General features: G+C 44.9%; 28 protein-coding genes, 5 long non-coding RNA genes and 1 pseudogene across 45 annotated transcripts in view; 30 read left to right on the plus strand and 4 right to left on the minus strand.

The window, feature by feature from the left end:
- LOC311350077 (NACHT, LRR and PYD domains-containing protein 3-like) overlaps window positions 1–21,472 on the plus strand; it is a gene marked incomplete at its 5' end in the record, with an annotated part of 23,409 nt that extends 1,937 nt beyond the window's left edge. The window contains 11 exon segments of the mRNA XM_084470114.1: window positions 2,768–2,884; window positions 3,135–3,237; window positions 5,516–5,552; window positions 6,184–7,969; window positions 7,971–7,978; window positions 8,395–8,555; window positions 9,889–10,040; window positions 11,334–11,507; window positions 12,075–12,314; window positions 18,992–19,163; window positions 20,795–21,472. Coding sequence (XP_084326240.1) covers window positions 2,768–2,884; window positions 3,135–3,237; window positions 5,516–5,552; window positions 6,184–7,969; window positions 7,971–7,978; window positions 8,395–8,555; window positions 9,889–10,040; window positions 11,334–11,507; window positions 12,075–12,314; window positions 18,992–19,163; window positions 20,795–21,370 — 3,526 coding nt within the window. The 3' untranslated portion in view covers window positions 21,371–21,472.
- LOC311350726 (uncharacterized protein) overlaps window positions 1–57,210 on the plus strand; it is a 78,583-nt gene extending 21,373 nt beyond the window's left edge. Inside the window, exons 3-4 of the mRNA XM_084470796.1 lie at window positions 56,462–56,566; window positions 56,789–57,210. Of these exons, the coding sequence (XP_084326922.1) occupies window positions 56,462–56,566; window positions 56,789–56,909 (226 nt within the window). The 3' untranslated portion in view covers window positions 56,910–57,210. The remainder of the gene's footprint in view (window positions 1–56,461; window positions 56,567–56,788) is intronic.
- On the plus strand, window positions 26,489–43,062 carry LOC311350078 (NLR family CARD domain-containing protein 3-like; the record flags this gene model as incomplete). The annotated part of the gene is made up of 9 exons (XM_084470115.1): window positions 26,489–26,565; window positions 27,140–27,264; window positions 34,610–36,401; window positions 36,621–36,794; window positions 37,861–38,034; window positions 39,321–39,494; window positions 40,812–40,985; window positions 42,263–42,436; window positions 42,813–43,062. 9 exons carry the CDS (start codon window positions 26,489–26,491, stop codon window positions 43,060–43,062), a joined length of 3,114 nt encoding a protein of 1,037 aa, XP_084326241.1.
- Window positions 57,211–57,231: 21 nt separating the features above from the next.
- On the plus strand, window positions 57,232–61,568 carry LOC311350720 (uncharacterized protein). Its single transcript, XM_084470789.1, has 5 exons — window positions 57,232–57,396; window positions 58,326–58,442; window positions 59,353–59,469; window positions 60,379–60,495; window positions 61,388–61,568. Exons 1-5 carry the CDS (start codon window positions 57,329–57,331, stop codon window positions 61,506–61,508), a joined length of 540 nt encoding a protein of 179 aa, XP_084326915.1. The 5' UTR covers window positions 57,232–57,328; the 3' UTR covers window positions 61,509–61,568.
- An 875-nt stretch (window positions 61,569–62,443) lies between these two features.
- LOC311350695 (NLR family CARD domain-containing protein 3-like) lies at window positions 62,444–64,990 on the plus strand (the record flags this gene model as incomplete). Its single annotated transcript, XM_084470762.1, has 3 exons — window positions 62,444–62,501; window positions 62,681–62,909; window positions 63,189–64,990. The coding sequence occupies exons 2-3, from the start codon at window positions 62,864–62,866 to the stop codon at window positions 64,988–64,990; spliced, it is 1,848 nt and encodes a 615-aa protein (XP_084326888.1). The 5' UTR covers window positions 62,444–62,501; window positions 62,681–62,863.
- Window positions 64,991–66,181: 1,191 nt separating this feature from the next.
- On the plus strand, window positions 66,182–82,819 carry LOC311350079 (uncharacterized protein; the record flags this gene model as incomplete). Its single annotated transcript, XM_084470116.1, has 7 exons — window positions 66,182–66,186; window positions 67,346–67,519; window positions 68,824–69,012; window positions 76,308–76,481; window positions 76,873–77,046; window positions 77,425–77,471; window positions 81,968–82,819. 7 exons carry the CDS (start codon window positions 66,182–66,184, stop codon window positions 82,522–82,524), a joined length of 1,320 nt encoding a protein of 439 aa, XP_084326242.1. The 3' UTR covers window positions 82,525–82,819.
- A 10,990-nt stretch (window positions 82,820–93,809) lies between these two features.
- On the plus strand, window positions 93,810–96,114 carry LOC311350729 (uncharacterized protein). Its single transcript, XM_084470800.1, has 4 exons — window positions 93,810–93,880; window positions 94,062–94,159; window positions 94,450–94,514; window positions 95,799–96,114. The coding sequence occupies exons 2-4, from the start codon at window positions 94,064–94,066 to the stop codon at window positions 95,977–95,979; spliced, it is 342 nt and encodes a 113-aa protein (XP_084326926.1). The 5' UTR covers window positions 93,810–93,880; window positions 94,062–94,063; the 3' UTR covers window positions 95,980–96,114.
- A 10,938-nt stretch (window positions 96,115–107,052) lies between these two features.
- On the plus strand, window positions 107,053–347,868 carry LOC311350681 (NLR family CARD domain-containing protein 3-like). Of its 3 annotated transcripts, none has more exons than XR_014636668.1 (9): window positions 107,053–107,328; window positions 107,598–109,389; window positions 109,730–109,903; window positions 110,117–110,290; window positions 111,314–111,360; window positions 118,010–118,080; window positions 219,779–219,827; window positions 221,324–221,385; window positions 347,702–347,868. XR_014636668.1 is itself a non-coding variant. In XM_084470745.1 (6 exons), the coding sequence occupies exons 1-6, from the start codon at window positions 107,085–107,087 to the stop codon at window positions 215,824–215,826; spliced, it is 2,988 nt and encodes a 995-aa protein (XP_084326871.1). In that variant the 5' UTR covers window positions 107,053–107,084; the 3' UTR covers window positions 215,827–216,587. The 3 variants fall into 3 exon arrangements, 1 of the variants encoding a protein (XP_084326871.1); XR_014636669.1 differs by lacking the exon at window positions 347,702–347,868 and adding an exon at window positions 221,759–221,794; XM_084470745.1 differs by lacking the exons at window positions 111,314–111,360; window positions 118,010–118,080; window positions 219,779–219,827; window positions 221,324–221,385; window positions 347,702–347,868 and adding exons at window positions 210,012–210,058; window positions 215,270–216,587.
- On the minus strand, window positions 123,060–124,663 carry LOC311350080 (sprouty-related, EVH1 domain-containing protein 2-like; annotated as a pseudogene). The gene is made up of 2 exons: window positions 124,617–124,663; window positions 123,060–124,032 (listed from the first exon to the last, which is right to left on the minus strand). The product of its transcript is annotated as a sprouty-related, EVH1 domain-containing protein 2-like (transcript).
- On the plus strand, window positions 124,909–127,504 carry LOC311350081 (uncharacterized protein; the record flags this gene model as incomplete). The annotated part of the gene is made up of 5 exons (XM_084470117.1): window positions 124,909–125,043; window positions 125,665–125,769; window positions 125,972–126,088; window positions 126,334–126,465; window positions 127,417–127,504. Exons 1-5 carry the CDS (start codon window positions 124,997–124,999, stop codon window positions 127,502–127,504), a joined length of 489 nt encoding a protein of 162 aa, XP_084326243.1. The 5' UTR covers window positions 124,909–124,996.
- On the plus strand, window positions 130,623–147,293 carry LOC311350082 (NACHT, LRR and PYD domains-containing protein 3-like; the record flags this gene model as incomplete). Its single annotated transcript, XM_084470118.1, has 9 exons — window positions 130,623–130,869; window positions 130,998–132,801; window positions 135,162–135,335; window positions 135,630–135,803; window positions 137,073–137,246; window positions 138,393–138,566; window positions 139,178–139,351; window positions 140,718–140,764; window positions 146,682–147,293. The coding sequence occupies 9 exons, from the start codon at window positions 130,623–130,625 to the stop codon at window positions 147,236–147,238; spliced, it is 3,525 nt and encodes a 1,174-aa protein (XP_084326244.1). The 3' UTR covers window positions 147,239–147,293.
- LOC311350703 (protein NLRC3-like) lies at window positions 160,258–161,793 on the plus strand (the record flags this gene model as incomplete). The annotated part of the gene is made up of 1 exon (XM_084470770.1): window positions 160,258–161,793. Exon 1 carries the CDS (start codon window positions 160,273–160,275, stop codon window positions 161,791–161,793), a length of 1,521 nt encoding a protein of 506 aa, XP_084326896.1. The 5' UTR covers window positions 160,258–160,272.
- On the plus strand, window positions 175,147–193,659 carry LOC311350084 (NACHT, LRR and PYD domains-containing protein 6-like; the record flags this gene model as incomplete). The annotated part of the gene is made up of 13 exons (XM_084470119.1): window positions 175,147–175,171; window positions 175,542–175,653; window positions 177,441–177,557; window positions 179,362–179,478; window positions 181,074–181,190; window positions 181,474–181,540; window positions 181,763–181,994; window positions 182,130–183,930; window positions 184,335–184,508; window positions 185,702–185,875; window positions 186,512–186,685; window positions 187,887–187,933; window positions 192,829–193,659. 13 exons carry the CDS (start codon window positions 175,147–175,149, stop codon window positions 193,380–193,382), a joined length of 3,711 nt encoding a protein of 1,236 aa, XP_084326245.1. The 3' UTR covers window positions 193,383–193,659.
- LOC311350699 (NLR family CARD domain-containing protein 3-like) lies at window positions 204,670–206,771 on the plus strand (the record flags this gene model as incomplete). Its single annotated transcript, XM_084470766.1, has 2 exons — window positions 204,670–204,794; window positions 204,994–206,771. Exons 1-2 carry the CDS (start codon window positions 204,749–204,751, stop codon window positions 206,769–206,771), a joined length of 1,824 nt encoding a protein of 607 aa, XP_084326892.1. The 5' UTR covers window positions 204,670–204,748.
- LOC311350085 (uncharacterized protein) lies at window positions 225,788–232,437 on the plus strand (the record flags this gene model as incomplete). Its single annotated transcript, XM_084470120.1, has 5 exons — window positions 225,788–225,913; window positions 225,999–226,098; window positions 226,768–226,865; window positions 227,116–227,169; window positions 232,420–232,437. The coding sequence occupies exons 1-5, from the start codon at window positions 225,803–225,805 to the stop codon at window positions 232,435–232,437; spliced, it is 381 nt and encodes a 126-aa protein (XP_084326246.1). The 5' UTR covers window positions 225,788–225,802.
- LOC311350679 (NACHT, LRR and PYD domains-containing protein 3-like) lies at window positions 235,143–321,442 on the plus strand. The gene is made up of 12 exons (XM_084470743.1): window positions 235,143–235,239; window positions 298,610–298,714; window positions 298,865–298,981; window positions 299,249–299,365; window positions 299,835–299,951; window positions 301,996–302,059; window positions 302,267–302,495; window positions 302,658–304,458; window positions 304,870–305,043; window positions 307,179–307,352; window positions 309,634–309,680; window positions 320,705–321,442. Exons 1-12 carry the CDS (start codon window positions 235,172–235,174, stop codon window positions 321,259–321,261), a joined length of 3,570 nt encoding a protein of 1,189 aa, XP_084326869.1. The 5' UTR covers window positions 235,143–235,171; the 3' UTR covers window positions 321,262–321,442.
- LOC311350086 (NACHT, LRR and PYD domains-containing protein 3-like) lies at window positions 255,391–280,333 on the plus strand (the record flags this gene model as incomplete). The annotated part of the gene is made up of 15 exons (XM_084470121.1): window positions 255,391–255,440; window positions 255,745–255,845; window positions 256,194–256,335; window positions 257,147–257,330; window positions 257,536–257,630; window positions 267,283–267,399; window positions 269,040–269,156; window positions 270,840–270,953; window positions 271,608–271,671; window positions 272,075–272,303; window positions 272,798–274,595; window positions 275,035–275,208; window positions 275,964–276,137; window positions 277,200–277,246; window positions 279,688–280,333. The coding sequence occupies 15 exons, from the start codon at window positions 255,391–255,393 to the stop codon at window positions 280,242–280,244; spliced, it is 3,963 nt and encodes a 1,320-aa protein (XP_084326247.1). The 3' UTR covers window positions 280,245–280,333.
- On the plus strand, window positions 328,267–332,511 carry LOC311350690 (NLR family CARD domain-containing protein 3-like). 3 transcript variants are annotated; one of them, XM_084470756.1, is made up of 4 exons: window positions 328,267–329,346; window positions 329,481–331,278; window positions 331,962–332,055; window positions 332,417–332,511. In XM_084470756.1, exons 1-3 carry the CDS (start codon window positions 329,100–329,102, stop codon window positions 332,047–332,049), a joined length of 2,133 nt encoding a protein of 710 aa, XP_084326882.1. In that variant the 5' UTR covers window positions 328,267–329,099; the 3' UTR covers window positions 332,050–332,055; window positions 332,417–332,511. The 3 variants fall into 3 exon arrangements, with proteins under 3 accessions (XP_084326882.1, XP_084326881.1, XP_084326883.1); XM_084470755.1 differs by lacking the exon at window positions 332,417–332,511 and having other exon boundaries at window positions 331,962–332,199; XM_084470757.1 differs by lacking the exons at window positions 331,962–332,055; window positions 332,417–332,511 and having other exon boundaries at window positions 329,481–331,297.
- Window positions 347,869–370,087: 22,219 nt separating the features above from the next.
- Window positions 370,088–382,229, plus strand: LOC311350087 (NLR family CARD domain-containing protein 3-like; the record flags this gene model as incomplete). Its single annotated transcript, XM_084470122.1, has 10 exons — window positions 370,088–370,155; window positions 371,836–371,952; window positions 374,602–374,659; window positions 375,063–375,288; window positions 375,433–377,224; window positions 377,553–377,726; window positions 378,052–378,225; window positions 378,433–378,606; window positions 381,354–381,400; window positions 381,679–382,229. The coding sequence occupies 10 exons, from the start codon at window positions 370,088–370,090 to the stop codon at window positions 382,227–382,229; spliced, it is 3,381 nt and encodes a 1,126-aa protein (XP_084326248.1).
- A 10,028-nt stretch (window positions 382,230–392,257) lies between these two features.
- LOC311350727 (uncharacterized protein) lies at window positions 392,258–396,851 on the plus strand. Of its 3 annotated transcripts, XM_084470798.1 has the most exons (5): window positions 392,258–392,770; window positions 392,941–393,047; window positions 393,583–393,680; window positions 393,955–394,019; window positions 396,536–396,851. In XM_084470798.1, the coding sequence occupies exons 1-4, from the start codon at window positions 392,737–392,739 to the stop codon at window positions 393,956–393,958; spliced, it is 243 nt and encodes an 80-aa protein (XP_084326924.1). In that variant the 5' UTR covers window positions 392,258–392,736; the 3' UTR covers window positions 393,959–394,019; window positions 396,536–396,851. The 3 variants fall into 3 exon arrangements, 2 of the variants coding, with proteins under 2 accessions (XP_084326924.1, XP_084326923.1); XM_084470797.1 differs by lacking the exon at window positions 392,941–393,047 and having other exon boundaries at window positions 392,261–392,770; XR_014636681.1 differs by lacking the exon at window positions 392,941–393,047 and having other exon boundaries at window positions 392,639–392,770; window positions 393,583–393,711.
- A 23,685-nt stretch (window positions 396,852–420,536) lies between these two features.
- LOC311350734 lies at window positions 420,537–469,262 on the plus strand. Its single transcript, XR_014636686.1, has 4 exons — window positions 420,537–420,845; window positions 468,003–468,051; window positions 468,638–468,699; window positions 469,099–469,262. It is a non-coding gene; the product is annotated as an uncharacterized lncRNA (long non-coding RNA).
- On the plus strand, window positions 427,079–431,339 carry LOC311350691 (NLR family CARD domain-containing protein 3-like; the record flags this gene model as incomplete). Of its 2 annotated transcripts, XM_084470758.1 has the most annotated exons (4): window positions 427,079–427,183; window positions 427,509–427,737; window positions 427,873–429,670; window positions 430,740–431,339. In XM_084470758.1, exons 2-4 carry the CDS (start codon window positions 427,692–427,694, stop codon window positions 430,966–430,968), a joined length of 2,073 nt encoding a protein of 690 aa, XP_084326884.1. In that variant the 5' UTR covers window positions 427,079–427,183; window positions 427,509–427,691. The 2 variants fall into 2 exon arrangements, with proteins under 2 accessions (XP_084326884.1, XP_084326885.1); XM_084470759.1 differs by lacking the exon at window positions 430,740–431,339 and having other exon boundaries at window positions 427,873–429,674.
- LOC311350088 (stonustoxin subunit beta-like) lies at window positions 438,561–444,070 on the plus strand (the record flags this gene model as incomplete). Its single annotated transcript, XM_084470123.1, has 2 exons — window positions 438,561–438,633; window positions 443,329–444,070. The coding sequence occupies 2 exons, from the start codon at window positions 438,561–438,563 to the stop codon at window positions 443,883–443,885; spliced, it is 630 nt and encodes a 209-aa protein (XP_084326249.1). The 3' UTR covers window positions 443,886–444,070.
- On the minus strand, window positions 458,900–461,855 carry LOC311350089 (uncharacterized protein; the record flags this gene model as incomplete). Its single annotated transcript, XM_084470124.1, has 13 exons — window positions 461,844–461,855; window positions 461,646–461,765; window positions 461,501–461,533; window positions 461,316–461,402; window positions 461,157–461,222; window positions 460,475–460,538; window positions 460,337–460,387; window positions 460,156–460,200; window positions 459,994–460,055; window positions 459,811–459,868; window positions 459,662–459,725; window positions 459,391–459,437; window positions 458,900–459,178 (listed from the first exon to the last, which is right to left on the minus strand). Exons 5-13 carry the CDS (start codon window positions 461,216–461,218, stop codon window positions 458,900–458,902), a joined length of 732 nt encoding a protein of 243 aa, XP_084326250.1. The 5' UTR covers window positions 461,219–461,222; window positions 461,316–461,402; window positions 461,501–461,533; window positions 461,646–461,765; window positions 461,844–461,855.
- On the minus strand, window positions 461,835–465,417 carry LOC311350091 (HMG domain-containing protein 3-like; the record flags this gene model as incomplete). The annotated part of the gene is made up of 9 exons (XM_084470125.1): window positions 465,051–465,417; window positions 464,766–464,905; window positions 463,882–464,086; window positions 463,575–463,679; window positions 463,252–463,448; window positions 463,006–463,147; window positions 462,199–462,837; window positions 462,038–462,109; window positions 461,835–461,944 (listed from the first exon to the last, which is right to left on the minus strand). Exons 1-9 carry the CDS (start codon window positions 465,259–465,261, stop codon window positions 461,835–461,837), a joined length of 1,821 nt encoding a protein of 606 aa, XP_084326251.1. The 5' UTR covers window positions 465,262–465,417.
- Window positions 466,342–467,575, minus strand: LOC311350737. The gene is made up of 3 exons (XR_014636691.1): window positions 467,467–467,575; window positions 466,737–466,884; window positions 466,342–466,604 (listed from the first exon to the last, which is right to left on the minus strand). It is a non-coding gene; the product is annotated as an uncharacterized lncRNA (long non-coding RNA).
- Window positions 469,263–475,070: 5,808 nt separating the features above from the next.
- LOC311350733 lies at window positions 475,071–477,267 on the plus strand. Its single transcript, XR_014636685.1, has 4 exons — window positions 475,071–475,147; window positions 475,329–475,426; window positions 475,717–475,781; window positions 477,017–477,267. It is a non-coding gene; the product is annotated as an uncharacterized lncRNA (long non-coding RNA).
- A 10,616-nt stretch (window positions 477,268–487,883) lies between these two features.
- LOC311350092 (NLR family CARD domain-containing protein 3-like) lies at window positions 487,884–497,628 on the plus strand (the record flags this gene model as incomplete). Its single annotated transcript, XM_084470126.1, has 6 exons — window positions 487,884–488,130; window positions 488,253–490,050; window positions 490,662–490,835; window positions 491,321–491,494; window positions 492,091–492,137; window positions 496,943–497,628. The coding sequence occupies 6 exons, from the start codon at window positions 487,884–487,886 to the stop codon at window positions 497,497–497,499; spliced, it is 2,997 nt and encodes a 998-aa protein (XP_084326252.1). The 3' UTR covers window positions 497,500–497,628.
- Window positions 497,629–500,453: 2,825 nt separating this feature from the next.
- On the plus strand, window positions 500,454–533,833 carry LOC311350735. Of its 3 annotated transcripts, none has more exons than XR_014636687.1 (3): window positions 500,454–500,899; window positions 501,504–501,608; window positions 533,717–533,833. It is a non-coding gene; the product is annotated as an uncharacterized lncRNA (long non-coding RNA). The 3 variants fall into 3 exon arrangements; XR_014636688.1 differs by lacking the exon at window positions 533,717–533,833 and adding an exon at window positions 533,319–533,429; XR_014636689.1 differs by lacking the exon at window positions 533,717–533,833 and adding an exon at window positions 501,721–502,364.
- LOC311350694 (NLR family CARD domain-containing protein 3-like) lies at window positions 502,450–504,754 on the plus strand (the record flags this gene model as incomplete). Its single annotated transcript, XM_084470761.1, has 2 exons — window positions 502,450–502,673; window positions 502,953–504,754. Exons 1-2 carry the CDS (start codon window positions 502,628–502,630, stop codon window positions 504,752–504,754), a joined length of 1,848 nt encoding a protein of 615 aa, XP_084326887.1. The 5' UTR covers window positions 502,450–502,627.
- On the plus strand, window positions 505,950–508,906 carry LOC311350093 (ribonuclease inhibitor-like; the record flags this gene model as incomplete). Its single annotated transcript, XM_084470127.1, has 3 exons — window positions 505,950–505,957; window positions 506,937–507,110; window positions 508,397–508,906. 3 exons carry the CDS (start codon window positions 505,950–505,952, stop codon window positions 508,605–508,607), a joined length of 393 nt encoding a protein of 130 aa, XP_084326253.1. The 3' UTR covers window positions 508,608–508,906.
- On the plus strand, window positions 524,983–528,733 carry LOC311350730. 3 transcript variants are annotated; one of them, XR_014636683.1, is made up of 5 exons: window positions 525,687–526,092; window positions 526,280–526,386; window positions 526,634–526,762; window positions 527,022–527,086; window positions 528,329–528,720. It is a non-coding gene; the product is annotated as an uncharacterized lncRNA (long non-coding RNA). The 3 variants fall into 3 exon arrangements; XR_014636684.1 differs by having other exon boundaries at window positions 525,694–526,092; window positions 526,634–526,731; window positions 528,329–528,715; XR_014636682.1 differs by lacking the exon at window positions 526,280–526,386 and having other exon boundaries at window positions 524,983–526,092; window positions 526,634–526,731; window positions 528,329–528,733.
- A 648-nt stretch (window positions 533,834–534,481) lies between the features above and the next one.
- LOC311350628 (NLR family CARD domain-containing protein 3-like) lies at window positions 534,482–549,134 on the plus strand (the record flags this gene model as incomplete). Its single annotated transcript, XM_084470693.1, has 9 exons — window positions 534,482–534,569; window positions 535,819–537,619; window positions 537,958–538,131; window positions 539,305–539,478; window positions 539,771–539,944; window positions 541,129–541,302; window positions 541,668–541,841; window positions 542,688–542,734; window positions 548,528–549,134. 9 exons carry the CDS (start codon window positions 534,482–534,484, stop codon window positions 549,079–549,081), a joined length of 3,360 nt encoding a protein of 1,119 aa, XP_084326819.1. The 3' UTR covers window positions 549,082–549,134.
- A 10,314-nt stretch (window positions 549,135–559,448) lies between these two features.
- Window positions 559,449–560,027, plus strand: LOC311350713 (C1q-related factor-like; the record flags this gene model as incomplete). Its single annotated transcript, XM_084470780.1, has 1 exon — window positions 559,449–560,027. The coding sequence occupies one exon, from the start codon at window positions 559,449–559,451 to the stop codon at window positions 560,025–560,027; it is 579 nt and encodes a 192-aa protein (XP_084326906.1).
- Window positions 560,028–576,716: the final 16,689 nt, after the last annotated feature.

Below are 576,716 nucleotides of genomic sequence, written 5' to 3' on the forward strand. Positions count from 1 at the left end.
TTATTCACCTTAATGTAGGCCTATTACTTTACCAAAACAGAATGTACACCAGTAGCCTACTTCATATATATTACTTTACCAAAACAGAACGTACACCAGTAGCCTACTTAATATATATTACTTTAATACAACATAACGTACAGCAGTAGGCTACTTCATATATATTACTTTACCACAACATAACGTACAGCAGTAGCCTACTTCATATATATTACTTTACTACAACATAACGTACACCAGTACTTCATATATATTACTTTACTACAACATAACGTACAGCAGTAGGCTACTTTATGTGCTTCATATAAAACTGTTCTATAAAAACACATCAGTCCAGGAATAAAGGGCAGAAGTCTAAGATATAGATTACAATAATATCAAGAGAGACATTTCATTAATCTGATGTTTTGTATAAAACTGTGTTCCCGTTGGTATGTAATCATTAATGTATTCCTACAGTTGAGGATATTTGTTGTGGAGATCCCGTATCTTTAATCATCTTCATTAATATGGACCAGCGATATCAGTGGAACCATTAAAGCTTTATTGTCCTTCATCCTTCACAGTCCAGACTCACACTGCCTGTTCACCGCTCAAAAACCACCGTCAAGAACTCCTGAGCCCGCCTCCACTGCTGCTGCTTGTTGCTAGGCTACGGTGCCCAGACGTCCCCGCTCCTGGGGGCCCGTCCCCGCTCCTGGGGGCCCGTCCTGGGGGCCCGTCCCCGCTCCTGGGGGCCCGTCCTGGGGCCCTGTCCCCGTTCCTGGGGGCCCTATCCCTGCTGGATGTCCTGCAAATGTGCCAATCAAAAGTTAACAGCTACTGTATGTATATATATATATATATATATATATATATATATGTAACTATATGTACACATTTGTCTGACAGCCTTGAGTTATTTACACCCTTAACATTCACTAGAATGCAGGAAACGAGGCAGTAATGACAGCAACAGGAGCACCTACAGAAGAATGAGGGAAATATTGTACAAGGAAGACGTTCATCTCATCCTCATCTTCAAAACCGCTTATCCGGGGTCGGGTCGCGGGGGCAGCAGCTCTAGCAGAAAGAAGATTTTAATTTTAACGTAAATATGAAAAACTTTCAGCAATTTCTCTGTACGGCCCGCTGTCAGTTTGTCCATGAAGCTTTTCAGTTTTCAGCTCTGGCCTCAACTTTACTGTTTTATGAGGCAGTTATCTTATCATATACTAAAATGCTAAAAGGTTGGTTCTGTCTCTATGTATTATTTTATATTGTTAGTCAATCATTGATGTGTGTTTTAGTGTATTTCTGTGTACTTTGGTACAACACGTCATGTGTACAGTTATCAGCTGAACCCGATCCTCTAAGGAGCCCGACCTGCTATGAAGCCTTTGACCTTTGAAGCGGCTGGCCTTCAGCCAGCATCACGAAGGAGTTCAGCTCAGAGGTTTGAAGTCTCCTCAGTTGACCTGCAGCCTCCCACAGGAGGACAGGACACCTGGACGCTTTCATCTTTTCATACCACAACACCAACAACCGAAAACATAAGGTAAAGTATTTTAAACTTCATATAAATATGTGTGTGTGTGTTTGTGTGTGTGTGTGTGTGTGTCTAGTTAACAAACCAAATGTAATACTTCATAGGATATAAACCTATGATGTTGAAGTTTATAAAATGGGTTTTGAAACGTTTTCTATTCGACCTACCATTTGGTCATTTTTGTGGCCGATTGCAAATATGTTGTAAACCATTTGGTATAATTAATAAGAGCCATTCTCCATAATATTTTGCTAGCTAACTAGTTCTTGTTACTAAACACACCAGAAGTGTAAATAGTGTCAGAAATAGATCGAAATCTCAACATTTTAAAGATAGCTCTGACGACCACCAGTCAACTTGTTCAGTTTTTATGGTAGAGGCGTGACGCATGAGGTGGGCGGGACTGAGCCACTCTATGTTTGGCTCCCAAGCGCCCCCTGGTGGCCACTCTGGTGTACAGCAGCATGAGGCCAAGTTAGAAACCTCCTCTCAGTGTGTGTCTGCTGCTGGCTCACCTTCCGTCCACAGGTCCTGATAGAACCGTCTTACTCACCTTAGTGAACGCTGAGTGACCGTAGGAAAACAACATGTTGTGTTTGTGTAGGACTACAGGTCTCTGGTCTACTATGGATGTGGAGAGAGAGGAGGGGGGTCCTACCTCTAAGACCACTCGGTCTGGGGAACATGGCCGCCAGAGCAAAGCTAAGAGGTAAGAAGAGGATCTCTCACTGTCTGTGACTGTTGTCCATCTCAGAGCTCAGCAGTGATACATCACGACTCCATCTTTAGTCAAAGTAAGTAAAAGTAAAAGTACTTCAAGTAAAAGCTGTGTGTGTGTGTGTGTTGTGTTGTGTTGAAGCCCAGGGCAGCAGGAGAGAGCAGACTCCCCTGGACCCAGCTGTGTCTCCATGAAGAGTGTCCGCTCTATGGATATACCTGTTGGGTTTAAAGATGGACGCCCCTCCAGAGAGGAGAGGTAGGAGTTTCAAACAGACGATGAAAACAGACCACTTGGTTGTTTTCAGACTCTACTGATCAGACGCAACAAGGCAGGAGAAAATAAATAGTTGTGGACCTTCAAAATCTGTTGATTCAGTGTTGTCTCTCTAGAGTTCACATCCAATAATCAGAGCAGTGTTTATAGTGATGTTCACCTGCTATTTGTGTGTGTGTGTGTGTGTGTGTGTGTGTGTGTGTGTGTGTGTGTGTGTGTGTGTGTGTGTGTGTGTTGTGTTGAAGCCCAGAGCAGCAGCAGAGAGCAGACTCCCCTGGACCCAGCTGTGTCTCCATGAAGAGTTACCGCTCTATGGATATACCTGTTGGGTTTAAAGATGGACGCCCCTCCAGAGAGGAGAGGTAGGAGTTTCAAACAGACGATGAAACAGACCACTTGCAGTGTGTGTGCTCGTGCGCACACAATAGTGCCTGAAAGCAGGACCGATTCCTTCCAGAATAGTCTTGTTGTAAATACTGGACATTTGGTGATAGTTCACATTCTTAGATCGCTGAGCCTCACAAATTATTTTGATGATATTACAAATAGACGGCTTTGAATGTCGAGCTGTGAAGCGCTTTTCCTGCAAGTGTTTATGTTGTGTTTGTGTAGGACTACAGGTCTCCGGTCTACTATGGATGAGGAGAGAGAGGAGGGGGGTCCTACCTCTAAGACCACTCTGTCTGAGGAACATGGCCGCCAGAGCAAAGCTAAGAGGTAAGAAGAGGATCTCTCTGTCTGTGACTGTTGTCCATCTCAGAGCTCAGCAGTGATACATCACGACACCATCATTAGTCTGAGTAAAAGCTGTGTGTGTGTGTTGTGTTGAAGCCCAGAGCAGCAGGAGAGAGCAGACTCCCCTGGACCCAGCTGTGTCTCCTTGAAGAGTGACCACTCTATGGGTCATCCTCCTGACCTTAAAGATGGACGCCCCTCCAGAGAGGAGAGGTAGGAGTTTCAAACAGACAATGAAACAGACCACTTGCAGGCATGCAAACTAGTCACCTTTCGGTGAAATTCGCCGTTTTGTAAACAAAATCGGCCACTAGTGTGATTCGTGGAGATCTGTTGAGAAAACATTTGGGGGGGGGGGTGTAGTGCTGCCGCGATTAGTCGACCATGAAGATTAGTCGACTGCAATTTTTTTAGCCGACGAGTCGTTTTACTATCGACCGCCATTTGTTTGTTCTCCTGTCTCAAACGGCTCACTGTAATTCACCTCCACACCACAAATCTTTGCGCTGTGCGCGCCCCGCTGGTTAATCTGCTATCCTCTTTCTTCCCCCTCCCCCCGCCTTCACTGCTTTGATATGAGAAATGGCCGAGGCAGGTGAGTCCTCCGAATCAAGTCCAAGAATTAGACCAAAAGCGTCCAAAGTATGAGAGTATTTCAGGCCAACTGATGAAGCCTGTGGACGCCTCAGGATGGACTTGTCAACGTGCTGCGGCATCACTTACTTGATGTTGTTTATATTGAAGATCGGCAGGTTGTAGAGGGTGCGTGTGTGAATGAATGAACGTGAGTTTGTGAGAACGTGTGTGTTTATGCGATTTCAAAGTAACAAACAAACAAACTCAAAGCCGATGCATGCACCCAAAACTATTCGTTCACAACCAAATAAACAAATCAAAAACGGCGTTGCTTATTCGCTTCAAATTCTTTCTTTTCTTTTCAAAACTTTGGATTGAATACGCCGCGGTACCGAGCGGTGAAAACAATGTTGGCTCCTGTGTGTGCCTTGTGCACCTGCGTTATATCACTTAATATGACTTTGGCAGGAATGTTTTAAACCCTGCCATGCACGCAAGTGTAAACGCAAGCAGCATAGCTGCGTGCCTGCCTGCTTTCAGTGCATAATTATTTATTTGGTTATATTTAAGTTATTTATATTGTTTACATTTGTTTTTGATTTGGTAACATTTAAGTTATTTGTATTGTTTATGGCACAGGAGACATTTTATGTTTTGGCCCTTCAGTTGAGTTCAAAATAAAATGGACACAATGAAATAACAAAAGTGCAAGGCTGAGGCATGCTGCCAAACAGCAAAAGCGGGCCCTGGAGACACTGGTCCAGGCCAAGAAGAAAAATAAATAATGGAAGACTCCTATTGCCCTGTCCTCCCACCTCTTTATTCTTCTTTATTCTTCCCACCTTTTTATTCTTCTCGAGCAGTATTCGTCTTGGAGAGTATCAAGTTTGTAATAAGTTATGTACCTATTGGGGCTGCCCTTTGTAAGACATTAAAAAAGTAATAAAAAATGAGCATTTAGTAGCTTATTTTTTAAAAGAAAACTCCCCGGAGTATAACCCTGGAACCCCCTAGTGGGTCTGTGTTTTTCTCGGCTCACGCATCATTCTCACCTTTTGACCCCAAGCCAGTTTGCATGCCTGCACTTGATATCTGACCCATATCTGAGTTCATCAGAACTGTTTCTCCCCCGGCTTGTCATCAGAATATGGATCAGTTGTTCTTCAGCCTGAGCACTACTGGAGTTGACGTCTTTCAGCAAGAGGACCCTGCTCCTCGTACCTCCAGCTCACTCACTTTCTGTCTCTTTGGATAAAAGACAAAATACGACCCCCACTTTTTAAAGGGTTGTTTCTGGAAAAATATATTTTTTAAGATGAAATCTGTTTTTATGAAGAAAATCATTTCATTTGAAAATCATAATAATTAAAACCGTTTGTTTTCCCAAAACCTTGCTTGCGCACCACAACAAAGAAAAGAGCAAACAAAAAGTACGGTAACTGTTAGGGCCCAGCTCCTACGGGGAAAGAGAAGCAGTATGGAACCACAAGGAGTCGGTCAAATGAAAGGCATTCATCACCAGGAAGACGGGAATGTCGTCTAGACCCTGAATACAAGACAACCCAACTTTTTCAGACACAATTCCGGGAAAGAAAATTCTCATATTCAGGTCAATACGGTAGTTCTAAATTAACATTCCTACGTTTATTTTGAATGAAATTCTATGTGTGTTCTCTCCACAGACACCAGGGGAGGTCGAAGGTTCCCAGTGGACCGTCTGTACAGCAGCAGCACACAGAGTTGGAGGTGTGTAAATGTACAACACTGAGTTCAGTCATGAATGACATGTGAACAACATCTCTCCTGGAGCTAACAGTCTGGAGCTAACAGTCTGGAGCTAACAGTCTCCAGGCTTCCCTCTTCAGACCAGCAGGACGTGAATCCAGGACAGACGGTTCTGATGTGCTCAGTTAGTTCACAGTAAAGTTCTCATCGATGTTTGTTCTGTTCCAGAGGATCAAGGAGAACGCACACGCTTTTCTAGACAAGGAGGTGGAGAAGCTCTGGAGGGTTCTCTACCCAGATTACCCACAATGCTCAGAGAGCCAGAGGGAGGAGGAGGAGGAGGTAGATGGTGAGAAAGAGGAGCAGAGGAGGCGCGCCATAGAGGGAGTGGAAGACATCACACTGCTCTGCATGAAGCAGTTGAAGCTGGAGGAGCTGGCCGACTTACTGAGGAGCAGTAAGATACTCTTTTTTTGAAACAGAACTGTAAGATACTCTTATTTGGAAAACAGATTAGGAATATACTCTTTTTTGGGAACGTAACAGAAAGACACTTTTAAAAAAAGTGAAAAAAAAGTGATCTTTAATGTTTATATTATTTTGTTGTTTTTCCATTTAGAATCAGTTGCTAAGGAGTGTCAACATAAAATCAAGTCTCATCTGAAGGAGAAGACCCAGTGTGTGTTTGAGGGAATTGCTAAAGCAGGAGAGTCAAGACCTCTGAATGAGATCTACACAGAGCTCTACATCACAGAGGGAGGCAGTGGAGAGGTCAACAAGGAACATGAGGTCAGACTGATTGAAACAGCTTCCAGGAAACCAGCCAGAGAGGAAACACCAATCAGATGTGAAGACATCTTTAAACCCTTACCTGGAAAGGATCAACCAATCAGAACAACAATGACAACTGGAGTGGCCGGCATTGGTAAAACCATCTTAACACACAAGTTCACTCTGGACTGGGCTGAAGGCAAAACCAACCATGACATACACTTCACATTTCCAATCACTTTCAGAGAGCTGAATTTACTGAAAGATAAAAAGTTTAGCTTGGTGGAACTTCTTCATCACTTCTTTATTGAAACCAAAGAAGCAGGAATCTGCAGATACGACCGGTTCCAAGTTGTCTTCATCTTGGATGGTCTGGATGAGTGTCGACTTCCTTTGGATTTCCAGAACAACCCGATCTGTACTGATGTCACAGAGTCCACCTCGGTGGACGTGCTGCTGACAAACCTCATCAGGGGGAACCTGCTTCCCTCCGCTCGCATCTGGATAACAGCACGCCCTGCAGCAGCCAATCAGATCCCTGCTGAGTGTGTTGACATGGTGACAGAGGTGAGAGGGTTCACCGACCCACAGAAGGAGGAGTACTTCAGGAAGAGATTCAGAGAAGAGAAGCTGGCCAGCAGAATCATCTCCCACGTTAAGACATCACGAAGCCTCTACATAATGTGTCATATCCCAGTCTTCTGTTGGATCACGGCTACAGTTCTGGAGGACTTCTTCAAAACAACCCATGGAGAGGAAGAGATGCCCAAGACCATGACTCAGATGTACAGCCACTTCCTGAGGGTTCAGTCCATACAGGGGGACAGGAAGTATCATGGTCGAGCTGAAACAGATCCACACTGGAGTTCAGAGAGCAGGGAGATCATTGGTTCTCTGGGAAAACTGGCTTTTAACCAGTTGGAGAAAGGAAACCTGATCTTCTACGAGGCAGACCTGGCAGAGTGTGGCATCGATATCAGAGCAGCCTCAGAGTACTCAGGAGTGTTCACCCAGATCTTTAAAGAGGAGTGTGGGCTGTACCAGGACAAGGTGTTCTGCTTTGTCCATCTGAGCATCCAGGAGTTTCTGGCTGCCCTTTATGTCTTTAAGACCTTCATCGACAGTGGTGTCAATCTGATCTCAGAAAAACAACCAACCTCCAGGTGTTCTTCTCTTATTAGAAATAAATATGATCTCTTCTATGAGAAGACTGTGGACAAGGCCTTACAGAGTGAGAACGGACACCTGGACTTGTTCCTTCGCTTCCTCCTGGGCCTCTCTCTGGAGACCAATCAGAATCTCCTACGAGGCCTGCTGGGACAGACAGGAAGTAGCTCACAGACCAATCTGAATACAGGGTCTTACATCAAGAAGAGGATAGGTAGAGATCTCTCTCCAGAGAGAAGCATCAATCTGTTCTACTGTCTGAATGAGCTGAACGACCGTTCTCTAGTGGAGGAGATCCAACGGTACCTGACATCAGGAAGTCTCTCCAGAGAGTCTCTCTTCCCTGCTCAATGGTCAGCTCTGGTCTTCATCTTACTATCATCAGAAGAGGAGCTGGACGTGTTTGACCTGAAGAAATACTCTGCTTCAGAGGAGGGTCTTCTGAGGCTGCTGCCAGTGGCCAAAGCCTCCAAAACATATCTGTAGGTTCACTAACATGTATTACAATACACAACACAGTATACATAATACTAGTATATAAGTTGTAATAATATACAAACCATCTATGTAGGTTCATTAATAACATGCACACATGTACAATACACAACACAATGCACATAATACTAGAAGTTAAAGGTTATAATAATATACAAAACATTTCTGTATGTGTTCTAAGACCTTGTATTACAACACATGCAACACAATAATACTAGAATAATATAAACATCTACAATACATGTATGTTGGTCCAGGCATAACAAATATAATCACACAAATGTAAGTATACAGAGACATAGTTCTATGGTACAAAGATTGTTTTTATTTTTATAAATGTTAAAAGTGATATCAGTTCTGAAGAGTAACATGATCCTGTCTCTTTATTTTGTGTGAAGGCTGAATGGCTGCCATCTGTCAGAGAGCTGCTGTGAAGATCTGGCCTCAGTTCTCAGCTCTAACTCCTCTAGTCTGAGAGAGCTGGACCTGAGTAACAATGATCTGCAGGATTCAGGAGTGAAGCTGCTCTCTGCTGGACTGGGGAGTCCACACTGTACACTGGAAACTCTCAGGTCAGTTTACTTATTGTGCATAATAACATTTTACTATCAGCAGACATTCAGCTGATTCTTAAATAGTGTAGTAGTTGTCACAAGCCTAGACGTAATCATTGTATGCATACCACCTAAAATACTTGGAAATTCACTTGAGAAAATGAATTCTGCTCTTGTTTTTCTGAATTAATGACATAATTAACTCTGAATTCTGAGTTTTTATGGAATAATAATCCGCTCTTTTTTTCTGAATTACTGTGTTAATTTTCTCAGAATTCTTTTCATGGCAAAAATAAATGTACTGTTTTTGTGATTTAACAAGTTTTAATATGTTTCATATGATCTCATAGTAATCCATGCCATTGTATCACTGTTACTGAAATAAGACGTCAGACCTTTACAGAGGAAGTCTGACGTCACGACTGAGGGGCACCCCCCTCCTCTGTGAAGCTCCGTCTGAGCAGCTGTTAAGGGGAAGTAGAGCGAGTGGACCCAAATGCTCACACAGAGTGAGGCTGACAGACAGTAAATCAAAGGGTCTTTACTGAGGGACACAAATATGTAAAGGAGGGACTTGGGGCTTGAAGGCTGGAGGGTAGTCAGACAGGGGAGGGGTCGGTGACAGGAGGGTAGTCAGACAGGGGAGGGGTCGGTGACAGGAGGGTAGTCAGACAGGGGAGGGGTCAGTGACAGGAGGGTAGTCAGACAGGGGAGGGGTCAGTGACAGGAGGGTAGTCAGACAGGGGAGGGGTCAGTGACAGGAGGGTAGTCAGACAGGGGAGGGGTCAGTGACAGGAGGGTAGTCAGACAGGGGAGGGGTCGGTGACAGGAGGGTAGTCAGACAGGGGAGGGGTCGGTGACAGGAGGGTAGTCAGACAGGGGAGGGGTCGGTGACAGGAGGGTAGTCAGACAGGGGAGGGGTCGGTGACACTGTACAGGGAGGAGATTGTTAGGGCGAGCGACGGAGCCCGAGGACTCAACAATGTAGACACTAGGAGGGGCCAGGGACGAGGTACTGACTGTTAGTGTGAAACAACGATCTAGCGATGATTGTATACATTTAAAATGTCTTAAATTACATATTCAACTAGGGTTAGTTGTGTGAATATTTTTAACAGACAGTAGTTTAACTGTCTGTTAAAAATGTTCTGAAGAGTAACATGTTCCTGTCTGTTTGTGTGAGTGTAGAGCCCTAAAGTAGAATAACAGACTCTTCTTTAAAAGATTCTTTGAAGACACGTTTTCCAGTTGTTTCATCATTCATAAAACATTATAGATGTATAATTTATGTATAATTAAAACAACTGCATATTGTTTAAAGGCTGACTGGCTGCCATCTGTCAGAGAGATGCTGTGAAGCTCTGGCCTCAGTTCTCAGCTCCACCTCCTCTAGTCTGAGAGAGCTGGACCTGAGTAACAATGATCTGCAGGATTCAGGAGTGAAGCTGCTCTCTGCTGGACTGGGGAGTCCACACTGTACACTGGAAACTCTCAGGTCAGTTTACTTAATGTGCATAATAACATTTTACTATCAGCAGACATTCAGCTGATTCTTAAATAGTGTAGTAGTTGTCACAAGCCTAGACGTAATCATTGTATGCATGCCACCTAACATACTTGGAAATTCACTTGAGAAAATGAATTCTGTTCTTGTTTTTCTGAATTAATGACATAATTAACTCTGAATTCTGAGTTTTTATGGAATAATAAGCCTGTCTTTTTTTCAGAATTAGTGTTAATTATCACAGAATTCTGAGATAAGATTTCATGGCAAAAATAAATGTGCTGTTTTTGTTATTTAACGAGTCTTAATATGTTTTATATGATCTTCAATATAGTAATCCATGCCATTGTATCTGTTACTGGAATAAGTCCCCAATTTAGAGAGAAAAGGGGTCAAATCCTATGTTTTTGCCATTCTCCCCAAAACACACCGTGAACGTTCCACTCTGCTGAACGCAGGTGGCGTTCTTTACTTGACGTCAGACCTTTACCGAGGAAGTCTGACGTCACGACCGAGGGGCACCCCCCTCCTCTGTGAAGCTCCGTCTGAGCAGCTGTTAAGGGGAAGTAGAGCGAGTGGACCCAAATGCTCACACAGAGTGAGGCTGACAGACAGTAAATCAAAGGGTCTTTACTGAGGGACACAAATATGTAGAGGAGGGACTTGGGGCTTGAAGGTAGAGGGTAGTCAGACAGGGGAGGGGTCGGTGACAGGAGGGTAGTCAGACAGGGGAGGGGTCGGTGACAGGAGGGTAGTCAGACAGGGGAGGGGTCGGTGACAGGAGGGTAGTCAGACAGGGGAGGGGTCGGTGACAGGAGGGTAGTCAGACAGGGGAGGGGTCGGTGACAGGAGAGTAGTCAGACAGGGGAGGGCTCGGTGACAGGAGGGTAGTCAGACAGGGGAGGGGTCGGTGACACTGTACAGGGAGGAGATTGTTAGGGCGAGTGACGGAGCCCAAGGACTCAACAATGTAGACACTAGGAGGGACCAGGGACGAGGTACTGACTATTAGTGTGAAACAACGATCTAGCGATGATTGTATGAATTAAAAATGTCTTAAATTACATATTCAACTAGGGTCAGTTGTGTGAATATGTTTAATAGACAGTAGTTTAACTGTCTGTTAAAAATGCTCTGAAGAGTAACATGTTCCTGTCTGTTTGTGTGAGTGTAGAGCCCTAAAGTAGAATAACAGACTCTTCTTAAAAAGTTTCTTTGAAGACATTATAGATGTATCATTTATGTATAATTAACAACTAATTAACAACTGCATATTGTTTAAAGGCTGACTGGCTGCCATCTGTCAGAGAGATGCTGTGAAGCTCTGGCCTCAGTTCTCAGCTCCAACTCCTCTAGTCTGAGAGAGCTGGACCTGAGTACCAATGATCTGCAGGATTCAGGAGTGAAGCTGCTCTCTGCTGGACTGGGGAGTCCACACTGTACACTGGAAACTCTAAGGTCAGTTTTAGTCAAGGTGCAAAAACAATTAAACTAATTGTTGTATGAAATGTATTAATAATTAAAATGACAGTTTTACATAATGTGCAAACAGTCACGCCACAATGTTCCATATCAGAAGACATTTGACCGATTTCAAGTTCTTTGTTATATTTTTGGATTGTTGAGGAATTACTTTGGACGTTCTGACCATAGACTGAATAGCTGTTGACTCTCACCAAAACATTTACACTGGTCTGTTCCTTGTTATCAAGACATTTTTACACAATGGTTCAACATTCATGGTTCAGCAGCTCATTTGCATGAACGCTACAAACACCAGAAACAGCACATTGTGAAGGGACTGAAACAGAGGGGAATAGCGGTAGGAGAGATTTTGTTTCCCAGAAGCTATTTCCAGCAAACAGCTTCAAAAACATGTTTTCCTGAACTCATATGCTATGTTTACTTGTTGAGAAAACACCATAATATGTCCTCTTTAAGACCTCGTTCCTATGAGTTGCTTGGATGTGTGGGACTGTGTGTGTGTGTGTGTGTGTGTGTGTGTGTGTGTGTGTGTGTGTGTAGGTTGTCTGGCTGCCTGGTCACACAGGAAGGCTGTGCTTCTCTGGCCTCAGCTGTGAGCTCCAACCCCTCCCATCTGAGAGAGCTGGACCTGAGCTACAATCACCCAGGAGACTCAGGAGCTGCGCTGCTCTCTGCTGGACTGGAGGATCCACGCTGGAGACTGGACACTCTCAGGTATGGAGAGGACAGCTCACCACTCAGGGACAATGTCTCCTACAAGGATCAGTGGACCATGTTACCGTTCCACTGATCGCTCATTATACCACAGTAAAGGGGACAACGCCCCTTTACTGTGGTATAATGAGAACACACAGCCTGTCATGATCTATTGCTTTTATAAAACGGTGAATGAATGAAAGTCATAGACACCCTCAATTTTGAAAAAGCGAGAAAGTCGGAAAAGCATTTTTTTTAACGAATACAAAAAAGTAATCCCTCCTGGCTGCCGGCAATTTAGCCTACTATCGAGTTCACTCACCGTGTGCCTATTGCTTTACAACATTTCCACCCTCTCCAGCAATCAACATATTTTTAGGCTTCAGTGAACTATGCTATTGCTTTTATATATAAATAAACAACAGTTCGAGTTAGGCGCAGAGTGATACTGAACTCTGTAAACTGAACGGGCGTCATAGCTGTGTGTATACGCTCAATATACAACCGTTGGGAACCAATCAGATCGCTTGATTTAAGCCACCCGTTTTATAAATATAAATAAACAACAGTTCAAGTTAGGCGCGGAGTGATACTGAACTCTGTAAACTGAACGGGCGTCATAGCTGTGTGTATACGCTCAATATACAACAGTTGGGAACCAATCAGGTCGCTTGATTTAAGCCACCCGTTTTATATTACTAGATAATGTGCTCTCATTTAGAAACAACAGTTATGTTAATGTTTCAGTTTTTGGAGACAAAGTGCTGCTCTCTCTCTGTTAACATGTGAATAATGTTTCCCTGTCTAAAGACAACATGCTGCTCTCTCTTTGTTAACATGTGAATAATGTTTCCCTGTCTAAAGACAACATGCTGCTCTCTCTTTGTTAACATGTGAATAATGTTTCCCTGTCTAAAGACAACATGCTGCTCTCTCTTTGTCTCCCCAGTGTGGAGCACGGTGGAGAGTGGAGGATGAAACCAGCTCCACAGAGATGTAAGTGTCTGTTTAGTTTGATTCATCTCAACACACACTAACTATAGAGATGGAAAGTCCATCCACACAGCAGGAGGTGACGTCGGTTCAGTCAAATCATCCTGGGAATGAAGATGATGGTGGACATCACCTTCATCAAACTGTTGATGTATAATAATTATATTCTACAATAATCTATATTTCGTTCTCGTTTGATATTTGCTTCCTAGTGAATGTTACGCAGCATTAAGAAATATTAACCGTGAGCGGCCAGCCGTACGAGGGCTGAAACGTGTGCGAGTTTGACCCCCGTGTGCAGGGTTCTAAATTAACTTTTTTGATTACCAGCCAATTGGGCTGGTAACTTTCTAAAGTTACCAGCCAATCAGAATTTCCACTAGCCAAATTTTTTGTTGATATTTGTTGTTGATATTCTCAATCTCATCCCCTGCCTCCTTCCCCTTCTCGCCCCCAGACGTCTGTCCAACCAACCACCGCCGCGTTTAGTTTAACGCGGTGGTTCTCAAACTTTTTCGGTCACCCCCCACTTTGGACAAGGGGGGATTTTCAAGCCCCACCTGCCCCCATCGCCCCAACACAATGCTAATGAAATACGCCAAGCTTAACATTTTCCAATTTATTGAAGTAACATCAAGTTACATCAAATAACAGCAAGTTCAACAATAGAGAAAATAAAAGTGCAGCTGTGTTATAACTTGCATCAATTTTCTAAAATAGAAAAAAATAAAAGTGCAGCTGAAAGAAAAAAGAGCGAGACTTCTCCGGTGCTGGATCTGATGCCTATTCAGGAGCGGAGGACTCAACTAAAACCGTCCACAGTGGATGATGTGCTTTTTTGCACGGCAATCTAAAGCACCACGCCAAACACCACTAGTGTAATTCCCCGGCGTTCCATCTTATGTGTCTGATTTTCCTTCGGGTGTGGGTTGGGCGTTGGTATCAATTTATAGCGGGTCTGGTCGGGTGCGGAATGTAATTCGTGCTACTGTCGGAACACGGGTCGGATGTGGTTTTAAGTTTTGCGGGTAAGGACGGGTGCGGGTTTGCAAATAAGAGGCGTGCAGGACTCTGCTCTGCTCATCTCTCTCCACTCCGCTCTGCCTCTGGCTCACACACACTCTGCCCCGGCCCCGCTCTTCCACCACTCGCCTCACTTTTTTAAATCCACTTCAGCGCAAAACATGCATTTGCAACATCTTGCTCCGACTGTTTTTGACGGACTCATTTTAAAATGTTTAGCTACCCTGGCCTACACCCAAATTTAGGATTGAGTTGCAATCGGCAAGGCAGGTTAACGAGCACAGTGACGCGGCGCCCCCGATATAGAATGACGAGTTGGAGCGACGGCACCTATTTTATTGCATGAACAAATATTGATATATATCTTATATCGACATTCTGCTTGAAAATAGGAGATATGACTTTTGGCCCATATCGCCCAGCCCTACTGTCAAGCTTTCGCTCCTACCATAAGAAACATGGAGTTTTCAGTGACACTTCCTCCCGTTTGTCGCGCCCCACCTGCACGTCTCTATTCCCCACCAGTGGGGCGCGCCCCACACAACATCACGTAGCATCACGACAGTGCTCATGGGAAATGTAGTCAGTACCGCCCAGGGAGCGAGAACAGTACGACAATTCACCATGACGTCACAATTCGTTCTTCCGGGTGGCAAAAGCCGAAGCGTTCTCCGATGGCACCACTAGTAAACAAACCCTTCCATGTCATTTGACCAGGGCAGAGCGATCCAGAAAACAGAGCAATGGCTTGAATGAATGATTTTCTTCTTGCGGGGTGCTACAGGACGTCTCATTAATATATATAAATATAACTTATATTATATTATATTAATATTGTTTACGTCATCGTTTCAACTCCAGATCAACAATGGTTTTATCTATGTAACTATGTTCACAGTAGCCGGCTGGATGGCTTCAGGTCAGTGGCAGCCGCTCGCGTTCTGCCACCCGGAAGTGTCCTTACGGCTATTGTTTACTAACATTCTGAAGCGTCCTTACGGCTATTGTTTACTAACATTCTGAAGTGTCCTTACGGCTATTGTTTACTAACATTCTGAAGTGTCCTTACGGCTATTGTTTACTAACATTCTGAAGTGTCCTTACGGCTATTGTTTACTAACATTCTGAAGTGTCCTTACGGCTATTGTTTACTAACATTCTGAAGTGTCCTTACGGCTATTGTTTACTAACATTCTGAAGTGTCCTTACGGCTATTGTTTACTAACATTCTGAAGTGTCCTTACGGCTATTGTTTACTAACATTCTGAAGTGTCCTTACGGCTATTGTTTACTAACATTCTGAAGTGTCCTTATGGCTATTGTTTACTAACATTCTGAAGTGTCCTTACGGCTATTGTTTACTAACATTCTGAAGTGTCCTTACGGCTATTGTTTACTAACATTCTGAAGTGTCCTTACGGCTATTGTTTACTAACATTCTGAAGTGTCCTTACGGCTATTGTTTACTAACATTCTGAAGTGTCCTTACGGCTATTGTTTACTAACATTCTGAAGTGTCCTTACGGCTATTGTTTACTAACATTCTGAAGTGTCCTTACGGCTATTGTTTACTAACATTCTGAAATGCCGTGTAGAGTGGCTCTGAGATTGCCTCATGCATCACCGGCCAAACTGGCGTAAAGTAAGTTTTTATGAACACCTGCCAAAATGATTTTTAACCCGATATGATTTGTAGCTCCGATGCTACGTGTGAGGGCCGCCCAGCGAGGACCCCCCCCCCATCCCATTTAGTAGATCTAAGGCCCAGACAGGACCAGTGCTTTAGTAGATCTAAGGCCCAGACAGGACCAGTGCTTTAGTAGATCTAAGGCCCAGACAGGACCAGTGCTTTAGTAGATCTAAGGCCCAGACAGGACCAGTGCTTTAGTAGATCTAAGGCCCAGACAGGACCAGTGCTTTAGTAGATCTAAGGCCCAGACAGGACCAGTGCTTTAGTAGATCTAAGACCCAGACAGGACCAGTGCTTTAGTAGATCTAAGGCCCAGACAGGACCAGTGCTTTAGTAGATCTAAGGCCCAGACAGGACCAGTGCTTTAGTAGATCTAAGGCCCAGACAGGACCAGAGGGGTGTTCCACAAAGCCGGTTTTATCACTTACCCAGCTAAGTTAACCCAGGGTTAGCGGCAACCCTAGGTTTTCCGTTCCAAAATGACCACGGCATGTAAGTTGCTATGGAAACATATGCTCTCAATCAAACCTGGTCGGAGCAGGTTTTGCGCAGGTTAAGTTTGGAAGATAACCCGGTTTTGCTCAGAGTAGGCTATTTAAACCCACGTTTATCGCAGCTTTTACGTGTTCGCCTATTGATATCGGAGCGCAAATAATTTGTGCAATTCACAGAGAGATTAATTAGACCACGGCTCGACATATTGTCCTTTCCGGATGACTTTTTGCTGGAGAGATATAGTTTTTCACGTGATTCTTTGATATATTTAAATAGCCTTCTCCAACCCTACATTGCAAATGTTACCAATCGTGGATCTGCCCTCAGTTCACTACAAACAATTTGCATAGCTTTCCGTTTTTTTGCGACGGGTAGCTTTTTGTACAGTGTAGGAGATGCTGAGCACATAGGCAAAGCTACCGTCTGCCGCTCAGTGCGTCTATCTTGCGCTGAAGCGGTTGTTGCGTAACTTCATGGAGTTTCACCAACTTGCAGGTCAGCATTATCTACTTTAAGTGTTCCCAAATGGCTCCGAAATTATCCTTGTTGACTTTTCATCTGGGTGTTATATTTCAGGATTTCCTAATGTAATTGGGTGCATTGATGGCACACATCCAATGTGAGCAATACATTTCAACAGGGTGCGTTGCATTATGAACATATCATAGACCTCATATAATTGTTGTGCTTGTGCAAGATAGCTCAAAGTTTGTATTTGATCGCAGGGCAATTCGATGGGGATCTCCTAGGAGATCGAGGGTATCAATGCCTCCCGACGCTCATCACCCCGTACCCTAATCCGCTCCTGGACCACAGACAACATTTAACCTGGCACACAGCAGAACCCGCGTTAAGATTGAAAATACATTCTGGATATTGAAGTCCAGATTCCAATGCCTACGTGGACTAAGAGTTTGTCCGGAACGGGCATGCGATGTAATTGTTGCATGCGCCGTCCTCCACAATATAGCCACTCTGCGCAAAGAGATGCCTCCCCACTTTACCCGTTCCTCGAGGAGGAACACATTCGCAAATGTTTGTAAGGGCTGACAAAGGATGCGAGACCACATTTGCAGAAATAATTTAAATAAATAAAAATAAATAAAACACTTTTCTTCCATCATTTTTATTCTTTAGTTGCTGAGGGAGGAAAAAGAATAATTAGTACCTTGATCGGTAAAATATGCGGCCCGTTTCGCCATTTTGATCAGGATTTCCATGATCCATACATCACGTCTTTATAGGTTTGCCGTGAACGCGCACAACCCTGTGTTAACCAACCCCGTGTTGATTGAACTAATTCATAACCGGTGCTGTGGAACCGACAGCTCTGGGTTAGTCGGCACAGGATCGGACAACCTAGAGTTCAGCGTTAACTCTGTGTTTGTTAAACCTCCGTTCTTGGAACACCCCTCAGTGCTTTAGTAGATCTAAGGCCCAGACAGGACCAGTGCTTTAGTAGATCTAAGGCCCAGACAGGACCAGTGCTTTAGTAGATCTAAGGCCCAGACAGGACCAGTGCTTTAGTAGATCTAAGGCCCAGACAGGACCAGTGCTTTAGTAGATCTAAGGCCCAGACAGGACCAGTGCTTTAGTAGATCTAAGGCCCAGACAGGACCAGTGCTTTAGTAGATCTAAGGCCCAGACAGGACGCCCCGAGTGCTTTTCATTCAGGGAAACACAAGGCAGGTCTTACATTGTTTAGGAGATAAGGTAGGATATAATAATAACGACAATATCCGATGCCCCGCCCGCAATCAGGACGGCGGCGGGAACAAGCAGCCTGTAGGGAACAGAGAGCGGAGGACTGTTAAGGGCTGGTTATGGTCCCACGTTCACGCAACGCAAGGGGGTGACGGACCCCTTACGTCCTTGCGGACCCTCCTTGCGTCCACCGCGAGGGCCTGACGTGCGCCTCCCAAAAATTGTAACCTTCCGTCGAGGCGACGCAGCCGCAAGGGCTGTGATTGGTCCGCTCACTAAAACCCGACGCAGGACCAGAAAGGTTCAGGACTGCGTGGAAGCGTCTGCGGGGTCGTTGCGTCGACGTGGAACCATAAAGAGCCCTTTAGTCTGCCCTATAATAACGGAACAGCCCCTCATAGTGTCGCAGTACGGTATACCGATACTGAAACCGTGTCACAATAGCCGCCATTTAAACGCTACCATATCGCATGTTATTAGTAGTGCTACTCTAACACTGAGTGTGTTAAAGGGGACATATCAACCGCCTCCGCCTGTCACTCACTCCCAACAGCGCTGCTATTCTGGTCCACTCTTTAGTCACCTCACACCTGGATTACTGTAACTCCCTTCTGTTTGGTCTCCCCCACAAACTCCTCCATGAACTCCAACTGGTCCAAAACGCTGCTGCCCGTATTATCACCAAAACCCCTGCCATCTGTCACATCACCCCCGTCCTACACCAACTTCACTGGCTCCCTATCAAACACCGCATAGAGTACAAGATCCTCCTCAATGCATTCAATGCCATTCATAACCTTGCCCCCCCATATCTGTCTGACCTCATTCAAATCAATACTCCCACCCGGTCACTCAGATCTGCCTCCTCCATCAACCTACACGTCCCCCCAGCTCGTCTGTCCACCATGGGGGCACGAGCCTTCAGCCGCTCCGCCCCATGCCTCTGGAACAGCCTTCCCCCGGACATTAGAAACATGGACTCACCTATCACCTTCAAATCCCACCTCAAAACACACTTATTTAGGCAGGCATACTCACACATGGACTAGAAATCTGCTGCAAGCTCTGTGTCTTTTTTAAATTTGTTTTAATTTGTGTCTTGATCTCTTTCTATGCTTGTTAGGTGACCTTGAGTGTCCTGAAAGGCGCCATATAAATAAAATGTATTATTATTATTATTATATTATGAAAACAACACTTTTCCTGGGATTTGGGCTGTTGTTTTGGGTCTCTGGTAAATAAGTCTGTACATGCTTTTTTGAGTGAGATATGCATTTCTGAAAGTACCCCGCCTACAGTTACCAAACGAGCGAGTCAGTTTCGGCGCCCCCTCCTACTCAGGAGGGGGGGGGTACATTTGCATATTACCACCCACTTCCCCACCCCCCTCCAATCAGAGCATAGATACGATTTTGTGGACCTGGACCAGCGGACGAGCGCTGGGCGGAGATGTCCGCGCATTTCAGAAGCAGGGAGATTCCATACAGAAATAGATGTGACCGCCTGGCAGGGAGAAGCTCCCCCGCCGGAGCTCCCGGACTGCCGCCAGAACTCCGGCGGCAGTCCGGCAGCCCCGCTCCGGGAGTACGGCGGGGGAGCTTCGGCGGCAGTCCGGCAGCTCAGCTCCGGGAGCACAATCCCTTTCTCCTCCATGTCGCGGTTCAATCCGGACTTCAGAGAGTCAAAGCCAAAGTCCCTTTCCCCCATTTCTTCTGAACCATGGCCGAGATAACCCCCACTACGAGTCTTTACTTGTTGTGGAAGTACCAGAGACGTCAGACGCAGTCTTTATGATTCATAATATCATCAGAGGCGCACATAGCTTTTGGCCATGATATTAGATATTATATTATATAGATACCTATATATTATATAATGTATTATTATTATTATTATTATTATTATTATTATTATTATATAGATATAGAGCTCAGGGAGTCCGCAAACGGCAACAATCACTTCTCCTCCATGCTGTGGTTCACTCTGACAGCTGATTGGTCAATGGGCAGCAGCTCATTTGCATGAAGGCTACAGACACCAGAAACAGCACATTGTGAAGGGACTGAAACAGAGGGGAATAGCGCTAGGAGAGATTTTGTTTCCCAGAAGCTATTTCCAGCAAACAGCTTCAAAAACATGTTTTCCTGAACTCATATGCTATGTTTACTTGTTGAGAAAACACCATAATATGTCCTCTATAAGACCTCGTTCCTATGAGTTGCTTGGATGTGCGACCGCGGGACTGTGTGTGTGTGTGTGTGTGTGTGTGTGTGTGTGTGTGTGTGTGTGTGTGTGTGTGTGTGTGTGTGTGTGTGTGTGTGTGTGTGTGTGTGTGTGCAGTGCTTTGTGGTCATCAGTTATTATTTTCTCTCATATGGACGCTAGCTTTCCTTTGAGAAGCAAAAGGCAAAATGTGTTGGGGGCGCCCAAATGAAACAATCCCGATCCCCCCCCCGTCAACAATCCCAATCGCCCCCCCCCCCCCCCCCCCGTCAACAATTCCGATCGCCCCCCCCCCCCCGGTCAACAACCCTGTGATCGCCCCCCACCGTCCCCCCCATCCCGATCGTGCATGGGGGGTGGGGGGCGGGTGGCGGGGGGGCGCTCGGCGGAGTCTCGCCTAGGGCACAATTCAGTGTAGAACCGGCCCTGGTAACGGTGTCTTGTTCTCCCCTCAGATGCCTGTGAACTCACACTGGACCCAAACACAGTCTGCAGAGAACTCTCTCTGTCTGAGGACAACAGAAAGGGGACGAAGGTTAAAGAGCAGCAGTCGTATCCTGATCACCCAGAGAGGTTTGACCGCTGGCACCAGGTGTTGGGAAGAGAGGTTCTGACTGGTCGCTGTTACTGGGAGGTAGAGTGGGAAGGAGGTGTTAAAGTAGGAGTGACATACAGAGGAATCACAAGGAGAGGAGTGGGTGATGACAGCAAGATTGGAGGGAACAACAAGTCCTGGGGTCTTTATTGTGATGATGACCGTTACACTGCCCAGCACAACAATATAGAAACAGCCATCCGTCTCCCCCCCCCTGGCTCTAACAGAGTAGGAGTGTATCTGGACCGGCCTGCTGGCACTCTGTCCTTCTACAGAGTGTCCCCAGGTGGAGGAGGGTCCTCAGACACACTGACACACATCCACACCTTCAGGACCTCCTTCACCCAGGAGGACCTCCTCCCTGGGTTTGGGTTTACGAAGTCTGGTACCTCATTCTCTCTGAGTCAGTTGTATTGACACACACACACACACACACACACACACACACACACACACACACACACACACACACACACACTTTTTTTTTAACTCAATAACTTTTTTTTATGCAATAGGGAATTCAATATCCTCAATATTATATCTTTGGCTTCCTCTACAGTTAGAAAGATGAATGGTTCAGATGAGGAGAGTTTGATGATGAAAGCTATTTTAGAAAGGTGTGTTTTCAGTGATGCTCAATAAATCGCTCAGTTATCAGTAATTATTACATTTCTATCTTTAGTGATCGCTCTATTGGTAAATTCTGTATATTTGTATCAAACACTTTATTATTCTCGTACAAACACAGTCAAGTTGCTTTATATTATGTTGATTTGATTCATGATGATTATTTAAACAGTCCTTAACTTGACTGAAACAAGCAGGGTCATGGATCGGATAGATAGTGTATTAAATGTACTGAGGTTATGAATCTGGATAGATAGTGTATTAAATGTACTGAGGTTATGAATCTGGATAGATAGTGTATTAAATGTGTTTTTTTGAAGAGTAATTTATTGTTCAAGCTACAAAAACAAATAATCATGTTTAAATGAATGATGTTTGTATGTAGTTTTTTAAACAGAAATAAAATAAAGTTGGTGCTATAACCGAGTATGGCCACTAGATGGTAGTGTTTCTAATTTATTCTAATTGTATGAATTCTGGATTGTGAACACTTTTGAAATGGAAACTAACGATTGTTAACCTATTAGGTATTGATCAAGACCGGAAGAAAATAAATGAAACAATTAAAATTCTAAAATAAATAATGTATAAATACAGAAATAAGAGATGTGTATTCTGTCGTCTCCTGGTCCTTCTTTAGTGGTCAGTTTATAAATCCTCTGCATGGAGGGTCACTTTACAGGTGTCTCTGTGACTGAACACAGCGCTGTGTGAGTATGAATCCAACATGGAGACATTTACCAACATTTACCAACGCCTGTCTCCTTATAAATAACCTTATAATATAATAATCTTATAAATAAAAAAAATCACAATCCACGACAGAAACATCACATACGCCATTACATGCTCCGAATGCCACATCACATATGTCGGCGAAACAAAGCACACAATACTCACTCGACTCACAACATTTCTATAACATACACAGAGGTACATCCAACACTAGACTGGTGGAACATTTCCAAACACACCCCATTACCTCATCATTCATCACTGGGCTGGAGATGAAGGCGTGCTGGTCGGACAGACAGAGGACGGCGGCGGAGCGTAGATGGATAGCCAAACTAAAAACACTTACCCCCTTGGGCCTGAACGTCAGGGAGTAGGGACCGCGCCGGGCCGCTGCTGGGGGCGCTGGGAGAACCCGGGACTCCTCCTTGGGGCTCCCTGCATGGCACCGGGTCCACAGTGTGCGTTTTAAAATGTTGCATGTTTTTATTACTGTGTGTTCTTTTTTACCATGATTTTATTTAGGCCTCCAGTTTTACAAGTTCCAAATTCTGTTGGAGGCCTCTCGTCCTTATTTTTATTCCTTCCATTTTACTTACCTATTTATTTATTTATTTATTTATGTATTTATTTATTTATTTTCTTACCTTGGCACTTATTTTAGCACTTTTTATCTTTTATCCACGTGTTTTTAGTGTTTCTATCAATTGATATATTATTATTTTTACATATATATATATATATATATATATATATGTGTGTGTGCATGGTTTAATTAAAAGGACTTCCTGCATATCTTAACATGAATTTTAGATTGCAGTGTGCTTCCTTTTTTATCCAAAACTTTTTATCCTATATTCTTTATTTATTCATATGCATGCGTTTTAATTATTATTTTTGATGATTTATTATTTATGAGAGGATGTGTATGGATGGGTCTGAGTGTGTGTGTGTGTGTGTGTGTGTGTGTGTGTGTGTGTGTGTGTGTGTGTGTGTGTGTGTGTGTGTGTGTGTGTGTGTGTGTGTGTGTGTGTGTGTGTGTGTGTGTGTGTGTGTGGATCTCTCCCCCTTCTTTTTATTCATTTTACCTGCTCTTTTTAATAGATGTGTTTTTAATCGATCCCGGTTGCTGTGCTGGCTGCTGCCCCACTAAGGGAGGCCTCTCGGGACCCCGGCCCCTTGGACGTTGTCCGCAAGTCTGAACGACCTTGGTTAGGGTCAGGGTCAGCGTTAACCGGCCAGCACCCCATCATCAGTTTAATGTTTGGCCTGTATGTCAATTATGGCTCCCGCTGCACTGCTGACCATCCTTGGAAGGAGGGATCCCCCACTCGGCGTTTCTTCCCTAGATTTCCTCGGTGCTCATTAAGGGAGTTTCTTGTTGGCCGTGTGGGGGCTTGGGTCAGGTCATTAATGTTTGGCCTGTTGAGCCCTTTGAGGCTGTAATGGTGATTCAGGGCTACAGATACAATTGAATTGTTCTGGCTTTGTCTCGTCGGTGAGCCCTGTAGCTCTTCAAGAAATCAAGAAATCAAATCATCTCTGATTTCGTAATTTGCTGTCTCTTTTGTTTTAATATGAAAAATGTTTTATGTACTGGAATTATAAAATATCAATACTATAACTATATATATATATATATATATATATATATATATATATATATATATATATATATATATATAGTTATATACTATATATATATATATACTATATATATACTATTTATGAGCTACAATCTGCAATCAATCGAATATCTCAACAATACCAAAAAAAAAAAGTTAAGCTGTGGAGAAAAGAGGCTGAACCTCTCAGCCAGTGATTAAGTTTTATTTGTGAGAAGAAAGAGAAACAACAATATATGGTACAGTAAGGATGTTTATAGTAACAATCTCAACTTTTATTCATCAACGCATATCAGTGTTGTAGTCAAGTCACTGTGCCTTGACTCCAAGTCTGGTTCCAGTCTCCAGTGTTCAAGTCGAGTCCACTGCTCACACGAGTCGAGTCCGAGTTGAGTCCCTGTTGATCAAGTTGAGTCCGAGTTGAGTCCCTGTTGATCAAGTTGAGTCCGAGTTGAGTCCCTAGGTAGACCACTAGGTACTAGGTTGTACACACACTCATGTCACGGGAATTAACTCCTTAACTTAATGATCCCCACATGTCGTAAGATTGTATGTTTCTATATGTGTTTGAACACCAAAAAGAGTCACATTGAAGATAAACGATTATCTTATTCACTGCTCTGAAGCTAGTTTTAAAACCCCGGTTAGACCCTGAACACGGCCTGGAACAGGACCTGGAACACAGCCTGGAACACAGCCTGGAACACAGCCTGGAACACAGCCTGGAACACAGCCTGGAACAGGACCCTGAACACAGCCTGGAACACAGCCTGGAACAGGACCTGGAACAGGACCTGGAACACAGCCTGGAACAGGACCTGGAACAGGACCTGGAACACAGCCTGGAACAGGACCTGGAACAGGACCTGGAACACAGCCTGGAACACAGCCTGGAACAGGACCTGAACACAGCCTGGAACAGGACCTGGAACAGGACCTGGATGGGTCTGTAGGGGGCGTGTCCTGTCAGTGTTGGAGGCGTGTCCTGTCAGTGTTGGAGGCGTGTCCTGTCAGTGTTGGAGGCGTGTCCTGTCAGTGTCGGAGGCGTGTCCTGTCAGTGTTGGAGGCGTGTCCTGTCAGTGTTGGAGGCGTGTCCTGTCAGTGTTGGAGGCGTGTCCTGTCAGTGTCGGAGGCGTGTCCTGTCAGTGTTGGAGGCGTGTCCTGTCAGTGTTGGAGGCGTGTCCTGTCAGTGTCGGAGGCGTGTCCTGTCAGTGTTGGAGGCGTGTCCTGTCAGTGTTGGAGGCGTGTCCTGTCAGTGTTGGAGGCGTGTCCTGTCAGTGTTGGAGGCGTGTCCTGTCAGTGTTGGAGGCGTGTCCTGTCACAGTTGAAGACGTGTCCTTCCACAGCCGGAGGCGTGTCTGTTCATCGTTGGGGGGGCGTGTCTTCTCTTCTGAGAGGTGGCTGACTTGTGGGCGTGTCCTAATGTTTCACCCAAACCAATGGTTGGCCATGCAGTCTCTGTTCCAGGGCACCGAGCAGACCCAGCACCACTCACTGGAACACTGCGCCCTGGGACACACCATGTGCACACAACCTCCTGGAACACACACACACTTTATGAGTCGAGTTGAGTTGAGTTGCGTCGCGTTGAGTTGCGTTGCGTCGCGTTGCGTTGCGTTGCGTTGAGTTGAGTTGTGTTGCGTTGCGTTGCGTCGCGTTGAATTGCGTTGCGTTGCGTCGCGTCGCGTCGCGTCGCGTTGCGTTGCGTTGAGTTGCGTTGCGTCGCGTTGCGTTGCGTTACCGTTCTTCTCCACCGGGACCCTGCACCGAGGACAGGGTCGGGTGGTCTCTCTGATGGTGTCGCGAGACGCCAGTTCCCACCGGCTCCTCTGGAGGGCGCCCTCGTCCACCACCACACACTGAGAGAGAGAGAGAGAGAGAGAGAGAGAGAGAGAGAGAGAGAGAGAGAGAGAGAGAGAGAGAGAGAGAGAGAGAGAGAGAGAGAGAGAGAGAGAGAGGGCCTTTACCCTAGCTCACTCCCTCTCACTCTACTCATATTTGTATCTTCTGTATATTTCTCAGTTCCATTCTGATGTAAAACATTTGTTTCATTTGATTTAATTATATAACTGTCCACACACACACACACACACACACACACACACACACACACACACACACACACCGTCCTCTGGTTGGACGGGGGGGAGGAGTCAGCGTTCTGATGTCTGACCCGGCGCTAGCTTATCTGTAAAACACAACGACAACAGAAACAGCTTTTCCTTTTGTCTTGTTGTGGCGTCCGCGTGTCCGTCCGCTTCCCCGCTGGAGGCCAGACTGTAAACCAGGGGGGGGGGGGGGGGGGGGGTCAGCTGGCCGCCTTGTGGCGCCCCCCACAGCAGCCCCACGCCAGGGCGGCGCGGTGGCAGGCATGGAGGGGGGGGTAGAGACACAGGCAGGGCGCCACCAGGGACAGGGCCCCCAGGGCCCCCAGGGCCAGCCAGCGCGGCCCCCGCCGGGCCCCGCCCCCGCCCCCGCCCTCGCAGGAGCAGGGGTCCGAGAAGTCCCCCTCGGGGTCCGACATGCGGTGGTGCAGCATGCTGTCGGCCACATGCAGCTGACCCGCCGCACGCCGCCGCCCACCGCGTCCGGCGCGTCCTGGCACCGGCCCCTCCGATTGGCCGAGGGGTAGAACGTCTCGCCGCAGTGTTCGCACTGAGCGCGCCCGGAGCGGCCCGCCTTCCCGCCCTTCATCCCCCCCCCCCCCCCCCCGCCCCCCGCCGCCGCCGCCGCCGCCGTCCTCGTCAGAGGGGGAGGAGCCGGGGAGGAAGGGGCGTGGCTGGGCGGAGACCACGCCCGAGAAGCCCCTGTGGCGGGGGCCTCGGCCCCGGGGGGGGCCCACGGGGCCGTCGGGGGGGTATAATATCTCACCCTTAAATAAAAGCTGAACACACACACGCACGCACACACACACACACACACACACACACACACACACACACACACACACACACACACACACACACACAGTGGGAAGTTTGGGTGGTCCCAGAGGGGAGTGGCCGGTCTGGTCTGGTCCTCCTCCTGGTCTGGTCCTCCTCCTGGTCTGGTCCTCCTGGTCTGGTCCTCCTCCTGGTCTGGTCCTGGTCTGGTCCTAGTCCTGGTCTGGAGGCGGGCTCCCCCTCAACAGGGGGTCTGTGCGCGGCCAGGGGGCTGGACCCTTGTGTCCCCGTCCCTCATGGGGTCCCATCCCAGACTCCAGCTCGGTGTTCAGACGTCAGCCCTCTGTCAGCGCTCAGCAGCCTCTGTGCAGAGCGCTGGACCCACAGCGGGAACCCTGCTCTGAGTCGGCCTCGCTGTCTTCAGCCTCACTCCTGCATCTGAAACGTAGAAATGATTCCCGCAAAGAAAACAGACACGCTGTGTGTGTCATCGTTGTGTACCAGGTAGGCCTCGTTAAACATGTTGGAAATGACCTGTAATTCACCACTATACCATCACATGTTTGATGGAGAATGTACGTATGAATGTATTTTTCTATCAGTCAAAAATAGAGAAGAAGATAAATCTATCTAAGCTGGGGGTCTGAACACATGATTTCAGTCGCACACTGTTGACACAACGTGTGCGTCGTCATGTTGTACCAGAATAAAGAGGACCAGAGTGAGAGCAGGTCCTGTGTCTCTGGGTCGTTCTTCCCTCGTCGCAGACAACCACACAAGTCTGCGGACAAACACAACCGGTGACACATGACATATTACTATGAGACAACGGGGTGGATAACACGGGACAACGGGAGAAACCAGGAGACAAATGCACGCATTCACTGTTTTAGAGACGGATGTGTTTTTTGGGGGCTGCGTTCCAACAGTGACCGCTAGGGGGAGACAAACACACAACGGTCAACATACGGCCTTTCTCCTTGTAAAGCCTGATAATGGAATGATAAAATGCGAGATATAGACATCAAACCTCTAGTTCTTTAGATTGGGAAATCATCAACGCGTTATATTAATCCTAATGGGGGGCAGTTGATGTCACTACATCACGCACAGATTCACAAATTAATTTATTGTGGGGCCAAGAACAAAGCCCCAAAACACCGTCTCTAAAACAGTTAATGCGTCCGTGGCCTACTGGTTAAAGAGTTGGACCAGTAGCAGAGTCTCACTCCGGCCAAAAACCAAAAGTTGGCAACCCTGTGGATGTGATGTTTATATATTTGTGTGTCACTGTTCCTTGTTGAATTGTGTCTCTTCTTTATACCAACACATCCTGGATGTTGTAGTTTCACTCTTAAAAACACAACGCCGTCATTCCGGATCCTTCTTGTGCGGCAGCCATCTTAGGTTGTAGTTTTTAAGTAGCCACCTAATAACGATTGAATAATATAATTCTTTATTGTCATTGCACAGGACACAATGAAATTGGATGGCAGTCCTCTTGGTGCTTTATGAAATAAATAGTTGTAAAAAGAATATACAACATGAAACATGAGCTATACACAGAAACCCCCTCTACCCTCCCACACCCCCACACACACATTGGCATACATTCTGCAGTGCATTAAAGTGACAGTGAGGTAGCGTTGAAAAGAGGATGTACGTCCTCCAATGACACGCCCTCTGGTGATGTCACCGTCTCTCAACACCTACAAAACGTCTAGTAGGAGGGAGGAGACTGTGACATCACAAGAGGGCGTGTTACTGGCACCTCTTGATGCCAACCAAACCGTTCCTAACGAGAGGAGGTATGTGTTATGTAAATGAGTTTGGCTGCCAGTCAGGAGAAGGCCTCACCAGGAAATAGCTGCTGCTGGAACCGCCCTAACGACCGCCTGACACCATGAGACACATCTTCATCAGGGAGAAACCGACTCCAGCCTTAAGATACAGACCAGCACATAGGAATCAGACAACATGGACCTGCCACCCTTATGGACCCTTTATCACATTATTGAATACATTCAGTTAATAATCAGTGGAACTTCACCCCTACCAGAGCAGACCGGATATGAACATTCGACATTATCACTTATTTATTACATTTATCTTTTATGTCTAGTCTTTTCCTTTCTTACTCTTAATAATGAGCAGAAACAGTGAAGAAGATAACTAAACCGGTATAAACCTGTACTGTTTTAACCTTCTGTGTTTAAAATGCTTTTCCAATGAAAACCCATTGAGGTGAAGGTCAGCCACCGTCTCGCTGTGTTTGAGATCAACAGAGTGATGGTATGAATGGAGGCGCGGCCGCCACAGGTTTGGTATGAGGAAGAAGACGTGTGGTGAGGATTAGATCTTTGTGAGATTGTACTGATCACCTGGAACACAGGAGAGGCCTTCTCTAGGTCACGTGTTTCTATTCTCTACATTATCTACATTTATCTCTTCATGGAATTCATGGGAACACTTTACAATAAGGGTGCATTAATTAACCATTAATTAACTTTAGTTAATGCAGTCATGAGCATTAACAGTTAATGAATAGTAATAATTTAATTATGGTGTTCATGTTTACTAACAATGTCCATATGAACTAAATACACATGTGAGCAATGTGTATTTAGTTCCCCATGCTATAATAATGGTTATTACTGCATTTACTACTGTGAATTAATAGTTACTATACCATTAGTTAAATGTTAGTTAATTCACTAATGTTAATGAATGTTTCATTAATGTATGGTAAAGTGTTCATGAAGTCCTGGTATTTATTTTCTGTAACTGAGGAGGACGTGTGAGGCGATGCATCAGAGTGTCTCTACCTGCTGTTTGAACCATCAAGTGTCTCTTTGTATTTCTCTGAGCTTCTAGACATCACAGCTCTGTCCATCGTTCCTATTTTAATAAAGTGGTTATTCTTCATCACTGAGTGAAGTTATGGAACAGCAGCCAATAAGAGGTTAGTCTGACAGGAGTTTAAACTGGGAGGGGAACTGGTCCAACTGGTTGGTTCACATCCTCCTTTCCTTGTTGTTGTGTTGGACGGTTTGGTGCTGAGCTCTTCATCACAGCAGGGAGAAGACGAGGTACTGTAGTCACCACGCTCCGTCATATCATAATTCATAGGTTATATTTATGAAAACGTAATGTAATGTAATGTTACTGCTTTGTAAACTTTGGTCTACTTGACACTTCTCACATTGTTAATTAATTGGTTCGTATGTCGACATTTTCTTGCATGAAAAATGTATTCATCTTTATTCAAACTATTTATCAAATAAGGATTTGAATATTATGTTTAATATCATTAATACTATTACGACTTACGAATAATTATAATACATTTATAAGTATTTTGTTTCAATTGTATTGTTATTATGATATCTGTTACAATTATTATTATTATTATTGAGTCATTATTATATATGTTTATATTATTATTATTATTATTAATAATATTATAATGATCATTTCAATTGTATTATTAATCTCATTGTCAGTATTGTCATTGTGCGTGAGGAAGAGGGCCAGATCTGGGGATGGGGGTGTGGTCTAAACGTCAAGAGGAAGTCAGTAAAGCCATTTTTACCTACAAGCTCCACAAGAGGCCTAAGTCATTTGAATGAGAGGCGAAATGTATCCTATTTTTATGAAATGCCAGTGTTTCTCAACCAAATGACTTGGGGTTCAAATGAGTTTATTACAGTATAGATGCAGACAAAAGACAATTTGGATGGATGTGTAGGCCATCTATCTTTTGAAAATTGCACAAGTTCAAGTTTATTTTGTAGGTTATACTGCAGCATACAGTACAATGTGCATTGACATTCAGTAAGTCAGTAAAACAATATAACAAAAAAAAACAGAGAGAGAGAGAGAGAGAGAGAGAGAGAGAGAGAGAGAGAGAGAGAGAGAGAGAGGGAGACAGGGGGGGAGGGAGAGAGAGAGAGAGAGAGAGAGAGAGAGAGAGAACATGTAGTCCATTGTAGTTCTGTACTCCCAGTTGACACCTGAGTTTTTGCCATTTAGGCTGACAGGCTGTGCTTCCAGGACAAGCCAGACAAGACAAGACAAGACAAGACATGCCAGTGTTTCTCAACCAAATGACTTGGGTTTCAAATGAGTTTATTACAGTATAGATGCAGACAAAAGACTATTTGGATGGATGTGTAGGCCATCTATCATCTATCTGTCTGTGTGTCTGTGTGTCTGTCTGTCTGTCTAGCTGTCTGTGTGTCTGTCTAGCTGTCTATCTGTCTGTGTGTCTATATATCTATCTATATCTACCTATAGATATCAATCTTATTCACTTCAGAATGTCCCCTTGCGACCTCTGCTGACAGAAAAAGAGAATTGCATCCTTGGACAAAAAACAATTACACAGGAATACATCAAAAATGCTCTATAATAGCTTATTTGCGCGCTGGTAGGGCCCCATGTTGTGCAGAATGCGCCCTTTTTTATTTTTTCGAGTCCACCACTGATAAGCAGGTTCTATAAAAGCAGAGAATAACCAAACGCTGAATGACCAGAGGAACAATATGTAGTTGTGTTTGTGTCCAGGTCTCCAGTCTACTATGGATGAGGAGAGAGAGGAGAGAGAGGAGGGGGGTCCTACCTCTAAGACCACTCTGTCTGGGGAACATGGCCGCCAGAGCAAAGCTAAGAGGTAAGAAGAGGATCTCTCACTGTCTGTGACTGTTGTCCATCTCAGAGCTCAGCAGTGATACATCATGACACCACCACCTGACTCTACTCTGGACATCTAATAATCAGAGTGTTCTTAATAGTGATGTTCCCCTGATCTTTGTGTGTGTGTGTGTGTGTGTGTGTGTGTGTGTGTGTGTGTGTGTGTGTGTGTGTGTGTGTGTGTGTTGTGTTGAAGCCCAGAGCAGCAGCAGAGCGCAGACTCCCCTGGACCCAGCTGTGTCTCCATGAGGAGTGACCGCTCTATGGATCTACCTGTTGGGTTTAAAGATGGACGCCCCTCCAGAGAGGAGAGGTAGGAGTTTCAAACATACGATGAAACCAGACCAGTTGGTTGTTATCAGACTCTACTGATCAGATAGCCTGGAAATCCAGACCCACCTCTAGAAAGCTGTAGGGTCTGGCAACGCGTAATGAAAATGGCCCAACTCGAGGGGCGGCCCCAAGCATGTATTTGAAAATATCCTCGTCGTCCGCTTATCCGGGGTCGGGTCGCGGGGGCAGCAGCTCAAGCAGGGGGCCCCAGACTTCCCTTTCCCGGGCCACATTGACCAGCTCTGACGGGGGGATCCCGAGGCGTTCCCAGGCCAGTGTTGACATATAATCTCTCCACCTAGTCCTGGGTCTTCCCCGGGGTCTCCTCCCCACTGGTCGTGCCTGGAACACCTCCCAAGGGAGGCGTCCAGTGGGCATCCTTACCAGATGCCCGAACCACCTCAACTGACTCCTTTCTAAGCAAAGGAGCAGCGGCTCTAATCCGAGTTCCTCCCGGATGACTGAAAACTCATCTCGGCCGCTTGTATCCGCGATCTCGTCCTTTCGGTCATCACCCACCCCTCATGACCATAGGTGAGGGTAGGAACAAAGATCGACCGGTAGATCGAGAGCTTTGCCTTGCGGCTCAGCTCTCTTTTCGTCACAACAGTGCGGTAAAGCGAACGCAATACCGCCCCCGCTGCTCCGATTCTCCGGCCAATCTCACGCTCCATCGTACCCTCACTCGCGAACAAGACCCCGAGGTACTTAAACTCCTTCACTTGGGCTAAGGACTCATTTCCTACCCGGAGAGGGCAATCCACCGGTTTCCTGCTAATTTGAAAATATCACTGAACGCAATTGGATAACACTACGACCAATCAGAAGAATACAAGGGGTGACGTATCCAGACCAGCGGAGCTAACCAATAGATAAGACTCTCGCCGTATCCGATCGGTAAAACAGCAGCGCTTTTGGCCCGTCTATATCAGATACACCGATGTGATGGGTTAATGTGCTGGGAGAGGGGAATCGGAGAGGGATTATATTGCTCGTTCCCAGAGTGACTTGCTGAGCAAATTCAAAGTGTGCTCTCGCGAGAACTCTGGATTTCCAGGGTACTGATCAGATGCAACAAGGCAGGAGAAAATAAATAGTTGTGGACCTTCAAACTCTGTTGATTCAGAATTGTCTCTCTAGAGTTCACATCCAATAATCAGAGCAGTGTTTATAGTGATGTTCACCTGCTCTGTGTGTGTGTGTGTGTGTGTGTGTGTGTGTGTGTGTGTGTGTGTGTGTGTGTGTGTGTGTGTGTGTGTGTGTGTTGAAGCCCAGAGCAGCAGGAGAGAGCAGACTCCTCTGGACCCAGCTGTGTCTCCTTGAAGAGTGACCGCTCTATGGTTCTACCTGTTGTGTTTAAAGATGGACGCCCCTCCAGAGAGGAGAGGTAGGAGTTTCAAACAGACGATGAAACAGACCACTTGATATCTGACCCATATCTGAGTTCATCAGAACTGTTTCTCCCCCGGCTTGTCATCAGAATATGGATCAGTTGTTCTTCAGCCTGAGTACTACTGGAGTTGACGTCTTTCAGCAAGAGGACCCTGCTCCTCGTACCTCCAGCTCACTCACTTTCTGTCACAAGTCTCTTTGGATAAAAGACAAAATACGACCCCCACTTTTTAAAGAGACGTTTCTGGAAAAATATTTTTTTAAGATGTAGAGATGTAAAGTACGGTAACTGTTAGGGCCCAGCTCCTACGGGGAAAGGGAAGCAGCATGGAACCACAAGGAGTCGGTCAAATGAAAGGCATTCATCACCAGGAAGACGGAATGTTGTCTAGACCCCGAATACAAAACAACCCAACTCTTTTAGGCGCAATTCCAGGAAAGAAACCTGGATTGTCTTATATTCAGGTCAACACGGTAGTTCTAAATTAGCATTCCTAAGTTTATTTTGAATGAAATTCCATGTAAGAGAAGAATAAAAGGTATAGATAAATTGATTCATGTATAAATAAAGGAACAAGTTCAGGATAAACAAAATGTTTTGGAGCCTGTACATCAACAGTCAGTAATCTCATCTCATCTCAACCAATATGACATAGTTATTCTGCAATAAAAAACAGGACTGTGTGTGTGTGTGTGTGTGTGTGTGTGTGTGTGTGTGGGTGTGTGTGTGTGTGTGTGTGTGTGTTTGTGTGTGTGTGTTCTCCACAGACACCAGAGGAGGTCAAAGGTTCCCAGTGGTCCGTCTGTACAGCAGCAACACACAGAGTTGAAGGTGTGTAAATGTACAACACTGAGTTCAGTCATGAATGACATGTGAACAACATCTCTCCTGGAGCTAACAGTCTCCAGGCTTCCCTCTTCAGACCAGCAGGACGTGAATCCAGGACAGACGCTTCTGATGTCCTCAGTTAGTTACATTAAAGCATTAAAACACAGTAAAGTTCTCATTGATGTTTGTTCTGTTCCAGCGGATCAAGGAGAACGCACACGCTTTTTTAGACAAGGAGGTGGAGAAGCTCTGGAGGGTTCTCTACCCAGATTACCCACAATGCTCAGAGAGCCAGAGGGAGGAGGAGGAGGTGGATGGTGAGGAAGAGGAGCAGAGGAGGCGTGCCAGAGAGGGAGTGGAAGACATCACACTGCTCTGCATGAAGCAGTTGAAGCTGGAGGAGCTGGCTGACACACTGAGGAGTAAGATACTCTTATTTTGAAAACAGATTTAGATTTATGATCATTATTTTTAAACAGGGCACTAAGAGTAAAAAAGCAGGAGTACTAATTTGATACATCAATTATTTTGTTTTCTAATGTAGAAAGTGTTGCTGCTGAGTGCCAACATAAGATCAAGTCTCATCTGAAGGAGAAGACCCAGTGTGTGTTTGAGGGAATCGCTAAAGCAGGAGAGTCAAGACCTCTGAATGAGATCTACACAGAGCTCTACATCACAGAGGGAGGCAGTGGAGAGGTCAACAAGGAACATGAGGTCAGACTGATTGAAACAGCTTCCAGGAAGCCAGCCAGGGAGGAAACACCAATCAGATGTGAAGACATCTTTAAACCCTTACCAGGAAAGGATCAACCAATCAGGACAATAATGACAACTGGAGTGGCCGGCATTGGTAAAACCATCTTAACACACAAGTTCACTCTGGACTGGGCTGAAGGCAAAACCAACCACGACATACACTTCATATTTCCCCTCACTTTCAGAGAGCTGAATTTACTGAGAGAAAAAAAGTTTAGCGTGGTGGAACTTCTTCATCACTTCTTTATTGAGACCAAAAAAACAGGAATCTGCAGATACGACCGGTTCCAAGTTGTCTTCATCTTGGATGGTCTGGATGAGTGTCGACTTCCTCTGGACTTCCAGAACAACCCGATCTGTACTGATGTCACAGAGTCCACCTCGGTGGACATGCTGCTGACAAACCTCATCAGGGGCAACCTGCTTCGTTCTGCTCGCATCTGGATAACCACACGCCCTGCGGCAGCCAATCAAATCCCTGCTGAGTGTGTTGACATGGTGACAGAGGTGAGAGGGTTCACCGACCAACAGAAGGAGGTGTACTTCAGGAAGAGATTCAGAGACGAGAAGCTGGCCAGCAAAATCATCTTCCACGTCAAGAACTCACGAAGCCTCTACATCATGTGTCACATCCCAGTCTTCTGTTGGATCACGGCTACAGTTCTGGAGGACATCTTCAAATTAACCCAGGGAAAGGAAGTTATGCCCAAGACTGTGACTCAAATGTACATCCACTTCCTGAGGGTTCAGTCCATACAGGGGGACATGAAGTATCATGGGAGAGCTGATACACACTGTAGTTCAGAGTGCAGGAAGATCATTGTTTCTCTGGGAAAACTGGCTTTTAACCAGCTGGAGAAAGGAAACCTGATCTTCTATGAGGCAGACCTGGCAGAGTGTGGCATCGATATCAGAGCAGCCTCAGAGTACACAGGAGTGTTCACCCAGATCTTTAAAGAGGAGTGTGGGCTGTACCAGGACAGGGTGTTTTGCTTTGTCCATCTGAGCATCCAGGAGTTTCTGGCTGCCCTTTATGTCTTTCTGTCCTTCATCGACACTGGTGTCAATCTGCTCTCAGAAGATCAACCATCCAGGTGGTCTACTCTTATTAGAAATAAATCTGATCTCCTCTACCAGAGTGCTGTGGACAAGGCCTTACAGAGTGAGAACGGACACCTGGACTTATTCCTCCGCTTCCTCCTGGGCCTCTCTCTGAAGACCAATCAGAGTCTCCTACGAGGTCTGCTGCGACAGACAAGAGGTAGCTCACAGACCAATCAGAATTCAGTGTCTTACATCAAGAAGAGGATAAAGGGAGATCTCTCTCCAGAGCGAAGCATCAATCTGTTCCACTGTCTGAATGAGCTGAACGACCGTTCTCTAGTAGTGGAGATCCAACGGTACCTGACATCAGGAAGTCTCTCCAGAAAATCTCTCTCGAATGCTCAATGGTCAGCTCTGGTCTTCATCTTACTGACATCAGAAGAGGAGCTGGACGTGTTTGACCTGAAGAAATACTCTGCTTCAGAGGAGGGTCTTCTGAGGCTGCTGCCAGTGGTCAAAGCCTCCAAAACAGCTTTGTAGGTTCACTTATAACATGTTTTACAACACAATATACATAATATTACAATATACAAGTTATTATAATATACAAAACATCTTTGTAGGTGCTCTAAGGACTTGTATTACAATACACTAAAATTTAATCAAAGTATAGTGTTGCTGAGTATTTAGAGACAGTTACTTTGTTCATGTATAAATTAAAATGGTTTAACATGTTTCTGTCTGTTTGTGTGAAGGCTGAGTGGCTGTCTTCTGTCAGAGAGATGCTGTGAAGATCTGGCCTCAGTTCTCAGCTCTAACTCCTCTAGTCTGAGAGAGCTGGACCTGAGTAACAATGATCTGCAGGATTCAGGAGTGAAGCTGCTCTCTGCTGGACTGGGGAGTCCACACTGTACACTGGAAACTCTCAGGTCAGTTTACTTATTGTGCATAATAACATTTTACTATCAGCAGACATTCAGCTGATTCTTAAATAGTGTAGTAGTTGTCACAAGCCTAGACGTAATCATTGTATGCATACCACCTAAAATACTTGGAAATTCACTTGAGAAAATGAATTCTGCTCTTGTTTTTCTGAATTAATGACATAATTAACTCTGAATTCTGAGTTTTTATGGAATAATAATCCGCTCTTTTTTTCTTAATTACTGTGTTAATTTTCTCAGAATTCTTTTCATGGCAAAAATAAATGTGCTGTTTTTGTGATTTAACAAGTTTTAATATGTTTCATATGATCTTATAGTAATCCATGCCATTGTATCACTGTTACTGAAATAAGACGTCAGACCTTTACCGAGGAAGTCTGACGTCACGACCGAGGGGCACCCCCCTCCTCTGTGAAGCTCCGTCTGAGCAGCTGTTAAGGGGAAGTTGAGCGAGTGGACCCAAATGCTCACACAGAGTGAGGCTGACAGACAGTAAATCAAAGGGTCTTTACTGAGGGACACAAATATGTAAAGGAGGGACTTGGGGCTTGAAGGCTGGAGGGTAGTCAGACAGGGGAGGGGTCGGTGACAGGAGGGTAGTCAGACAGGGGAGGGGTCGGTGACAGGAGGGTAGTCAGACAGGGGAGGGGTCGGTGACACTGTACAGGGAGGAGATTGTTAGGGCGAGTGACGGAGCCCAAGGACTCAACAATGTAGACACTAGGAGGGACCAGGGACCAGGTACTGACTGTTAAGTGTGAAACAACGATCTAGAGATGATTGTATGAATTAAAAATGTCTTAAATTACGTATTCAACTGGGGTTAGTTGTGTGAATATTTTTAATAGACAGTAGTTTAACTGTCTGTTAGAAATGTTCTGAAGAGTACCATGTTCCTGTCTGTTTGTGTGAGTGTAGAGCCCTAAAGTAGAATAACAGACTCTTCTTAAAAAGTTTCTTTGAAGACACGTTTTCCAGTTGTTTCATCATTCATAAAACATTATAGATGTATAATTGATGTATAATTAAAACAACTGCATATTGTTTAAAGGCTGACTGGCTGTGATCTGTCAAAGAGATGCTGTGAAGCTCTGGTCTCAGTTCTCAGCTCCAACTCCTCTAGTCTGAGAGAGCTGGACCTGAGTACCAATGATCTGCAGGATTCAGGAGTGAAGCTGCTCTCTGCTGGACTGGGGAGTCCACACTGTACACTGGAAACTCTCAGGTCAGTTTTAGTCAATGTGCATAATAACATTTTACTATCAGCAGACATTCAGCTGATTCTTAAATAGTGTAGTAGTTGTCACAAGCCTAGACGTAATCATTGTATGCATGCCACCTGACATACTTGGAAATTCACTTGAGAAAATGAATTATGTTCTTGATTTTCTGAATGAATGACATAATTAACTCAGAATTCTGAGTTTTTATGGAATAATAAGGCTGTCTTTTTTTCTGAATTACTGTGTTAATTATCACAGAATTCTGAGATAAGATTTCATGGCAAAAATAAATGTGCTGTTTTTGTTATTTAACGAGTCTTAATATGTTTTATATGATCTTCAATATAGTAATCCATGCCATTGTATCTCTGTTACTGGAATAAGTCCCCAATTTAGAGAGAAAAGTGGTAAAATCCTATGTTTTTACTATCCTCCCCAAAACACACCGTGAACGTTCCACTCTGCTGAATGCAGGTGGCGTTCTTTACGTGACGTCAGACCTTTACCGAGGAAGTCTGACGTCACGACTGAGGGGCACCCCCCTCCTCTGTGAAGCTCCGTCTGAGCAGCTGTTAAGGGGAAGTAGAGCGAGTGGACCCAAATGCTCACACAGAGTGAGGCTGACAGACAGTAAATCAAAGGGTCTTTACTGAGGGACACAAATATGTAAAGGAGGGACTTGGGGCTTGAAGGCTGGAGGGTAGTCAGACAGGGGAGGGGTCGGTGACAGGAGGGTAGTCAGACAGGGGAGGGGTCGGTGACAGGAGGGTAGTCAGACAGGGGAGGGGTCGGTGACAGGAGGGTAGTCAGACAGGGGAGGGGTCGGTGACAGGAGGGTAGTCAGACAGGGGAGGGGTCGGTGACAGGAGGGTAGTCAGACAGGGGAGGGGTCGGTGACACTGTACAGGGAGGAGATTGTTAGGACGAGCGACGGAGCACAAGGACTCAACAATGTAGACACTAGGAGGGACCAGGGACGAGGTACTGACTGTTAGTGTGAAACAACGATCTAGCAATGATTGTATACATTAAAAATGTCTTAAATTACATATTCAACTAGGGTTAGTTGTGTGAATATTTTTAATAGACAGTAGTTTAACTGTCTGTTAAAAATGTTCTGAAGAGTAACATGTTCCTGTCTGTTTGTGTGAGTGTAGAGCCCTAAAGTAGAATAACAGACTCTTCTTAAAAAGTTTCTTTGAAGATGTTTTCCAGTTGTTTCATCATCCATAAAACATTATAAATGTATAATTGATGTATAATTAAAACAACTGCATATTGTTTAAAGGCTGACTGGCTGCCATCTGTTAGAGAGATGCTGTAAAGCTCTGGCCTCAGTTCTCAGCTCCAACTCCTCTAGTCTGAGAGAGCTGGACCTGAGTACCAATGATCTGCAGGATTCAGGAGTGAAGCTGCTCTCTGCTGGACTGGGGAGTCCACACTGTACACTAGAAACTCTCAGGTCAGTTTATGTGCATAATAACATTTTACTATCAGCAGACATTCAGCTGATTCTTAAATAGTGTAGTAGTTGTCACAAGCCTAGACGTAATCATTGTATGCATGCCACCTAACATACTTGGAAATTCACTTGAGAAAATGAATTCTGTTCTTCTTTTTCTGAATGAATGACATAATTAACTCAGAATTCTGAGTTTTTATGGAATAATAAGCCTGTCTTTTTTTCTGAATTACTGTGTTAATTATCTCAGAATTCTGAGATAAGATTTCATGGCAAAAATAAATGTGCTGTTTTTGTTATTTAACGAGTCTTAATATGTTTCATATGATCTTCAATATAGTAATCCATGCCATTGTATCTCTGTTACTGAAATAAGTCCCCAATTTAGAGAGAAAAGGGCTAAAATCCTATGTTTTTGCCATTCTCCCCAAAACACGCCGTGAACGTTCCACTCTGCTGAACGCAGGTGGCGTTCTTTACGTGACGTCAGACCTTTACCGAGGAAGTCTGACGTCACGACTGAGGGGCACCCCCCTCCTCTGTGAAGCTCCGTCTGAGCAGCTGTTAAGGGGAAGTTGAGCGAGTGGACCCAAATGCTCACACAGAGTGAGGCTGACAGACAGTAAATCAAAGGGTCTTTACTGAGGGACACAAATATGTAAAGGAGGGACTTGGGGCTTGAAGGCTGGAGGGTAGTCAGACAGGGGAGGGGTCGGTGACAGGAGGGTAGTCAGACAGGGGAGGGGTCGGTGACAGGAGGGTAGTCAGACAGGGGAGGGGTCGGTGACAGGAGGGTAGTCAGACAGGGGAGGGGTCGGTGACAGGAGGGTAGTCAGACAGGGGAGGGGTCGGTGACAGGAGGGTAGTCAGACAGGGGAGGGGTCGGTGACAGGAGGGGAGTCAGACAGGGGAGGGGTCGGTGACACTGTACAGGGAGGGGATTGTTAGGGCGAGTGACGGAGCCCAAGGACTCAACAATGTAGACACTAGGAGGGACCAGGGACGAGGTACTGACTGTTAAGTGTGAAACAACGATCTAGAGATGATTGTATGACTTAAAAATGTCTTAAATTACGTATTCAACTGGGGTTAGTTGTGTGAATATTTTTAATAGACAGTAGTTTAACTGTCTGTTAAAAATGTTCTGAAGAGTAACATGTTCCTGTCTGTTTGTGTGAGTGTAGAGCCCTAAAGTAGAATAACAGACTCTTCTTAAAAAGTTTCTTTGAAGACACATTTTCCAGTTGTTTCATCATTCATAAAACATTATAGATGTATAATTGATGTATAATTAAAACAACTGCATATTGTTTAAAGGCTGACTGGCTGCCATCTGTCAGAGAGATGCTGTGAAGCTCTGGTCTCAGTTCTCAGCTCCAACTCCTCTAGTCTGAGAGAGCTGGACCTGAGTACCAATGATCTGCAGGATTCAGGAGTGAAGCTGCTCTCTGCTGGACTGGGGAGTCCACACTGTACACTGGAAACTCTCAGGTCAGTTTTAGTCAATGTGCATAATAACATTTTACTATCAGCAGACATTCAGCTGATTCTTAAATAGTGTAGTAGTTGTCACAAGCCTAGACGTAATCATTGTATGCATGCCACCTGACATACTTGGAAATTCACTTGAGAAAATGAATTATGTTCTTGATTTTCTGAATGAATGACATAATTAACTCAGAATTCTGAGTTTTTATGGAATAATAAGCCTGTCTTTTTTTCTGAATTACTGTGTTAATTATCACAGAATTCTGAGATAAGATTTCATGGCAAAAATAAATGTGCTGTTTTTGTTATTTAACGAGTCTTAATATGTTTTATATGATCTTCAATATAGTAATCCATGCCATTGTATCTCTGTTACTGGAATAAGTCCCCAATTTAGAGAGAAAAGGGGTAAAATCCTATGTTTTTACTATCCTCCCCAAAACACGCCGTGAACGTTCCACTCTGCTGAACGCAGGTGGCGTTCTTTACGTGACGTCAGACCTTTACCGAGGAAGTCTGACGTCACGACCGAGGGGCACCCCCCTCCTCTGTGAAGCTCCGTCCGAGCAGCTGTTAAGGGGAAGTAGAGCGAGTGGACCCAAATGCTCACACAGAGTGAGGCTGACAGACAGTAAATCAAAGGGTCTTTACTGAGGGACACAAATATGTAAAGGAGGGACTTGGGGCTTGAAGGCTGGAGGGTAGTCAGACAGGGGAGGGGTCGGTGACAGGAGGGAAGTCAGACAGGGGAGGGGTCAGTGACAGGAGGGTAGTCAGACAGGGGAGGGGTCGGTGACAGGAGGGTAGTCAGACAGGGGAGGGGTCGGTGACAGGAGGGTAGTCAGACAGGGGAGGGGTCGGTGACACTGTACAGGGAGGAGATTGTTAGGGCGAGTGACGGAGCCCAAGGACTCAACAATGTAGACACTAGGAGGGACCAGGGACGAGGTACTGACTGTTAGTGTGAAACAACGATCTAGCGATGATGTCTTAAATTAAAAAAATTAAAAATGTCTTAGATTACATATTCAACTAGGGGTAGTTGAATATGTGAATATTTTTTAACAGACAGTAGTTTAACTGTCTGTTAGAAATGTTCTGAAGAGTAACATGTTCCTGTCTGTTTGTGTGAGTGTAGAGCCCTAAAGTAGAATAACAGACTCTTCTTAAAAAGTTTCTTTGAAGACACATTTTCCAGTTGTTTCATCATTCATAAAACATTATAGATGTATAATTTATGGATAATTAACAACTAATTAACAACTGCATATTGTTTAAAGGCTGACTGGCTGCCATCTGTCAGAGAGATGCTGTAAAGCTCTGGCCTCAGTTCTCAGCTCCAACTCCTCTAGTCTGAGAGAGCTGGACCTGAGTACCAATGATCTGCAGGATTCAGGAGTGAAGCTGCTCTCTGCTGGACTGGGGAGTCCACACTGTACACTGGACACTCTCAGGTCAGTTTTACATAATGTGCAAACAGTTACAAAACAAGGTTCCAAATCAGAAGACATTTGACTGATATCAAGTCTCCATTTTTGTTGATATAAGATTTATGTTATATTATTCAGTTATTCAGTGTGTAAATTATTGTTTAAATTTAAGTTCTTTGTTACATTTTTTTGTTGAGGAAATATTTTGGATGTTCTGACCATAGACTGAATAGCTGTTGACTCTCCCCATACATTTACACTGGTCTGTTCCCTGTTATCAAGACATTTTTACACAATGGTTCAACATGTGTTGAGTGTGTGTGTGTGTGTGTGTGTGTGTGTGTGTGTGTGTGTGTGTGTGTGTGTGTGTGTGTGTGTGTGTGTGTGTTTGTGTGTGTAGGTTGTCTTACTGCCTGGTCACACAGGAAGGCTGTGCTTCTGTGGCCTCAGCTCTGAGCTCCAACCCCTCCCATCTGAGAGAGCTGGACCTGAGCTACAATCACCCAGGAGACTCTGGAGCTGCGCTGCTCTCTGCTGGACTGAAGGATCCACGCTGGAGACTGGACACTCTCAGGTATGGAGAGGACAGCTCACCACTCAGGGACAATGTCTCCTACAAGGATCAGTGGAACATGTTACCGTTCCACTGATCGCTCATTATACCACAGCAAAGGGGACAACGCCCCTTTACTGTGGTATAATGAGAACACACAGCCTGTCATGGTCTATTGCTTTTATAAAACTGTTGGCAACTGATGGCAAAATGAAAGTCATAGACACCCTCAATTTTGAAAAAGCGAGAAAGTCGGAAAAGCATTTTTTTAAACGAATACAAAAAAGTAGTCCCTCCTGGCTGCCTGCAAAGTGTGCGGCTGAAGGACACTGTAGCATCCTTCAGAGAGAAGGCTAGAGACGGTAGCTTGGTTCGCCGGTAATTTAGCCTACTATCGAGTTCACTCACCGTGTGCCTATTGCTTTACAACTTTTCCACCCTCTCCAGCAATCAACATATTTTTAGGCTTCAGTGAACTATGCTATTGCTTTTATACATAAATAAACAACAGTTCAATTTAGGAGTGATACTGAACTCTGTAAACTGAATGGGCGTCATAGCTGTGTGTATATGCTCAATATACAGTTGGGAACAGTTGGGAACCAATCAGATCGCTTGATTTAAGCCACCCATTTTATATTACTAGATAATGTGCTCTCATTTAGAAACAACAGTTATATTAAGGTTTCCGTTTTGGGAGACAAAATTCTGCTCTCTCATTGTTAACATGTGAATAATGTTTCCCTGTCTAAAGACAACATGCTGCTCTCTCTTTGTTAACATGTGAATAATGTTTCCCTGTCTAAAGACAACATGCTGCTCTCTCTCTGTTAACATGTGAATAATGTTTCCCTGTCTAAAGACAACATGCTGCTCTCTCTTTGTTAACATGTGAATAATGTTTCCCAGTCTAAAGACAACATGCTGCTCTCTCTTTGTTAACATGTGAATAATGTTTTCCTGTCTAAAGACAACATGCTGCTCTCTCTTTGTTAACATGTGAATAATGTTTCCCTGTCTAAAGACAACATGCTGCTCTCTCTCTGTTAACATGTGAATAATGTTTCCCTGTCTAAAGACAACATGCTGCTCTCTCTTTGTTAACATGTGAATAATGTTTCCCTGTCTAAAGACAACATGCTGCTCTCTCTCTGTTAACATGTGAATAATGTTTCCCTGTCTAAAGACAACATGCTGCTCTCTCTTTGTCTCCCCAGTGTGGAGCACGGTGGAGAGTGGAGGATGAAACCAGCTCCACAGAGATGTAAGTGTCTGTTTAGTTTGATTCATCTCAACACACACTAACTATAGAGATGGAAAGTCCATCCACACAGCAGGAGGTGACGTCGGTTCAGTCAAATCATCCTGGGAATGAAGATGATGGTGGACATCACCTTCATCAAACTGTTGATGTATAATAATTATATTCTACAATAATCTATATTTAGTTCTTGTTTGATATTTGCTTCCTAGTGAATGTTACGCAGCATTAAGAAATATTAACCGTGAGCGGCCAGCCGTACGAGGGCTGAAACGTGTGCGAGTTTGACCCCCGTGTGCAGGGTTCTAAATTAACTTTTTTGATTGCCAGCCGATTGGGCTGGTAACTTTCTAAAGTTACCAGTAACTTTCTAAAGTTACCAGCCAATCAGAATTTCCACTAGCCAAATTTTTTGTTGATATTTGTTGTTGATATTCTCAATGTCATCCCCTGCATCCTTCCCCTTCTCGCCCCCAGACGTCTGTCCAACCAACCACCGCCGCGTTTAGTTTAACGCGGTGGTTCTCAAACTTTTTCGGTTATCCCCCACTTTGGACAAGGGGGGATTTTCAAGCCCCACCTGCCCCCATCGCCCCAACACAATGCTAATGAAATACGCCACGCTTAACATTTCCAAATTTATTGAAGTAACATCATGTTGTATCTAAATTCTAACTAAATAGCATCAAATAACAGCAAGTTCAACAATAGAGAAAATATAAGTGCAGCTGAAAGAAAAAAGAGCGAGACTTCTCCGGTGCTGGATCTGATGCCTATTCAGGAGCGGAGGAGTCAACTAAAACCGTCCACAGTGGATGATGTGCTTTTTTGCACGGCAATCTAAAGCACCACGCCAAACACCACTAGTGTAATTCCCCGGCGTTCCATCTTATGTGTCTGATTTTCCTTCGGGTGCGGGTCGGGCGTTGGTATCATTTTATAGCGGGTCTGGTCGGGTGCGGAATGTAATTTGCACTACTATCGGAACACGGGTCGGATGTGGTTTTAAGTTTTGCGGGTAAGGACGGGTGCGGGTTTGCAAATAAGAGGTGTGCAGGACTCTGCTCTGCTCATCTCTCTCCACTCCGCTCTGCCTCTGGCTCACACACACTCTGCCCCGGCCCCGCTCTTCCACCACTCGCCTCACTTTTTAAAATCCCCTACAGCGTGAAACATGCATTGGTAACCCTTCATTTTACAGTACGGTAATAACCAGCTAATTACCTGGTAATAAGATGTATTTACTAGGTAATAACCAGGTAATTAAATGCAATTACCAAGTACTTACCAGGTAATTACTAAGTACTTACCAGGTTATTACCAGGTAATTACGCAGTATTTACAGATATTTTCCCTGACTACTACCAGGCATTTACCCAATAATTACCTGGTAGATACGCAGTAATTGTATATTGTAGATTTTAAACCCAGTAGTTAAAAATATTTACCTGATATTTATCTGGTAAATACCAACAAGTTACCTGGTATTTACCCAATAATTACCAGGTAGATATCCTGCAATTGCATATTGTAGACTATAAACCCACTGAATGTGTCTATATGTGACTTTGTTAGGGTGATAATAACTTAGATATTTACCTGGTAATTACCAGGTATTTACTAAAAATGATCACATATTTACCTGGTAACTACCACTTATTTACGTGGTAGTTAACCTGATATTTACCTGGTAAATATCAACTAGTTACCTAGTATTTACTAGAAATATACTGAAAACTACCAGGTATTTATCCAGGAATTATAGATGATGTATTACCAGTCAACCTGTGTAGAGACAGTGAGGGTATAACTTGCAACTATTTACCAAGTAATTACTTTCTAATTACCCAGTAGTTACAATTCACATTATCAGGTAAAACCTTGTGAATTACCCTGTAAGGAAGGTGGAACTGTACTGTAAAAGGAAGCGTGGTTTGTTTCAATGATATTACCATGTACTTTCCTGGTAACTGTAGGTTATAATCCTCTGCCCCCCATCAGGCTGTGTAGTTTTGAACATGGTACCTGGCAAAAACTCCCATATCTACCTGATAATTATCAGGTAAATATCAGGGTGATATCAGAGTTTTACAGAGTAGTTACCCTGTAAGAAAGGTGGAACTGTACTGTAAAAGGAAGCGTGGTTTGTTTCAATGATATTACCATGTACTTTCCTGGTAATTGTAATCCTACTACCCATCAGGGTGTGTAGTTTTGAACCTGGTATCTGGCAGTAACTCCCATATCTCCCTGATAATTATCAGGTAAATATCAGAGTTTTACAGAGTAGTTACCCTGTAAGGAAGGTGGAATTGTACTGTAAAAGGAAGCGTGGTTTGTTTCAATGATATTACCATGTACTTTCCTGGTAACTGTAGATTATAATCCTGTGTAGTTTTGAACATGGCTCCTTTGCTTTCAGAGCTCCATATCTGTGGAATAGTCTTCCGTCACATGTTAGGGGAGCCAGTTCCACAAATATTTTTAAAAGCAAACTAAAAACCTTCCTCTTCTCAAAACATTATGGCCTACCCTATAACCCATGAATTTGTTATTTTATAATGGTTTTTCATTTGTTTTACATTTGTTTTACATTTGTTTTATATTTGTTTTATATTTGTTTTATTGAAATCATTTCTTCATTTTAATTTATTACTCTAAACGTAAGGACTCTAAACCTAAATTGTTTACAAACATTCTGAAATGCCGTGTAGAGTGGCTTTGAGATTGCCTGATGCATCACTGGCATGAAGTAAGTTTTTATGAACACCCGCCAAAATGATTTTTAACCCGATATGATTTGTAGTCTCGATGCTACGTATGAGGGCCGCCCAGCAAGGACCCCCCCCCCCCCCACCCATCCCATTTAGTAGATCTAAGGCCCAGACAGGACCAGTGCTTTAGTAGATCTAAGGCCCAGACAGGACCAGTGCTTTAGTAGATCTAAGGCCCAGACAGGACCAGTGCTTTAGTAGATCTAAGGCCCAGACAGGACCAGTGCTTTAGTAGATCTAAGGCCCAGACAGGACCAGTGCTTTAGTAGATCTAAGGCCCAGACAGGACGCCCCGAGTGCTTTTCATTCAGGGAAACACAAGGAAGGTCTTACATTGTTTAGGAGATAAGGTAGGATATAATAATAACGACAATATCCGATGCCCCGCCCACAATCAGGATGGCGGCGGGAACAAGCAGCCTGTAGGGAACAGAGAGCGGAGGACTGTTAAGGGCTGGTTATGGTCCCACGTTCACGCAACGCAAGGGGGTGACGGACCCCTTACGTCCTTGCGGACCCTCCTTGCGTCCACCGCGAGGGCCTGACGTGGGCCTCCCAGAAATTGTAACCTTCCGTCGAGGCGACGCAGCCGCAAGGGCTGTGATTGGTCCGCTCACTAAAACCCGACGCAGGACCAGAAAGGTTCAGGACTGCGTGGAAGCGTCTGCGGGGTCGTTGCGTCGACGTGGAACCATAAAGAGCCCTTTAGTCTGCCCTATAATAACGGAACAGCCCCTCATAGTGTCGCAGTACGGTATACCGATACTGAAACCGTGTCACAATAGCCGCCATTTAAACGCTACCATACCGCATGTTATTAGTAGTGCTACTCTAACAGTGAGTGTGTTAAAGGGGACATATTATGAAAACAACACTTTTCCTGGGATTTGAGCTGTTGTTTTGGGTCTCTGGTGCTGCCACACACATACACTTTGAAATAAGTCCGTACATGTTTTTTTGAGTGAGATATGCATTTCTGAAAGTACCCCGCCTACAGTTACCAAACGAGCGAGACAGTTTCGGCGCCCCCTCCTACACAGGAGGGGGGGGGGTACATTTGCATATTACCACCCACTTCCCCACCCCCCTCCAATCAGAGCATAGATACGATTTTGTGGACCTGGACCAGCGGACGAGCGCTGGGCGGAGATGTTCGCGCATTTCAGAAGCAGGGAGATTCCATACAGAAATAGATGTGACCGCCTGGCAGGGAGAAGCTCCCCCGCCGGAGCTCCCGGACTGCCGCCAGAACTCCGGCGGCAGTCCGGCAGCCCCGCTCCGGGAGTACGGCGGGGGAGCTTCGGCGGCAGTCCGGCAGCTCAGCTCCGGGAGCACAATCCCTTTCTCCTCCATGTCGCGGTTCAATCCGGACTTCAGAGAGTCAAAGCCAAAGTCCCTTTCCCCCAATTCTTCTGAACCATGGCCGAGATAACCCCCACTACGAGTCTTTACTTGTTGTGGAAGGACCAGAGACGTCAGACGCAGTCTTTATGATTCATAATATCATCAGAGGCGCACATAGCTTTTGGCCCTGATATTAGATATATTATATAGATACCTATATATTATATAATGTATTATTATTATTATTATATTATATAGATATAGAGCTCAGGGAGTCCGCAAACGGCAACAATCACTTCTCCTCCATGCTGTGGTTCACTCTGACAGCTGATTGGTCAATGGGCAGCAGCTCATTTGCATGAAGGCTACAGACACCAGAAACAGCACATTGTGAAGGGACTGAAACAGAGGGGAATAGCGCTAGGAGAGATTTTGTTTCCCAGAAGCTATTTCCAGCAAACAGCTTCAAAAACATGTTTTCCTGAACTCATATGCTATGTTTACTTGTTGAGAAATCACCATAATATGTCCTCTTTAAGACCTCGTTCCCCCCCCCTCGTACCCCCCCCCCCCCGTCAACAACCCTGTGATCGCCCCCCACCGTCCCCCCCATCCTGATCGCGCGCGCGGGGGGGGGGGGGGAGGGCGGAGTCTCTCCTAGGGCGTAATTCAGTGTAGAACCGGCCCTGGTAACGGTGTCTTGTTCTCCCCTCAGATGCCTGTGAACTCACACTGGACCCAAACACAGTCTGCAGTCGACTCTCTCTGTCTGAGGACAACAGAAAGGTGACGGAGGCTAAAGAGCGGCTGCCGTATCCTGATCACCTAGAGAGATTTCACCGCTGGCACCAGGTGTTGGGAAGAGAGGTTCTGACTGGCCGCTGTTACTGGGAGGTAGAGAGGGAAGGAGGTGTTATAGTAGGAGTGACATACAGAGGAATCACAAGGAGAGGAGATGGTGTTGACAGCCTGTTTGGAGGGAACAACAAGTCCTGGTTTCTTTATTGTTTTGATGACCGTTACTCTGCCAAGTACAACAATATAGACACATCCATCCGTCTCCCCCCCGCTGGCTCTAACAGAGTAGGAGTGTATCTGGACCGGCCTGCTGGCACTCTGTCCTTCTACAGAGTGTCCCCAGGGGGAGGAGGGTCCTCAGACACACTGACACACATCCACACCTTCAGGACCTCCTTCACCCAGGAGGACCTCCTCCCTGGGTTTGGGTTAACGGCTTCTGGTACCTCATTCTCTCTGAGTCAGTTGTATTGACACACACACACACACACACACACACACACACACACACACACACACACACACACACACACACACACACACACACTCCATATGTTCTGTTGTTTCTTTTAACTCCAAAACTTTTTTTTATGGGGAATTCATTATCCCGGGGGGCCGGGGCCGGGGCCCTTGACCCCCTCCTGCTAAGCCGTTTGGGCCGCTTGATAACGTTAACCTGATAACGGCCACCATACGTTACTTGTCTGTCTGTCAACGTCCAGATGAGCTTGAGCCGGTCCACTGTGACCCGCTCTGGTTCACCCCCCAGGTCCACCACAAAGCTCTTAGCTCCGCCTCCAGGACGCGGAAGGGTCCACCGTATGGGGGCTGTGAGGGAGTCCCATGGCTGTGGCGGCGGATGAAGACGTGTCTGGCCCACAGCAGGTCCTTGGGCACGTAGGACCGGGGAGCGCAGTGGCGAGATGTCGGAATGGGGACCAAGGCCCCAGCGACGCCCCGGGACCCCGCCTGATGAGAGTCGGCCGACCAGGGGGACGCGGCCTCTGGGAGGAACTCCCCCGGAGCTGGCAGTGGCTGGCCCTACACCAGCTCGGCGGAGGAGGTCTGGAGGTCCTCCTTGGGAGCAGAGCGAAGACCAAGCGTGACCCACGGGAGGCGGTCGGCCCAGCTGCTGTCCGTAAGGCTGCAGGGGGGAGGCCCACGGGCCGTTGGAGCGGCGCACGATGCCGAGGCGTTCCGTGGTGGTGAACTCCCCCCTGGCCCCTCGCCAGCTTTGCGGAGTCGAGGCGCCGAGCGTAGACTGGAGGGAGTCCGCGCAGAGGATCGGTGTAGACACAGCGGCCATAACGAAGTCCCAGCCGAAGCGCCGCCCGCCGAAACACACCTCCACATACCTGGTGCCGTAGGTACGTATAGGCGTGCCATTGGCGGCGTCCATCCGCGGGCCGTGTCCGCCAGCCATGGTGTCCACAGGCTGAGCTGGCAGGATGCTGCGCTGGGCGCCCGAGTCGACCAACAGACGCCGGCCGGAGATTGAGTCGGTGACAAACAGCCTGCAGTCACGGCCAGCACCCCTAGCTGCTAATGAGTGCTGGCCCTGGCGTTTCCCTGCCCCGCGAAATTGCATGGCTGGCGACACTGCTTAGCCTTGGCTCCAAACCTGGCATGGTAATAACACAACCCGTCGTCGCGCTGGCGGCGGGCCGTCACCGCGGCTGCGGTGCCGAAGGTGTCCTCCGAAGGGGTCGGCGGGGTCGAAACGCTAGGACGGTAGGGAGCAGTGCGTGCACAAACTGCTGCCGATTGGCAAGGAAAATCCTGTGTGCTTCCGCAGCCAGCTGGCGGTGGTCCTTTGAGGCGGAGAAGGGGGAGCAGGCTGGCGCAGTGCGCACAGGCGCTGGAAGCTGCCGCAGGAAAATGTGAGTAAACAGGAATGCGGGATCAGCCGAACCCAGCACAGCCAGCATCCTCTCCATCAACTCGGACGGCCTGCTGTCCCCTAGGCCGTTAAGGGACAGCAGGCCGTCTGCTTTCTCCAGCTCCGACAGTTCGAAAAGTTTCATCAGGAATGCTTTGAGCGCGTCGTACAGCCGGTGGAGCCTCTAGCAGTGCCATCGCTCTGGCCGTCGTCGAGGCATCCAACGCCGCCACCACATGGAAGTACCTCGTAACGTCCTGCGTTATTCCTCTTAGCTGGAACTGGGCTTCCATGTGCTGAAACCACGGCCGCGGGTTGCGCTGCCAAGATTCGGGCAACTTGATGGTCGCGGTGCAGACGCTTACAGCTCCTCCAGCCCCGCTCGGTCCAGGCATTGCAGAGCAGCCGTTGCTTCCTTCGGGCTTCGACATAGTTCTTTATCACGTCGGGGTCACCAATGTGGAAGTGAGGAAAACAACGACACAGGAGACGAAGGCAGGTTGGGTTTGTTTACTACCAAACAATTCACATACAGCCAGGGACCAGGTGTGCCGGCCAAGGACCTCCCCTTCCTCCACCCGCCCTCTCTCTTAAAGGACCTCCCCTTCCTCCACCCGCCCTCTCTCTTAAAGGACCTCCTCTTCCTCCACCCGCCCTCTCTCTTAAAGGACCTCCCCTTCCTCCACCCGCCCTCTCTCTTAAAGGACCTCCCCTTCCTCCACCCGCCCTCTCTCTTAAAGGACCTCCCCTTCCTCCACCCGCCCTCTCTCTTAAAGGACCTCCCCTTCCTCCACCCGCCCTCTCTCTTAAAGGACCTCCCCTTCCTCCACCCGCCCTCTCTCTTAAAGGACCTCCCCTTCCTCCACCCGCCCTCTCTCTTAAAGGTTAGGGTGAACGTCTCCCTCTAATGCCCTGTAGGTCACTACACAGGATTATATATAATATAATAATATAATAATAATAAATAATAATAATATATTAATACACAGCCTCCCCAGAATTCATCATAACCAAAAGTGCATAACTGAGAAGTCCTTCAATAAATAATAATGACAGACAATGAACGTGGCGGTGGCCAATCAGGCGGCCCGAAGGCTGCGTTTAGCAGGAGGGGGTCAAGGGCGGCTTGACAGCCGGAGCCGGGGGGCCGGAGCCGGGCCGGAGCCGGAGCCGGGCCGGAGCCGGAGCCGGGCCGGAGCCGGAGCCGGGGGCCGGAGCCGGAGCCGGAGCGGGGCCGGAGCCGGGCCGGAGCCGGAGCCGGGCCGGAGCCGGGGGGCCGGAGCCGGGCCGGAGCCGGAGCCGGGCCGGAGCCGGGGGGCCGGAGCCGGGCCGGAGCCGGAGCCGGGCCGGAGCCGGAGCCGGGGGCCGGAGCCGGAGCCGGAGCCGGGGGCCGGAGCCGGAGCCGAACAAAAAAAAAAAAAAAGGAACAAAGGGAGAAGTCTTCCCCTGGCCAAAGGGCAGACCGCCTTCCCGCCCTTCATCCCCCCCCGCCGCCGCCGCCTCCGTCCTCGTCCGAGGGGGAGGAGCCGGGGAGGAAAACGTCCTTCTCGGGCGTGGCTGGGCGGAGACCACGCCCGAGAAGCATCCGTGGCGGGCGTGGCCGGGGGCCCACGGGGCCGTCGGGGGGCGGGGCCAGGGGGTAGGAGTACTCGTGCTTGGGGCCGTCCGTCTTGGAGAAGTGCACGTAGGAGGAGGACGGGTCGCTGTGCAGGAAGTGGTCGCGCACGGCGGCGTGGCGGTAGTCCTCGTAGCCGGTCCGCCACGCCCGCTCTGGACCGGACTCCCAGCTCCGCTCTGGACCGGACTCCCAGCTCCGCTCTGGACCGGACTCCCAGCCCCGCTCTGGACCGGACTCCCAGCTCCGCTCTGGACCGGACTCCCAGCTGCATCACGTTTTGAACTACACACTTTTCCCATCTAGCTTCGACTGGGTTTTTGGATTTTCGGTGCTGTTAAAGTAGCATTAATAATCGACAATCCAAAAAGCCAGTCGAAACTAGATGGAAAAAGTGTGTAGTTCAAAACGTGACGCAGCTTTTACTTCTCCACCACCTACAGAGTCTGTTATGTACGATCATTCATAAACCCCGTGTTATTTCCCGTAGACATTTGACCGAGGGAACCGGAGCCTCGGAGGCGGGACTTATTCTTCAGAGGTCCATACACAATGAGACACAAATACACAACATATAAAAAGACAAGAGACAAAACAACGTGACCAAATACAACCGATAAAATAAAACACCTAATAGACCAACACATAATAAAAGTCTACTCCGTTTAACCTCTTTAAAAAAATAAAGCGCGTTAGTGCTGTTTGAACGTGCCGGCGAGGTTTAACCCTTGTTAAGTGCATTAACTGCACTAGGACCATAGGAACACGTCTACCTACTGCACCTGACCCCGGGCAGCCTGGACCTCCGAGCCGATGGTAGGAGAGCAGGTCCCTCCCAGAGGGGCCGGTCAGAGCTGCTCAACGCCCCGGGCCTTCCTCACCACCTGCCCTGATGTGTGAGGGGGGGGAGCTGCTGGGGGTCCACCATTCTGCTGCCAGTTTTCACCACTCTGGGTGGACGGGTTTTGTTGTGCACTGAAACATGACCAAAGCAAGAGATAAAACCAAAGGTCACAATGGACTCGATGAAAGACCTGTGAAATAAAACCATCGGCTTCTTGTCAGCGTTAAACGTATTCAATCAAAGTAGAGTCTCTGCACGCCCTTCTTGCATACTGCGGATGTGTTTGACTCCAAGGTGAAGCACTCATCAACCACTGCTCCCGGGTGTCTGTAGGACAGTCTCCACAGGCGGGCCCTTAATCGTACACGGTGAGGATGAGCGGGGAGCTCTACGGCGGTCCGTTGCCATTTCTTTAGTTTTGTTTGTGTTTAACTTGAGGAAGTGGTTGTCGCAGCGTTCCACAGAGTCGTCCACCACCGGCCCGGGATTAGCCTCTCTGTCCTGGAGCCCACTGATCACAACAGTGTCATCAGCGACCTTCAGGAGAAGTCTGTTGTCATGGTGAGACCCCCCCCCCCCCCCCCAACGGCCATCGGCCAATCAACAAGGAGAGAGAGCCCTGAGCTCTCCAGAACCACGTGCATCGATGCCGCCCCCGAAATATGACTGGTTAAGAGTCAGAACTAATTAGTATACGGAGGAGAATTAGCATATCTGTTGTATGGATTTAGATGTAACATTTAACATTGAGATATAAAGATTTAGATTTATATACACGATTTATCCTCCGATTCAGCATTAAGCAGCTAAATCTGGAACAAGTGAAGAATGTTTTTCACCAGCAAAGGTTTACAAACGGCCCCCAATAGGTGTTATGCACCTGAATGTAGGCCTATGCCTGGTCTAAATGTTATTCACCTTAATGTAGGCCTATTACTTTACCAAAACAGAACGTACACCAGTAGCCTACTTCATATATATTACTTTACCACAACATAACGTACAGCAGTAGCCTACTTCATATATATTACTTTAATACAACATAACGTACACCAGTAGCCTACTTCATATATATTACTTTACTACAACATAACGTACAGCAGTAGGCTACTTCATATATATTACTTTACTACAACATAACGTACAGCAGTAGGCTACTTTATGTGCTTCATATAAAACTGTTCTATAAAAACACATCAGTCCAGGAATAAAGGGCAGAAGTCTAAGATATAGATTACAATAATATCAAGAGAGACATTTTAATATCATTAATCTGATGTTTTATATCAAGCTGTGTTCCTGTTGGTATGTAATCATTAATGTATTCCTACAGTTGAGGATATTTGTTGTGGAGATCCCTTATCTTTAATCATCTTCATTAATATGGACCAGCGATATCAGTGGAACCATTAAAGCTTTATTGTCCTTCATCCTTCACAGTCCAGACTCACACTGCCTGTTCACCGCTCAAAAACCACCGTCAAGAACTCCTGAGCCCGCCTCCACTGCTGCTGCTTGTTGCTAGGCTACGGTGCCCAGACGTCCCCGCTCCTGGGGGCCCGTCCCCGTTCCTGGGGGCCCGTCCTGGGGCCCTGTCCCCGTTCCTGGGGGCCCTATCCCTGCTGGATGTCCTGCAAATGTGCCAATCAAAAGTTAAAAGCTACTGTATGTATATATATATATATATATATATATATATATATTTATGTAACTATATGTACACATTTGTCTGACAGCCTTGAGTTATTTACACCCTTAACATTCACTAGAATGCAGGAAACGAGGCAGTAATGACAGCAACAGGAGCACCTACAGAAGAATGGGGGAAATATTGTACAAGGAAGACGTTCATCTCATCCTCATCTTCAAAACCGCTTATCCGGGGTCGGGTCGCGGGGGCAGCAGCTCTAGCAGAAAGAAGATTTTAATTTTAACGTAAATATGAAAAACTTTCAGCAATTTCTCTGTACGGCCCGCTGTCAGTTTGTCCATGAAGCTTTTCAGTTTTCAGCTCTGGCCTCAACTTTACTGTTTTATGAGGCAGTTATCTTATCATATACTAAAATGCTAAAAGGTTGGTTCTGTCTCTATGTATTATTTTATATTGTTAGTCAATCATTGATGTGTGTTTTAGTGTATTTCTGTGTACTTTGGTACAACACGTCATGTGTACAGTTATCAGCTGAACCCGATCCTCTAAGGAGCCCGACCTGCTATGAAGCCTTTGACCTTTGAAGCGGCTGGCCTTCAGCCAGCATCATGAAGGAGTTCAGCTCAGAGGTTTGAAGTCTCCTCAGTTGACCTGCAGCCTCCCACAGGAGGACAGGACACCTGGACGCTTTCATCTTTTCATACCACAACACCAACAACCGAAAACATAAGGTAAAGTATTTTAAACTTCATATAAATATGTGTGTGTGTGTTTGTGTGTGTGTGTGTGTGTGTGTGTCTAGTTAACAAACCAAATGTAATACTTCATAGGATATAAACCTATGATGTTGAAGTTTATAAAATGGGTTTTGAAACGTTTTCTATTCGACCTACCATTTGGTCATTTTTGTGGCCGATTGCAAATATGTTGTAAACCATTTGGTATAATTAATAAGAGCCATTCTCCATAATATTTTGCTAGCTAACTAGTTCTTGTTACTAAACACACCAGAAGTGTAAATAGTGTCAGAAATAGATCGAAATCTCAACATTTTAAAGATAGCTCTGACGACCACCAGTCAACTTGTTCAGTTTTTATGGTAGAGGCGTGACGCATGAGGTGGGCGGGACTGAGCCACTCTATGTTTGGCTCCCAAGCGCCCCCTGGTGGCCACTCTGGTGTACAGCAGCATGAGGCCAAGTTAGAAACCTCCTCTCAGTGTGTGTCTGCTGCTGGCTCACCTTCCCTCCACAGGTCCTGATAGAACCGTCTTACTCACCTTAATGAACGCTGAGTGACCGTAGGAAAACAACATGTTGTGTTTGTGTAGGACTACAGGTCTCCAGTCTACTATGGATGAGGAGAGAGAGGAGGGGGGTCCTACCTCTAAGACCACTCGGTCTGGGGAACATGGCCGCCAGAGCAAAGCTGAGAGGTAAGAAGAGGATCTCACTGTCTGTGACTGTTGTCAATCTCAGAGCTCAGCAGTGATACATCATGACACCATCTTTAGTCTGAGTAAAAGCTGTATGTGTGTGTGTGTGTGTGTGTGTGTGTGTGTGTGTGTGTGTGTGTGTGTGTGTGTGTGTGTGTGTGTGTGTGTGTGTGTGTGTGTGTGTGTGTGTGTGTGTGTGTGTGTGTGTGTGTTGTGTTGAAGCCCAGAGCAGCAGCAGAGAGCAGACTCCCCTGGACCCAGCTGTGTCTCCATGAAGAGTGACCGCTCTATGAATATACCTGTTGACTTTAAAGATGGACGCCCCTCCAGAGAGGAGAGGTAGGAGTTTCAAACAGACGATGAAAACAGACCAGTTGGTTGTTATCAGACTCTACTGATAAGATAGCCTGGAAATCCAGACCCACCTCTAGAAAGCTGTAGGGTCTGGCAACGCGTAATGAAAATGGCCCAACTCGAGGGGCGGCCCCAAGCATGCATTTGAAAATATCACTGCACGCAATTGGATAACACTACGACCAATCAGAAGAATACAAGGTGCAACAAGAGTTCACATCAGAGCAGTGTTTATAGTGATGTTCACCTGCTCTTTGTGTGTGTGTGTGTGTGTGTGTGTGTGTGTGTGTGTGTGTGTGTGTGTGTGTGTGTGTGTGTGTGTGTGTGTGTGTGTGTGTGTGTGTGTGTGTGTGTTGAAGCCCAGAGCAGCAGCAGAGGGCAGCCTCCTCTGGACCCAGCTGTGTCTCCATGAAGAGTGACCGCTCTATGGGCTATCCTCCTAACTTTAAAGATGGACGCCCCTCCAGAGAGGAGAGGTAGGGGTTTCAAACAGACGATGAAACAGACCACTTGATATCTGACCCATATCTGAGTTCATCAGAACTGTTTCTCCCCCGGCTTGTCATCAGAATATGGATCAGTTGTTCTTCAGCCTGAGCACTACTGGAGTTGACGTCTTTCAGCAAGAGGACCCTGCTCCTCGTACCTCCAGCTCACTCACTTTCTGTCACAAGTCTCTTTGGATAAAAGACAAAATACGACCCCCACTTTTTAAAGAGTCGTTTCTGGAAAAAACATTTTTTTAAGATTAAATCAATTTTTATAAAGAAAATCATTTTATTTGAAAATCATAATAATTAAAACAGTTTGTTTTCCCCAAACCTTGCTTGCACACCGCAACAAAGAAAAGAGCAAACAAAAAGACTTTCTCTCAAAGTACGGTAACTGTTAGGGCCCAGCTCCTACGGGGAAAGGGAAGCAGCATGGAACCACAAGGAGTCGGTCAAATGAAAGGCATTCATCACCAGGAAGACAGAATGTAGATCGACTTTTAAAAGTCTAGACCCCAAACACAAGACAACCACACTTTGTCAGACGCAATTCCAGGAAAGAAACCTTGTCTTATATTCAGGTCAACACGGTAGTTCTAAATTAGCATTCCAAGTTTAATTTCAATGCAATTCTATGTAAGAGAAGAATAAAAGGTATAGATGAATTGATTCATATATAAATAAAGGAACAAGGTCAGGATAAACAAATTATTTTGGAGCCCGTACATCAACATTCAGTAATCTCATCTCAACCAATTTGACATATTGTTATTCTGCAATAAAAAACAGGACTTTGTGTGTGTGTGTGTATGTGTGTGTGTGTGTGTGTGTGTGTGTGTGTGTGTGTGTGTGTGTGTGTGTGTGTGTGTGTGTGTGTGTGTGTGTGTGTGTGTGTGTGTGTGTGTGTGTTGAAGCCCAGAGCAGCAGCAGAGAGCAGACTCCCCTGGACCCAGCTGTGTCTCCATGAAGAGTGACCGCTCTATGGGCTATCCTCCTAACTTTAAAGATGGACGCCCCTCCAGAGAGGAGAGGTAGGAGTTTCAAACAGACGATGAAACAGACCACTTGATATCTGACCCATATCTGAGTTCATCAGAACTGTTTCTCCCCCGGCTTGTCATCAGAATATGGATCAGTTGTTCTTCAGCCTGAGCACTACTGGAGTTGACGTCTTTCAGCAAGAGGACCCTGCTCCTCGTACCTCCAGCTCACTCACTTTCTGTCACAAGTCTCTTTGGATAAAAGACAAAATACGACCCCCACTTTTTAAAGAGTCGTTTCTGGAAAAATATTTTTTCAAGATTAAATCAATTTTTATAAAGAAAATCATTTTATTTGAAAATCATAATAATTAAAACAGTTTGTTTTCCCCAAACCTTGCTTGCACACCGCAACAAAGAAAAGAGCAAACAAAAAGACTTTCTCTCAAAGTACGGTAACTGTTAGGGCCCAGCTCCTACGGGGAAAGGGAAGCAGCATGGAACCACAAGGAGTCGGTCAAATGAAAGGCATTCATCACCAGGAAGACAGAATGTAGATCGACTTTTAAAAGTCTAGACCCCAAACACAAGACAACCACACTTTGTCAGACGCAATTCCAGGAAAGAAACCTTGTCTTATATTCAGGTCAACACGGTAGTTCTAAATTAGCATTCCAAGTTTAATTTCAATGCAATTCTATGTAAGAGAAGAATAAAAGGTATAGATGAATTGATTCATATATAAATAAAGGAACAAGGTCAGGATAAACAAATTATTTTGGAGCCCGTACATCAACATTCAGTAATCTCATCTCAACCAATTTGACATATTGTTATTCTGCAATAAAAAACAGGACTTTGTGTGTGTGTGTGTGTGTGTGTGTGTGTGTGTGTGTGTGTGTGTGTGTGTGTGTGTGTGTGTGTGTGTGTGTGTGTGTGTGTGTGTGTGTGTGTGTTGAAGCCCAGAGCAGCAGCAGAGAGCAGACTCCCCTGGACCCAGCTGTGTCTCCATGAAGAGTGACCGCTCTATGGGCTATCCTCCTAACTTTAAAGATGGACGCCCCTCCAGAGAGGAGAGGTAGGGGTTTCAAACAGACGATGAAACAGACCACTTGATATCTGACCCATATCTGAGTTCATCAGAACTGTTTCTCCCCCGGCTTGTCATCAGAATATGGATCAGTTGTTCTTCAGCCTGAGCACTACTGGAGTTGACGTCTTTCAGCAAGAGGACCCTGCTCCTCGTACCTCCAGCTCACTCACTTTCTGTCACAAGTCTCTTTGGATAAAAGACAAAATACGACCCCCACTTTTTAAAGAGTCGTTTCTGGAAAAATATTTTTTCAAGATGAAATCAGTTTTTATAAAGAAAATCATTTTATTTGAAAATCATAATAATTAAAACAGTTTGTTTTCCCCAAACCTTGCTCGCACACCGCAACAAAGAAAAGAGCAAACAAAAAGACTTTCTCTCAAAGTACGGTAACTGTTAGGGCCCAGCTCCTACGGGGAAAGGGAAGCAGCATGGAACCACAAGGAGTCGGTCAAATGAAAGGCATTCATCACCAGGAAGACAGAATGTAGATCGACTTTTAAAAGTTTAGACCCCAAACACAAGACAACCACACTTTGTCAGACGCAATTCCAGGAAAGAAACCTTGTCTTATATTCCGGTCAATACGGTAGTTCTAAATTAGCATTCCAAGTTTAATTTCAATGCAATTCTATGTAAAAGAAGAAAAGATTCATATATAAATAAAGGGACAAGGTCAGGATAAACAAATTATTTTGGAGCCCGTACATCAACATTCAGTAATCTCATCTCAACCAATTTGACATATTGTTATTCTGCAATAAAAAACAGGACTTTGTGTGTGTGTGTGTGTGTGTGTGTGTGTGTGTGTGTGTGTGTGTGTGTGTGTGTGTGTGTGTGTGTGTGTGTGTGTGTGTGTGTGTGTGTGTGTGTGTGTGTGTGTGTGTGTTGAAGCCCAGAGCAGCAGGAGAGAGCAGACTCCCCTGGACCCAGCTGTGTCTCCATGAAGAGTGACCGCTCTATGGGCTATCCTCCTAACTTTAAAGATGGACGCCCCTCCAGAGAGGAGAGGTAGGAGTTTCAAACAGACGATGAAACAGACCACTTAATATCTGACCCATATCTGAGTTCATCAGAACTGTTTCTCCCCCGGCTTGTCATCAGAATATGGATCAGTTGTTCTTCAGCCTGAGTACTACTGGAGTTGACGTCTTTCAGCAAGAGGACCCTGCTCCTCGTACCTCCAGCTCACTCACTTTCTGTCACAAGTCTCTTTGGATAGAAGACAAAATACGACCCCCACTTTTTAAAGAGTCGTTTCTGGAAAAATATTTTTTTAAGATGAAATCAGTTTTTATAAAGAAAATCATTTTATTTGAAAATCATAATAATTGAAACAGTTTGTTTTCCTCAAACCTTGCTCGCACACCGCAACAAAGAAAAGAGCAAACAAAAAGACTTTCTCTCAAAGTACGGTAACTGTTAGGGCCCAGCTCCTACGGGGAAAGGGAAGCAGCATGGAACCACAAGGAGTCAAATGAAAGGCATTCATCACCAGGAAGACAGAATGTAGATCGACTTTTAAAAGTCTAGACCCCGAACACAAGACAACCACACTTTGTCAGACGCAATTCCAGGAAAGAAACCTTGTCTTATATTCAGGTCAATACGGTAATTCTAAATTAGCATTCCAAGTTTAATTTCAATGCAATTCTATGTAAGAGAAGAATAAAAGGTATAGATGAATTGATTCATATATAAATAAAGGAACAAGGTCAGGATAAACAAATTATTTTGGAGCCTGTACATCAACATTCAGTAATCTCATCTCAACCAATTTGACATATTGTTATTCTGCAATAAAAAACAGGACTTTGTGTGTGTGTGTGTGTGTGTGTGTGTGTGTGTGTGTGTGTGTGTGTGTGTGTGTGTGTGTGTGTGTGTGTGTGTGTGTGTGTTGAAGCCCAGAGCAGCAGCAGAGAGCAGACTCCCCTGGACCCAGCTGTGTCTCCATGAAGAGTGACCGCTCTATGGGCTATCCTCCTAACTTTAAAGATGGACGCCCCTCCAGAGAGGAGAGGTAGGAGTTTCAAACAGACGATGAAACAGACCACTTGATATCTGACCCATATCTGAGTTCATCAGAACTGTTTCTCCCCCGGCTTGTCATCAGAATATGGATCAGTTCTTTCTTCAGCCTGAGCACTACTGGAGTTGACGTCTTTCAGCAAGAGGACCCTGCTCCTCGTACCTCCAGCTCACTCACTTTCTGTCACAAGTCTCTTTGGATAAAAGACAAAATACGACCCCCACTTTTTAAAGAGTCGTTTCTGTAAAAATATTTTTTTAAGATGAATTCAATTTTTATAAAGAAAATCATTTTATTTGAAAATCATAACAATTAAAACAGTTTGTTTTCCCCAAACCTTGCTCGCACACCGCAACAAAGAAAAGAGCAAACAAAAAGACTTTCTCTCAAAGTACGGTAACTGTTAGGGCCCAGCTCCTACGGGGAAAGGGAAGCAGCATGGAACAACAAGGAGTCGGTCAAATGAAAGGCATTCATCACCAGGAAGACGGAAAGTAGATCGACTTTTAAAAGTCTAGACCCCAAACACAAGACAACCACACTTTGTCAGACGCAATTCCAGGAAAGAAACCTTGTCTTATATTCAGGTCAACACGGTAGTTCTAAATTAGCATTCCAAGTTTAATTTCAATGCAATTCTATGTAAAAGAAGAATAAAAGGTATAGATGAATTGATTCATATATAAATAAAGGAACAAGGTCAGGATAAACTAATTATTTTGGAGCCTGTACATCAACAGTCAGTAATCTCATCTCAACCGATTTGACATATTGTTATTCTGCAATAAAAAACAGGACTGTGTGTGTGTGTGTGTGTGTGTGTGTGTGTGTGTGTGTGTGTGTGTGTGTGTGTGTGTGTGTGTGTGTGTGTGTGTGTGTGTGTGTGTGTGTGTGTGTGTGTGTGTGTGTGTGTGTGCTCCACAGACACCAGAGGAGGTCAAAGGTTCCCAGTGGTCCGTCTGTACAGCAGCAGCACACAGAGTTGAAGGTGTTTAAATGTACAACACTGAGTTCAGTCATGAATGACATGTGAACAACATCTCTCCTGGAGCTAACAGTCTCCAGGTTTCCCTCTTCAGACCAGCAGGACGTGAATCCAGGACAGACGCTTCTGATGTCCTCAGTTAGTTCACAGTAAAGTTCTCATTGACGTTTGTTCTGTTCCAGCGGATCAAGGAGAACGCACACGCTTTTCTAGACAAGGAGGTGGAGAAGCTCTGGAGGGTTCTCTACCCAGATTACCCACAATGCTCAGAGAGCCAGAGGGAGGAGGAGGAGGAGGTGGATGGTGAGGAAGAGGAGCAGAGGAGGCGCGCCATAGAGGGAGTGGAAGACATCACACTGCTCTGCATGAAGCAGTTGAAGCTGGAGGAGATGGCAGACTTACTGAGGAGCAGTAAGATACTCTTATTTTTAGAAGAGATTACGAAGATACTTTTTTGGATCAGTAAGATACAGTAAGATACTCTTACTTTGAAAACAGATCAGGAATATACTCTCATTTTGAAAACTGATTAGGGAGATATCCTTATTTTGAAAACTTATTTTGAATATGCTCTTTTTTTAAACAGCAGTAAATGACTGTTGGTTAAAATAAGGGCAGTCATATTTTGATAATTTGAAGTCAACAATTTTTGATAGTTTGTATACTTTCTTCTTTTGTCATGTAATTTAGAAAAAGTTGCTGCTGAGTGCCAACATAAGATCAAGGCTTATCTGAAGGAGAAGACCCAGTGTGTGTTTGAGGGAATCGCTAAAGCAGGAGAGTCAAGACCTCTGAATGAGATCTACACAGAGCTCTACATCACAGAGAGAGGCAGTGGAGAGGTCAACAAGGAACATGAGGTCAGACTGATTGAAACAGCTTTCAGGAAGCCAGCCAGGGAGGAAACACCAATCAGATGTGAAGACATCTTTAAACCCGTACCTGGAAAAGATCAACCAATCAGGACAATAATGACAACTGGAGTGGCTGGCATTGGTAAAACCATCTTAACACACAAGTTCACTCTGGACTGGGCTGAAGGCAAAACCAACCACGACATAGACTTCATATTTCCTTTCACTTTCAGAGAGCTAAATTTACTGAGAGATAAAAGGTTTAGCTTGCTGGAACTTCTTCATCACTTCTTTATCAAAACAAAAGAAGCAGGAATCTGCAGATACGACCGGTTCCAAGTTGTCTTTATCTTGGATGGTCTGGATGAGTGTCGACTTCCTCTGGACTTCCAGAACAACCCGATCTGTACTGATGTCACAGAGTCCACCTCGATGGACGTGCTGCTGACAAACCTCATCAGGGGCAACCTGCTTCCCTCTGCTCGCATCTGGATAACCACACGCCCTGCGGCAGCCAATCAGATCCCTGCTGATTGTGTTGACATGGTGACAGAGGTGAGAGGGTTCACTGACCCACAGAAGGAGGAGTACTTCAGGAAGAGATTCAGAGACAAGAAGCTGGCCAGCAGGATCATCTCCCATGTCAAGACATCACGAAGCCTCTACATCATGTGTCACATTCCAGTCTTCTGTTGGATCACTGCTACAGTTCTTGAGGACATCTTCAAAACATCCCAGGGTGAAGAAGAGATTCCCAAGACCATGACTCAGATGTACAGCCACTTCCTGAGGGTTCAGGCCATACAGGGGGAGAGGAAGTATCATGGGAGAGCTGGAACAGATCATCACTGGAGTTCAGAGAGCAGGGAGATCATTGTTACTCTGGGAAAACTGGCTTTTAACCAGCTGGAGAAAGGCAACCTGATCTTCTATGAGGCAGACCTGGCAGAGTGTGGCATCAATATCAGAGCAGCCTCAGAGTACACAGGAGTGTTCACCCAGATCTTTAAAGAGGAATGTGGGCTGTACCAGGACAAGGTGTTCTGCTTTGTCCATCTGAGCATCCAAGAGTTTCTGGCTGCCCTTTATGTCTTTAAGACCTTCATCGACAGTGGTGTCAATCTGATCTCAGGAGAACAACCATCCAGGTGGTCTACTCTTAAAATAAAGAAATCAGATCGCTTCTATGAGAAGGCTGTGGACAAGGCCTTACAGAGTGAGAACGGACACCTGGACTTGTTCCTCCGCTTCCTCCTGGGCCTCTCTCTGAAGACCAATCAGAGTCTCCTACAAGGTCTGCTGAGACAGACAAGTAGTAGCTCACAGACCAATCAGAAATCAGTGTCTTACATCAAGGAGAAGATAAGTGGAGATCTCTCTCCAGAGAGAAGCATCAATCTGTTCCACTGCCTAAATGAGCTGAACGACCGTTCTCTAGTGGAGGAGATCCAACAGTACCTGACATCAGGAAGTCTCTCTGGAGAATCTCTCTCTCCTGCTCAGTGGTCAGCTCTGGTCTTCATCTTACTGTCATCAGAAGAGGAGCTGGATGTGTTTGACCTGAAGAAATACTCTGCTTCAGAGGAGGGTCTTCTGAGGCTGCTGCCAGTGGTCAAAGCCTCCAAAACATCTCTGTAGGTTCACTAATAACATGTATTACAATACACAACACAGTATACATAATACTAGAATATAAGTTGTATTAATATACAAACCATCTCTGTAGGTTCACTAATAACATGTATTACAATAGACAACACAATACACACAGTACTACAATATAAAAGTTATATCAACATACAAAACATCTCTGTAGTTTAACTTATAACATGTATTACAAAATACATAATACTAGAATATAAGTTGTAATAATATACAATCCATCGCTGTAGGTTCATTAATAACATGTATTACAATACAGAACACAATATACATAATACTAGAAGTTAAAGGATATAATAATATACAAAAACATTTCTGTATATGTTCTAAGACCTTGTATTTCAACACATGCAACACAATAATACTAGAATAATATAAACATCTACAATACATGTCTGTTGGTCCAGGCATAACAAATATACTCACTTATAACAAATATAAGTATACAGAGACATAGTTATATGATACAAAGATATTTACTTTGTTTAAAGGTGACATATTATACCACCAGGAGGCTAATCACACTCACACCTGGTGGTATAACCTTTAAATAAAAGCTGAACTGACATATATTCAACCAACTTCATGTTAATAGGGATATAATTTCTGAAGAGTTACGTGTTCCTGTCTGTTTTTGTTTTGTTTAAAGGCTGACTGGCTGCCATCTGTCAGAGAGATGCTGTGAAGCTCTGGCCTCAGTTCTCAGCTCCAACTCCTCTAGTCTGAGAGAGCTGGACCTGAGTACCAATGATCTGCAGGATTCAGGAGTGAAGCTGCTCTCTGCTGGACTGGGGAGTCCACACTGTACACTGGAAACTCTCAGGTCAGTTTACTTAATGTGCATAATGAAGTTTTACTATCAGCAGACATTCAGCTGATTCTTAGATAGTGAAGTAGTTGTCACAAGTCTAGACATTATCATTGTATGCATGCCAACTAAAATACTTGGAAATACACTTGAGAAAATAAATTCTGCTCCTGTTTTTCTGAATTAACGACATAATTATGTTAAATTCTGAGTTTTTATGGAATAATAAGATGCTCTTTTTTTCTGAATTAGTGTTAATCATCGCATTATTCTGAGATAAGATTTCATGGCAAAAATAAATGTGCTGTTTTTGTGATTTAACGAGATACCTCCAAATCCCAAGAGAAGCTCTCCCCTCTATGGAGTACGGTAGCTGCTGCTCATCAGCCTTAAAGAACCAGTGAACCCAAAACTACATTTTTTGGTTTTAAACGTGGTCATTTGTTTTATTTGATCATCAATATAGTAATGTATTAATAATATATATAATATGATAAAAATGTATGCCATTTTATCACTGTTACTGAAATGAGCCCCAATTTAGAGAGAAAAGGGGTCAAATCCTATGTTTTTGCCATTCTCCCCAAAACACGCCGTGAACGTTCCACCCTGCTGAACGCAGGTGGCGTTCTTTACGTGACGTCAGACCTTTACCGAGGAAGTCTGACGTCACGACCGAGGGGCACCCCCCTCCTCTGTGAAGCTCCGTCTGAGCAGCTGTTAAGAGGAAGCAGAGCGAGTGGACCCAAATGCTCACACAGAGTGAGGCTGACAGACAGTAAATCAAAGGGTCTTTACTGAGGGACACAAATATGTAAAGGAGGGACTTGGGGCTTGAAGGCTGGAGGGTAGTCAGAGAGGGGAGGGGTCGGTGACAGGAGGTAGTCAGACAGGGGAGGGGTCGGTGACAGGAGGGTAGTCAGACAGGGGAGGGGTCGGTGACAGGAGGGTAGTCAGACAGGGGAGGGGTCGGTGACAGGAGGGTAGTCAGACAGGGGAGGGGTCGGTGACAGGAGGGTAGTCAGACAGGGGAGGGGTCGGTGACAGGAGGGTAGTCAGACAGGGGAGGGGTCGGTGACAGGAGGGTAGTCAGACAGGGGAGGGGTCGGTGACACTGTACAGGGAGGAGATTGTTAGGGCGAGCGACGGAGCACAAGGACTCAACAATGTAGACACTAGGAGGGACCAGGGACGAGGTACTGACTGTTAGTGTGAAACAACGATCTAGCGATGATGTCTTAAATTAAAAAAATTAAAAATGTCTTAGATTACATATTCAACTAGGGCTAGTTGAATACGTGAATATTTTTTAACAGACAGTAGTTTAACTGTCTGTTAGAAATGTTCTGAAGAGTAATGTTACTCTTCCTGTCTGTTTGTGTGAGTGTAGAGCCCTAAAGTAGAATAACAGACTCATCTTAAAAAGTTTATTTGAAGACACGTTTTCCAGTTGTTTCATCATTTCTAAAACATTATAGATGTATAATTGATCTATAATTAAAACAACTGCATATTGTTTAAAGGCTGACTGGCTGCCATCTGTCAGAGAGATGCTGTGAAGCTCTGGCCTCAGTTCTCAGCTCCAACTCCTCTAGTCTGAGAGAGCTGGACCTGAGTACCAATGATCTGCAGGATTCAGGAGTGAAGCTGCTCTCTGCTGGACTGGGGAGTCCACACTGTACACTGCAAACTCTCAGGTCAGTTTACTTAATGTGCATAATAACATTTTACTATCAGCAGACATTCAGCTGATTCTTAAATAGTGTAGTAGTTGTCACAAGCCTAGACGTAATCATTGTAAGCATGCCACCTAAAATACTTGTAAATTCACTTGAGAAAATTTATTCTGCTCTTGTTTTTCTAAATTAATGACATCATTAACTCTGAATTCTGAGTTTTTATGGGATAATAATCCACTCTTTTTTCAGAATTACTGTGTTAATTATCTCAGAATTCTAAGATAAGATTGTATGGCAAAAATAAATGTGCTGATTTTGTGATTTAACAAGTTTAAATATGTTTTATATGATCTTCAATATAGTAATCCATGCCATTGTATCTCTGCTACTGAAATACGTCCCCAATTTAGAGAGAAAAGCGGTAAAATCCTATGTTTTTTCCATTCTCCCCAAAACACACCGTGAACGCTCCACCCTGCTGAACGCAGGTGGCGTTCTTTACGTGACGTCAGACCTTTACTGAGGAAGTCTGACGTCACGACCGAGGTGCACCCCCCTCCTCTGTGAAGCTCCGTCCGAGCAGCTGTTAAGGGGAAGCAGAGCGAGTGGACCCAAATGCTCACACAGAGTGAGGCTGACAGACAGTAAATCAAAGGGTCTTTACTGAGGGACACAAATATGTAAAGGAGGGACTTGGGGCTTGAAGGCTGGAGGGTAGTCAGACAGGGGAGGGGTCGGTGACAGGAGGGTAGTCAGACAGGGGAGGGGTCGGTGACAGGAGGGTAGTCAGACAGGGGAGGGGTCGGTGACAGGAGGGTAGTCAGACAGGGGAGGGGTCGGTGACAGGAGGGTAGTCAGACAGGGGAGGGGTCGGTGACAGGAGGGTAGTCAGACAGGGGAGGGGTCGGTGACACTGTACAGGGAGGAGATTGTTAGGGCGAGCGACGGAGCCCAAGGACTCAACAATGTAGACACTAGGAGGGACCAGGGACGAGGTACTGACTGTTAGTGTGAAACAACGATCTAGCGATGATGTCTTAAATTAAAAAAATTAAAAATGTCTTAGATTACATATTCAACTAGGGCTAGTTGAATACGTGAATATTTTTTAACAGACAGTAGTTTAACTGTCTGTTAGAAATGTTCTGAAGAGTAATGTTACTCTTCCTGTCTGTTTGTGTGAGTGTAGAGCCCTAAAGTAGAATAACAGACTCATCTTAAAAAGTTTATTTGAAGACACGTTTTCCAGTTGTTTCATCATTTCTAAAACATTATAGATGTATAATTTATCTATAATTAAAACAACTGCATATTGTTTAAAGGCTGACTGGCTGCCATCTGTCAGAGAGATGCTGTGAAGCTCTGGCCTCAGTTCTCAGCTCCAACTCCTCTAGTCTGAGAGAGCTGGACCTGAGCACCAATGATCTGCAGGATTCAGGAGTGAAGCTGCTCTCTGCTGGACTGGGGAGTCCACACTGTACACTGGAAACTCTCAGGTCAGTTTACTTAATGTGCATAATAACATTTTACTATCAGCAGACATTCAGCTGATTCTTAAATAGTGTAGTAGTTGTCACAAGCCTAGACGTAATCATTGTAAGCATGCCACCTAAAATACTTGTAAATTCACTTGAGAAAATTTATTCTGCTCTTGTTTTTCTAAATTAATGACATCATTAACTCTGAATTCTGAGTTTTTATGGGATAATAATCCACTCTTTTTTCAGAATTACTGTGTTAATTATCTCAGAATTCTAAGATAAGATTGTAAGGCAAAAATAAATGTGCTGATTTTGTGATTTAACAAGTTTAAATATGTTTTATATGATCTTCAATATAGTAATCCATGCCATTTTATCACTGCTACTGAAATACGTCCCCAATTTAGAGAGAAAAGGGGTAAAATCCTATGTTTTTGCCATTCTCCCCAAAACACACCGTGAACGCTCCACCCTGCTGAACGCAGGTGGCGTTCTTTACGTGACGTCAGACCTTTACTGAGGAAGTCTGACGTCACGACCGAGGGGCACCCCCCTCCTCTGTGAAGCTCCGTCTGAGCAGCTGTTAAGGGGAAGTAGAGCGAGTGGACCCAAATGCTCACACAGAGTGAGGCTGACAGACAGTAAATCAAAGGGTCTTTACTGAGGGACACAAATATGTAAAGGAGGGACTTGGGGCTTGAAGGCTGGAGGGTAGTCAGACAGGGGAGGGGTCGGTGACAGGAGGGTAGTCAGACAGGGAAGGGGTCGGTGACAGGAGGGTAGTCAGACAGGGGAGGGGTCGGTGACAGGAGGGTAGTCAGACAGGGGAGGGGTCGGTGACAGGAGGGTAGTCAGACAGGGGAGGGGTCGGTGACAGGAGGGTAGTCAGACAGGGGAGGGGTCGGTGACAGGAGGGTAGTCAGACAGGGGAGGGGTCGGTGACAGGAGGGTAGTCAGACAGGGGAGGGGTCGGTGACACTGTACAGGGAGGAGATTGTTAGGGCGAGCGACGGAGCACAAGGACTCAACAATGTAGACACTAAGAGGGACCAGGGACGAGGTACTGACTGTTAGTGTGAAACAACAATCTAGCGATGATTGTATGAATTAAAAATGTCTTAAATTACATATTAAACTAGGATTAGTTATGTGAATATTTTTAATAGACAGTAGTTTAACTGTCTGTTAAAAATGTTCTGAAGAGTAACATGTTCCTGTCTGTTTGTGTGAGTGTAGAGCCCTAAAGTAGAATAACAGACTCTTCTTAAAAAGTTTCTTTGAAGACACGTTTTCCAGTTGTTTCATCATTCATAAAACATTATAGATGTATAATTAATGTATAATTAAAACAACTGCATATTGTTTAAAGGCTGACTGGCTGCCATCTGTCAGAGAGATGCTGTGAAGCTCTGGCCTCAGTTCTCAGCTCCAACTCCTCTAGTCTGAGAGAGCTGGACCTGAGTACCAATGATCTGCAGGATTCAGGAGTGAAGCTGCTCTCTGCTGGACTGGGGAGTCCACACTGTACACTGGAAACTCTCAGGTCAGTTTACTTAATGTGCATAATAACATTTTACTATCAGCAGACATTCATCTGATTCTTAAATAGTGTAGTAGTTGTCACAAGCCTAGACGTAATCATTGTATGCATGCCACCTAAAATACTTGGAAATTCACTTGAGAAAATGAATTCTACTCTTGTTTTTCTGAATTAATGACATAATTAACTCTGAATTCTGAGTTTTTATGGAATAATAATGCACTCTTTTTTCTGAATTACTGTGTTCATTATCTCAGAATTCTGAGATAAGATTTCATGGCAAAAATAAATGTGCTGTTTTTGTGATTTAACAAGTTTTAATATGTTTTATATAATCTTATAGTAACCCATGCCATTTTATCACTGTTACTGAAATAAGTCCCCAATTTAGAGGGAAAAGCGGTAAAATCCTATGTTTTTTCCATTCTCCCCAAAACACGCCGTGAACGTTCCACCCTGCTGAACGCAGGTGGCGTTCTTTACGTGACGTCAGACCTTTACTGAGGAAGTCTGACGTCACAACCGAGGGGCACCCCCCTCCTCTGTGAAGCTCCGTCTGAGCAGCTGTTAAGGGGAAGTAGAGCGAGTGGACCCAAATGCTCACACAGAGTGAGGCTGACAGACAGTAAATCAAAGGGTCTTTACTGAGGGACACAAATATGTAAAGGAGGGACTTGGGGCTTGAAGGTAGAGGGTAGTCAGACAGGGGAGGGGTCGGTGACAGGAGGGTAGTCAGACAGGGGAGGGGTCGGTGACAGGAGGGTAGTCAGACAGGGGAGGGGTCGGTGACAGGAGGGTAGTCAGACAGGGGAGGGGTCGGTGACAGGAGGGTAGTCAGACAGGGGAGGGGTCGGTGACAGGAGGGTAGTCAGACAGGGGAGGGGTCGGTGACACTGTACAGGGAGGAGATTGTTAGGGCGAGCGACGGAGCCCAAGGACTCAACAATGTAGACACTAGGAGGGACCAGGGACGAGGTACTGACTTAAGTGTGAAACAACGATCTAGCGATGATTGTATACATTTAAAATGTCTTCAATTACATATTAAACTAGGGTCAGTTGTGTGAATATTTTTAATAGACAGTAGTTTAACTGTCTGTTAAAAATGTTCTGAAGAGTAACATGTTCCTGTCTGTTTGTGTGAGTGTAGAGCCCTAAAGTAGAATAACAGACTCTTCTTTAAAAGTTTCTTTGAAGACACGTTTTCCAGTCGTTTCATCATTCATAAAACATTATAGATGTCTAATTTATGTATAATTAAAACAACTGCATATTGTTTAAAGGCTGACTGGCTGCCATCTGTCAGAGAGATGCTGTGAAGCTCTGGCCTCAGTTCTCAGCTCCAACTCCTCTAGTCTGAGAGAGCTGGACCTGAGTACCAATGATCTGCAGGATTCAGGAGTGAAGCTGCTCTCTGCTGGACTGGGGAGTCCACACTGTACACTGGAAACTCTCAGGTCAGTTTACTTAATGTGCATAATAACATTTTACTATCAGCAGACATTCAGCTGATTCTTAAATAGTGTAGTAGTTGTCACAAGCCTAGACGTAATCATTGTAAGCATGCCACCTAAAATACTTGTAAATTCACTTGAGAAAATTTATTCTGCTCTTGTTTTTCTAAATTAATGACATCATTAACTCAGAATTCTGAGTTTTTATGGGATAATAATCCACTCTTTTTTCAGAATTACTGTGTTAATTATCTCAGAATTCTAAGATAAGATTGTAAGGCAAAAATAAATGTGCTGATTTTGTGATTTAACAAGTTTAAATATGTTTTATATGATCTTCAATATAGTAATCCATGCCATTTTATCACTGCTACTGAAATACGTCCCCAATTTAGAGAGAAAAGGGGTAAAATCCTATGTTTTTGCCATTCTCCCCAAAACACACCGTGAACGCTCCACCCTGCTGAACGCAGGTGGCGTTCTTTACGTGACGTCAGACCTTTACCGAGGAAGTCTGACGTCACGACCGAGGGGCACCCCCTCCTCTGTGAAGCTCCGTCTGAGCAGCTGTTAAGGGGAAGTAGAGCGAGTGGACCCAAATGCTCACACAGAGTGAGGCTGACAGACAGTAAATCAAAGGGTCTTTACTGAGGGACACAAATATGTAAAGGAGGGACTTGGGGCTTGAAGGCTGGAGGGTAGTCAGACAGGGGAGGGGTCGGTGACAGGAGGGTAGTCAGACAGGGGAGGGGTCGGTGACAGGAGGGTAGTCAGACAGGGGAGGGGTCGGTGACAGGAGGGTAGTCAGACAGGGGAGGGGTCGGTGACAGGAGGGTAGTCAGACAGGGGAGGGGTCGGTGACACTGTACAGGGAGGAGATTGTTAGGGCGAGCGACGGAGCACAAGGACTCAACAATGTAGACACTAAGAGGGACCAGGGACGAGGTACTGACTGTTAGTGTGAAACAACAATCTAGCGATGATTGTATACATTTAAAATGTCTTCAATTACATATTAAACTAGGATTAGTTATGTGAATATTTTTAATAGACAGTAGTTTAACTGTCTGTTAAAAATGTTCTGAAGAGTAACATGTTCCTGTCTGTTTGTGTGAGTGTAGAGCCCTAAAGTAGAATAACAGACTCTTCTTAAAAAGTTTCTTTGAAGACACGTTTTCCAGTTGTTTCATCATTCATAAAACATTATAGATGTATAATTAATGTATAATTAAAACAACTGCATATTGTTTAAAGGCTGACTGGCTGCCATCTGTCAGAGAGATGCTGTGAAGCTCTGGCCTCAGTTCTCAGCTCCAACTCCTCTAGTCTGAGAGAGCTGGACCTGAGTACCAATGATCTGCAGGATTCAGGAGTGAAGCTGCTCTCTGCTGGACTGGGGAGTCCACACTGTACACTGGAAACTCTCAGGTCAGTTTACTTAATGTGCATAATAACATTTTACTATCAGCAGACATTCATCTGATTCTTAAATAGTGTAGTAGTTGTCACAAGCCTAGACGTAATCATTGTATGCATGCCACCTAAAATACTTGGAAATTCACTTGAGAAAATGAATTCTGCTCTTGTTTTTCTGAATTAATGACATAATTAACTCTGAATTCTGAGTTTTTATGGAATAATAATGCACTCTTTTTTCTGAATTACTGTGTTCATTATCTCAGAATTCTGAGATAAGATTTCATGGCAAAAATAAATGTGCTGTTTTTGTGATTTAACAAGTTTTAATATGTTTTATATAATCTTATAGTAATCCATGCCATTTTATCACTGTTACTGAAATAAGTCCCCAATTTAGAGGGAAAAGCGGTAAAATCCTATGTTTTTTCCATTCTCCCCAAAACACGCCGTGAACGTTCCACCCTGCTGAACGCAGGTGGCGTTCTTTACGTGACGTCAGACCTTTACTGAGGAAGTCTGACATCACGACCGAGGGGCACCCCCTCCTCTGTGAAGCTCCGTCTGAGCAGCTGTTAAGGGGAAGTAGAGCGAGTGGACCCAAATGCTCACACAGAGTGAGGCTGACAGACAGTAAATCAAAGGGTCTTTACTGAGGGACAAAAATATGTAAAGGAGGGACTTGGGGCTTGAAGGTAGAGGGTAGTCAGACAGGGGAGGGGTCGGTGACAGGAGGGTAGTCAGACAGGGGAGGGGTCGGTGACAGGAGGGTAGTCAGACAGGGGAGGGGTCGGTGACAGGAGGGTAGTCAGACAGGGGAGGGGTCGGTGACAGGAGGGTAGTCAGACAGGGGAGGGGTCGGTGACAGGAGGGAAGTCAGACAGGGGAGGGGTCGGTGACAGGAGGGTAGTCAGACAGGGGAGGGGTCGGTGACAGGAGGGTAGTCAGACAGGGGAGGGGTCGGTGACAGGAGGGTAGTCAGACAGGGGAGGGGTCGGTGACAGGAGGGTAGTCAGACAGGGGAGGGGTCGGTGACACTGTACAGGGAGGAGATTGTTAGGGCGAGCGACGGAGCCCAAGGACTCAACAATGTAGACACTAGGAGGGACCAGGGACGAGGTACTGACTGTTAGTGTGAAACAACGATCTAGCGATGATTGTATACATTTAAAATGTCTTCAATTACATATTAAACTAGGGTCAGTTGTGTGAATATTTTTAATAGACAGTAGTTTAACTGTCTGTTAAAAATGTTCTGAAGAGTAACATGTTCCTGCCTGTTTGTGTGAGTGTAGAGCCCTAAAGTAGAATAACAGACTCTTCTTTAAAAGTTTCTTTGAAGACACGTTTTCCAGTCGTTTCATCATTCATAAAACATTATAGATGTCTAATTTATGTATAATTAAAACAACTGCATATTGTTTAAAGGCTGACTGACTGCCATCTGTCAGAGAGATGCTGTGAAGCTCTGGCCTCAGTTCTCAGCTCCAACTCCTCTAGTCTGAGAGAGCTGGACCTGAGTACCAATGATCTGCAGGATTCAGGAGTGAAGCTGCTCTCTGCTGGACTGGGGAGTCCACACTGTACACTGGAAACTCTCAGGTCAGTTTACTTAAAGTGCATAATAACATTTTACTATCAGCAGACATTCAGCTGATTCTTAAATAGTGTAGTAGTTGTCACAAGCCTAGACGTAATCATTGTATGCATGCCACCTAAAATACTAGGAAATTCACTTGAGAAAATGAATTCTGTTCTTGTTTTTCTGAATTAATGACATAATTAACTCAGATTTCTGAGTTTTTATGGAATAATAAGCCTGTATTTTTTTCTTAATTACTGTGTTAACGATCTCAGAATTCTGAGATAAGATTTCATGGCAAAAATAAATGTGCTGTTTTTGTTATTTAACGAGTCTTAATATGTTTTATATAATCTTCAATATAGTAATCCATGCCATTGTATCACTGCTACTGAAATACATCCCCAATTTAGAGAGAAAAGGGCTAAAATCCTATGTTTTTGCCATTCTCCCCAAAACACACCGTGAACGTTCCACTCTGCTGAACGCAGGTGGCGTTCTTTACGTGACGTCAGACCTTTACCGAGGAAGTCTGACGTCACGACCGAGGGGCACCCCCCTCCTCTGTGAAGATCCGTCTGAGCAGCTGTTAAGGGGAAGTAGAGCGAGTGGACCCAAATGCTCACACAGAGTGAGGCTGACAGACAGTAAATCAAAGGGTCTTTACTGAGGGACACAAATATGTAAAGGAGGGACTTGGGGCTTGAAGGTAGAGGGTAGTCAGACAGGGGAGGGGTCTGTGACAAGAGGGTAGTCAGAGAGGGGAGGGGTCGGTGACAGGAGGGTAGTCAGACAGGGGAGGGGTCGGTGACAGGAGGGTAGTCAGACAGGGGAGGGGTCGGTGACAGGAGGGTAGTCAGACAGGGGAGGGGTCGGTGACAGGAGGGTAGTCAGACAGGGGAGGGGTCGGTGACAGGAGGGTAGTCAGACAGGGGAGGGGTCGGTGACACTGTACAGGGAGGAGATTGTTAGGGCGAGTGACAGAGCACAAGGACTCAACAATGTAGACACTAGGAGGGACCAGGGACGAGGTACTGACTGTTAGTGTGAAACAACGATCTAGCGATGATTGTATACATTAAAATGTCTTAAATTACATATTCAACTAGGATTAGTTGTGTGAATATTTTTAACAGACAGTAGTTTAACTGTCTGTTAAAAATGTTCTGAAGAGTAACATGTTCCTGTCTGTGTGAGTGTAGAGCCCTAAAGTAGAATAACAGACTTCTTAAAAAGTTTCTTTGAAGACACGTTTTCCAGTTGTTTCATCATTCATAAAACATTATAGATGTATAATTGATGTATAATTAAAACAACTGCATATTGTTTAAAGGCTGACTGGCTGCCATCTGTCAGAGAGATGCTGTGAAGCTCTGGCCTCAGTTCTCAGCTCCAACTCCTCTAGTCTGAGAGAGCTGGACCTGAGTAACAATGATCTGCAGGATTCAGGAGTGAAGCTGCTCTCTGCTGGACTGGGGAGTCCACACTGTACACTGGAAACTCTCAGGTCAGTTTTACATAATGTGCAAACAGTTACAAAACAAGGTTCCAAATCAGAAGATATTTGACCGATTTCAAGTCTCCATTTTTGTTGATATAAGATTTATGTTATATTATTCAGTTATTCAGTGTGTAAATTATTGTTTAAGTTTAAGTTCTTTGTTACATTTTTGCATTGTTGAGGAAATATTTTGGATGTTCTGACCATAGACTGAATAGCTGTTGACTCTCCCCATACATTTACACTGGTCTGTTCCCTGTTATCAAGACATTTTTACACAATGGTTCAACATGTGTTGAGTGTGTGTGTGTGTGTGTGTGTGTGTGTGTGTGTGTGTGTGTGTGTGTGTGTGTGTGTGTGTGTGTGTGTGTGTGTGTGTGTGTGTGTGTGTGTGTAGGTTGTCTTACTGCCTGGTCACACAGGAAGGCTGTGCTTCTCTGGCCTTAGCTCTGAGCTCCAACCCCTCCCATCTGAGAGAGCTGGACCTGAGCTACAATCACCCAGGAGACTCAGGAGCTGCGCTGCTCTCTGCTGGACTGGAGGATCCACACTGGAGACTGGACACTCTCAGGTATGGAGAGGACAGCTCACCAATCAGGGACAATGTCTCCTACAAGGATCAGTGGAACATGTTACTGTTATATAACTAGATAATGTGCTCTCATTTAGAAACAACAGTTATGTTAATATTTCAGTTTTTGAAGACGGCATGCTGATCTCTTTGTTAACAAGTGAATAATGTTTCCCTGTCTAAAGACAAAATGCTGCTCTCTCTTTGTTAACATGTGAATAATGTTTCCCTGTCTAAAGACAACATGCTGCTCTCTCTTTGTTAACATGTGAATAATGTTTCCCTGTCTAAAGACAACATGCTGCTCTCTCTTTGTTAACATGTGAATAATGTTTCCCTGTCTAAAGACAACATGCTGCTCTCTCTTTGTCTCCCCAGTGTGGAGCACGGTGGAGAGCGGTGGATGAAACCAGCTCCACAGAGATGTAAGTGTCTGTTTAGTTTGATTCATCTCAACACACACTAACTATAGAGATGGAAAGTCCATCCACACAGCAGGAGGTGACGTTGGTTCAGTCAAATCATCCTAGGAATGAAGATGATGGTGGACATCACCTTCATCAAACTGTTGATGTATAATAATTATATTCTACAATAATCTATATTTCGTTCTCGTTTGATATTTGCTTCCTAGTGAATGTTACGCAGCATTAAGAAATATTAACCGTGAGCGGCCAGCCGTACGAGGGCTGAAACGTGTGCGAGTTTGACCCCCGTGTGTAGGGTTCTAAATTAACTTTTTTGATTACCAGCCAATTGGGCTGGTAACTTTCTAAAGTTACCAGCCAATCAGAATTTCCACTAGCCAAATTTTTTGTTGATATTTGTTGTTGATATTCTCAATGTCATCCCCTGCCTCCTTCCCCTTCTCACCCCCAGACGTCTGTCCAACCAACCACCGCCGCGTTTAGTTTAACGCGGTGGTTCTCTAACTTTTTCGGTCACCCCCCACTTTGGACAAGGGGGGATTTTCAAGCCCCACCTGCCCCCATCGCCCCAACACAATGCTAATGAAATACGCCAAGCTTAACATTTCCAAATTTATTGAAGTAACATCAAGTTACATCATGTTGTATCTAAATTCTAACTAAATAACATCAAATAACAGCAAGTTCAACAATAGAGAAAATAAAAGTGCAGCTGAAAGAAAAAAGAGCGAGACTTCTCCGGTGCTGGATCTGATGCCTATTCAGGAGCGGAGGACTCAACTAAAACCGTCCACAGTGGATGATGTGCTTTTTTGCACGGCAATCTAAAGCACCACGCCAAACACCACTGGTGTAATTCCCCGGCGTTCCATCTTATGTGTCTGATTTTCCTTCGGGTGCGGGTCGGGCGTTGGTATCAATTTATAGCGGGTCTGGTCGGGTGCGGAATGTAATTTGCGCTACTGTCGGAACACGGGTCGGATGTGGTTTTAAGTTTTGCGGGTAAGGACGGGTGCGGGTTTGCAAATAAGAGGTGTGCAGGACTCTGCTCTGCTCATCTCTCTCCACTCCGCTCTGCCTCTGGCTCACACACACTCTGCCCCGGCCCCGCTCTTCCACCACTCGCCTCACTTTTTTAAATCCCCTTCAGCGCGAAACATGCATTTGCAACATCTTGCTCCGACTGTTTTTGACTGACTCATTTTAAAATGTTTAGCTACCCTGGCCTACACCCAAATTTAGGATTGAGTTGCAATCGGCAAGGCAGGTTAACGAGCACAGCGACGCGGCGCCCCCGATATAGAACGACCAGTTGGAGTGCGGCGACGGCACCTATTTTATTGCATGAACAAATATTGATATATATCTTATATCGACATTCTGCTTGAAAATAGGAGATATGACTTTTGGCCCATATCGCCCAGCCCTACTGTCAAGCTTTCGCTCCTACCATAAGAAACATGGAGTTTTCAGTGACACTTCCTCCCGTTTGTCGCGCCCCACCTGCACGTCTCTATTCCCCACCAGTGGGGCGCGCCCCACACAACATCACGTAGCATCACCACAGTGCTCATGGGAAATGTAGTCAGTACTGCCCAGGGAGCGAGAACAGTACGACAATTCACCATGACGTCACAATTCGTTCTTCCGGGTGGCAAAAGCCGAAGCGTTCTCCGATGGCACCACTAGTAAACAAACCCTTCCATGTCATTTGACCAGGGCAGAGCGATCCAGAAAACAGAGTCAATGGCTTGAATGAATGATTTTCTTCTTGCGGGGTGCTACAGGACGTCTCATTAATATATATAAATATAACTTATATTATATTATATTAATATTGTTTACGTCATCGTTTCAACTCCAGATCAACAATGGTTTTATCTATGTAACTATGTTCACAGTAGCCGGCTGGATGGCTTCAGGTCAGTGGCAGCCGCTCGCGTTCTGCCACCCGGAAGTGTCCTTACGGCTATTGTTTACTAACATTCTGAAGTGTCCTTACGGCTATTGTTTACTAACATTCTGAAGTGTCCTTACGGCTATTGTTTACTAACATTCTGAAGTGTCCTTACGGCTATTGTTTACTAACATTCTGAAGTGTCCTTACGGCTATTGTTTACTAACATTCTGAAGTGTCCTTACGGCTATTGTTTACTAACATTCTGAAGTGTCCTTACGGCTATTGTTTACTAACATTCTGAAGTGTCCTTACGGCTATTGTTTACTAACATTCTGAAGTGTCCTTACGGCTATTGTTTACTAACATTCTGAAGTGTCCTTACGGCTATTGTTTACTAACATTCTGAAGTGTCCTTACGGCTATTGTTTACTAACATTCTGAAGTGTCCTTACGGCTATTGTTTACTAACATTCTGAAGTGTCCTTACGGCTATTGTTTACTAACATTCTGAAGTGTCCTTACGGCTATTGTTTACTAACATTCTGAAGTGTCCTTACGGCTATTGTTTACTAACATTCTGAAGTGTCCTTACGGCTATTGTTTACAAACATTCTGAAGTGTCCTTACGGCTATTGTTTACTAACATTCTGAAATGCCGTGTAGAGTGGCTCTGAGATTGCCTCATGCATCACCGGCCAAACTGGCGTAAAGTAAGTTTTTATGAACACCCACCAAAATGATTTTTAACCCGATATGATTTGTAGCTCCGATGCTACGTGTGAGGGCCGCCCAGCGAGGACCCCCCCCCCCTCCATCCCATTTAGTAGATCTAAGGCCCAGACAGGACCGGTGCTTTAGTAGATCTAAGGCCCAGACAGGACCAGTGCTTTAGTAGATCTAAGGCCCAGACAGGACCAGTGCTTTAGTAGATCTAAGGCCCAGACAGGACCAGTGCTTTAGTAGATCTAAGGCCCAGACAGGACCAGTGCTTTAGTAGATCTAAGGCCCAGACAGGACCAGTGCTTTAGTAGATCTAAGGCCCAGACAGGACCAGTGCTTTAGTAGATCTAAGGCCCAGACAGGACGCCCCGAGTGCTTTTCATTCAGGGAAACACAAGGCAGGTCTTACATTGTTTGGGAGATAAGGTAGGATATAATAATAACGACAATATCCGATGCCCCGCCCACAGGACGGCGGCGGGAACAAGCAGCCTGTAGGGAACAGAGAGCGGAGGACTGTTAACGGCTGGCTATGGTCCCACGTTCACGCAACGCAAGGGGGTGACGGACCCCTTACGTCCTTGCGGACCCTCCTTGCGTCCACCGCGAGGGCCTGACGTGCGCCTCCCAAAAATTGTAACCTTCCGTCGAGGCGACGCAGCCGCAAGGGCTGTGATTGGTCCGCTCACTAAAACCCGACGCAGGACCAGAAAGGTTCAGGACTGCGTGGAAGCGTCTGCGGGGTCGTTGCGTCGACGTGGAACCATAAAGAGCCCTTTAGTCTGCCCTATAATAACGGAACAGCCCCTCATAGTGTCGCAGTACGGTATACCGATACTGAAACCGTGTCACAATAGCCGCCATTTAAACGCTACCAGACCGCATGTTATTAGTAGTGCTACTCTAACAGTGAGTGTGTTAAAGGGGACATATTATGAAAACAACACTTTTCCTGGGATTTGGGCTGTTGTTTTGGGTCTCTGGTGCTGCCACACGCATACAAACTTTGAAATAAGTCTGTACATGCTTTTTTGAGTGAGATATGCATTTCTGAAAGTACCCCGCCTACAGTTACCAAACGAGCGAGTCAGTTTCGGCGCCCCCTCCTACACAGGAGGGGGGGGGGGGGGTACATTTGCATATTACCACCCACTTCCCCACCCCCCTCCAATCAGAGTATAGATACGATTTTGTGGACCTGGACCAGCGGGCGAGCGCTGGGCGGAGATGTCCGCGCATTTCAGAAGCAGGGAGATTCCATACAGAAATAGATGTGACCGCCTGGCAGGGAGAAGCTCCCCCGCCGGAGCTCCCGGACTGCCGCCAGAACTCCGGCGGCAGTCCGGCAGCCCCGCTCCGGGAGTACGGCGGGGGAGCTTCGGCGGCAGTCCGGCAGCTCAGCTCCGGGAGCACAATCCCTTTCTCCTCCATGTCGCGGTTCAATCCGGACTTCAGAGAGTCAAAGCCAAAGTCCCTTTCCCCCAATTCTCCTGAACCATGACCGAGATAACCCCCACTACGAGTCTTTACTTGTTGTGGAAGTACCAGAGACGTCAGACGCAGTCTTTATGATTCATAATATCATCAGAGGCGCACATAGCTTTTGGCCCTGATATTAGATATATTATATAGATACCTATATATTATATAATGTATTATTATTATTATTATTATTATATAGATATAGAGCTCAGGGAGTCCGCAAACGGCAACAATCACTTCTCCTCCATGCTGTGGTTCACTCTGACAGCTGATTGGTCAATGGGCAGCAGCTCATTTGCATGAATGAGCCCGGGCGCTCGGGCGGAGTCTCTCCTAGGGCACAATTCAGTGTAGAACCGGCCCTGGTAACGGTGTCTTGTTCTCCCCTCAGATGCCTGTGAACTCACACTGGACCCAAACACAGCCCACAGACGACTCTCTCTGTCTGAGGACAACAGAAAGGTGACGCGGGCTAAAGAGCAGCAGCCGTATCCTGATCACCCAGAGAGATTTGACTGCTGGTACCAGGTGTTGGGAAGAGAGGGTCTGACTGGTCGCTGTTACTGGGAGGTAGAGAGGGAAGGAGGTGTTGCTGTAGGAGTGACATACAGAGGAATCACAAGGAGAGGAAATGGTGATGACAGCGAGCTTGGATCGAACAACAAGTCCTGGAGTCTTATTTGTTATGATGGTGGTTACTCCGCCCAGCACAACAATATAGCAACCTCCATCCGTCTCCCCCCCGCTGGCTCTACCAGAGTAGGAGTGTATCTGGACCGGCCTGCTGGCACTCTGTCCTTCTACAGAGTGTCCCCAGGTGGAGGAGGGTCCTCAGACACACTGACACACATCCACACCTTCAGGACCTCCTTCACCCAGGAGGACCTCCTCCCTGCGTTTGGGTTAACGACTTCTGGTATCTCAGTCTCTCTGAGTCAGTTGTATTGACACACACACACACACACACACACACACACACACGTTCTTTTTTTATGCAACAGGGAATTCATTATCCTCCATATCATATCTTTGGCTTCCTCCACAGTTAGAAAGATGAATTGTTCAGATGAGGAGAGTTTGATGATGAAAGCTATTTTAAAAAGGTGTGTTTTCAGTGATGCTCAATAAATCCCTCAGTTATCAGTAATTATTACATTTCTATCTTTAGTGATCGCTCTATTGGTAAATTCTGTATGATGTAATATGTCGTTTTTTAAACAAATAAAATAAAGTTGGTGCTACTAGATGGTTTCTACTTTATTCTAATTGTTATGTATTAATTGTATGTAATGTATACGTCTAATCGGAGCGGAGCGGAGGGGGGCCGGGGGCCGGGGGGGCCGGGGCCGGGGGGGCCGGGGGGCCGGGGCCAACCGGGGGGCCGGGGGGCCGGGGGCGGAGCCGGGGCCGGGGTCACCCCCCAGGTCCACCACAAAGCTCTTAGCTCCGCCTCCAGGACGCGGGAGGGTCCACCGTATGGGGGCTGTGAGGGAGTCCCATGGCTGTGGCGGCGGATGAAGACGTGTCTGGCCCACAGCAGGTCCTTGGGCACGTAGGACCGGGGAGCGCAGTGGCGAGATGTCGGAATGGGGACCAAGGCCCCAGCGACGCCCCGGGACCCCGCCTGATGAGAGTCGGCCGACCAGGGGGACGCGGCCTCTGGGAGGAACTCCCCCGGAGCTGGCAGTGGCTGGCCCTACACCAGCTCGGCGGAGGAGGTCTGGAGGTCCTCCTTGGGAGCAGAGCGAAGACCAAGCGTGACCCACGGGAGGCGGTCGGCCCAGCTGCTGTCCGTAAGGCTGGCCCGCAGAGCGGCCTTCATGGAGCGGTGGAACCTCTCACAAAGGCCGTTGCCCTGCGGGTTGTACGCCGTTGCGGTGGAGCTTCACCCCCAGGCCCTCAGCCACCGCAGTCCAAAGCTCTGACGTGAACCGTGGGCCCCTGTCAGAGGTGAGGTCAGCCCGGGCCACCCAGCACGCGATGAACGCCCGGGCCACCTCTGCTGATGTGGTAGATGACAGGGGCGCGGCTTCCGGCCACCGGGTGGTTCTATCCACCATGGTGAGGAGGTGAGTGAACCCGAGGGAGGGGGGCAGGGGGCCCACCAGGTCCACGTCGACATGGTCGAAGCGCCTCTCCGGCACCACAAACGGTGCCAAAGGGGTCCTGATATGGATATGGATAACATTCATAACATTAGTGAATGCAGTAATAACCAGTATTATACACTATCAGCATGGGAAACCTAATACGGTTAACATGTGTATTTAGTTCACAGGGACACTATTAGTAAACATGAACACCATTATGAAATGATTACTATTCATTAACTGTTAGTGCTTATGACTGCATTAACTAATGTAAATTCATGGTTAATGTTTTATTATTAAGGTATTTAATGTATTAATGTACCTTATTGTAAAGTGTTCCCATGATTTCCATGAAGAGATAAATGTAGATAATGTAGAGAATAGAAACACGTGACCTAGAGAAGGCCTCTCCTGTGTTCCAGGTGATCAGTACAATCTCAGAAAGATCAAATCCTCACCACACGTCTTCTTCCTCATACCAAACCTGTGGCGGCCGCGCCTCCATTCATACCATCACTCTGTTGATCTCAAACACAGCGAGACGGTGGCTGACCTTCACTTTAATGGGTTTTCATTGGAAAAGCATTTTAAACACAGTGTCACGGTTCTGGGTTGGTGTCACATAATTCACTTCCTGTTCCTTGTCGTCCCTGGTTTGTCTTGTGATTATGTGTCTCCGCCCCTCACCTGTGTCTAGTTTGTGTTTTGTCCAATGTCCGCCTGCCTTTCGTTCGTACCTCGTTCCCTGCCCACCTGTGTCTTGTTTAGTCTTGTGTATTTAAGTCTCCTCCTTTGTTCCCTTCACTGCTCGGTCATTGTAAATACTGCCTACACTATTGCGGGTGTATTTGTCACGGTGCTTTCTTGCCTTGTCTGAGTAAGTAAAGCCTTTTTTTTTGTGAAACAACCTTGTCGTGTGTTTGGGTCCTACCAATCCCTGTAGCCAGTCGTGACACACAGAAGGTTAAAACAGTACAGGTTTATACAGGTTTAGATCTCAGCTTCTTCACTGTTTCTGCTCATTAAGAGTAAGAAAGGAAAAGACTGGACATAAAAAAGATAAATGTAATAAATAAGTGATAATGTTGAATGTTCATATCCGGTCTGCTCTGGTAGGGGTGAAGTTCCACTGATTAACTGAATGTATTCAATAATGTGATAAAGGGTCCATAAGGGTGGCAGGTCCATGTTGTCTGATTCATATGTGCTGGTCTGTATCTTAAGGCTGGAGTCGGCTGGAGTCAGTCTCCTCACTCCTACAAGATGTTTTGTAGCTGTTGAGAGACGGTGACATCACAAGAGGGCGTGTCATTGGAGGATGTACATCCTCTAGGTGGCTACGGAAAACTACAACCTAAGATGGCTGCCGCACAAGAAGGATCCAGAAGGACGGCGTTGTGTTTTTATTAGTGAAACTACGACATCCAGGATGTGGGAGTGGAGAGACAATTCAACAAGGAACAGTGAAACACAAATATATAAACATCACATTCACAAGAGACGTTAGAGAGAACTACTGTTAGCTAATCTAGCTAGCAAACTAAAGTTGGCTCAACCATGAGCTAGCATCTGGGCTCTTCCCCGTGATGACGTATATCAATGACACACCTAGACGGGCCTTATTATTTTCTTTATTAGATGTCCCACAATTAACATGAAGCTATTTCATGTAAATTTAGTCCAAGTGACAGATGACCTGAAAACCAGTAACGTTACGACAGATCCTTCTGAATACGAAGAGGAAGTGACAGTTTGAAGAGTGAGCGTCTCTCCTTCTCAAGCGATGGTTCCACTGGTTGAGGTGGTGAGCCACTGGTGAGACTGGGATCCTCTCCTAGAGCACTGGTTGAGGTGGTGAGTCACTGGTGAGACTGGGATCCTCTCCTAGACTACTGGTTTGGTGGCGGTCAATTATAGTTCAGACCCGCCTAGTGGCCGAACAATTTAAACAAACAATTTATTATTTTTTATTTATGTTTTCAGCCGTTGATAAGAGTCGCAACGTGAATGCTGCTGCTCATGAAGAAGAAAAAACTTCCCCTTTAAACCCTGGGGGGGTTGTACGTCCGGGGAAATTGTAATATATTAATTATCAACCTTAATTTTGGGCCCCCCACCCAGGCACTTGGTGCCCTACGCGCAGTGCGTGTTCTGCGTGTGCGGAGCGCCGGCACTGCCCTGCCTACACTTCTTTACTCCAAAATGAAGATGGAAAACAGAACACACAAAGTGTAGCACTACACAAACTAATAGTCACGATGGAACCCAACAGAGAATAAGGTTTCAGATAACACCTGTCTTTGCCAAAATGCCAGCACTGTTTATTAGGCCTACTTAGCAAAACATCACAAACAGCCATATACTCAGCAAATATTGCCTAGAGGAATAATTGACTTTGTATGTGTGAGGTTGCAATTGGCATTGCACTTGAGATTGAACATTTCAAACAAACCTATATATATATATAAAAGAAAAAGAGAGAGAGAGAGAGAAAAAAAGATAGATTGTTCTCCACATCACACGCTTCTGACACAGAGTCCTACTTATTGATGTCTTCACCTAGCACCACTTCACAGCTAGCTGCTGCTGCTGTAGCGGCATGTTCAACGCTTTGGACGTTGTTGTTCCTGTCTGTATCCCCAACAATAGCCGTTAAAAAGTGTGTCATCTTTGGCAGCGTTGCCAAATACTTATCTGCGTCTTCTATCTATCTCGCTTTTTTCTTTTATTTGAGCCACTTGGGTTACTTTATTTCCTAACCCTCTAACCGTCTCTGTTTGTGTACTTAAAAAAAATAAAAAAATAAATTGAGGTTGGTTGGGGGCCCCCCTACTGGTTGGGGGCCTAAGGCATTCACCTACTCCGCCTTAATGGTAGGTCCGCTACTGCACACACACACACACACACACACACACACACACACACACACACACACACACACACACACACACACACACACACACACACACACACACACACACACACACACCTTCCTCCCACTCCTCCCCTTGAAACGCGTCGTTTGGATAAAAAAAAAAGGAGAATAAATTCAAACGTTTCATATTAACACATGTAGGCCTAACCGTCATTGAATACAATATTTTAATTTCAATTCACAAAATTAAATTACTTTTAAAATAAATTTAAAACATGACGCATGTAGTTCCTCCGGTTATTCCGCGGGTTTCTCCGCGTCTCGCGCTCCCTCAGCCGTTAGTCCACCAGATCAAACCGGTCAGTTTGAATAAAACGTTGAACCGCCGAACGGCTCCAGACTCACACACGGTAAACTTTGACCCGATTCTACCAACTGAACTTGAAAATAGTTGGAAATGTCTGTTTTAAAGTCATAACTGTGACTCGTTATGTCTCCGGTTTTAATGAGGAGTTATTAATGATGAATGTGGTCCTTTTGTTGACCAGGTTGACTGACGCTTCTTGAAGTTAACGGCCCACTGCCTCCGGACCTGCTGTAAGTACAACAGTTATGGATTTATTTATTCTAATTATTCTTTTTTTTGCCAGGCCTACTTCATAAGTTTAATTATTATTATATTATTTTAATTCATTCGTATTCTTCGCATCGTCACGGGCCTATCAATGACTCCATGATGGAGGCGCGCTTTGACGGACACACACACACACACACACACGCACACACACGCACACACACACGCACAGGGCACACACACGCATTGAATTACAAATAATAAAGAACAAATTCAGATGTTTCAAACTATCACATGTAAACGTAATGGATGAAATGTTTTAATCTCCATTCACAAAAATGGAATTACGTTTTTAATGAATAACATGGCGGCGCACACCTGCGTGTAGTTCCGCTGATTATCCGCTGATTATTTCGCGGGTCTCGGTGCGGCTCGCGCTGCGTCTCCATTGAGCCTCACTGTGCTGCTGCTGCTCGCGCTCAGTCAGCTGTTGACTCAAACCGGTTAGATTGAAGAAGACGTTGAGCCGTCTCCATTACACGGTTAATATTTACGTTATTTTAGAACCGAAGCATGGTTAGAAACGTCCGGTTGAAGTTATGAATGTAACTAATGAGTCTGGTCCTTTGTTCTCCAGGTTGACCGTCGGGTTAACGAACACTTTTTGAAGTGAAACGGCCCGCTACATCCGGACCTGCTGTGAGTAGGACATTTATTTACAATTGATCTTAATAGTTTGATATGTTTAATAATGGTAGTTCTGGATGTAATTCGTCGTAAGCTGTTTTTAATTTAGTTAATTGATTCTCGCCGGGTGACGGGGCTGCTGATATTTATCAATGACTCGATGATGGAGTTGGTGGAAGACGTAGGGGGCGGGGACATGACGTCACACAATGACACCGCATTCGGTTACCGTCGTAGTTAAATGGGAAAAATAACTTATTCTAATAACTTATTTTGATAGGATTAATCACTAATCAAACACACACACACACACACACACACACACACACACACACACACACACACACACACACACACACAACTAGCTGTAAAACTAATGTCGTTGCTCTCCTTCACAGCTCAAGAAGAAGAAACTGATTCTGTGAGTATAACGATCGAACCATGAAGAAGAAGAAACTGCGAACTGTAAGTCACCACATTTTCTTTTAATGTTGTGGGCTGACAGTGTTTAGTTTTAACCGGTTCCCTTGTAGGACCTGCCCCCCCCCCCCCCCCATAGGCCCTGTCCCGCCCCTCATAGGCCCTGTCCCGCCCCTCATAGGCCCTACCCCTCATAGGCCCTGCCCTGCGTAGGCCCTGCCCCGCCCCTCGTAGGCCCTGCCCCGCCCCTTGTAGGCTCTCTCTCTCTCTCTCTCTCTCTCTCTCTCTCTCTCTCTCTCTCTCTCTCTCTCTCTCTCTCTCTCTCTTCCCCCCCCCCCCCCCACCCCCCCCGTTCTCATGCCTCTCATTCGTCCCTAGAAAATACTTTTCATTCGTCCCTAGAAAATACTTTTTCCGTCCACTTTCCTACTAAATTCCTCAACATTGCATCACATCCCATGTGTGTTGTCCTACTGATAAGGGTGTGGTCTGACTGACCAGAGATGCATGCTAGGGTTCTGCGCTGTTTGAGGCCTTCAGTTGTGTAGACGTTCCCCCTCAGGGGAACCCAAGTGTTTAAGAGGCCGTCGTCATGTCAGTTACATGAACTGGCACGTCCTTCAGGATGGCGACAGGGACTCCTCAAGGAGACACACCAGGGGGTGAGATGTGAGGGCTGTCCCTCTCAGCAACTAGAACCCAACCTGGTTCCTGCACCTGAGAACCACGGAGCACGTTCCAACGTTTCCCTCCGTACACCTTCAAGCCCCAGCCCCCCCACCACTGGTCTGACCCACCAGCGCCCCCACCACTGGTCTGACCCACCAGCCCCCCCACCACTGGTCTGACCCACCAGCCCCACCACCACTGGTCTGACCCACCAGCCCCCCCACCAGTGGTCTGACCCACCAGCCCCCCACTACTCGTCTGACCCACCAGCCCCCCACTACTCGTCTGACCTACCAGCACCCCCACCACTGGTCTGACCCACCAGCACCCCCACTACTGGTCTGACCCACCAGCACCCCCACTACTGGTCTGACCCACCAGCCCCCCACCACTGGTCTGACCCTGACTCTCAAAGACCTACAAACCCACTGCTGGTCTCTCCTCTCAAAGACCTACAAACCCTCCACTGGTCTCTCCGTTAAACCGCTGGTCTCTCCTCTCTCAAAGACCTACAAACCCACGGCTGGTCTCCGTCAAACCCACCACTGGTCTCTCAGTCAAACCCTCCACTGGTCTCTCAGTCAAACCCTCCACTGGTCTCTCAGTCAAACCCTCCACTGGTCTCTCAGTCAAACCCTCCACTGGTCTCTCAGTCAAACCCTCCACTGGTCTCTCAGTCAAACCCTCCACTGGTCTCTCAGTCAAACCCTCCACTGGTCTCTCAGTCAAACCCTCCACTGGTCTCTCAGTCAAACCCTCCACTGGTCTCTCCGTCTAATCCTCAACTGGTCTCTCCTCTCTCAAGGACCTACAAACCCACCGCTGGTCTCCGTCAAACCCACCACTGGTCTCTCAGTCAAACCAACCACTGGTCTCTCCTCTCTCAAAGACCTACAAACCCAGCGCTGGTCTCTCCTCTCTCAAAGACCTACAATGCCACAACTGGTCTCTTCGTCTAAACCTTCACTGGTCTGACCCACCAGCCCCCCCACCACTGGTCTGACCCACCAGCCCCCCCACCACTGGTCTGACCCACCAGCCCCCCCACCACTGGTCTGACCCACCAGCCCCCCCACTACTCGTCTGACCCACCAGCCCCCCACTACTCGTCTGACCCACCAGCCCCCCACTACTCGTCTGACCTACCAGCACCCCCACCACTGGTCTGACCCACCAGCACCCCCACTACTGGTCTGACCCACCAGCCCCCCACCACTGGTCTGACCCTGACTCTGAAAGACCTACAAACCCTCCACTGGTCTCTCAGTCAAACCCTCCACTGGTCTCTCAGTCAAACCCTCCACTGGTCTCTCAGTCAAACCCTCCACTGGTCTCTCAGTCAAACCCTCCACTGGTCTCTCAGTCAAACCCTCCACTGGTCTCTCCGTCTAATCCTCAACTGGTCTCTCCTCTCTCAAGGACCTACAAACCCACCGCTGGTCTCCGTCAAACCCACCACTGGTCTCTCAGTCAAACCAACCACTGGTCTCTCCTCTCTCAAAGACCTACAAACCCAGCGCTGGTCTCTCCTCTCTCAAAGACCTACAATGCCACAACTGGTCTCTTCGTCTAAACCTTCACTGGTCTCTCCGTCAAAACCTCCACTGGTCAATCCGTCAAACCCACCACTGGTCTCTCTGTCAAACCCACTACTGGTCTCTCCTCTCTCAAGGACCTATAAACCCACCACTGTTCAATCCGTCAAACCCACCAACCCACCACACACCACACGCAGGTCTGTCAAAACCTCCACTGGTCTCTCCTCTCTCTGAAAGACCTACAAACCCTCCACTGGTCTCTCCTCTCTCAAAGACCTACAAACCCAGTGCTGGTCTCCGGCAAATCCACCACTGGTCTCTACTCTCTCAAAGACCTACAAACCCACTGCTGGTCTATCCGTCAAACCCACCACTGGTCTCTCTGTCAAACCCACTACTGGTCTCTCCTCTCTCAAGGACCTACAAACCCACTGCTGGTCTATCCGTCAAACCCACCACTGGTCTCTACTCTCTCAAAGACCTACAAACCCACTGCTGGTCTCTCCGTCAAAACCTCCACTGGTCTCTCCTCTCTCAAAGACCTACAAACCCAACACTAGGCGGTCCTTCTCACTACTCCTATCCAACCCTGGGCCTGTCCTCTGCCTCATCAGTTTGCATCTGAAGGATACTCACTCAGGAAACCACTCTTCTGTCAGACGTCCATTCAGGGACGGGAGTCAACCTTGTTTATGTTTTGGAGACACCTTGCGCTCCATCAATCACCAACGTCGGACGATACCGGAAAGAGTTCTGAGAATTTTGGACACAATTTGAATCTGACACCTCAGGTAGGTATTATGGCTTATTTTACAGTAGCTTGTTTGGCTTTGTATTCCTTTCAGTATTGTAATCCTTTGTGTATAATGCACAATCTAATAACTGAAAATAAAGGGGGGTTATCTTTAACCTAGTACGGGGCAATCTTTAACCTGGCATGGGGCACTAAGTGTGAGGGGCGATCTTTAACCTGGCCTGGGTCACTACATATGAGGGGCAATCTTTGCATGTCATGGGGTACTAAGTGTGTGAGGGGCAATCTTTGCATGGCATGGGTCACTACTTCATGTGAGGGGCAATATTTAACCTGGCATGCGGCACTAAGTGTGAGAGGGGCAATCGTTGCCTATGCACGGGGCACTACAGTGTGAGAGTGGTGATCTTTAACCTTGCATGTGGTACTAAGTGTGAGGGGGCAATCATTGCCCTGGCATTGGGTACTAAGTATGAGAGGGGCAATCGTTGCCCTGGCATGGGGCATTAAGTGTGAGACGGGTAATCTTTGCATTGCATGGGGCACTACTTCATGTGAGGGGCAATCGTTGCCCTGGCATGGGGCACTATGTGTGAGAGGGGCAATCGTTGCCCTGGCATGGGGCACTATGTGTGAGAGGGGCAATCGTTGCCCTGGCATGGGGCACTATGTGTGAGGGGCAATCGTTGCCCTGGCATGGGGCACTATGTGTGAGAGGGGCAATCGTTGCCCTGACATGGGGAACTATGTGTGAGAGGGGCAATCGTTGCCCTGGCATGGGGCACTATGTGTGAGAGGGGCAATTGTTGCCCTGACACGGGGCACTATGTGTGAGAGGGGCAATCGTTGCCCTGGCATGGGGCACTATGTGTGAGAGGGGCAATCGTTGCCCTGGCAAGGGGTACTCTGTGTGAGAGGGGCATTCTTTAACCTGGTACTGGGCACTACATGTGTGAGGGGCAATCTTTCTACTTCTACTTGGCTTGTATTACATTAACATTTAAATTTTCAGCTATAGCAGGACGCTACTCTTCCTGAAACACCCTTAAGTGTCTTTTGGTTGGACGTTTCTGGATGACTCAAGTCTGTGGCCTAAATCAAAGAAATAACAAAGTGGGTGTTCAATACAGCAAGAGCCTGGAGCGATCTAGCATAGGATCTCAATTTGACCCTTCTACACACTGGACAGGATGACTTGATTGTCATGTAGCTTGGACTCCAGTGTGACTGAATCATGCAAACAATGGGAAGCGACAATGGCTACTTGGTACAATGGATGATGGACTAACGGCATTCCGAATGGACAGAATCGGATGAGAAACCAACCAACCAACTGACTGAAGATGAAAGATGAACCAGTCTGCGACATGGCTTCCCTACCTAACTTCAACATGATGGACTGCTGGCAAGCCCTCTGGTTCTCCTGTACTCCTGCCCTGAGATCCAAGTCTTTTCTTTCTCTGGCTGAATTGTAACGACGAGGCTAGTTGGACCTGGGAGATGGGTCCCCCTTGAATCGGAAACCATCTTGGAAATATCCCAACTAGCGTCCCTGTCGAGCTGCAGTTGTGCTCTTCTTCAGTGGAGGTGGAGGTGGAAGTGGAGGTGAAGAAAGCCTCACTGGGGCTTCAAGGTCTATGAAGAGGAACGTTGAAATGTGCTCCATGATTCTCTCATGTAAGAGCTGGGTTGTATTCTAGTCGCCGAGAGGGGGAGCCTCACAGCCTACCCGTTGGCGTTTCTCCTTGGGGAGTCCCTGTCACTGTCTTGACGGACGTTCCAGGTCATGTAACTGATGTCACGACAGCCTTTTGAAAACTTGGTTTCTCCTGAGGGGGAACGTCTACAGAACTGTAGGCGTCAGATGGCACAGTATCCCAGCATACATCTCTGGTCACTCAGATCACACCCTGATCAGTAAGGCAACACTCATGCGATGTGCATGCAATGTTTCAGAGAGTAGTAAGGAAGTAGACAAAAGGCATGAGAACAGTTTGTTATTTTGTACTGTTGTCAGCCTTGTTTATGGGTGGGAATTATTTGCTAAATGGGGGGGATATGAAATGTATAGTTAATTATTTGTACATGAACCAACAGCAACAAACTACTAGATCTGCTCAAGGTAAGTCTGTTGGCTGTATTTTGCAACGAGACGACCAAAGCACCCCAAGATCTCCATCGTCATTCCAGCTCAAGGTAAGCGGCTTCTGCGGGGGGGTTGGTAGTTAGATTGAAGACCGCTATGTCCACGGGTCTATAAAGATGCTGTCTGACTTCACAGGATCTCCAGGACCAGGGTGGACCAGAGGCTGAGGACCAGCAGGTGACCAGATCCCCTAGACCAGGCATGGGAGACCAGATCCCGCTGGACCAGGTATGGGGCACTAATAATAATAATAATAATAATAATAATAATAATAATAATAATAATAATAATAATAATAATAATAATACAACATTGGATTTGTATAGAGCTTTTCTCGCACTTAATTAGACTGTAGGGTAACTAGATCCCCTAGACCAGGCCTGGGGCACCAGGGTAGACTACTAGAGGCTGGGGACCAGCAGCTAACTTGATCTCCCTGGACCAGGCATGGGGTACCAGGCTAGACCGGAGGCTGGGACCAGTGGGTATCCAGATCCCCCTGGACCAGGAATGGGAGACCGGAGGATATAGACCTGATCCAGCTGGACCAGGTATGGGGCACCAGGGTGGACTGTAAGGTAACTAGATCCCCTAGAGCAGGCCTGGGGCACCAGGGTGGACTGTAGGGTAACTAGATCCCCTAGAGCAGGCCTGGGGCCCCAGGGTGGACTGTAGGAGCTGGGGACCAGCAGCTAACCAGATCCCCCCCTGGACCATATCCCTCTCGTTCAGGCATGGGGTACCAGGCTGGACCGGAGGCTGGGGAGCAGAGGGTATCCAGATCCCCCTGGACCAGGAATGGGGCACCAGGCTGGACCGGAGAACGGAGGGTAACCATCACCAAGCACTTGACACCTGGAGGTTCTTTTTAATTATTTGATCCTTTTAATTAACGATCGTAGAGGGTGTTAATTAATTTTTCCTTCAGATTTTTCATTCTGTGAATTTTAGCCAAAGCTGTGATTTGAGGTAATTAAGGTCACATCAGCTGCTACTATTACTGTAGTTTATCCAGCATACATCTAGGTGGACACTAAAACACAACTAAAACATAACAGCTGGTCACACTCACACCTGGTGACGTAACATCACCCTTTTAATGTGTTTGTATTGTGAACAGATGAAGCTGACGACCCACCAGGAGCGAGACGAGGACTACGATGGGACTGCTCAAGTCTTTGGAAGGTTAACAGCTTTTTTACATCGTTTCACCACCAGAGCTATGCTGTTAAATTCACAGAATGTTTTACTATAGTCCTGAATTACAAATTCCCAGGTGTGCATGTTTCATGTTGAAGTTTAAAATATGAAATTAATCTTCTAGTCTATCTTCTACTTTCAAGACAGCGCTTTGATTCAGAATTATTTAAACGAGGTGTCCAAAGAATAAAAAACTACTAACAGTTTAGAATTCTCAAAAGTATTTTCTTTAAGTATAATTATTTACAATTTCAACACACATTGTATTAACTAAAAAAATCGTGGACAAAATGATCAGGAACCCTGGGCTGAGGAGAGCTGATGGAGGAGCCACCTATCTGGAGGGAGACCCAGAATGTGGTTAGCCTCCTAGCTGGACATCATTAGCCTCATAGCTGGACATCGTTAGCCTCCTAGCTGGACATTGTTAGCCTCATAGCTGGACATCATTAGCCTCCTAGCATAATTTATATTGTTAGCGTCATAGCATAATGGATATCGTTTACCTCATAGCGTTATCTATATTGTTAGCCTCATAGTATAATTGAGATTGTAGCATAATAGCATAATTGATTTCATTAACCTCATAGCATAATCAATATCAGTAGCCTCAAAGCATCAACATTGTTAGCCTAATGGCATCATTTATATCGTTAGCCTCAAAGCATAATGGATATCGTTAGCCTTTTAGCATAATGGATATAAGCCTCATAGGCCTCATAGGGTAATCGACAACGGTAGCCCCACAGCATAATCTACATCGGTAGTCCCATAGCGTTATCAACATTGTTGGCCTCCTGGCATAATTTATATTGTTAGCTTCATAGCATAATGGATATCGTTTACCTCATAGCGTTATCTGTATAGTTAGCCTCATAGTATAATTGATATTGTAGCATAATAGCACAATTGATTTCATTAGCCTCATAGCATAATTGATTTCATTAGCCTCATAGCATAATTGATTTCATTAGCCTCATAGCATAATCATATCGTTAGCCTCATAGCATAATTGATTTCATTAGCCTCATAGCATAATCATATCGTTAGCCTCAAATCATAATCAATATCGTTAACCTCAGTGTTATCTAGATCGTTAGCCTCATAGTGTAATTGATATTGTAGCATAATAGCATAATTGATATCATTAGCCTCATAGCGTAATCGTCATCGGTAGCTTTATAGCGTAATGGACATCGTTGGCCTATGGCTAACAACATAGATTATGCTACAAGGCTAACGATTTGTGTTTTTCCTCCAACATTTCAGTGACCCACCGACGGCGCCTCATCAGAGCTGGACGATGGAGACTTCGGATTCAACGTCTACCTCGCAGGACGTGACTAATGTCACAGGTTGTCAAGGGTTCCTTGTTTCTCAAGGGTTCCTTGTTCCTTCGAGGGTTCCTGGTTCCTTCAAGGGTTCCTGGTTCCTTATGGTTCAGTGTTAGGGACAGAGTTAGGGTCAGATGGTCTCACGATGAACTGATGGTTTTTGAATCACATCCCAGAATTGTTTCACTGTGCGCACAGATGTTGAAATGTATACTGATGTTGTTTTATGATATAAAATAATTTAAAACATGTTTGTGTGGCCTCCCCTATCCTATCCCCTCACCTCCCCTCTATCCTAACCTCCCTCCCCTATACCCTCCCCCATACCCTATAACCTCACCTCCCCTCTACCCTAATCTCCCCCCTCCCCTAACCTCCCCCTTCCCTATACCCTCACCTCCCCTCTATCCTAACCTCCCTCCCCTATCCTCCCCCCTCCCCTATACCCTGACCTCCCTGCTCCCAATTAACCTAACCTCCCCTATTCCCTATCCTTCCCCTCACCTCCCTCCCCTATCCTCCTTCCTACCCTAACCTCCCTTTCCCCTATACCCTAACCTCCCTTTCCCCTATACCCTATCCTCCCCCTCTCCTATCCTCCCCCTCTCCTAACCTCCCCCCTCAACTATACCCTTACCGTCCCTATACCCTAACCTCTCCCATACCCTTACCTCCCCCTCCCCTATAACCTCACCACTATCCTCCCCCCCCTCCCCTCTACCCTAACCTCTTCCCTTCCCTCTACCCTAACCTCCCCCCTCCCCTATCCTCCACCCTTCCCTATACCCTAACCTCCCCCCTCCCCTATCCTCCCCGCTCCCTATACCCTAACCTCCCCCCTCCCCTCACCTCCCCTCTACCCTAACCTCCCCCTACCCTATACCCTCACCTCCCCTATCCTCCACCCTTCCCTATACCCTAACCTCCCCTCTTCCCTATACCCTCACTTCCCCTCTATAAGTATTTGGCAACGCTGCCAAAGATGACACTTTTTTTAAGGCTACTGTTGGGGATACAGACAGGAACAACAACGTCCAAAGCGTTGAACATGCAGCAGCCAGCTGTGAAGTGGCGCTAGGTGAAGACCTGTGAGAAGACGTCAATAAGTAGGACTGTCAGAAGCGTGTGATGTGGAGAAAAATCTATCCTCTCTTTCTTCTTTCTTTTTTTCGTAAATATATATATAGCTTTGTTTGAAATGTTCAATCTCAAGTGCAATGTCAATTGCAACCTCACTCATACAAAGTCAATTATTCCTCTTGGCAATATTTACTAAGTATATGACTATTTGTGGGGGGTTACCATAACTACTTCTCTTGCTGTTATATTGATTTGATTAAAGGTGTTATCTGTAACCTTATTCTCTGTTGGGTTCCATTGTGACTATTAGTTTGTGTACTGCTACACTTTGTGTGTTCTCTGCTTTCCATCTTCATTTTGGAGTAAAGAAGTGTATGCAGGGTTTAAAGGGAAGATTTTTTTTGTCATCTCCAACCTTTACTTCTGTGTAGATTAGCTTTACCTGCCTATCCACCATTCAGTCGGTACATTTTTTTTTCCCCCCTTCTATTTTAAAGATCGGATGAGGTGGGCCCCATACATATCTTCGCCTTGGGCCCCCAATTTTCTAAATCCACCACTGACTCCACTTCACTGTTCATTGGAAGGGGTCATTTACTGAAAATTATGTAATTACTACTAGGGTTTCATCGTTCTTACGGAACACTTACGTAATTCTTACAGCCCTGGAGTAACTTAAATGTTACTAAACTTATGTAATTCTTATAATTCGACTCAATTGAGACACCTGGTGGACGTTTTTGTCATTAAATCACCACTTACGTATTTCTTGAGGAACTGTCTGAACTAACCCTAACCATAACCGTAACCCTAACCATAACCCTATCAGAGAAATGCGTTTTACTAACGTTAGTTTAATATACATTACAATTTAAGTTACCTTCCCTGCGGTCACGTGACGGATTTTAGCCTTTTTGGATTGGATCAGGGATTTAAACCAACGTCATTGGATAATCTCCGGCTGTTCCCTCATCAATATTCATCTTAGGTTGTAGTTTTCCGTAGCCACCTAGAGGAGGTACATCCTTCAATGACACGCCCTCTTGTGATGTCACCGTCTCTCAACAGCTACCAAACATCTTGTAGGAGTGAGGAGACTGTGACATCACAAGAGGGTGTGTTACTGGCACCTCTTGATGCCAACCAAACCGTTCCTAACGAGAGGAGGTATGTGTTATGTAAATGAGTTTGGCTGCCAGTCAGGAGAAGGCCTCACCAGGAAATAGCTGCTGCTGGAACCGCCCTAACGACCGACTGACACCATGAGACACATCTTCATCAGGGAGAAACCGACTCCAGCCTTAAGATACAGACCAGCACATAGGAATCAGACAACATGGACCTGCCACCCTTATGGACCCTTTATCACATTATTGAATACATTCAGTTAATAATCAGTGGAACTTCACCCCTACCAGAGCAGACCGGATATGAACATTTAACATCAGTTATTTATTACATTTATCTTCTTTTATGTCCAGTCTTTTCCTTTCTTACTCTTAATAATGAGCAGAAACAGTGAAGAAGCTGAGATCTAAACCGGTATAAACCTGTACTGTTTTAACCTTCTGTGTTTAAAATGCTTTTCCAATGAAAACCCATTAAAGTGAAGGTCAGCCACCGTCTCGCTGTGTTTGAGATCAACAGAGTGATGGTATGAATGGAGGCGCGGCCGCCACAGGTTTGGTATGAGGAAGAAGACGTGTGGTGAGGATTAGATCTTTGTGAGATTGTACTGATCACCTGGAACACAGGAGAGGCCTTCTCTAGGTCACGTGTTTCTATTCTCTACATTATCTACATTTCTCTCTTCATGGAATTCCTGGGAACACTTTACAATAAGGGTGCATTAATTAACCACTAATTAACTTTAGTTAATGCAGTCATGAGCATTAACAGTTAATGAATAGTAATAATTTAATTATGGTGTTCATGTTTACTAACAATGTCCATATGAACTAAATACACAATGAGCAATGTGTATTTAGTTCCCCATGCTATAATAATGGTTATTACTGCATTTACTAATGTGAATTAATAGTTACTATACCATTAGTTAAATGTTAGTTAATTCACTAATGTTAATGAATGTTTCATTAATGTATGGTAAAGTGTTCATGAATTCCTGGTATTTATTTTCTGTAACTGAGGAGGACGTGTGAGGCGATGCATCAGAGTGTCTCTACCTGCTGTTTGAACCATCAAGTGTCTCTTTGTATTTCTCTGAGCTTCTAGACATCACAGCTCTGTCCATCGTTCATATTTTAATAAAGTGGTTATTCTTCATCACTGAGTGAAGTTATGGAACAGCAGCCTATAAGAGGTTAGTGTGACAGGAGTTTAAACTGGGAGGGGAACTGGTCCAACTGGTTGGTTCACAACATCCTCCTTTCCTTGTTGTTGTGTTGGACGGTTTGGTGCTGAGCTCTTCATCACAGCAGGGAGAAGACGAGGTACTGTAGTCACCACGCTCCGTCATATCATAATTCATAGGTTATATTCATGAAAACATAATGTAATGTAATGTTACTGCTTTGTACACTTTGGTCTACTTGACACGTCACATTGTTAATTAATTGGTTTGTATGTCGACATTTTCTTGCAGGAAAACTGTATTCATCTTTATTCAAACTATTTATCAAATAAGGATTTGAATATTATGTTTAATATCATTAATACTATTACGACTTACGAATAATTATTATAATACATTTATAAGTATTTTGTTTCAATTGTATTGTTATTATGATATCTGTTACAATTATTATTATTATTGAGTCATTATATACTGTATGTTAATATTATTATTATTATTATTAATATTATAATGATAATTTCAATTGTATTATTAATCTCATTGTCAGTATTGTCATTGTGCGTGAGGAAGAGGGCCAGATCTGGGGATGGGGGTGTGGTCTAAACATCAAGAGGAAGTCAGTAAAGCCATTTTTACCTACAAGCTCCACAAGAGGACTAAGTCATTTGAATGAGAGGCGAAATGTATCCTATTTTTATGAAATGCCAGTGTTTCTCAACCAAATGACTTGGGGTTCAAATGAGTTTATTACAGTATAGATGCAGACAAAAGACAATTTGGATGGATGTGTAGGCCATCTATCTTTTGAAAATTGCTTTAAAAAAAAAAAAGTTTAAGTTTATTTTGTAGGTTATACTGCAGCATACAGTACAATGTGCATTGACATTCAGTAAGTCAGTAAAAAAATATAACAAAAAAAACAGAGAGAGAGAGAGAGAGAGAGAGAGAGAATGAATATGTAGTCCATTGTAGTTCTGTACTCCCAGTTGACACCTGAGTTTTTGCCATTTAGGCCGACAGGCTGTGCTTCCAGGACAAGCCAGACAAGACAAGACATGCCAGTGTTTCTCAACCAAATGACTTGGGTTTCAAATGAGTTTATTACAGTATAGATGCAGACAAAAGACAATTTGGATGGATGTGTAGGCCATCTATCATCTATCTGTCTGTGTGTCTGTGTGTCTGTCTGTCTGTCTAGCTGTCTAGCTGTCTGTGTGTCTGTGTGTCTGTCTAGCTGTCTGTGTGTCTGTCTAGCTGTCTATCTGTCTGTGTGTCTATATATCTATCTATATCTACCTATAGATATCAATCTTATTCACTTCAGAATGTCCCCTTGCGACCTCTGCTGACAGAAAAAGAGAATTGCATCCTTGGACAAAAAACAATTACACAGGAATACATCAAAAATGCTCTATAATAGCTTATCCCCGTCTGATTTAGAAAATGTATGAACACAGGGTGGTACAACAGACATATTTTGGGAAAGTCAAGAAAGTAGGGATTTGGACCGACCACCCCCCCTCGTGCCTCAATGGTTGAAAAAGCGTGCTAAAGTGCCCTCAATAGTGACGAAAACAAGAGGAAGGGCCTTATTGGCTGCCCTTTACACGTGCAAAAAAATGATTGGGTGCCCTCTAGGGTACCCCTTCATACAATAAGTGATGATGTGCCCTCTAGAGCAACGTGCCTTAATGAGGGCCCTGCTAGTGCCCTTCTGCCCGTCCGGTGCCTCCATGGTTGAAGTGTTGCTAAAGTGCCCTCTACAGGGGTGACAACGAGAGGAAGGGCCTTATTGGCTGCCCTTTACACGTGGAAAAACATATTGAGTGCCCTTGTTGGGAAAAACAGTGTCTAGTTACTTGACCAGATAAAATGAGATGGAGAGGTAATAAAGTCTGTCAGCACGAGGGCCTCGGATTTATTGAGTAAAGTGGCAAAGGTAATACTGATTCATAAAGCGTGAGAGATTGAATATTCTACGTCCCCTAACAGCGCTGAGGTCGTCCGGAGCTTCGCCTCCGTGGAAGTTCTGCTTCAGAAGAGCCCCCGTGATCCGGTGCATGTGAAACTTATAGTATCTTTCCTAGCCAGGTGTGTGTGTGTTAGACTTTGTGTGGGTTATCGAGGGTTCTCTTGTCCCTGAGCCTCCGGGTTGTGTTGTCTTTCTGTGTGATATGTGTCCTCGCCATCTAGCTGTGGCAGAGTGTTCTCCGCAGACTGATAGGAGGGCTCGAGGGTCATCTTGACCCTCTTGAATGTGTGGTGTGTTGTGTTTGTTAAGTTTGGACCCAGAGTTGACTATATTCGTAATGTAATGTGTCCGTTAGGTTATTTTTGCCCATCACCCTCTAGTGGCGCGTTTCCACTACTAAGCTCCGACTGCTAAGCTCCCAAATCATAGCTTTGTCATGGACATTATCACGCCTGGGTGTGTGGTTGTGGAACAAATGTTAGTAGTTCCCTCTGTGTTTTACTTAATGAAGGTGTGTGTGGAATAAACATTGTAAAGGTTTTATAGTTCCCTGTGTGGTTTTATCATAGAGGTGTGGTTATCATTTTAATTGTCAGTACCATGTCATTAATTACTTTGATCTGGATCTCCTCATAATAACGTAGTGCTAATCTTAATGAGGGCGAGGACTATTTCATCATACATGATGCCTCATAGCTTTTTGCGCGCTGGTGGGGCCCCATGTTGTGCAGAATGCGCCCTTTTTATTTTTTCGCCCCTGCCCTTCAAACAGTCTGCGTCCGCCACTGATAAGCAGGTTCTATAAAAGCAGAGAATAACCAAACGCTGAATGACCAGAGGAACAATATGTAGTTGTGTTTGTGTCCAGGTCTCCAGTCTACTATGGATGAGGAGAGAGAGGAGGGGGGTCCTACCTCTAAGACCTTCCTGGAGAACATTCATTCCGCCAGAGCAAAGCTAAGAGGTAAGAAGAGGATCTCTCCCTGTCTGTGTCCCTGTCCATCTCAGAGCTCAGCAGTGATACATCATAAAACCATCATTAGTCAGAGTAAAAGCTGTCTGTGGGTTTTGTGTTGAAGCCCAGAGCAGCAGGAGAGAGCAGACTCCTGGACCCAGCTGTGTCTCCATGAAGAGTGACCGCTCTATGGGTATACCTGTTGTGTTTAAAGATGGACGCCCCTCCAGAGAGGAGAGGTAGGAGTTTCAAACAGACGATGAAACAGACCACTTGATATCAGACTCTACTCTGGACATCTAATAAGCAGAGTGTTCTTAATAGTGATGTTCCCCTGATCTTTGTGTGTGTGTGTGTGTGTGTGTGTGTGTGTGTGTGTGTGTGTGTGTGTGTGTGTGTGTGTGTGTGTGTGTGTTGTGTTGAAGCCCAGAGCAGCAGGAGAGAGCAGACTCCCCTGGACCCAGCTGTGTCTCCATGAAGAGTAACCACTCTATGGGTATACCTGTTGTGTTTAAAGATGGACGCCCCTCCAGAGAGGAGAGGTAGGAGTTTCAAACAGACGATGAAACAGACCACTTGATATCAGACTCTACTCTGGACATCTAATAAGCAGAGTGTTCTTAATAGTGATGTTCCCCTTATCCAGTGTTGGGAAAGTTCACTTTCTACATTAACTAGTTCAAAATTCAGTTCACACATTTTTAAATGAACTAGTTCAGTTCATAGTTCATAATTCAAAAATTTTAACTAAGTTCACAGTTCCAAAAAATGAACTAGTTCAGTTCTTTTTTCAATATGTTACTGCAAGCTATTATTTTTTCAAAATTATTGCCACAGCCAATATAGAAGTACAGACAGCAATTATTTGATCAGTTTTAACCAATTTTGAATCCTTATGCAACCAGTGTTCACATTAGCATTGAGGGGACAGCCTTTCCCCATTGTCGCTTTAACGCTTTGTTGCTGTTCAGTCCACACTAGTAGCAGCTGCAGCTTTCACCCCTACAGTATATTCTCAGAAACATGAGGAAAAACTTGCTGCTTGAATGGTATTTTTTAATAAGGAATTATTATAAGAAAAACAGGACAGTAGTCCTTAAGGTGCAATACCAATTTTCCATTTCAAATTCCATTCAGTACATACTAAAAAGGAATACTGGAATCCTGGTCAAATATACCAGGCAGGTTCAACAAACAAGTTACATGAATAGTAAAACTCTCAAGACCATTCTACTAACACAAACTGAGGTAGGAACCAGGCTGAGGTAGCCGTGTGCTTCGGTTCAATGTGCCGTTTCAGGTTTGCCGTGGATGTGACTGAAGTGCGGATTTTCTTTTTGAAAGCCGGCAGGCAAAGTTTGCACAGAAATGCCAGATAGTTCCCATCCTCACCGACCTTGTCATAAAACTGTTTCAAGTGCTCATACGGAGCCTCCTTGCTGCTACACGCTGCTGTCGCTTCCATTTTTGTTTTGATGACGCATGCGGATGCGGTGCTGCGGCAGCGTCACTGCCTGGTGGCATGGTGTTGCCAGATTGGGTGTTTTTTCCCGCGACATATAGAAAGGCCTATTTATGGTGTGTTTCAGCCGGGTTTTCGCCTGGAAGTCTCTATTGAAATCTGGCACCCTACTAAACGAAGTTAAACTAAGAGAACGTTCCGTTCACAGACACCAGAACGAACAAGTTCACAGTAACGTTTATCCGGCAGTAATACAGAACGTTCAGTTCACGTTCACCCAAAATATGAATTAGTTCATGAACTTTCGTTCATTGAACGCGTTCAGGCACAACACTGCCCTTATCTGTGTGTGTGTGTGTGTGTGTGTGTGTGTGTGTGTGTGTGTGTGTGTGTGTGTGTGTGTGTGTGTGTGTGTGTGTGTGTGTGTGTGTGTGTTGTGTTGAAGCCCAGGGAAGCAGGAGAGCGCAAACTCCCCTGGACCCAGCTGTGTCTCAATGAAGAGTGACCGCTCTATGGGTATACCTGTTGTGTTTAAAGATGGACGCCCCTCCAGAGAGGAGAGGTAGGAGTTTCAAACAGACGATGAAACAGACCACTTGATATCAGACTCTACTCTGGACATCTAATAAGCAGAGTGTTCTTAATAGTGATGTTCCCCTGATGTGTGTGTGTGTGTGTGTGTGTGTGTGTGTGTGTGTGTGTGTGTGTGTGTGTGTGTGTGTGTGTGTGTGTGTGTGTGTTTTGTGTTGAAGCCCAGAGCAGCAGGAGAGAGCAGACTCCCCTGGACCCAGCTGTGTCTCCATGAAGAGTGACCGCTCTATGGGTATACCTGTTGTGTTTAAAGATGGACGCCCCTCCAGAGAGGAGAGGTAGGAGTTTCAAACAGACGATGAAACAGACCACTTGATATCTGACCCATATCTGAGTTCATCAGAACTGTTTCTCCCCCGGCTTGTCATCAGAATATGGATTAGTTGTTCTTCAGCCTGAGTACTACTGGAGTTGACGTCTTTCAGCAAGAGGACCCTGCTCCTTGTACCTCCAGCTCACTCACTTTCCTCATTCTCATCCTCGTCGTCAATCCGCTTATCCGGAGTCGGGTCGCGGGGGCAGCAGCTCCAGCAGGGGGCCCCAGACTTCCCTTTCCCGGGGGCCACATTGACCAGTCCTGACGGGGGATCCCGAGGCGTTCCCAGGCCAGTGTTGAGATATAATCCCTACACCTAGTCCTGGGTCCTCCCCGAGGTCTCCTCCCCACTGGTGGTGCCTGGAACCCCTCCCTAGGGAGGCGCCCAGTGGGCATCCTTACCAGATGAACCCCCTCAACTGACTCCTTTCTAGGCAGAGGAGCAGCGGCTCTAATCCAAGTTCCTCACGGATAAAAGCCTAAAGTACCGTACAGACCTGAGTATTAGACCACCTTGATTACAAGACAACCCCCACTTTTTAAAGACTTATTTTTGGTGAAATCGTTTTTTTATAAATAAAAAAAAAGAATCATTTGATTTGAAAAATCATGATAATTAAAACACAACCTTGTTCAGATCAGAACATCCAGGATGCTCTTCTGTCCGTCCACTCCCAGAGAGGAGAGATGTGGAGGGGTGCGCCCAGACAGACACTGTGAGAAAAGAACCTCCACTAAGACCACCCAACCCAAGAGTTCACAGGACAGGAAGTAGGGCTGAACCATTTGGGGAAATCATCGAATTGTGATTATTTTGACCAATATTGTGATTGCGATTTAATATGCGATTTTTTTAAAATTCATTAAGTTCCTTATGTTCTGTGTTATTCACTAAAAAAGCAATAAATCATTCTGTAGTATGACCCAACACAACATTGGAAGCAGTCAACATATAAACTGCTCTTTCCTTTAGGCCAGGCCGATGTGTTGAGATGAGTTGATTATATAACATCTTTATTTAACTATTGAATGCTAAAAGAAAAATAAATATGAATCTGACTGATCTCCAGTCAGTAACGGTAACAAATCACCCACCAAAAAAAAGTTTTGTGTTTTTTTTAATCACAGCCTTTGCGATTTGCATATCACGTTCTATTACATCGCGATTTCAATTTGAATTAGATTAATCGTTCAGCCTTAACAGGAAGTGTGTGGAACTTAAGCCATCTGCAGTGACGGCAGGAAGCCGTCTGCTACTGTGTGCTACTGGTGCGGTGTGAGGTTTAAAAATATATAATTATGCAACCATTGACAAGCTTAGTGACACGTTTCCATCCAAAGTGAAAAAAAACACCTTTTGAGTGGAAACAAGTTTCATTGTGACAAGTTGTGTCGTTCTCCCCAAACCTTGCTCACACACCAGGCCACTAAGATCCTCTGAGACCAATAGGTTAATTATCCCCAGAGTCAACACGAAACATGGGGAAGCAGGATTTAGTTACTATGCAACAAATAGCTGGAATAAACTCCCTGAGGATTTAAGACTTGCCCCAACTCTGACAGCTTTTAAAACAAGACTGAAGACTTTTATGTTTGCTTTAGCTTTCTGCTAAATCTTAAATCTACAATGCTTCTATTTTTTATTTTATTAGTAACTTTGCCTTTATTTTCTCACTTTCTAAAATGCAATTTTTAAAACTCTGCCTTTCTAAAATGTTTTTTATGTTTTGCCATTATTTTTTATCTATTTTACTTTTTACTTATCTATTATTTTATTTTATTGTATGACAATGTTTATATGTGAAGCACTTTGAGTCTGCCTTGTGTATGAAAAGTGCTATATAAATAAAGTTGCCTTGCCTTGCCTTATCACCAGGAAGACAGAATGTAGATCGACTTTTAAAAGTCTAGACCTCGGACACAAGACAACCACACTTTGTCAGACGCAATTCCAGGGAAAAAAACTCATCCTATAATCAGGTCAATACGGTCATTCTAAATTAGTATTCCACGTGTATCGCCTATGAAATTCTATGTAAGAAAATTATTAGTTATTGAATGATACTATTTCATATATATAAATAAAGGAACGAGTTAGGAGAAATGTTTTTTAACAAATTATTTTATAGCCTGTGCATTTGTGTATTTGATCCAAACATCTCCACAATAATCAGTAATCTCATCTCAACCAAGATAACTGTTATTTGTGTGTGTGTGTGTGTGTGTGTGTGTGTGTGTGTGTGTGTGTGTGTGTGTGTGTGTGTGTTCTCCACAGACACCAGAGGAGGTCAAAGGTTCCCAGTGGTCCGTCTGTACAGCAGCAGCACACAGAGTTGAAGGTGTGTAAATGTACAACACTGAGTTCAGTCATGAATGACATGTGAACAACATCTCTCCTGGAGCTAACAGTCTGGAGCTAACGGTCTGGAGCTAACAGTCTCCAGGCTTCCCTCTTCAGACCAGCAGGACGTGAATCCAGGACAGACGCTTCTGATGTCCTCAGTTAGTTCACAGTAAAGTTCTCATTGATGTTTGTTCTGTTCCAGCGGATCAAGGAGAACGCACACGCTTTTCTAGACAAGGAGGTGGAGAAGCTCTGGAGGGTTCTCTTCCCAGATTACCCACAATGCTCAGAGAGCCAGAGGGAGGAGGAAGAGGTGGATGGTGAGGAAGAGGAGCAGAGGAGGCGCGCCAGAGAGGGAGTGCTAGACATCACACTGCTCTGCATGAAGCAGTTGAAGCTGGAGGAGATGGCCGACTTACTGAGGAGCAGTAAGATACTCTTATTTTTAGAAGAGATTACGAAGATACTTTTTTGGATCAGTAAGATACTCTTACTTTGAAAACAGATCAGGAATATACTCTTATTTTGAAAAATGATTAGGGAGATATCCTTATTTTGAAAACTTATTTTGAATATGCTCTTTTTTTAAACAGCAGTAAATGACTGTTGGTTAAAAAAAGGGCAGTCATATTTTGATAATTTGACATCAACAATTTTTGATAGTGTGTATACTTTCTTCTTTTATCATCTAATTTAGAAAAAGTTGCTGCTGAGTGCCAACATAAGATCAAGGCTTATCTGAAGGAGAAGACCCAGTGTGTGTTTGAGGGAATCGCTAAAGCAGGAGAGTCAAGACCTCTGAATGAGATCTACACAGAGCTCTACATCACAGAGGGAGGCAGTGGAGAGGTCAACAAGGAACATGAGGTCAGACTGATTGAAACAGCTTCCAGGAAGCCAGCCAGGGAGGAAACACCAATCAGATGTGAAGACATCTTTAAACCCTTACCTGGAAAAGATCAACCAATCAGGACAATGATGACAACTGGAGTGGCTGGCATTGGTAAAACCATCTTAACACACAAGTTCACTCTGGACTGGGCTGAAGGCAAAACCAACCACGACATACACTTCATATTTCCTTTCACTTTCAGAGAGCTAAATTTACTGAGAGATAAAAGGTTTAGCTTGCTGGAACTTCTTCATCACTTCTTTATCAAAACAAAAGAAGCAGGAATCTGCAGATACGACCGGTTCCAAGTTGTCTTTATCTTGGATGGTCTGGATGAGTGTCGACTTCCTCTGGACTTCCAGAACAACCCGATCTGGACTGATGTCACAGAGTCCACCTCGGTGGACGTGCTGCTGACAAACCTCATCAGGGGCAACCTGCTTCCCTCTGCTCGCATCTGGATAACCACACGCCCTGCGGCAGCCAATCAGATCCCTGCTGATTGTGTTGACATGGTGACAGAGGTGAGAGGGTTCACCGACCCACAGAAGGAGGAGTACTTCAGGAAGAGATTCAGAGACAAGAAGCTGGCCAGCAGGATCATCTCCCATGTCAAGACATCAGGAAGCCTCTACATCATGTGTCACATCCCAGTCTTCTGTTGGATCACTGCTACAGTTCTTGAGGACATCTTCAAAACATCCCAGGGTGAAGAGATGCCCAAGACCATGACTCAGATGTACAGCCACTTCCTGAGGGTTCAGTCCATACAGGGGGACATGAAGTATCATGGGAGAGCTGATACAGATTCACACTGTAGTTCAGAGTGCAGGAAGATCATTGTTTCTCTGGGAAAACTGGCTTTTAACCAGCTGGAGAAAGGAAACCTGATCTTCTACGAGGCAGACCTGTCAGAGTGTGGCATCGATATCAGAGCAGCCTCAGAGTACACAGGAATGTTCACCCAGATCTTTAAAGAGGAGTGTGGGCTGTACCAGGACAAGGTGTTCTGCTTTGTCCATCTGAGCATCCAGGAGTTTCTGGCTGCCCTTTATGTCTTTAAGACCTTCATCGACAGTGGTGTCAATCTGATCTCAGATCAACCATCCAGGTGGTCTACTCTTAAAATAAACAAATCAGATCGCTTCTATGAGAAGGCTGTGGACAAGGCTTTACAGAGTGAGAACGGACACCTGGACTTGTTCCTCCGCTTCCTCCTGGGCCTTTCTCTGAAGACCAATCAGAGTCTCCTACGAGGTCTGCTGAGACAGACAAGTAGTAGCTCACAGACCAATCAGAAATCAGTGTCTTACATCAAGGAGAAGATAAGTGGAGATCTCTCTCCAGAGAGAAGCATCAATCTGTTACACTGTCTGAACGAGCTGAACGACCGTTCTCTAGTGGAGGAGATCCAACAGTACCTGGCATCAGGAACTCTCTCCAGAGAGTCTCTATTACCTGCTCAGTGGTCAGCTCTGGTCTTCATCTTACTATCATCAGAAGAGGAGCTGGATGTGTTTGACCTGAAGAAATACTCTGCTTCAGAGGAGGGTCTTCTGAGGCTGCTGCCAGTGGTCAAAGCCTCCAAAACATCCCTGTAAGTTCACTAATAAAAATGTAATAATAAAATATTAAAGTTATAATAATGTACAAAACATCTCTGTATGTGCTCTAAGAACTTATATTACGATCCATGCAACACAATAATACTAGAATATAAACTAATAATAACATAAAATATATGTCTGTAGGTGCACACTTAACAAATATACTCACTTGAAACATATATAAGTATACAGATACATAGTTATATGCTGCAAATATATATATATTAAAAAAATAATGACAGGTGAACTGACATCTTTCAACAAACTTCATGTAAAAAGTGAAATTGGTTCTGAAGAGTAATATGTTACTGTCTGTTTAATTGTGTGAAGGCTGAATGGCTGTAATCTGTCAGAGAGATGCTGTGAAGCTCTGGCCTCAGTTCTCAGCTCCAACTCCTCTAGTCTGAGAGAGCTGGACCTGAGTAACAATGATCTGCAGGATTCAGGAGTGAAGCTGCTCTCTGCTGGACTGGGGAGTCCACACTGTACACTGGAAACTCTCAGGTCAGTTTTACTCAATGTGCAAACAATGAAACTACAATTTTTAATATCAGAAGACTACTTGATATCAGAAGTGTTAATTGTGTTATGAAATGCATTCATTAAAATGTTCATTTACCTTTTTATTATTGTTATTTATCAATTGTTTGGGACAGTTGCTGAGCATAGACTGTGTAGCTGTTGACTCATTTCAGTTGTCCCCTGTTGTGTGTGTAGGTTGTCTGGCTGCCTGGTCACACAGGAAGGCTGTGCTTCTCTGGCCTTAGCTCTGAGCTCCAACTCCTCCCATCTGAGAGAGCTGGACCTGAGCTACAATCACCCAGGAGACTCAGGAGCTATGCTGCTCTCTGCTATGCTGAAGGATCCATGCTGGAGACTGGACACTCTCAGGTATGGAGAGGACAGCTCACCACTCAGGGACAAAGTCTCCTACAAGCATTCAACCAGCTGCTGGATGAAGTGGTTTCAAAACATAGCCCTAGCTCATGTTGTGGGGAAAGTAATGATGGAGGAGCCGGGCATTGGCATGGAGCTAGGCGTTAGTGTGGAGCTGGGCATTAGCATGGAGCCAGGCGTTAGCATGGAGCTAGGTGTTAGCATGGAGCCGGGCGTTAGCATGCTGCTCGGCGTTAGCGTGAAGCTGGCCGTTAGCGGTTGTGGGTTTCCCACCAAAAAGACAACGATTGTATTGGCGCTGAGCGTGTGATCCCTTAACAACGTTACTAACCACCGAGACATCAGCGAGTTCTGGTTGATTATGGGCTTAATCACAAGTGAATAATAATACTCAGCCTCATTAATACAGCCAAGCCGTCTGCACATTTAGGTTGAGTGTGCAGCTTAGTCATTATTGTAATATGATCTTGATTATAAATCGGCTTGTTAACTCACCGTAGTGGTCCCATGAACCAATGTGAAGCTCAACATGTGAATAATGTTTCCCTGTCTAAAGACAACATGCTGCTCTCTCTTTGTCAACATGTGAATAATGTTTCCCTGTCTAAAGACAACATGCTGCTCTCTCTTTGTCAACATGTGAATAATGTTTCCCTGTCTAAAGACAACATGCTGCTCTCTTTGTTAACATGTGAATAATGTTTCCCTGTCTAAAGACAACATGCTGCTCTCTCTTTGTCAACATATGAATAATGTTTCCCTGTCTAAAGACAACATGCTGCTCTCTCTTTGTTAACATGTGAATAATGTTTCCCTGTCTAAAGACAACATGCTGCCCTCTCTTTGTTAACATGTGAATAATGTTTCCCTGTCTAAAGACAACATGCTGCTCTCTCTCTGTTAACATGTGAATAATGTTTCCCTGTCTAAAGACAACATGCTGCTCTCTCTTTGTTAACATGTGAATAATGTTTCCCTGTCTAAAGACAACATGCTGCTCTCTCTTTGTCTCCCCAGTGTGGAGCACGGTGGAGAGTGGAGGATGAAACCAGCTCCACAGAGATGTAAGTGCCTGTTTAGTTTGATTAATCTCAACACACACTAACTATAGAGATGGAAAGTCCATCCACACAGCAGGAGGTGACGTCCGCTCAGTCAAATCATCCTGGGAATGAAGATGATGGTGGACATCACCTTCATCAAACTGTTGATGTATAATAATTATATTCTACAATAATCTATATTTCGTTCTCGTTTGATATTTGCTTCCTAGTGAATGTTACGCAGCATTAAGAAATATTAACCGTGAGCGGCCAGCCGTACGAGGGCTGAAACGTGTGCGAGTTTGACCCCCGTGTGCAGGGTTCTAAATTAACTTTTTTGATTACCAGCCAATTGGGCTGGTAACTTTCTAAAGTTACCAGCCAATCAGAATTTCCACTAGCCAAATATTTTGTTGATATTTGTTGTTGATATTCTCAATCTCATCCCCTGCCTCCTTCCCCTTCTCGCCCCCAGACGTCTGTCCAACCAACCACCGCCGCGTTTAGTTTAAAGCGGTGGTTCTCAAACTTTTTCGGTCATCCCCCACTTTGGAGAAGGGGGGATTTTCAAGCCCCACCTGCCCCCATCGCCCCAACACAATGCTAATGAAATACGCCAAGCTTAACATTTCCAAACTTATTGAAGTAACATCAAGTTACATCATGTTGTATCTAAATTCTAACTAAATAACATCAAATAACAGCAAGTTCAACAATAGAGAAAATAAAAGTGCAGCTGTGTTATAACTTGCATCAAGTTCAAAAATAGAGAAAATAAAAGTGCAGCTGAAAGAAAAAAGAGCGAGACTTCTCCGGTGCTGGATCTGATGCCTATTCAGGAGCGGAGGAGTCAACTAAAACCGTCCACAGTGGATGATGTGCTTTTTTGCACGGCAATCTAAAGCACCACGCCAAACACCACTAGTGTAATTCCCCGGCGTTCCATCTTATGTGTCTGATTTTCCTTCGGGTGCGGGTCGGGCGTTGGTATCAATTTATAGCGGGTCTGGTCGGGTGCGGAATGTAATTTGCGCTACTGTCGGAACACGGGTCGGATGTGGTTTTAAGTTTTGCGGGTAAGGACGGGTGCGGGTTTGCAAATAAGAGGCGTGCAGGACTCTGCTCTGCTCATCTCTCTCCACTCCGCTCTGCCTCTGGCTCACACACACTCTGCCCCGGCCCCGCTCTTCCACCACTCGCCTCACTTTTTTAAATCCCCTTCAGTGCGAAACATGCATTTGCAACATCTTGCTCCGACTGTTTTTGACAGACTAATTTTTAAATGTTTAGCTACCCTGGCCTACACCCAAATTTAGGATTGAGTTGCAATCGGCAAGGCAGGTTAACGAGCACAGCGACGCGGCGCCCCCGATATAGAACGACCAGTTGGAGCGCGGCGACGGCACCTATTTTATTGCATGAACAAATATTGATATATATCTTATATCGACATTCTGCTTGAAAATAGGAGATATGACTTTTGGCCCATATCGCCCAGCCCTACTGTCAAGCTTTCGCTCCTACCATAAGAAACATGGAGTTTTCAGTGACACTTCCTCCCGTTTGTCGCGCCCCACCTGCACGTCTCTATTCCCCACCAGTGGGGCGCGCCCCACACAACATCACGTAGCATCACGACAGTGCTCATGGGAAATGTAGTCAGTACTGCCCAGGGAGCGAGAACAGTACGACAATTCACCATGACGTCACAATTCGTTCTTCCGGGTGGCAAAAGCCGAAGCGTTCTCCGATGGCACCACTAGTAAACAAACCCTTCCATGTCATTTGACCAGGGCAGAGCGATCCAGAAAACAGAGTCAATGGCTTGAATGAATGGTTTTCTTCTTGCGGGGTGCTACAGGACGTCTCATTAATATATATAAATATAACTTATATTATATTATATTAATATTGTTTACGTCATCGTTTCAACTTCAGATCAACAATGGTTTTATCTATGTAACTATGTTCACAGTAGCCGGCTGGATGGCTTCAGGTCAGTGGCAGCCGCTCGCGTTCTGCCACCCGGAAGTGTCCTTACGGCTATTGTTTACTAACATTCTGAAGTGTCCTTACGGCTATTGTTTACTAACATTCTGAAGTGTCCTTACGGCTATTGTTTACTAACATTCTGAAGTGTCCTTACGGCTATTGTTTACTAACATTCTGAAGTGTCCTTACGGCTATTGTTTACTAACATTCTGAAGTGTCCTTACGGCTATTGTTTACTAACATTCTGAAGTGTCCTTACGGCTATTGTTTACTAACATTCTGAAGTGTCCTTACGGCTATTGTTTACTAACATTCTGAAGTGTCCTTACGGCTATTGTTTACTAACATTCTGAAGTGTCCTTACGGCTATTGTTTACTAACATTCTGAAGTGTCCTTACGGTTATTGTTTACTAACATTCTGAAGTGTCCTTACGGCTATTGTTTACTAACATTCTGAAGTGTCCTTACGGCTATTGTTTACTAACATTCTGAAGTGTCCTTACGGCTATTGTTTACTAACATTCTGAAGTGTCCTTACGGCTATTTTTTACTAACATTCTGAAGTGTCCTTACGGCTATTGTTTACTAACATTCTGAAGTGTCCTTACGGCTATTGTTTACTAACATTCTGAAGTGTCCTTACGGCTATTGTTTACTAACATTCTGAAGTGTCCTTACGGCTATTTTTTACTAACATTCTGAAGTGTCCTTACGGCTATTGTTTACTAACATTCTGAAGTGTCCTTACGGTTATTGTTTACTAACATTCTGAAGTGTCCTTACGGCTATTGTTTACTAACATTCTGAAGTGTCCTTACGGCTATTGTTTACTAACATTCTGAAGTGTCCTTACGGCTATTGTTTACTAACATTCTGAAGTGTCCTTACGGCTATTTTTTACTAACATTCTGAAGTGTCCTTACGGCTATTGTTTACTAACATTCTGAAGTGTCCTTACGGCTATTGTTTACTAACATTCTGAAGTGTCCTTACGGCTATTGTTTACTAACATTCTGAAGTGTCCTTACGGCTATTGTTTACTAACATTCTGAAGTGTCCTTACGGCTATTGTTTACTAACATTCTGAAGTGTCCTTACGGCTATTGTTTACTAACATTCTGAAGTGTCCTTACGGCTATTGTTTACTAACATTCTGAAGTGTCCTTACGGCTATTGTTTACTAACGTTCTGAAATGCCGTGTAGAGTGGCTCTGAGATTGCCTCATGCATCACCGGCCAAACTGGCGTAAAGTAAGTTTTTATGAACACCCGCCAAAATGATTTTTAACCCGATATGATTTGTAGCTCCGATGCTACGTGTGAGGGCCGCCCAGCGAGGACCCCCCCCCCCCCCCCCCCCCCCATCCCATTTAGTAGATCTAAGGCCCAGACAGGACCAGTGCTTTAGTAGATCTAAGGCCCAGACAGGACCAGTGCTTTAGTAGATCTAAGGCCCAGACAGGACCAGTGCTTTAGTAGATCTAAGGCCCAGACAGGACCAGTGCTTTAGTAGATCTAAGGCCCAGACAGGACCAGTGCTTTAGTAGATCTAAGGCCCAGACAGGACCAGTGCTTTAGTAGATCTAAGGCCCAGACAGGACCAGTGCTTTAGTAGATCTAAGGCCCAGACAGGACCAGTGCTTTAGTAGATCTAAGGCCCAGACAGGACGCCCCGAGTGCTTTTCATTCAGGGAAACACAAGGAAGGTCTTACATTGTTTAGGAGATAAGGTAGGATATAATAATAACAACGATGATATTAACCTTTCTAATTACATAATTAGATGAAAGAACTAATAGAGCAGTTGAGTACGGCGATGTGTGTCCACACACAACTAGTTGTGCGATGATTAATAAATGACATTCAATAATCAATTTGAGAGACATTAGTTTGAGACTGTAGCAGAGACGATGCTACAGTCCAGCTAGGGGACTTCTAGACTCCTCTAGAAGACTCCTCTAGACAAGGACGCAGGGCAGTGGTGTTGAAGCCGGGTTAGAGTACGTTCTGTAGATAGTGATACCTGGCCTGGTGCTCCATGCTGCCATGCAGGAGACCTCTCCCTGAGTGTGTGTGTGTGACGGCTGCTTTAACCTGTGCACACTGATGACTCAACGTACAACAGGTGTGCAGCCTCACCCAGCCCCATAGTCCAGACTGACAGGTCCAGGTGAGGCTGCTTCAACAGCCCTCATTCACACACTCCACAGACACGTTTCATATATTAGGTGCCTCTTTAAAATACTGTTGGCTATATAGTGTAAACAGAACTGCTCTTTACACTTTACATTATTCTTCAGTGATTCATTGATTCATTTATATTTTATTCCCCTGTTACGGCCCCATCAAATGATCGAGACCAAATAACATGTAGGCTGTAGACAAAGGGTGCTGTTGAAGACAATGAATTTATTTAATCATTGCTTTTGTAAACATATGACGTGATGGCATTAAATCAACGAAAGGAAATAGAACAAAATAGAAAGAAAACCCGAACTAAACCGAACTCCGGGGGAACGACCAACTCTCTCACTCCGACCAGAAATAAAAGGTTAGGTGAGTCTTCTGTCCTCTAACCACGGCTCTGACTAACCTTAACTAGATAACCTGTAAACCCATCACCAACCATCAACGCTACACAAGTGACAAGGGCTGGTTATGGTCCGACGTTCATGCAACGCAAGTGGGTGACGGACCCCTCACGTCCTTGCGGACCCTCCTTGCGTCCACCGCGAGGGCCTGACGTGCGCCTCCCAAAAATTGTAACCTTCCGTCGAGGCGACGCAGCCGCAAGGGCTGTGATTGGTCCGCTCACTAAAACCCGACGCAGGACCAGAAAGGTTCAGGACTGCGTGGAAGCGTCTGCGGGGTCGTTGCGTCGACGTGGAACCATAAAGAGCCCTTTAGTCTGCCCTATAATAACGGAACAGCCCCTCATAGTGTCGCAGTACGGTATACCGATACTGAAACCGTGTCACAATAGCCGCCATTTAAACGCTACCAGACCGCATGTTATTAGTAGTGCTACTCTAACAGTGAGTGTGTTAAAGGGGACATATCAACCGCCTCCGCCTGTCACTCACTCCCAACAGCGCTGCTATTCTGGTCCACTCTTTAGTCACCTCACACCTGGATTACTGTAACTCCCTTCTGTTTGGTCTCCCCCACAAACTCCTCCATAAACTCCAACTGGTCCAAAACGCTGCTGCCCGTATTATCATCAAAACCCCTGCCATCTGTCACATCACCCCCGTCCTACATCAACTTCACTGGCTCCCTATCAAACACCGCATAGAGTACAAGATCCTCCTCAATGCATTCAATGCCATTCATAACCTTGCCCCCCCATATCTGTCTGACCTCATTCAAATCAATACTCCCACCCGGTCACTCAGATCCGCCTCCTCCATCAACCTCCACGTCCCCCCAGCTCGTCTGTCCACCATGGGGGCACGAGCCTTCAGCCGCTCCGCCCCATGCCTCTGGAACAGCCTTCCCCCGGACATTAGAAACATGGACTCACCTATCACCTTCAAATCCCACCTCAAAACACACTTATTTAGGCAGGCATACTCACACATGGACTAGAAATCTGCTGCAAGTTCTGTGTCTATTTTAAATTTGTTTTAATCTTGATCTCTTTCTATGCTTGTTAGGTGACCTTGAGTGTCCTGAAAGGCGCCATATAAATAAAATGTATTATTATTATTATTATTATTATATTATGAAAACAACACTTTTCCTGGGATTTGGGCTGTTGTTTTGGGTCTCTGGTGCTGCCACACGCATACAAACTTTGAAATAAGTCTGTACATGCTTTTTTGAGTGAGATATGCATTTCTGAAAGTACCCCGCCTACAGTTACCAAACGAGCGAGTCAGTTTCGGCGCCCCCTCCTACACATCATCAATATCATCAGAGGCACACATAGCTTTTGGCCATGATATTAGATATTATATTATATAGATACCTATATATTATATAATGTATTATTATTATATTATATAGATATAGAGCTCAGGGAGTCCGCAAACGACAACAATCACTTCTCCTCCATGCTGTGGTTCATTCTCTATTTCCAGCAAACAGCTTCAAAAACATGTTTTCCTGAACTCATATGCTATGTTTACTTGTTGAGAAAACACCATAATATGTCCTCTTTAAGACCTCCTTCCTATGAGTTGCTTGGATGTGCGACCGCGGGACTGTGTGTGTGTGTGTGTGTGTGTGTGTGTGTGTGTGTGTGTGTGTGTGTGTGTGTGTGTGTGTGTGTGTGTGTGTGTGTGTGTGTGTGTGTGTGTGTGTGTGTGTGTGTGTGTGTGTGTGTGTGTGTGTGTGTGTGTGTGCAGTGCTTTGCAGTCATCAGTTATTATTTTCTCTCATATGGACGCTAGCTTTCCTTTGAGAAGCAAAAGGCAAAATGTGTTGGGGGCGCCCAAATGAAACAATCCCGATCTCCCCCCCCCCCCCATCAACAATCCCAATCGCCCCCCCCCCCGTCAACAATTCCGATCGACCCCCCGTCAACAACCCTGTGATCGCCCCCCACCGTCCCCCCCATCCCGATCGCGCGCGCGGGGGGGGGGGGGGGGGGGGCGGGCGCTCGGGCGGAGTCTCTCCTAGGGCACAATTCAGTGTAGAACCGGCCCTGGTAACGGTGTCTTGTTCTCCCCTCAGATGCCTGTGAACTCACACTGGACCCAAACACAGCCTGCAGAGAACTCTCTCTGTCTGAGGACAACAGAAAGGTGATGTGGGCTAAAGAGCTGCAGCCGTATCCTGATCACCCAGAGAGGTTTGACCACTGGCACCAGGTGTTGGGAAGAGAGGGTCTGACTGGTCGCTGTTACTGGGAGGTAGAGAGGGAAGGAGGTGTTGCTGTAGGAGTGACATACAGAGGAATCACAAGGAGAGGAAATGGTGATGACTGCATGTTTGGACGGAACAACAAGTCCTGGTTTCTTTATTGTTATGATGGTGGTTACTCTGCCAAGCACAACAATATAGACACAGCCATCCGTCTCCCCCCCGCTGGCTCTACCAGAGTAGGAGTGTATCTGGACCGGCCTGCTGGCACTCTGTCCTTCTACAGAGTGTCCCCAGGTGGAGGAGGGTCCTCAGACACACTGACACACATCCACACCTTCAGGACCTCCTTCACCCAGGAGGACCTCCTCCCTGGGTTTGGGTTTATGACTTCTGGTACCTCATTCTCTCTGAGTTAGTTGTATTAACACACACACACACACACACACACACACACACACACACACACACACACACACACACACACACACACACACACACACACAGGTTATGAATCTGGATAGATAGTGTATTAAATGTACTGAGGATATGAATCGGGATAGATAGTGCATTAAATGTGTTTTTTTAAAGAGTAATTTATTCTTCAACCTACAAAAACAAATAATCATGTTTAGATGAATAATTTTTGTATGTAGTTTTAAAAAAAAATTAAATAAAGTTGGTGCTATAACCGAGTATGGCCACTAGATGGTAGTGTTTCTAAGTTATTCTAATTTTATGAATTCTGAATTGTGAACACTTTTGAAATGGAAACTAACGATTGTTAACCTATTAGGTATTGATCAAGACCGGAAGAAAATAAATGAAACAATTAAATTAATCAAATCTATAACATTAATAATGTAAAAAAAAAATAATGTATAAATACAGAAATAAGAGATGTGTATTCTGTCGTCTCCTGGTCCTTCTTTAGTGGTCAGTTTATAAATCCTCTGCATGGAGGGTCACTTTACAGGTGTCTCTGTGACTGAACACAGCGCTGTGTGAGTATGAATCCAACATGGAGACAGTTACCAACATTTACCAACGCCTGTCTCCTTATAAATAATCTTATAATATAATAATCTTATAAATAAAAAAAATCACAATCCACGACAAAAACATCGCATACGCCATTACATGCTCCGAATGCCACATCACATATGTCGGCGAAACAAAGCACACAATACTCACTCGACTCAAACAACATTTCTATAACATACACAGAGGTACATCCAACACTAGACTGGTGGAACATTTCCAAACACACCCCATTACCTCATCATTCATCACTGGGCTGGAGATGAAGGCGTGCTGGTCGGACAGACAGAGGAAGGCGGCGGAGCGTAGATGGATAGCCAAACTAAAAACACTTACCCCCTTGGGCCTGAACGTCAGGGAGTAGGGACCGCGCCGGGCCGCTGCTGGGGGCGCTGGGAGAACCCGGGACTCCTCCTTGGGGCTCCCTGCATGGCACCGGGTCCACAGTGTGCGTTTTAAAATGTTGCATGTTTTTATTACTGTGTGTTCTTTTTTACCATGATTTTATTTAGGCCTCCAGTTTTACAAGTTCCAAATTCTGTTGGAGGCCTCTCGACCCTATTTTTATTCCTTCCATTTTACTTACCTATTTATTTATTTATTTATTTATTTATTTATGTATTTATTTATTTATTTTCTTACCTTGGCACTTATTTTAGCACTTTTTATCTTTTATCCACATGTTTTTAGTGTTTCTGCATTTTATATCTATTTATATATTGTGTGTGTGTGTGTGTGTGTGTGGATCTCTCCCCCTTCTTTTTATTCATTTTACCTGCTCTTTTTAATAGATGTGTTTGTAATCGATCCCGGTTGCTGTGCTGGCTGCTGCCCCACTAAGGGAGGCCTCTCGGGACCCCAGCCCCTTGGGCGTTGTCCGCAAGTCTGAACGACCTTGGTTAGGGTCAGGGTCAGGGTTAACCGGCCAGCACCCCATCATCGGTTTAATGTTTGGCCTGTATGTCAATTATGGCTCCCACTGCACTGCTGACCATCCTTGGAAGGAGGGATCCCCCACTCGGCGTTTCTTCCCTAGATTTCCTCCGTGCTCATTAAGGGAGTTTCTTGTTGGCCATGTGGGGGCTTGGGTCAGGTCATTAATACTTGGCCTGTTGAGCCCTTTGAGGCAGTAATGGTGATTCAGGGCTACAGATACAATTGAATTGTTCTGGCTTTGTCTCGTCGGTGATCCGTGTCGCTCTTCAAGAATTTCAGAATCAAATCATCTCTGATTTCGTAATTTGCTGTCATGGACTCTTTTGTTTTAATATGAAAAATGTTTTAATATGTTATGGGTTATGTACTGGAATTATAAAATATCAATACTATTACTATATTTATACTATATATATATATATATATATATATACATACTATATTACTATTTATGAGCTACAATCTGCAATCAATCGAATATCTCAACAATACCAAAAAAAAAAAAGTTAAGGAGAAAAGAGGCTGAATCTCTCAGCCAGTGATTAAGTTTTATTTGTGAGAAGAAAGAGAAACAACGATATATGGTACAGTAAGGATGTTTATAGTAACAATCTCAACTTTTATTCATCAACGCATATCAGTGTTGTAGTCAAGTCACTGTGCCTTGACTCCAAGTCTGGTTCCAGTCTCCAGTGTTCAAGTCGAGTCCACTGCTCACACGAGTCGAGTCCGAGTTGAGTCCCTGTTGATCAAGTCGAGTCCGAGTTGAGTCCCTGTTGATCAAGTCGAGTCCGAGTTGAGTCCCTAGGTAGACCACTAGGCACTAGGTTGTACACACACTCATGTCACGGGAATTAACTCCTTAACTTAATGATCCCCACGTCGTAAGATTGTATGTTTCTATATATGTTTGAACACCAAAAAGAGTCACATTGAAGATAAACGATTATCTTATTCACTGCTCTGAAGCTAGTTTTAAAACCCCGGTTAGACCCTGAACACGGCCTGGAACAGGGCCTGGAACACAGCCTGGAACAGGACCTGGAACAGGACCTGGAACACAGCCTGGAACAGGACCTGGAACACAGCCTGGAACAGGACCTGGAACACAGCCTGGAACACAGCCTGGAACAGGACCTGGAACACAGCCTGGAACACGGCCTGGAACAGGGCCTGGAACAGGACCTGGAACACAGCCTGGAACAGGACCTGGAACAGGACCTGGAACACAGCCTGGAACAGGACCTGGAACAGGACCCTGAACACAGCCTGGAACAGGACCTGGAACACAGCCTGGAACACGGCCTGGAACAGGACCTGGAACAGGACCCTGAACACAGCCTGGAACAGGACCTGGAACAGGACCTGGAACACAGCCTGGAACAGGACCTGGAACAGGACCCTGAACACAGCCTGGAACAGGACCTGGAACACAGCCTGGAACACGGCCTGGAACAGGGCCTGGAACAGGACCTGGAACACAGCCTGGAACAGGACCTGGAACAGGACCCTGAACACAGCCTGGAACAGGACCTGGAACACAGCCTGGAACACAGCCTGGAACAGGACCTGGAACAGGACCTGGAACCCAGCCTGGAACAGGACCCTGAACACGGCCTGGAACAGGACCTGGAACACAGCCTGGAACACGGCCTGGAACAGGACCTGGAACACAGCCTGGAACACGGCCTGGAACAGGGCCTGGAACAGGACCTGGAACACAGCCTGGACCAGGACCTGGAACACAGCCTGGAACAGGACCTGGAACACAGCCTGGAACAGGACCTGGAACAGGACCCTGAACACAGCCTGGAACAGGACCTGGAACAGGACCTGGAACCCAGCCTGGAACAGGACCCTGAACACGGCCTGGAACAGGACCTGGAACACAGCCTGGAACAGGGCCTGGAACAGGACCTGGAACACAGCCTGGACCAGGACCTGGAACACAGCCTGGAACAGGACCCTGAACAAAGCCTGGAACACGGCCTGGAACACAGGACCCTGGATGGGTCTGTAGGGGGCGTGTCCTGTCAGTGTTGGAGGCGTGTCCTGTCAGTGTCGGAGGCGTGTCCTGTCAGTGTTGGAGGCGTGTCCTGTCAGTGTCGGAGGCGTGTCCTGTCAGTGTCGGAGGCGTGTCCTGTCAGTGTTGGAGGCGTGTCCTGTCAGTGTCGGAGGCGTGTCCTGTCAGTGTCGGAGGCGTGTCCTGTCAGTGTCGGAGGCGTGTCCTGTCAGTGTCGGAGGCGTGTCCTGTCACAGTTGAAGACGTGTCCTTCCACAGCCGGAGGCGTGTCTGATCATCGTTGGGGGGGCGTGTCTTCTCTTCTGAGAGGTGGTTGACTTGTGGGCGTGTCCTAATGTTTCACCCAAACCAATGGTTGGCCATGCAGTCTCTGTTCCAGGGCACCGAGCAGACCCAGCACCACTCACTGGAACACTGCGCCCTGGGACACACCATGTGCACACAACCTCCTGGAACACACACACACTTTATGAGTCGAGTCGCGTCGCGTTGCGTCGCGTTGCGTCGCGTTGCGTCGCGTCGCGTCGCGTCGCGTCGCGTTGCGTCGCGTCGCGTTGCGTTACCGTTCTTCTCCACCGGGACCCTGCACCGAGGACAGGGTCGGGTGGTCTCTCTGATGGTGTCGCGAGACGCCAGTTCCCACCGGCTCCTCTGGAGGGCGCCCTCGTCCACCACCACACACCACCACACACCACTCTCTCTCTGAGAGAGAGAGAGAGAGAGAGAGAGAGAGAGAGAGAGAGAGAGAGAGAGAGAGAGAGAGAGAGAGAGAGAGAGAGAGAGGGCCTTTACCCTAGCTCACTCCCTCTCACTCTACTCATATTTGTATCTTCTGTATATTTCTCAGTTCCATTCTGATGTAAAACATTTGTTTCATTTGATTTAATTATATAACTGTCCACACACACACACACACACACACACACACACACACACACCGTCCTCTGGTTGGACGGGGGGGAGGAGTCAGCGTTCTGATGTCTGACCCGGCGCTAGCTTATCTGTAAAACACAACGACAACAGAAACAGCTTTTCCTTTTGTCTTGTTGTGGCGTCCGCGTGTCCGTCCGCTTCCCCGCTGGAGGCCAGACTGTAAACCAGGGGGGGGGGGGGGGGGGGGGGTCAGCTGGCCGCCTTGTGGCGCCCCCCACAGCAGCCCCACGCCAGGGCGGCGCGGTGGCAGGCATGGAGGGGGGGGTAGAGACACAGGCAGGGCGCCACCAGGGACAGGGCCCCCAGGGCCAGCCAGCGCGGCCCCCGCCGGGCCCCACCCCCGCCCCCGCAGGAGCAGGGGTCCGAGAAGTCCCCCTCGGGGTCCGTCATGCGGTGGTGCAGCATGCTGTCGGCCACATGCAGCTGACCCGCCGCACGCCGCCACCCACCGCGTCCGGCGCGTCCTGGCACCGGCCCCTCCGATTGGCCGAGGGGTAGAACGTCTCGCCGCAGTGTTCGCACTGAGCGCGCCCGGAGCGGCCCGCCTTCCTGCCCTTCATCCCGCCGCCGCCGCCGTCCTCGTCAGAGGGGGAGGAGCTGGGGAGGAAGGGGCGTGGCTGGGCGGAGACCACGAGAAGGTTCTGGGCGTGGCCCGAGAAGCCCCCGTGACGGGCGTGGCCGGGGGCCCACGGGGCCGTCGGGGGGCGGGGCCAGGGGGTAGGAGTACTCGTGCTTGGGGCCGTCCGTCTTGGAGAAGTGCACGTAGGAGGAGGACGGGTCGCTGTGCAGGAAGTGGTCGCGCACGGCGGCGTGGCGGTAGTCCTCGTAGCCGGTCCGCCACGCCCGCTCTGGACCGGACTCCCAGCCCCGCTCTGGACCGGACTCCCAGCTCCGCTCTGGACCGGACTCCCAGCCCCGCTCTGGACCGGACTCCCAGCTCCGCTCTGGACCGGACTCCCAGCTGCATCATGTTTTGAACTACACACTTTTCCCATCTAGCTTCGACTGGGTTTTTGGATTTTCGGTGCTGTTAAAGTAGCATTAATAATCGACAATCCAAAAAGCCAGTCGAAACTAGATGGACAAAGTGTGTAGTTCAAAACGTGACGCAGCTTTTACTTCTCCACCACCTACAGAGTCTGTTATGTACGATCATTCATAAACCCCGTGTTATTTCCCGTAGGCGGAGGCGGGACTTATTCTTCAGAGGTCCATACACAATGAGACACAAATACACAACATATAAAAAGACAAGAGACAAAACAACGTGACCAAATACAACCGATAAAATAAAACACCACCGTTCGTTAATAAAAGTCTACTCCGATTAACTCCTTAAAAAAAAGATAAAGCGCGTTAGTGCTGTTTGAACGTGCCGGCGAGGTTTAACCCTTGTTAAGTGCATTAACTGCACTAGGACCATAGGAACACGTCTACCTACTGCACCTGACCCCGGGCAGCCTGGACCTCCGAGCCGATGGTAGGAGAGCAGGTCCCTCCCAGAGGGGCCGGTCAGAGCTGCTCAACGCCCCGGGCCTTCCTCACCACCTGCCCTGATGTGTGAGGGGGGGGAGCTGCTGGGGGTCCACCATTCTGCTGCCAGTTTTCTTTTACTTTACTGTTTTATGAGTCAGTTATCTTATCATATACTAAAATGCTAAAAGGTTGGTTCTGTCTCCATGTATTATTTCATATCGTTAGTCAATCATTGATGTGTGTTTTAGTGTATTTCTGTGTACTTTGGTACAACACGTCATGTGTACAGGTATCAGCTGAACCCGATCCTCTAAGGAGCCCGACCTGCTATGAAGCCTTTGACCTTTGAAGCGGCTGGCCTTCAGCCAGCATCATGAAGGAGTTCAGCTCAGAGGTTTGAAGTCTCCTCAGTTGACCTGCAGCCTCCCACAGGAGGACAGGACACCTGGATGCTTTCATCTTTTCATACCACAACACCAACAACCGAAAACATAAGGTAAAGTATTTTAAACTTCATATGAATATGTGTGTGTTTGTGTGTGTGTGTGTGTGTGTGTGTGTGTGTGTGTGTGTGTGTGTGTCTGTCTAGTTTACAAACCAAACATAATACTTCATAGGATATAAACCTATGATGTTGAAGTTTATAAAATGGGTTTTGAAACGTTTTCTATTCGACCTACCATTTGGTCATTCTTGTGGCCGATTGCAAATATGTTGAAAACCATTTGGTATAATTAATAAGAGCCATTCTCCATAACATATTGCTAGCTAACTAGTTCTTGTTACTAAACGCACCAGAAGTGTAAATAGCGTCAGAAATAGATCGAAATCTCAACATTTTAAAGATAGCTCTGATGACCACCAGTCAACTTGTTCAGTTTTTATGGTAGAGGCATGACGCATGAGGTGGGCGGGACTGAGCCACTCTATGTTTGGCTCCCGAGCGCCCCCTGGTGGCCACTCTGGTGTACAGCAGTGTGAGGTCAAGTTAGAAACCTCCTCTCAGTGTGTGTCTGCTGCTGGCTCACCTTCCCTCCACAGGTCCTGATAGAACCGTCTTACTCACCTTAATGAACGCTGAGTGACCGTAGAAAAACAACATGTTGTGTTTGTGTAGGACTACAGGTCTCCGGTCTACTATGGATGAGGAGAGAGAGGAGGGGGGTCCTACCTCTAAGACCACTCGGTCTGGGAAACATGGCCGCCAGAGCAAAGCTAAGAGGTAAGAAGAGGATCTCTCACTGTCTGTGACTGTTGTCCATCTCAGAGCTCAGCAGTGAAACATCATGATATCATCATTAGTCTGAGTAAAAGCTGTGTGTGTGTGTGTGTGTGTGTGTGTGTGTGTATGTGTGTGTGTGTGTGTGTGTGTGTGTGTGTGTGTGTGTGTGTGTGTGTGTGTGTGTGTGTGTGTTGTGTTGAAGCCCAGGGCAGCAGCAGAGAGCAGACTCCCCTGGACCCAGCTGTGTCTCCATGAAGAGTGACCACTCTATGGGTCTACCTGTTAACTTTAAAGATGGACGCCCCTCCAGAGAGGAGAGGTAGGAGTTTCAAACAGACGATGAAACAGACCACTTGCAGTGTGTGTGCTCGTGCAATAGCGCCTGAAAGCAGGACCGATTCCTTCCAGAATAGTCTTGTTGTAAATACTGGACATTTGGTGATAGCATCACACTCTTCGTTCACTGAGCATCACAAACTATTTCGATGATATTACAAATAGACGGCTTTGAATGTCGAGCTGTGAAGCACTTTTCCTGCCGGTGTTTATGTTGTGTTTGTGTAGGACTACTGGTCTCCGGTCTACTATGGATGAGGAGAGAGAGGAGGGGGGTCCTACCTCCAAAACCACTCTCCCACTGTCCCAGAAAGTTCGCAGCTGGATTGAAGCTAAGAGGAAAGAAGAGGATCTCTCACTGTCTGTGACTGTTGTCCATCTCAGATGTCAGACTAATAAAGGTGTCACGATATATCACTGCTGAGTGGCTAAGAATTCTCAGTAATGGGAATAACATGTGAAGAGAAGTCTGATCAGGATGATTCAGGTTAAAACCCTAAATCATGTGTACTGGACCGGTCCAAGCTAGATGGAGCAGGTTGTTAGACCCCTTGATTGTTGGAGGGGCCACCAGATGCTAAATGGTAAATGGACTGCGTTAATACAGCGCTTTGCTAACCAGTGGCCACTCAGAGCGCTTTACAATTATTGCCAACATTCACCCGTTCATACATTCATTCATACGTCAACGACATGCAAGGCCACAACCAGCTCGTGGAGAGCAGTTAGGGTGGGCCGTCTTGCCCAGGGACACCGCGACACTCTAGGAGGAGCCAGGGTCTCTCTACCTCCTGAGCTACTGCACCAGAACGTTGCTACACTAGGTCAGTGAAGGCACTCCAGGGGAGAGATTTTAAAATATACATATATTTAAAAAGTAGCATCCATGCAGAAATCCTTTAAAAATAATTATTGAATAGATATTTCAGGAAAATCTAAGTATAAGTTCATAAAATGAATTTTATATTCTGTAGGCTATTCGATTTCATTATCCTTAAAACCCAGAGTCTCCCCCATACCAGGATGGTTCGACCCAACCTGTCATATGCCACCTGGCATCACCTGTCAATCACTTGGATCAACGATGGAGTCGTGGTTGAAGCGTAGCAGCAATTCTTTTGAAAACACGGAGGGACAAGTGGCAAAGAAGGCCAAACCAAAAATGCTTTGCGCTGGTTAGGGGGTACTTGGCTGACTAATATTTCACAGGGGGTACATCACTGAAAAAAGGTTGAGAACCACTGCATTAGGTCATATCTTCTGGGAGAGAACAATGTTCCAATGTTCTGGAAGGCTGTTTCTACCCTCCAGAACCATCCTGGGTCAGGAGAGTCCCTCCTCCACTGGACTGTATACATCAGAGGACCCCTCCACACTTTACCATCTAGCAGCAGGTTGATGAGCCACTGGTCATGTTGGGATGTAAACTAAAGTCAGGGGGTGGAGGGCTGGGTCTGCAGCCCAGACTCTACATGGAACTCTTCCTTAGGCCAGCTGGCCTCCTGAGAACCTTCCTCTACTAGAACGCTCCATGGAGGGGAGAGGAGAACCTATTTACACATGAACACACAGCCAGAAGGACGGTTCCAGCTCATGAACGTTTTATTTTCAGGATGGAACCCCTCGAGACGTACCATCTCGTTTTCGAGGGGGTCCTGACAAAAAACACAACATGAGATACAATATGCAACAAAGAGCAGACATGGTTACAATTAGACTAATTATGAAGGGACCAAAACAAACACACACACCCGTGGTATAACAACAGTGAATAGTTAGACCGTTAAGAGCAGGAGTTAGGAGCAGTGTGAGTGATAAGAGAACTTTTAAATATAACTCCTATGATATTCAAATGTTATAAAGGAGTTGGTAGGTTGTTCCAGTCTCCAAGAGCCTTATCATTAAAAGCTTTTATTCATAATTCAAGTGAAATCCTTTGAACATGAAATGCGAGATGATTATTATGTCTAAGAAAATCATTTGAATATGAATTTTGCGGGATGAGTACTTCCTGTCCATAGATGAAATGAATACATTTGAAAATAATCAGGTATCAGTGCATCTATCGTCTATTTCTGAGATAAAGACGTTGCAGTTGATGTACGTTATACCGTGGTGAAGTCAAAAGTGACAATGTGAGAATATGTGAGAATGAGAATAAGTCTGCATAAATAATTGAATATGACTTCTCATGAATCCATTACATCCAGCGTTTGAGTTTAAGTATGACGACTATATGCTATACATCAATCATATTGTAAACAAATAATGTAATAATTTACTCAGGCCACCAGACTTTCTTTCTTTCTTTCTTTTAATTTTTCGTATTTCCATTGTTGTTGCAAGATCCAATGTCGTAATATCTTTTATGCTTTATGCATTGACTTTTGTTTATGCCATGTGGTGTGTGCGTACATATAAGGCATGTGTGTCTTTAATTTTGGTTGAAGCTGTCAATCACACTTAATGTCCTCTGATTATTTACGTCTGTTGAAAAACAATAAAACATTTAAATCTCAGCAAAAAAAGATCCAAAAAAGTCCAGCAGCAGACAGCAGACCCCCCTGGACCCTGCGAGCAGACCCCCCCGAAGAGTGACCGCTCTATGGGTGAACCTCCTGACCTTAAAGACGGACGCCCCTCCAGAGAGGACAGGTAGGAGTTTCAAACAGACGATGAAAACAGACCAGTTGGTTGTAACCAGACTCTACTGATCAGATACAACAAGTCTAACTCAATAGTTGAGGACCTTCAAACTCTGTTGATGCAGTGTCGTTTCTCCAGAATTCAGATCTATGAATCAGAGCAGTTCTCTAGCTGTCTGTGGCTGTCCATCTCAGAGTTTAGCCGTGATTCTTCATGACACCATCATTAGTCTGAGTAAAAGCTGTGCGTGTGTGTGTGTGTGTGTGTGTGTGTGTGTGTTGTGTTGAAGCCCAGAGCAGCAGGAGAGAGCAGACTCCCCTGGACCCAGCTGTGTCTCCATGAAGAGTGACCGCTCTATGAAGCGTCCTCCTGAACTTAAAGACGGACGCCCCTCCAGAGAGGAGAGGTAGGAGTTTTAAACGGAAGATGAAAACATTTGGGTGTAATCAGACTCTATTTATCAGACACAACAAGGCAGGAGAAAATAAATACTTTTAAACCTTCAAATTCTGTTGATTCAGGGTCATCTCTCTAGACTTCACATCCAATAATCAGAGCAGTGTTTATAGTGATGTGCATTCTCTTTGTGTGTGTGTGTGTGTGTGTGTGTGTGTGTTGTGAAGCCCAGAGCAGCAGCAGAGAGCAGACTCCCCTGGACCCAGCTGTGTCTCCATGAAGAGTGACCGCTCTATAGGCTTTCCTCCTAACGTTAAAGATGGACGCCCCTCCAGAGAGGAGAGGTAGGAGTTTCAAACAGACGATGAAACAGACCACTTGATATCTGACCCATATCTGAGTTCATCAGAACTGTTTCTCCCCCGGCTTGTCATCAGAATATGGATCAGTTGTTCTTCAGCCTGAGCACTACTGGAGTTGACGTCTTTCAGCAAGAGGACCCTGCTCCTCGTACCTCCAGCTCACTCACTTTCTGTCACAAGTCTCTTTGGATAAAAGACAAAATACGACCCCCACTTTAAAGAGTCGTTTCTGGAAAAATATTTTTTTAAGATCAAATCAGTTTTTCATAAAGAAAATCATTTCACTTGAAAATCATAATAATTAAAACAGTTTGTTTTCCCCAAACCTTGCTCACACACCGCAACAAAGAAAAGAGCAAACAAAAAAACTTTCTCTCAAAGTACGGTAACTGTTAGGGCCCAGCTCCTACCGGGAAAGGGAAGCAGCATGGAACCACAAGGAGTCGGTCAAATGAAAGGCATTCATCACCAGGAAGACGGAATGTAGATCGACTTTTAAAAGTCTAGACCCCGAACACAAGACAACCACACTTTGTCAGACGCAATTTCAGGAAAGAAACCTTGTCTTATATTCAGGTCAACACGGTAGTTCTAAATTAGCATTCCAAGTTTAATTTCAATGCAAGTCTATGTAAAAGAAGAATAAAAGGTATAGATGAATTGATTCATATATAAATAAAGGAACAAGGTCAGGATAAACAAATTATTTTGGAGCCTGTACATCAACAGTCAGTAATCTCATCTCAACCAATTTGACATATTGTTATTCTGCAATAAAAAACAGGACTTTGTGTGTGTGTGTGTGTGTGTGTGTGTGTGTGTGTGTGTGTGTGTGTGTGTGTGTGTGTGTGTGTGTGTGTGTGTGTGTTCTCCACAGACTCCAGAGGTCAAAGGTTCCCAGTGGTCCGTCTGTACAGCAGCAGCACACAGAGTTGAAGGTGTGTAAATGTACAACACTGAGTTCAGTCATGAATGACATGTGAACAACATCTCTCCTGGAGCTAACAGTCTGGAGCTAACAGTCTCCAGGCTTCCCTCTTCAGACCAGCAGGATGTGAATCCAGGACAGACGCTTCTGATGTCCTCAGTTAGTTCACAGTAAAGTTCTCATCGATGTTTGTTCTGTTCCAGCGGATCAAGGAGAACGCACACGCTTTTCTAGACAAGGAGGTGGAGAGGCTCTGGAGGGTTCTCTACCCAGATTACCCACAATGCTCAGAGAGCCAGAGGGAGGAGGAGGAAGAGGTGGATGGAGAGGAGGAGGAGCAGAGGAGGCGCGCCAGAGAGGGAGTGGAAGACATCACACTGCTCTGCATGAAGCAGTTGAAGCAGGAGGAGCTGGCCGACTTACTGAGGAGCAGTAAGATACTCTTATTTTGAAAACAGATTTTGATTTATGATCATTATTTTTAAACAGGGCACTAAGAGTAAAAAAAAGAAAAAACCTAATTTGATTAAAAAAAATTCTTCTTTTGTTTTCTAATGTAGAAAGTGTTGCTGCTGAATGCCAACGTAAAATCCATTGTCATTTGAAGGAGAAGAGCCAGTGTGTGTTTGAGGGAATCGCTAAAGCAGGAGAGTCAAGACCTCTGAATGAGATCTACACAGAGCTCTACATCACAGAGAGAGGCAGTGGAGAGGTCAACAAGGAACATGAGGTCAGACTGATTCAAACAGCTTCCAGGAAACCAGGAAGGGAGGAAACACCAATCAGATGTGAAGACATCTTTAAACCCTTACCTGGAAAAGATCAACCAATCAGGACAATAATGACAACTGGAGTGGCCGGCATTGGTAAAACCATCTTAACACACAAGTTCACTCTGGACTGGGCTGAAGGCAAAACCAACCACGACATACATTTCATATTTCCCTTCACTTTCAGAGAGCTGAATTTACTGAAAGATAAAAAGTTTAACTTGGTGGAACTTCTTCATCACTTCTTTATTGGAACCAAAGAAGCAGGAATCTGCAGATACGACCGGTTCCAAGTTGTCTTCATCTTGGATGGTCTGGATGAGTGTCGACTTCCTCTGGACTTCCAGAACAACCCGATCTGTACTGATGTCACAGAGTCCACCTCGGTGGACGTGCTGCTGACAAACCTCATCAGGGGCAACCTGTTTCCCTCTGCTCGCATCTGGATAACCACACGCCCTGCAGCAGCCAATCAGATCCCTGCTAAGTGTGTTGACATGGTGACAGAGGTGAGAGGGTTCACCAACCAACAGAAGGAGGAGTACTTCAGGAAGAGATTCAGAGAGGAGAAGCTGGCCAGCAGGATCATCTCCCACGTCAAGACATCACAAAGCCTCTACATCATGTGTCATATCCCAGTCTTCTGTTGGATCACGGCTACAGTTCTGGAGGACTTCTTCAAAACAACCCATGGAGAGGAAGAGATGCCCAAGGACATGACTCAGATGTACAGCCACTTCCTGAGGGTTCAGTCCATACAAGGGGACATGAAGTATCATCAAAGAGCTGAAACAGATCCACACTGGAGTTCAGAGAGCAGGGAGATCATTGTTTCTCTGGGAAAACTGGCTTTTAACCAGCTGGAGAAAGGCAACCTGATCTTCTACGAGGCAGACCTGGCAGAGTGTGGCATCGATATCAGAGCAGCCTCAGAGTACACAGGAGTGTTCACCCAGATCTTTAAAGAGGAGTGTGGGCTGTACCAGGACAAGGTGTTCTGCTTTGTCCATCTGAGCATCCAGGAGTTTCTGGCTGCCCTTTATGTCTTTAAGACCTTCATCGACACTGGTGTCAATCTGATCTCAGAAGAACAACCAACCTCCTCCTCCTGTTCTTCTCTTATTAGAAATAAATCTGATCTCTTCTATGAGAAGACTGTGGCCAAGGCCTTACAGAGTGAGAACGGACACCTGGACTTGTTCCTTCGCTTCCTCCTGGGCCTCTCTCTTGATACCAATCAGAATCTCCTACGAGGCCTGCTGGGACAGACCGGAAGTAGCTCACAGACCAATCTGAATACAGTGTCTTACATCAAGAAGAGGATAGGTGGAGATCTCTCTCCAGAGAGAAGCATCAATCTGTTCTACTGTCTGAATGAGCTGAACGACCGTTCTCTAGTGGAGGAGATCCAACGGTACCTGACATCAGGAAGTCTCTCCAGAGAGTCTCTCTTCCCTGCTCAGTGGTCAGCTCTGGTCTTCATCTTACTATCATCAGAAGAGGAGCTGGACGTGTTTGAACTGAAGAAATACTCTGCTTCAGAGGAGGGTCTTCTGAGGCTGCTGCCAGTGGTCAAAGCCTCCAAAACATCTCTGTAGGTTCACTAATAACATGTATTACAATACACAACACAGTATACATAATACTAGAATATAAGTTGTAATAATATACAAACCATCTCTGTAGGTTCATTAATAACATGCACACATGTACAATACACAACACAATGCACATAATACTAGACGTTAAAGGTTATAATAATATACAAAACATCTCTGTATGTGCTCTAAGAACCTATATTACAATACTTGCAATGCAATAATACTAGAATATAAACTAATAATAACATAAAATATATGTCTGTAGGTGCACACTTAACAAATATACTCACTTGAAACATATATAAGTATACAGAGACATAGTTATATGCTGCAAATATATATCTAAAAAAATTATAACAGGTGAACTGACATCTTTCAACAAACTTCATGTAAAAAGTGACATTGGTTCTGAAGAGTAATATGTTACTGTCTGTTTAATTGTGTGAAGGCTGAATGGCTGTAATCTGTCAGAGAGAAGCTGTGAAGATCTGGCCTCAGTTCTCAGCTCCAACTCCTCTAGTCTGAGAGAGCTGGACCTGAGTACCAATGATCTGCAGGATTCAGGAGTGAAGCTGCTCTCTGCTGGACTGGGGAGTCCACACTGTACACTGGAAACTCTCAGGTCAGTTTACTTGAAGTGCATAATAACATTTTACTATCAGCAGACGTCAGTTTCACATAATGTGCAAACTGTACATTAAATATGCCATCTACTAATTACTGTAACAAGAAAGTGATAGTTTATAATTAGTAAAGTAGAATAACATAATTGCATAAAAGGGTTCTCTGAAGACACATTTTATGCACAGATAACATTTATCAGACACATTTTAACTTTGGATTCACATTCCAAAAGTTTAAGCAAGTTAAACTTTTATTATTTAATCATTTCATAAAAAACAATAAATTATGTTTGATTTAAATCTGTTACCTTTTTTTTCCCACTTTATTGTGTGTGAAGGCTGACTGGCTGTCATCTGTCAGAGATATGCTGTGAAGCTCTGGCCTCAGTTCTCAGCTCCAACTCCTCTAGTCTGAGAGAGCTGGACCTGAGTACCAATGATCTGCAGGATTCAGGAGTGAAGCTGCTCTCTGCTGGACTGGGGAGTCCACACTGTACACTGGAAACTCTCAGGTCAGTTTACTTAAAGTGCATAATAACATTTTACTATCAGCAGACATTCTGCTGATTCTTAAATAGTGTAGTAGTTGTCACAAGCCTAGATGTAATCATTGTATGCATGCCACCTAAAATACTTGGAAATGCACTTGAGAAAATTAATTCTGCTCTTGTTTTTCTGAATTAGTGACATAATTAACTCTGAATTCTGAGTTTTTATGGAATAATAATCCGCACTTTTTTTCTGAATTACTGTGTTCATTATCTCAGAATTCTGAGACAAGATTTCATGGCAAAAATAAATGTGCTGTTTTTGTGATTTAACAAGTTTTAATATGTTTCATATGATCTTCAATATAGTAACCCATGCCATTGTATCACCGTTACTGAAATAAGTCCCCAATTTAGAGAGAAAAGGGGTAAAATCCTATGTTTTTGCCATTTTCCCCAAAACACGCCATGAACGTTCCACTCTGCTGAACGCAGGTGGCGTTCTTTACGTGACGTCAGACCTTTACCGAGGAAGTCTGATGTCACGACCGAGGGGCACCCCCCTCCTCTGTGAAGCTCCGTCTGAGCAGCTGTTAAGGGGAAGTAGAGCGAGTGGACCCAAATGCTCACACAGAGTGAGGCTGACAGACAGTAAATCAAAGGGTCTTTACTGAGGGACACAAATATGTAAAGGAGGGACTTGGGGCTTGAAGGCTGGAGGGTAGTCAGACAGGGGAGGGGTCGGTGACAGGAGGGTAGTCAGACAGGGGAGGGGTCGGTGACAGGAGGGTAGTCAGACAGGGGAGGGGTCGGTGACAGGAGGGTAGTCAGACAGGGGAGGGGTCAGTGACACTGTACAGGGAGGAGATTGTTAGGGCGAGCGACGGAGCACAAGGACTCAACAATGTAGACACTAGGAGGGACCAGGGACGAGGTACTGACTGTTAAGTGTGAAACAACGATCTAGCGTTGATTGTATGAATTAAAAATGTCTTAAATTACATATTCAACTAGGGTCAGTTGTGTGAATATTTTTAATCGACAGTAGTTTAACTGTCTGTTAAAAATGTTCTGAAGAGTAACATGTTCCTGTCTGTTTGTGTGAGTGTAGAGCCCTAAAGTAGAATAACAGACTTCTTAAAAAGTTTCTTTGAAGACACGTTTTTCAGTTGTTTCATCATTCATAAAACATTATAGATGTATAATTCATGTATAATTAAAACAACTGCATATTGTTTAAAGGCTGACTGGCTGCCATCTGTCAGAGAGATGCTGTGAAGCTCTGGCCTCAGTTCTCAGCTCCAACTCCTCTAGTCTGAGAGAGCTGGACCTGAGTACCAATGATCTGCAGGATTCAGGAGTGAAGCTGCTCTCTGCTGGACTGGGGAGTCCACACTGTACACTGGAAACTATAAGGTCAGTTTCACATAATGTGCAAACTGTACATTAAATATGCCATCTACTAATGACTGTAACAAGAAAGTGATAGTTTATAATTAGTAAAGTAGAATAACATAATCTGCATAAAAGGGTTCTCTGAAGACACATTTTATGCACAGACAACATTAATCAGACACATTTTAACTTTGGATTCACATTCCAAAAGTTTAAGCAAGTTAAACTTTTATTATTTAATCATTTCATAAAAAACAAAAAATTATGTTTGATTTAAATCTGTTACCTTTTTTTTTCACTTTATTGTGTGTGAAGGCTGACTGGCTGTCATCTGTCAGAGATATGCTGTGAAGCTCTGGCCTCAGTTCTCAGCTCCAACTCCTCTAGTCTGAGAGAGCTGGACCTGAGTACCAATGATCTGCAGGATTCAGGAGTGAAGCTGCTCTCTGCTGGACTGGGGAGTCCACACTGTACACTGGAAACTCTCAGGTCAGTTTACTTGAAGTGCATAATAACATTTTACTATCAGCAGACATTCTGCTGATTCTTAAATAGTGTCATAGTTGTCACAAGCCTAGATGTAATCATTGTATGCATGCCACCTAAAATACTTGGAAATGCACTTGAGAAAATTAATTCTGCTCTTGTTTTTCTGAATTTGTGACATAATTAACTCTGAATTCTGAGTTTTCATGGAATAATAATCCGCTCTTTTTTTCTGAATTACTGTGTTCATTATCTCAGAATTCTGAGACAAGATTTCATGGCAAAAATAAATGTGCTGTTTTTGTGATTTAATAAGTTTTTATATGTTTCATATGATCTTCAATATAGTAACCCATGCCATTGTATCACTGTTACTGAAATAAGTCCCCAATTCAGAGAGAAAAGGGGTAAAATCCTATGTTTTTGCCATTCTCCCCAAAACACGCCGTGAACGTTCCACCCTGCTGAACGCAGGTGGCGTTCTTTATGTGACGTCAGACCTTTACCGAGGAAGTCTGACGTCACGACCGAGGGGCAACCCCCCTCCTCTGTGAAGCTCCGTCTGAGCAGCTGTTAAGGGGAAGTAGAGCGAGTGGACCCAAATGCTCACACAGAGTGAGGCTGACAGACAGTAAATCAAAGGGTCTTTAATGAGGGACACAAATATGTAAAGGAGGGACTTGGGGCTTGAAGGCTGGAGGGTAGTCAGACAGGGGAGGGGTCGGTGACAGGAGGGTAGTCAGACAGGGGAGGGGTCGGTGACAGGAGGGTAGTCAGACAGGGGAGGGGTCGGTGACAGGAGGGTAGTCAGACAGGGGAGGATGTCGGTGACAGGAGGGTAGTCAGACAGGGGAGGGGTCGGTGACACTGTACAGGGAGGAGATTGTTAGGGCGAGCGACGGAGCACAAGGACTCAACAATGTAGACACTAGGAGGGACCAGGGACGAGGTACTGACTGTTAAGTGTGAAACAACGATCTAGCGATGATGTCTTAAATAAAAAAAATGAAAAATGTCTTAAATTACATATTCAACTAGGGTTAGTTTAATATGTGAATATTTTTAACAGACAGTAGTTTAACTGTCTGTTAGAAATGTTCTGAAGAGTAACATGTTCCTGTCTGTTTGTGTGAGTGTAGAGCCCTAAAGTAGAATAACAGACTATTCTTAAAAAGTTTCTTTGAAGACACGTTTTCCAGTTGTTTCATCATTTATAAAACATTATAGATGTATAATTTATGTATAATTAAAACAACTTCATATTGTTTAAAGGCTGACTGGCTGCCATCTGTCAGAGAGATGCTGTGAAGCTCTGGCCTCAGTTCTCAGCTCCAACTCCTCTAGTCTGAGAGAGCTGGACCTGAGTAACAATGATCTGCAGGATTCAGGAGTGAAGCTGCTCTCTGCTGGACTGGGGAGTCCACACTGTACACTGGAAACTCTCAGGTCAGTTTACTTAAAGTGCATAATAACATTTTACTATCAGCAGACATTCAGCTGATTCTTAAATAGTGTAGTAGTTGTCACAAGCCTAGACGTAATCATTGTATGTATGCCACCTAACATACTTGGAAATTCACTTGAGAAAATGAATTCTGTTCTTGTTTTTCTGAATTAATGACATAATTAACTCAGAATTCTGAGTTTTTATGGAATAATAAGCCTGTCTTTTTTTCTGAATTACTGTGTTAATTATCTCAGAATTCTAAGATAAGATTTCATGGCAAAAATAAATGTGCTGTTTTTGTTATTCAACAAGTCTTAATGTTTTATATGATCTTCACTATAGTAATCCATGCCATTGTATCACTGTTACTGAAATACGTCCCCAATTTAGAGAGAAAAGGGCTAAAATCCTATGTTTTTGCCATTCTCCCCAAAACACGCCGTGAACGTTCCACCCTGCTGAACGCAGGTGGCGTTCTTTACGTGACGTCAGACCTTTACCGAGGAAGTCTGACGTCACGACCGAGGGGCACCCCCCTCCTCTGTGAAGCTCCGTCTGAGCAGCTGTTAAGGGGAAGTAGAGCGAGTGGACCCAAATGCTCACACAGAGTGAGGCTGACAGACAGTAAATCAAAGGGTCTTTACTGAGGGACACAAATATGTAAAGGAGGGACTTGGGGCTTGAAGGCTGGAGGGTAGTCAGACAGGGGAGGGGTCGGTGACAGGAGGGTAGTCAGACAGGGGAGGGGTCGGTGACACTGTACAGGGAGGAGATTGTTAGGGCGAGCAACGGAGCCCAAGGACTCAACAATGTAGACACTAGGAGGGACCAGGGACGAGGTACTGACTGTTAGTGTGAAACAACGATCTAGCGATGATTGTATGAATTAAAAATGTCTTAAATTACATATTCAACTAGGGTCAGTTGTGTGAATATTAATATTAACTGTCTGTTAAAAATGTTCTGAAGAGTAACATGTTCCTGTCTGTTTGTGTGAGTGTAGAGCCCTAAAGTAGAATAACAGACTCTTCTTAAAAAGTTTCTTTGAAGACACGTTTTCCAGTTGTTTCATTATTTATAAAACATTATAGATGTATAATTTATGTATGATTAACAACTAATTAACAACTGCATATTGTTTAAAGGCTGACTGGCTGCCGTCTGTCAGAGAGATGCTGTGAAGCTCTGGCCTCAGTTCTCAGCTCCAACTCCTCTAGTCTGAGAGAGCTGGACCTGAGTACCAATGATCTGCAGGATTCAGGAGTGAAGCTGCTCTCTGCTGGACTGGGGAGTCCACACTGTACACTGGAAACGCTCAGGTCAGTTTTAGTCAATGTGCAAAAACAATTAAACTAATTGTTGTATGAAATGTATTAATAATTAAAATGGCAGTTTTACATAATGTGCAAACAGTTACGCCACAATGTTCCATATCAGAAGACATTTGACCGATTTCAAGTTCTTTGTTATATTTTTGGATTGTTGAGGAATTACTTTACTTATTAGATATATTATATAGATACCTATATATTATATAATGTATTATTATTATATTATATAGATATAGAGCTCAGGGAGTCCGCAAACGGCAACAATCACTTCTCCTCCATGCTGTGGTTCACTCTGACAGCTGATTGGTCAATGGGCAGCAGCTCATTTGCATGAAGGCTACAGACACCAGAAACAGCACATTGTGAAGGGACTGAAGCAGAGGGGAATAGCGGTAGGAGAGATTTTGTTTCCCAGAAGCTATTTCCAGCAAACAGCTTCAAAAACATGTTTTCTGGAACTCATATGCTATGTTTACTTGTTGAGAAAACACCATAATATGTCCTCCTTAAGACCTCGTTCCTATGAGTTGCTTGGATATGCGACCGCGGGACTGTGTGTGTGTGTGTGTGTGTGTGTGTGTGTGTGTGTGTGTGTGTAGGTTGTCTGGCTGCCTGGTCACACAGGAAGGCTGTGCTTCTCTGGCCTCAGCTGTGAGCTTCAACCCCTCCCATCTGAGAGAGCTGGACCTGAGCTACAATCACCCAGGAGACTCAGGAGCTGCGCTGCTCTCTGCTGGACTGGAGGACCCACACTGGAGACTGGACACTCTCAGGTATGGAGAGGACAGCTCACCACTCAGGGACAATGTCTCCTACAAGGATCAGTGGAACATGTTACCGTTCCACTGATCGCTCATTATACCACAGTAAAGGGGACAACGCCCCTTTACTGTGGTATAATGAGAACACACAGCCTGTCATGATCTATTGCTTTTATAAAACGGTGAATGAATGAAAGTCATAGACACCCTCAATTTTGAAAAAGCGAGAAAGTCGGAAAAGTCAAAAAAGTAGTCCCTCCTGGCTGCCTGCAAAGTGCGCGGCGGTTGCTATGCAACAAAATGTAGCGTCCTTCAGAGAGAAGGCTAGAGACGGTAGCTCGGTTCGCCGGCAATTTAGCCTACTATCGAGTTCACTCACCGTGTGCCTATTGCTTTACAACATTTCCACCCTCTCCAGCAATCAACATATTTTTAGGCTTCAGTGAACTATGCTATTGCTTTTATATATAAAAAAACAACAGTTCAAGTTAGGCGCGGAGTGATACTGAACTCTGAAAACTGAACGGGCGTCATAGCTGTGTGTATACGCTCAATATACAACCGTTGGGAACCAATCAGATCGCTTGATTTAAGCCACCCGTTTTATAAATATAAATAAACAACAGTTCAAGTTAGGCGCGGAGTGATACTGAACTCTGTAAACTGAACAGGTGTCATAGCTGTGTGTATACGCTCAATATACAACAGTTGGGAACCAATCAGGTCGCTTGATTTAAGCCACCCGTTTTATATTACTAGATAATGAGCTCTCATTTAGAAACAACAGTTATGTTAATGTTTCAGTTTTTGGAGACAAAATGCTGCTCTCTTTGTTAACATGTGAATAATGTTCCCTTGTCTAAAGACAACATGCTGCTCTCTCTTTGTTAACATGTGAATAATGTTCCCTTGTCTAAAGACAACATGCTGCTCTCTTTGTTAACATGTGAATAATGTTTCCCTGTCTAAAGACAACATGCTGCTCTCTTTGTTAACATGTGAATAATGTTTCCCTGTCTAAAGACAACATGCTGCTCTCTCTTTGTTAACATGTGAATAATGTTTCCCTGTCTAAAGACAACATGCTGCTCTCTCTCTGTTAACATGTGAATAATGTTTCCCTGTCTAAAGACAACATGCTGCTCTCTCTTTGTTAACATGTGAATAATGTTTCCCTGTCTAAAGACAACATGCTGCTCTCTCTTTGTTAACATGTGAATAATGTTTCCCTGTCTAAAGACAACATGCTGCTCTCTCTTTGTTAACATGTGAATAATGTTTCCCTGTCTAAAGACAACATGCTGCTCTCTCTTTGTTAACATGTGAATAATGTTTCCCTGTCTAAAGGCAACATGCTGCTCTCTCTTTGTCTCCCCAGTGTGGAGCACGGTGGAGAGTGGAGGATGAAACCAGCTCTAATGAAGTGTAAGTGTCTGTTTAGTTTGATTCATCTCAACACACACTAACTATAGAGATGGAAAGTCCATCCACACAGCAGGAGGTGACGTTGGTTCAGTCAAATCATCCTGGGAATGAAGATGATGGTGGACATCACCTTCATCAAACTGTTGATGTATAATAATTATATTCTACAATAATCTATATTTTGTTCTCGTTTGATATTTTCTTCCTAGTGAATGTTACGCAGCATTAAGAAATATTAACCGTGAGCGGCCAGCCGTACGAGGGCTGAAACGTGTGCGAGTTTGACCCCCGTGTGCAGGGTTCTAAATTAACTTTTTGGATTACCAGCCAATTGGGCTGGTAACTTTCTAAAGTTACCAGCCAATCGGAATTTCCACTAGCCAAATTTTTTGTTGATATTTGTTGTTGATATTCTCAATCTCATCCCCTGCCTCCTTCCCCTTCTCGCCCCCAGACGTCTGTCCAACCAACCACCGCCGCGTTTAGTTTAACGCGGTGGTTCTCTAACTTTTTCGGTCACCCCCCACTTTGGACAAGGGGGGATTTTCAAGCCCCACCTGCCCCCATCGCCCCAACACAATGCTAATGAAATACGCCAAGCTTAACATTTCCAAATTTATTGAAGTAACATCAAGTTACATCATGTTGTATCTAAATTCTAACTAAATAACATCAAATAACAGCAAGTTCAACAATAGAGAAAATAAAAGTGCAGCTGAAAGAAAAAAGAGCGAGACTTCTCCGGTGCTGGATCTGATGCCTATTCAGGAGCAGAGGAGTCAACTAAAACCGTCCACAGTGGATGATGTGCTTTTTTGCACGGCAATCTAAAGCACCACGCCAAACACCACTGGTGTAATTCCCCGGCGTTCCATCTTATGTGTCTGATTTTCCTTTTGGTGCGGGTCGGGCGTTGGTATCAATTTATAGCGGGTCTGGTCGGGTGCGGAATGTAATTTGCGCTACTGTCGGAACACGGGTCGGATGTGGTTTTAAGTTTTGCGGGTAAGGACGGGTGCGGGTTTGCAAATAAGAGGCGTGCAGGACTCTGCTCTGCTCATCTCTCTCCACTCCGCTCTGCCTCTGGCTCACACACACTCTGCCCCGGCCCCGCTCTTCCACCACTCGCCTCACTTTTTTAAATCCCCTTCAGCGCGAAACATGCATTTGCAACATCTTGCTCCGACTGTTTTTGACTGACTCATTTTAAAATGTTTAGCTACCCTGGCCTACACACAAATTTAGGATTGAGTTGCAATCGGCAAGGCAGGTTAACGAGCACAGCGACGCGGCGCCCCCGATATAGAACGACCAGTTGGAGCGCGGCGACGGCACCTATTTTATTGCATGAACAAATATTGATATATATCTTATATCGACATTCTGCTTGAAAATAGGAGATATGACTTTTGGCCCATATCGCCCAGCCCTACTGTCAAGCTTTCGCTCCTACCATAAGAAACATGGAGTTTTCAGGGACACTTCCTCCCGTTTGTCGCGCCCCACCTGCACGTCTCTATTCCCCACCAGTGGGGCGCGCCCCACACAACATCACGTAGCATCACCACAGTGCTCATGGGAAATGTAGTCAGTACTGCCCAGGGAGCGAGAACAGTACGACAATTCACCATGACGTCACAATTCGTTCTTCCGGGTGGCAAAAGCCGAAGCGTTCTCCGATGGCACCACTAGTAAACAAACCCTTCCATGTCATTTGACCAGGGCAGAGCGATCCAGAAAACAGAGTCAATGGCTTGAATGAATGGTTTTCTTCTTGCGGGGTGCTACAGGACGTCTCATTAATATATATAAATATAACTTATATTATATTAATATTGTTTACGTCATCGTTTCAACTTCAGATCAACAATGGTTTTATCTATGCAGGCCCGGTTCCAGAACAGAATGCCTTGGGGTGCATCTGAGATTATAGGGGGTGCACCAGTACTATAGTAAAACCAGCTACCCAGCTTCAGTTCAGACTTCGCTTTTTACACTAGGCCTTTCTACCAGTAGATAGACAAGCACTTCTGGGTAGTTGTACTGACATGTTGGGACAAAAACATTTACTGTGCTTAAAAGATGGTATCACATCATGTCTTGTGATGTGGAGAACATTTCAGCTGCAACGTTAGCTTATTGATATCCAAGCTTTGGATATGAGAATGAATTAATAATGGTTAAATTAAATCAAATTTGAAAAGGCTCAAGAGGTTCACATACTTTCAAGCAGCACTGTAGCCTTGTGAGACCAAATAATTTAACAACATAAACATAAAACATAAAACATGCTCTGTATTTATATAAGTGAACCACTAAATGTCACAAAATAATTTTACATTATCATTCACAAGATAATGCTTGAAATATATCACTTCATGTCTAATACATCTAGATTATATGGAACCTTTTGAATTAAATTACAAAAAAATAGCTTTTCCCTGATATTCTAATATTATGAGATGCACCTTTATGTGAACCACTTAATGTCAATAAATATAACTTATATTATATTATATTAATATTGTTTACGTCATCGTTTCAACTTCAGATCAACAATGGTTTTATCTATGTAACTATGTTCACAGTAGCCGGCTGGATGGCTTCAGGTCAGTGGCAGCCGCTCGCGTTCTGCCACCCGGAAGTGTCCTTACGGCTATTGTTTACTAACATTCTGAAGTGTCCTTACGGCTATTGTTTACTAACATTCTGAAGTGTCCTTACGGCTATTGTTTACTAACATTCTGAAGTGTCCTTACGGCTATTGTTTACTAACATTCTGAAGTGTCCTTACGGCTATTGTTTACTAACATTCTGAAGTGTCCTTACGGCTATTGTTTACTAACATTCTGAAGTGTCCTTACGGCTATTGTTTACTAACATTCTGAAGTGTCCTTACGGCTATTGTTTACTAACATTCTGAAGTGTCCTTACGGCTATTGTTTACTAACATTCTGAAGTGTCCTTACGGCTATTGTTTACTAACATTCTGAAGTGTCCTTACGGCTATTGTTTACTAACATTGTGGCAACCCGCCTCGGGGAGTGAACCCGCTTTACTCAAAACCAGCACGCAACTCGATTGGGTGTTAAGCCACGAAGGCTCGTTTAATCAAACATAAAGTCTCTTTTACAAAAAGAACAAACAGATGGTTGTGTGGCGCAGCCACAACGGCTGGACTCTCCGTCCACCCCGCCACGAGAGAGCCTCGAATGAACGTGGAAGCCAGCCTTTTAAGCAGGCTTCCTCAGGTGCTCTGCATTCCGTTGATTGGGACCGGGCCGGGTTGCCACAACATTCTGAAGTGTCCTTACGGCTATTGTTTACTAACATTCTGAAGTGTCCTTACGGCTATTGTTTACTAACATTCTGAAGTGTTCTTACGGCTATTGTTTACTAACATTCTGAAGTGTCCTTACGGCTATTGTTTACTAACATTCTGAAGTGTCCTTACGGCTATTGTTTACTAACATTCTGAAGTGTCCTCACGGCTATTGTTTACTAACATTCTGAAGTGTCCTTACGGCTATTGTTTACTAACATTCTGAAATGCTGTGTAGAGTGGCTCTGAGATTGCCTCATGCATCACCGGCCAAACTGGCGTAAAGTAAGTTTTTATGAACACCCGCCAAGATGATTTTTAACCCGATATGATTTGTAGCTCCGATGCTACGTGTGAGGGCCGCCCAGCGAGGACCCCCCCCCCCCCCCTCCCCCATGCCATTTAGTAGATCTAAGGCCCAGACAGGACCAGTGCTTTAGTAGATCTAAGGCCCAGACAGGACCAGTGCTTTAGTAGATCTAAGGCCCAGACAGGACCAGTGCTTTAGTAGATCTAAGGCCCAGACAGGACCAGTGCTTTAGTAGATCTAAGGCCCAGACAGGACCAGTGCTTTAGTAGATCTAAGGCCCAGACAGGACCAGTGCTTTAGTAGATCTAAGGCCCAGACAGGACGCCCCGAGTGCTTTTCATTCAGGGAAACACAAGGAAGGTCTTACATTGTTTAGGAGATAAGGTAGGATATAATAATAATAATAATATAAAGGATATAATTATTATAATAATAATAATAATAATAATACAGGCTGCTTGTTCCCTACAAGCAGCCTGTAGGGAACAGAGAGCGGAGGACTGTTAAGGGCTGGTTATGGTCCCACGTTCACGCAACGCAAGGGGGTGACGGACCCCTTACGTCCTTGCGGACCCTCCTTGCGTCCACCGCGAGGGCCTGACGTGTGCCTCCCAAAAATTGTAACCTTCCGTCGAGGCGACGCAGCCGCAAGGGCTGTGATTGGTCCGCTCACTAAAACCCGACGCAGGACCAGAAAGGTTCAGGACTGCGTGGAAGCGTCTGCGGGGTCGTTGCGTCGATGTGGAACCATAAAGAGCCCTTTAGTCTGCCCTATAATAACGGAACAGCCCCTCATAGTGTCGCAGTACGGTATACCGATACTGAAACCGTGTCACAATAGCCGCCATTTAAACGCTACCAGACCGCATGTTATTAGTAGTGCTACTCTAACACTGAGTGTGTTAAAGGGGACATATTATGAAAACAACACTTTTCCTGGGATTTGGGCTGTTGTTTTGGGTTTCTGGTGCTGCCACACGCATACAAACTTAAAAAAAAAAGTCTGTACATGCTTTTTTGAGTGAGATATGCATTTCTGAAAGTACCCCGCCTACAGTTACCAAACGAGCGAGTCAGTTTCGGCGCCCCCTCCTACGCAGGAGGGGGGGGGGTACATTTGCATATTACCACCCACTTCCCCACCAATCAGAGCATAGATACGATTTTGTGGACCTGGACCAGCGGACGAGTGCTGGGCGGAGATGTTCGCGCATTTCAGAAGCAGGGAGATTCCATACAGAAATAGATGTGACCGCCTGGCAGGGAGAAGCTCCCCCGCCGGAGCTCCCGGACTGCCGCCAGAACTCCGGCGGCAGTCCGGCAGCCCCGCTCCGGGAGTACGGCGGGGGAGCTTCGGCGGCAGTCCGGCAGCTCAGCTCCGGGAGCACAATCCCTTTCTCCTCCATGTCGCGGTTCAATCCGGACTTCAGAGAGTCAAAGCCAAAGTCCCTTTCCCCCAATTCTTCTGAACCATGGCCGAGATAACCCCCACTACGAGTCTTTACTTGTTGTGGAAGTACCAGAGACGTCAGACGCAGTCTTTATGATTCATAATATCATCAGAGGCACACATAGCTTTTGGCCCTGATATTAGATATTATATTATATAGATACCTATATATTATATAATGTATTATTATTATTATTATTATATTATATAGATATAGAGCTCAGGGAGTCCGCAAACGGCAACAATCACTTCTCCTCCATGCTGTGGTTCACTCTGACAGCTGATTGGTCAATGGGCAGCAGCTCATTTGCATGAAGGCTACAGACACCAGAAACAGCACATTGTGAAGGGACTGAAACAGAGGGGAATAGCGCTAGGAGAGATTTTGTTTCCCAGAAGCTATTTCCAGCAAACAGCTTCAAAAACATGTTTTCCTGAACTCATATGCTATGTTTACTTGTTGAGAAAACACCATAATATGTCCTCTTTAAGACCTCGTTCCTATGAGTTGCTTGGATGTGCGACCGCGGGGGTGTGTGTGTGTGTGTGTGTGTGTGTGTGTGTGTGTGCAGTGCTTTGTGGTCATCAGTTATTATTTTCTCTCATATGGAGAGAAAATCAACAACCCTCCTGTCAACAACCCTGATCGCCCCCCCCCCCCCCCGTCAACAATCCCAATCGCCCCCCCCCCCGTCAACAACCCTGTGACCACCCCCCCACCGTCCCCCCCATCCCGATCGCGCGGGCGGGGGGGGGGGCGCTCGGGCGGAGTCTCTCCTAGGGCACAATTCAGTGTAGAACCGGCCCTGGTAACGGTGTCTTGTTCTCCCCTCAGATGCCTGTGAACTCACACTGGACCCAAACACAGCCCACCCACGACTCTCTCTGTCTGAGGACAACAGAAAGGTGATGTGGGCTAAAGAGCTGCAGCCGTATCCTGATCACCCAGAGAGATTTGACCCCTGGCTCCAGGTGTTGGGAAGAGAGGGTCTGACTGGTCGCTGTTACTGGGAGGTAGAGAGGGAAGGAGGTGTTATAATAGGAGTGACATACAGAGGAATCACAAGGAGAGGAGATGGTGATGACAGCAAGATTGGAGGGAACAACAAGTCCTGGTGTCTTTGTTGTCATGATGACCGTTACGTTGCCAAGCACAACAATATAGAAACAGCCACCCGTCTCCGCCCTGCTGGCTCTACCAGAGTAGGAGTGTATCTGGACCGGCCTGCTGGCACTCTGTCCTTCTACAGAGTGTCCCCAGGTGGAGGAGGGTCCTCAGACACACTGACACACATCCACACCTTCAGGACCTCCTTCACCCAGGAGGACCTCCTCCCTGGGTTTGGGTTAATGGCTTCTGGTACCTCAGTCTCTCTGAGTCAGTTGTATTGACACACACACACACACACACACACACACACACACACACACACACACATTCTGTTGTTTTTTTAACTCCAAAACTTGCAATAGGGAGTTCATTATCCTCAATATCATATCTTTGGCTTCCTCTACAGTTATAAACAATATTATGCATTGAGCTTCCTCTACAGTTAGAAAGATTAATTGTTCAGATGAGGAGAGTTTGATGATGAAAGCTATTTTAAAAAGGTTTGTTTTCAGTGATGCTCAATAAATCCCTCAGTTATCAGTAATTATTACATTTCTATCTTTTGTGATCGCTCTATTGGTAAATTCTGTAGTATATTTGTTGTTGTTTGCTTTATATTATGTTGATGTTGATTTGATTCATGATGATGATTTAAACAGTCCTTAACTTTACTGAAACAAGCAGGGTCATGGATCGGATAGATAGTGTATTAAATGTACTGGGGTTATGAATCGGGATAGATAGTGTATTAAATGTACTGAGGTTATGAATCGGGATAGATAGTGTATTAAATGTGTTTTTTAAGTAATTTGAGTAATTTATTCTTCAACCTACAAAAACAAATAATCATGTTTAAATGAATGATGTTTGTATGTAGTTGTTTAAACAAATAAAATAAAGTTGGTGCTATAACCGAGTATGGCCACTAGATGGTAGTGTTTCTAATTTATTCTAATTTTATGAATTCTGAATTGTGAACACTTTTGAAATGGAAACTAACGATTGTTAACCTATTAGGTATTGATCAAGACCGGGAGAAAATAAATGAAACAATTAAATTAATAAAATCTATAACATTAATAATGTAAAAAAAAAAAAAGTATAAATACAGAAATAAGAGATGTGTATTCTGTCGTCTCCTGGTCCTTCTTTAGTGGTCAGTTTATAAATCCTCTGCATGGAGGGTCACTTTACAGGTGTCTCTGTGACTGAACACAGCGCTGTGTGAGTGTGAATCCAACATGGAGACATTTACCAACATTTACCAACGCCTGTCTCCTTATAAATAATCTTATAATATAATAATCTTATAAATAAAAAAAATCACAATCCACGACAAAAACAACACATACGCCATTACATGCTCCGAATGCCACATCACATACGTCGGCGAAACAAAGCACACAATACTCACTCGACTCAAACAACATTTCTATAACATACACAGAGGTACATCCAACACTAGACTGGTGGAACATTTCCAAACACACCCCATTACCTCATCATTCATCACTGGGCTGGAGATGAAGGCGTGCTGGTCGGACAGACAGAGGACGGCGGTGGAGCGTAGATGGATAGCCAAACTAAAAACACTTACCCCCTTGGGCCTGAACGTCAGGGAGTAGGGACCGCGCCGGGCCGCTGCTGGGGGCGCTGGGAGAACCCGGGACTCCTCCTTGGGGCTCCCTGCATGGCACCGGGTCCACAGTGTGCGTTTTAAAATGTTGCATGTTTTTATTACTGTGTGTTCTTTTTTACCATGATTTTATTTAGGCCTCCAGTTTTACAAGTTCCAAATTCTGTTGGAGGCCTCTCGTCCCTATTTTTATTCCTTCCATTTTACTTACCTATTTATTTATTTATTTATTTATTTTCTTACCTTGGCACTTATTTTAGCACTTTTTATCCTTTATCCACGTGTTTTTAGTGTTATTATTATATATATATTATTATATAATAATATATATAATATTATTATATTATATTATATTATTTATGTTAGTAAATAATATAATATAATATAATCCGGCTGGAGCCGGAGCGGAGCCGGGGCCGGAGGCCGCAGCAGGGGGACGCGGCCTCTGGGAGGAACTCCCCCGGAACTGGCAGTGGCTGGCCCTACTTCATACTGTCAGTCATACAGTTGGTCATACTGTCATACAGTCGGTCATACGGTCATGTGAGAATGTGAAAATCCTTTCTCACTGTCTCTCCCCTCACATCATATTTAATGTGGTATTTGGACTTCTGGAGCACTATGGGGCAGAAGGTGCCTTGGCCAGGGAAGTTCCCCTTTTTATTGGTATGGCCCAATTAGTCCACCTGGGACTGATTGGCTTATTTAAGGGGAGTCTCATTTTGTGGCTGGGGGGAAGGTGCTATGCTATGCTGATTGTTTGATGGCCATACACCAGCTCGGCGGAGGAGGTCTGGAGGTCCTGGAGGTCTGGTCCTCCTCCTGGTCCGGTCCTCCTCCTGGTCTGGTCCTCCTCCTGGTCCTCCTCCTGGTCTGGTCCTCCTCCTGGTCTGGTCCTCCTCCTGGTCCTCCTCCTGGTCTGGTCCTCCTCCTGGTCTAGTCCTCCTCCTGGTCTGGTCCTCCTGGTCTGGTCCTCCTGGTCCTCCTCCTGGTCTGGTCCTCCTCCTGGTCTGGTCCTGGTCTGGTCCTCCTGGTCTGGTCCTCCTCCTGGTCTGGTCCTCCTCCTGGTCCGGTCCTCCTCCTGGTCTGGTCCTCCTCCTGGTCTGGTCCTAGTCCTGGTCTGGAGGCGGGCTCCCCCTCAACAGGGGGTCTGTGCGCGGCCAGGGGGCTGAACCCTTGTGTCCCCGTCCCTCATGGGGTCCCATCCCAGACTCCAGCTCGGTGTTCAGACGTCAGCCCTCTGTCAGCGCTCAGCAGCCTCTGTGCAGAGCGCTGGACCCACAGCGTGAACCCTGCTCTGAGTCGGCCTCGCTGTCTTCAGCCTCACTCCTGCATCTGAAACGTAGAAATGATTCCCGCAAAGAAAACAGACACGCTGTGAGTGTCACCGTTGTGTACCAGGTAGGCCTCGTTAAACATGTTGGAAATGACCTGTAATTCACCACTATACCATCACATGTTTGATGGAGAATGTACGTAGGAATGTATTTTTCTATCAGTCAAAAATAGAGAAGAAGATAAATCTATCTAAGCTGGGGGTCTCATGAACACTCATGATTTCAGTCGCACACTGTTGACACAACGTGTGCGTCGTCATGTTGTACCAGAATAAAGAGGACCAGAGTGAGAGCAGGTCCTGTGTCTCTGGGTCGTCCTTCCCTCGTCGTAGACAACCACACAAGTCTGCGGACAAACACAACCGGTGACACATGACATATTACTATGAGACAACGGGGTGGATAACACGGGACAACGGGAGAAACCAGGAGACAAATGCACGCATTCACTGTTTTAGAGACCGATGTGTTTTTGGGGGCTGCGTTCCAACAGTGACCGCTAGGGGGAGACAAACACACAACGGTCAACATACGGCCTTTCTCCTAGTAAAGCCTGCTAATGGAATGATAAAATGTGAGATATAGACATCAAACCTCTAGTTCTTTAGATTGGGAAATCATCAACGCGTTATATTAATCCTAATGGGGGGCAGTTGATGTCACTACATCACGCACAGATTCACAAATTAATTTATTGTGGGGCCAAGAACAAAGCCCCAAAACACTGTCTCTAAAACAGTTAATGCGTCCGTGGCCTACTGGTTAAAGAGTTGGACCAGTAGCAGAGTCTCACTCCGGCCAAAAACCAAAAGTTGGCAACCCTGTGGATGTGATGTTTATATATTTGTGTGTCACTGTTCCTTGTTGAATTGTGTCTCTTCTTTATACCAACACATCCTGGATGTTGTAGTTTCACTCTTAAAAACACAACGCCGTCATTCCGGATCCTTCTTGTGCGGCAGCCATCTTAGGTTGTAGTTTTTATGTAGCCACCTAATAACGATTGAATAATATAATTCTTTGTTGTCATTGCACAGGACACAATGACATTGGATGGCAGTCCTCTTGGTGCTTTATGAAATAAATAGTTGTAAAAAGAATATAAAACAATACAAAACAATACAACGTCCAGCTATACACAGAAACCCCCTCTACCCTCCCACACCCCCACACACACATTGGCATACATTCTGCAGTGCATTAAAGTGACAGTGAGGTAGCGTTGAAAAGAGGATGTACGTCCTCCAATGACACGCCCTCTGGTGATGTCACCGTCTCTCAACACCTACAAAACGTCTAGTAGGAGGGAGGAGACTGTGACATCACAAGAGGGCGTGTTACTGGCACCTCTTGATGCCAACCAAACCGTTCCTAACGAGAGGAGGTATGTGTTATGTCAATGAGTTTGGCTGCCAGTCAGGAGAAGGCCTCACCAGGAAATAGCTGCTGCTGGAACCGCCCTAACGACCGACTGACAACATGAGACACATCTTCATCAGGGAGAAACCGACTCCAGCCTTAAGATACAGACCAGCACATAGGAATCAGACAGCACGGACCTGCCACCCTTATGGACCCTTTATCACATTATTGAATACGTTCAGTTAATAATCAGTGGAACTTCACCCCTACCAGAGCAGACCGGATATGAACATTCGACATTATCACTTATTTATTACATTTATCTTTTATGTCTAGTCTTTTCCTTTCTTACTCTTAATAATGAGCAGAAACAGTGAAGAAGATAACTAAACCGGTATAAACCTGTACTGTTTTAACCTTCTGTGTTTAAAATGCTTCAGGTCAGCCACCGTCTCGCTGTGTTTGAGATCAACAGAGTGATGGTATGAATGGAGGCGCGGCCGCCACAGGTTTGGTATGAGGAAGAAGACGTGAGGTGAGGATTAGATCTTTGTGAGATTGTACTGATCACCTGGAACACAGGAGAGGCCTTCTCTAGGTCACGTGTTTCTATTCTCTACTTTATCTACATTTCTCTCTTCATGGAAATCATGGGAACACTTTACAATAAGGTACATTAATACATTAAATACCTTAATAATAAAACATTAACCATGAATTTACATTAGTTAATGCAGTCATAAGCATTAACAGTTAATGAATAGTAATCATTTCATAATGGTGTTCATGTTTACTAACAGTGTCCCTGTGAACTAAATACACATGTTAACTGTATTAAGTTTCCCATGCTGATAGTGTATAATACTGGTTATTACTGCATTCACTAATGTTAATGAATGTTTCATTAATGTATGGTAAAGTGTTCACGAATTCCTGGTATTTATTTTCTCTAACTGAGGAGGACGTGTGAGGCGATGCATCAGAGTGTCTCTACCTGCTGTTTGAACCATCAAGTGTCTCTTTGTATTTCTCTGAGCTTCTAGACATCACAGCTCTGTCCATCGTTCATATTTCAATAAAGTGGTTATTCTTCATCACTGAGTGAAGTCAGGGAACAGCAGCCTATAAGAGGTTAATGTGACAGGAGTTTAAACTGGGAGGGGAACTGGTCCAACTGGTTGGTTCACATCATTCTTTCCTTGTTGTTGTGTTGGACGGTTTGGTGCTGAGCTCTTCATCACAGCAGGGAGAAGACGAGGTACTGTAGTCACCACGCTCCGTCATATCATAATTCATAGGTTATATTTATGAAAACATAATGTAATGTAATGTTATTGCTTTGTAAACTTTGGTCTACTTGACACTTCTCACATTGTTAATTAATTGGTTCATATCTCGACATTTATTGCCATGAAAACTGTATTCATCTTTATTCAAACTATTCATAAAATAAGGATTTTAATATTATTATGTTTAATATCATTAATACTATTGCTACTTGTAAAATAATCATAATGAGATTTATTATTTATTATTATTATTATTATTATTATTTAAGTATTTTGTTGAAATTGTATTGTTATATGTATTACAATTACAAATACAATTGGGGCGGCATTAGCTCAGGGGGTAGAGCGGGTTGGCTGGTAACAGCAAGGTTGCTGGCTCGATCCTCCTAGCTGAGTGTCGAGGTGTCCTTGAGCAAGACACCTCACCCTAACTGCTCCTGACGAGCTGGCTGTCGCCTTGCATGGCTGACGCCGCCGTCGGTGTGTGAATGTGTGTATGAATGGGTGAATGTCAGGCAATATTGTAAAGCGCTTTGGGCCACTGGTTACAAAAAATGTGCTATATAAATGCAGTCCATTTTGAGTTATTATTGTTGTTATTATTACTATTAATATCATAATGATCATTTTAATTGTACTATTCTCATTATTGTCATTGTGCGTGAGGAAGAGGGCCAGATCTGGGGGTGTGGGTGTGGTCTAAACGTCATGAGGTCCGTTTAGGTCGTCAGTCAGACTGGTTCAACAGGACAGAAAACCTCAGAGGAGGATTTCCTCATAGTGAGCGTATCTGTCTTCTGGTTCCCCTGCAGACGCACTTGAAGCCCTGAGACGTTCTGTGTGAGTGATAAAGTTATCAGTGGTTTGTAGTAAACACTGGGCAGCGTCTCCACGTCTTTCCCCTCGTTGAGACAGAGAGCAGCAATGAACAGCAATGAGCAGCAATAAGAAGGTTCTAGAAAAGCAGGGAATAACCAAACGCTGAATGACCAGAGAAACAATCTGTAGTTGTGTTTGTGTCCAGGTCTCCGGTCTACTATGGATGAGGAGAGAGAGGAGAGAGAGGAGGGGGGTCCTACCTCTGAGACCACTCTGTCTGGGGAACATGGCCGCCAGAGCCAAGCTGGGAGGTAAGAAGAGGATCTCTCTGTCTGTGACTGTTGTCCATCTCAGAGCTCAGCAGTGATACATCATGACTCCATCATTAGTCTGAGTGGCTCAGAATTCTCAATAATGGTAATAACATGTGAAGAGAAGTCAGTTTAAAACCCTAAATCATGTGTACTGGAGCGGTCCAAGCTAGATGGAGCAGGTTGTTAGACCCCTTGATTGTTGGAGGTGCCACCAGATTGAAGGAATACACTCCTCGATGTCAGATTACTTATTTAATGACAAATATGAAGAAGCCCTACAGCAATACACAAAATAACAACATAAGCTACAGCCAGTAATTCCTACATGCACATGTCTAACATAAATATCAGCAGGAACTTATGAATTATGTTAACAGCTTAATATTCAACCTCCGTAACAGGAACGTCTGTAATGCTGGCAAACACAATAAGGCGACTCCTAACTGAGCCGGTCAGCGGTCTTTAACCCAATGCTGCCCCCTAGTGGCCGGCGGTAAACTCTGCACAGATTATAAATGGTAAATGGACTGCATTTATACTGCGCTTTTTTTAACCAGTGGCCACTCAAAGCGCTTTCGCTAAAGCTTACAATTATTGCCAACATTCATCCATTCATGCACACATTCACACACCGACGGCGGAGTCGACCACGCAGGGCGACAGCCAGCTGGTGAGCAGTCAGGGTGAGGCGTCTCGCTCAGGGACACCTCCACACTCCGCTAGGAGGAGCCGGGATCGCTGTACTTCCTGAGCTACTGCACCGGAACGTTGGCACACTAGGTCATATCTTCTGGGAGAGAACAATGTTCCAATGTTCTGGAAGGCTGTTTCTACCCTCCAGAACCATCCTGGGTCAGGAGAGTCCCTCCTCCACTGGACTGTATACATCAGAGGACCCCTCCACACTTTACCATCTAGCAGCCCAGCAGCAGGTTGATGAGCCACTGGTCGTGTTGGGATGTAAACTAAAGTCAGGGGGTGGAGGGCTGGGTCTGCAGCCCAGACTCTACATGGAACTCTTCCTTAGGCCAGCTGGCCTCCTGAGAACCTTCCTCTACTAGACCACTCCATGGAGGGGAGAGGAGAACCTATTTACACATGAACACACAGCCAGAAGGACGGTTCCAGCTCATGAATCCATTATATCCAGCGTTTAGCTTTAGATATGACTAATTCATGCCCTAAACTACTTTTATTGTATCTCTACAATGTAATAACTTGAAAAGCAATAAATCATTTGAATCTAAAAATATCTAGAAGAGTCCAACCAGAGAGAGCAGACTCCCCTGGACCCAGCGGTGTCTCCATGAAGAGTGACCACTCTATGGAACAACCTATCAAGTTTGAAGACGGAAATCAGCCTACTGAGCCAAGGTAAGGATCTGTCAGATTATTAAATACATCAGACAAACATCCTGAGTCCTGAATCACAGATGGTTGTTGTTGTTTATCTAGAAGAGAACGGCTTAGTTTGTTTACAGCTTTTAAAAACATTGGATTCAGCCCAACATTCATTAACCCAGTGGCTGACAAACTGTATGATCTCTTCTCCTTTGACATGAAGAAGGTCTTAAACAAGGAGATCCCTTATCAGACTTTCTTGTTAAGATCGCTGGCTGTAGCTATCTGTAAGGATCACAATGTAGCAGGTTTGAAGGGGATAGAGGGGGCCACATGAAGCTAACTCAAATAGTACAGACACAGGGTTTCACAAGTAAACAAAGGGTTTATTGCAAACCTATCCCGCCTGAAGTAGGTCAGGTGTTTACCATCAGGGAGAGCCTGGGCCAAAATAAGAACATGAGAGTTAGCTTCAAAAATAATCTAACAGCTCAAAGGAAATACAGTAGGTAAGCCTAGCTCCCTAGCTCAACCAAAACAGGAGAAAATGTGGCACCAATGAAAGGCCACTGGCCCTAGCAGCTTCCTACAGACCGGGCCAAAGCTTAAACCAACCTTTAACCCAGAAGGCCAAACAAGGCAACAGGTAGAAACACAGAATGCAGCAGAATAAGTGACCAACGGCCACAGGGGCAGCAAAGCACAGACAGTTAACAAAACACAGCTAACAGCAGGGACACAAGAGCGCCTGGGAGCATCAGGCACCAGCTTGATAGAGCGTTAGAGAGGCCCCAGGTGGAACCCACGAGGCCTTCAGCAGGCGGCTCGGCCCTCGCCTAAACTACCTCCATTCACAGGCAGGGTTCTGGTTAAACCCTAAACTACCTCCATTCACAGGCAGGGTTCTGGTTAACCCCTAAACTACCTCCATTCACAGGCAGGGTTCTGCTTAAACCCTAAACTACCTCCATTCACAGGCAGGGTTCTGGTTAAACCCTAAACTACCTCCATTCACAGGCAGGGTTCTGGTTAAACCCTAAACTACCTCCATTCACAGGCAGGGTTCTGGTTAAACCCTAAACTACCTCCATTCACAGGCAGGGTTCTGCTTAAACCCTAAACTACCTCCATTCACAGGCAGGGTTCTGCTTAAACCCTAAACTACCTCCATTCACAGGCAGGGTTCTGGTTAAACCCTAAACTACCTCCATTCACAGGCAGTGTTCTGGTTAAACCCTAAACTACCTCCATTCACAGGCAGGGTTCTGGTTCAACTATGGAAGAACATTACTACCATTCTTTAAAAAAAAATGTAAAGCCATTGAATTCATAAAACTTAAATATTATATTTTGAAAACAGGTCATCTGAATTAATTTGTTTTGAAATCCGACTTCAAATTAAAAAAAAGTGCAATGTTTACTAATTCAGATGCAAAAATTGTATTTGCAGATATTCAAAATAAGATATTCATTACTCATATTCAACTGGTCAAAAAACTAACCGGAAAGTTCAAGCCATAAAATGTAAAGCTGCAGTAGCAGGGCATACCAAGGACAGGCCTAATCAATGGAGACTGCCTCCAGGATCCTAAACTAAAGTCAGGGGGTGGAGGGCTGGGTCTGCAGCCCAGACTCTACATGGAACTCTTCCTTAGGCCAGCTGGCCTCCTGAGAACCTTCCTCTACTAGAACGCTCCATGGAGGGGAGAGGAGAACCTATTTACACATGAACACACAGCCAGAAGGACGGTTCCAGCTCATGAATCCATTATATCCAGCGTTTAGCTTTAGATATGACTACTTTATGTCCTAAACTACTTTTATTGTAACTCTACAATGTAATAACTTGAAAAGCAATAAATCATTTGAATCTAAAAATATGTAGAAGAGTCCAGCAGCAGAGAGCAGACTCCCCTGGACCCAGCTGTGTCTCCATGAAGAGTGACAGCTCTATGGTACAACCTGCAAGGTTTGGAGATGGAAATCAGCCTACTGAGCCAAGGTAAGGATCTGTCAGATTATTAAATACATCAGACAAACATCCTGAGTCCTGAATCACAGATGGTTGTTGTTGTTTATCTAGAAGAGAACGGCTTTGTTTGTTTACAGCTTTTAAAAACATTGGATTCAGCCCAACATTAACCCAGTGGCTCAAACTGTATGATGTCTTCTCCTTTGACATGAAGGTCTTAAACAAGGAGATCCGTTACCAGCCTTTCTTGTTAAGATCGCTGGCTGTAGCTATCTGTAAGGATCACAATGTAGCAGGTTTAAAGGGGATAGAGGGGGCCACATGAAGCTAACTCAAATAGTACAGACACAGGGTTTCACAAGTAAACAAAGGGTTTATTGAAAACCTATCCCGCCTGAAGTAGGTCAGGTGTTTACCATCAGGGTGAGCCTGGGCCAAAATAACGTGAGACTTACCTTCAAAAATAATCTAACAGCTCAAAGGAAATACAGTAGGTAAGCCTAGCTCCCTAGCTCAACCAAAACAGGAGAAAATGTGGCACCAATGAAAGGCCACTGGCCCTAGCAGCTTCCTACAGACCAGGCCAAAGCTTAAACAAACCTTTAACCCAGAAGGCCAAACAAGGCAACAGGTAGAAACACAGAATGCAGCAGAATAAGTGACCAACGGCCACAGGGGCAGCAAAGCACAGACAGTTAACAAAACACAGCTAACAGCAGGGACACAAGAGCGCCTGGGAGCATCAGGCACCAGCTTGATAGAGCGTTAGAGAGGCCCCAGGTGGAACCCACGAGGCCTTCAGCAGGCGGCTCGGCCCTCGCCTAAACTACCTCCATTCACAGGCAGGGTTCTGGTCAAACCCTAAACTACCTCCATTCACAGGCAGGGTTCTGGTTAAACCCTAAACTACCTCCATTCACAGGCAGGGTTCTGGTTAAACCCTAAACTACCTCCATTCACAGGCAGGGTTCTGGTTCAACTATGGAAGAACATTACTCCCATTCTTTAAAAAAATGTAAAGCCATTGAATTCATAAAACTGAAATATTATATTTTGAAAACAGGTCATCTGAATTAATTTGTTTTGAAAAAAAACAAAAAACTAACCGGAAAGTTCAAGCCATAAAATGTAAAGCTGCAGTAGCAGGGCATACCAAGGACAGGCCTAATCAATGGAGGCTGCCATCCAGGATCCTAAACTAAAGTCAGGGGGTGAAGGGCTGGGTCTGCAGCCCAGACTCTACATGGAACTCTTCCTTAGGCCAGCTGGCCTCCTGAGAACCTTCCTCTACTAGAATGCTCCATGGAGGGGAGAGGAGAACCTATTTACACATGAACACACAGCCAGAAGGACGGTTCCAGATCATGAACCCATTATATCCAGCGTTTAGCTTTAGATATGACTACTTCATGCCCTAAACTACTTTTATTGTATCTCTACAATGTAATAACTTGAAAAGCAATAAATCATTTGAATCTAAAAATATCTAGAAGAGTCCAGCCGGAGAGAGCAGACTCCCCTGGACCCAGCTGTGTCTCCATGAAGAGTGACAGCTCTATGGAACAACCTGTCAGGTTTGGAGACAGAAATCAGTCTACTGAGCCAAGGTAAGGATCTGTCAGATTATTAAATACATCAGACAAACATCCTGAGTCCTGAATCACAGACGGTTGTTGTTGTTTATCTAGAAGAGAACAGCTTAGTTTGTTTACAGCTTTTAAAACATTGGATTCAGCCCAACATTCATTAACCCAGTGGCTTACAAACTGTATGATCTCTTCTCCTTTGACATGAAGAAGGTCTTAAACAAGGAGATCCGTTATCAGCCTTTCTTGTTGCGCTGCTGGCTGTAGCTATCTGTAAGGATCACAATGTAGGTATTCAAGTGGGCGATGGAACAAGAGGGAATGTTATTTGCAGATGATCTTCTTGCACTAGTCTCAGAACCCACCTGTAAACTCACATCTCATTTTAAATTAATTTATTAATTCTCGTCATTTTCAGGATGCAAAGTAAACTGGTCCAAATCTGAAGCCTTCCATCGTCATCCCTCTACCCCAAAGCTCTTTTTAAACCGGGCCTAAGAATGGCTTAAGATGTCTTGTCTTAATGTTCCCTCCTCACCGTCAGATCTCCTGAGAGTATTGATTGTGTGTGTGTGTGTGTGTGTGTGTGTGTGTGTGTGTGTGTGTGTGTGTGTGTGTGTGTGTGTGTGTGTGTGTGTGTGTGTGTGTGTGTGTGTGTGTGTGTGTGTGTGTGTGTGTTCTCCACAGACTCCAGAGGAGGTCAAAGATTCCCAGTGGTCCGTCTGTACAGCAGCAGCACACAAAGTTGAAGGTGTGTAAATGTGCAACACTGAGTTCAGTCATGAATGACATGTGACCAACATCTCTCCTGGAGCTAACAGTCTGGAGATAACAGTCTGGAGCTAACAGTCTGGAGCCAACAGTCTGGAGCCAACAGTCTGGAGCCAACAGTCTGGAGCTAACAGTCTCCAGGCTTCCCTCTTCAAACCAGCAGGACGTGAATCCAGGACAGACACTTCTGATGTCCTCAGTTAGTTCACAGTAAAGTTCTCATTGATGTTTGTTCTGTTCCAGCGGATCAAGGAGAACGCACACGCTTTTCTAGACAAGGAGGTGGAGAAGCTCTGGAGGGTTCTCTACCCAGATTACCCACAATGCTCAGAGAGCCAGAGGGAGGAGGAGGAGGAGGAGGAGGATGGAGAGGAAAAGGAGCAGAGGAGGCGCGCCAGAGAGGGAGTGCTAGACATCACACTGCTCTGCATGAAGGAGTTGAAGCTGGAGGAGCTGGCCGACTCACTGAAGAGCAGTAAGATACTCTTATTTTGAAAACAGATTAGAAAGTTTGTCTTATTTTAAAACAGAGCAGTAAGAGATTATTATTATTTTTTTAAAGAGCTGTACTATTTATAAACATACATTCTTCTTTTGTTTTTTAATTTAGAAATGATTGCTAATGAGTGCCAACATAAAATCAAGTCTCATCTGAAGGAGAAGACCCAGTGTGTGTTTGAGGGAATCGCTAAAGCAGGAGAGTCAAGACCTCTGAATGATATCTACACAGAGCTCTACATCACACAGAGAGGCAGTGGAGAGGTCAACAAGGAACATGAGGTCAGACTGATTGAAACAGCTTCCAGGAGACCAGCCAGGGAGGAAACACCAGTCAGATGTCAAGACATCTTTAAACCCTTACCTGGAAAAGATCAACCAAGGACAATAATGACAACTGGAGTGGCCGGCATTGGTAAAACCATCTTAACACACAAGTTCACTCTGGACTGGGCTGAAGGCAAAACCAACGACGACATACACTTCACATTTCCAATCACTTTCAGAGAGCTGAATTTACTAAGAGATAAAAAGTTTAGCTTGGTGGAACTTCTTCATCACTTCTTTATTGAGACCAAAGAAGCAGGAATCTGCAGATTCGACCGGTTCCAAGTTGTCTTCATCTTGGATGGTCTGGATGAGTGTCGACTTCCTCTGGCCTTCCAGAACAACCTGATCTGGACTGATGTCACAGAGTCCACCTCGGTGGACGTGCTGCTGACAAACCTCATCAGGGGCAACCTGCTTCCATCTGCTCGCATCTGGATAACCACACGCCCTGCGGCAGCCAATCAGATCCCTGCTGAGTGTGTTGACATGGTGACAGAGGTGAGAGGGTTCACCAACCCACAGAAGGATGAGTACTTCCGGAAGAGATTCAGAGACGAGGAGCTGGCCAGCAAAATCATCTCCCACATCAAGACATCACGAAGCCTCCACATCATGTGTCACATCCCAGTCTTCTGTTGGATCACTGGTACAGTTCTGGAGGACTTCTTCAAAACAACCCAGAGAGCAGAAGCAGTGCCCAAGACCATGACTCAGATGTACAGCCACTTCCTGAGGGTTCAGTCCTTACAGGGGGACAGGAAGTATCATGGGAGACCTGAAACAGATCCACACTGGAGTTCAGAGAGCAGGGAGATCATTGTTTCTCTGGGAAAACTGGCTTTTAACCAGCTGGAGAAAGGCAACCTGATCTTCTACGAGTCAGACCTGGCAGAGTGTGGCATCAATATCAGAGCAGCCTCAGAGTACACAGGAGTGGTCACCCAGATCTTTAAAGAGGAGTGTGGGCTGTACCAGGACAAGGTGTTCTGCTTTGTCCATCTGAGCCTCCAGGAGTTTCTGGCTGCCCTTTATGTCTTCCTGACTTTCATCGAGACTGGTGTTAATCTGCTCTCAGAAGAAAAAATAACCTGGTGGTCTTATTTTTTAAAAAATAAATCTGATCTCTTCTATCAGAGTGCTGTGGACAAGGCCTTACAGAGTGAGAACGGACACCTGGACTTGTTCCTCCGCTTCCTCCTGGGCCTCTCTCTGCAGACCAATCAAATTATCCTACGAGGCCTGCTGGGACAGACAGGAAGTAGCTCACAGACCAATCAGAATACAGTGTCTTACATCAAGGAGAAGATAAGTGAAGATCTCTCTCCAGAGAGAAGCATCAATCTGTTCTACTGTCTGAATGAGATGAACAACCGTTCTCTAGTGGAGGAGATCCAACAGTACCTGGCATCAGGAAGTCTCTCCAGAGAATCTCTCTCTCCTGCTCAGTGGTCAGCTCTGGTCTTCACCTTACTGTCATCAGAAGAGGAGCTGGAAGTGTTTGACCTGAAGAAATACTCTGCTTCAGAGGAGAGTCTTCTGAGGCTGCTGCCAGTGGTCAAAGCCTCCAAAACATCTCTGTAGGTTCACTAAAAACATGTATTACAATACTCACAACACAATATACATAATACTAGAATGTAAACATGATAATAACATACAAAACATTTCTGTAGGTTCACAAATAACATGTATTACAAAAGACAAAACACAATATACATAATACTACAATATAAATGTTACAATGATATACGCAACATCTTTGCAGGTGTATTTATAACCTGTAATACAATAAAATAAAACAAATAATACTAGAACATAAACTCATAGTACTTTACAAATAACATCTGTAGTTGCACACATAACAAATATACACACTAATAACATAAGTATATAGTGACATAGTTAGGTTAGTTATGCTGCAAATGTATTTTATTTTTTTATGAAAGCTTAACTGTAATGAAGTTGGTTGTTATCGGTTCTGAAGAGTAACATGTTCCTGTCTGTTTATTTTGTGTGAAGGCTGAATGGCTGTCATCTGTCAGAGAGATGCTGTGACGCTCTGGCCTCAGTTCTCAGCTCCAACTCCTCTAGTCTGAGAGAGCTGGACCTGAGTAACAATGATCTGCAGGATTTAGGAGTGAAGCTGCTCTCTGCTGGACTGGAGAGTCCACACTGTACACTGGAAACTCTCAGGTCAATTTCACTCAAACCTTTATTTGCATCCATGAAAGTAAAAATGAACACATTTCTTAGGAATAATATGACACATTTCTTTGTGGTTGACATAATAATAGCATTATTCAACGTGTTAATGATGGTGTCAGTAGGGTGTGAATTATTGGGTCCATGTGTTACCATGTCCATGGTGGAGGATTCCCTGATTTCCACACATAACCCACTACACTATAAACAGTATCTGCTATTTGTTGTGTAAATATTGGTGTGTGAATAATATTGTATGAAAACCATGAATAGGTAGAGGTAGTAATAAGAAGGCACACCTGTCGGCTGTTGTGATAAATAATGAGTTTCAGGATCATCTGATTCTCTGATTTACCCCTCCATTACTAACCAGAGGACCTTCTCTGGTCCACGTGTCAGTACGTTCCCTGTTTTCATTACACGTCACTACTTCGTCCGGACTTCTCTGTCCTCTGTAGTTTGCACCCTGGGTATAGGGTATGTTTATTACACAGCATACTTTTACATTTTTTTATTCAGAAAAAGTTTGTGAACGGTGCTGGACGGTAAAACTGTTGACTCATGTCCAATACGTTTGAATTGGGCTGTACCCCTGTTGACAAAACACATCCTGGTTCTACACACTGATTTAACTTAAGTTAAGTTGGTTTATGTGTGTGTGTGTGTGTGTGTGTGTGTGTGTGTGTGTGTGTGTGTGTGTGTGTGTGTGTGTGTGTGTGTGTGTGTGTGTGTGTGTGTGTGTGTGTGTGTGTGTGTGTGCAGGTTGTCTGGCTGCCTGCTCACAAAGGAAGGCTGTTTTTATCTGGCCTCAGCTCTGAGCTCCAACCCCTCCCATCTGAGAGAGCTGGACCTGAGCTACAATCACCCAGGAGACTTTGGAGCTGAGCTGCTCTCTGCTGGACTGGAGGATCCACGCTGGAGACTGGACACTCTCAGGTATGGAGAGGACAGCTCACCACTCAGGGACAATGTCTCCTACAAGGATTCAACCAGCTACTGGATGAAGTGGTTTCAAAACGCAGCTGCAAGTCATGTTGAGTAGAAAGTGATGAGACAGAAGATTAGGATTCAGATGACTCATTAAATAACATTCATGATCAGTGCAGTCAGTGCAGCACACTGTGAATCCCTTTTTTGAGTGGCTGATGTCAGAGTCAGCTGACGTCAAACCCTGCTGGTTTGACGATGAGTTAGCCTGGAGCTGGGCCTTTCCCTGTCTAAAGACAACATGCTGCTCTCTCTTTGTTAACATGTGAATAATGTTTCCCTGTCTAAAGACAACATGCTGCTCTCTCTTTGTTAACATGTGAATAATGTTTCCCTGTCTAAAGACAACATGCTGCTCTCTCTCTGTTAACATGTGAATAATGTTTCCCTGTCTAAAGACAACATGCTGCTCTCTCTCTGTTAACATGTGAATAATGTTTCCCTGTCTAAAGACAACATGCTGCTCTCTTTGTTAACATGTGAATAATGTTTCACTGTCTAAAGACAACATGCTGCTCTCTCTTTGTTAACATGTGAATAATGTTTCCTTGTCTAAAGACAACATGCTGCTCTCTCTTTGTTAACATGTGAATAATGTTTCCCTGTCTAAAGACAACATGCTGCTCTCTCTTTGTTAACATGTGAATAATGTTTCCCTGTCTAAAGACAACATGCTGCTCTCTCTTTGTTAACATGTGAATAATGTTTCCCTGTCTAAAGACAACATGCTGCTCTCTCTTTGTTAACATGTGAATAATGTTTCCCTGTCTAAAGACAACATGCTGCTCTCTCTTTGTTAACATGTGAATAATGTTTCCCTGTCTAAAGACAACATGCTGCTCTCTCTTTGTTAACATGTGAATAATGTTTCCCTGTCTAAAGACATCATGCTGCTCTCTCTTTGTTAACATGTGAATAATGTTTCCCTGTCTAAAGACAACATGCTGCTCTCTCTTTGTTAACATGTGAATAATGTTTCCCTGTCTAAAGACAACATGCTGCTCTCTCTTTGTTAACATGTGAATAATGTTTCCCTGTCTAAAGACAACATGCTGCTCTCTCTTTGTTAACATGTGAATAATGTTTCCCTGTCTAAAGACAACATGCTGCTCTCTCTTTGTTAACATGTGAATAATGTTTCCCTGTCTAAAGACAACATGCTGCTCTCTCTTTGTTAACATGTGAATAATGTTTCCCTGTCTAAAGACAACATGCTGCTCTCTCTCTGTTAACATGTGAATAATGTTTCCCTGTCTAAAGACAACATGCTGCTCTCTCTCTGTTAACATGTGAATAATGTTTCCCTGTCTAAAGACAACATGCTGCTCTCTTTGTTAACATGTGAATAATGTTTCACTGTCTAAAGACAACATGCTGCTCTCTCTTTGTTAACATGTGAATAATGTTTCCTTGTCTAAAGACAACATGCTGCTCTCTCTTTGTTAACATGTGAATAATGTTTCCCTGTCTAAAGACAACATGCTGCTCTCTCTTTGTTAACATGTGAATAATGTTTCCCTGTCTAAAGACAACATGCTGCTCTCTCTTTGTTAACATGTGAATAATGTTTCCCTGTCTAAAGACAACATGCTGCTCTCTCTTTGTTAACATGTGAATAATGTTTCCCTGTCTAAAGACAACATGCTGCTCTCTCTTTGTTAACATGTGAATAATGTTTCCCTGTCTAAAGACAACATGCTGCTCTCTCTTTGTTAACATGTGAATAATGTTTCCCTGTCTAAAGACATCATGCTGCTCTCTCTTTGTTAACATGTGAATAATGTTTCCCTGTCTAAAGACAACATGCTGCTCTCTCTTTGTTAACATGTGAATAATGTTTCCCTGTCTAAAGACAACATGCTGCTCTCTCTTTGTTAACATGTGAATAATGTTTCCCTGTCTAAAGACAACATGCTGCTCTCTCTTTGTTAACATGTGAATAATGTTTCCCTGTCTAAAGACACATGCTGCTCTCTCTTTGTTAACATGTGAATAATGTTTCCCTGTCTAAAGACAACATGCTGCTCTCTCTTTGTTAACATGTGAATAATGTTTCACTGTCTAAAGACAACATGCTGCTCTCTCTTTGTCTCCCCAGTGTGGAGCACGGTGGAGAGCGGAGGATGAAACCAGCTCTAATGAAGTGTAAGTGTCTGTTTAGTTTGATTCATCTCAACACACACTAACTATAGAGATGGAAAGTCCATCCACACAGCAGGAGGTGACGTCGGTTCAGTCAAATCATCCTGGGAATGAAGATGATGGTGGACATCACCTTCATCAAACTGTTGATGTATAATAATTATATTCTACAATAATCTATATTTCGTTCTCGTTTGATATTTGCTTCTTAGTGAATGTTACGCAGTATTAAGAAATATTCACTGTGAGCAGCCAGCCGTACGAGGGCTGAAACGTGTGTGAGTTTGACCCCCGTGTGACCCCCAGAGCTCCGATGCTACGTGTGAGGGCCGCCCAGTGAGGACCCCCCGCCCCCCCCCCCCCCCCATCCCAGCTCCGCCTGTTTCCTCAGCGCGGTCTGGGTCTTTGTTCTGATTGAGTCACATCGGCCTATCAGCTACGAGCAGAACTAGAAGACTGTATAGCCTTCAGCCAACCAGCTTTAGTAGATCTAAGGCCCAGACAGGACCAGTGCTTTAGTAGATCTAAGGCCCAGACAGGACCAGTGCTTTAGTAGATCTAAGGCCCAGACAGGACCAGTGCTTTAGTAGATCTAAGGCCCAGACAGGACCAGTGCTTTAGTAGATCTAAGGCCCAGACAGGACCAGTGCTTTAGTAGATCTAAGGCCCAGACAGGACCAGTGCTTTAGTAGATCTAAGGCCCAGACAGGACCAGTGCTTTAGTAGATCTAAGGCCCAGACAGGACCAGTGCTTTAGTAGATCTAAGGCCCAGACAGGACCAGTGCTTTAGTAGATCTAAGGCCCAGACAGGACCAGTGCTTTAGTAGATCTAAGGCCCAGACAGGACCAGTGCTTTAGTAGATCTAAGGCCCAGACAGGACGCCCCGAGTGCTTTTCATTCAGGGAAACACAAGGAAGGTCTTACATTGTTTAGGAGATAAGGTAGGATATAATAATAACGACAATATCCGATGCCCCGCCCACAATCAGGACAGCGGCGGGAACAAGCAGCCCGTAGGGAACAGAGAGCGGAGGACTGTTAAGGGCTGGTTATGGTCCCACGTTCACGCAACGCAAGGGGGTGACAGACCCCTCACGTCCTTGCGGACCCTCCTTGCGTCCACCGCGAGGGCCTGACGTGCGCCTCCCAAAAATTGTAACCTTCCGTCGAGGCGACGCAGCCGCAAGGGCTGTGATTGGTCCGCTCACTAAAACCCGACGCAGGACCAGAAAGGTTCAGGACTGCGTGGAAGCGTCTGCGGGGTCGTTGCGTCGACGTGGAACCATAAAGAGCCCTTTAGTCTGCCCTATAATAACGGAACAGCCCCTCATAGTGTCGCAGTACGGTATACCGATACTGAAACCGTGTCACAATAGCCGCCATTTAAACGCTACCATACCGCATGTTATTAGTAGTGCTACTCTAACAGTGAGTGTGTTAAAGGGGACATATTATGAAAACAACACTTTTCCTGGGATTTGGGCTGTTGTTTTGGGTCTCTGGTGCTGCCACACGCATACAAACTTTGAAATAAGTCTGTACATGCTTTTTTGAGTGAGATATGCATTTCTGAAAGTACCCCGCCTACAGTTACCAAACGAGCGAGTCAGTTTCAGCGCCCCCTCCTACGCAGGAGGGGGGGGGGGGTAAATTTTCATATTACCACCCACTTCCCCACCCCCCTCCAATCAGAGCATAGATACGATTTTGTAGACCTGGACCACAAACGGCAACAATCACTTCTCCTCCATGCTGTGGTTCACTCTGACAGCTGATTGGTCAATGGGCAGCAGCTCATTTGCATGAAGGCTACAGACACCAGAAACAGCACATTGTGAAGGGACTGAAACAGAGGGGAATAGCGCTAGGAGAGATTTTGTTTCCCAGAAGCTATTTCCAGCAAACAGCTTCAAAAACATGTTTTCCTGAACTCATATGCTATGTTTACTTGTTGAGAAAACACCATAATATGTCCTCTTTAAGACCTCGTTCCTATGAGTTGCTTGGATGTGTGGGACTGTGTGTGTGTGTGTGTGTGTGTGTGTGTGTGTGTGTGTGTGTGTGTGTGTGTGTGTGTGTGTGTGTGTGTGTGTGTGTGTGTGTGTGTGCAGTGCTTTGTGGTCATCAGTTATTATTTTCTCTCATATGGACGCTAGCTTTCCTTTGAGAAGCAAAAGGCCCCCCCCCCCGTCAACAATCCCCCCGTCAACAATCCTGATCGCCCCCCCCCCCCCCCGTCAACAACCCTGTGATCGCCCCCCACCGTCCCCCCCATCCCGATCGCGGGGGGGCGGGCGCTCGGGCGGAGTCTCTCCTAGGGCACAATTCAGTGTAGAACCGGCCCTGGTAACGGTGTCTTGTTCTCCCCTCAGATGCCTGTGAACTCACACTGGACCCAAACACAGTCTGCAGAGACCTCTCTCTGTCTGAGGACAACAGAAAGGTGACGCGGGATAAAGAGCGGCGGCCGTATCCTGATCACCCAGAGAGATTTGACCGCTGGTTCCAGGTGTTGGGAAGAGAGGTCCTGACTGGTCGCTGTTACTGGGAGGTAGAGAGGGAAGGAGGTGTTATAATAGGAGTGACATACAGAGGAATCACAAGGAGAGGAGTGGGTGATGACAGCAAGTTTGGAGGGAACAACAAGTCCTGGTTTCTTTATTGTTTTGATGACCGTTACTCTGCCGGGCACAACAATATAGACACAGCCATCCGTCTCCCCCCCGCTGGCTCTAACAGAGTAGGAGTGTATCTGGACCGGCCTGCTGGCACTCTGTCCTTCTACAGAGTGTCCCCAGGTGGAGGAGGGTCCTCAGACACACTGACACACATCCACACCTTCAGGACCTCCTTCACCCAGGAGGACCTCCTCCCTGGGTTTGGGTTTTTAGAGGGTAGTACCTCATTCTCTCTGAGTCATTTGTACTGACACACACACACACACACACACACACACGTTCTGTTGTTTCTTTTTACTCCAAAACTTTTTTTTGTGCAATAGGGAATTCATTATCCTCAATATCATATCTTTGGCTTCCTCTACAGTTATTAAAAGTAGTATGCATTGAGCTTCCTCTACAGTTAGAAAGATTAATTGTTCAGATGAGGAGAGTTTGATGATGAAAGCTATTTTAAAAAGGTGTGTTTTCAGTGATGCTCAATAAATCGCTCAGTTATCAGTAATTATTACATTTCTATCTTTAGTGATCGCTTTATTGGTAAATTCTGTAGTATATTTGTATCAAACACTTTATTATTCTTGTACAAACACAATCATGTCGCTTTATATTATGTTGATGTTGATTAGATTCATGATGATGATTTAAACAGTCCTTAACTTGACTGAAACAAGCAGGGTCATGGATCAGGATAGATAGTGTATTAAATGTACTGAGGTTATGAATCTGGATAGATAGTGTATTAAATGTACTGGGGTTATGAATCTGGATAGATAGTGTATTAAATGTGTTTTTTTAAAGAGTAATTTATTGTTCAAGCTACAAAAACAAATAATCATGTTTAAATGAATGATGTTTGTATGTCGTTTTTTAAACAGAAATAAAATAAAGTTGGTGCTATAACCGAGTATGGCCACTAGATGGTAGTGTTTCTGCCGGAGCGGGGAGCGGGGCCGGGGGGCCAGGGCCGGGGCCGGAGCGGGGCCGGGGGGCCGGAGCGGGGCCGGGGGGCCGGGGCCGGAGCGGGGACGGGGAGCCGGAGCGGGGCCGGAGCGGGGCCGGGGGGCCGGGGCCGGAGCGGGGCCGGGGGGCCGGGGGGCCGGAGCGGGGCCGGAGCCGGAGCGGGGCCGGGGGGCCGGAGCGGGGCCTGGGGGGCCGGAGCGGGGCCGGAGCCGGAGCGGGGCCGGGGAGCCGGAGCGGGGCCTGGGGGGCCGGGGGGCCGGAGCCGGAGCGGGGCCTGGGGGGCCGGGGGGCCGGAGCCGGGGCCGGGGGGCCGGGGCCGGAGCCGGAGCGGAGCCGGAGCGGGGCCGGGGGGCCGGAGCCGGGGCCGGGGGGCCGGGGCCGGAGCCGGAGCGGAGCCGGAGCGGGGCCGGGGGGCCAGGGCCGGGGCCGGAGCGGGGCCGGGGAGCCGGGGCCGGAGCCGGGGGGCCGGAGCCGGAGCGGAGCCGGAGCGGGGCCGGAGCGGGGCCGGAGCGGGGCCGGGGGGGCCGGAGCGGGGCCGGAGCGGGGCCGGTAATGTAAGTAATGTATTTTTCTATCAGTCAAAAATAGAGAAGAAGATAAATCTCTAAGCTGGGGTCTCATGAACACTCATGATTTCAGTCGCACACTGTTGACACAACGTGTGCGTCGTCATGTTGTACCAGAATAAAGAGGACCAGAGTGAGAGCAGGTCCTGTGTCTCTGGGTCGTCCTTCCCTCGTCGCAGACAACCACACAAGTCTGCGGACAAACACAACCGGTGACACATGACATATTACTATGAGACAACGGGGTGGATAACACGGGACAACAGGAGAAACCAGGAGACAAATGCACGCATTCACTGTTTTAGAGACCGATGTGTTTTTTGGGGGCTGCGTTCCAACAGTGACCGCTAGGGGGAGACAAACACACAACGGTCAACGTACGGCCTTTCTCCTAGTAAAGCCTGATAATGGAATGATAAAATGTGAGATATAGACATCAAACCTCTAGTTCTTTAGATTGGGAAATCATCAACGCGTTATATTAATCCTAATGGGGGGCAGTTGATGTCACTACATCACGCACAGATTCACAAATTAATTTATTGTGGGGCCAAGAACAAAGCCCCAAAACACTGTCTCTAAAACAGTTAATGCGTCCGTGGCCTACTGGTTAAAGAGTTGGACCAGTAGCAGAGTCTCACTCCGGCCAAAAACCAAAAGTTGGCAACCCTGTGGATGTGATGTTTATATATTTGTGTGTCACTGTTCCTTGTTGAATTGTGTCTCTTCTTTATACCAACACATCCTGGATGTTGTAGTTTCACTCTTAAAAACACAACGCCGTCATTCCGGATCCTTCTTGTGCGGCAGCCATCTTAGGTTGTAGTTTTTATGTAGCCACCTAATAACGATTGAATAATATAATTCTTTGTTGTCATTGCACAGGACACAATGACATTGGATGGCAGTCCTCTTGGTGCTTTATGAAATAAATAGTTGTAAAAAGAATATAAAACAATACAAAACAATACAACGTCCAGCTATACACAGAAACCCCCTCTACCCTCCCACACCCCCACACACACATTGGCATACATTCTGCAGTGCATTAAAGTGACAGTGAGGTAGCGTTGAAAAGAGGATGTACGTCCTCCAATGACACGCCCTCTGGTGATGTCACCGTCTCTCAACACCTACAAAACGTCTAGTAGGAGGGAGGAGACTGTGACATCACAAGAGGGCGTGTTACTGGCACCTCTTGATGCCAACCAAACCGTTCCTAACGAGAGGAGGTATGTGTTATGTCAATGAGTTTGGCTGCCAGTCAGAAGAAGGCCTCACCAGGAAATAGCTGCTGCTGGAACCGCCCTAACGACCGACTGACACCATGAGACACATCTTCATCAGGGAGAAACCGACTCCAGCCTTAAGATACAGACCAGCACATAGGAATCAGACAACATGGACCTGCCACCCTTATGGACCCTTTATCACATTATTGAATACATTCAGTTATTATAATAATAATTATGATAATTTAACATCATCATTTATTTATTTATTTATTACATTTCTATTCTTTTATGTCCAGTTTTTTCCTTTCTTACTCTTAAAATTGAGCAGAAACTGTGAAGAAGCTGAGATCTAAACCAGTATAAACCTGTACTGTTTTAACCTTCTGTGTTTAAAATGCTTTTCCAATGAAAACTCATTAAGGTGAAGGTCAGCCACCGTCTCGCTGTGTTTGAGATCAACAGAGTGATGGTATGAATGGAGGCGCGGCCGCCACAGGTTTGGTATGAGGAAGAAGACGTGAGGTGAGGATTTGATCTTTGTGAGATTGTACTGATCACCTGGAGCACAGGAGAGGCCTTCTCTAGGTCACGTGTTTCTATTATCTACATCATCTACATGGAACAGCAGCCAATAAGAGGTTAGTGTGACAGCAGTTTAAACTGGGAGGGGAACTGGTCCAACTGGTTGGTTCACAACATCATCCTTTCCTTGTTGTTGTGTTGGACGGTTTGGTGCTGAGCTCTTCATCACAGCAGGGAGAAGACGAGGTACTGTAGTCACCACGCTCCGTCAAATCATAATTCATAGGTTATATTTCTGAAAACATAAAGTAATGTAATGTTACTGCTTTGTAAACTTTGGTCTACTTGACACTTCTCACATTGTTAATTAATTGGTTCGTATGTTGACATTTATTGCCATGAAAACTGTATTCATCTTTATTCAAACTATTCATCAAATAAGGATTTGAATATTATTATGTTTAATATCATTAATACTATTACTACTTGTAAAATTATTATAAGATTTATTTTAAAATATTATTATTTTGTTGAAATTGTATTGTTATATGTATTACAATTATTCTTATTGAGTTATTATTATTGTTATTATTACCATTAATATCATAATGATCATTTTAATTGTACTATTCTCATTATTGTCATTGTGCGTGAGGAAGAGGGCCAGATCTGGGGGTGTGGGTGTGGTCTAAACGTCATGAGGTCAGTTTAGGTCGTCAGTCAGACTGGTTCAACAGGACAGAAAACCTCAGAGGATGATTTCCTCATAGTGAGCGTATCTGTCTTCTGGTTCCCCTGCAGACGCACTTGAAGCCCTGAGACGTTCTGTGTGAGTGATAAAGTTATCAGTGGTTTGTAGTAAACACTGGGCAGCGTCTCCACGTCTTTGCCCTCGTTGAGACCGAGAGCAGCAATGAACAGCAATGAGCGGCAATAAGAAGGTTCTAGAAAAGCAGGGAATAACCAAACGCTGAATGACCAGAGGTCTCCAGTCTACTATGGATGAGGAGAGAGAGGAGGGGGGTCCTACCTCCAAAACCACTCTCCCACTGTCCCAGAAAGTTCGCAGCTGGATTGAAGCTAAGAGGTAAGAAGAGGATCTCTCACTGTCTGTTACTGTTCTCCATCTCAGATGTCAGACTAATAAAGGTGTCACGATATATCACTGCTGAGTGGCTAAGAACTCTCAGTAATGGGAATAACATGTGAAGAAAAGTCTGATCAGGATGATTCAGGTTAAAACCCTAAATCATGTGTACTGGACCGGTCCAAGCTAGATGGAGCAGGTTGTTAGACCCCTTGATTGTTGGAGGGGCCACCAGATGCTAAATGGTAAATGGACTGCGTTAATACAGCTCTTTGCTAACCAGTGGCAACTCAGAGTGCTTTACAATTATTGCCAACATTCACCCGTTCATACATTCATTCATACGTCAACGACATGCAAGGCCACAGCCAGCTCGTGGAGAGCAGTTAGGGTGGGCCGTCTTGCCCAGGGACACCGCGACACTCTAGGAGGAGCCAGGGTCTCTCTACCTCCTGAGCTACTGCATCAGAACGTTGCTACACTAGGTCAGTGGTTCTCAAATGGGGGTACGTGAAGGCACTCCAGGGGAGAGATTTTAAAATATACATATATTTAAAAAGTAGCATCCATGCAGAAATCCTTTAAAAAATAATTATTGAATAGATATTTCAGGAAAATATAAGTGTAAGTTCATAAAATGAATTTTATATTCTGTAGGCTATTCGATTTCATTATCCTTAAAATCCAGAGTCTCCCCCCCCCCCCCCCCCCGTACCAGGATGGTTCGACCCAACCTGTCATATGCCACCTGGCATCACCTGTCAATCACTTGGATCAACGATGGAGTCGTGGTTGAAGCGTAGCAGCAATTCTTTTGAAAACACGGAGGGACAAGTGGCAAAGAAGGCCAAACCAAAAATGCTTTGCGCTGGTTAGGGGGTACTGGTTAGGGGGTACTGGTTAGGGGGTACTGGTTAGGGGGTACTGGTTAGGGCGTACTTGGCTGACTAATATTTCACAGGGGGTACATCACTGAAAAAAGGTTGAGAACTACTGCACTAGGTCATATCTTCTGGGAGAGAACAATGTTCCAATGTTCTGGAAGGCTGTTTCTACCCTCCAGAACCATCCTGGGTCAGGAGAGTCCCTCCTCCACTGGACTGTATACATCAGAGGACCCCTCCACACTTTACCATCTAGCAGCCCAGCAGCAGGTTGATGAGCCACTGGTCATGTTGGGATGTAAACTAAAGTCAGGGGGTGGAGGGCTGGGTCTGCAGCCCAGACTCTACATGGAACTCTTCCTTAGGCCAGCTGGCCTCCTGAGAACCTTCCTCTACTAGAACGCTCCATGGAGGGGAGAGGAGAACCTATTTACAGATGAACACACAGCCAGAAGGACGGTTACAGCTCATGAAAGTTTTATTTTCAGGATGGAACCCCTCAAGACGTACCATCTCGTTTTCGAGGGGGTCCTGACAAAAAACATGTGAGATACAATATGCAACAAAGAGCAGACATGGTTACAATTAGACTTATTATGAAAGGACCAAAACAAACACACACACCCGTGTTATAACAACAGTGAATAGTTTGATAGTTAAGAGCAGGAGTTAGGAGCAGGCTGTTGTGAGGTAAGTGTTATAGTGTACTAATTTTGAAATATAACTCCTATTATATTAAAATGTTTATAAAGGAGTTGGTAGGTTGTTCCAGTCTCCAAGAGCCTTATCATTAAAAGCTTTTATTCATAATTCAAGTGAAATCTTTTGAACATGAAAAGGGAGATGATTATTATGTCTAAGATAATCATTTGAATATGAATTTTTCTGGATGAGTACTTCCTGTAAATAGATTCAATTAATACATTTGAAAATAAACAGGTATCAGTGCATCTATTGTCTATTCCTGAGATAAAGACGTTGCAGTTGATGTACATTATACGGTGGTGAGGTCGAAAGTGACAGTGAGTCACTAATAATTGAATATGACTTCTCATGAATCCATTACATCCAGCGTTTAGCTTTAAATAGGACTACTACAGTTTATGCTATATATCACTCATATTGTAAACAAATTATGTACTAACTCTTTCTCTCTTTCTTTATTTTTCGTATTTTCTGTTCTAACCAGATCAAATGTTGTATTATCTTTTCTGTATTTTTTATTGACTATTGTTTTATGTCATTTGGTGCGTGTGTACAAATGAGGCATGTCTGCCTTTGAGAGTTAATTTTGGTTGATGATGTCAATCACAACCAAAATTGTGATTGACATCATCAACCAAATATCCTGAGATTATTTATGTTGGTTAAAAAATATTAAATAATTTGAATCTCAGAAAAAAAAGATCCAGAGGGGTCAAGCAGCAGAAAGCAGACTCCATGAATAGTGACCGCTCTATGGAACAACCTATTCGGTTTCAGTCTACTGAGCCAAGGTAAGGATCTGTCAGATTATAAAATACATCAGACAAACATCCTGAGTCCTGAATCACAGATGGTTCTTGTGGTTCTAGAAGAGTCCAGCAGCAGACAGCAGACCCCCCTGGACCCAGCTGTGTCTCCATGGAGAGTGACCTGTGTACGAATGAACCTCCTAACCTTAATGATGGACGCCCCTCCAGAGAGGAGAGGTAGGAGTTCAAATGGATGATGAAAACAGACCAGTTGGTTGTAATCAGACTCTACTGATCAGACATTAAGTATGGAGAAACAAAATAGTTGAAGACCTTCAAACTCTGTTGATAAAGTTTAGTCCCTCCAGGCTTAACATCCAATAATTTGAGCAGATCTCCCAACTGTCTGTGACTGTTGTCCATCTCAGAGCTCAGCAGTGAAAAATCATGACACCATCATTAGTCTGAGTAAAAGCTGTGTGTGTGTGTGTGTGTGTGTGTGTGTGTGTGTGTGTGTGTGTGTGTGTGTGTGTGTGTGTGTGTGTGTGTGTGTGTGTGTGTGTGTGTGTGTGTGTGTGTGTGTGTGTGTGTGTGTGTTGAAGCCCAGAGCAGCAGGAGAGAGCAGACCCCCCTGGACCCAGCTGTGTCTCCATGAAGAGTGACCGCTCTATGGGTCAACCTCCTGAACCAAAAGATGGACGCCCCTCCAGAGAGGAGAGGTAGGAGTTTCAAACAGACTTTGAAAACCGACTAGTTGGTTGATTATGACTCTACTGATCAGACACAGGGCCGGATTAAGACATTTTGAGGCCTGGGGCTATTTACCAGGAGGGGGCCCCTATATCGCTCGGACACACATGACACGCACACAAACCATCGGCACGTGCACTGACACATCAGCGCTTTGAAGTCCACAGAACCACTCTACGAATATGATCGCACACTAGACAGTTTAGAGCCAAGGACAGAATGTATGTGCCATGACATACACTGTAGACTATAATAAACCAATAATGTAAATACTGTTAGATTTCAGCTTATTTCTAAACTGTTCGTATAGACTCTGTGTTGTGTATTTTTTCATCGTAGTAGTAATTCTTGAAGTGGAAATCAAGGAAGCTTGACAGGTTGGATCAGAGGGTGGAATAGATGGTTTAACAAAAGAACAGAAGCAGTCTCTCCCTTGATAAGGTATACGGCCCTGGCTATGCCCCAGACAACCAGGTTGGTTCGTCCTCGTTGGGACGTAACAAATGGAGAACTGTTGTAAATAAGACCTGGTATCAGTAGGAGAGGCACTGGCCTGTTCATAGTTCAATTTATTCCAAAGCAAAAGGCAATCAGATATGCCTGCAATGCAAGTGCAACATCTCCAGGGTGGAACGCATTTGAATTAGCCTTACATACAAACAAGCTTTTTTTTTTAAACTATTTTACACTTAAGGGAGCGATACATTTCATATCTGCACACTTGTCATTGTGACCTAGTACCTGGCTCTGGCCCTGGCTCTGGATCAGCATCAGTTGTGTCAGCAGAGCTTGTTCTGCTAGTATGGGCACCAGTGTTGTGCATGTACTAGCTCATTGAACAAGTTCATTTTTCTATGAACTTTGAACTGAACATAACATATTTTTAACTAAAGAACTTGAACTTGAACTAGTTCAGATTTTGTGACATTCTGAATTGATGCTTAGGTCCAGATGACATGTTTATTAAATAGAGTTACTGCCTTAGTTGTGATGAATGAAACAGGTGTACAAATAATATCCACAACAATCTCAGATTGTAGTGATGGGCAGCAGGTAATGGAGAGGATTCATTTTAAAAGATAAGCACAGAATACTCACTCCAACAGTTTTTCTTCGGTTTCTAAAAAAAACTTAATGAACTGAACACGAACTAGTTCAAAACTGAATTGGTGAACTATGAACGTGAATTTTCTTTTGTATGAACTGAACTTTGAACTAGTTCATGTGAAGTGTGAACTTGCACAACACTGACAGACTGGCTGGTCATGGCAATTGCTGTTGGTTGGCTAGTGGTGATAGATATATCACCACTTTTTTTCCTGAGGCCCCCTGGTGGCGAGGCCTGGGGCTGCAGCCCTTAAAGGTCATTTTCTAAATCCGGCCCTGATCATTAAGACATAACAAATCAGGAGAAACTAAATAATTGTAGCCTTCAAACTGTTGATAAAGTTTTGTCTGTCCAGGCTTCACATCCAATAATCAGAACAGATCTCCAACTGTCTGTGACTAAATCATGACACCATCATTAGTCTGAGTAAAAGCTGTGTGTGTGTTGTGTTGAAGCCCAGAGCAGCAGGAGAGAGCAGACTCCCCTGGACCCAGCTGTGTCTCTATGGATATACCTGTTGGGTTTAAAGATGGAAATCTGTCTATTGATCAAAGGTCAGGATCTGTCAGATAAAAAATACAGTTAAAATACATCAGCCAAACATCCTAGAGTCCTGATTAACAGATGGTTATTGTTTACTGTATCTAGAAGAGTCCAGCAGGAGAGAGCAGACCCCCCTGGACTCAGCTGTGTCTCCATGAAGATTGACCGCTCTATGGGTCAACCTCCTGAACCAAAAGATGGACGCCCCTCCAGAGAGGAGAGGTAGGAGTTTCAAACAGACTTTGAAAACCGACTAGTTGGTTGATTATGACTCTACTGATCAGACACAGGGCCGGATTAAGACATTTTGAGGCCTGGGGCTATTTACCAGGAGGAGGCCCCTATATCGCTCGGACACACATGACACGCACACAAACCATCGGCACGTGCACTGACACGCACACAAACCATCGGCACGTGCACTGACACATCAGCGCTTTGAAGTCCACAGAACCACTCTACGAATATGATCGCACACTAGACAGTTTAGAGCCAAGGACAGAATGTATGTGCCATGACATACACTGTAGACTATAATAAACCAATAATGTAAATACTGTTAGATTTCAGCTTATTTCTAAACTGTTCGTATAGACTCTGTGTTGTGTATTTTTTCATCGTAGTAGTAATTCTTGAAGTGGAAATCAAGGAAGCTTGACAGGTTGGATCAGAGGGTGGAATAGATGGTTTAACAAAAGAACAGAAGCAGTCTCTCCCTTGATAAGGTATACGGCCCTGGCTATGCCCCAGACAACCAGGTTGGTTCGTCCTCGTTGGGACGTAACAAATGGAGGAATGTTGTAAATAAGACCTGGTATCAGTAGGAGAGGCACTGGCCTGTTCATAGTTCAATTTATTCCAAAGCAAAAGGCAGTCAGATATGCCTGCAATGCAAGTGCAACATCTCCAGGGTGGAACGCATTTGAATTAGCCTTACATACAAACAAGCTTTTTTTTAAACTATTTTACACTTAAGGGAGCGATACATTTCATATCTGCACACTTGTCATTGTGACCTAGTACCTGGCTCTGGCCCTGGCTCTGGATCAGCATCAGTTGTGTCAGCAGAGCTTGTTCTGCTAGTATGGGCACCAGTGTTGTGCATGTACTAGCTCATTGAACAAGTTCATTTTTCTATGAACTTTGAACTGAACATAACATATTTTTAACTAAAGAACTTGAACTTGAACTAGTTCAGATTTTGTGACATTCTGAATTGATGCTTAGGTCCAGATGACATATTTATTAAATATAGTTACTGCCTTAGTTGTGATGAATGAAACAGGTGTACAAATAATATCCACAACAATCTGAGATTGTAGTGATGGGCAGCAGGTAATGGAGAGGATTCATTTTAAAAGATAAGCACAGAATACGCACTCCAACAGTTTTTCTTCGGTTTCTAAAAGAAACTGTTAATGAACTGAACACGAACTAGTTCAAAACTGAATTGGTGAACTATGAACGTGAATTGTCTTTTGTATGAAATGAACTTTGAACTAGTTCATGTGAAGTGTGAACTTGCACAACACTGATGGGCACTGACAGACTGGCTGGTCATGGCAATTGCTGTTGGTTGGCTAGTGGTGATAGATATATCACCAACGTCCCCCTGAGGCCCCCTGGTGGCGAGGCCTTTTTCTAAATCCGGCCCTGATCATTAAGACATAACAAGTCAGGAGAAACTAAATAATTGTGGCCTTCAAACTGTTGATAAAGTTTTGTCTGTCCAGGCTTCACATCCAATAATCAGAACAGATCTCCAACTGTCTGTGACTAAATCATGACACCATCATTAGTCTGAGTAAAAGCTGTGTGTGTGTTGTGTTGAAGCCCAGAGCAGCAGGAGAGAGAAGACTCCCCTGGACCCAGCTGTGTCTCTATGGATATACCTGTTGGGTTTAAAGATGGAAATCTGTCTATTGATCAAAGGTCAGGATCTGTCAGATAAAAAATACAGTTAAAATACATCAGCCAAACATCCTAGAGTCCTGATTAACAGATGGTTGTTGTTTACTGTATCTAGAAGAGTCCAGCAGGAGAGAGCAGACCCCCCTGGACTCAGCTGTGTCTCCATGAAGATTGACCGCTCTATGGGTCAACCTCCTGAACCAAAAGATGGACGCCCTTCCAGAGAGGAGAGGTAGGAGTTTCAAACAGACTTTGAAAACCGACTAGTTGGTTGATTATGACTCTACTGATCAGACACAGGGCCGGATTAAGACATTTTGAGGCCTGGGGCTATTTACCAGGAGGAGGCCCCTATATCGCTCGGACACACATGACACGCACACAAACCATCGGCACGTGCACTGACACATCAGCGCTTTGAAGTCCACAGAACCACTCTACGAATATGATCGCACACTAGACAGTTTAGAGCCAAGGACAGAATGTATGTGCCATGACATACACTGTAGACTATAATAAACCAATAATGTAAATACTGTTAGATTTCAGCTTATTTCTAAACTGTTCGTATAGACTCTGTGTTGTGTATTTTTTCATCGTAGTAGTAATTCTTGAAGTGGAAATCAAGGAAGCTTGACAGGTTGGATCAGAGGGTGGAATAGATGGTTTAACAAAAGAACAGAAGCAGTCTCTCCCTTGATAAGGTATACGGCCCTGGCTATGCCCCAGACAACCAGGTTGGTTCGTCCTCGTTGGGACGTAACAAATGGAGAACTGTTGTAAATAAGACCTGGTATCAGTAGGAGAGGCACTGGCCTGTTCATAGTTCAATTTATTCCAAAGCAAAAGGCAATCAGATATGCCTGCAATGCAAGTGCAACATCTCCAGGGTGGAACGCATTTGAATTAGCCTTACATACAAACAAGCTTTTTTTTAAAACTATTTTACACTTAAGGGAGCGATACATTTCATATCTGCACACTTGTCATTGTGACCTAGTACCTGGCTCTGGCCCTGGCTCTGGATCAGCATCAGTTGTGTCAGCAGAGCTTGTTCTGCTAGTATGGGCACCAGTGTTGTGCATGTACTAGCTCATTGAACAAGTTCATTTTTCTATGAACTTTGAACTGAACATAACATATTTTTAACTAAAGAACTTGAACTTGAACTAGTTCAGATTTTGTGACATTCTGAATTGATGCTTAGGTCCAGATGACATATTTATAAAATATAGTTACTGCCTTAGTTGTGATGAATGAAACAGGTGTACAAATAATATCCACAACAATCTGAGATTGTAGTGATGGGCAGCAGGTAATGGAGAGGATTCATTTTAAAAGATAAGCACAGAATACGCACTCCAACAGTTTTTCTTCGGTTTCTAAAAAAAACTGTTAATGAACTGAACACGAACTAGTTCAAAACTGAATTGGTGAACTATGAACGTGAATTGTCTTTTGTATGAAATGAACTTTGAACTAGTTCATGTGAAGTGTGAACTTGCACAACACTGACAGACTGGCTGGTCATGGCAATTGCTGTTGGTTGGCTAGTGGTGATAGATATATCACCACTTTTTTTCCTGAGGCCCCCTGGTGGCGAGGCCTGGGGCTGCAGCCCTTAAAGGTCATTTTCTAAATCCGGCCCTGATCATTAAGACATAACAAATCAGGAGAAACTAAATAATTGTAGCCTTCAAACTGTTGATAAAGTTTTGTCTGTCCAGGCTTCACATCCAATAATCAGAACAGATCTCCAACTGTCTGTGACTAAATCATGACACCATCATTAGTCTGAGTAAAAGCTGTGTGTGTGTTGTGTTGAAGCCCAGAGCAGCAGGAGAGAGAAGACTCCCCTGGACCCAGCTGTGTCTCCTTGAAGAGTGACTGGTCTATGGGTATACCTGTTGGGTTTAAAGATGGAAATCTGTCTATTGATCAAAGGTCAGGATCTGTCAGATAAAAAATACATTTAAAATACATCAGCCAAACATCCTAGAGTCCTGATTAACAGATGGTTATTGTTTACTGTATCTAGAAGAGTCCAGCAGGAGAGAGCAGACTCCCCTGGACCCAGCTGTGTCTCCATGGAGAGTGACCGGTATATGATTGAATTGAATTGAATTCAATCTCTGTGGATTCAGTGTCGTCTCCCAGGCTCAAATAATCATAGCAGGGTTTATAGTGATGTTAATTCTCTTTGTATGTCCGGGTTTTTTCGACGCAGACAACACCAGGGGAGGTCAAAGGTTCCCAGTGGTCCGTCTGTACAGCAGCAGCACACAGAGTTGAAGGTGTGTAAATGTACAACACTGAGTTCAGTCATGAATGACATGTGACCAACATCTCTCCTGGAGCTAACAGTCTGGAGCTAACGGTCTGGAGCTAACAGTCTGGAGCTAACAGTCTCCAGGCTTCCCTCTTCAGACCAGCAGGACGTGAATCCAGGACAGACGCTTCTGATGTCCTCAGTTAGTTCACAGAAAAGTTCTCATTGATGTTTCGTTCTGTTCCAGCGGATCAAGGAGAAAGCACACGCTTTTCTAGACAAGGAGGTGGAGAAGCTCTGGAGGGTTCTCTTCCCAGATTACACACAATGCTCAGAGAGCCAGAGGGAGGAGGAGGAGGAGGAGGTGGATGGTGAGGAAGAGGAGCAGAGGAGGCACGCCAGAGAGGGAGTGGTAGACATCACACTGCTCTGCATGAAGCAGTTGAAGCTGGAGGAGCTGGCCAACACACTGAAGAGCAGTAAGATACTCTTATTTTGAAAACAGATTAGAAAGTTTTTCTTATTTTAAAACAGAGCCGTAAGAGACTATTATATTTCTTTTAAAGACCTGTACTATTTATAAACACACATTCTTCTGTTGTTTTTTAATTTAGAAATGATTGCTAATGAGTGCCAACATAAAATCAAGTCTCATCTGATGGTGAAGACCCAGTGTGTGTTTGAGGGAATCGCTAAAGCAGGAGAGTCAAGACCTCTGAATGAGATCTACACAGAGCTCTACATCACAGAGAGAGGCAGTGGAGAGGTCAACAAGGAACATGAGGTCACACTGATTGAAACAGCTTCCAGGAAACCAGCCAGGGAGGAAACACCAATCAGATGTGAAGACATCTTTAAACCCTTACCTGGAAAAGATAAACCAATCAGAACAATGATGACAACTGGAGTGGCCGGCATTGGTAAAACCATCTTAACACAAAAGTTCACTCTGGACTGGGCTGAAGGCAAAACCAACCACGACATACACTTCACACTTCCAATCACTTTCAGAGAGCTGAATTTACTGAGAGATAAAAAGTTTAGCTTAGTGGAACTTCTTCATCACTTCTTTATTGAAACCAAAGAAGCAGGAATCTGCAGATACGACCGGTTTCAAGTTGTCTTCATCTTGGATGGTCTGGATGAGTGTCGACTTCCTCTGGACTTCCAGAACAACCCGATCTGTACTGATGTCACAGAGTCCACCTTGGTGGACGTGCTGCTGACAAACCTCATCAGGGGCGACCTGCTTCCCTCCGCTCGCATCTGGATAACCACACGCCCTGCAGCAGCAAATCAGATCCCTGCTAAGTGTGTTGACATGGTGACAGAAGTGAGAGGGTTCACCAACCCACAGAAGGAGGAGTACTTCAGGAAGAGATTCAGAGAGGAGAAACTGGCCAGCAGGATCATCTCCCACGTCAAGAACTCACAAAGCCTCTACATCATGTGTCACATCCCAGTCTTCTGTTGGATCACTGCTACAGTTCTGGAGGACTTCTTCAAAACAACCCAGGGAGAGGAAGAGATGCCCAAGACCATGACTCAGATGTACAGCCACTTCCTGAGGGTTCAGTCCATACAGGGGGACAGGAAGTATCATGGTAGAGCTGAAACAGATCCACACTGGAGTTCAGAGGGCAAGGAGATCATTGTTTCTCTGGGAAAACTGGCTTTTAACCAGCTGGAGAAAGGCAACCTGATCTTCTACGAGGCAGACCTGGCAGAGTGTGACATCGATATCAGAGCAGCCTCAGAGTACACAGGAGTGTTCACCCAGATCTTTAAAGAGGAGTGTGGGCTGTACCAGGACAAGGTGTTCTGCTTTGTCCATCTGAGCATCCAGGAGTTTCTGGCTGCCCTTTATGTCTTTAAGACCTTCAGCGACACTGGTGTCAATCTGATCTCAGAAGAACAACCAACCTCCAAATGTTCTTCTCTTATTAGAAATAAATCTGATCTCTTCTATGAGAAGACTGTGGACAAGGCCTTACAGAGTGAGAACGGACACCTGGACTTGTTCCTCCGCTTCCTCTTGGGCCTCTCTCTTGATACCAATCAGAATCTCCTACGAGGCCTGCTGGGACAGACAGGAAGTAGCTCACAGACAAATCTGAATACAGGGTCTTACATCAAGAAGAGGATAGGTGGAGATCTCTCTCCAGAGAGAAGCATCAATCTGTTCTACTGTCTGAATGAGCTAAACGACCGTTCTCTAGTGGAGGAGATCCAACGGTACCTGACATCAGGAAGTCTCTCCAGAGAGTCTCTCTTCCCTGCTCAGTGGTCAGCTCTGGTCTTCATCTTACTATCATCAGAAGAGGAGCTGGACGTGTTTGACCTGAAGAAATACTCTGCTTCAGAGGAGGTTCTTCCTAGGCTGCTGCCAGTGATCAAAGCCTCCAAAACATCTCTGTAGGTTCACTAATAGCATGTATTACAATACACAACACAGTATACATAATACTAGAATATAAGTTGTAATAATATACGAACCATCTCTGTAGGTTCATTAATAACATGCACACATGTACCATACACAACACAATACACATAATACTAGAATTTGAAGGTTATAATAATATACAAAACATTTCTGTATGTTTTCTAAGACCTTGTATTACAACACATGCAACACAATAATACTAGAATAATACAATCATCTACAATACATGTCTGTTGGCCCAGGCATAACAAATATAATCACTTATAACAAATATAAGTATACAGAGACCTAGTTATGATTTTTTTAATTTTTATAAATGTTAAAAGTGATATCAGTTCTGAAGAGTAACATGTTCCTGTCTCTTTGTGTGAAGGCTGAGTGGCTGTCATCTGTCAGAGAGATGCTGTGAAGCTCTGGCCTCAGTTCTCAGCTCCAACTCCTCTAGTCTGAGAGAGCTGGACCTGAGTACCAATGATCTGCAGGATTCAGGAGTGAAACTGCTCTCTGCTGGACTGGGGAGTCCACACTGTACACTGGAAACGCTCAGGTCAGTTTACTTAATGTGCATAATAAAGTTTTACTATCAGCAGACATTTAACTGATTCTTAAATAGTTGTCACAAGCCTAGACGTAATCATTGTATGCATGCCACCTAACATATTTGGAAATTCATACACATTAACTGTATAAATAATTAACTCTGAATTCTGAGTTTATATGGAATAATAATCTGCTCTTTTTTCTGAATTACTGTGTTAATTATCTCAGAATTCTGAGATAAGATTTCATGGCAAAAATAAATGTGCTGTTTTTGTGATTTAACAAGTTTTATTATGTTTTATATGATTGTCAATATAGTAATGTATGCAATTTTATCACTGTTACTGAAGTGAGTCCCCAATTTAGAGAGAAAAGGGGTCAAATCCTATGTTTTTGCCATTCTCCCCAAAACACACCGTGAATGTTCCACTCTGCTGAACGCAGGTGGCGTTCTTTACGTGACGTCAGACCTTTACCGAGGAAGTCTGACGTCACGACCGAGGGGCACCCCCCTCCTCTGTGAAGCTCCGTCTGAGCAGCTGTTAAGGGGAAGTAGAGCGAGTGGACCCAAATGCTCACACAGAGTGAGGCTGACAGACAGTAAATCAAAGGGTCTTTACTGAGGGACACAAATATGTAAAGGAGGGACTTGGGGCTTGAAGACTGGAGGGTAGTCAGACAGGGGAGGGGTCGGTGACAGGAGGGTAGTCAGACAGGGGAGGGGTCGGTGACAGGAGGGTAGTCAGACAGGGGAGGGGTCGGTGACAGGAGGGTAGTCAGACAGGGGAGGGGTCGGTGACACTGTACAGGGAGGAGATTGTTAGGGCGAGCAACGGAGCACAAGGACTCAACAATGTAGACACTAGGAGGGGCCAGGGACGAGGTACTGACTGTTAAGTGTGAAACAACGATCTAGCGATGATTGTATGAATTAAAAATGTCTTAAATTACATATTCAACTAGGGTCAGTTGTGTGAATATTTTTAATAGACAAATAGATAAAATAGATAAAAATGTTCTGAAGAGTAACATGTTCCTGTCTGTTTGTGTGAGTGTAGAGCCCTAAAGTAGAATAACAGACTCTTCTTAAAAAGTTTCTTTGAAGACACGTTTTCCAGTTGTTTCATTATTTATAAAACATTATAGATGTATAATTTATGTATAATTAACAACTAATTAACAACTGCATATTGTTTAAAGGCTGACTGGCTGCCATCTGTCAGAGAGATGCTGTGAAGCTCTGGCCTCAGTTCTCAGCTCCAACTCCTCTAGTCTGAGAGAGCTGGACCTGAGTAACAATGATCTGCAGGATTCAGGAGTGAAGCTGCTCTCTGCTGGACTGGGGAGTCCACACTGTACACTGGAAACTCTCAGGTCAGTTTTAGTCAATGTGCAAAGCAATTAAACTAATTGTTGTATGAAATGTATTAATAATTAAAATGGCAGTTTTACATAATGTGCAAACAGTTACGCCACAATGTTCCATATCAAAAGACATTTGACCGATTTCAAGTTCTTTGTTATATTTTTGGATTGTTGAGGAATTATTTTGGACGTTCTGACCATAGACTGAATAGCTGTTGACTCTCACCAAAACATTTACACTGGTCTGTTCCTTGTTATCAAGACATTTTTACACAATGGTTCAACATTCATGATCCAGCAGCTCATTTGCATGAAGGCTACAGACACCAGAAACAGCACATTGTGAAGGGACTGAAACAGAGGGGAATAGCGCTAGGAGAGATTTTGTTTCCCAGAAGCTATTTCCAGCAAACAGCTTCAAAAACATGTTTTCCTGAACTCATATGCTATGTTCACTTGTTGAGAAAACACCATAATATGTCCTCTTTAAGACGTAGTTCCTATGAGTTGCTTGAATGTGCGACCGCAGGACTGTGTGTGTGTGTGTGTGTGTGTGTGTGTGTGTGTGTGTGTGTGTGTGTGTGTGTGTGTGTGTGTGTGTGTGTGTGTGTGTGTGTGTGTGTGTGTGTGTGTGTGTGTGTGTAGGTTGTCTGGCTGCCTGGTCACACAGGAAGGCTGTGCTTCTCTGGCCTCAGCTCTGAGCTCCAACCCCTCCCATCTGAGAGAGCTGGACCTGAGCTACAATCACCCAGGAGACTCAGGAGCTGCGCTGCTCTCTGCTGGACTGAAGGATCCCCACTGGAGACTGGACACTCTCAGGTATGGAGAGGACAGCTCACCACTCAGGGACAATGTCTCCTACAAGGATCAGTGGAACATGTTACCGTTCCACTGATCGCTCATTATACCACAGTAAAGGGGACAACGCCCCTTTACTGTGGTATAATGAGAACACACAGCCTGTCATGATCTATTGCTTTTATAAAACTGTGAATGAATGAAAGTCATAGACACCCTCAATTTTGAAAAAGCGAGAAAGTCGGAAAAGCATTTTTTTTAACGAATACAAAAAAGTAATCCCTCCTGGCTGCCGGAAATTTAGCCTACTATCGAGTTCACTCACTGTGTGCCTATTGCTTTACAACATTTCCACCCTCTCCAGCAATCAACATATTTTTAGGCTTCAGTGAACTATGCTATTGCTTTTATATATAAATAAACAACAGTTCAAGTTAGGCGCGGAGTGATACTGAACTCTGTAAACTGAACGGGCGTCATAGCTGTGTGTATACGCTCAATATACAACAGTTGGGAACCAACCAATCAGATCGCTTGATTTAAGCCACCCGTTTTATAAATATAAATAAACAACAGTTCAAGTTAGGCGCTGAGTGATACTGAACTCTGTAAACTGAACGGGCGTCATAGCTGTGTGTATATGCTCAATATACAACAGTTGGGAACCAATCAGGTTGCTTGATTTAAGCCACCCGTTTTATATTACTAGATAATGTGCTCTCATTTAGAAACAACAGTTATGTTAATGTTTCAGTTTTTGGAGACAAAATGCTGCTCTCTTTGTTAACATGTGAATAATGTTCCCTTGTCTAAAGACAAAATGCTGCTCTCTCTTTGTTAACATGTGAATAATGTTTCCCTGTCTAAAGACAACATGCTGCTCTCTCTCTGTTAACATGTGAATAATGTTTCCCTGTCTAAAGACAACATGCTGCTCTCTCTCTGTTAACATGTGAATAATGTTTCCCTGTCTAAAGACAACATGCTGCTCTCTCTTTGTTAACATGTGAATAATGTTTCCCTGTCTAAAGACAACATGCTGCTCTCTCTTTGTTAACATGTGAATAATGTTTCCCTGTCTAAAGACAACATGCTGCTCTCTCTTTGTCAACATGTGAATAATGTTTCCCTGTCTAAAGACAACATGCTGCTCTCTTTGTTAACATGTGAATAATGTTTCCCTGTCTAAAGACAACATGCTGCTCTCTCTTTGTCTCCCCAGTGTGGAGCACGGTGGAGAGTGTAGGATGAAACCAGCTCTAAAGAAGTGTAAGTGTCTGTTTAGTTTGATTCATCTCAACACACACTAACTATAGAGATGGAAAGTCCATCCACACAGCAGGAGGTGACGTCGGTTCAGTCAAATCATCCTGGGAATGAAGATGATGGTGGACATCACCTTCATCAAACTGTTGATGTATAATAATTATATTCTACAATAATCTATATTTCGTTCTCGTTTGATATTTGCTTCCTAGTGAATGTTACGCAGCATTAAGAAATATTAACCGTGAGCGGCCAGCCGTACGAGGGCTGAAACGTGTGCGAGTTTGACCCCCGTGTGCAGGGTTCTAAATTAACTTTTTTGATTACCAGCCAATTGGGCTGGTAACTTTCTAAAGTTACCAGCCAATCAGAATTTCCACTAGCCAAATTTTTTGTTGATATTTGTTGTTGATATTCTCAATCTCATCCCCTGCCTCATTCCCCTTCCCGCCCCCAGACGTCTGTCCAACCAACCACCGCCGCGTTTAGTTTAACGCGGTGGTTCTCAAACGAAAAAAGTTTTCGGTCATCCCCCACTTTGGACAAGGGGGGATTTTCAAGCCCCACCTGCCCCCATCGCCCCAACACAATGCTAATGAAATACGCCAAGCTTAACATTTCCAAATTTATTGAAGTAACATCAAGTTACATCATGTTGTATCTAAATCTAAACTAAATAACATCAAATAACAGCAAGTTCAACAATAGAGAAAATAAAAGTGCAGCTGTGTTATAACTTGCATCAAGTTCAACAATAGAGAAAATAAAAGTGCAGCTGAAAGAAAAAAGAGTGAGACTTCTCCGGTGCTGGATCTGATGCCTATTCAGGAGCGGAGGAGTCAACTAAAACCGTCCACAGTGGATGATGTGCTTTTTTGCACGGCAATCTAAAGCACCACGCCAAACACCACTAGTGTAATTCCCCGGCGTTCCATCTTATGTGTCTGATTTTCCTTCGGGTGCGGGTCGGGCGTTGGTATCAATTTATAGCGGGTCTGGTCGGGTGCGGAATGTAATTTGCGCTACTGTCGGAACACGGGTCGGATGTGGTTTTAAGTTTTGCGGGTAAGGACGGGTGCGGGTTTGCAAATAAGAGGCGTGCAGGACTCTGCTCTGCTCATCTCTCTCCACTCCGCTCTGCCTCTGGCTCACACACACTCTGCCCCGGCCCCGCTCTTCCACCACTCGCCTCACTTTTTTAAATCCCCTTCAGCGCGAAACATGCATTTGCAACATCTTGCTCCGACTGTTTTTGACTGACTCATTTTAAAATGTTTAGCTACCCTGGCCTACACCCAAATTTAGGATTGAGTTGCAATCGGCAAGGCAGGTTAACGAGCACAGCGACGCGGCGCCCCCGATATAGAACGACCAGTTGGAGCGCGGCGACGGCACCTATTTTATTGCATGAACAAATATTGATATATATCTTATATCGACATTCTGCTTGAAAATAGGAGATATGACTTTTGGCCCATATCGCCCAGCCCTACTGTCAAGCTTTCGCTCCTACCATAAGAAACATGGAGTTTTCAGTGACACTTCCTCCCGTTTGTCGCGCCCCACCTGCACGTCTCTATTCCCCACCAGTGGGGCGCGCCCCACACAACATCACGTAGCATCACCACAGTGCTCATGGGAAATGTAGTCAGTACCGCCCAGGGAGCGAGAACAGTACGACAATTCACCAGGACGTCACAATTGGTTCTTCCGGGTGGCAAAAGCCGAAGCGTTCTCCGATGGCACCACTAGTAAACAAACCCTTCCATGTCATTTGACCAGGGCAGAGCGATCCAGAAAACAGAGTCAATGGCTTGAATGAATGGTTTTCTTCTTGCGGGGTGCTACAGGACGTCTCATTAATATATATAAATATAACTTATATTATATTAATATTGTTTACGTCATCGTTTCAACTCCAGATCAACAATGGTTTTATCTATGTAACTATGTTCACAGTAGCCGGCTGGATGGCTTCAGGTCAGTGGCAGCCGCTCGCGTTCTGCCACCCGGAAGTGTCCTTACGGCTATTGTTTACTAACATTCTGAAGTGTCCTTACGGCTATTGTTTACTAACATTCTGAAGTGTCCTCACGGCTATTGTTTACTAACATTCTGAAGTGTCCTTACGGCTATTGTTTACTAACATTCTGAAGTGTCCTTACGGCTATTGTTTACTAACATTCTGAAGTGTCCTTACAGCTATTGTTTACTAACATTCTGAAGTGTCCTTACGGCTATTGTTTACTAACATTCTGAAGTGTCCTTACGGCTATTGTTTACTAACATTCTGAAGTGTCCTTACGGCTATTGTTTACTAACATTCTGAAGTGTCCTTACGGCTATTGTTTACAAACATTCTGAAGTGTCCTTACAGCTATTGTTTACTAACATTCTGAAGTGTCCTTACGGCTATTGTTTACTAACATTCTGAAATGCCGTGTAGAGTGGCTCTGAGATTGCCTCATGCATCACAGGCCAAACTGGCGTAAAGTAAGTTTTTATGAACACCCGCCAAAATGATTTTTAACCCGATATGATTTGTAGCTCCGATGCTACGTGTGAGGGCCGCCCAGCGAGGACCCCCCCCCCCCCCCCCCATCCCATTTAGTAGATCTAAGGCCCAGACAGGACCAGTGCTTTAGTAGATCTAAGGCCCAGACAGGACCAGTGCTTTAGTAGATCTAAGGCCCAGACAGGACCAGTGCTTTAGTAGATCTAAGGCCCAGACAGGACCAGTGCTTTAGTAGATCTAAGGCCCAGACAGGACCAGTGCTTTAGTAGATCTAAGGCCCAGACAGGACCAGTGCTTTAGTAGATCTAAGGCCCAGACAGGACCAGTGCTTTAGTAGATCTAAGGCCCAGACAGGACCAGTGCTTTAGTAGATCTAAGGCCCAGACAGGACGCCCCGAGTGCTTTTCATTCAGGGAAACACAAGGAAGGTCTTACATTGTTTAGGAGATAAGGTAGGATATAATAATAACGACAATATCCGATGCCCCGCCCACAATCAGGACGGCGGCGGGAACAAGCAGCCTGTAGGGAACAGAGAGCGGAGGACTGTTAAGGGCTGGTTATGGTCCCACGTTCACGCAACGCAAGGGGGTGACGGACCCCTTACGTCCTTGCGGACCCTCCTTGCGTCCACCGCGAGGGCCTGACGTGCGCCTCCCAAAAATTGTAAGCTTCCGTCGAGGCGACGCAGCCACAAGGGCTGTGATTGGTCCACTCACTAAAACCCGACGCAGGACCAGAAAGGTTCAGGACTGCGTGGAAGCGTCTGCGGGGTCGTTGCGTCGACGTGGAACCATAAAGAGCCCTTTAGTCTGCCCTATAATAACGGAACAGCCCCTCATAGTGTTGCAGTACGGTATACCGATACTGAAACCGTGTCACAATAGCCGCCATTTAAACGCTACCAGACCGCATGTTATTAGTAGTGCTACTCTAACCCTGAGTGTGTTAAAGGGGACATATTATGAAAACAACACTTTTCCTGGGATTTGGGCTGTTGTTTTGGGTCTCTGGTGCTGCCACACGCATACAAACTTTGAAATAAGTCCGTACATGCTTTTTTGAGTGAGATATGCATTTCTGAAAGTACCCCGCCTACAGTTACCAAACGAGCGAGTCAGTTTCGGCGCCCCCTCCTACGCGGGAGGAGGGGGGGGGGGGGGTACATTTGCATATTACCACCCCCTTCCCCACCAATCAGAGTATAGATACGATTTTGTGGACCTGGACCAGCGGACGAGCGCTGGGCGGAGATGTTCGCGCATTTCAGAAGCAGGGAGATTCCATACAGAAATAGATGTGACCGCCTGGCAGGGAGAAGCTCCCCCGCCGGAGCTCCCGGACTGCCGCCAGAACTCCGGCGGCAGTCCGGCAGCCCCGCTCCGGGAGTACGGCGGGGGAGCTTCGGCGGCAGTCCGGCAGCTCAGCTCCGGGAGCACAATCCCTTTCTCCTCCATGTCGCGGTTCAATCCGGACTTCAGAGAGTCAAAGCCAAAGTCCCTTTCCCCCAATTCTTCTGAACCATGGCCGAGATAACCCCCACTACGAGTCTTTACTTGTTGTGGAAGTACCAGAGACGTCAGACGCAGTCTTTATGATTCATAATATCATCAGAGGCGCACATAGCTTTTGGCCCTGATATTAGATATTATATTATATAGATACCTATATATTATATAATGTATTATTATTATTATTATTATTATTATATAGATATAGAGCTCAGGGAGTCCGCAAACGGCAACAATCACTTCTCCTCCATGCTGTGGTTCACTCTGACAGCTCATTGGTCAATGGGCAGCAGCTCATTTGCATGAAGGCTACAGACACCAGAAACAGCACATTGTGAAGGGACTGAAACAGGGGAATAGCGGTAGGAGAGATTTTGTTTCCCAGAAGCTATTTCCAGCAAACAGCTTCAAAAACATGTTTTCTGGAACTCATATGCTATGTCTACTTGTTGAGTTGCTTGGATGTGTGACCGCGGGACTGTGTGTGTGTGTGTGTGTGTGTGTGTGTGTGTGTGTGTGTGTGTGTGTGTGTGTGTGTGTGTGTGTGTGTGTGTGTGTGTGTGTGTGTGTGTGTGTGTGTGTGTGTGTGTGCGTGCAGTGTTTTGTGGTCATCAGTTATTATTTTCTCTCATAATATGGAGAGAAAATCAACAACCCTCCCGTCAACAACCCTGATCGCCCCCCCCGTCAACAATCCCAAACGCACCCCCCCCCCCCCCCCCCGTCAACAATTCCGATCGCCCCCCCCCACCGTCCCCCCATCCCGATCGCGCGCGGGGGGGGGGGGGGGGGGGGCGCTCGGGCGGAGTCTCTCCTAGGGCACAATTCAGTGTAGAACCGGCCCTGGTAACGGTGTCTTGTTCTCCCCTCAGATGCCTGTGAACTCAAACTGGACCCAAACACAGTCTGCAGAGAACTCTCTCTGTCTGAGGACAACAGAAAGGTGACGCTGGTTAAAGAGCTGCAGCCGTATCCTGATCACCCAGAGAGGTTTGACTACTGGCACCAGGTGTTGGGAAGAGAGGCTCTGACTGGTCGCTGTTACTGGGAGGTAGAGAGGGAAGGAGGTGTTGATGTGGGAGTGACATACAGAGGAATCACAAGGAGAGGACGGGGTGATGACAGCGAGCTTGGAGGGAACAACAAGTCCTGGGGTCTTCTTTGTTATGATGGTGGTTACTCTGCCGAGCACAACAAAATACAAACCTCCATCCGTCTCCCCCCCGCTGGCTCTAACAGAGTAGGAGTGTATCTGGACCGGCCTGCTGGCACTCTGTCCTTCTACAGAGTGTCCCCAGGTGGAGGAGGGTCCTCAGACACACTGACACACATCCACACCTTCAGGACCTCCTTCACCCAGGAGGACCTCCTCCCTGGGTTTGGGTTTTGTTCTGGTACCTCATTCTCTCTGAGTCAGTTGTATTGACACACACACACACACACACACACACACACACACACACACACACACGTTCTGTTGTTTCTTTTAACTCCAAAACTTTTTTTTATGCAACAGGGAATTCATTATCCTCAATATCATATCTTTGGCTTCCTCTACAGTTATAAAGATTAATTGTTCAGATGAGGAGAGTTTGATGATGAAAGCTATTTTAAAAAGGTGTGTTTTCAGTAATGCTCAATAAATCGCTCAGTTATCAGTAATTATTACATTTCTATCTTTAGTGATCGCTCTATTGGTAAATTCTGTAGTGTATTTGTATCAAACACTTTATTATTCTTGTACAAACACAATCATGTCGCTTTATATTATGTTGATGTTGATTTGATTCATGACGATGATTTAAACAGTCCTTAACTTGACTGAAACAAGCAGAGTCATGGATCTGGATAGATAGTGTATTAAATGTACTGAGGTTATGAATCTGGATAGATAGTGTATTAAATGTACTGAGGTTATGAATCTGGATAGATAGTGTATTAAATGTACTGGGGTTATGAATCTGGATAGATAGTGTATTAAATGTGTTTTTTAAGTAATTTAAGTAATTTATTCTTCAACCTACAAAAACAAATAATAATAAACCAATAATCATGTTTAAATGAATGTTTGTATGTAGTTTTTTAAACAGAAATAAAATAAAGTTGGTGCTATAACCGAGTATGGCCACTAGATGGTAGTGTTTCTACTTTATTCTAATTGTATGAATCGGAGCGGAGCGGAGGGGGGCCGGGGCCGCTCTGGTTCACCCCCCAGGTCCACCACTAAGCTCTTAGCTCCGCCTCCAGGACGCGGGAGGGTCCACCGTATGGGGGCTGTGAGGGAGTCCCATGGCTGTGGCGGCGGATGAAGACGTGTCTGGCCCACAGCAGGTCCTTGGGCACGTAGGACCGGGGAGCGCAGTGGCGAGATGTCGGAATGGGGACCAAGGCCCCAGCGACGCCCCGGGACCCCGCCTGATGAGAGTCGGCCGACCAGGGGGACGCGGCCTCTGGGAGGAACTCCCCCGGAGCTGGCAGTGGCTGGCCCTACACCAGCTCGGCGGAGGAGGTCTGGAGGTCCTCCTTGGGAGCAGAGCGAAGACCAAGCGTGACCCACGGGAGGCGGTCGGCCCAGCTGCTGTCCGTAAGGCTGCAGGGGGGAGGCCCACGGGCCGTTGGAGCGGCGCACGATGCCCAGGCGTTCCGTGGTGGTGAACTCCCCCCTGGCCCCTCGCCAGCTTTGCGGAGTCGAGGCGCCGAGCGTAGACTGGAGGGCCGACGGTGGTGATGTGGTGCTCCACGCCGTGCTTAGCCACCGCCGACCAGAACGTGGGTGTGGAGAGGACAGGGAACTCGGCCAGTGAGCGCTGATACGGATCCCCTGTGGCGAATGTGTGTGACAGGCAGAGCCCCCCCACCCCTCCAAGCGTGCAGGGGTATGTAGCAAAGGCCTCAGCATCCATCAGGCGGCAGTTCGTAACATCCACTAGCAACCTGAAGGCACAGAGGAAGTCCGCGCCGAGGATCGGTGTAGACACAGCGGGGCCGGAGCGGGGCCGGAGCGGGGCCGGAGCGGGGCCGGAGCCGGAGCGGGGCCGGAGCGGGGCCGGAGCGGAGCCGGAGCGGAGCCGGAGCGGAGCCGGAGCGGAGCCGGAGCGGGGCCGGAGCGGGGCCGGAGCGGGGCCGGAGCGGGGCCGGAGCGGGGCCGGGGGGCCGGGGCCGGAGCGGAGCCGGAGCGGGGCCGGAGCGGGGCCGGAGCGGAGCCGGAGCGGGGCCGGAGCGGGGCCGGAGCGGAGCCGGAGCGGGGCCGGAGCGGAGCCGGAGCGGAGCCGGAGCGGAGCCGGAGCGGAGCCGGAGCGGGGCCGGAGCGGGGCCGGAGCGGGGCCGGGGGGCCGGGGCCGGAGCGGAGCCGGAGCGGGGCCGGAGCGGGGCCGGAGCGGAGCCGGAGCGGGGCCGGAGCGGGGCCGGAGCGGAGCCGGAGCGGGGCCGGAGCCGGAGCGGGGCCGGAGCGGGGCCGGAGCGGAGCCGGAGCGGAGCCGGAGCGGAGCCGGAGCGGAGCCGGAGCGGGGCCGGAGCGGGGCCGGAGCGGGGCCGGAGCGGGGCCGGAGCGGGGCCGGAGCGGAGCCGGAGCGGGGCCGGAGCGGGGCCGGAGCGGGGCCGGAGCGGGGCCGGAGCGGAGCCGGAGCGGAGCCGGAGCGGGGCCGGAGCGGAGCCGGAGCGGGGCCGGAGCGGAGCCGGAGCGGAGCCGGAGCGGGGCCGGAGCGGAGCCGGAGCGGGGCCGGAGCGGGGCCGGAGCGGAGCCGGTAATGTAAGTAATGTATTTTTCTATCAGTCAAAAATAGAGAAGAAGATAAATCTATCTAAGCTGGGGTCTCATGAACACTCATGATTTCAGTCGCACACTGTTGACACAACGTGTGCGTCGTCATGTTGTACCAGAATAAAGAGGACCAGAGTGAGAGCAGGTCCTGTGTCTCTGGGTCGTCCTTCCCTCGTCGTAGACAACCACACAAGTCTGCGGACAAACACAACCGGTGACACATGACATATTACTATGAGACAACGGGGTGGATAACACGGGACAACGGGAGAAACCAGGAGACAAATGCACGCATTCACTGTTTTAGAGACGGATGTGTTTTTGGGGGCTGCGTTCCAACAGTGACCGCTAGGGGGAGACAAACACACAACGGTCAACGTACGGCCTTTCTCCTTGTAAAGCCTGATAATGGAATGATAAAATGCGAGATATAGACATCAAACCTCTAGTATAATATGGTCTAATATAATAATATAATAATAATAAATAATAATAATATATTAATACACAGCCCCCCCAGAATTCACCATAACCAAAAGAGCATAACTGAGAAGTCCTTCAATAAACAATAATGACAGACAATTAACGTGGCGGTGGCCAATCAGGCGGCCGGGGCCGGAGCCGGGGGCCGGGGCCGGAGCCGGGGGCCGGAGCCGGGGGCCGAGGGCGGGGCCGGAGGCCGGGGCCGGGGGCCGGGGGGCACATACCTGGTGCCGTAGGTACGTATAGGCGTGCCATTGGCGGCGTCCATCCGCGGGCCGTGTCCGCCAGCCATGGTGTCCACAGGCTGAGCTGGCAGGATGCTGCGCTGGGCGCCCGAGTCGACCAACAGACGCCGGCCGGAGATGGAGTCGGTGACAAACAGCAGCCTGCAGTCACGGCCAGCACCCCTAGCTGCTAATGAGTGCTGGCCCTGGCGTTTCCCTGCCCCGCGAAATTGCATGGCTGGCGACACTGCTTAGCCTTGGCTCCAAACCTGGCATGGTGATAACACAACCCGTCGTCGCGCTGGCGGCGGGCCGTCACCGCGGCTGCGGTGCCGAAGGTGTCCTCCGAAGGGGTCGGCGGGGTTGAAACGCCATTGGTAGGGAGCAGTGCGTGCACAAACTGCTGCCGATTGGCAAGGAAAATCCTGTGTGCTTCCGCAGCCAGCTGGCGGTAGTCCTTTGAGGCGGAGAAGGGGGAGCAGGCTAGCGCAGTGCGCACAGGCGCTGGAAGCTGCCGCAGGAAAATGTGAGTAAACAGGAATGCGGGATCAGCCGAACCCAGCACAGCCAGCATCCTCTCCATCAACTCGGACGGCCTGCTGTCCCCTAGGCCGTTAAGGGACAGCAGGCCGTCTGCTTTCTCCAGCTCCGACAGTTCGAAAAGTTTCATCAGGAATGCTTTGAGCGCGTCGTACTTCCCGACCGCCGGTGGAGCCTCTAGCAGTGCCATCGCTCTGGCCGTCGTCGAGGCATCCAACGCCGCCACCACATGGAAGTACCTCGTAACGTCCTGCGTTATTCCTCTTAGCTGGAACTGGGCTTCCATGTGCTGAAACCACGGCCGCGGGTAGCGCTGCCAAGATTCGGGCAACTTGATGGTCGCGGTGCAGACGCTTACAGCTCCTCCAGCCCCGCTCGGTCCAGGCATTGCAGAGCAGCCGTTGCTTTCTTCGGGTTTCGACATAGTTCTTTATCACGTCGGGGTCACCAATGTGGAAGTGAGGAAAACAACGACACAGGAGACGAAGGCAGGTTGGGTTTGTTTACTACCAAACAATTCACATACAGCCAGGGACCAGGTGTGCCGGCCAAGGACCTCCCCTTCCTCCACCCGCCCTCTCTCTTAAAGGACCTCCCCTTCCTCCACCCGCCCTCTCTCTTAAAGGACCTCCCCTTCCTCCACCCGCCCTCTCTCTTAAAGGACCTCCCCTTCCTCCACCCGCCCTCTCTCTTAAAGGACCTCCCCTTCCTCCACCCGCCCTCTCTCTTAAAGGACCTCCCCTTCCTCCACCCGCCCTCTCTCTTAAAGGACCTCCCCTTCCTCCACCCGCCCTCTCTCTTAAAGGACCTCCCCTTCCTCCACCCGCCCTCTCTCTTAAAGGACCTCCCCTTCCTCCACCCGCCCTCTCTCTTAAAGGACCTCCCCTTCCTCCACCCGCCCTCTCTCTTAAAGGACCTCCCCTTCCTCCACCCGCCCTCTCTCTTAAAGGACCTCCCCTTCCTCCACCCGCCCTCTCTCTTAAAGGACCTCCCCTTCCTCCACCCGCCCTCTCTCTTAAAGGTTAGGGTGAACGTCTCCCTCTAATGCCCTGTAGGTCACTACACAGGATTATATATAATATAATAATATAATAATAATAAATAATAATAATATATTAATACACAGCCTCCCCAGAATTCATCATAACCAAAAGTGCATAACTGAGAAGTCCTTCAATAAATAATAATGACAGACAATGAACGTGGCGGTGGCCAATCAGGCGGCCCGAAGGCTGCGTTTAGCAGGAGGGGGTCAAGGGCGGCTTGACAGCCGGAGCCGGGGGGCCGGAGCCGGGCCGGAGCCGGAGCCGGGCCGGAGCCGGAGCCGGGCCGGAGCCGGAGCCGGGGGCCGGAGCCGGAGCCGGAGCGGGGCCGGAGCCGGGCCGGAGCCGGAGCCGGGCCGGAGCCGGGGGGCCGGAGCCGGGCCGGAGCCGGAGCCGGGCCGGAGCCGGGGGGCCGGAGCCGGGCCGGAGCCGGAGCCGGGCCGGAGCCGGAGCCGGAGCCGGGCCGGAGCCGGAGCCGGGGGCCGGAGCCGGAGCCGGAGCCGGGGGCCGGAGCCGGAGCCGAACAAAAAAAAAAAAAAAGGAACAAAGGGAGAAGTCTTCCCCTGGCCAAAGGGCAGACCGCCTTCCCGCCCTTCATCCCCCCCCGCCGCCGCCGCCTCCGTCCTCGTCCGAGGGGGAGGAGCCGGGGAGGAAAACGTCCTTCTCGGGCGTGGCTGGGCGGAGACCACGCCCGAGAAGCATCCGTGGCGGGCGTGGCCGGGGGCCCACGGGGCCGTCGGGGGGCGGGGCCAGGGGGTAGGAGTACTCGTGCTTGGGGCCGTCCGTCTTGGAGAAGTGCACGTAGGAGGAGGACGGGTCGCTGTGCAGGAAGTGGTCGCGCACGGCGGCGTGGCGGTAGTCCTCGTAGCCGGTCCGCCACGCCCGCTCTGGACCGGACTCCCAGCCCCGCTCTGGACCGGACTCCCAGCCCCGCTCTGGACCGGACTCCCAGCTCCGCTCTGGACCGGACTCCCAGCCCCGCTCTGGACCGGACTCCCAGCTCCGCTCTGGACCGGACTCCCAGCTCCGCTCTGGACCGGACTCCCAGCCCCGCTCTGGACCGGACTCCCAGCTGCATCACGTTTTGAACTACACACTTTTCCCATCTAGCTTCGACTGGGTTTTTGGATTTTCGGTGCTGTTAAAGTAGCATTAATAATCGACAATCCAAAAAGCCAGTCGAAACTAGATGGAAAAAGTGTGTAGTTCAAAACGTGACGCAGCTTTTACTTCTTCGCCACCTACAGAGTTTGTTATGTACGATCATTCATAAACCCCGTGTTATTTCCCGTAGACATTTGACCGAGGGAACCGGAGCCTCGGAGGCGGGACTTATTCTTCAGAGGTCCATACACAATGAGACACAAATACACAACATATAAAAAGACAAGAGACAAAACAACGTGACCAAATACAACCGATAAAATAAAACACCTAATAGACCAACACATAATAAAAGTCTACTCCGTTTAACCTCTTTAAAAAAATAAAGCGCGTTAGTGCTGTTTGAACGTGCCGGCGAGGTTTAACCCTTGTTAAGTGCATTAACTGCACTAGGACCATAGGAACACGTCTACCTACTGCACCTGACCCCGGGCAGCCTGGACCTCCGAGCCGATGGTAGGAGAGCAGGTCCCTCCCAGAGGGGCCGGTCAGAGCTGCTCAACGCCCCGGGCCTTCCTCACCACCTGCCCTGATGTGTGAGGGGGGGGAGCTGCTGGGGGTCCACCATTCTGCTGCCAGTTTCCACCACTCTGGGTGGACGGGTTTTGTTGTGCACTGAAACATGACCAAAGCAAGAGATAAAACCAGAGGTCACAATGGACTCGATGAAAGACCTGTGAAATAAAACCATCGGCTTCTTGTCAGCGTTAAACGTATTCAATCAAAGTAGAGTCTCTGCACGCCCTTCTTGCATACTGCGGATGTGTTTGACTCCAAGGTGAAGCACTCATCAACCACTGCTCCCGGGTGTCTGTAGGACAGTCTCCACAGGCGGGCCCTTAATCGTACACGGTGAGGATGAGCGGGGAGCTCTACGGCGGTCCGTTGCCATTTCTTTAGTTTTGTTTGTGTTTAACTTGAGGAAGTGGTTGTCGCAGCGTTCCACAGAGTCGTCCACCACCGGCCCGGGATTAGCCTCTCCGTCCTGGAGCCCACTGATCACAACAGTGTCATCAGCGACCTTCAGGACAAGTCTGTTGTCATGGTGAGACCCCCCCCCCCCCCCCCCAACGGCCATCGGCCAATCAACAAGGAGAGAGAGCCCTGAGCTCTCCAGAACCACGTGCATCGATGCCGCCCCCGAAATATGACTGGTTAAGAGTCAGAACTAATTAGTATACGGAGGAGAATTAGCATATCTGTTGTATGGATTTAGATGTAACATTTAACATTGAGATATAAAGAATTAGATTTTTATACACGATTTATCCTCCGATTCAGCATTAAGCAGCTAAATCTGGAACAAGTGAAGAATGTTTTTCACCAGCAAAGGTAGTAGCCTACTTCATATATATTACTTTACCACAACATAACGTACAGCAGTAGCCTACTTCATATATATTACTTTACTACAACATAACGTACAGCAGTAGCCTACTTCATATATATTACTTTACTACAACATGACGTACAGCAGTAGGCTACTTTATGTGCTTCATATAAAACTGTTCTATAAAAACACATCAGTCCAGGAGTAAAGGGCAGAAGTCTAAGATATAGATTACAATAATATCAAGAGAGACATTTCAATATCATTAATCTGATGTTTTATATCAAGCTGTGTTCCCGTTGGTATGTAATCATTAATGTATTCCTACAGTTGAGGATATTTGTTGTGGAGATCCCTTATCTTTAATCATCTTCATTAATATGGACCAGCGATATCAGTGGAACCATTAAAGCTTTATTGTCCTTCATCCTTCACAGTCCAGACTCACACTGCCTGTTCACCGCTCAAAAACCACCGTCAAGAACTCCTGAGCCCGCCTCCACTGCTGCTGCTTGTTGCTAGGCTACGGTGCCCAGACGTCCACGGTCCTGGGGCCCTGTCCCCGTTCCTGGGGGCCCTATCTCTGCTGGATGTCCTGCAAATGTGCCAATCAAAAGTTAAAAGCTACTGTATGTATATATATATATATACATATATTTATGTAACTATATGTACACATTTGTCTGGCAGCCTTGAGTTATTTACACCCTTAACATTCACTAGAATGCAGGAAACGAGGCAGTAATGACAGCAACAGGAGCACCTACAGAAGAATGGGGGAAATATTGTACAAGGAAGACGTTCATCTCATCCTCATCTTCAAAACCGCTTATCCGAGGTCGGGTCGCGGGGGCAGCAGCTCTAGCAGAAAGAAGATTTTAATTTTAACGTAAATATGAAAAACTTTCAGCAATTTCTCTGTACGGCCCGCTGTCAGTTTGTCCATGAAGCTTTTCAGTTTTCTGCTCTGGCCTCAACTTTACTGTTTTATGAGGCAGTTATCTTATCATATACTAAAATGCTAAAAGGTTGGTTCTGTCTCTATGTATTATTTCATATTGTTAGTCAATCATTGATGTGTGTTTTAGTGTATTTCTGTGTACTTTGGTACAACACGTCATGTGTACAGGTATCAGCTGAACCCGATCCTCTAAGGAGCCCGACCTGCTATGAAGCCTTTGACCTTTGAAGCGGCTGGCCTTCAGCCAGCATCATGAAGGAGTTCAGCTCAGAGGTTTGAAGTCTCCTCAGTTGACCTGCAGCCTCCCACAGGAGGACAGGACACCTGGACGCTTTCATCTTTTCATACCACAACACCAACAACTGAAAACATAAGGTAAAGTATTTTAAACTTCATATAAATATGTGTGTGTTTGTGTGTGTGTGTGTGTGTGTCTAGTTAACAAACCAAACGTAATACTTCATAGGATATAAACCTATGATGTTGAAGTTTATAAAATGGGTTTTGAAACGTTTTCTATTCGACCTACCATTTGGTCATTCTTGTGGCTGATTGCAAATATGTTGAAAACCATTTGGTATAATTAATAAGAGCCATTCTCCATAACATATTGCTAGCTAACTAGTTCTTGTTACTAAACGCACCAGAAGTGTAAATAGCGTCAGAAATAGATTGAAATCTCAACATTTTAAAGATAGCTCTGACGACCACCAACTTGTTCAGTTTTTATGGTAGAGGCGTGACGCATGAGGTGGGCGGGGCTGAGCCACTCTATGTTTGGCTCCCGAGCGCCCCCTGGTGGCCACTCTGGTGTACAGCAGCGTGAGGCCAAGTTAGAAACCTCCTCTCAGTGTGTGTCTGCTGCTGGCTCACCTTCCCTCCACAGGTCCTGATAGAACCGTCTTACTCACCTTAATGAACGCTGAGTGACCGTAGGAAAACAACATGTTGTGTTTGTGTAGGACTACAGGTCTCCGGTCTACTATGGATGAGGAGAGAGAGGAGGGGGGTCCTACCTCTAAGACCACTCGGTCTAGGAAACATGGCCGCCAGAGCAAAGCTAAGAGGTAAGAAGAGGATCTCTCACTGTCTGTGACTGTTGTCCATCTCAGAGCTCAGCAGTGATACATCATGACATTAGTCTGAGTAAAAGCTGTGTGTGTGTGTGTGTGTGTGTGTGTGTGTGTGTGTGTGTGTGTGTGTGTTGTGTTGAAGCCCAGGGCAGCAGCAGAGAGCAGACTCCCCTGGACCCAGCTGTGTCTCCATGAAGAGTGACCGCTCTATGGATATACCTGTTAAGTTTAAAGATGGACGCCCCTCCAGAGAGGAGAGGTAGGAGTTTCAAACATACGATGAAACCAGACCAGTTGGTTGTTATCAGACTCTACTGATCAGATAGCCTGGAAATCCAGACCCACCTCTAGAAAGCTGTAGGGTCTGGCAACGAGTAATGAAAATGGCCCAACTCGAGGGGCGGCCCCAAGCATGCATTTGAAAATATCACTGCACGCAACTGGATAACACTACAAGCAATCAGAAGAATACAAGGGGTGACGTATCCAGACCAGCGGAGCTAACCAATAGATAAGACTTGCCGTATCCGATCGGTAAAACAGCAACGCTTTTGGCCCGTCTATATCAGATACACCGATGTGATTGGTTAATGTGCTGGGAGAGGGGAATCGGAGAGGGATTATATTGCTCGTTCCCAGAGTGACTTGCTGACTAAATTCAAATTGTGCTCTCGCGAGAACTCTGGACTTCCAGGGTACTGATCAGATGCAACAAGGCAGGAGAAAATAAATAGTTGTGGACCTCCAAACTCTGTTGATTCAGTGTTGTCTCTCTAGAGTTCACATCCAATAATCAGAGCAGTGTTTATAGTGATGTTCACCTGCTCTGTGTGTGTGTGTGTGTGTGTGTGTGTGTGTGTGTGTGTGTGTGTGTGTGTGTGTGTGTGTGTGTGTGTGTGTGTGTGTTGAAGCCCAGAGCAGCAGGAGAGAGCAGCCTCCTCTGGACCCAGCTGTGTCTCCATGAAGAGCGACTGGTCTATAGACTTTCCTCCTAACTTTAAAGATGGACGCCCCTCCAGAGAGGAGAGGTAGGAGTTTCAAACAGACGATGAAACAGACCACTTGATATCTGACCCATATCTGAGTTCATCAGAACTGTTTCTCCCCCGGCTTGTCATCAGAATATGGATCAGTTGTTCTTCAGCCTGAGCACTACTGGAGTTGACGTCTTTCAGCAAGAGGACCCTGCTCCTCGTACCTCCAGCTCACTCACTTTCTGTCACAAGTCTCTTTGGATAAAAGACAAAATACGACCCCCACTTTTTAAAGAGTCGTTTCTGGAAAAATATTTTTTTAAGATGTAAAGATGTAAAGTACGGTAACTGTTAGGGCCCAGCTCCTACGGGGAAAGGGAAGCAGCATGGAACCACAAGGAGTCGGTCAAATGAAAGGCATTCATCACCAGGAAGACGGGAATGTCGTCTAGACCCCGAATACAAAACAACCCAACTCTTTTAGACGCAATTCCAGGAAAGAAAACTTGTCTTATATTCAGGTCAATACGGTAGTTCCAAATTAGCATTCCTAAGTTTATTTTGAATGAAATTCCATGTAAGAGAAGAATAAAAGGTATAGATAAATTGATTCATGTATAAATAAAGGAACAAGGTCAGGATAAACTAATTATTTTGGAGCCTGTACATCAACAGTCAGTAATCTCATCTCATCTCAACCAATATGACATAGTTATTCTGCAATAAAAAAACAGGACTGTGTGTGTGTGTGTGTGTGTGTGTGTGTGTGTGTGTGTGTGTGTGTGTTTGTTCTCCACAGACACCAGAGGAGGTCAAAGGTTCCCAGTGTTCCGTCTGTACAGCAGCAGCACACAGAGTTGAAGGTGTGTAAATGTACAACACTGAGTTCAGTCAGGAATGACATGTGACCAACATCTCTCCTGGAGCTAACAGTCTCCAGGCTTCCCTCTTCAGACCAGCAGGACGTGAATCCAGGACAGACACTTGATGACAGACAACTGATGTCCTCAGTTAGTTCACAGTAAAGTTCTCATTGATTTTTGTTCTTGTTCTGTTCCAGCGGATCAAGGAGAACGCACACACTTTTCTAGACAAGGAGGTCGAGAAGCTCTGGAGGGTTCTCTTCCCAGATTACCCACAATGCTCAGAGAGCCAGAGGGAGGAGGAGGAGGTGGATGGTGAGGAAGAGGAGCAGAGGAGGCGCGCCAGAGAGGGAGTGGTAGACATCACACTGCTCTGCATGAAGCAGTTGAAGCTGGAGGAGCTGGCCAACACACTGTGGAGCAGTAAGATACTCTTATTTTCAAAAAAGATTAGGAGGATACCCTTATTGTGAAACCGAGCAGTAGGATAATGTTTTTTTTTTAATTAGATAAGGAAAATGCTCTTTCTTTGTAAAAGAGCAGCGAGATACTCTTGTTTGGAGAAAAAAAAAGAGCAGTACGATTTTGAGACTTTGATTCTTCTGATGTTTAATTTTTTTAGAAACAGTTGCTGCTGAGTGCCAACGTAAAGTCAAGTCTCATCTGAAGGAGAAGACCCAGTGTGTGTTGGAGGGAATCGCTAAAGCAGGAGAGTCAAGACCTCTGAATGAGATCTACACAGAGCTCTACATCACAGAGGGAGGCAGTGGAGAGGTCAACAAGGAACATGAGGTCAGACTGATTGAAACAGCTTCCAGGAAACCAGCCAAGGAGGAAACAGCAACCAAATGTGAAGACATCTTTAAACCCTTACCTGGAAAACAAATCAGGACAATAATGACAACTGGAGTGGCCGGCATTGGTAAAACCATCTTAACATACAAGTTCACTCTGGACTGGGCTGAAGGCAAAACCAACCACGACATACACTTCATATTTCCTTTCACTTTCAGAGAGCTGAATTTACTGAGAGATAAAAGTTTTAGCTTTGTGGAACTTCTTCAACATTTCTTTATTGAGACCAAAGAAGCAGGAATCTGCAGATACGACCGGTTCCAAGTTGTCTTCATCTTGGATGGTCTGGATGAGTGTCGACTTCCTCTGAACTTCCAGAACAACCCGATCTGTACTGATGTCACAGAGTCCACCTCGGTGGACGTGCTGCTGACAAACCTCATCAGGGGCAACCTGCTTCCCTCTGCTCGCATCTGGATAACCACACGCCCTGCGGCAGCCAATCAGATTCCTGGTGATTGTGTTGACATGGTGACAGAGGTGAGAGGGTTCACCGATCGACAGAAGGAGGAGTACTTCAGGAAGAAATTCAGAGACGAGAAGATAGCCAGCAAAATCATCACCCACGTCAAGATGTCACGAAGCCTCCACATCATGTGTCACATCCCAGTCTTCTGTTGGATCACTGCTACAGTTCTGGAGAACTTTTTCAAAACAATCCAGGGAGAGGAAGAGATGCCCAAGACAATGACTCAGATGTACAGCCACTTCCTGAGGGTTCAGTCATTACAGGGGGACAGGAAATATCATGGGAGAGCTGAAACAGATCATCACTGGAGTTCAGAGAGCAGGGAGATCATTGTTTCTCTGGGAAAACTGGCTTTTAACCAGTTGGAGAAAGGCAACCTGATATTCTATGAGGCAGACCTGACAGAGTGTGGCATCGATATCACAGCAGCCTCAGAGTACTCAGGAGTGTTCACCCAGATCTTTAAAGAGGAGTGTGGGCTGTACCAGGACAAGGTGTTCTGCTTTGTTCATCTGAGCATCCAGGAGTTTCTGGCTGCCCTTCATGTCTTCCTGACCTTCATCGACACTAATGTTATTCTGCTCTCAGAACAACCAACCTCCGGGAAAGATGAACTCCACCTCTACCAGAGTGCTGTGGACAAGGCCTTACAGAGTGAGAACGGACACCTGGACTTGTTCCTCCGCTTCCTCCTGGGCCTCTCTCTGAAGACCAATCAGAGTCTCCTACGAGGTCTGCTGAGAGAGACAGGAAGTAGCTCACAGACCAATCAGAGTACAGTGTCTTACATAAAGAAGAGGATAAGTGGAGATCTCTCTCCAGAGAAAAGCATCAATCTGTTCTACTGTCTGAATGAGCTGAACGACCGTTCTCTAGTGGAGGAGATCCAACAGTACCTGACATCAGGAAGTCTCTCCAGAGAATCTCTCTCTCCTGCTCAGTGGTCAGCTCTGGTCTTCATCTTACTGACATCAGAAGAGGAGCTGGAGGTGTTTGACCTGAAGAAATACTCTGCTTCAGAGGAGGGTCTTCTGAGGCTGCTGCCAGTGGTCAAAGCCTCCAAAACGTCCCTGTAAGTTCACTAATAAAAATGTAATAATAAAATATTAAAGTTATAATAATGTACAAAACATCTCTGTATGTGCTCTAAGAACTTATATTACGATCCATGCAACACAATAATACTAAAATATAAACTAATAATAACAAAAAATATATGTCTGTAGGTGCACACTTAACAAATATACTCACTTGAAACATATATAAGTATACAGAGACATAGTTATATGCTGCAAATATATATATTAAAAAAATAATGACAGGTGAACTGACATCTTTCAACAAACTTCATGTAAAAAGTGACATTGGTTCTGAAGAGTAATATGTTACTGTCTGTTTAATTGTGTGAAGGCTGAATGGCTGTAATCTGTCAGAGAGATGCTGTGAAGATCTGGCCTCAGTTCTCAGCTCCAAGTCCTCTAGTCTGAGAGAGCTGGACCTGAGTACCAATGATCTGCAGGATTCAGGAGTGAAGCTGCTCTCCGCTGGACTGGGGAGTCCACACTGTACACTGGAAACTCTCAGGTCAGTTTTACTCAATGTGCAAACAATGAAACTACAATTTTTGATATCAGAAGACTACTTGATATCAGAAGTGTTAATTGTGTTATGAAATGGGGTCTACAGTCTGACGAAAACGAGACGATAACTAAATAAAAATCAATTTAGGATGACAAAAACTACGACGAAATCTTCTGACACTTTCGTTAACGAATAAAAACGAAACGAAAATGTAAGCGGGACGATTTGGGAAGCGATCCAATCAGAACTAAGCTCTTTATGTGGGGAAGTACTGATCATCCCGCCTGGCAGGTCAACTAGCAGGTGCTTGCTGCGTCGCAAGCAAGTGTCCCTTTGTAAACAGTTTGGCGCAACAATCACCGGTTAAAACACAACCAACTTGAAATCATTGGCAGACGAGTCATCCCAAAATTCACACAAAGAAAAGCATCCTTAAACAGTTTTTTTCTTTCAAGCTAATGGTATGTGTTTTCGCTAAAATTGGAATACAATACAAGCTGAAAGAAACCACAGTTTTTTTATATATATTTTTTTTTTTAAAGAATTTTTTAATTTTTTAATTTTTTTAACTCCCCGGAGTATAACCCTGGAACCCCCTAGTGGGTCTGTGTTTTCCTTGGCTCACGCATCATTCTCACCTTTTTCACCCCAAACCAGTTTGCATGCCTGTGTGTAACTGTTGACTCATTTCAGTTGTCCCCTGTTGTGTGTGTAGGTTGTCTGACTGCCTGGTCACACAGGAAGGCTGTGCTTCTCTGGCCTTAGCCTTGAGCTCCAACTCCTCCCATCTGAGAGAGCTGGACCTGAGCTACAATCACCCAGGAGACTCAGGAGCTGCGCTGCTCTCTGCTCTGCTGGAGAATCGAAGCTGGAGACTGGAGACTCTCAGGTATGGAGAGGACAGCTCACCACTCAGGGACAATGTCTCCTACAAGGATCAGTGGAACATGTTACCGTTATATTATTAGATAATGTGCTCTCATTTAGAAGCAGATGATTATTGTGTCAGAAGTTAGAAATGTTAATATGTCTGTTATAAAGACAAAATGCTGCTCTCTTTGTTAACATGTGAATAATGTTTCCCTGTCTAAAGACAACATGCTGCTCTCTCTTTGTTAACATGTGAATAATGTTTCCCTGTCTAAAGACAACATGCTGCTCTCTCTTTGTTAAAGACCGGGTAAACCAAGAATAATTATGGGTTTTGAGTTTATAATACCACAGGAAAATATATTATTAACCACCCTGCCAAATTTGAAGGACTAAAAAAAACTAAAAACTAAAAAAAAGTATATAAAATTATGCTTCAAAGTTGATTAAAAATGAGCAGTAATCCCTGGCTCAGGACGGTGGGGGCGTGTGCGCTGCAGGCCAGGAAACCACGCCCATCACCGGAGAGGTAAACTTAAACTTAAATAAAGTAAACAAACCGTTAACGTTACGTTTCCCACTGTGGCATCCAGGGAAGATGCACCAACGAGGTTGAAGAGGCATAACGGGCAAGCTAGCTGCAAACTGACAATTCAAACCAGACTCGTGAGCGGTAAAACCATAGACGGGTGAAACCACAGAATGCTAGTGCGCGGTTAATGTATTTATACCTAGAGGGCAGCAGGGGGCGGGTTTATGTGAGTATGACCGCTTTACGTAAAGCGGTCATCGATGTAGACCCGCCCATTTTAAACCTGCACACAGAACATTCTCTGAGGCCTAGCTCCTCAAGGAAATGATGAATGGGAAAAATATTTTTTACATGTTTTGAGGGACACATTTAAGGCCTAATTAATATGATAAGAAGAAAAATACTGAATTTGGTTTACCCGGTCTTTAACATGTGAATAATGTTTCATTTCAAGCATTCAACCAGCTGCTGGATGAAGTGGTTTCAAAACATAGCCCTAGCTCATGTTGTGGGGTAATGATGGAGGAGCCGGGCATTGGCATGGAGCTAGGCGTTAGCGTGGAGCTGGGCATTAGCATGGAGCCAGGTGTTAGCATGGAGCCAGGCGTTAGCATGGAGCTAGGTGTTAGCATGGAGCCGGGCGTTAGCATGCTGCTCGGCGTTAGCGTGAAGCTGGCCGTTAGCGGTTGTGGGTTTCCCACCAAAAACACAACGATTGTATTGGCGCTGAGCGTGTGATCCCTTAACAACGTTACTAACCACCGAGACATCAGCGAGTTCTGGTTGGGCTTAATCACAAGTGAATAATAATACACAGCCTCATTAATACAGCCGAGCCGTCTGCACATTTAGGTTGAGTGTGCAGCTTAGTCATTATTGTAATGTGATCTTGATTATAAATCAGCCAGTTAACTCACCGTAGTGGTCCCATGAACCAATGTGAAGCTCAACATGTGAATAATGTTTCCCTGTCTAAAGACAACATGCTGCTCTCTCTCTGTTAACATGTGAATAATGTTTCCCTGTCTAAAGACAACATGCTGCTCTCTCTTTGTTAACATGTGAATAATGTTTCCCTGTCTAAAGACAACATGCTGCTCTCTCTTTGTCAACATGTGAATAATGTTTCCCTGTCTAAAGACAACATGCTGCTCTCTCTTTGTTAACATGTGAATAATGTTTCCCTGTCTAAAGACAACATGCTGCTCTCTCTTTGTCAACATGTGAATAATGTTTCCCTGTCTAAAGACAACATGCTGCTCTCTCTTTGTTAACATGTGAATAATGTTTCCCTGTCTAAAGACAACATGCTGCTCTCTCTTTGTCTCCCCAGTGTGGAGCACGGTGGAGAGCGGAGGATGAAACCAGCTCCACAGAGATGTAAGTGTCTGTTTAGTTTGATTCATCTCAACACACACTAACTATAGAGATGGAAAGTCCATCCACACAGCAGGAGGTGACGTCGGTTCAGTCAAATCATCCTGGGAATGAAGATGATGGTGGACATCACCTTCATCAAACTGTTGATGTATAATAATTATATTCTACAATAATCTATATTTCGTTCTCGTTTGATATTTGCTTCCTAGTGAATGTTACGCAGCATTAAGAAATATTAACCGTGAGCGGCCAGCCGTACGAGGGCTGAAACGTGTGCGAGTTTGACCCCCGTGTGCAGGGTTCTAAATTAACTTTTTTGATTACCAGCCAATTGGGCTGGTAACTTTCTAAAGTTACCAGCCAATCAGAATTTCCACTAGCCAAATTTTTTGTTGATATTTGTTGTTGATATTCTTAATCTCATCCCCTGCCTCCTTCCCCTTCTCGCCCCCAGACGTCTGTCCAACCAACCACCGCCGCGTTTAGTTTAACGCGGTGGTTCTCAAACTTTTTCGGTCATCCCCCACTTTGGACAAGGGGGGATTTTCAAGCCCCACCTGCCCCCATCGCCCCAACACAATGCTAATGAAATACGCCAAGCTTAACATTTCCCAATTTATTGAAGTAACATCAAGTTACATCATGTTGTATCTAAATTCTAACTAAATAACATCAAATAACAGCAAGTTCATAAATAGAGAAAATAAAAGTGCAGCTGAAAGAAAAAAGAGCGAGACTTCTCCGGTGCTGGATCTGATGCCTATTCAGGAGCGGAGGAGTCAACTAAAACCGTCCACAGTGGATGATGTGCTTTTTTGCACGGCAATCTAAAGCACCACGCCAAACACCGCTAGTGTAATTCCCCGGCGTTCCATCTTATGTGTCTGATTTTCCTTTTGGTGCAGGTCGGGCGTTGGTATCAAATTATAGTGTCGGAACACGGGTCGGATGTGGTTTTAAGTTTTGCGGGTAAGGACGGGTGCAGGTTTGCAAATAAGAGGCGTGCAGGACTCTGCTCTGCTCATCTCTCTCCACTCCGCTCTGCTCTGCCTCTGGCTCACACACACTCTGCCCCGGCCCCGCTCTTCCACCCCTCGCGTCACTTTTTTAAATCCCCTTCAGCGCGAAACATGCATTTGCAACATCTTGCTCCTCCGTTTTTGACTGACTCATTTTAAAATGTTTAGCTACCCTGGCCTACACCCAAATTTAGGATTGAGTTGCAATCGGCAAGGCAGGTTAACGAGCACAGCGACGCGGCGCCCCCGATATAGAACGACCAGTTGGAGCGCGGCGACGGCACCTATTTTATTGTATGAACAAATATTGATATATATCTTATATCGACATTCTGCTTGAAAATAGGAGATATGACTTTTGGCCCATATCGCCCAGCCCTACTGTCAAGCTTTCGCTCCTACCATAAGAAAGTTTTCAGTGACACTTCCTCCCGTTTGTCGCGCCCCACCTGCACGTCTCTATTCCCCACCAGTGGGGCGCGCCCCACACAACATCACGTAGCATCACCACAGTGCTCATGGGAAATGTAGTCAGTACTGCCCAGGGAGCGAGAACAGTACGACAATTCACCATGACGTCACAATTCGTTCTTCCGGGTGGCAAAAGCCGAAGCGTTCTCCGATGGCACCACTAGTAAACAAACCCTTCCATGTCATTTGACCAGGGCAGAGCGATCCAGAAAACAGAGTCAATGGCTTGAATGAATGGTTTTCTTCTTGCGGGGTGCTACAGGACGTCTCATTAATATATATAAATATAACTTTTATTATATTATATTAATATTGTTTACGTCATCGTTTCAACTCCAGATCAACAATGGTTTTATCTATGTAACTATGTTCACAGTAGCCGGCTGGATGCTATTGGAGGCTATTGTTTACTAACATTCTGAAGTGTCCTTACGGCTATTGTTTACTAACATTCTGAAGTGTCCTTACGGCTATTGTTTACTAACATTCTGAAGTGTCCTTACGGCTATTGTTTACTAACATTCTGAAGTGTCCTTACGGCTATTGTTTACTAACATTCTGAAGTGTCCTTACGGCTATTGTTTACTAACATTCTGAAGTGTCCTTACGGCTATTGTTTACTAACATTCTGAAATGCCGTGTAGAGTGGCTCTGAGATTGCCTCATGCATCACCGGCCAAACTGGCGTAAAGTACGTTTTTATGAACACCCGCCAAAATGATTTTTAACCCGATATGATTTGTATCGTGGGCCGCCCAGCGAGGACCCCCCCCCCCCCCATCCCCCATCCCATTTAGTAGATCTAAGGCCCAGACAGGACCAGTGCTTTAGTAGATCTAAGGCCCAGACAGGACCAGTGCTTTAGTAGATCTAAGGCCCAGACAGGACCAGTGCTTTAGTAGATCTAAGGCCCAGACAGGACCAGTGCTTTAGTAGATCTAAGGCCCAGACAGGACCAGTGCTTTAGTAGATCTAAGGCCCAGACAGGACCAGTGCTTTAGTAGATCTAAGGCCCAGACAGGACCAGTGCTTTAGTAGATCTAAGGCCCAGACAGGACGCCCTGAGTGCTTTTCATTCAGGGAAACACAAGGAAGGTCTTACATTGTTTAGGAGATAAGGTAGGATATAATAATAACGACAATATCTGATGAGAACTGGCGAGAACAAGCAGCCTGTAGGGAACAGAGAGCGGAGGACTGTTAAGGGCTGGTTATGGTCCCACGTTCACGCAACGCAAGGGGGTGACGGACCCCTTACGTCCTTGCGGACCCTCCTTGCGTCCATCGCGAGGGCCTGACGTGCGCCTCCCAGAAATTGTAACCTTCCGTCGAGGCGACGCAGCCGCAAGGGCTGTGATTGGTCCGCTCACTAAAACCTGACGCAGGACCAGAAAGGTTCAGGACTGCGTGGAAGCGTCTGCGGGGTCGTTGCGTCGACGTGGAACCATAAAGAGCCCTTTAGTCTGCCCTATAATAACGGAACAGCCCCTCATAGTGTCGCAGTACGGTATACCGATACTGAAACCGTGTCACAATAGCCGCCATTTAAACGCTACCATACCGCATGTTATTAGTAGTGCTACTCTAACAGTGAGTGTGTTAAAGGGGACATATCAACCGCCTCCGCCTGTCACTCACTCCCAACAGCGCTGCTATTCTGGTCCACTCTTTAGTCACCTCACGCCTGGATTACTGTAACTCCCTTCTGTTTGGTCTCCCCCACAAACTCCTCCATAAACTCCAACTGGTCCAAAACGCTGCTGCCCGTATTATCACCAAAACCCCTGCCATCTGTCACATCACCCCCGTCCTACACCAACTTCACTGGCTCCCTATCAAACACCGCATAGAGTACAAGATCCTCCTCAATGCATTCAATGCCATTCATAACCTTGCCCCCCCATATCTGTCTGACCTCATTCAAATCAATACTCCCACCCGGTCACTCAGATCCGCCTCCTCCATCAACCTACACGTCCCCCCAGCTCGTCTGTCCACCATGGGGGCACGAGCCTTCAGCCGCTCCGCCCCATGCCTCTGGAACAGCCTTCCCCCGGACATTAGAAACATGGACTCACCTATCCCCTTCAAATCCCACCTCAAAACACACTTATTTAGGCAGGCATACTCACACATGGACTAGAAATATGCTGCAAGCTCTGTGTCTTTTTAAAATTTGTTTTAATTTGTGTCTTGATCTCTTTCTATGCTTGTTAGGTGACCTTGAGTGTCCTGAAAGGCGCCCTATAAATAAAATGTATTATTATTATTATATTATGAAAACAACACTTTTCCTGGGATTTGGGCTGTTGTTTTGGGTCTCTGGTGCTGCTACACGCATACAAACTTTGAAATAAGTCTGTACATGCTTTTTTGAGTGAGATATGCATTTCTGAAAGTACCCCGCCTACAGTTACCAAACGAGCGAGTCAGTTTCGGCGCCCCCTCCTACACAGGAGGGGGGGGGCACATTTGCATATTACCACCCACTTCCCCACCCCCCTCCAATCAGAGCATAGATACGATTTTGTGGACCTGGACCAGCGGACGAGCGCTGGGCGGAGATGTTCGCGCATTTCAGAAGCAGGGAGATTCCATACAGAAATAGATGTGACCGCCTGGCAGGGAGAAGCTCCCCCGCCGGAGCTCCCGGACTGCCGCCAGAACTCCGGCGGCAGTCCGGCAGCCCCGCTCCGGGAGTACGGCGGGGGAGCTTCGGCGGCAGTCCGGCAGCTCAGCTCCGGGAGCACAATCCCTTTCTCCTCCATGTCGCGGTTCAATCCGGACTTCAGAGAGTCAAAGCCAAAGTCCCTTTCCCCCAATTCTTCTGAACCATGGCCGAGATAACCCCCACTACGAGTCTTTACTTGTTGTGGAAGTACCAGAGACGTCAGACGCAGTCTTTATGATTCATAATATCATCAGAGGCGCACATAGCTTTTGGCCGTGATATTAGTTATATTACATAGATACATATATATTATATAATGTATTATTATTATTATTATTATTATTATATTATATAGATATAGAGCTCAGGGAGTCCGCAAACGGCAACAATCACTTCTCCTCCATGCTGTGGTTCACTCTGACAGCTGATTGGTCAATGGGCAGCAGCTCATTTGCATGAAGGCTACAGACACCAGAAACAGCACATTGTGAAGGGACTGAAACAGAGGGGAATAGCGCTAGGAGAGATTTTGTTTCCCAGAAGCTATTTCCAGCAAACAGCTTCAAAAACATGTTTTCCTGAACTCATATGCTATGTTTACTTGTTGAGAAAACACCATAATATGTCCTCTTTAAGAGCTCGTTCCTATGAGTTGCTTGGATGTGCGACCGCGGGACTGTGTGTGTGTGTGTGTGTGTGTGTGTGTGTGTGTGTGTGTGTGTGTGTGTGTGTGTGTGTGTGTGTGTGTGTGTGTGTGTGTGTGTGCGTGTGTGTGTGTGTGTGTGTGCAGTGCTTTGTGGTCATCAGTTATTATTTTCTCTCATATGGACGCTAGCCTTCCTTTGAGAAGCAAAAGGCAAAATGTGTTGGGGGCGCCCAAATGAAACAATCCCGATCCCACCCCCCCCCCCCCCGTCAACAACCCTGTGATCGCCCCCCACCGTCCCCCCCATCCCGATCGCGGGGGGGGGGGCGCTCGGGCGGAGTCTCTCCTAGGGCACAATTCAGTGTAGAACCGGCCCTGGTAACGGTGTCTTGTTCTCCCCTCAGATGCCTGTGAACTCACACTGGACCCAAACACAGCCAGCAGTCGACTCTCTCTGTCTGAGGACAACAGAAAGGGGACGGTGGTTAAAGAGCAGCAGCCGTATCCTGATCACCCAGAGAGATTTGACCGCTGGCACCAGGTGTTGGGAAGAGAGGCTCTGACTGGTCGCTGTTACTGGGAGGTAGAGTGGGAAGGAGGTGTTGCTGTAGGAGTGACATACAGAGGAATCACAAGGAGAGGAGAGGGTGATGACAGCAAGATTGGAGGGAACAACAAGTCCTGGTGTCTTTGGGGTCATGATGACCGTTACTATGCCCAGCACAACAATATAACAACCTCCATCCGTCTCCCCCCCCCTCGCTCTAACAGAGTAGGAGTGTATCTGGACCGGCCTGCTGGCTCTCTGTCCTTCTACAGAGTGTCCCCAGGTGGAGGAGGGTCCTCAGACACACTGACACACCTCTACACCTTCAGGACCTCCTTCACCCAGGAGGACCTCCTGTCTGGGTTTGGGTTTACGGCTTCTAGTATCTCACTCTCTCTGAGTCAGTTGTATTGACACACACACACACACACACACACACACACACACACACACACACACACACACACACACACACACACACACACACACACACACGTTCTGTTGTTTTTTTTAACTCAAAAACTTTTTTTTATGCAACAGGGAATTCATTATCCTCAATATCATATCTTTGGCTTCCTCTACAGTTATTAAAAATCTTATGCATTGAGCTTCCTCTACAGTTAGAAAGATGAATTGTTCAGATGAGGAGAGTTTGATGATGGAAGCTATTTTAAAAAGGTGTGTTTTCAGTGATGCTCAATAAATCGCTCAGTTATCAGTAATTATTACATTTCTATCTTTAGTGATCGCTCTATTGGTAAATTCTGTAGTATATTTGTATCAAACACTTTATTATTCTTGTACAAATACATTCAAGTTGCTTTATATTATGTTGATGTTGATTTGATTTATGACGATGATTTAAACAGTCCTTAACTTTACTGAAACAAGCAGGGTCATGGATCGGGATAGATAGTGTATTAAATGTACTGGGGTTATGAATCTGGATAGATAGTGTATTAAATGTACTGAGGTTATGAATCTGGATAGATAGTGTATTAAATGTACTGGGGTTATGAATCGGGATAGATATTATTAAATATGAGTTTTTAAAAATGTGTTTTTTTAAAGAGTAATTTATTGTTCAAGCTACAAAAACAAATAATCATGTTTAAATGAATGATGTTTGTATGTAGTTTTTTAAACAAATAAAATAAAGTTGGTGCTATAACCGAGTATGGCCACTAGATGGTAGTGTTTCTACTTTATTCTAATTGTATTAATCGGAGCCGGGGGGCCCGGGCGGGGGGGGGGGGGGGGGGGGGGGGGCGGGGGGCGGAGCCCTTGACCCCCTCCTGCTAAGCCGTTTGGGCCGCCTGATAACGTTAACCTGATAACGGCCACCATACGTTACTCGTCTTGTCTGTCTGTCAACGTCCAGATGAGCTTGAGACGGTCCACTGTGACCCGCTCTGGTTCACCCCCCAGGTCCACCACAAAGCTCTTAGCTCCGCCTCCAGGACGCGGAAGGGTCCACCGTATGGGGGCTGTGAGGGAGTCCCATGGCTGTGGCGGCGGATGAAGCGCGTCGTACTTCCCGACAGCCGGTGGAGCCTCTAGCAGTGCCATCGCTCTGGCCGTCGTCGAGGCATCCAACGCCGCCACCACATGGAAGTACCTCGTAACGTCCTGCGTTATTCCTCTTAGCTGGAACTGGGCTTCCATGTGCTGAAACCACGGCCGCGGGTTGCGCTGCCAAGATTCGGGCAACTTGATGGTCGCGGTGCAGACGCTTACAGCTCCTCCAGCCCCGCTCGGTCCAGGCATTGCAGAGCAGCCGTTGCTTTCTTCGGGTTTCGACATAGTTCTTTATCACGTCGGGGTCACCAATGTGGAAGTGCGGAAAACAACGACACAGGAGACGAAGGCAGGTTGGGTTTGTTTACTACCAAACTACTATACTATATATATATGTATATATATACTATACTATACTACTATACTATACTACTATACTATATATATATGTATATATATACTATACTATACTACTATACTACCAATTCACATACAGCCAGGGACCCGGTGTGCCGGCCAAGGACCTCCCCTTCCTCCACCCGCCCTCTCTCTTAAAGAACCTCCCCTTCCTCCACCCGCCCTCTCTCTTAAAGGACCTCCCCTTCCTCCACCCGCCCTCTCTCTTAAAGGACCTCCCCTTCCTCCACCCGCCCTCTCTCTTAAAGGACCTCCCCTTCCTCCACCCGCCCTCTCTCTTAAAGAACCTCCCCTTCCTCCACCCGCCCTCTCTCTTAAAGGACCTCCCCTTCCTCCACCCGCCCTCTCTCTTAAAGGACCTCCCCTTCCTCCACCCGCCCTCTCTCTTAAAGGCGCAGGTGACCGGGTGAACGTCTCCCTCTAATGCCCTTGTAGGTCACTACAGTGTGTTCTTTTTTACCATGATTTTATTTAGGCCTCCAAAACACCGTCTCTAAAACAGTTAATGCGTCCGTGGCCTACTGGTTAAAGAGTTGGACCAGTAGCAGAGTCTCACTCCGGCCAAAAACCAAAAGTTGGCAACCCTGTGAATGTGATGTTTATATATTTGTGTGTCACTGTTCCTTGTTGAATTGTGTCTCTTCTTTATACCAACACATCCTGGATGTTGTAGTTTCACTCTTAAAAACACAACGCCGTCATTCTGGATCCTTCTTGTGCGGCAGCCATCTTAGGTTGTAGTTTTTAAGTAGCCACCTAATAATGATTGAATAATATAATTCTTTATTGTCATTGCACAGGATACAATGAAATTGGATGGCAGTCCTCTTGGTGCTTTATAAAATAAATAGTTGTAAAAAGAACATGAAACAATACAAAACAATACAACGTCCAGCTATACACAGAAACCCCCTCTACCCTCCCACACCCCCACACACACATCGGCATACATTCTACAGTGCATTAAAGTGACAGTGAGGTAGCGTTGAAAAGAGGATGTACGTCCTCCAATGACACGCCCTCTGGTGATGTCACCGTCTCTCAACACCTACAAAACGTCTAGTAGGAGGGAGGAGACTGTGACATCACAAGAGGGCGTGTTACTGGCACCTCTTGATGCCAACCAAACCGTTCCTAACGAGAGGAGGTATGTGTTATGTAAACGTGTGCGGAGCGCCGGCACTGCCCTGCATACACTTCTTTACTCCAAAATGAAGATGGAAAACAGAGAACACACAAAGTGTAGCACTACACAAACTAATAGTCACGATGGAACCCAACAGAGAATATGGTTGCAGATAACACCTGTCTTTGCCAAAATGCCAGCACTGTTTATTAGGCCTACTTAGCAAAACATCACAAACAGCCATATACTCAGATATTGCCTAGAAGAATAATTGACTTTGTATGTGTGAGGTTGCAATTGGCATTGCACTTGAGATTGAACATTTCAAACAAACCTATATATATATATATATATATATATATATATATAAAAGAAAAATAGAGAGAGAGAGAGAGAGAAAAAAAAAGATAGATTGTTCTCCACATCACACGCTTCTGACACAGAGTCCTACTTATTGACGTCTTCACCTAGCACCACTTCACAGCTAGCTGCTGCTGCTGTAGCGGCATGTTCAACGCTTTGGACGTTGTTGTTCCTGTCTGTATCCCCAACAATAGCTGTAAAAAAGTGTCATCTTTGGCAGCATTGCCAAATACTTATCTGCGTCTTTTTCGCTTTTTTCTTTTATTTGAGCCGCTTGGGTAACTTTATTTCCTAACCCTTTATTTTATTTTTTCGCGTTTAGACTCGTCTTGCTTTGTCTCTGTTTGTGTACTAAAAAATAAAAATAAAATTGAGGTTGGTTGGGGGCCCCCCTACTGGTTGGGGGCCTAAGGCATTCACCTACTCCGCCTTAATGGTAGGTCCGCTACTGCACACACACACACACACACACACACACACACACACACACACACACACACACACACACACACCTTCCTCCCACTCCTCCCCTTGAAACGCGTTGTTTGGATAAAAAAAGAAGAAGAAATTCAAACGTTTCATATTAACACATGTAGGCCTAACCGTCATGAATACAATATTTTAATTTCAATTCACAAAATGTAATTACTTTTAAAATAAATAAAAAACATGACGCATGTAGTTCCTCCGGTTATTCCGCGGGTTTCTCCGCGTCTCGCGCTCCCTCAGCCGTTAGTCCACCAGATCAAACCGGTCAGTTTGAATAAAACGTTGAACCGCCCAACGGCTCCAGACTCACACACGGTCAACTGTGACCCGATTCCACCGACTGAACTTGAAAACAGTGGGACGTGTCTGTTTTAAAGTGACACCCGTGACTCGTTATGTCTCCGGTTTTAATGAGGAGTTATTAATGATGAATGCGGTCCTTTTGTCGACCAGGTTGACTGACGCTTCTTGAAGTTAACGGCCCACTGCCTCCGGACCTGCTGTAAGTACAACAGTTATGGATTTATTTATTCTAATTATTAATTTTTTTGCCAGGCCTACTTCATAAGTTTAATTATTATATTATTTTAATTCATTCGTATTCTTCGCATTGTAGTGACTACATTATGTGTTCGTGTTCCCCTCTTAAGGCTCATTTATGCTCAACGTTAAATACGCATACGGATACGGACGGAGCCTTTCGTCCGTACTCTGCGTTCATTTCGTCCGTTTTTCGACCGTTTCCACAAAGCTTACGGATACGCACCAAACGGAGCAGTACCACCGGAAGCCGTGGGGGCGCTGTTGCCGTCACTACCCGATACGGAGCCTAGAGCTTGCTGCCAAAGCTTGCTGGCTCATTCCTGTGGCAAGGTAGCGCAGGGTGACAGCAAGCCTCTCCGCCACACTCACAGGCGCGCTGTGTGATGGTTTGTGCTGGATGTGAGGGGCCACCCGGCGCAAGTCATCGAACGCCCCAGCCGACATCTGAAAATACTGGAAGTGGCGCTCTGTGTCCATAGATCGCATCGGACGGACGAGAGAGAAAAATTCTCCGTCCTCCAGCCGCGATGAATTTAACGGCCTTACCGACCACCGCCTCTTACAACGAGCCCGTTTTCTTCTTTTATTTATTATGTACATAATCAAGACCTCCTCCATAGTCGCCATGTTTGTTGTTTTCTTTTTACAGTCTATGGTTTGTTGTCATAAACTTTTGACTCTGCGCTGCCCCCTAGTGGATGTATTGGTTAACATCTATGCCAACGTAAAGGACGCATGGAAGTATGTGAGCAGTGACGGTAACAACGTTAGAAACGGACGCGTACAATTACGTCCGTACGTCGAGCATAAATGAGCCTTTACTGGGAGTGATCTAGTGGGAGGGAACGGGTTACGAGACACGGGGTCTAGAGGGACGGTTTATGCTGTTGCACTGATTGTTCTACCATGCACTGAGAATCATTGGTATGTTGTAGTTTTTCAATTAAAACTTGAAGTTGTTGTTACGTCGCCTACGTCCTCCTTTTCCTCCGGCACTACAGCATCGTCACGGGCCCATCAATGACTCCATGATGGAGGCGCGCTTTGACGGACACACACACACACACACACGGGCACACACACGCATTGAATTACAAATAATAAGGAACAAATTCAGATGTTTCAAAGTATCACATGTAAACGTAATGGATTAAATGTTTTAATGAATGAATAACATGGCGGCGCACACCTGCGTGTCGTTCCGCTGATTATCCGCTGATTATTTCGCGGGTCTCGGTGCGGCTCGCGCTGCGTCTCCATTGAGCCTCACTGTGCTGCTGCTGCTCGCGCTGCGTCAGCTGTTGACTCCATCAAACCGGTTAGATTGAAGAAGACGCTGAGCCGTCTCCATTACACGGTTAATATTGACGTTATTTTAGAACCAAAGCATGGTTAGAAACGTCCGGTTGAAGTTATGAATGTAACTAATGATCCGTCTGGTCCTTTGTTCTCCAGGTTGACCGTCGGGTTAACGAACACTTTTTGAAGTGAAACGGCCCGCTACATCCGGACCTGCTGTGAGTAGGACATTTATTTACAATTGATCTTAATAGTTTGATATGTTTAATAATGGTAGTTCTGGATGTAATTCGTCGTAAGCTGTTTTTAATTTAGTTAATTGATATTTTTCGCCGGGTGACGGGGCTGCTGATATTTATCAATGACTCGATGATGGAGTTGGTGGAAGACGTAGGGGGCGGGGACATGACGTCACACAATGACAACGCATTCGGTTACCGTCGTAGTTAAATGGGAAAAAATAACTTATTCTAATAACTTATTTTGATAGGATTAATCACTAATCAAAACACACACACACACACACACACACACACACACAACTAGCTGTAAAACTAGCTGTAAAACTAATGTCGTTGCTCTCCTTCACAGCTCAAGAAGAAGAAACTGATTCTGTGAGTATAACGAGAAGAAGAAACAGCTAACTGTAAGTCACCACATTTTCTTTTAATGTTGTGGGCTGACAGGGTTTAGTTTTAACCGGTTCCCTTGTAGGACCTGCCCCCCCCCCCCCCATAGGCCCTGTCCCGCCCCTCATAGGCCCTACCCCTCATAGGCCCTGCCCCGCCCCTTGTAGGCTCTCTCTCTCTCTCTCTCTCTCTCTTCCCCCCCCCCCCCCCCCCCCGTTCTCATGCCTCTCATTCGTCCCTAGAAAATACTTTTCATTCGTCCCTAGAAAATACATTTTCCGTCCACTTTCCTACTAAATTCCTCAACATTGCATCACATCCCATGTGTGTTGTCCTACTGATAAGGGTGTGGTCTGACTGACCAGAGATGCATGCTAGGGTTCTGCGCTGTTTGAGGCCTTCAGTTGTGTAGACGTTCCCCCTCAGGGGAACCCAAGTGTTTAAGAGGCCGTCGTCATGTCAGTTACATGAACTGGCACGTCCTTCAGGATGGCGACAGGGACTCCTCAAGGAGACACACCAGGGGGTGAGATGTGAGGGCTGTCCCTCTCAGCAACTAGAACCCAACCTGGTTCCTGCACCTGAGAACCACAGAGCACGTTCCAACGTTTCCCTCCGTACACCTTCAAGCCCCAGCCCCCCCACCACTGGTCTGACCCACCAGCCGCCCCACCACTGGTCTGACCCACCAGCCCCCCCACCACTGGTCTGACCCACCAGCCCCCCCACCACTGGTCTGACCCACCAGCCCCCCCACCACTGGTCTGACCCACCAGCCCCCCCACCACTGGTCTGACCCACCAGCCCCCCCACCAGTGGTCTGACCCACCAGCCCCCCACTACTCGTCTGACCTACCAGCCCCCCCCACTACTGGTCTGACCCACCAGCACCCCCACTACTGGTCTGACCCACCAGCCCCCCCACCACTGGTCTGACCCTGACTCTCAAAGACCTACAAACCCACCGCTGGTCTCTCCTCTCTCAAAGACCTACAAACCCTCCACTGGTCTCCGTCAAACCCACCACTGGTCTCCGTTAAACCCACCACTGGTCTCTCAGTCAAACACTCCACTGGTCTCTCAGTCAAACCCTCCACTGGTCTCTCCTCTCTCAAGGACCTACAAACCCACCGCTGGTCTCCGTCAAACCCACCACTGGTCTCTCAGTCAAACCCACCACTGGTCTCTCCTCTTTCAAAGACCTACAAACCCTCCACTGGTCTCTCCTCTCTCAAAGACCTACAAACCCTCCACTGGTCTCTCCTCTCTCAAAGACCTACAAACCCAGCTCTGGTCTCGCTGTCAAACCCACCACTGTTCTCTCCTCTCTCAAAGACCTACAAACCCAGCGCTGGTCTCTCCTCTCTCAAATACCTACAATGCCACAACTGGTCTCTTCGTCTTAACCTTCACTGGTCTCTCCGTCAAAACCTCCACTGGTCAATCCGTCAAACCCACCACTGGTCTCACTGTCAAACCCACTACTGGTCTCTCTCTCAAGGACCTATAAACCCTCCACTGGTCTCTCTGCTCTCAAAGACCTACAAATCCACCGCTGGTCTCTCCGTCAAATCCACCACTGGTCTATCCATCAAACCCACCACTGGTCTCTCCTCTCTCAAAGACCTACAAACCCACTGCTGGTCTCTCCGTCAAAACCTCCACTGGTATCTCCTTTCTCAAAGACCTACAAACCCAACACTGGGCGGTCCTTCTCGCCACTCCTATCCAACCCTGGGCCTGTCCTCTGCCTCTGTTTGCATCTGAAGGATACTCACTCAGGAAACCACTGTTCTGTCAGACGTCCATTCAGGGACGGGAGTCAACCTCATTTATGTTTTGGAGACACCTTGCGCTCCATCAATAACCAACCTCGAACGATACCGGAAAGAGTTCTGAGAATTTTGGACACAATTTGAATCTGACACCTCAGGTAGGTATTGTGGCTTATTTTACAGTACATCGTTTGGCTTTGTATTCCTTTCAGTATTGTCATCCTTTGTGTATAATGCACAATCTAATAACTGAAAATAAAGGGGGGTGATCTTTAACCTAGTACGGGGCAATCTTTAACCTGGCCTGGGTCACTACATATGAGAGAGGCAATCTTTGCATGTCATGGGGTACTAAGTGTGTGAGGGGTAATCTTTGCATGGCATGGGGCAGTACTTCATGTGAGGGGCAATATTTAACCTGGCATGGGGCACTAAGTGTGAGAGGGGCAATCGTTGCCTATGCACGGGGCACTGCAGTGTGAGAGTGGTGATCTTTAACCTTGCATGTGGTACTAAGTGTGAGACGGGCAATCGTTGCCCTGGCATTGGGTACCAAGTATGAGAGGGGCAATTTCTGCCCTGGCATGGGGCACTAAGTGTGAGGGGAAATCGTTGTCCTGGCATTGGGTACTAAGTGTGTGAGACGGGCAATCGTTGCCCTGGCATGGGGCACTACTTCATGTGAGGGGCTATCGTTGCCCTGGCATGGGGCACTACTTCATGTGAGGGGCTATCGTTGCCCTGGCATGGGGCACTACTTCATGTGAGGGGCTATCGTTGCCCTGGCATGGGGCACTACTTCATGTGAGGGGCAATCGTTGCCCTGGCATGGGGCACTGTGTGAGAGGGGCAATCGTTGCCCTGGCACGGGGCACTGTGTGAGAGGGGCAATCGTTGCCCTGGCACGGGGCACTATGTGTGAGAGCGGCAATTGTTGCCCTGGCATGGGGCAATATGTGTGAGAGGGGCAATCGTTGCCCTGGCATGGGGCACTATGTGTGAGAGGGGCAATCGTTGCCCTGGCAAGTGGCACTCAGTGTGAGAGGGGCACTCGTTGCCCTGGCAAGGGGCACTCAGTGTGAGAGGGGCATTCTTTAACTTGGTACTGGGCACTACATGTGTGAGGGGCAATCTTTCTACTTGGCTTGTATTACATTAACATTTAAATTTTCAACTATAGCAGGACGCTACTCTTCCTGAAACACCCTTGAGTGTCTTTTGGTCGGACGTTTCTGGATGACTCAAGTCTGTGGCCTAAATCAAAGAGGATAACAAAGTGGGTGTTGAATACAGCAAGAGCCTGGAGCGATCTAGCATCTGGATCTCAATTTGACCCTTCTACACACTGGACAGGATGACTTGATTGTCATGTAGCTTGGACTCCAGTGTGACTGAATCATGCAAACAATGGGAAGTGACAATGGCTACTTGGTACAATGGAAGATGGACTAACGGCATTCCGAATGGACAGAATCGGATGAGAAACCAACCAACTGACTGAAGATGGAAGATGAACCAGTCTGCTACTTGGCTTCCCTACCTAACCTCAACATGATGGACTGCTGGTAAGCCCTCTGGTTCTCTTGCACTCCTGCCCTGAGATCTGCCCTGAAGTCTTTCTCGGGCTGAATTGTAACGACGAGACTAGTTGGACCTGGGAGATGGGTCCCCCTTGAATCGGAAACCATCTTGGAAACATTCCAACTAGCGTCCCTGTCGAGCTGCAGTTGTGCTCTTCTTCAGAAGTGGAGGTGAAGAAAGCCTCACTGGGGCTTCAAGGTCTATGAAGAGGAACGTTGAAATGTGCTCCATGATTCTCTCCTGTAAGAGCTGGGTTGTATTCTAGTCGCCGAGAGGGGGAGCCTCACAGCCTACCCTTTGGCGTTTCTCCTTGGGGAGTCCCTGTCACGGTCTTGACGGACGTTCCAGGTCATGTAACTGATGTCACGACAGCCTTTTGAAAACTTGGTTTCTCCTGAGGGGGAACGGCTACAGAACTGTAGGCGTCAGATGGCACAGTATCCCAGCATGCATCTCTGGTCAATCAGATCACACCCTGATCAGTAAGGCAACGCTCATGCGATGTGCATGCAATGTTTCAGAGAGTAGTAAGGAAGTAGACAAAAGGCATGAGAACAGTTTGTTATTTTGTACTGTTGTCAGCCTTGTTTATGGGTTGGAATTATTTGCTAAATGGGGGGGTTATGAAATGTATAGTCAATTATTTGTACATGAACCAACAGCAACAAACTACTAGATCTGCTCAAGGTAAGTCTGTTGGCTGTATTTTGCAACGAGACGACCAAAGCACCCCAAGATCTCCATCGTCATTCCAGCTCAAGGTAAGGGGCTTCTGCGGGGGGGTTGGTAGTTAGATTGAAGACCGCTATGTGCACGGGTCTATAAAGATGCTGTTTGACTTCACAGGATCTCCAGGACCAGGGTGGACCAGAGGCTGAGGACCAGCAGGTGACCAGATCTCCTAGACCAGGCATGGGAGACCAGAGACCAGATCCCGCTGGACCAGGTATGGGGCACCAGGGATGATGATGATGATGATGATGATACATTGGATTTGTATAGCGCTTTTCTCAAACTCAAAGCACTTAATTAGACTGTAGGGTAACTAGATCCCCTAGACCAGGCCTGGGGCACCAGGGTAGACTACTAGAGGCTGGGGACCAGCAGCTAACTTGATCTCCCTGGACCAGGCACGGGGTACCAGGCTAGACCGGAGGCTGGGGACCGGTGGGTATCCAGATCTCCCTGGACCAGGAATGGGAGACCGGAGGATATAGACCTGATCCAGCTGGACCAGGTATGGGGCACCAGGGTGGACTGTAGGGTAACTAGATCCACTAGAGCAGGCCTGGGGCACCAGGGTGGACTGTAGGGTAACTAGATCCCCTAGAGCAGGCCTGGGGCACCAGGGTGGACTGTAGGGTAACTAGATCCCCTAGAGCAGGCCTGGGGCCCCAGGGTGGACTGTAGGGTAACTAGATCCACTAGAGCAGGCCTGGGGCCCCAGGGTGGACTGTAGGGTAACTAGATCCACTAGAGCAGGCCTGGGGCCCCAGGGTGGACTGTAGGGTAACTAGATCCACTAGAGCAGGCCTGGGGCCCCAGGGTGGACTGTAGGAGCTGGGGACCAGCAGCTAACCAGATTCCCCCCCTGGACCATATCCCTCTCGACCAGGCATGGGGTACCAGGCTGGACCGGAGGCTGGGGAGCAGAGGGTATCCAGATCCCCCTGGACCAGGAATGGGGCACCAGGCTGGACCGGAGAACGGAGGGTAACCATCACCAAGCACTTGACACCTGGAGGTTCTTTTTAATTATTTGATCCTTTTAATTAACGATCGTATAGGGTGTTAATTAATTTTTCATTCTGTGAATTTTAGCCAAAGCTGTGATTTGAGGTAATTAAGGTCACATCAGCTGCTACTACTACTGTAGTTTATCCAGCGTACATCTAGGTGGACACTAAAACATAACAGCTGGTGACGAAACATCACCCTTTTAATGTGTTCGTATTGTGAACAGATGAAGCTGACGACCCACCAGGAGCGAGACGAGGACTACGATGGGACTGCTCAAGTCTGGAAGGTTAACAGTTTTTTTTACATCGTTTCACCACCAGAGCTATGCTGTTAAATTCACACAATGTTTTACTATAGTCACAAAATGATCAGGAACCCTGGGCTGAGGAGAGCTGATGGAGCCACCTATCTGGAGGGAGACCCAGAATGTGGTTAGCCTCATAGCTGGACATCGTTAGCCTCATAGCTGGACATCGTTAGCCTCATAGCTGGACATCGTTAGCCTCATAGCTGGACATCGTTAGCCTCCTAGCATAATTTATATTGTTAGCGTCATAGCATAATGGATATTGTTTACCTCATAGCGTTATCTATATTGTTAGCCTCATAGTATAATTGATATTGTAGCATAATAGCATAATTGATTTCATTAACCTCATAGCATAATCAATATCAGTAGCCTCAAAGCATAATCAACATTGTTAGCCTAATGGCATCATTTATATCGTTAGCCTCAAAGCATAATGGATATCGTTAGCCTTTTAGCATAATGGATATAAGCCTCATAGGCCTCATAGGGTAATCGACAACGGTAGCCCCACAGCATAATCTACATCGGTAGTCCCATAGCGTTATCAACATTGTTGGCCTCCTGGCATAATTGATATCGTTAGCTTCATAGCATAATGGATTTTGTTTACCTCACAGCGTTATCTGTATAGTTAGCCTCATAGTATAATTGATATTGTAGCATAATAGCACAATTTATTTCATTAGCCTCATAGCATAATTGATTTCATTAGCCTCATAGCATATATCGTTAGCCTCATAGCATAATCATATCGTTAGCCTCAAAGCATAATCAATATCGTTAACCTCATAGTGTTATCTAGATCGTTAGCCTCATAGTATAATTTATTTCATTAGCCTCATAGTATAATTTATTTCATTAGCCTCATAGCATAATCAATATCGTTAACCTCATAGTGTTATCTAGATCGTTAGCCTCATAGTATAATTGATATTGTAGCATAATAGCATAATTGATATCATTAGCCTCATAGCGTAATCGTCATCGGTAGCTTCATAGTGTAATGGACATCGTTGGCCTATGGCTAACAACATAGATTATACTACAAGGCTAACGATTTGTGTTTTTCCTCCAACATTTCAGTGACCCACCGACGGCGCCTCATCAGAGCTGGACGATGGAGACTTCGGATTCAACGTCTACCTCGCAGGACGTGACTAATGTCACAGGTTGTCAAGGGTTCCTTGTTTCTCAAGGGTTCCTTGTTCCTTCGAGGGTTCCTGGTTCCTTCAAGGGTTCCTGGTTCCTTATGGTTCAGTGTTAGGGACAGAGTTAGGGTCAGATGGTCTCACGATGAACTGATGGTTTTTGAATCACATCCCAGAATTGTTTCACTGTGCGCACAGATGTTGAAATGTATACTGATGTTGTTTTATGATATAAAATAATTTAAAACATGTTTGTGTGGCCTCCCCTATCCTATCCCCTCACCTCCCCTCTATCCTAACCTCCCTCCCCTATCCTCCCCCCTCCCCTATACCCTCCCCCATACCCTATAACCTCACCTCCCCTCTACCCTAATCTCCCCCCTCCCCTAACCTCCCCCTTCCCTATACCCTCACCTCCCCTCTATCCTAACCTCCCTCCCCTATCCTCCCCCCTCCCCTATACCCTGACCTCCCTGCTCCCAATTAATCTAACCTCCCCTATTCCCTATCCTTCCCCTCACCTCCCTCCCCTATCCTCCTTCCTACCCTAACCTCCCTTTCCCCTATACCCTAACCTCCCTTTCCCCTATACCCTATCCTCCCCCTCTCCTATCCTCCCCCTCTCCTAACCTCCCCCCTCAACTATACCCTTACCGTCCCTATACCCTAACCTCTCCCATACCCTTACCTCCCCCTCCCCTATAACCTCACCACTATCCTCCCCCCCCTCCCCTCTACCCTAACCTCTTCCCTTCCCTCTACCCTAACCTCCCCCCTCCCCTATCCTCCACCCTTCCCTATACCCTAACCTCCCCCCTCCCCTATCCTCCCCGTTCCCTATACCCTAACCTCCCCCCTCACCTCCCCTCTACCCTAACCTCCCCCTACCCTATACCCTCACCTCCCCTATCCTCCACCCTTCCCTATACCCTAACCTCCCCTCTTCCCTATACCCTCACTTCCCCTCTATAAGTATTTGGCAACGCTGCCAAAGATGACACTTTTTTTAAGGCTACTGTTGGGGATACAGACAGGAACAACAACGTCCAAAGCGTTGAACATGCAGCAGCCAGCTGTGAAGTGGCGCTAGGTGAAGGCCTGTGAGAAGACGTCAATAAGTAGGACTGTCAGAAGCGTGTGATGTGGAGAAAAATCTATCCTCTCTTTCTTATTTCTTTTTTTCGTAAATATATATATAGCTTTGTTTGAAATGTTCAATCTCAAGTGCAATGCCAATTGCAACCTCACGCATACAAAGTCAATTATTCCTCTTGGAAATATTTACTAAGTATGACTATTTGTGGGGGGTTACCATAACTACTTGTCTTGCTGTTATGTTGATATTGATTTGATTAAAAAAATAATAAACAGTGCTGGTTTTCCTGGCATTTTGGCAAAGACAGGTGTTATCTGTAGTTTGTGTACTGCTACACTTTGTATGTTCTCTGATCGCCATCTTCATTTTGGAGTAAAGAAGTGTATGCAGGGTTTAAAGGGGAAGATTTTTTTTCTCATCTCCAACCTTTACTTCTGTGTAGATTAGCTTTACCTGCCTATCCACCATTCAGTCGGTACATTTTTTTCCTCCCTTCTATTTTAAAGATCGGATGAGGTGGGCCCCATACATATCTTCGCCTTGGGCCCCCAATTTTCTAAATCCGCCACTGACTCCACTTCACTGTTCATTGGAAGGGGTCATTTACTGAAAATTATGTAATTACTACTAGGGTTTCATCGTTCTTACGGAACACTTACGTAATTCTTACAGCCCTGGAGTAACTTAAATGTTACTAAACTTATGTAATTCTTATAATTCGACTCAATTGAGACACCTGGTGGACGTTTTTGTCATTAAATCACCACTTACGTATTTCTTGAGGAACTGTCTGAACTAACCGTAACCCTAACCATAACCCTATCAGAGAAATGCGTTTTACTAACGTTAGTTTAATATACATAACAATTTAAGTTACCTTCCCTGCGGTCACGTGACGGATTTGAGCCTTTTTGGATTGGATCAGGGATTTAAACCAACATGATTGGATAATCTCCGGCTGTCCCCTCATCAATATTCATCTTAGGTTGTAGGTTGTGCCACCTAGAGGAGGTACATCCTTCAATGACACGCCCTCTTGTGATGTCACCGTCTCTCAACAGCTACAAAACATCTTGTAGGGGTGAGGAGACTGTGACATCACAAGAGGGCGTGTTACTGGCACCTCTTGATGCCAACCAAACCGTTCCTAACGAGAGGAGGTATGTGTTATGTCAATGAGTTTGGCTGCCAGTCAGGAGAAGGCCTCACCAGGAAATAGCTGCTGCTGGAACCGCCCTAACGACCGACTGACACCATGAGACACATCTTCATCAGGGAGAAACCGACTCCAGCCTTAAGATACAGACCAGCACATAGGAATCAGACAACATGGACCTGCCACCCTTATGGACCCTTTATCACATTATTGAATACGTTCAGTTAATAATCAGTGGAACTTCACCCCTACCAGAGCAGACCGGATATGAACATTCAACATTATCACTTATTTATTACATTTATCTTCGTTTATGTCCAGTCTTTTCCTTTCTTACTCTTATTGAGCAGAAACAGTGAAGAAGCTGAGATCTAACCCGGTATAAACCTGTACTGTTTTAACCTTCTGTGTTTAAAATGCTTTTCCACTGAAAACTCATTAAGGTGAAGGTCAGCCACCGTCTCGCTGTGTTTGAGATCAACAGAGTGATGGTATGAATGGAGGCGCGGCCGCCACAGGTTTGGTATGAGGAAGAAGACGTGTGGTGAGGATTTGATCTTTGTGAGATTGTACTGATCACCTGGAGCACAGGAGAGGCCTTCTCTAGGTCACGTGTTTCTATTCTCTACATTATCTACATTTCTCTCTTCATGGAAATCATGGGAACACTTTACAATAAGGTACATTAATACATTAAATACCTTAATAATAAAACATTAACCATGAATTTACATTAGTTAATGCAGTCATAAGCATTAACAGTTAATGAATAGTAATCATTTCATAATGGTGTTCATGTTTACTAATAGTGAACTAAATACACATGTTAACACATGATAGTGTATAATACTGGTTATTACTGCATTCACTAATGTTAATGAATGTTTCATTAATGTATGGTAAAGTGTTCATGAAGTCCTGGTATTTATTTTCTGTAACTGAGGAGGACGTGTGAGGCGATGCATCAGAGTGTCTCTACCTGCTGTTTGAACCATCAAGTGTCTCTTTGTATTTCTCTGAGCTTCTAGACATCACAGCTCTGTCCATCGTTCCTATTTTAATAAAGTGGTTATTCTTCATCACTGAGTGAAGTTATGGAACAGCAGCCAATAAGAGGTTAGTCTGACAGGACTTTAAACTGGGAGGGGAACTGGTCCAACTGGTTGGTTCACATCATTCTTTCCTTGTTGTTGTGTTGGACGGTTTGGTGCTGAGCTCTTCATCACAGCAGGGAGAAGACGAGGTACTGTAGTCACCACGCTCCGTCATATCATAATTCATAGGTTATATTTATGAAAACATAATGTAATGTAATGTAATGTTACTGCTTTGTAAACTTTGGTCTACTTGACACTTCTGACATTGTTAATTAATTGGTTCATATCTCGACATTTATTGCCATGAAAACTGTATTCATCTTTATTCAAACTATTAATCAAATAAGGATTTGAATATTATTATGTTTAATATCATTAATACTATTACTACTTGTAAAATGATCATCAAGATCAAGATTTATAAGTATTTTGTTGAAATTTTATTGTTATGATATGTATTACAATTATTCTTCTTATTATTGAGTTATTATATTATTATTATTGTTATTATTACTATTAATACCATAATGATCATTTTAATTGTACTATTGTCATTATTGTCATTGTGCGTGAGGAAGAGGGCCAGATCTGGGGATGTGGGTGTGGTCTAAACGTCATGAGGTCAGTTTAGGTCGTCAGTCAGACTGGTTCAACAGGACAGAAAACCTCAGAGGATGATTTCCTCATAGTGAGCGTATCTGTCTTCTGGTTCCCCTGCAGACGCACTTGAAGCCCTGAGACGTTCTGTGTGAGTGATAAAGTTATCAGTGGTTTGTAGTAAACACTGGGCAGCGTCTCCACGTCTTTGCCCTCTTAATAATAATAATAATAATAATAATAATAAATTTTATTTCTAATGCACTTTTCATCAAAGAGATCTCAAAGTGCTACAAGGTTAAAAAGTTAAAAGCAAGGTAAAGAAAACAAAAGCATACTCAATAAAGACTATAAGACAAGGTTAAGAAATCTTATTAGCAGCCATAGGCCTTTCTGAATAAAAAGGTTTTCAGGCCTATTTTAAAAGAGTCCAGGTTCTGAACGGCCCTCATCTGGATTGGGAGACTGGTCCATAGGCGCGGTGCGGCCGAGCAGAAAGCTCTGTCTCCCGTGGTGGAGAGCCTAGTGCTCGGGATTTGGAGGAGCAGGGTGTTTGTGGATCTGAGAGCGCGGGTGGTGGACTGTAGGGTGGTGAGTTCTTGAAGGTAGGTAGGTGCGTGTCCATGGATGCATTTATGAGTGAGTAGCAGAATTTTGTAGTTGATCCGGGATGAGACAGGGAGCCAGTGCAGTGATTGAAGGATGGGGGTGATATGCTCGTATTTACGGAGAGACGGAGAGACTGCCCTCAATAGTGATGAAAACGAGAGGAAGGGCCTTATTGGCTGCCCTTTACACGTGCAAAAAATGATTGGGAGCCCTCTAGGGTGCCCCTTCATACAATAAGTGATGATGATGTGCCCTCTAGAGCAACGTGCCTTAATGGGGGCCCTGCTAGTGCCCTTCTGCCCGTCCGGTGCCTCCATGGTTGAAGAAGTGTTGCTAAAGTGCCCTCTACAGGGGTGACAACGAGAGGAAGGGCCTTATTGGCTGCCCTTTACACGTGGAAAAACATATTGAGTGCCCTCTAGTGGCGCGTTTCCACTACTAAGCTCCGACTGCTAAGCTCCCAAATCATAGCTTTGTCATGGACATTATCACGCCTGGGTGTGTGTTTGTGGAACAAATGTTAGTAGTTCCCTCTGTGTTTTACTTAATGAAGGTGTTTGTGGAATAAATATTGTAAAGGTTTTATAGTTCCCTGTGTGGTTTTATCATAGAGGTTATCATTTTAATTGTCAGTACCATGTCATTAATTACTTTGATCTGGATCTCCTCATAATAACGTAGTGCTAATCTTAATGAGGGCGAGGACTATTTCATCATACATGATGCCTCATAGCTTTTTGCGCGCTGGTGGGGCCCCATGTTGTGCAGAATGCACCCTTTTTATTTTTTTGCCCCTGCCCTTCAAACTGTCTGAGTCCACCACTGATAAGCAGGTTCTATAAAAGCAGAGAATAACCAAACGCTGAATGACCAGAGGAACAATATGTAGTTGTGTTTGTGTCTGGTCTCCAGTCTACTATGGATGTGGAGAGAGAGGAGGGGGGTCCTACCTCTAAGACCACTCTGTCTGGGAAACATGGCCGCAAAAGAAAAGCTAAGAGGTAAGAAGAGGATCTCTCTGTCTGTGACTGTTGTCCATCTCAGAGCTCAGCAGTGATACGTCATGACATCATCAGTCTGAGTAAAAGCTGTGTGTGTGTGTGTGTGTGTGTGTTGTGTTGAAGCCCAGAGCAGCAGCAGAGAGCAGACTCCTCAGACTCCTCCAGCTGTGTCTCCATGAAGAGCGACGACTCTATGAATCGTCCTCCTGACCTTAAAGATGGACGCCCCTCCAGAGAGGAGAGGTAGGAGTTTCAAACAGACGATGAAACAGACCACTTGATATCAAACTCTACTCTGGACATCTAATAATCAGAGTGTTCTTAATAGTGATGTTCCCCTGATCTTGTGTGTGTGTGTGTGTGTGTGTGTGTGTGTGTGTGTGTGTGTGTGTGTGTGTGTGTGTGTGTGTGTGTGTGTGTGTGTGTGTGTGTGTGTGTGTGTGTGTGTGTGTTGTGAAGCCCAGGGCAGCAGGAGAGAGCAGACTCCTCTGGACCCAGCTGTGTCTCCATGAAGAGTGACCGCTCTATGAGTATACCTATTAACTTTAAAGATGGACGCCCCTCCAGAGAGGAGAGGTAGGAGTTTCAAACATACGATGAAACCAGACCAGTTGGTTGTTATCAGACTCTACTGATCAGATAGCCTGGAAATCCAGACCCACCTCTAGAAAGCTGTAGGGTCTGGCAACGAGTAATGAAAATGGCCCAACTCGAGGGGCGGCCCCAAGCATGCATTTGAAAATATCACTGAACGCAATTGGATAACACTACGACCAATCAGAAGAATACAAGGGGTGACGTATCCAGACCAGCGGAGCTAACCAATAGATAAGACTCTCGCCTTATCCGATCGGTAAAACAGCAGCGCTTTTGGCCCGCCTATATCAGATACACCGATGTGATCGGTTAATGTGCTGGGAGAGGGGAATCAGAGAGGGATTATACTGCTTGTTCCCAGAGTGACTTGCTGAGCAAATTCAAATTGTGCTCTCGCGAGAACTCTGGACTTCCAGGGTACTGATCAGATCCAACAAGGCAGGAGAAAATAAATAGTTGTGGACCTTCAAACTCTGTTGATTCAGTGTTGTCTCTCTAGAGTTCACATCCAATAATCAGAGCAGTGTTTATAGTGATGTTCACCTGCTCTGTGTGTGTGTGTGTGTGTGTGTGTGTGTGTGTGTGTGTGTGTGTGTGTGTGTGTGTGTGTGTGTTGAAGCCCAGAGCAGCAGGAGAGAGCAGACTCCCCTGGACCCAGCTGTGTCTCCATGAAGAGTGACGACTCTATGAATTGTCCTCCTGACCTTAAAGATGGACGCCCCTCCAGAGAGGAGAGGTAGGAGTTTCAAACAGACGATGAAACAGACCACTTGATATCTGACCCATATCTGAGTTCATCAGAACTGTTTCTCCCCCGGCTTGTCATCAGAATATGGATCAGTTGTTCTTCAGCCTGAGCACTACTGGAGTTGACGTCTTTCAGCAAGAGGACCCTGCTCCTCGTACCTCCAGCTCACTCACTTTCTCTTTGGATAAAAGACAAAATACGACCCCCACTTTTTAAAGAGAAGAAAAATATTTTTTTAAGATGTAAAGATGTAAAGTACGGTAACTGTTAGGGCCCAGCTCCTACGGGGAAAGGGAAGCAGCATGGAACCACAAGGAGTCGGTCAAATGAAAGGCATTCATCACCAGGAAGACGGGAATGTCGTCTAGACCCCGAATACAAAACAACCCAACTCTTTTAGACGCAATTCCAGGAAAGAAACCTTGTCTTATATTCAGGTCAATACGGTAGTTCTAAATTAGCATTCCTAAGTTTATTTTGAATGAAATTCCATGTAAGAGAAGAATAAAAGGTATAGATAAATTGATTCATGTATAAATAAAGGAACAAGGTCAGGATAAAGAAATTATTTTGGAGCCTGTACATCAACAGTCAGTAATCTCATCTCAACCAATTCGACATATTGTTATTCTGCAATAAAAAACAGGACTGTGTGTGTGTGTGTGTGTGTGTGTGTGTGTGTGTGTGTGTGTGTGTGTGTGTGCACTTGCCTAACTATCCAACAGGGGACTTCGGTGTCGTAACACCTTCACCAACAGGGGACCTCCGAGCCAAGAGGGGACATTTTTCAGGTCCCCTCTTGGTCATGCCTTAAATCAAGCTAAAAACATGCCTAAAACATTTTGGTGCATTTTCTCAACTTTTGCCAAGAGGGGACCTGAAAGTGTGTGAGTGTTTAGTCCATACTCAGCAGCGCCTCTGCTGGCCAGAGCTGGGAGTTCAATGACCAATTCACACACGTCGCTTCAATCACACTCCTCTATTGTGTGAACGGCCTGCAGCCCCAGGAGGTCATTCAGACTGTAGAGGGCTGTTAAACAGCCTACTTAGTAAAGAAAACCAGTCTCTTGAAACATGATATTTTAGTGTATTTTTCTGACAAAATGTAAAGGCTCAGCTTTAAAAGTTAAGACAGGATAGACGATAAAGATAGTAATCTCAACTAATGTAATAATTAAATGTCACACATGATTTGTTAGTGTTTTTAGAACAGTCAGTAGCAAGCTCCTATCTATTCATTTGTATCAATAAAAAATTATAAAAAACTAAAATACATTTTAAGGGTCTAGACCTTTGAAATTGTTCAATCCCCAAAATGTGCCTTAATTTACCATCTTACAATTAGTAATTTCCATACATTTTACAATGTCTATTTTTTAAAGAAATGCATTTTAATTGTTGATTTGCATTACAGAAAATGGTCCACACTTGTACTGTATGGAATGACAGGGGTCCACTGTTGGCTGATACATAATGACAGAAGTTCCCTCTTAGATAGCATAGAGTGACATTCACACTTTAAAATTTAAAACTGCAGGGAAAAGAAAACAAACACTAAGCTGTAATTAGTAGGAATATATTAGGAAGATAACAGTCAGTAGCAAGACCATATATTAATTTGTACCAATAAAAAATTATAATAAATAAGTCTGGTAAAAGAATGACACATTTAGGGTCTAGACCTTTAAAATTGTTCAAACCCCAACATTTACCTTGATCTACCATCTTACAAATTAGTGAATTCCATTCATTTTACAATGTACTTCAGTCCCCAATCTATATTTTAAGAAATGAATTTAATTGTTGATTTGCCTTACACAAAAATGTCCACACTTGTATTGTATGGAATGACAGGGGTCCACTGTTGGCTGATACATAATGACAGAAGTCCCCTCTTAGATAGCATAGAGTGACATTCACACTCCAACATAGATGAGTAAGAAATAAATAAGTAAAATTTATAGTTCTTAAGAGATAACAATCTAAATATGATATATATATATATATATATATATATATATATATATATATATATATATATATATATATATATAATGTTATTTTGTAAGTAAAGTTGCCACAACAATATTGTCATTGTGGCTTTTTGAGTGAGCTGTATTTACAGCTTATATCTCTATAAGTTATATATCTAAGGATAGCAACAACAGAACTTGCTATTTTGGATATTGCCAGAGAGTACTTTAGCATGGTATATAGGATAGAGGCCCAGAAATCATAAGTTTGTTTGAGATACAATGGACAACTTAATAAGGTTTTTATTTTTTTCACAACTGCAAACTGCTTAGTCTATGGTTAAAGGAACTTTAACCATATTTTATCTGTTGATTTACATTACAGTAAGAAGTTCCACACTTTTTTGTATGTAATGACAGGGGTCCACTGTTGGCTATTACAAAATGACACAAGTCCCTTCTTAGATAGCGTGGAGCGACATTCACACTTCTGCTTTTATCAAAAGAGGAAATAACAAAAGTATATTGTAACGAAAAGATAGTAATCTCAACTAATGTAATAATTATTTGTCCAACATGATGTTAGTACGTTTTTGTAACAGAATCTTTAATGAGAAGCTTTAATGGAACGCTTAACAATTGTCGACTATGACACTGTATTAAATAAATAAATTAAAGGGCTACCCAGAAGGCAAGGGAGTAGTAAGTAGCATACTTTAGAATTTAAAAATGTAGGGAAAAGAAAACAGACACTAAGCTGTAATTAGGAATAGAACAGTCAGTAGCAAGATCATATCTATTAATTTGTACCAATAATAAATAAGTGTGCTAAAATAATTTTATACTTTTAGGGTCAAGACCTTTCAATTTGTTCAATCCCCAAAATGTACCTTGATTTACCATCTTACAATTAGTGATACCAATTTTATAATGTACTTCAGTCCCAAATCTATATTTAAAGAAATGCACTTGAATTGTTGCATTGCAGAAAAATGTCCACACTTGTATTGTATGGAATGACAGGGGTCCACTGTTGGCTGATATATAATGACAGAAGTTCCCTCTTAGATAGCATAGAGTGACATTCACACTCACACTGGTGTGAAGAGTCCCTCTCCCAACCCCCACACACATACTTGCATACTTCTTACATACTTAGGTCCCCCCTGAAAATCCATTCAACCCCCCACCCCCACTGTCTCTATTCAAATTAATCACCTCACACTTTTCTACTGAAGCACTGATTCCTGAGCCTTTCAGATCATGCTGTTGGATGAGGATGTGATGACACATCTCATCATCACATAGGCTGATAGTGGATAATTTTGCTTTGTTGATCCTTGCTGTTGTTTGACTAATATTTAAAAAATTGGTCAAAATATGCTGATATCACATTTATGATTTAACATAGGCACAGGCAACATGGATCTTTTCACTGTAAAATAGCTATTCTAGAAAATCAATCAAAAGAACACTGTTCACAGATAAAATATACAATATGGTCGATTTTCATCATGCCGAGCTTGGAGTCAAGATTTTCAAATGCTGTCTTCCATCGAGATTGCTATAAAATGCACAAAAACTGTGAGAGAGTTTTTCTGATTGCATATGATTTCATATATCACAGGAGGAAGTAGAGGTTTTCTGAAACATGTATGGTATTAAATCAATAATTTTAAATATACAAAGTTCCCATGATATGTAATATATTAATCCTAAGTTTCTAACAGTCTATCAGTTTACAAAGCATATGTTTAATATTGTTAAGAATGAGAGAAGTCCTCATCACATACGGAAATTCCTGAGATAAATGATGGATAACAAAATGTGTAAATATAAATATACAAACATGTCTCCATTGACAGTTGGGGTGTCTATAATTTGAATTTTGTTCAATCTTGTTCAGATAATATAAGTATGATACAAGTTTAATAACTGTCACAACATACCAATTAGCCATCATGTTTATGTTTTGTTTTACTGTACAAGCCTCCTGGCTGTGATTTAGTGTACAAATATGAGAGTGGCAGTGATCTTCGAATCTAACCCCTGACAAGTAAGCAAATCTGTATTTTCACCAAAAGGTCAAACTACTCCTTTGAAATATTTTGTAATAGTTACACATATAATGCTATGGCCAGATTGTAAGAATACACCATTTTCTGGCTTATTAATTATAACCAAAGCAACTGAGTTTCTTTCATGAATTGTTTTTATCTTCATACTGATTTGAACAGAGAATCATGTATTTTAATCTCAGAACAGTATTTTTACAACATAGTTGAAGAAAATATTGAATTAATCGAGAAATACATGGTGAATGGTAAACATGTGGAACTTACCTCTCACTATAGCCTCAGCAATGTAGATAAAAGGTGAACTCAAATGTCCAGAATATATACACACACACACATATACACATATATATATATATATATATATATATATATATATCTTTGGATCAGGCATGCCAGTTTTATTATAGATAATATCAAACTAGCTGATTTATTCACTTGAATTCTAATAAATAGCTGTGATCATAATAAAAGACTAATTTAACTATAGAGATACAGTAGGATTTTGTAACTATACAATTTTGTTTCACATTATATACCGTTTTTAGGGGGGGGGGGGGGTCTAATTTTGAGATATGGAATGGATTTACATACTTTGTGCTGCTTAGTTCAGACTTGTGTTGGAGGAAAATAACCCTTTTTAAGGTATTTAAAAAAAATAAATAAAGACATGAAAAATTACCAGTACATTGATGGGGTGAAATACATATCTAAAGGAGCCTGATTGATTAAATAATCATTAATGTCTCTATGATAATTTCATAGTATGGCATTGTGCATGGTGTAGTAATGACTTAATTGCATTCATAGACACCTTTTTAGAAACAGTTGTATATTATTATATTATATTTTTTATGGTTTAGTTCATTATGTGGACATTAAGAAGTTGAGTGACCAGCAACCATGCCCTTCACAGATCCTAACTTGAGTGAGTTCTGCCTCTGAGAAGTGAGAGACTTTAGAGCGGGGGAGGGGGGTATTTTAGCAGATGCTGTTGCTCTCTGCTCATCATTCTGTTTCAACCTGTGTCTGTCTAATCGTCTGCAGTGTGGGGGATGGTTACCTGGAGCTGACGATGGTCGTTAGGCCTTTCTATAGTGGGCACTCAGGGGCCTATGTTTGACTAACCCTAACCCCCAACCTGCAGTTGCAAGACATGTAAAGCTTAGATCCTCCTTGTCAAGTCTGTGGAACTGTACTGAACAGTCTTCCTTCAAAAGATATTCCCTAATTTATATAGTATTTATTTAAGTAGGTGAGCTCATTGAGATCACATTCCCTTGATCACAAGAGACTAGGGTACAGCAGACAGAAAAACAGACATCACTAAACGAAACACTGCATACCTTTTTATTTAGAATAATATGCATTTTTAAATAAAGGGCGTCTTTCTTTGCATATATATAGTGATGATAAAAAAAAAACAGACATCACTAAATATCATCACTATATATATGCAAAGAAAGACGCCCTTTATTTAAAAATGCATATTATTCTAAATAAAAAGGTATGCAGTGTTTCGTTTATTCAATTATTTCATTACTAAATTATTTGTCTAACAAGCCTATGTCTTAGATCAGAAAATCATTATGTCATTGTTTGTACCACTGATAAGGATTACCAGGATAACATTTTAAAATATTGATTGATACATTGTGGTAACTGCATGCTGCAAGTAAAAGTGGGAAGTTGACCTGTACTCTTTTCCAACCACTACCTTTGTTCAAAGTCAACCCTGTTGAATAAAGAGCTGAGCTAGGACTAAAGAAGAACTATGACTATAATACCTACAATTATTTTAAAAAAAATTGCTGCATGGGTTGTGTGCCTTCCACTTTATGCAAACTCTCACATCAAATTCTGAGATTCCGCAATTTTTGACAGCCTTGAAATGGTTTCACCTCTTTATTCACCAGTATGTGTTCATCATTACTTGATCAATTGTGTGATAATCAGAAAGAAAACCACAAATTAAGGTTAAGTCTGAGTATTGCAGTATACATTTACATTTCTGTACTTTGAACCACAACCAGCAGCACTGTGTCTGTGACTTTCTCACTGCTTCTGACATTGTAGGTGCTTTTAAGCTTTTGTCTCTGGAAGCATCATTGCATGTGTCCATTCCATTTAAATTTATTTATTTTAGTTTTCTTTTTTTTTAATGGGAGATGGTAAAGAATTACAGCAGAGCATAGTAGAAGAAATCTATACGGTAGTTTAACAGTGGCCTTTTGGGTTTAAATCAATCTTCTAGCTGACTTAACTCTTGCATTGTTGACAATCTGATGAATCTTTATTTGTCATTATTTTTAAATAGTTGTTTCCAGGCAGCATTTCTACTTGCAAACAATTGAATATCCTCTTAAGGATCTGGGACAAAATGTTCATATCCCTCTGCAGAGAGATATAGCAGGAAACATCTCTGACACTGAAACTGACAAAACACTAAACAATTATTTCTTTCTTGTCAAGCTTTGTCACATGACGTATTGATGAGGATAACATTTTTTCCACACTTTATGAATAGATCCATGCAGGAGTGTGAGTGTCGCCCTATACCATTTAACAGGGGACTTGTGTCATGTTGTACAATCCAAGTGGGGACCATCTTTTAGAGCACAAAGTCTGTCTGTTCTTTGAATGTGAACTTATGTATGGGACAGTTTTTTCTAAATGATATTTTTCCACAATAACATGACTTCAGTTTTAACTACCACAATTTATCACTGTTCAATCAATCAACAAACACTGTTCCCTGCACTTGAACAGCCTTAAAGCTATCATCTGTCTTTTTGATGGAGTTACTTAAGGCATATGTCAGAACCTGCACAATAGTATACAGACCTTCAAAGAAAGGTTAATGTATAGAATTTTGTTTTTTAACGTTGTGCTGTTAAACAGAAAAGATGGTTCCCACTTGGATTGTACAGGATGACAGAAGTCCCCTCTTTGCCTGTACAAAAGGACACTGGTCCCCTGTTAAATGGTATGGCGCGACACTTACACTCCAGCATTTATGTATTCATTAGGTAAGAAAAAAATAGTTTACTGCTTCCTCTATAGTAGAAAATAAATCATTTTCCATAGAGCCTTTAGACAGCTCTTCCATAGTTCATAAGAGACATTTGGTCATAAGAAAAAATACTTATATATAACAGGGCTAACTAGGGCTGTCAATCAATTAAAAATATTTAATTGTGATTAATCTCATGATTGTCCATAGTTAACTTGCAAATTGCTCATTAATCGCACATTTAACTGTTCTAAATATATCTTAAAAGATGATTATTGGTTATTGATGAGGATTACATTTCGTCTTTTCCACACTTCGTGAATAGATCCATGCAGGAGTGTGAGTGTCGCCCCATACCATTTAACAGGGGACTTGTGTCATGTTGTACAATCCAAGTGGGGACCATCTTTTATATTTTAGAGCACAAAGTTTGTCTGTTCTTTGAATGTGAACTTATGTAAGGGACAGTTTTTCCACAATAACATGACTTCAGTTTTAACTACCACAATTTATCACGGTTCAATCAATCAACAAACACTGTTCCCTGCACTTGAACAGCCTTAAAGCTATCATGTCTTTTGATGGAGTTACCTACAGCATATCTCAGAACCTGCACAATAGTATACAGACCTTCAAAGAAAGTTTAATGTGTAGATTTTTTTATTACTTTGTGCTGTTAAACAGAAAAGATGGTTCCCATTTGGATTGTACAGGATGACAGAAGTCCCCTCTTAGCCTGTACAAAATGACACTGGTCCCCTGTTAAATGGTATGGAGCGACACTTACACTCCAGCATTTATGTATTCATTAGGTTAGAAAAAAATAGTTTACTGCTTCCTCTATAGTAAAAAATAATTCATAGAGCCTTTAGACATTTCATGAGGGAAATTTTGTCATGAGCAAAAATACTAACTAGGGCTATCAATCAATTAAAATATTTAATCGTGATTAATCGCATGATTGTCCATAGTAAACTCGCAAATTAATCGCAAAACACATTTTTTAACTGTTCTAAATATATCTTGAAATGATGTTTTTCAATTGTGGGATCTGTGATTTACATAAATAGATTATTTTTTCTCTTCAAGATAGATTCCAGAGCATTTATTTTTATACACAATTAAATTCACTAGAAGGTCCCCTCTTGTACTGTTAAGACTGACAGAAGCAACAGTTGCGGTTGGCAAACACTCATTGAGTGAAACAATAGGCCCAGACAGCTCCCCTGCTGCAGTGAATGGAGTCCCCTCTTAGATATGTAAATATCGCTTAAGGATTCAAGTCCCCTCTTGGCAACTTCTTTAAAAAAATAAAAAACAACAATTTGAAGTTATATTATGACAAAAGTACTTAAAACTAAACTCTGTATTATGTTTTTGTATTTTTAAAATGACCAGAAATAGAGGTCCACACTTGGTTGATGAAAACCGATAGTCCCCTGTTGGTAAAGTAAACGTGTATGTGTGTGTGTGTGTGTGTGTGTGTGTGTGTGTGTGTGTTCTCCACAGACTCCAGAGGAGGTCAAAGGTTCCCAGTGGTCCGTCTGTACAGCAGCCGCACACAGAGTTGAAGGTGTGTAAATGTGCAACACTGAGTCATGAATGACATGTGACCAACATCTCTCCTGGAGCTAACAGTCTGGAGATAACAGTCTGGAGCTAACAGTCTGGAGCCAACAGTCTGGAGCCAACAGTCTGGAGCTAACAGTCTCCAGGCTTCCCTCTTCAAACCAGCAGGACGTGAATCCAGGACAGACACTTCTGATGTCCTCAGTTAGTTCACAGTAAAGTTCTCATTGATGTTTGTTCTGTTCCAGAGGATCAAGGAGAACGCACACGCTTTTCTAGACAAGGAGGTGGAGAAGCTCTGGAGGGTTCTCTACCCAGATTACCCACAATGCTCAGAGAGCCAGAGGGAGGAGGAGGAGGAGGAGGAGCAGAGGAGGCGCGCCAGAGAGGGAGTGCTAGACATCACACTGCTCTGCATGAAGGAGTTGAAGCTGGAGGAGCTGGCCGACTCACTGAAGAGCAGTAAGATACTCTTATTCTGAAAACAGATTAGAAAGTTTGTCTTATTTTAAAACAGAGCAGTAAGAGATTATTATTATTTTTTTAAAGAGCTGTACTATTTATAAACATACATTCTTCTTTTGTTTTTTAATTTAGAAATGATTGCTAATGAGTGCCAACATAAAATCAAGTCTCATCTGAAGGAGAAGACCCAGTGTGTGTTTGAGGGAATCGCTAAAGCAGGAGAGTCAAGACCTCTGAATGAGATCTACACAGAGCTCTACATCACCGAGAGAGGCAGTGGAGAGTTCAACAAGGAACATGAGGTCAGACTGATTGAAACAGCTTCCAGGAGACCAGCCAGGGAGGAAACACCAGTCAGATGTCAAGACATCTTTAAACCCTTACCTGGAAAAGATCAACCAATCAGGACAATAATGACAACTGGAGTGGCCGGCATTGGTAAAACCATCTTAACACACAAGTTCACTCTGGACTGGGCTGAAGGCAAAACCAACGACGACATACACTTCACATTTCCAATCACTTTCAGAGAGCTGAATTTACTAAGAGATAAAAAGTTTAGCTTGGTGGAACTTCTTCATCACTTCTTTATTGAGACCAAAGAAGCAGGAATCTGCAGATTCGACCGGTTCCAAGTTGTCTTCATCTTGGATGGTCTGGATGAGTGTCGACTTCCTCTGGACTTCCAAAACAACCCGATCTGTACTGATGTCACAGAGTCCACCTCGGTGGACGTGCTGCTGACAAACCTCATCAGGGGAGACCTGCTACCCTCCGCTCGCATCTGGATAACCACACGCCCTGCGGCAGCCAATCAGATCCCTGCTGAGTGTGTTAACATGGTGACAGAGGTGAGAGGGTTCACTGACCCACAGAAGGAGGAGTACTTCAGTAAGAGATTCAGAGACAAGAAGCTGGCCAGCAAAATCATGTCCCACATCAAGACATCACGAAGCCTCCACATCATGTGTCACATCCCAGTCTTCTGTTGGATCACTGGTACAGTTCTGGAGGACTTCTTCAAAACAACCCAGAGAGCAGAAGCGGTGCCCAAGACCATGACTCAGATGTACAGCCACTTCCTGAGGGTTCAGTCCTTACAGGGGGACAGGAAGTATCATGGGAGACCTGAAACAGATCCACACTGGAGTTCAGAGAGCAGGGAGATCATTGTTTCTCTGGGAAAACTGGCTTTTAACCAGCTGGAGAAAGGCAACCTGATCTTCTATGAGGCAGACCTGGCAGAGTGTGGCATCAATATCAGAGCAGCCTCAGTGTACTCAGGATTGTTCACCCAGATCTTTAAAGAGGAGTGTGGGCTGTACCAGGACAAGGTGTTCTGCTTTGTCCATCTGAGCCTCCAGGAGTTTCTGGCTGCCCTTTATGTCTTCCTGACTTTCATCGAGACTGGTGTTAATCTGCTCTCAGAAGAAAAAATAACCTGGTGGTCTTATTTTTTTTTAAATAAATCTGATCTCTTCTACCAGAGTGCTGTGGACAAGGCCTTACAGAGTGAGAACGGACACCTGGACTTGTTCCTCCGCTTCCTCCTGGGCCTCTCTCTGCAGACCAATCAAATTATCCTACGAGGCCTGCTGGGACAGACAGGAAGTAGCTCACAGACCAATCAGAATACAGTGTCTTACATCAAGGAGAAGATAAGTGAAGATCACTCTCCAGAGAGAAGCATCAATCTGTTCCACTGTTTGAATGAGCTGAACGACCGTTCTCTAGTGGAGGAGATCCAACAGTACCTAGCATCAGGAAGTCTCTCCAGAGAATCTCTCTCTCGTGCTCAGTGGTCAGCTCTGGTCTTCACCTTACTGTCATCAGAAGAGGAGCTGGAAGTGTTTGACCTGAAGAAATACTTTGCTTCAGAGGAGAGTCTTCTGAGGCTGCTGCCAGTGGTCAAAGCCTCCAAAACATCTCTGTAGGTTCACTAAAAACATGTATTACAATACACACAACACAATATACATAATACTAGAATGTAAACATGATAATAACATACAAAACATTTCTGTAGGTTCACAAATAACATGTATTACAAAAGACAAAACACAATATACATAATACTACAATATAAATGTTACAATGATATACGCAACATCTTTGCAGGTGTATTTATAACCTGTAATACAATAAAATAAAACAAATAATACTAGAACATAAACTCATAGTACTTTACAAATAACATCTGTAGTTGCACATGTCACGACCCCACTGTTAGTTTCGAACCGGCTCTCTGTCTAGGCAGGAGTTGAGACACATAAGTGCTAAAACCCACAGCTGGCAGGCAACTCGCTTCCGGCCACGTGGGCAGTGACTCACCTGGTTCTTGGCGAGCATTTGTCCTTCCTTGACGTGTTGAGGGATAGCCCAAGCGTTGGAGCAAACTGTAGCCTGTCCCGGTTGGTTTATAGTTTGACATATAACATAGACAAACACTAGACAAACATACACGACAAAGGGGGTGGTCACGTCCCCCCTTTAGGAACCTAGTCCTGGTACTGTCCTTGTAGAAGGGGAAAACCTTCACCTCTTTCAGAGGGTGTTTAGGGAAACAAGTGTGGGCACCATGCTGTCTGTTCAGCCATCTTGGATTCCCCAGGTGACTCGTATCAAGGCCAATCAAGGGAGCCACTCCCACAGTTACCAGGACAACCAGTTACCCACCAGCTTAACATTACCCAACAGCAGGATCGTGACACACACATAACAAATATACACACTAATAACATAAGTATATAGTGACATAGTTAGGTTAGTTATGCTGCAAATGTATTTTATTTTTTTATGAAAGCTTAACTGTAATGAAGTTGGTTGTTATCGGTTCTGAAGAGTAACATGTTCCTGTCTGTTTATTTTGTGTGAAGGCTGAATGGCTGTCATCTGTCAGAGAGATGCTGTGAAGCTCTGGCCTCAGTTCTCAGCTCCAACTCCTCTAGTCTGAGAGAGCTGGACCTGAGTAACAATGATCTGCAGGATTCAGGAGTGAAGCTGCTCTCTGCTGGACTGGAGAGTCCACACTGTACACTGGAAACTCTCAGGTCAATTTCAATTTCACTCAAACCTTTATTTGCATCCATGAAAGTAAAAATGAACACATTTCTTAGGAATAATATGACACATTTCTTTGTGGTTGACATAATAATAGCCTTATTCAACGTGTTAATGATGATGTCAGTAGGGTGTGAATTATTGGGACCATGTGTTACCATGTCCATGGTGGAGGATTCCCTGATTTCCACACATAACCCACTACACTATAAACAGTATCTGCTATTTGTTGTGTAAATATTGGTGTGTGAATAATATTGTATGAAAACCATGAATAGGTAGAGGTAGTAATAAGAAGGCACACCTGTCGGCTGTTGTGGTAAATAATGAGTTTCAGGATCATCTGATTCTCTGATTTACCCCTCCATTACTAAACAGAGGACCTTCTCTGGTCCACGTGTCAGTACGTTCCCTGGTTTCATTACACGTCACTACTTCGTCCGGACTTCTCTGTCCTCTAGTTTGCACCCTGGGTATAGGGTATGTTTATTACACAGCATACTTTTACATTTTTTAATTCAGAAATAGTTTGTGAACGGTGCTGGACGGTAAAACTGTTGACTCATGTCCAATACGTTTGAATTGGGTTCCCCTGTTGACAAAACACATCCTAGTGCTACACACTGATGTAACTTAAGTTGGTTTGTGTGTGTGTGTGTGTGTGTGTGTGTGTGTGTGTGTGTGTGTGTGTGTGTGTGTGTGTGTGTGTGTGTGTGTGTGTGTGTGTGTGTGTGTGTGTGTGTGTGTGTGTGTGTGCAGGTTGTCTGGCTGCCTGCTCACAGAGGAAGGCTGTTTTTCTCTGGCCTCAGCTCTGAGCTCCAACCCCTCCCATCTGAGAGAGCTGGATCTGAGCTACAATCACCCAGGAGACTATGGAGCTACGCTGCTCTCTGCTGGACTGAAGGATCCACGCTGGAGACTGGACACTCTCAGGTATGGAGAGGACAGCTCACCACTCAGTGACAATGTCTCCTACAAGGATTCAACCAGCTACTGGATGAAGTGGTTTCAAAACGCAGCTGCAAGTCATGTTGAGTAGAAAGTGATGAGGCAGAAGATTAGGATTCAGATGACTCATTAAATAACATTCATGATCAGTGCAGTCAGTGCAGCACACTGTGAATCCCTTTTTTGAGTGGCTGATGTCAGAGTCAGCTGACGTCAAACCCTGCTGGTTTGACGATGAGTTAGCCTGGAGCTGGGCCTTTCCCTGTCTAAAGACAACATGCTGCTCTCTCTTTGTTAACATGTGAATAATGTTTCCCTGTCTAAAGACAACATGCTGCTCTCTCTTTGTTAACATGTGAATAATGTTTCCCTGTCTAAAGACAACATGCTGCTCTCTCTTTGTTAACATGTGAATAATGTTTCCCTGTCTAAAGACAACATGCTGCTCTCTCTTTGTTAACATGTGAATAATGTTTCACTGTCTAAAGACAACATGCTGCTCTCTCTTTGTTAACATGTGAATAATGTTTCCCTGTCTAAAGACAACATGCTGCTCTCTCTCTGTTAACATGTGAATAATGTTTCCCTGTCTAAAGACAACATGCTGCTCTCTCTTTGTCTCCCCAGTGTGGAGCACGGTGGAGAGTGGAGGATGAAACCAGCTCCACAGAGATGTAAGTGCCTGTTTAGTTTGATTCATCTCAACACACACTAACTATAGAGATGGAAAGTCCATCCACACAGCAGGAGGTGACGTCGGTCAAATCGTCCTGGGAATGAAGATGATGGTTGACATCACCTTCGTCAAACGGTTGATGTTTAATGATCTATGCTCTATAACAATCTATATTTCGTGTGATGTGTAATGTTACGCAGTTTTAAGAAATATTAACCGTGAGCAGCCAGCCGTACGAGGGCTGAAACGTGTGTGAGTTTGACCCCCGTGTGACCCCCAGACCCCCCCCCCCCCCCCCCGGGTCTTTGTTATGATTGAGTCACACCGGCCTATCAGCTACAAGCAGAACTAGAAGACCGTGTAGCCTTCAGCCAACCAGCTTTAGTAGATCTAAGGCCCAGACAGGACCAGTGCTTTAGTAGATCTAAGGCCCAGACAGGACCAGTGCTTTAGTAGATCTAAGGCCCAGACAGGACCAGTGCTTTAGTAGATCTAAGGCCCAGACAGGACCAGTGCTTTAGTAGATCTAAGGCCCAGACAGGACCAGTGCTTTAGTAGATCTAAGGCCCAGACAGGACGCCCGAGTGCTTTTCATTCAGGGAAACACAAGGAAGGTCTTAGATTGTTTAGGAGGAGATAAGGTAGGATATAATAATAACTATAACGATGACATTAACCTTTTTACCTTTTTACTTTTTCTCGAATTGAGCAGTTGAGTACGGCGATGAGTGTCAACACACAACTAGTTGTGCGATGATTAATAAATGACATTCAACAATCAATTTGAGAGACATATTAGTTTGAGACTGTAGCAGAGACGATGCTACAGTCCAGCTAGGGGACTTCTAGTGGGCTCCTCTAGACAAGGACGCAGGGCGGTGGTGTTGAAGCCGGGTTAGAGGACGTTTTGTAGATAGTGATACCTGGCCTGGTGCTCCATGCTGCCATGCAGGAGACCTCTCCCTGAGTGTGTGTGTGACGGCTGCTTTAACCTGTGCACACTGATGACTCAATGTACAACAGGTGTGCAGCCTCACCAGCCCCAGAGTCCAGACTGACTGGGCCAGGTGAGGCTGCTTCAATAGCCCTCATCCACACACTCCACAGACTGCAGACACACTGCTCCTCTTTAAGACACTGTGGGCTCTATAGTACAAACAGAACTGCTTTATACACTTTACATTATTCTTCAGTGATAAATTTATATTTTATTCCCCTGTTACGGCCCCATCAAATGATCAGAGACCAAATAACATGTAGGCTGTAGACAAAGGGTGCTGAAAACAATGAATTCATTTAATCATTGCTTTTTTAAACATATGACGTGATGGCATTAAATCAACGAAAGGAAATAGAACAAAATAGAAAGAAAACCCGAACTAAACCGAACTCTGGGGGAACAACCAACTCTCTCACTCCCGACCAGAAATAAAAGGTTAGGTGAGTCTTCGGGGTCCTCTAACTACTGCTCTGACTAACCTTAACTAGATAACCTGTAAACCCATCAGCAACCATCAACGCTACACAAGTGTCCCAATGAAAGTATAACAAAGAATGATCCCACATGGGAATGAGTGCTGAACAGCAACTGGTAACACAAACCATCAACACAAACCATCAACACAAAGGATCAACACAAACCATCAACACAAACCATCACCACAAACCATCAACACAAAGGATCAACACAAACCATTAACACAAACCATCACCACAAACCATCAACACAAACCATCAACACAAACCATCAACACAAAGGATCAACACAAAGGATCAACACAAACCATCAACACAAACCATCAACACACACCATCAACACAAACCATCAACACAAAGGATCAACACAAAGGCCGCGAGGTGCCGGCGTGGCACAGCGCCAAACCGCCTTGTGACCGCAGTGCGGAAGCGGGAGAATCCGCCAGACATCGGGATAGGCTGTTTTTATATCCGATGCCCCGCCCACAATCAGGACGGCGGCGGGAACAAGCAGCCTGTAGGGAACAGAGAGCGGAGGACTGTTAAGGGCTGGTTATGGTCCCACGTTCACGCAACGCAAGGGGGTGACGGACCCCTCACGTCCTTGCGGACCCTCCTTGCGTCCACCGCGAGGGCCTGACGTGCGCCTCCCAAAAATTGTAACCTTCCGTCGAGGTGACGCAGCCGCAAGGGCTGTGATTGGTCCGCTCACTAAAACCCGACGCAGGACCAGAAAGGTTCAGGACTGCGGGGAAGCGTCTGCGGGGTCGTTGCGTCGACGTGGAACCATAAAGAGCCCTTTAGTCTGCCCTATAATAACGGAACAGCCCCTCATAGTGTCGCAGTACGGTATACCGATACTGAAACCGTGTCACAATAGCCGCCATTTAAACGCTACCATACCGCATGTTATTAGTAGTGCTACTCTAACAGTGAGTGTGTTAAAGGGGACATATCAACCGCCTGTCACTCACTCCCAACAGCGCTGCTATTCTGGTCCACTCTTTAGTCACCTCACGCCTGGATTACTGTAACTCCCTTCTGTTTGGTCTCCCCCACAAACTCCTCCATAAACTCCAACTGGTCCAAAACGCTGCTGCCCGTATTATCACCAAAACCCCTGTCATCTGTCACATCACCCCCGTCCTACACCAACTTCACTGGCTCCCTATCAAACACCGCATAGAGTACAAGATCGTCCTCAATGCATTCAATGCCATTCATAACCTTGCCCCCCCATATCTGTCTGACCTCATTCAAATCAATACTCCCACCCGGTCACTCAGATCCGCCTCCTCCATCAACCTACACGTCCCCCCAGCTCGTCTGTCCACCATGGGGGCACGAGCCTTCAGCCGCTCCGCCCCATGCCTCTGGAACAGCCTTCCCCCGGACATTAGAAACATGGACTCACCTATCACCTTCAAATCCCACCTCAAAACACACTTATTTAGGCAGGCATACTCACACATGGACTAGAAATCTGCTGCAAGCTCTGTGTCTTTTTAAAATTTGTTTTAATTTGTGTCTTGATCTCTTTCTATGCTTGTTAGGTGACCTTGAGTGTCCTGAAAGGCGCCATATAAATAAAATGTATTATTATTATTATTATTATTATATTATGAAAACAACACTTTTCCTGGGATTTGGGCTGTTGTTTTGGGTCTCTGGTGCTGCCACACGCATACAAACTTTGAAATAAGTCCGTACATGCTTTTTTGAGTGAGATATGCATTTCTGAAAGTACCCCGCCTACAGTTACCAAACGAGCGAGTCAGTTTCGGCACCCCCTCCTACACAGGAGGGGGGGGGGTACATTTGCATATTACCACCCACTTCCCCACCCCCCTCCAATCAGAGCATAGATACGATTTTGTGGACCTGGACCAGCGGACGAGCGCTGGGCGGAGATGTTCGCGCATTTCAGAAGCAGGGAGATTCCATACAGAAATAGATGTGACCGCCTGGCAGGGAGAAGCTCCCCCGCCGGAGCTCCCGGACTGCCGCCAGAACTCCGGCGGCAGTCCGGCAGCCCCGCTCCGGGAGTACGGCGGGGGAGCTTCGGCGGCAGTCCGGCAGCTCAGCTCCGGGAGCACAATCCCTTTCTCCTCCATGTCGCGGTTCAATCCGGACTTCAGAGAATCAAAGCCAAAGTCCCTTTCCCCCAATTCTTCTGAACCATGGCCGAGATAACCCCCACTACGAGTCTTTACTTGTTGTGGAAGTACCAGAGACGTCAGACGCAGTCTTTATGATTCATAATATCATCAGAGGCACACATAGCTTTTGGCCCTGATATTAGATATATTATATAGATACCTATATATTATATAATGTATTATTATTATTATTATTATTATTATTATTATATAGATATAGAGCTCAGGGAGTCCGCAAACGGCAACAATCACTTCTCCTCCATGCTGTGGTTCACTCTGACAGCTCATTGGTCAATGGGCAGCAGCTCATTTGCATGAAGGCTACAGACACCAGAAACAGCACATTGTGAAGGGACTGAAACAGAGGGGAATAGCGCTAGGAGAGATTTTGTTTCCCAGAAGCTATTTCCAGCAAACAGCTTCAAAAACATGTTTTCCTGAACTCATATGCTATGTTTACTTGTTGAGAAAACACCATAATATGTCCTCTTTAAGACCTCGTTCCTATGAGTTGCTTGGATGTGCGACCGCGGGACTGTGTGTGTGTGTGTGTGTGTGTGTGTGTGTGTGTGTGTGTGTGTGTGTGTGTGTGTGTGTGTGTGTGTGTTATTATTTTCTCTCATATGGACGCTAGCTTTACTTTGAGAAGCAAAAGGCAAAATGTGTTGGGGGCGCCAAATGAAACAATCCCCCCCTCCCCCCCCCCCCCCCCCCATCAACAATCCCGATCGCGCGCCCTCCCGTCAACAACACTGATCGCCCCACCCCCCCCCCCCCCCCCCACTGAACAATCCCAATCGCCCCCCCGTCAACAATTCCGATCGCCCCCCGTCAACAACCCTGTGATTGCCCCCCACCGTCCCATCCCGATCGCGGGGGGGGGCGCCTAGGACACAATTCAGTGTAGAACCGGCCCTGGTAACGGTGTCTTGTTCTCCCCTCAGATGCCTGTGAACTCACACTGGACCCAAACACAGTCTGCAGACTCCTCTCTCTGTCTGAGGACAACAGAAAGGTGACGCGGGATAAAGAGCGGCAGCCGTATCCTAAACACCCAGAGAGATTCGACTACTGGTTCCAGGTGTTGGGAAGAGAGGGTCTGACTGGTCGCTGTTACTGGGAGGTAGAGTGGGAAGGAGGTGTTATGATAGGAGTGACATACAGAGGAATCACAAGGAGAGGAGATGGTGTTGACAGCTGGATTGGAGGGAACAACAAGTCCAGGGGTCTTTGTTGTTATGATGACCGTTACTCTGCCTGGCACAACAATATAGAAACCTGCATCCGTCTCCCCCCCGCTGGCTCTAACAGAGTAGGAGTGTATCTGGACCGGCCTGCTGGCACTCTGTCCTTCTACAGAGTGTCCCCAGGTGGAGGAGGGTCCTCAGACACACTGACACACATCCACACCTTCAGGACCTCCTTCACCCAGGAGGACCTCCTCCCTGCGTTTGGGTTTACGACTTCTGGTATCTCAGTCTCTCTGAGTCAGTTGTATTGACACACACACACACACACACACACACACACTCCATATGTTCTGTTGTTTATTTTAACTCCAAAACTTTTTTTATGCAATAGGGAATTCATTATCCTCAATATCATATCTTTGGCTTCCTCTACAGTTATAAAAAATCTTATGCATTGAGCTTCCTCTACAGTTAGAAAGATTAATGGTTCAGATGAGGAGAGTTTGATGATGAAAGCTATTTTAAAAAGGTGTGTTTTCAGTGATGCTCAATAAATCGCTCAGTTATCAGTAATTATTACATTTCTATCTTTAGTGATCGCTCTATTGGTAAATTCTGTAGTATATTTGTATCAAACACTTTATTATTCTTGTACAAACACAGTCATGTCACTTTATATTATGTTGATGTTGATTTGATTCATGATGATGATTTAAACAGTCCTTAACTTGACTGAAACAAGCAGGGTCATGGATCGGGATAGATAGTGTATTAAATGTACTGGGGTTATGAATCTGGATAGATAGTGTATTAAATGTGTTTTTGGAGTAATTTGAGTAATTTATTCTTCAACCTACAAAAACAAATAATCATGTTTAAATTAATGATGTTTGTATGTAGTTGTTTAAACAAATAAAATAAAGTTGGTGCTATAACCGAGTATGGCCACTAGATGGTAGTGTTTCTAATTTATTCTAATTTTATGAATTCTGAATTGTGAACACTTTTGAAATGGAAACTAACGATTGTTAACCTATTAGGTATTGATCAAGACCGGAAGAAAATAAATGAAACAATTAAATAAATCAGATCTATAACATTAATAATGTAAAAAACAAATAATGTATAAATACAGAAATAAGAGATGTGTATTCTGTCGTCTCCTGGTCCTTCTTTAGTGGTCAGTTTATAAATCCTCTGCATGGAGGGTCACTTTACAGGTGTCTCTGTGACTGAACACAGCGCTGTGTGAGTATGAATCCAACATGGAGACATTTACCAACATTTGTGGACAACGTCTATCCCCACTAAAGTGACCACGGGCTTTCCGATAGTAACAAGCTTGACCGGATGTGACCGTCGGAAAGGCCGGAAACGGCCGTCGTGAATCTTAAAACGCCTGTAGCTCCGGAAGGGAAGGGGCGTAGAAACTTGCTTCCAACTCTTGCGTGTTCCGTGACCCCGAAATAAGTGAGGCGGGACCGACCTTCGAGTCTCTACGACCTTGGGTTCTGTAGTTGCGGGCCTTTAGAGATATGGCCCCCATGGCCCCGCCGGGGTTACGCCCACTTCCGGCCATCGCAGAGTGAGTGAACTTGTTGATTCACTTTGAAATGTTGTCCTCGTTTCAAATGAAGCCACTGTCTGTTGCAGTTTGGTGCAGTCTGTGCTTTTCCCATGTCTCTGTGCCTGAGACATCCGAGTACAGAGGCATGTTGGCGATAGGACAGAACGGAAACAAACTACATATTCTGAAGTATTATGATCATGAAATAAAATAAAATAAAGTAGACCTGAACGATGAATTAGGCAGTTTTTTGCCACTGCCTAGCAGAGCTTCGGGAAACAAGACCTCTCTCCCTGCTGCCTCTCAAATAACGATTGTGCAGCTCCACAACCCCACGCATAGACAGAGGGCAGCCAGAGGGCAGCCACACTGGAGAGGCAGAGGGCCGTCACACTGGAGAGGGCCCAGAGAGGCTGGCCAGAGGTACGGCTATGGCTGGAGGGGGGACCAGGACCTGGACTCGGGACCTGGAGCAGTGGATGGACCGGGACCTGGAGCAATGGGGTCTAACCCACCTGTTGTTGCGATGTGCAGACCGCTGCGTGTTTGTTGGTGCTTTTGTTAATGCAGTCACTAAGTTAGTAGCAGTGTACATTTGCACTATGTCTAATTCACTGGTCTGTCTGTTGTAGCGTGATGCGGCGACTGCGGTGCCTGGACTCTCCTCATGGTTAACCCCGCCCCCACCCCCGCCGGGCCCCACCCCCGCCGGGCCCCGCCCCCGCCGGGCCCCGCCCCCGCCGGGCCCCGCCCCCGCCCGCGCCCTCGCAGGAGCAGGGGTCCGAGAAGTCCCCCTCGGGGTCCGACATGCGGTGGTGCAGCATGCTGTCGGCCACATGCAGCTGACCCGCCGCACGCCGCCGCCCACCGCGTCCGGCGCGTCCTGGCACCGGCCCCTTCGATTGGCCGAGGGGTAGAACGTCTCGCCGCAGTGTTCGCACTGAGCGCGCCCGGAGCGGCCCGCCTTCCCGCCCTTCATCCCCCCCCCCCCCCCCCCCCCCCCCCCCCCCCGCCGCCTCCGTCCTCGTCAGAGGGGGAGGAGCCGGGGAGGAAGGGGCGTGGCTGGGCGGAGACCACGCCAGAGAAGCCCCTGTGGCGGGGGCCTCGGCCCCGGGGGGGGCCCAGGGGGCAGTCGGGGGGGTATAATATCTCACCCTTAAATAAAAGCTGAACACACACACACACACACACACACACACACACACACACACACACAGTGGGAAGTTTGGGTGGTCCCAGAGGGGAGCAGCCGGTCTGGTCTGGTCCTCCTCCTGGTCCTCCTCCTGGTCTGGTCCTCCTCCTGGTCTGGTCCTCCTCCTGGTCCTCCTCCTGGTCTGGTCCTCCTCCTGGTCCGGTCCTCCTCCTGGTCCTCCTCCTGGTCTAGTCCTCCTCCTGGTCTGGTCCTCCTCCTGGTCCGGTCCTCCTCCTGGTCTAGTCCTCCTGGTCTGGTCCTCCTCCTGGTCTGGTCCTCCTCCTGGTCCGGTCCTCCTCCTGGTCCGGTCCTCCTCCTGGTCTAGTCCTCCTCCTGGTCTGGTCCTCCTCCTGGTCTGGTCCTCCTCCTGGTCTGGTCCTCCTCCTGGTCCGGTCCTCCTCCTGGTCCTCCTCCTGGTCTGGTCCTAGTCCTGGTCTGGAGGCGGGCTCCCCCTCAACAGGGGGTCTGTGCGCGGCCAGGGGGCTGAACCCTTGTGTCCCCGTCCCTCATGGGGTCCCATCCCAGACTCCAGCTCGGTGTTCAGACGTCAGCCCTCTGTCAGCGCTCAGCAGCCTCTGTGCAGAGCGCTGGACCCACAGCGGGAACCCTGCTCTGAGTCGGCCTCGCTGTCTTCAGCCTCACTCCTGCATCTGAAACGTAGAAATGATTCCCGCAAAGAAAACAGACACGCTGTGAGTGTCATCGTTGTGTACCAGGTAGGCCTCGTTAAACATGTTGGAAATGACCTGTAATTCACCACTATACCATCACATGTTTGATGGAGAATGTACGTATGAATGTATTTTTCTATCAGTCAAAAATAGAGAAGAAGATAAATCTATCTAAGCTGGGGTCTCATGAACACTCATGATTTCAGTCGCACACTGTTGACACAACGTGTGCGTCGTCATGTTGTACCAGAATAAAGAGGACCAGAGTGAGAGCAGGTCCTGTGTCTCTGGGTCGTCCTTCCCTCGTCGTAGACAACCACACAAGTCTGCGGACAAACACAACCGGTGACACATGACATATTACTATGAGACAACGGGGTGAATAACACGGGACAACGGGAGAAACCAGGAGACAAATGCACGCATTCACTGTTTTAGAGACCGATGTGTTTTTGGGGGCTGCGTTCCAACAGTGACCACTAGGGGGAGACAAACACACAACGGTCAACGTACGGCCTTTCTCCTTGTAAAGCCTGATAATGGAATGATAAAATGTGAGATATAGACATCAAACCTCTAGTTCTTTAGATTGGGAAATCATCAACGCGTTATATTAATCCTAATGGGGGGCAGTTGATGTCACTGCATCACGCACAGATTCACAAATTAATTTATTGTGGGGCCAAGAACAAAGCCCCAAAACACTGTCTCTAAAACAGTTAATGCGTCCGTGGCCTACTGGTTAAAGAGTTGGACCAGTAGCAGAGTCTCACTCCGGCCAAAAACCAAAAGTTGGCAACCCTGTGGATGTGATGTTTATATATTTGTGTGTCACTGTTCCTTGTTGAATTGTGTCTCTTCTTTATACCAACACATCCTGGATGTTGTAGTTTCACTCTTAAAAACACAACGCCGTCATTCCGGATCCTTCTTGTGCGGCAGCCATCTTAGGTTGTAGTTTTTATGTAGCCACCTAATAACGATTGAATAATATAATTCTTTGTTGTCATTGCACAGGACACAATGACATTGGATGGCAGTCCTCTTGGTGCTTTATGAAATAAATAGTTGTAAAAAGAATATAAAACAATACAAAACAATACAACGTCCAGCTATACACAGAAACCCCCTCTACCCTCCCACACCCCCACACACACATTGGCATACATTCTGCAGTGCATTAAAGTGACAGTGAGGTAGCGTTGAAAAGAGGATGTACGTCCTCCAATGACACGCCCTCTGGTGATGTCACCGTCTCTCAACACCTACAAAACGTCTAGTAGGAGGGAGGAGACTGTGACATCACAAGAGGGCGTGTTACTGGCACCTCTTGATGCCAACCAAACCGTTCCTAACGAGAGGAGGTATGTGTTATGTCAATGAGTTTGGCTGCCAGTCAGGAGAAGGCCTCACCAGGAAATAGCTGCTGCTGGAACCGCCCTAACGACCGACTGACACCATGAGACACATCTTCATCAGGGAGAAACCGACGCCAGCCTTAAGATACAGACCAGCACATAGGAATCAGACAGCATGGACCTGCCACCCTTATGGACCCTTTATCACATTATTTAATACATTCAGTTATTGTAATAATAATTATGATAATTTAACATAATTATTTATTTTTTTATTACATTTCTCTTCTTTTATGTCCAGTTTTTTCCTTTCTTACTCTTAAAATTGAGTAGAAACAGTGAAGAAGCTGAGATCTAAACCGGTATAAACCTGTACTGTTTTAACCTTCTGTGTTTAAAATGCTTTTCCAATGAGAACACATTAAAGTGAAGGTCAGCTAATGTGAAGGTTAGCTGACCTTCACATTAAGGTGAAGGTCAGCCACCGTCTCGCTGTGTTTGATCAACAGAGTGATGGTATGAATGGAGGCGCGGCCGCCACAGGTTTGGTATGAGGAAGAAGACGTGTGGTGAGGATTTGATCTTTGTGAGATTGTACTGATCACCTGGAACACAGGAGAGGCCTTCTCTAGGTCACGTGTTTCTATTCTCTACTTTATCTACATTTCTCTCTTCATGGAATTCATGGGAACACTTTACAATAAGGGTGTATTAATTAACCATTAATTAACTTTAGTTAATGCAGTCATGAGCATTAACAGTTAATGAATAGTAATAATTTAATTATGGTGTTCATGTTTACTAACAATGTCCATAGGAACTAAATACACATGTGAGCAATGTGTATTTAGTTCCCCATGCTATAATAATGGTTATTACTGCATTTACTAACGTTAATTAATAGTTACTATACCATTAGTTAAATGTTAGTTAATTCACTAATGTTAATGAATGTTTCATTAATGTATGGTAAAGTGTTCATGAAGTCCTGGTATTTATTTTCTGTAACTGAGGAGGACGTGTGAGGCGATGCATCAGAGTGTCTCTACCTGCTGTTTAAACCATCAAGTGTCTCTTTGTATTTCTCTGAGCTTCTAGACATCACAGCTCTGTCCATCGTTCATATTTTAATAAAGTGGTTATTCTTCATCACTGAGTGAAGTTATGGAACAGCAGCCAATAAGAGGTTAGTCTGACAGGAGTTTAAACTGGGAGGGGAACTGGTCCAACTGGTTGGTTCACATCATCCTTTCCTTGTTGTTGTGTTGGACGGTTTGGTGCTGAGCTCTTCATCACAGCAGGGAGAAGACGAGGTACTGTAGTCACCACGCTCCGTCATATCATAATTCATAGGTTATATTTATGAAAACATAATGTAATGTAATGTTACTGCTTTGTAAACTTTGGTCTACTTAACACTTCTCACATTGTTAATTAATTGGTTTGTACTGCAACATTTATTGCCATGAAAACTGTATTCATCTTTATTAAAACTATTCATCAAATAAGGATTTGAATATTATTTAATTATTTAATGTTTAATATCATTAATACTATTACTTGTAAAATGAAGTATTTTGTTGAAATTGTATTGTTATGATATGTATTACAATTATTCTTATTATTATTGAGTTATATTATTTGTATTGTTATGATTACTATTAATATCATAATGATCATTTAAATTGTACTATTCTCATTGTTGTCATTGTGCGTGAGGAAGAGGGCCAGATCTGGGGATGTGGGCGTGGTCTAAACGTCATGAGGTCCGTTTAGGTCGTCAGTCAGACCGGTTCAACAGGACAGAAAACCTCAGAGGAGGATTTCCTCATAGTGAGCGTATCTGTCTTCTGGTTCCCCTGCAGACGCACTTGAAGCCCTGAGACGTTCTGTGTGAGTGATAAAGTTATCAGTGGTTTGTAGTAAACACTGGGCAGCGTCTCCACGTCTTTCCCCTCGTTGAGACCGAGAGCAGCAATGAACAGCAATGAGCGGCAATAAGAAGGTTCTAGAAAAGCAGGGAATAACCAAACGCTGAATGACCAGAGAAACAATCTGTAGTTGTGTTTGTGTCCAGGTCTCCAGTCTACTATGGATGAGGAGAGAGAGGAAGGGGGTCCTACCTCTGAGACCACTCTGTCTGGGGAACATGTCCTCCAGAGCCAAGCTGGGAGGTAAGAAGAGGATCTCTCTGTCTGTGACTGTTGTCCATCTCAGAGCTCAGCAGTGATACATCATGACTCCATCATTAGTCTGAGTGGCTCAGAATTCTCAATAATGGTAATAACATGTGAAGAGAAGTCAGTTTAAAACCCTAAATCATGTGTACTGGAGCGGTCCAAGCTAGATGGAGCAGGTTGTTAGACCCCTTGATTGTTGGAGGGGCCACCAGATTGAAGGAATACACTCCTCGATGTCAGATTACTTATTTAATGACAAAGATGAAGAAGCCCTACAGCAGTACACAAAATAACAACATAAGCTACAGCCAGTAATTCCTACATGCACATGTCTAACATAAATATCAGCAGGAACTTATGAATTATGTTAACAGCTTAATATTCAACCTCCGTAACAGGAACGTCTGTAATGCTGGCAAACACAATAAGGCGACTCCTAACTGAGCCGGTCAGCGGTCTTTAACCCAATGCTACCCCCTAGTGGCCGGCGGTAAACTCTGCACAGATTGTAAATGGTAAATGGACTGCATTCATACTGCGCTTTTTTTAACCAGTGGCCACTCAAAGCGCTTTACAATTATTGCCAACATTCATCCATTCATGCACACATTCACACACCGACGGCGGAGTCGACCACGCAGGGCGACAGCCAGCTGGTGAGCAGTCAGGGTGAGGCGTCTCGCTCAGGGACACACTCCGCTAGGAGGAGCCGGGATCGCTGTACTTCCTGAGCTACTGCACCAGAACGTTGGTACACTCTTCTGGGAGAGAACAATATTCCAATGTTCTGGAAGGCTGTTTCTACCCTCCAGAACCATCCTGGGTCAGGAGAGTCCCTCCTCCACTGGACTGTATACATCAGAGGACCCCTCCACACTTTACCATCTAGCAGCCCAGTAGCAGGTTGATGAGCCACTGGTCATGTTGGGATGTAAACTAAAGTCAGGGGGTGGAGGGCTGGGTCTGCAGCCCAGACTCTACATGGAACTCTTCCTTAGGCCAGCTGGCCTCCTGAGAACCTTCCTCTACTAGAACGCTCCATGGAGGGGAGAGGAGAACCTATTTACACATGAACACACAGCCAGAAGGACGGTTCCAGCTCATGAACCCATTATATCCAGCGTTTAGCTTTAGATATGACTACTTTATGTCCTAAACTACTTTTATTGTAACTCTACAATGTAATAACTTGAAAAGCAATAAATCATTTGAATCTAAAAATATGTAGAAGAGTCCAGCAGCAGAGAGCAGACTCCCCTGGACCCAGCTGTGTCTCCATGAAGAGTGACAGCTCTATGGTACAACCTGCAAGGTTTGGAGATGGAAATCAGCCTACTGAGCCAAGGTAAGGATCTGTCAGATTATTAAATACATCAGACAAACATCCTGAGTCCTGAATCACAGATGGTTGTTGTTGTTTATCTAGAAGAGAACGGCTTTGTTTGTTTACAGCTTTTAAAAACATTGGATTCAGCCCAACATTAACCCAGTGGCTCAAACTGTATGATGTCTTCTCCTTTGACATGAAGGTCTTAAACAAGGAGATCCGTTACCAGCCTTTCTTGTTAAGATCGCTGGCTGTAGCTATCTGTAAGGATCACAATGTAGCAGGTTTAAAGGGGATAGAGGGGGCCACATGAAGCTAACTCAAATAGTACAGACACAGGGTTTCACAAGTAAACAAAGGGTTTATTGAAAACCTATCCCGCCTGAAGTAGGTCAGGTGTTTACCATCAGGGTGAGCCTGGGCCAAAATAACGTGAGACTTACCTTCAAAAATAATCTAACAGCTCAAAGGAAATACAGTAGGTAAGCCTAGCTCCCTAGCTCAACCAAAACAGGAGAAAATGTGGCACCAATGAAAGGCCACTGGCCCTAGCAGCTTCCTACAGACCAGGCCAAAGCTTAAACAAACCTTTAACCCAGAAGGCCAAACAAGGCAACAGGTAGAAACACAGAATGCAGCAGAATAAGTGACCAACGGCCACAGGGGCAGCAAAGCACAGACAGTTAACAAAACACAGCTAACAGCAGGGACACAAGAGCGCCTGGGAGCATCAGGCACCAGCTTGATAGAGCGTTAGAGAGGCCCCAGGTGGAACCCACGAGGCCTTCAGCAGGCGGCTCGGCCCTCGCCTAAACTACCTCCATTCACAGGCAGGGTTCTGCTTAAACCCTAAACTACCTCCATTCACAGGCAGGGTTCTGGTTAAACCCTAAACTACCTCCATTCACAGGCAGGGTTCTGCTTAAACCCTAAACTACCTCCATTCACAGGCAGGGTTCTGGTTAAACCCTAAACTACCTCCATTCACAGGCAGGGTTCTGCTTAAACCCTAAACTACCTCCATTCACAGGCAGGGTTCTGGTTTAACTATGGAAGAACATTACTACCATTCTTTAAAAAAAAATGTAAAGCCATTGAATTCATAAAACTTAAATATTATATTTTGAAAACAGGTCATCTGAATTAATTTGTTTTGAAATCCGACTTCAAATAAAAAAAAAGTGCAATGTTTACTAATTCAGATGCAAAAATTGTATTTGCAGATATTCAAAATAAGATATTCCTTACTCATATTCAACTGGTCAAAAAACTAACCGGAAAGTTCAAGCCATAAAATGTAAAGCTGCAGTAGCAGGGCATACCAAGGACAGGCCTAATCAATGGAGACTGCCTCCAGGATCCTAAACTAAAGTCAGGGGGTGGAGGGCTGGGTCTGCAGCCCAGACTCTACATGGAACTCTTCCTCAGGCCAGCTGGCCTCCTGAGAACCTTCCTCTACTAGAACGCTCCATGGAGGGGAGAGGAGAACCTATTTACACATGAACACACAGCTAGAAGGACGGTTCCAGCTCATGAACCCATTATATCCAGCGTTTAGCTTTAGATATGACTACTTTATGTCCTAAACTACTTTTATTGTAACTCTACAATGTAATAACTTGAAAAGCAATAAATCATTTGAATCTAAAAATATGTAGAAGAGTCCAGCAGCAGAGAGCAGACTCCCCTGGACCCAGCTGTGTCTCCATGAAGAGTGACAGCTCTATGGTACAACCTGCAAGGTTTGGAGATGGAAATCAGCCTACTGAGCCAAGGTAAGGATCTGTCAGATTATTAAATACATCAGACAAACATCCTGAGTCCTGAATCACAGATGGTTGTTGTTGTTTATCTAGAAGAGAACGGCTTTGTTTGTTTACAGCTTTTAAAAACATTGGATTCAGCCCAACATTAACCCAGTGGCTCAAACTGTATGATGTCTTCTCCTTTGACATGAAGGTCTTAAACAAGGAGATCCGTTACCAGCCTTTCTTGTTAAGATCGCTGGCTGTAGCTATCTGTAAGGATCACAATGTAGCAGGTTTAAAGGGGATAGAGGGGGCCACATGAAGCTAACTCAAATAGTACAGACACAGGGTTTCACAAGTAAACAAAGGGTTTATTGAAAACCTATCCCGCCTGAAGTAGGTCAGGTGTTTACCATCAGGGTGAGCCTGGGCCAAAATAACGTGAGACTTACCTTCAAAAATAATCTAACAGCTCAAAGGAAATACAGTAGGTAAGCCTAGCTCCCTAGCTCAACCAAAACAGGAGAAAATGTGGCACCAATGAAAGGCCACTGGCCCTAGCAGCTTCCTACAGACCAGGCCAAAGCTTAAACAAACCTTTAACCCAGAAGGCCAAACAAGGCAACAGGTAGAAACACAGAATGCAGCAGAATAAGTGACCAACGGCCACAGGGGCAGCAAAGCACAGACAGTTAACAAAACACAGCTAACAGCAGGGACACAAGAGCGCCTGGGAGCATCAGGCACCAGCTTGATAGAGCGTTAGAGAGGCCCCAGGTGGAACCCACGAGGCCTTCAGCAGGCGGCTCGGCCCTCGCCTAAACTACCTCCATTCACAGGCAGGGTTCTGGTTAAACCCTAAACTACCTCCATTCACAGGCAGGGTTCTGCTTAAACCCTAAACTACCTCCATTCACAGGCAGGGTTCTGGTTAAACCCTAAACTACCTCCATTCACAGGCAGGGTTCTGCTTAAACCCTAAACTACCTCCATTCACAGGCAGGGTTCTGGTTCAACTATGGAAGAACATTACTACCATTCTTTAAAAAAAAATGTAAAGCCATTGAATTCATAAAACTTAAATATTATATTTTGAAAACAGGTCATCTGAATTAATTTGTTTTGAAATCCGACTTCAAATAAAAAAAAAGTGCAATGTTTACTAATTCAGATGCAAAAATTGTATTTGCAGATATTCAAAATAAGATATTCCTTACTCATATTCAACTGGTCAAAAAACTAACCGGAAAGTTCAAGCCATAAAATGTAAAGCTGCAGTAGCAGGGCATACCAAGGACAGGCCTAATCAATGGAGACTGCCTCCAGGATCCTAAACTAAAGTCAGGGGGTGGAGGGCTGGGTCTGCAGCCCAGACTCTACATGGAACTCTTCCTCAGGCCAGCTGGCCTCCTGAGAACCTTCCTCTACTAGAACGCTCCATGGAGGGGAGAGGAGAACCTATTTACACATGAACACACAGCTAGAAGGACGGTTCCAGCTCATGAACCCATTATATCCAGCGTTTAGCTTTAGATATGACTACTTTATGTCCTAAACTACTTTTATTGTAACTCTACAATGTAATAACTTGAAAAGCAATAAATCATTTGAATCTAAAAATATGTAGAAGAGTCCAGCAGCAGAGAGCAGACTCCCCTGGACCCAGCTGTGTCTCCATGAAGAGTGACAGCTCTATGGTACAACCTGCAAGGTTTGGAGATGGAAATCAGCCTACTGAGCCAAGGTAAGGATCTGTCAGATTATTAAATACATCAGACAAACATCCTGAGTCCTGAATCACAGATGGTTGTTGTTGTTTATCTAGAAGAGAACGGCTTTGTTTGTTTACAGCTTTTAAAAACATTGGATTCAGCCCAACATTAACCCAGTGGCTCAAACTGTATGATGTCTTCTCCTTTGACATGAAGGTCTTAAACAAGGAGATCCGTTACCAGCCTTTCTTGTTAAGATCGCTGGCTGTAGCTATCTGTAAGGATCACAATGTAGCAGGTTTAAAGGGGATAGAGGGGGCCACATGAAGCTAACTCAAATAGTACAGACACAGGGTTTCACAAGTAAACAAAGGGTTTATTGAAAACCTATCCCGCCTGAAGTAGGTCAGGTGTTTACCATCAGGGTGAGCCTGGGCCAAAATAACGTGAGACTTACCTTCAAAAATAATCTAACAGCTCAAAGGAAATACAGTAGGTAAGCCTAGCTCCCTAGCTCAACCAAAACAGGAGAAAATGTGGCACCAATGAAAGGCCACTGGCCCTAGCAGCTTCCTACAGACCAGGCCAAAGCTTAAACAAACCTTTAACCCAGAAGGCCAAACAAGGCAACAGGTAGAAACACAGAATGCAGCAGAATAAGTGACCAACGGCCACAGGGGCAGCAAAGCACAGACAGTTAACAAAACACAGCTAACAGCAGGGACACAAGAGCGCCTGGGAGCATCAGGCACCAGCTTGATAGAGCGTTAGAGAGGCCCCAGGTGGAACCCACGAGGCCTTCAGCAGGCGGCTCGGCCCTCGCCTAAACTACCTCCATTCACAGGCAGGGTTCTGGTTAAACCCTAAACTACCTCCATTCACAGGCAGGGTTCTGGTTAAACCCTAAACTACCTCCATTCACAGGCAGGGTTCTGCTTAAACCCTAAACTACCTCCATTCACAGGCAGGGTTCTGGTTAAACCCTAAACTACCTCCATTCACAGGCAGGGTTCTGCTTAAACCCTAAACTACCTCCATTCACAGGCAGGGTTCTGGTTCAACTATGGAAGAACATTACTACCATTCTTTAAAAAAAAATGTAAAGCCATTGAATTCATAAAACTTAAATATTATATTTTGAAAACAGGTCATCTGAATTAATTTGTTTTGAAATCCGACTTCAAATAAAAAAAAAGTGCAATGTTTACTAATTCAGATGCAAAAATTGTATTTGCAGATATTCAAAATAAGATATTCCTTACTCATATTCAACTGGTCAAAAAACTAACCGGAAAGTTCAAGCCATAAAATGTAAAGCTGCAGTAGCAGGGCATACCAAGGACAGGCCTAATCAATGGAGACTGCCTCCAGGATCCTAAACTAAAGTCAGGGGGTGGAGGGCTGGGTCTGCAGCCCAGACTCTACATGGAACTCTTCCTCAGGCCAGCTGGCCTCCTGAGAACCTTCCTCTACTAGAACGCTCCATGGAGGGGAGAGGAGAACCTATTTACACATGAACACACAGCTAGAAGGACGGTTCCAGCTCATGAACCCATTATATCCAGCGTTTAGCTTTAGATATGACTACTTTATGTCCTAAACTACTTTTATTGTAACTCTACAATGTAATAACTTGAAAAGCAATAAATCATTTGAATCTAAAAATATGTAGAAGAGTCCAGCAGCAGAGAGCAGACTCCCCTGGACCCAGCTGTGTCTCCATGAAGAGTGACAGCTCTATGGTACAACCTGCAAGGTTTGGAGATGGAAATCAGCCTACTGAGCCAAGGTAAGGATCTGTCAGATTATTAAATACATCAGACAAACATCCTGAGTCCTGAATCACAGATGGTTGTTGTTGTTTATCTAGAAGAGAACGGCTTTGTTTGTTTACAGCTTTTAAAAACATTGGATTCAGCCCAACATTAACCCAGTGGCTCAAACTGTATGATGTCTTCTCCTTTGACATGAAGGTCTTAAACAAGGAGATCCGTTACCAGCCTTTCTTGTTAAGATCGCTGGCTGTAGCTATCTGTAAGGATCACAATGTAGCAGGTTTAAAGGGGATAGAGGGGGCCACATGAAGCTAACTCAAATAGTACAGACACAGGGTTTCACAAGTAAACAAAGGGTTTATTGAAAACCTATCCCGCCTGAAGTAGGTCAGGTGTTTACCATCAGGGTGAGCCTGGGCCAAAATAACGTGAGACTTACCTTCAAAAATAATCTAACAGCTCAAAGGAAATACAGTAGGTAAGCCTAGCTCCCTAGCTCAACCAAAACAGGAGAAAATGTGGCACCAATGAAAGGCCACTGGCCCTAGCAGCTTCCTACAGACCAGGCCAAAGCTTAAACAAACCTTTAACCCAGAAGGCCAAACAAGGCAACAGGTAGAAACACAGAATGCAGCAGAATAAGTGACCAACGGCCACAGGGGCAGCAAAGCACAGACAGTTAACAAAACACAGCTAACAGCAGGGACACAAGAGCGCCTGGGAGCATCAGGCACCAGCTTGATAGAGCGTTAGAGAGGCCCCAGGTGGAACCCACGAGGCCTTCAGCAGGCGGCTCGGCCCTCGCCTAAACTACCTCCATTCACAGGCAGGGTTCTGCTTAAACCCTAAACTACCTCCATTCACAGGCAGGGTTCTGCTTAAACCCTAAACTACCTCCATTCACAGGCAGGGTTCTGCTTAAACCCTAAACTACCTCCATTCACAGGCAGGGTTCTGGTTAAACCCTAAACTACCTCCATTCACAGGCAGGGTTCTGCTTAAACCCTAAACTACCTCCATTCACAGGCAGGGTTCTGGTTCAACTATGGAAGAACATTACTACCATTCTTTAAAAAAAAATGTAAAGCCATTGAATTCATAAAACTTAAATATTATATTTTGAAAACAGGTCATCTGAATTAATTTGTTTTGAAATCCGACTTCAAATAAAAAAAAAGTGCAATGTTTACTAATTCAGATGCAAAAATTGTATTTGCAGATATTCAAAATAAGATATTCCTTACTCATATTCAACTGGTCAAAAAACTAACCGGAAAGTTCAAGCCATAAAATGTAAAGCTGCAGTAGCAGGGCATACCAAGGACAGGCCTAATCAATGGAGACTGCCTCCAGGATCCTAAACTAAAGTCAGGGGGTGGAGGGCTGGGTCTGCAGCCCAGACTCTACATGGAACTCTTCCTCAGGCCAGCTGGCCTCCTGAGAACCTTCCTCTACTAGAACGCTCCATGGAGGGGAGAGGAGAACCTATTTACACATGAACACACAGCTAGAAGGACGGTTCCAGCTCATGAACCCATTATATCCAGCGTTTAGCTTTAGATATGACTACTTTATGTCCTAAACTACTTTTATTGTAACTCTACAATGTAATAACTTGAAAAGCAATAAATCATTTGAATCTAAAAATATGTAGAAGAGTCCAGCAGCAGAGAGCAGACTCCCCTGGACCCAGCTGTGTCTCCATGAAGAGTGACAGCTCTATGGTACAACCTGCAAGGTTTGGAGATGGAAATCAGCCTACTGAGCCAAGGTAAGGATCTGTCAGATTATTAAATACATCAGACAAACATCCTGAGTCCTGAATCACAGATGGTTGTTGTTGTTTATCTAGAAGAGAACGGCTTTGTTTGTTTACAGCTTTTAAAAACATTGGATTCAGCCCAACATTAACCCAGTGGCTCAAACTGTATGATGTCTTCTCCTTTGACATGAAGGTCTTAAACAAGGAGATCCGTTACCAGCCTTTCTTGTTAAGATCGCTGGCTGTAGCTATCTGTAAGGATCACAATGTAGCAGGTTTAAAGGGGATAGAGGGGGCCACATGAAGCTAACTCAAATAGTACAGACACAGGGTTTCACAAGTAAACAAAGGGTTTATTGAAAACCTATCCCGCCTGAAGTAGGTCAGGTGTTTACCATCAGGGTGAGCCTGGGCCAAAATAATGTGAGACTTACCTTCAAAAATAATCTAACAGCTCAAAGGAAATACAGTAGGTAAGCCTAGCTCCCTAGCTCAACCAAAACAGGAGAAAATGTGGCACCAATGAAAGGCCACTGGCCCTAGCAGCTTCCTACAGACCAGGCCAAAGCTTAAACAAACCTTTAACCCAGAAGGCCAAACAAGGCAACAGGTAGAAACACAGAATGCAGCAGAATAAGTGACCAACGGCCACAGGGGCAGCAAAGCACAGACAGTTAACAAAACACAGCTAACAGCAGGGACACAAGAGCGCCTGGGAGCATCAGGCACCAGCTTGATAGAGCGTTAGAGAGGCCCCAGGTGGAACCCACGAGGCCTTCAGCAGGCGGCTCGGCCCTCGCCTAAACTACCTCCATTCACAGGCAGGGTTCTGCTTAAACCCTAAACTACCTCCATTCACAGGCAGGGTTCTGGTTAAACCCTAAACTACCTCCATTCACAGGCAGGGTTCTGCTTAAACCCTAAACTACCTCCATTCACAGGCAGGGTTCTGGTTAAACCCTAAACTACCTCCATTCACAGGCAGGGTTCTGGTTAAACCCTAAACTACCTCCATTCACAGGCAGGGTTCTGCTTAAACCCTAAACTACCTCCATTCACAGGCAGGGTTCTGGTTCAACTATGGAAGAACATTACTACCATTCTTTAAAAAAAAATGTAAAGCCATTGAATTCATAAAACTTAAATATTATATTTTGAAAACAGGTCATCTGAATTAATTTGTTTTGAAATCCGACTTCAAATAAAAAAAAAGTGCAATGTTTACTAATTCAGATGCAAAAATTGTATTTGCAGATATTCAAAATAAGATATTCCTTACTCATATTCAACTGGTCAAAAAACTAACCGGAAAGTTCAAGCCATAAAATGTAAAGCTGCAGTAGCAGGGCATACCAAGGACAGGCCTAATCAATGGAGACTGCCTCCAGGATCCTAAACTAAAGTCAGGGGGTGGAGGGCTGGGTCTGCAGCCCAGACTCTACATGGAACTCTTCCTCAGGCCAGCTGGCCTCCTGAGAACCTTCCTCTACTAGAACGCTCCATGGAGGGGAGAGGAGAACCTATTTACACATGAACACACAGCTAGAAGGACGGTTCCAGCTCATGAACCCATTATATCCAGCGTTTAGCTTTAGATATGACTACTTTATGTCCTAAACTACTTTTATTGTAACTCTACAATGTAATAACTTGAAAAGCAATAAATCATTTGAATCTAAAAATATGTAGAAGAGTCCAGCAGCAGAGAGCAGACTCCCCTGGACCCAGCTGTGTCTCCATGAAGAGTGACAGCTCTATGGTACAACCTGCAAGGTTTGGAGATGGAAATCAGCCTACTGAGCCAAGGTAAGGATCTGTCAGATTATTAAATACATCAGACAAACATCCTGAGTCCTGAATCACAGATGGTTGTTGTTGTTTATCTAGAAGAGAACGGCTTTGTTTGTTTACAGCTTTTAAAAACATTGGATTCAGCCCAACATTAACCCAGTGGCTCAAAAACTGTATGATGTCTTCTCCTTTGACATGAAGAAGGTCTTAAACAAGGAGATCCGTTATCAGCCTTTCTTGTTGCACTGCTGGCTGTAGCTATCTGTAAGGATCACAATGTAGGTATTCAAGTGGGCGATTGAACAAGAGGGAATGTTATTTGCAGATGATCTTCTTGCACTAGTCTCAGAACCCACCTGTAAACTCTGATCTCATTTTAAATTAATTAATTAATTCTCTTCAGTTTCAAAGTAAACTGGTCCAAATCTGAAGCCTTCCATCGTCATCCCTCTACCCCAAAGCTCTTTTCAAACCGGGTCTAAGAATGGCTTCAGATGTCTTGTCTTAATGGTCCCTCCTCACCGTCAGATCTCCTGAAAGTATTGTGTGTGTGTGTGTGTGTGTGTGTGTGTGTGTGTGTGTGTGTGTGTGTGTGTGTGTGTGTGTGTGTGTGTGTGTGTGTGTGTGTGTGTGTGTGTGTGTGTGTGTGTGTGTGTGTGTTCTCCACAGACACCAGAGGAGGTCAAAGGTTCCCAGTGGTCCGTCTGTACAGCAGCAACACACAGAGTTGAAGGTGTGTAAATGTACAACACTGAGTTCAGTCATGAATGACATGTGACCAACATCTCTCCTGGAGCTAACAGTCTGGAGCTAACGGTCTGGAGCTAACAGTCTGGAGCTAACAGCGTGGAGCTAACAGTCTGGAGCTAACAGTCTGAAGCTAACAGTCTGGAGCTAACAGTCTGGAGCCAACAGTCTGAAGCTAACAGTCTGGAGCCAACAGTCTGAAGCTAACAGTCTGGAGCTAACAGTCTGGAGCTAACGGTCTGGAGCTAACGGTCTGGAGCTAACAGTCTGGAGCTAACAGTCTCCAGGCTTCCCTCTTCAGACCAGCAGGACGTGAATCCAGGACAGACGCTTCTGATGTCCTCAGTTAGTTCACAGTAAAGTTCTCATTGATGTTTGTTCTGTTCCAGTGGATCAAGGAGAACGCACACGCTTTTCTAGACAAGGAGGTGGAGAAGCTCTGGAGGGTTCTCTACCCAGATGACCCACAATGCTCAGAGAGCCAGAGGGAGGAGGAGGAGGAGGTGGATGGTGAGGAGGAGGAGCAGAGGAGGTGCGCCAGAGAGGGAGTGCTAGACATCACAATGCTCTGCATGAAGGAGTTGAAGCTGGAGGAGCTGGCCGACACACTGAGGAGCAGTAAGATACTCTTATTCTGAAAACAGATTATAAATTTTGTCTTATTTTAAAACAGAGAAGTAAGAGACTATTGTTATGTTATTTTTAATCCAGGAAAGGCCGCCGAGACAGGATCGCTTTTAACTCACTTTATTTGGTCTATTGTCTATCGTCTATGAAACAAAAGGAGAGGAATGGTATATAACACGCGCAGAGCGTCTCTAAGCTTTATATCTAGGATACGCCGCCCAAGAGATTCTATGATAGCGGGGTCCGAGTTAAAATAGGCAGGTAGAGGTGGGCGTGTTCTGTGGCTTTAAAAGCCCGCCCCCTTCATCTATGTGTGATCAGCTGCTGCCCCCTCATGGCTATGTGCAATTGTTACAGCTTATGTTATATGTACTCGGTATTGTGGCTATGGGAGAATATTATGGCTGAAATATGTTACACTATTTTTTTTTTTAAAGAGCTGTACTATTTATAAACACACATTCTTCTGTTGTTTTTTAATTTAGAAATGATTGCTAATGAGTGCCAACATAAAAACAAGTCTCATCTGAAGGAGAAGACCCAATGTGTGTTTGAGGGAATCGCTAAAGCAGGAGAGTCAAGACCTCTGAATGAGATCTACACAGAGCTCTACATCACAGAGAGAGGCAGTGGAGAGGTCAACAAGGAACATGAGGTCAGACTGATTGAAACAGCTTCCAGGAGACCAGCCAGGGAAGAAACACCGATCAAATGTGAAGACATCTTTAAACCCTTACCTGGAAAAGATCAACCAATCAGGACAATAATGACAACTGGAGTGGCCGGCATTGGTAAAACCATCTTAACACACAAGTTCACTCTGGACTGGGCTGAAGGCAAAACCAACCACGACATACACTTCACATTTCCAATCACTTTCAGAGAGCTGAATTTACTGAGAGATAAAAAGTTTAGCTTAGTGGAACTTCTTCATCACTTCTTTACTGAAACGAAAGAAGCAGGAAGCTGCAGATACGACCAGTTCCAAGTTGTCTTCATCTTGGATGGTCTGGATGAGTGTCGACTTCCTCTGGACTTCCAGAACAACCCAATCTGGACTGATGTCACAGAGTCCACCTCGGTGGACGTGCTGCTGACAAACCTCATCAGGGGCAACTTGCTTCCCTCCGCTCGCATCTGGATAACCACACGCCCTGCAGCAGCCAATCAGATCCCTGCTGAGTGTGTTAACATGGTGACAGAGGTGAGAGGGTTCACCGACCCACAGAAGGAGGAGTACTTCAGGAAGAGATACATCGACGAGAAGCTGGCCAGCAAAATCATCTCCCACGTCAAGAAATCACGAAGCCTCCACATCATGTGTCACATCCCAGTCTTCTGTTGGATCACTGCTACAGTTCTGGAGGACTTCTTCAAAACAACCCAGACAGGAGAAGCGGTGCCCAAGACCATGACTCAGATGTACAGCCACTTCCTGAGGGTTCAGTCCATACAGGGGGACAGGAAGTATCATGGGAGAGCTGAAACAGATCCACACTGGAGTTCAGAGAGCAGGGAGATCATTGTTTCTCTGGGAAAACTGGCTTTTAACCAGCTGGAGAAAGGCAACCTGATCTTCTATGAGTCAGACCTGGCAGAGTGTGGCATCGATATCAGAGCAGCCTCAGAGTACACAGGAGTGTTCACCCAGATCTTTAAAGAGGAGTGTGGGCTGTACCAGGACAAGGTGTTCTGCTTTGTCCATCTGAGCATCCAGGAGTTTCTGGCCGCCCTTTATGTCTTAAAGACCTTCATCGAGACTGGTGTTAATCTGCTCTCAGAAGAAAAAATTACCTGGTGGTCTTATTTTTTTAGGAGTAAATCTGATCTCTTCTACCAGAGTGCTGTGGACAAGGCCTTACAGAGTGAGAACGGACACCTGGACTTGTTCCTCCGCTTCCTCCTGGGCCTCTCTCTGGAGACCAATCTAATTATCCTACGAGGCCTGCTGGGACAGACAGGAAGTAGCTCACAGACCAATCTGAATACAGGGTCTTACATCAAGGAGAAGATAAGTGGAGATCTCTCTCCAGAGAGAAGCATCAATCTGTTCCACTGCCTAAATGAGCTGAACAACCGTTCTCTAGTGGAGGAGATCCAACAGTACCTGGCATCAGGAAGTCTCTCCAGAGAATCTCTCTCCCCTGCTCAGTTGTCAGCTCTGGTCTTCATCTTACTGTCATCAGAAGAGGAGCTGGACGTGTTTGACCTGAAGAAATACTCTGCTTCAGAGGAGGGTCTTCTGAGGCTTCTGCCAGTGGTCAAAGCCTCCAAAACATCTCTGTAGGTTCACCAATAACCTGTATTACAATACACACAACACAATATACATAAAACTAGAATGTAAACATGATGATAACATACAAAACATTTCTGTAGGTTCACAAATAACAAATAATTTGTAATAAATGTATTACAAAACACAAAACACAATATACATAATACTACAATATAAATGTTACAATGATATACGCAACATCTTTGTAGGTGTATTTATAACCTGTAATACAATACATAAAACACAAATAATACTAGAACATAAACTCATAATACTTTACAAACAACATCTGTAGTTGCACACATAACAAATATACAAATATATAGTGACATAGTTATATGCTGCAAATGTATTTTTTTTTTTTATGAAAGCTTAACTGTAATGAAGTTGGTTGTTATCGGTTCTGAAGAGTAACATGTTCCTGTCTGTTTATTTTGTGTGAAGGCTGACTGGCTGTCATCTGTCAGAGAGATGCTGTAAAGCTCTGGCCTCAGTTCTCAGCTCCAACTCCTCTAGTCTGAGAGAGCTGGACCTGAGTACCAATGATCTGCAGGATTCAGGAGTGAAGCTGCTCTCTGCTGGACTGGGGAGTCCACACTGTACACTGGAAACTCTCAGGTCAATTTCACTCAAACCTTTATTTGCATCCATGAAAATAAAAATTAACACATTTCATAGGAATAATATGACACATTTCTTTGTGGTTGACATAATAATGGCATTATTCAACATGTTAATGATGGTGTCAGTAGGGTGTGAATTATTGGGACCATGTGTTACCATGTCCATGGTGGAGGATTCCCTGATTTCTACACATAACCCACTACACTATAAACAGTATCTGCTATTTGTTGTGTAAATATTGGTGCGTGAATAATATTGTACATGAAAACCATAAATAGGTAGAAGTAGTAATAAGAAGGCACACCTGTCGGCTGTTGTGGTAAATAATGAGTTTCAGGATCATCTGATTCTCTGATTTACCCCTCCATTACTAACCAGAGGACCTTCTCTGGTCCACGTGTCAGTACGTTCCCTGGTTTCATTACACGTCACTACTTTGTCCGGACTTCTCTGTCCTCTGTAGTTTGCACCCTGGGTATAGGGTATGTTTATTACACAGCATACTTTTACATTTTTTAATTCAGAAATAGTTTGTGAACGATGCTGGACGGTAAAACTGTTGACTCATGTCCAATACGTTAGAATTGGGCTGTACCCCTGTTGACAAAACACATCCTGGTTCTACACACTGATTTAACTTAAGTTAAGTTGGTTTATGTGTGTGTGTGTGTGTGTGTGTGTGTGTGTGTGTGTGTGTGTGTGTGTGTGTGTGTGTGTGTGTGTGTGTGTGTGTGTGTGTGTGTGTGCAGGTTGTCTGGCTGCCTGCTCACAGAGGATGGCTGTTTTTATCTGGCCTCAGCTCTGCGCTCCAACCCCTCCCATCTGAGAGAGCTGGACCTGAGCTACAATCACCCAGGAGACTCAGGAGCTGCGCTGCTCTCTGTTGGACTGGAGGATCCACACTGGAGACTGGACACTCTCAGGTATGGAGAGGACAGCTCACCACTCAGGGACAATGTCTCCTACAAGGATTCAAGCAGCTACTGGATGAAGTGGTTTCAAAACACAGCTGTAACTCATGTTGAGTAGAAAGTGATGAGACAGAAGATTAGGATTCAGGCGACTTTCATTAAATAACATTCATGATAGTCAGTGCAGCACACTGTGAATTTGTTTTTTGAGTGGTTGATGTCAGAGTCAGCTGATCCCTGCTGGTTTGACGATGAGTTAGCCTGGAGCTGGGCCTTTCCCTGTCTAAAGACAACATGCTGCTCTCTCTTTGTTAACATGTGAATAATGTTTCCCTGTCTAAAGACAACATGCTGCTCTCTCTTTGTCAACATGTGAATAATGTTTCCCTGTCTAAAGACAACATGCTGCTCTCTCTTTGTTAACATGTGAATAATGTTTCCCTGTCTAAAGACAACATGCTGCTCTCTCTTTGTTAACATGTGAATAATGTTTCCCTGTCTAAAGACAACATGCTGCTCTCTCTTTGTCAACATGTGAATAATGTTTCCCTGTCTAAAGACAACATGCTGCTCTCTCTTTGTTAACATGTGAATAATGTTTCCCTGTCTAAAGACAACATGCTGCTCTCTCTTTGTTAACATGTGAATAATGTTTCCCTGTCTAAAGACAACATGCTGCTCTCTCTTTGTTAACATGTGAATAATGTTTCCCTGTCTAAAGACAACATGCTGCTCTCTCTCTGTTAACATGTGAATAATGTTTCCCTGTCTAAAGACAACATGCTGCTCTCTCTTTGTTAACATGTGAATAATGTTTCCCTGTCTAAAGACAACATGCTGCTCTCTCTCTGTTAACATGTGAATAATGTTTCCCTGTCTAAAGACAACATGCTGCTCTCTCTTTGTTAACATGTGAATAATGTTTCCCTGTCTAAAGACAACATGCTGCTCTCTTTGTTAACATGTGAATAATGTTTCCCTGTCTAAAGACAACATGCTGCTCTCTCTTTGTTAACATGTGAATAATGTTTCCCTGTCTAAAGACAACATGCTGCTCTCTCTTTGTCTCCCCAGTGTGGAGCACGGTGGAGAGTGGAGGATGAAACCAGCTCTAATGAAGTGTAAGTGTCTGTTTAGTTTGATTCATCTCAACACACACTAACTATAGAGATGGAAAGTCCATCCACACAGCAGGAGGTGACGTCGGTTCAGTCAAATCATCCTGGGAATGAAGATGATGGTGGACATCACCTTCATCAAACTGTTGATGTATAATAATTATATTCTACAATAATCTATACTTCGTTCTCGTTTGATATTTGCTTCTTAGTGAATGTTACGCAGTATTAAGAAATATTCACTGTGAGCAGCCAGCCGTACAAGGGCTGAAACGTGTGTGAGTTTGACCCCCGTGTGACCCCCAGAGCTCCGATGCTACGTGTGAGGGCCGCCCAGTGAGGACCCCCCCCCCCCCCCCCCCCATCCCAGCTCCGCCCGTTTCCTCAGCGCGGTCTGGGTCTTTGTTCTGATTGAGTCACATCGGCCTATCAGCTACGAGCAGAACTAGAACCTGAAGACTGTGTAGCCTTCAGCCAACCAGCTTTAGTAGATCTAAGGCCCAGACAGGACCAGTGCTTTAGTAGATCTAAGGCCCAGACAGGACCAGTGCTTTAGTAGATCTAAGGCCCAGACAGGACCAGTGCTTTAGTAGATCTAAGGCCCAGACAGGACCAGTGCTTTAGTAGATCTAAGGCCCAGACAGGACCAGTGCTTTAGTAGATCTAAGGCCCAGACAGGACCAGTGCTTTAGTAGATCTAAGGCCCAGACAGGACCAGTGCTTTAGTAGATCTAAGGCCCAGACAGGACCAGTGCTTTAGTAGATCTAAGGCCCAGACAGGACCAGTGCTTTAGTAGATCTAAGGCCCAGACAGGACCAGTGCTTTAGTAGATCTAAGGCCCAGACAGGACGCCCCGAGTGCTTTTCATTCAGGGAAACACAAGGAAGGTCTTACATTGTTTAGGAGATAAGGTAGGATATAATAATAACGACAATATCCGATGCCCCGCCCACAATCAGGACAGCGGCGGGAACAAGCAGCCTGTAGGGAACAGAGAGCGGAGGACTGTTAAGGGCTGGTTATGGTCCCACGTTCACGCAACGCAAGGGGGTGACAGACCCCTCACGTCCTTGCGGACCCTCCTTGCGTCCACCGCGAGGGCCTGACGTGCGCCTCCCAAAAATTGTAACCTTCCGTCGAGGCGACGCAGCCGCAAGGGCTGTGATTGGTCCGCTCACTAAAACCCGACGCAGGACCAGAAAGGTTCAGGACTGCGTGGAAGCGTCTGCGGGGTCGTTGCGTCGACGTGGAACCATAAAGAGCCCTTTAGTCTGCCCTATAATAACGGAACAGCCCCTCATAGTGTCGCAGTACGGTATACCGATACTGAAACCGTGTCACAATAGCCGCCATTTAAACGCTGCCATACCGCATGTTATTAGTAGTGCTACTCTAACAGTGAGTGTGTTAAAGGGGACATATTATGAAAACAACACTTTTCCTGGGATTTGGGCTGTTGTTTTGGGTCTCTGGTGCTGCCACACGCATACAAACTTTGAAATAAGTTCGTACATGCTTTTTTGAGTGAGATATGCATTTCTGAAAGTACCCCGCCTACAGTTACCAAACGAGCGAGTCAGTTTCAGCGCCCCCTCCTACGCAGGAGGGGGGGGGGGGGTAAATTTTCATATTACCACCCACTTCCCCACCCCCCTCCAATCAGAGCATAGATACGATTTTGTAGACCTGGACCACAAAGGCCAACAATCACTTCTCCTCCATGCTGTGGTTCACTCTGACAGCTCATTGGTCAATGGGCAGCAGCTCATTTGCATGAAGGCTACAGACACCAGAAACAGCACATTGTGAAGGGACTGAAACAGAGGGGAATAGCGCTAGGAGAGATTTTGTTTCCCAGAAGCGATTTCCAGCAAACAGCTTCAAAAACATGTTTTCCTGAACTCATATGCTATGTTTACTTGTTGAGAAAACACCATAATATGTCCTCTTTAAGACCTCGTTCCTATGAGCTGCTTGGATGTGCGACCGCGGGACTGTGTGTGTGTGTGTGTGTGTGTGTGTGTGTGTGTGTGTGTGTGTGTGTGTGTGTGTGTGTGTGTGTGTGTGTGTGTGTGTGTGTGTGTGTGTGTGTGTGTGTGTGTGTGTGCAGTGCTTTGTGGTCATCAGTTATTATTTTCTCTCATATGGACGCTAGCTTTCCTTTGAGAAGCAAAAGGCAAAATGTGTTGGGGGCGCCCAAATGAAACAATCCCGATCCCCCCCCCGTCAACAATCCCAATCGCCCCGCCCCCCCCCGTCAACAATTCCGATCGCCCCCCCCCCCCCGGTCAACAACCCTGTGATCGCCCCCCACCGTCCCCCCCATCCCGATCGTGCATGGGGGGTGGGGGGCGGGGGGCGGGGGGGCGCTCGGCGGAGTCTCGCCTAGGGCACAATTCAGTGTAGAACCGGCCCTGGTAACGGTGTCTTGTTCTCCCCTCAGATGCCTGTGAACTCACACTGGACCCAAACACAGCCTACAGACGACTCTCTCTGTCTGAGGACAACAGAAAGGTGACGGAGGTTAAAGAGCAGCAGCCGTATCCTGATCACCCAGAGAGGTTTGGCCAATGGGTCCAGGTGTTGGGAAGAGAGGTTCTGACTGGTCGCTGTTACTGGGAGGTAGAGAGGGAAGGAGGTGTTAATGTAGGAGTGACATACAGAGGAATCACAAGGAGAGGAAATGGTGATGACAGCCTGATTGGAGGGAACAACAAGTCCTGGGGTCTTTGGTGTTATGATGACTGTTACGTTGCCAAGCACAACAATATAACAACAGTCATCCGTCTCCCCCCCCCTGGCTCTAACAGAGTAGGAGTATATCTGGACCGGCCTGCTGGCTCTCTGTCCTTCTACAGAGTGTCCCCAGGTGGAGGAGGGTCCTCAGACACACTGACACACATCCACACCTTCAGGACCTCCTTCACCCAGGAGGACCTCCTCCCTGCATTTGCGTTTTTGACTTCTGGTATCTCAGTCTCTCTGAGTCAGTTGTATTGACACACACACACACACACACACACACACACACACACACACACACACACACACGTTCTGTTGTTTTTTTTAACTCCAAAACTTTTTTTTTATGCAACAGGGAATTCATTATCCTCAATATCATATCTTTGGCTTCCTCTACAGTTATTAAAAATCTTATGCATTGAGCTTCCTCTACAGTTAGAAAGATTAATTGTTCAGATGAGGAGAGTTTGATGATGAAAGCTATTTTAAAAAGGTGTGTTTTCAGTGATGCTCAATAAATCGCTCAGTTATCAGTAATTATTACATTTCTATCTTTAGTGATCGCTCTATTGGTAAATTCTGTAGTATATTTGTATCAAACACTTTATTATTCTTGTACAAACAGTCAAGTTGCTTTATATTATGTTGATGTTGATTTGATTCATGATGATGATTTAAACAGTCCTTAACTTGACTGAAACAAGCAGGGTCATGGATCGGGATAGATAGTGTATTAAATGTACTGAGGTTATGAATCTGGATAGATAGTGTATTAAATGTACTGAGGTTATGAATCTGGATAGATAGTGTATTAAATGTGTTTTTTTAAAGAGTAATTTATTCTTCAACCTACAAAAACTAATAATCATGTTTGAATGAATAATGTTAATATGTCGTTTTTTAAACATAAATAAAATAAAGTTGGTGCTATAACCGAGTATGGCCAATAGATGGTAGTGTTTCTAATTTATTCTAATTTTATGAATTCTGAATTGTGAACACTTTTGAAATGGAAACTAACGATTGTTAACCTATTAGGTATTGATCAAGACCGGAAGAAAATAAATGACACAATTAAATTAATCAAATCTATGACATTAATAATGTCAAAAATAAATAATGTATAAATACAGAAATAAGAGATGTGTATTCTGTCGTCTCCTGGTCCTTCTCTAGTGGTCAGTTTATAAATCCTCTGCATGGAGGGTCACTTTACAGGTGTCTCTGTGACTGAACACAGCGCTGTGTGAGTATGAATCCAACATGGAAACATTTACCAACATTTACCAACGCCTGTCTCCTTATAAATAATCTTATAATATAATAATCTTATAAATAAAAAAAATCACAATCCACGACAGAAACATCACATACGCCATTACATGCTCCGAATGCCACATCACATACGTCGGCGAAACAAAGCACACAATACTCACTCGACTCAAACAACATTTCTATAACATACACAGAGGTACATCCAACACTAGACTGGTGGAACATTTCCAAACACACCCCATTACCTCATCATTCATCACTGGGCTGGAGATGAAGGCGTGCTGGTCGGACAGACAGAGGACGGCGGCGGAGCGTAGATGGATAGCCAAACTAAAAACACTTACCCCCTTGGGCCTGAACGTCAGGGAGTAGGGACCGCGCCGGGCCGCTGCTGGGGGCGCTGGGAGAACCCGGGACTCCTCCTTGGGGCTCCCTGCATGGCACCGGGTCCACAGTGTGCGTTTTAAAATGTTGCATGTTTTTATTACTGTGTTGTGGAAGTGCGGAAAACAACGACACAGGAGACGAAGGCAGGGTGGGTTTGTTTACTACCAAACTACTATACTATATATGTATATATATACTATACTATACTACTATACTATACTACTATACTATATATATATGTATATATACTATACTATACTACTATACTATACTACTATACTATATATATATGTATATATATACTATACTATACTACTATATTATATATATATGTATATATATACTATACTATACTACTATACTATATATATAGTATATATATACTATACTATACTACTATACTATATATATGTATATATATACTATACTATATATATATGTATATATATACTATACTATACTACTATACTATATATATAGTATATATATACTATACTATACTACTATACTATATATATATGTATATATATACTATACTACAATACTATATATATATATGTATATATATACTATACTATACTACTATACTATATATATATAGTATATATATACTATACTATACTACTATACTATATATATGTATATATATACTATACTATATATATGTATATATATACTATACTACTATACTATATATATATGTATATATATACTATACTACTATACTATATATATAGTATATATATACTATACTATATATATATGTATATATATACTATACTATACTACTATACTATACTACTATACTATATATATATGTATATATATATAGTATACTATACTACTATACTATATATATATATGTATATATATACTATACTATACTACCAATTCACATACAGCCAAGGACCTCCCCTTCCTCCACCTGCCCTCTCTCTTAAAGGACCTCCCCTTCCTCCACCCGCCCTCTCTCTTAAAGGACCTCCCCTTCCTCCACCCGCCCTCTCTCTTAAAGGACCTCCCCTTCCTCCACCCGCCCTCTCTCTTAAAGGACCTCCCCTTCCTCCACCCGCCCTCTCTCTTAAAGGACCTCCCCTTCCTCCACCCGCCCTCTCTCTTAAAGGACCTCCCCTTCCTCCACCCTCCCTCTCTCTTAAAGGACCTCCCCTTCCTCCACCCGCCCTCTCTCTTAAAGGACCTCCCCTTCCTCCACCCGCCCTCTCTCTTAAAGGACCTCCCCTTCCTCCACCCGCCCTCTCTCTTAAAGGACCTCCCCTTCCTCCACCCGCCCTCTCTCTTAAAGGACCTCCCCTTCCTCCACCCGCCCTCTCTCTTAAAGGACCTCCCCTTCCTCCACCCGCCCTCTCTCTTAAAGGACCTCCCCTTCCTCCACCCGCCCTCTCTCTTAAAGGACCTCCCCTTCCTCCACCCGCCCTCTCTCTTAAAGGACCTCCCCTTCCTCCACCCGCCCTCTCTCTTAAAGGACCTCCCCTTCCTCCACCCGCCCTCTCTCTTAAAGGACCTCCCCTTCCTCCACCCGCCCTCTCTCTTAAAGGACCTCCCCTTCCTCCACCCGCCCTCTCTCTTAAAGGACCTCCCCTTCCTCCACCCGCCCTCTCTCTTAAAGGACCTCCCCTTCCTCCACCCGCCCTCTCTCTTAAAGGACCTCACCTTCCTCCACCCGCCCTCTCTCTTAAAGGACCTCCCCTTCCTCCACCCGCCCTCTCTCTTAAAGGACCTCCCCTTCCTCCACCCGCCCTCTCTCTTAAAGGACCTCCCCTTCCTCCACCCGCCCTCTCTCTTAAAGGACCTCCCCTTCCTCCACCCGCCCTCTCTCTTAAAGGACCTCCCCTTCCTCCACCCGCCCTCTCTCTTAAAGGACCTCCCCTTCCTCCACCCGCCCTCTCTCTTAAAGGACCTCCCCTTCCTCCACCCGCCCTCTCTCTTAAAGGACCTCCCCTTCCTCCACCCGCCCTCTCTCTTAAAGGCGCAGGTGACCGGGGTGAACGTCTCCCTCTAATGCCCTTGTAGGTCACTACAGTGTGTTCTTTAAAAACTAAAAACTAAACTAAAAACACTTACCCCCTTGGGCCTGAACGTCAGGGAGTAGGGACCGCGCCGGGCCGCTGCTGGGGGCGCTGGGAGAACCCGGGACTCCTCCTTGGGGCTCCCTGCATGGCACCGGGTCCACAGTGTGCGTTTTAAAATGTTGCATGTTTTTATTACTGTGTGTTCTTTTTTACCATGATTTTATTTAGGCCTCCAGTTTTACAAGTTCCAAATTCTGTTGGAGGCCTCTCGTCCTTATTTTTATTCTTTCCATTTTACTTACCTATTTATTTATTTATTTATTTATTTATTTATTTTCTTACCTTGGCACTTATTTTAGCACTTTTTTTTATCTTTTATCCACGTGTTTCTGCATTTTATATCTATTTATATATTATTCTTTTTACATATATATATATGTGTGTGCATGGTTTTAATTAAAAGGACTTCCTGCATATCTTAACATTAATTTTAGATTGCAGTGTGCTTCCTTTTTTATCCAAAACTTTTCATCCCATATTCTTTATTTATTCATATGCATGCGTTTTAATTATTATTTTTGATGATTTATTATTTATGAGAGGATGTGTATGGATGGGTCTGAGTGTGTGTGTGTGTGTGTGTGTGTGTGTGTGTGTGTGTGTGTGTGTGTGTGTGTGTGTGTGTGTGTGTGTGTGTGTGTGTGTGTGTGTGTGTGTGTGGATCTCTCCCCCTTCTTTTTATTTATTTTACCTGCTCTTTTTAATAGATGTGTTTTTAATCGATCCCGGTTGCTGTGCTGGCTGCTGCCCCACTAAGGGAGGCCTCTCGGGACCCCGGCCCCTTGGACGTTGTCCGCAAGTCTGAACGACCTTGGTTAGGGTCAGGGTCAGGGTTAACCGGCCAGCACCCCATCATCGGTTTAATGTTTGGCCTGTATGTCAATTATGGCTCCCACTGCACTGCTGACCATCCTTGGAAGGAGGGATCCCCCACTCTGCGTTTCTTCCCTAGATTTCCTCCGTGCTCATTAAGGGAGTTTCTTGTTGGCCGTGTGGGGGCTTGGGTCAGGTCATTAATACTTGGCCTGTTGAGCCCTTTGAGGCTGTAATGGTGATTCAGGGCTACAGATACAATTGAATTGTTCTGGCTTTGTCTCGTCGGTGATCCGTGTAGCTCTTCAAGAATTTCAGAATCAAATCATCTCTGATTTCGTAATTTGCTGTCATGGACTCTTTTGTTTTAATATGAAAAATGTTTTAATATGTTATGGGTTATGTACTGGAATTATAAAATATCAATACTATATATATATATACTATATTACTATTTATGAGCTACAATCTGCAATCAATCGAATATCTCAACAATATTTCTTTAAAAAAGTTAAGTTGTGGAGAAAAGAGGCTGAACCTCTCAGCCAGTGATTAAGTTTTATTTGTGAGAAGAAAGAGAAACAACGATATATGGTACAGTAAGGATGTTTATAGTAACAATCTCAACTTTTATTCATCAACGCATATCAGTGTTGTAGTCAAGTCACTGTGCCTTGACTCCAAGTCTGGTTCCAGTCTCCAGTGTTCAAGTCGAGTCCACTGCTCACACGAGTCGAGTCCGAGTTGAGTCCCTGTTGATCAAGTTGAGTCCGAGTTGAGTCCCTGTTGATCAAGTTGAGTCCGAGTTGAGTTGCGTTGCGTTGCGTCGCGTTGCGTCGCGTTGCGTTGCGTTGCGTCGCGTTGAGTTGCGTTGCGTTGCGTTGCGTCGCGTTGCGTTGCGTTGCGTGCGTTACCGTTCTTCTCCACCGGGACCCTGCACCGAGGACAGGGTCAGGTGGTCTCTCTGATGGTGTCGCGAGACGCCAGTTCCCACCGGCTCCTCTGGAGGGCGCCCTCGTCCACCACCACACACTGAGAGAGAGAGAGAGAGAGAGAGAGAGAGAGAGAGAGAGAGAGAGAGAGAGAGAGAGAGAGAGAGAGAGAGAGAGAGAGAGAGAGAGAGAGAGAGAGAGAGAGAGAGAGAGAGGGCCTTTACCCTAGCTCACTCCCTCTCACTCTGCACACATTCCTAGCTCACTCCCTCACTACGCACATTCCTAGCTCACTCCCTCACTACGCACATTCCTAGCTCACTCCCTCTCACTCTGCACACATTCCTAGCTCACTCCCTCTCACTCTGCACATATTTGTATCTTCTGTATATTTCTCAGTTCCATTCTGATGTAAAACATTTGTTTCATTTGATTTAATTATATAACTGTCCTGTACTTCAGGCTGCCCTGCATCCTCTCAGCCAATCAGCGGCCTTGGTTTTGGGGGGGGGGGGTGCGGGGGTGATTGTACATCGCAGGTGAACAGGGAGTCCAGACACACAACGGACACACCTGGAGACTTCCTTTGACCAAACATGGTCACAATGTCCTCATCTTCCGAAGCCTCCGGCGACCAATCAGAGCCCTGGGAACGTCCAGGTGATGTCATCATTCAGACCAGGCACCGACGGCTCTGAGACAATCAGGGACAGTGATTGGTGCGTTTTGGTGGATGTGTCCGTACTGAGTGTCGCCACACACACACGCACACACACAGACACACACACACACACGCACGCACGCACGCACGCACACACACACACACACACACACACACACATACACGTTTACTTTACCAACAGGGGACTATCGGTTTTCATCAACCAAGTGTGGACCTCTATTTCTGGTCATTTTAAAAATACAAAAACATAATACAGAGTTTAGTTTTAAGTACTTTTGTCATAATATAACTTCAAATTGTTGTTTTTTATTTTTTTAAAGAAGTTGCCAAGAGGGGACTTGAATCCTTAAGCGATATTTACATATCTAAGAGGGGACTCCATTCACTGCAGCAGGGGAGCTGTCTGGGCCTATTGTTTCACTCAATGAGTGTTTGCCAACCGCAACTGTTGCTTCTGTCAGTCTTAACAGTACAAGAGGGGACCTTCTAGTGAATTTAATTGTGTATAAAAATAAATGCTCTGGAATCTATCTTGAAGAGAAAAAATAATCTATTTATGTAAATCACAGATCCCACAATTGAAAAACATCATTTCAAGATATATTTAGAACAGTTAAAAAATGTGTTTTGCGATTAATTTGTGAGTTTACTATGGACAATCATGCGATTAATCACGATTAAATATTTTAATTGATTGATAGCCCTAGTTAGTATTTTTGCTCATGACAAAATTTCCCTCATGAAATGTCTAAAGGCTCTATGAATTATTTTTTACTATAGAGGAAGCAGTAAACTATTTTTTTCTAACCTAATGAATACATAAATGCTGGAGTGTAAGTGTCGCTCCATACCATTTAACAGGGGACCAGTGTCATTTTGTACAGGCTAAGAGGGGACTTCTGTCATCCTGTACAATCCAAATGGGAACCATCTTTTCTGTTTAACAGCACAAAGTAATAAAAAAATCTACACATTAAACTTTCTTTGAAGGTCTGTATACTATTGTGCAGGTTCTGAGATATGCTGTAGGTAACTCCATCAAAAGACATGATAGCTTTAAGGCTGTTCAAGTGCAGGGAACAGTGTTTGTTGATTGATTGAACCGTGATCAATTGTGGTAGTTAAAACTGAAGTCATGTTATTGTGGAAAAACTGTCCCTTACATAAGTTCACATTCAAAGAACAGACAAACTTTGTGCTCTAAAATATAAAAGATGGTCCCCACTTGGATTGTACAACATGACACAAGTCCCCTGTTAAATGGTATGGGGCGACACTCACACTCCTGCATGGATCTATTCACGAAGTGTGGAAAAGACTAAATGTAATCCTCATCAATAACCAATAATCATCTTTTAAGATATATTTAGAACAGTTAAATGTGCGATTAATGAGCAATTTGCAAGTTAACTATGGACAATCATGAGATTAATCACAATTAAATATTTTTAATTGATTGACAGCCCTAGTTAGCCCTGTTATATATAAGTATTTTTTCTTATGACCAAATGTCTCTTATGAACTATGGAAGAGCTGTCTAAAGGCTCTATGGAAAATGATTTATTTTCTACTATAGAGGAAGCAGTAAACTATTTTTTTCTTACCTAATGAATACATAAATGCTGGAGTGTAAGTGTCGCGCCATACCATTTAACAGGGGACCAGTGTCCTTTTGTACAGGCAAAGAGGGGACTTCTGTCATCCTGTACAATCCAAGTGGGAACCATCTTTTCTGTTTAACAGCACAACGTTAAAAAACAAAATTCTATACATTAACCTTTCTTTGAAGGTCTGTATACTATTGTGCAGGTTCTGACATATGCCTTAAGTAACTCCATCAAAAAGACAGATGATAGCTTTAAGGCTGTTCAAGTGCAGGGAACAGTGTTTGTTGATTGATTGAACAGTGATAAATTGTGGTAGTTAAAACTGAAGTCATGTTATTGTGGAAAAATATCATTTAGAAAAAACTGTCCCATACATAAGTTCACATTCAAAGAACAGACAGACTTTGTGCTCTAAAAGATGGTCCCCACTTGGATTGTACAACATGACACAAGTCCCCTGTTAAATGGTATAGGGCGACACTCACACTCCTGCATGGATCTATTCATAAAGTGTGGAAAAAATGTTATCCTCATCAATACGTCATGTGACAAAGCTTGACAAGAAAGAAATAATTGTTTAGTGTTTTGTCAGTTTCAGTGTGAGAGATGTTTCCTGCTATATCTCTCTGCAGAGGGATATGAACATTTTGTCCCAGATCCTTAAGAGGATATTCAATTGTTTGCAAGTAGAAATGCTGCCTGGAAACAACTATTTAAAAATAATGACAAATAAAGATTCATCAGATTGTCAACAATGCAAGAGTTGGTCAGCTAGAAGATTGATTTAAACCCAAAAGGCCACTGTTAAACTACCGTATAGATTTCTTCTACTATGCTCTGCTGTAATTCTTTACCATCTCCCATTAAAAAAAAAGAAAACTAAAATAAATAAATTTAAATGGAATGGACACATGCAATGATGCTTCCAGAGACAAAAGCTTAAAAGCACCTACAATGTCAGAAGCAGTGAGAAAGTCACAGACACAGTGCTGCTGGTTGTGGTTCAAAGTACAGAAATGTAAATGTATACTGCAATACTCATACTTAACCTTAATTTGTGGTTTTCTTTCTGATTATCACACAATTGATCAAGTAATGATGAACACATACTGGTGAATAAAGAGGTGAAACCATTTCAAGGCTGTCAAAAATTGCGGAATCTCAGAATTTGATGTGAGAGTTTGCATAAAGTGGAAGGCACAACCCATGCAGCAATTTTTTTTAAAATAATTGTAGGTATTATAGTCATAGTTCTTCTTTAGTCCTAGCTCAGCTCTTTATTCAACAGGGTTGACTTTGAACAAAGGTAGTGGTTGGAAAAGAGTACAGGTCAACTTCCCACTTTTACTTGCAGCATGCAGTTACCACAATGTATCAATCAATATTTTAAAATGTTATCCTGGTAATCCTTATCAGTGGTACAAACAATGACATAATGATTTTCTGATCTAAGACATAGGCTTGTTAGACAAATAATTTAGTAATGAAATAATTGAATAAACGAAACACTGCATACCTTTTTATTTAGAATAATATGCATTTTTAAATAAAGGGCGTCTTTCTTTGCATATATATAGTGATGATATTTAGTGATGTCTGTTTTTTTTTTATCATCACTATATATATGCAAAGAAAGACGCCCTTTATTTAAAAATGCATATTATTCTAAATAAAAAGGTATGCAGTGTTTCGTTTAGTGATGTCTGTTTTTCTGTCTGCTGTACCCTAGTCTCTTGTGATCAAGGGAATGTGATCTCAATGAGCTCACCTACTTAAATAAATACTATATAAATTAGGGAATATCTTTTGAAGGAAGACTGTTCAGTACAGTTCCACAGACTTGACAAGGAGGATCTAAGCTTTGAATGTCTTGCAACTGCAGGTTGGGGGTTAGGGTTAGTCAAACATAGGCCCCTGAGTGCCCACTATAGAAAGGCCTAACGACCATCGTCAGCTCCAGGTAACCATCCCCCACACTGCAGACGATTAGACAGACACAGGTTGAAACAGAATGATGAGCAGAGAGCAACAGCATCTGCTAAAATACCCCCCTCCCCCGCTCTAAAGTCTCTCACTTCTCAGAGGCAGAACTCACTCAAGTTAGGATCTGTGAAGGGCATGGTTGCTGGTCACTCAACTTCTTAATGTCCACATAATGAACTAAACCATAAAAAATATAATATAATAATATACAACTGTTTCTAAAAAGGTGTCTATGAATGCAATTAAGTCATTACTACACCATGCACAATGCCATACTATGAAATTATCATAGAGACATTAATGATTATTTAATCAATCAGGCTCCTTTAGATATGCATTTCACCCCATCAATGTACTGGTAATTTTTCATGTCTTTATTTTATTTTTTTAAATACCTTAAAAAGGGTTATTTTCCTCCAACACAAGTCTGAACTAAGCAGCACAAAGTATGTAAATCCATTCCATATCTCAAAATTAGACCCCCCCCTCCCCTAAAAACGGTATATAATGTGAAACAAAATTGTATAGTTACAAAATCCTACTGTATCTCTATAGTTAAATTAGTCTTTTATTATGATCACAGCTATTTATTAGAATTCAAGTGAATAAATCAGCTAGTTTGATATTATCTATAATAAAACTGGCATGTCTGATCCTAAGATATATATATATATATATATATATATATATGTGTGTGTGTGTATATGTGTGTGTGTGTGTATATATTCTGGACATTTGAGTTCACCTTTTATCTACATTGCTGAGGCTATAGTGAGAGGTAAGTTCCACATGTTTACCATTCACCATGTATTTCTCGATTAATTCAATATTTTCTTCAACTATGTTGTAAAAATACTGTTAAAATAAAATACATGATTCTCTGTTCAAATCAGTATGAAGATAAAAACAATTCATGAAAGAAACTCAGTTGCTTTGGTTATAATTAATAAGCCAGAAAATGGTGTATTCTTACAATCTGGCCATAGCATTATATGTGTAACTATTACAAAATATTTCAAAGGAGTAGTTTGACCTTTTGGTGAAAATACAGATTTGCTTACTTGTCAGGGGTTAGATTCGAAGATCACTGCCACTCTCATATTTGTACACTAAATCACAGCCAGGAGGCTTGTACAGTAAAACAAAACATAAACATGATGGCTAATTGGTATGTTGTGACAGTTATTAAACTTGTATCATACTTATATTATCTGAACAAGATTGAACAAAATTCAAATTATAGACACCCCAACTGTCAATGGAGACATGTTTGTATATTTATATTTACACATTTTGTTATCCATCATTTATCTCAGGAATTTCCGTATGTGATGAGGACTTCTCTCATTCTTAACAATATTAAACATATGCTTTGTAAACTGCCGTTAATACTTTTACGTATTGTTGACACCTAAAATGTAGAGTGGCCTTTATTTGTTGAGTATAAAATTAGACTGTGAAAAAAGTAGGCATACAGAATGTTGGTGAAAAACTGTAAAGCATAGTAGTTGTGAGTGAGGGGATGGTAGGTATGATCAGTGAATTAGATGATCAATCTACCATTCTTATCAGTCAAAGTTGACACTTGGTATTGTTAGAAACTTAGGATTAATATATTACATATCATGGGAACTTTGTATATTTAAAATTATTGATTTAATACCATACATGTTTCAGAAAACCTCTACTTCCTCCTGTGATATATGAAATCATATGCAATCAGAAAAACTCTCGCACAGTTTTTGTGCATTTTATAGCAATCTCGATGGAAGACAGCATTTGAAAATCTTGACTCCAAGCTCGGCATGATGAAAATCGACCATATTGTATATTTTATCTGTGAACAGTGTTCTTTTGATTGATTTTCTAGAATAGCTATTTTACAGTGAAAAGATCCATGTTGCCTGTGCCTATGTTAAATCATAAATGTGATATCAGCATATTTTGACCATTTTTTTAAATATTAGTCAAACAACAGCAAGGATCAACAAAGCAAAATTCTCCACTATCAGCCTATGTGATGATGAGATGTGTCATCACATCCTCATCCAACAGCATGATCTGAAAGGCTCAGGAATCAGTGCTTCAGTAGAAAAGTGTGAGGTGATTAATTTGAATAGAGACAGTGGGGGTGGGGGGTTGAATGGATTTTCAGGGGGGACCTAAGTATGTAAGAAGTATGCAAGTATGTGTGTGGGGGTTGGGAGAGGGGCTCTTCACACCAGTGTGAGTGGGAATGTCACTCTATGCTATCTAAGAGGGAACTTCTGTCATTATATATCAGCCAACAGTGGACCCCTGTCATTCCATACAATACAAGTGTGGACATTTTTCTGCAATGCAACAATTCAAGTGCATTTCTTTAAATATAGATTTGGGACTGAAGTACATTATAAAATTGGTATCACTAATTGTAAGATGGTAAATCAAGGTACATTTTGGGGATTGAACAAATTGAAAGGTCTTGACCCTAAAAGTATAAAATTATTTTAGCACACTTATTTATTATTGGTACAAATTAATAGATATGATCTTGCTACTGACTGTTCTATTCCTAATTACAGCTTAGTGTCTGTTTTCTTTTCCCTACATTTTTAAATTCTAAAGTATGTTACTTACTACTCCCTTGCCTTCTGGGTAGCCCTTTAATTTATTTATTTAATACAGTGTCATAGTCGACAATTGTTAAGCGATCCATTAAAGCTTCTCATTAAAGATTCTGTTACAAAAACGTACTAACATCATGTTGGACAAATAATTATTACATTAGTTGAGATTACTATCTTTTCGTTACAATATACTTTTGTTATTTCCTCTTTTGATAAAAGCAGAAGTGTGAATGTCGCTCCACGCTATCTAAGAAGGGACTTGTGTCATTTTGTAATAGCCAACAGTGGACCCCTGTCATTACATACAAAAAAGTGTGGAACTTCTTACTGTAATGTAAATCAACAGATAAAATGCGTTCCTTTAACCATAGACTAAGCAGTTTGCAGTTGTGAAAAAAATAAAAACCTTATTAAGTTGTCCATTGTATCTCAAACAAACTTATGATTTCTGGGCCTCTATCCTATATACCATGCTAAAGTACTCTCTGGCAATATCCAAAATAGCAAGTTCCGTTGTTGCTATCCTTAGATATATAACTTATAGAGATATAAGCTGTAAATACAGCTCACTCAAAAAGCCACAATGACAATATTGTTGTGGCAACTTTACTTACAAAATAACATTATATATATATATATATATATATATATATATATATATATATATCATATTTAGATTGTTATCTCTTAAGAACTATCAATTTTACTTATTTATTTCTTACTCATCTATGTTGGAGTGTGAATGTCACTCTATGCTATCTAAGAGGGGACTTCTGTCATTATGTATCAGCCAACAGTGGACCCCTGTCATTCCATACAATACAAGTGTGGACATTTTTGTGTAAGGCAAATCAACAATTAAATTAATTTCTTAAAATATAGATTGGGGACTGAAGTACATTGTAAAATGAATGGAATTCACTAATTTGTAAGATGGTAGATCAAGGTAAATGTTGGGGTTTGAACAATTTTAAAGGTCTAGACCCTAAATGTGTCATTCTTTTACCAGACTTATTTATTATAATTTTTTATTGGTACAAATTAATATATGGTCTTGCTACTGACTGTTATCTTCCTAATATATTCCTACTAATTACAGCTTAGTGTTTGTTTTCTTTTCCCTGCAGTTTTAAATTTTAAAGTGTGAATGTCACTCTATGCTATCTAAGAGGGAACTTCTGTCATTATGTATCAGCCAACAGTGGACCCCTGTCATTCCATACAGTACAAGTGTGGACCATTTTCTGTAATGCAAATCAACAATTAAAATGCATTTCTTTAAAAAATAGACATTGTAAAATGTATGGAAATTACTAATTGTAAGATGGTAAATTAAGGCACATTTTGGGGATTGAACAATTTCAAAGGTCTAGACCCTTAAAATGTATTTTAGTTTTTTATAATTTTTTATTGATACAAATGAATAGATAGGAGCTTGCTACTGACTGTTCTAAAAACACTAACAAATCATGTTTGACATTTAATTATTACATTAGTTGAGATTACTATCTTTATCGTCTATCCTGTCTTAACTTTTAAAGCTGAGCCTTTACATTTTGTCAGAAAAATACACTAAAATATCATGTTTCAAGAGACTGGTTTTCTTTACTAAGTAGGCTGTTTAACAGCCCTCTACAGTCTGAATGACCTCCTGGGGCTGCAGGCCGTTCACACAATAGAGGAGTGTGATTGAAGCGACGTGTGTGAATTGGTCATTGAACTCCCAGCTCTGGCCAGCAGAGGCGCTGCTGAGTATGGACTAAACACTCACACACTTTCAGGTCCCCTCTTGGCAAAAGTTGAGAAAATGCACCAAAATGTTTTAGGCATGTTTTTAGCTTGATTTAAGGCATGACCAAGAGGGGACCTGAAAAATGTCCCCTCTTGGCTCGGAGGTCCCCTGTTGGTGAAGGTGTTACGACACCGAAGTCCCCTGTTGGATAGTTAGGCAAGTGCACACACACACACACACACACACACACACACACACACACACACACACACACACACACACACACACACACACACACACACACACCGTCCTCTGGTTGGACGGGGGGGAGGAGTCAGCGTTCTGATGTCTGACCCGGCGCTAGCTTATCTGTAAAACACAACGACAACAGAAACAGCTTTTCCTTTTGTCTTATTGTGGCGTCCGCGTGTCCGTCCGCTTCCCCGCTGGAGGCCAGACTGTAAACCAGGGGGGGGGGGGGGCGCCCTCGCAGGAGCAGGGGTCCGAGAAGTCCCCCTCGGGGTCCGACAGCGCGCCCGGAGCGGCCCGCCTTCCCGCCCTTCATCCCCCCCCCCGCCGCCGTCCTCGTCAGAGGGGGAGGAGCCGGGGAGGAAGGGGCGTGGCTGGGCGGAGACCACGCCCAAGAAGCCCCCGTGGCGGGCGTGGCCGGGGGCCCACGGGGCCGTCGGGGGGCGGGGCCAGGGGGTAGGAGTACTCGTGCTTGGGGCCGTCCGTCTTGGAGAAGTGCACGTAGGAGGACACGCCCCCTCTGGACCGGACTCCCAGCCCCGCTCTGGACCGGACTCCCAGCTGCATCACGTTTTGAACTACACACTTTTCCCATCTAGCTTCGACTGGGTTTTTGGATTTTCTGTGCTGTTAAAGTAGCATTAATAATCGACAATCCAAAAAGGAGTCTGTTATGTACGATCATTCATAAACCCCGTGTTATTCCCCGTAGACATTTGACCGAGGGAACCGGGAGCCTCGGAGGCGGGACTTATTCTTCAGAGGTCCATACACAATGAGACACAAATACACAACATATAAAAAGACAAGAGACAAAACAACGTGACCAAATACAACCGATAAAATAAAACACCACCGTTCGATAATAAAAGTCTACTCCGTTTAACTTCTTTAAAAAAAATAAAGCGCGTTAGTGCTGTTTGAACGTGCCGGCGAGGTTTAACCCTTGTTAAGTGCATTAACTGCACTAGGACCATAGGAACACGTCTACCTACTGCACCTGACCCCGGGCAGCCTGGACCTCCGAGCCGATGGTAGGAGAGCAGGTCCCTCCCAGAGGGGCCGGTCAGAGCTGCTCAACGCCCCGGGCCTTCCTCACCACCTGCCCTGATGTGTGAGGGGGGGGAGCTGCTGGGGGTCCACCATTCTGCTGCCAGTTTTCACCACTCTGGGTGGACGGGTTTTGTTGTGCACTGAAACATGACCAAAGCAAGAGATAAAACCAGAGGTCACAATGGACTCAATGAAAGACCTGTGAAATAAAACCATCGGCTTCTTGTCAGCGTTAAACGTATTCAATCAAAGTAGAGTCTCTGCACGCCCTTCTTGCATACTGCGGATGTGTTTGACTCCAAGGTGAAGTACTCATCAACCACTGCTCCCGGGTGTCTGTAGGACAGTCTCCACAGGCGGGCCCTTAATCGTACACGGTGAGGATGAGCGGGGAGCTCTACGGCGGTCCGTTGCCATTTCTTTAGTTTTGTTTGTGTTTAACTTGAGGAAGTGGCAGCGTTCCACAGAGTCGTCCACCACCGGCCCGGGATTAGCCTCTCCGTCCTGGAGCCCACTGATCACAACAGTGTCATCAGCGACCTTCAGGAGAAGTCTGTTGTCATGGTGAGACCCCCCCCCCCCCCCCAACGGCCATCGGCCAATCAACAAGGAGAGAGAGCCCTGAGCTCTCCACGTGCATCGATGCCGCCCCCGAAATATGACTGGTTAAGAGTCAGAACTAATTAGTATACAGAGGAGAATTAGCATATCTGTTGTATGGATTTAGATGTAACATTTAACATTGACATATAAAGATTTAGATTTATATACACGATTTATCCTCCGATTCAGCATTAAGCAGCTAAATCTGGAACAAGTGAAGAATGTTTTTCACCAGCAAAGGTTTACAAACGGCCCCCAATAGGTGTTATGCACCTGAATGTAGGCCTATGCCTGGTCTAAATGTTATTCACCTTAATGTAGGCCTATTACTTTACCAAAACAGAACGTACACCAGTAGCCTACTTCATATATATTACTTTACCACAACATAACGTACAGCAGTAGCCTACTTCATATATATTACTTTAATACAACATAACGTACACCAGTAGCCTACTTCATATACATTACTTTACTACAACATAACGTACAGCAGTAGCCTACTTCATATATATTACTTTACCACAACATAACGTACACCAGTAGCCTACTTCATATACATTACTTTACTACAACATAACGTACAGCAGTAGCCTACTTCATATATATTACTTTACCAAAACAGAACGTACACCAGTAGCCTACTTCATATATATTACTTTAATACAACATAACGTACAGCAGTAGCCTACTTCATATATATTACTTTACCAAAACAGAACGTACACCAGTAGCCTACTTCATATATATTACTTTACTACAACAGAACGTACAGCAGTAGCCTACTTCATATATATTACTTTACTACAACAGAACGTACAGCAGTAGGCTACTTTATGTGCTTCATATAAAACTGTTCTATAAAAACACATCAGTCCAGGTATAAAGGGCAGAAGTCTAAGATATAGATTACAATATTATCAAGAGAGACATTTTAATATCATTAATCTGATGTTTTGTATCAAACTGTGTTCCCGTTGGTATGTAATCATTAATGTATTCCTATAGTTGAGGATATTTGTTGTGGAGTTCCCTTATCTTTAATCATCTTCATTAATATGGACCAGCGATATCAGTGGAACCATTAAAGCTTTATTGTCCTTCATCCTTCACAGTCCAGACTCACACTGCCTGTTCACCGCTCAAAAACCACCGTCAAGAACTCCTGAGCCCGCCTCCACTGCTGCTGCTTGTTGCTAGGCTACGGTGCCCAGACGTCCCCGCTCCTGGGGGCCCGTCCCCGTTCCTGGGGGCCCTATCCCTGCTGGATGTCCTGCAAATGTGCCAATCAAAAGTTAAAAGCTACTGTATATATAATATATATATATATATATTTATGTAACTATATGTACACATTTGTCTGACAGCCTTGAGTTATTTACACCCTTAACATTCACTAGAATGCAGGAAACGAGGCAGTAATGAGAGCAACAGGAGCACCTACAGAAGAATGAGGGAAATATTGTACAAGGAAGACGTTCATCTCATCCTCATCTTCAAAACCGCTTATCCGGGGTCGGGTCGCGGGGGCAGCAGCTCTAGCAGAAAGAAGATTTTAATTTTAACGTAAATATGAAAAACTTTCAGCAATTTCTCTGTACGGCCCGCTGTCAGTTTGTCCATGAAGCTTTTCAGTTTTCAGCTCTGGCCTCAACTTTACTGTTTTATGAGTCAGTTATCTTATCATATACTAAAATGCTAAAAGGTTGGTTCTGTCTCTATGTATTATTTTATATCGTTAGTCAATCATTGATGTGTGTTTTAGTGTATTTCTGTGTACTTTGGTACAACTCGTCATGTGTACAGGTATCAGCTGAACCCGATCCTCTAAGGAGCCCGACCTGCTATGAAGCCTTTGACCTTTGAAGCGGCTGGCCTTCAGCCAGCATCATGAAGGAGTTCAGCTCAGAGGTTTGAAGTCTCCTCAGTTGACCTGCAGCCTCCCACAGGAGGACAGGACACCTGGACGCTTTCATCTTTTCATACCACAACACCAACAACCGAAAACATAAGGTAAAGTATTTTAAACTTCATATAAATATGTGTGTGTGTGTTTGTGTGTGTGTGTGTGTGTGTCTAGTTAACAAACCAAATGTAATACTTCATAGGATATAAACCTATGATGTTGAAGTTTATAAAATGGGTTTTGAAACGTTTTCTATTCGACCTACCATTTGGTCATTTTTGTGGCCGATTGCAAATATGTTGTAAACCATTTGGTATAATTAATAAGAGCCATTCTCCATAATATTTTGCTAGCTAACTAGTTCTTGTTACTAAACACACCAGAAGTGTAAATAGTGTCAGAAATAGATCGAAATCTCAACATTTTAAAGATAGCTCTGACGACCACCAGTCAACTTGTTCAGTTTTTATGGTAGAGGCGTGACGCATGAGGTGGGCGGGACTGAGCCACTCTATGTTTGGCTCCCAAGCGCCCCCTGGTGGCCACTCTGGTGTACAGCAGCATGAGGCCAAGTTAGAAACCTCCTCTCAGTGTGTGTCTGCTGCTGGCTCACCTTCCGTCCACAGGTCCTGATAGAACCGTCTTACTCACCTTAGTGAACGCTGAGTGACCGTAGGAAAACAACATGTTGTGTTTGTGTAGGACTACAGGTCTCTGGTCTACTATGGATGTGGAGAGAGAGGAGGGGGGTCCTACCTCTAAGACCACTCGGTCTGGGGAACATGGCCGCCAGAGCAAAGCTAAGAGGTAAGAAGAGGATCTCTCACTGTCTGTGACTGTTGTCCATCTCAGAGCTCAGCAGTGATACATCACGACTCCATCTTTAGTCAAAGTAAGTAAAAGTAAAAGTACTTCAAGTAAAAGCTGTGTGTGTGTGTGTGTTGTGTTGTGTTGAAGCCCAGGGCAGCAGGAGAGAGCAGACTCCCCTGGACCCAGCTGTGTCTCCATGAAGAGTGTCCGCTCTATGGATATACCTGTTGGGTTTAAAGATGGACGCCCCTCCAGAGAGGAGAGGTAGGAGTTTCAAACAGACGATGAAAACAGACCACTTGGTTGTTTTCAGACTCTACTGATCAGACGCAACAAGGCAGGAGAAAATAAATAGTTGTGGACCTTCAAAATCTGTTGATTCAGTGTTGTCTCTCTAGAGTTCACATCCAATAATCAGAGCAGTGTTTATAGTGATGTTCACCTGCTATTTGTGTGTGTGTGTGTGTGTGTGTGTGTGTGTGTGTGTGTGTGTGTGTGTGTGTGTGTGTGTGTGTGTGTGTTGTGTTGAAGCCCAGAGCAGCAGCAGAGAGCAGACTCCCCTGGACCCAGCTGTGTCTCCATGAAGAGTTACCGCTCTATGGATATACCTGTTGGGTTTAAAGATGGACGCCCCTCCAGAGAGGAGAGGTAGGAGTTTCAAACAGACGATGAAACAGACCACTTGCAGTGTGTGTGCTCGTGCGCACACAATAGTGCCTGAAAGCAGGACCGATTCCTTCCAGAATAGTCTTGTTGTAAATACTGGACATTTGGTGATAGTTCACATTCTTAGATCGCTGAGCCTCACAAATTATTTTGATGATATTACAAATAGACGGCTTTGAATGTCGAGCTGTGAAGCGCTTTTCCTGCAAGTGTTTATGTTGTGTTTGTGTAGGACTACAGGTCTCCGGTCTACTATGGATGAGGAGAGAGAGGAGGGGGGTCCTACCTCTAAGACCACTCTGTCTGAGGAACATGGCCGCCAGAGCAAAGCTAAGAGGTAAGAAGAGGATCTCTCTGTCTGTGACTGTTGTCCATCTCAGAGCTCAGCAGTGATACATCACGACACCATCATTAGTCTGAGTAAAAGCTGTGTGTGTGTGTTGTGTTGAAGCCCAGAGCAGCAGGAGAGAGCAGACTCCCCTGGACCCAGCTGTGTCTCCTTGAAGAGTGACCACTCTATGGGTCATCCTCCTGACCTTAAAGATGGACGCCCCTCCAGAGAGGAGAGGTAGGAGTTTCAAACAGACAATGAAACAGACCACTTGCAGGCATGCAAACTAGTCACCTTTCTGTGAAATTCGCCGTTTTGTAAACAAAATCGGCCACTAGTGTGATTCGTGGAGATCTGTTGAGAAAACATTTGGGGGGGGGGTGTAGTGCTGCCGCGATTAGTCGACCATGAAGATTAGTCGACTGCAATTTTTTTAGCCGACGAGTCGTTTTACTATCGACCGCCATTTGTTTGTTCTCCCGTCTCAAATGGCTCACTGTAATTCACCTCCACACCACAAATCTTTGCGCTGTGCGCGCCCCGCTGGTTAATCTGCTATCCTCTTTCTTCCCCCTCCCCCCGCCTTCACTGCTTTGATATGAGAAATGGCCGAGGCAGGTGAGTCCTCCGAATCAAGTCCAAGAATTAGACCAAAAGCGTCCAAAGTATGAGAGTATTTCAGGCCAACTGATGAAGCCTGTGGACGCCTCAGGACGGACTTGTCAACGTGCTGCGGCATCACTTACTTGATGTTGTTTATATTGAAGATCGGCAGGTTGTAGAGGGTGCGTGTGTGAATGAATGAACGTGAGATTGTGAGAACGTGTGTGTTTATGCGATTTCAAAGTAACAAACAAACAAACTCAAAGCCGATGCATGCACCCAAAACTATTCGTTCACAACCAAATAAACAAATCAAAAACGGCGTTGCTTATTCGCTTCAAATTCTTTCTTTTCTTTTCAAAACTTTGGATTGAATACGCCGCGGTACCGAGCGGTGAAAACAATGTTGGCTCCTGTGTGTGCCTTGTGCACCTGCGTTATATCACTTAATATGACTTTGGCAGGAATGTTTTAAACCCTGCCATGCACGCAAGTGTAAACGCAAGCAGCATAGCTGCGTGCCTGCCTGCTTTCAGTGCATAATTATTTATTTGGTTATATTTAAGTTATTTATATTGTTTACATTTGTTTTTGATTTGGTAACATTTAAGTTATTTGTATTGTTTATGGCACAGGAGACATTTTATGTTTTGGCCCTTCAGTTGAGTTCAAAATAAAATGGACACAATGAAATAACAAAAGTGCAAGGCTGAGGCATGCTGCCAAACAGCAAAAGCGGGCCCTGGAGACACTGGTCCAGGCCAAGAAGAAAAATAAATAATGGAAGACTCCTATTGCCCTGTCCTCCCACCTCTTTATTCTTCTTTATTCTTCCCACCTTTTTATTCTTCTCGAGCAGTATTCGTCTTGGAGAGTATCAAGTTTGTAATAAGTTATGTACCTATTGGGGCTGCCCTTTGTAAGACATTAAAAAAGTAATAAAAAATGAGCATTTAGTAGCTTATTTTTTAAAAGAAAACTCCCCGGAGTATAACCCTGGAACCCCCTAGTGGGTCTGTGTTTTTCTCGGCTCACGCATCATTCTCACCTTTTGACCCCAAGCCAGTTTGCATGCCTGCACTTGATATCTGACCCATATCTGAGTTCATCAGAACTGTTTCTCCCCCGGCTTGTCATCAGAATATGGATCAGTTGTTCTTCAGCCTGAGCACTACTGGAGTTGACGTCTTTCAGCAAGAGGACCCTGCTCCTCGTACCTCCAGCTCACTCACTTTCTGTCTCTTTGGATAAAAGACAAAATACGACCCCCACTTTTTAAAGGGTTGTTTCTGGAAAAATATATTTTTTAAGATGAAATCTGTTTTTATGAAGAAAATCATTTCATTTGAAAATCATAATAATTAAAACCGTTTGTTTTCCCAAAACCTTGCTTGCGCACCACAACAAAGAAAAGAGCAAACAAAAAGTACGGTAACTGTTAGGGCCCAGCTCCTACGGGGAAAGAGAAGCAGTATGGAACCACAAGGAGTCGGTCAAATGAAAGGCATTCATCACCAGGAAGACGGGAATGTCGTCTAGACCCTGAATACAAGACAACCCAACTTTTTCAGACACAATTCCGGGAAAGAAAATTCTCATATTCAGGTCAATACGGTAGTTCTAAATTAACATTCCTACGTTTATTTTGAATGAAATTCTATGTGTGTTCTCTCCACAGACACCAGGGGAGGTCGAAGGTTCCCAGTGGACCGTCTGTACAGCAGCAGCACACAGAGTTGGAGGTGTGTAAATGTACAACACTGAGTTCAGTCATGAATGACATGTGAACAACATCTCTCCTGGAGCTAACAGTCTGGAGCTAACAGTCTGGAGCTAACAGTCTCCAGGCTTCCCTCTTCAGACCAGCAGGACGTGAATCCAGGACAGACGGTTCTGATGTGCTCAGTTAGTTCACAGTAAAGTTCTCATCGATGTTTGTTCTGTTCCAGAGGATCAAGGAGAACGCACACGCTTTTCTAGACAAGGAGGTGGAGAAGCTCTGGAGGGTTCTCTACCCAGATTACCCACAATGCTCAGAGAGCCAGAGGGAGGAGGAGGAGGAGGTAGATGGTGAGAAAGAGGAGCAGAGGAGGCGCGCCATAGAGGGAGTGGAAGACATCACACTGCTCTGCATGAAGCAGTTGAAGCTGGAGGAGCTGGCCGACTTACTGAGGAGCAGTAAGATACTCTTTTTTTGAAACAGAACTGTAAGATACTCTTATTTGGAAAACAGATTAGGAATATACTCTTTTTTGGGAACGTAACAGAAAGACACTTTTAAAAAAAGTGAAAAAAAAGTGATCTTTAATGTTTATATTATTTTGTTGTTTTTCCATTTAGAATCAGTTGCTAAGGAGTGTCAACATAAAATCAAGTCTCATCTGAAGGAGAAGACCCAGTGTGTGTTTGAGGGAATTGCTAAAGCAGGAGAGTCAAGACCTCTGAATGAGATCTACACAGAGCTCTACATCACAGAGGGAGGCAGTGGAGAGGTCAACAAGGAACATGAGGTCAGACTGATTGAAACAGCTTCCAGGAAACCAGCCAGAGAGGAAACACCAATCAGATGTGAAGACATCTTTAAACCCTTACCTGGAAAGGATCAACCAATCAGAACAACAATGACAACTGGAGTGGCCGGCATTGGTAAAACCATCTTAACACACAAGTTCACTCTGGACTGGGCTGAAGGCAAAACCAACCATGACATACACTTCACATTTCCAATCACTTTCAGAGAGCTGAATTTACTGAAAGATAAAAAGTTTAGCTTGGTGGAACTTCTTCATCACTTCTTTATTGAAACCAAAGAAGCAGGAATCTGCAGATACGACCGGTTCCAAGTTGTCTTCATCTTGGATGGTCTGGATGAGTGTCGACTTCCTTTGGATTTCCAGAACAACCCGATCTGTACTGATGTCACAGAGTCCACCTCGGTGGACGTGCTGCTGACAAACCTCATCAGGGGGAACCTGCTTCCCTCCGCTCGCATCTGGATAACAGCACGCCCTGCAGCAGCCAATCAGATCCCTGCTGAGTGTGTTGACATGGTGACAGAGGTGAGAGGGTTCACCGACCCACAGAAGGAGGAGTACTTCAGGAAGAGATTCAGAGAAGAGAAGCTGGCCAGCAGAATCATCTCCCACGTTAAGACATCACGAAGCCTCTACATAATGTGTCATATCCCAGTCTTCTGTTGGATCACGGCTACAGTTCTGGAGGACTTCTTCAAAACAACCCATGGAGAGGAAGAGATGCCCAAGACCATGACTCAGATGTACAGCCACTTCCTGAGGGTTCAGTCCATACAGGGGGACAGGAAGTATCATGGTCGAGCTGAAACAGATCCACACTGGAGTTCAGAGAGCAGGGAGATCATTGGTTCTCTGGGAAAACTGGCTTTTAACCAGTTGGAGAAAGGAAACCTGATCTTCTACGAGGCAGACCTGGCAGAGTGTGGCATCGATATCAGAGCAGCCTCAGAGTACTCAGGAGTGTTCACCCAGATCTTTAAAGAGGAGTGTGGGCTGTACCAGGACAAGGTGTTCTGCTTTGTCCATCTGAGCATCCAGGAGTTTCTGGCTGCCCTTTATGTCTTTAAGACCTTCATCGACAGTGGTGTCAATCTGATCTCAGAAAAACAACCAACCTCCAGGTGTTCTTCTCTTATTAGAAATAAATATGATCTCTTCTATGAGAAGACTGTGGACAAGGCCTTACAGAGTGAGAACGGACACCTGGACTTGTTCCTTCGCTTCCTCCTGGGCCTCTCTCTGGAGACCAATCAGAATCTCCTACGAGGCCTGCTGGGACAGACAGGAAGTAGCTCACAGACCAATCTGAATACAGGGTCTTACATCAAGAAGAGGATAGGTAGAGATCTCTCTCCAGAGAGAAGCATCAATCTGTTCTACTGTCTGAATGAGCTGAACGACCGTTCTCTAGTGGAGGAGATCCAACGGTACCTGACATCAGGAAGTCTCTCCAGAGAGTCTCTCTTCCCTGCTCAATGGTCAGCTCTGGTCTTCATCTTACTATCATCAGAAGAGGAGCTGGACGTGTTTGACCTGAAGAAATACTCTGCTTCAGAGGAGGGTCTTCTGAGGCTGCTGCCAGTGGCCAAAGCCTCCAAAACATATCTGTAGGTTCACTAACATGTATTACAATACACAACACAGTATACATAATACTAGTATATAAGTTGTAATAATATACAAACCATCTATGTAGGTTCATTAATAACATGCACACATGTACAATACACAACACAATGCACATAATACTAGAAGTTAAAGGTTATAATAATATACAAAACATTTCTGTATGTGTTCTAAGACCTTGTATTACAACACATGCAACACAATAATACTAGAATAATATAAACATCTACAATACATGTATGTTGGTCCAGGCATAACAAATATAATCACACAAATGTAAGTATACAGAGACATAGTTCTATGGTACAAAGATTGTTTTTATTTTTATAAATGTTAAAAGTGATATCAGTTCTGAAGAGTAACATAATCCTGTCTCTTTATTTTGTGTGAAGGCTGAATGGCTGCCATCTGTCAGAGAGCTGCTGTGAAGATCTGGCCTCAGTTCTCAGCTCTAACTCCTCTAGTCTGAGAGAGCTGGACCTGAGTAACAATGATCTGCAGGATTCAGGAGTGAAGCTGCTCTCTGCTGGACTGGGGAGTCCACACTGTACACTGGAAACTCTCAGGTCAGTTTACTTATTGTGCATAATAACATTTTACTATCAGCAGACATTCAGCTGATTCTTAAATAGTGTAGTAGTTGTCACAAGCCTAGACGTAATCATTGTATGCATACCACCTAAAATACTTGGAAATTCACTTGAGAAAATGAATTCTGCTCTTGTTTTTCTGAATTAATGACATAATTAACTCTGAATTCTGAGTTTTTATGGAATAATAATCCGCTCTTTTTTTCTGAATTACTGTGTTAATTTTCTCAGAATTCTTTTCATGGCAAAAATAAATGTGCTGTTTTTGTGATTTAACAAGTTTTAATATGTTTCATATGATCTCATAGTAATCCATGCCATTGTATCACTGTTACTGAAATAAGACGTCAGACCTTTACAGAGGAAGTCTGACGTCACGACTGAGGGGCACCCCCCTCCTCTGTGAAGCTCCGTCTGAGCAGCTGTTAAGGGGAAGTAGAGCGAGTGGACCCAAATGCTCACACAGAGTGAGGCTGACAGACAGTAAATCAAAGGGTCTTTACTGAGGGACACAAATATGTAAAGGAGGGACTTGGGGCTTGAAGGCTGGAGGGTAGTCAGACAGGGGAGGGGTCGGTGACAGGAGGGTAGTCAGACAGGGGAGGGGTCGGTGACAGGAGGGTAGTCAGACAGGGGAGGGGTCAGTGACAGGAGGGTAGTCAGACAGGGGAGGGGTCAGTGACAGGAGGGTAGTCAGACAGGGGAGGGGTCAGTGACAGGAGGGTAGTCAGACAGGGGAGGGGTCAGTGACAGGAGGGTAGTCAGACAGGGGAGGGGTCGGTGACAGGAGGGTAGTCAGACAGGGGAGGGGTCGGTGACAGGAGGGTAGTCAGACAGGGGAGGGGTCGGTGACAGGAGGGTAGTCAGACAGGGGAGGGGTCGGTGACAGGAGGGTAGTCAGACAGGGGAGGGGTCGGTGACACTGTACAGGGAGGAGATTGTTAGGGCGAGTGACGGAGCCCAAGGACTCAACAATGTAGACACTAGGAGGGACCAGGGACGAGGTACTGACTGTTAGTGTGAAACAACGATCTAGCGATGATTGTATGAATTAAAAATGTCTTAAATTACATATTCAACTAGGGTCAGTTGTGTGAATATGTTTAATAGACAGTAGTTTAACTGTCTGTTAAAAATGCTCTGAAGAGTAACATGTTCCTGTCTGTTTGTGTGAGTGTAGAGCCCTAAAGTAGAATAACAGACTCTTCTTAAAAAGTTTCTTTGAAGACATGTTTTCCAGTTGTTTCATTATTTATAAAACATTATAGATGTATCATTTATGTATAATTAACAACTAATTAACAACTGCATATTGTTTAAAGGCTGACTGGCTGCCATCTGTCAGAGAGATGCTGTGAAGCTCTGGCCTCAGTTCTCAGCTCCAACTCCTCTAGTCTGAGAGAGCTGGACCTGAGTACCAATGATCTGCAGGATTCAGGAGTGAAGCTGCTCTCTGCTGGACTGGGGAGTCCACACTGTACACTGGAAACTCTAAGGTCAGTTTTAGTCAAGGTGCAAAAACAATTAAACTAATTGTTGTATGAAATGTATTAATAATTAAAATGACAGTTTTACATAATGTGCAAACAGTCACGCCACAATGTTCCATATCAGAAGACATTTGACAGATTTCAAGTTCTTTGTTATATTTTTGGATTGTTGAGGAATTACTTTGGACGTTCTGACCATAGACTGAATAGCTGTTGACTCTCACCAAAACATTTACACTGGTCTGTTCCTTGTTATCAAGACATTTTTACACAATGGTTCAACATTCATGGTTCAGCAGCTCATTTGCATGAACGCTACAAACACCAGAAACAGCACATTGTGAAGGGACTGAAACAGAGGGGAATAGCGCTAGGAGAGATTTTGTTTCCCAGAAGCTATTTCCAGCAAACAGCTTCAAAAACATGTTTTCCTGAACTCATATGCTATGTTCACTTGTTGAGAAAACACCATAATATGTCCTCTTTAAGACCTCGTTCCTATGAGTTGCTTGGATGTGTGACCGCGGGACTGTGTGTGTGTGTGTGTGTGTGTGTGTGTGTGTGTGTGTGTGTGTGTGTGTGTGTGTGTGTGTGTGTGTGTGTGTGTGTGTGTGTGTGTAGGTTGTCTGGCTGCCTGGTCACACAGGAAGGCTGTGCTTCTGTGGCCTCAGCTCTGAGCTCCAACCCCTCCCATCTGAGAGAGCTGGACCTGAGCTACAATCACCCAGGAGACTCAGGAGCTGCGCTGCTCTCTGCTGGACTGGAGGATCCACACTGGAGACTGGACACTCTCAGGTATGGAGAGGACAGCTCACCAATCAGGGACATTCAGTGCGTTTACATGACACTCAAGAAAGTCGACTTATTGGCTTAGTCCAACTATGATTGGATTACTAAGATGCATGTATACACCTTAGTCGAGCTATACTCGAATCGAATTGGGTTAATCATAGTCAAATTAAGACCCCTAGATAATCGTGCATGTACCCAGTCGAATTGGATTATAATAATAATAATTAATTGAATTTATATAGCGCTTTTCTAGACACTCAAAGCGCTTTACAGTGAAGGGGGGACCTCACTAACCACCACCAATGTGTAGCACCCACTTGGGTGATGCACGGCAGCCAATCGGCGCCAGAACGCTCACCACACACCAGCTTGAGGTGGAGAGTGAGGGAATTAATGAATGAGCCAATTATACATAGGGGGATGATTAGGGGGCCAGATGGAATGAGCCTGCTTGGGCGGTTTTAGCCCGGACACCGGGGGGATCCCCTACTCTTTGCGATAAGTGCCCTGGGATCTTTTATGACCTCAGTGAGTCAGGACCTCGGTTACGTCTCCTCCGAAGGACGGAATTATGCATTGAATTGTGTTCTGCGCATGCTCGAGATCTTTTCCCGGGGCCGTGAGCCGGAAGTAGAAAGAGACGATAGTTGTGTTGTTGTTGTCGCCGCCGTCGGATAAGGGATAACGAGAAACTGCGATTTATTTAAAAAGGTGGCGCAGAAGATGGAGGAAGCCGGTGAATGTAGTTACCCCCTATAAGAATTGTGTCCCGGCCGCGGGAGCGCGCATGGCATGCAATCATTAAAGGTGGAAGCACACGGACAATACGCTTCGATTTCACCCAAGGCTGAATTAAAAGTACATGTTTTTCTAAATGTGGGTCATCAACGAGGTTGTAAAGTAGTAACTACAATCTTTATTCATTCATTGCACCGCGGCCGAACTGACGGGGGTATTCTCTGATATTATGAATCTTACAGACTGCGTCGGGTTCTCTGACTCTCTGGTACTTCCACAACAAGTAAAGACTCCTAGTCGGGTTTCTCTCGCCCATGGGCAAAAGGAATTGGGGGAAATTAACTTTGGCTTTGACTCTCTGAAGTCCAGATTGAAACGCGACATGGAGGAGAAAGCGATGTTTCAGCAGACAGCTGTCAGTTCACTTCGGGTCCATATCATTTCTCCGACGCTCCATTGTTCCGACCTCTCGGTCGTATGCGGACTGCTCCGCCGGCAGAGCAGCCGGAGGAGTCGGCATACGACCGAGAGGTCTAGTGAAAACATCTTTCTCAAGTTAGTTTGTTGTTGCTGGTGACGTAAAGAGGTCAACCGGTGGCTCTATTACCACTAGTTGAAATGGGCACAGCGCCACCTATCATACCGGGGCATGACACGCTTCGGCCAATGAATTGATTTACTCACCGCCATGTATAACCGGACAATTGCAGTTGTCCAATTGAGGAGCATAGTGGAGCTATGGCTTTAATCAAATTAAGCTGTGCATGTAAACGTACTGAGTGTCTCCTACAAGGATCAGTGGAACAGTCGTGATCTATTGCTTTTATAAAACGGTTACGTAAGTATGGCGAAATGAAAGTCATAGACACACTCAATTTTGAAAAAGCGAGAAAGTCGGAAAAGCATTTTTTTAAACAAATACAAAAAAGTAGTCCCTCCTGGCTGCCTGCAAAGTGTGCGGCGGTTGCTATGCAACACACGGTAGCGTCCTTCAGAGAGAAGGCTAGGCTAGAGACAGTAGCTTGGTTCGCCAGCAATTTAGCCTACTATCGACTTCACTCACCGTGTGCCTATTGCTTTACAACATTTCCACCCTCTCCAGCAATCAACATATTTTTAGGCTTCAGTGAACTATGCTATTGCTTTTATATATAAATAAACAACAGTTCAAGTTAGGCGCAGAGTGATACTGAACTCTGTAAACTGAACGGGCGTCATAGCTGTGTGTATACGCTCAATATACAACAGTTGGGAACCAATCAGCTCGCTTGATTTAAGCCACCCGTTTTAGATTACTAGATAATGTGCTCTCATTTGGAAACAACAGTTATGTTAATGTTTCAGTTTTTGGAGACAAAATGCTGCTCTCTATTTGTTAACATGTGAATAATGTTTCGCTGTCTAAAGACAACATGCTGCTCTCTCTTTGTTAACATGTGAATAATGTTTCGCTGTCTAAAGACAACATGCTGCTCTCTCTTTGTTAACATGTGAATAATGTTTCCCTGTCTAAAGACAACTTGCTGCTCTCTCTTTGTCTCCCCAGTGTGGAGCACGGTGGAGTGCGGAGGATGAAACCAGCTCTAAAGAAGTGTAAGTGTCTGTTTAGTTTGATTAATCTCAACACACACTAACTATAGAGATGGAAAGTCCATCCACACAGCAGGAGGTGACGTCGGTTCAGTCAAGTCATCCTGGGAATGAAGATGATGGTGGACATCACCTTCATCAAACTGTTGATGTATAATAATTATATTCTACAATAATCTAGATTTCGTTCTCCTTTGATATTTGCTTCCTAGTGAATGTTACGCAGCATTAAGAAATATTAACCGTGAGCAGCCAGCCGTACGAGGGCTGAAACGTGTGCGAGTTTGACCCCCGTGTGCAGGGTTCTAAATTAACTGTTTTGATTACCAGCCGATTGGGCTGGTAACTTTCTAAAGTTACCAGCCAATCAGAATTTCCACTAGCCAAATTTTTTGTTGATATTTGTTGTTGATATTCTCAATCTCATCCCCTGCCTCCTTCCCCTTCTCGCCCCCAGACGTCTGTCCAACCAACCACCGCCGTGTTTAGTTTAACGCGGTGGTTCTCTAACTTTTTCGGTCATCCCCCACTTTGGACAAGGGGGGATTTTCAAGCCCCACCTGCCCCCATCGCCCCAACACAATGCTAATGAAATACGCCAAGCTTAACATTTCCAAATTTATTGAAGTAACATCAAGTTACATCATGTTGTATCTAAATTTTAACTAAATAACATCAAATAACATCAAGTTCAACAATAGAGAAAATAAAAGTGCAGCTGTGTTATAACTTGCATCAAGTTCAACAATAGTGTTCCGTCCTCGGTATGTCTATGGTATACCCTGACGGCCAGCTAAACTCTCTCCCAAACACCAGGACTCTGTAGGTTATTTCTCACTTCCACAGGTTTATTGGATGCAAGGGAAAAGGTGAAACTGCAAGTACAGAAATAAAAAGGCTGAATAAATTAACAAAGAATAATGGATATCATAAATAAAGCTTGAATAAACTAATTTCCAATCCACTATAACATGTTGCATTTCGTTTTGTATTTAACTCAAATGTAAATATACAATCATATTTACATGTAAACAACATTAATTTTGGTCATTGTAACACTATTACTGCTGTCAAAATGACATGTGTGAATTAACATGCCGTTCGTATGGCCGTAGTACATCTAGACTATCTTTAGAAGATACCTTAAAAAACATCACCAAACTTCACACTGGAGTCAAAATAATAATGAATACTTTCAAAGGAAATTAAAATACAAAGAATACATACCAACGATGCTACGTTAAACATAAGATGTTGACAGATTAAATTGGATTGCATTAGATTCACTTGACTTAATGAAATGCGGAACCAGTTAGGACGTGAGTGAATGAAGGGTCACGCGATAGGCCAATTCGAATCATGTGATCTTAAAGTGACAACGTCTTAAATAGGAACACATAGGAAATGCATATTGCCCAAACATAAGAATTCAGAAATGCTGACTAAATGTAAAACATATCTTTTTAAACATTAAACATGAAACTTCAAATGCTTTTAAGATGTTTTCTTGCTCATAACAAAACACTCCCCGCCTGACGTGGATACACGTCACCCCAAAGTCCATGCACAACACATCTTTTTGTCTTAAACAGTCTGTTTACTGTGCCTCCGGAGGTAGGAGAAAAACCACTTCATTGACTGGCCTGAGAAAGAGGCTAGTCCCGCCTGGTTTGATGACCTTCACCTCAACCTGGCGCACTTTTCCATCTTTGCTAGGGAAGGCCTGTGCAATCAGTCCAAGAGGCCATTCGTTCCTTGGTACTTGGCTGTTCTTAAGGAGAACAACGCTTCCAGGCTGGATGTTTGGCTGAGTGGACTGCCATTTCTTGCGGGCCTGCAGTGTTGGGAGGAATTGCTTCCTCCAGCGGTCCCAGAAGGTGTTGGACAGGTGCTGAACCTGTCGCCACTGGGCCTTGTAGAGGTCTGCAACTCCAAACTCACCCGCAGGAGCAGGGACAATGTTTATCTTTTGTGTGAGAAGAGCAGCTGGCGTGAGTATGAACGAGTCATCAGGGTCCATGCTTACTGGAAGAAGTGGCCTGGCGTTGATGATCGCTGCGACTTCTGCCATGAAAGTCACCAGCACTTTGTGGGTGAGCTTGTCTTTCAGCTGGAGGAACATTGCGTCTAAGATCCTCCTCGCCAGCCCTATCATTCTCTCCCATGATCCACCACAATGGGAAGCATGTGGGGGATTAAAAGACCAGGTGCAGCCCTTGTCTGAAAGGTAAGTCTTTACCGCAGTGCTGTTAATGTTTGAGGCTATCTTCAATTCTTTACAGGCGCCAATGAAGTTTGTGCCGCGGTCTGAGCGAATGTGTTTGACCGGCCCGCGCACTGAAAGGAAGCGCCGTAGCGCGTTGATGAAGCTAGAGGTGTCAAGGGATTCTATGACTTCTATGTGCACAGCTCGTATGCTCATGCACGTAAAGATCACTGCCCACCTTTTACTTTGAGCGAAACCACCTCTGGTCTTGCGTGAGGAGACGTTCCATGGGCCGAACACATCCAGACCCACGCTGGAGAATGGAGGATCAGTTGACAGACGATCGGCTGGCAGGTTAGCCATTTTCTGGATGCTGAGTGGAGCTCTGAGCCTTCTGCATGTTATGCATTGGTGGATGATGCTGCTTACCCTTTTCTTCCCTCCGACTATCCAAAGGCCAGCTGAACGGACTGCCCCCTCTGTAAAGTGACGGCCTTGATGATGGATTTGCTCGTGGTGGTGTCTGATGAGTAAAGTGGCGATGTGATGCTGGCCAGGAATAATCAGGGGTGTCTTTTCACCCTGATCGAGACTTGCATGATGAAGACGGCCTCCAACTCTGAGAAGGCCGTGTGTGTCAATGAACGGGTCTAGATTTCTGAGAGGGCTTGTTTTTGGCATAATTTCTTGTTTTTGAATGCACTTTGTCTCTTGGCTTGGTTGTTTCACTGTTCCGTCCTCGGTATGTCTATTGGCTGTAGACTTCCTGTTGAACTGCTCGGATGATTACAGCTGACGCCTTCTCTGATTCTTCAACTGTAGATTCAGCTTTGCAGTAATGCCAGCCCTTGCATGCTCTGTTCTCTCTGTGAGCTGTCTTGAAATGACAGGCTATATGAATGAGGCGAGTCACTGCACGAGTTAATGACTTCCAAGTAGAGAACTTAGCAAAGCGTTGTGAATCCAGCTGCTTGTTTGAGGCTGTAGTGCTTAAGGCAGACACCAGAGGACGGATGTCTGGGTCTGTGCTCGGGTCAACAAGGTCATACGTGCTCTCAGAAATGCTGGGCTCTGGCTTAGAGAGAAATTTGGGCCCACTCAGCCAGTTGGTGTGCTTCAGTTGGCCAGCAGGGACGGAACGTGTTGCGTGATCTGCAGGGTTCAGGTCTGTAGGTACGTAGCACCACTGGTCTGGTCGGGAGGATCTTCGGATGCGCAACACCCGGTTGCTGACATAGACATAAAAGCGTCTGGTCTCATTGCCAATATAGCCCAGGACTACTTTACTGTCTGAGTAGTAGGTTACGGCGTCAAGCTGTAAGTCTAGTTCTGCTGAGACAAGGTCTGCTAACTCAACAGCAAGCACTGCTGCACAGAGTTCAAGCCTTGGCACTGTGTGTTCAGGGCGGGGAGCTAGCTTGGCTTTGCCCATCACAAATCCAATCTGCTTGTTGCCATTACTGTCTGTCACTTTCAGGTAACATACAGCACCGATAGCTTTGACTGACGCATCACAGAACACACACAGTTCTCTTCTTACCGCTGCTGACGGTGATGCTTCTGTGTAGCGCCTTGGGATAGAAAGCTCAGCGAGCTCGGACAGAGAGGCTCTCCATGATGTCCAGGCATCTTCCATGGCTGGAGGTAAGGGCGCGTCCCAGTCACCGTTCTCCGCCGTGAGCTCACGCAGGATAGCCTTGCCTTGGACTGTGACAGGCGCGACGAATCCAAGTGGGTCGTAGAGGCTATTGATTGTGGACAAGACACCTCGTCGGGTGTAAGGCTTGGTCTCACTGTAGACATTAAAAAGGAAACAGTCTGTCTTGAGATTCCAGTCAATCCCGAGGCTGCGCTGTAGCGGCAGCGTGTCTGCATGGAGGTCAAGGTCTTTGAGGTCACTCGCGTGGTCACTGGATGGAAAGGCGTCCATGACCTCTTTGTTGTTCGCTGCAATCTTGTGGAGCCTCAGATTCGACTTGGAGAGCACATCCTGTGTCCTTTTTAGCAGGCTAACGGCAGCTTGAACTGTGGGCAGAGATTTCAGCCCATCATCGACGTAGAAGTCATGCAACACGAAGTGCTGCACATCTGGGTCGACGTGGAACTCGCTGTCTTGAACAGACTTGTGTAGACCATGAATAGCCACTGCAGGTGAAGGGCTATTACCGAAGACGTGGACGTTCATGCGGTAATCCACGATGGCTTTGGAGGGGTCATTGTTCTGGAACCAGAGAAAACGTAAGAAGTCACGGTCTTCTTCTCTTACCAGGAAGCAATAGAACATCTGTTCTATGTCAGCTGTGAAGGCAATGGCCTCTCTTCTGAACCGGATCAGCACTCCCAGTAGTGTGTTGTTCAGGTCAGGTCCCGTTAACAGCACATTGTTGAGTGATACGCTGTCGTATTGGGCACTTGAATCGAACACCACGCGTATTTTCTTAGGTTTCTTCGGATGGTACACACCGAACGTTGGTAGGTACCACCTTTCTCTGTCTGGGCTGAGAGGGGGGGCTAATTCAGCATGACTGTTGCGAAACATGTTGTCCATGAAGGCGAGAAAGTGGTCTCTCATCTCAGGCTTTTTGTCAAAGTTACGTTTGAGAGACATGAGACGTCTCAGCGCCTGGGGCCTGTTGTCAGGGAGCCGTGGGCGTGGGCTCTTGAAAGGTAATGGCGCCACCCAACTGTTGTTTGAGTCTTTTTGCAGTCCTTCCTTCATTATCTCCATGAACCTTGCATCTTCAATGGAGGGAGCCACCTGGTTGTCATCCCTGGTCCGCCTGAACACTGTGCATCCAAGGTGGTCGGTTTCACAGAAAGGCTGGTCCTCAGAATACGCAGCTGGGGGATCACTGAGGGCCTGGGTGTCATTGAACCTCTCCTTCACATGGAACACGTTGGGGCACAAGTCAAAGAGAGTGGGCCGTTACAGCTCTGTGGTGTTTGTGTGGAACGTGCTAATAGTCAACGGTCTGTGGACATGTCCTAGGCACACATTTCCGACAATGACCCATCCCAGGTCTAACTTCTGTGCATAAGGCAGGTTGTGAGGGCCATTCACCTGTTTGCGGGCTTTATGTACCCTGATAATGTCCCGTCCTAAGAGAAGCATAATGGGGGCTTGTTGGTCAATGTCTGGAATGAGGTGTGCCACTGACCTTAGATGAGCATGGTGAAGAGCTACTTCAGGGGTTGGAATCTCCTCTCTGTTGTTCGGTATGTCGTTACATTCTATGAGGCTTGGCAAAGGGACGCGAACAGTTCCATCCAGAGACTCCACTTCATAGCCACTGGCCCTTCTGCCTGCTGATTGCTTCACTCCAGCACACGTTCTGAGTGTGTAAGGAGCGCTTGAACTTTGGTCGTTGAACATGTCAAAGAACTGTGAGCGAACCAGTGACCTGTTGCTCTGCTCATCCATGATCGCATACAGTTTCACTGCTTTTCCTCTGTGGCCAGCTGGAAACACTTTGACCAGGCATATTTTCGAACAGGAGCGGTCTGTGAGTTCCCCACCGCAGACTCTCGTGCATTTGTTGGTGACCTGGGACCTCGGTGAAGCTTCATCCTCCTCCCCGCCGTGCTCAGAAGCAGGATCAGCCTCCTGCTGCCAGGGTGCGGGTCCTGGGTGAAGCGCTGTGTTGTGCCTGTCGCTCTTACATTGAAAACACCGGACATTGAGTTTGCAGTCCTTTGCTATGTGAGATGAGGAAGAGAGACATTTAAAGCACACATTGTTTTCTTTGAGGAGTGTTCTGCGCTCATCAATGGGCTTCTCTCTGAATGCCCTGCACTTGTAGAGAGGGTGTGGCTTTTTATGCAACAGACACAATTTATCACTATCGTAGTATTTTGTTGGAGGCTCACCCGTGTCAGATGTTGCTCTGGGTGACACCTCTGTCTTGTGGACGGTGACTTCCCGCTGTCTGTTCGGTTTCCACGCTGTCTTCTCTGTCCTGGGGGCTATGTCTGTGTTGCCAATGAGGCTGAAGCTTGGGTCGTTTGCAATGTGAGCCTGTTGGCAGACAAAATCGACAAAGAAGCCAAAGGGGGGATAGTTCACCTGGTTTTGACGCTTGTAGGCTGCCCCGGTCATCACCCACTTGTCCTGGAGACGAAATGGGAGTTTCTGTACAATTGGGTTGACGCCCCTCGCCGTGTCAAGGAAAGCTAAGCCTGGTAAGTCTCCTTCAGCTTTAGCAGCCTGCAGTTCCATCAGCAGATCACCCAGCTTTGTCAGCTTAGGTCCATCTCGGTTTATTATTTTTGGAAAGGAGTCAATGCGTTTGAACAGAGCATTTTCGATTGCTTCAGCTGAGCCATATGTTAGCTCGAGCCTTTCCCATGCCATGGCCAGTCCTGCTTCTGGCCGATTGATGTGTATTGCTCTTATCTGCTCAATATGCTCTGCTGACTCCTTCCCGAGCCACTTTAGCAGAAGGTCCATCTCCTCACTCGGTTCCAGGTTTAGGCCGCTGATGGCAGTCGAAAAGGAACGCTTCCATGCTCTGTAGTTTTGGGGTTTGTCATTGAAATGAAGCAAGCCTGTAGCTACGAGCTCACGGCGGGCTAGATATCTGACAAAGTCATTTATGTGTGAGCTGCCATCATCTATGTGAGGAGACTGGGTGTAATTCTGTGGTCTGAAGTGGTGTGCAGGAGTAGCATGCTCACCGCTGGACTTGATGTGAGGCAGGCGAACGTCTCCAGGCGACCTTTTGACTGGCTCGTGGAAGTCCTCTCGTGCACTGATGTGAGGCTGCTGTGAGACGAGACGATGTGGAGTAGCATTGTTCTGATGCGGATAGAAAGGACTGGCTTCAGGCTTTAGTGGTGGAGGTGACACGTTGTGGCTAGGGACCGGCGCACCTTGTATGTCACTGTTATCACGTGACTGGAATTCTGAATCCTTTTCTTTAATTTGATTTAACACATACTCCTTTGTGCGTTGTGAGGCTTCTATAGGAACAGAGTCTATGTTCAGGTCACAACTATGTCTCTCACTGGTTACATCAGCAGCAGCTTCAAGTGCCTCTGCTTCAGCAATGGCTGCTGCAGCCTCTTTTTTATGTTTGAGTATTTCTAAAGACGCTTCTAACTTAGCTTGTTGTAGCCTCAGATTAGCTTCTTCTTCAGCATAGGATAGGCGTGCCTTTGCTGCTTCGGCTTTCGCTCTTGCTTTGGCTGCTGCAGACCCCGCTGATGATGCGCTGGATGTCCCTGAACGCCATACTTGCGAGCGTGTCCTTAACGATGCGCAGTGTGGGTTCTCCTGTGCTGCTGTATTTCCATGCAAATTCTCCTCTGTAGCCTGTGACTCACTGGCGTGCATGGTTCCAGTAGCACTTGACTGTAGAGAATGCTCCATTGGTCGTCCACTGGATGCGTGTGACGATGCCATATCGGTTAGCTTCCAACTTGCTGTGCTGTATCTTGTTTGCTTGATAGCCGTTGTTTCACTGTTCCGTCCTCGGTATGTCTATGGTATACCCTGACGGCCAGCTAAACTCTCTCCCAAACACCAGGACTCTGTAGGTTATTTCTCACTTCCACAGGTTTATTGGATGCAAGGGAAAAGGTGAAACTGCAAGTACAGAAATAAAAAGGCTGAATAAATTAACAAAGAATAATGGATATCATAAATAAAGCTTGAATAAACTAATTTCCAATCCACTATAACATGTTGCATTTCGTTTTGTATTTAACTCAAATGTAAATATACAATCATATTTACATGTAAACAACATTAATTTTGGTCATTGTAACACTATTACTGCTGTCAAAATGACATGTGTGAATTAACATGCCGTTCGTATGGCCGTAGTACATCTAGACTATCTTTAGAAGATACCTTAAAAAACATCACCAAACTTCACACTGGAGTCAAAATAATAATGAATACTTTCAAAGGAAATTAAAATACAAAGAATACATACCAACGATGCTACGTTAAACATAAGATGTTGACAGATTAAATTGGATTGCATTAGATTCACTTGACTTAATGAAATGCGGAACCAGTTAGAACGTGAGTGAATGAAGGGTCACGCGATAGGCCAATTCGAATCATGTGATCTTAAAGTGACAACGTCTTAAATAGGAACACATAGGAAATGCATATTGCCCAAACATAAGAATTCAGAAATGCTGACTAAATGTAAAACATATCTTTTTAAACATTAAACATGAAACTTCAAATGCTTTTAAGATGTTTTCTTGCTCATAACAAAACAAATAGAGAAAATAAAAGTGCAGCTGAAAGAAAAAAGAGCGAGACTTCTCCGGTGCTGGATCTGATGCCTATTCAGGAGCGGAGGAGTCAACTAAAACCGTCCACAGTGGATGATGTGCTTTTTTGCACGGCAATCTAAAGCACCACGCCAAACACCACTAGTGTAATTCCCCGGCGTTCCATCTTATGTGTCAGATTTTCCTTTTGGTGCGGGTCGGGCGTCGGTATCAATTTATAGCGGGTCTGGTCGGGTGCGGAATGTAATTTGCGCTACTGTCGGAACACAGGTCGGATGTGGTTTTAAGTTTTGCGGGTAAGGACGGGTGCGGGTTTGCAAATAAGAGGCGTGCAGGACTCTGCTCTGCTCATCTCTCTCCACTCCGCTCTGCCTCTGGCTCACACACACTCTGCCCCGGCCCCGCTCTTCCACCACTCGCCTCACTTTTTTAAATCCCCTTCAGCGCAAAACATGCATTTGCAACATCTTGCTCCGACTGTTTTTGACTCATTTTAAAATGTTTAGCTACCCTGGCCTACACCCAAATTTAGGATTGAGTTGCAATCGGCAAGGCAGGTTAACGAGCACAGCGACGCGGCGCCCCGATATAGAACGACCAGTTGGAGCGCGGTGACGGCACCTATTTTATTGCATGAACAAATATTGATATATATCTTATATCGACATTCTGCTTGAAAATAGGAGATATGACTTTTGGCCCATATCGCCCAGCCCTACTGTCAAGCTTTCGCTCCTACCATAAGAAACATGGAGTTTTCAGTGACACTTCCTCCCGTTTGTCGCGCCCCACCTGCACGTCTCTATTCCCCACCAGTGGGGCGCGCCCCACACAACATCACGTAGCATCACCACAGTGCTCATGGGAAATGTAGTCAGTACTGCCCAGGGAGCGAGAACAGTACGACAATTCACCATGACGTCACAATTCGTTCTTCCGGGTGGCAAAAGCCGAAGCGTTCTCCGATGGCACCACTAGTAAACAAACCCTTCCATGTCATTTGACCAGGGCAGAGCGATCCAGAAAACAGAGTCAATGGCTTGAATGAATGATTTTCTTCTTGCGGGGTGCTACAGGACGTCTCATTGATATATATAAATATAACTTATATTATATTAATATTGTTTACGTCATCGTTTCAACTCCAGATCAACAATGGTTTTATCTATGTAACTATGTTCACAGTAGCCGGCTGGATGGCTTCAGGTCAGTGGCAGCCGCTCGCGTTCTGCCACCCGGAAGTGTCCTTACGGCTATTGTTTACTAACATTCTGAAGTGTCCTTACGGCTATTGTTTACTAACATTCTGAAGTGTCCTTACGGCTATTGTTTACTAACATTCTGAAGTGTCCTTACGGCTATTGTTTACTAACATTCTGAAGTGTCCTTACGGCTATTGTTTACTAACATTCTGAAGTGTCCTTACGGCTATTGTTTACTAACATTCTGAAGTGTCCTTACGGCTATTGTTTACTAACATTCTGAAGTGTCCTTACGGCTATTGTTTACTAACATTCTGAAGTGTCCTTACGGCTATTGTTTACTAACATTCTGTCTGTGTCTTGATCTCTTTCTATGCTTGTTAGGTGACCTTGAGTGTCCTGAAAGGCGCCATATAAATAAAATGTATTATTATTATTATTATTATATTATGAAAACAACACTTTTCCTGGGATTTGGGCTGTTGTTTTGGGTCTCTGGTTCTGCCACACGCATACAAACTTTGAAATAAGTCTGTACATGCTTTTTTGAGTGAGATATGCATTTCTGAAAGTACCCCGCCTACAGTTACCAAACGAGCGAGTCAGTTTCGGCGCCCCCTCCTACACATCATCAATATCATCAGAGGCACACATAGCTTTTGGCCCTGATATTAGATATATTATATAGATACCTATATATTATATAATGTATTATTATTATATTATATAGATATAGAGCTCAGGGAGTCCGCAAACGGCAACAATCACTTCTCCTCCATGCTGTGGTTCACTCTGACAGCTGATTGGTCAATGGGCAGCAGCTCATTTGCATGAAGGCTACAGACACCAGAAACAGCACATTGTGAAGGGACTGAAACAGAGGGGAATAGCGCTAGGAGAGATTTTGTTTCCCAGAAGCTATTTCCAGCAAACAGCTTCAAAAACATGTTTTCCTGAACTCATATGCTATGTTTACTTGTTGAGAAAACACCATAATATGTCCTCTTTAAGACCTCCTTCCTATGAGCTGCTTGGATGTGCGACCGCGGGACTGTGTGTGTGTGTGTGTGTGTGTGTGTGTGTGTGTGTGTGTGTGTGTGTGTGTGTGTGTGTGTGTGTGTGTGTGTGTGTGTGTGTGTGTGTGTGTGCGACCGTGGTGGCTTTGTGGTCATCGGTTATTATTTTCTCTCATATGGAGAGAAAATCAACAACCCTCCCGTCACAACAACCCTGTGATTGCCCCCCACTGTCCCCCCCATCCCGATCGCGCACGCGCGCGCGCGGGGGGGGGGGCGCTCGGGCGGAGTCTCTCCTAGGGCACAATTCAGTGTAGAACCGGCCCTGGTAACGGTGTCTTGTTCTCCCCTCAGATGCCTGTGAACTCACACTGGACCCAAACACAGCCTACAGACGACTCTCTCTGTCTGAGGACAACAGAAAGGTGACGAAGGTTAAAGAGCTGCAGCCGTATCCTGATCACCCAGAGAGGTTTGACTACTGGCTCCAGGTGTTGGGAAGAGAGGGTCTGACTGGTCGCTGTTACTGGGAGGTAGAGAGGGAAGGAGGTGTTAAAGTAGGAGTGACATACAGAGGAATCACAAGGAGAGGAGATGGTGTTGACAGCCTGATTGGAGGGAACAACAAGTCCTGGTGTCTTTGGTGTAAGGATGATCGTTACGTTGCCAGGCACAACAATATAGACACAGTCATCCGTCTCCCCCCCGCTGGCTCTAACAGAGTAGGAGTGTATCTGGACCGGCCTGCTGGCACTCTGTCCTTCTACAGAGTGTCCCCAGGTGGAGGAGGGTCCTCAGACACACTGACACACATCCACACCTTCAGGACCTCCTTCACCCAGGAGGACCTCCTGTCTGGGTTTGGGCTTTTAGATGATGGTATCTCAGTCTCTCTGAGTCAGTTGTATTGACACACACTTCCTCTACAGTTAGAAAGATTAATTGTTCAGATGAGGAGAGTTTGATGATGAAAGCTATTTTAAAAAGGTGTGTTTTCAGTGATGCTCAATAAATCGCTCAGTTATCAGTAATTATTACATTCTCTCTTTAGTGATCGCTCTATTGGTAAATTCTGTATGATGTAATATGTCGTTTTTTAAACAAATAAAATAAAGTTGGTGCTATAACCGAGTCTGGCCACTAGATGGTAGCGTTTCTACTTTATTCTAATTGTATGAATCGGAGCGGGGGGGCCGGGGGGCCGGGGGGCCGGGGGCCGGGGCCGGGGGGCGGGGCCGCGGTGGATGAAGACGTGCCCAAGGACCACAGCAGGTCCTTGGGCACGTAGGCCCGGGGAGCGCAGTGGCGAGATGTCGGAATGGGGACCAAGGCCCCAGCGACGCCCCGGGACCCCGCCTGATGAGAGTCGGCCGACCAGGGGGACGCGGCCTCTGGGAGGAACTCCCCCGGAGCTGGCAGTGGCTGGCCCTACACCAGCTCGGCGGAGGAGGTCTGGAGGTCCTCCTTGGGAGCAGAGCGAAGACCAAGCGTGACCCACGGGAGGCGGTCGGCCCAGCTGCTGTCCGTAAGGCTGCAGGGGGGAGGCCCACGGGCCGTTGGAGCGGCGCACGATGCCGAGGCGTTCCGTGGTGGTGAACTCCCCCCTGGCCCCTCGCCAGCTTTGCGGAGTCGAGGCGCCGAGCGTAGACTGGAGGGCCGACGGTGGTGATGTGGTGCTCCACGCCGTGCTTAGCCACCGCCGACCAGAACGTGGGTGTGGTGAGGACAGGGAACTCGGCCGGTGAGCGCTGATACGGATCCCCTGTGGCCAATGTGTGTGACAGGCAGAGCCCCCCCACCCCTCCAAGCGTGCAGGGGTATGTAGCAAAGGCCTCAGCATCCATCAGGCGGCAGTTCGTAACATCCACTAGCAACCTGAAGGCACAGAGGAAGTCCGCGCCGAGGATCGGTGTAGACACAGCGGGGCCGGAGCGGGGCCGGAGCGGGGCCGGAGCGGAGCCGGAGCGGGGCCGGAGCAGAGCCGGAGCGGGGCCGGAGCGGGGCCGGTGACATGATACAAGTTCATAAGATCAGGAATGGTATGGACGGAACTGAGCCAACCACCACAGCACACAGGGGCCACAGGGGCCAGGGGCCACAGCACACAGGGGCCAGGAGCCACAGCACACAGGGGCCACAGCACACAGGGGCCAGGAGCCACAGCACACAGGGGCCACAGCACACAGGGGCCAGGGGCCACAGCACACAGGGGCCAGGGGCCACAGTCAGAGGATTCAGGAGCAGCGGTTCAGTCCCGACGTGCGAGGCTGGTTCTTCAGCCAAAGAGTCGTAGCCGGTTGGAGCTCCCTCCCTGAGACTGTGATCATGAGTGATGGTATGAACTGGTTCAAGTCAAGAGTGGACGGCTTGTGGCGTTAGCAGCAGTACGAGGCGCCGTGATTCACCGTTAAGTTGTTGTATACAGTTAAGACCGCAAACAACGGTCATCGCCACTCCATATTCCCTATATATGGTGTCAAGGTATCAAGGTACACCGTCAGTACTCCGTCAGTACACCGTCAGTACACAGTCAGTACTCCGTCAGTACACAGTCAGTACACCGTCAGTACTCCGTCAGTACTCTGTCAGTACTCTGTCAGTAAGGTCAGTACACCGTCAGTACACAGTCAGTACACAGTCAGTACTCCGTCAGTACACAGTCAGTACTCTGTCAGTACTCCGTCAGTACGGTCAGTACACCGTCAGTACTCCATCAGTACACAGTCAGTACTCTGTCAGTACTCCGTCAGTACGGTCAGTACTCCGTCAGTACACAGTCAGGGTCTTCTATTGGTTTCTATCAGAGTCTTCTATTGGTTTCTATCAGGGCCTTCTATTGGTTTCTATCAGGGTCTTCTATTGGTTTCTATCAGGGTCTTCTATTGGTTTCTATCAGGGTCTTCTATTGGTTTCTATCAGGGTCTTCTATTGGTTTCTATCAGGGTCTTCTATTGGTTTCTATCAGAGTCTTCTATTGGTTTCTATCCTTCTATTGGTTTCTATCAGGGTCTTCTATTGGTTTCTATCAGGGTCTTCTATTGGTTTCTATCAGAGTCTTCTATTGGTTTCTATCAGGGTCTTCTATTGGTTTCTATCAGGGTCTTCTATTGGTTTCTATCAGGGTCTTCTATTGGTTTCTATCAGGGTCTTCTATTGGTTTCTATCAGGGCCTTCTATTGGTTTCTATCAGGGTCTTCTATTGGTTTCTATCAGAGTCTTCTATTGGTTTCTATCAGGGTCTTCTATTGGTTTCTATCAGAGTCTTCTATTGGTTTCTATCAGGGTCTTCTATTGGTTTCTATCAGAGTCTTCTATTGGTTTCTATCAGGGTCTTCTATTGGTTTCTATCAGGGTCTTCTATTGGTTTCTATCAGGGTCTTCTATTGGTTTCTATCAGGGATTCTATCAGAACGTACAGCGTTAGGCGACTTCATGTGCTTCATATAAAACCGTTCAAAATACATCAGAGCAGAAACAAAAGTCTAAGAAATAGAGATTACAATAAATCAAGAGAGATGATGACTTTTGAAAATGCCTCCCTGGTGCTTCATAATATTAATTTAGAATGAAGTTTTAAACATTTTAATATGATTGATGTGATGTTTTACATAGTAATGTCTTCCCCGCTGGTATGTAATCATTAATGTCTTCATATAGTTGAGGATATTTGTTGTGGAGTTCCCTTATCTTTAATCATCTATTTAACCAGCTCCCAGCAGCCAATCAGGGGGAGGTTGGGGGTTATGGGTAATGGTGGGTGAAAGGGGTGGGATTCAACCCGCTCCCAGCAGCCAATCAGGGGGAGGTTGGGGGTTATGGGTAATGGTGGGTTAAGGGGGGGTCGGGGTATATTAGATTCATATTATTGACTTATTCACTTGCACAGAAAACTTTACATTTGGGTGAAGAAAGACAACAGGAGCGCCTACAGAAGAATGATGAAATACTGTACAAGGAAGACGTTCATTTAACTGAAAACACAGACATGAAAAACTCATTAAACTCTTTCTTTGTAGAGTTTAGAGTCATTTATCCTAACATACAATGAAATGGGCATGTCATGTTGGTTCTATCGCAATGTGTTATGTTTGTATCTTTAGTCAATCATTAATGAATAGACCTGCTATGAAGCCGACCTTTGAAGCGGCTGGCCTTCAGCCAGCATCATGAAGGAGTTCAGCTCAGAGGTTTGAAGTCTCCTCAGTTGACCTGCAGCCTCCCACAGGAGGACAGGACACCTGGATGCTTTCATCTTTTCATACCACAACTCCAACAACCGAAAACATAAGGTAAAGTATTTTAAACTTCATATAAATATGTGTGTGTGTGTGTGTGTGTGTGTCTAGTTAACAAACCAAATGTAATACTTCATAGGAACATATATATATATGTGTGTATGTGTATTAGTGTGTGTTTGTGTATGTGTCTGTCTAGTTAACAAACCAAATGTAATACTTCATAGGAACATATATATATATATATATATATATATATATATATATATATATATATGTGTATGTGTGTGTGTGTATATATGTGTGTGTGTGTGTGTGTGTGTGTGTGTGCGTGTGTGTATTTAAACCTATATCGAAGATTATAAAATGTGTTTTGAAACGTTTTTTCTATTGGATCTTAAATTTGGTAATTTTTCTGGGCTATTGCAAATATGTTGGGAAACCATTTGGTATAATTAGTTAGAGCCAGCCATTCTCCATTATGTATTGCTAGTTAACTAGTTGTTGTTGCTTAACGCACCAGAAATGCTCTGACGACCACCAGTCAACTTGTTCAGTTTTTATGGTAGAGGCGTGACGCATGAGGTGGGCGGGACTTAGCCACTCTATGTTTGGCTCCCGAGCGCCCTCTGGTGGCCACTCTGGTGTACAGCAGCGTGAGGCCAAGTTAGAAACCACCTCTCAGTGTGTGTCTGCTGCTGGCTCACCTTCCCTACACAGGTCCTGATAGAACCGTCTTACTCACCTTAATGAACGCTGAGTGACCGTAGGAAAACAACATGTTGTGTTTGTGTAGGACTACAGGTCTCCGGTCTACTATGGATGAGGAGAGAGAGGAGGGGGGTCCTACCTCTAAGACCACTCTGTCTGGGGAACATGGCCGCCAGAGCAAAGCGAAGAGGTAAGAAGAGGATCTCTCACTGTCTGTGACTGTTGTCCATCTCAGAGCTCAGCAGTGATACATCATGACACCATCTTTAGTCTGAGTAAAAGCTGTGTGTGTGTGTGTGTGTGTGTGTGTGTGTGTGTGTGTGTGTGTGTGTGTGTGTGTGTGTGTGTGTGTGTGTGTTGTGTTGAAGGCCAGAGCAGCAGGAGAGAGCAGACTCCCCTGGACCCAGCTGTGTCTCCATGAAGAGTGACTGGTCTATGGGTATACCTCCTGACCTTAAAGATGGACGCCCCTCCAGAGAGGAGAGGTAGGAGTTTCAAACTGACAATGAAACACAGACCACTTGCAGGCATGCAAACTAGTCACCTTTCGGCGAAATTCCCCGTTTTGTAAACAAAATCGTCCACTAGTGTGATTCGTGGAGATCAGTTGAGAAAACATTTGGGGGGGGGGGGGGGGGGGGGGGGCGTAGTGCTGCCGCGATTAGTCGACCATGAAGATTAGTCGACTGCAATGTTTTTAGCCGACGAGTCGTTTTACTATCGACCGCCATTTATTTGTTCTCCCGTCTCAAACGGCTCACTGTAATTCACCTCCACACCACAAATCTTTGCGCTGTGCGCGCCCCGCTGGTTAATCTGCTATCCTCTTTCTTCCCCCTCCCCCCGCCTTCACTGCTTTGATATGAGAAATGGCCGAGGCAGGTGAGTCCTCCGAATCAAGTCCAAGAATGAGACCAAAAGCGTCCAAAGTATGAGAGTATTTCAGGCCAACTCATGAAGCCTGTGGACGCCTCAGGACGGACTTGTCAATGCGCTGCGGCATCACTTACTTGATGTTGTTTATATTGAAGATCGGCACGTTGTAGAGGGTGCGTGTGTGAATGAATGAATGTGAGTGTGTGTTTATGCGATTTCAAAGTAACAAACAAACAAACTCAAAGCCGATGCATGCATCCAAAACTATTCGTTCAAAACCAAATAAACAAATCAAAAACGGTGTTGATTATTCGCTTCAAATTCTTTCTTTTCTTTTCAAAACTTTGGAATTAATACGGCGCGGTACCGAGCGGTGAAAACAATGTTGGCTCCTGTGTGTGCCTTGTGCACCTACGTTATATCACTTAATATGACAGTAATGTTTTAAACCCTGCCATGCAGGCAAGTGTAAATGCAAGCAGCATAGCTGCGTGCCTGCCTGCTTTCAGTGCATAATTATTTATTTGGTTATATTTAAGTTATTTATATTGTTTACATTTATTTTTGATTTGGTAACATTTAAGTTATTTGTATTGTTTATGGCACGGGAGACATTTTATGTTTTGGCCCTTCAGTTGAGTTCAAAATAAAATGGACACAATGAAATAACAAAAGTGCGAGGCTGAGGCATGCTGCCAAACAGCAAAAGCGGGCCCTGGAGACACTGGTCCAGGCCAAGAAGAAAAATAAATAATGGAAGACTCCTATTGCCCTGTCCTCCCACCTCTTTATTCTTTATTCTTCTTCCCACCTTTTTATTCTTCTTGAGCAGTATTCGTCTTGGAGAGTATCAAGTTTGTAATAAGTTATGTACCTATTGGGTCTGCCCTTTGTAATACATTATAAAAATGTTAATAAAAAATGAGCATTTAGTAGCTTATTTTTTATATCTGAGTTCATCAGAACTGTTTCTCCCCCGGCTTGTCATCAGAATATGGATCAGTTGTTCTTCAGCCTGAGCACTACTGGAGTTGACGTCTTTCAGCAAGAGGACCCTGCTCCTCGTACCTCCAGCTCACTCACTTTCTGTCACAAGTCTCTTTGGATAAAAGACAAAATACGACCCCCACTTTTTAAAGGGTAGTTCCTGGAAAAAAATTTTTTTAAGATCAAATCAGTTTTTATAAAGAAAATCATTTCATTTGAAAATCATAATAATTAAAACCGTTTGTTTTCCCCAAACCTTGCTTGCGCACCGCAACAAAGAAAAGAGCAAACAAAAAGTGCGGTAACTGTTAGGGCCCAGCTCCTACGGGGAAAGGGAAGCAGCATGGAACCACAAGGAGTCGGTCAAATGAAAGGCATTCATCACCAGGAAGACGGAATGTAGATCGACTTTTAAAAGTCTAGACCCCGAACACAAGACAACCACACTTTGTCAGACGCAATTCCAGGAAAGAAACCTTGTCTTATATTCAGGTCAACACTGTAGTTCTAAATTAGCATTCCAAGTTTAATTTCAATGAAATTCTATGTAAGAGAAGAAAAAAAGGTATAGATGAATTGATTCATATATAAATAAAGGAACAAGGTCAGGATAAACTAATTATTTTGGAGCCTGTACATCAACATTCAGTAATCTCGTCTGTGTTCTCCACAGACACCAGAGGAGGTCAAAGGTTCCCAGTGATCTGTCTGAACAGCAGCAACACAAAGAGTTGAAGGTGTGTAAATGTACAACACCGAGTTCAGTCATGAATGACATGTGAACAACATCTCTCCTGGAGCTAACAGTCTCCAGGCTTCCCTCTTCAGACCAGCAGGACGTGAATCCAGGACAGACGCTTCTGATGTCCTCAGTTAGTTCACAGTAAAGTTCTCATTGGCGGCTGGTGATGAAAATTGTTGGTGGGGCGCAGTAATAGAAAAAAATGAATTTGGTTGATTTGATTTCCTGTATTCTGGTGCATTTTGGAGATGGCCCCTACCTATTACCTACTATTCATTCAGATTCATAGCCTACATCCTGACTTGCAGGCCTGGGCAAGCTTACAAGCTTACCCATTGCTGTTATTATGTGATATTGATATTGAGGCAAATCATGATCACAGTCCTATAGAATCCATTTTTGTGTCTCAATGGCTATTTCAAATGCAGTTAGAAATATGGCACAGTTGCTTTATATTGTTTATATGTTACAGGCCGAAAGACTAAATTAATATGTAACTTTCTTGCTCCTTTTAAGTATAACATTGCTTGGGGAGTCCAATTCCTCCACTGAAATGGGTGGAAAGTGCTTTTACAACTCTCTCCTAGTTAGCGATCCATATCTTCTCTGCTGTAGTTGTGTTGCGCAAGTGTTGCTGAGGGAGGTAGCCTATTTGATTGATTCGCTGAATTGTCCAATCGTGTGGTGATAAAAAAAACAGAAAAGCCATACCATTGGCCTGATTTTTTTTGGCCAATGAAAAGCCGTCTCTGCTTGATAGACAGCAAACAGTTTGCGAGCTTATGTTGACTTCAACTTGGCCGGCACCCCTGACCTGAAGGAGGGCTTTATTTCGAATGACCAATAACTAGCGTAGCCCAAATCATTGACGTTCAGATGTATTTAAATGGTTGCTGGCAGTTGCAAGTACGGTCTATCACATAATTAAACGAGGATAAACGCTATGTATTTTTGTTGATTTATTTTGTGTGTATAATAGTTTATTCAAAGTTGGCAGATATATTCTAGTGCATATTTCACAGAGGGGCGGTGCCCTAGCGCCCTCTATTGACCAGCCGCCACTGGTCATGAATGACATGTGAAAAACATCCGTCCTGGAGCTAACAGTCTCCAGGCTTCCCTCTTCAGACCAGCAGGACGTGAATCCAGGACAGACGCTTCTGATGTCCTCAGTTAGTTCACAGTAAAGTTCTCATTGATGATTGTTCTGTTCCAGCGGATCAAGGAGAATTCACATGCTTTTCTAGAAAAGGAGGTGGAGAAGCTCTGGAGGGTTCTCTTCCCAGATTACCCACAATGCTCAGAAAGCCAGAGGGAGGAGGAGGATGAGGTGGATGGTGAGGAAGAGGAGCAGAGGAGGCGCGCCAGAGAGGGAGTGGTAGACATCACACTGCTCTGCATGAAGCAGTTGAAGCTGGAGGAGCTGGCCGACACACTGAGGAGCAGTAAGATACTCTTATTTGGAAAACAGATTAGGAATATACTCTTTTTTTGGGAATGTAACAGAAAGACACTTTAATTTTGAAAAGAAAGAAGTGATCTTTAATATTTATATTCTTCTGTTGTTTTCTTAATTTAGGAACAGTTGCTAAGGAGTGCCAACATAAAATCAAATCTTGTCTGAAGGCGAAGACCCAGTGTGTGTTTGAGGGAATCGCTAAAGCTGGAGAGCCAAGACCTCTGAATGAGATCTACACAGAGCTCTACATCACAGAGAGAGGCAGTGGAGAGGTCAACAAGGAACATGAGGTCAGACTGATTGAAACTGCTTCCAGGAAACCAGCCAGGGAGGAAACACCAATCAGATGTCAAGACATCTTTAAACCCTTACCTGGAAAAGATCAACCAATCAGGACAATGATGACAACTGGAGTGGCCGGCATTGGTAAAACCGTCTTAACACACAAGTTCACTCTGGACTGGGCTGAAGGCAAAACCAACCACAACATACACTTCACATTTCCTCTCACTTTCAGAGAGCTGAATTTACTGAGAGAAAAAAAGTTTAGCTTGGTGGAACTTCTTCATCACTTCTTTATTGAGACCAAAAAAACAGGAATCTGCAGATACGACCAGTTCCAAGTTGTCTTCATCTTGGATGGTCTGGATGAGTGTCGACTTCCTCTGGACTTCCAGAACAACCCGATCTGTACTGATGTCACAGAGTCCACCTCGGTGGACGTGCTGCTGACAAACCTCATCAGGGGCAACCTGCTTCCCTCCGCTCGCGTCTGGATAACCACACGCCCTGCAGCATCCAATCAGATCCCTGCTGAGTGTGTTGACATGGTGACAGAGGTGAGAGGGTTCACCGACCCACAGAAGACGGAGTACTTCAGGAAGAGATTCAGAGACGAGATGCTGGCCGGTAAAATCATCTCCCATGTCAAGACGTCACGAAGCCTCCACATCATGTGTCACATCCCAATCTTCTGTTGGATTATGGCTACAGTTCTGGAGGACATCTTCAAAACATCACAGGGTGAAGAAGAGATGCCCAAGACCATGACTCAGATGTACAGCCACTTCCTGAGGGTTCAGTCCTTACAGGGGGACAGGAAGTATCATGGGAAAGCTGAAACAGATCCACACTGGAGTTCAGAGAGCAGGGAGATCATTGTTTCTCTGGGAAAACTGGCTTTTAACCAGCTGGAGAAAGGCAACCTGATCTTCTACGAGGCAGACCTGGCAGAGTGTGACATCGATATCAGAGCAGCCTCAGTGTACTCAGGAGTGTTCACCCAGATCTTTAAAGAGGAGTGTGGGCTGTACCAGGACAAGGTGTTCTGCTTTGTCCATCTGAGCATCCAGGAGTTTCTGGCTGCCCTTTATGTCTTCATGTCCTTCATCAACACTGGTGTCAATCTGCTCTCAAAAGAAAAACTAACCTGGATGTCTTATTTATTTGGAAATAAATCAGATCTCTTTTACCAGAGTGCTGTGGACAAGGCCTTACAGAGTGAGAACGGACACCTGGACTTGTTCCTCCGCTTCCTCCTGGGCCTCTCTCTGGATACCAATCAGAGGCTCCTACGAGGCCTGCTGGGACAGACAAGAAGTAGCTCACAGACCAATCAGAAATCTCTCAATTTCATAAAGGAGAAGTTAAGTGGAGATCTCTCTCCAGAGAGAAGCATCAATCTGTTCTACTGTCTGAATGAGCTGAACGACCGTTCTCTAGTGGAGGAGATCCAACAGTTCCTGACATCAGGAAGTCTCTCCGGAAAATCTCTCTTCCCTGCTCAGTGGTCAGCTCTGGTCTTCATCTTACTGACATTAGAAGAGAAGCTGGACGTGTTTGACCTGAAGAAATACTCTGCTTCAGAGGAGGGTCTTCTGAGGCTGCTGCCAGTGGTCAAAGCCTCCAAAACATCTCTGTAAGTTCACTAATAACATGTATTACAATACACAACAAAATATACATACTACTAGGGATTGACCAATATGGATTTTTTAGGGCCGACACCGTTACAGATTTTTTTCCATCAGCAATGACCGATACGACAATACCTATTTTCTTGAGCCGATACTTGGAGCCGATACTGCATTTACTCCCTGAATTTACATCATAAAAATCAATTATGACACAATTATGATAACAAATGTTACAAGTCTCAATTTAAAAAGTGAACATTTATTGTACTGTCTGTAAATCATGCCGGGAAAATTTTAAAATAATAAAATCTGTGAAAAAAAATCAGCCAATGCCAAACTCATCATCCTCATCGTTATCCGCTTATCTGGGGTCGGGTTGCGGGGGCAGCAGCTCAAGCAGGGGGCCCCAGACTTCCCTTTCCCGGGCCACATTGACCAGTCCTGACGGGGGGATCCCGAGGCGTTCCCAGGCCAGTGTTGAGATATAATCCCTCCACCTAGTCCTGGGTCTTCCCCGAGGTCTCCTCCCCACTGGTCGTGCCTGGAACCCCTCCCTAGGGAGGCGCCCAGTGGGCATCCTTACCAGATGTCCTTAGCACCTCAACTGACTCCTTTCTAAGCAGAGGAGCATTAGCTTTAATCCGAGTTCCTCCCGGATAACTGAACTTCTCACCCTATCCCTAAGGGAGAAGCCAGCCACCCTCCTGAGAAAACTCATCTTGGTCGCTTGTACCCGTGATCTCGTCCTTTCGGTCATCACCCATCCCTCATGACCATAGGTGAGGATAGGAACGAAGATCGACCAGTAGATCGAGAGCTTTGCCTTGCGGCTCAGCTCTCTTTTCGTCACAACAGTTCGGTAGAGTGAACGCAATACCACCCCCGCTGCTCAGATTCTCCGGCCAATCTCACACTCCATCATACCCTCATTCGCGAACAAGACCCTGAGGTACTTGAACTCCTTCACTTGGGCTGAGTTGGCCAATAAATCGGCCAATGCGGATACACGTAAAAAACGCAAATATCGGCCCATTATATCGGTCGGCTGATATATCGGTCGACTACTACAATGTAAAAATACAAGAATATAATCTAATAATAATATACAATACATTTGTTTTTACTTTATTTTGTGTGAAGGCTGAATGGCTGTCATCTGTCAGAGAGATGCTGTGAAGCTCTGGCCTCAGTTCTCAGCTCCAACTCCTCTAGTCTGAGAGAGCTGGACCTGAGTACCAATGATCTGCAAGATTCAGGAGTGAAGCTGCTCTCTGCTGGACTGGGGAGTCCACACTGTACACTGGAAACTCTCAGGTCAGTTTCAATCAATGTGCAAACAGTTACACCACAAGGTTCCAAATCAGAAGACCGATTTGACCGATTTCAAGTCGCCATTTTTGATGATATGATAAGATTTGTTATATTATTCAGTTATTCAATGTGTAAATTACTGTTTAAGGTGAAGTTCTTCGTTAAAATGTTGGATTGTTGAGGAATTCTTTTTTGGACGTTCTAACCATAGACTGAATAGCTGTTGACTCTCGCCAATACATTTATACTGGTCTTTTCCCTGTTGACAAGACATGTTTACACAATGGTTCAACATGCGTGTGTGTGTGTGCATGTGTGTGTGTGTAGGTTGTCTGGCTGCCTGGTCACACAGGAAGGCTGTGCTTCTCTGGTCTCAGCTCTGAGCTCCAACCCCTCCAATCTGAGAGAGCTGGACCTGAGCAACAATAACCCAGGAGACTCAGGAGCTGCGCTGCTCTCTGCTATGCTGAAGGATCCACGGTGGAGACTAGACACTCTCAGGTATGGATAGGACAGCTCACCACTCAGGGACAACATGCTGCTCTCTCTTTGTTAACATGTGAATAATGTTTCCCTGTCTAAAGACAACATGCTGCTCTCTCTTTGTTAACATGGAAATAATGTTTCCCTGTCTAAAGACAGCATGCTGCTGTCTCTTTGTTAACATGTGAATAATGTTTCCCTGTCTAAAGACAACATGCTGCTCTCTCTTTGTCTCCCCAGTGTGGAGCACGGTGGAGAGTGGAGGAGGAAATCAGCTCTAAAGAAGTGTAAGTGTCTGTTTAGTTTGATTCATCTCAACACACACTAACTATAGAGATGGAAAGTCCATCCACACAGCAGGAGGTGACGTCGGTTCAGTCAAATCATCCTGGGAATGAAGATGATGGTGGACATCACCTTCATCGAACTGTTGATGTATAATAATTAAATTCTAGAATAATCTATATTTCGTTCTCGTTTGATATTTGCTTCCTAGTGAATGTTACGCAGTATTAAGAAATATTCACCGTGAGCGGCCAGCCGTACGAGGGCTGAAACGTGTGCAAGTTTGACCCCCGTGTGCAGGGTTCTAAATTAACCCCCAGAGCTCTGATGCTACGTGTGAGGGCCGCCCAGCAAGGACCCCCCCCCCCATCCCAGCTCCACCCGTTTCCTCAGCGCGGTCTGGGTCTTTGTTCTGATTGAGTCACATCGGTCACATAGACAGTGTAGCCTTCAGCCAACCAGCTTTAGTAGATCTAAGGCCCAGACAGGACCAGTGCTTTAGTAGATCTAAGGCCCAGACAGGACCAGTGCTTTAGTAGATCTAAGGCCCAGACAGGACCAGTGCTTTAGTAGATCTAAGGCCCTGACAGGACCAGTGCTTTAGTAGATCTAAGGCCCAGACAGGACCAGTGCTTTAGTAGATCTAAGGCCCAGACAGGACCAGTGCTTTAGTAGATCTAAGGCCCAGACAGGACCAGTGCTTTAGTAGATCTAAGGCCCAGACAGGACCAGTGCTTTAGTAGATCTAAGGCCCAGACAGGACGCCCCGAGTGCTTTTCATTCAGGGAAACACAAGGAAGATTTTACATTGTTCAGGAGATAAGGTAGGATATAATAATAACAATTATGACATTAACCTTTTTAATGACATAATTAGATGAAAGAACAAATAACGAATAGAGCAGTTGAGTACGGCGATGTGTGTCCACACACAACTAGTTGTGCGATGATTAATCAATGACATTCAACAATCAATTTGAGAGACATTTGTTTGAGACTGTAGCAGAGACGATGCTACAGTCCAGCTAGGGGACTTCTAGTGGGCTCCTCTAGACAAGGACGCAGGGCGGTGGTGTTGAAGCCGGGTTAGAGTACGTTCTGTAGATAGTGATACCTGGCCTGGTGCTCCACGCTGCCATGCAGGAGACCTCTCCCTGAGTGTGTGTGTGTGACGGCTGCTTTAACCTGTGCACACTGATGACTCAACGTACAACAGGTGTGCAGCCTCACCAGCCCAGAGTCCAGACTGACAGGTCCAGGTGAGGCTGCTTCAACAGCCCTCATCCACACACTCCACAGACACGTTTCATATATTAGGTGTGGGCCTCTTTAAAATACTGTTGGCTATATAGTGTAAACAGAACTGCTCTTTACACTTTACATTATTCTTCAGTGATTCATTGATTAATTTATATTTTATTCCCCTGTTACGTCATCAAATGATCAGAGACCAAATAACATGTAGGCTGTAGACAAAGGGTGTTGTTGAAGAAAATTAATTTATTTAATCATTGCTTTTTTAAACATATGACGTGATGGCATTAAATCAACGAAAGGAAATAGAACAAAATAGAAAGAAAACCCGAACTAAACCGAACTCCGGGGGAACGACCAACTCTCTCACTCCCGACCAGAAATAAAAGGTTAGGTGAGTCTTCGGGGTCCTCTAACTACTGCTCTAACTAACCTTAACTAGATAACCTGTAAACCCATCACCAACCATCAACGCTACACAAGTGACAAGGGCTGGTTATGGTCCCACGTTCACGCAACGCAAGGGGGTGACGAACCTCTCACGTCCTTGCGGACCCTCCTTGCGTCCACTGCGAGGGCCTGACGTGCGCCTCCCAAAAATTGTAACCTTCCGTCGAGGCGACGCAGCCGCAAGGGCTGTGATTGGTCCGCTCACTAAAACCCGACGCAGGACCAGAAAGGTTCAGGACTGCGTGGAAGCGTCTGCGGGGTCGTTGCGTCGACGTGGAACCATAAAGAGCCCTTTAGTCTGCCCTATAATAACGGAACAGCCCCTCATAGTGTCGCAGTACGGTATACCGATACTGAAACCGTGTCACAATAGCCGCCATTTAAACGCTACCATACCGCATGTTATTAGTAGTGCTACTCTAACAGTGAGTGTGTTAAAGGGGACATATCAACCGCCTGTCACTCACTCCCAACAGCGCTGCTATTCTGGTCCACTCTTTAGTCACCTCACGCCTGGATTACTGTAACTCCCTTCTGTTTGGTCTCCCCCACAAACTCCTCCGTAAACTCCAACTGGTCCAAAACGCTGCTGCCCGTATTATCACCAAAACCCCTGCCATCTGTCACATTACCCCCGTCCTACACCGACTTCACTGGCTCCCTATCAAACACCGCATAGAGTACAAGATCCTCCTCAATGCATTCAATGCCATTCATAACCTTGCCCCCCCATATCTGTCTGACCTCATTCAAATCAATACTCCCACCCGGTCACTCAGATCCGCCTCCTCCATCAACCTACACGTCCCCCCAGCTCGTCTGTCCACCATGGGGGCACGAGCCTTCAGCCGCTCCGCCCCATGCCTCTGGAACAGCCTTCCCCCGGACATTAGAAACATGGACTCACCTATCACCTTCAAATCCCACCTCAAAACACACTTATTTAGGCAGGCATACTCACACATGGACTAGAAATCTGCTGCAAGCTGTGTCTTTTTTTAATTTGTTTTAATTTGTGTCTTGATCTCTTTCTATGCTTGTTAGGTGACCTTGAGTGTCCTGAAAGGTGCCATATAAATAAAATGTATTATTATTATTATATTATGAAAACAACACTTTTCCTGGGTTGTTTTGGGTCTCTGGTGCTGCCACACGCATACAAACTTTTAAATAAGTCTGTACATGCTTTTTTGAGTGAGATATGCATTTCTGAAAGTACCCCGCCTACAGTTACCAAACGAGTGAGTCAGTTTCGGCGCCCCCTCCTACACAGGAGGGGGGGGGGGTACATTTGCATATTACCACCCACTTCCCCACCCCCCTCCAATCAGAGCATAGATACGATTTTGTGGACCTGGACCAGCGGACGAGCGCTGGGCGGAGATGTTCGTGCATTTCAGAAGCAGGGAGATTCCATACAGAAATATATGTGACCGCCTGGCAGGGAGAAGCTCCCCCGCCGGAGCTCCCGGACTGCCGCCAGAACTCCGGCGGCAGTCCGGCAGCCCCGCTCCGGGAGTACAATCCCTTTCTCCTCCATGTCGCGGTTCAATCCGGACTTCAGAGAGTCAAAGCCAAAGTCCCTTTCCCCCAATTCTTCTGAACCATGGCCGAGATAACCCCCACTACGAGTCTTTACTTGTTGTGGAAGGACCAGAGACGTCAGACGCAGTCTTTATGATTCATAATATCATCAGAGGCGCACATAGCTTTTGGCCCTGATATTAGATATATTATATAGATACCTATATATTATATAATGTATTATTATTATATTATATAGATATAGAGCTCAGGGAGTCCGCAAACGGCAACAATCACTTCTCCTCCATGCTGTGGTTCACTCTGACAGCTGATTGGTCAATGGGCAGCAGCTCATTTGCATGAAGGCTACAGACACCAGAAACAGCACATTGTGAAGGGACTGAAACAGAGGGGAATAGCGCTAGGAGAGATTTTGTTTCCCAGAAGCTATTTCCAGCAAACAGCTTCAAAAACATGTTTTCCTGAACTCATATGCTATGTTTACTTGTTGAGAAAACACCATAATATGTCCTCTTTAAGACCTAGTGTGTGTGTGTGTGTGTGTGTGTGTGTGTGTGTGTGTGTGTGTGTGTGTGTGTGTGTGTGTGTGTGTGTGTGTGTGTGTGTGTGTGTGTGTGGACGCTAGCTTTCCTTTGAGAACCGGAGGCCTTTCTGCCAGTTACTCTATGAACCGACCGCACGTCGTCTTAGTCTCTCTCTCTTATTTCATTCACCGAACATCGAGTGGAGGATATCTATGAAAGAACGGTCAACACTGAACGATGGTAACGGTGTCTTGTTCTCCCCTCAGATGCCTGTGAACTCACACTGGACCCAAACACAGCCCACAGACGACTCTCTCTGTCTGAGGACAACAGAAAGGGGACGCGGGTTAAAGAGCAGCAGCCGTATCCTCATCACCCAGAGAGATTTGACCTCTGGCTCCAGGTGTTGGGAAGAGAGGCTCTGACTGGTCGCTGTTACTGGGAGGTAGAGAGGGAAGGAGGTGTTAAAGTAGGAGTGACATACAGAGGAATCACAAGGAGAGGAGATGGTGTTGACAGCCTGATTGGAGGGAACAACAAGTCCTGGTGTCTTTGGTGTAATGATGATCGTTACGTTGCCAGGCACAACAATATAGACACAGTCATCCGTCTCCCCCCCGCTGGCTCTAACAGAGTAGGAGTATATCTGGACCGGCCTGCTGGCACTCTGTCCTTCTACAGAGTGTCCCGAGGTGGAGGAGGGTCCTCAGACACACTGACACACATCCACACCTTCAGGACCTCCTTCACCCAGGAGGACCTCCTGTCTGGGTTTGGGCTTTTAGATGATGGTATCTCAGTCTCTCTGAGTCAGTTGTATTGACACACACTTCCTCTACAGTTAGAAAGATTAATTGTTCAGATGAGGAGAGTTTGATGATGAAAGCTATTTTAAAAAGGTGTGTTTTCAGTGATGCTCAATAAATCGCTCAGTTATCAGTAATTATTACATTCTCTCTTTAGTGATCGCTCTATTGGTAAATTCTGTATGATGTAATATGTCGTTTTTTAAACAAATAAAATAAAGTTGGTGCTATAACCGAGTCTGGCCACTAGATGGTAGCGTTTCTACTTTATTCTAATTGTATGAATCGGAGCGGGGGGGCCGGGGGGCCGGGGGCCGGGGCCGGGGCCGGGGGGCGGGGCCGCGGTGGATGAAGACGTGCCCAAGGACCACAGCAGGTCCTTGGGCACGTAGGCCCGGGGAGCGCAGTGGAGAGATGTCGGAATGGGGACCAAGGCCCCAGCGACGCCCCGGGACCCCGCCTGATGAGAGTCGGCCGACCAGGGGGACGCGGCCTCTGGGAGGAACTCCCCCGGAGCTGGCAGTGGCTGGCCCTACACCAGCTCGGCGGAGGAGGTCTGGAGGTCCTCCTTGGGAGCAGAGCGAAGACCAAGCGTGACCCACGGGAGGCGGTCGGCCCAGCTGCTGTCCGTAAGGCTGGCCCGCAGAGCGGCCTTCATGGAGCGGTGGAACCTCTCACAAAGGCCGTTGCCCTGCGGGTTGTACGCCGTGGTGCGGTGGAGCTTCACCCCCAGGCCCTCAGCCACCGCAGTCCAAAGCTCTGACGTGAACCGTGGGCCCCTGTCAGAGGTGAGGTCAGCCCGGGCCACCCAGCACGCGATGAACGCCCGGGCCACCTCTGCTGATGTGGTAGATGACAGGGGCGCGGCTTCCGGCCACCGGGTGGTTCTATCCACCATGGTGAGGAGGTGAGTGAACCCGAGGGAGGGGGGCAGGGGGCCCACCAGGTCCACGTCGACATGGTCGAAGCGCCTCTCCGGCACCACAAACGGTGCCAAAGGGGTCTTGATATGGCGTTGTATCTTGGCCCGCTGGCACGCCACGCAGGAGCCAGCCCACGTCCGGACATCCCTTCTGAGGCCAGGCCAGACGAACTTGGCCCCCACCAACCTCGTGGAGGCTTTCACGCCAGGGTGGGAAAGGCCGTGGATGGTGTTGAAAATCTGGCACCGCCAGCCAGTAGGCACCATGGGGCGCGGTTGACCCGTGGAGACGTCGCAGACCAGCGTGGATTTGGCGTCATCAAACACCACGTCTTCCAGCCGCAGCCCAGTGGGGGCCGTTCGGTAGGCCTGAATGTCTGCTGCCTGGTCTGCGGCCATAGCCGCGTAATCCAGTCCCAAGTGCACGGACCCCACGACCGACCGGGAAAGGCAGTCGGCGACGGAGCTGTCCTTGCCAGACACATGCTGGATGTCCGTGGTATACTCGGAGACGGCAGAGAGCTGACGCTGCTGTCGACCGGACCACGGCTCCGTGGTTTTGGCCATGGCGAATGTCAGCGGCTTGTGGTCTACGAAGGCGGTGAACCGGCGGCCCTCCAACAGGAACCTGAAGTGTCGGGTGGCGAGGAAGAGAGCCAGGAGCTCCCTGTCGAAGGCGCTGTACTTCCTCTCCCAGCCTTGGCCGCATCAAACGCTCCGTCCCTCCCCATGGTCTCATGAGACCATGAGAGGATGTGTGTGTGTGTGTGTGTGTGTGTGTGTGTGTGTGTGTGTGTGTGTGTGTGTGTGTGTGTGTGTGTGTGTGTGTGTGTGTGTGTGTGTGTGTGTGTGTGTATCTCTCCCCCTTCTTTTCATTTATTTTACCTGCTCTTTTTAATAGATGTGTTTTTAATCGACCCGGTTGCTGTGCTGGCTGCTGCCCCACTAAGGGAGGCCTCTCGGGACCCCAGCCCCTTGTGCCTTCACCGGTCCTGGCGGTGCCTTGCTCCCTTTTGGTTCCCCTTGGGGGGTCACTAAAACAACAAAAAATACTCACCTTATTTTTGCTCCGCGCCTCCTCAGACCCCAGCTGCTGCTCCTCCTGCTCCTCCTGCTCCCCCTTCTCTTCCCCTGTTTTTATTACATTTTTTTTAAACAGAAAAATGAAAAAACATTTTATACTTTTATACACGTCTATATAAAAAAAAGAAAATAAAAGCATTGGGAGATGGTGTGCCAGTGCACCCAGGGTCATGGACCTACAAAACAGAATCACATACAAAAACCTAACCCAGACACCTAACCCTAACACCTAACCCTAACCCTAACCCAGACACCTAACCCTAACCCCTAACCCAGACACCTAACCCTAACCCCTAACCCAGACACCTAACCCTAACGTGAGTCCAGACACCTAACCCTAACCCCTAACCCAGACACCTAACCCTAACACCTAACCCTAACCCTAACCCAGACACCTAACCCTAACGTGAGTCCAGACACCTAACCCTAACCCCTAACCCAGACACCTAACCCTAACGTGAGTCCAGACACCTAACCCTAACCCCTAACCCAGACACCTAACCCTAACCCGAGTCCAGACACCTAACCCTAACCCCTAACCCAGACACCTAACCCCAACCCTAACCCTAACCCAGACACCTAACCCTAACCCGAGTCCAGACACTTAACCCTAACCCTAACCCAGACACCTAACCCTAACCCGAGTCCAGACACCTAACCCCATCCTGAATCCAGACACCCAATCCCATCAGTTGACAGATTTATTTGAGCACCTGCTCTAACCCTGACAGTTAGTTTGGGGTTAGAGCCCAAGTTTCAAATCCTCTTACGCGAGGCCTCCCCAGGCTTTTACCCCCCCCCCCCCCCCCACACCCCGATAACAATACCTGGGACTGAGCGGTGTATGGAGTACAGGATTGTTTTTTAGAGCAATTCTTGCTTTCTCTGGGTTGCTGGGGAGTTGAAGCGAATGCTCCTACTGGTGGATACGCCCAGATGCTCAGCCCTGCCAAACCAGAACCAAACCAGAGCCCTGGATGGACCCAGAGTCTCAGCCCTGCCTTAACCAACCTTTATCCTAACCCTAACCCTAACCCTAACCTCGGGGGGCCTTCCTCGGGTCAGAATGTCCTTTACATTTTACATTTTTAAAGCCCAACTGTAACACGGAAAAAATTTCAATTCCAACTAGAAAACAATAAGCGTTTAAATTTTTTAATTCCAAACTGGAAAACAAAAGTTTTTTTCAAACTATTCATTATTGGGTCAAAGTACATGTGGCCAAAGAGTCCATGAGTCACACCAAAATCCTAAGTCCCGGCGCTACAGGCGCACGGGAACGCTGACCCTGACCCTAACCAAGGTCGTTCAGACTTGCGGACAACGTCTATCCCCACTAAAGTGACCACGGGCTTTCCGATATTAACAAGCTTGACCGGATGTGACCGTCGGAAAGGCCGATTCATGGTTAATGTTTTATTATTAAGGTATTTAATGTATTAATGTACCTTATTGTAAAGTGTTCCCATGATTTCCATGAAGAGAGAAATGTAGATAATGTAGAGAATAGAAACACGTGACCTAGAGAAGGCCTCTCCTGTGCTCCAGGTGATCAGTACAATCTCACAAAGATCAAATCCTCACCACACGTCTTCTTCCTCATACCAAACCTGTGGCGGCCACGCCTCCATTCATACCATCACTCTGTTGATCTCAAACACAGCGAGACGGTGGCTGACCTTCACTTTAATGGGTTTTCATTGGAAAAGCATTTTAAACACAGAAGGTTAAAACAGTACAGGTTTATACCAGTTTAGATCTCAGCTTCTTCACAGTTTCTGCTCATTATTAAGAGTAAGAAAGGAAAAGACTGGACATAAAAGAAGATAAATGTAATAAATAAGTGATAATGTTGAATGTTCATATCCAGTCTGCTCTGGTAGGGGTGAAGTTCCACTGATTATTAACTGAACATATTCAATAATGTGATAAAGGGTCCATAAGGGTGGCAGGTCCATGTTGTCTGATTCATATGTGCTGGTCTGTATCTTAAGGCTGGAGTCGGTTTCTCCCTGATGAAGATGTGTCTCATGGTGTCAGTCGGTCGTTAGGGCGGTTCCAGCAGCAGCTATTTCCTGGTGAGGCCTTCTCCTGCCAAACTCATTTACATAACACATACCTCCTCTCGTTAGGAACGGTTTGGTTGGCATCAAGAGGTGCCAGTAACACGCCCTCTTGTGATGTCACAGTCTCCTTCCCCCTACAAGATGTTTTGTAGCTGTTGAGAGACGGTGACATCACAAGAGGGCGTGTCATTTGTAACATATTTCAGCCATAATATCCTCCCATAGCCACAGGGAGCAGCACCGAGCACATTTAATGGTTAAGAGGTAATATTCTCCCATAGCCACAGTACCGAGTACATATAACATAAGCTGTAACACTTGCACATAGCCACGAGGGGGCAGCAGCTGATCACACATAGATGAAGGGGGTGGGCTTTTAAAGCCACAGAACACGCCCACCCCTACCTGCCTATTTAACTTGACTCACTCTAACTCACGCTTCGAGCGGCTCTAGCGCGGTAATGACAAGCATTAGACTACGTTTTTTCATGAAACATAAACTCAAAATATAATTTTATTTAACTTATTTTACCACATTTGAGAAAAACCATGCCCAAAATAGCATTTATTTGGCTATGATATCAATACTTTAGAGCTCCCCCAAAGTTTCACAAACCATGTTTCCAGGGGAGCTCAAATAACCACTAGGGGAGCTATAGCTCCCCCTGCTCCCCCTTAATTCACACACTGACTACGACATCCAGGATGTGGGAGTGGAGAGACAATTCAACAAGGAACAGTGAAACACAATAAACATCACATTCACAAGAGACGTTAGAGAGAACTACTGTTAGCTACTCTAGCTAGCAACCTGAAGTTGGCTCAACCATGAGCTAGCATCTGGGCTCTTCCCCGTGATGACGTATATCAATGACACACCTAGACGGGCCTTATTATTTTCTTCATTAGATGTCCCACAATTAACATAAAGCTATTTCATGTAAATTTAGTCCAAGTGACAGATGACCTGAAAACCAGTAACGTTATGACAGATCCTTCTGAATACGAAGAGGAAGTGACAGTTTGAAGAGTGAGCGTCTCTCCTTCTCAAGCGATGGTTCCACTGGTTGAGGTGGTGAGCCACTGGTGAGACTGGGATCCTCTCCTAGAGCACTGGTTGAGGTGGTGAGTCACTGGTGAGACTGGGATCCTCTCCTAGAGCACTGGTTGAGGTGGTGAGTCACTGGTGAGACTGGGATCCTCTCCTAGAGCACTGGTTGAGGTGGTGAGTCACTGGTGAGACTGGGATCCTCTCCTAGAGCACTGGTTTGGTGGTGGTCAATTATAGTTCAGACCCGCCTAGTGGCCGATGCTAGTCAGACGTCATCAGTAGAACGCGGCGAAAATCTTCGAGATGCCACTTTAAGGACTTTTATTTAAACAATTATTTAAACAAACAATTTATTAAAATGTTTTCAGCCGTTGATAAGAGTCACAACGTGAATGCTGCTGCTCATGAAGAAGCTTTTTCTAAGAACTCCTCAGAGAGTTGCAGCTCTTCATGATACTCGTCCATACGGGACAGGCTACTCAGGACAATGTTGGCAAACACTGAGAACGGCCTCACGGCTTCACCCACTGAGAAGTGGACTGTTGAATTCTAATGTCAGCTTTTATTTTGATTTATGATTTTTTTATTTTTTTTTACCCTTAGTTAAAACGGGGTTTGCGAACCCATGAAGCAATCAATTAACCAATTAACTAACCAATCAATCAAACACAGAGGCTGGTGGTGGAGGCAAAAAAAAACATGTTTTTTTTTCTGACACCTTTGAATCCACACTGATTACTGCAGTATCTACCAACATAATGATATTAATCAGTGAAGGGGACGTCTTTTTTTTACACACACACACACACACACACACACACACACACACACACACAGTGGCGGACTTAGCAAATTGGGGGCCTAAGGTGAAGATATGTATGGGGCCCACCTCATCCGATCTTTAAAAGAGAACGGAGAAAAAAAAAGTACAGACTGAATGGTGGATAGGCAGGTTAAGCTAATCCATGCGGAAGTAAAGGTTGGAGATGAGAAAAAAAACTTCCCCTTTAAACCCTGGGGGGGTTGTACGTCCGCTGGTTGTTGGCAGGGGGGGGGGGGGAATTGTAATGTAATAATTATCAACCTTAATTTTGGGCCCCCCCCAGGTACTTGGTGCCCTACGCGCAGTGCGTGTTCTGCGTGTGCGGAGCGCCGGCACTGCCCTGCATACACTTCTTTACTCCAAAATGAAGATGGAAAACAGAGAACACACAAAGTGTAGCAGTACACAAACTAATGCTAACTAAACAGAGAATAAGGTTTCAGATAACACCTGTCTTTGCCAAAATGCCAGCACTGTTTATTCTTTTTTCAAATCAATATCAGTATAACAGCAAGACAAGTAGTTAGGGTAAACCCCCACAAACAGTCATATAGGCCTACTTAGCAAAACATCACAAACAGCCATATACTTAGCAAATATTGCCTAGAGGAATAATTGACTTTGTATGTGTGAGGTTGCAATTGACATTGCACTTGAGATTGAACATTTCAAACAAACCTATATATATATATATATATATATATATAAAGAGAGAGAGAGAGAGAGAGAGAGAGAGAGAGAGAGAAAAAAGACAGATTGTTCTCCACATCACACGCTTATGACACAGAGTCCTACTTATTGATGTCTTCACCTAGCGCCACTTCACAGCTAACTGCTGCTGCTGTAGCGGCATGTTCAACACTTTGGACGTTGTTGTTCCTGTCTGTATCCCCAACAATAGCCGTAAGAAAGTATATCATCTTTGGCAGCGTTGCCAAATACTTATCTGCGTCTTTTTCGCTTTTTTCTTTTATTTGAGCCGCTTGGGTAACTTTATTTCCTAACCTTTTTCCTAACCGTTTATTTATTTTTTTCGTGTTTAGACTCGTCTTGCTTCGTCTCTGTTTGTGTACTTAAAAAATAAAATAAAATAAAATTGAGGTTGGTTGGGGGCCCCCCTACTGGTTGGGGGCCTAAAGCTGACCCCACACTACAAGATAAATGTCCCGATATCGGGGCCGATTTGCCCCTTACGAGAATCGGGGTGGCGTTCCCATGGCAGCCGAATCGGGACGAAAATCGGCCAAGATTATCCTGTCTGCCGTAGTGTTCTAAGATAGAATCTCATAAACTTAAGACCTCCCGATCTCAAAATCGGGGTTATCCAACATGTTAGATATTTTCGGCATGTTGAGTGTGTAGTCAACATAATAGCGACGCACGCACACACAAACACACACGCAAAACACACACACACGCTGACCCGAAGGTGCTCCATAATGCCAAAGCGCATTCAATTCTCACTTTTCAATTTTCGTTTCCAAATATTTATTTAAAAACGAAAATATCTGTTTTAGTGCGTGTGTGTTAAATTAAATGTTTTTATATCTTAAACAAATTCCGTTGCAAATAGGAGGCGCGCAGCATCAATATCCTAACACAGACACATTTTGCAGATTGTAAATTGACATGATACATTGTAAACGTTCACAATCCTGCTCTATGCTCTGTGATATTTTGTTTATCATCATTTCTATTAACTTCTGCGAGGCGCTTAAAGTGGTCATGTAGATCGGTCGTCTGCCCGTCTATTGCGCGTATCACACATGAGCAGATCTTGCACACAACGTCAGTCGTGTCCCTTGGCTGTCCTATTTGTTGTATATTTGTTTATGTTGTTATTGTCATGCGTGTTCTGGTTATTTGCGCATGATTAAACATGAGTCTTTATATGGCGATAAAACAAAGCTTTGTTGCGTTTTTTTTCCTTCTTTTTGAAGTGGGGATCGGGGGTGCGCCAACCCGGTTGGGACGTAAAGGGGGTGCGCAGGAAAAAAAGTTTGGGAACCGCTGCTCTAGATCTACCATCTCTTGTCTCTCGATCTCTTGTCTCGTGCTGGATGACGTAGCCTACACGGCCGAGAATCGGATAAGATTATCCTGTAGTGTGGGGTGTTCCGTCTTGTGTTCTAATCTTATGTCGGATCGGAGAGCAAAAATCGGCTGCGATTCTCGTTAAGTGTGGGGTGTACTCCGACTCAAAAATCGCATAAGATAAAAAAATCGTGTAGTGTGGGGCAGCCTTAAGGCATTCGTCTACTCCGCCTTAACGGTAGGTCCGCTACTGCACACACACACACACACACACACACACACACACACACCTTCCTCCCACTCCTCCCCTTGAAACGCGTTGTTTGGATTAAAAAAAAAAGGAGAATAAATTCAAACGTTTCATATTAACACATGTAGGCCTAACCGTCATGAATACAATATTTTAATTTCAATTCACAAAATTAAATTACTTTTAAAATAAATTAAAAACATGACGCATGTAGTTCCTCCGGTTATTCCGCGGGTTTCTCCGCGTCTCGCGCTCCCTCAGCCGTTAGTCCACCAGATCAAACCGGTCAGTTTGAATAAAACGTTGAACCGCCGAACGGCTCCGGACTCACACACGGTAAACTTTGACCCGATTCTACAAATTGAACTTGAAAATAGTTGGATATGTCTGTTTTAAAGTTATACCTGTGACTCGTTATGTCTCCGGTTTTAATGGGGAGTTATTAATGATGAATGTGGTCCTTTTGTCGACCAGGTTGACTGACGCTTCTTGAAGTTAACGGCCCACTGCCTCCGGACCTGCTGTAAGTACAACAGTTATGGATTTATTTATTCTAATTATTCTTTTTTTTGCCAGGCCTACTTCATAAGTTTAATTATTATTATATTATTTTAATTCATTCGTATTCTTCGCATCGTCACGGGCCTATCAATGACTCCATGATGGACGGACACACACACACACACACACACACACACAAGCACAGGGCACACACACGCATTGAATTACAAGTAATAAAGTATCACATGTAAACGTAATGGATGAAATGTTTTAATCTCCATTCACAAAAATGGAATTACGTTTTTAATGAATAACATGGCGGCGCACACCTGCGTGTAGTTCCGCTGATTATCCGCTGATTATTTCGCGGGTCTCGGTGCGGCTCGCGCTGCGTCTCCATTGAGCCTCACTGTGCTGCTGCTGCTCGCGCTCAGTCAGCTGTTGACTCCATCAAACCGGTTAGATTGAAGAAGACGCTGAGCCGTCTCCATTACACGGTTAATATTGACGTTATTTTAGAAGTTTAACCGAAACATGGTTAGAAACGTCCCGTTCAAGTTATGAATGTCACTAATGATCCGTCTGGTCCTTTGTTCTCCAGGTTGACCGTCGGGTTAACGAACACTTTTTGAAGTAAATCGGCCCGCTACATCCGGACCTGCTGTGAGTAGGACATTTATTTACAATTGATCTTAATAGTTTGATATGTTTAATAATGGTTGTTCTGGATGTAATTCGTCGTAAGCTGTTTTTAATTTAGTTAATTGATTCTCGCCGGGTGACGGGGCTGCTGATATTTACTCGATGATGGAGTTGGTGGAAGACGTAGGGGGCGGGGACATGACGTCACACAATGACACCGCATTCGGTTACCGTCGTAGTTAAATGGGAAAAATAACTTATTCTAATAACTTATTTTGATAGGATTAATCACTAATCAAAACACACACACACACACACACACACACACACACACACACACACACACACACACACACAACTAGCTGTAAAACTAATGTCGTTGCTCTCCTTCACAGCTCAAGAAGAAGAAACTGATTCTGTGAGTATAACGATCGAACCATGAAGAAGAAGAAACTGCGAACTGTAAGTCACCACATTTTCTTTTAATGTTGTGGGCTGACAGCGTTTAGTTTTAACCGGTTCCCTTGTAGGACCTGCCCCCCCCCCCCCCCATAGGCCCTGTCCCGCCCCTCATAGGCCCTGTCCCGCCCCTCATAGGCCCCGCCCCTCATAGGCCCTACCCCTCATAGGCCCCGCCCCTCGTAGGCCCTGCCCCGCCCCTCGTAGGCCCTGCCCCGCCCCTTGTAGGCTCTCTCTCTCTCTCTCTCTCTCTCTCTCTCTCTCTCTCTCTCTCTCTCTCTCTCTCTCTTCCCCCCCCCCGTTCTCATGCCTCTCATTCGTCCCTAGAAAATACTTTTCATTCGTCCCTAGAAAATACTTTTTCCGTCCACTTTCCTACTAAATTCCTCAACATTGCATCACATCCCATGTGTGTTGTCCTACTGATAAGGGTGTGGTCTGACTGACCAGAGATGCATGCTAGGGTTCTGCGCTGTTTGAGGCCTTCAGTTGTGTAGACGTTCCCCCTCAGGGGAACCCAAGTGTTTAAGAGGCCGTCGTCATGTCAGTTACATGAACTGGCACGTCCTTCAGGATGGCGACAGGGACTCCTCAAGGAGACACACCAGGGGGTGAGATGTGAGGGCTGTCCCTCTCAGCAACTAGAACCCAACCTGGTTCCTGCACCTGAGAACCACGGAGCACGTTCCAACGTTTCCCTCCGTACACCTTCAAGCCCCAGCCCCCCCACCAGTGGTCTGACCCACCAGCCCCCCCACCACTGGTCTGACCCACCAGCCGCCCCACCACTGGTCTGACCCACCAGCCCCCCCACCAGTGGTCTGACCCACCAGCCCCACCACCACTGGTCTGACCCACCAGCCCCACCACCAGTGGTCTGACCCACCAGCCCCCCCACCAGTGGTCTGACCCACCAGCCCCCCACTACTCGTCTGACCTACCAGTCCCCCCACCACTGGTCTGACCCACCAGCACCCCCACTACTGGTCTGACCCACCAGCGCCCCACCACTGGTCTGACCCTGACTCTCAAAGACCTACAAACCCTCCACTGGTCTCTCCGTTAAACCGCTGGTCTCTCCTCTCTCAAAGACCTACAAACCCACGGCTGGTCTCCGTCAAACCCACCACTGGTCTCTCAGTCAAACCCTCCACTGGTCTCTCAGTCAAACCCTCCACTGGTCTCTCAGTCAAACCCTCCACTGGTCTCTCAGTCAAACCCTCCACTGGTCTCTCAGTCAAACCCTCCACTGGTCTCTCAGTCAAACCCTCCACTGGTCTCTCAGTCAAACCCTCCACTGGTCTCTCCGTCTAATCCTCCACTGGTCTCTCCTCTCTCAAGGACCTACAAACCCACCGCTGGTCTCCGTCAAACCCACCACTGGTCTCTCAGTCAAACCAACCACTGGTCTCTCCTCTCTCAAAAACCTACAAACCCTCCACTGGTCTCTCCTCAAAGACCTACAAACCCTCCACTGGTCTCTCTCAAAGACCTACAAACCCAGCGCTGGTCTCTGTCAAACCCATCACTGGTCTCTCCTCTCTCAAAGACCTACAAACCCAGCGCTGGTCTCTCCTCTCTCAAAGACCTACAATGCCACAACTGGTCTCTCCGTCAAAACCTCCACTGGTCAATCCGTCAAACCCACCACTGGTCTCAATGTCAAACCCACTACTGGTCTCTCCTCTCTCAAGGACCTATAAACCCTCCACTGGTCTCTCCATCAAAACCTCCACTGTTCAATCCGTCAAACCCACCACTGGTGTCTCCTCTCTCAAAGACCTACAAACCCACCGCAGGTCTGTCAAAACCTCCACTGGTCTCACCTCTCTCTGAAAGACCTACAAACCCTCCACTGGTCTCTCCGCTCTCAAAGACCTGCAAACCCAGTGCTGGTCTCTCCGGCAAATCCACCACTGGTCTCTACTCTCTCAAAGACCTACAAACCCACTGCTGGTCTATCCGTCAAACCCACCACTGGTCTCTACTCTCTCAAAGACCTACAAACCCACTGCTGGTCTCTCCGTCAAAACCTCCACTGGTCTCTCCTCTCTCAAAGACCTACAAACCCAACACTAGGCGGTCCTTCTCGCTACTCCTATCCAACCCTGGGCCTGTCCTCTGCCTCATCAGTTTGCATCTGAAGGATACTCACTCAGGTAAACCACTGTTCTGTCAGACGTCCATTCAGGGACGGGAGTCAACCTTGTTTATGTTTTGGAGACACCTTGCGCTCCATCAATCACCAACGTCGGACGATACCGGAAATAGTTCTGAGAATTTTGGACACAATTTGAATCTGACACCTCAGGTAGGTATTATGGCTTATTTTACAGTACCTTGTTTGGCTTTGTATTCCTTTCAGTATTGTAATCCTTTGTGTATAATGCACAATCTAATAACTGAAAATAAAGGGGGGTTATCTTTAACCTGGCATGGGGCACTAAGTGTGAGACGGGCGATCTTTGCATTGCATGGGGCAATACTTCATGTGAGGGGCAATCGTTGCCCTGGCATGGGGCACTATGTGTGAGAGGGGCAATCGTTGCCCTGGCATGGGGCACTGTGTGAGAGGGGCAATCGTTGCCCTGGCATGGGGCACTGTGTGAGAGGGGCAATCGTTGCCCTGGCATGGGGCACTATGTGTGAGAGGGGCAATCGTTGCCCTGACACGGGGCACTATGTGTGAGAGGGGCAATCGTTGCCATGACACGGGGCACTATCTGTGAGAGGGGCAATCGTTGCCCTGGCATGGGGCACTATGTGTGAGAGGGGCAATCATTGCCCTGGCAAGGGGTACTCTGTGTGAGAGGGGCAATCGTTGCCCTGGCATGGGGCACTATGTGTGAGAGGGGCAATCGTTGCCCTGGCATGGGGCACTATGTGTGAGAGGGGCAATCGTTGCCCTGGCAAGGGGTACTCAGTGTGAGAGGGGCATTCTTTAACCTGGTACTGGGCACTACATGTGTGAGGGGCAATCTTTCTACGTCTACTTGGCTTGTATTACATTAACATTTAAATTTTCAGCTATAGCAGGACGCTACTCTTCCTGATACACCCTTGAGTGTATTTTGGTCGGACGTTTCTGGATGACTCAAGTCTGTGGCCTAAATCAAAGAGGATAACAAAGTGGGTGTTGAATACAGCAAGAGCCTGGAGCGATCTAGCATCTGGATCTCAATTTGACCCTTCTACACACTGGACAGGATGACTTGATTGTCATGTAGCTTGGACTCCAGTGTGACTGAATCATGCAAACAATGGGAAGCGACAATGGCGACTTGGTACAATGGATGATGGACTAACGGCATTCCGAATGGACAGAATCTGATGAGAAACCAACCAACTGACTGACGATGAAAGATGAACCAGTCTGCGACGTGGCTTCCCTACCTAACCTCAACATGGACTGCTGGCAAGCCCTCTGGTTCTCCTGTACTCCTGCCCTGAGATCCAAGTCTTTTCTTTCTCTGGCTGAATTGTAAAGACGAGGCTAGTTGGACCTGGGAGATGGGTCCCCCTTGAATCGGAAACCATCTTGGAAACATCCCAACTAGCGTCCCTGTCGAGCTGCAGTTGTGCTCTTCTTCAGAAGTGGAGGTGAAGAAAGCCTCACTGGGGCTTCAAGGTCTGAAGAGGAACGTTGAAATGTGCTCCATGATTCTCTCCTGTAAGAGCTGGGTTGTATTCTAGTCGCCGAGAGGGGGAGCCTCACAGTCTACCTGTTGGTGTTTCTCCTTGGGGAGTCCCTGTCACGGTCTTGACGGACGTTCCAGGTCATGTAACTGATGTCACGACAGCCTTTTGAAAACTTGGTTTCTCCTGAGGGGGAACGTCTTCAGAACTGTAGGCGTCAGATGGCACAGTATCCCAGCATGCATCTCTGGTCACTCAGATCACACCCTGATCAGTAAGGCAACACTCATGCGATGTGCATGCAATGTTTCAGAGAGTAGTAAGGAAGTAGACAAAAGGCATGAGAACAGTTTGTTATTTTGTACTGTTGTCAGCATTGTTTATGGGTGGGAATTATTTGCTAAATGGGGGGGATATGAAATGTATAGTCAATTATTTGTACATGAACCAACAGCAACAAACTACTAGATCTGCTCAAGGTAAGTCTGTTGGCTGTATTTTGCAACGAGACGACCAAAGCACCCCAAGATCTCCATCGTCGTTCCAGCTCAAGGTAAGGGGGTTCTGCGGGGGGGTTGGTAGTTAGATTGAAGACCGCTATGTGCATGGGTCTATAAAGATGCTGTCTGACTTCACAGGATCTCCAGGACCAGGGTGGACCAGAGGCTGAGGACCAGCAGGTGACCAGATCCCCTAGACCAGGCATGGGAGACCAGAGACCAGATCCCGCTGGACCAGGTATGGGGCACATAATAATAATAATAATAATAATAATAATAATAATAATAATAATAATAATAATAATAATAATAATACAACATTGGATTTGTATAGCGCTTTTCTCGCACTTAATTAGACTGTAGGGTAACTAGATACCCTAGACCAGGCCTGGGGCACCAGGGTAGACTACTAGAGGCTGGGGACCAGCAGCTAACTTGATCTCCCTGGACCAGGCATGGGGTACCAGGCTAGACCGGAGGCTGGGGACCAGTGGGTATCCAGATCCCTCTGGACCAGGAATGGGAGACCGGAGGATATAGACCTGATCCAGCTGGACCAGGTATGGGGCACCAGGGTGGACTGTAGGGCAACTAGATCCCCTAGAGCAGGCCTGGGGCACCAGGGTGGACTGTAAGGTAACTAGATCCACTAGAGCAGGCCTGGGGCACCAGGCTGGACCGGAGGCTGGGGAGCAGAGGGTATCCAGATCCCCCTGGACCAGGAATGGGGCACCAGGCTGGACCGGAGAACGGAGGGTAACCATCACCAAGCACTTGACACCTGGAGGTTCTTTTTAATTAACGATCGTAGAGGGTGTTAATTAATTTTTCCTTCAGATTTTTCATTCTGTGAATTTTTGCCAAAGCTGTGATTTGAGGTAATTAAGGTCACATCAGCTGCTGCTACTACTGTAGTTTATCCAGCGTACATCTAGGTGGACACTAAAACACAACTAAAACATAACAGCTGGTGACGAAACATCACCCTTTTAATGTGTTTGTATTGTGAACAGATGAAGCTGACGACCCACCAGGAGCGAGACGAGGACTACGATGGGACTGCTCAAGTCTTTGGAAGGTTAACAGTTTTTTTTACATCGTTTCACCACCAGAGCTATGCTGTTCAATTCACATAATGTTTTACTATAGTCCTGAATTACAAATTCTCAAGTGTGCATGTTGAAGTTTAAAATATGAAATTAATCTTCTAGTCTATCTTCTACTTTCAAGACAGCGCTTTGATTCAGAATTATTTAAATGAGGTGTCCAAAGAATAAAAAACTACTAACAGTTTAGAATTCTCAAAAGTATTTTCTTTAAGTATAATTATTTACAATTTCAACACACATTGTATTAACTAAAAAAATCGTGGACAAAATGATCAGGAACCCTGGGCTGAGGAGAGCTGATGGAGGAGCCACCTATCTGGAGGGAGACCCAGAATGTGGTTAGCCTCATAGCTGGACATCATTAGCCTCATAGCTGGACATCGTTAGCCTCCTAGCTGGACATTGTTAGCCTCATAGCTGGACATCATTAGCCTCCTAGCATAATTTATATTGTTAGCGTCATAGCATAATGGATATCGTTTACCTCATAGCGTTATCTATATTGTTAGCCTCATAGTATAATTGAGATTGTAGCATAATTGATTTCATTAACCTCATAGCATAATCAATATCAGTAGCCTCAAAGCATAATCAACATTGTTAGCCTAATGGCATCATTTATATCGTTAGCCTCAAAGCATAATGGATATCGTTAGCCTTTTAGCATAATGGATATAAGCCTCATAGGGTAATCGACAACGGTAGCCCCACAGCATAATCTACATCGGTAGTCCCATAGCGTTATCAACATTGTTGGCCTCCTGGCATAATTTATATTGTTAGCTTCATAGCATAATGGATATCGTTTACCTCACAGCCTTATCTGTATAGTTAGCCTCATAGTATAATTGATATTGTAGCATAATAGCACAATTGATTTCATTAGCTTCATAGCATAATTGATTTCATTAGCCTCATAGCATAATCATATCGTTAGCCTCATAGCATAATTGATTTCGTTAGCCTCAAATCATAATCAATATCGTTAACCTCAGTGTTATCTAGATCGTTAGCCTCATAGTATAATTGATATTGTAGCATAATAGCATAATTGATATCATTAGCCTCATAGCGTAATCGTCATCGGTAGCTTCATAGCGTAATGGACATCGTTGGCCTATGGCTAACAACATAGATTATGCTACAAGGCTAACGATTTGTGTTTTTCCTCCAACATTTGGCGCCTCATCAGAGCTGGACGATGGAGACTTCGGATTCAACGTCTACCTCGCAGGACGTGACTTAAGTCACAGGTTGTCAAGGGTTCCTTGTTCTTACGAGGGTTCCTGGTTCTTTCGAGGGTTCCTTCATGGGTTCCTCATGGTTCAGTGTTAGGGACAGAGTTAGGGTCAGATGGTCTCACGATGAACCAATGGTTTTTGAATCCCATTCCAGAATTGTTTCACTGTGCGCACAGTTGTTGAAATGTATAATGATGTTTTATGATATAAAATAATTTAAAACTACCTATTTGTGTGGCTTGTTGTGCGGTAATTTTTATTATACACATGCCTGTTACCCTAATAAGGTAAGGTAACCTCCCCCCTCCCTATCCCTCCTCCCCATACCCTAACCTCCCCCTCCCCTATACCCAGCCCCTTCCCTATACCCTATCCTCCCCCTTCCCTATACCCTATCCTCCCCCTTCCCTATACCCTATCCTCCTTCCTCCCCTTTACCCTCACCTCCCCTCTATCCTTACCTCCTCCACCCTTCCATATATCCTAACCTCCCCCCTTCCCTATCCCCTCACCTCCCCGCTACCCTAATCTCCCTCCTCCCCTATCCTCCCCCTGCCCTATACCCTCACCTCCTCTACTCTAACCTCCCCATACCCTAACCTCCCCCCTCCCGTATACCCTCCCCTCTGTCCTAACCTCCCTCCTCTATCCTCCCCTATACCCTATCCTCCCCCTCACCTCCTCCCTCCCCCCTCTCCTAACCTCCCCCCTCCTCTATACCCTTACCTTCCCTATACCCTAACCTCCCCCCTCCTCTATACCCTTACCGCCCCCTCCCCTATAACCTCTCCTCCCGCCCTTACCTCCCCCCCTCCCTATACCCTAACCTCTTCACTCCCCTATACCCTAATCTCCCTCCTCCCCTATACCCTCACCTCCCCTCTACCCTAACCTCTTCCCTCCCCTACCCTCCATCCTCCCCTATACCCTAACCTCCCCCCTCCCCTATACCCTCACCTCCCCTCTATAAGTATTTGGCAACGCTGCCAAAGATGACAGACAGGAACAACAACGTCCAAAGCGTTGAACATGCCACTACAGCAGCAGCAGCAGCTAGCTGTGAAGTGGCGCTAGGTGAAGACGTCAATAAGTAGGACTCTGTCAGAAGCGTGTGATGTGGAGAACAATCTATCTTTTCTTTCTTTTTCTTTTTTTTTTAAATATATATATAGGTTTGTTTGAAATGTTCAATCTCAAGTGCAATGCCAATTTCAACCTCATGCATACAAAGTCAATTATTCCTCTTGGCAATATTTACTAATTGACTTACTAATATGTGTTATGTAAATGAGTTTGGCTGCCAGTCAGGAGAAGGCCTCACCAGGAAATAGCTGCTGCTGGAACCGCCCTAACGACCGACTGACACCATGAGACACATCTTCATCAGGGAGAAACCGACTCCAGCCTTAAGATACAGACCAGCACATATGAATCAGACAGCATGGACCTGCCACCCTTATGGACCCTTTATCACATTATTGAATACATTCAGTTAATCAGTGGAACAACTTAATAATGAGCAGTGAAGACAGTGAAGTAGCTGAGATCTAAACCGGTATAAACCTGTACTGTTTTAACCTGTGTTTAAAATGCTTTTCCAATGAAAACACATTAAAGTGAAGGTCAGCTAATGTGAAGGTTAGCTGACCTTCACATTAAGGTGAAGGTCAGCCACCGTCTCGCTGTGTTTGAGATCAACAGAGTGATGGTATGAATGGAGGCGCGGCCGCCACAGGTTTGGTATGAGGAAGAAGACGTGTGGTGAGGATTTGATCTTTGTGAGATTGACTGATCACCTGGAACACAGGAGAGGCCTTCTCTAGGTCACGTGTTTCTATTCTCTACATTATCTACATTTCTCTCTTCATGGAAATCATGGGAACACTTTACAATAAGGTACATTAATACATTAAATACCTTAATAATAAAACATTAACCATGAATTTACATTAGTTAATGCAGTCATAAACAGTTAATGAATAGTAATCATTTCATAATGGTGTTCATGTTTACTAATAGTGTCCCTGTGAACTAAATACACATGTTAACCGTATTAAGTTTCCCATGCTGATAGTGTATAATACTGGTTATTACTGCATTCACTAATGTTAATGAATGTTTCATTAATGTATGGTAAAGTGTTCATGAAGTCCTGGTATTTATTTTCTGTAACTGAGGAGGACGTGTGAGGCGATGCATCAGAGTGTCTCTACCTGCTGTTTGAACCATCAAGTGTCTCTTTGTATTTCTCTGAGCTTCTAGACATCACAGCTCTGTCCATCGTTCATATTTTAATAAAGTGGTTATTCTTCATCACTGAGTGAAGTTATGGAACAGCAGCCAATAAGAGGTTAGTCTGACAGGAGTTTAAACTGGGAGGGGAACTGGTCCAACTGGTTGGTTCACATCATTCTTTCCTTGTTGTTGTGTTGGACGGTTTGGTGCTGAGCTCTTCATCACAGCAGGGAGAAGACGAGGTACTGTAGTCACCACGCTCCGTCAAATCATAATTCATAGGTTGTATTTATGAAAACATAATGTAATGTAATGTTACTGCTTTGTAAACTTTGGTCTACTTGACACTTCTCACATTGTTAATTAATTGGTTCATATCTCGACATTTATTGCCCTGAAAACTGTATTAATCTTTATTCAAACTATTCATCAAGTAAGGATTTGAACATTATTATGTTTAATATCATTAATATTATTACTACTTGTAAAATGATCATCAAGATCAAGATTTATAAGTATTTTGTTGAAATTTTATTGTTATATGTATTACAATTATTCTTATTATTATTGAGTTATTATTATATTATTATTATTATTGTTATTATTACTATTAATATCATAATGATCATTTTAATTGTACTATTCTCATTATTGTCATTGTGCGTGAGGAAGAGGGCCAGATCTGGGGATGTGGGTGTGGTCTAAACGTCATGAGGAAGTCCGTTTAAGGTCGTCAGTCAGACTGGTTCAACAGGACAGAAAACCTCAGAGGAGGATTTCCTCATAGTGAGCGTATCTGTCTTCTGGTTCCCCTGCAGACGCACTTGAAGCCCTGAGACGTTCTGTGTGAGTGATAAAGTTATCAGTGGTTTGTAGTAAACACTGGGCAGCGTCTCCACGTCTTTCCCCTCGTTGAGACCGAGAGCAGCAATGAACAGCAATGAGCGGCAATAAGCAGGTTCTAGAAAAGCAGGGAATAACCAAACGCTGAATGACCAGAGAAACAATGTGTAGTTGTGTTTGTGTCCAGGTCTCCGGTCTACTATGGATGAGGAGAGAGAGGAGAGAGAGGAGGGGGGTCCTACCTCTGAGACCACTCTGTCTGGGGAACATGGCCGCCAGAGCCAAGCTGGGAGGTAAGAAGAGGATCTCTCTGTCTGTGACTGTTGTCCATCTCAGAGCTCAGCAGTGATACATCATGACTCCATCATTAGTCTGAGTGGCTCAGAATTCTCAATAATGGTAATAACATGTGAAGAGAAGTCAGTTTAAAACCCTAAATCATGTGTACTGGACCGGTCCAAGCTAGATGGAGCAGGTTGTTAGACCCCTTGATTGTTGGAGGTGCCACCAGATTGAAGGAATACACTCCTCGATGTCAGATTACTTATTTAATGACAAAGATGAAGAAGCCCTACAGCAGTACACAAAATAACAACATAAGCTACAGCCAGTAATTCCTACATGCACATGCCTAACATAAATATCAGCAGGAACTTATGAATTATGTTAACAGCTTAATATTCAACCTCCGTAACAGGAACGTCTGTAATGCTGGCAAACACAATAAGGCGACTCCTAACTGAGCCGGTCAGCGGTCTTTAACCCAATGCTACCCCCTAGTGGCCGGCGGTGAAATCTGCACAGATTGTAAATGGTAAATGGACTGCATTCATACTGCGCTTTTTTTAACCAGTGGCCACTCAAAGCGCCTTACAATTATTGCCAACATTCATCCATTCATGCACACATTCACACACCGACGGCGGAGTCGACCACGCAGGGCGACAGCCAGCTGGTGAGCAGTCAGGGTGAGGCGTCTCGCTCAGGGACACACTCCGCTAGGAGGAGCCGGGATCGCTGTACTTCCTGAGCTACTGCACCAGAACGTTGGTACACTCTTCTGGGAGAGAACAATATTCCAATGTTCTGGAAGGCTGTTTCTACCCTCCAGAACCATCCTGGGTCAGGAGAGTCCCTCCTCCACTGGACTGTATACATCAGAGGACCCCTCCACACTTTACCATCTAGCAGCCCAGTAGCAGGTTGATGAGCCACTGGTCATGTTGGGATGGAAACTAAAGTCAGGGGGTGGAGGGCTGGGTCTGCAGCCCAGACTCTACATGGAACTCTTCCTTAGGCCAGCTGGCCTCCTGAGAACCTTCCTCTACTAGAACGCTCCATGGAGGGGAGAGGAGAACCTATTTACACATGAACACACAGCCAGAAGGACGGTTCCAGCTCATGAACCCATTATATCCAGCGTTTAGCTTTAGATATGAAGACTTTATGTCCTAAACTACTTTTATTGTATCTCTACAATGTAATAACTTGAAAAGCAATAAATCATTTGAATCTAAAAATATGTAGAAGAGTCCAGCAGCAGAGAGCAGACTCCCCTGGACCCAGCTGTGTCTCCATGAAGAGTGACAGCTCTATGGTACAACCTGCAAGGTTTGGAGATGGAAATCAGCCTACTGAGCCAAGGTAAGGATCTGTCAGATTATTAAATACATCAGACAAACATCCTGAGTCCTGAATCACAGATGGTTGTTGTTGTTTATCTAGAAGAGAACGGCTTTGTTTGTTTACAGCTTTTAAAAACATTGGATTCAGCCCAACATTAACCCAGTGGCTCAAACTGTATGATGTCTTCTCCTTTGACATGAAGGTCTTAAACAAGGAGATCCGTTACCAGCCTTTCTTGTTAAGATCGCTGGCTGTAGCTATCTGTAAGGATCACAATGTAGCAGGTTTAAAGGGGATAGAGGGGGCCACATGAAGCTAACTCAAATAGTACAGACACAGGGTTTCACAAGTAAACAAAGGGTTTATTGAAAACCTATCCCGCCTGAAGTAGGTCAGGTGTTTACCATCAGGGTGAGCCTGGGCCAAAATAACGTGAGACTTACCTTCAAAAATAATCTAACAGCTCAAAGGAAATACAGTAGGTAAGCCTAGCTCCCTAGCTCAACCAAAACAGGAGAAAATGTGGCACCAATGAAAGGCCACTGGCCCTAGCAGCTTCCTACAGACCAGGCCAAAGCTTAAACAAACCTTTAACCCAGAAGGCCAAACAAGGCAACAGGTAGAAACACAGAATGCAGCAGAATAAGTGACCAACGGCCACAGGGGCAGCAAAGCACAGACAGTTAACAAAACACAGCTAACAGCAGGGACACAAGAGCGCCTGGGAGCATCAGGCACCAGCTTGATAGAGCGTTAGAGAGGCCCCAGGTGGAACCCACGAGGCCTTCAGCAGGCGGCTCGGCCCTCGCCTAAACTACCTCCATTCACAGGCAGGGTTCTGCTTAAACCCTAAACTACCTCCATTCACAGGCAGGGTTCTGGTTAAACCCTAAACTACCTCCATTCACAGGCAGGGTTCTGCTTAAACCCTAAACTACCTCCATTCACAGGCAGGGTTCTGGTTAAACCCTAAACTACCTCCATTCACAGGCAGGGTTCTGCTTAAACCCTAAACTACCTCCATTCACAGGCAGGGTTCTGGTTCAACTATGGAAGAACATTACTACCATTCTTTAAAAAAAAATGTAAAGCCATTGAATTCATAAAACTTAAATATTATATTTTGAAAACAGGTCATCTGAATTAATTTGTTTTGAAATCCGACTTCAAATAAAAAAAAAGTGCAATGTTTACTAATTCAGATGCAAAAATTGTATTTGCAGATATTCAAAATAAGATATTCCTTACTCATATTCAACTGGTCAAAAAACTAACCGGAAAGTTCAAGCCATAAAATGTAAAGCTGCAGTAGCAGGGCATACCAAGGACAGGCCTAATCAATGGAGACTGCCTCCAGGATCCTAAACTAAAGTCAGGGGGTGGAGGGCTGGGTCTGCAGCCCAGACTCTACATGGAACTCTTCCTCAGGCCAGCTGGCCTCCTGAGAACCTTCCTCTACTAGAACGCTCCATGGAGGGGAGAGGAGAACCTATTTACACATGAACACACAGCCAGAAGGACGGTTCCAGCTCATGAACCCATTATATCCAGCGTTTAGCTTTAGATATGACTACTTTATGTCCTAAACTACTTTTATTGTAACTCTACAATGTAATAACTTGAAAAGCAATAAATCATTTGAATCTAAAAATATGTAGAAGAGTCCAGCAGCAGAGAGCAGACTCCCCTGGACCCAGCTGTGTCTCCATGAAGAGTGACAGCTCTATGGTACAACCTGCAAGGTTTGGAGATGGAAATCAGCCTACTGAGCCAAGGTAAGGATCTGTCAGATTATTAAATACATCAGACAAACATCCTGAGTCCTGAATCACAGATGGTTGTTGTTGTTTATCTAGAAGAGAACGGCTTTGTTTGTTTACAGCTTTTAAAAACATTGGATTCAGCCCAACATTAACCCAGTGGCTCAAACTGTATGATGTCTTCTCCTTTGACATGAAGGTCTTAAACAAGGAGATCCGTTACCAGCCTTTCTTGTTAAGATCGCTGGCTGTAGCTATCTGTAAGGATCACAATGTAGCAGGTTTAAAGGGGATAGAGGGGGCCACATGAAGCTAACTCAAATAGTACAGACACAGGGTTTCACAAGTAAACAAAGGGTTTATTGAAAACCTATCCCGCCTGAAGTAGGTCAGGTGTTTACCATCAGGGTGAGCCTGGGCCAAAATAACGTGAGACTTACCTTCAAAAATAATCTAACAGCTCAAAGGAAATACAGTAGGTAAGCCTAGCTCCCTAGCTCAACCAAAACAGGAGAAAATGTGGCACCAATGAAAGGCCACTGGCCCTAGCAGCTTCCTACAGACCAGGCCAAAGCTTAAACAAACCTTTAACCCAGAAGGCCAAACAAGGCAACAGGTAGAAACACAGAATGCAGCAGAATAAGTGACCAACGGCCACAGGGGCAGCAAAGCACAGACAGTTAACAAAACACAGCTAACAGCAGGGACACAAGAGCGCCTGGGAGCATCAGGCACCAGCTTGATAGAGCGTTAGAGAGGCCCCAGGTGGAACCCACGAGGCCTTCAGCAGGCGGCTCGGCCCTCGCCTAAACTACCTCCATTCACAGGCAGGGTTCTGCTTAAACCCTAAACTACCTCCATTCACAGGCAGGGTTCTGCTTAAACCCTAAACTACCTCCATTCACAGGCAGGGTTCTGCTTAAACCCTAAACTACCTCCATTCACAGGCAGGGTTCTGGTTAAACCCTAAACTACCTCCATTCACAGGCAGGGTTCTGCTTAAACCCTAAACTACCTCCATTCACAGGCAGGGTTCTGGTTAAACCCTAAACTACCTCCATTCACAGGCAGGGTTCTGCTTAAACCCTAAACTACCTCCATTCACAGGCAGGGTTCTGGTTCAACTATGGAAGAACATTACTACCATTCTTAAAAAAAAAATGTAAAGCCATTGAATTCATAAAACTTAAATATTATATTTTGAAAACAGGTCATCTGAATTAATTTGTTTTGAAATCCAACTTCAAATAAAAAAAAAGTGCAATGTTTACTAATTCAGATGCAAAAATTGTATTTGCAGATATTCAAAATAAGATATTCCTTACTCATATTCAACTGGTCAAAAAACTAACCGGAAAGTTCAAGCCATAAAATGTAAAGCTGCAGTAGCAGGGCATACCAAGGACAGGCCTAATCAATGGAGACTGCCTCCAGGATCCTAAACTAAAGTCAGGGGGTGGAGGGCTGGGTCTGCAGCCCAGACTCTACATGGAACTCTTCCTCAGGCCAGCTGGCCTCCTGAGAACCTTCCTCTACTAGAACGCTCCATGGAGGGGAGAGGAGAACCTATTTACACATGAACACACAGCCAGAAGGACGGTTCCAGCTCATGAACCCATTATATCCAGCGTTTAGCTTTAGATATGACTACTTTATGTCCTAAACTACTTTTATTGTAACTCTACAATGTAATAACTTGAAAAGCAATAAATCATTTGAATCTAAAAATATGTAGAAGAGTCCAGCAGCAGAGAGCAGACTCCCCTGGACCCAGCTGTGTCTCCATGAAGAGTGACAGCTCTATGGTACAACCTGCAAGGTTTGGAGATGGAAATCAGCCTACTGAGCCAAGGTAAGGATCTGTCAGATTATTAAATACATCAGACAAACATCCTGAGTCCTGAATCACAGATGGTTGTTGTTGTTTATCTAGAAGAGAACGGCTTTGTTTGTTTACAGCTTTTAAAAACATTGGATTCAGCCCAACATTAACCCAGTGGCTCAAACTGTATGATGTCTTCTCCTTTGACATGAAGGTCTTAAACAAGGAGATCCGTTACCAGCCTTTCTTGTTAAGATCGCTGGCTGTAGCTATCTGTAAGGATCACAATGTAGCAGGTTTAAAGGGGATAGAGGGGGCCACATGAAGCTAACTCAAATAGTACAGACACAGGGTTTCACAAGTAAACAAAGGGTTTATTGAAAACCTATCCCGCCTGAAGTAGGTCAGGTGTTTACCATCAGGGTGAGCCTGGGCCAAAATAACGTGAGACTTACCTTCAAAAATAATCTAACAGCTCAAAGGAAATACAGTAGGTAAGCCTAGCTCCCTAGCTCAACCAAAACAGGAGAAAATGTGGCACCAATGAAAGGCCACTGGCCCTAGCAGCTTCCTACAGACCAGGCCAAAGCTTAAACAAACCTTTAACCCAGAAGGCCAAACAAGGCAACAGGTAGAAACACAGAATGCAGCAGAATAAGTGACCAACGGCCACAGGGGCAGCAAAGCACAGACAGTTAACAAAACACAGCTAACAGCAGGGACACAAGAGTGCCTGGGAGCATCAGGCACCAGCTTGATAGAGCGTTAGAGAGGCCCCAGGTGGAACCCACGAGGCCTTCAGCAGGCGGCTCGGCCCTCGCCTAAACTACCTCCATTCACAGGCAGGGTTCTGCTTAAACCCTAAACTACCTCCATTCACAGGCAGGGTTCTGGTTAAACCCTAAACTACCTCCATTCACAGGCAGGGTTCTGCTTAAACCCTAAACTACCTCCATTCACAGGCAGGGTTCTGGTTAAACCCTAAACTACCTCCATTCACAGGCAGGGTTCTGGTTAAACCCTAAACTACCTCCATTCACAGGCAGGGTTCTGCTTAAACCCTAAACTACCTCCATTCACAGGCAGGGTTCTGGTTAAACCCTAAACTACCTCCATTCACAGGCAGGGTTCTGGTTAAACCCTAAACTACCTCCATTCACAGGCAGGGTTCTGCTTAAACCCTAAACTACCTCCATTCACAGGCAGGGTTCTGGTTAAACCCTAAACTACCTCCATTCACAGGCAGGGTTCTGCTTAAACCCTAAACTACCTCCATTCACAGGCAGGGTTCTGGTTCAACTATGGAAGAACATTACTACCATTCTTTAAAAAAAAATGTAAAGCCATTGAATTCATAAAACTTAAATATTATATTTTGAAAACAGGTCATCTGAATTAATTTGTTTTGAAATCCGACTTCAAATAAAAAAAAAGTGCAATGTTTACTAATTCAGATGCAAAAATTGTATTTGCAGATATTCAAAATAAGATATTCCTTACTCATATTCAACTGGTCAAAAAACTAACCGGAAAGTTCAAGCCATAAAATGTAAAGCTGCAGTAGCAGGGCATACCAAGGACAGGCCTAATCAATGGAGACTGCCTCCAGGATCCTAAACTAAAGTCAGGGGGTGGAGGGCTGGGTCTGCAGCCCAGACTCTACATGGAACTCTTCCTCAGGCCAGCTGGCCTCCTGAGAACCTTCCTCTACTAGAACGCTCCATGGAGGGGAGAGGAGAACCTATTTACACATGAACACACAGCCAGAAGGACGGTTCCAGCTCATGAACCCATTATATCCAGCGTTTAGCTTTAGATATGACTACTTTATGTCCTAAACTACTTTTATTGTAACTCTACAATGTAATAACTTGAAAAGCAATAAATCATTTGAATCTAAAAATATGTAGAAGAGTCCAGCAGCAGAGAGCAGACTCCCCTGGACCCAGCTGTGTCTCCATGAAGAGTGACAGCTCTATGGTACAACCTGCAAGGTTTGGAGATGGAAATCAGCCTACTGAGCCAAGGTAAGGATCTGTCAGATTATTAAATACATCAGACAAACATCCTGAGTCCTGAATCACAGATGGTTGTTGTTGTTTATCTAGAAGAGAACGGCTTTGTTTGTTTACAGCTTTTAAAAACATTGGATTCAGCCCAACATTAACCAAGTGGCTCAAACTGTATGATGTCTTCTCCTTTGACATGAAGGTCTTAAACAAGGAGATCTGTTACCAGCCTTTCTTGTTAAGATCGCTGGCTGTAGCTATCTGTAAGGATCACAATGTAGCAGGTTTAAAGGGGATAGAGGGGGCCACATGAAGCTAACTCAAATAGTACAGACACAGGGTTTCACAAGTAAACAAAGGGTTTATTGAAAACCTATCCCGCCTGAAGTAGGTCAGGTGTTTACCATCAGGGTGAGCCTGGGCCAAAATAACGTGAGACTTACCTTCAAAAATAATCTAACAGCTCAAAGGAAATACAGTAGGTAAGCCTAGCTCCCTAGCTCAACCAAAACAGGAGAAAATGTGGCACCAATGAAAGGCCACTGGCCCTAGCAGCTTCCTACAGACCAGGCCAAAGCTTAAACAAACCTTTAACCCAGAAGGCCAAACAAGGCAACAGGTAGAAACACAGAATGCAGCAGAATAAGTGACCAACGGCCACAGGGGCAGCAAAGCACAGACAGTTAACAAAACACAGCTAACAGCAGGGACACAAGAGCGCCTGGGAGCATCAGGCACCAGCTTGATAGAGCGTTAGAGAGGCCCCAGGTGGAACCCACGAGGCCTTCAGCAGGCGGCTCGGCCCTCGCCTAAACTACCTCCATTCACAGGCAGGGTTCTGCTTAAACCCTAAACTACCTCCATTCACAGGCAGGGTTCTGGTTAAACCCTAAACTACCTCCATTCACAGGCAGGGTTCTGCTTAAACCCTAAACTACCTCCATTCACAGGCAGGGTTCTGGTTAAACCCTAAACTACCTCCATTCACAGGCAGGGTTCTGGTTAAACCCTAAACTACCTCCATTCACAGGCAGGGTTCTGCTTAAACCCTAAACTACCTCCATTCACAGGCAGGGTTCTGGTTCAACTATGGAAGAACATTACTACCATTCTTTAAAAAAAAATGTAAAGCCATTGAATTCATAAAACTTAAATATTATATTTTGAAAACAGGTCATCTGAATTAATTTGTTTTGAAATCCGACTTCAAATAAAAAAAAAGTGCAATGTTTACTAATTCAGATGCAAAAATTGTATTTGCAGATATTCAAAATAAGATATTCCTTACTCATATTCAACTGGTCAAAAAACTAACCGGAAAGTTCAAGCCATAAAATGTAAAGCTGCAGTAGCAGGGCATACCAAGGACAGGCCTAATCAATGGAGACTGCCTCCAGGATCCTAAACTAAAGTCAGGGGGTGGAGGGCTGGGTCTGCAGCCCAGACTCTACATGGAACTCTTCCTCAGGCCAGCTGGCCTCCTGAGAACCTTCCTCTACTAGAACGCTCCATGGAGGGGAGAGGAGAACCTATTTACACATGAACACACAGCTAGAAGGACGGTTCCAGCTCATGAACCCATTATATCCAGCGTTTAGCTTTAGATATGACTACTTTATGTCCTAAACTACTTTTATTGTAACTCTACAATGTAATAACTTGAAAAGCAATAAATCATTTGAATCTAAAAATATGTAGAAGAGTCCAGCAGCAGAGAGCAGACTCCCCTGGACCCAGCTGTGTCTCCATGAAGAGTGACAGCTCTATGGTACAACCTGCAAGGTTTGGAGATGGAAATCAGCCTACTGAGCCAAGGTAAGGATCTGTCAGATTATTAAATACATCAGACAAACATCCTGAGTCCTGAATCACAGATGGTTGTTGTTGTTTATCTAGAAGAGAACGGCTTTGTTTGTTTACAGCTTTTAAAAACATTGGATTCAGCCCAACATTAACCCAGTGGCTCAAACTGTATGATGTCTTCTCCTTTGACATGAAGGTCTTAAACAAGGAGATCCGTTACCAGCCTTTCTTGTTAAGATCGCTGGCTGTAGCTATCTGTAAGGATCACAATGTAGCAGGTTTAAAGGGGATAGAGGGGGCCACATGAAGCTAACTCAAATAGTACAGACACAGGGTTTCACAAGTAAACAAAGGGTTTATTGAAAACCTATCCCGCCTGAAGTAGGTCAGGTGTTTACCATCAGGGTGAGCCTGGGCCAAAATAACGTGAGACTTACCTTCAAAAATAATCTAACAGCTCAAAGGAAATACAGTAGGTAAGCCTAGCTCCCTAGCTCAACCAAAACAGGAGAAAATGTGGCACCAATGAAAGGCCACTGGCCCTAGCAGCTTCCTACAGACCAGGCCAAAGCTTAAACAAACCTTTAACCCAGAAGGCCAAACAAGGCAACAGGTAGAAACACAGAATGCAGCAGAATAAGTGACCAACGGCCACAGGGGCAGCAAAGCACAGACAGTTAACAAAACACAGCTAACAGCAGGGACACAAGAGTGCCTGGGAGCATCAGGCACCAGCTTGATAGAGCGTTAGAGAGGCCCCAGGTGGAACCCACGAGGCCTTCAGCAGGCGGCTCGGCCCTCGCCTAAACTACCTCCATTCACAGGCAGGGTTCTGCTTAAACCCTAAACTACCTCCATTCACAGGCAGGGTTCTGGTTAAACCCTAAACTACCTCCATTCACAGGCAGGGTTCTGCTTAAACCCTAAACTACCTCCATTCACAGGCAGGGTTCTGGTTAAACCCTAAACTACCTCCATTCACAGGCAGGGTTCTGGTTAAACCCTAAACTACCTCCATTCACAGGCAGGGTTCTGCTTAAACCCTAAACTACCTCCATTCACAGGCAGGGTTCTGGTTAAACCCTAAACTACCTCCATTCACAGGCAGGGTTCTGGTTAAACCCTAAACTACCTCCATTCACAGGCAGGGTTCTGCTTAAACCCTAAACTACCTCCATTCACAGGCAGGGTTCTGGTTAAACCCTAAACTACCTCCATTCACAGGCAGGGTTCTGCTTAAACCCTAAACTACCTCCATTCACAGGCAGGGTTCTGGTTCAACTATGGAAGAACATTACTACCATTCTTTAAAAAAAAATGTAAAGCCATTGAATTCATAAAACTTAAATATTATATTTTGAAAACAGGTCATCTGAATTAATTTGTTTTGAAATCCGACTTCAAATAAAAAAAAAGTGCAATGTTTACTAATTCAGATGCAAAAATTGTATTTGCAGATATTCAAAATAAGATATTCCTTACTCATATTCAACTGGTCAAAAAACTAACCGGAAAGTTCAAGCCATAAAATGTAAAGCTGCAGTAGCAGGGCATACCAAGGACAGGCCTAATCAATGGAGACTGCCTCCAGGATCCTAAACTAAAGTCAGGGGGTGGAGGGCTGGGTCTGCAGCCCAGACTCTACATGGAACTCTTCCTCAGGCCAGCTGGCCTCCTGAGAACCTTCCTCTACTAGAACGCTCCATGGAGGGGAGAGGAGAACCTATTTACACATGAACACACAGCCAGAAGGACGGTTCCAGCTCATGAACCCATTATATCCAGCGTTTAGCTTTAGATATGACTACTTTATGTCCTAAACTACTTTTATTGTAACTCTACAATGTAATAACTTGAAAAGCAATAAATCATTTGAATCTAAAAATATGTAGAAGAGTCCAGCAGCAGAGAGCAGACTCCCCTGGACCCAGCTGTGTCTCCATGAAGAGTGACAGCTCTATGGTACAACCTGCAAGGTTTGGAGATGGAAATCAGCCTACTGAGCCAAGGTAAGGATCTGTCAGATTATTAAATACATCAGACAAACATCCTGAGTCCTGAATCACAGATGGTTGTTGTTGTTTATCTAGAAGAGAACGGCTTTGTTTGTTTACAGCTTTTAAAAACATTGGATTCAGCCCAACATTAACCAAGTGGCTCAAACTGTATGATGTCTTCTCCTTTGACATGAAGGTCTTAAACAAGGAGATCTGTTACCAGCCTTTCTTGTTAAGATCGCTGGCTGTAGCTATCTGTAAGGATCACAATGTAGCAGGTTTAAAGGGGATAGAGGGGGCCACATGAAGCTAACTCAAATAGTACAGACACAGGGTTTCACAAGTAAACAAAGGGTTTATTGAAAACCTATCCCGCCTGAAGTAGGTCAGGTGTTTACCATCAGGGTGAGCCTGGGCCAAAATAACGTGAGACTTACCTTCAAAAATAATCTAACAGCTCAAAGGAAATACAGTAGGTAAGCCTAGCTCCCTAGCTCAACCAAAACAGGAGAAAATGTGGCACCAATGAAAGGCCACTGGCCCTAGCAGCTTCCTACAGACCAGGCCAAAGCTTAAACAAACCTTTAACCCAGAAGGCCAAACAAGGCAACAGGTAGAAACACAGAATGCAGCAGAATAAGTGACCAACGGCCACAGGGGCAGCAAAGCACAGACAGTTAACAAAACACAGCTAACAGCAGGGACACAAGAACGCCTGGGAGCATCAGGCACCAGCTTGATAGAGCGTTAGAGAGGCCCCAGGTGGAACCCACGAGGCCTTCAGCAGGCGGCTCGGCCCTCGCCTAAACTACCTCCATTCACAGGCAGGGTTCTGCTTAAACCCTAAACTACCTCCATTCACAGGCAGGGTTCTGGTTAAACCCTAAACTACCTCCATTCACAGGCAGGGTTCTGCTTAAACCCTAAACTACCTCCATTCACAGGCAGGGTTCTGGTTAAACCCTAAACTACCTCCATTCACAGGCAGGGTTCTGGTTAAACCCTAAACTACCTCCATTCACAGGCAGGGTTCTGCTTAAACCCTAAACTACCTCCATTCACAGGCAGGGTTCTGGTTCAACTATGGAAGAACATTACTACCATTCTTTAAAAAAAAATGTAAAGCCATTGAATTCATAAAACTTAAATATTATATTTTGAAAACAGGTCATCTGAATTAATTTGTTTTGAAATCCGACTTCAAATAAAAAAAAAGTGCAATGTTTACTAATTCAGATGCAAAAATTGTATTTGCAGATATTCAAAATAAGATATTCCTTACTCATATTCAACTGGTCAAAAAACTAACCGGAAAGTTCAAGCCATAAAATGTAAAGCTGCAGTAGCAGGGCATACCAAGGACAGGCCTAATCAATGGAGACTGCCTCCAGGATCCTAAACTAAAGTCAGGGGGTGGAGGGCTGGGTCTGCAGCCCAGACTCTACATGGAACTCTTCCTCAGGCCAGCTGGCCTCCTGAGAACCTTCCTCTACTAGAACGCTCCATGGAGGGGAGAGGAGAACCTATTTACACATGAACACACAGCTAGAAGGACGGTTCCAGCTCATGAACCCATTATATCCAGCGTTTAGCTTTAGATATGACTACTTTATGTCCTAAACTACTTTTATTGTAACTCTACAATGTAATAACTTGAAAAGCAATAAATCATTTGAATCTAAAAATATGTAGAAGAGTCCAGCAGCAGAGAGCAGACTCCCCTGGACCCAGCTGTGTCTCCATGAAGAGTGACAGCTCTATGGTACAACCTGCAAGGTTTGGAGATGGAAATCAGCCTACTGAGCCAAGGTAAGGATCTGTCAGATTATTAAATACATCAGACAAACATCCTGAGTCCTGAATCACAGATGGTTGTTGTTGTTTATCTAGAAGAGAACGGCTTTGTTTGTTTACAGCTTTTAAAAACATTGGATTCAGCCCAACATTAACCCAGTGGCTCAAACTGTATGATGTCTTCTCCTTTGACATGAAGGTCTTAAACAAGGAGATCTGTTACCAGCCTTTCTTGTTAAGATCGCTGGCTGTAGCTATCTGTAAGGATCACAATGTAGCAGGTTTAAAGGGGATAGAGGGGGCCACATGAAGCTAACTCAAATAGTACAGACACAGGGTTTCACAAGTAAACAAAGGGTTTATTGAAAACCTATCCCGCCTGAAGTAGGTCAGGTGTTTACCATCAGGGTGAGCCTGGGCCAAAATAACGTGAGACTTACCTTCAAAAATAATCTAACAGCTCAAAGGAAATACAGTAGGTAAGCCTAGCTCCCTAGCTCAACCAAAACAGGAGAAAATGTGGCACCAATGAAAGGCCACTGGCCCTAGCAGCTTCCTACAGACCAGGCCAAAGCTTAAACAAACCTTTAACCCAGAAGGCCAAACAAGGCAACAGGTAGAAACACAGAATGCAGCAGAATAAGTGACCAACGGCCACAGGGGCAGCAAAGCACAGACAGTTAACAAAACACAGCTAACAGCAGGGACACAAGAACGCCTGGGAGCATCAGGCACCAGCTTGATAGAGCGTTAGAGAGGCCCCAGGTGGAACCCACGAGGCCTTCAGCAGGCGGCTCGGCCCTCGCCTAAACTACCTCCATTCACAGGCAGGGTTCTGCTTAAACCCTAAACTACCTCCATTCACAGGCAGGGTTCTGGTTAAACCCTAAACTACCTCCATTCACAGGCAGGGTTCTGCTTAAACCCTAAACTACCTCCATTCACAGGCAGGGTTCTGGTTAAACCCTAAACTACCTCCATTCACAGGCAGGGTTCTGGTTAAACCCTAAACTACCTCCATTCACAGGCAGGGTTCTGCTTAAACCCTAAACTACCTCCATTCACAGGCAGGGTTCTGGTTCAACTATGGAAGAACATTACTACCATTATTTAAAAAAAAATGTAAAGCCATTGAATTCATAAAACTTAAATATTATATTTTGAAAACAGGTCATCTGAATTAATTTGTTTTGAAATCCGACTTCAAATAAAAAAAAAGTGCAATGTTTACTAATTCAGATGCAAAAATTGTATTTGCAGATATTCAAAATAAGATATTCCTTACTCATATTCAACTGGTCAAAAAACTAACCGGAAAGTTCAAGCCATAAAATGTAAAGCTGCAGTAGGAGGGCATACCAAGGACAGGCCTAATCAATGGAGACTGCCTCCAGGATCCTAAACTAAAGTCAGGGGGTGGAGGGCTGGGTCTGCAGCCCAGACTCTACATGGAACTCTTCCTCAGGCCAGCTGGCCTCCTGAGAACCTTCCTCTACTAGAACGCTCCATGGAGGGGAGAGGAGAACCTATTTACACATGAACACACAGCTAGAAGGACGGTTCCAGCTCATGAACCCATTATATCCAGCGTTTAGCTTTAGATATGACTACTTTATGTCCTAAACTACTTTTATTGTAACTCTACAATGTAATAACTTGAAAAGCAATAAATCATTTGAATCTAAAAATATGTAGAAGAGTCCAGCAGCAGAGAGCAGACTCCCCTGGACCCAGCTGTGTCTCCATGAAGAGTGACAGCTCTATGGTACAACCTGCAAGGTTTGGAGATGGAAATCAGCCTACTGAGCCAAGGTAAGGATCTGTCAGATTATTAAATACATCAGACAAACATCCTGAGTCCTGAATCACAGATGGTTGTTGTTGTTTATCTAGAAGAGAACGGCTTTGTTTGTTTACAGCTTTTAAAAACATTGGATTCAGCCCAACATTAACCCAGTGGCTCAAACTGTATGATGTCTTCTCCTTTGACATGAAGGTCTTAAACAAGGAGATCCGTTACCAGCCTTTCTTGTTAAGATCGCTGGCTGTAGCTATCTGTAAGGATCACAATGTAGCAGGTTTAAAGGGGATAGAGGGGGCCACATGAAGCTAACTCAAATAGTACAGACACAGGGTTTCACAAGTAAACAAAGGGTTTATTGAAAACCTATCCCGCCTGAAGTAGGTCAGGTGTTTACCATCAGGGTGAGCCTGGGCCAAAATAACGTGAGACTTACCTTCAAAAATAATCTAACAGCTCAAAGGAAATACAGTAGGTAAGCCTAGCTCCCTAGCTCAACCAAAACAGGAGAAAATGTGGCACCAATGAAAGGCCACTGGCCCTAGCAGCTTCCTACAGACCAGGCCAAAGCTTAAACAAACCTTTAACCCAGAAGGCCAAACAAGGCAACAGGTAGAAACACAGAATGCAGCAGAATAAGTGACCAACGGCCACAGGGGCAGCAAAGCACAGACAGTTAACAAAACACAGCTAACAGCAGGGACACAAGAGCGCCTGGGAGCATCAGGCACCAGCTTGATAGAGCGTTAGAGAGGCCCCAGGTGGAACCCACGAGGCCTTCAGCAGGCGGCTCGGCCCTCGCCTAAACTACCTCCATTCACAGGCAGGGTTCTGCTTAAACCCTAAACTACCTCCATTCACAGGCAGGGTTCTGGTTAAACCCTAAACTACCTCCATTCACAGGCAGGGTTCTGCTTAAACCCTAAACTACCTCCATTCACAGGCAGGGTTCTGGTTAAACCCTAAACTACCTCCATTCACAGGCAGGGTTCTGCTTAAACCCTAAACTACCTCCATTCACAGGCAGGGTTCTGGTTAAACCCTAAACTACCTCCATTCACAGGCAGGGTTCTGGTTAAACCCTAAACTACCTCCATTCACAGGCAGGGTTCTGGTTAAACCCTAAACTACCTCCATTCACTGGCAGGGTTCTGGTTAAAATATGGAAGAACATTACTACCATTCTTTCCATCATTTCAAATTAACAAAAGTCTAATGTTTACTAATTCAGATGCAAATATTGTATTTGCAGATATTCAAAATAAGATATTCATTACTCATATTCAACTGGTCAAATTCAAGCCATAAAATGTAAAGCTGCAGTAGCAGGGCATACCAAGGACAGGCCTAGTCAATGGAGGCTGCCATCCAGGATCCTAAACTAAAGTCAGGGGGTGGAGGGCTGGGTCTGCTACATGGAACTCTTCCTTAGGCCAGCTGGCCCCCTGAGAACCTTCCTCTACTAGAACGCTCCATGGAGGGGAGAGGAGAACCTATTTACACATGAACACACAGCCAGAAGGACGGTTCCAGCTCATGAACCCATTATATCCAGCGTTTAGCTTTAGATATGACTACTTCATGCCCTAAACTACTTTTATTGTATCTCTACAATGTAATAACTTGAAAATCAATAAATCATTCATCTAAAAATATCTAGAAGAGTCCAGCCAGAGAGAGCAGACTCCCCTGGACCCAGCTGTGTCTCCATGAAGAGTGACCGCTCTAAGGAACAACCTGTCAGGTTTGGGGACGGAAATCAGCCTACTGAGCCAAGGTAAGGATCTGTCAGATTATTAAATACATCAGACAAACATCCTGATTCCTGAATCACAGATGGTTGTTGTTGTTGTTTATCTCGAAGAGAACAGCTTAGTTTGTTTACAGCTTTTAAAATCTTTGGATTCAGCCCAACATTCATTAACCTAGTGGCTCACAAACTGTATGATCTCTTCTCCTTTGACATGAAGAAGGTCTAGGTAAATGTTAAATGGACTGAATTCATATAGCGCATTTTTTGTAACCAGTGGCCACCCAAAGCGCTTTACAATATTGCCTGACATTCACCCATTCATACACACATTCACACAGCAGCGTCAGCCATGTAAGGCGACAGCCAGCTCGTCGGGAGCATTTAGGGTCAGGTGCCTTGCTCAGGGAAACCTCCACACTCAGCTAGGAGGAGCTGGGGATCGAACCAGCAACCTTGCGGTTACCAGCCAACCTGCTCTACCCCCTGAGCTAATACCGCCAGTCTTATACAAGGAGATCCGTTATCAGCCTTTCTTATTGCACTGCTGGCTGTAGCTATCTGTAAGGATCACAATATAGGTATTCAAGTGGGCGATGGAACAAGAGTGAATGTTATTTGCAGATGATCTTCTTGCACTAGTCTCAGAACCCACCTGTAAACTCACATCTCATTTTAAATTAATGTATTAATTCTCATTTTCAGGATGCAAAGTAAACTGGTCCAAATCTGAAGCCTTCCATCGTCATCCCTCTACCCCAAAGCTCTTTTCAAACAGGGCCTAAGAATGGCTTCAGATGTCTTGTCTTAATGTTCCCTCCTCACCGTCAGATCTCCTGAAAGTATTGATTGTGTGTGTGTGTGTGTGTGTGTGTGTGTGTGTGTGTGTGTGTGTGTGTGTTCTCCACAGACACCAGAGGTCAAAGGTTCCCAGTGGTCCGTCTGTACAGCAGCACACAGAGTTGAAGGTGTGTAAATGTACAACACTGAGTTCAGTCATGAATGACATGTGAACAACATCTCTCCTGGAGCTAACAGTCTGGAGCTAACAGTCTGGAGCTACCGGTCTGGAGCTACCGGTCTGGAGCTAACAGTCTGGAGCTACCAGTCTGGAGCTACCAGTCTGGAGCTAACAGTCTGAAGCGAACGGTCTGGAGCTAACGGTCTGGAGCTAATGGTCTGGAGCTAACGGTCTGGAGCTAACGGTCTGAAGCTAACGGTCTGGAGCTAACAGTCTGGAGCTAACAGTCTGGAGCTAACAGTCTCCAGGCTTCCCTCTTCAGACCAGCAGGCTGTGAATCCAGGACAGACGCTTCTGATGTCCTCAGTTAGTTCACAGTCAAGTTCTCATTGATGTTTGTTCTGTTCTAGAGGATCAAGGAGAACGCACACGCTTTTCTAGACAAGGAGGTGGAGAAGCTCTGGAGGGTTCTCTACCCAGATTACCCACAATGCTCAGAGAGCCAGAGGGAGGAGGAGGAGAAAGATGGAGAGGAAGAGGAGCAGAGGAGGCGCGCCAGAGAGGGAGTGGTAGACATCACACTGCTCTGCATGAAGCAGTTGAAGCTGGAGGAGCTGGCCGACACACTGAGGAGCAGTAAGATACTCTTATTTTGAAAACAGATTAGGAGGATACTCTTATTTTGAAACAGAGCAGTAAAATAATCTTCTTTTGTAAAAAGATTAGGAAGATGCACTGCTGTACTATTTTTAAACATTCTTCCATTGTTTTCTAATGTAGAAAGTGTTGCTGCTGAATGCCAAGATAAGATCAAGTTTCATCTGAAGGAGAAGACCCAGTGTGTGTTTGAGGGAATCACTAAAGCAGGAGAGTCAAGACCTCTGAATGAGATCTACACAGAGCTCTACATCACAGAGAGAGGCAGTGGAGAGGTCAACAAGGAACATGAGGTCAGACTGATTGAAACAGCTTCCAGGAAACCAGCCAAGGAAGAAAAACCAATCAGATGTGAAGACATCTTTAAAGCCTTACCTGGACAATATAAACCAATCAGGACAATAATGACAATTGGAGTTGCCGGTATTGGTAAAACCTTCTTAACACACAAGTTCACTCTGGACTGGGCTGAAGGCAAAACCAACCACGACATACACTTCACATTTCCCCTCACTTTCAGAGAGCTGAATTTGCTGAAAGATAAAAAGTTTAGCTTGGTGGAACTTCTTCATCACTTCTTTATTGGAACCAAAGAAGCAGGAATCTGCAGATACGACCGGTTCCAAGTCATCTTCATCTTGGATGGTCTGGATGAGTGTCGACTTCCTCTGGACTTCCAGAACAACCCGATCTGTACTGATGTCACAGAGTCCACCTCGGTGGACATGCTGCTGACAAACCTCATCAGGGGCAACCTGCTTCCCTCTGCTCACATCTGGATAACCACACGCCCTGCAGCAGCCAATCAGATCCCTGCTGAGTATGTTGGCATGGTGACAGAGGTGAGAGGGTTCACTGACCCACAGAAGGAGGAGTACTTCAGGAAACGATTCAGAGACGAGAAGCTGGCCAGCAAAATCATCTCCCACATCAAGAAATCACGAAGCCTCCACATCATGTGTCACATCCCAGTCTTCTGTTGGATCACTTCTACAGTTCTGGAGGACTTCTTCAAAACAACCCAGACAGGAGAAGAGGTGCCCAAGACCATGACTCAGATGTACAGCCACTTCCTGAGGGTTCAGTCCATACATGGGGACAGGAAGTATCATGGGAGAGCTGAAACAGATGATCACTGGAGTTCAGAGAGCAAGAAGATCATTGTTTCTCTGGGAGAACTGGCTTTTAACCAGCTGGAGAAAGGCAACCTGATCTTCTACGAGGCAGACCTGGCAGAGTGTGGCATTGATATCAGAGCAGCCTCAGTGTACTCAGGAGTGTTCACCCAGATCTTTAAAGAGGAGTGTGGGCTGTACCAAGACAAGGTGTTTTGCTTTGTCCATCTGAGCATCCAGGAGTTTCTGGCCGCCCTTTATGTCTTTAAGACCTTCATCGACACTGGTCACAATCTGCTGGTTGACAACACTGGTGTCAAACCACCCTCCAGAGAAGATGAACTTCTCCTCTACGAGAGTGCTGTGGACAAGGCCATACAGAGTGAGAACGGACACCTGGACTTGTTTCTCCGCTTCCTCCTGGGCCTCTCCCTGGAGACAAATCAGAATCTGCTACAAGGCCTGCTGGGACAGACAGGAAGTAGCTCACAGACCAATCAGAATACAGTGTCTTACATCAAGAAGAGGATAAGTGTTGATCTCTCTCCAGAGAGAAGCATCAATCTGTTCCACTGTCTGAATGAGCTGAACGACCGTTCTCTAGTGGAGGAGATCCAACAGTACCTGACATCAGGAAGTCTCTCCAGAGAATCTCTCTCTCCTGCTCAGTGGTCAGCTGTGGTCTTCATCTTACTGACATCAGAAGAGAAGCTGGACGTGTTTGACCTGAAGAAATACTCTGCTTCAGAGGAGAGTCTTCTGAGACTGCTGCCGCTGGCCAAAGCCTCCAAAACCTATCTGTAGGTTCACTAATAACATGTATTACAATACACACAACACAATATACATAATACTAGAATATGTATGTATTAATGATATACAAAATGTCTTTGTAGGTGTGCATAATTAGATTCTAATAATGAGTTCAATAATCTAAGTGTAAAGTATTGCAAGTATTTTAGAGATTTTAGATAGTTTAAAACTGTTAATGTACAAATGCTAACTATCTGAACTGAACAGTTCAGAAAGTTTGAACTGTCAGTTTTAACCAATTCATAACCAGCATCATGTTTAAGTGAGTCAGTTCTGAAGAGTAACTCTCTGTTCATTTTATGGCTGAATTTTAAGGCTGAATGGCTGTAATCTGTCAGAGAGATGCTGTGAAGCTCTGGCCTCAGTTCTCAGCTCCAAGTCCTCTAGTCTGAGAGAGCTGGACCTGAGCACCAATGATCTGCAGGATTCAGGAGTGAAGCTGCTCTCTGCTGGACTGGGGAGTCCACACTGTACACTGGAAACTCTCAGGTCAGTTTTGCTGTTTCACTGTGTCCGCATGAGGAAAGTTAAAGGCACCATATGGCACCAGGTTAATAAGAAAATGGTTTTGAAATATTCCTGCTAATGCAATGAAGAAGTGACATTTCTGATATTCATGATTTATTTTCATGAATAAAAACGTTTCAAAACATCTCTCCCTCGGTTTCATTCACCATTCGCACACTATGGAAATAGTTTATCAGACACATTAACATTTTCTGATTTATACTACACAAGTTTGCACTAGTTGAACTTCATTCATAAAACATTATAGATCGATTTATATATAATTAAAAAATGTATTTGTTTAAAGGTTGAATGGCTGTCATCTGTCAAAGAGATGCTGTGAAGCTCTGGCCTCAGTTCTCAGCTCCAACTCCTCTAGTCTGAGAGAGCTGGACCTGAGTACCAATGATCTGCAGGATTCAGGAGTGAAGCTGCTCTCTGCTGGACTGGGGAGTCCACACTGTACACTGGAAATTCTCAGGTCAGTTGTGTGCAAACAGATAAATTGATTTTAGAAGACATTTAAAAGATTTACATCCATAAAAGTTCAAGTTTCATATGAATAACCAACTCAACCAATTGACAATTTTTTCACATAAAGTATCTATCAATTGTTTGACTATAGATTGTGTTGTTGTTGCCTCATGTTGACTCATTTCAGTTGTCTTTTCCCCTGTTGTGTGTGTAGGTTGTCTGGCTGCCTGGTCACACAGGAAGGCTGTGATTCTCTGGCCTCAGCTCTGAGCTCCAACCCCTCCCATCTGAGAGAGCTGGACCTGAGCTACAATCACCCAGGAGATCCACGATCTACGCTGCTCCCTGCTGGACTGGAGGATCCACGCTGGAGACTGGACACTCTCAGGTATGGAGTAGTGGTGGATTTCATGATTTGTTTGAATGAATCAGTTCGCATCGGTCAGTTCGCCAAGAAGAGTCGTTCATTCGTTCGTTCGTTCGTTCGCATTTCCGGTAGCGGTGAATCATGATTCTCAGTCACTGAGTCGGTCAGACTCGGCTCCTCCCTCGTTCTCGTTCAAACGAATCACGAATGCACGTTCGCGAATGCCGAGTCGGTCAGACTCGGCTCCTCCCTCGTTCTCGTTCAAACGATTCGCGAATGCACGTTCTCAGCCGAGTCGGTCAGACTCTCCTCCCTCGTTCTCATTCTCAAAGGAATCACGATCGTGCAATGGTGCAAACGGTCATCAATCAACACAACATTAACTAAGTTCCTTTTAGCTAAGGAGTGCTTCATGTTCGGAATTGGGATGTTGTTGCCCGGCTGACTCTCGTGACTTCTCAGTCCTCGAGTCTTCACCGCTAAACACAGTCAGTGAACGAACGGCGACTCGCGAGTCAGCGCGACTCAGCGACTAGTGGGTGGAGTTGGGAGTCAAGTCTCGGAGAACGAACGAGACAAACGACAACGAACGAGAGCGGCGAATCAGTTTGGTTCGTTCGTTTTAAAGAGTCGTTTGTTTGAACTGATTCGTTCGCGAACGAGCCACCACTAGTATGGAGAGGACAGCTCTCCACCCAGTGACAATGTCTCCTACAAGGATTCAACCACCTGCTGGATGAAGTGGTTTCAAAACGCAGCTATAACTCATGTTGAGTAGAAAGTGATGAGACAGAAGATTAGGATTCAGGCGACTTTCATTAAATAACATTAAATAATATTCATGATAGATCCCTGCTGGTTTGACGATGAGTTAGCCTGGAGCTGGGCGTCAGTATGGAGTGGGGAGTTAGCATGCAGTTTAGTGTTAACCTGGAGCTGGGCCTTTCCCTGTCTAAAGACAACATGCTGCTCTCTCTTTGTTAACATGTGAATAATGTTTCCCTGTCTAAAGACAACATGCTGCTCTCTCTTTGTTAACATGTGAATAATGTTTCCCTGTCTAAAGACAACATGCTGCTCTCTCTTTGTTAACATGTGAATAATGTTTCCCTGTCTAAAGACAACATGCTGCTCTCTCTTTGTTAACATGTGAATAATGTTTCCCTGTCTAAAGACAACATGCTGCTCTCTCTTTGTTAACATGTGAATAATGTTTCCCTGTCTAAAGACAACATGCTGCTCTCTCTTTGTTAACATGTGAATAATGTTTCCCTGTCTAAAGACAACATGCTGCTCTCTGTTTGTTAACATGTGAATAATGTTTCCCTGTCTAAAGACAACATGCTGCTCTCTCTTTGTTAACATGTGAATAATGTTTCCCTGTCTAAAGACAACATGCTGCTCTCTCTTTGTTAACATGTGAATAATGTTTCCCTGTCTAAAGACAACATGCTGCTCTCTCTTTGTTAACATGTGGATAATGTTTCCCTGTCTAAAGACATGCTGCTCTCTCTTTGTTAACATGTGAATAATGTTTCCCTGTCTAGAGACAACATGCTGCTCTCTCTTTGTTAACATGTGAATAATGTTTCCCTGTCTAAAGACAACATGCTGCTCTCTCTTTGTTAACATGTGAATAATGTTTCCCTGTCTAGAGACAACATGCTGCTCTCTCTTTGTTAACATGTGAATAATGTTTCCCTGTCTAAAGACAACATGCTGCTCTCTCTTTATTAACATGTGAATAATGTTTCCCTGTCTAAAGACAACATGCTGCTCTCTCTTTGTTAACATGTGAATAATGTTTCCCTGTCTAAAGACAACATGCTGCTCTCTCTTTGTTAACATGTGAATAATGTTTCCCTGTCTAAAGACAACATGCTGCTCTCTCTTTGTTAACATGTGAATAATGTTTCCCTGTCTAAAGACAACATGCTGCTCTCTCTTTATTAACATGTGAATAATGTTTCCCTGTCTAAAGACAACATGCTGCTCTCTCTTTGTTAACATGTGAATAATGTTTCCCTGTCTAAAGACAACATGCTGCTCTCTCTTTGTTAACATGTGAATAATGTTTCCCTGTCTAAAGACAACATGCTGCTCTCTCTTTGTTAACATGTGAATAATGTTTCCCTGTCTAAAGACAACATGCTGCTCTCTCTTTGTTAACATGTGAATAATGTTTCCCTGTCTAAAGACAAAATGCTGCTCTCTCTTTGTTAACATGTGAATAATGTTTCCCTGTCTAAAGACAACATGCTGCTCTCTCTTTGTTAACATGTGAATAATGTTTCCCTGTCTAAAGACAACATGCTGCTCTCTCTTTGTTAACATGTGAATAATGTTTCCCTGTCTAGAGACAACATGCTGCTCTCTCTTTGTTAACATGTGAATAATGTTTCCCTGTCTAAAGACAACATGCTGCTCTCTCTTTGTTAACATGTGAATAATGTTTCCCTGTCTAAAGACAACATGCTGCTCTCTCTTTGTTAACATGTGAATAATGTTTCCCTGTCTAAAGACAACATGCTGCTCTCTCTTTGTTAACATGTGAATAATGTTTCCCTGTCTAGAGACAACATGCTGCTCTCTCTTTGTTAACATGTGAATAATGTTTCCCTGTCTAAAGACAACATGCTGCTCTCTCTTTGTTAACATGTGAATAATGTTTCCCTGTCTAAAGACAACATGCTGCTCTCTCTTTGTTAACATGTGAATAATGTTTCCCTGTCTAAAGACAACATGCTGATCTCTCTTTGTCTCCCCAGTGTGGAGCACGGTGGAGAGTGGAGGATGAAACCAGCTCTAATGAAGTGTAAGTGTCTGTTTAGTTTGATTCATCTCAACACACACTAACTATAGAGATGGAAAGTCCATCCACACAGCAGGAGGTGACGTCACCTTCATTAAACTGTTGATGTTTAATAATCTATATTCTAGAATAATCTATGTTTCAGTCATGTATAACATTTGAATCCTAGTGTATGTGTAAATACAGCATGATGTAATTTACTACACCTTTAGTTACTCTTAATTGATCAACTAATTAATTTAAATTTTCAGCCCACTAACGGTGTCTTGTTCTCCCCTCAGATGCCTGTGAACTCACACTGGACCCAAACACAGCCCACAGACGACTCTCTCTGTCTGAGGATAACAGAAAGGTGACGCTGGTTAAAGAGGACCAGTCGTATCCTGATCACCCAGAGAGATTTGACCACTGGTACCAGGTGTTGGGAAGAGAGGGTCTGACTGGCCGCTGTTACTGGGAGGTAGAGTGGGAAGGAGGTGTTGGAATAGGAGTGACATACAGAGGAATCGCAAGGAGAGGAAAGGGTGATGGCAGCTGGCTTGGAGGGAACAACAAGTCCTGGAGTCTTCATTATCATGATTTTCATTACTCCGCCCGGGACGACAATAGAGTCATAGTCATCCGTCTCCCCCCCCCTGTCTCTAACAGAGTAGGAGTGTATCTGGACCGGCCTGCTGGCACTCTGTCCTTCTACAGAGTGTCCCATGGAGGAGGGTCCTCAGACACACTGACACACATCCACACCTTCCAGACCACCTTCACCCAGGAGGACCTCCTCCCTGGGTTTGGACTTTTGAGATCTGGTTCCTCAGTGTCTCTCAGTCAGTTGTAGTGACACACACACACACACACACACACACACACACACACACACACACACACACACACACACACACACACACACACACACACACACACACACACACACACACACACATTCTCCATATGTTCTGTTTTTGTTAACTCAAAAAACTTTTTTAATGCATTAAGGAATTCATTATCCTCAAAATCATATCTTTAGCTTCCTCTACAGTTATAACGATTAATTGTTCAGATGAGGAGAGTTCGATGATGAAAGCTATTTTAAAAAGATTATTACATTTGTATCTTTATTGATCGCTCTATTGGTAAATTCTGTCGTATATTTGTATCAAACACTTTCTTGTATAAACAGTCATGTCACTTTATATTATGTCGATGTTGATTTGATTTATGATGATGATGTAAACAGTCCTTAACTCATAGATAGTGTATTCAATAACACGCAAGTATAAGCAAGCACTCAGATTGGTCAATTCCCATTCTCGAGCGTGTTTAAATGCCTGGTGAAAGAACGGACAAAAAGAATGTGCCTAATTACAGTACTACTTTCATGAGCCTAGTTTCCATAACAACGTTCAACTGACCAAGAGTCGGCTATCGTTACTATAGGAACTATTTTCTGATGGAGATTAACTCTGGCAGAAAGCTTGCATTTGAGGGCAAATTAACCCACAATATGAAAATATTTTACAATATTGTTGATAATGAAGATGGTTTGTGTTATTGAATTGCAATCTTACACTCGATGGTGTTCTTGAATGTCATTATTGGTACTTGAAGCACAGGACTTCGGACCTTGTTCCTACAGCTGTGCTTCGCGTACCAATAATGACATTCAAGAACGCCATCTCGTGTAAGATTGCTTAATTATATGTACTGGGGTCATGGGATAGATAGTGTATTACATGTACTGGGGTCATGGGATAGATAGTGTATTACATGTACTGGGGTCATGTGATAGATAGTGTATTACATGTACTGGGGTCATGGGTCGTGATAGGTAGTGTATTAAATGTGTTTTTTTTAAAAGAGTAATTTACTCTTCAACCTACAAAAATAAATACTCATTTTTAATGAATAATGTTTGTATGGAATGTGATTATTCTCATTGATTGAAATTGACACGGCTCCTTTCTGGTTGTAGCTTTTTAAACAGAAATAAAATAAAGTTGGTGCTGTAACCGAGTTTGGCCACTAGATAGTAGTGTTTCTAATTTATTCACAAAATGATGAATTCTGAATTGTGAACACTTTTGAAATGGAAACTATCGATTGTTAACCTATTAGGTATTGATCAAGATTGGAAGAAAATAAATGAAACAATGAAATTAATCAAATCTATAACATAAATGATGTAAAAAGTAAACAAAGTATATATACATAAATATAAGATATGTGTATTCTGTCTCCTGGTCCTTCTTTATGAAACATTCATCAACATTAGTGAATGCAGTAATAACCAGTATTATACACTATCAGCATGGGAAACTTAATACGGTTAACATGTGTATTTAGTTCACAGGGACACTATTAGTAAACATGAACACCATTGAATGAAATGAAATGAAATGATTACTATTCATTAACTGTTAATGCTTATGACTGCATTAACTAATGTAAATTCATGGTTAATGTTTTATTATTAAGGTATTTAATGTATTAATGTACCTTATTGTTAAGTGTTCCCATGATTTCCATGAAGAGATAAATGTAGATAATGTAGAGAATAGAAACACGTGACCTAGAGAAGGCCTCTCCTGTGTTCCAGGTGATCAGTACAATCTCACAAAGATCAAATCCTCACCTCACGTCTTCTTCCTCATACCAAACCTGTGGCGGCCGCGCCTCCATTCATACCATCACTCATCTCAAACACAGCGAGACGGTGGCTGACCTTCACTTTAATGGGTTTTCATTGGAAAAGCATTTTAAACAGAAGGTTAAAACAGTACAGGTTTATACCGGTTTAGTTCTCAGCTTCTTCACTGTTTCTGCTCATTATTAAGAGTAAGAAAGGAAAAGACTGGACATAAACAAAGATAAATGTAATAAATAACTGATGATGTTAAATGTTCATATCCGGTCTGCTCTGGTAGGGGTGAAGTTCCACTGATTATTAACTGAATGTATTCAATAATGTGATAAAGGGTCCATAGTCGGTTTCTCCCTGATGAAGATGTGTCTCATGGTGTCAGTCGGTCGTTAGGGAAGTTCCAGCAGCAGCTATTTCCTGGTGAGGCCTTCTCCTGACTGGCAGCCAAACTCATTGACATAACACACCTCCTCTCGTTAGGAATGGTTTGGTTGGCATCAAGAGGTGCCAGTAACACGCCCTCTTGTGATGTCACAGTCTCCTCACTCCTAGAAGATGTTTTGTAGCTGTTGAGAGACGGTGACATCACAATAGGGTGTGTCATTGGAGGATGTACCTCCTCTAGGTGGCTACGGAAACCTACAACCTAAGATGGCTGCCGCACAAGAAGGATCCAGAAGGACGGCGTTGTGTTTTTATTAGTGAAACTACGACATCCAGGATGTGGGAGTGGAGAGACAATTCAACAAGGAACAGTGAAACACAAATATATAAACATCACATTCACAAGAGACGTTAGAGAGAACTACTGTTAGCTAATCTAGCTAGCAAACTAAAGTTGGCTCAACCATGAGCTAGCATCTGGGCTCTTCCCTGTGATGACGTATATCAATGACACACCTAGACGGGCCTTATTATTTTCTTCATTAGATGTCCCACAATTAACATAAAGCTATTTCATGTAAATTTAGTCCAAGTGACAGATGACCTGAAAACCGGTAACGTTATGACAGATCCTTCTGAATACGAGGAGGAAGTGACAGTTTGAAGAGTGAGCGTCTCTCCTTCTCAAGCGATGGTTCCACTGGTTGAGGTGGTGAGTCACTGGTGAGACTGGGATCCTCTCCTAGAGCACTGGTTGAGGTGGTGAGCCACTGGTGAGACTGGGATCCTCTCCTAGAGCACTGGTTGAGGTGGTGAGTCACTGGTGAGACTGGGATCCTCTCCTAGAGCACTGGTTGAGGTGGTGAGTCACTGGTGAGACTGGGATCCTCTCCTAGAGCACTGGTTGTGGTGAGTCACTGGTGAGACTGGGATCCTCTCCTAGAGCACTGGTTGTGGTGAGTCACTGGTGAGACTGGGATCCTCTCCTAGAGCACTGGTTGAGGTGGTGAGCCACTGGTGAGACTGGGATCCTCTCCTAGAGCACTGGTTGAGGTGGTGAGTCACTGGTGAGACTGGGATCCTCTCCTAGAGCACTGGTTGAGGTGGTGAGTCACTGGTGTGACTGGGATCCTCTCCTAGAGCACTGGTTGAGGTGGTGAGTCACTGGTGAGACTGGGATCCTCTCCTAGACTACTGGTTTGGTGGCGGTCAATTATAGTTCAGACCCGCCTAGTGGCCGAACAATTTAAACAAACAATTTATTATTTTTTATTTATGTTTTCAGCCGTTGATAAGAGTCGCAACGTGAATGCTGCTGCTCATGAAGAAGAAAAAACTTCCCCTTTAAACCCTGGGGGGGTTGTACGTCCGGGGAAATTGTAATATATTAATTATCAACCTTAATTTTGGGCCCCCCACCCAGGCACTTGGTGCCCTACGCGCAGTGCGTGTTCTGCGTGTGTGGAGCTCCGGCACTGCCCTGCATACACTTCTTTACTCCAAAATGAAGATGGAAAACAGAGAACACACAAAGTGTAGCACTACACAAACTAATAGTCACGATGGAACCCAACAGAGAATAAGGTTTCAGGTAACACCTGTCTTTGCCAAAATGCCAGCACTGTTTATTAGGCCTACTTAGCAAAACATCACAAACAGCCATATACTCAGCAAATATTGCCTAGAAGAATAATTGACTTTGTATGTGTGAGGTTGCAATTGGCATTGCACTTGAGATTGAACATTTCAAACAAACCTATATATATATATATATATATATAAAAGAAAAAGAGAGAGAGAGAGAGAGAGAAAAAAAAAGATAGATTGTTCTCCACATCACACGCTTCTGACACAGAGTCCTACTTATTGATGTCTTCACCTAGCGCCACTTCACAGCTAGCTGCTGCTGCTGTAGCGGCATGTTCAACGCTTTGGACGTTGTTGTTCCTGTCTGTATCCCCAACAATAGCCGTTAAAAAGTGTGTCATCTTTGGCAGCGTTGCCAAATACTTATCTGCGTCTTTTTCGCTTTTTTCTTTTATTTGAGCCACTTGGGTAACTTCATTTCCTAACCCTTTTCCTAACCCTCTAACCGTCTCTGTTTGTGTACTTAAAAAAATAATAATAATAAATTGAGGTTGGTTGGGGGCCCCCCTACTGGTTGGGGGCCTAAGGCATTCACCTACTCCGCCTTAATGGTAGGTCCGCTACTGCGCACACACACACACACACACACACACACACACACACACACACACACACACACACACACACACACACACACACACACACACACACACACACACACCTTCCTCCCACTCCTCCCCTTGAAACGCGTTGTTTGGATAAAAAAAAAAGGAGAATAAATTCAAACGTTTCATATTAACACATGTAGGCCTAACCGTCATGAATACAATATTTTAATTTCAATTCACAAAATTCAATTACTTTTAAAATAAATAAAAAACATGACGCATGTAGTTCCTCCGGTTATTCCGCGGGTTTCTCCGCGTCTCGCGCTCCCTCAGCCGTTAGTCCACCAGATCAAACCGGTCAGTTTGAATAAAACGTTGAACCGCCCAACGGCTCCAGACTCACACACGGTCAACTTTGACCCGATTCTACCAACTGAACTTGAAAATAGTTGGAAATGTCGGTTTTAAAGTCATAACTGTGACTCGTTATGTCTCCGGTTTTAATGAGGAGTTATTAATGATGAATGTGGTCCTTTTGTCGACCAGGTTGACTGACTCTTCTTGAAGTTAACGGCCCACTGCCTCCGGACCTGCTGTAAGTACAACAGTTATGGATTTATTTATTCTAATTATTCATTTTTTTGCCAGGCCTACTTCATAAGTTTAATTATTATATTATTTTAATTCATTCGTATTCTTCGCATCGTCACGGGCCTATCAATGACTCCATGATGGAGGCGCGCTTTGACGGACACACACACACACACGCACACACACACACGCACAGGGCACACACACGCATTGAATAACAAATAATAAAGAACAAATTCAGATGTTTTAAACTATCATATGTAAACGTAATGGATGAAATGTTTTAATCTCCATTCACAAAAATGGAATTACGTTTTTAATGAATAACATGGCGGCGCACACCTGCGTGTAGTTCCGCTGATTATCCGCTGATTATTTCGCGGGTCTCGGTGCGGCTCGCGCTGCGTCTCCATTGAGCCTCACTGTGCTGCTGCTGCTCGCGCTCAGTCAGCTGTTGACTCCATCAAACAGGTTAGATTGAAGAAGACGCTGAGCCGTCTCCATTACACGGTTAATATTGACGTTATTTTAGAACCAAAGCATGGTTAGAAACGTCCTGTTCAAGTTATGAATGTAACTAATGATCCGTCTGGTCCTTTGTTCTCCAGGTTGACCGTCGGGTTAACGAACACTTTTTGAAGTGAAACGGCCCGCTACATCCGGACCTGCTGTGAGTAGGACATTTATTTACAATTGATCTTAATAGTTTGATATGTTTAATAATGGTAGTTCTGGATGTAATTCGTCGTAAGCTGTTTTTAATTTAGTTAATTGATTCTCGCCGGGTGACGGGGCTGCTGATATTTATCAATGACTCGATGATGGAGTTGGTGGAAGACGTAGGGGGCGGGGACATGACGTCACACAATGACACCGCATTCGGTTACCGTCGTAGTTAAATGGGAAAAAATAACTTATTCTAATAACTTATTTTGATAGGATTAATCACTAATCAAAACACACACACACACACACACACACACACACACACACACACACACACACACACAACTAGCTGTAAAACTAATGTCGTTGCTCTCCTTCACAGCTCAAGAAGAAGAAACTGATTCTGTGAGTATAACGATCGAACCATAAAGAAGAAGAAACTGCGAACTGTAAGTCACCACATTTTCTTTTAATGTTGTGGGCTGACAGTGTTTAGTTTTAACCGGTTCCCTTGTAGGACCTGCCCCCCCCCCCCCCCCCCCCCCCCATAGGCCCTGTCCCGCCCCTCATAGGCCCTGTCCCGCCCCTCATAGGCCCTACCCCTCATAGGCCCTGCCCTGCGTAGGCCCTGCCCCGCCCCTCGTAGGCCCTGCCCCGCCCCTTGTAGGCTCTCTCTCTCTCTCTCTCTCTCTCTCTCTCTCTCTCTCTCTCTCTCTCTCTCTCTCTCTCTTCCCCCCCCCCCCGTTCTCATGCCTCTCATTCGTCCCTAGAAAATACTTTTCATTCGTCCCTAGAAAATACTTTTTCCGTCCACTTTCCTACTAAATTCCTCAACATTGCATCACATCCCATGTGTGTTGTCCTACTGATAAGGGTGTGGTCTGACTGACCAGAGATGCATGCTAGGGTTCTGCGCTGTTTGAGGCCTTCAGTTGTGTAGACGTTCCCCCTCAGGGGAACCCAAGTGTTTAAGAGGCCGTCGTCATGTCAGTTACATGAACTGGCACGTCCTTCAGGATGGCGACAGGGACTCCTCAAGGAGACACACCAGGGGGTGAGATGTGAGGGCTGTCCCTCTCAGCAACTAGAACCCAACCTGGTTCCTGCACCTGAGAACCACAGAGCACGTTCCAACGTTTCCCTCCGTACACCTTCAAGCCCCAGCCCCCCCACCAGTGGTCTGACCCACCAGCCCCCCCACCACTGGTCTGACCCACCAGCCCCCCCACCACTGGTCTGACCCACCAGCCCCCCCACCACTGGTCTGACCCACCAGCCCCACCACCACTGGTCTGACCCACCAGCCCCCCCACCAGTGGTCTGACCCACCAGCCCCCCACTACTCGTCTGACCTACCAGTCCCCCCACCACTGGTCTGACCCACCAGCACCCCCACTACTGGTCTGACCCACCAGCGCCCCACCACTGGTCTGACCCTGACTCTCAAAGACCTACAAACCCACTGCTGGTCTCTCCTCTCAAAGACCTACAAACCCTCCACTGGTCTCTCCGTTAAACCGCTGGTCTCTCCTCTCTCAAAGACCTACAAACCCACGGCTGGTCTCCGTCAAACCCACCACTGGTCTCTCAGTCAAACCCTCCACTGGTCTCTCAGTCAAACCCTCCACTGGTCTCTCAGTCAAACCCTCCACTGGTCTCTCAGTCAAACCCTCCACTGGTCTCTCAGTCAAACCCTCCACTGGTCTCTCAGTCAAACCCTCCACTGGTCTCTCAGTCAAACCCTCCACTGGTCTCTCAGTCAAACCCTCCACTGGTCTCTCAGTCAAACCCTCCACTGGTCTCTCCGTCTAATCCTCCACTGGTCTCTCCTCTCTCAAGGACCTACAAACCCACCGCTGGTCTCCGTCAAACCCACCACTGGTCTCTCAGTCAAACCAACCACTGGTCTCTCCTCTCTCAAAAACCTACAAACCCTCCACTGGTCTCTCCTCAAAGACCTACAAACCCTCCACTGGTCTCTCTCAAAGACCTACAAACCCAGCGCTGGTCTCTGTCAAACCCATCACTGGTCTCTCCTCTCTCAAAGACCTACAAACCCAGCGCTGGTCTCTCCTCTCTCAAAGACCTACAATGCCACAACTGGTCTCTCCATCAAACCCACCACTGGTCTCAATGTCAAACCCACTACTGGTCTCTCCTCTCTCAAGGACCTATAAACCCTCCACTGGTCTCTCCATCAAAACCTCCACTGTTCAATCCGTCAAACCCACCACTGGTGTCTCCTCTCTCAAAGACCTACAAACCCACCGCAGGTCTGTCAAAACCTCCACTGGTCTCACCTCTCTCTGAAAGACCTACAAACCCTCCACTGGTCTCTCCGCTCTCAAAGACCTGCAAACCCAGTGCTGGTCTCTCCGGCAAATCCACCACTGGTCTCTACTCTCTCAAAGACCTACAAACCCACTGCTGGTCTATCAGTCAAACCCACCACTGGTCTCTACTCTCTCAAAGACCTACAAACCCACTGCTGGTCTCTCCGTCAAAACCTCCACTGGTCTCTCCTCTCTCAAAGACCTACAAACCCAACACTAGGCGGTCCTTCTCGCTACTCCTATCCAACCCTGGGCCTGTCCTCTGCCTCATCTGTTTGCATCTGAAGGATACTCACTCAGGAAACCACTGTTCTGTCAGACGTCCATTCAGGGACGGGAGTCAACCTTGTTTATGTTTTGGAGACACCTTGCGCTCCATCAATCACCAACGTCGGACGATACCGGAAATAGTTCTGAGAATTTTGGACACAATTTGAATCTGACACCTCAGGTAGGTATTATGGCTTATTTTACAGTACCTTGTTTGGCTTTGTATTCCTTTCAGTATTGTAATCCTTTGTGTATAATGCACAATCTAATAACTGAAAATAAAGGGGGGTTATCTTTAACCTGGTACGGGGCAATCTTTAACCTGGCATGGGGCACTAAGTGTGAGACGGGCGATCTTTGCATTGCATGGGGTAATACTTCATGTGAGGGGCAATCGTTGCCCTGGCATGGGGCACTATGTGTGAGAGGGGCAATCGTTGCCCTGGCATGGGGCACTATGTGTGAGAGGGGCAATCGTTGCCCTGGCATGGGGCACTGTGTGAGAGGGGCAATCGTTGCCCTGGCATGGGGCACTGTGTGAGAGGGGCAATCGTTGCCCTGGCATGGGGCACTGTGTGAGAGGGGCAATCGTTGCCCTGGCATGGGGCACTGTGTGAGAGGGGCAATCGTTGCCCTGGCATGGGGCACTATGTGTGAGAGGGGCAATCGTTGCCCTGACACGGGGCACTTTGTGTGAGAGGGGCAATCGTTGCCATGACACGGGGCACTATCTGTGAGAGGGGCAATCGTTGCCCTGGCATGGGGCACTATGTGTGAGAGGGGCAATCATTGCCCTGGCAAGGGGCACTCAGTGTGAGAGGGGCAATCGTTGCCCTGGCAAGGGGCACTCAGTGTGAGAGGGGCATTCTTTAACCTGGTACTGGGCACTACATGTGTGAGGGGCAATCTTTCTACGTCTACTTGGCTTGTATTACATTAACATTTAAATTTTCAGCTATAGCAGGACACTACTCTTCCTGAAACACCCTTGAGTGTATTTTGGTCGGACGTTTCTGGATGACTCAAGTCTGTGGCCTAAATCAAAGAGGATAACAAAGTGGGTGTTGAATACAGCAAGAGCCTGGAGCGATCTAGCATCTGGATCTCAATTTGACCCTTCTACACACTGGACAGGATGACTTGATTGTCATGTAGCTTGGACTCCAGTGTGACTGAATCATGCAAACAATGGGAAGCGACAATGGCTACTTGGTACAATGGATGATGGACTAACAGCATTCCGAATGGACAGAATCTGATGAGAAACCAACCAACTGACTGACGATGAAAGATGAACCAGTCTGCGACGTGGCTTCCCTACCTAACCTCAACATGGACTGCTGGCAAGCCCTCTGGTTCTCCTGTACTCCTGCCCTGAGATCCAAGTCTTTTCTTTCTCTGGCTGAATTGTAAAGACGAGGCTAGTTGGACCTGGGAGATGGGTCCCCCTTGAATCGGAAACCATCTTGGAAACATCCCAACTAGCGTCCCTGTCGAGCTGCAGTTGTGCTCTTCTTCAGAAGTGGAGGTGAAGAAAGCCTCACTGGGGCTTCAAGGTCTATGAAGAGGAACGTTGTGCTCCATGATTCTCTCCTGTAAGAGCTGGGTTGTATTCTAGTCGCCGAGAGGGGGAGCCTCACAGTCTACCTGTTGGCGTTTCTCCTTGGGGAGTCCCTGTCACGGTCTTGACGGACGTTCCAGGTCATGTAACTGATGTCACGACAGCCTTTTGAAAACTTGGTTTCTCCTGAGGGGGAACGTCTTCAGAACTGTAGGCGTCAGATGGCACAGTATCCCAGCATGCATCTCTGGTCACTCAGATCACACCCTGATCAGTAAGGCAACACTCATGCGATGTGCATGCAATGTTTCAGAGAGTAGTAAGGAAGTAGACAAAAGGCATGAGAACAGTTTGTTATTTTGTACTGTTGTCAGCATTGTTTATGGGTGGGAATTATTTGCTAAATGGGGGGGATATGAAATGTATAGTCAATTATTTGTACATGAACCAACAGCAACAAACTACTAGATCTGCTCAAGGTAAGTCTGTTGGCTGTATTTTGCAACGAGACGACCAAAGCACCCCAAGATCTCCATCGTCGTTCCAGCTCAAGGTAAGGGGGTTCTGCGGGGGGGTTGGTAGTTAGATTGAAGACCGCTATGTGCATGGGTCTATAAAGATGCTGTCTGACTTCACAGGATCTCCAGGACCAGGGTGGACCAGAGGCTGAGGACCAGCAGGTGACCAGATCCCCTAGACCAGGCATGGGAGACCAGAGACCAGATCCCGCTGGACCAGGTATGGGGCACATAATAATAATAATAATAATACAACATTGGATTTGTATAGCGCTTTTCTCGCACTTAATTAGACTGTAGGGTAACTAGATCCCCTAGACCAGGCCTGGGGCACCAGGGTAGACTACTAGAGGCTGGGGACCAGCAGCTAACTTGATCTCCCTGGACCAGGCATGGGGTACCAGGCTAGACCGGAGGCTGGGGACCAGTGGGTATCCAGATCCCTCTGGACCAGGAATGGGAGACCGGAGGATATAGACCTGATCCAGCTGGACCAGGTATGGGGCACCAGGGTGGACTGTAAGGTAACTAGATCCCTTAGAGCAGGCCTGGGGCACCAGGGTGGACTGTAGGGCAACTAGATCCACTAGAGCAGGCCTGGGGCACCAGGGTGGACTGTAAGGTAACTAAATCCCCTAGAGCAGGCCTGGGGCCCCAGGGTGGACTGTAAGGTAACTAGATCCCCTAGAGCAGGCCTGGGGCACCAGGGTGGACTGTAAGGTAACTAGATCCCCTAGAGCAGGCCTGGGGCACCAGGGTGGACTGTAAGGTAACTAGATCCCCTAGAGCAGGCCTGGGGCACCAGGGTGGACTGTAGGGTAACTAGATCCCCTAGAGCAGGCCTGGGGCACCAGGGTGGACTGTAAGGTAACTAGATCCACTAGAGCAGGCCTGGGGCACCAGGGTGGACTGTAAGGTAACTAGATCCACTAGAGCAGGCCTGGGGCACCAGGGTGGACTGTAGGAGCTGGGGACCAGCAGCTAACCAGATCCCCCCCCCCCCCCCCCCTGGACCATATCCCTCTCGACCAGGCATGGGGTACCAGGCTGGACCGGAGGCTGGGGAGCAGAGGGTATCCAGATCCCCCTGGACCAGGAATGGGGCACCAGGCTGGACCGGAGAACGGAGGGTAACCATCACCAAGCACTTGACACCTGGAGGTTCTTTTTAATTATTTGATCCTTTTAATTAACGATCGTAGAGGGTGTTAATTAATTTTTCCTTCAGATTTTTCATTCTGTGAATTTTAGCCAAAGCTGTGATTTGAGGTAATTAAGGTCACATCAGCTGCTGCTACTACTGTAGTTTATCCAGCGTACATCTAGGTGGACACTAAAACACAACTAAAACATAACAGCTGGTGACGAAACATCACCCTTTTAATGTGTTTGTATTGTGAACAGATGAAGCTGACGACCCACCAGGAGCGAGACGAGGACTACGATGGGACTGCTCAAGTCTTTGGAAGGTTAACAGTTTTTTTACATCGTTTCACCACCAGAGCTATGCTGTTCAATTCACATAATGTTTTACTATAGTCCTGAATTACAAATTCTCAAGTGTGCATGTTGAAGTTTAAAATATGAAATTAATCTTCTAGTCTATCTTCTACATTCAAGACAGCGCTTTGATTCTGAATTATTTAAACGAGGTGTCCAAAGAATAAAAAATACTAACAGTTTAGAATTCTCAAAAGTATTTTCTTTAAGTAGAATTATTTACAATTTCAACACACATTGTATTAATTAAAAAAATCATGGACAAAATGATCAGGAACCCTGGGCTGAGGAGAGCTGATGGAGGAGCCACCTATCTGGAGGGAGACCCAGAATGTGGTTAGCCTCCTAGCTGGACATCGTTAGCCTCCTAGCTGGACATCGTTAGCCTCATAGCATAATTGGGGGTCAAGCAGCGAAGCTGCGAGACAACCTATTGTTTTCGTACTGTTTCCTATTATTATTTTCCTGACATTGGAGTCTATGGCAGCCCATAGAACCCCATGGTAAAAAGTTGTGAAATTTGGCACACTGATTCAGGACAGTCCCATAAGCCCTCACAGCAAATTTGAGGTTGCTAGCCCATAAGCTCTAGCGCCACCAACAGGTCAAACATTATTTTCATTCAATGGGAGTCTATGGCAGCCCATAGAACCCAAAGGCAAAAGGTTGTGAAATTTGGCACACTGATTCAGGACAGTCCCATAAGCCCTCACAGCAAATTTGAGGTCGCTAGCCCATGAGCTCTAGCGCTACCAACAGGTCAAAGTTGGACATGCATTCATGTTTATAACTTTTGACCCATTCATCCAATATTCACAACCAAGGTATCATTGGAATCCTTGGGCCAAGCCGAGTTCAACGCATCCTATGACGTCATATTGCGTCAAGATAAATTGTCCGCCATCTTGGTTTATGTCAAAAACCTTCAAAATGTTTCACACATCACATATTTTGTCCAATCATCTGGAAACTTGGCACATATGTTGATCAGACTATGCCTCACAAAAGTTATCGAACAGATTGTTCAAATTCAAAACCGTTTGGCCGCAACAGCCAATCAAATTTGACCACGAAGCCGCCAAACAGGAAGTAAGCCTGTTTCTCAGCAGCCCTTTGACATATCATAACCAAACTTGGTAAATAGACCCATGACATCATCATGGGGACGCTCATTAGGTTTGGTGACCTTTGACCTCTAGGGGGCGCTATAATTAATGACAATGTGTTTTAACTCCTCTCTCTTCACATGAGTATATTTCAAACACATTTTCAATGTCTGGTGATACTATGAGACCTCCCCATATAGCTAGTAAATGATATCTCACGGAAATAGGAAATAACCGCGACAGCCAATCATATTCGACTGCAAAACCGCCAAACAGGAAATAAGCCAATTTCTCAGCAACCCTTTGACATATCATAACCAAACTTGGTACATAGACCCATGACATCATCATGGAGACACTCAATGAATTTGGTGACCTTTGACCTATAAGGGGGTGAGTGTTATCATATCTCACTCGACCCTTTATTTTTTGACGTGCAACTTGTCGAAAGTGCTGAAGGCAGTGTGTCTGACGTAGATCTATCTTGTTCATGTGGCTACTCTGGTCTATTCTGCTAATTTGTTTATAGAGTCCCATTCAGCTTGACCCCCACATTACTGCATGCAGTTATATTTTATATTGTTAGCGTCATAGCATAATGGATATCGTTTACCTCATAGCGTAATCTATATTGTTAGCCTCATAGTATAATTGAGATTGTAGCATAATAGCATAATTGATTTCATTAACCTCATAGCATAATCAATATCAGTAGCCTCAAAGCATAATCAACATTGTTAGCCTAATGGCATCATTTATATCGTTAGCCTCAAAGCATAATGGATATCGTTAGCCTTTTAGCATAATGGATATAAGCCTCATAGGCCTCATAGGGTAATCGACAACGGTAGCCCCACAGCATAATCTACATCGGTAGTCCCATAGCGTTATCAACATTGTTGGCCTCCTGGCATAATTTATATTGTTAGCTTCATAGCATAATGGATATCGTTTACCTCATAGCGTTATCTGTATAGTTAGCCTCATAGTATAATTGATATTGTAGCATAATAGCACAATTGATTTCATTAGCCTCATAGCATAATTGATTTCATTAGCCTCATAGCATAATTGATTTCATTAGCCTCATAGCATAATCATATCGTTAGCCTCATAGCATAATTGATTTCATTAGCCTCATAGCATAATCATATCGTTAGCCTCAAATCATAATCAATATCGTTAACCTCAGTGTTATCTAGATCGTTAGCCTCATAGTGTAATTGATATTGTAGCATAATAGCATAATTGATATCATTAGCCTCATAGCGTAATCGTCATCGGTAGCTTTATAGCGTAATGGACATCGTTGGCCTATGGCTAACAACATAGATTATGCTACAAGGCTAACGATTTGTGTTTTTCCTCCAACATTTCAGTGACCCACCGACGGCGCCTCATCAGAGCTGGACGATGGAGACTTCGGATTCAACGTCTACCTCGCAGGACGTGACTAATGTCACAGGTTGTCAAGGGTTCCTTGTTTCTCAAGGGTTCCTTGTTCCTTCGAGGGTTCCTGGTTCCTTCAAGGGTTCCTGGTTCCTTATGGTTCAGTGTTAGGGACAGAGTTAGGGTCAGATGGTCTCACGATGAACTGATGGTTTTTGAATCACATCCCAGAATTGTTTCACTGTGCGCACAGATGTTGAAATGTATACTGATGTTGTTTTATGATATAAAATAATTTAAAACATGTTTGTGTGGCCTCCCCTATCCTATCTCCTAACCTCCCTCCCCTATCCTCCCCCCTCCCCTATACCCTCCCCCATACCCTATAACCTCACCTCCCCTCTACCCTAATCTCCCCCCTCCCCTAACCTCCCCCTTCCCTATACCCTCACCTCCCCTCTATCCTAACCTCCCTCCCCTATCCTCCCCCCTCCCCTATACCCTGACCTCCCTGCTCCCAATTAACCTAACCTCCCCTATTCCCTATCCTTCCCCTCACCTCCCTCCCCTATCCTCCTTCCTACCCTAACCTCCCTTTCCCCTATACCCTAACCTCCCTTTCCCCTATACCCTATCCTCCCCCTCTCCTATCCTCCCCCTCTCCTAACCTCCCCCCTCAACTATACCCTTACCGTCCCTATACCCTAACCTCTCCCATACCCTTACCTCCCCCTCCCCTATAACCTCACCACTATCCTCCCCCCCTCCCCTCTACCCTAACCTCTTCCCTTCCCTCTACCCTAACCTCCCCCCTCCCCTATCCTCCACCCTTCCCTATACCCTAACCTCCCCCCTCTCCTATCCTCCCCGCTCCCTATACCCTAACCTCCCCCCTCCCCTCACCTCCCCTCTACCCTAACCTCCCCCTACCCTATACCCTCACCTCCCCTATCCTCCACCCTTCCCTATACCCTAACCTCCCCTCTTCCCTATACCCTCACTTCCCCTCTATAAGTATTTGGCAACGCTGCCAAAGATGACACTTTTTTTAAGGCTACTGTTGGGGATACAGACAGGAACAACAACGTCCAAAGCGTTGAACATGCAGCAGCCAGCTGTGAAGTGGCGCTAGGTGAAGACCTGTGAGAAGACGTCAATAAGTAGGACTGTCAGAAGCGTGTGATGTGGAGAAAAATCTATCCTCTCTTTCTTCTTCTTTTTTTCGTAAATATATATATAGCTTTGTTTGAAATGTTCAATCTCAAGTGCAATGCCAATTGCAACCTCACTCATACAAAGTCAATTATTCCTCTTGGCAATATTTACTAAGTATATGACTATTTGTGGGGGGTTACCATAACTACTTCTCTTGCTGTTATATTGATTTGATTAAAAAAATAAACAGTGCTGGTTTTCCTGGCATTTTGGCAAAGACAGGTGTTATCTGTAACCTTATTCTCTGTTGGGTTCCATTATGACTATTAGTTTGTGTACTGCTACACTTTGTGTGTTCTCTGCTTTCCATCTTCATTTTGGAGTAAAGAAGTGTATGCAGGGTTTAAAGGGAAGATTTTTTTTCTCATCTCCAACCTTTACTTCTGTGTAGATTAGCTTTACCTGCCTATCCACCATTCAGTCGGTACATTTTTTTCCTCCCTTCTATTTTAAAGATCGGATGAGGTGGGCGCCATACATATCTTCGCCTTGGGCCCCCAATTTTCTAAATCCACCACTGACTCCACTTCACTGTTCATTGGAAGGGGTCATTGTTCTTGCTGAAAATTACTTAATTACTACTAGGGTTTCATCGTTCTTACGGAACACTTACGTAATTCTTACAGCCCTGGAGTAACTTAAATGTTACTAAACTTATGTAATTCTTATAATTCGACTCACTTGAGACACCTGGTGGACGTTTTTGTCATTAAATCACCACTTACGTATTTCTTGAGGAACTGTCTGAACTAACCGTAACCCTAACCATAACCCTATCAGAGAAATGCGTTTTACTAACGTTAGTTTAATATATATTACAATTTAAGTTACCTTCCCTGCGGTCACGTGACGGATTTGAGCCTTTTTGGATTGGATCAGGGATTTAAACCAACGTCATTGGATAATCTCTGGCTATCCCCTCATTAATATTCATCTTAGGTTGTAGGTTGTGCCACCTAGAGGATGTACATCCTTCAATGACACGCCCTCTTGTGATGTCACCGTCTCTCAACAGCTACAAAACATCTTGTAGGGGTGAGGAGACTGTGACATCACAAGAGGGCGTGTTACTGGCACCTCTTGATGCCAACCAAACCGTTCCTAACGAGAGGAGGTATGTGTTATGTCAATGAGTTTGGCTGCCAGTCAGGAGAAGGCCTCACCAGGAAATAGCTGCTGCTGGAACCGCCCTAACGACCGACTGACACCATGAGACACATCTTCATCAGGGAGAAACCGACTCCAGCCTTAAGATACAGACCAGCACATAGGAATCAGACAACATGGACCTGCCACCCTTATGGACCCTTTATCACATTATTGAATACATTCAGTTAATAATCAGTGGAACTTCACCCCTACCAGAGCAGACCGGATATGAACATTTAACATCAGTTATTTATTAAATTTATCTTCTTTTATGTCCAGTCTTTTCCTTTCTTACTCTTAATAATGAGCAGAAACAGTGAAGAAGCTGAGATCTAAACCGGTATAAACCTGTACTGTTTTAACTTTCTGTGTTTAAAATGCTTTTCCAATGAAAACTCATTAAGGTGAAGGTCAGCCACCGTCTCGCTGTGTTTGAGATCAACAGAGTGATGGTATGAATGGAGGCGCGGCCGCCACAGGTTTGGTATGAGGAAGAAGACGTGTGGTGAGGATTTGATCTTTGTGAGATTGTACTGATCACCTGGAACACAGGAGAGGCCTTCTCTAGGTCACGTGTTTCTATTCTCTACATTATCTACATTTCTCTCTTCATGGAATTCATGGGAACACTTTACAATAAGGGTGCATTAATTAACCACTAATTAACTTTAGTTAATGCAGTCATGAGCATTAACAGTTAATGAATAGTAATAATTTAATTATGGTGTTCATGTTTACTAACAATGTCCATATGAACTAAATACACAATGAGCAATGTGTATTTAGTTCCCCATGCTATAATAATGGTTATTACTGCATTTACTAATGTGAATTAATAGTTACTATACCATTAGTTAAATGTTAGTTAATTCACTAATGTTAATGAATGTTTCATTAATGTATGGTAAAGTGTTCATGAATTCCTGGTATTTATTTTCTGTAACTGAGGAGGACGTGTGAGGCGATGCATCAGAGTGTCTCTACCTGCTGTTTGAACCATCAAGTGTCTCTTTGTATTTCTCTGAGCTTCTAGACATCACAGCTCTGTCCATCGTTCATATTTTAATAAAGTGGTTATTCTTCATCACTGAGTGAAGTTATGGAACAGCAGCCTATAAGAGGTTAGTGTGACAGGAGTTTAAACTGGGAGGGGAACTGGTCCAACTGGTTGGTTCACAACATCCTCCTTTCCTTGTTGTTGTGTTGGACGGTTTGGTGCTGAGCTCTTCATCACAGCAGGGAGAAGACGAGGTACTGTAGTCACCACGCTCCGTCATATCATAATTCATAGGTTATATTCATGAAAACATAATGTAATGTAATGTTACTGCTTTGTACACTTTGGTCTACTTGACACGTCACATTGTTAATTAATTGGTTTGTATGTCGACATTTTCTTGCAGGAAAACTGTATTCATCTTTATTCAAACTATTTATCAAATAAGGATTTGAATATTATGTTTAATATCATTAATACTATTACGACTTACGAATAATTATTATAATACATTTATAAGTATTTTGTTTCAATTGTATTGTTATTATGATATCTGTTACAATTATTATTATTATTGAGTCATTATATACTGTATGTTAATATTATTATTATTATTATTAATATTATAATGATAATTTCAATTGTATTATTAATCTCATTGTCAGTATTGTCATTGTGCGTGAGGAAGAGGGCCAGATCTGGGGATGGGGGTGTGGTCTAAACGTCAAGAGGAAGTCAGTAAAGCCATTTTTACCTACAAGCTCCACAAGAGGCCTAAGTCATTTGAATGAGAGGCGAAATGTATCCTATTTTTATGAAATGCCAGTGTTTCTCAACCAAATGACTTGGGGTTCAAATGAGTTTATTACAGTATAGATGCAGACAAAAGACAATTTGGATGGATGTGTAGGCCATCTATCTTTTGAAAATTGCACAAGTTCAAGTTTATTTTGTAGGTTATACTGCAGCATACAGTACAATGTGCATTGACATTCAGTAAGTCAGTAAAAAAATATAACAAAAAAAACAGAGAGAGAGAGAGAGAGAGAGAGAGAATGAATATGTAGTCCATTGTAGTTCTGTACTCCCAGTTGACACCTGAGTTTTTGCCATTTAGGCCGACAGGCTGTGCTTCCAGGACAAGCCAGACAAGACAAGACATGCCAGTGTTTCTCAACCAAATGACTTGGGTTTCAAATGAGTTTATTACAGTATAGATGCAGACAAAAGACAAATTGGATGGATGTGTATGCCATCTATCATCTATCTGTCTGTGTGTCTGTGTGTCTGTCTGTCTGTCTAGCTGTCTGTGTGTCTGTCTAGCTGTCTGTGTGTCTATATATCTATCTATATCTACCTATAGATATCAATCTCATTCACTTCAGAATGTCCCCTTGCGACCTCTGCTGACAGAAAAAGAGAATTGCATCCTTGGACAAAAAACAATTACACAGGAATACATCAAAAATGCTCTATAATAGCTTATCCCCGTCTGATTTAGAAAATGTATGAACACAGGGTGGTACAACAGACATATTTTGGGAAAGTCAAGAAAGTAGGGATTTGGACCGACCACCCCCCCTCGTGCCTCAATGGTTGAAAAAGCGTGCTAAAGTGCCCTCAATAGTGACGAAAACAAGAGGAAGGGCCTTATTGGCTGCCCTTTACACGTGCAAAAAAATGATTGGGTGCCCTCTAGGGTACCCCTTCATACAATAAGTGATGATGATGTGCCCTCTAGAGCAACGTGCCTTAATGAGGGCCCTGCTAGTGCCCTTCTGCCCGTCCGGTGCCTCCATGGTTGAAGTGTTGCTAAAGTGCCCTCTACAGGGGTGACAACGAGAGGAAGGGCCTTATTGGCTGCCCTTTACACGTGGAAAAACATATTGAGTGCCCTTGTTGGGAAAAACAGTCTGTCTAGTTACTTGACCAGATAAAATGAGACGGAGAGGTAATAAAGTCTGTCAGCACGAGGGCCTCGGATTTATTGAGTAAAGTGGCAAAGGTAATACTGATTCATAAAGCGTGAGAGATTGAATATTCTACGTCCCCTAACAGCGCTGAGGTCGTCCGGAGCTTCGCCTCCGTGGAAGTTCTGCTTCAGAAGAGCCCCCGTGATCCGGTGCATGTGAAACTTATAGTATCTTTCCTAGCCAGGTGTGTGTGTGTTAGACTTTGTGTGGGTTATGGAGGGTTCTCTTGTCCCTGAGCCTCCGGGTTGTGTTGTCTTTCTGTGTGATATGTGTCCTCGCCATCTAGCTGTGGCAGAGTGTTCTCCGCAGACTGATAGGAGGGCTCGAGGGTCATCTTGACCCTCTTGAATGTGTGGTGTGTTGTGTTTGTTAAGTTTGGACCCAGAGTTGACTATATTCGTAATGTAATGTGTCCGTTAGGTTATTTTTGCCCATCACCCTCTAGTGGCGCGTTTCCACTACTAAGCTCCGACAGCTAAGCTCCCAAATCATAGCTTTGTCATGGACATTATCACGCCTGGGTGTGTGGTTGTGGAACACATGTTAGTAGTTCCTTCTGTGTTTTACTTAATGAAGGTGTTTGTGGAATAAACATTGTAAAGGTTTTATAGTTCCCTGTGTGGTTTTATCATAGAGGTGTGGTTATCATTTTAATTGTCAGTACCATGTCATTAATTACTTTGATCTGGATCTCCTCATAATAACGTAGTGCTAATCTTAATGAGGACTATTTCATCATACATGATGCCTCATAGCTTTTTGCGCGCTGGTGGGGCCCCATGTTGTGCAGAATGCGCCCTTTTTATTTTTTCGCCGCCTGCCCTTCAAACTGTCTGAGTCCACCACTGATAAGCAGGTTCTATAAAAGCAGGGAATAACCAAACGCTGAATGACCAGAGGAACAATATGTAGTTGTGTTTGTGTCTGGTCTCCAGTCTACTATGGATGAGGAGAGAGAGGAGAGAGAGGAGGGGGGTCCTACCTCTAAGACCACTCTGTCTGGGGAACATGGCTGCCAGAGCAAAGCTAAGAGGTAAGAAGAGGATCTCACTGTCTGTGACTGTTGTCCATCTCAGAGCTCAGCAGTGATACATCATGACTCCATCATTAGTCTGAGTAAAAGCTGTGTGTGTGTGTGTGTGTGTGTGTTGTGTTGAAGCCCAGAGCAGCAGCAGAGAGCAGACTCCTCAGACTCCTCCAGCTGTGTCTCCATGAAGAGCGACTGGTCTATAGGCTTTCCTCCTAACTTTAAAGATGGACGCCCCTCCAGAGAGGAGAGGTAGGAGTTTCAAACAGACGATGAAACAGACCACTTGATATCTGACTCTACTCTGGACATCTAATAATCAGAGTGTTCTTAATAGTGATGTTCCCCTGATCTTTGTGTGTGTGTGTGTGTGTGTGTGTGTGTGTGTGTGTGTGTGTGTGTGTGTGTGTGTGTGTGTGTGTGTGTGTGTGTGTGTGTGTTGTGAAGCCCAGGGCAGCAGGAGAGAGCAGACTCCCCTGGACCCAGCTGTGTCTCCATGAAGAGTGACAGCTCTATGAATATACCTGTTAAGTTTAAAGATGGACGCCCCTCCAGAGAGGAGAGGTAGGAGTTTCAAACAGACGATGAAACCAGACCAGTTGGTTGTTATCAGACTCTACTGATCAGATAGCCTGGAAATCCAGACCCACCTCTAGAAAGCTGTAGGGTCTGGCAACGAGTAATGAAAATGGCCCAACTCGAGGAGCGGCCCCAAGCATGCATTTGAAAATATCACTGAACGCAATTGGATAACACTACGACCAATCAGAAGAATACAAGGGGTGACGTATCCAGACCAGCGGAGCTAACCAATAGATAAGACTCTCGCCGTATCCGATCGGTAAAACAGCAACGCTTTTGGCCCGTCTATATCAGATACACCGATGTGATGGGTTAATGTGCTGGGAGAGGGGAATCGGAGAGGGATTATATTGCTCGTTCCCAGAGTGACTTGCTGAGCAAATTCAAAGTGTGCTCTCGCGAGAACTCTGGACTTCCAGGGTACTGATCAGATGCAACAAGGCAGGAGAAAATAAATAGTTGTGGACCTTCAAACTCTGTTGATTCAGTGTTGTCTCTCTAGAGTTCACATCCAATAATCAGAGCAGTGTTTATAGTGATGTTCACCTGCTCTGTGTGTGTGTGTGTGTGTGTGTGTGTGTGTGTGTGTGTGTGTGTGTGTGTGTGTGTGTTGAAGCCCAGAGCAGCAGGAGAGAGCAGACTCCTCTGGACCCAGCTGTGTCTCCATGAAGAGTGACCGCTCTATGGGCTATTCTCCTAACTTTAAAGATGGACACCCCTCCAGAGAGGAGAGGTAGGAGTTTCAAACAGACGATGAAACAGACCACTTGATGTCTGACCCATATCTGAGTTCATCAGAACTGTTTCTCCCCCGGCTTGTCATCAGAATATGGATCAGTTGTTCTTCAGCCTGAGCACTACTGGAGTTGACGTCTTTCAGCAAGAGGACCCTGCTCCTCGTACCTCCAGCTCACTCACGTTCTGTCACAAGTCTCTTTGGATAAAAGACAAAATACGACCCCCACTTTTTAAAGAGAAGAAAAATATTTTTTTAAGATGTAAAGTACGGTAACTGTTAGGGCCCAGCTCCTACGGGGAAAGGGAAGCAGCATGGAACCACAAGGAGTTGGTCAAATGAAAGGCATTCATCACCAGGAAGACGGAATGTAGATCGACTTTTAAAAGTCTAGACCCCGAACACAAGACAACCACACTTTGTCAGACGCAATTCCAGGAAAGAAACCTTGTCTTATATTCAGGTCAACACGGTAGTTCTAAATTAGCATTCCTAAGTTTATTTTGAATGAAATTCCATGTAAGAGAAGAATAAAAGGTATAGATGAATTGATTAATATATAAATAAAGGAACAAGGTCAAGATAAACAAATTATTTTGGAGCCTGTACATCAACAGTCAGTAATCTCATCTCAACCAATTCGACATATTGTTATTCTGCAATAAAAAACAGGACTGTGTGTGTGTGTGTGTGTGTGTGTGTGTGTGTGTGTGTGTGTTTGTTCTCCACAGACACCAGACGAGGTCAAAGGTTCCCAGTGGTCCGTCTGTACAGCAGCAGCACACAGAGTTGAAGGTGTGTAAATGTACAACACTGAGTTCAGTCATGAATGACATGTGAACAACATCTCTCCTGGAGCTAACAGTCTGGAGCTAACAGTCTCCAGGCTTCCCTCTTCAGACCAGCAGGACGTGAATCCAGGACAGACGCTTCTGATGTCATCAGTTAGTTCACAGTAAAGTTCTCATTAATGTTTGTTCTGTTCCAGCGGATCAAGGAGAACGCACACGCTTTCCTAGACAAGGAGGTGGAGAAGCTCTGGAGGGTTCTCTTCCCAGACTACCCACAATGCTCAGAGAGCCAAAGGGAGGAGGAGGAGGAGGTGGATGGTGAGGAAGAGGAGCAGAGGAGGTGCGCCAGAGAGGGAGTGGAAGACATCACACTGCTCTGCATGAAGCAGTTGAAGCTGGAGGAGCTGGCCGACACACTGAGGAGCAGTAAGATACTCTTATTTGGAAAACAGATTAGGAATATACTCTTTTTTGGGAATGTAACAGAAAGACACTTTTATTTTGAAAAAAAATAAGTGATATTTAATGTTTATATTATTCTGTTGTTTTTTAATTTAGAAATGATTGCTAATGAGTGCCAACATAAAATCAAGTCTCATCTGAAGGAGAAGACCCAGTGTGTGTTTGAGGGAATCACTAAAGCAGGAGAGTCAAGACCTCTGAATGAGATCTACACAGAGCTCTACATCACAGAGGGAGGCAGTGGAGAGGTCAACAAGGAACATGAGGTCAGACTGATTGAAACAGCTTCCAGGAAACCAGCCAGAGAGGAAACACCAATCAGATGTGAAGACATCTTTAAACCGTTACCTGGACAAGATAAACCAATCAGGACAATAATGACAACTGGAGTGGCCGGCATTGGTAAAACCATCTTAACACACAAGTTCACTCTGGACTGGGCTGAAGGCAAAACAAACCACGACATACACATCATATTTCCTTTCACTTTCAGAGAGCTAAATTTACTGGGAGATAAAAGGTTTAGCTTGCTGGAACTTCTTCATCACTTCTTTATCAACACAAAAGAAGCAGGAATCTGCAGATACGACCGGTTCCAAGTTGTCTTCATCTTGGATGGTCTGGATGAGTGTCGACTTCCTCTGGACTTCCAGAACAACCCGATCTGTACTGATGTCACAGAGTCTACTTCGGTGGACGTGCTGCTGACAAACCTCATCAGGGGCAACCTGCTTCCCTCTGCTCGCATCTGGATAACCACACGCCCTGCGGCAGCCAATCAGATCCCTGCTGATTGTGTTGACATGGTGACAGAGGTGAGAGGGTTCACCGACCCACAGAAGGAGGAGTACTTCAGGAAGAGATTCAGAGAGGAGAAGTTGGCCAGCAGGATCATCTCCCACGTCAAGACATCACGAAGCCTCTACATAATGTGTCACATCCCAGTCTTCTGTTGGATCACTGCTACAGTTCTTGAGGACATCTTCAAAACATCCCAGGGTAAAGAAGAGATGCCCAAGACCATGACTCAGATGTACAGCCACTTCCTGAGGGTTCAGGCCATACAGGGGGACAGAAAGTATCATGGGAGAGCTGAAACAGATCATCACTGGAGTTCAGAGAGCAGGGAGATCATTGTTTCTCTGGGAAAACTGGCTTTTAACCAGCTGGAGAAAGGAAACCTGATCTTCTATGAGGCAGACCTGGCAGAGTGTGGCATCGATATCAGAGCAGCCTCGGAGTACACAGGAGTGTTCACCCAGATCTTTAAAGAGGAGTGTGGGCTGTACCAGGACAGGGTGTTCTGCTTTGTCCATCTGAGCATCCAGGAGTTTCTGGCTGCCCTTTATGTCTTTCTGTCCTTCATCGACACTGGTGTCAATCTGCTCTCAGAAGAACAACCATCCAGGTGGTCTACTCTTATTAGAAAGAAATCTGATCTCTTCTATGAGAAGGCTGTGGACAAGGCCTTACAGAGTGAGAACGGACACCTGGACTTGTTCCTCCGCTTCCTCCTGGGCCTCTCTCTTGATACCAATCAGAATCTCCTACGAGGCCTGCTGGGACAGACCGGAAGTAGCCCACAGACCAATCAGAAATCAGTGTCTTACATCAAGGAGAAGATAAGTGGAGATCTCTCTCCAGAGAGAAGCATCAATCTGTTCCACTGCCTAAATGAGCTGAACGACCGTTCTCTACTGGAGGAGATCCAACAGTACCTGACATCAGGAAGTCTCTCTGGAGAATCTCTCTCGAATGCTCAATGGTCAGCTCTGGTCTTCATCTTACTGACATCAGAAGAGGAGCTGGACGTGTTTGACCTGAAGAAATACTCTGCTTCAGAGGACGGTCTTCTGAGGCTACTGCCAGTGGTCAAAGCCTCCAAAACATCTTTGTAGGTTCACTTATAACATGCTTTACAATACACACAACACAATATACATAATATTACAATATACAAGTTATTATAATATACAAAACATCTTTGTAGGTGCTCTAAGAACTTGTATTACAATACACTAAAATTTAAAAGTATAGTGTTGCTGAGTATTTAGAGACAGTTACTTTGTTCATGTATAAATTAAAACGGTTTAACATGTTCCTGTCTGTTTGTGTGAAGGCTGAGTGGCTGTCTTCTGTCAGAGAGATGCTGTGAAGATCTGGCCTCAGTTCTCAGCTCTAAATCCTCTAGTCTGAGAGAGCTGGACCTGAGTACCAATGATCTGCAGGATTCAGGAGTGAAGCTGCTCTCTGCTGGACTGGGGAGTCCACACTGTACACTGGAAACTCTCAGGTCAGTTTACATAATGTGCATAATAACATTTTACTATCAGCAGACATTCAGCTGATTCTTAAATAGTGTAGTAGTTGTCACAAGCCTAGACGTAATCATTGTATGCATACCACCTAAAATACTTGGAAATTCACTTGAATTCTGAATTCTGCTCTTGTTTTTCTGAATTAATGACATAATTAACTCTGAATTCTGAGTTTTTATGGAATAATAATCCGCTCTTTTTTTCTGAATTACTGTGTTAATTATCTCAGAATTCTTTTCATGGCAAAAATAAATGTGCTGTTTTTGTGATTTAACAAGTTTTAATATGTTTCATATGATCTTATAGTAATCCATGCCATTGTATCACTGTTACTGAAATAAGATGTCAGACCTTTACCGAGGAAGTCTGACGTCACGACCGAGGGGCACCCCCCTCCTCTGTGAAGCTCCGTCTGAGCAGCTGTTAAGGGGAAGTAGAGCGAGTGGACCCAAATGCTCACACAGAGTGAGGCTGACAGACAGTAAATCAAAGGGTCTTTACTGAGGGACACAAATATGTAAAGGAGGGACTTGGGGCTTGAAGGCTGGAGGGTAGTCAGACAGGGGAGGGGTCGGTGACAGGAGGGTAGTCAGACAGGGGAGGGGTCGGTGACAGGAGGGTAGTCAGACAGGGGAGGGGTCGGTGACAGGAGGGTAGTCAGACAGGGGAGGGGTCGGTGACAGGAGGGTAGTCAGACAGGGGAGGGGTCGGTGACAGGAGGGTAGTCAGACAGGGGAGGGGTCGGTGACAGGAGAGTAGTCAGACAGGGGAGGGGTCGGTGACAGGAGGGTAGTCAGACAGGGGAGGGGTCGGTGACAGGAGGGTAGTCAGACAGGGGAGGGGTCGGTGACAGGAGGGTAGTCAGACAGGGGAGGGGTCGGTGACACTGTACAGGGAGGGGATTGTTAGGGCGAGCGACGGAGCCCAAGGACTCAACAATGTAGACACTAGTAGGGACCAGGGACGAGGTACTGACTGTTAGTGTGAAACAACGATCTAGCGATGATTGTATACATTTAAAATGTCTTAAATTACATATTAAACTAGGGTTAGTTGTGTGAATATTTTTAATAGACAGTAGTTTAACTGTCTGTTAAAAATGTTCTGAAGAGTAACATGTTCCTGTCTGTTTGTGTGAGTGTAGAGCCCTAAAGTAGAATAACAGACTCTTCTTAAAAAGTTTCTTTGAAGACACGTTTTCCAGTTGTTTCATCATTCATAAAACATTATAGATGTATAATTGATGTATAATTAAAACAACTGCATATTGTTTAAAGGCTGACTGGCTGCCATCTGTCAGAGAGATGCTGTGAAGCTCTGGCCTCAGTTCTCAGCTCCACCTCCTCTAGTCTGAGAGAGCTGGACCTGAGTACCAATGATCTGCAGGATTCAGGAGTGAAGCTGCTCTCTGCTGGACTGGGGAGTCCACACTGTACACTGGAAACTCTCAGGTCAGTTTACTTAAAGTGTATAATAACATTTTACTATCAGCAGACATTCAGCTGATTCTTAAATAGTGTAGTAGTTGTCACAAGCCTAGACGTAATCATTGTATGTATGCCACCTAACATACTTGGAAATTCACTTGAGAAAATGAATTCTGTTCTTGTTTTTCTGAATTAGTGACATAATTAACTCTGAATTCTGAGTTTTTATGGAATAATAATCCGCTCTTTTTTTCTGAATTACTGTGTTCATTATCTCAGAATTCTGAGACAAGATTTCATGGCAAAAATAAATGTGCTGTTTTTGTGTTTAACAAGTTTAAATATGTTTCATATGATCTTCAATATAGTAATCCATGCCATTGTATTACTGTTACTGAAATAAGTCCCCAATTTAGAAAGAAAAGGGCTAAAATCCTATGTTTTTGCCATTCTCCTCAAAACACGCCGTGAACGTTCCACTCTGCTGAACGCAGGTGGCGTTCTTTACGTGAGGTCAGACCTTTACCGAGGAAGTCTGACGTCACGACCGAGGGGCACCCCCTCCTCTGTGAAGCTCCGTCTGAGCAGCTGTTAAGGGGAAGTAGAGCGAGTGGACCCAAATGCTCACACAGAGTGAGGCTGACAGACAGTAAATCAAAGGGTCTTTACTGAGGGACACAAATATGTAAAGGAGGGACTTGGGGCTTGAAGGCTGGAGGGTAGTCAGACAGGGGAGGGGTCAGTGACAGGAGGGTAGTCAGACAGGGGAGGGGTCGGTGACAGGAGGGTAGTCAGACAGGGGAGGGGTCGGTGACAGGAGGGTAGTCAGACAGGGGAGGGGTCGGTGACAGGAGGGTAGTCAGACAGGGGAGGGGTCGGTGACAGGAGGGTAGTCAGACAGGGGAGGGGTCGGTGACAGGAGGGTAGTCAGACAGGGGAGGGGTCGGTGACAGGAGGGTAGTCAGACAGGGGAGGGGTCGGTGACACTGTACAGGGAGGAGATTGTTAGGGCGAGCGACGGAGCACAAGGACTCAACAATGTAGACACTAGGAGGGACCAGGGACGAGGTACTGACTGTTAGTGTGAAACAACGATCTAGCGATGATTGTATACATTTAAAATGTCTTAAATTACATATTCAACTAGGGTTAGTTGTGTGAATATTTTTAATAGACAGTAGTTTAACTATCTGTTAAAAATGTTCTGAAGAGTAACATGTTCCTGTCTGTTTGTGTGAGTGTAGAGCCCTAAAGTAGAATAACAGACTCTTCTTAAAAAGTTTATTTTGACACATTTTCCAGTTGTTTCATCATTCATAAAACATTCTAGATGTATAATTGATGTATAAGTAAAACAACTGCATATTGTTTAAAGGCTGACTGGCTGCCATCTGTCAGAGAGATGCTGTGAAGCTCTGGCCTCAGTTCTCAGCTCCAACTCCTCTAGTCTGAGAGAGCTGGACCTGAGCACCAATGATCTGCAGGATTCAGGAGTGAAGCTGCTCTCTGCTGGACTGAGGAGTCCACACTGTACACTGGAAACGCTCAGGTCAGTTTTAGTCAATGTTCAAAAACAATTAAACCAATTGTTGTATGAAATGTATTAATAATTACAATGGCAGTTTTACATAATGTGCAAACAGTTACGCCACAATGTTCCATATCAGAAGACATTTGACCGATTTCAAGTCGCCATTTTTGTTGATATAATAAGATTCATGTTATATTATTCAGTTATTCAGTGTGTAAATGATCGTTGAAGTTAAAGTTCTTCGTTATATTTTTGGATTGTTGAGGAATTATTTTGGACGTTCTGACCATAGACTGAATAGCTGTTGATTCTCGCCAATACATTTACACTGGTCTGTTCCCTGTTAACATGACATTTTTACACAATGGTTCAACATGTGCTGAACGTGTGTGTGTGTGTGTGTGTGTGTGTGTGTGTGTGTGTGTGTGTGTGTGTGTGTGTGTGTGTGTGTGTGTGTGTGTGTGTGTGTGTGTGTGTGTGTGTGTGTGTGTGTAGGTTGTCTGGCTGCCTGGTCACACAGGAAGGCTGTGCTTCTCTGGCCTCAGCTCTGAGCTCCAACCCCTCCCATCTGAGAGAGCTGGACCTGAGCTACAATCACCCAGGAGACTCAGGAGCTGCGCTGCTCTCTGCTGGACTGGAGGATCCACACTGGAGACTGGACACTCTCAGGTATGGAGAGGACAGCTCACCACTCAGGGACAATGTCTCCTACAAGGATCAGTGGACCATGTTACCGGTATATTATTAGATAATGTGCTCTCATTTAGAAACAACAAAAATGTTAATGTTTCAGCTTTTAGAGACAAAATGCTGCTCTCTCTTTGTTAACGTGTGAATAATGTTTCCCTGTCTAAAGACAACATGCTGCTCTCTCTTTGTTAACATGTGAATAATGTTTCCCTGTCTAAAGACAACATGCTGCTCTCTCTTTGTTAACATGTGAATAATGTTTCCCTGTCTAAAGACAACATGCTGCTCTCTCTCTGTTAACATGTGAATAATGTTTCCCTGTCTAAAGACAACATGCTGCTCTCTCTTTGTCTCCCCAGTGTGGAGCACGGTGGAGAGTGGTGGATGAAACCAGCTCCACAGAGATGTAAGTGTCTGTTTAGTTTGATTCATCTCAACACACACTAACTATAGAGATGGAAAGTCCATCCACACAGCAGGAGGTGACGTTGGTTCAGTCAAATCATCCTGGGAATGAAGATGATGGTGGACTTCACCTTCATCAAACTGTTGATGTATAATAATTATATTCTACAATAATCTATATTTCGTTCTCGTTTGATATTTGCTTCCTAGTGAATGTTACGCAGCATTAAGAAATATTAACCGTGACCGGCCAGCCGTACGAGGGCTGAAACGTGTGCGAGTTTGACCCCGTGTGCAGGGTTCGAAATTAACTTTTTTGATTACCAGCCAATTTGGCTGGTAACTTTCTAAAGTTACCAGCCAATCAGAACTTCCACTAGCCCAATTTTTTGTTGATATTTGTTGTTGATATTCTCAATCTCATCCCCTGCCTCCTTCCCCTTCTCGCCCCCAGACGTCTGTCCAACCAACCACCGCCGCGTTTAGTTTAACGCGGTGGTTCTCAAACTTTTTCGGTCACCCCCCACTTTGGACAAGGGGGGATTTTCAAGCCCCACCTGCCCCCATCGCCCCAACACAATGCTAATGAAATACGCCAAGCTTAACATTTCCAAACTTATTGAAGTAACATCAAGTTACATCATGTTGTATCTAAATTCTAACTAAATAACATCAAATAACATCAAGTTCAACAATAGAGAAAATAAAAGTGCATCTTAGAAAAAAGAGCGAGACTTCTCCGGTGCTGGATCTGATGCCTATTCAGGAGCGGAGGAGTCAACTAAAACCGTCCACAGTGGATGATGTGCTTTTTTGCACGGCAATCTAAAGCACCACGCCAAACACCACTAGTGTAATTCCCCGGCGTTCCATCTTATGTGTCTGATTTTCCTTTTGGTGCGGGTCGGGCGTTGGTATCAATTTATAGCGGGTCTGGTCGGGTGCGGAATGTAATTTGCGCTACTGTCGGAACACGGGTCGGATGTGGTTTTAAGTTTTGCGGGTAAGAACGGGTGCGGGTTTGCAAATAAGAGGCGTGCAGGACTCTGCTCTGCTCATCTCTCTCCACTCCGCTCTGCCTCTGGCTCACACACACTCTGCCCCGGCCCCGCTCTTCCACCACTCGCCTCACTTTTTTAAATCCCCTTCAGCGCGAAACATGCATTTGCAACATCTCACTCCGACTGTTTTTGACTGACTCATTTTAAAATGTTTAGCTACCCTGGCCTACACCCAAATTTAGGATTGAGTTGCAATCGGCAAGGCAGGTTAACGAGCACAGCGACGCGGCGCCCCCGATATAGAACGACCAGTTGGAGCGCGGCGACGGCACCTATTTTATTGCATGAACAAATATTGATATATATCTTATATCGACATTCTGCTTGAAAACAGGAGATATGACTTTTGGCCCATATCGCCCAGCCCTACTGTCAAGCTTTCGCTCCTACCATAAGAAACATGGAGTTTTCAGTGACACTTCCTCCCGTTTGTCGCGCCCCACCTGCACGTCTCTATTCCCCACCAGTGGGGCGCGCCCCACACAACATCACGTAGCATCACCACAGTGCTCATGGGAAATGTAGTCAGTACTGCCCAGGGAGCGAGAACAGTACGACAATTCACCATGACGTCACAATTCGTTCTTCCGGGTGGCAAAAGCCGAAGCGTTCTCCGATGGCACCACTAGTAAACAAACCCTTCCATGTCATTTGACCAGGGCAGAGCGATCCAGAAAACAGAGTCAATGGCTTGAATGAATGGTTTTCTTCTTGCGGGGTGCTACAGGACGTCTCATTAATATATATAAATATAACTTATATAATATTAATATTGTTTACGTCATCGTTTCAACTTCAGATCAACAATGGTTTTATCTATGTAACTATGTTCACAGTAGCCGGCTGGATGGCTTCAGGTCAGTGGCAGCCGCTCGCGTTCTGCCACCCGGAAGTGTCCTTACGGCTATTGTTTACTAACATTCTGAAGTGTCCTTACGGCTATTGTTTACTAACATTCTGAAGTGTCCTTACGGCTATTGTTTACTAACATTCTGAAGTGTCCTTACGGCTATTGTTTACTAACATTCTGAAGTGTCCTTACGGCTATTGTTTACTAACATTCTGAAGTGTCCTTACGGCTATTGTTTACTAACATTCTGAAGTGTCCTTACGGCTATTGTTTACTAACATTCTGAAGTGTCCTTACGGCTATTGTTTACTAACATTCTGAAGTGTCCTTACGGCTATTGTTTACTAACATTCTGAAGTGTCCTTACGGCTATTGTTTACAAACATTCTGAAGTGTCCTTACGGCTATTGTTTACTAACATTCTGAAGTGTCCTTACGGCTATTGTTTACTAACATTCTGAAATGCCGTGTAGAGTGGCTCTGAGATTGCCTCATGCATCACCGGCCAAACTGGCGTAAAGTAAGTTTTTATGAACACCCGCCAAAATGATTTTTAACCCGATATGATTTGTAGCTCCGATGCTACGTGTGAGGGCCGCCCAGCGAGGACCCCCCCCCCCCCCCCCCCCCCCCCCCCCCATCCCATTTAGTAGATCTAAGGCCCAGACAGGACCAGTGCTTTAGTAGATCTAAGGCCCAGACAGGACCAGTGCTTTAGTAGATCTAAGGCCCAGACAGGACCAGTGCTTTAGTAGATCTAAGGCCCAGACAGGACCAGTGCTTTAGTAGATCTAAGGCCCAGACAGGACGCCCCGAGTGCTTTTCATTCAGGGAAACACAAGGAAGGTCTTACATTGTTTAGGAGATAAGGTAGGATATAATAATAACGACAATATCCGATGCCCCGCCCACAATCAGGACGGCGGCGGGAACAAGCAGCCTGTAGGGAACAGAGAGCGGAGGACTGTTAAGGGCTGGTTATGGTCCCACGTTCACGCAACGCAAGGGGGTGACGGACCCCTTACGTCCTTGCGGACCCTCCTTGCGTCCACCGCGAGGGCCTGACGTGCGCCTCTCAAAAATTGTAAGATTCCGTCGAGGCGACGCAGCAGCAAGGGCTGTGATTGGTCCGCTCACTAAAACCCGACGCAAGACCAGAAAGGTTCAGGACTGCGTGGAAGCGTCTGCGGGGTCGTTGCGTCGACGTGGAACCATAAAGAGCCCTTTAGTCTGCCCTATAATAACGGAACAGCCCCTCATAGTGTCGCAGTACGGTATACCGATACTGAAACCGTGTCACAATAGCCGCCATTTAAACGCTACCATACCGCATGTTATTAGTAGTGCTACTCTAACAGTGAGTGTGTTAAAGGGGACATATCAACCGCCTCCGCCTGTCACTCACTCCCAACAGCGCTGCTATTCTGGTCCACTCTTTAGTCACCTCACGCCTGGATTACTGTAACTCCCTTCTGTTTGGTCTCCCCCACAAACTCCTCCATAAACTCCAACTGGTCCAAAACGCTGCCGCCCGTATTATCACCAAAACCCCTGCCATCTGTCACATCACCCCCGTCCTACGCCAACTTCACTGGCTCCCTATCAAACACCGCATAGAGTACAAGATCCTCCTCAATGCATTCAATGCCATTCATAACCTTGCCCCCCCATATCTGTCTGACCTCATTCAAATCAATACTCCCACCCGGTCACTCAGATCCGCCTCCTCCATCAACCTACACGTCCCCCCAGCTCGTCTGTCCACCATGGGGGCACGAGCCTTCAGCCGCTCCGCCCCATGCCTCTGGAACAGCCTTCCCCCGGACATTAGAAACATGGACTCACCTATCACCTTCAAATCCCACCTCAAAACACACTTATTTAGGCAGGCATACTCACACATGGACTAGAAATCTGCTGCAAGCTGTGTCTTTTTTAAATTTGTTTAAATTTGTGTCTCTTGATCTCTTTCTATGCTTGTTAGGTGACCTTGAGTGTCCTGAAAGGCGCCATATAAATAAAATGTATTATTATTATTATTATATTATGAAAACAAGACTTTTCCTGGGATTTGGGCTGTTGTTTTGGGTCTCTGGTGCTGCCACACGCATACAAACTTTGAAATAAGTCCGTACATGCTTTTTTGAGTGAGATATGCATTTCTGAAAGTACCCCGCCTACAGTTACCAAATGAGCGAGTCAGTTTTGGCGCCCCCTCCTACGCAGGGGGGGGGGTACATTTGCATATTACCACCCACTTCCCCACCCCCCTCCAATCAGAGCATAGATACGATTTTGTGGACCTGGACCAGCGGAGATGTTCGCGCATTTCAGAAGCAGGGAGATTCCATACAGAAATAGATGTGACCGCCTGGCAGGGAGAAGCTCCCCCACCGGAGCTCCCGGACTGCCGCCAGAACTCCGGCGGCAGTCCGGCAGCCCCGCTCCGGGAGTACGGCGGGGGAGCTTCGGCGGCAGTCCGGCAGCTCAGCTCCGGGAGCACAATCCCTTTCTCCTCCATGTCGCGGTTCAATCCGGACTTCAGAGAGTCAAAGCCAAAGTCCCTTTCCCCCAATTCTTCTCAACCATGGCCGAGATAACCCCCACTACGAGTCTTTACTTGTTGTGGAAGTACCAGAGACGCCAGACGCAGTCTTTATGATTCATAATATCATCAGAGGCGCACATAGCTTTTGGCCCTGATATTAGATATATTATATAGATACCTATATATTATATAATGTATTATTATTATTATTATTATTATATTATATAGATATAGAGCTCAGGGAGTCCGCAAACGGCAACAATCACTTCTCCTCCATGCTGTGGTTCACTCTGACAGCTGATTGGTCAATGGGCAGCAGCTCATTTGCATGAAGGCTACAGACACCAGAAACAGCACATTGTGAAGGGACTGAAACAGAGGGGAATAGCGCTAGGAGAGATTTTGTTTCCCAGAAGCTATTTCCAGCAAACAGCTTCAAAAACATGTTTTCCTGAACTCATATGCTATGTTTACTTGTTGAGAAAACACCATAATATGTCCTCTTTAAGACCTCGTTCCTATGAGCTGCTTGGATGTGCGACCGCGGGACTGTGTGTGTGTGTGTGTGTGTGTGTGTGTGTGTGTGTGTGTGTGTGTGTGTGTGTGTGTGTGTGTGTGTGTGTGTGTGTGTGTGCAGTGCTTTGCGGTCATCAGTTATTATTTTCTCTCATATGGACGCTAGCTTTCCTTTGAGAAGCAAAAGGCAAAATGTGTTGGGGGCGCCCAAATGAAACAATCCCGATTTCCCCCCCCCCCCCCCCCCCCCCCCCCCGTCAACAACCCTGTGATCGTCCCCCCCATCCCGATCGCGCGTGGGGGGTGGGGGGCGGGGGGGCGCTCGGGCGGAGTCTCTCCTAGGGCACAATTCAGTGTAGAACCGGCCCTGGTAACGGTGTCTTGTTCTCCCCTCAGATGCCTGTGAACTCACACTGGACCCAAACACAGCCTACAGACAACTCTCTCTGTCTGAGGACAACAGAAAGGTGACGGAGGTTAAAGAGCAGCAGCCGTATCCTGATCACCCAGAGAGATTTGACCCCTGGCTCCAGGTGTTGGGAAGAGAGGTTCTGACTGGTCGCTGTTACTGGGAGGTAGAGAGGGAAGGAGGTGTTAAAGTAGGAGTGACATACAGAGGAATCACAAGGAGAGGAGATGGTGATGACAGCAAGATTGGAGGGAACAACAAGTCCTGGGGTCTTTATTGTTATGATGACCGTTACACTGCCCAGCACAACAATATAAAAACAGACATCCGTCTCCCCCCCCCTGGCTCTAACAGAGTAGGAGTGTATCTGGACCGGCCTGCTGGCTCTCTGTCCTTCTACAGAGTGTCCCCAGGTGGAGGAGGGTCCTCAGACACACTGACACACATCCACACCTTCAGGACCTCCTTCACCCAGGAGGACCTCCTCCCTGCGTTTGCGTTTTTGACTTCTGGTATCTCAGTCTCTCTGAGTCAGTTGTATTGACACACACACACACACACACACACACACACACACACACACACACACACACACACGTTCTGTTGTTTTTTTTAACTCCAAAACTTTTTTTTATGCAACAGGGAATTCATTATCCTCAATATCATATCTTTGGCTTCCTCTACAGTTATAAAAAATATTATGCATTGAGCTTCCTCTACAGTTAGAAAGATTAATTGTTCAGATGAGGAGAGTTTGATGATGAAAGCTATTTTAAAAAGGTGTGTTTTCAGTGATGCTCAATAAATCGCTCAGTTATCAGTAATTATTACATTTCTATCTTTAGTGATCGCTCTATTGGTAAATTCTGTTGTATGTTTGTATCAACCACTTTATTATTCTTGTACAAACACAGTCATGTCGCTTTATATTATGTTGATGTTGATTTGATTCATGATGATGATTTAAACAGTCCTTAACTTGACTGAAACAAGCAGGGTCATGGATCGGATAGATAGTGTATTAAATGTACTGGGGTTATGAATCTGGATAGATAGTGTATTAAATGTACTGAGGTTATGAATCGGGATAGATAGTGTATTAAATGTACTGAGGTTATGAATCTGGATAGATAGTGTATTAAATGTACTGAGGTTATGAATCTGGATAGATAGTGTATTAAATGTGTTTTTTTAAAGAGTAATTTATTGTTCAAGCTACAAAAACAAATAATCATGTTTAAATGAATGATGTTTGTATGTAGTTTTTTAAACAAATAAAATAAAGTTGGTGCTATAACCGAGTATGGCCACTAGATGGTAGTGTTTCTAATTTATTCTAATTGTATGAATTCTGAATTCTGAACACTTTTGAAATGGAAACTAACGATTGTTAACCTATTAGGTATTGATCAAGACCGGAAGAAAATAAATGAAACAATTAAATTAATCAAATCTATAACATTAATAATGTCAAAAATAAATAATGTACAGAAATAAGAGATGTGCATTCTGTCGTCTCCTGGTCCTTCTTTAGTGGTCAGTTTATAAATCCTCTGCATGGAGGGTCACTTTACAGGTGTCTCTGTGACTGAACACAGCGCTGTGTGAGTATGAATCCAACATGGAGACATTTACCAACATTTACCAACGCCTGTCTCCTTATAAATAATCTTATAATATAATAATCTTATAAATAAAAAAAATCACAATCCACGACAAAAACATCACATACGCCATTACATGCTCCGAATGCCACATCACATATGTCGGCGAAACAAAGCACACAATACTCACTCGACTCAAACAACATTTCTATAACATACACAGAGGTACATCCAACACTAGACTGGTGGAACATTTCCAAACACACCCCATTACCTCATCATTCATCACTGGGCTGGAGATGAGGGCGTGCTGGTCGGACAGACAGAGGACGGCGGCGGAGCGTAGATGGATAGCCAAACTAAAAACACTTACCCCCTTGGGCCTGAACGTCAGGGAGTAGGGACCGCGCCGGGCCGCTGCTGGGGGCGCTGGGAGAACCCGGGACTCCTCCTTGGGGCTCCCTGCATGGCACCGGGTCCACAGTGTGCGTTTTAAAATGTTGCATGTTTTTATTACTGTGTGTTCTTTTTTACCATGATTTTATTTAGGCCTCCAGTTTTACAAGTTCCAAATTCTGTTGGAGGCCTCTCGTCCTTATTTTTATTCCTTCCATTTTACTTACCTATTTATTTATTTATTTATTTATTTATTTATTTATTTTCTTACCTTGGCACTTATTTTAGCACTTTTTATCCTTTATCCACGTGTTTTTAGTGTTATTATTATATATATATTATTATATAATAATATATTATATAATAATATATATAATATTATTATATTATATTATATTATTTATGTTAGTAAATAATATAATATAATATAATATAATCCGGCTGGAGCCGGAGCGGAGCCGGGGCCGGAGGCCGCAGCAGGGGGACGCGGCCTCTGGGAGGAACTCCCCCGGAACTGGCAGTGGCTGGCCCTACTTCATACTGTCAGTCATACTGTTGGTCATACTGTCATACAGTCGGTCATACGGTCATGTGAGAATGTGAAAATCCTTTCTCACTGTCTCTCCCCTCACATCATATTTAATGTGGTATTTGGACTTCTGGAGCACTATGGGGCAGAAGGTGCCTTGGCCAGGGAAGAACCTTTTTATTGGTATGGCCCAATTAGTCCACCTGGGACTGATTGGCTTATTTAAGGGGAGTCTCATTTTGTGGCTGGGGGGGAAGGTGCTATGCTATGCTGATTGTTTGATGGCCATACACCAGCTCGGCGGAGGAGGTCTGGAGGTCCTGGAGGTCTGGTCCTCCTCCTGGTCTGGTCCTCCTCCTGGTCTGGTCCTCCTCCTGGTCTGGTCCTCCTCCTGGTCCTCCTCCTGGTCTAGTCCTCCTCCTGGTCTGGTCCTCCTCCTGGTCCTCCTCCTGGTCTGGTCCTCCTCCTGGTCTGGTCCTCCTCCTGGTCCTCCTCCTGGTCTGGTCCTCCTCCTGGTCTGGTCCTCCTGGTCTGGTCCTCCTCCTGGTCTAGTCCTCCTCCTGGTCTGGTCCTGGTCTGGTCCTCCTCCTGGTCTGGTCCTCCTCCTGGTCCTCCTCCTGGTCTGGTCCTCCTCCTGGTCTGGTCCTGGTCTGGTCCTCCTCCTGGTCTGGTCCTCCTCCTGGTCTGGTCCTCCTCCTGGTCTGGTCCTCCTCCTGGTCCTCCTCCTGGTCTGGTCCTCCTCCTGGTCTGGTCCTCCTCCTGGTCTGGTCCTGGTCTGGTCCTGGTCTGGTCCTAGTCCTGGTCTGGAGGCGGGCTCCCCCTCAACAGGGGGTCTGTGCGCGGCCAGGGGGTTGAACCCTTGTGTCCCCGTCCCTCATGGGGTCCCATCCCAGACTCCAGCTCGGTGTTCAGACGTCAGCCCTCTGTCAGCGCTCAGCAGCCTCTGTGCAGAGCGCTGGACCCACAGCGGGAACCCTGCTCTGAGTCGGCCTCGCTGTCTTCAGCCTCACTCCTGCATCTGAAACGTAGAAATGATTCCCGCAAAGAAAACAGACACGCTGTGTGTGTCATCGTTGTGTACCAGGTAGGCCTCGTTAAACATGTTGGAAATGACCTGTAATTCACCACTATACCATCACATGTTTGATGGAGAATGTACGTAGGAATGTATTTTTCTATCAGTCAAAAATAGAGAAGAAGATAAATCTATCTAAGCTGGGGGTCTGAACACATGATTTCAGTCGCACACTGTTGACACAACGTGTGCGTCGTCATGTTGTACCAGAATAAAGAGGACCAGAGTGAGAGCAGGTCCTGTGTCTCTGGGTCGTTCTTCCCTCGTCGCAGACAACCACACAAGTCTGCGGACAAACACAACCGGTGACACATGACATATTACTATGAGACAACGGGGTGAATAACACGGGACAACGGGAGAAACCAGGAGACAAATGCACGCATTCACTGTTTTAGAGACCGATGTGTTTTTTGGGGGCTGCGTTCCAACAGTGACCGCTAGGGGGAGACAAACACACAACGGTCAACATACGGCCTTTCTCCTTGTAAAGCCTGATAATGGAATGATAAAATGCGAGATATAGACATCAAACCTCTAGTTCTTTAGATTGGGAAATCATCAACGCGTTATATTAATCCTAATGGGGGGCAGTTGATGTCACTACATCACGCACAGATTCACAAATTAATTTATTGTGGGGCCAAGAACAAAGCCCCAAAACACCGTCTCTAAAACAGTTAATGCGTCCGTGGCCTACTGGTTAAAGAGTTGGACCAGTAGCAGAGTCTCACTCCGGCCAAAAACCAAAAGTTGGCAACCCTGTGGATGTGATGTTTATATATTTGTGTGTCACTGTTCCTTGTTGAATTGTGTCTCTTCTTTATACCAACACATCCTGGATGTTGTAGTTTCACTCTTAAAAACACAACGCCGTCATTCCGGATCCTTCTTGTGCGGCAGCCATCTTAGGTTGTAGTTTTTAAGTAGCCACCTAATAACGATTGAATAATATAATTCTTTATTGTCATTGCACAGGACACAATGAAATTGGATGGCAGTCCTCTTGGTGCTTTATGAAATAAATAGTTGTAAAAAGAATATACAACATGAAACATGAGCTATACACAGAAACCCCCTCTACCCTCCCACACCCCCACACACACATTGGCATACATTCTGCAGTGCATTAAAGTGACAGTGAGGTAGTGTTGAAAAGAGGATGTACGTCCTCCAATGACACGCCCTCTGGTGATGTCACCGTCTCTCAACACCTACAAAACCCTAGTAGGAGGGAGGAGACTGTGACATCACAAGAGGGCGTGTTACTGGCACCTCTTGATGCCAACCAAACCGTTCCTAACGAGAGGAGGTATGTGTTATGTCAATGAGTTGGGCTGCCAGTCAGGAGAAGGCCTCACCAGGAAATAGCTGCTGCTGGAACCGCCCTAACGACCGACTGACACCATGAGACACATCTTCATCAGGGAGAAACCGACTCAGCCTTAAGATACAGACCAGCACATAGGAATCAGACAGCATGGACCTGCCACCCTTATGGACCCTTTATCACATTATTGAATACATTCAGTTATTGTAATAATAATTATGATAATTTAACATAATTATTATTTTTTTTATTACATTTCTCTTCTTTTATGTCCAGTTTTTTCCTTTCTTACTCTTAAAATTGAGTAGAAACAGTGAAGAAGCTGAGATCTAAACCGGTATAAACCTGTACTGTTTTAACCTTCTGTGTTTAAAATGCTTTTCCAATGAGAACACATTAAAGTGAAGGTCAGCTAATGTGAAGGTTAGCTGACCTTCACATTAAGGTGAAGGTCAGCCACCGTCTCGCTGTGTTTGATCAACAGAGTGATGGTATGAATGGAGGCGCGGCCGCCACAGGTTTGGTATGAGGAAGAAGACGTGTGGTGAGGATTTGATCTTTGTGAGATTGTACTGATCACCTGGAACACAGGAGAGGCCTTCTCTAGGTCACGTGTTTCTATTCTCTACTTTATCTACATTTCTCTCTTCATGGAATTCATGGGAACACTTTACAATAAGGGTGCATTAATTAACCATTAATTAACTTTAGTTAATGCAGTCATGAGCATTAACAGTTAATGAATAGTAATAATTTAATTATGGTGTTCATGTTTACTAACAATGTCCATAGGAACTAAATACACATGTGAGCAATGTGTATTTAGTTCCCCATGCTATAATAATGGTTATTACTGCATTTACTAACGTTAATTAATAGTTACTATACCATTAGTTAAATGTTAGTTAATTCACTAATGTTAATGAATGTTTCATTAATGTATGGTAAAGTGTTCATGAAGTCCTGGTATTTATTTTCTGTAACTGAGGAGGACGTGTGAGGCGATGCATCAGAGTGTCTCTACCTGCTGTTTGAACCATCAAGTGTCTCTTTGTATTTCTCTGAGCTTCTAGACATCACAGCTCTGTCCATCGTTCATATTTTAATAAAGTGGTTATTCTTCATCACTGAGTGAAGTTATGGAACAGCAGCCAATAAGAGGTTAGTCTGACAGGAGTTTAAACTGGGAGGGGAACTGGTCCAACTGGTTGGTTCACATCATCCTTTCCTTGTTGTTGTGTTGGACGGTTTGGTGCTGAGCTCTTCATCGCAGCAGGGAGAAGACGAGGTACTGTAGTCACCACGCTCCGTCATATCATAATTCATAGGTTATATTTATGAAAACATAATGTAATGTAATGTTACTGCTTTGTAAACTTTGGTCTACTTAACACTTCTCACATTGTTAATTAATTGGTTTGTACTGCAACATTTATTGCCATGAAAACTGTATTCATCTTTATTAAAACTATTCATCAAATAAGGATTTGAATATTATTTAATTATTTAATGTTTAATATCATTAATACTATTACTTGTAAAATGAAGTATTTTGTTGAAATTGTATTGTTATGATATGTATTACAATTATTCTTATTATTATTGAGTTATATTATTTGTATTGTTATGATTACTATTAATATCATAATGATCATTTTAATTGTACTATTCTCATTATTGTCATTGTGCGTGAGGAAGAGGGCCAGATCTGGGGATGTGGGTGTGGTCTAAACGTCATGAGGTCCGTTTAGGTCGTCAGTCAGACCGGTTCAACAGGACAGAAAACCTCAGAGGATGATTTCCTCATAGTGAGCGTATCTGTCTTCTGGTTCCCCTGCAGACGCACTTGAAGCCCTGAGACGTTCTGTGTGAGTGATAAAGTTATCAGTGGTTTGTAGTAAACACTGGGCAGCGTCTCCACGTCTTTCCCCTCGTTGAGACCGAGAGCAGCAATGAACAGCAATGAGCGGCAATAAGAAGGTTCTAGAAAAGCAGGGAATAACCAAACGCTGAATGACCAGAGAAACAATCTGTAGTTGTGTTTGTGTCCAGGTCTCCAGTCTACTATGGATGAGGAGAGAGAGGAAGGGGGTCCTACCTCTCAGACCACTCTGTCTGGGGAACATGTCCTCCAGAGCCAAGCTGGGAGGTAAGAAGAGGATCTCTCTGTCTGTGACTGTTGTCCATCTCAGAGCTCAGCAGTGATACATCATGACTCCATCATTAGTCTGAGTGGCTCAGAATTCTCAATAATGGTAATAACATGTGAAGAGAAGTCAGTTTAAAACCCTAAATCATGTGTACTGGAGCGGTCCAAGCTAGATGGAGCAGGTTGTTAGACCCCTTGATTGTTGGAGGTGCCACCAGATTGAAGGAATACACTCCTCGATGTCAGATTACTTATTTAATGACAAAGATGAAGAAGCCCTACAGCAGTACACAAAATAACAACATAAGCTACAGCCAGTAATTCCTACATGCACATGTCTAACATAAATATCAGCAGGAACTTATGAATTATGTTAACAGCTTAATATTCAACCTCCGTAACAGGAACGTCTGTAATGCTGGCAAACACAATAAGGTGACTCCTAACTGAGCCGGTCAGCGGTCTTTAACCCAATGCTGCCCCCTAGTGGCCGGCGGTGAAATCTGCACAGATTGTAAATGGTAAATGGACTGCATTTATACTGAGCTTTTTTTAACCAGTGGCCACTCAAAGTGCTTTACAATTATTGCCAACATTCATCCATTCATGCACACATTCACACACCGACGGCGGAGTCGACCACCCAGGGCGACAGCCAGCTGGTGAGCAGTCAGGGTGAGGCGTCTCGCTCAGGGACACCTCCACACTCAGCTAGGAGGAGCCGGGATCGCTGTACTTCCTGAGCTACTGCACCAGAACGTTGGTACACTCTTCTGGGAGAGAACAATGTTCCAATGTTCTGGAAGGCTGTTTCTACCCTCCAGAACCATCCTGGGTCAGGAGAGTCCCTCCTCCACTGGACTGTATACATCAGAGGACCCCTCCACACTTTACCATCTAGCAGCCCAGCAGCAGGTTGATGAGCCACTGGTCATGTTGGGATGGAAACTAAAGTCAGGGGGTGGAGGGCAGGGTCTGCAGCCCAGACTCTACATGGAACTCTTCCTTAGGCCAGCTGGCCTCCTGAGAACCTTCCTCTACTAGAACGCTCCATGGAGGGGAGAGGAGAACCTATTTACACATGAACACACAGCTGTAACAGTAACAGCTGTATGTGTGTGTGTGTGTGTGTGTTGTGTTGAAGCCCAGAGCAGCAGGAGAGAGCAGACTCCCCTGGACCCAGCTGTGTCTCCATGAAGAGTGACCACTCTATGATCCTACCTGTCAGGTTTAAAGATGGACATCAGTCTACTGAGCCAAGGTAAGAATCTGTCTGAATATCAAATACCCAGATCTCTCAACAAGAGAAGGGTCAGTTTCAAGGAAAGACTTAAATTGAATCTTGTAATCTGAAAGGTAAGAATCTTTCAGATGACCAAAAGCCACAGTCCAGCATCCATAGATCCATCATGTGCAGCTCCCTGGATCACTGTCTGATCTCCTCTCCTTCAACATGAGGCACGTCTTGTAGGACCTGCTTTATGAGGAGATGTGATATCACCATTTGGAAAACATGGATAAAAAAGGTGTAAGAAAACTGAGGGACTTATGTGAAGCAGCAACGTTTTAGTCTTTCAACATACTTAGCCAACATGTTGACCTGCCCAGCAATCCACTCTGGAAGTCCCTCAAGTGAGACCGGTTCTCATGCAGACGTTCTGCTCACTCAGTAGGCCAGCTGAGGCCACAGTGTTCCACTATTTAAACACATATGGACCTGGACACAAAGCATCCAAACACTAGACATTACTATCAAATATTCAGGTTCTCAGCTGGTCATGTTGGGACGTAAACTAAAGTCAGGGGGTGGACATGGAACTCTTCCTTAGGCCAGCTGGCCTCCTGAGAACCTTCCTCTACTAGAACGCTCCATGGAGGGGAGAGGAGATCCTATTTACACATGAACACACAGCCAGAAGGACGGTTCCAGCTCATGAATCCATTATATCCAGCGTTTAGCTTTAGATATGACTACTTCATGCCCTAAACTACTTTTATTGTATCTCTACAATGTAATAACTTGAAAAGCAATAAAACATTTGAATCTAAAAATATCTAGAAGAGTCCAGCAGCAGAGAGCAGACTCCCCTGGACCCAGCTGTGTCTCCATGAAGAGTGACGAATCTATGGAGCAACCTGCAGGGTTTGGAGACGGAAATCAGCCTACTGAGCCAAGGTAAGGATCTGTCAGATTATTAAATACATCAGACAAACATCCTGAGTCCTGAATCACAGATGGTTGTTGTTGTTTATCTAGAAGAGAACGGCTTAGTTTGTTTACAGCTTTTAAAAACATTGGATTCAGCCCAACATTCGTTGACCCAGTGGCTCACAAACTGTATGATCTCTTCTCCTTTGACATGAAGAAGGTCTTAAACAAGGAGATCTGTTATCAGCCTTTCTTGTTAAGATCGCTGGCTGTAGCTATCTGTAAGGATCACAATGTACGTATTCAAGTGGGCGATGGAACAAGAGGGAATGTTATTTGCAGATGATCTTCTTGCACTAGTCTCAGAACCCACCTGTAAACTCACATCTCATTTTAAATTAATTTATTAATTCTCCTTATTTTCACGGTTTGAAAGTACAAATCTGAAGCCTTCCATCGTCATCCCTCTACCCCAAAGCTCTTTCCAAACAGGGCCTAAGAATGGCTTCAGATGTCTTAATGTTTGCTCCTCACCGTCAGATCTCCTGAAAGTATTGGTTGTGTTTGTTTGTGTGTGTGTGTGTGTGTGTGTGTGTGTGTGTGTGTGTGTGTGTGTGTGTGTGTGTGTGTGTGTGTGTGTGTGTGTTCTCCACAGACACCAGAGGAGGTCAAAGGTTCCCAGTGGTCAGTCTGTACAGCAGCAGCACACAGAGTTGAAGGTGTGTAAATGTACAACACTGAGTTCATGACATGTGACCAACATCTCTTCTGGAGCTAACAGTCTGGAGCTAAAAGTCTGGAGCTACCAGTCTGGAGCTAACGGTCTGGAGCTAACAGTCTGGAGCTAACAGTCTGGAGCTAACGGTCTGGAGCTAACGGTCTGGAGCTAACGGTCTGGAGCTAACGGTCTGGAGCTAACAGTCTGGAGCTAACAGTCTCAAGCCTTCCCTCTTCAGACCAGCAGGACGTGAATCCAGGACAGACGCTTCTGATGTCCTCAGTTAGTTCACAGTAAAGTTCTCATTGATGTTTGTTCTGTTCCAGAGGATCAAGGAGAACGCACACGCTTTTCTAGACAAGGAGGTGGAGAAGCTCTGGAGGGTTCTCTACCCAGATTACCCACAATGCTCAGAGAGCCAGAGGGAGGAGGAGGAGGAGGTGGATGGTGAGGAAGAGGAGCAGAGGAGGCGCGCCACAGAGGGAGTAGAAGACATCACACTGCTCTGCATGAAGCAGTTGAAGCTGGAGGAGCTGGCCGACACACTGAAGAGCAGTAAGATACTCTTATTTAGAAAACAGATTAGAAAGTTTTTCTTATTTTAAAACAGAGCCGTAAGAGACTATTATATTTCTTTTAAAGACCTGTACTATTTATAAACACACATTCTTCTGTTGTTTTTTAATTTAGAAATGATTGCTAATGAGTGCCAACATAAAATCAAGTCTCATCTGATGGTGAAGACCCAGTGTGTGTTTGAGGGAATCGCTAAAGCAGGAGAGTCAAGACCTCTGAATGAGATCTACACAGAGCTCTACATCACAGAGAGAGGCAGTGGAGAGGTCAACAAGGAACATGAGGTCAGACTGATTGAAACAGCTTCCAGGAAACCAGCCAGAGAGGAAACACCGATCAGATGTGAAGACATCTTTAAACCCTTACCTGGAAAAGATAAACCAATCAGAACAATGGTGACAACTGGAGTGGCCGGCATTGGTAAAACCATCTTAACACAAAAGTTCACTCTGGATTGGGCTGAAGGCAAAACCAACCACGACATAGACTTCATGTTTCCAATCACTTTCAGAGAGCTGAATTTACTGAGAGATAAAAAGTTTAGCTTAGTGGAACTTCTTTGTCACTTCTTTATTGAAACCAAAGAAGCAGGAATCTGCAGATACGACCGGTTCCAAGTTGTCTTCATCTTGGATGGTCTGGATGAGTGTCGATTTCCTCTGGACTTCCAGAACAACCCGATCTGTACTGATGTCACAGAGTCCACCTCGGTGGACGTGCTGCTGACAAACCTCATCAGGGGCAACCTGCTTCCCTCCGCTCGCATCTGGATAACCACACGCCCTGCGGCAGCCAATCAGATCCCTGCTGAGTGTGTTGACATAGTGACAGAGGTGAGAGGGTTCACCGACCCACAGAAGGAGGAATACTTCAGGAAGAGATTCAGAGATGAGAAGCTGGCCAGCAAAATCATCTCCCACGTCAAGAAATCACGAAGCCTCCACATCATGTGTCACATCCCAGTCTTCTGTTGGATCACTGCTACAGTTCTTGAGGACATCTTCAAAACATCCCAGGGTGAAGAAGAGATGCCCAAGACCATGACTCAGATGTACAGCCACTTCCTGAGGGTTCAGGCCATACAGGGGGAGAGGAAGTATCATGGGAGAGCTGGAACAGATCATCACTGGAGTTCAGAGAGCAGGGAGATCATTGTTTCTCTGGGAAAACTGGCTTTTAACCAGCTGGAGAAAGGCAACCTGATCTTCTATGAGGCAGACCTGGCAGAGTGTGGCATCGATATCAGAGCAGCCTCAGAGTACACAGGAGTGTTCACCCAGATCTTTAAAGAGGAATGTGGGCTGTACCAGAACAAGGTGTTCTGCTTTGTCCATCTGAGCATCCAGGAGTTTCTGGCTGCCCTTTATGTCTTTAAGACCTTCATCGACACTGGTGTCAATCTGATCTCAGAAGAACAACCATCCAGGTGGTATACTCTTAAAATAAAGAAATCAGATCGCTTCTATGAGAAGGCTGTGGACAAGGCCTTACAGAGTGAGAACGGACACCTGGACTTGTTCCTCCGCTTCCTCCTGGGCCTCTCTCTGAAGACCAATCAGAGTCTCCTACAAGGTCTGCTGAGACAGACAAGTAGTAGCTCACAGACCAATCAGAAATCAGTGTCTTACATCAAGGAGAAGATAAGTGGAGATCTCTCTCCAGAGAGAAGCATCAATCTGTTACACTGTCTGAACGAGCTGAACGACCGTTCTCTAGTGGAGGAGATCCAACAGTACCTGACATCAGGAAGTCTCTCTGGAGAATCTCTCTCTCCTGTTCAGTGGTCAGCTCTGGTCTTCATCTTACTGTCATCAGAAGAGGAGCTGGATGTGTTTGACCTGAAGAAATACTCTGCTTCAGAGGAGGGTCTTCTGAGGCTGCTGCCAGTGGTCAAAGCCTCCAAAACATCTCTGTAGGTTCACTAATAACATGTATTACAATAGACAACACAATACACACAGTACTACAATATAAAAGTTATATCAACATTCAAAACATCTCTGTAGTTTAACTTATAACATGTATTACAAAATACATAATACTAGAATATAAGTTGTAATAATATACAATCCATCTCTGTAGGTTCATTAATAACATGTATTACAATACAGAACACAATATACATAATACTAGAAGTTAAAGGATATAATAATATACAAAAACATTTCCGTATATGTTCTAAGACCTTGTATTTCAACACATGCAACACAATAATACTAGAATAATATAAACATCTACAATACATGTCTGTTGGTCCAGGCATAACAAATATTCTCACTTATAACAAATATCTGTATACAAAGACATAGTTGTATGATACAAAGATATTTACTTTGTTTAAAGGTGACATATTATACCACCAGGCGTGAGTGTGATTAGCCATTTTGAAAAAAACCATGGTGTCAGACTCATGGGGGGTTCTGGGAGCTCCACTGTAGAACGGAAATACGTCACCTTCACTTGAATAAGGAAGTAAGTTGTAAACAACGTGAAACAATAACAAGACCGCTATATGTATGTGAAATAGATCGTAACTAATGCAGAAACATCAGGGTATTGCAATGTTCCGTAATTGGACGTTTTACGTATTTTATCAAATTTCACTGAACAAATTATTCACGACAAGAGTCAAATGAAAGACGGTTACTCTGTAACTCGTTTATCATCAAAGCATGACAAACTTACATCTGTATAATTTACAAGCCTCTCAAGAGATGTGGTCGATTGGAGTGTTGTACTAGTCCAATACTGCAATAGGGGGCAGCAGAGTGGCTGGAGGCGCGTCGTAGACAGTGGAGGTTCCGTTCTACAGTGGAGCTCCCAGAATCCCCCATGAGTCTGCAACCAGACCCCACCACGGTGGTATAATATCTCACCTTTAAATAAAAGCTGAACTGACATACATTCAACCAACTTCATGTTAATAGGGATATAATTTCTGAAGAGTTACATGTTCTTGTCTGTTTTTGTTTTGTTTAAAGGTTGAATGGCTGTAATCTGTCAGAGAGATGCTGTGAAGCTCTGGCCTCAGTTCTCAGCTCCAACTCCTCTAGTCTGAGAGAGCTGGACCTGATTACCAATGATCTGCAGGATTCAGGAGTGAAGCTGCTCTCTGCTGCACTGGGGAGTCCACACTGTACACTGGAAACTCTCAGGTCAGTTTACTTAATGTGCATAATGAAGTTTTACTATCAGCAGACATTCAGCTGATTCTTAGATAGTGAAGTAGTTGTCACAAGCCTAGACATTATCATTGTATGCATGCCAACTAAAATACTTGGAAATACACTTGAGAAAATAAATTCTGCTCTTGTTTTTCTGAATTAACGACATAATTATGTTGAATTCTGAGTTTTTATGGAATAATAAGATGCTCTTTTTTTCTGAATTAGTGTTAATTATCGCATTATTCTGAGATAAGATTTCATGGCAAAAATAAATGTTCTGTTTTTGTGATTTAACGAGATACCTCCAAACCCCAAGAGAAGCTCTCCCCTCTATGGAGTACGGTAGCTGCTGCTCATCAGCCTTAAAGAACCAGTGAACCCAAAACTACATTTTTTGGTTTTAAACGTGGTCATTTGTTTTATTTGATCATCAATATAGTAATGTATTAATAATATATATAATATGATAAAAATGTATGCTATTTTATCACTGTTACTGAAATGAGTCCCAATTTAGAGAGAAAAGGGGTCAAATCGTATGTTTTTGCCATTCTCCCCAAAACACGCCGTGAACGTTCCACTCTGCTGAACGCAGGTGGCGTTCTTTACGTGACGTCAGACCTTTACCGAGGAAGTCTGACGTCACGACCGAGGGGCACCCCCCTCCTCTGTGAAGCTCCGTCTGAGCAGCTGTTAAGGGGAAGTAGAGCGAGTGGACCCAAATGCTCACACAGAGTGAGGCTGACAGACAGTAAATCAAAGGGTCTTTACTGAGGGACACAAATATGTAAAGGAGGGACTTGGGGCTTGAAGGCTGGAGGGTAGTCAGACAGGGGAGGGGTCAGTGACAGGAGGGTAGTCAGACAGGGGAGGGGTCGGTGACAGGAGGGTAGTCAGACAGGGGAGGGGTCGGTGACAGGAGGGTAGTCAGACAGGGGAGGGGTCGGTGACAGGAGGGTAGTCAGACAGGGGAGGGGTCAGTGACAGGAGGGTAGTCAGACAGGGGAGGGGTCGGTGACAGGAGGGTAGTCAGACAGGGGAGGGGTCGGTGACAGGAGGGTAGTCAGACAGGGGAGGGGTCGGTGACACTGTACAGGGAGGAGATTGTTAGGGCGAGCGACGGAGCCCAAGGACTCAACAATGTAGACACTAGGAGGGACCAGGGACGAGGTACTGACTAAAGTGTGTTAAGTGTGAAACAACGATCTAGCGATGATTGTATGAATTAAAAATGTCTTAAATTACATATTCAACTAGGGTCAGTCGTGTGAATATTTTTAATAGACAGTAGTTTAACTATCTGTTAAAAATATTCTGAAGAGCAACATGTTCCTGTCTGTTTGTGTGAGTGTAGAGCCCTAAAGTAGAATAACAGACTCTTCTTAAAAAGTTTCTTTGAAGACACGTTTTCCAGTTGTTTCATTATTTATAAAACATTATAGATGTACAATTTATGTATAATTAACAACTAATTAACAACTGCATATTGTTTAAAGGTTGACTGGCTGCCATCTGTCAGAGAGATGCTGTAAAGATCTGGCCTCAGTTCTCAGCTCCAACTCCTCTAGTCTGAGAGAGCTGGACCTGAGTACCAATGATCTGCAGGATTCAGGAGTGAAGCTGCTCTCTGCTGGACTGGGGAGTCCACACTGTACACTGGAAACTCTCAGGTCAGTTTACTTGAAGTGCATAATAACATTTTACTATCAGCAGACATTCTGCTGATTCTTAAATAGTGTAGTAGTTGTCACAAGCCTAGATGTAATCATTGTATGCATGCCACCTAAAATACTTGGAAATGCACTTGAGAAAATGAATTCTGCTCTTGTTTTTCTGAATTTGTGACATAATTAACTCTGAATTCTGAGTTTTTATGGAATAATAATCCGCTCTTTTTTTCTGAATTACTGTGTTCATTATCTCAGAATTCTGAGACAAGATTTCATGGCAAAAATAAATGTGCTGTTTTTGTGATTTAATAAGTTTTAATATGTTTCATATGATCTTCAATATAGTAACCCATGCCATTGTATCACTGTTACTGAAATAAGTCCCCAATTCAGAGAGAAAAGGGGTCAAATCGTATGTTTTTGCCATTCTCCCCAAAACACGCCGTGAACGTTCCACTCTGCTGAACGCAGGTGGCGTTCTTTACGTGACGTCAGACCTTTACCGAGGAAGTCTGACGTCACGACCGAGGGGCACCCCCCTCCTCTGTGAAGCTCCGTCTGAGCAGCTGTTAAGGGGAAGTAGAGCGAGTGGACCCAAATGCTCACACAGAGTGAGGCTGACAGACAGTAAATCAAAGGGTCTTTACTGAGGGACACAAATATGTAAAGGAGGGACTTGGGGCTTGAAGGCTGGAGGGTAGTCAGACAGGGGAGGGGTCAGTGACAGGAGGGTAGTCAGACAGGGGAGGGGTCGGTGACAGGAGGGTAGTCAGACAGGGGAGGGGTCGGTGACAGGAGGGTAGTCAGACAGGGGAGGGGTCGGTGACAGGAGGGTAGTCAGACAGGGGAGGGGTCGGTGACAGGAGGGTAGTCAGACAGGGGAGGGGTCGGTGACAGGAGGGTAGTCAGACAGGGGAGGGGTCGGTGACAGGAGGGTAGTCAGACAGGAGAGGGGACGGTGACAGGAGGGTAGTCAGACAGGGGAGGGGTTGGTGACACTGTACAGGGAGGAGATTGTTAGGGCGAGCGACGGAGCCCAAGGACTCAACAATGTAGACACTAGGAGGGACCAGGGACGAGGTACTGACTGTTAAGTGTGAAACAACGATCTAGCGATGATTGTATACATTTAAAATGTCTTAAATTACATATTAAACTAGGGTTAGTTGTGTGAATATTTTTAATAGACAGTAGTTTAACTGTCTGTTAAAAATGTTCTGAAGAGTAACATGTTCCTGTCTGTTTGTGTGAGTGTAGAGCCCTAAAGTAGAATAACAGACTCTTCTTAAAAAGTTTCTTTGAAGACACGTTTTCCAGTTGTTTCATCATTCATAAAACATTATAGATGTATAATTGATGTATAATTAAAACAACTGCATATTGTTTAAAGGCTGACTGGCTGCCATCTGTCAGAGAGATGCTGTGAAGCTCTGGCCTCAGTTCTCAGCTCCATCTTCTCTAGTCTGAGAGAGCTGGACCTGAGTAACAATGATCTGCAGGATTCAGGAGTGAAGCTGCTCTCTGCTGGACTGGGGAGTCCACACTGTACACTGGAAACTCTAAGGTCAGTTTCACATAATGTGCAAACTGTACATTACATGTGCCATCTACTAATGACTGTAACAAGAAAGTGATAGTTTATAATTAGTAAAGTAGAATAACAGAACCAGCATAAAAGGGTTCTCTGAAGACACATTTTATGCACAGATAACATTTATCAGACACATTTTAACTTTGGATTCACATTCCAAAAGTTTAAGCAAGTTAAACTTTTATTATTTAATCATTTCATAAAAAACAATCAATTATGTTTGATTTATATCTGTTACCTTTTTTTTCACTTTATTGTGTGTGAAGGCTGACTGGCTGTGATCTGTCAGAGAGATGCTGTGAAGCTCTGGCCTCAGTTCTCAGCTCCAACTCCTCTAATCTGAGAGAGCTGGACCTGAGTACCAATGAACTGCAGGATTCAGGAGTGAAGCTGCTCTCTGCTGGACTGGGGAGTCCACACTGTACACTGGAAACTCTCAGGTCAGTTTATGTGCATAATAACATTTTACTATCAGCAGACATTCAGCTGATTCTTAAATAGTGTAGTAGTTGTCACAAGCCTAGACGTAATCATTGTATGTATGCCACCTAACATACTTGGAAATTCACTTGAGAAAATGAATTCTGTTCTTCTTTTTCTGAATTAATGACATAATTAACTCAGAATTCTGAGTTTTTATGGAATAATAAGCCTGTCTTTTTTCTGAATTACTGTGTTAATTATCTCAGAATTCTGAGATAAGATTTCATGGCAAAAATAAATGTGCTGTTTTTGTTATTTAACGAGTCTTAATATGTTTTATATAATCTTCAATATAGTAATCCATGCCATTGTATCTCTGTTACTGAAATGAGTCCCCAATTTAGAGAGAAAAGGGCTAAAATCCTATGTTTTTGCCATTCTCCCCAAAACACGCCGTGAACGTTCCACCCTGCTGAACGCAGGTGGCGTTCTTTACGTGACGTCAGACCTTTACCGAGGAAGTCTGACGTCACGACCGAGGGGCACCCCCCTCCTCTGTGAAGCTCCGTCTGAGCAGCTGTTAAGGGGAAGTAGAGCGAGTGGACCCAAATGCTCACACAGAGTGAGGCTGACAGACAGTAAATCAAAGGGTCTTTACTGAGGGACACAAATATGTAAAGGAGGGACTTGGGGCTTGAAGGCTGGAGGGTAGTCAGACAGGGGAGGGGTCGGTGACAGGAGGGTAGTCAGACAGGGGAGGGGTCGGTGACAGGAGGGTAGTCAGACAGGGGAGGGGTCGGTGACAGGAGGGTAGTCAGACAGGGGAGGGGTCGGTGACAGGAGGGTAGTCAGACAGGGGAGGGGTCGGTGACAGGAGGGTAGTCAGACAGGGGAGGGGTCGGTGACAGGAGGGTAGTCAGACAGGGGAGGGGTCAGTGACAGGAGGGTAGTCAGACAGGGGAGGGGTCGGTGACAGGAGGGTAGTCAGACAGGGGAGGGGACGGTGACAGGAGGGTAGTCAGACAGGGGAGGGGTCGGTGACACTGTACAGGGAGGAGATTGTTAGGGCGAGCGACGGAGCCCAAGGACTCAACAATGTAGACACTAGGAGGGACCAGGGACGAGGTACTGACTGTTAGTGTGAAACAATGATCTTGCGATGATTGTATACATTTAAAATGTCTTAAATTACATATTAAACTAGGGTTAGTTGTGTGAATATTTTTAATAGACAGTAGTTTAACTGTCTGTTAAAAATGTTCTGAAGAGTAACATGTTCCTGTCTGTTTGTGTGAGTGTAGAGCCCTAAAGTAGAATAACAGACTCTTCTTTAAAAGTTTCTTTGAAGACACATTTTCCAGTTGTTTCATCATTCATAAAACATTATAGATGTATAATTTATGCATAAGTAAAACAACTGCATATTGTTTAAAGGCTGACTGGCTGCCATCTGTCAGAGAGATGCTGTGAAGCTCTGGCCTCAGTTCTCAGCTCCAACTCCTCTAGTCTGAGAGAGCTGGACCTGAGTACCAATGATCTGCAGGATTCAGGAGTGAAGCTGCTCTCTGCTGGACTGGGGAGTCCACACTGTACACTGGAAACTCTCAGGTCAGTTTTAGTCAATGTGCATAATAACATTTTACTATCAGCAGACATTCAGCTGATTCTTAAATAGTGTAGTAGTTGTCACAAGCCTAGACGTAATCATTGTATGCATGCCACCTGACATACTTGGAAATTCACTTGAGAAAATGAATTATGTTCTTGATTTTCTGAATGAATGACATAATTAACTCAGAATTCTGAGTTTTTATGGAATAATAAGCCTGTCTTTTTTTCTGAATTACTGTGTTAATTATCACAGAATTCTGAGATAAGATTTCATGGCAAAAATAAATGTGCTGTTTTTGTTATTTAACAAGTCTTAATATGTTTTATATGATCTTCAATATAGTAATCCATGCCATTGTATCTCTGTTACTGGAATAAGTCCCCAATTTAGAGAGAAAAGTGGTAAAATCCTATGTTTTTACTATCCTCCCCAAAACACACCGTGAACGTTCCACTCTGCTGAACGCAGGTGGCGTTCTTTACGTGACGTCAGACCTTTACCGAGGAAGTCTGACGTCACGACTGAGGGGCACCCCCTCCTCTGTGAAGCTCCGTCTGAGCAGCTGTTAAGGGGAAGTAGAGCGAGTGGACCCAAATGCTCACACAGAGTGAGGCTGACAGACAGTAAATCAAAGGGTCTTTACTGAGGGACACAAATATGTAAAGGAGGGACTTGGGGCTTGAAGGCTGGAGGGTAGTCAGACAGGGGAGGGGTCGGTGACAGGAGGGTAGTCAGACAGGGGAGGGGTCGGTGACAGGAGGGTAGTCAGACAGGGGAGGGGTCAGTGACAGGAGGGTAGTCAGACAGGGGAGGGGTCGGTGACAGGAGGGTAGTCAGACAGGGGAGGGGTCGGTGACAGGAGGGTAGTCAGACAGGGGAGGGGTCAGTGACACTGTACAGGGAGGAGATTGTTAGGGCGAGTGACAGAGCACAAGGACTCAACAATGTAGACACTAGGAGGGACCAGGGACGAGGTACTGACTGTTAGTGTGAAACAACGATCTAGCGATGATTGTATGAATTAAAATGTCTTAAATTACATATTCAACTAGGATTAGTTGTGTGAATATTTTTAACAGACAGTAGTTTAACTGTCTGTTAAAAATGTTCTGAAGAGTAACATGTTCCTGTCTGTTTGTGTGAGTGTAGAGCCCTAAAGTAGAATAACAGACTTCTTAAAAAGTTTCTTTGAAGACACGTTTTCCAGTTGTTTCATCATTCATAAAACATTATAGATGTATAATTTATGTATAATTAAAACAACTGCATATTGTTTAAAGGCTGACTGGCTGCCATCTGTCAGAGAGATGCTGTGAAGCTCTGGCCTCAGTTCTCAGCTCCAACTCCTCTAGTCTGAGAGAGCTGGACCTGAGTAACAATGATCTGCAGGATTCAGGAGTGAAGCTGCTCTCTGCTGGACTGGGGAGTCCACACTGTACACTGGAAACTCTCAGGTCAGTTTTACATAATGTGCAAACAGTTACAAAACAAGGTTCCAAATCAGAAGATATTTGACCGATTTCAAGTCTCCATTTTTGTTGATATAAGATTCATGTTATATTATTCAGTTATTCAGTGTGTAAATTATTGTTTAAGTTTAAGTTCTTTGTTACATTTTTGCATTGTTGAGGAAATATTTTGGATGTTCTGACCATAGACTGAATCGCTGTTGACTCTCCCCATACATTTACACTGGTCTGTTCCCTGTTATCAAGACATTTTTACACAATGGTTCAACATGTGTTGAGTGTGTGTGTGTGTGTGTGTGTGTGTGTGTGTGTGTGTGTGTGTGTGTGTGTGTGTGTGTGTGTGTGTGTGTGTGTGTGTGTGTGTGTGTGTGTGTGTGTGTGTGTGTGTGTGTGTGTAGGTTGTCTTACTGCCTGGTCACACAGGAAGGCTGTGCTTCTCTGGCCTCAGCTCTGAGCTCAAACCCCTCCCATCTGAGAGAGCTGGACCTGAGCTACAATCACCCAGGAGACTCAGGAGCTGCGCTGCTCTCTGCTGGACTGGAGGATCCACGCTGGAGACTGGACACTCTCAGGTATGGAGAGGACAGCTCACCAATCAGGGACAATGTCTCCTACAAGGATCAGTGGAACATGTTACTGTTATATAACTAGATAATGTGCTCTCATTTAGAAACAACAGTTATGTTAATATTTCAGTTTTTGAAGACGGCATGCTGATCTCTTTGTTAACAAGTGAATAATGTTTCCCTGTCTAAAGACAAAATGCTGCTCTCTCTTTGTTAACATGTGAATAATGTTTCCCTGTCTAAAGACAACATGCTGCTCTCTCTTTGTTAACATGTGAATAATGTTTCCCTGTCTAAAGACAACATGCTGCTCTCTCTTTGTCTCCCCAGTGTGGAGCACGGTGGAGAGCGGTGGATGAAACCAGCTCCACAGAGATGTAAGTGTCTGTTTAGTTTGATTCATCTCAACACACACTAACTATAGAGATGGAAAGTCCATCCACACAGCAGGAGGTGACGTTGGTTCAGTCAAATCATCCTGGGAATGAAGATGATGGTGGACATCACCTTCATCAAACTGTTGATGTATAATAATTATATTCTACAATAATCTATATTTATAATCTATAATCTATATTCGGCGTTCCATCTTATGTGTCTGATTTTCCTTCGGGTGTGGGTCGGGCGTTGGTATCAATTTATAGCGGGTCTGGTCGGGTGCGGAATGTAATTTGCGCTACTGTCGGAACACGGGTCGGATGTGGTTTTAAGTTTTGCGGGTAAGGACGGGTGCGGGTTTGCAAATAAGAGGCGTGCAGGACTCTGCTCTGCTCATCTCTCTCCACTCCGCTCTGCCTCTGGCTCACACACACTCTGCCCCGGCCCCGCTCTTCCACCACTCGCCTCACTTTTTTAAATCCCCTTCAGCGCGAAACATGCATTTGCAACATCTTGCTCCGACTGTTTTTGACAGACTCATTTTAAAATGTTTAGCTACCCTGGCCTACACCCAAATTTAGGATTGAGTTGCAATCGGCAAGGCAGGTTAACGAGCACAGCGACGCGGCGCCCCCGATATAGAACGACCAGTTGGAGCGCGGCGACGGCACCTATTTTATTGCATGAACAAATATTGATATATATCTTATATCGACATTCTGCTTGAAAATAGGAGATATGACTTTTGGCCCATATCGCCCAGCCCTACTGTCAAGCTTTCGCTCCTACCATAAGAAACATGGAGTTTTCAGTGACACTTCCTCCCGTTTGTCGCGCCCCACCTGCACGTCTCTATTCCCCACCAGTGGGGCGCGCCCCACACAACATCACGTAGCATCACCACAGTGCTCATGGGAAATGTAGTCAGTACTGCCCAGGGAGCGAGAACAGTACGACAATTCACCATGACGTCACAATTCGTTCTTCCGGGTGGCAAAAGCCGAAGCGTTCTCCGATGGCACCACTAGTAAACAAACCCTTCCATGTCATTTGACCAGGGCAGAGCGATCCAGAAAACAGAGTCAATGGCTTGAATGAATGATTTTCTTCTTGCAGGGTGCTACAGGACGTCTCATTAATATATATAAATATAACTTATATTATATTATATTAATATTGTTTACGTCATCGTTTCAACTCCAGATCAACAATGGTTTTATCTATGTAACTATGTTCACAGTAGCCGGCTGGATGGCTTCAGGTCAGTGGCAGCCGCTCGCGTTCTGCCACCCGGAAGTGTCCTTACGGCTATTGTTTACTAACATTCTGAAGTGTCCTTACGGCTATTGTTTACTAACATTCTGAAGTGTCCTTACGGCTATTGTTTACTAACATTCTGAAGTGTCCTTACGGCTATTGTTTACTAACATTCTGAAGTGTCCTTACGGCTATTGTTTACTAACATTCTGAAGTGTCCTTACGGCTATTGTTTACTAACATTCTGAAGTGTCCTTACGGCTATTGTTTACTAACATTCTGAAGTGTCCTTACGGCTATTGTTTACCAACATTCTGATGTGTCCTTACGGCTATTGTTTACCAACATTCTGAAGTGTCCTTACGGCTATTGTTTACTAAAATTCTGAAGTGTCCTTACGGCTATTGTTTACTAAAATTCTGAAGTGTCCTTACGGCTATTGTTTACAAACATTCTGAAGTGTTCTTACGGCTATTGTTTACAAACATTCTGAAGTGTCCTTACGGCTATTGTTTACTAACATTCTGAAATGCCGTGTAGAGTGGCTCTGAGATTGCCTCATGCATCACCGGCCAAACTGGCGTAAAGTAAGTTTTTATGAACACCCACCAAAATGATTTTTAACCCGATATGATTTGTAGCTCCGATGCTACGTGTGAGGGCCGCCCAGCGAGGACCCCCCCCTCCCCCCCTCCCCCATCCCATTTAGTAGATCTAAGGCCCAGACAGGACCAGTGCTTTAGTAGATCTAAGGCCCAGACAGGACCAGTGCTTTAGTAGATCTAAGGCCCAGACAGGACCAGTGCTTTAGTAGATCTAAGGCCCAGACAGGACCAGTGCTTTAGTAGATCTAAGGCCCAGACAGGACCAGTGCTTTAGTAGATCTAAGGCCCAGACAGGACCAGTGCTTTAGTAGATCTAAGGCCCAGACAGGACCAGTGCTTTAGTAGATCTAAGGCCCAGACAGGACCAGTGCTTTAGTAGATCTAAGGCCCAGACAGGACCAGTGCTTTAGTAGATCTAAGGCCCAGACAGGACCAGTGCTTTAGTAGATCTAAGGCCCAGACAGGACGCCCCGAGTGCTTTTCATTCAGGGAAACACAAGGAAGGTCTTACATTGTTTAGGAGATAAGGTAGGATATAATAATAACAACAATATCCGATGCCCCGCCCACAATCAGGACGGCGGCGGGAACAAGCAGCCTGTAGGGAACAGAGAGCGGAGGACTGTTAAGGGCTGGTTATGGTCCCACGTTCACGCAACGCAAGGGGGTGACGGACCCCTTACGTCCTTGCGGACCCTCCCTGCGTCCACCGCGAGGGCCTGACGTGCGCCTCCCAAAAATTGTAACCTTCCGTCGAGGCGACGCAGCCGCAAGGGCTGTGATTGGTCCGCTCACTAAAACCCGACGCAGGACCAGAAAGGTTCAGGACTGCGTGGAAGCGTCTGCGGGGTCGTTGCGTCGACGTGGAACCATAAAGAGCCCTTTAGTCTGCCCTATAATAACGGAACAGCCCCTCATAGTGTCGCAGTACGGTATACCGATACTGAAACCGTGTCACAATAGCCGCCATTTAAACGCTACCAGACCGCATGTTATTAGTAGTGCTACTCTAACACTGAGTGTGTTAAAGGGGACATATCAACCGCCTCCGCCTGTCACTCACTCCCAACAGCGCTGCTATTCTGGTCCACTCTTTAGTCACCTCACGCCTGGATTACTGTAACTCCCTTCTGTTTGGTCTCCCCCACAAACTCCTCCATAAACTCCAACTGGTCCAAGACGCTGCTGCCCGTATTATCACCAAAACCCCTGCCATCTGTCACATCACCCCCATCCTACACCAACGTCACTGGCTCCCTATCAAACACCGCATAGAGTACAAGATCCTCCTCAATGCATTCAATGCCATTCATAACCTTGCCCCCCCATATCTGTCTGACCTCATTCAAATCAATACTCCCACCCGGTCACTCAGATCCGCCTCCTCCATCAACCTACACGTCCCCCCAGCTCGTCTGTCGTCTGTCGGCGCCCCCTCCTACACAGGAGGGGGGGGGGGTACATTTGCATATTACCACCCACTTCTCCACCCCCCTCCAATCAGAGCATAGATACGATTTTGTGGACCTGGACCAGTGGACGAGCGCTGGGCAGAGATGTCCGCACATTTCAGAAGCAGGGAGATTCCATACAGAAATAGATGTGACCGCCTGGCAGGGAGAAGCTCCCCCGCCGGAGCTCCCGGACTGCCGCCAGAACTCCGGCGGCAGTCCGGCAGCCCCGCTCCGGGAGTACGGCGGGGGAGCTTCGGCGGCAGTCCGGCAGCTCAGCTCCGGGAGCACAATCCCTTTCTCCTCCATGTCGCGGTTCAATCCGGACTTCAGAGAGTCAAAGCCAAAGTCCCTTTCCCCCAATTCTTCTGAACCATGGCCGAGATAACCCCCACTACGAGTCTTTACTTGTTGTGGAAGTACCAGAGACGTCAGACGCAGTCTTTATGATTCATAATATCATCAGAGGCGCACATAGCTTTTGGCCCTGATATTAGATATATTATATAGATACCTATATATTATATTATGTATTATTATTATTATTATATAGATATAGAGCTCAGGGAGTCCGCAAACGGCAACAATCACTTCTCCTCCATGCTGTGGTTCACTCTGACAGCTGATTGGTCAATGGGCAGCAGCTCATTTGCATGAAGGCTACAGACACCAGAAACAGCACATTGTGAAGGGACTGAAACAGAGGGGAATAGCGCTAGGAGAGATTTTGTTTCCCAGAAGCTATTTCCAGCAAACAGCTTCAAAAACATGTTTTCCTGAACTCATATGCTATGTTTACTTGTTGAGAAAACACCATAATATGTCCTCCTTAAGACCTCGTTCCTATGAGTTGCTTGGATGTGCGACCGCGGGACTGTGTGTGTGTGTGTGTGTGTGTGTGTGTGTGTGTGTGTGTGTGTGTGTGTGTGTGTGTGCGTGTGTGTGTGTGTGTGTGTGCAGTGCTTTGTGGTCATCAGTTATTATTTTCTCTCATATGGACGCTAGCTTTCCTTTGAGAAGCAAAAGGCAAAATGTGTTGGGGGCGCCAAATGAAACAATCCCGACCCCCCCCCCCCCCCCCCCCCCGTCAACAACCCTGATCGCCCCCCCCCCCGCCCAAATGAAACAATCCCGATCCCCCCCCCCGTCAACAACCCTGATCGCCCCTCCCCCCCCGTCAACAACCCTGATCGCCCCCCCCCCCCCCCGTCAACAACCCTGTGATCGCCCCCCCCCCCCCCCCCCCCCGGTCAACAACCCTGTGATCCCCCCTCACTGTCCCCCCGTCAACAATCCCGATCGCGCGCGGAGTCTCTCCTAGGGCACAATTCAGTGTAGAACCGGCCCTGGTAACGGTGTCTTGTTCTCCCCTCACCCTCAGATGCCTGTGAACTCACACTGGACCCAAACACAGCCCACTGGGAACTCTCTCTGTCTGAGGACAACAGAAAGGTGACGAAGGTTAAAGAGCAGCAGCCGTATCCTGATCACCCAGAGAGATTTGACCCCTGGGGCCAGGTGTTGGGAAGAGAGGTTCTGACTGGTCGCTGTTACTGGGAGGTAGAGAGGGAAGGAGGTGTTGGTGTAGGAGTGACATACAGAGGAATCACAAGGAGAGGAGATGGTGATGACAGCATGTTTGGAGGGAACAACAAGTCCTGGAGTCTTTTTTGTGATGATGACCGTTACATTGCCCAGCACAACAATATACAAACCTCCATCCGTCTCCCCCCCCCTCGCTCTAACAGAGTAGGAGTGTATCTGGACCGGCCTGCTGGCTCTCTGTCCTTCTACAGAGTGTCCCCAGGTGGAAGAGGGTCCTCAGACACACTGACACACATCCACACCTTCAGGACCTCCTTCACCCAGGAGGACCTCCTCCCTGGGTTTGGGTTTATGAGGTCTGGTATCTCAGTCTCTCTGAGTCAGTTGTATTGACACACACACACACACACACACACACACACACACACACACACACACATTCTTTTTTTATGCAATAGGGAATTCATTATCCTCAATATCATATCTTTGGCTTCCTCTACAGTTATAAAGATGAATTGTTCAGATGAGGAGAGTTTGATGATGAAAGCTATTTTAAAAAGGTGTGTTTTCAGTGATGCTCAATAAATCGCTCAGTTATCAGTAATTATTACATTTCTCTCTTTAGTGATCGCTCTATTGGTAAATTCTGCATGATGTAATATGTCGTTTTTTAAACAAATAAAATAAAGTTGGTGCTATAACCGAGTCTGGCCACTAGATGGTTTATTTCTACTTTATCCTAATTGTATGAATCGGAGCGGAGCGGAGGGGGGCCGGGGGGGGGGCCGGGGGCCGGCGGCCGGGGGGGGGGCCGGGGGCCGGGGGGGGCAGGGCCAGCTGAACCATCGTCGATGTCAGTGAGCAGGCTTGAGACGGTCCCGCTCTGGTTCACAATTATTATATATATATTATATATTATTATATATAATAGTTCAATATAATATTAATGGAATGGGATGAGTTTATTGCAGTTTAAACTGCTGCCGATTGGCAAGGAAAATCCTGTGTGCTTCCGCAGCCAGCTGGCGGTGGTCCTTGGAGGCGGAGAAGGGGGAGCAGGCTGGCGCAGTGCGCACAGGCGCTGGAAGCTGCCGCAGGAAAATGTGAGTAAACAGGAATGCGGGATCAGCCGAACCCAGCACAGCCAGCATCCTCTCCATCAACTCGGACGGCCTGCTGTCCCCTAGGCCGTTAAGGGACAGCAGGCCGTCTGCTTTCTCCAGCTCCGACAGTTCGAAAAGTTTCATCAGGAATGCTTTGAGCGCGTCGTACTTCCCGACAGCCGGTGGAGCCTCTAGCAGTGCCATCGCTCTGGCCGTCGTCGAGGCATCCAACGCCGCCACCACATGGAAGTACCTCGTAACGTCCTGCGTTATTCCTCTTAGCTGGAACTGGGCTTCCATGTGCTGAAACCACGGCCGCGGGTTGCGCTGCCAAGATTCGGGCAACTTGATGGTCGCGGTGCAGACGCTTACAGCTCCTCCAGCCCCGCTCGGTCCAGGCATTGCAGAGCAGCCGTTGCTTTCTTCGGGTTTCGACATAGTTCTTTATCACGTCGGGGTCACCAATGTGGAAGTGCGGAAAACAACGACACAGGAGACGAAAGGCAGGTTGGGTTTGTTTACTACCAAACAATTCACATACAGCCAGGGACCAGGTGTGCCGGCCAAGGACCTCCCCTTCCTCCACCCGCCCTCTCTCTTAAAGGACCTCCCCTTCCTCCACCCGCCCTCTCTCTTAAAGGACCTCCCCTTCCTCCACCCGCCCTCTCTCTTAAAGGACCTCCCCTTCCTCCACCCGCCCTCTCTCTTAAAGGACCTCCCCTTCCTCCACCCGCCCTCTCTCTTAAAGGACCTCCCCTTCCTCCACCCGCCCTCTCTCTTAAAGGTTAGGGTGAACGTCTCCCTCTAATGCCCTGTAGGTCACTACACAGGATTATATATAATATAATAATATAATAATAATAAATAATAATAATATATGAATACACTACAGCCTCCCCAGAATTCATCATAACCAAAAGTGCATAACTGAGAAGTCCTTCAATAAACAATAATGACAGACAATGAACGTGGCGGTGGCCAATCAGGCGGCCCGAAGGCTGCGTTTAGCAGGAGGGGGTCAAGGGCGGCTTGACAGCCCGGAGCCGGAGCGGGGCCGGAGCCGGAGCCGGAGCCGGAGCCGGGGGCCGGAGCCGGAGCCGGAGGTGAGGTCCGGGGCCGCAGTCCAAAGCTCTGACGTGAACCGTGGGCCCCTGTCAGAGGTGAGGTCAGCCGGCGTGCCGAACCGGGCCACCCAGCACGCGATGAACGCCCGGGCCACCTCTGCTGATGTGGTAGATGACAGGGGCGCGGCTTCCGGCCACCGGGTGGTTCTATCCACCATGGTGAGGAGGTGAGTGAACCCGAGGGAGGGGGGCAGGGGGCCCACCAGGTCCACGTCGACATGGTCGAAGCGCCTCTCCGGCACCACAAACGGTGCCAAAGGGGTCTTGATATGGCGTTGTATCTTGGCCCGCTGGCACGCCACGCAGGAGCCAGCCCACGTCCGGACATCCCTTCTGAGGCCAGGCCAGACGAACTTGGCCGCCACCGACCTCGTGGAGGCTTTCACGCCAGGGTGGGAAAGGCCGTGGATGGTGTTGAAAATCTGGCGCCGCCAGCCAGTAGGCACCATGGGGCGCGGTTGACCCGTGGAGACGTCGCAGACCGCAGCCCAGTGGGGGCCGTTCGGTAGGCCTGAATGTCTGCTGCCTGGTCTGCGGCCATAGCCGCGTAATCCAGTCCCAAGTGCACGGACCCCACGACCGACCGGGAAAGGCAGTCGGCGACGGAGCTGTCCTTGCCAGACACATGCTGGATGTCCGTGGTATACTCGGAGACGGCAGAGAGCTGACGCTGCTGTCGACCGGACCACGGCTCCGTGGTTTTGGCCATGGCGAATGTCAGCGGCTTGTGGTCTACGAAGGCGGTGAACCGGCGGCCCTCCAACAGGAACCTGAAGTGTCGGGTGGCGAGGAAGAGAGCCAGGAGCTCCCTGTCGAAGGCGCTGTACTTCCTCTCCCAGCCTTGGCCGCATCAAACGCTCCGTCCCTCCCCATGGTCTCATGAGACCATGAGAGGATGTGTGTGTGTGTGTGTGTGTGTGTGTGTGTGTGTGTGTGTGTGTGTGTGTGTGTGTGTGTGTGTGTGTGTGTGTGTGTGTGTGTGGATCTCTCCCACTTCTTTTTATTCATTTCACAAAAACAACAAAAATACTCACCTTACTTTTGCTCCGCGCCTCCTCAGACCCCAGCTGCTGCTCCTCCTGCTCCTCCTGCTCCCCCTTCTCTTCCCCTGTTTTTATTACGTTTTTTTAAAACAGAAAAATGAAAAAACATTTTATACTTTTATACACGTCTATATAAAAAAAAGAAAATAAAAGCATTGGGAGATGGTGTGCCAGTGTACCCAGGGTCATGGACCTACAAAACAGAATCACATACAAAAACCTAACCCATACCCCTAACCCGAGTCCAGACACCTAACCCTAACACCTAACCCTAACCCAGACACCTAACCCTAACCCAGACCCCTAACCCTAACACCTAACCCTAACCCAGACACCTAACCCTAACCCAGACCCCTAACCCTAACACCTAACCCTAACCCAGACACCTAACCCTAACCCAGACCCCTAACCCTAACCCAGACACCTAACCCTAACCCTAACCCAGACACCTAACCCTAACCCGAGTCCAGACACCTAACCCTAACCCGAGTCCAGACACCTAACCCTAACCCTAACCCAGACCCCTAACCCTAACCCGAGTCCAGACACCTAACCCTAACCCAGACACCTAACCCTAACCCCTAACCCAGACACCTAACCCTAACCCTAACCCGAGTCCAGACACCTAACCCTAACGATGTGATCGGCCCCAGACACTGAACCCCATCCTGAATCCAGACACCCAATCCCATCAGTTGACAGATTTATTTGAGCACCTGCTCTAACCCTGACAGTTAGTTTGGGGTTAGAGCCCAAGTTTCAAATCCTCTTACGCGAGGCCTCCCCAGGCTTTTACCCCCCCCCCCCCCACACCCCGATAACAATACCTGGGACTGAGCGGTGTATGGAGTACAGGATTGTTTTTTAGAGCAATTCTTGCTTTCTCTGGGGTGCTGGGGGGTTGAAGCGAATGCTCCTACTGGTGGATACGCCCAGATACTCAGCCCTGCCAAACCAGAACCAAACCAGAGCCCTGGATGGACCCAGAATCTCAGCCCTGCCTTAACCAACCTTTATCCTAACCCTAACCCTAACCCTAACCTCGGGGGGCCTTCCTCGGGTCAGAGTGTCCTTTACATTTTACATTTTTAAAGCCCAACTGTAACACGAAAAAACTTTCCATTCCAACTAGAAAACGATAAGCGTTTAAATTTTTTAATTCCAAACTGGAAAACAAAAGTTATTTTCAAACTATTCATTATTGGGTCAAAGTACATGTGGCCAAAGAGTCCATGAGTCACACCAAAATCCTAAGTCCCGGCGCTACAGGCGCACGGGAACGCTGACCCTGACCCTAACCAAGGTCGTTCAGACTTGCGGACAACGTCTATCCCCACTAAAGTGACCACGGGCTTTCCGATATTAACAAGCTTGACCGGATGTGACCGTCGGAAAGGCCGGAAACGTCACTATCAGTATCACTATACACTATCAGCATGGGAAACCTAATACGGTTAACATGTGTATTTAGTTCACATGGACACTATTAGTAAACATGAACACCATTATGAAACGATTACTATTCATTAACTGTTAATGCTTATGACTGCATTAACTAATGTAAATTCATGGTTAATGTTTTATTATTAAGGTATTTAATGTATTAATGTACCTTATTGTAAAGTGTTCCCATGATTTCCATGAAGAGATAAATGTAGATAAAGTAGAGAATAGAAACACGTGACCTAGAGAAGGCCTCTCCTCTGTTCCAGGTGATCAGTACAATCTCACAAAGATCAAATCCTCACCACACGTCTTCTTCCTCATACCAAACCTGTGGCGGCCGCGCCTCCATTCATACCATCACTCTGTTGATCTCAAACACAGCGAGACGGTGGCTGACCTTCACCTTAATGAGTTTTCATTGGAAAAGCATTTTAAACACAGAAAGTAAAAACAGTACAGGTTTATACCGGTTTAGATCTCAGCTTCTTCACTGTTTCTGCTCAATTTTAAGAGTAAGAAAGGAAAAGACTGGACATAAAAGAAGATAAATGTAATAAATAAGTGATAATGTTGAATGTTCATATCCGGTCTGCTCTGGTAGGGGTGAAGTTCCACTGATTATTAACTGAACGTATTCAATAATGTGATAAAGAGTCCATAAGGGTGGCAGGTCCATGTTGTCTGATTCATATGTGCTGGTCTGTATCTTAAGGCTGGAGTCGGTTTCTCCCTGATGAAGATGTGTCTCATGGTGTCAGTCGGTCGTTAGGGCAGTTCCAGCAGCAGCTATTTCCTGGTGAGGTCTTCTCCTGACTGGCAGCCAACTCATTTACATAACACATACCTCCTCTCGTTAAGATCGGTTTAGTTGGTATCAAGAGGTGCCATTAACACGCCCTCTTGTGATGTCACAGTCTCCTCACTCCTACAAGATGTTTTGTAGCTGTTGAGAGACGGTGACATCACAAGAGGGCGTGTCATTGGAGGATGTACCTCCTCTAGGTGGCTACGGAAAACTACAACCTAAGATGGCTGCCGCACAAGAAGGATCCAGAAGGACGGCGTTGTGTTTTTATTAGTGAAACTACGACATCCAGGATGTGGGAGTGGAGAGACAATTCAACAAGGAAACACAAATATATAAACATCACATTCACAAGAGACGTTAGAGAGAACTACTGTTAGCTAATCTAGATTAGATTAGATTAGAAAAACTTTTTTATCCCAAAATGGGCAATTCAGTTCGCAGTTACCAGTCTCACATAATAAATTACTTAATAAATACTATAAATAGCATAAGAGGTAGACACAAACAAAAACATATATCAACAGCAGTCCCAACACACACATTCAACTCACAATTCATTTCAGTCTGTCAGTAAACAACCACCCTGCACTTGAAAACACTGGTGTGCTCTCCACCTACTCCTAACCTTTATCATTTAGCAACCTGATGGTTGCAGGGATAAAAGAGGGGGAGTACCTCATTGTTCTTGGTCTGATTGAATAATAGCGCCTCCCTGAGGGCATTAGTGTGAATTCCTCACTGAGGACATGGTCAGGTTGACTGATAATACATTTAGCTTTCTGGCCTGCATGTTTGTCCCACAATGAGCTTATACTCTTGAGCTGGATTCCAGTGATCTTAGAACAGATCTTTACAATACTATTTAAACTATTTCTGTCCTTCACTGACTGTTAAACACAGGCTGTTAAACCAGCATATAAATGAAAAAGTTAAAAGACTCTCAATAAAGGATTGGTAAAAAATTCTCAGAATAACTTTAGAGACACTGAAAGAGTTCAGCATTCTCAGCAGATGGACTCTTTGCTGTCCCTTTTCAACAATTACCTCTGTATTAGTTTGAAATTTGAGCTGGTTATCAAATACTGTGCATAAGTATTTGTAGGTGTCTACGAGTTGGACTTCCTCCCCATGGATAACACTCGGTTTGGGCTCTCCCTTCACTTTCCTAAAATCTATGACTAGCTCCTTTGTTTTTTCTACATTTAGATCTAAGAAGTTGTTATCACACCATTTAACAAATGATGTCAAAGCAAGGCCATGGCTGCAATGTGAACCTTGAAGGAGGGACAGCAACACAGTGTCGTCTGAACATTTGGCTAGATAACTTCCCTGTTGAGAGGACCTACAGCTATCTGTGTACATAATGAACAACAGGGTGAGAGCACACAACCCTGGGGTGAACCAGTATTGGAAGTAATGGCATGGGATAAGTGTCCATTTACAGAGACCCTCTGAGTTCTGTCTGTTAAGAAATTTAAGAGCAACAACAGTATCTGATGAGGTAACTGAAACTCAGCAGCTAGTCTCTCAATTAAAATATGTGGCTGCATCTTATTGAAAGCAAAAGAAAAGTCTGCAAATAATAGTCTAACATGTGATCCAGGCTTTTCTAAATGTTTATACATTGTATTTAGAATGAAGAGTTTTGCATCATCTACACTTTTCCCTGTTTGATAGGCAAACTGTAATGGATCAAGTTTACCACTGACCAGAGACATGATTTCATCCTTAATAATTTTCTCAAAATTTTTCATTACCAATGATGTAAGTGCTACTGGTCTGATGTCTTTTAGCTCTTTGGGATGATTTGATTTCGCTACTGGTATAATAGTGGACCTCTTCCATATCTGAGGTATCTGGCCTTTCTTAGCACACATATTAAAGAGTGGAGTGAACACCACACTAAGCTGGTCAGCACAGTAACGCAGCGTGCGTCTGCAAACAGCATCAGGGCCAGCAGCTTTCCTAATATTTATTCTTTTAAACAGGGTTGTTACTCGTTCCTGGGTTATCTCAATGTCATTGTCAGGGACAAGAGAGTCCCTCCACATACGAATGTTCTCAAATCAGAGACATCAACACCTTTAACAGTTATCGGCTGCCTGGATTCACAAGAATTCTGATTGACTTAATTCCCCTCCATGCAGCTCTGAGATCCCCCCCACTATACAGTTCTTCAACCTTCTCTCTATATTTCATTTTGGCCTTCCTAATCTCTTTTTTCACTTCCTTGGAGACCTCTTTTTTTCTCCCAGGGGTCCCCAGTGTAGAATGTCCTCTTTTTCTTATTCATCACAGATTTAAGTTCTTTAGTAACCCATGGTTTGTTATTTGGGAAATTGACAGAGTTCCTGGTTGGGATGACTGAGTCAACACAGAATGTGATGTATGACGAAATAATGTCTACTAGTTCATCAATATTATCTGTGCTATCCAGAAAACAGTCCCACTCAGTACACTCAAAACATGCTTGGAGACAGGAGATACTGTCCTCCGACCACATTTTCACCATTCTCTCCTTGTGTTCTAAGCGCCTGAAGGACGGTTTGTACACTGAGGTAAACACTGTTGTGATGAGAGGCCCCTAGGGCAGGCATGGGTATGGAATGGTAAGCTCCACCCATTGACCCCATAGCAGAGGTCAATAGTGGTATTTTTACATATTACATATGTAAAAACATATGTGGTTACATATTGTTCATATGTTCTCAAAGTTCTACCCAAGCCACATTTATTAAAATCCCCAAGGATGAATTTGGGTGCGTCGGGGCAAAGTTCATCCAGTTTGTGCGTTGTGTCGGCGATCAGCTGGGCAGCAGCTGACGCGTTGGCTCGCGGGTCAACGTAGACAACCGTGTAGAATAGTTGTTGGAACTCTCGAGGGAGGCAATACGGGCGGAGTGAGATCGAAAGCAGTTCTAAGTCAGCGGTACATATCCTCTCCCTGATTTTAACGGTGTTACAGTACCTCTCGTTGATGTATGTAAACACACTCCTCCTCCACGGCTTTTCCCAGTTATCTCTGGTGACCTGTCTAGACGAATTGGGCTTCCAAACCCAGTTAATGTCAAGTCCTCGTCCTGAGTCGTTGAGCCATGTTTCTGTGAAAGCGAGTAGACACGTTTCTCCAATTTCTCGTTCGAACTTGGCCCATGATTCCAGTTCGTCTATCTTGTTACGGATAGATTGTGCGTTTGAGAGCAGTATGGTAGGGAGCGGGTGTAACTTGCGGCGATTATCCAGCCGAAGCTTTTTGATTCTCCGTCGTAGGCCACCTCTCCTTCCCCTTTTCCGATGCTGTTGGGCCGGCTGCACAGCTCTCTCGGGATGTCGTCTGGAATCGCGCCGGCTGTTGATGTCCGTAGTGAGAGGAGAAACTCTCTGCTGAGAGCTCTTCCCGGAGCTCCGCGTCCACTCGACTCACAACAGGTGGATCCCGACAGTAGGGTCATCGTGGAAATGATCACTAAAAGTTCCAGGAGTGCTCCCGTAGTTAGCATGGCTGAATCACTGACAGTTTTCGCATTCACACACACAAGAAACACTTCACGAGTACAAAGTAAGAGCAAAGTTTAAAAATTACTACGAGACTGGTAGACTGCTGGGTCGCACGCTGAGGAGTGCCCCGGAAGAAGATGACACCCTAGCAAACTGAAGTTGGCTCAACCATGAGCTAGCATCTGGGCTCTTCCCCGTGATGACGTATATCAATGACACACCTAGACGGGCCTTATTATTTTCTTTATTAGATGTCCCACAATTAACATAAAGCTATTTCATGTAAATTTAGTCCAAGTGACAGATGACCTGAAAACCGGTAACGTTACGACAGATCCTTCTGAATACGAAGAGGAAGTGACAGTTTGAAGAGTGAGCGTCTCTCCTTCTCAAGCGATGGTTCCACTGGTTGAGGTGGTGAGTCACTGGTGAGACTGGGATCCTCTCCTAGAGCACTGGTTGAGGTGGTGAGCCACTGGTGAGACTGGGATCCTCTCCTAGAGCACTGGTTGAGGTGGTGAGTCACTGGTGAGACTGGGATCCTCTCCTAGACTACTGGTTTGGTGGCGGTCAATTATAGTTCAGACCCGCCTAGTGGCCGAACAATTTAAACAAACAATTTATTATTTTTTATTTATGTTTTCAGCCGTTGATAAGAGTCGCAACGTGAATGCTGCTGCTCATGAAGAAAAAAAAACTTCCCCTTTAAACCCTGGGGGGGTTGTACGTCCGGGGAAATTGTAATATATTAATTATCAACCTTAATTTTGGGCCCCCCACCCAGGCACTTGGTGCCCTACGCGCAGTGCGTGTTCTGCGTGTGTGGAGCTCCGGCACTGCCCTGCATACACTTCTTTACTCCAAAATGAAGATGGAAAACAGAGAACACACAAAGTGTAGCACTACACAAACTAATAGTCACGATGGAACCCAACAGAGAATAAGGTTTCAGGTAACACCTGTCTTTGCCAAAATGCCAGCACTGTTTATTAGGCCTACTTAGCAAAACATCACAAACAGCCATATACTCAGCAAATATTGCCTAGAAGAATAATTGACTTTGTATGTGTGAGGTTGCAATTGGCATTGCACTTGAGATTGAACATTTCAAACAAACCTATATATATATATATATATATATATATATATATATATATATAAAAGAAAAAGAGAGAGAGAGAGAGAAAAAAAAAGATAGATTGTTCTCCACATCACACGCTTCTGACACAGAGTCCTACTTATTGATGTCTTCACCTAGCACCACTTCACAGCTAGCTGCTGCTGCTGTAGCGGCATGTTCAACGCTTTGGACGTTGTTGTTCCTGTCTGTATCCCCAACAATAGCCGTTAAAAAGTGTGTCATCTTTGGCAGCGTTGCCAAATACTTATCTGCGTCTTTTTCGCTTTTTTCTTTTATTTGAGCCACTTGGGTAACTTCATTTCCTAACCCTTTTCCTAACCCTCTAACCGTCTCTGTTTGTGTACTTAAAAAAAATAAAAAAATAAATTGAGGTTGGTTGGGGGCCCCCCTACTGGTTGGGGGCCTAAGGCATTCACCTACTCCGCCTTAATGGTAGGTCCGCTACTGCACACACACACACACACACACACACACACACACACACACACACACACACACACACACACACACACACACACACACACACACCTTCCTCCCACTCCTCCCCTTGAAACGCGTTGTTTGGATAAAAAAAAAAGGAGAATAAATTCAAACGTTTCATATTAACACATGTAGGCCTAACCGTCATGAATACAATATTTTAATTTCAATTCACAAAATTTAATTACTTTTAAAATAAATTAAAAACATGACGCATGTAGTTCCTCCGGTTATTCCGCGGGTTTCGCGGCCGTGTCCCAATTCAGGGGTTGCATCCTTCGAAGGACGCATTTGAAGACCGCATACGTCACAGCGGCGCGTCAAGTGCTGTCCCATTTCGAAGGGTCCTTCGAATGCGGCCGAGATATGCAGCCTTCGTTTCCCGGATTTGAAGGACGCATCGGATGCATCCTTCACGGCCCAACGTATCCCAACATTCATTGCACGTTGGATATTTTTTCAGAAATGGCGCGGAGAGAGCGGAAGCAGCAGCTGCAGCGAGTACATATTTAATGACAAAACTTTTTTTAAAATATAAAAGTAAGGTTGGGACCATTTTAAATAGGTAACTTTATTGTCAAAGTTCAATGACATTAACGCTAGACATATAACGTTAAACTAATTAACGTTAAGCAAACGTCCTCTCTTCCTCTTCACCCGGCGGTGAATCTTCTCCCACTCCTCCAATAAAACATAAAACATAACCAATACAATTATGATTTCTGGCTCCATATTTCTCCTCCGCTGTCCGGTTTGAACGGCAGCTGTCAGGGTTGCTAGGAGACAGGAGCGGCGCGTGGTCACGCAAGGTAAAGGACGTTAACGGCTGGTTGCGCAATCCGGAAATGCTCCGTAGGCTAGACCGTCCCATTCCACGACGCTCGTTCGGCCTTCGATGCAGCCTTCGCGGTCTACGAAGGCTGCATCCTTCGAAGGACGCGTCCTTCGAAGGATGCAACCCCTGAATTGGGACACGGCCGCGTCTCGCGCTCCCTCAGCCGTTAGTCCACCAGATCAAACCAAGTACCCCTGACTGCAGCCCGCAGACGGAGCCCACATTGAGGGGCGTGCACTCAGCCCACATTGAGGGGCGTGCACTCAGTCCACATTGAGGGGCGTGCACTCAGTCCACATTGAGGGGCGGGCACTCAGGCCACATAGAGGGTTGAGCAGATTTCCGCTGCCGCCGTAGGCTAATGCTTAATTATTTGCCTGAAGTACGCATTCTTACATCCGGTTTAGTGATATCAAAATAAGAGTCCTGCATGCAGCCATAGATATAATGAGATTTCTCGTCCGCGCTGCTAATAATATGATACATAATATGATTTTATGAAAGGATTCTGCTCTATGGCATGCCCCTTTATAATGTGGTACTTTCTCAACATTAGGCCATATGCAAAATAAACAATTAACGAAGACATTGAATATCCTAATAGTTATTAAGACTGTCATCAATTTAATTCAACTTTCATACAAGTATAGCCGTCACTCATAGGTTAATACGGGAACCTGTTAATATTTGAATGCCCTTTTTGAGTAAGTATATGTGAGATTAAGATTTTGAGTGTGTGCGTGTGCGTGCGGGGTCACGTAAATTGTCCCTCTGCAAGTTTTAGTCAGGGGGCCAAAACTGATATTAAAACTTTGTCGGACACTTTTTGGTACAAGCATACAACCTATCCAGTATTCATATTTAACCCATCAACGTGTGTTCTAGCCAGGTTGTCAGCTTAGAAAATGTATTTTTGTCCATTTTAACACTATATTCTTAAAAGTGGTAAAAACTGATTTTTTTTCCAAAGTGCTTCCATTTTCTTCCATGTTACCTACTGTAATTTTGGGCAAATGTGCAATATAATCCAATTTATGTGATAGCATGATCATTAAAAAAATTATAATCAATAAATACCACAAGAGTATCACACCACAAGGGGCACTGTTGTGTCAGCACAGCTGTGATTTGGCATGAGGCAGCAGATCCAGTGCCTTTGAAGCACTTTGGAGAATATTGTGGCCAACATTTCTGCAATGGGTGGATGACAATGATAGCACAATAGACAACAGTTGCTTTGAGTTGGCAGACGCACTCTCCGAACACATACGATGTGGAGAAATTGAGGCAGCTGCAGCATGCTATGAAGATCTTGTTCTGAAAGTTGGAGAGGTTCAGGATCTCCTTGCTGACTTTGACAAGGCTAATGAAGACAAACCAACATTTACCTTCTGGCGACAATACATGGACCTTGTGTCTATTCTCCTGGCATTCACACAGGTGCAGGCACAGGTAGATGTGGTGACTGGAAGCTTTACATGTCGGCCTTCAAGAGCATGATGCCCTGGTTTGCTGCATATGATCACACCCACTACACAAGATGGGGTGCTGTATTCATAGCAGACATGGAACATCTGGCACAGACGGCACCACGGGTCTACCAGGGCTTCCTAGATGGTGATTTTGTAGGCAAAGAGGCCAAACACAGCTTCAACAAGGTGCCATTTGATCTTTGCCTTGAGCACATCAACAAAACCGGAAAGGTTGCTGGAGGATTGGTAGGCATCACTCGAAATGAGACAGCTAGAAACTGTTGGTCCATCACCTATAATGAACGTGCATCTTTAGCACAGGACACTAGATCCCTGTTTGGACTGACACATGATGGAGAAGACGATGAAGACAACCACAAACACAGCAGCTGGGATTGATGTTTCCCACCTACGGGCTGCACATGAAGAAGCAGATACCCGGATCTTGCTACATGCTGTTGATGCCACAACCAAAGGGTATGAGAGGCTCATCATTCAGTGCAGAGACACAGATGTACTGTTGTTGCTTCTTGTATTTGCACACCTGCTCAGCCCAGAAATTTGGATGAAAGCAGGAACTGCCAAGAAACCACGCTACATTAAAGTGCATGATATTAAAATGTCAAATGAGATTCTGAATGGTCTGTTGGCATTTCATGCCATAACTGGATGTGACACTACCAGTCAGTTCACTGGAATAGGAAAAAGGACTGCGTGGAAAGTGTTCCAGCAGTGCCCTCATCTTCTTCACAACTTTGGTGAGGATGAAGTACCAAGTCCAGCTATTCTATCCTCAGCTGAACAGTTTGTCTGCAAACTGTATGATCCAAAAACAACCAGCACTTCAATCCATGAAGTTCGCTGTGCCCTGTTTCGGAAAGTGAAAGCCAATGTGGACACTTTACCACCAACTCAGGATGCCTTGTCTCTGCACCTCATGAGGGCCCACTATCAAACAAAGGTTTGGAAACAGTCACTAGTGACCCATCCACAGTTGCCCTCACCAACCAGTTGTGGTTGGCACATGAAGGATGGAATGCTTGTCCCCCAGCTTTTAACCAAAGAACCTGTACTGGCCAGGTGCTTGGAGCTGACGATATGTGGATGCAAGGAAAGTGGAAGTCAGTGCAGTACTAGGCAGTGTTGATGTCGAAAAAGTGGAATATTTTGCAGTGGGGCATGTGGGTGTGCCTGTGCAGCATGGTGCAAGAATACTCAGGTACTCACATCATTATTATTGAGTTTTGCTACATTACTGTATATGCAACTGTATTGTTTCAGATTATTTGGCATGATATTGTTTTTCCTGTTTTGTAGATTAGATTCATATTATGCCCTTGGATGCATGCATGCATGTCATTATCAAAACAGTAAACTCTTCTTTTGTGTCCCTGACCAGGACTCAGACTGAGCACATGGACATGGTCCCTGGGTGCCTTCTGTTGGCTGCCTACCAGAGTTTCACTTCTTGGATGGGGAAAAACATACCTTTGCCATACGACTATTACATAGTTATTACTACTAACTAGTTACTAACCCCTAACCCTAAAGAAGTGAGAGAGCAGTTATGTTAGGATGGAATTAATAACTATAGTGATATGTCTATTAGACATAAGTTGTGTTACAACCTGATACATTAATGAAGTCAAATAGTACCATAGACCACCATCTAGAGTTCTACATTTCCGCCTGGACATTGAAGTATTATAACTTGTGCAGCATTGCACTGTCTCTCCCTACAAGCTTTAAACGTGGCATGACTCTTTCCCATATATAGGGGTACTGATTGATAGAGGTTTTGGGATGCTGTTGTTTCCAAGCTGATATTCACATTGAAAACTGGTTCTCTTTAGGCGGATTGTTTTTTTCATGTTCTAGTTGTTTTCTCTTCAACTGTACAATAAATGTTCATTCTGACACTTCAACAGACATCCCATGAGTGTTAGCTTTCATTTGATACCATTTGATTTTTTTATGTAAATTGTCCTTGTGGTTGTGGAGATATTCAACATTTATTGTTGGCATGTCGTGTTGAGCAGGACACCAAAAAATTGGCCTGAAATTGCTTGTACAAGTCACAAAAATGAAATTTCAGCTTGACAACTACCCTAATATCTTACCTATGGGTGTCTTCTAACAAAAAAAATAGGGTGACAGCTTGTACCAAAACATGTCCGCAAAAGTCTTAACGGAAGCCCTTTTCAGAATTGGCCCCCTGACTATTTTGAGCAAAAGGTAATGTGATAATTATCCTACAATCAAATTGGTTTACTTTATGTAACAGGGATACAACCTAAATACATGGAATGAAACGTGATACTGTATTCATAACAATTGAATTAAAGCTACATGTGTGACGCACATTGAATTACACCAATCTCAGGAACTCTAACAACTTTATTGAACAGAATAATTTAAAAATAACAAAAAAATTAAAAGAAACAATGTCTCAAATGTCTATTCACAAGAGGCAAACACTTTCAGGTTTCTCTTGTCCAACATCTCCACACAGAACATTTCGTAATCAATCCTCGATTTAAAGAAGAAGCACAACGGTTCAATCTTATTCTGGCTTTCTTCCGGGTCCCTGCAGTCATCGGCTCTCAGCTCTGTTGATGCTGCCCCCAGCTCTTCACCTTTCATCCCAATGATAATTGGGAGAGAAAAGCTGTCATTGAAGGACTGCAACCGGCACCACGCTGCTGCCTCAATCGCCCCCTTCAGGAAAACATCATCCTTGCAGAAGAAAGAAAAATGATGTGTCTGTACTTGACAAAAAAACACAATCATTTACATCCTACTCTCCCAAAACCACACAATGGTATGCTAACAAAGGCTACTACTACTGATGAGTTTTCAGTGATGAACAAAACTATTAAACTATAGTCATCAGAACTATTTTATCTGGCTATACATACAACCTCCAGCATTACACACATATTACATACCAGGTTCCCAGGTCCCAGTTTTTTCCCTGTCTGGTCTTCAGTTTTGTCTGGAAATAATACAGATTGTTGTATGTAATGTCAAGTAGGCTAATTCAATGGAATAATGAAAGAAGTAGTGCAATAGATCAGCCATGGAGTAGGCTATAACTTGTATAATGATGGAGATATACAATTTAATTGGGAAGTAGAAGAATAATAGAATCAATGAGATCTCACAAATACTAGGAATATGTGTACATGGCTTCGCCTAGATGAACAGTCTATACATTACCTGATCCTTCAGAGCTGGATGCTGTTGTAGCAACTCTAGCCCTTTTTGTTGCGACATCTTCATTCTGAAATGTATTAGTGGTGGGAGGGTGGTAAGACTAGTCTTTAATAATTGCTCTAAGACAACATCACACATTATATGACACTTACCTGTAGCTGTTTTTCCTCACGTCGTCTCTTCCTGCTTTCGGAAAGCTCCTCTGCAGACCTTGGTGAATAAATGGCATACATTACATATTTTCAATATCTGAATCATTCTGGCAAGTTTGTTACAGTGAAACAAATTATTTCAGAACTGTAAAGGACACGTTTAACACAATCTAAGACCCTTACGGCATGGGGAAGTTCTTCAGCAGAACAAGGCACCACCATCGCCGTATTTGCTTCATGTTTGACTGACAAAGGAAACAATAGTCAAATGGGTTAACAAATACGAATCAAGAGTGACAAAAAAACCTTGCCTCCACTAGTGATGATACACTTATGTAAACATACCTCAGCAAAGTCCCACTTTCCATCCATTACAATGTACATTGCGTACTGTAAATTAAGAGAAGTGGTTTATATTTATGTTTATAAAAATAAAAACTCCATTTATTTTTGAAAAGAGAAGAAATACCACCCCAGTTGCCCCAATACGACATATTCATAATATACTGAATAGCTATTTTCTTACCATCAACACAAACACCCCACAGTTGTTGGAAAAACCTTGCCTGGGTGCACCCTGTAGTGTGGAGAGTACACATGTTTTAGTAGAAGGTAGAATCAGATGGTTTATTTTTGAAATAATAATAAAACAATATAAAAAAACCTGAAGATCATCCACAGTAAGCGGAGTCTTCCAAGGCCCAGGGGCTAAGATCTGAGCCAAGTTTCTGTGAACACAGTATATATGAAAGTCAATTCGACAGTACAATACTTCTGCTATTCTTAACCCTCCTAAACATGCATAAAAGCTTAGAACACAGTTGTAACAGTATAAGCCAACAGGCTGGAATTCAAATAAAGAAATAAAAATAAATGGCCTAATGGGGTCAGAACAGCCCCACTGATAAGTTGCAACTATGCCTCTGTTTCACGCATCCAATTGGAAATGATGTACAGTATCTAGAATTTTAGTATATGTAAAACAGAGCCATAATTTAAAAATAAAAAATAGATAAGTGGTCTGAACAGAACTACCACTATCCAGTAATGATAAAACTGGCGATCTAAAAAACCTGAATGGTACGGTGCGACTTTGATCTCTCCACCCAGTGCCACAGAGGGGATCTAGGAAGAAAATCTCCCTAGCTTGGGGCTTGAGGATCTGTCAGTGTTATATGTTCAGATATGAACAGACACATATAAACTTACAACCTTCAAAGCTATGTCATTTAAGTTGTTGGATTTTCAAGTGATTCAGTGATTAATAAAACAAAGCCATGATACATTTCACTTCTTGTGAAGGACATGATCATAAATTAAGTGAAGGCAAAACTGAATGTTCTTACACAAAGGTTCCAATGTCCAGGTAACCAGACCGGAAGAATGATCCACTGCAGACTAGTTGCATTTGCCTAGCAAAGGGAAACAATAGACCCGTGTATAATATGAGTGCATGTCTGATACAAAACACGCAATAACAAAAGGATGAATAATATAAAAAATACCGGCAAATGAAGCATGGGGTTCAACGATAATGGGGGACTCCAAGTAGCGACAACATGACTGCTTGCAGCAAACATACTTGCTACTTTCTGTAACAGAAAAAGTTCAACAATCTGTTATAGCAGATAACAATCCATTGTGAGTATTTATTCTATTTGATTTACATTTATAAGAAGAGTTTTACAACCGTCTCAATAACTTTCAGACAGCTGTTCAGGATCTGGCAAAAAAAAGCATATACAAATGAATTAAGACACTGTAAATAAATTAACAAACATGGATGAAATAGATAACCTTTAAAAGTTTCAAAACATTGTGTTCTGTATTGTTACCATCCCATTCACTTCTGATCCCAAACCTATGCTCCAAAAATCGGATCGACTGAGGACTAAGTGGTTCACATATGCAATGTGCTCAGTTGGACTTCTGTTTTTATCGATGATGTCCTCCAACTAGGGAAGGAAATACAATCAATTTTATTATTAAGTACACTTTACAGATAGGTACAATGTATTTGTAGTTCACTTCACCTGCTGTGTCTGTATGTCCTGAAGCTCCTGTCCCCAGCATGCTCTGCTTGCCGTTATTTTCTGAAGACTAGTAAAGTCATCCAGCTCATTGTCATCAGTAGCTAGAGGAAAGACCAGCCAAAAAGATTTTCAATAATTATGACAAAGTCCACATTGGAACATACAAATATAATTTGAAGGAGCATCTGACTTACACGTTTGTAGCTCCTCACTGTTATTACTGCGGCTTGATGACATGGTGCACAGTACAGGTTGTGGGGGAGGGACTGTTGAATTAAATGTTAAATGTTTTTTTAAAGAAATTGAAACATTGAAATTCCAAACATTGTTATATTATATGTATTTTATAGATTACCCATCATTTTTCCATGGCTATCTAATTGCATTTCGGTATTTGCAGGAACAATCTTGCAGAATTCTTCCTTTGTTTTCTGGTTCCTTGCCACATTGTGATGGTGTAAAATATTTCTTTGTAGAAATATATGGTTGGAGGGTGTTGTCATGTTGAGGAAATAATTATTTTTCCTCATTCCTGAAAACAATTGTTCTACACACTGGCTGTTTATTTGACCAACAAGCTCAGGCACGAGTCCGATCTTTCTAAGGACATCACTTGGATCTTGACTGTTGCTCTGGTGGAAGACATCACAAAGAGCATAATGCTCCGACGAGCCAGTTAGTGGGTGGCCATTTTTGTCTTCTGGCACCTTGGGGTTCTTCAACCAAGGCATGTGAACTTTAAGCTTGCCATCTGATGCCTGCTTAATGTTCTCCACAGTTGGCTCCAATAACCTCCCCTGAAATGGTTCAAACGTGTCCGGCTGTCTTCTGTTGGCATGCACTGCTAATCCCCTCGCGTAGTCATAGACTGAAATGTTTGGGAAGTGTTTCCATGACAGCAGCATATCAACATAGTCGCGTGGGCTCTCTGCTCTGAGATTGAATTTTACAGAATACACAATGCCACACGGGCAAGTGATGACAGCCAAGCCACCTACAAGTCAACAGAAGTGTTTTGTTAATAATCTCACAATATTCATCTTTGTGCTCCGAAAAAATGCCTAATATACATAACTCAATGATAAAGCTGTTGCTCATTTACGCAAACAAAGTTGTTAGATTAAATTAAACAAGCATTGGATTCACATATTCTTTCACTCACCAGAAGCCCCCCACACCTTCTGAAAGACTTTGTTGTAAGTAACCCTATTGGACATTTTTTGTTGTAGTCGGACCACAAGGTCTGTCTTTGAGCCCTTGTTATCTAACCCACAGGCTTTGCAAAGAGCCCTTACTTCCTCTACCTGTTAGGAAAATGCATTTTTTATATATATATATTATTGAGAAATTATGTTTTGTGTCACAGAAAAGACATATATTTAGTTAAGTTGTTTCACATCAAATTTACCTTCAGGTTTAATACTTCGTCAACCAGGCGCTCTTCAGTTATTAGCTCGTCATCTGCCTCAGTGCTTTCCAGTTTGGGTGTATGTAACTTCTCAAACTCAGTGTTCAGGACATGTGCTGAGCATCTGGTTTGGGGACCGATCCATGGTGCCCAGTAGTGGTAGCTCGGGGCAACAACAAAGGGGTTCTTCTGACCCACTATTGAAATAGTTGTGTAAAGCAATTTGTTTAGAAAATGATTTCACTTAATCTCAAACAGAGACATATCCTTAAAAAACATTGTTATTCTTAAAAGCTGGTTTGACTTTGTTCATCATGACTTACATGGAATTAAACCTCTGCTGAGCATTTCTCTGGTCACAGCATCCCAGAACTGTTCGATGTCCACATGACCGTCATAGTTGTCTGGGGGGCTTTCAATGTCACTGACTGGTAAAAAAAATAGATATGATGTTGGTGTACATCAACATGAAAAAAATAAATCATGGGAGCATGCTGCTACAAAAAAATTCCAATGTGTCCACTACATTATAGTTACAATATTGTTGAGATGACTGTAATTTGGAGAAAGGCGCTATTGTGAAAGCGTTGAGTGAATACATTTTGTGAAACAACATTTTATCAAGCTCACCTGGCATATTAAATACCCCTTTTTTGTGAAGATCCATTACTATAACTGATGGATTGTATCCACAGGATATACATGCATACATGTATTCATGGTCAGTTAAAGCCTCGAAGTGTAAATAGGCCTGCAGAACCCTGTCCTTGTTTGGGAAGGAAATTTTTTCGGTAGCTTCAAAAGTCTCAAGAAGTCTACTGACAGCAGTGTGTGTCTGGAAAAATGGTGAGAAATGCAATTAATCATTTAACAATTCAAACATCATTTTAAGATACTTTTGTTATTGAGCCACATTTTAGGTCAGCCCTGAAACACTACTAGCCTGGCACCCCCCGCCTACGTACGTCCACTCAATTTTAATTTCCCTTCAGTATCAGTCTGGGCCTGCGGTATATTCTTAGGTTTTCTCCGGACAGATTTTTGCCAGTCCAATCAGCGAACAGTGGCTCAATGGCTCAGAAGCCGGCACATGAAATATGTCACAACCAAACGTTATGCGATTGGTTGGCAGATCCAGAGTGGTACTGGCCAGATCCAATAGTTTTAAACTTCAACAGACACCCGCCTTCATGTGAGTTAACGTTTGTCAATTGAGCGATTCCAGACCTTGTGTACAAATGAAATGAAGTACGATGGTCTGGTAGGACCAGGCTAAAACACTACAGCTTGTGACAATAAAAAATACTTATATACAGTTTCAATAGATTGTGTAAATCTTGTCCTTTTGTTGATAAAATAGGCTCATCCATATAATGAATTATGTGAGGTGACTATGGCACGAGAGAGTATAAGGTCATAATAAGGAGAATATAAACAGAATGTTCTACTTTTCTACCGTATCATAGTTTATGTATTTAAGTTAACACAAAATACACAGAGTGATGTGGTTTCACCTGTATTGCATTCCTTAACGACAAGCACAAGTGCAGGGACAGGATCAGATGGTCGTCAAAATTGTGGACACCATCCTCCCACTCCTGGTACCTGTACACCATGCTGCAGTTCAGGCATACTCTCCTGTAGGTTGATATTCCTTAAAAGAAAATGTAATACCACAATTGTTGAATATTTTATGCTTGCCTTCTCAGACCAGTACAGAATATTATTTTACTATTAATTTAATGTGGCATCATGATCTGATTTGAGGTATGAGAAGCAAGAAGTAATGAAAGAATTACCTTCAATGACACTATTGGCTGACAGAATCCTCCCTTTAGAGGTTATCAGTACAGGGTCACTGAGCATGCAGTCACATTCCGTACATTTGGTTTCTTTTGGAATCAAATGCCTTGGAAAGCCATTCAACACATGGGCATCTCTGCTCTGTCGTATGAGAGCCTGTGGTATTTCAGCGGGGAGTTTTTTATTCGCCGCGATGTACTTGAGCATTCTTTCTACCCCTTTGTCTCTTGGTGGATAGTTTCCCTCTTCCGGCTGACTGCCGTCCTGCTCTGAAGTCAGTTGTGGTGGTAGGGTTCCCTCTGAATCGGTGGACTTCAGTCTCTTAAACAAGTGCCTTTTTGTTTCAAAAAGGTGCCATTTACCTATGGCTTTATGTTCGCATGACTGCTTTGGTTTGGCGCAAGGACAATGCCAACTATTTATTTTGCTGTCATATGCTACAATGGTCCTTTGAAGCCTGCTATAGTAGGACACCTTGGGCTCGTACACAGAAATGTGGTATTTGGCTGGTGGTCCACCGACTGTAAGCTCTAAAGACAGGGGCACACCTTCAGCATCTGCCTCCTTTTGTCGCTGTATGAGGCTTGCTTTCCGCTCCTCTCCAAACCATTTGTTTTGAACCATCTCAACTAAGGATTCCTCAGATAAAACAGGAACTTTGCTCTCTGACCGTGGGCAGTATGACAGTGACCTCAGATGATGACATTCAAAGGGTAAGATCCTGGATCGTACGGCAAATTCTGAATTCAGTTGGCATTGGTTCAACTCACATACAATTTTCTGTGTAGGTCCCCATGTTTTTTTAATAACGTGTATGGGTGTTGCTGGACCATAAAACGACTTTTCAACTGCAAACACACCATTTTTTGGATCGATGCACTGGCATGCCAAATGTCTTTCTTTCGAAACAACCTCGAAAGAATCTACGTGCTTTCGGCGTATGTGTGTCTTGTAGTTTTTCCGGTTTAATTGCAGGTTGCAGTGTGAACAAGTAACCTTTTCTGTTTGTCTCACAGGAGGGACTACTTGTCTCACAGGAGGGGTCACTGGGATAACTGGAGGGGTCACTGGGATAACTGGAGGGGCCACTGGGGTGACTGGAGGGGCCACTGGGGTGACTGGAGGGGCCACTGGGGTGACTGGAGGGGCTACTGGGGTGACTGGAGGGGCCACTGAGGAGACTGGAGGGGCCACTGGGGTGACTGGAGGGGCCACTGAGGAGACTGGAGGGGCCACTGGGGTGACTGGAGGGGCCACTGAGGAGACTGGAGGGGCCACTGAGGAGACTGGAGGGGCCACTGGGGTGACTGGAGGGGCCACTGGGGTGACTGGAGGGGCCACTGGGGTGACTGGAGGGGCCACTGGGGTGACTGGAGGGGCCACTGGGGTGACTGGAGGGGCCACATGTCTCTCTGGAGGGGCCTGTGGGGTGTCGTGAGATTCCAGGTGCTTTAAGAGCTGTTTTCGGTTTATTATTGTAATTGAACAATTATGACAATGAAAGTGCGTTGTCTTCCTGCAACCTAAACCGCACTTTATGATCGTGAACTCTGAAAGAATAAATATACAAGATATACAATACAATTAATAAAAACTGCTTTCATTACGGACATATTTTAAATTGTGTATTTAAAATGGTATCAAATATATATAATAATAATTAAAATTTTAATAAAATGTACCTCTGTATTTAACCGAGGCATGGCATTTGATATGATGGTCGATCTCATATTTTGACCCTTTATAACTGCAGAAGGGGCAGTGATGAAGACCGCTGCTGTCCAGCTGTATTTCTGGGCTCTCGCCATCCACAATTACACTGACGTGTCTCTAAAAGTCAAAGAAAACCAGTATAAACATAAAAGCAGTTTTCTACAAAAAAAAACATTGCAGCGTTTCGGTTTTCTATTTTTCGGCTGCTTTGTATAAGATGGCTTGTGCATATTCACAATGTAATTAGACTAAGATCATATTGATATTCGATTTCTGTGGACTCTTATAAACATTTCAAGACCCAACGTGAAGTATCAACTCATTGCTAAGGATATCCACAACGACAATAAAGTAAGAATGCACCAAGGGAGGGGGCGGGTGAGGGGGGCTATTTTGACCTAAAAGACACTAGGATATATTTGATCTATATTCGCTAAACATATTTATTCCACCGAATGGTTGACATTGGTTGACATTCCTGAGATTCTAAGCTTTCAAACGGTGTATGACATGACTATATCACTCAACCTTATGATGCCGAAAATCGAAAATCGAAAGATCTAGCATGTTGGGGGGGAGGGGTGGTGTAACTAAAACTTGCCCGCCGGCGGGATTTGACGATTAAGTAGTTAACAAGACACAATACACAATGGCAGGAATATTACTAAATATATTAAGCATTTTGACAGTCTTACTAACTTGCATGTTTCATGTGTCGAACATCATCTTTCTTCTTTTCTTCATTTATAGGCTATAGAAATTGTCGTTTCTTACTTGACACCGTTCGCCTGAACTCAATGTGGACTGAGTGCCCGCCCCTCAATGTGGACTGAGTGCACGCCCCTCAATGTGGGCTGAGTGCACGCCCCTCAATGTGGACTGAGTGCACGCCCCTCAATGTGGGCTGAGTGCACGCCCCTCAATGTGGGCTGAGTGCACGCCCCTCAATGTGGGCTGAGTGCACGCCCCTCAATGTGGACTGAGTGCACGCCCCTCAATGTGGGCTCCGTCTGCGGGCTGCAGTCAGGGGCTTCTCGATCAAACCGGTCAGTTTGAATAAAACGTTGAACCGCCGAACGGCTCCGGACTCACACACGGTCAACTTTGACCATATTCTAGAAACTGAACTTGAAAATAGTTGGAAATGTCGGTTTTAAAGTCATAACTGTGACTCGTTAAGTCTCCGGTTTTAATGGGGAGTTATTAATGATGAATGTGGTCCTTTTGTCGACCAGGTTGACTGACTCTTCTTGAAGTTAACGGCCCACTGCCTCCGGACCTGCTGTAAGTACAACAGTTATGGATTTATTTATTCTAATTATTCTTTTTTTTGCCAGGCCTACTTCATAAGTTTAATTATTATTATATTATTTTAATTCATTCGTATTCTTCGCATCGTCACGGGCCTATCAATGACTCCATGATGGAGGCGCACTTTGACGGACACACACACACACACGCACACACACGCATTGAATTACAAATAATAAAGAACAAATTCAGATGTTTCAAACTGTCACATGTAAACGTAATGGATGAAATGTTTTAATCTCCATTCACAAAAATGGAATTACGTTTATAATGAATAACATGGCGGCGCACACCTGCGTGTAGTTCCGCTGATTATCCGCTGATTATTTCGCGGGTCTCGGTGCGGCTCGCGCTGCGTCTCCATTGAGCCTCACTGTGCTGCTGCTGCTCGCGCTCAGTCAGCTGTTGACTCCATCAAACCGGTTAGATTGAAGAAGACGTTGAGCCGTCTCCATTACACGGTTAATATTGACGTTATTTTAGAACCAAAGCATGGTTAGAAACGTCCGGTTGAAGTTATGAATGTAACTAATGATCCGTCTGGTCCTTTGTTCTCCAGGTTGACCGTCGGGTTAACGAACACTTTTTGAAGTGAAACGGCCCGCTACATCCGGACCTGCTGTGAGTAGGACATTTATTTACAATTGATCTTAATAGTTTGATATGTTTAATAATGGTAGTTCTGGATGTAATTCGTCGTAAGCTGTTTTTAATTTAGTTAATTGATTCTCGCCGGGTGACGGGGCTGCTGATGTTTATCAATGACTCGATGATGGAGTTGGTGGAAGACGTAGGGGGCGGGGACATGACGTCACACAATGACACCGCATTCGGTTACCGTCGTAGTTAAATGGGAAAAATAACTTATTCTAATAACTTATTTTGATAGGATTAATCACTAATCAAAACACACACACACACACACACACACACACACACACACACACACACACACACACACACACACACACACACACACACAACTAGCTGTAAAACTAATGTCGTTGCTCTCCTTCACAGCTCAAGAAGAAGAAACTGATTCTGTGAGTATAACGATCGAACCATGAAGAAGAAGAAACTGCGAACTGTAAGTCACCACATTTTCTTTTAATGTTGTGGGCTGACAGTGTTTAGTTTTAACCGGTTCCCTTGTAGGACCTGCCCCCCCCCCCCCCCCCATAGGCCCTGTCCCGCCCCTCATAGGCCCTGTCCCGCCCCTCATAGGCCCTACCCCTCATAGGCCCTGCCCTGCGTAGGCCCTGCCCCGCCCCTCGTAGGCCCTGCCCCGCCCCTTGTAGGCTCTCTCTCTCTCTCTCTCTCTCTCTCTCTCTCTCTCTCTCTCTCTCTCTCTCTCTCTCTCTTCCCCCCCCCCGTTCTCATGCCTCTCATTCGTCCCTAGAAAATACTTTTTCCGTCCACTTTCCTACTAAATTCCTCAACATTGCATCACATCCCATGTGTGTTGTCCTACTGATAAGGGTGTGGTCTGACTGACCAGAGATGCATGCTAGGGTTCTGCGCTGTTTGAGGCCTTCAGTTGTGTAGACGTTCCCCCTCAGGGGAATCCAAGTGTTTAAGAGGCCGTCGTCATGTCAGTTACATGAACTGGCACGTCCTTCAGGATGGCGACAGGGACTCCTCAAGGAGACACACCAGGGGGTGAGATGTGAGGGCTGTCCCTCTCAGCAACTAGAACCCAACCTGGTTCCTGCACCTGAGAACCACGGAGCACGTTCCAACGTTTCCCTCCGTACACCTTCAAGCCCCAGCCCCCCCACCAGTGGTCTGACCCACCAGCCCCACCACCACTGGTCTGACCCACCAGCCCCCCCACCAGTGGTCTGACCCACCAGCCCCCCACTACTCGTCTGACCCACCAGCCCCCCACTACTCGTCTGACCTACCAGCACCCCCACCACTGGTCTGACCCACCAGCACCCCCACTACTGGTCTGACCCACCAGCACCCCCACTACTGGTCTGACCCACCAGCCCCCCACCACTGGTCTGACCCTGACTCTCAAAGACCTACAAACCCACTGCTGGTCTCTCCTCTCAAAGACCTACAAACCCTCCACTGGTCTCTCCGTTAAACCGCTGGTCTCTCCTCTCTCAAAGACCTACAAACCCACGGCTGGTCTCCGTCAAACCCACGGCTGGTCTCCGTCAAACCCACCACTGGTCTCTCAGTCAAACCCTCCACTGGTCTCTCAGTCAAACCCTCCACTGGTCTCTCAGTCAAACCCTCCACTGGTCTCTCAGTCAAACCCTCCACTGGTCTCTCAGTCAAACCCTCCACTGGTCTCTCAGTCAAACCCTCCACTGGTCTCTCAGTCAAACCCTCCACTGGTCTCTCAGTCAAACCCTCCACTGGTCTCTCAGTCAAACCCTCCACTGGTCTCTCAGTCAAACCCACCACTGGTCTCTCAGTCAAACCCTCCACTGGTCTCTCAGTCAAACCCTCCACTGGTCTCTCAGTCAAACCCTCCACTGGTCTCTCAGTCAAACCCTCCACTGGTCTCTCAGTCAAACCCTCCACTGGTCTCTCAGTCAAACCCTCCACTGGTCTCTCAGTCAAACCCTCCACTGGTCTCTCAGTCAAACCCTCCACTGGTCTCTCAGTCAAACCCTCCACTGGTCTCTCCGTCTAATCCTCAACTGGTCTCTCCTCTCTCAAGGACCTACAAACCCACCGCTGGTCTCCGTCAAACCCACCACTGGTCTCTCAGTCAAACCAACCACTGGTCTCTCCTCTCTCAAAGACCTACAAACCCAGCGCTGGTCTCTCCTCTCTCAAAGACCTACAATGCCACAACTGGTCTCTTCGTCTAAACCTTCACTGGTCTGACCCACCAGCCCCCCCACCACTGGTCTGACCCACCAGCCCCCCCACCACTGGTCTGACCCACCAGCCCCCCCACCAGTGGTCTGACCCACCAGCCCCCCCACTACTCGTCTGACCCACCAGCCCCCCACTACTCGTCTGACCCACCAGCACCCCCACTACTGGTCTGACCCACCAGCACCCCCACTACTGGTCTGACCCACCAGCCCCCCACCACTGGTCTGACCCTGACTCTCAAAGACCTACAAACCCACTGCTGGTCTCTCAGTCAAACCCTCCACTGGTCTCTCAGTCAAACCCTCCACTGGTCTCTCAGTCAAACCCTCCACTGGTCTCTCAGTCAAACCCTCCACTGGTCTCTCAGTCAAACCCTCCACTGGTCTCTCAGTCAAACCCTCCACTGGTCTCTCCGTCTAATCCTCAACTGGTCTCTCCTCTCTCAAGGACCTACAAACCCACCGCTGGTCTCCGTCAAACCCACCACTGGTCTCTCAGTCAAACCAACCACTGGTCTCTCCTCTCTCAAAGACCTACAAACCCAGCGCTGGTCTCTCCTCTCTCAAAGACCTACAATGCCACAACTGGTCTCTTCGTCTAAACCTTCACTGGTCTCTCCGTCAAAACCTCCACTGGTCAATCCGTCAAACCCACCACTGGTCTCTCTGTCAAACCCACTACTGGTCTCTCCTCTCTCAAGGACCTATAAACCCACCACTGTTCAATCCGTCAAACCCACCACTGGTGTCTCCTCTCTCAAAGACCTACAAACCCACCGCAGGTCTGTCAAAACCTCCACTGGTCTCTCCTCTCTCTGAAAGACCTACAAACCCTCCACTGGTCTCTCCGCTCTCAAAGACCTACAAACCCAGTGCTGGTCTCCGGCAAATCCACCACTGGTCTCTACTCTCTCAAAGACCTACAAACCCACTGCTGGTCTATCCGTCAAACCCACCACTGGTCTCTCTGTCAAACCCACTACTGGTCTCTCCTCTCTCAAAGACCTACAAACCCAGTGCTGGTCTCCGGCAAATCCACCACTGGTCTCTACTCTCTCAAAGACCTACAAACCCACTGCTGGTCTATCCGTCAAACCCACCACTGGTCTCTCTGTCAAACCCACTACTGGTCTCTCCTCTCTCAAGGACCTACAAACCCACTGCTGGTCTATCCGTCAAACCCACCACTGGTCTCTACTCTCTCAAAGACCTACAAACCCACTGCTGGTCTCTCCGTCAAAACCTCCACTGGTCTCTCCTCTCTCAAAGACCTACAAACCCAACACTAGGCGGTCCTTCTCACTACTCCTATCCAACCCTGGGCCTGTCCTCTGCCTCATCAGTTTGCATCTGAAGGATACTCACTCAGGAAACCACTCTTCTGTCAGACGTCCATTCAGGGACGGGAGTCAACCTTGTTTATGTTTTGGAGACACCTTGCGCTCCATCAATCACCAACGTCGGACGATACCGGAAAGAGTTCTGAGAATTTTGGACACAATTTGAATCTGACACCTCAGGTAGGTATTATGGCTTATTTTACAGTAGCTTGTTTGGCTTTGTATTCCTTTCAGTATTGTAATCCTTTGTGTATAATGCACAATCTAATAACTGAAAATAAAGGGGGGTTATCTTTAACCTAGTACGGGGCAATCTTTAACCTGGCATGGGGCACTAAGTGTGAGGGGCGATCTTTAACCTGGCCTGGGTCACTACATATGAGGGGCAATCTTTGCATGTCATGGGGTACTAAGTGTGTGAGGGGCAATCTTTGCATGGCATGGGTCACTACTTCATGTGAGGGGCAATATTTAACCTGGCATGCGGCACTAAGTGTGAGAGGGGCAATCGTTGCCTATGCACGGGGCACTACAGTGTGAGAGTGGTGATCTTTAACCTTGCATGTGGTACTAAGTGTGAGGGGGCAATCGTTGCCCTGGCATTGGGTACTAAGTATGAGAGGGGCAATCGTTGCCCTGGCATGGGGCATTAAGTGTGAGACGGGTAATCTTTGCATTGCATGGGGCACTACTTCATGTGAGGGGCAATCGTTGCCCTGGCATGGGGCACTATGTGTGAGAGGGGCAATCGTTGCCCTGGCATGGGGCACTATGTGTGAGAGGGGCAATCGTTGCCCTGGCATGGGGCACTATGTGTGAGGGGCAATCGTTGCCCTGGCATGGGGCACTATGTGTGAGAGGGGCAATCGTTGCCCTGACATGGGGAACTATGTGTGAGAGGGGCAATCGTTGCCCTGACATGGGGAACTATGTGTGAGAGGGGCAATTGTTGCCCTGGCATGGGGCACTATGTGTGAGAGGGGCAATTGTTGCCCTGACACGGGGCACTATGTGTGAGAGGGGCAATCGTTGCCCTGGCATGGGGCACTATGTGTGAGAGGGGCAATCGTTGCCCTGGCAAGGGGTACTCTGTGTGAGAGGGGCATTCTTTAACCTGGTACTGGGCACTACATGTGTGAGGGGCAATCTTTCTACTTCTACTTGGCTTGTATTACATTAACATTTAAATTTTCAGCTATAGCAGGACGCTACTCTTCCTGAAACACCCTTAAGTGTCTTTTGGTCGGACGTTTCTGGATGACTCAAGTCTGTGGCCTAAATCAAAGAAATAACAAAGTGGGTGTTCAATACAGCAAGAGCCTGGAGCGATCTAGCATAGGATCTCAATTTGACCCTTCTACACACTGGACAGGATGACTTGATTGTCATGTAGCTTGGACTCCAGTGTGACTGAATCATGCAAACAATGGGAAGCGACAATGGCTACTTGGTACAATGGATGATGGACTAACGGCATTCCGAATGGACAGAATCGGATGAGAAACCAACCAACCAACTGACTGAAGATGAAAGATGAACCAGTCTGCGACATGGCTTCCCTACCTAACTTCAACATGATGGACTGCTGGCAAGCCCTCTGGTTCTCCTGTACTCCTGCCCTGAGATCCAAGTCTTTTCTTTCTCTGGCTGAATTGTAACGACGAGGCTAGTTGGACCTGGGAGATGGGTCCCCCTTGAATCGGAAACCATCTTGGAAACATCCCAACTAGCGTCCCTGTCGAGCTGCAGTTGTGCTCTTCTTCAGTGGAGGTGGAGGTGGAAGTGGAGGTGAAGAAAGCCTCACTGGGGCTTCAAGGTCTATGAAGAGGAACGTTGAAATGTGCTCCATGATTCTCTCATGTAAGAGCTGGGTTGTATTCTAGTCGCCGAGAGGGGGAGCCTCACAGCCTACCCATTGGCGTTTCTCCTTGGGGAGTCCCTGTCACTGTCTTGACGGACGTTCCAGGTCATGTAACTGATGTCACGACAGCCTTTTGAAAACTTGGTTTCTCCTGAGGGGGAACGTCTACAGAACTGTAGGCGTCAGATGGCACAGTATCCCAGCATACATCTCTGGTCACTCAGATCACACCCTGATCAGTAAGGCAACACTCATGCGATGTGCATGCAATGTTTCAGAGAGTAGTAAGGAAGTAGACAAAAGGCATGAGAACAGTTTGTTATTTTGTACTGTTGTCAGCCTTGTTTATGGGTGGGAATTATTTGCTAAATGGGGGGGATATGAAATGTATAGTTAATTATTTGTACATGAACCAACAGCAACAAACTACTAGATCTGCTCAAGGTAAGTCTGTTGGCTGTATTTTGCAACGAGACGACCAAAGCACCCCAAGATCTCCATCGTCATTCCAGCTCAAGGTAAGCGGCTTCTGCGGGGGGGTTGGTAGTTAGATTGAAGACCGCTATGTCCACGGGTCTATAAAGATGCTGTCTGACTTCACAGGATCTCCAGGACCAGGGTGGACCAGAGGCTGAGGACCAGCAGGTGACCAGATCCCCTAGACCAGGCATGGGAGACCAGATCCCGCTGGACCAGGTATGGGGCACTAATAATAATAATAATAATAATAATAATAATAATAATAATAATAATAATAATAATAATAATAATAATAATAATACTACAACATTGGATTTGTATAGAGCTTTTCTCGCACTTAATTAGACTGTAGGGTAACTAGATCCCCTAGACCAGGCCTGGGGCACCAGGGTAGACTACTAGAGGCTGGGGACCAGCAGCTAACTTGATCTCCCTGGACCAGGCATGGGGTACCAGGCTAGACCGGAGGCTGGGACCAGTGGGTATCCAGATCCCCCTGGACCAGGAATGGGAGACCGGAGGATATAGACCTGATCCAGCTGGACCAGGTATGGGGCACCAGGGTGGACTGTAAGGTAACTAGATCCCCTAGAGCAGGCCTGGGGCACCAGGGTGGACTGTAGGGTAACTAGATCCCCTAGAGCAGGCCTGGGGCCCCAGGGTGGACTGTAGGAGCTGGGGACCAGCAGCTAACCAGATCCCCCCCTGGACCATATCCCTCTCGTTCAGGCATGGGGTACCAGGCTGGACCGGAGGCTGGGGAGCAGAGGGTATCCAGATCCCCCTGGACCAGGAATGGGGCACCAGGCTGGACCGGAGAACGGAGGGTAACCATCACCAAGCACTTGACACCTGGAGGTTCTTTTTAATTATTTGATCCTTTTAATTAACGATCGTAGAGGGTGTTAATTAATTTTTCCTTCAGATTTTTCATTCTGTGAATTTTAGCCAAAGCTGTGATTTGAGGTAATTAAGGTCACATCAGCTGCTACTATTACTGTAGTTTATCCAGCATACATCTAGGTGGACACTAAAACACAACTAAAACATAACAGCTGGTCACACTCACACCTGGTGACGTAACATCACCCTTTTAATGTGTTTGTATTGTGAACAGATGAAGCTGACGACCCACCAGGAGCGAGACGAGGACTACGATGGGACTGCTCAAGTCTTTGGAAGGTTAACAGCTTTTTTACATCGTTTCACCACCAGAGCTATGCTGTTAAATTCACAGAATGTTTTACTATAGTCCTGAATTACAAATTCCCAGGTGTGCATGTTTCATGTTGAAGTTTAAAATATGAAATTAATCTTCTAGTCTATCTTCTACTTTCAAGACAGCGCTTTGATTCAGAATTATTTAAACGAGGTGTCCAAAGAATAAAAAACTACTAACAGTTTAGAATTCTCAAAAGTATTTTCTTTAAGTATAATTATTTACAATTTCAACACACATTGTATTAACTAAAAAAATCGTGGACAAAATGATCAGGAACCCTGGGCTGAGGAGAGCTGATGGAGGAGCCACCTATCTGGAGGGAGACCCAGAATGTGGTTAGCCTCATAGCTGGACATTGTTAGCCTCATAGCTGGACATCGTTAGCCTCCTAGCTGGACATTGTTAGCCTCATAGCTGGACATCATTAGCCTCATAGCATAATTTATATTGTTAGCGTCATAGCATAATGGATATCGTTTACCTCATAGCGTTATCAATATTGTTAGCCTCATAGTATAATTGAGATTGTAGCATAATAGCATAATTGATTTCATTAACCTCATAGCATAATCAATATCAGTAGCCTCAAAGCATCAACATTGTTAGCCTAATGGCATCATTTATTTCGTTAGCCTCAAAGCATAATGGATATCGTTAGCCTTTTAGCATAATGGATATAAGCCTCATAGGCCTCATAGGGTAATCGACAACGGTAGCCCCACAGCATAATCTACATCAGTAGTCCCATAGCGTTATCAACATTGTTGGCCTCCTGGCATAATTGATATTGTTAGCTTCATAGCATAATGGATATCGTTTACCTCATAGCGTTATCTGTATAGTTAGCCTCATAGTATAATTGATATTGTAGCATAATAGCACAATTGATTTCATTAGCCTCATAGCATAATTGATTTCATTAGCCTCATAGCATAATTGATTTCATTAGCCTCATAGCATAATCATATCGTTAGCCTCAAATCATAATCAATATCATTAACCTCATAGTGTTATCTAGATCGTTAGCCTCATAGTATAATTGATATTGTAGCATAATAGCATAATTGATATCATTAGCCTCATAGCGTAATCGTCATCGGTAGCTTCATAGCGTAATGGACATCGTTGGCCTATGGCTAACAACATAGATTATGCTACAAGGCTAACGATTTGTGTTTTTCCTCCAACATTTCAGTGACCAACCGACGGCGCCTCATCAGAGCTGGACGATGGAGACTTCGGATTCAACGTCTACCTCGCAGGACGTGACTAATGTCACAGGTTGTCAAGGGTTCCTTGTTTCTCAAGGGTTCCTTGTTCCTTCGAGGGTTCCTGGTTCCTTCAAGGGTTCCTTGGTTCCTTCATGGGTTCCTCATGGTTCAGTGTTAGGGACAGTTAGGGTCAGATGGTCTCACGATGAACTGATGGTTTTTGAATCACATCCCAGAATTGTTTTACTGTGCGCACAGATGTTGAAATGTATACTGATGTTTTATGATATAAAATAATTTAAAACAACATGTTTGTGTGGCCTCCCCTATCCTATCCCCTCACCTCCCCTCTATCCTAACCTCCCTCCCCCCTCCCCTATACCCTCCCCCATACCCTCACCTCCCCTCTATCCTAACCTCCCTCCCCTATACCCTGACCTCCCTGCTCCCAATTAACCTAACCTCCCCTATTCCCTATCCTTCCCCTCACCTCCCTCCCCTATCCTCCTTCCTACCCTAACCTCCCTTTCCCCTATACCCTAACCTCCCTTTCCCCTATACCCTATCCTCCCCCTCTCCTAACCTCCCCCCTCAACTATACCCTAACCTCTCCCATACCCTTACCTCCCCCTCCCCTATAACCTCACCTCTATCCTCCCCCCCTCCCCTCTACCCTAACCTCTTCCCTTCCCTCTACCCTAACCTCCCCCCTCCCCTATCCTCCACCCTTCCCTATACCCTAACCTCCCCCCTCCCCTATCCTCCCCGCTCCCTATACCCTAACCTCCCCCCTCCCCTCACCTCCCCTCTACCCTAACCTCCCCTATACCCTCACCTCCCCTATCCTCCACCCTTCCCTATACCCTAACCTCCCCTCTTCCCTATACCCTCACTTCCCCTCTATAAGTATTTGGCAACGCTGCCAAAGATTACACTTTTTTTAAGGCTACTGTTGGGGATACAGACAGGAACAACAACGTCCAAAGCGTTGAACATGCAGCAGCCAGCTGTGAAGTGGCGCTAGGTGAAGACCTGTGAGAAGACGTCAATAAGTAGGACTGTCAGAAGCGTGTGATGTGGAGAAAAATCTATCCTCTCTTTCTTCTTTCTTTTTTTCGTAAATATATATATAGCTTTGTTTGAAATGTTCAATCTCAAGTGCAATGCCAATTGCAACCTCACGCATACAAAGTCAATTATTCCTCTTGGCAATATTTACTAAGTATATGACTATTTGTGGGGGGTTACCATAACTACTTCTCTTGCTGTTATATTGATTTGATTAAAAAAATAAACAGTGCTGGTTTTCCTGGCATTTTGGCAAAGACAGGTGTTATCTGTAACCTTATTCTCTGTTGGGTTCCATTGTGACTATTAGTTTGTGTACTGCTACACTTTGTGTGTTCTCTGCTTTCCATCTTCATTTTGGAGTAAAGAAGTGTATGCAGGGTTTAAAGGGAAGATTTTTTTTCTCATCTCCAACCTTTACTTCTGTGTAGATTAGCTTTACCTGCCTATCCACCATTCAGTCGGTACATTTTTTTTCTCCCTTCTATTTTAAAGATCGGATGAGGTGGGCGCCATACATATCTTCGCCTTGGGCCCCCAATTTTCTAAATCCACCACTGACTCCACTTCACTGTTCATTGGAAGGGGTCATTGTTCTTGCTGAAAATTACTTAATTACTACTAGGGTTTCATCGTTCTTACGGAACACTTACGTAATTCTTACAGCCCTGGAGTAACTTAAATGTTACTAAACTTATGTAATTCTTATAATTCGACTCACTTGAGACACCTGGTGGACGTTTTTGTCATTAAATCACCACTTACGTATTTCTTGAGGAACTGTCTGAACTAACCGTAACCCTAACCATAACCCTATCAGAGAAATGCGTTTTACTAACGTTAGTTTAATATACATTACAATTTAAGTTACCTTCCCTGCGGTCACGTGACGGATTTGAGCCTTTTTGGATTGGATCAGGGATTTAAACCAACGTCATTGGATAATCTCTGGCTATCCCCTCATTAATATTCATCTTAGGTTGTAGGTTGTGCCACCTAGAGGATGTACATCCTTCAATGACACGGCCTCTTGTGATGTCACCGTCTCTCAACAGCTACCAAACATCTTGTAGGAGTGAGGAGACTGACATCACAAGAGGGCGTGTTACTGGCACCTCTTGATGCCAACCAAACCGTTCCTAACGAGAGGAGGTATGTGTTATGTAAATGAGTTTGGCTGCCAGTCAGGAGAAGGCCTCACCAGGAAATAGCTGCTGCTGGAACCGCCCTAACGACCGACTGACACCATGAGACACATCTTCATCAGGGAGAAACCGACTCCAGCCTTAAGATACAGACCAGCACATAGGAATCAGACAACATGGACCTGCCACCCTTATGGACCCTTTATCACATTATTGAATACATTCAGTTAATAATCAGTGGAACTTCACCCCTACCAGAGCAGACCGGATATGAACATTTAACATTTAACATTCTTACTCTTAATAATGAGCAGAAACAGTGAAGAAGCTGAGATCTAAACCGGTATAAACCTGTACTGTTTTAACCTTCTGTGTTTAAAATGCTTTTCCAATGAAAACCCATTAAAGTGAAGGTCAGCCACCGTCTCGCTGTGTTTGAGATCAACAGAGTGATGGTATGAATGGAGGCGCGGCCGCCACAGGTTTGGTATGAGGAAGAAGACGTGTGGTGAGGATTTGATCTTTGTGAGATTGTACTGATCACCTGGAACACAGGAGAGGCCTTCTCTAGGTCACGTGTTTCTATTCTCTACATTATCTACATTTCTCTCTTCATGGAATTCCTGGGAACACTTTACAATAAGGGTGCATTAATTAACCACTAATTAACTTTAGTTAATGCAGTCATGAGCATTAACAGTTAATGAATAGTAATAATTTAATTATGGTGTTCATGTTTACTAACAATGTCCATATGAACTAAATACACAATGAGCAATGTGTATTTAGTTCCCCATGCTATAATAATGGTTATTACTGCATTTACTAATGTGAATTAATAGTTACTATACCATTAGTTAAATGTTAGTTAATTCACTAATGTTAATGAATGTTTCATTAATGTATGGTAAAGTGTTCATGAATTCCTGGTATTTATTTTCTGTAACTGAGGAGGACGTGTGAGGCGATGCATCAGAGTGTCTCTACCTGCTGTTTGAACCATCAAGTGTCTCTTTGTATTTCTCTGAGCTTCTAGACATCACAGCTCTGTCCATCGTTCATATTTTAATAAAGTGGTTATTCTTCATCACTGAGTGAAGTTATGGAACAGCAGCCTATAAGAGGTTAGTGTGACAGGAGTTTAAACTGGGAGGGGAACTGGTCCAACTGGTTGGTTCACAACATCCTCCTTTCCTTGTTGTTGTGTTGGACGGTTTGGTGCTGAGCTCTTCATCACAGCAGGGAGAAGACGAGGTACTGTAGTCACCACGCTCCGTCATATCATAATTCATAGGTTATATTCATGAAAACATAATGTAATGTAATGTTACTGCTTTGTACACTTTGGTCTACTTGACACGTCACATTGTTAATTAATTGGTTTGTATGTCGACATTTTCTTGCAGGAAAACTGTATTCATCTTTATTCAAACTATTTATCAAATAAGGATTTGAATATTATGTTTAATATCATTAATACTATTACGACTTACGAATAATTATTATAATACATTTATAAGTATTTTGTTTCAATTGTATTGTTATTATGATATCTGTTACAATTATTATTATTATTGAGTCATTATATACTGTATGTTAATATTATTATTATTATTATTAATATTATAATGATAATTTCAATTGTATTATTAATCTCATTGTCAGTATTGTCATTGTGCGTGAGGAAGAGGGCCAGATCTGGGGATGGGGGTGTGGTCTAAACGTCAAGAGGAAGTCAGTAAAGCCATTTTTACCTACAAGCTCCACAAGAGGCCTAAGTCATTTGAATTAGAGGCGAAATGTATCCTATTTTTATGAAATGCCAGTGTTTCTCAACCAAATGACTTGGGGTTCAAATGAGTTTATTACAGTATAGATGCAGACAAAAGACAATTTGGATGGATGTGTAGGCCATCTATCTTTTGAAAATTGCACAAGTTCAAGTTTATTTTGTAGGTTATACTGCAGCATACAGTACAATGTGCATTGACATTCAGTAAGTCAGTAAAAAAATATAAAAAAAAACAGAGAGAGAGAGAGAGAGAGAGAGAGAGAGAGAATGAATATGTAGTCCATTGTAGTTCTGTACTCCCAGTTGACACCTGAGTTTTTGCCATTTAGGCCGACAGGCTGTGCTTCCAGGACAAGCCAGACAAGACAAGACATGCCAGTGTTTCTCAACCAAATGACTTGGGTTTCAAATGAGTTTATTACAGTATAGATGCAGACAAAAGACAATTTGGATGGATGTGTAGGCCATCTATCATCTATCTGTCTGTGTGTCTGTCTGTCTGTCTAGCTGTCTGTGTGTCTGTCTAGCTGTCTGTGTGTCTATATATCTATCTATATCTACCTATAGATATCAATCTCATTCACTTCAGAATGTCCCCTTGCGACCTCTGCTGACAGAAAAAGAGAATTGCATCCTTGGACAAAAAACAATTACACAGGAATACATCAAAAATGCTCTATAATAGCTTATCCCCGTCTGATTTAGAAAATGTATGAACACAGGGTGGTACAACAGACATATTTTGGGAAAGTCAAGAAAGTAGGGATTTGGACCGACCACCCCCCCTCGTGCCTCAATGGTTGAAAAAGCGTGCTAAAGTGCCCTCAATAGTGACGAAAACAAGAGGAAGGGCCTTATTGGCTGCCCTTTACACGTGCAAAAAAATGATTGGGTGCCCTCTAGGGTACCCCTTCATACAATAAGTGATGATGTGCCCTCTAGAGCAACGTGCCTTAATGAGGGCCCTGCTAGTGCCCTTCTGCCCGTCCGGTGCCTCCATGGTTGAAGTGTTGCTAAAGTGCCCTCTACAGGGGTGACAACGAGAGGAAGGGCCTTATTGGCTGCCCTTTACACGTGCAAAAACATATTGAGTGCCCTTGTTGGGAAAAACAGTCTGTCTAGTTACTTGACCAGATAAAATGAGACGGAGAGGTAATAAAGTCTGTCAGCACGAGGGCCTCGGATTTATTGAGTAAAGTGGCAAAGGTAATACTGATTCATAAAGCGTGAGAGATTGAATATTCTACGTCCCCTAACAGTGCTGAGGTCGTCCGGAGCTTCGCCTCCGTGGAAGTTCTGCTTCAGAAGAGCCCCCGTGATCCGGTGCATGTGAAACTTATAGTATCTTTCCTAGCCAGGTGTGTGTGTGTTAGACTTTGTGTGGGTTATCGAGGGTTCTCTTGTCCCTGAGCCTCCGGGTTGTGTTGTCTTTCTGTGTGATATGTGTCCTCGCGATCTAGCTGTGGCAGAGTGTTCTCCGCAGACTGATAGGAGGGCTCGAGGGTCATCTTGACCCTCTTGAATGTGTGGTGTGTTGTGTTTGTTAAGTTTGGACCCAGAGTTGACTATATTCGTAATGTAATGTGTCCGTTAGGTTATTTTTGCCCATCACCCTCTAGTGGCGCGTTTCCACTACTAGGCTCCGACTGCTAAGCTCCCAAATCATAGCTTTGTCATGGACATTATCACGCCTGGGTGTGTGGTTGTGGAACAAATGTTAGTAGTTCCCTCTGTGTTTTACTTAATGAAGGTGTGTGTGGAATAAACATTGTAAAGGTTTTATAGTTCCCTGTGTGGTTTTATCATAGAGGTGTGGTTATCATTTTAATTGTCAGTACCATGTCATTAATTACTTTGATCTGGATCTCCTCATAATAACGTAGTGCTAATCTTAATGAGGGCGAGGACTATTTCATCATACATGATGCCTCATAGCTTTTTGCGCGCTGGTGGGGCCCCATGTTGTGCAGAATGCGCCCTTTTTATTTTTTCGCCCCTGCCCTTCAAACAGTCTGCGTCCGCCACTGATAAGCAGGTTCTATAAAAGCAGAGAATAACCAAACGCTGAATGACCAGAGGAACAATATGTAGTTGTGTTTGTGTCCAGGTCTCCAGTCTACTATGGATGAGGAGAGAGAGGAGGGGGGTCCTACCTCTAAGACCTTCCTGGAGAACATTCATTCCGCCAGAGCAAAGCTAAGAGGTAAGAAGAGGATCTCTCCCTGTCTGTGTCCCTGTCCATCTCAGAGCTCAGCAGTGATACATCATAAAACCATCATTAGTCAGAGTAAAAGCTGTCTGTGGGTTTTGTGTTGAAGCCCAGAGCAGCAGGAGAGAGCAGACTCCTGGACCCAGCTGTGTCTCCATGAAGAGTGACCGCTCTATGGGTATACCTGTTGTGTTTAAAGATGGACGCCCCTCCAGAGAGGAGAGGTAGGAGTTTCAAACAGACGATGAAACAGACCACTTGATATCAGACTCTACTCTGGACATCTAATAAGCAGAGTGTTCTTAATAGTGATGTTCCCCTGATCTGTGTGTGTGTGTGTGTGTGTGTGTGTGTGTGTGTGTGTGTGTGTGTGTGTGTGTGTGTGTGTGTGTGTGTGTGTGTGTGTGTGTGTGTGTTGAAGCCCAGAGCAGCAGGAGAGAGCAGACTCCCCTGGACCCAGCTGTGTCTCCATGAAGAGTGACCACTCTATGGGTATACCTGTTGTGTTTAAAGATGGACGCCCCTCCAGAGAGGAGAGGTAGGAGTTTCAAACAGACGATGAAACAGACCACTTGATATCAGACTCTACTCTGGACATCTAATAAGCAGAGTGTTCTTAATAGTGATGTTCCCCTTATCCAGTGTTGGGAAAGTTCACTTTCTACATTAACTAGTTCAAAGTTCAGTTCACACATTTTTAAATGAACTAGTTCAGTTCATAGTTCATAATTCAAAAATTTTAACTAAGTTCACAGTTCCAAAAAATGAACTAGTTCAGTTCTTTTTTCAATATGTTACTGCAAGCTATTATTTTTTCAAAATTATTGCCACAGCCAATATAGAAGTACAGACAGCAATTATTTGATCAGTTTTAACCAATTTTGAATCCTTATGCAACCAGTGTTCACATTAGCATTGAGGGGACAGCCTTTCCCCATTGTCGCTTTAACGCTTTGTTGCTGTTCAGTCCACACTAGTAGCAGCTGCAGCTTTCACCCCTACAGTATATTCTCAGAAACATGAGGAAAAACTTGCTGCTTGAATGGTATTTTTTAATAAGGAATTATTATAAGAAAAACAGGACAGTAGTCCTTAAGGTGCAATACCAATTTTCCATTTCAAATTCCATTCAGTACATACTAAAAAGGAATACTGGAATCCTGGTCAAATATACCAGGCAGGTTCAACAAACAAGTTACATGAATAGTAAAACTCTCAAGACCATTCTACTAACACAAACTGAGGTAGGAACCAGGCTGAGGTAGCCGTGTGCTTCGGTTCAATGTGCCGTTTCAGGTTTGCCGTGGATGTGACTGAAGTGCGGATTTTCTTTTTGAAAGCCGGCAGGCAAAGTTTGCACAGAAATGCCAGATAGTTCCCATCCTCACCGACCTTGTCATAAAACTGTTTCAAGTGCTCATACGGAGCCTCCTTGCTGCTACACGCTGCTGTCGCTTCCATTTTTGTTTTGATGACGCATGCGGATGCGGTGCTGCGGCAGCGTCACTGCCTGGTGGCATGGTGTTGCCAGATTGGGTGTTTTTTCCCGCGACATATAGAAAGGCCTATTTATGGTGTGTTTCAGCCGGGTTTTCGCCTGGAAGTCTCTATTGAAATCTGGCACCCTACTAAACGAAGTTAAACTAAGAGAACGTTCTGTTCACAGACACCAGAACGAACAAGTTCACAGTAACGTTTATCCGGCAGTAATACAGAACGTTCAGTTCACGTTCACCCAAAATATGAATTAGTTCATGAACTTTCGTTCATTGAACGCGTTCAGGCACAACACTGCCCTTATCTTTGTGTGTGTGTGTGTGTGTGTGTGTGTGTGTGTGTGTGTGTGTGTGTGTGTGTGTGTGTGTGTGTGTGTGTGTGTGTGTGTGTGTGTGTGTGTGTGTGTGTGTGTGTGTTGTGTTGAAGCCCAGGGAAGCAGGAGAGCGCAAACTCCCCTGGACCCAGCTGTGTCTCCATGAAGAGTGACCGCTCTATGGGTATACCTGTTGTGTTTAAAGATGGACGCCCCTCCAGAGAGGAGAGGTAGGAGTTTCAAACAGACGATGAAACAGACCACTTGATATCTGAGTTCATCAGAACTGTTTCTCCCCCGGCTTGTCATCAGAATATGGATCAGTTGTTCTTCAGCCTGAGTACTACTGGAGTTGACGTCTTTCAGCAAGAGGACCCTGCTCCTCGTACCTCCAGCTCACTCACTTTCCTCATTCTCATCCTCGTCGTCAATCCGCTTATCTGGGGTCGGGTTGCGGGGGCAGCAGCTCCAGCAGGGGGCCCCAGACTTCCCTTTCCCGGGCCACATTGACCAGTCCTGACGGGGGGATCCCGAGGCGTTCCCAGGCCAGTGTTGAGATATAATCCCTCCACCTAGTCCTGGGTCCTCCCCGAGGTCTCCTCCCTACTGGTGGTGCCTGGAACCCCTCCCTAGGGAGGCGCCCAGTGGGCATCCTTACCAGATGAACCCCCTCAACTGACTCCTTTCTAGGCAGAGGAGCAGCGGCTCTAATCCAAGTTCCTCACGGATAAAAGCCTAAAGTACCGTACAGACCTGAGTATTAGACCACCTTGATTACAAGACAACCCCCACTTTTTAAAGACTTTTTTTTGGTGAAATCATTTTTTTATAAATAAAAAAAAAGAATCATTTGATTTGAAAAATCATGATAATTAAAACACAACCTTGTTCAGATCAGAACATCCAGGATGCTCTTCTGTCCGTCCACTCCCAGAGAGGAGAGATGTGGAGGGGTGCGCCCAGACAGACACTGTGAGAAAAGAACCTCCACTAAGACCACCCAACCCAAGAGTTCACAGGACAGGAAGTAGGGCTGAACCATTTGGGGAAATCATCGAATTGTGATTATTTTGACCAATATTGTGATTGCGATTTAATATGCGATTTTTTTAAAATTTATTAAGTTCCTTATGTTCTGTGTTATTCACTAAAAAAGCAATAAATCATTCTGTAGTATGACCCAACACAACATTGGAAGCAGTCAACATATAAACTGCTCTTTCCTTTAGGCCAGGCCGATGTGTTGAGATGAGTTGATTATATAACATCTTTATTTAACTATTGAATGGTAAAAGAAAAATAAATATGAATCTGACTGATCTCCAGTCAGTAACGGTAACAAATCACCCAACAAAAAAAAGTTTTTTTTTTTTTTTAATCACAGCCTTTGCGATTTGCATATCACGTTCTATTACATCGTGATTTCAATTTGAATTTGATTAATCGTTCAGCCTTAACAGGAAGTGTGTGGAACTTAAGCCATCTGCAGTGACGGCAGGAAGCCGTCTGCTACTGTGTGCTACTGGTGCGGTGTGAGGTTTAAAAATATATAATTATGCAACCATTGACAAGCTTAGTGACACGTTTCCATCCAAAGTGAAAAAAAACACCTTTTGAGTGGAAACAAGTTTCATTGTGACAAGTTGTGTCGTTCTCCCCAAACCTTGCTCCCACACCAGGCCACTAAGATCCTCTGAGACCAATAGGTTAATTATCCCCAGAGTCAACACGAAACATGGGGAAGCAGGATTTAGTTACTATGCAACAAATAGCTGGAATAAACTCCCTGAGGATTTAAGACTTGCCCCAACTCTGACAGCTTTTAAAACAAGACTGAAGACTTTTATGTTTGCTTTAGCTTTCTGCTAAATCTTAAATCTACAATGCTTCTATTTTTTATTTTATTAGTAACTTTGCCTTTATTTTCTCACTTTCTAAAATGCAATTTTTAAAACTCTGCCTTTCTAAAATGTTTTTTAAACTTTGCCATTATTTTTTATCTATTTTACTTTTTACTTATCTATTATTTTATTTTATTGTATGACAATGTTTATATATGAAGCACTTTGAGTCTGCCTTGTGTATGAAAAGTGCTATATAAATAAAGTTGCCTTGCCTTATCACCAGGAAGACAGAATGTAGATAGACTTTTAAAAGTCTAGACCTCGGACACAAGACAACCACACTTTGTCAGACGCAATTCCAGGGAAAAAAACATCATCCTATAATCAGGTCAATACGGTCATTCTAAATTAGTATTCCACGTGTATTGCCTATGAAATTCTATGTAAGAAAATTATTAGTTATTGAATGATACTATTTCATATATATAAATAAAGGAACGAGTTAGGAGAAATGTTTTTTAACAAATTATTTTATAGCCTGTGCATTTGTGTATTTGATCCAAACATCTCCACAATAATCAGTAATCTCATCTCAACCAAGATAACTGTTATTTGTGTGTGTGTGTGTGTGTGTGTGTGTGTGTGTGTGTGTGTGTGTGTGTGTGTGTGTGTGTGTGTGTGTGTGTGTGTGTGTGTGTGTGTGTGTGTGTGTGTGTGTGTGTGCGCGTGCGTGCTCCACAGACACCAGAGGAGGTCAAAGGTTCCCAGTGGTCCGTCTGTACAGCAGCAACACACAGAGTTGAAGGTGTGTAAATGTACAACACTGAGTTCAGTCATGAATGACATGTGAACAACATCTCTCCTGGAGCTAACAGTCTCCAGGCTTCCCTCTTCAGACCAGCAGGACGTGAATCCAGGACAGACGCTTCTGATGTCCTCAGTTAGTTACATTAAAGCATTAAAACACAGTAAAGTTCTCATTGATGTTTGTTCTGTTCCAGCGGATCAAGGAGAACGCACACGCTTTTCTAGACAAGGAGGTGGAGAAGCTCTGGAGGGTTCTCTTCCCAGATTACCCACAATGCTCAGAGAGCCAGAGGGAGGAGGGGGAGGAGGAGATGGATGGTGAGGAAGAGGAGCAGAGGAGGCGCGCCAGAGAGGGAGTGGAAGACATCACACTGCTCTGCATGAAGCAGTTGAAGCTGGAGGAGCTGGCTGACACACTGAGGAGTAAGATACTCTTATTTTGAAAACAGATTTAGATTTATGATCATTATTTTTAAACAGGGCACTAAGAGTAAAAAAGCCGGAGTACTAATTTGATACATCAATTATTTTGTTTTCTAATGTAGAAAGTGTTGCTGCTGAGTGCCAACATAAGATCAAGTCTCATCTGAAGGAGAAGACCCAGTGTGTGTTTGAGGGAATCGCTAAAGCAGGAGAGTCAAGACCTCTGAATGAGATCTACACAGAGCTCTACATCACAGAGGGAGGCAGTGGAGAGGTCAACAAGGAACATGAGGTCAGACTGATTGAAACAGCTTCCAGGAAACCAGCCAGAGAGGAAACACCAATCAGATGTGAAGACATCTTTAAACCCTTACCAGGAAAGGATCAACCAATCAGGACAATAATGACAACTGGAGTGGCCGGCATTGGTAAAACCATCTTAACACACAAGTTCACTCTGGACTGGGCTGAAGGCAAAACCAACCACGACATACACTTCATATTTCCCCTCACTTTCAGAGAGCTGAATTTACTGAGAGAAAAAAAGTTTAGCGTGGTGGAACTTCTTCATCACTTCTTTATTGAGACCAAAAAAACAGGAATCTGCAGATACGACCGGTTCCAAGTTGTCTTCATCTTGGATGGTCTGGATGAGTGTCGACTTCCTCTGGACTTCCAGAACAACCCGATCTGTACTGATGTCACAGAGTCCACCTCGGTGGACATGCTGCTGACAAACCTCATCAGGGGCGACCTGCTTCCCTCTGCTCGCATCTGGATAACCACACGCCCTGCGGCAGCCAATCAGATCCCTGCTGAGTGTGTTGACATGGTGACAGAGGTGAGAGGGTTCACTGACCCACAGAAGGAGGTGTACTTCAGGAAGAGATTCAGAGACGAGAAGCTGGCCAGCAAAATCATCTTCCACGTCAAGAACTCACGAAGCCTCTACATCATGTGTCACATCCCAGTCTTCTGTTGGATCACGGCTAGAGTTCTGGAGGACTTATTCAAATTAACCCGGGGAAAGGAAGTTATGCCCAAGACTGTGACTCAAATGTACATCCACTTCCTGAGGGTTCAGTACATACAGGGGGACATGAAGTATCATGGGAGAGCTGATACAGATTCACACTGTAGTTCAGAGTGCAGGAAGATCATTGTTTCTCTGGGAAAACTGGCTTTTAACCAGCTGGAGAAAGGAAACCTGATCTTCTATGAGGCAGACCTGTCAGAGTGTGGCATCGATATCAGAGCAGCCTCAGAGTACACAGGAGTGTTCACCCAGATCTTTAAAGAGGAGTGTGGGCTGTACCAGGACAGGGTGTTTTGCTTTGTCCATCTGAGCATCCAGGAGTTTCTGGCTGCCCTTTATGTCTTGCTGTCCTTCATCGACACTGGTGTCAATCTGCTCTCAGAAGATCAACCATCCAGGTGGTCTACTCTTATTAGAAAGAAATCTGATCTCCTCTACCAGAGTGCTGTGGACAAGGCCTTACAGAGTGAGAACGGACACCTGGACTTATTCCTCCGCTTCCTCCTGGGCCTCTCTCTGAAGACCAATCAGAGTCTCCTACGAGGTCTGCTGAGAGAGACAGGAATTAGCTCACAGACCAATCAGAATACAGTGTCTTACATCAAGAAGAGGATAAAGGGAGATCTCTCTCCAGAGAGAAGCATCAATCTGTTCCACTGCCTAAATGAGCTTAACGACCGTTCTCTACTGGAGGAGATCCAACAGTACCTGACATCAGGAAGTCTCTCTGGAGAATCTCTCTCTCCTGCTCAGTGGTCAGCTGTGGTCTTCATCTTACTGTCATCAGAAGAGGAGCTGGATGTGTTTGACCTGATGAAATACTCTGCTTCAGAGGAGGGTCTTCTGAGGCTGCTGCCAGTGGTCAAAGCCTCCAAAACATCTCTCTAGGTTCACCAATAACCTGTATTACAATAGACAACACAATACACACAGTACTACAATATAAAAGTTATATCAACATACAAAACATCTCTGTAGTTTAACTTATAACATGTTTTACAAAATATATAACACTAGAATATAAGTTGTAATAATATACAAACCATCTCTGTAGGTTCATTAATAACATGTACTACAATACACAACACAAGTTAAAGGTTACAATAATATACAAAACATTTCTGTATATGTTCTAAGACCTTGTATTACAACACATGCAACACAATAATACTAGAATAATATAAACATCTACAATACATGTCTGTTGGTCCAGGCGTAACAAATATACTCACTTATACAAGTATACAGAGACATAATTATATGATACAAAGATATTTACTTTGTTTAAAGGTGACATATTATACCACCAGGTGTGAGTGTGATTTTGTGAGAGCCGTTTAAAAAAAAAAAAAGGGTAATCACACTCACACCTGGTGGTATAATATGTCACCTTTAAATGAAAGCTGAACTGACATGTATTCAACCTACTTCATGTTAATAGTCATATAATTTCTGAAGAGTTACGTGTTCCTGTCTGTTTTTGTTTTGTTTAAAGGCTGACTGGCTGCCATCTGTCAGAGAGATGCTGTGAAGCTCTGGCCTCAGTTCTCAGCTCCAACTCCTCTAGTCTGAGAGAGCTGGACCTGAGTACCAATGATCTGCAGGATTCAGGAGTGAAGCTGCTCTCTGCTGGACTGAGGAGTCCACACTGTACACTGCAAACTCTCAGGTCAGTTTTAGTCAATGTGCAAAAACAATTAAACTAATTGTTGTATGAAATGTATTAATAATTATAATGTCAGTTTTACATAATGTGCAAACAGTTACGCCACAATGTTCCATATCAGAAGACATTTGATCGATTTCAAGTCGCCATTTTTGTTGATATAATGAGACTTATGTTATATTATTCAGTTATTCAGTGTGTAAATGATTGTTGAAGTTAAAGTTCTTCGTTACATTTTTGGATTTTTGGGAAATTATTTTGGACGTTCTGACCATAGACTGAATAGGTGTTCACTCTCGCCAATACATTTACACTGGTCTGTTCCCTGTTATCAAGACATTTTTACACAATGGTTCAGCATGTGTTGAACGTGTGTGTGTGTGTGTGTGTGTGTGTGTGTGTGTGTGTGTGTGTGTGTGTGTGTGTGTGTGTGTGTGTGTGTGTGTGTGTGTGTGTGTGTGTGTGTGTGTGTGTGTGTGTGTGTGTAGGTTGTCTGGCTGCCTGGTCACACAGGAAGGCTGTTTTTCTCTGGCCTCAGCTCTGAGCTCCAACCCCTCCCATCTGAGAGAGCTGGACCTGAGCTACAATCACCCAGGAGACTATGGAGCTGCGCTGCTCTCTGCTGGACTGGAGGATCCACACTGGAGACTGGACACTCTCAGGTATGGAGAGGACAGCTCACCACTCAGGGACAATGTCTCCTACAAGGATCAGTGGAACATGTTACTGTTATATAACTAGATAATGTGCTCTCATTTAGAAACAACAGTTATGTTAATATTTCAGTTTTTGAAGATGGCATGCTGCTCTCTCTTTGTTAACATGTGAATAATGTTTCCCTGTCTAAAGACAACATGCTGCTCTCTCTTTGTTAACATGTGAATAATGTTTCCCTGTCTAAAGACAACATGCTGTTCTCTCTTTGTTAACATGTGAATAATGTTTCCCTGTCTAAAGACAACATGCTGCTCTCTCTTTGTTAACATGTGAATAATGTTTCCCTGTCTAAAGACAACATGCTGCTCTCTCTTTGTTAACATGTGAATAATGTTTCACTGTCTAAAGACAACATGCTGCTCTCTCTTTGTTAACATGTGAATAATGTTTCCCTGTCTAAAGACAACATGCTGCTCTCTCTTTGTTAACATGTGAATAATGTTTCCCTGTCTAAAGACAACATGCTGCTCTCTCTTTGTTAACATGTGAATAATGTTTCCCTGTCTAAAGACAACATGCTGCTCTCTCTTTGTCTCCCCAGTGTGGAGCATGGTGGAGAGTGGAGGATGAAACCAGCTCCACAGAGATGTAAGTGTCTGTTTAGTTTGATTCATCTCAACACACACTAACTATAGAGATGGAAAGTCCATCCACACAGCAGGAGGTGACGTTGGTTCAGTCAAATCATCCTGGGAATGAAGATGATGGTGGACATCACCTTCATCAAACTGTTGATGTTTAATAATTATATTCTACAATAATCTATATTTCGTTCTCGTTTGATATTTGCTTCCTAGTGAATGTTACGCAGCATTAAGAAATATTAACCGTGAGTGGCCAGCCGTACGAGGGCTGAAACGTGTGCGAGTTTGACCCCCGTGTGCAGGGTTCTAAATTAACTTTTTTGATTACCAGCCAATTGGGCTGGTAACTTTCTAAAGTTACCAGCCAATCAGAATTTCCACTAGCCAAATTTTTTGTTGATATTTGTTGTTGATATTCTCAATGTCATCCCCTGCCTCCTTCCCCTTCTCGCCCCCAGACGTCTGTCCAACCAACCACCGCCGCGTTTAGTTTAACGCGGTGGTTCTCAAACTTTTTCGGTCATCCCCCACTTTGGACAAGGGGGGATTTTCAAGCCCCACCTGCCCCCATCGCCCCAACACAATGCTAATGAAATACGCCAAGCTTAACATTTCCAAATTTATTGAAGTAACATCAAGTTACATCATGTTGTATCTAAATTCTAACTAAATAACATCAAATAACATCAAGTTCAAAGATAGAGAAAATAAAAGTGCAGCTGAGAAAAAAGAGCGAGACTTCTCCGGTGCTGGATCTGATGCCTATTCAGGAGCGGAGGAGTCAACTAAAACCGTCCACAGTGGATGATGTGCTTTTTTGCACGGCAATCTAAAGCACCACACCAAACATCACTGGTGTAATTCCCCGGCGTTCCATCTTATGTGTCTGATTTTCCTTTTGGTGCGGGTCGGGCGTCGGTATCAATTTATAGCGGGTCTGGTCGGGTGCGGAATGTAATTTGCGCTACTGTCGGAACACGGGTCGGATGTGGTTTTAAGTTTTGCGGGTAAGGACGGGTGCGGGTTTGCAAATAAGAGGCGTGCAGGACTCTGCTCTGCTCATCTCTCTCCACTCCGCTCTGCCTCTGGCTCACACACACTCTGCCCCGGCCCCGCTCTTCCACCACTCGCCTCACTTTTTTAAATCCCCTTCAGCGCAAAACATGCATTTGCAACATCTTGCTCCGACTGTTTTTGACTGACTCATTTTAAAATGTTTAGCTACCCTGGCCTACACCCAAATTTAGGATTGAGTTGCAATCGGCAAGGCAGGTTAACGAGCACAGCGACGCGGCGCCCCCGATATAGAACGACCAGTTGGAGCGCGGCGACGGCACCTATTTTATTGCATGAACAAATATTGATATATATCTTATATCGACATTCTGCTTGAAAACAGGAGATATGACTTTTGGCCCATATCGCCCAGCCCTACTGTCAAGCTTTCGCTCCTACCATAAGAAACATGGAGTTTTCAGTGACACTTCCTCCCGTTTGTCGCGCCCCACCTGCACGTCTCTATTCCCCACCAGTGGGGCGCGCCCCACACAACATCACGTAGCATCACCACAGTGCTCATGGGAAATGTAGTCAGTACTGCCCAGGGAGCGAGAACAGTACGACAATTCACCATGACGTCACAATTGGTTCTTCCGGGTGGCAAAAGCCGAAGCGTTCTCCGATGGCACCACTAGTAAACAAACCCTTCCATGTCATTTGACCAGGGCAGAGCGATCCAGAAAACAGAGTCAATGGCTTGAATGAATGATTTTCTTCTTGCGGGGTGCTACAGGACGTCTCATTAATATATATAAATATAACTTATATTATATTAATATTGTTTACGTCATCGTTTCAACTCCAGATCAACAATGGTTTTATCTATGTAACTATGTTCACAGTAGCCGGCTGGATGGCTTCAGGTCAGTGGCAGCCGCTCGCGTTCTGCCACCCGGAAGTGTCCTTACGGCTATTGTTTACTAACATTCTGAAGTGTCCTTACGGCTATTGTTTACTAACATTCTGAAGTGTCCTTACGGCTATTGTTTACTAACATTCTGAAGTGTCCTTACGGCTATTGTTTACTAACATTCTGAAGTGTCCTTACGGCTATTGTTTACTAACATTCTGAAGTGTCCTTACGGCTATTGTTTACAAACATTCTGAAGTGTCCTTACGGCTATTGTTTACTAACATTTTGAAGTGTCCTTACGGCTATTGTTTACTAACATTTTGAAGTGTCCTTACGGCTATTGTTTACTAACATTCTGAAGTGTCCTTACGGCTATTGTTTACAAACATTCTGAAATGCCGTGTAGAGTGGCTCTGAGATTGCCTCATGCATCACCGGCCAAACTGGCGTAAAGTAAGTTTTTATGAACACCCGCCAAAATGATTTTTAACCCGATATGATTTGTAGCTCCGATGCTACGTGTGAGGGCCGCCCAGCGAGGACCCCCCCCCCCCCCCCCCCCCCATCCCATTTAGTAGATCTAAGGCCCAGACAGGACCAGTGCTTTAGTAGATCTAAGGCCCGGACAGGACCAGTGCTTTAGTAGATCTAAGGCCCAGACAGGACCAGTGCTTTAGTAGATCTAAGGCCCAGACAGGACCAGTGCTTTAGTAGATCTAAGGCCCAGACAGGACCAGTGCTTTAGTAGATCTAAGGCCCAGACAGGACCAGTGCTTTAGTAGATCTAAGGCCCAGACAGGACCAGTGCTTTAGTAGATCTAAGGCCCAGACAGGACCAGTGCTTTAGTAGATCTAAGGCCCAGACAGGACCAGTGCTTTAGTAGATCTAAGGCCCAGACAGGACGCCCCGAGTGCTTTTCATTCAGGGAAACACAAGGAAGGTCTTACATTGTTTAGGAGATAAGGTAGGATATAATAATAACGACAATATCCGATGCCCCGCCCACAATCAGGACGGCGGCGGGAACAAGCAGCCTGTAGGGAACAGAGAGCGGAGGACTGTTAAGGGCTGGTTATGGTCCCACGTTCACGCAACGCAAGGGGGTGACGGACCCCTTACGTCTTTGCGGACCCTCCTTGCGTCCACCGCGAGGGCCTGACGTGCGCCTCCCAAAAATTGTAACCTTCCGTCGAGGCGACGCAGCCGCAAGGGCTGTGATTGGTCCGCTCACTAAAACCCGACGCAGGACCAGAAAGGTTCAGGACTGCGTGGAAGCGTCTGCGGGGTCGTTGCGTCGACGTGGAACCATAAAGAGCCCTTTAGTCTGCCCTATAATAACGGAACAGCCCCTCATAGTGTCGCAGTACGGTATACCGATACTGAAACCGTGTCACAATAGCCGCCATTTAAACGCTACCATACCGCATGTTATTAGTAGTGCTACTCTAACAGTGAGTGTGTTAAAGGGGACATATTATGAAAACAACACTTTTCCTGGGATTTGGGCTGTTGTTTTGGGTCTCTGGTGCTGCCACACACATACAAACTTTGAAATAAGTCTGTACATGCTTTTTTGAGTGAGATATGCATTTCTGAAAGTACCCCGCCTACAGTTACTAAACGAGCGAGTCAGTTTCAGCGCCCCCTCCTACACAGGAGGGGGGGGGGGGGTACATTTGCATATTACCACCCACTTCCCCAACCCCCTCCAATCAGAGCATAGATACGATTTTGTGGACCTGGACCAGCGGACGAGCGCTGGGCGGAGATGTTCGTGCATTTCAGAAGCAGGGAGATTCCATACAGAAATAGATGTGACCGCCTGGCAGGGAGAAGCTCCCCCGCCGGAGCTCCCGGACTGCCGCCAGAACTCCGGCGGCAGTCCGGCAGCCCCGCTCCGGGAGTACGGCGGGGGAGCTTCGGCGGCAGTCCGGCAGCTCAGCTCCGGGAGCACAATCCCTTTCTCCTCCATGTCGCGGTTCAATCCGGACTTCAGAGAGTCAAAGCCAAAGTCCCTTTCCCCCAATTCTTCTGAACCATGGCCGAGATAACCCCCACTACGAGTCTTTACTTGTTGTGGAAGGACCAGAGACGTCAGACGCAGTCTTTATGATTCATAATATCATCAGAGGCGCACATAGCTTTTGGCCCTGATATTAGATATATTATATAGATACCTATATATTATATAATGTATTATTATTATTATTATATTATATAGATATAGAGCTCAGGGAGTCCGCAAACGGCAACAATCACTTCTCCTCCATGCTGTGGTTCACTCTGACAGCTGATTGGTCAATGGGCAGCAGCTCATTTGCATGAAGGCTACAGACACCAGAAACAGCACATTGTGAAGGGACTGAAACAGAGGGGAATAGCGGTAGGAGAGATTTTGTTTCCCAGAAGCTATTTCCAGCAAACAGCTTCAAAAACATGTTTTCCTGAACTCATATGCTATGTTTACTTGTTGAGAAAACACCATAATATGTCCTCTTTAAGACCTCGTTCCTATGAGTTGCTTGGATGTGCGACCGCGGGACTGTGTGTGTGTGTGTGTGTGTGTGTGTGTGTGTGTGTGTGTGTGTGTGTGTGTGTGTGTGTGTGTGTGTGTGTGTGTGTGTGTGTGTGTGTGTGTGTGTGTGTGTGTGTGTGTGTGTGTGTGTGTGCGTGCGTGCGTGTAGTGCTTTGCGGTTATCAGTTATTATTTTCTCTCATATGGACGCTAGCTTTCCTTTGAGAACCGGAGGCCTTTCTGCCAGTTACTCTATGAACCGACCGCACGTCCTCTTAGTCTCTCTCTCTCTTATTTCATTCACCGAACATCGAGTGGAGGATATCTATGAAAGAACGGTCAACACTGAACGATGGTAACGGTGTCTTGTTCTCCCCTCAGATGCCTGTGAACTCACACTGGACCCAAACACAGCCCACAGACGACTCTCTCTGTCTGAGGACAACAGAAAGGTGACGAAAGCTAAAGAGCTGCAGCCGTATCCTGATCACCCAGAGAGGTTTGACCGCTGGGTCCAGGTGTTGGGAAGAGAGGGTCTGACTGGTCGCTGTTACTGGGAGGTAGAGAGGGAAGGAGGTGTTGATGTAGGAGTGACATACAGAGGAATCATAAGGAGAGGAGATGGTGATGACAGCAACTTTGGAGGGAACAACAAGTCCTGGTTTCTTTATTGTTTTGATGACCGTTACTCTGCCAAGCACAACAATATAAGAACAGCCATCCATCTCCCCCCCCCTGGCTCTAACAGAGTAGGAGTGTATCTGGACCGGCCTGCTGGCACTCTGTCCTTCTACAGAGTGTCCCCAGGTGGAGGAGGGTCCTCAGACACACTGACACACATCCACACCTTCAGGACCTCCTTCACCCAGGAGGACCTCCTCCCTGGGTTTGGGTTTACGAAGTCTGGTATCTCAGTCTCTCTGAGTCAGTTGTATTGACACACACACACACACACACACACACACACACACACACACACACACACACACACACACACACACACACACACACACACACACACACACACACACACACACACTTTTTTTTAACTCAAAAACTTTTTTTATGCAATAGGGAATTCATTATCCTCAATATCATATCTTTGGCTTCCTCTACAGTTATTAAAAGTATTATGCATTGAGCTTCCTCTACAGTGAGAAAGATGAATTGTTCAGATGAGGAGAGTTTGATGATGAAAGCTATTTTAAAAAGGTGTGTTTTCAGTGATGCTCAATAAATCGCTCAGTTATCAGTAATTATTACATTTCTATCTTTAGTGATCGCCCTATTGGTAAATTCTGTATGATGTAATATGTCGTTTTTTAAACAAATAAAATAAAGTTGGTGCTATAACCGAGTATGGCCACTAGATGGTAGTGTTTCTACTTTATTCTAATTGTATGAATCGGAGCGGAGGGGGGCCGGGGGGCCGGGGGGGGGGGGCCCTTGACCCCCTCCTGCTAAACGTTTGGGCCGCCTGATAACGTTAACCTGATAACGGCCGCCATACGTTACTTGTCTGTCTGTCAACGTCCAGATGAGCTTGAGCCGGTCCACTGTGACCCGCTCTGGTTCACCCCCCAGGTCCACCACAAAGCTCTTAGCTCCGCCTCCAGGACGCGGGAGGGTCCACCGTATGGGGGCTGTGAGGGAGTCCCATGGCTGTGGCGGCGGATGAAGACGTGTCTGGCCCACAGCAGGTCCTTGGGCACGTAGGACCGGGGAGCGCAGTGGCGAGATGTCGGAATGGGGACCAAGGCCCCAGCGACGCCCCGGGACCCCGCCTGATGAGAGTCGGCCGACCAGGGGGACGCGGCCTCTGGGAGGAACTCCCCCGGAGCTGGCAGTGGCTGGCCCTACACCAGCTCGGCGGAGGAGGTCTGGAGGTCCTCCTTGGGAGCAGAGCGAAGACCAAGCGTGACCCACGGGAGGCGGTCGGCCCAGCTGCTGTCCGTAAGGCTGCAGGGGGGAGGCCCGCGGGCCGTTGGAGCGGCGCACGATGCCCAGGCGTTCCGTGGTGGTGAACTCCCCCCTGGCCCCTCACCAGCTTTGCGGAGTCGAGGCGCCGAGCGTAGACTGGAGGGCCGACGGTGGTGATGTGGTGCTCCACGCCGTGCTTAGCCACCGCCGACCAGAACGTGGGTGTGGTGAGGACAGGGAACTCGGCCGGTGAGCGCTGATACGGATCCCCTGTGGCGAAGGTGTGTGACAGGCAGAGCCCCCCCACCCCTCCAAGCGTGCAGGGGTATGTAGCAAAGGCCTCAGCATCCATCAGGCGGCAGTTCGTAACATCCACTAGCAACCTGAAGGCACAGAGGAAGCGCGGGGCCACAGCACACAGGGGCCACAGGACACAGGGGCCAGGGGCCACAGCACACAGGGGCCACAGCACACAGGGGCCACAGCACACAGGGGCCAGGGGCCACAGTCAGAGGATTCAGGAGCAGCGGTTCAGTCCCGACGTGCGAGGCTGGTTCTTCAGCCAAAGAGTCGTAGCCGGTTGGAGCTCCCTCCCTGAGACTGTGATCATGAGTGATGGTATGAACTGGTTCAAGTCAAGAGTGGACGGCTTGTGGCGTTAGCAGCAGTACGAGGCACCGTGATTCACCGTTAAGTTGTTGTATACAGTTAAGACCGCAAACAACGGTCATCGCCACTCCATATTCCCTATATATGGTGTCAAGGTGTCAAGGTACACCGTCAGTACTCCGTCAGTACGGTCAGTACACCGTCAGTACGGTCAGTACACTGTCAGTACTCCGTCAGTACACCGTCAGTACGGTCAGTACACTGTCAGTACTCCGTCAGGGTCTTCTATTGGTTTCTATCAGGGTCTTCTATTGGTTTCTATCAGGGTCTTCTATTGGTTTCTATCAGGGTCTTCTATTGGTTTCTATCAGGGTCTTCTATTGGTTTCTATCAGGGTCTTCTATTGGTGTCTATCAGGGTCTTCTATTGGTGTCTATCAGGGTCTTCTATTGGTTTCTATCAGGGTCTTCTATTGGTTTATATCAGGGCCTTCTATTGGTTTCTATCAGGGTCTTCTATTGGTTTCTATCAGGGTCTTCTATTGGTTTCTATCAGGGTCTTCTATTGGTTTCTATCAGGGTCTTCTATTGGTTTCTATCAGGGTCTTCTATTGGTGTCTATCAGGGTCTTCTATTGGTGTCTATCAGGGTCTTCTATTGGTTTCTATCAGGGTCTTCTATTGGTTTATATCAGGGCCTTCTATTGGTTTCTATCAGGGTCTTCTATTGGTTTCTATCAGGGTCTTCTATTGGTTTCTATCAGGGTCTTCTATTGGTTTCTATCAGGGTCTTCTATTGGTTTCTATCAGGGCCTTCTATTGGTTTCTATTGGTTTCTATCAGGGTCTTCTATTGGTTTCTATCAGGGTCTTCTATTGGTTTCTATCAGGGTCTTCTATTGGTTTCTATCAGGGATTCTATCAGAACGTACAGCATTAGGCGACTTCATGTGCTTCATATAAAACCGTTCAAAATACATCAGAGCAGAAACAAAAGTCTAAGAAATAGAGATTACAATAAATCAAGAGATATGATGACTTTTGAAAATGCCTCCCTGGTGCTTCATAATATTAATTTAGAATGAAGTTTTAAACATTTTAATATGATTGATGTGATGTTTTACATAGTAATGTCTTCCCCGTTGGTACGTAATCATTAATGTCTTCATATAGTTGAGGATATTTGTTGTGGAGTTCCCTTATCTTTAATCATCTATTTAACCCGCTCCCAGCAGCCAATCAGGGGGAGGTTGGGGGTTATGGGTAATGGTGGGTGAAAGGGGTGGGATTGAACCCGCTCCCAGCAGCCAATCAGGGGGAGGTTGGGGGTTATGGGTAATGGTGGGTTAAGGGGGGGTCGGGGGGGGGGGTATATTAGATTCATATTATTGACTTATTCACTTGCACAGAAAACTTTACATTTGGGTGAAGAAAGACAACAGGAGCGCCTACAGAAGAATGATGAAATACTGTACAAGGAAGACGTTCATTTAACTGAAAACACAGACATGAAAAACTCATTAAACTCTTTCTTTGTAGAGTTTAGAGTCATTTATCCTAACATATAATGAAATGGGCATGTCATGTTGGTTCTATTGCAATGTGTTATGTTTGTATCTTTAGTCAATCATTAATGAATAGACCTGCTATGAAGCCGACCTTTGAAGCGGCTGGCCTTCAGCCAGCATCATGAAGGAGTTCAGCTCAGAGGTTTGAAGTCTCCTCAGTTGACCTGCAGCCTCCCACAGGAGGACAGGACACCTGGATGCTTTCATCTTTTCATACCACAACACCAACAACCGAAAACATAAGGTAAAGTATTTTAAACTTCATATAAATATGTGTGTTTGTGTATGTGTGTCTTGTTAACAAACCAAATGTAATACTTCATAGGAAGATATATATATATATATATATATATATATATATATGTATATGTGTGTGTGTGTGTGTGTGTGTGTGTGTGTGTGTTTAAACCTATATCGAAGATTATAAAATGTGTTTTTTTCTATTGGATCTTAAATTTGGTAATTTTTCTGGGCTATTGCAAATATGTTGGAAACCATTTGGTATAATTAGTTAGAGCCAGCCATTCTCCATCATGTATTGCTAGCTAACTAGTTGTTGTTGATTAACACACCAGAAATGCTCTGACGACCACCAGTCAACTTGTTCAGTTTTTATGGTAGAGGCGTGACGCATGAGGTGGGCGGGGCTGAGCCACTCTATGGTTGGCTCCCGAGCGTCCCCTGGTGGCCACTCTGGTGTACAGCAGCGTGAGGCCAAGTTAGAAACCACCTCTCAGTGTGTGTCTGCTGCTGGCTCACCTTCCCTCCACAGGTCCTGATAGAACCGTCTTACTCACCTTAATGAACGCTGAGTGACCGTAGGAAAACAACATGTTGTGTTTGTGTAGGACTACAGGTCTCCGGTCTACTATGGATGAGGAGAGAGAGGAGGGGGGTCCTACCTCTAAGACCACTCTGTCTGGGGAACATGGCCGCCAGAGCAAAGCTGAGAGGTAAGAAGAGGATCTCTCACTGTCTGTGACTGTTGTCCATCTCAGAGCTCAGCAGTGATACATCATGACACCATCTTTAGTCTGAGTAAAAGCTGTGTGTGTTGTGTTGAAGCCCAGGGCAGCAGCAGAGAGCAGACTCCCCTGGACCCAGCTGTGTCTCCATGAAGAGTGACCGCTCTATGGGTATACCTGTTGACTTTAAAGATGGACGCCCCTCCAGAGAGGAGAGGTAGGAGTTTCAAACAGACGATGAAAACAGACCAGTTGGTTGTTATCAGACTCTACTGATCAGATAGCCTGGAAATCCAGACCCACCTCTAGAAAGCTGTAGGGTCTGGCAACGCGTAATGAAAATGGCCCAACTCGAGGGGCGGCCCCAAGCATGCATTTGAAAATATCACTGCACGCAATTGGATAACACTACGACCAATCAGAAGAATACAAGGTGCAACAAGAGTTCACATCAGAGCAGTGTTTATAGTGATGTTCACCTGCTCTTTGTGTGTGTGTGTGTGTGTGTGTGTGTGTGTGTGTGTGTGTGTGTGTGTGTGTGTGTGTGTGTGTGTGTGTGTGTGTGTGTGTGTGCTCCACAGACACCAGAGGAGGTCAAAGGTTCCCAGTGGTCCGTCTGTACAGCAGCAGCACACAGAGTTGAAGGTGTTTAAATGTACAACACTGAGTTCAGTCATGAATGACATGTGAACAACATCTCTCCTGGAGCTAACAGTCTCCAGGTTTCCCTCTTCAGACCAGCAGGACGTGAATCCAGGACAGACGCTTCTGATGTCCTCAGTTAGTTCACAGTAAAGTTCTCATTGACGTTTGTTCTGTTCCAGCGGATCAAGGAGAATGCACACGCTTTTCTAGACAAGGAGGTGGAGAAGCTCTGGAGGGTTCTCTACCCAGATTACCCACAATGCTCAGAGAGCCAGAGGGAGGAGGAGGAGGAGGTGGATGGTGAGGAAGAGGAGCAGAAGAGGCGCGCCATAGAGGGAGTGGAAGACATCACACTGCTCTGCATGAAGCAGTTGAAGCTGGAGGAGATGGCAGACTTACTGAGGAGCAGTAAGATACTCTTATTTTTAGAAGAGATTACGAAGATACTTTTTTGGATCAGTAAGATACAGTAAGATACTCTTACTTTGAAAACAGATCAGGAATATACTCTCATTTTGAAAACTGATTAGGGAGATATCCTTATTTTGAAAACTTATTTTGAATATGCTCTTTTTTTAAACAGCAGTAAATAAATGTTGGTTAAAATAAGGGCAGTCATATTTTGATAATTTGAAGTCAACAATTTTTGATAGTTTGTATACTTTCTTCTTTTGTCATGTAATTTAGAAAAAGTTGCTGCTGAGTGCCAACATAAGATCAAGGCTTATCTGAAGGAGAAGACCCAGTGTGTGTTTGAGGGAATCGCTAAAGCAGGAGAGTCAAGACCTCTGAATGAGATCTACACAGAGCTCTACATCACAGAGGGAGGCAGTGGAGAGGTCAACAAGGAACATGAGGTCAGACTGATTGAAACAGCTTTCAGGAAGCCAGCCAGGGAGGAAACACCAATCAGATGTGAAGACATCTTTAAACCCGTACCTGGAAAAGATCAACCAATCAGGACAATAATGACAACTGGAGTGGCCGGCATTGGTAAAACCATCTTAACACACAAGTTCACTCTGGACTGGGCTGAAGGCAAAACCAACCACGACATAGACTTCATATTTCCTTTCACTTTCAGAGAGCTAAATTTACTGAGAGATAAAAGGTTTAGCTTGCTGGAACTTCTTCATCACTTCTTTATCAAAACAAAAGAAGCAGGAATCTGCAGATACGACCGGTTCCAAGTTGTCTTTATCTTGGATGGTCTGGATGAGTGTCGACTTCCTCTGGACTTCCAGAACAACCCGATCTGGACTGATGTCACAGAGTCCACCTCGGTGGACGTGCTGCTGACAAACCTCATCAGCGGCAACCTGCTTCCCTCCGCTCGCATCTGGATAACCACACGCCCTGCGGCAGCCAATCAGATCCCTGCTGATTGTGTTGACATGGTGACAGAGGTGAGAGGGTTCACTGACCCACAGAAGGAGGAGTACTTCAGGAAGAGATTCAGAGACAAGAAGCTGGCCAGCAGGATCATCTCCCATGTCAAGACATCACGAAGCCTCCACATCATGTGTCACATCCCAGTCTTCTGTTGGATCACTGCTACAGTTCTGGAGGACTTCTTCAAAACATCCCAGGGTGAAGAAGAGATTCCCAAGACCATGACTCAGATGTACAGCCACTTCCTGAGGGTTCAGGCCATACAAGGGGAGAGGAAGTATCATGGGAGAGCTGGAACAGATCATCACTGGAGTTCAGAGAGCAGGGAGATCATTGTTACTCTGGGAAAACTGGCTTTTAACCAGCTGGAGAAAGGCAACCTGATCTTCTATGAGGCAGACCTGGCAGAGTGTGGCATCAATATCAGAGCAGCCTCAGAGTACACAGGAGTGTTCACCCAGATCTTTAAAGAGGAATGTGGGCTGTACCAGGACAAGGTGTTCTGCTTTGTCCATCTGAGCATCCAAGAGTTTCTGGCTGCCCTTTATGTCTTTAAGACCTTCATCGACAGTGGTGTCAATCTGATCTCAGGAGAACAACCATCCAGGTGGTCTACTCTTAAAATAAAGAAATCAGATCGCTTCTATGAGAAGGCTGTGGACAAGGCCTTACAGAGTGAGAACGGACACCTGGACTTGTTCCTCCGCTTCCTCCTGGGCCTCTCTCTGAAGACCAATCAGAGTCTCCTACAAGGTCTGCTGAGACAGACAAGTAATAGCTCACAGACCAATCAGAAATCAGTGTCTTACATCAAGGAGAAGATAAGTGGAGATCTCTCTCCAGAGAGAAGCATCAATCTGTTCCACTGCCTAAATGAGCTGAACGACCGTTCTCTAGTGGAGGAGATCCAACAGTACCTGACATCAGGAAGTCTCTCTGGAGAATCTCTCTCTCCTGCTCAGTGGTCAGCTCTGGTCTTCATCTTACTGTCATCAGAAGAGGAGCTGGATGTGTTTGACCTGAAGAAATACTCTGCTTCAGAGGAGGGTCTTCTGAGGCTGCTGCCAGTGGTCAAAGCCTCCAAAACATCTCTGTAGGTTCACTAATAACATGTATTACAATACACAACACAGTATACATAATACTAGAATATAAGTTGTATTAATATACAAACCATCTCTGTAGGTTCACTAATAACATGTATTACACTAGACAACACAATACACACAGTACTACAATATAAAAGTTATATCAACATACAAAACATCTCTGTAGTTTAACTTATAACATGTATTACAAAATACATAATACTAGAATATAAGTTGTAATAATATACAATCCATCGCTGTAGGTTCATTAATAACATGTATTACAATACAGAACACAATATACATAATACTAGAAGTTAAAGGATATAATAATATACAAAAACATTTCTGTATATGTTCTAAGACCTTGTATTTCAACACATGCAACACAATAATACTAGAATAATATAAACATCTACAATACATGTCTGTTGGTCCAGGCATAACAAATATACTCACTTATAACAAATATAAGTATACAGAGACATAGTTATATGATACAAAGATATTTACTTTGTTTAAAGGTGACATATTATACCACCAGGAGGCTAATCACACTCACACCTGGTGGTATAACCTTTAAATAAAAGCTGAACTCACATATATTCAACCAACTTCATGTTAATAGGGATATCATTTCTGAAGAGTTACGTGTTCCTGTCTGTTTTTGTTTTGTTTAAAGGCTGACTGGCTGCCATCTGTCAGAGAGATGCTGTGAAGCTCTGGCCTCAGTTCTCAGCTCCAACTCCTCTAGTCTGAGAGAGCTGGACCTGAGTACCAATGATCTGCAGGATTCAGGAGTGAAGCTGCTCTCTGCTGGACTGGGGAGTCCACACTGTACACTGGAAACTCTCAGGTCAGTTTACTTAATGTGCATAATGAAGTTTTACTATCAGCAGACATTCAGCTGATTCTTAAATAGTGAAGTAGTTGTCACAAGTCTAGACATTATCATTGTATGCATGCCAACTAAAATACTTGGAAATACACTTGAGAAAATAAATTCTGCTCCTGTTTTTCTGAATTAACGACATAATTATGTTAAATTCTGAGTTTTTATGGAATAATAAGATGCTCTTTTTTTCTGAATTAGTGTTAATCATCGCATTATTCTGAGATAAGATTTCATGGCAAAAATAAATGTGCTGTTTTTGTGATTTAACAAGTTTAAATATGTTTTATATGATCTTCAATATAGTAATCCATGCCATTGTATCTCTGCTACTGAAATACGTCCCCAATTTAGAGAGAAAAGGGGTCAAATCCTATGTTTTTGCCATTCTCCCCAAAACACGCCGTGAACGTTCCACCCTGCTGAACGCAGGTGGCGTTCTTTACGTGACGTCAGACCTTTACCGAGGAAGTCTGACGTCACGACCGAGGGGCACCCCCCTCCTCTGTGAAGCTCCGTCTGAGCAGCTGTTAAGGGGAAGTAGAGCGAGTGGACCCAAATGCTCACACAGAGTGATGCTGACAGACAGTAAATCAAAGGGTCTTTACTGAGGGACACAAATATGTAAAGGAGGGACTTGGGGCTTGAAGGCTGGAGGGTAGTCAGACAGGGGAGGGGTCGGTGACAGGAGGTAGTCAGACAGGGGAGGGGTCGGTGACAGGAGGGTAGTCAGACAGGGGAGGGGTCGGTGACAGGAGGGTAGTCAGACAGGGGAGGGGTCGGTGACAGGAGGGTAGTCAGACAGGGGAGGGGTCGGTGACAGGAGGGTAGTCAGACAGGGGAGGGGTCGGTGACAGGAGGGTAGTCAGACAGGGGAGGGGTCGGTGACACTGTACAGGGAGGAGATTGTTAGGGCGAGCGACGGAGCCCAAGGACTCAACAATGTAGACACTAGGAGGGACCAGGGACGAGGTACTGACTGTTAGTGTGAAACAACGATCTAGCGATGATGTCTTAAATTAAAAAAATTAAAAATGTCTTAGATTACATATTCAACTAGGGCTAGTTGAATACGTGAATATTTTTTAACAGACAGTAGTTTAACTGTCTGTTAGAAATGTTCTGAAGAGTAATGTTACTCTTCCTGTCTGTTTGTGTGAGTGTAGAGCCCTAAAGTAGAATAACAGACTCATCTTAAAAAGTTTATTTGAAGACACGTTTTCCAGTTGTTTCATCATTTCTAAAACATTATAGATGTATAATTAATGTATAATTAAAACAACTGCATATTGTTTAAAGGCTGACTGGCTGCCATCTGTCAGAGAGATGCTGTGAAGCTCTGGCCTCAGTTCTCAGCTCCAACTCCTCTAGTCTGAGACAGCTGGACCTGAGCACCAATGATCTGCAGGATTCAGGAGTGAAGCTGCTCTCTGCTGGACTGGGGAGTCCACACTGTACACTGCAAACTCTCAGGTCAGTTTACTTAATGTGCATAATAACATTTTACTATCAGCAGACATTCAGCTGATTCTTAAATAGTGTAGTAGTTGTCACAAGCCTAGACGTAATCATTGTAAGCATGCCACCTAAAATACTTGTAAATTAACTTGAGAAAATTTATTCTGCTCTTGTTTTTCTAAATTAATGACATCATTAACTCTGAATTCTGAGTTTTTATGGGATAATAATCCACTCTTTTTTCAGAATTACTGTGTTAATTATCTCAGAATTCTAAGATAAGATTGTAAGGCAAAAATAAATGTGCTGATTTTGTGATTTAACAAGTTTAAATATGTTTTATATGATCTTCAATATAGTAATCCATGCCATTTTATCACTGCTACTGAAATACGTCCCCAATTTAGAGAGAAAAGGGGTAAAATCCTATGTTTTTGCCATTCTCCCCAAAACACACCGTGAACGTTCCACTCTGCTGAACGCAGGTGGCGTTCTTTACGTGACGTCAGACCTTTACTGAGGAAGTCTGACGTCACGACCGAGGGGCACCCCCCTCCTCTGTGAAGCTCCGTCTGAGCAGCTGTTAAGGGGAAGTAGAGCGAGTGGACCCAAATGCTCACACAGAGTGAGGCTGACAGACAGTAAATCAAAGGGTCTTTACTGAGGGACACAAATATGTAAAGGAGGGACTTGGGGCTTGAAGGCTGGAGGGTAGTCAGACAGGGGAGGGGTCGGTGACAAGAGGGTAGTCAGACAGGGGAGGGGTCGGTGACAGGAGGGTAGTCAGACAGGGGAGGGGTCGGTGACAGGAGGGTAGTCAGACAGGGGAGGGGTCGGTGACAGGAGGGTAGTCAGACAGGGGAGGGGTCGGTGACAGGAGGGTAGTCAGACAGGGGAGGGGTCGGTGACACTGTACAGGGAGGAGATTGTTAGGGCGAGCGACGGAGCCCAAGGACTCAACAATGTAGACACTAGGAGGGACCAGGGACGAGGTACTGACTGTTAGTGTGAAACAACGATCTAGCGATGATTGTATGAATTAAAAATGTCTTAAATTACATATTAAACTAGGATTAGTTATGTGAATATTTTTAATAGACAGTAGTTTAACTGTCTGTTAAAAATGTTCTGAAGAGTAACATGTTCCTGTCTGTTTGTGTGAGTGTAGAGCCCTAAAGTAGAATAACAGACTCTTCTTAAAAAGTTTCTTTGAAGACACGTTTTCCAGTTGTTTCATCATTCATAAAACATTATAGATGTATAATTAATGTATAATTAAAACAACTGCATATTGTTTAAAGGCTGACTGGCTGCCATCTGTCAGAGAGATGCTGTGAAGCTCTGGCCTCAGTTCTCAGCTCCAACTCCTCTAGTCTGAGAGAGCTGGACCTGAGCACCAATGATCTGCAGGATTCAGGAGTGAAGCTGCTCTCTGCTGGACTGGGGAGTCCACACTGTACACTGGAAACTCTCAGGTCAGTTTTAGTCAAGGTGCAAAAACAATTAAACTAATTGTTGTATGAAATGTATTAATAATTAAAATGACAGTTTTACATAATGTGCAAACAGTCACGCCACAATGTTCCATATCAGAAGACATTTGACCGATTTCAAGTTCTTTGTTATATTTTTGGATTGTTGAGGAATTACTTTGGACGTTCTGACCATAGACTGAATAGCTGTTGACTCTCACCAAAACATTTACACTGGTCTGTTCCTTGTTATCAAGACATTTTTACACAATGGTTCAACATTCATGGTTCAGCAGCTCATTTGCATGAACGCTACAAACACCAGAAACAGCACATTGTGAAGGGACTGAAGCAGAGGGGAATAGCGGTAGGAGAGATTTTGTTTCCCAGAAGCTATTTCCAGCAAACAGCTTCAAAAACATGTTTTCCTGAACTCATATGCTATGTTTACTTGTTGAGAAAACACCATAATATGTCCTCTTTAAGACCTCGTTCCTATGAGTTGCTTGGATGTGATCACCCAGGAGACTCAGGAGCTGCGCTGCTCTCTGCTGGACTGGAGGACCCACACTGGAGACTGGACACTCTCAGGTATGGAGAGGACAGCTCACCACTCAGGGACAATGTCTCCTACAAGGATCAGTGGACCATGTTACCGTTCCACTGATCGCTCATTATACCACAGTAAAGGGGACAACGCCCCTTTACTGTGGTATAATGAGAACACACAGCCTGTCATGATCTATTGCTTTTAGAAAACGGTGAATGAATGAAAGTCATAGAGACCCTCAATTTTGAAAAAGCGAGAAAGTCGGAAAAGCATTTTTTTTAACGAATACAAAAAAGTAGTCCCTCCTGGCTGCCTGCAAAGTGTACAGCGGTTGCTATGCAACACACTGTAGCGTCCTTCAGAGAGAAGGCTAGAGACGGTAGCTCGGTTCACCGGCAATTTAGCCTTCTATCGAGTTCACTCATCGTGTGCCTATTGCTTTACAACATTTCCACCCTCTCCAGTAATCAACATATTTTTAGGCTTCAGTGAACTATGCTATTGCTTTTATATATAAATAAACAACAGTTCAAGTTAGGCGTGGAGTGATACTGAACTCTGTAAACTGAACGGGCGTCATAGCTGTGTGTATACGCTCAATATAGTTGTTGGGAACCAATCAGATTGCTTGATTTAAGCCACCCGTTTTATATTACTAGATAATGTGCTCTCATTTAGAAACAACAGTTGTGTTAATGTTTCAGTTTTTGGAGACAACATGCTGCTCTCTCTTTGTTAACATGTGAATAATGTTTCCCTGTCTAAAGACAACATGCTGCTCTCTCTTTGTTAACATGTGAATAATGTTTCCCTGTCTAAAGACAACATTCTGCTCTCTCTTTGTTAACATGTGAATAATGTTTCCCTGTCTAAAGACAACATGCTGCTCTCTTTGTCTCCCCAGTGTGGAGCACGGTGGAGAGTGGAGGATGAAACCAGCTCTAAAGAAGTGTAAGTGTCTGTTTAGTTTGATTCATCTCAACACACACTAACTATAGAGATGGAAAGTCCATCCACACAGCAGGAGGTGACGTCGGTTCAGTCAAATCATCCTGGGAATGAAGATGATGGTGGACATCACCTTCATCAAACGGTTGATGTATAATAATTATATTCTAGAATAATCTATATTTCGTTCTCCTTTGATATTTGCTTCCTAGTGAATGTTACGCAGCATTAAGAAATATTAACCGTGAGCGGCCAGCCGTACGAGGGCTGAAACGTGTGCGAGTTTGACCCCCGTGTGCAGGGTTCGAAATTAACTTTTTTGATTACCAGCCAATTGGGCTGGTAACTTTCTAAAGTTACCAGCCAATCAGAATTTCCACTAGCCAAATTTTTAGTTGATATTTGTTGTTGATATTCTCAATCTCATCCCCTGCCTCCTTCCCCTTCTCGCCCCCAGACGTCTGTCCAACCAACCACCGCCGCGTTTAGTTTAACGCGGTGGTTCTCAAACTTTTTCGGACATCCCCCACTTTGGACAAGGGGGGATTTTCAAGCCCCACCTGCCCCCATCGCCCCAACACAATGCTAATGAAATACGCCAAGCTTAACATTTCCAAATGTATTGAAGTAACATCAAGTTACATCATGTTGTATCTAAATTCTAACTAAATAACATCAAATAACAGCAAGTTCAACAATAGAGATAATAAAAGTGCAGCTGTGTCATAACTTGCATTAAATTCAAAAATAGAGAAAATAAAAGTGCAGCTGAAAGAAAAAAGGGCGAGACTTCTCCGGTGCTGGATCTGATGCCTATTCAGGAGCGGAGGAGTCAACTAAAACCGTCCACAGTGGATGATGTGCTTTTTTGCACGGCAATCTAAAGCACCACGCCAAACACCACTAGTGTAATTCCCCGGCGTTCCATCTTATGTGTCTGATTTTCCTTTTGGTGCGGGTCGGGCGTTGGTATCAATTTATAGCGGGTCTGGTCGGGTGCGGAATGTAATTTGCGCTACTGTCGGAACACGGGTCGGATGTGGTTCTAAGTTTTGCGGGTAAGGACGGGTGCGGGTTTGCAAATAAGAGGCGTGCAGGACTCTGCTCTGCTCATCTCTCTCCATTCCACTCTGCCTCTGGCTCACACACACTCACACGAAACATGCATTTGCAACATCTTGCTCCGACTGTTTTTGACTGACTCATTTTAAAATGTTTAGCTACCCTGGCCTACACCCAAATTTAGGATTGAGTTGCAATCGGCAAGGCAGGTTAACGAGCACAGCGACGCGGCGCCCCCGATATAGAACGACCAGTTGGAGCGCGGCGACGGCACCTATTTTATTGCATGAACAAATATTGATATATATCTTATATCGACATTCTGCTTGAAAATAGGAGATATGACTTTTGGCCCACATCGCCCAGCCCTACTGTCAAGCTTTCGCTCCTACCATAAGAAACATGGAGTTTTCAGTGACACTTCCTCCCGTTTGTCGCGCCCCACCTGCACGTCTCTATTCCCCACCAGTGGGGCGCGCCCCACACAACATCACGTAGCATCACCACAGTGCTCATGGGAAATGTAGTCAGTACTGCCCAGGGAGCGAGAACAGTACGACAATTCACCATGACGTCACAATTCGTTCTTCCGGGTGGCAAAAGCCGAAGCGTTCTCCGATGGCACCACTAGTAAACAAACCCTTCCATGTCATTTGACCAGGGCAGAGCGATCCAGAAAACAGAGTCAATGGCTTGAATGAATGGTTTTCTTCTTGCGGGGTGCTACAGGACGTCTCATTAATATATATAAATATAACTTATATTATATTATATTAATATTGTTTACGTCATCGTTTCAACTTCAGATCAACAATGGTTTTATCTATGTAACTATGTTCACAGTAGCCGGCTGGATGGCTTCAGGTCAGTGGCAGCCGCTCGCGTTCTGCCACCCGGAAGTGTCCTTACGGCTATTGTTTACTAACATTCTGAAGTGTCCTTACGGCTATTGTTTACTAACATTCTGAAGTGTCCTTACGGCTATTGTTTACTAACATTCTGAAGTGTCCTTACGGCTATTGTTTACTAACATTCTGAAGTGTCCTTACGGCTATTGTTTACTAACATTCTGAAGTGTCCTTACGGCTATTGTTTACTAACATTCTGAAGTGTCCTTACGGCTATTGTTTACTAACATTCTGAAGTGTCCTTACGGCTATTGTTTACTAACATTCTGAAGTGTCCTTACGGCTATTGTTTACTAACATTCTGAAGTGTCCTTACGGCTATTGTTTACTAACATTCTGAAGTGTCCTTACGGCTATTGTTTACTAACATTCTGAAGTGTCCTTACGGCTATTGTTTACTAACATTCTGAAGTGTCCTTACGGCTATTGTTTACTAACATTCTGAAGTGTCCTTACGGCTATTGTTTACTAACATTCTGAAATGCCGTGTAGAGTGGCTCTGAGATTGCCTCATGCATCACCGGCCAAACTGGCGTAAAGTAAGTTTTTATGAACACCCGCCAAAATGATTTTTAACCCGATATGATTTGTAGCTCCGATGCTACGTGTGAGGGCCGCCCAGCGAGGACCCCCCCCCCCCCCCCCCCCCATCCCATTTAGTAGATCTAAGGCCCAGACAGGACCAGTGCTTTAGTAGATCTAAGGCCCAGACAGGACCAGTGCTTTAGTAGATCTAAGGCCCAGACAGGACCAGTGCTTTAGTAGATCTAAGGCCCAGACAGGACCAGTGCTTTAGTAGATCTAAGGCCCAGACAGGACCAGTGCTTTAGTAGATCTAAGGCCCAGACAGGACCAGTGCTTTAGTAGATCTAAGGCCCAGACAGGACCAGTGCTTTAGTAGATCTAAGGCCCAGACAGGACCAGTGTGTGTGTGGCAAAATGTGTTGGGGGCGCCAAATGAAACAATCCCGATCCCCCCCCCCGTCAACAACCCTGATCGCCCCCCCCCCCCCTCCCCTGTCAACAATTCCGATCGCCCCCCCCCGCCCGATCCCCCCCACCGTCAACAACCCTGTGGTCGCCCCCCACTGTCCCCCCCATCCTGATCGTGCGGGGGGGGGGGGGGGGGGCGCTTGGGCGGAGTCTCTCCTAGGGCACAATTCAGTGTAGAACCGGCCCTGGTAACGGTGTCTTGTTCTCCCCTCAGATGCCTGTGAACTCACACTGGACCCAAACACAGCCTACAGACGACTCTCTCTGTCTGAGGACAACAGAAAGGTGACGAAGGCTAAAGAGCGGCTGCCGTATCCTGATCACCCAGAGAGATTTGACCGCTGGTTCCAGGTGTTGGGAAGAGAGGTTCTGACTGGTCGCTGTTACTGGGAGGTAGAGAGGGAAGGAGGTGTTTATGTGGGAGTGACATACAGAGGAATCACAAGGAGAGGAGTGGGTGATGACAGCAAGATTGGAGGGAACAACAAGTCCTGGGGTCTTTATTGTTATGATGACCGTTACACTGCCCAGCACAACAATATAGAAACAGCCATCCGTCTCCGCCCCGCTGGCTCTAACAGAGTAGGAGTGTATCTGGACCGGCCTGCTGGCACTCTGTCCTTCTACAGAGTGTCCCCAGGTGGAGGAGGGTCCTCAGACACACTGACACACATCCACACCTTCAGGACCTCCTTCACCCAGGAGGACCTCCTCCCTGGGTTTGGGTTTATGACTTCTGGTATCTCAGTCTCTCTGAGTCAGTTGTATTGACACACACACACACACACACACACACACACACACACACACACACACACACACACACACACACACACACACACACACACACACACTTTTTTTTTAACTCAAAAACTTTTTTTTATGCAATAGGGAATTCAATATCCTCAATATCATATCTTTGGCTTCCTCTACAGTTATTAAAAATATTATGCATTGAGCTTCCTCTACAGTTAGAAAGATGAATGGTTCAGATGAGGAGAGTTTGATGATGAAAGCTATTTTAAAAAGGTGTGTTTTCAGTGATGCTCAATAAATCGCTCAGTTATCAGTAATTATTACATTTCTATCTTTAGTGATCGCTCTATTGGTAAATTCTGTATATTTGTATCAAACACTTTATTATTCTCGTACAAACACAGTCAAGTTGCTTTATATTATGTTGATTTGATTCATGATGATTATTTAAACAGTCCTTAACTTGACTGAAACAAGCAGGGTCATGGATCGGATAGATAGTGTATTAAATGTACTGGGGTTATGAATCGGGATAGATAGTGTATTAAATGTACTGAGGTTATGAATCTGGATAGATAGTGTATTAAATGTACTGAGGTTATGAATCTGGATAGATAGTGTATTAAATGTACTGAGGTTATGAATATGGATAGATAGTGTATTAAATGTGTTTTTTTAAAGAGTAATTTATTGTTCAAGCTACAAAAACAAATAATCATGTTTAAATGAATGATGTTTGTATGTAGTTTTTTAAACAGAAATAAAATAAAGTTGGTGCTATAACCGAGTATGGCCACTAGATGGTAGTGTTTCTAATTTATTCTAATTGTATGAATTCTGAATTGTGAACACTTTTGAAATGGAAACTAACGATTGTTAACCTATTAGGTATTGATCAAGACCGGAAGAAAATAAATGAAACAATTAAAATTCTAAAATAAATAATGTATAAATACAGAAATAAGAGATGTGTATTCTGTCGTCTCCTGGTCCTTCTTTAGTGGTCAGTTTATAAATCCTCTGCATGGAGGGTCACTTTACAGGTGTCTCTGTGACTGAACACAGCGCTGTGTGAGTATGAATCCAACATGGAGACATTTACCAACATTTACCAACGCCTGTCTCCTTATAAATAATCTTATAATATAATAATCTTATAAATAAAAAAAATCACAATCCACGACAAAAACATCACATACGCCATTACATGCTCCGAATGCCACATCACATATGTCGGCGAAACAAAGCACACAATACTCACTCGACTCAAACAACATTTCTATAACATACACAGAGGTACATCCAACACTAGACTGGTGGAACATTTCCAAACACACCCCATTACCTCATCATTCATCACTGGGCTGGAGATGAAGGCGTGCTGGTCGGACAGACAGAGGAAGGCGGCGGAGCGTAGATGGATAGCCAAACTAAAAACACTTACCCCCTTGGGCCTGAACGTCAGGGAGTAGGGACCGCGCCGGGCCGCTGCTGGGGGCGCTGGGAGAACCCGGGACTCCTCCTTGGGGCTCCCTGCATGGCACCGGGTCCACAGTGTGCGTTTTAAAATGTTGCATGTTTTTATTACTGTGTGTTCTTTTTTACCATGATTTTATTTAGGCCTCCAGTTTTACAAGTTCCAAATTCTGTTGGAGGCCTCTCGTCCTTATTTTTATTCTTTCCATTTTACTTACCTATTTATTTATTTATTTTCTTACCTTGGCACTTATTTTAGCACTTTTTATCTTTTATCCACGTGTTTCTGCATTTTATATCTATTTATATATTATTCTTTTTACATATATATATATATATATATATATATATATATATATATATATATATATATATATATATATATATGTGTGTGCATGTTTTTAATTTAAAGGACTTCCTGCATATCTTAACATGAATTTTAGATTGCAGTGTGCTTCCTTTTTTATCCAAAACTTTTGATCCTTTATTTATTCATATGCATGCATTTTAATTATTATTTTTGATGATTTATTATTTATGAGAGGATGTGTATGGATGGGTCTGAGTGTGTGTGTGTGTGTGTGGATCTCTCCCCCTTCTTTTTATTCATTTCACAAAAACAACAAAAATACTCACCTTACTTTTGCTCCGCGCCTCCTCAGACCCCAGCTGCTGCTCCTCCTGCTCCTCCTGCTCCCCCTTCTCTTCCCCTGTTTTTATTACGTTTTTTTTAAACAGAAAAATGAAAAAACATTTTATACTTTTATACACGTCTATATAAAAAAAAGAAAAAAACAAAATAAAAGCATTGGGAGATGGTGTGCCAGTGCACCCAAGGTCATGGACCTACAAAACAGAATCACATACAAAAACCTAACCCAGACACCTAACCCTAACCCGAGTCCAGACCCCTAACCCTAACCCGAGTCCAGACACCTAACCCTAACGATGTGATCGGCCCCAGACACTGAACCCAATCCTGAATCCAGACACCCAATCCCATCAGTTGACAGATTTATTTGAGCACCTGCTCTAACCCTGACAGTTAGTTTGGGGTTAGAGCCCAAGTTTCAAATCCTCTTACGCGAGGCCTCCCCAGGCTTTTACCCCCCATTTATAAAAGATAAATGTAATAAATAAGTGATAATGTTGAATGTTCATATCCAGTCTGCTCTGGTAGGGGTGAAGTTCCACTGATTATTAACTGAACATATTCAATAATGTGATAAAGGGTCCATAAGGGTGGCAGGTCCATGTTGTCTGATTCATATGTGCTGGTCTGTATCTTAAGGCTGGAGTCGGTTTCTCCCTGATGAAGATGTGTCTCATGGTGTCAGTCGGTCGTTAGGGCGGTTCCAGCAGCAGCTATTTCCTGGTGAGGCCTTCTCCTGCCAAACTCATTGACATAACACATACCTCCTCTCGTTAGGAACGGTTTGGTTGGCATCAAGAGGTGCCAGTAACACGCCCTCTTGTGATGTCACAGTCTCCTTCCCCCTACAGCAGTGTTTCTCAACCTTTTTTGAGCAAACGCCCCCCTTACCTTACCCTGATCCTCTGGCGCCCCCCCCCCCCCCCCCATTCTTATTGTTAATTTTGTTTAAAATAAATTGCGACACCCGTCTATATCCATTACCAACTCCACTCCAACTCGTGCTACATTGCTTGAATAAAAAATAAAAAATAAAAGCCTGTGCCGTTTTGGTTTCTTCTGGACAGTGTATTCAGAGTTTTATTAAAAGGTTTTATTATTGAGCTATTGAAGTTTAATACGTAACAGTGCTTGTGTACATGTTTATTGGTTATTGAGCTGTTAACCCGCGGACTTGGGTTCAATATGTGTACGAAAGACTCCCTTTGTTTACGTGACGTTGCCTAGCAACGCTGCGCATGTGCAGCCTTTATCCGCTTCGTTCTGAGAGTAGCACGTTTAAGTTCGCGGCCAAATAGTAATTAAAGTAGTTTGTTACTATACAAGTTAAGCCCCTGTAACATGAGTGTTAAATGCGCCGGTTGGTGTGCGTACCTTATGAAAAAAAGTGTTTATCGGTTCGCAGACGTAATGAGAGACGTTACAGTGGTCTACATGTAATGCGCACGTTCTATTGTTCTATTGTTTACAATACAATCCCCGAAGAGGATGGAGGGGTTTCATCGATGGCCTATGTTCCCTAGGGAACTTAAAGGCCTAACAAACTAACTAACTATTGTTTACAATTAGCATGCTAAGCGGAGTTAGCTTTATTCACGTCTTATGTTGATTCATGTTGCTTAGCGTAATGCCCCATCCACCGCTTGCTTTGCATGTCCCGCAAACCAACCAGTGGAAGTCAGGGGGGGGGGGGGGGGGGGCGAACTAGTTTTGGAAAGCACCACGCTACTGCGATGAGGTGGGTTTGTTTATCGGCGTTACTATGGCGATCATGACGGCACTGAGCATAAAGTAAAAAGTAGATGAGACGATAGAGGGGTTAGAAACCCATATGAAGATAGGCTTTTTATTTCAGTTATCCTATTTTTGCACCGAAAATATTTGAAAACCATGAAAGTTAAAAAAGTTAAAAATAATTACTACTAGATCTACACAAGCGAAGTTGTGACGCCCCCGTGTTCGTTCCCAGCGCCCCCCTAGGTTCTACGAACGCCCCCCAGGGGGCGCTGCCGCCCCCGTTGAGAAACCCTGCCCTACAGGATGTTTTGTAGCTGTTGAGAGATGGTGACATCACAAGAGGGCGTGTCATTTGTAACATATTTCAGCCATAATATCCTCCCATAGCCACAGGGAGCAGCACCGAGCACATTTAATGGTTAAGAGGTAATATTCTCCCATAGCCACAGTACCGAGTACATATAACATAAGCTGTAACACTTGCACATAGCCACGAGGGGGCAGCAGCTGATCACACATAGATGAAGGGGGTGGGCTTTTAAAGCCACAGAACACGCCCACCCCTACCTGCCTATTTAACTTGACTCACTCTAACTCACGCTTCGAGCGGCTCTAGCGCGGTAATGACAAGCATTAGACTACGTTTTTTCATGAAACATAAACTCAAAATATAATTTTATTTAACTTATTTTACCACATTTGAGAAAAACCATGCCCAAAATAGCATTTATTTGGCTATGATATCAATACTTTAGAGCTCCCCCAAAGTTTCACAAACCATGTTTCCAGGGGAGCTCAAATAACCACTAGGGGAGCTATAGCTCCCCCTGCTCCCCCTTAATTCACACACTGACTACGACATCCAGGATGTGGGAGTGGAGAGACAATTCAACAAGGAACAGTGAAACACAATAAATATCACATTCACAAGAGACGTTAGAGAGAACTACTGTTAGCTACTCTAGCTAGCAACCTGAAGTTGGCTCAACCATGAGCTAGCATCTGGGCTCTTCCCTGTGATGACGTATATCAATGACACACCTAGACGGGCCTTATTATTTTCTTCATTAGATGTCCCACAATTAACATAAAGCTATTTCATGTAAATTTAGTCCAAGTGACAGATGACCTGAAAACCAGTAACGTTATGACAGATCCTTCTGAATATGAAGAGAAAGTGACAGTTTGAAGAGTGAGCGTCTCTCCTTCTCAAGCGATGGTTCCACTGGTTGAGGTGGTGAGCCACTGGTGAGACTGGGATCCTCTCCTAGAGCACTGGTTGAGGTGGTGAGTCACTGGTGAGACTGGGATCCTCTCCTAGAGCACTGGTTGAGGTGGTGAGTCACTGGTGAGACTGGGATCCTCTCCTAGACTACTGGTTTGGTGGCGGTCAATTATAGTTCAGACCCGCCTAGTGGCCGAACAATTTAAACAAACAATTTATTATTTTTTATTTATGTTTTCAGCCGTTGATAAGAGTCGCAACGTGAATGCTGCTGCTCATGAAGAAGAAAAAACTTCCCCTTTAAACCCTGGGGGGGTTGTAGATCCGGGGAAATTGTAATATATTAATTATCAACCTTAATTTTGGGCCCCCCACCCAGGCACTTGGTGCCCTACGCGCAGTGCGTGTTCTGCGTGTGCGGAGCTCCGGCACTGCCCTGCATACACTTCTTTACTCCAAAATGAAGATGGAAAACAGAGAACACACAAAGTGTAGCACTACACAAACTAATAGTCACGATGGAACCCAACAGAGAATAAGGTTTCAGATAACACCTGTCTTTGCCAAAATGCCAGCACTGTTTATTAGGCCTACTTAGCAAAACATCACAAACAGCCATATACTCAGCAAATATTGCCTAGAGGAATAATTGACTTTGTATGTGTGAGGTTGCAATTGGCATTGCACTTGAGATTGAACATTTCAAACAAACCTATATATATATATATATATATATATATATATAAGAAAAAGAGAGAGAGAGAGAAAAAAAGATAGATTGTTCTCCACATCACACGCTTCTGACACAGAGTCCTACTTATTGATGTCTTCACCTAGCGCCACTTCACAGCTAGCTGCTGCTGCTGTAGCGGCATGTTCAACGCTTTGGACGTTGTTGTTCCTGTCTGTATCCCTAACAATAGCCGTTAAAAAGTGTGTCATCTTTGGCAGCGTTGCCAAATACTTATCTGCGTCTTCTATCTATCTCGCTTTTTTCTTTTATTTGAGCCACTTGGGTTACTTTATTTCCTAACCCTCTAACCGTCTCTGTTTGTGTACTTAAAAAAAAAAAAAAAAAAAATTGAGGTTGGTTGGGGGCCCCCCTACTGGTTGGGGGCCTAAGGCATTCACCTACTCCGCCTTAATGGTAAGTCCGCTACTGCACACACACACACACACACACACACACACACACACACACACACACACACACACACACACACACACACACACACACACCTTCCTCCCACTCCTCCCCTTGAAACGCGTCGTTTGGATAAAAAAAAAAGGAGAATAAATTCAAACGTTTCATATTAACACATGTAGGCCTAACCGTCATTGAATACAATATTTTAATTTCAATTCACAAAATTAAATTACTTTTAAAATAAATTAAAAACATGACGCATGTAGTTCCTCCGGTTATTCCGCGGGTTTCTCCGCGTCTCGCGCTCCCTCAGCCGTTAGTCCACCAGATCAAACCGGTCAGTTTGAATAAAACGTTGAACCGCCGAACGGCTCCAGACTCACACGGTCAACTTTGACCCGATTCTACAAATTGAACTTGAAAATAGTGGGATATGTCTGTTTTAAAGTTATACCTGTGACTCGTTAAGTCTCCGGTTTTAATGAGGAGTTATTAATGATGAATGTGGTCCTTTTGTCGACCAGGTTGACTGACGCTTCTTGAAGTTAACGGCCCACTGCCTCCGGACCTGCTGTAAGTACAACAGTTATGGATTCATTTATTCTAATTATTCTTTTTTTTGCCAGGCCTACTTCATAAGTTTAATTATTATTATATTATTTTAATTCATTCGTATTCTTCGCATCGTCACGGGCCTATCAATGACTCCATGATGGAGGCACGCTTTGACGGACACACACACGCACACGCACACGCACACACACGCACAGGGCACACACACGCATTGAATTACAAATAATAAAGAACAAATTCAGATGTTTCAAACTATCACATGTAAACGTAATAGATGAAATGTTTTAATCTCCATTCACAAAAATGGAACTACGTTTATAATGAATAACATGGCGGCGCACACCTGCGTGTAGTTCCGCTGATTATCCGCTGATTATTTCGCGGGTCTCGGTGCGGCTCGCGCTGCGTCTCCATTGAGCCTCACTGTGCTGCTGCTGCTCGCGCTCAGTCAGCTGTTGGCTCCATCAAACCGGTTAGATTGAAGAAGACGCTGAGCCGTCTCCATTATACGGTTAATATTGACGTTATTTTAGAACCAAAGCATGGTTAGAAACGTCCGGTTGAAGTTATGAATGTAACTAATGATCCGTCTGGTCCTTTGTTCTCCAGGTTGACCGTCGGGTTAACGAACACTTTTTGAAGTAAATCGGCCCGCTACATCCGGACCTGCTGTGAGTAGGACATTTATTTACAATTGATCTTAATAGTTTGATATGTTTAATAATGGATTCTGGATGTAATTCGTCGTAAGCTGTTTTTAATTTAGTTAATTGATATTTTTCGCCGGGTGACGGGGCTGCTGATATTTATCAATGACTCGATGATGGAGTTGGTGGAAGACGTAGGGGGCGGGGACATGACGTCACACAATGACAACGCATTCGGTTACCATCGTAGTTAAATGGGAAAAAATAACTTATTCTAATAACTTATTTTGATAGGATTAATCACTAATCAAAACACACACACACACACACACACACACACACACACACACACACACACACACACACACACAACTAGCTGTAAAACTAGCTGTAAAACTAATGTCGTTGCTCTCCTTCACAGCTCAAGAAGAAGAAACTGATTCTGTGAGCATAACGATCGAACCACGAAGAAGAAGAAACTGCGAACTGTAAGTCACCTCATTTTCTTTTAATGTTGTGGGCTGACAGCGTTTAGTTTTAACCGGTTCCCTCGTAGGACCTGCCCCCCCCCCCCATAGGCCCTGTCCCGCCCCTCATAGGCCCTACCCCTCATAGGCCCTACCCCTCATAGGCCCTGCCCCGCCCCTTGTAGGTGCTCTCTCTCTCTCTCTCTCTCTCTCTCTCTCTCTCTCTCTCTCTTCCCCCCCCCCCCCCGTTCTCATGCCTCTCATTCGTCCCTAGAAAATACTTTTCATTCGTCCCTAGAAAATACTTTATCACATCCCATGTGTGTTGTCCTACTGATAAGGGTGTGGTCTGACTGACCAGAGATGCATGCTAGGGTTCTGCGCTGTTTGAGGCCTTCAGTTGTGTAGACGTTCCCCCTCAGGGGAACCCAAGTGTTTAAGAGGCCGTCGTCATGTCAGTTACATGAACTGGCACGTCCTTCAGGATGGCGACAGGGACTCCTCAAGGAGACACACCAGGGGGTGAGATGTGAGGGCTGTCCCTCTCAGCAACTAGAACCCAACCTGGTTCCTGCACCTGAGAACCACGGAGCACGTTCCAACGTTTCCCTCCGTACACCTTCAAGCCCCAGCCCCCCCACCACTGGTCTGACCCACCAGCCGCCCCACCACTGGTCTGACCCACCAGCCCCCCACCAGTGGTCTGACCCACCAGCCCCCCCACTACTGGTCTGACCCACCAGCCCCCCACCACTGGTCTGACCCTGACTCTCAAAGACCTACAAACCCACTGCTGGTCTCTCCTCTCAAAGACCTACAAGCCCTCCACTGGTCTCTCCGTTAAACCGCTGGTCTCTCCTCTCTCAAAGACCTACAAACCCACGGCTGGTCTCCGTCAAACCCACCACTGGTCTCTCAGTCAAACCCACCACTGGTCTCTCAGTCAAACCCTCCACTGGTCTCTCAGTCAAACCCTCCACTGGTCTCTCAGTCAAACCCTCCACTGGTCTCTCAGTCAAACCCTCCACTGGTCTCTCAGTCAAACCCTCCACTGGTCTCTCAGTCAAACCCTCCACTGGTCTCTCAGTCAAACCCTCCACTGGTCTCTCAGTCAAACCCTCCACTGGTCTCTCAGTCAAACCCTCCACTGGTCTCTCAGTCAAACCCTCCACTGGTCTCTCAGTCAAACCCTCCACTGGTCTCTCCGTCTAATCCTCCACTGGTCTCTCCTCTCTCAAGGACCTACAAACCCACCGCTGGTCTCCGTAAAACCCACCACTGGTCTCTCAGTCAAACCAACCACTGGTCTCTCCTCTCTCAAAAACCTACAAACCCTCCACTGGTCTCTCCTCTCTCAAAGACCTACAAACCCTCCACTGGTCTCTGTCAAACCCATCACTGGTCTCTCCTCTCTCAAAGACCTACAAACCCAGTGCTGGTCTCTCCTCTCTCAAAGACCTACAATGCCACAACTGGTCTCTTCGTCTAAACCTTCACTGGTCTCTCCGTCAAAACCTCCACTGGTTAATCCGTCAAACCCACCACTGGTCTCAATGTCAAACCCACTACTGGTCTCTCCTCTCTCAAGGACCTATAAACCCTCCACTGGTCTCTCCATCAAAACCTCCACTGTTCAATCCGTCAAACCCACCACTGGTGTCTCCTCTCTCAAAGACCTACAAACCCACCGCAGGTCTGTCAAAACCTCCACTGGTCTCACCTCTCTCTGAAAGACCTACAAACCCTCCACTGGTCTCTCCGTCAAACCCACCACTGGTCTCTACTCTCTCAAAGACCTACAAACCCACTGCTGGTCTCTCTGTCAAAACCTCCACTGGTCTCTCCTCTCTCAAAGACCTACAAACCCAACACTAGGCGGTCCTTCTCGCTACTCCTATCCAACCCTGGGCCTGTCCTCTGCCTCATCAGTTTGCATCTGAAGGATACTCACTCAGGAAACCACTGTTCTGTCAGACGTCCATTCAGGGACGGGAGTCAACCTCGTTTATGTTTTGGAGACACCTTGCGCTCCATCAATCACCAACGTCGGACAATACCGGAAAGAGTTCTGAGAATTTTGGACACAATTTGAATCTGACACCTCAGGTAGGTATTATGGCTTATTTTACAGTACCTTGTTTGGCTTTGTATTCCTTTCAGTATTGTAATCCTTTGTGTATAATGCACAATCTAATAACTGAAAATAAAGGGGGGTTATCTTTAACCTGGTACGGGGCAATCTTTAACCTGGCATGGGGCACTAAGTGTGAGGGGCAATCTTTAACCTGGCCTGGGTCACTACATATGAGAGAGGCAATCTTTGCATGTCATGGGGTACTGTGTGTGAGGGGCAGTCTTTGCCTATGCACGGGGCACTACAGTGTGAGTGGTGATCTTTAACCTTGCATGTGGCACTAAGTGTGAGGGGGCAATCGTTGCCCTGGCATGGGGCACTAAGTGTGAGACGGGCAATCTTTGCATTGCATGGGGCAATACTTCATGTGAGGGGCAATCGTTGCCCTGGCATGGGGCACTGTGTGAGAGGGGCAATCGTTGCCCTGGCATGGGGCACTATGTGTGAGAGGGGCACTCGTTGCCCTGGCATGGGGCACTATGTGTGAGAGGGGCAATCGTTGCCCTGGCAAGGGGCACTCGGTGTGAGAGGGGCAATCGTTGCCCTGGCAAGGGGCACTATGTGTGAGAGGGGCAATAGTTGCCCTGGCATGGGGCACTATGTGTGAGAGGGGCAATCGTTGCCCTGACACGGGGCACTATGTGTGAGAGGGGCAATAGTTGCCCTGGCATGGGGCACTATGTGTGAGAGGGGCAATCGTTGCCCTGGCAAGGGGCACTCAGTGTGAGAGGGGCAATCGTTGCCCTGGCAAGGGGCACTCAGTGTGAGAGGGGCAATCGTTGCCCTGGCAAGGGGTACTCTGTGTGAGAGGGGCATTCTTTAACCTGGTACTGGGCACTACATGTGTGAGGGGCAATCTTTCTACTTCTACTTGGCTTGTATTACATTAACATTTAAATTTTCAGCTATAGCAGGACGCTACTCTTCCTGAAACACCCTTAAGTGTCTTTTGGTCGGACTTTTCTGGATGACTCAAGTCTGTGGCCTAAATCAAAGAAATAACAAAGTGGGTGTTCAATACAGCAAGAGCCTGGAGCGATCTAGCATCTGGATCTCAATTTGACCGTTCTACACACTGGACAGGATGACTTGATTGTCATGTAGCTTGGACTCCGGTGTGACTGAATCATGCAAACAATGGCTACTTGGTACAATGGATGATGGACTAACGGCATTCCGAATGGACAGAATCGGATGAGAAACCAACCAACTGACTGAAGATGAAAGATGAACCAGTCTGCGACGTGGCTTCCCTACCTAACCTCAACATGATGGACTGCTGGCAAGCCCTCTGGTTCTCCTGTACTCCTGCCCTGAGATCCAAGTCTTTTCTTTCTCTGGCTGAATTGTAACGACGAGGCTAGTTGGACCTGGGAGATGGGTCCCCCTTGAATCGGAAACCATCTTGGAAACATCCCAACTAGCATCCCTGTCGAGCTGCAGTTGTGCTCTTCTTCAGTGGAGGTGGAAGTGGAGGTGAAGAAAGCCTCACTGGGGCTTCAAGGTCTATGAAGAGGAACGTTGAAATGTGCTCCATGATTCTCTCATGTAAGAGCTGGGTTGTATTCTAGTCGCCGAGAGGGGGAGCCTCACAGCCTACCCGTTGGCGTTTCTCCTTGGGGAGTCCCTGTCACTGTCTTGACGGACGTTCCAGGTCATGTAACTGATGTCACGACAGCCTTTTGAAAACTTGGTTTCTCCTGAGGGGGAACGGCTACAGAACTGTAGGCGTCAGATGGCACAGTATCCCAGCATGCATCTCTGGTCAATCAGATCACACCCTGATCAGTAAGGCAACGCTCATGCGATGTGCATGCAATGTTTCAGAGAGTAGTAAGGAAGTAGACAAAAGGCATGAGAAGTTTGTTATTTTGTACTGTTGTCAGCCTTGTTTATGGGTGGGAATTATTTGCTAAATGGGGGGGATATGAAATGTATAGTCAATTATTTGTACATGAACCAACAGCAACAAACTACTAGATCTGCTCAAGGTAAGTCTGTTGGCTGTATTTTGCAACGAGACGACCAAAGCACCCCAAGATCTCCATCGTCATTCCAGCTCAAGGTAAGGGGGTTCTGCGTGGGGGTTGGTAGTTAGATTCAAGACCGCTATGTGCACGGGTCTATAAAGATGCTGTCTGACTTCACAGGATCTCCAGGACCAGGGTGGACCAGAGGCTGAGGACCAGCAGGTGACCAGATCCCCAAGACCAGGCATGGGAGACCAGAGACCAGATCCCGTTGGACCAGGTATGGGGCACCAGGGATGATGATGATGATGATGATGATACAACATTGGATTTGTATAGCGCTTTTCTCAAACTCAAAGCACTTAATTAGACTGTAGGGTAACTAGATCCCCTAGACCAGGCCTGGGGCACCAGGGTAGACTACTAGAGGCTGGGGACCAGCAGCTAACTTGATCTCCCTGGACCAGGCACGGGGTACCAGGCTAGACCGGAGGCTGGGGACCGGTGGGTATCCAGATCCCCCTGGACCAGGAATGGGAGACCGGAGGATATAGACCTGATCCAGCTGGACCAGGTATGGGGCACCAGGGTGGACTGTAGGGTAACTAGATCCACTAGAGCAGGCCTGGGGCACCAGGGTGGACTGTAAGGTAACTAGATCCCCTAGAGCAGGCCTGGGGCACCAGGGTGGACTGTAGGGTAACTAGATCCCCTAGAGCAGGCCTGGGGCACCAGGGTGGACTGTAGGAGCTGGGGACCAGCAGCTAACCAGATCCCCCCCCCCCCCCCCCCCCCCCCCGGACCATATCCCTCTCGTTCAGGCATGGGGTACCAGGCTGGACCGGAGGCTGGGGAGCAGAGGGTATCCAGATCCCCCTGGACCAGGAATGGGGCACCAGGCTGGACCGGAGAACGGAGGGTAACCATCACCAAGCACTTGACACCTGGAGGTTCTTTTTAATTATTTGATCCTTTTAATTAACGATCGTAGAGGGTGTTAATTAATTTTTCCTTCAGATTTTTCATTCTGTGAATTTTAGCCAAAGCTGTGATTTGAGGTAATTAAGGTCACATCAGCTGCTACTATTACTGTAGTTTATCCAGCATACATCTAGGTGGACACTAAAACACAACTAAAACATAACAGCTGGTCACACTCACACCTGGTGACGTAACATCACCCTTTTAATGTGTTTGTATTGTGAACAGATGAAGCTGACGACCCACCAGGAGCGAGACGAGGACTACGATGGGACTGCTCAAGTCTTTGGAAGGTTAACAGCTTTTTTACATCGTTTCACCACCAGAGCTATGCTGTTAAATTCACAGAATGTTTTACTATAGTCCTGAATTACAAATTCCCAGGTGTGCATGTTTCATGTTGAAGTTTAAAATATGAAATTTATCTTCTAGTCTATCTTCTACTTTCAAGACAGCGCTTTGATTCTGAATTATTTAAACGAGGTGTCCAAAGAATAAAAAACTACTAACAGTTTAGAATTCTCAAAAGTATTTTCTTTAAGTATAATTATTTACAATTTCAACACACATTGTATTAACTAAAAAAATCGTGGACAAAATGATCAGGAACCCTGGGCTGAGGAGAGCTGATGGAGGAGCCACCTATCTGGAGGGAGACCCAGAATGTGGTTAGCCTCCTAGCTGGACACCATTAGCCTCATAGCTGGACATTGTTAGCCTCCTAGCATAATTTATATTGTTAGCGTCATAGCATAATGGATATCGTTTACCTCATAGCGTTATCTATATTGTTAGCCTCATAGTATAATTGAGATTGTAGCATAATAGCATAATTGATTTCATTAACCTCATAGCATAATAAATATCAGTAGCCTCAAAGCATAATCAACATTGTTAGCCTAATGGCATCATTTATATCATTAGCCTCAAAGCATAATGGATATCGTTAGCCTTTTAGCATAATGGATATAAGCCTCATAGGCCTCAGAGGGTAATCGACAACGGTAGCCCCACAGCATAATCTACATCGGTAGTCCCATAGCGTTATCAACATTGTTGGCCTCCTGGCATAATTTATATTGTTAGCTTCATAGCATAATGGATATCGTTTACCTCATAGCGTTATCTGTATAGTTAGCCTCATAGTATAATTGATATTGTAGCATAATAGCACAATTGATTTCATTAGCCTCATAGCATAATTGATTTCATTAGCCTCATAGCATATCATATCGTTAGCCTCATAGCATAATTGATTTCATTAGCCTCATAGCATAATCATATCGTTAGCCTCATAGCATAATTGATTTCGTTAGCCTCAAATCATAATCAATATCGTTAACCTCAGTGTTATCTAGATCGTTAGCCTCATAGTATAATTGATATTGTAGCATAATAGCATAATTGATATCATTAGCCTCATAGCGTAATCGTCATCGGTAGCTTCATAGCGTAATGGACATCGTTGGCCTATGGCTAACAACATAGATTATGCTACAAGGCTAACGATTTGTGTTTTTCCTCCAACATTTCAGTGACCCACCGACGGCGCCTCATCAGAGCTGGACGGTGGAGACTTCGGATTCAACGTCTACCTCGCAGGACGTGACTTAAGTCACAGGTTGTCAAGGGTTCCTTGTTCTTACGAGGGTTCCTGGTTCTTTCGAGGGTTCCTTCATGGGTTCCTCATGGTTCAGTGTTAGGGACAGAGTTAGGGTCAGATGGTCTCACGATGAACCAATGGTTTTTGAATCCCATTCCAGAATTGTTTCACTGTGCGCACAGTTGTTGAAATGTATAATGATGTTTTATGATATAAAATAATTTAAAACTACCTATTTGTGTGGCTTGTTGTGCGGTAATTTTTATTATACACATGCCTGTTACCCTAATAAGGTAAGGTAACCTCCCCCCTCCCCTATCCCTCCTCCCCATACCCTAACCTCCCCCTCCCCTATACCCAGCCCCTTCCCTATACCATATCCTCCCCCTTCCCTATACCCTAACCTCCCCCTCCCCTATACCCTATCCTCCTTCCTCCCCTTTACCCTCACCTCCACTCTATCCTCACCTCCTCCACCCTTCCATATACCATAACCTCCCCCCTTCCCTATCCCCTCACCTCCCCGCTACCCTAATCTCCCTCCTCCCCTATCCTCCCCCTTCCCTATACCCTCAGCTCCTCTACCCTAACCTCCCCATACCCTAACCTCCCCCCTCCCGTATACCCTCCCCTCTGTCCTAACCTCCCTCCTCTATCCTCCCCTATACCCTATCCTCCCCCTCACCTCCTCCCTCCCCCCTCTCCTAACCTCCCCCCTCCTCTATACCCTTACCTTCCCTATACCCTAACCTCCCCCCTCCTCTATACCCTTACCGCCCCCTCCCCTATAACCTCTCCTCCCGCCCTTACCTCCCCCCCTCCCTATACCCTAACCTCTTCACTCCCCTATACCCTAATCTCCCTCCTCCCCTATACCCTCACCTCCCCTCTATCCTAACCTCTTCCCTCCCCTACCCTCCCCCCTCCCCTATACCCTCACCTCCCCTCTATAAGTATTTGGCAACGCTGTCAATAAGTAGGACTCTGTCAGAAGCGTGTGATGTGGAGAACAATCTATCTTTTCTTTCTTTTTCTTTTTTCTTTAAAAAAAAAATATATATATATATATAGGTTTGTTTGAAATGTTCAATCTCAAGTGCAATGCCAATTGCAACCTCATGCATACAAAGTCAATTATTCCTCTTGGCAATATTTACTAATTGACTTACTAATATGTGTTATGTAAATGAGTTTGGCTGCCAGTCAGGAGAAGGCCTCACCAGGAAATAGCTGTTGCTGGAACCGCCCTAACGACCGACTGACACCATGAGACACATCTTCATCAGGGAGAAACTGACGCCAGCCTTAAGATACAGACCAGCACATAGGAATCAGACAGCATGGACCTGCCACCCTTATGGACCCTTTATCACATTATTGAATACATTCAGTTAATAATCAGTGGAACAACTTAATAATGAGCAGTGAAGACAGTGAAGTAGCTGAGATCTAAACCGGTATAAACCTGTACTGTTTTAACCTGTTTAAAATGCTTTTCCAATGAAAACACATTAAAGTGAAGGTCAGCCACCATCTCGCTGTGTTTGAGATCAACAGAGTGATGGTATGAATGGAGGCGCGGCCGCCACAGGTTTGGTATGAGGAAGAAGACGTCTGGTAAGAATTTGATCTTTGTGAGATTGTACTGATCACCTGGAACACTGGAGAGGCCTTCTCTAGGTCACGTGTTTCTATTCTCTACATTATCTACATTTCTCTCCATGGAAATCATGGGAACACTTTACAATAAGGTACATTAATACATTAAATACCTTAATAATAAAACATTAACCATGAATTTACATTAGTTAATGCAGTCATAAACAGTTAATGAATAGTAATCATTTCATAATGGTGTTCATGTTTACTAATAGTGTCCCTGTGAACTAAATACACATGTTAACCGTATTGTTTCCCATGCTGATAGTGTATAATACTGGTTATTACTGCATTCACTAATGTTAATGAATGTTTCATTAATGTATGGTAAAGTGTTCATGAATTCCTGGTATTTATTTTCTGTAACTGAGGAGGACGTGTGAGGCGATGCATCAGAGTGTCTCTACCTGCTGTTTGAACCATCAAGTGTCTCTTTGTATTTCTCTGAGCTTCTAGACATCACAGCTCTGTCCATCGTTCCTATTTTAATAAAGTGGTTATTCTTCATCACTGAGTGAAGTTATGGAACAGCAGCCTATAAGAGGTTAAAGAGGTTAGTCTGACAGGAGTTTAAACTGGGAGGGGAACTGGACCAACTGGTTGGTTCACATCATCCTTTCCTTGTTGTTGTGTTGGACGGTTTGGTGCTGAGCTCTTCATCACAGCAGGGAGAAGACGAGGTACTGTAGTCACCACGCTCCGTCATATCATAATTCATAGGTTATATTTATGAAAACATAATGTAATGTAATGTAATGTTACTGCTTTGTAAACTTTGGTCTACTTGACACTTCTCACATTGTTAATTAATTGGTTCGTATGTCGACATTTTCTTGCATGAAAAATGTATTCATCTTTATTCAAACTATTTATCAAATAAGGATTTGAATATTATGTTTAATATCATTAATACTATTACGACTTACGAATAATTATAATACATTTATAAGTATTTTGTTTCAATTGTATTGTTATTATGATATCTGTTACAATTATTATTATTATTATTGAGTCATTATTATATATGTTTATATTATTATTATTATTATTAATAATATTATAATGATCATTTCAATTGTATTATTAATCTCATTGTCAGTATTGTCTTTGTGCGTGAGGAAGAGGGCCAGATCTGGGGATGGGGGTGTGGTCTAAACGTCAAGAGGAAGTCAGTAAAGCCATTTTTACCTACAAGCTCCACAAGAGGCCTAAGTCATTTGAATGAGAGGCGAAATGTATCCTATTTTTATGAAATGCCAGTGTTTCTCAACCAAATGACTTGGGGTTCAAATTAGTTTATTAGAGTATAGATGCAGACAAAAGACAATTTGGATGGATGTGTAGGCCATCTATCTTTTGAAAATTGCACAAGTTCAAGTTTATTTTGTAGGTTATACTGCAGCATACAGTACAATGTGCATTGACATTCAGTAAGTCAGTAAAAAAAATATAACAAAAAAATACAGAGAGAGAGAGAGAAAGAGAGAGAGAGGGAGACAGGGGGGGAGGGAGAGAGAGAGAGAGAGAGAGAGAGAGAGAGAGAGAGAGAGGGGGGAGACAGGGGGGGAGGGAGAGAGAGAGAGAGAGAGAGAGAGAGAGAGAGAGGGAGAGAGAGGGAGACAGGGGGGGAGGGAGAGAGAGAGAGAGAGAGAGAATATGTAGTCCATTGTAGTTCTGTACTCCCAGTTGACACCTGAGTTTTTGCCATTTAGGCCGACAGGCTGTGCTTCCAGGACAAGCCAGACAAGACAAGACAAGACAAGACATGCCAGTGTTTCTCAACCAATGACTTGGGGTTCAAATGAGTTTATTACAGTATAGATGCAGACAAAGGACAATTTGGATGGATGTGTAGGCCATCTATCATCTATCTGTCTGTGTGTCTGTGTGTCTGTGTGTCTGTCTGTCTGTCTAGCTGTCTGTGTGTCTGTCTAGCTGTCTATCTGTCTGTGTGTCTATATATCTATCTATATCTACCTATAGATATCAATCTTATTCACTTCAGAATGTCCCCTTGCGACCTCTGCTGACAGAAAAAGAGAATTGCATCCTTGGACAAAAAACAATTACACAGGAATACATCAAAAATGCTCTATAATAGCTTATCCCCGTCTGATTTAGAAAATGTATGAACACAGGGTGGTACAACAGACATATTTTGGGAAAGTCAAGAAAGTAGGGATTTGGACCGACCACCCCCCCTCGTGCCTCAATGGTTGAAAAAGCGCACTAAAGTGCCCTCAATAGTGAAGAAAATGAGAGGAAGGGCCTTATTGGCTGCCCTTTACACAAGCAAAAAATGATTGGGTGCCCTCTAGGGTGCCCCTTCATACAATAAGTGATGATGATGTGCCCTCTAGAGCAACGTGCCTTAATGAGGGCCCTGCTAGTGCCCCTCTGCCCGTCCGGTGCCTCCATGGTTGAAGAAGTGTTGCTAAAGTGCCCTCTACAGGGGTGACAACGAGAGGAAGGGCCTTATTGGCTGCCCTTTACACGTGGAAAAACATATTGAGCGCCCTCTAGTGGCGCGTTTCCACTACTAAGCTCCGACTGCTAAGCTCCCAAATCATAGCTTTGTCATGGACATTATCACGCCTGGGTGTGTGTTTGTGGAACAAATGTTAGTAGTTCCCTCTGTGTTTTACTTAATGAAGGTGTTTGTGGAATAAACATTGTAAAGGTTTTATAGTTCCCTGTGTGGTTTTATCATAGAGGTGTGGTTATCATTTTAATTGTCAGTACCATGTCATTAATTACTTTGATCTGGATCTCCTCATAATAACGTAGTGCTAATCTTAATGAGGGCGAGGACTATTTCATCATACATGATGCCTCATAGCTTTTTGCGCTCTGGTGGGGCCTCATGTTGTGCAGAATGTGCCCTTTTTATTTTTTCGCCCCTGCCCTTCAAACTGTCTGAGTCCACCACTGATAAGCAGGTTCTATAAAAGCAGGGAATAACCAAACACTGAATGACCAGAGGAACAATATGTAGTTGTGTTTGTGTCCAGGTCTCCAGTCTACTATGGATGAGGAGAGAGAGGAGAGAGAGGAGGGGGGTCCTACCTCTAAGACCACTCTGTCTGGGGAACATGGCCGCCAGAGCAAAGCTAAGAGGTAAGAAGAGGATCTCTCACTGTCTGTGACTGTTGTCCATCTCAGAGCTCTGCAGTGAACCATCATTAGTCTGAGTAAAAGCTGTGAGTGTGTGTGTGTGTGTGTGTGTGTGTGTGTGTGTGTGTGTGTGTGTGTGTGTGTTGAAGCCCAGAGCAGCAGCAGAGAGCAGACTCCCCTGGACCCAGCTGTGTCTCCATGAAGAGTGACCACTCTATGGGTCTACCTGTTAGGTTTAAAGGTGGACGCCCCTCCAGAGAGGAGAGGTAGGAGTTTCAAACAGACGATGGAAACAGACCACTTGATATCAGACTCTACTGATCAGATGCAACAAGGCAGGAGAAAATTAAATGTTGTGGACCTTCAAACTCTGTTGATTCAGTGTTGTCTCTCTGGACATCCAATAATCAGAGTGTTCTTAATAGTGATGTTCCCCTGCTCTTTTTTTTTGTGTGTGTGTGTGTGTGTGTGTGTGTGTGTGTGTGTGTGTGTGTGTGTGTGTGTGTGTGTGTGTGTGTGTGTGTGTGTGTGTGTGTGTGTGTTGAAGCCCAGAGCAGCAGGAGGGAGCAGACTCCTCTGGACCCAGCTGTGTCTCCATGAAGAGTGACCGCTCTATGAATCGTCCTCCTAACTTTAAAGATGGACGCCCCTCCAGAGAGGAGAGGTAGGAGTTTCAAACAGACGATGAAACAGACCACTTGATATCTGACCCATATCTGAGTTCATCAGAACTGTTTCTCCCCCGGCTTGTCATCAGAATATGTATCAGTTGTTCTTCAGCCTGAGCACTACTGGAGTTGACGTCTTTCAGCAAGAGGACCCTGCTCCTCGTACCTCCAGCTCACTCACTTTCCTCATTCTCATCCTCGTCGTCAATCCGCTTATCTGGGGTCGGGTCGCGGGGGCAGCAGCTCCAGCAGGGGGCCCTAGACTTCCCTTTCCCGGGGGCCACATTGACCAGTCCTGACGGGGGGATCCCGAGGCGTTCCCAGGCCAGTGTTGAGATATAATCCCTCCACCTAGTCCTGGGTCTTCCCCGAGGTCTCCTCCCCACTGGTGGTGCCTGGAACCCCTCCCTAGGGAGGCGTCCAGTGGGCATCCTTACCAGATGAACCCCCTCAACTGACTCCTTTCTAGGCAGAGGAGCAGCGGCTCTAATCCAAGTTCCCCACAGATAAAAGCCTAAATAAAGTACCGTACAGACCCGAGTATAAGACCGCCTTGATTACAAGACGACCCCCACTTTTTAAAGACTTATTTTTGGTCAAATCGTTTATTTATATAAAAAAAGAATCATTTGATTTGAAAAATCATGATAATTAAAACACAACCTTGTTCAGATCAGAACATCCAGGACGCTCTACTGTCCGTCCACTCCCAGAGAGGAGAGATGTGGAGGGGTGCGCCCAGACAGACACTGTGAGAAAAGAACCTCCACTAAGACCACCCAACCCAAGAGTTCACAGGACAGGAAGTAGGGCTGAACCATTTGGGGAAATCATCTAATTATGATTATTTTGACCAATATTGTGATTGCGATTTAATATGCGATTTATTGTGAACTATTGAATGGTAAAAGAAAAATAAATGTAAATCTGACTGATCTCCAGTCAGTAACGGTAAAAAATCACCCGACAAAAAAAAGTTTTGTGTTTTTTTTAATCACAGCCTTTGCGATTTGCATATCACGTTCTATTACATCGCCATTTCAATTTGAATTTGATTAATCGTTCAGCCTTAACAGGAAGTGTGTGGAACTTAAGCCATCTGCAGTGACGGCAGGAAGCCGTCTGAAATTAAATTCTATGTAAGAAAATAATAAAAGTTATTGATTGATACTATTTCATATATATAAATAAAGGAACAAGTTAGGAGAAATGTTTTTTAACAAATTATTTTAAGATAGCAACCAAGATAACTGTTATTTGTGTGTGTGTGTGTGTGTGTGTGTGTGTGTGTGTGTGTGTGTTTGTTCTCCACAGACACCAGAGGAGGTCAAAGGTTCCCAGTGGTCCGTCTGTACAGCAGCAGCACACAGAGTTGAAGGTGTGTAAATGTACAACACTGAGTTCAGTCATGAATGACATGTGAACAACATCTCTCCTGGAGCTAACAGACTGGAGCTAACAGTCTGGAGCTAACAGTCTGAAGCTAACAGTCCGGAGCTAACAGTCTGGAGCTAACGGTCTCCAGGCTTCCCTCTTCAGACCAGCAGGACGTGAATCCAGGACAGACGCTTCTGATGTCCTCAGTTAGTTCACAGTAAAGTTCTCATTGATGTTTGTTCTGTTCCAGCGGATCAAGGAGAACGCACACGCTTTTCTAGACAAGGAGGTGGAGAAGCTCTGGAGGGTTCTCTACCCAGATTACCCACAATGCTCAAAGAGCCAGAGGGAGGAGGAGGAGGAGGTGGATGGTGAGGAAGAGGAGCAGAGGAGGCGCGCCAGAGAGGGAGTGGAAGACATCACACTGCTCTGCATGAAGCAGTTGAAGCTGGAGGAGCTGGCCGACACACTGAAGAGCAGTAAGATACTCTTATTTTGAAAACAGGTTTAGATTTATGATCATTCTTTTTAAACAGGGCACTAGAAGTAAAAAACCAGCAGTAATAATTTGATAGATAAATTCTTATTTTGTTTTCTAATGTAGAAAGTGTTGCTGCAGAGTGCCAACGTAAAATCAAGTCTCATCTGAAAGAGAAGACCCAGTGTGTGTTTGAGGGAATCGCTAAAGCAGGAGAGTCAAGACATCTGAATGAGATCTACACAGAGCCTTACATCACAGAGAGAGGCAGTGGAGAGGTCAACAATGAACATGAGGTCAGACTGATTCAAACAGCTTCCAGGAAAACAGCCAAGGAGGAAACACCAATCAGATGTGAAGACATCTTTAAAACCTTACCTGGAAAAGATCAACCAATCAGGACAATAATGACAACTGGAGTGGCCGGTATTGGTAAAACCATCTTAACACACAAGTTCACTCTGGACTGGGCTGAAGACAAAACCAACCACGACATAGACTTCATATTTCCCTTCACTTTCAGAGAGCTGAATTTACTGAAAGATAAAAAGTTTAGCTTGGTGGAACTTCTTCAACATTTCTTTATTGAGACCAAAGAAGCAGGAATCTGCAGACACGACCGGTTCCAAGTTGTCTTCATCTTGGATGGTCTGGATGAGTGTCGACTTCCTCTGGACTTCCTGAACAACAAGACCTGTACTGATGTCACAGAGTCCAACTCTGTGGACGTGCTGCTGACAAACCTCATCAGGGGCAACCTGTTTCCCTCCGCTCACATCTGGATAACCACACGCCCTGCAGCAGCCAATCAGATCCCTGCTAAGTGTGTTGACATGGTGACAGAGGTGAGAGGGTTCACTAACCAACAGAAGGAGGAGTACTTCAGCAAGAGATTCAGAGAGGAGAAGCTGGCCAGCAGGATCATCTCCCACGTCAAGACATCACAAAGCCTCTACATCATGTGTCATATCCCAGTCTTCTGTTGGATCACTGCTACAGTTCTGGAGGACATCTTCAAAACATCCCAGGGTGAAGAAGAGATGCCAAAGACCATGACTCAGATGTACAGCCACTTCCTGAGGGTTCAGTCCATACAGGGGGACAGGAAGTATCATGGAAGAGCTGAAACTGCTCCACACTGGAGTTCAGAGAGCAGGGAGATCATTGTTTCTCTGGGAAAACTGGCTTTTAACCAGCTGGAGAAAGGCAACCTGATCTTCTACGAGGCAGACCTGGCAGAGTGTGGCATCGATATCAGAGAAGCCTCAGTGTACTCAGGAGTGTTCACCCAGATCTTTAAAGAGGAGTGTGGGCTGTACCAGGACAAGGTGTTCTGCTTTGTCCATCTGAGCATCCAGGAGTTTCTGGCTGCACTTTATGTCTTTAAGACCTTCATCGACACTGGTGTCAATCGGATCTCAGAAGAACAACCAACCTCCAGGTGTTCTTCTCTTATTATAAATAAATATGATCTCTTCTATGAGAAGACTGTGGACAAGGCCTTACAGAGTGAGAACGGACACCTGGACTTGTTCCTCCGCTTCCTCCTGGGCCTCTCTCTTGATACCAATCAGAATCTCCTACGAGGCCTGCTGGGACAGACAGGAAGTAGCTCACAGACCAATCCGAATACAGTGTCTTACATCAAGAAGAGGATAGGTGGAGATCTCTCTCCAGAGAGAAGCATCAATCTGTTCCACTGTCTGAATGAGCTGAACGACTGTTCTCTAGTGAAGGAGATCCAACGGTACCTGACATCAGGAAGTCTCTCCAGAGAGTCTCTCTTCCCTGCTCAGTGGTCAGCTCTGGTCTTCATCTTACTATCATCAGAAGAGGAGCTGGAGGTGTTTGACCTGAAGAAATACTCTGCTTCAGAGGAGGGTCTTCTGAGGCTGCTGCCAGTGGTCAAAGCCTCCAAAACATCCCTGTAAGTTCACTAATAAAAATGTAATAATAAAACATGAAAGTTATAATAATATACAAAACATCTCTGTATGTGCTCTAAGAACCTATATTACAATACATGCAATGCAATAATACTAGAATATAAACTAATAATAACATAAAATATATGTCTGTAGGTGCACACTTAACAAATAACAAATTAACAACTACTCACTTGAAACATAAGTATACAGTTATATGCTGCAAATATATATCTAAGACAATTATAACAGGTGAACTGACATCTTTCAACAAACTTCATGTAAAAAGTGACATTGGTTCTGAAGAGTAATATGTTACTGTCTGTTTAATTGTGTGAAGGCTGAATGGCTGTAATCTGTCAGAGAGCTGCTGTGAAGCTCTGGCCTCAGTTCTCAGCTCCAACTCCTTTAGTCTGAGAGAGCTGGATCTGAGTACCAATGATCTGCAGGATTCAGGATTGAAGCTGCTCTCTGCTGGACTGGGGAGTCCACACTGTACACTGGAAAATCTCAGGTCAGTTTACTTAATGTGCTTAATAAAGTGTTACAATCAGCAGACATTTAACTGATTCTTAAATAGTTGTCACAATCCTAGACGTAATCATTGTATCCATGCCACCTGATGTACTTGGAAATTCACTCGAGAAAATAATTTCTGTTTGTTTTTCTGAATTAACGACATAATTAACTCTGAATTCTGAGTTTTTATGGAATAATAATCCGCTCTTTTTTTCTGAATTACTGTGTTCATTATCTGAGAATTCTGAGATAAGATTTCATGGCAAAAATAAATGTGCTGTTTTTGTGATTTAACAAGTTTTAATATGTTTTATATAATCTTCAATATAGTAATCCATGCCATTGTATCACTGTTACTGAAATAAGTCCCCAATTCAGAGAGAAAAGGGGTAAAATCCTATGTTTTTGCCATTCTCCCCAAAACACGGTGTAAACGTTCCACTCTGCTGAACGCAGGTGGCGTTCTTTACGTGACGTCAGACCTTTACTGAGGAAGTCTGACGTCACGACCGAGGGGCACCCCCCTTCTCTGTGAAGCTCCGTCTGAGCAGCTGTTATGGGGAAGTAGAGCGAGTGGACCCAAATGCTCACACAGAGTGAGGCTGACAGACAGTAAATCAAAGGGTCTTTACTGAGGGACACAAATATGTAAAGGAGGGACTTGGGGCTTGAAGGCTGGAGGGTAGTCAGACAGGGGAGGGGTCGGTGACAGGAGGGTAGTCAGACAGAGGAGGGGTCGGTGACAGGAGCGTAGTCAGACAGGGGAGGGGTCGGTGACACTGTAGGGAGGGGATTGTTAGGGCGAGTGACGGAGCCCAAGGACTCAACAATGTAGACACTAGGAGGGACCAGGGACAAGGTACTGACTGTTAAGTGTGAAACAACGATCTAGCGATGACTGTATACATTTAAAATGTCTTAAATTACATATTCAACTAGGATTGGTTGTGTGAATATTTTTAATAGGCTGTAGTTTAACTGTCTGTTAAAATGTTCTGAAGAGTAACATGTTCCTGTCTGTTTGTGTGAGTGTAGAGCCCTAAAGTTGAATAACAGACTCTTCTTAAAAAGTTTCTTTGAAGACACGTTTTCCAGTTGTTTCATCATTTATAAGACATTATAGATGTATAATTTATGTATAATTAAAACAACTGCATATTGTTTAAAGGCTGACTGGCTGCCATCTGTCAGAGAGATGCTGTGAAGCTCTGGCCTCAGTTCTCAGCTCCAACTTCTCTAGTCTGAGAGAGCTGGACCTGAGTAACAATGATCTGCAGGATTCAGGAGTGGAGCTGCTCTCTGCTGGACTGGGGAGTCCACACTGTACACTGGAAACTCTCAGGTCAGTTTCACATAATGTGCAAACTGTAAATTACATATGCCATCTACTAATGACTGTAACAAGAAAGTGATAGTTTATAATTAGTAAAGTAGAATAACAGAATCTGCATAAAAGGGTTCTCTGAAGACACATTTTATGCAGAGATAACATTTATCAGACACATTTCAACTTTGGATTCACATTCCAAAAGTTTAAGCAAGTTAAACTTTTATTATTTAATAATTTCCTAAAAAACAATAAATTATGTTTGATTTAAATCTGTTACCTTTTTTTCACTTCATTTTGTGTGAAGGCTGAAAGGCTGTCATCTGTCAGAGAGATGCTGTGAAGCTCTAGCCTCAGTTCTCAGCTCCAACTCCTGTAGTCTGAGAGAGCTGGACCTGAGTACCAATGATCTGCAGGATTCAGGAGTGAAGCTGCTCTCTGCTGGACTGGGGAGTCCACACTGTACAATGGAAACTCTCAGGTCAGTTTACTTAATGTGCATTATAACATTTTACTATCAGCAGACATTCAGCTGATTCTTAAATAGTGTAGTAGTTGTCACAAGCCTAGATGTAATCATTGTATGCATGCCACCTAAAATACTTGGAAATGCACTTGAGAAAATGAATTCTGCTCTTGTTTTTCTGAATTAGTGACATAATTAACTCTGAATTCTGAGTTTTTATGGAATAATAATCCGCTCTTTTTTTCTGAATTACTGTGTTCATTATCTCAGAATTCAATTCTGAGATAAGATTTCATGGCAAAAATAAATGTGCTGTTTTTGTGATTTAACAAGTTTTAATGTTTCATATCATCTTATAGTAATCCATGCCATTTTATCACTGTTACTGAAATAAGTCCCCAATTTAGAGGGAAAAGCCGTAAAATCCGCCGTAAATTGCCATTCTCCTCAAAACACGGTGTGAACGTTCCACTCTGCTGAACGCAGGTGGCGTTCTTTACTTGACGTCAGACCTTTACCGAGGAAGTCTGACGTCACGACCGAGGGGCACCCCCTCCTCTATGAAGCTCCGTCTGAGCAGCTGTTAAGGGGAAGTAGAGCGAGTGGACCCAAATGCTCACACAGAGTGAGGCTGACAGACAGTAAATCAAAGGGTCTTTACTAAGGGACACAAATATGTGAAGGAGGGACTTGGGGCTTGAAGGCTGGTAGGTAGTCAGACAGGGGAGGGGTCGGTGACAGGAGGGTAGTCAGACAGGGGAGGGGTCGGTGACAGGAGGGTAGTCAGACAGGGGAGGGGTCGGTGACACTGTACAGGGAGGAGATTGTTAGGGCGAGCGACGGAGCCCAAGGACTCAACAATGTAGACACTAGGAGGGACCAGGGACGAGGTACTGACTGTCAAGTGTGAAACAACGATCTAGCGATGATTGTATGAATTAAAAATGTCTTAAATTACATATTCAACTAGGGTTAGTTGTGCGAATATTTTTAATAGACAGTAGTTTAACTGTCTGTTAAAAATGTTCTGAAGAACATGTTTACATGTTCCTGTCTGTTTGTGTGAGTGTAGAGCCCTAAAGTAGAATAACAGACTCTTCACTTTCTTTGAAGACAAGTTTTCCAGTTGTTTCATCATTTTTAAAACATTATAGATGTATAAGTTATGTATAATTAAAACAACTGCATATTGTTTAAAGGCTGACTGGCTGCCATCTGTCAGAGAGATGCTGTAAAGCTCTAGCCTCAGTTCTCAGCTCCAACTCCTCTAGTCTGAGAGAGCTGGACCTGAGTACCAATGATCTGCAGGATTCAGGAGTGAAGCTGCTCTCTGCTGGACTGGGGAATCCACACTGTACAATGGAAACTCTCAGGTCAGTTTTAGTCAATGTGCAAAAACAATTAAACTAATTGTTGTATGAAATTTATTAATAATTACAATGGCAGTTTTACATAATGTGCAAACAGTTACGCCACAATGTTCCATATCAGAAGACATTTGACCGATTTCAAGTTGCCATTTTTGTTGATATAATAAGATTTATGTTATATTATTCAGTTATTCAGTGTGTAAATGATTGTTGAAGTTTTTATTTCATTTCATTTACACTGGTCTGTTCCCTGTTATCAAGACATTTTTACACAATGGTTCAACGTGTGTGTGTGTGTGTGTGTGTGTGTGTGTGTGTGTGTGTGTGTGTGTGTGTGTGTGTGTGTGTGTGTGTGTGTGTGTGTGTAGGTTGTCTGGCTGCCTGGTCACACAGGAAGGCTGTGCTTCTCTGGCCTCAGCTCTGAGCTTCAACCCCTCCCATCTGAGAGAGCTGGACCTGAGCTACAATCACCCAGGAGACTCAGGAGCTGCGCTGCTCTCTGCTGGACTGGAGGATCCACACTGGAGACTGGACACTCTCAGGTATGGAGAGGACAGCTCACCACTCAGGGACAATGTCTCCTACAAGGATCAGTGGAACATGTTACCGTTCCACTGATCGATCTTTACTGTGGTATAATGAGAACACACAGCCTGTCGTGATCTATTGCTTTTATAAAATGGTTACGTAAGTATGGCGAAATTAAAGTCAAAGGCACCCTCAATTTTGAAAAAGTGAGAAAGTCGGAAAAGCATTTTTTTTAACGAATACAAAAAAGTAGTCCCTCCTGGCTGCCTGCAAAGTGCGCGGCGGTTGCTATATGCAACACACTGTAGCGTCCTTCAGAGAGAAGGCTAGAGACGGTAGCTTGGTTCGCCGGCAATTTAGCCTACTATCGAGTTCACTCACCGTGTGCCTATTGCTTTACAACATTTCCACCCTCTCCAGTAATCAACATATTTTTAGGCTTCAGTGAACTATGCTTTTGCTTTTATATATAAATAAACAACAGTTCAAGTTAGGCGCGGAGTGATACTGAACTCTGTAAACTGAACGGGCGTCATAGCTGTGTGTATACGCTCAATATACAACAGTTTGGAACCAATCAGATTGCTTGATTTAAGCCACCCATTTTATATTACTAGATAATGTGCTCTCAGTTATGTTAGTTATGTTAATGTTTCAGTTTTTGGAGACAAAATGCTGCTCTCTCTTTGTTAACATGTGAATAATGTTTCCCTGTCTAAAGACAACATGCTGCTCTCTCTTTGTTAACATGTGAATAATGTTTCCCTGTCTAAAGACAACATGCTGCTCTCTCTTTGTTAACATGTGAATAATGTTTCCCTGTCTAAAGACAACATGCTGCTCTCTCTTTGTCTCCCCAGTGTGGAGCACGGTGGAGAGCGGTGGATGAAACCAGCTCCACAGAGATGTAAGTGTCTGTTTAGTTTGATTCATCTCAACACACACTAACTATAGAGATGGAAAGTCCATCCACACAGCAGGAGGTGACTTTGGTTCAGTCAAATCATCCTGGAAATGAAGATAGATAGATAGATAAATACTTTATTTATCCCGAGGGAAATTCAGGTATCCAGTAGCAGCATAAAACATAAAACATACATTAGACTAAAATTAAAATATAAAATTAACAGTGGCTGCAATAAACTTTGACTTAAATTAAAATATAAAATAAAATTAACAGTTGCTACAATACAATAAAATAAAATAAACTAAACGGTGCAGGCAGTAAACAGTGCAAATGAAAGTAAAACAGTGCAGATGGAAGTAGGACAGTGCAAATGAAAGTAAACCAGTACAAATGAGAGTAAAAACAGTGCAGATGGATGTGCAAAATACAGATATAAATAAATTGTCCATTGTCTATTATCTATTGTTGTTGTCCTCCTCCCTGCCCTTACTGGGAGCTGTTGAACAGTCTGATGGCCAGGGGGACGAAAGCGTTCTTAAATCTATTAGTGGAGCTGGACTGGGACAGCAGTCTGCCACTGAACACACTCCTCTGCCTGGTGAAGATGTCGTGCAGAGGGTGGTGGGTGTTGTCCAGTATGGACAGCAGTTTGTCCAGGGTCCTTCTCTCCGCCACTGTCACCAGAGAGTCCAGCTCTGTGCCCACTACTGAGCCAGCTCTCCTCACCAGTCTGTCGACCAGCGTCTCTCTTCCTGCTGCTTCCTCCCCAGCAAACCACAGCATAGAAGAGCACGCTGGCCACCACAGACTGGTAAAACATCTGCAGTAGTTTTTGGCAGATGTTGAAGGACCCCAGCCCTCTCAGGAAATACTGACGGCGCTGCCCTTTCCTGTGAACAGCTTCCATATTTGCTGTCCAGTCCAGCTGCAGCCCCAGATATTTGTAATTCCTGACCACCTCCACATCGACCCCCTCGATGGACACGGGTTGGAGATGTGGTTTCTTCCTTCTGAAGTCCACCACCATCTCCTTGGCCTTGGAGGTGTTCAGCTGCAGATGGTTGGACCTGCACCACCCCACGAAGTCCTTGACCAGGCTCCTGTACTCCCCCTCCCTTCCATCCTTGATACAGCCAACTATCGCAGTGTCATCAGAGTATTTCTGCACGTGGCAGAGCCCAGAGTTATGCTGGAAGTCAGATGTGTACAAGGTGAAGAGGACTGGAGAGAGCACGGTCCCTTGTGGTGCTCCGGTGCCTCTGACCACAGTGTCTGACGTGCAGCCCTTCAGTCTGACGTACCGTGGTCTCTCCGTGAGGTAGTCCGTAATCCATGTAACCAGGGGTGGGTCCACCCTCATCTCTGTCAGCTTGTCTCTCAGCAGGAGCGGCTGGATGGTGTTGAAGGCGCTGGAGAAATCAAAAAACGCGATCCTCACAGCGCCGCTCTCCTTGTCCAGATGAGAGTGGGCCCTATGAAGCAGACAGAGGATGGCATCCTCCACGCCCACCTTCTCCTGGTATCCAAACTGCAGTGGATCTTGTGCGTGGTGGGCCTGGGGTCTGAGGACATGGAGCAACAGCCGTTCAAATGTCTTCATTATGTGTGATGTCAGTGCTACTGGTCTGAAGTCACCCGGCTCCCTGGGGTGTTTTTTCTTAGGAACCGGGATGAGACATGAAGTCTTCCAGAGCACTGGGACCCTCCCCAGCTGCAGGCTCAGGTTGAAGACATGCTGGAGTGGCTCTCCCAGTTCAGCAGAACAGGCTTTAAGCATCCTTGGACACACTCTGTCCGGGCCTGCTGCTTTCCTTGGACGAAGCCTCCTCAGCTCTTTGCTCACCTGATCCTTGGTGATAGTAGTGGGGAGGGCGATTGAACTGTCCATGGGTGTGGAGGGTGGGGGTGGGGGTGGTCTGCAGTCTGAGGTGGTGGAATTGGGGGAGGTGATGGACATGGTGGGGGTGTGGAGTGGGCCGTCGCTGGTTGTGGGAGCTGGAGTATCAAACCTGTTAAAAAACAGGTTTAGCTGGTTTGCTCTTCCAGCATCCCCCTCTCCTGTGATGCTGCCCTTCTTCTTGCAGCCTGTGATGGTTTTCATGCCATCCCAGACCTCCCTCAGGTTGTTTTGCTGCAGCTTCTGTTCTACCTTCCTTCTGTAGTCCTCCTTCGCCTCTCTCAGGTGGACCTTGAGTTCCCTCTGTACGCGCTTCAGCTCGTCTCTGCCACCGTCACCGCCTTGAATGCCCTCTTCTTCCTGTTCAGGATGTCCTTGACATTACTGGTGATCCAGGGCTTGTTGTTGGGGAAGCAGCGTACAGTTTTGATAGGGACCACAACGTCCATACAGAAGTTCAGTAGTGTAGTCAGTAGTGCAGTGTGTGACCCCCTCCATGTCCTCACCATGTGCTTCCTGCAAGACGCTCCAGTCAGTCCCTCAGAACCTCTGCTGCTTCAGGAGACCATTTCCTGATCCATCTCTTTCACCGTAACATGCCCCTGGTTGCACCATCTGTTGTTGATAAACAGCGCGAGTCCCCCTCCTTTGCTTTTGCCGCTGCGTCCACAGTCCCGGTCCGCTCTCACTGTAGTAAATCCAGGTAGACACATTAGCGTCCGGGGTGTTCTGGGTTAGCCAGGTTTCAGAGAGGCAAAGTAAGCTGCACTCCCTGAACGTCTTGTCCGTCCTCACAAGGGCAGCCAGCTCGTCCGTCTTGTTGGTCAAACAGTTCACATTCCCCATCACTATCGACGGAACCGAGGGCTTGTATTTCCACCGCTTAGCCGCTAGCCTAGCCTTCACCTTCGCTCCGGCTCTGCAGCCTCGGCGCCTCCTCTTCAGCTCCTCAGGTATGGGGTGGAAAATGCCGGCACGTCCCATTGTTTGGAGTGAAAGCAGCTTTTCCCTTGAATAAACAAGATGTCCATTGCTATGCTGTCCGTGTATCCAGTATATATAGCTCTACACAGCTAGTGTTATATAAAAGTTTACTAAAACACACTTAAGTTATTAAAAACAACACGACACGCACAGAGCTGCTGGATAAGCGTCCTGCTCGCGCCAGCGAGCAGGCGCAACAATGACATTAACCTTTTTAATTACATAATTAGATGAACAAATAATAAAGAATAGAGCAGTTGAGTATGGCGATGTGTGTCCACACACAACTAGTTTTGCTATGATTAATAAATGACATTCAATAATCAATTTGAGAGACATATTAGTTTGAGACTGTAGCAGAGACGATGCTACAGTCCAGCTAGGGGACTTCTAGTGGGCTCCTCTAGACAAGGACGCAGGGCGGTGGTGTTGAAGCCGGGTTAGAGTACGTTCTGTAGATAGTGATACCTGGCCTGGTGCTCCATGCTGCCATGCAGGAGACCTCTCCCTGAGTGTGTGTGTGTGACGGCTGCTTTAACCTGTGCACACTGATGACTCAATGTACAACAGGTGTGCAGCCTCACCAGCCCCAGAGTCCAGACTGACTGGTCCAGGTGAGGCTGCTTCAACAGCCCTCATCCACACACTCCACAGACACGTTTCATATATTAGGTGCCTCTTTAAAATACTGTTGGCTATATAGTGTAAACAGAACTGCTCTTTACACTTTACATTATTCTTCAGTGATTCATTGATTCATTTATATTTTATTCCCCTGTTACGGCCCCATCAAATGATCGAGACCAAATAACATGTAGGCTGTAGACAAAGGGTGCTGTTGAAGACAATGAATTTATTTAATCATTGCTTTTTTAAACATATGACGTGATGGCATTAAATCAACGAAAGGAAATAGAACAAAATAGAAAGAAAACCCGAACTAAACCGAACTCCGGGGGAACGACCAACTCTCTCACTCCCGACCAGAAATAAAAGGTTAGGTGAGTCTTCTGTCCTCTAACTACTGCTCTAACTAACCTTAACTAGATAACCTGTAAACCCATCACCAACCATCAACGCTACACAAGTGACAAGGGCTGGTTATGGTCCGACGTTCACGCAACGCAAGGGGGTGACGAACCCCTCACGTCCTTGCGGACCCTCCTTGCGTCCACCGCGAGGGCCTGACGTGCGCCTCCCAAAAATTGTAACCTTCCGTCGAGGCGACGCAGCCGCAAGGGCTGTGATTGGTCCGCTCACTAAAACCCGACGCAGGACCAGAAAGGTTCAGGACTGCGTGGAAGCGTCTGCGGGGTCGTTGCGTCGACGTGGAACCATAAAGAGCCCTTTAGTCTGCCCTATAATAACGGAACAGCCCCTCATAGTGTCGCAGTACGGTATACCGATACTGAAACCGTGTCACAATAGCCGCCATTTAAACGCTACCAGACCGCATGTTATTAGTAGTGCTACTCTAACAGTGAGTGTGTTAAAGGGGATATATTATGAAAACAGCACTTTTCCAGGGATTTGGGCTGTTGTTTTGGGTCTCTGGTGCTGCCACACGCATACAAACTTTGAAATAAGTTCGTACATGCTTTTTTGAGTGAGATATGCGTTTCTGAAAGTAGCCCGCCTACAGTTACCAAACGAGCGAGTCAGTTTTGGCGCCCCCTCCTACACAGGAGGGGGGGGGGGTACATTTGCATATTACCACCCACTTCCCCACCCCCCTCCAATCAGAGCATAGATACGATTTTGTGGACCTGGACCAGCGGACGAGCGCTGGGCGGAGATGTTCGCGCATTTCAGAAGCAGGGAGATTCCATACAGAAATAGATGTGACCGCCTGGCAGGGAGAAGCTCCCCCGCCGGAGCTCCCGGACTGCCGCCAGAACTCCGGCGGCAGTCCGGCAGCCCCGCTCCGGGAGTACGGCGGGGGAGCTTCGGCGGCAGTCCGGCAGCTCAGCTCCGGGAGCACAATCCCTTTCTCCTCCATGTCGCGGTTCAATCCGGACTTCAGAGAGTCAAAGCCAAAGTCCCTTTCCCCCAATTCTTCTGAACCATGGCCGAGATAACCCCCACTACGAGTCTTTACTTGTTGTGGAAGTACCAGAGACGTCAGACACAGTCTTTATGATTCATAATATCATCAGAGGCGCACATAGCTTTTGGCCCTGATATTAGATATATTATATAGATACCTATATATTATATAATGTATTATTATTATTATTATTATTATATAGATATAGAGCTCAGGGAGTCCGCAAACGGCAACAATCACTTCTCCTCCATGCTGTGGTTCACTCTGACAGCTGATTGGTCAATGGGCAGCAGCTCATTTGCATGAAGGCTACAGACACCAGAAACAGCACATTGTGAAGGGACTGAAACAGAGGGGAATAGCGCTAGGAGAGATTTTGTTTCCCAGAAGCTATTTCCAGCAAACAGCTTCAAAAACATGTTTTCCTGAACTCATATGCTATGTTTACTTGTTGAGAAAACACCATAATATGTCCTCTTTAAGACCTCGTTCCTATGAGTTGCTTGGATGTGCGACCGCGGGACTGTGTGTGTGTGTGTGTGTGTGTGTGTGTGTGTGTGTGTGTGTGTGTGTGTGTGTGTGTGTGTGTGTGTGTGTGTGTGTGTGTGTGTGTATGTGTGTGCAGTGCTTTGTGGTCATCAGTTATTATTTTCTCTCATATGGAGAGAAAATCAACAACCCTGATCGCCCCCCCCCCCCCCCCCGTCAACAATCCCAATCGCCCCCCCCCCGTCGTCAACAACCCTGTGACCACCCCCCCACCGTCCCCCCCCATCCCGATCGCGCGCGCGGGGGGCGGAGTCTCTCCTAGGGCACAATTCAGTGTAGAACCGGCCCTGGTAACGGTGTCTTGTTCTCCCCTCAGATGCCTGTGAACTCACACTGGACCCAAACACAGCCCACAGACGACTCTCTCTGTCTGAGGACAACAGAAAGGGGACGCGGGATAAAGAGCAGCAGCCGTATCCTGATCACCCAGAGAGGTTTGACCGCTGGCTCCAGGTGTTGGGAAGAGAGGTTCTGACTGGTCGCTGTTACTGGGAGGTAGAGAGGGAAGGAGGTGTTAAAGTAGGAGTGACATACAGAGGAATCACAAGGAGAGGAGATGGTGATGACAGCAAGATTGGAGGGAACAACAAGTCCTGGAGTCTTCTTTGTTATGATGACCGTTACTCTGCCAAGCACAACAATATAAGAACAGCCATCCGTCTCCGCCCCGCTGGCTCTAACAGAGTAGGAGTGTATCTGGACCGGCCTGCTGGCACTCTGTCCTTCTACAGAGTGTCCCCAGGTGGAGGAGGGTCCTCAGACACACTGACACACATCCACACCTTCAGGACCTCCTTCACCCAGGAGGACCTCCTCCCTGGGTTTGGTTTTTTTTATGGTATCTCATTCTCTCTGAGTCAGTTGTATTGAGACACACACACACACACACACACACACACACACACACACACACACACACACACACACACACACGTTCTGTTGTTTTTTTAACTCAAAAACTTTTTTTTGCTTCCTCTACAGTTATAAAAAATCTTATGCATTGAGCTTCCTCTACAGTTAGAAAGATTAATTGTTCAGATGAGGAGAGTTTGATGATGAAAGCTATTTTAAAAAGGTGTGTTTTCAGTGATGCTCAATAAATCCCTCAGTCATCAGTAATTATTACATTTCTATCTTTAGTGATCGCTCTATTGGTAAATTCTGTAGTATATTTGTATCAAACACTTTATTATTCTTGTACAAACACAGTCAAGTTGCTTTATATTATGTTGATGTTGATTTGATTCATGATGATGATTTAAACAGTCCTTAACTTGACTGAAACAAGCAGGGTCATGGATCTGGATAGATAGTGTATTAAATGTACTGGGGTTATGAATCGGGATAGATAGTGTATTAAATGTACTGAGGTTATGAATCTGGATAGATAGTGTATTAAATGTACTGGGGTTATGAATCTGGATAGATAGTGTATTAAATGTACTGAGGTTATGAATCTGGATAGATAGTGTATTAAATGTACTGGGGTTATGAATCTGGATAGATAGTGTATTAAATGTGTTTTTTTAAAGAGTAATTTATTCTTCAACCTACAAAAACAAATAATCATGTTTAAATGAATGACGTTAATATGTCGTTTTTTAAACAAATAAAATAAAGTTGGTGCTATAACCGAGTATGATGGTAGTGTTTCTAATTTATTCTAATTGTATGAATCGGAGCGGGGGGGCGGGGGCCGGGGGCGGGGCCCTTGACCCCCTCCTGCTAAACGTTTGGGCCTGATAACGTTAACCTGATAACGGCCACCATACGTTACTTGTCTGTCTGTCAACGTCCAGATGAGCTTGAGCCGGTCCACTGTGACCCGCTCTGGTTCACCCCCCAGGTCCACCACAAAGCTCTTAGCTCCGCCTCCAGGACGCGGGAGGGTCCACCGTATGGGGGCTGTGAGGGAGTCCCATGGCTGTGGCGGCGGATGAAGACGTGTCTGGCCCACAGCAGGTCCTTGGGCACGTAGGACCGGGGAGCGCAGTGGCGAGATGTCGGAATGGGGACCAAGGCCCCAGCGACGCCCCGGGACCCCGCCTGATGAGAGTCGGCCGACCAGGGGGACGCGGCCTCTGGGAGGAACTCCCCCGGAGCTGGCAGTGGCTGGCCCTACACCAGCTCGGCGGAGGAGGTCTGGAGGTCCTCCTTGGGAGCAGAGCGAAGACCAAGCGTGACCCACGGGAGGCGGTCGGCCCAGCTGCTGTCCGTAAGGCTGGCCCGCAGAGCGGCCTTCATGGAGCGGTGGAACCTCTCACAAAGGCCGTTGCCCTGCGGGTTGTACGCCGTGGTGCGGTGGAGCTTCACCCCCAGGCCCTCAGCCACCGCAGTCCAAAGCTCTGACGTGAACCGTGGGCCCCTGTCAGAGGTGAGGTCAGCCCGGGCCACCCAGCACGCGATGAACGCCCGGGCCACCTCTGCTGATGTGGTAGATGACAGGGGGGCGGCTTCCGGCCACCGGGTGGTTCTATCCACCATGGTGAGGAGGTGAGTGAACCCGAGGGAGGGGGGCAGGGGGCCCACCAGGTCCACGTCGACATGGTCGAAGCGCCTCTCCGGCACCACAAACGGTGCCAAAGGGGTCCTGATATGGATATGGATAACATTCATAACATTAGTGAATGCAGTAATAACCAGTATTATACACTATCAGCATGGGAAACCTAATACGGTTAACATGTGTATTTAGTTCACAGGGACACTATTAGTAAACATGAACACCATTATGAAATGATTACTATTCATTAACTGTTAGTGCTTATGACTGCATTAACTAATGTAAATTCATGGTTAATGTTTTATTATTAAGGTATTTAATGTATTAATGTACCTTATTGTAAAGTGTTCCCATGATTTCCATGAAGAGATAAATGTAGATAATGTAGAGAATAGAAACACGTGACCTAGAGAAGGCCTCTCCTGTGTTCCAGGTGATCAGTACAATCTCAGAAAGAAAGATCAAATCCTCACCACACGTCTTCTTCCTCATACCAAACCTGTGGCGGCCGCGCCTCCATTCATACCATCACTCTGTTGATCTCAAACACAGCGAGACGGTGGCTGACCTTCACTTTAATGGGTTTTCATTGGAAAAGCATTTTAAACACAGTGTCACGGTTCTGGGTTGGTGTCACATAATTCACTTCCTGTTCCTTGTCGTCCCTGGTTTGTCTTGTGATTATGTGTCTCCGCCCCTCACCTGTGTCTAGTTTGTGTTTTGTCCAATGTCCGCCTGCCTCTCGTTCGTACCTCGTTCCCTGCCCACCTGTGTCTTGTTTAGTCTTGTGTATTTAAGTCTCCTCCTTTGTTCCCTTCACTGCTCGGTCATTGTAAATACTGCCTACACTATTGCGGGTGTATTTGTCACGGTGCTTTCTTGCCTTGTCTGAGTAAGTAAAGCCTTTTTTTTTGTGAAACAACCTTGTCGTGTGTTTGGGTCCTACCAATCCCTGTAGCCAGTCGTGACACACAGAAGGTTAAAACAGTACAGGTTTATACAGGTTTAGATCTCAGCTTCTTCACTGTTTCTGCTCATTAAGAGTAAGAAAGGAAAAGACTGGACATAAAAAAGATAAATGTAATAAATAAGTGATAATGTTAAATGTTCATATCCGGTCTGCTCTGGTAGGGGTGAAGTTCCACTGATTATTAACTGAATGTATTCAATAATGTGATAAAGGGTCCATAAGGGTGGCAGGTCCATGTTGTCTGATTCATATGTGCTGGTCTGTATCTTAAGGCTGGAGTCGGCTGGAGTCAGTCTCCTCACTCCTACAAGATGTTTTGTAGCTGTTGAGAGACGGTGACATCACAAGAGGGCGTGTCATTGGAGGATGTACCTCCTCTAGGTGGCTACGGAAAACTACAACCTAAGATGGCTGCCGCACAAGAAGGATCCAGAAGGACGGCGTTGTGTTTTTATTAGTGAAACTACGACATCCAGGATGTGGGAGTGGAGAGACAATTCAACAAGGAACAGTGAAACACAAATATATAAACATCACATTCACAAGAGACGTTAGAGAGAACTACTGTTAGCTAATCTAGCTAGCAACCTGAAGTTGGCTCAACCATGAGCTAGCATCTGGGCTCTTCCCCGTGATGACGTATATCAATGACACACCTAGACGGGCCTTATTATTTTCTTTATTAGATGTCCCACAATTAACATAAAGCTATTTCATGTAAATTTAGTCCAAGTGACAGATGACCTGAAAACCGGTAACGTTATGACAGATCCTTCTGAATATGAAGAGAAAGTGACAGTTTGAAGAGTGAGCGTCTCTCCTGGAGCAATGGTTCCACTGGTCCGGTGGCCACTGGTGAGACTGGGATCCTCTCCTAGAGCACTGGTTGAGGTGGTGAGCCACTGGTGAGACTGGGATCCTCTCCTAGAGCACTGGTTGAGGTGGTGAGCCACTGGTGAGACTGGGATCCTCTCCTAGAGCACTGGTTGAGGTGGTGAGTCACTGGTGAGACTGGGATCCTCTCCTAGAGCACTGGTTGAGGTGGTGAGCCACTGGTGTGACTGGGATCCTCTCCTAGAGCACTGGTTGTGGTTGCGGTCAAGTATAGTTCAGACCCGCCTAGTGGCCGATGCTAGTCAGACGTCATCAGTAGAACGCGGCGTTACGATCCCAGGAAGACATCGGTGAGACGTATGTTGGCTATCTGGGAATCTATCTAACTTTACAGAGTAAGCATTTCTATTCTGCCCCTTAGTGCATACATCTCTATGCTTTGGTTGATTCAGTAACGCAGACTTTAAAGTGTTAATCTCAAAGATATCTGTTTAGATCTCTTTGGCGACACCTTTGGTGATAAGCGGTAATCGTTCCCACAGATCCCACGGTCATAACATTCATAATACTGCACATGCTTTGATCAGCGGGCCACAGGCTCATCACCCTCATGATACCTCATCAGACTTTCCAATTAGGACTTTCCAATTATATTTATTAAAATGTATTATTCTGCTTTGTTTAAGAATGCTTGATTCTGATTGGCTGGGAGGAGGGCATTAACCCGGCAGGTTGCCCGCTGACTGAGCACAGCGTCATCAAATAGTACATCAATACGCCGCTTGTATTTTTTTTCTATCACAGAAATTTCAAACATGAGGTCCATTGTAAAAATAAACCTTGTTTTAAAAAGTTTCTAAAATGTGTCGGAAATCTATCGGAGGGTCAGTCGATACATAGTTTCACAAGCGAGATACAATGTAGCAACTACATTATTAAACTAGTGATCAGATGCAGCCTTGTGTGGTTGCTATAGAAACTAATTAGCTACAGCTGAGCTAACGTTATTCACCGTAGTTCTAAAGGGGACTACTTTTTGAGGGAGATGAACTCAAACAGAGTATACATTTAATAAGCATGCAATACGAATAAGAAAAAGCAGAACTATTAAAGTATTTGAATTGTTTTATTATGTTGGCAAGCAAGAAGTAGAATAAACGGGATAATCACCTCAAGGCAGGGCAATAAACAGTTTGATACGCCCGGCTCGTGGAAGGTTACCGTCCACGAGCCGGGCATATCAAACTGTTTATTGCCCTGCCTTGAGGTGATTATCCCTTACTTCAGCCTCTGTTAAGAGGCGCACCGTGAATGCTGCTGCGCATAAAGAATCTTTTCTAATAACTCCTCAGAGAGTTGCAGCTCTTCATGATACTCGTCCATACCGGACAGGCTACTCAGGACAATGTGGCCAAACACTGAGAACGGCCTCACCGGCTTCACCCACTGAGAAGTGATACATCACTCCTTCAGGTCATGTGACGGCCGTAGTTACAGATCATGAACTGTTTTAGTGCATTTATTTTAGAACCTGAAAATGAACCAAAGCGTTGAATGACGTCATTAATGCAGGAAGGGGGGCTGAGGGGCCGGTGATGAAGATCAACACGTCTTCTGTTAAAAGGAGACTTCATGATCAGCGCCTGACATCATTAGAGCCCAGAGAACAGGATGGAGGACAGAGGGCCGTCTATCACCTCTCCCTGAAGAATAACTTATCTGTATTTATATTCCTGTGGATTGATTCAACAGGCATATACTGATGTTGATAAAGAACTATTGTTAACTCCCTTATCAACAAAGTCAGAAGCTTTTCTGCATCTAAACTTCAGTTCTGTGTCTGGATGTGTGGGTCTGTCGTATATCGTCTTGGGTCTACGTTCTGGTAGTTTAGCTTCTAGTCTCCTTGCTATGACCCATGTTTATAGTTTATGGTCTCCAGGAAGGACAGATATGGGCATATAGGGGGCGTTTCCAGGTGTATCTTCACCAAGGGGAGGAGTTTCATATTGTTTATTCAGTATCCAGTGGGTGTGGTCTTGGTTTTATTGTTATTCGATTATTTATAAGGAGCCAGGCGTTGGGAAATGTCTCCATGTTGGATTCATACTCACACAGCGCTGTGTTCAGTCACAGAGACACGTGTAAAGTGACCCTCCATGCAGAGGATTTATAAACTGACCACTAAAGAAGGACCAGGAGATGACAGAATACACATCTCTTATTTCTGTATTTATACATTATTTATTTTTTACATTATTAATGTTATAGATTTGATTAATCTCCACTCGATGTTCGGTGAATGAAATAAGCCGAGAGAGACTAAGACGACATGCGGTCGGTTCATAACTAACTAACGTAACTGGCAGAAAGGCCTCCGGTTCTCAAAGGAAAGCTAGCGTCCATATGAGAGAAAATAATAACTGATGACCACAAAGCACTACACACACACACACACACACACACACACACACACACACACACACACACACACACACACACACACACACACACAGTACCGCGGTCGCATATCCAAGCAACTCAGAAATTAAAGAGGACATATTATGGTGTTTTCTCAACAAGTGAACATAGCATATGAGTTCCAGAAAACATGTTTTTGAAGCTGTTTGCTGGAAATAGCTTCTGGGAAACAAAATCTCGCCTACCGCTATTCCCCTCTGTTTCAGTCCCTTCACAATGTGCTGTTTCTGGTGTCTGTAGCGTTCATGCAAATGAGCTGCTGCCCATTGACCAATGAGCTGTCAGAGTGAACCACAGCATGGAGGAGAAGTGATTGTTGCCGTTTGCGGACACCCCAAGGGGTATTCCATCAACCAAGCTAAGCGTAAAGCCGGGCTTATTTAGCTTAGCCGGGCTTCTTTCAGCTAGAGTTGCGTTCCATGAACGTGACTCAAGGGAATCTCCGCTAAGTAACCATGGCAACTTATCCGACCAAACTAACCTGGTCGGTAGCAGGTTAACTGTCAGGCTAACTTGAGCAGTGTTTCAGAGAAATCCATCTGTCAGCAACAATTGTACCATCAGAAGGTTCCGCCAAGCCTAGTCCTCACAATTTTGTCATAAATGTACATATATAAAGTACAAACATAATAACATAGTACAAAATATTTTCACTAAGGGTCTAAGATTAAATGATGCAAATAAAATAATTCAATGAATTGCTATCTATTGTTACTGTGGCTATTTTTTCAACACATTTTTATACAAATCTATGTATTATAGCGTGATCAGGAATCAGCGGCTGGGTGAATGGTCTAGCACTTGCACTGTGATACGCGAGACCCGAGTTTGCGTCCAGAGTATTTCATAGTATTCTTGGCGTTGGCTTCATTTGTAATTCCCTTTATTAATTTTATTAATTCCCTAATTAAGAATATTCAAAGAAATGGAAAAAAAATGGCATGAAGAGTTATTTGATTTCTCTAGTAATCCTTCCTATATTACTAATTGCGTAGGGATTGAACCCCGGACGACCGGGTGCAAGTCCGACACGTTAACTCGAGACTATCTCCCTGTTTAAAAATCCATGGTCAATATTCAATTAAAATATGTTACGCTTAATACTAGGCCTACTTATGCATTCAACAGATCGCCAATTTTTTTGCCAGGCAGCCTCCCTGTTTTTATTAATGGTTACGGTGTTCCCTTTTTGAGTTATTATATGCGTGTACTCCTCATAGACCTCCACAAGCAGCTTCTGTTTGCCGCTGGAAAAGATGTCCTTTTCGGACATTTGATTCATGATTCGACATTCACGGTTCTGGGCTGGTTACATATCTCGTGAACGTGCGTAATCCAGGATAACGTTAGCCTGGCTTGAACTAACCTGAGCAAGGCGCGGCTGAACTGCGTTGATGGAACGGCTTAAGCCTCAAGTGGAAGTTGGCGCTAGTTCTAACCGGGCTTAATCAACTAAGCACCGCTTTCGTTAGCGACTTTGATGGAATACCCCTCTAGTCATATAAACCAAGCACAACATATCGACATCTGACCTTTGACCTGTGCACATTAGAGTCCTCAGTGGAGGGAAATTGTTTTTTTTGTTTCCAATTATAACTTATAAGACGTGTGAGCTACTGGTTCTGGCAAATGGCTGGCTTTGAATTGTCTGTGGTGATTACTTAGCCTGGTCGCGCCCACACTAGTGACGTCACGCCTCGCTAAAGCGCTGCTGACTTCCAATGCTGAGTATCAACATTGGAAAGTCGTGCCAACCAGGCTAGTGATTACTCACATTTGATGCAAATTGAATGATGTATGATGATGGTAAGATGATGAATTTATTTTGTTATTTTGTTAAGAGATGGTAAATAAATACATCAATTCATTTATTTCTGACTCTTTGGCTTACAGTGATTTTGTCCTAGGAGAAATGAGACACTAATAGAATGGACTTATTTTCTCTAGATGTACCCTCTAGATGGGTATGTTTAAGTTAACTGCATCGATCTAGTAAAATGGGATTGGGGACTGGGACTACTAGAACAGTTAGAATAAACTAGTACAGTTTTTTCCACTGCCTGTTAACCATGTCATTGGTATGAAAAGGCCTAATACTATCAGGTAAAGCTGACTTTAGATGCTAAATGAAAACAGTCATGTTTCTGATTTATGTGGCCACCACTATGTGAATTATGGTCCCAGCCTGGCCACCCCTATAAAATTATTCTGGCTCCCCCCCCCCTGTTCTGTGATTGGTTCCCTCGCTGAGGGGGAATTGGCTCCATGGAATCCAGGCTGCCTAGCAGAGTGAAATGAATTTGTGGGCAAGGCAGCATGGGTACAATAGTGAAATAGAAATAGTGGGCAAATGTCGAAAAAAGTCTGTATATATATGACGGTATGACCAGGTGGCGTCTGCGCTCCTGGACATGGAGGACGGACTCTTCCTCAACTTCATCCAACGCTGTCTCCCGTCCACTCTGACCCAAGTGTGAACTTTGATACGGTCCCCAAGTCCTCGCTCACGATTTATTCCAACATGTGCTATCTTAACTCGTTATGAGGAGATACAAAGTAGTCTTGGAGGTTGCAGCACCAGGACCATAGTCAGGTCGTGACCATTGGCGGGAAATTATTTAGTGCGTATTTAAGGAAACAATGTCTTCCACATTCAGCGTGTTGCAGATATGTTGATCCCTGTTCTTGTTGATCTGGCGATGTCGAGATACGAGCCGGCAAAGAGCATGACACCGGATGAGGCCATGTAGCATCCGTGGACTCAGGAGCACTTCCAGAGTCCCAGCTCCAGTGCGGACTCTTCTCCTCCCCAGTCCACTGACTGGGAGCTCATGGTGGACTTTACCAGCAGGTAAATCCCAGTCCACCTCCATAGCAGGACCCAGACCGGCCGAAGCCAGAGGCAGGAGGAGGGAGGGGGCGCTGAATAGAGGTGATCCCACCCTCATGGGGACATATACCGTCATATGAGCTGCCAAAGTCAGTCATTGTTCATTTCTGTGTTGTTATAATGACCGTACAATGTTTTGTCCGTACAATGTTTGATCTGATATTGGATACAAAAAAAGCCATTGGAGACACAAAGCTTGGCAGTCCAAGGAAGTGGAAACATGAACATTGATACTCCATTGTTGTTGCTGGGAGGACATTTTCAGACCAACCCTTGTTTATCATCCTCAACATCAACCTTGAGACGAATTATGACGTAAAACAAGCACCTTCTAAACCATTTCGCTGGGAGAAAGGATGCCAACCGACCTCCGGTTTACGACGTTGACGGGAGAGGAGGCGGGACTGAGGGGGAGGAAGGGGCTGGTCGTCCTGGTCGGTGGAGACCGGGAGATGGAGCACGAGTTCTGGCTTTCCGGCATCGATGATGCAGCCATGCATCTATGATGCACGGGTCGTGGATGTCGGTCCATTGAGACTCTCGCTCCGCCAAACCAGTGTTTGGTTTGGGGAACGGAAAACAAGGTGCAACGCTTGTTTGTGCTGTGGGTTTCAATCCCGGTTGGCTGCCATGCTGGTTTTGCATGGCTCTGCTCCCTCCGCCTCCCAGAGGTTCTGGGCTCCAGTGTGTGTTTGGTTCAATCCCCTGCTCTCTCTTCTCTGCCTCGGCACGCAGAGAGCCAAAACAATTCATACAAATTAAGATCTTAAGTCTATTTTAGGAGGTTTCGTGATTGGTCCAAGCCACGCTGCAATTAACCGTTTGCAACCCGGGACCATCGGGTTAACAACTAGGTGTACGTGTCCGCACTTTGTCTAACCTCCATCTCCCGCTCTCGTTCTCTCTCTTTCTCTCTTCCTCTCCAATTGTCTCTCCCATCAGACATCCCATCAGCGTAGTGGTGTGTAAAAACACAATCAAAACTTGTGGATTTATTGGTTTGTGGGAACTACCTCGTCATGGCAGCTTGTATGCACTAACTTGTGTTGAGAAAATGAGAGCTGCTAAACACTTAATTGGTATAGAATGGATGTCAACGGCTTGCCAACTGCCAACGTCGGCAACGCGCCAACACCGCGGTAGGGGTGGAGTTGATACCACCCTGTGGTACAGGTGCATACCACAGGGTATGCATATGTTGTTTCCTTCATCTATAGCTGTGTTTCATATTTATTGTATTGTCTAAATGTTAACCTTTGTGCTTGGGTCAGCCACCTCACCGTTGCAGATGTGTCATCTAAATGTTAACCTTTGTGCTTGGGTAAACCAGTCACAAGGGTAAGGGTTTGACATCAGCAATGTGGGGAGGATCTGAAACTGTTTAAATAGGTCTGTCTAACTGTATTCTGGACTCACTTTGCTAGAGAGGAGTCTAATGTATGCATGCATTAAAATAGGTCTACAACTATTGTATGCTTTGACGCAATATCTCTAGAGAAACTAAACCAAGGCCAGACCAAGGAGCACCTCAAGCCCAAACAGAAGTCCAGAAGAGAACCATGGAGCGCACGTTCCTCCTCTCGGTGGCCTTCATCTTCTCCAGTGGCCAGTGCCTAGATACGGACCCCTCCAGGGGCCCCGGCGCCAGCCTGGACGTCCAGATCCTGGAGCTGCAGAGGCTGACCCAGGAGCTGGCCCAGCAGATCAAGGCTCTGCAGGAGAGCACATCGGCCGCGGTGCCCCGGGTGGCCTTCACCGTCGCGCTGGGCCACTCCCTCGGCCCCGTCTCCATTAACACGGTGGTCAAGTACCCGGTGATCATCTCCAACATGGGCAACGGCTACAACCCGGCCACGGGCATCTTCACCGCCCGGGTGCCCGGCGTGTACTACTTCAGCTACACCATGTACAGCAGTGGGACTCCAAACTCGGGGATGACGCTGACGAAGAACGGCCAGAAGATGGTGCACACCTGGGACACCATCGGGGACGACCGCCAAGACAGTTCCACCAACGGCGCCGTGCTGCAGCTGGAGGCCGGAGACAGCGTCTACACCGAGCTCTATGCCGACCGCCAGATATATGACAGCACAAGCCACTACAACACCTTCAGCGGCTTCCTGCTCTTCCCTCTGTAAAAGGCCTGTCAGCCATTTAGTGAGTTGTGAGGTTGATTTGCCAGTGTGACGGTGGGTGAAAGGAGGGGTTGGCTGGATTGGCGGTTTTTGTTGACAAAAATATATATTTTGGCTCTGTATAAAAGTAATGAAAAACTTTAATACAAATAAAATAATATCTATAATGTTTGACATTAATTCTGTGTGGTGTGAGTTTTTTGAAGATAAATAGAAACAATACAAACAAGATGCGGTGGGTCCTGTTAACTGGATAGGTGGTGCAGTTTGGGCGGGGTTTTGAATTAAATGCCTCTCCTGTTAGGAGTGATAGAGGTTTATAGTTCTTCTTTTCCTTCTCCTGAGAAATATTTAAAAAGTCAAAAGGGGTCAAACTAAGACGAAAACAGGAGCTTAATGACGCAAGCTTAATGACAGACAATTAAAACGTGAAAACTCATCCTTTTATCCAGTCATTAGAGGAATATAAGGAGATGTTATGATGTTGATTCAAATTCAAAATAAAATCATCAAAGGGATGAAGGAATCAGGCAATGTCCTGATTCAAAGAAATATGAAAAAAAATCTAAAGGGGTCATATTTTGGGGTAAACAAGATAACCCTTTTGATAATGAATTGAACAAAATGGGCTTAATGTAGCTTCAAGTGGCTTAATGGCCTTAAACTGATTCAAAGAAATCTGAAAACAATCTCAAGGATACCCCTACATGCCCCTACACCCTCCTAAATACATGCAGTATTTAATTGTTTTTGATGTGCAGTACATAAAAGAATGTGTACAATATGAATATGTATGTGTGTGTGTGTGTGTGTGTGTGTGTGTGTGTGTGTGTGTGTGTGTGTGTATGTGTTATTCTACCTAAATAAAAAAGTTCTACTTCTAGTTTGTGTTCCTACTAAATGATATACATGCTTTTAGATCATTGAGTCAAATAAAGCCCCTATTTTAGCATAATCGTTTTTTTTGGTGTGAATATTTTTCAAAACCATTCTTACCAAAAAAGGTAGAATAATCTGAAAATGAAATGCAAGCACAAAATAGAACTAATACTAATAATACTAATATAATACTAATAATAATACTAATACTAGAAATAATATCTATAATGTTTGACATTAATTCTGTGTGGTGTGAGTTTTTTGAAGATGAATAGAAACAATACAAACGAGATGTGGTGGGTCCTGTTAACTGGATAGGTGGTGCAGTTTGGGCGGGGTTTTGAATTAAATGCCTCTCCTGTTAGGAGTGAAAGGGGGTTATAGTTCTTGTTTTCCTTCTCCTTAAAACTTTGTATGGGCTGGTGTTCATTGACTAATAATAATAGGTGTGTGAATAAAATGGGTTGATAAAATAGACTTTAATTTATATTTACTCGCGTCTGTTTGGAGGACGATTGGTCATTGGAGCTTCAGGTGAGTTTGGTTGGAAGTTAACCAATAAAAACATTGGCCCGTTAGATGACGTTAGATAAAATCCAACATCTACAGCCCCATAGGACTTGACAAAGGAAAGGAAAATGTAAAATCTCTTTTGATTATGAAAAATATATATATGGTAAAAAACGCAGCATCAATCTCACGCTCTCACGCACACGCAAGAGATATCACGCCAAATAGCCCATCTTTGAAAAAATTATAATAATAAACTTTTTCCATCCATTCACTGTTGATCACTCACTACTAGACCACAGAATATACAGGAAACATGCTCGTTAGATCTATCTATCTATCCATCCATCTATTCGGACCTACTGCATTGACTGTAGTGCAGGCTGATCTACATGTCTTGGTTAAGGTCTGAGAGTGCAAATAAATGCCTCAAACTGGTGCTGCTGTCATTTTAAAATTATTAAAATGTCTATTATCTATTATTTTCTTTTATTGTATGACAATGTTTATATGTGAAGCACTTTGAGTCTGCCTTGTGTATGAAAAGTGCTATATAAATAAAGTTGCCTTGCCTTGCCTTGCCTAAAATAACAACGTTATGTTTGTTTTATTACTGTTACTGCGCAATTAATGCGGATACTCCGTTATTTGGTTTCATTTACTTACTCAATACTTAACCTAAAATTACAGCCAAGGTATCAAAATGAACAAGAACATCAAATGTGCATTTTTATGTGATTCCCAACATTTGAACAAGAGAGAAAGATGGCAAAAAGATACCTCAAAACTTCTCTTAAATGGCATGATCCTTTCCAAAAACTCTTCCAGTCTCCCTCCCTCCTTCCATGTCTTCTGTCTCTCTGCCTCTCTGTGTGGACTGTGGACCTTGCTGGAATTCAACTAGAAATTGTTAGTTTGGTGTTACTTAGCCTATATTTTAATTATATTACAAGTGCCTTTCGAGCTAAGCACGGAAAGAACAAGTCAATTCTATAGGCTACATAATCCATAGGCTATGTTACAGTTTCAACTATTTTAATTTAAAAAAATGGACATAGTATTTATTCAGATTCAACATTAATTCCATGTTGTTACTCTTCAATATCAGTCATTAGGCTAAATAAAGTCACATTTGGCAATTAGCGGGGTCCAAGTAACCTATTCTCGCAATATAGACCCTAAAGGTTTTCTCATGGTTTGACAGCCCTCCTCAAAACAAAATGACAAGGTGTCTTAATGTAGTCTAGGCTATCAACCAATAACCAAATTACTAAACTAATTAAAGGCCATGACACACTGTTACCTTCTGTTAAATTCCTTCTTTCTGGGTCAGACTGGGAATAAATTCTGAGGTCTTGGTTAAATACATATCTATGGCAGCAGGTAGGCCTATCAGTATACAGCTGTGTTCCCATGTCAATGCATGATTAAATGCATGATAAAAATATATATAATCACATTTTGAATGTCCTACGTCAACAACAGCCAATGGCTTTTATATAAGCCTTCCGTCAATTTGTTTATACTAAGTAAACAAGGACTTTTTTGTAAAAAAAAAATTGGGTTATGGTTGGTTTATGGTTATCAAAAATGTTCGCCACGCACGCGCTCTTCTCATGCCCACTGACATTTTATTTGAGTCTCACTCCAGCCAAAGTCCCAAAGTTGGCAACCCTGGGTACAAGTTAGCAGCTGGTTTGATATTCACCGGATATTCGGTTTTGATTTACCACGCAATCAGATTCATCAACACAATTGCACTACATTACGGTGTTGACGACACCGTATCGATAAAAATCACAAAGACATGTTGCTGCTATCGATGTCTGTGCGAGAACATCTACGTTGTGGCTTCCTGCTATCTGTTTTAGGGACCGTCTACAAGTTACACCCACAGACTGGTGGCATAGACGTTACCATGGAATTGTTCCAGGACAGAAATCACAAAAGAAATCAATAAAAATACATTTTTCATTCTGATTGTTGTGGTAGTTGCCAATGTTGGGCTGCTACTTACTACAGGTAACACTTGTGATTTCTTTCCTGAAACAATTCCATGGTAACGTCTATGACCTAATGTTTATTTTCTTGTCTTCTGCTACTTTATTACCGTATGGAAGGGGAGATTTGGAGGTGCCTGGTGTCAGGTCTTGGTCAGCCTACAAATCCCAGATGTGGAGACTGCGGGGAAACCGCACAGAGAGGACACCAAAGAGCCATCTCTCATTCATCGAGTGGACTCATTGGTGGGCGAATGAACACAAAGATGCTCCCCTATGCATTTTGCTGCATGACATTCGCCACTTATTCAAATTGTAGAGGTTGAAGCAGTCTGTATTTTGGTCACTTGCCATAACACTGTCATGTGTTTTATTAAAACACCATCAGTAACATTTAAATTGAGCTGCTGTAGACAGCTCTTTTGTTTGTCAGATTTATTTCAGGGTTCAGTGCCTGTTTGTGAGAAACACACACACACACACACACACACACAGGCACACACACGCACACACACACACACACACACACACACACACACACACACACACACACACCACTCATTTTATTCTGTCAACCTTTCTGCATTACACATAATAAATACAATAATCTTACCAGCAGGTGACATGGGCAGTTTGTCCTTGAAATAACCTCTCAGACGGGCCTCGTCTCTCTCCAACTGGGCTGGGGGTCTCCGGCTCACTCTAAGACAACGGTCATTTAAAAGCAGTTCTACAACTACCTCTAGTGTAGCTAATGCTGCGGATCACTCCTGCCATCTCAATGTATGGATTTTAGCCTCAATTCTGTGTCATTACCGTCATGACGGCTTCGAGCGGGTGTACTTTTCGCAGGGCCTTGCTGTGTGTCGCTGCTGGCAGTCTTCCGTCGCGGCTGCACCAGGCGCGGTGCGGCTGCAGGTGGAGGCCCTACTTTCACTCAGTGTACCAATAGAGAAAAGACTTGAGAAGGTAGATTGATCACACAAGTTTAATCAACGTCATGTAGCATGTATACAATTCAGAGAAATGCATCAAATGAACGATTAAACGCATACGACACGGCCTATGAACTCCCAAACAAAGTAATCCTATTTATCTGCCAAATCCCGAGTAAATCATTAAAAATGTTTTCATCGGTATGTGATGAAAAAAATTACTTTTCTCAAAAGAGTCGCTGAACGACACGGAAACGTACCTCTGTTGTGCACTGGATCAAACCGTCAACTGGAACGTCCGTTGCTTGCAGAAACAACACAGAGACTGAAGAAGCTAATAACAATCAGAGGGAAATCGTCTAAATCGTCGAGCAATATCTCTTCAGATCAGAAGCGTCTTCAATATGAGAGCAGACAGCTGTCAATCAAACATTAAAGATTCTTAGAAAAAATAACTTCATGCAGCTCATTGTGACGTCATAGGAGAGATGACCTCTCGACCGTTGCCGTGAGTTTGTCTGCGTGTGTGTGTGTGTGCGTGTATATTTTACACTTGCACACACACACACAGCATATATATATTTATTTATTTATATGACTATTTATTTATTTATTCATAGGCTTACACACAGCTTTCCATTCAAATACAGTAAGCACCAACAAACAATAAAAGGACATTGCTACGTTGTTTGATTAAATATAATTTATTTCAGTTTCATTAAACAGTAAAATCAGGGCTGGAGAAACGTTTAAAAGGCTGCTATACATTTATACAGCGAACAAACAACTACATAGTATCAGTCAGGCAAGTGAATAATTGACAAGCACAATTTTTTTTTTTTTTTTTTGGGAAATCAAAGTGGAATATTAATCATAATGACATCTTTCATTCAGAGTTTGATGTCAATGTACTTGGAAAGAGAAGAAACAGGGACTCAAAATGATCCTTAAAATGGCATTGAATTCATGTCTAGCCCAAGACAGAAGTCACAGGCTTCCTCTAGATGGCGCTGTAGGCTGGCCGTTTCAAAGCTTGCCTGGTATACAAGTCAGTTAGTGATTGAATTCAACATGGTTGCTTTCAGAAGAACACATGACTCAGCCTTTATGCCGATGGCAGTACGGATATGGTGGACATCAGAATGTATTCACGTGTTTGAAGGCTCTTTGAAGCTGCAGCTGGGCGGGCAGTGGTGCTATTGCTAAAGCACTTTGAATCAAGAGATCCAACTGGTGAAGAAATGTTTGATTTGGAAATGAAGGAGTCAAGGCAACCTAGTGTCAATACAGAGGTTCACAATCATTTCAGTAGAGTAGCAAGATAAAGGCAACTCTGCCTCACATTCAAAAGTCTTTGATACAGATCTGAGAAAGATTCTCAAGCTTGCGCCCTCAAAATGGCTCTCTTTTGGCCACTGCATCAACCGCCTTCTTCCCCCCCCTTTTTTTTCAGAAGAGGTAGATGCAGGAAAGAAGGATTTGCCTCCAAGCTCCTCCAAAACGGCCTCAAGGCTCCAGCCTCCGCACGGCCCAGCTGAGAGGGCTTGAGTCACGTCTTTCTCCACCAAGCCAACTACTGTATATTATTGTTATTATTATTGTATTGTTTATATTATTAATACAAGTTGGGTCATATATTCTTTGTGTGTGTGTGTGTTTCATATAGTGTATAGCGTTCAGTCTCGTGTTCCAGTTATGTAGTAATTCAACATTATGTATTCCCAAGCCTTTATTCTAAAAGCCCTGCTAGTGCAATATCATATATTTTTACTTTTATTTTTATCAAATATATATGACGTCATTATGTTGTGGTCGACGTTTTCAGCATGAATGCATCCCAGCAAAGCATGAAAAATGTCTGATAAATAAAAACTTTATTTCATTTTTCCGTAGCTTGAACATTCACATTAGGCATAAGAGCATCAGGTAACAAAAAGGAAAAAGCGAATTAATGACGACCATTATCTTCCCTAGTAGTCGTAGTCGTCCGATGCGTCCCAACTTCAGCAGAGGAGTCCATGCTAACGTCCAGCTCACAAACCTCCGTGTTCGCGGATGCTGGCATGCTAACGACACTAGCCTAAACAGTGTTAGTCACTGCGTTTACATGACACTCGAGAAAATCTAATTATTCGGTTAGTCTGACTATGATTGGATTCTTAAGGTGCATGTATACACCTTAGTCGGACTAAAATCGGATTGAATCGAGTTTCTCATAGTCGGATAAAGACCCCTAGATTATTCGATAGATAGTCGCATTAAGCGTGCATGTGTACGTTCAATCGGATTGGAATCGGATTTTGCGTTCTGTGCATGCTCGAGATCTTTTCTTGGGGCCGTTAGCCGGAAGTAAAAGGAGACAGTAGTCGTGTTGTTGTCGCCGTCGGAAAACGAGAAACGATTTATTTTAAAAAGTGGCGAAGAAGATGGAGGAAGCCGGTGTCGTGCCAATGTATTTACCCCCTATAAGAGGTGTATCCCCGGCCGCGGGAGCGTGCATGCATTCACTGCTGGTTGAAGTACACACTACGCTTCGATTTCACCCAAGGATGAAATAAAAGTGCATGTTTTTCTAAATGTTGCTCATCAATGAGGTTGTGGTAACTTTGGGCATATCTGTCAAAATAAATGTTTTTTTCTTCCGACGTGTTTACGATCTTTAATCATTTATTGTGCCGCAGAGAACAGAACAGTGAGAACTGTAGCGTGCGGTGACACTAAATTACAGTGGGGCAGAAAGTACTGGCATATGACCACACCCACAATGTACATATTATATACATATATAATATTGTATTATATAATATTATATATATATATATATATAGGCATCACATCACTCACACTCGTGGTCCATAAATCCCCTTGTCTTGTTTGATGGCTATCTATCCAATTTTAACCTCTCAAATGTTTTGTTTTTACATAAACTCAACTCTGTTAATCACAGGTGCAACACCACTCGCCATATCTGCATCTGATATAGAAACTACGAAAGATACTGGCGGAATAATTTGAGTTAAAACAACAACAGTTCTAGAATATGACCATGGGGCAAACTACTTTACGACCATATAGGCGTCTATTAGCACGGATTGCAATTCTTATTGCAGCCTGCAGGGTTATGCGATAAACGTACGTAGGAACGCAGTCACTGAGCTGCCCTGCCCCAACATTGCATGACACGTTAAACTCAACTAGAATCGCCACCATCATCCAAAATTCGATGTCAGCAGACCAAAAATAGTTGGAAAGACTACAGAAACTATAGATAGTTAATGTGACAATCATATTATTAAAAATAGACTTGGAGCAATGACTTACTGAGGAACTATTTTTTTGGGAGCAGTTTGTAAGTAGTTTGCTGCCTATATGGCCACCTGCCCATATGGACGGCACGCGCCTGGTTGAGAAGGAATTGGGGGAAAATAACTTTAGCTTTGACTCTCTGTCCAGATTGAACCGCGACATGGAGGAGAAAGGGATTGTTGCCGTATGCGGACTCCCGCCGGAGGGGCTTCGCCGCCGCAGGGGCTCCGCCGCCGGAGAGGCTCCGCCGCCGGACTCCCTGCCAGGCAGACACACGGCAGACAACATTGAAATGTGTAATAGGCTAGAGAAAAGTAATTTTTCTTGTTATTCTTGATTCAGATCTTAGATTATTGGAGGTGAGACACAAAAGCCTATATGGTCGGAACAATGTGATGTCAGAGCAGAGGGTTTATTTTTTTCTAAATAAAGGGACGTCGGACTAGTGGGCTGTAGGACCCATGGGAATTTTTCAGGTTATTGAGAGGTCGGAAAAATGGAGCGTCGGTGTAAAAACATGTACCCGAACTGACAGCTGTCTACTGAAAACATCTTTCTCGAATGCCGCCTGAGTTTGTTGTTGCTGGTGACGTAAAGTTAGATTTTCTCACCGTCATGTATACTCTGACAATTGCAGTTGTGCGTTTGAGGAGCATAGTCGAACTATGGCTTTAATCGGATTAAGCTGTGCATGTAAACGTACTGACTGAGTACAGACAAGAACGCTGAGTAGAGAAAGAGCTCAATTGTAGTTTTGGTTTCTTCCACCAGGGGACCAGGGACAAGTGTATTTAAATCTGCAGTTTTTTTTAACTCCTTTGTCCGTTCTAATTATCTGGTCTAAATTCCTACCTGCCTTACCCATGAGTTTTTCTTAGTTTTCAGTTAGTTACCTTGTTAGATAGTTTCTTGTATTTGGTTGGCCCATCTTTCAAACTCTTTTTTGGCACGTTTACTTTTATTTGAAACTCACCCGGCCTCTGTGTCTGCATGTAAATCCTAGCTCTGAACACTGAACACGTCATGGGCCTATGACGAGTGACATGCATGGGGGTGGATCTGTCTCAACAATGTTTGTGTGCATATTGACAGTCCACCTTGAATTAATATTGTCTGATGGAAGACAAGCTCACGAGTGAACAGGGCGTTTCACTTTCTTTCACTGCTCATTTCTTGTGACCAATCATGTTGGTGGAGGCTGGGATGTGTCGCAGTAAACTTTAAAGAATTGTCTGAAACACTTGTTACAGTTTTTCTCAATTGCTTTGGCACAATTCTCACATGATAATGAATGTTTTCAAAACATGTTGAAAAAAAACACCTTGCAACCATTGGACAGTTGTTTATATTTTCATCTTTTAGGAAATCTTTGCAAATGAGAAAGTGCAATCGTCTAAAATTTGCACAATTACCAATTCAATATAATTTGCTGATCAAAGCTGATAATGAAATGATCTGAATATATATACCATGGATATCATCCAGTGAGCTTGAGTCTTTCGTGTAGCATTCCTGCTTTACCATGTTACAGTTCTAGGCTATACCTTGTTATTAGTGTTTTTGCATTATATTGTGCTGTGTATGTTTTCTATTAATAATTGTAAGACAGTGACTTTGCATTACAGTAAATATGTCCATGGAAATGTGTAAAAAATAACTAGTCCAGTAAGACTGAAATGTGGACTCCAAAGCAAATTGAGAAGAACTGTTCTGAACTGTTCTGTCGCAAATGAGTTTTCTAGAGGTGAATATTCCCATTACAAAACAGGAAACAGGACAGCACCCCTCCTGTAGCAGTTTCTGGTTTCCAGCTCAGACTCTGAGTCGTTGCCACCGATACCTTCTACTATAACATAGTAGGGCTGCTGGATCTGACCAAGTAAACATAGAGACAGAAAGACAACCCCAACCCTAACCCAGATTCGGCCATTTAGACAACTCTGGAAGGGGTGTAGAGAGAGGAGACCCAAAGGCATCGCCACCAGCAAGCCCATCAATCTTAGAAAAAGGTGCCTCTCTGAGATCTAAAGAGGCTAGAGAGTATGGCCTCAAAGCGCCATGGACACCGGTGGCTCCTCATCAGGAGGAGGCCAGGAGGATGCCGAGCAAGGCAAGGGCACCAGGGAGCGACCAGAGGGCGTGAGAAGCTGCAAAAGATGAATGTTATGGGTGACAATCGCATCAGCCAAGAGGGGGTTCACTCTGTGCATGTGATACTCGGCAACCCTTTGTTTTACAGTCCCCTAATAACTAGGTATTTACCCGGTAATAGTATAGTATATTTAAGCAATAGATCACGACAGGCTGTGGTATACGGTCATTATACCACAGTTAAGGGGCGTTGTCCGGCGACCCCCTTAACTGTGGTATAATGACCGTATACCACTGACTGAAGTGATCTATTGCTTTTATAAAACGGTTACGTAAGTATGGCGAAATGAAAGTCATAGACACCCTCAATTTTGAAAAAGCGAGAAAGTCGGAAAAGCATTTTTTTTAACGAATACAAAAAAGTAGTCCCTCCTGACTGCCTGCAAAGTGTACGGCGGTTGCTATGCAACACACTGTAGCGTCCTTCAGAGAGAAGGCTAGAGACAGTAGCTTGGTTCGCCGGCAATTTAGCCTACTATCGAGTTCACTCACCGTGTGCCTATTGCTTTACAACATTTCCACCCTCTCCAGCAATCAACATATTTTTAGGCTTCAGTGAACAATGCTATTGCTTTTATATATAAATAAACAACAGTTCAAGTTAGGTGCAGAGTGATACTGAACTATGTAAACTGAACGGGCGTCATAGCTGTGTGTATACGCTCAATATACAACAGTTGGGAACCAATCAGATCGCTTGATTTAAGCCACCCGTTTTATAATATTGGGTAATTACTACTGTAATAAGAAGGTAAATACAGAGTAACTAAAGCTGAAGTACTAAGAAAAACCTCCACTATTACCCATCAACTCAACTAAGAACCGTGTAGTTGTGACTGTTTTAGGTTGGTAAAAACTCAGATATAATTGCGTACTTCCTAGGAAAGTAGACAACCAGTTCTTAGAAACACCTCTTCTATTACCCATCAATTCAAGTGTAGTTATCCAAGGTTAATGTTGGTAACAGCCCAAGTTGAATTATGTACTATCTAGAAATTAACATAGTACTTTCCAATAAATTACTTTTTCTTACAGTTATTGTTCATAGCTACACCCATTTATAAAGGGTGTATTTAATTTACCTTAGAAACTATGGAATTGTTTTTAAAAACAATTGCCTTGTTTCCATGGTAATACCAGGCTCTTACCATACAATTTGTAATAGACTATTCCCTTTTCCATGCAATCAACACAAACTTGTACCATATATGTTCTGCAACATCGTTTACAAATTGAATCATTCGTTCACCAGTAGTTAAGCACTTCAATACTAGTTATAAAACCCAAACCACTGTTGATGAAAGACATTAAAATGAAACAAAAACAAAGGCTTCACTTTCAAACAATACATTTCTCACAAACAGGCACTGAGCACTGAAAACATCTGACAAAAGAGCTGTCTACATCAACTCAATTTAAATGTTACTGATGGTGTTTTGATAAAACACATGACACATGACAAGTGACGGGCTCTGTCCCATAAATACAGTTAATAGCACAGGAGGGGGCATCGGTTAGAGATAAAACACATGACTGTTATGGCAAGTGACCAAAATGCAGACCTCTACAAGGGGAGCATCTTTGTGGTCATTCGCCAACATGAGTCCACTCGATGAATGAGAGAAGGCTCTTTAGTGTCCTCTCTGTGCGGTTTCATTGCAGTCTCCACACCTGGGATTTGTAGGCTGACCAAGACCTGACACCAGGCACCTCCAAATCTCCCCTTCCATACGGTAATAAAGTAGCAGAAGACAAGAAAATAAACATTAGGACTGTCAATTAATGAACATTTCTAGATCATGTAAAACTCAACGATTATTTTGTTTGCACGGTTAAGAAAGGATGCTGGTCCTCTGGCCATTGCGTTTGGTCATAATAAAAAGAAAAAAAGGCATCGCCATAAATACAGTTAATAGGACGGGAGGGGGCAGGCTCTGTTAGCTCCGGTTAGCGCTTTAGCATCGAGCTAGAGGAGCTTCTGTCATTCAAACAACTCAGACATGTAGTTTAAAACCTATAGCACCCAACTTATTAAAATATCCAGATTTAGTCGGGCTCTGTCCCATAAATACAGTTAATAGGACAGGAGGGGGCGGGCTCTGTTAGCCCCGGTTAGCGCGATGCTAAAGAGCATCTGTACCGGAGCATGCTGCCTCAGCAGGTACAAGTTAGCAGCCGGTTTGATATTCGCCAGATATTCGGTTTTGATTTACCACGCAATCGGATTAATCAACACATTTACACTACATTACAGTGTTGAGGACACCGTATCGATAAAAATCACAAAGACATGTTGCTGCTATCTATGGCCGTTTCTCAATACCAAGTACGCAAACTACGGACTCGCGGACTTTGAAGTCCGTACTTGGCAAGTCCGGACTTCCAAGTACAGACTTCCGAGGACGCGAGTACGCACCTGCAATTGGAACTAGTGGTGGCTCGTTCGCGAACGAATCAGTTAGAACAAACGACTCTTTAAAACGAACGAACCGAACTGATTCGCCGCTCTCGTTTGTCGTCGTTCGTCTCGTTTGTTCTCCGAGACTCGACTCCCAGCTCCACCCACTAGTCGCTGACTCGCGAGTCGCCGTTCGTTCACTGACTGTGTTTAGCGGTGAAGACTCGAGGACTGAGAAGTCACGAGAGTCAGCCGGGCAACAACATCCCGATTCCGAACATGAAGCACTCCTCAGCTAAAAGGAACTTGGTTAATGTTGTGTTGATTGATGACCGTTTGAGAATGAGAACGAGGGAGGAGCTGACTCTGACCGACTCGGCTGAGGACGTGCATTCGCGATTCGTTTGAACGAGAACGAGGGAGGAGCTGAGTCTGACCGACTCGGCATTCGCGAACGTGCTATCGCAATTAGTTTGAACGAGAATGAGGGAAGAGCCGAGTCTGACCGACTCAGTGACTGAGAATCATGATTCACCGCTACCGGAAATGCGAACGAACAAACAAACGACTCTTCTTGGCGAACTGACCAACGCAAACTGATTCTTTCAAACAAATCATGAAGTCCACCACTAATTGGAACAGCAGTGGACTCTGATGACGTCACCACCTCAGCTCTGTTAACTGCTTTACGGCCTCATGTAGGCATATACTACTGAACAATATAAACAAATTATATAAAACTAAACCCCAGCCTCTTTCATTTAAAAATAGTACGTCAATATTTTTAATGAATAGGCCTACATTTTTGTTATATTTGTAAAGTGTTCCTATACATAGCCTATCATTATAGCTTACATCAGGGCTATTCAATTAATTTGAGACTGGGACCAGTTCATCAAACTGAAGCAAAACAAGGGGCCGGAGAATATGACTAATCATGGTAACAAATAAAGAAATGAACACAGCATATAGGAGTCGATATATTCTATTTTTTATGCAGAACAACATGTACATTATGATGCATTAAGACACATGGGCCCAAGGCATTGTTACATTCAAATTCAAATGTCACATTCAAACTGTCCTCTTTCTAAAACAGAAATGCAGCTAATTGGTAACTGAATACAACTCAAACTTTTTTCCTTCTAAAAAATAAAACAGACTGCCCCATAAATTCACACATGAACTACTGCTGTTCTCACTTTTGTCTATTTTGAACATGAATCAGACACCAGCAATATCACAGATATTTAAGATTGCACTCATTTGAGTGACAGGAAACAACAAAAACTAAAACCAAAGTGCACAGTATGGTGCAAATTACATCACTCAGTTTAGGTGAGCAATATCCGATATTTAGAATTACATTCATAGGCTATAACTGACAAACAACTTCAACACCAACAAATGGAACAATAAAACCAAAAACAAATTGGCATAATATGCCTCTGATTAGAATTAAACATAACAGTGGAGAACAACTTGGATTTGGTGCGCGTCAACATGTTGGTGACGGACGCTGCGTAATAACGAAGCAAGGCACAAGTAACGTCTTTGCATAATACACAGTACAACGGCAATGCATCACACACAACAATATTTATAGGCGTCACCTACTGGCGCATGAAGGTACAACACACAAACAAATGTATCCGCTCTACCTCCATTATCGCTTTTTCCGCCAGCTGTTTACGGACGTGTCTGCTGAATATACGGATTTGCTCATATGTAATAACACTCATATGTAATAACACTTCAAGGGCCACTACAAAATATCTCGGGGGCCGGATCCGGCCCACGGGACGCCAATTGAAGAGCCCTGGCTTACATACTAATATTTTAAAACATGGGAATGTGAAATGCATCCTGGGATATTTAACGGTCCCAAGTCCACACAAGTCACCTCAGATCCATCCTCGGTGGAACCATAGACATTATAAAGAGTAGACGCCGCATCGACCGCTACTGCCGACTGCCGCTGCCGAGCCGTGGGGCCGCCATCTTGGACCGGTCGACCGCTCCACTCAGTGTAATCAGTTTGGCTGGTGCAATGAACTGTCAGCGCATTTAATTCATCATACCTCACTGTCATACATGTAGCTATGATACAGGACACATGGTTCGGCGTGTTTTAATATTTCGTGGGCTTAACAGTAATAGAATATTCTGATATGATATGTCATATGATATATAAAAGACATTTCCAGTCCAACTAGCAATCAGATTGAAAAACCTAATGTGTCTTCAAAAACTAAACAGGGACAGGTAGTTTTTTCTCTGTCCTTGCGAATGCCTCTTCGATTTGTTATCAATAAAATGTCAAAAACATACCCATCTCATTCGTATTTGGAGTCTAATTGGAAGAAAACACGTAGAACCATTTTGAGCCAAAATAAATGGCAAATTAATGTTTTTTTTTGGGGAAAAAATATTTCAAGTTGAGATTCCAATCCAATGTGCCGTAGAGCCACAGAGAGTTCAACACCTGCAGTACTAAAAAACACAACTAGTCTTCTTCCTAAGAGCAGGAGGCAGCCAGATCAACTTGTGACCCGACTGTCCATGTTATTATAGACTATTATATTATAGTATAGTTATAGTATAGTTATTATATAGGTATTTGTCTTGTTTCCAAAAAGAAGAGGCCATTATGCCAGTTATTCAAAACCTAATGTTGTGTTTCCCTCCACTGCCTACAACCCAGCCAAAAACACTGTTATGCGCTCTTTCACTATCATTTCGGTCGCCTGATGTGGTGTCGTCTCTAAGCAAAGCAGCGAGCTCGAGAATCAATGTGACGCAAGGCAGTATCAATCGTTGTGTGAGGCACAACGTTTATTCAGCTCAACAAAGCATACGTACAGGTTGTTCAAGGGATGATAACGCCCCTGACTAATGCATAGGCTTGGTAAGTTTCTGCGACTGAGCCATGGAGGGGATCCTTTACAAGTGGACAAACTACATGACAGTTTAGTGATCTCCCTTTCTGTTTGACTAATAGACACTACAGGACCAGGATCCAGAGTCTAGATCCTGGTCCTGTGGTTGTCAACATCCTGCTTGCTTGTTGTTGGTTGTGTCTGTGTTTCACAAGTTAAGGCTGCACCACATCGCCAAACTCGCCTCTCTTGAACTGCACAAAGGGAGCACGAGAAAGCAGCTCTGCAAAACAGTCCTCTTTCAGGGGTTTTAGCTCATACAAAAACTTTTATGTGCTTGAATATATTATATTACAATGAATATATGATTAGGCTATATATAAATATATACATAGCCTACATAAACAATATATATATATTTAAATATATATTTATATATAGCCTAATCATATATTAATTGTTTCTTCAACGTATTAAAATAGCTGAATTTACTGCCCCTGTTTCTGCTTCTCTATCATATTTATAGTGTGTGATTTGCAAAATACCTATCATAGCCTACATCACATATCATAGGGTGACCAGACGTCCCCGTTTTTGGCTGCCTGTCCCTGTCCTAGAAAAAACGACCTGTCCCCGTTTAGTTTTTGAAGACACATTAGGTTTTTCAATCAGATTGCTAGTTGGACTGGAAATGTCTTTTATATATCATATGACATATCATATCAGAATATTCTATTACTGTTAAGCCCACGAAATATTAAAACACGCCGAACCATGTGTCCTGTATCATAGCTACATGTATGACCTTTTCAGCAACACATCCCGCGTGAAAATGTGTTTGGTATTCATTGAGGTATGATTAATTAAATGCGCTGACAGTTCGTTGCACCAAACTGATTACACTGAGTGGAGCGGTCGACCGGTCCAAGATGGCGGCCCCACGGCTCGTCAGTGCCGGTTGACAGTAGTGGTCGATGCGGCGTCTACTCTTTATAATGTCTATGAGGACCCCCCCCTCCCAAATGGTCTCCAAACAATTGCCCGTTTAAAAAAAGGAATATGGTGTCACAGCATATGACAAAATATTTTGGTAAAGGGTAGCTTTCAAATATTATGCCTGAACTTCAAGCAGAGCAGACTCACAAGTAGACATCTGGGTTATCAATATGTGCTTGAATAAACAATAATTGCATTAATTTTCACGTTTTTATATGCTTGGGACAGTCACGCCATATGAGCTTTTTCTGATTTGGCTTAAAATTGTGAATAACTGGAAGGTTACATTCAGGTAACCTGAATTCATTCAGGTAACCTGAATTCATTCAGGTACATGAATGCTCTGTATATTCATACAAAACAGCATTTTCTGAACGATATTACAACATTTTTTCACATATTTTGCGATTATTTACTTATCTTTGCCACTTGGGACCCAAAAAAGGCCATGTCATGTCAACCACCCATATACTATAATATATAATTTATTATATATAATATTATATATATTATCAATATATAATATTAATAATATCTCTACATACTACAACCTGATGTATCCACCGAGAGGTGATGATGCAGAGTTTAAGACATAAATAAAGCTTACCTTGTCTTTAAATTTCGCCATCTTGGAGGGG

Source organism: Micromesistius poutassou (assembly GCF_964030765.1).
Source record: "Micromesistius poutassou genome assembly, chromosome: 7".
Taxonomy (NCBI): Eukaryota; Metazoa; Chordata; class Actinopteri; order Gadiformes; family Gadidae; genus Micromesistius; species Micromesistius poutassou.

Coding starts and splice junctions, on each gene's coding strand:
- LOC311350720 (XM_084470789.1), top strand. CDS start 57,329: ATGAAGAGTGACCGCTCTATGGGCTATCCTCCTAACTTTAAAGATGGA. Junction 58,443..59,352: donor CGCCCCTCCAGAGAGGAGAG/GTAGGAGTTTCA, acceptor TGTGTGTTGAAG/CCCAGAGCAGCAGCAGAGAG. Junction 60,496..61,387: donor CGCCCCTCCAGAGAGGAGAG/GTAGGAGTTTCA, acceptor TGTGTGTTGAAG/CCCAGAGCAGCAGCAGAGAG.
- LOC311350729 (XM_084470800.1), top strand. CDS start 94,064: ATGGGGTACCAGGCTGGACCGGAGGCTGGGGAGCAGAGGGTATCCAGA. Junction 94,160..94,449: donor GCTGGACCGGAGAACGGAGG/GTAACCATCACC, acceptor TATTGTGAACAG/ATGAAGCTGACGACCCACCA. Junction 94,515..95,798: donor ACTGCTCAAGTCTTTGGAAG/GTTAACAGCTTT, acceptor CCAACATTTCAG/TGACCCACCGACGGCGCCTC.
- LOC311350681 (XM_084470745.1), top strand. CDS start 107,085: ATGTTTGTTCTGTTCCAGCGGATCAAGGAGAACGCACACGCTTTTCTA. Junction 109,390..109,729: donor AAAGCCTCCAAAACATCCCT/GTAAGTTCACTA, acceptor AATTGTGTGAAG/GCTGAATGGCTGTAATCTGT. Junction 210,059..215,269: donor GAAACCAGCTCCACAGAGAT/GTAAGTGTCTGT, acceptor TTCTCCCCTCAG/ATGCCTGTGAACTCACACTG.
- LOC311350679 (XM_084470743.1), top strand. CDS start 235,172: ATGAAGAGTGACGACTCTATGAATTGTCCTCCTGACCTTAAAGATGGA. Junction 299,952..301,995: donor CGCCCCTCCAGAGAGGAGAG/GTAGGAGTTTCA, acceptor TTCTCTCCACAG/ACACCAGGGGAGGTCGAAGG. Junction 302,496..302,657: donor GGCCGACTTACTGAGGAGCA/GTAAGATACTCT, acceptor TTTTCCATTTAG/AATCAGTTGCTAAGGAGTGT.
- LOC311350690 (XM_084470756.1), top strand. CDS start 329,100: ATGATTGTTCTGTTCCAGCGGATCAAGGAGAATTCACATGCTTTTCTA. Junction 329,347..329,480: donor GGCCGACACACTGAGGAGCA/GTAAGATACTCT, acceptor TTCTTAATTTAG/GAACAGTTGCTAAGGAGTGC. Junction 331,279..331,961: donor AAAGCCTCCAAAACATCTCT/GTAAGTTCACTA, acceptor CCTATCCCTAAG/GGAGAAGCCAGCCACCCTCC.
- LOC311350727 (XM_084470797.1), top strand. CDS start 392,737: ATGGGAGACCAGAGACCAGATCCCGCTGGACCAG. Junction 393,681..393,954: donor GCTGGACCGGAGAACGGAGG/GTAACCATCACC, acceptor TATTGTGAACAG/ATGAAGCTGACGACCCACCA. Junction 394,020..396,535: donor ACTGCTCAAGTCTTTGGAAG/GTTAACAGTTTT, acceptor CCAACATTTCAG/TGACCCACCGACGGCGCCTC.